This window comes from Cydia strobilella, chromosome Z (genome assembly GCF_947568885.1).
Source record: "Cydia strobilella chromosome Z, ilCydStro3.1, whole genome shotgun sequence".
NCBI classification, from domain to species: Eukaryota; Metazoa; Arthropoda; class Insecta; order Lepidoptera; family Tortricidae; genus Cydia; species Cydia strobilella.
Window position 1 is genome coordinate 49,516,424 of NC_086068.1, and position 528,226 is coordinate 50,044,649.

Genomic DNA, 528,226 nt, shown 5'->3' on the forward strand with positions numbered 1-528,226 from the left:
AGTCAACAAAGTAACTTACGCTATCTAATACTCAATAGGTAATTTCATGGAAACTAAATTTGAAAACTAACTCATCCATTGACATAAGCATCTTATGAGTAACAACATAAACAATTTTGTAGCGAGTCTGGGTAAATGTAATTCATTGAAAGAACTTAAAAAACAAACTCCATGCAATAATTATTAATCAATAATTATTTCATAGTTTACTTTATGTCTACTAAACCAACTAAATAAAGCAAAATATCAAACATAAATTTGTCATTTTATTGTAATAGTTGTGGTAACGAGTAAAAATGGTAAATATTATTTGTTTTGACATGGCAACATCCAAGTGCAGAGCGGGGTGCGTGCGCACTTGAAGCTGTCGTATCGAGAGAGGTACCACGGCCGCAACGTGCTGAGGCGCTAGCGAGGGGAGCGAGGGCGCGGGCAGGGCGGCCGGCGGAGCGCCGAGATCAATAAGTGTGCTGACGTCAGCCGGCGGGCGCGCGCCATTGGCCCGTCCGGCATTATTAAATAAACCTCCGAACGGAGTGGCGCTCGAACGTCGCGCCGCGGGCACAGCACCGCATCGCGGCGGGCCCGCGCACCCGCGCAGCGCTCGCGGCCTGCCGCCGCCTGCACGCCATGGCCGACATGCCGGACCTGTCGCACCTCACGCCCGAGGAGCGCGCCATCATCGAGGGCGTCATGCTGCGCCAGCGGCAGGAGGAACAACGAGAGCACGAGATCATGAGGTGCGCCGCCGCGTCCCGACCCCACCACCTTCCTGCCTCCGCCCTCTTTTCATTTTCTTCTACCCACGTAAATTATTTGTGATGAATTTTGGTTTTCAGTTCTAAGCTTGCGCTTCGAAATAATTTATTATGATACAATAATCGATTAGTTCGTTTACCGTTGCGCTAGACGCGTACATGGCTTGGACTGCTGCATTAAATAGACACATTTGTCTACTCGTATAAAATGGGTTGGTACCGGGTACCTAATACTTAGGTGTAAGAAATGTCTCATAATAAGGTCAACTAAATAGACGTTCTGTAACGCATCTTTATGCAATACATACATATTGCTGACGTATGTAGCAACACGTTAAGAAAATAATAAGATAATTGAATTATGGAACCCTTCTATTCAATTCGTTCTGGCTGGGCGAGTTAAAGTACCTACTATTTTTTCACGGGGTTTCCAGTTGAGTCATATTATGAGTACGATTTTGTTCATATTGAAGAACGTATGGAACCTTATAGAATTATTTGTTAATTATAGTGTAGGTACCTGCGCAGGGAGTCTTGGATGATATTCATCATCGAAACTAACCCCATCTGAAGTTCAACCTGCTAAGGTAACGTTGAAAGAATATCGTATCGAAGGGGGCACTTTACATATTCATACCGTGCTATTGTTTTGTTAGATATGTACTTAACTTTAGAGTAGTATCCGAGTACTGTCCGGAATGTCTTCTAACATAAACAGATTCTCGTCAGAAAAAACGAACTCGTCACTCGTACTATGTTAGATCTTTGCACTCTCTTTTTCTTGGTCGCTTCGGAAATAACATGTAATTTGCGTTTTTTTATAAGCATGGCATCCAAGATCCATCCTCAAAATATTGTACACCGATATTAAAATAAGAATTTGATGGCCTATTTACAATCCGCATGTCTTTAGAGCCAAGGTACAAAGATGTGTATTCGGAGTATTCGGACTTATTGGACACGGTGTACCTCGGAAAGGCTCCGTTTATTCTTCAAAACAAGATAGCAAAGATGGATTTGATCATGACAAAGTAATTGATTCCAAAATTTTGAGTTTTTCCTCACGTTAACTGGTACTACAGCCGCCATCAGATGTATAGGAGCGGCCAAGGTGTTTACAAATATCTGAACAAAGGCTCGTTTAACAAAACAACAAAAACGTTGTAGTGCATGTCCATAATATATATTTTAAGGATATGTAGGATGGACTGTTAAGTGATGATTTTGAATTATAAATATTTAAAATAGTATTTTATACAATCGTGATATATTAGAGAGCTTTTCGGTCGAGTACCGTGTTTAAGCAACGAAGCTTGCTGAGTTGCTAAAGTTAAGGTACGAGATTGAAAAGCTTGATTATATAACTATTGTATACAATACTTTTCTACGAGACAAAAAAGTAATACTTTCAACTAGTAGAATCATATAGGTAAACAAACCAAAAGTATACAGCTAAGATACGCGAGCTGCCGCAGCCCGCACCGATACCCAAGGGTAATATCAGTCAGAATATCGAAAATTATAGACCTACTTCTAAGTTGTGTCAATTTGGCAAAATCTTAGAAAAAATTGTATCCGATCAGCTTTCTTGTGCCGTTCGTCGGCATATTAATCCAAACCAGCATGGGTTCTACAAAGGTCGAAGCGTCGAAAGTAATCTTTTGTCTTTTAGTGAGGTTATACGTCATGCCATGGACAATAAATATCAGGTCGATGCAGTGTATACAGATTTCGCAAAGGCGTTTGATAAAATTTCTTATAATACGTCTTCTTAAAACTATGGAACCTTGGTATGCATGGTGACCTTTTCCGGTGGGTTAAATCATAAGTGGAGAACAGATCACAAGCTGTAGTACTGGGAGGTTTTTCATCTGTCTTCAAACAGACCACGTCTGGCGTCCCACAGGGATCGCATTTGGGACCGTTGTTATTCATCCTGTACATAAATGATATTACGGATTGTTTGTCCAACTCTAAAACCCTTCTTTATGCAGATAATACCAAAATATACCGAGTTATTAAAACACACACTGACTGTTTTGATTTGCAAGACGATCTGAAAAGGAGGATTACTGCGCTCAAAATAACCTCTTTTTAATTAATGACAAATGTTCCGTAATCACATTTATACGAAAAAAACAGCCCATATTACACAATTATACGTTATGTGGAGGTACTTTAACTCGGAGGGATAGTATACGCGATCTGGGTGTAATAATGGATACAAAATTAACCTTTAATCTTCATATCGATAATATCCTAAATAAATCATATAAACATTTAGGCTTTATTCTTCGCGTTGCAAAACCCTTTCGAAGACCCCTGACGTATAAATTACTTATAATAGCTATGTCAGAAGTCGCTTAGAATTTGCTTCTGTAGTATGGAACCCCTGTCATGATGTACACAGAAACAAAATAGAAAGATTACAAAAAATATTCATAAAGGCTCTTGAATTCCGAACAGGTAGAAATTACAAAAGTTACGCCACCTCCTTAGCCAGATACGATCTTGAATCTCTTTCCTTAAGACGCTCCTGTACCGATTTAATTTTCTTATTCAAAATTTTCAATAATTTAGTAGATGCCCCTGACCTTTTGCAAAATATAGATTTACGCGTACCCCGCAGAACAGAACGTAGTTGTCGAAATAAAATGTTATTTAAAACTAAACATGCGCAGCACTCGTACATTAAACGCACATGTAGGTTGTACAATGAAAAGTGCCAAAACGTGGACATATTTAGCAGCTCAATGAGATTGTTTAAGAAATTAGCTTATTCTTCTTTGAGATAAAATTACCCGATTCTAAATTTAAGACTTCATCATATATCTCGTCACACATGTGGTGCGGCATGAAATAGTAGAAATTAAATAAAATTGAACTAAAAAAAATAAAATAAAAATATCCGTACCTACTAAATTGTTGCCATCTTCTTCTTCTTAATAATTTTCTACAATTTCTTGTCGGACTATATGTACAATATGAATGTCATTTGTACTAAGTAATAAGTTTTTATTAATATTCGTTTACATATAGGAAACTATAGGGTTATTACTAGAAAAATGTTACTTTGTAAACTCATCTGTTTTATAAGACTGTTTGTTTCTTAATAAATAAAATTTAAAAAAAAAAACAAAAAAGACCATTTATCTCCGAAACTACTGGGTCTAAAATTTTGAAGAAAAAAAACAGAATAGATCTTTACTTAAAGATTACAGGAAAACCTATTAGAAATGTGCAGTCAAGCCTGAGACGGGCTTAATTACTTAGTTTTTGATCCGACCCCTACGGGTTTTTAAAGACATCTCACTTACGTTTCACATAAAAATACATTGTTTAAATTGTGTAATGTACGGAACCCTTGGAACGCGAGCCCGACTCGCACTTGGCCGGTTTTTTTTATATTTAAATAGCCCACAGTTGAAAAAGTAGAGGGCTGAAAGCGTATTTTGAATTTAAGGTACCTAAATATTACAATTAAATACTGATATATGTCGACAAATGATGTTTTCACATCACCAATTCGAAAAAGTTTTTTTTCTTTTTTTTCCCTGCTAGGAGGGATCAAAGTAACACTTTTCTGTTCTAGGACACTATTTGAAGAAAAAATTGCACATAAATTTTTTAGCTTAAATAATATTTTTAAACATCATAATTACCTCATAGGTGATGTGAAAAGCAGTATATGTCACATGGTAGCAAAATTATATCCATCTTGGGCGTAACACACTTGAATCCTTCGCTTCGTTTAGGATTCAATGTACGCCCTCGCCGTAAATATGTCATTTTGCTCCCTTGTGACACAATCTACTATTTATTACTCGCTTGAGCTTGTAGGGTCGGCATCGCGCGTGTAGCTCCACTAGAGGTGTAAGAGGTGCAAGCGGCCATAGGCTGCGGTGGCTGGCAGACCGCACGCTTGTTTGCCACCTCGTAGTATAAAATAAGAACATACAAGAAGTTTAACACAAATGGAACTTGGTTCTTAAGCTGTATATTCAGGATCTGTTACTTGTTTGCAAACTTTCTGATTTTGCATACACTTCGAAGAGTTAGTATATACTTATAGCGACGTCTGCTACGCCTACGCCGTAGCCCGTAGCAGCTTAAATCGCGCATATAATACGAGTAACAGGCCAATTCCAACAATATACAAGGTTGGGCAGATTAAGTGTCCTAATTTAAAATAGCCATAAAATTAAAACAAAACTTCAAATTTCAATACTAAACTTGTTTTTATTTTAAGAATACTCTATATTTACAAAATTAATTCTTCTTCTTTCTTTATTGTCGTAACCTCATGGCTGAGGTACACTCTAGTGCTCTCCAGGCCGCTCTGTCTTGGGCCCAGTGCATGCTAGCCTGCAGTGTGGCGTTTGTCTGTGACGTTATTCTGTCCGCCCAACGCGCAAAATTAATTCATTCGGTCAAATCGCTCTCCTTTAATCTGTATAACTTGAATGAGTTGCACGCGGCACGCACTACCTCATCTGTTATACCGTTCCATATCTTGACCAATCGATGCTTCAATGAATTTATCTTCTCTATGTCAATTTAAATTTGTAATTTAGTTATTTATAAGTAGTTATTTAGTTATTTATAATTATGTTGTGATTATGTGGCGCTATGCCGTCTTTAATGTAACATACGAGCACAAATGTTGTATCTCACTGAATTAATTTCCTTTATATATATTAATACAGCCCGGCAGCTTGAACATGTCATGCTCGCTTAAAAGTCTTTGCTTACGGTGGCGTCGTTGATCGGGTCGCCACTTTCCCGAATGAAGGTTGAGGGAGACGATGGCTGAGATACGCGTCATACTCGTGAACGGGTGCTGTTTGTGGAGACACGGGCTTCATTTTACCTATGTAACTTTACTTTTGAGTGGCATTAACGTGAGGCACTTCATTCGGTTCTTGTCTGTTTGTCTGATTTAATAACTTCTTTTTATTAATTATATAACAATTCAAGTCTTGGAGACGCTTTACATCTCTGGATAATTTGATGATCTTTTTTATTATTATATACATTTTATCTCTGACACAGAGACTTTTACATCTCTAAACAATTTTAGTACTTCTGTTGTTTGTATATTTTTTATTAGTTTTTTTTGTGTAATTTGACATTTATATTTATGTATTTTTTTGTAATTTTGGGTTAATTTTATTTTTTGTAAAAATTGACATGTAAAAGTGCCCCTGTGGCCTATTTGCTGAATAAATGTTTGATGTTTAAATTCATTCCCTGTGTGCTCCCAATTCTGCTGAGCATGTATCCCCATATAGAAAAGTCCAACGGATTCAAGTCTGGTGAAGATGCAGGCCATTCTTGCCACGGTATAAAATCTGTCAAATTTGTTTGACACTAGTCTTGTGTACGTTTAGCTTTGTGAGACGGGGCACTGTCTTGTTGAAAGCAATAATAGTCATCCCAATACAACTTTCGGATATTTTCTAGCATATGATCCTGCAGCACGTTCGGAGTCTTGGTTAATTTTTACTCCCCGATCCATGAACAGCAGTGGTGGTTTGCCCCTAGGTGATATGGCACCCCATACCATGACGGCCGACGCACTGTGAAACTGCTGTACGGCTAATTTGTCTACTGGAATATCCCCCAATGAAGACCGTAAACACGGTCATTTTGTTGATTGTGGCTATCTTGCAATTGAAACATCTTTTGATGCTAGTGCGGAAAGTTTGTCATTACTTAAGAATGACATATCCGCACGTGTATCGAAAACGTTTTTTGATACAGTTGCGAAAAAATAAGAAAAGCAACAAGTATTAAGGAATGGAATTCGAAACTTTTTATATTATTAATTCTGTGACATCATTGACATTGACATTATGAAGAGGTGTTTTTCTAGCTTTTATTCGACTAGAGTAGATTTTGTTATTATTATTGAACCCACTTCAATGAAAGTTTTTTTTTCAAATGCATGTTCTATAAGACAGAAACAATTGTAAATATTAAAACATTGTACTATTATTACCTAAATATCGTTATTTACGATTATTTGTGTATTGTATATTTATAAAAACAATATCGAATGTTGCCTTTGGAAACTTAAAACATTCTTGCAGTAAGAAAATACGCCTCTTCTTCGACAGGCGTTCCGTTCCATTCAGACAACTTATTAAGAACGGTTTTTCAACATTATAAAATAAACGAGTTATAATACTTATAATGATGAAGAGGTAAGTAATAAAATATGCATATTTTTCGTATTCTTACATTAACAGTACGACGTAACGACGTGTAAAGGAAACTAATATTAACACTCATCAATAAGTAGTCATGAATTGAAACAAGTATAAATTTTAAAAAATTGGAAGTGTAAAAAGCACTAGTTCGCGAAAACCAACTTTCCGCACGCTAAACAGCCACGAAAAGTAGCACTTTTTGAGCAACCGTATTAAAAAAATAATTTCATCGGCCTAATGCGAAGCTAGCAAGTTATTCCTGCATTTTATCAGTCTAGATTTTTTCTGGGCATCTGTTCATCCATGTTTTTTTTTGTTTTTTGTAGGCCTTCAATCCAAGATCATGTCGTATGACTCGTAATATACGACTTATTGATCGTCGGGATATTTTCATCAAAAAGATGAAATAATGTTTAAGAAATAATAAATAACGATAAATTAATATAGAGGTTAAACATTTAGTGCCAATGTGGAAATACTGACCTGGTTTAAAAATAAAATATATTCTTCGAAAAAACACCTTTTTAGAATTTAAGAAGCAGTATACAAAGCGATTTTGTAGAACATTTAGATGTTGACAGTAACATCGATATATTTAATTGTCGATAAAATATTTTCCCCTCACTAGCTTGGAAAGCCGTCTTTTATCCTTTAAAACGAGCGGGTAAAAACGCATTTTATCCACTAGGGGGGAAAGTAATTTGACCTTGTAGCGTGTTTAAGTAGCTTTTGACAGATAACAAAACGTGTAACTTGTACAATTTGTTGTACAATTTTTACGTTTTGTAAGAGTACGGAGCACTATGTTATATCACATCGTCTATAAAATCAGAGGGCCTAAGGCGAAAATAGTAGATTATGTCACAAGGGAGCAAAATGGCATATTTACGGTGAGGGCGCACATTGGATCCTGAACGAAGCGAAGGATTCTATAATTGAATCCTGAGCGTGTAGCGAGGGATTCTAAAATATAATCCTGAGCTTAGTGAGGGATTCAAGTGGTAACGCCCAAGGTGGAAATAATTTTGCTACCATGTGACACATACTGCTTTTCACATCACCTATGAGGAAATTATTATGTACCAAAATATTATTTAACCTAAAAACTAGTATGTAAAAAGAAATAAAATCGTGTCCTTGAACAGAAAAGTGCCACTTTGATCCCTCCTAGCAGTGAAGAAAAGTGCTACTTTGATCCCTCCTAGCGGGGAAGAAAAAGCCCTTTTTCGAATAGGTGATGTGAAAACTAAATTTCGTTATCTGCCTCTCCATCGCTCTTGTTGGGCAGATAAAGAAATTTAGATTTTTCGTTTTTCGCGGTAGGGCCTCAGCACGCCTGTATCTGGATCTAATTGAAAAAAAAAACATGAACAATTGAACATTCCGTAAGTTATGAGTGTAGCCATCCGTATTATATTATTGGAGACCATCATATAATACGACAGATATGTCAATTGTGAACCGTAAAATAGTTAGTGCATAAAATCACGTCACAAGAGAAAATATTATAAATCCAGCTCTGGTAAGTAGGTCCATCCAGAATTACATATTATTAAACAGACCAAAGTCAAAATGCATCAGCCAAATAAAGAAGTTTGGCGCATCCGTGCTATCTCTTTGTCTCTATATAATAGCACAATCGGATTAAGTTTCACCTCGAAATCCTCCCAAAGAGATGAAATTTGGTATGTATATTAATTAAAGGTCTCTTTTTCATGTCCACACTATTTGACATTTGGGGACCTCGAGGAATCGCAGCCATCTTGGAAAATCTGTACCATCCTGGAGAAATTTGCGTTTTACTCTACATATACGTTTTTTATGAACGTATGGTGTAAAGCAACATTAAAGCTTATTAAATTCTACACAAAAAAGTCCTAGATAACTTTGCGGAAAAATACATTTTGTTATAGAAAATAATAGCTGAATCCAGATTTAGCGCTTATACCCTTTCAGGGGATATTCTCTTAATATGAAACTTGGAGGAATATGAATTCCACTTTTGTCTATACATTTTTACACGTTCTACTCCAATATCAACATTTTACTCGACTGCGACTTAAACAGAAAGTAGGGTTATGGGTTTAAATACTGAAAATCAGTACATCCTGTAGCTCAGGATACTGAACGGATTTTTTAAAATGACATATCGATGGATTCCTCTTGCCCTTCACAACCTGTTTACACCTGTTTTATTAAAGAAAAATTAGCACAGCCGCCTTGAGAGGACGCCGAATAGTAAATCATATTTTTACTTCTAGCGCCTAAACTACTGAGTGGATGAACAAGTTTGGGAACAAATCAAATTATTTTTATTAAATATTTTGATTTGTGTTTTTTAAGTAGTCACACTACTATATATAAATTAAAAACTGTAATAGATGTCATATATTAAAGAAAAAGTGACGAAGCCCTCCAGTGGTGAAGGCCGGATTCGAACCGGCGTCTTTAGCTATCGCGGCTAACGCCATGAACCCCTAGGCCACCCCGCCACGGCGGTGCCCGTCCGAATTTCTCGACTATATGCCATATTAGTAAGACTAGGCGTCTTTGACCAGCTCTAAGGGCAAGCAGTGCGCGCGGTGTTTTATACCTTTTTTTGTGTAGAACCTAATAAGCTTTTGTTTCGCTATACACAGTATTCACATTAAACCCAGATATTCCGAGAAAAACAGAAAAACCGAAAAAAACTTACTTTCAAGATGGTGTTTGATCCCCGTGGTCCCCGAAGCTCCAATTTTATGACACGCAAACTGGGATCCCTGAAATTGTTGGTGTCAAATTTCATTACTGTCACTATTGTTTAAACCCCATTTAAGACCTAAAATCTGTTTTTGCAGTCACATTTTTAAGTCCTAAACATTTTTCCTCCATTTATTTTAGTAAATTTGTATTGCATAGCACTCGTGTACCAATTATGGATCTAGTGATGTCTATTTTATTGACATCCACTCAATATGATTTACTATTCGGCGTCCTCTCAAGGCGGCTGTGTTAATTTTTCTTTAATAAAACAGGTTGTGAAGGGCAAGAGGAATCCACCGATATGTCATTTTAAAAAACCCGTCCAGTATCCTGAGCTACAGGGTGTACTGATTTTCAGTATTTAAACCCATAACCCTACTTTCTGTTTAAGTCGCAGTCGAGTAAAATGTTGATATTGGAGTAGAACGTGTACAAATGTATAGACAAAAGTGGAATTCATATTCCTCCAAGTTTCGTCCCCTGAAAGGGTATAAGCGCTAAATCTGGATTCAGCTATTATTTTCTATAACAAGATGTAATTTTTCCGCAAAGTTATCTAGGACTTTTTTTGTGTAGAATTTAATAAGCTTTTATGTTACCTTACATCATATTTTCATAGAGAACGTATATTTAGAGTAAAACGCAAATTTCTCCAGGATGGTGCATATTTTCCAAGATGGCTGCGATTCCTTGAGGTCCCCAAATGTCAAATAGTGTGGACATGAAAAAGAGACCTTTAATTAACACATACCAAATTTCATATCTTTGGAAGGATTTCGAGGTTAGACTTAATCCGATTGTGCTATAAGGAAATTGAGTTTTTCAGTTGCCTGCTTAACAATTTATAGTAATGTTATACAAATATTAATTAAATTAACGACTCTGTAAGTAACGGTCATTTGCTTATTTATAAACTTGTATAATATATCATGCATTCATAGTGTAACAAAACAAAATATTCACTTCTCCCGGCTAATGAAGACGAAAGTGGACGACCGGAAGCGTTATTTTAAAACATTTCGACACGATTTGATATTTATCAATCACAGCTATGCCCGCTCTTTAATTTTTTATTTTTTACTAATTGCAAGTGGAGCTTTTAAAAGTTTGTATCTTAGAATTTGTTTTCCCCTCTTAACTTTTATAATATATAAAAAAATCGAAAAAAAAACAAACGAACGGGCATAGGGTATGTTTAAAATACATCCAGTTGTGTAAAATATTTTATATATGGTCAATATCCTGGATATGGAGGAAAAATGATGACTACGTTTGTATGGAGAAGTGATTGTCCTCTTTCCTCTTAAGGCACAGGACACGTCGTAGCGCTTGTCCATATATCGAACTCCGTTTAAACTGGATATAGACTGCTGTAAGGAAGCTAAGCTGACCAAAACCGGAAAAAAAAGATATATTATAAATACATATATTTAGTTTCTAGCTAAAATACATAAACGGAAATCGATTTTTAACCCTGTATTTCTTCGTGTAGTCGATTCCGGCGCTATTGGTGTCGATACCAGAATGTGAATATAAACTTATGAATTCACTTGGATGACAGGCGTAAACAAGACGAAGTGGCCGTGCTGGAGCAGACCATACGCACGAGGAACGAAATGCAACGCGCGGCGGGTGTAGAGCTAGCCGCTACGTGCCACATCTGCCTCAAGACCAAGTTCGCGGACGGAGTGGGCCACTCGTGTCATTACTGCCGCGTCAGGTGTTGCGCCCGTTGTGGCGGAAAAGTTACCTTACGCTCTAACAAGGTACGTAATATACATACATAAGTAGCTAATGTGCTTTTTTACGGTACCTACCGAACATAATTGATTTATGACGTACCTAAATGAATCCTGCCACTTAAAATATACATTTGCTGCTAATCCAATATTGGATGGCAAATGTTGACCTTACTCGTAAATATAGAAACAGCAACAAATACCGAACCGAACGTCATTTAAAAATATCTTTCTCTTAGTCCACTTCTTGCTTTGACAGGTAATTTGGGTATGTATATTATGTCGCAAAAAACAAGAACTGCTATCTAAAACTGGACAATGGATTCACAAAAGCGCCGGACAAGATGCCATGTTGTGGCGCATGGAATCGGACCTACACGGGCTAGTGTCGCCCGCTGATTCCACCATTGACAAGAGACCAAAACTGGAAAGAGCACACAGCGCTGCGGAGAAAGAGAACCTGCCGCTTGAGCGTTCGGGAAGTGCATTGAGGCGCCAGTACAGTCAGCAGGAGCCGCGCTGCTACGGTGAGCTGGAGGGGCTGGCGCGCACGCACCCGCACCTGGTGCACGCGCGCCAGAAGGCGGCGTACGGCGTAGAGGAGCCGCCCTCGGGCTCGCAGCTCGCGCCGCACTCCCTCGCGCACCCGCTGCCGCCGCGCTCGTTCTCCTCAGACGACGACGCACCGGAGTGCATCTCTGACGAGAACGACGAGTATCGCGATCGTGGTGAGTCATCGCGCTCGCTAACCCATTGTTTCACCACCGTGCCCGATCCCGCCCGTCTCACCACTCATCCCGACAACCTGAGCTAATTTTATTTATATATCACCCCACATACCTACAACACGACACTACATGCTATCGATACGATACTAGTTCTGACCACCATTCGGTACACTGACCGCGGCCCACAATACTGTCTGACATAAATGCGTGTGCACATAAACTGATCCGTCATTTTTCATTTCGCAATGATAAAGTTAAGGTGTTCCGTGCGAGGTATTCAAATAATTATTTTTAAGTATTAGCAGTGGTAGCTTCAGGTAATTATTTTTAAGGCTAATTATAATTTGATATGTTTTTACAGAAACGGCTAGTGTAGAGCACCTAAACTTATCTACGTACACGTGTATCCATTGTTATCATCATGACTGTCCTTTTAGTCCTTATTGTAAATTCATTGTCTCATGTCGGTATCATGACGGCATCACCCCGAGTTCGATGTTCTCCAACTTTACCCAGTAGGTACACTAGGTTTCTTTTCAGAATTTGTCAGGTGCAGAACGAAGTGTAAATTTGGCACACACGCATGCATGATGTGTGTGTGTGTACCGGGCTTAAGTCATAATAATAGTAAATGCGTGCCGTGGCGTGGCTGAGAGCGCGCGCTCCCGTACGCGCCCGGAGCAGCATCAGCACCGCGGTCGCGGCCGCTCTGTCCCAACTCCCAATCGCGCCTCACCTTGCATCCCACTGTTCGCAGGTAATAGAGATAGGAGCGGCTCCGAGAGCTCCACCACTCAACGACGGGTGATGTTAAACGACAAAATGAATACGTTCTTTTCGGTGAGGACGTTTTTGGGAAGATATGCGTTGTACTATATTGCTGGTTCTTAGATGTCTCCGTATTCGTATTGTTCTTAAGCGCAACATCTTAATTACTTCCTCCTATGACCAATCAACTGTGATGGCTGTTAAACTTTGTAAACCCTATCCTATAATTCAAGAAAGACTGTCACTTCGTTTGATTATACTATACCTAAACGTGCTTGTGATAAGTTGTAACAGACAGTCGTTTGTAAAAATACCCGCTTTCTTATTTACCTACCTACTGAGTTTAATTCAGTGCTCATATTAAATGATACCTTCATAAGCACGGTTGGGCCCGTTTCATTCTCCTGTTTCTATTTATTTGAACCAAAAATAAAAATGTTCACGAGTTACAACACAATTACATACGTACCTACAAAATCCAAAGAAAAAAAAGTGCCTTGTACAAAAGTTTCTAATCTACAACAAACTTGAGCCTCTACTGCAGAAAACTTGTTACATATTTTGATAGACTGCAGCTGACTACAGTAGTCGCATGCTCTAAAATTTTAACCGGCAATTATTTTATAATGATTTGTATAATTTGCAATTATAAAAGCACATTCAAATACTAAGTATTTCTAGTTCTTTTTATAAAAGCATTTGAAATATGTCTTTATACGGCACGCACGTCGTACGAGTACAATCGTTGGAGTAGTTTGCCTGTGTTCAGTCAGATACCGCATTGTCATCTAATTTATGGTTCAAATAAAATCGCATGCTTGAGCGAAAAGAAGTGTATACATTTGACTACAGACTTGCGTTAGATTGTGTGAACGTGTGTTTTATTTTTGATTGTTGTTTTATTGTATGATCTGGTAAACACACATTCTTTCCGCTTGTGCGTGATCACCGCTTTCAATTGATTTCTTTTTCGGCAGAGGACTGCACTCTTTACAAGTTTGAATCCCAAACGATGGGTTGATCATGCGCTTAGTCAGTTCATGAATTACTATTGAAAAGTCACATCGCAGTTATAACAACGGTTCCGGGCGCGTACGGGCGCGCACGCGCAGTTCTACTCGTTATTCGGACGCAAGTTAGTAACTTAATTGTACCTTTGCTATTTATACGATGTTATCCTTAGGACAACTAGAGGCGTGCGCGACGCTACGGCACCCACACCTGCGCAGCGCCAGCGTAGTAGCCAACAATTATTACAATTTGACTAATCATGCTGCAAGCACATACGAAGCGGAGGCGCGCGGTATGTTCGATTTGCGACCTGCTCCCGCCGGTGGACGCAGCTTCGACTCCGCCACGGACTGCCGCTGGCGCGCACGTGACGACGGCGAGGGCGCCTATCTGCGTCCGCTCGCGCTCGGCGAGGGCCTGCGACCGGACCGAGCCGTTTATAAGAGTGCCTATCTGTGGGAAGACTCCTCTGACAACCGACGCTTTACCGAGAGGAGAAAAAAAACAGTCCGCTTCGACGGACACGAGGGCGCTGCGACATTCCCGAGGGGCGGTCGCGACGCGTCTGGCGCACCCCACGACTGGGCCTCGCTGCGCTGGGAGTCTGAGCGCCAAACCAGCCAGGACTCCGCTACTAAAGACTCGGGCATCGATACCTCTAGCACCTTCACCTCCAGCGAAGACTCGAACAGGGGCGACTGCCCTAAGGTACTTTGTGAATCCATATTGATTCATTTCCCATAGCCGCTTCACATTTTGTTTAACTACAGTGCCGTTCGTGCCTGATTCAGTCCACCCAGAGTTTGCAACATTACGTTGCTTTTTTATGATTTACCCGTAAGGTACAATTTAGTTAAATAGCGTCTAGCGTCGTTGTAAAATAGTAACCTTGATTTTGCCTTCGTCGCTCAAGTCATTTAAGTCATGCTATGGAGAGAAATGTTGTTAATTGTTATATGTATTATTCATCTGTGATATAGTTAATTGTTTTTGGATACGATAATTAAATGGCAGTAGGGTATATTCTTGTGAGCGCAACATTTGTGAGTGATTGATCTCGTTTATGTTTGGCTGTAGCACGGTTGCATTGCCACGCATGCACGTTGCAAATTAAATGTGCACCTAGATGTTAACGCTGCACGTGCACACCCATTGTGTTGCAATTTTATTCATTTTATTATTATTAGCTTCTGCTTTAAGCCCGCCCGCTCGCGACGCAAATTCCGAGCTTATTTCAAGTTAAAACTTAAGTAAACAATCTATATAATTTCTATTTCTGAATAAAATGTATGTTCTTTGCGTGTAACTTTTGTGAGCATGGCTCTAGTAGTTCAATGTCTGTTGAGAATAAATCAACTAAAAAAATTATATTAACTCGTGATTAGAGGATTTTATTATAATGCCTTTGTGCATTACCTACGGCAGTTCCCGCTGAGCTGGCAAGTGTCGACCGACGGCTCGCGCATGGTCGGACACATGGTGTTACGCAAGAGTGTCGTGGAAGGCAGCGGACACTCCTCCGCCGCCATCTTGGGCCTTAAGGTCGTAGGGGGCAAGCTGCTGTCCGATGGCACACGCGGCGCCATCGTCGAGAAAGTCAAGAAGGGCTCCATCGCGGACTTGGAGGGCCAACTGAGGACAGGTAGATAAAAATTGCATCATGCTTGTGAATTTTTTTGATGGGCAATATTGCATCCCTGCATAAAAAGGTCACATGAAATAATACGTACCTATTATAGGTTTAGTATAATACTAAACTGGATTCGATCACCAGGCGACGAGGTGCTGCAATGGAACGGAGTGCCGCTGCAGAACCGCAGCGCGGAGGAAGTGGCGGCGGTGGTGGCCGATAGCAAGCACGACTCACACGTGGAGCTACTCGTGGCGCGCCCGTTGCCCTCCGCGCGCCCCCTCGCTCCGCAGTGGAGGACACACAAAGGTACTGCAACTTTTACATACATTCTTAAATTTAATCTCGGGTATATACAGTCACCATCAATAACTAGTAGCGGATTTTACAAATAGAAATATAAGTATCTGCTCAGTTTACGTTCTAAATGATCTTCCACATGCACTCTAGTTTTGTAAAACTATTACAGAATGGTAGATACTTTTGACGCCTACGTAGGTTCATCCGTTACTGATGGTGACTGTACAATGACTTCACTACTATAGCCTATTTAATTGCTATATTTCGCCTTGCATTAAATAAGGGTCGGCTGGCTTTTTTATATATATTAATAATGAAAAAATGCTCTAGTTTAATTCAAGTTTCTGAGCTCGATGGTCCACCGGGTCTTTTTAGGGTTCCGTACCCAAAGGGTAAAAACGGGACCCTATTACTAAGACTCCGCTGTCCGTCTGTCCGTCCGTCTGTCCGTCTGTCCGCGTGTCCGTTTGTCTGTCTGTCACCAGGCTGTATCTCATGAACCGTGATAGCTAGACAATTGAAATTTTCACAGATGGTGTATTTCTGTTGCCGCTATAACAACAAATACTAAAAAGTACGGAACCCTCGGTGCGCGAGTCCGACTCGCACTTGGCCGGTTTTATTTAGAAGTTTTCCTACTAATGACTTACATTACGGCAAAAGTTACTTAAAGACTTTTGAGCAGACTAAATTTGCAACAGAATGAGTCCAATTTGGTCTACATATATATATATATATATAAACATAGTCCAGAGCAGACCTGGTAACCAGATACCTGCCGCCTTATTACAAACAATGCAAATTGCACCCGAATAGTCAATTTCAAAACAACGTTGTAATCTCATATAAATTTCAATAGTACTATGCCTTATGGGAAACGGTCGAAGAGATAGTTCAGATCCGGAAAACGCTATCAAATTTTAGTATGTTGTTGGGCATGGTACTGAGTCTCCAACACTGCCGGGAGATAGCGGCGCTGGCCATCTACTTCAGCGGAATGACGTCATCAAAATAACTCCCGCCTCGTTGCGAATATTTCATTTTTATATATTTCACTAATACACTATGTACCAAAATATACAATAGTTTATGAGAAATTTAAAAATAAATACAAATGACTTACACTTTCATACATCACTACTATGACATATGTCATATGGCATAAGCCACTTTTTATTTTAATTTGAGTGAAAAACGCCTAAATAACTGTATACCAACATGACAAACTTATTTGAACTTATTGAACTTACGTCAAATAATTTGGTCTGTAGTAGCACCACCGAAACGGAACCAGCCAAGAGTTGCCGAAAATGGCCGATCGTCGTAAAATGAAGATTAAATTTTTTTTTGCTTATTGTAAATTAAATACGCAGCGAAAGCGATAGTTTTTATGCTCTAGTTCTAGTCTCACATTTAGATAATAGATTTGAACAGTTTTTTCTTATCATACGTGCGTCGTATTCGAGAAACGTGTAAAAAAACTTTTTTAGAAATTTGTAAGGCGCCATCTTGCTTCTTCCCTCGTTTTTTATCCCGTTCTGGTTTTTCAATTTTATATATACATATAGATAGATAATATATAATTGCAAGAGGGGCTTTAGTAAAGATTTTTACCTGTACAGCGTTTTTTCGTGGCCTAGGCCGGTAGGGGTCGGGCACAGACTGCTTAATTAAGTTGGTTGTAGCAAGACTTTGTTCTAGCGAGATTGTTGTACCGTGCAGAAGTGTACACGGAGGTGATGGGCGGCTGCGAGAACCCCAGCGTGCTGGTGACGTCGCCCGGCTCGCCCGACGTGCACGCGCGCCGCCGCCCGCGCCACCACCACAGCGCGCACGTCGCCGGACGGATTCAGGTACGCTTTTTAATACTTAACCATTAGCACGTTATTGACACAAAAGCATGGTATACACTTGCAAAAGGACGAATACGCCGTTTACTCATTTCACCAAAATATTTGTCTCAAGTAATGGTAATAGGAATACATTTAACGGAATAAGCATTTTGTTATCATATTGTGGGTATACATCCATTTTTTCATTGATTAGGTACCTATACTAAAACGTAAAACAGAACTGTAATCAAATACTGTTTTCTCGATTTATTATATTATTTACTGAACAACATAATCTTGTAGATTTTGCCACCTTTTTATAATCTAAATAGTAAATATGAAAAACCTAAGTATCAAACGCAACGTAATAAATATGTTGGTTATCGAGCGGTTTGCTTGGTTAGATACCTAGTAGAAGTAGTTTTGTTGTTATTTCATTTAATAGCAATTGCCAAAATAACAGCTACTTACTATGTACTTTTACTTCAGGATTTTGTAATTGTATTATTTTTAAACTGAAATAGATATAATACACCAAAGAAAAAGTGACCAAGTACACCGTACCGGACGGCTATACCGTAATCCAGTAAAGTAAAGGATTCGTATAGGAGGTGCAAGCACGTAGTGCTCGCCCTTAGAGTTGGTCAAAGGCGCCTAGCCTTTCAAAGATAGCATTCACCACAGAATTTGGATGGGTACCGCCGCGGCCGGGTGGTCTAGTGGTCAGGATGTTAGCCGCGTAAGCTGAAGACGCGGGTTCGATTCCCGCCTCGGCCACCGGTGGACTTGGTCACTTTTTCTTTGGTGTATGATATCTATTTCAGTTTATAATTTATATATAGTAGTGTGACTACTTAAAAACACAAATCAAGATATTTCATAAAATAATTTTATTTGTTCCCTAATTGTATTATTTTTATTTGTAAATCTAACTACTTTCGAATTAAAAAGCAACTTAAAGGGGTATGTTATGAGGAAAACATGTTTGAGAAAATCTCGTGCACATATCCCACGTTCAATTGAGTGTCTGTTTCCGTCCAGTTGAAAGTATACTTCGACATCAGCGCCCTGCAGCTGGTGTTAACAGTAGTGTCGGCGAGCGGGCTCTGCCCCCGGCCGGACGGCACCACGCGCTGCCCGTACGCGAAGATCTTCCTGCTGCCTGACAAGAGCGAGAAGAGCAAACGACGGACTAAGACTCTCGCCAACACTCTGGAACCGAGGTGGAACCAGACCTTCGTGTACTGCGGCATACGTATCACTGATATAAAGAAACGGATATTGGAGGTAAAACATTACCTACTTACACGATTTCCTTGATTTTGATTAACAAAAATATTCATACTCCGTGTCAGTGGGTGCTTATTTTCAACTGATAACTTAACTACACATAACAAATATAAGACTTGTCGCAGTAGCTTTATGTACGCAAACGCCACCAAACAGAAAATTATAAGAATACTTTTCTGTAGGTAACAGTCTGGGATCTGAACCGTTATGGCCCAAACGATTTCCTGGGTGAAGCGCTCCTGGACCTGGACACGGTCGTGATGAACAACGAGCCCTGCTGGTACCCTTTGAAGCCACATGAAGAAAACTCCAGTTTTATCGTAAGTTTAGTAGGATCATTAATGCTAATAATATTGATTTATTAGGTATGCACAGCAGTCAGCATCAAATCTAACGTATCCGACTGCGTCAAAGGTACCTATCTAAGTATCTTACAAAAAAGATTGTCTCTACAATCTAGAAAGATTCCACCGTGGACCTGGATAATGTTCTATTTGGAATATTCGAGGGCGGCAGATAATTTTAGTACGTTGTTTCATCTGCTACCAATTATGCCGACTGTAGTCGAAACACGATTAAAATTAAAACACCATGACGGAAAGAATAACAGTCCCTTTTCCGCAAAATGTATATGTTAAAAACTGACAAATACCTACTGTGGTTCAAAATCATATGATGAATATTATTAGTTTGACTTTATGATTTTCCACAATAACCAAACCTAATTAAATTAAATTAAATAATCATTTATTTCAGGCATAACCCATATATGTATGTGTCGCTTAACTTCAAACTCAGGTAAATCCATTCGACCCTCTCAGCAAATATCTACCATATTTTTTCCCCTTTCTTTTATCCAAAATCTCATCATCTGAGAGATGGAATTACCGGAGTTTGAAGTTAAGCGACTGATATGAGTTAGTAACATACATAATAAAACCGGCCACGTGCGAGTCGGCCTCGCGTTCTAAGGGTTCCGTACATTACACATTTTTTTATGTGAAAAAGTAATTAAGTCCGACTAACATTTCTAATAGTTTTTTCTGTCATCTATAGGTACAGAACTATTTTATTATTTATTAATTTTAAACTTTATTGCACAATAAAAAATAAGTAGGTACAAATGGCGGACTTAATGCCTTAAGGTATTCTCTACTCAGCATAATAATTATATTCTAGGTTTATAGGTTTCGCTTTAATTGAACAAATATATATATATACAGGTTGTCCATAGCCATTGGACAAAGCCGAAATGTACATATGCATTAGGGTATTTAGAATCAGTATACAAAGTATCATAACAACGGGACGATTTTTTGCTTTGGAGGTAATAAATAGTATGAAACCTTCTTCGACCTTATTTATTATCTTTTTTATTTGTGACATTAATAAGCTAGGCACACTTTTACATAATGATTCTTTAAGAATCGCGGTTGCCTTGCGTTTGGGGTGTAAGGTGTGCGAAGCACATCGATGCATTTGGGGGGTCATGGTTGAAGAAGACGGTCACCATCGCCTTAGCTGCATGAAGTGCGCGGGCCGTTTTTCCAGGCATCATGCCATCAATGATGTCATCCGCAGGGCTTTGGTGTCGGCCAATATTCCTTGCGTTTTGGAGCCTCCATTGCAGGGTTGTGCCGCACGGATGGCAAGAGGCCTGATGGTCTGACATTTTTGCTGAACCTTTTTTAAAAATTCATTCCTTAAAAGGGTTAAAAAGGGGTTGAAAGTTTGTATAGGGTCCAAATTATATTTTAAGCTAAGAGTTTGAAACTTCGTAAAAAGGTATTTAATTGAAAGAGAAGAAAGCTAATTTTAGCGTTTTTGAAAATTCATCCCTTAAGGTGGTTAAAAAGGGGTAGAAAGTTTGTATGGAGGTCAAACATTTTTTTAAGTGCGCGACTTGAATCTTTGCATAAAGGCATGTTATTAGAATACAAGAAAAGTGATTTCAGCGTTTTTAAAAATTCATCCCCTAAAGTGGTTAAAAAGGGGTTGAAAGTTTGTCGTGGTCCTAATTTTATTTTAAGCTAGGTACTTGAAACTTCATAGAAAGATATACAATTAAAAGAAAAAAAAACTTGTTTCAGCATTATTGAAAATTCATCCCCCAAGGTGGTATAAATGGAGTTGAAAGTTTGTATGTAGATCAAATTTTTTTTTGAGTGCGGGACTTGAATCTTTGTACAAAGGCATATTATTAGAATACAAGAAAAGTAATTTAAGCGTTTTTAAATATTCATTCCCTAAAATGGTTAAAAAGGGGTTGAAAGTGAATTTATTACAAATGCTTTGAAACTTCTTAGAAAGGCATTGTATAAGATTCCAAGAGTTATTTCAACGTTCTTAAAAATTCAACCCCTAAAGGGGTTAAAAAGGGGATGTAAGTTTATATGTTGTACAAATTTTCTTTTACACTAGGAACTTGAAACTTGGTAAAAAGGGCATTATATTAAAATAGACGAAAACTGATTACTTACACCGTTTCTGAAAAGTTTGTATTAATAGTTTCGGAAGGAAATATTTTTTTTAAATAGTGGACTTGTAAATCTTCTAATAGGGTCGAGAGGGATTATATCGGGAACAATTTTTTTCAGTTAGGGTCTTGAAACTTCGTAGTTTGTGAAAGACAAATTTTATGCGTTGTATAACAAATGATTAACCGTCCCTACTGATATCTTTTGCTGCATAATGTTCTATATTATGCTCATGTAGAATATATAACCACCAACATACAAATCCACGCGTACGAAGTCGCGGGCAACAGCTGGTCTATATATATAAACGTAAAAATCTTGACTGACTGACTCACTTAAATCAACGCCCAGCCCAAACCGTTGGACCTAGAAGGGGTTTTTTAAAATTCATCCCCTTAAGGGTAATTCCCTTAAGGGGATGAATTTTAAATAAGGGTACAAAATTTGTATGGGGAAACCACGTCCGTTTCGACTATTTTATTCTAAACTTCACACGAGTATTCCTAACGATAAATGAATAAACACGTGTTTCAGGTTGTGGTGACAAAGTCTGAAAATCAACATGGGTATTGTTTCTATGGTTTATCGGGCCACTGATTACGAAAACAACAACGATTTTAAAATCCAACGTGGCGGACGTGAAAAATCATCTCCCCTGTTGGGGTGCAATGGGGTTGAAATGTCTAAATATCAATATGGGTGTCGTTCGTATCGGTATTGATTTTGAAATTTAATAATGTGTTCATGAAAATTCTTGAAAGTACTCGTATTTAGGCCAGATTGCAATTCAAACGGTCCAGTAGTTTCGAAGCAAATCGGTTGTAGCAGACGGACTGGCAGACAGCGACACGTGATCCTATCAAGGGTTCTATTTTTGCTTTTGAGGTATGGAACGAGACCCGCGTTATCCTTATAGATTTTTAAATTTATATTTGGTGCCATCTCGATCGTCGTCAATCGGTACCTAGGCGAGTGCGGGCGGCGCGGCGGGACGCACGGGGCGCGGGAGGAGTAAGTCATCGGGAAACTTCCTGCATCCGTAATGAGTACATTACATTCAAGGTGCTGCAAGAAGGTGGTTGTCTGTTTGCTTCTTATATATAGCTCCATGCCGTAATCGGCAACGGCGACCCTAGCTAATTACGAGCGTGGGCTCTGACATGGCTGGCAAAGCCGAACTTATTTTTAAAGACTCTATCGCAGGTGGGGCAGTAAAGCTGACCAGAATCATTGTAAGTGTAATTATAGGAGGGTTTCGGCCGGGACTTACGTATCTGACGTTTCGTATCAAGTTCAATGAGACGAGCGTCTTCAAAGTTCTTTACGCTCATCTTAACACGAGAACGCCATTCTGGCCGCTGAGAAGCATACTCCTCCCATTTGTCAGGTGGTATACCGCAGGCAGTTAGGTGACGCTTAAGCATGTCCTTGTAACGTAGGTGCTGCCCACCTTGCTTCCGTTTACCAGCTGATAGCTGGGAGTAGAAAACGGCTTTAGGTAGTCTACAATCACTCATACGCCAAACATGCCCACACCACCTCAGCTGACCCTTCATCAAGAGCGCCTCCATGCCAGGCATTTTACAACGACGAAGTACCTCTGTGTTGGGGACACGATCTTGCCATTTTATTCGCAGAATGGAACGTAGACAGCGTAAGTGGAACGTGTCCAGCAAGCGAATGTCGCCTTTGTACAAACACCATGTTTCCGAAGCATACAAAAGAATCGGAAGAACCATGGCTTTGTACACCGACAACTTCGTCTGCAGCTTTAGATCATGCGATCCCCAAACACGATGCGTTAACCGACCGAAAGTGGACGCAGCCTTAGCAATCCTACATGGGATCTCGGAGGATAGTCTGTTATCCTTTCTGATCTGGCTCCCAAGATACTTGAAAGAGGACACTTCTGTCAGGGGTTTCCCTTCTATAGTTAGGTTGGAAGTGTCCGCTTCGCATTTACGGGCTGGTTGTTTTAGCACTTGAGTCTTGGATATGCTTATTACTAAGCCAAATCTAAGGCACGACCTTTGCAGAGCATCCATGTAGGACTGAAGCGTCTCCATGCTATTGGCCATTAAGCAAACGTCGTCGGCATAGAGAATCTCGAGTACGGAGAGCCTTGTGGCCTTCATCTTAGACTTGAATCGAGACAGGTCAAAAACACTTCTGTCAGAACGAACGCTCAGTTGTATTTGCCCAGAGCACCCAAGGAGCGAGTCCTCAAGTACTGTGGAGAAATACAACGCAAAAAGAGTAGGAGCCATCACACAACCCTGTTTGACTCCACTGGTGACTGGAAATCGTTCCGAAAACTCGTTTTCATGTCGAACTGTAGCCATCATATTTTCATGAAACTGTCTGACTAAGTTAACGAACTTTTCGGGACACCCAGTTTTTTGCAAAACAAGCCAGAGAGCTTCACGCGGCACGCGGTCGAAAGCCTTCTCAAGGTCTACAAAGCACATATATAGGGGACAGTTTTGTTCTAAGCTTTTTTCTTGGATTTGTTTTAGAACAAATATAGCATCAACAGTGCCCCTATAAGGTCGAAATCCGCACTGGCTCTCCGGCAAGAGCTGTTCTGCTAGGCAACCTAGGCGGGTGTTAAGTATATGCGCTAAGATTTTACTGGCAGCGGATAGAAGGGAGATGCCTCTATAAGAACCGCAGTCAGAAATCTGCCCCTTACCCTTGTACAGTTTACAAATAGAGGCATCTCTCCAGTCTTGAGGAACAGTTTCTGATTCCCAAATCCTCAGTATCAGTTCAAACAACCTGTTGTTAACGTTCGGTCCACTGTACTTATAGATCTCTGCGGGAAGGCTGTCTGATCCTGGTGTCTTATTATTTTTAAGTTCTTATAAATAGGTTTCCATTCTAAGTACCAACCATACTAAGTATAACCATAAACCATAAAAACCTTCTTTTGTAAGTCGTTAGAAAACCATATTTTCGAAGATCACCTTCCCCTGCCTCCCCGCACCCTATACATCAGACAAAACGACATAGATTCTTAAATCACGCGGGCGAAGCCGCGGGCAAAAACTAGTACAGTATATTTCTTTTTGTTGTCGATCATTGGATTTTTTTTTTTTAATTTTGTTCTAATAAAAAAAAAATACGTAAGAGCATTTCTGAGAAGTAACCCTTCGTGGGATTTCAGGGTTTGTCTAATGGCTAAGTCACCTTCTATATATACATATATTGTATTGCAAATTTAGAAAAAAGTTAAACCTATAAACTTATAAAGATATATTTATTTGCAAAAATTTAGTGGTAAACATAGTTGGCATGTGTAGTTTTTCATGGTGTCAATAACATACTAAAAACCGGCCAAGTGCGAGTCGGACTCGCGCACGAAGGGTTCCGTACCATTACGGAAAAAAACAGCAAAAAAATCACGTTTGTTGTATGGGAGCCCCATTTAAATATTTATATTATTCTGTTCTTAGTATTTGTACAGAAATACATCATCTGTGAAAATTTCAACTGTCTAGCTATCACGGTTCATGAGATACAGCCTGGTGACAGACGGATAGACGGACAGACGGACAGCGGAGTCTTAGTAATAGGGTCCCGTTTTTACCCTTTGGGTACGGAACCCTAAAAATCATGGAGAATGGAAAATATTTAGACGTGGAAAAACATTTTCTCTATTTATACTTCCCTCGTTATTGTTGTGACACAATTGTACATACATTTTACATGAAAACGCAGAACACTAAAAAATACGTTCAAATCATAAAAAACTATTGTGTACGAGTAAAAATGTTTTTGTCACAAAGTGAGTTGAATCGTATACGATCGCAGTGTAAGCTTTTCGTTACGAAGCAATTTAATACTAACTTTTATAAAGGATTATATATGATGTAATGAAATGTGGTGATGCAGCGCTACCGCGAAGAGGACGCGGAGGGCGAGCACTTGTCGCCGCCGTCGACGTCCACGTCGCGGCTGTCGGACTCCGACACGCCCAGCGAGTGCGACCTGCGCCGCCACCACTCGCTCTCCAGCCTCGCGTCCAGCTCCAGCCCTCCGCCGCCCCACGAGGTTAGTCATCCAGAGTTAACGCACGCGCAGCGCAGCTGAAAACAAGTAGGTGCCTACTCCGACACGCCCAGCGAGTGCGACCTGCGCCGCCACCACTCGCTCTCCAGCTTCGCGTCCAGCTCCAGCCCTCCGCTGCCCCACGAGGTTAGTCATCTGGACTTAACGCACGCGCAGCGCAGCTGAGAACAAGTACCTACTTAGCTATGACGTCGGCACAGGACTTTCCGGCCAGTATCCGCCTTTTTATCACATTTAATGCGCAAGTACGCATGCGATTCCAAAGTACCTCGTGCTCCCAGCAGGCAAAGGATTCCAAAATTGAATCGAATGTTGGTTCGAAAAGTGAAATCTTGAGCGTTGTGAGGGTTCCAAGGCTAGAGTGTTTTTAAACGAACTTTGCTCCCGAGTGAAACATAACATTTTTCACCATACCAACGCGAGGAAAATACTAACTAAAATATTACAAATCAAATTCAAATGAACGTTATTAACTATTTATCATTCAAAATTAACAGTAGGAAACAACTCAAAATTTGCATCTGATTACTTTGCCACTCTTGTGGATAAAATGCAACTTTCTCATCAGTTTTTGAAGTATAAAGAGGATCTTTACGAGCTGGCGTGGTGAAAAATATATTCTTCATATTGCTTCTGCGGACCAAACGCTTTCGTCTAACTGCGGTAAAACATCAGACAAACACTGGAGGCACACCTAGTCGTTCTTTGAAAACCTTATGTTTATTTACATGACACTAATCGCAACAAATCTAGTACATGCGTTAGTAGCGCGGGAGATGCACTTCCTGAAAATCAATATAAAATCTTATGTTTATTTATATGACACTAATCGCAACAAATCTAGTACAAGCGTTAGGAGCGCGGGAGATGCACTTCCTGCAAATCAATATAAAATCTTATGTTTATTTATATGACACTAATCGCAACAAATCTAGTACAAGCGTTAGGAGCGCGGGAGATGCACTTCCTGCAAATCAATATAAAATCTTATGTTTATTTATATGACACTAATCGCAACAAATCTAGTACAAGCGTTAGGAGCGCGGGAGATGCACTTCCTGCAAATCAATATAAAATCTTATGTTTATTTATATGACACTAATCGCAACAAATCTAGTACAAGCGTTAGGAGCGCGGGAGATGCACTTCCTGCAAATCAATATAAAATCTTATGTTTATTTATATGACACTAATCGCAACAAATCTAGTACAAGCGTTAGGAGCGCGGGAGATGCACTTCCTGCAAATCAATATAAAATCTTATGTTTATTTATATGACACTAATCGCAACAAATCTAGTACATGCGTTAGTAGCGCGGGAGATGCACTGCTTGCTAATCAGTATAAAATCAAGTCGAATATGCCCTCCTACGTCGCCTGTAGCACTTTTCCGTTACAAAAGGAAAAAGGTCCGTAGACCCCACGCATGTCTACATTTTCATAGGTAGTAACGTTTTTCGTGCAGCAGCTAACTTGTAATAACTACTTGTTCAACGATTCGACAAACTATAAATTACTCACGTACCTGTATATATAACTAATACGTAGACGTAATACTTCCTTTCACTTTTTTGGTATCGTCATAATATTCAATCTGTTATCAACTTATCACTTATCAGTATTTAGCATGTTTAAATTATATGTACTTTGCGACTGCTTAGCGTGACATAACAAACAAAATAGGATCATATAAATACGCATATAAAAAGTATATGTAGGCATAGTGTTTGTACGTTAGTTGCGCTAAGATTTCGCTATTTTTGTCATAGCTTGTAGCAACATCTCTACATTCTTTACAGCTAGCGACCCCAAAACAATAGGACCACCACGACTTTTATAAAATCACAGATCAATCAGTACTAGCACATCATGTGAATATAGTGGGGCAGAGTGCTCGAACAAATTGTCGTAAATGTGGACACGCTGGACAAAAGCACCAATTTTTTTCAGGCACTTGTTAGGTCCATAGCTTTAAGTTTTTGATAGGAACCAACTCCTCCGTCGGCCATATTTAATTTTATGGCGGCCATTTTGAATTATATTTAATCTTCTATACATATAATAAAGCGGAAGAGGGTCGAAAGTCTGTACATGGAAGATATTCGAAAAAAATTGGCTGGGGATACTTAGAATCGATAACAGAACACATTCCAACAGTTTTTAAAATTTTTGTCTGTTTATCTGTTTATCTGTTTATCTGTTTGTCTGTTTATTTGACCGCGCATCAAATGAAAACGGCTGAACGGATTTTGATGCAAACTTTACTAATCTGTCGAAAAAATCCACGGCCAGGTTATAGGCTATAAAAATTTGAGAAATTTCACCCCTAAGGGGGTTAAAAAGGGGATGAAAGTTTGTATGGGGTTCAAGATTTATTTTAAGGTAGTTATTTGAAACTTCGTAAAAAGATATATTATTGAAATACAAGAAAACTAATTTCAGCGTTTTTGAAAATTCATCGCCTAAGGAGGTGAAAAAGAGGTTGAAAGTTTGTATGGAGATCAATTTTTTTTCGAGTGCGTTACTTGAAACTTTGTATATGGGCATAATATTATAATACAGGAAAAGTGATTTCAGCGTTTTCAGGAATTCGTCCCCTAACGGGGTTAAAAGGGGGTAGAAAGTTTGAATCCATTTCAAATGCTTTGAAACTTCTTAGAAAGGCATAATAGACGATTACAAAAAAGTAACTTCGACGTTTTTGGAAATTTAACCCCTCAGGGGATTGAAAAGGGGATGAAAGTTTGTCTTGGGGTGCAAATTTTATTTTAAGCTAGGAACTTGAAACTTTGCAAAAAGGTATTATATTAAAAATCAAGAAAATTACTTTCAGCGTTTTTATTTTAAAAATTCATCCCCCAAGGTGGTGAAAAAGGGGTTAAAACTTTATCTTGATAACTACTTATATCATTTAAGCTACTAGGCCAAGTTAGGTATCGTTTTTGTATAAATCGGGTATGCAGAATTCATTTATGATATCAAAATGACACCATTCCGGAGTGAAAACACAAAAAATATGAAAAAATAATACTTTTTTAATTCCTCTTCACGCTTAAACCGCTAAACCAATTTAGTTTAAATTTGGTATAGAGATAGTTTGAGTCCTAGGGATCATGCTTAGACTGATTTGACTGGAGGACCGTTTTGGATGGGAAACACCCAAATATTCTGAAATACGTTTTTACGATTTTTATTACCATGATTTTCATAATCCCGATTTTTTATAAGTCCGAAATATCAAAATTACGACTTTTAAAAACACTATGGAATAAAATCACGAATTTGCTATTTCCGAAAACTTAAAATCCGATTGTCACTTGGCCGAAAGCTTAAAGTTCCGATTTTACATTTTTCCGAAAATATTTTTTTCCGAATTCCTAAATTCCGAAATATCATTGTCCGAGATTGGAAATAAAATAATTCGGTATTCAGAAATTCGGTCTTTTGTAAGGTCGGAAAAATGAAATTCGTGATATTCAAATAAAAACTCACGTTTTACTTAGTGATTCGGTATTCAGAAATTAGGTTTTTTGTAAGGTCGGAAAAATGAAATTACGGGTGCCTGTCGTGCCGCATCATGTTAAATTCGGCATAAGTAATTTAGGCAGAACTGCGACCCTGCAAACCCGAACTGTTGCCAGAAGTGGGTCAGGTTAGGTTAAAACTGCGACCCCCAAGAAAACGAACTGTAGCCAGAAGTGGGTTAGGTTAGGTTAGAATTGCGACCCCCAAGAAAATGAACTGTTGCCAGAAAAGTGGATTAGGTTTGTTTAGAACCGCGACCGTCAAGAAAACGAAATTTAACAATACATTCGGAATATCTTAATTAGGATATTAAAAAAATTGGGATATTTAAAATAGGAATCACATCAATTCGGAATAAGGGCAATTCAGAATTCGTGATTTTGAAAATCGTTAATTGTAAATACGGCGTTTGTCACTGTCGGAATTGTTATAGTCGGAATTATGTAGTTCGGAATTTACGAAATTCGGCTTTTTGGGTTTTTGAAAACATATATCTTTGTGATTTTTATCATTCGTAATTATGACAGTCGGAATTTTGATGGGTCGAGCATTTAAAAATCGAAATGATAAAATTCGACATTCTAAAATTCGGAATAAAAATTTTCGGAATTATGTAGTGTACCCGATTTGGATAGGTACAGTCAAGGACGTAAAAATACAAAAATGGTACTGTATCGTTCGATATACACCTACTATGTCGTTTAAATCACGTCAAAAATTTGAATAAGGGCAACAAAAATATTGATTTTGGAGTGTAGGATTATTTAGTGGGAGGTACCTAATTGTAAAATATTTTATCTGGACTACAGTCCTCTGGCGTATCCATCTGTCAACTTTACTTTAAGTTCCGCCTCCAGGGGACAGGAGATAAATTAGGAGTGAATTAGCCGCTTACTGACACAGACCGAATTCCACGCAGGCGAAGCCGCGGGCACAGCTAGTTCTCGAGATATTAATATCTCGAGTTCTAAGTCACTTAGAATCACAAACTTGGTGTCTAACTATACATATATGAGGAATTCAACTAAATAAGTATTTTACCGATATCTCAGTTACTAAATCACTTGAAAATAAAAAATTGGTGTTTATTTATATATTTGGTTTCAGTTATGTTAAAAAACCAATTATTAACGTTATTATATTCATATTACTTGTTATTATATAGGCTATAGTTATACATAATCTGCGGAAATTTCAAGTGTCTACATATTACAATACGATAAAATGTATTTAAATATGGATAAATGATTTTTTTTATTTGCATTAATTATTTCTATGATTTTGACCCATGTTCTTTCACTGATATGCGTTAAAATTGTTAAATAACAAACGAAACCGTCAACGCCATCTATATGACAGTAAGCCAAAGCTAGTAGCGCCCTCTGAACGAGAATCAAATTTTCTTGATTTTCGAGGCACGTTTTTTCCTTAGACTGTATCCATCTATTACGGAGTTATATCTATCTTTGATATTACGGTTCTAGATATATGCCGATTATTATGAGCGCGTAAAAAAACGCCATAAAATTACGTTTCTGTTTAATTTTTAATTTATTTTTATTTTTATGAATGTATGTTAAAGCAGCAATAGAAAAACAACTTCTGTAGAAATCTGAACAGTCTAGCTATTGTTAACACGCAGACAGCCGGATGGACAGCGGAAGCTTAGGAACAGAGTTTTGTTTGTTTGATATCCTTTGGGAACTCGACTCTAAAAATATCTAGTAGAATTTCTGTACACCAAGTATGTATACATAGACACTAAGTGTGTGATTCTACGTTATTTAGAACTCGAGATATTAATGATACTGACTTGACCTGATTAATGACCTGAGAGGTCCGGACACCTGCCATAACAATAGCTGTACACGTTATCGAGGCAGGCGGTGACTTGCCGCTGACTAGATGGGCCCCTGAAACTGCCGTCGTAAAGACGATCAGGAGCAACACCGGTGTGAGCGGTTCAGGGGTGTCGAGAGGTGTGCGCCGCTTTCTACCAAGTGGCTGTTACCAGCCACTGTGCCAGCTCGCGTCTTATGCATCTTGCTAACGACTATCCAACACGTAGAGGCCGTTTGGAGAGATTTGATGGCATATAGAACGCCTGCTGGAACCCATTCACGGGTACATCAATAGATACCCGTGAACCGGTTTCAGCAGGCATTGGAATTTGGAAGCTATTGTAGAGAATATGGACAGAGTACTGGTCTATGGTTTAAGTTTGGGTGGAAAATAAGACTGGGCTATGGCAAAGAAGTCCGGACACCTGCCATACCACCACCACCTGCCTGCCATTGCACAAGTTATCGAGGCAGGTGGTGACTCGTCATTCGTTAGATGGGCACCTGATGCGCCAGGCGCAACACCGGCGGGACCGCGGCTCAGGGGTGTCGACAGCTAGGTGTTTCTCCAAAGTTACTCGCGGCGTTATGCCCTTTAACACTACCACTCCTGGAGCATATGAGGTATATGCAAGTACTTAAGTGAAACAACCGGCTCTGATAGATGCTCGTTTATACCTGGTATTGGTACATTACAAGTAGCAACGCCTGTGTGCGTGCGGACACACACATGCAAATACACCACATTGGCTGTCTCTCGGCTGTCTTATTTTATCAGCTGTCACGGGAGTCACACTTTTATCTAAAAAGTTTAAATAAGACACGTCATCGTTATCCTCGTGCTCATCATGTTAGGCAACGGCGCGCGAGAAAAATAATCTGCTACGAGATTATTCGCACTACTTACGAATGTCTAACTTGACGAATTAAGACGATTCTCGCTGATTTGGCCTTGAGCGTCTGGGCAAAATGTACCCGCTTCACCCCGCACTCCGCTCACTGCGATCGTACGTGAATTTTGACTCGCGGCACGGCAACGAGGTTCAAAGAATATAATAAGACAGTCCAGAGGCGCGCCGATGGCGCTATACTCGTATTTGTGTAACTTTTGACTGCAAAGACTGCTTTGCAGCTATTTTGTCCTTTGAGTATGAGTAGATTATGCATTTAGTGGAGGTCGAAAATTATAAGAAAAATATATTAATTAATAGTGCGTTTATAGGTTTTTTTTATCTCTTTAATAAATTAATAAATATAAATAATGCCATTAATAGTTAACTTGTAAACTAAGTACTACATTTTTAGAATCGTTACCTTACTATTAAACTATTGTTTTTTTCGAGTAGTTGGTTGATAAATAAAATAGCTAATCAATTTCAAACTATTAGTTATAGTCGGAACTATTTTTTTCCTGTGACTTATAGTTTTTTCGTAAAAAACACTACTACATGCCGTTTTGCTACTAGGTATTTTTGCCTATTTCTACTAAACGGCAATTCGATTAAAATTATCTTTAAACTAAAAAATGTTTTAACAGTTCTGTAAATACAATGTTTTAACACCCCCTGGCACTGACTAAAATACCGACTTGGTTTCACATTACATCTCAAAACTTTTTTGTAGTTGAAGAATTGCGTTGTGTTGTGAGACTTGCATCTTTTACACGTAATGTTTTTGATGGGATCTCATCTCTTTTTGTAGGCAGTCCTTGTTTTCGGGTACTACTTCTTGTACGCCAGCTACCACTTTTCTCAAAGCTCATACCCATCCCACACTATAGGTACTCGTACTCATACCTATACAATACTCATGGCCATACCAAACTATAACTCGTACAATACTCATACCCTTACCTATCCCACACCATACCCGCACTCATACCTATACCATATTCATATCCTTACCATACTCATAGCCATACGATACACATACTATACACATTTTATAACTATACACATCTTCATACTCACATCGTACATCGTAGACCTTCACCTACTATTTGTAGGAACTGCAAAAGTAACTTTGTAGTAGCATATATTTATATGGGATTACAAAGTAACTTATGCATTTCTCAAATCTTTAAAACGTGACTGATCTTGCAATATTTTTAGGTTTTTTATGGCTTGAGAAGCTAAAAACTACTTACTATGATTAAAATTTACAGCTTGTGGCTCTGCTAGAAGTACCTTAGAATTATGATGATTGGTGAGTGAGTGTGTCAATGACCAAAGTAAGCAACTTTGACGTGCAATAATTCTTATACTTACTACAAGTTTAAATGGAATGTTCTTGGGGATATATCTAAGCTATATTATGCCATATGTGTCACTAAATTCAGGGTTTTAGCTTTAGCCAACACAAAATTACAGGACGTTGGAAATGGCCTGAGTGGCTTTGAGAAAAGGATGCCTCTTTGTTTTAGCTCGACTTGGCGCTTTACACGCGCGACAGATTATCGCTCCGTCTGTGACGAGCTTAATAGTAAGTTTTTCCGTAAATAAAAATACGATAGGCCGTTTTGCTAGTTCTTAATCGATTAAAATTATTTTTAAACTACAAAAACAATTTTTTTAACAGGTACTATACATACATACGACGTAATAGGTAATAGGTAGCTTATGTTAAATCAATTATTTATTGTTTCGAGATGGAACGGAACATTATTCAAAACGTAAATTGAATGAATTATAATATGTCGATTAGAAAACATTTATTTATTTATTTCAAATGAAGTTTTCTCAAACATACGTATATTATAGTACAATATATACGGATATTATCATTATATTCATTGTAATGCGCTAATGCGCGTCGCAACCAAATCAGCGCTCTGCAGTTATTTATTCTTTGGCCACAATAACTCCGATATTATAGCACTTTGCTTGTGCATAAGCGAACATAGTGCAAGGAAGGCACGGAGCGACGAGCGACACAGCCTCCTCGTCTCAAAGCTGGCACACGTCTGCGGCCACGCCATTTTCAGGCTGCATACGCATGAAATGTGGAAAAACATTTGATTTCTTAAGAAAATATTTTTTGATTAACAAAAGCTATGTTGCATTTGTAGAACCTGTTAAAAAAAAATTGTTAGTTTGAAAATAATTTTAATCGATTAAGCCGTTTAGTAGTTATAAGCAAAGTAAGCCGCAAAACGGCCTGTCGTGTTATTTTTTTTTGGTGAAACTACAAATTTCAGGAAAAAAGTCAAATGTTACAAGTGCATAGATTGAAGATGCATATATATTTTTTTCATAATTTTTTGGTGACTCATTGACAAAATTGATAAAATATCTTCCGAGTTTTCTTCATTTTTCGGTGAAAACAGGGTCGCATTATATTTTTTTATCGCAAATTGTACTTATATTTTGCCCTCAAAATAATATTATAGCAAACTCTAACTTTATGTGAACCCATAAAAAAAAATCATAACTATAGGACCTATTTTCCCGTAAATTTAAATATTTTTAAAAGACGTATAAATCACGCTGCACCGACGCTGCGCGAGTGCGCGCTCAGTCTCCGCCAGGTCTCCGCCGAAAGCGCTTAGGGAACGGACCTGTGCTCGATCGTCAGGCGTTTGTTTCGTTCGTAACCAGCAAGCTAGTTCCGAGAAGTGGTGTATACTGCGATTAGAAAATCTTGATCCTTAGGTGATCATAGGTACATTTTATAGCACAATTATTAAATTTTTTCGCCTAGGTGATCGGGTCTGTTCAGGGTGCCTAGCCAAGATGCCAACCGTCTAGGAACATATATAGGTAGTTTACATTAAAACTAAATTTGTAGCTGGCCTCTGAATGGGTAGTAGAAACGCGTTCCGTATGTGTTTCGTTTTGCAGATGACCAGGGTGCCTAGCCAAGATGCCAACCGTTTAGGTACCTAGAATATAATTTACATTAAAACCAAATCTGTAGCTGGCCTCTAAAATGGGTCATAGAAACGCGTTCCTTGTGTATTTCGCTTTCTAGGTGACCAGGTTGCCTAGCCAAGATGCCAACCGTTTAGGTACCTATAGTTTACATTAAAACCAAATCTGTAGCTGGCCTCTGAATGGGTAGTAGAAACGGGTTCCGTATGTCTTTCCCTTTCCAGATGACCAAGGTGCCTAGCCAAGATGCCAACCGTTTACGCTCCGTAGCGAACGAAACGCAACTGTCTCTGTCGCATTAATATGTAAGAGTGATAGAGAGAGATTACCCTATCATTCGCTACGGAACGAACGACTGGCATCTTGGCTAGGCACCCAGGTTTAGGTACCTATAGTTTACATTAAAACCAAATCTATAGCTGGCCACTGTAATGGGTAATAGAAACGCGTTCCGTATGTGTTTCGCTTTGCAGATGACCAGGGTGCCTAGCCAAGATGCCAACTGTTTACGCTCCGTAGCGAACGAAACGCAACCGTCTCTGTCGCACTAATATGGAAGAGTGATAGAGAGATTACCCTATCGTTCGCTTCGGACCGAACGACTGGCATCTTGGGTAGGCACCCAGGTTTAGGTACCTATAGTTTACATTAAAACCAAATCTATAGTTGGCCACTGTAATGCGTAATAGAAACGCGTTCCGTATGCGTTTCGCTTTGCAGATGACCAGGGTGCCTAGCCAAGATGCCAACCGTTTACGCTCCGTAGCGAACGAAACGCAACCGTCTCTGTCGCACTAATATGGAAGAGCGATAGAGAGAGATTACCCTATCGTTCGCTGCGGAACGAACGACTGGCATCTTGGCTAGGCACCCAGGTTTAGGTACCTATTGGTTAAAATTAAAATAAAATAAAAGAGTGGCTATAACAATAAAAATAATGTTACTTGCTATTGAAATCGACAACGATCAAGATTATTCTTCACTGCGTTCAAAACGCGTTATATTTGCCGGCGCTCGCGTACCGCGCGTCAACGCCATCTATTGAGTGTTATTTCGTGAAATCGATGAACGCTCCAGGGAATAAGGGCTCCTGCGCGGGTTATTTAAATAGCTTAGATGTCGTAATTTATAATTTTATTCTATACAATATAACATAGACGTGGGAGATTTTTTGTAGAATATAATAAATATACAGAACTTAATATTTAAAAATTAACATGCAATTGCATAACTTAATTAACATGTAATTGTTATGTACAACATTAGTTGTTAATATTATGTTAAAAATGATTGGGGCAGGGTTCGGTGTCAAGGTGGGAGAAAATATAAATACATAATGAGTATATGTTTGAGAACAGCTATCATAAAATCTAGAGTGTGGGAATTAATGTTTTGATAAATTTTACTATTTTAATTTGAGATTTTAATTACCTAACATTTTAGGAACTTGGATAACTTAGAAAATGCCCTATTCATAATGAAACCTATTTAGAATCCGAATTAAATAGAAACTGGCAACCTTAGAGTCGTACTTACTCAGATTAAGGCCTAAACCTCAACTGATTTAATACGAATCTGTCCTGGCCCGCCTAAAGGGGTGTTGTGTATTCAGAAAAATTAACCGGTACGAGTATACCTAAATCTACCAGCCGATCGATTTCTTCCCCTACCCGTTCTTTTAGAGCAAACGGGACTGACTTTGGTTTGAAATACTTAGGATTAACGTTTTCTTTCAATTGCAAATGGACTTTGAACTTATTAAATTTGAATAAACTCCTAAAGTCATTTAACAACCTTGTTGTGATTTTTTTTACCTCACTCGAGCTCTGATTAATGTTTACATTACATCTGTAACAAATTTGTTATCTATAGTGAATGACAAATTAAACTTTGCCATAAAATCACGGCCCAATATTGGCGGACCGCCGTTTTTTATAACGTAAATTTTCAAAAATCGTTCTTTCAGCATAAATTTTACATTCGCAACGAAAAAGCCTATTGGCGTTATTTTATGATAATTGTATAGACACATTTTTTAATCACTTATATAATGAAACATTAGATAACATTTCCTTGTATAATTTGTCTTTAATAATAGTAGCACCGGAGCCCGAGTCCAGTTCCATGTTCAATTCAAGGTCATTAATAGATACATTAAAGTAATATTGGCTTATAATTAACAATTAACGTACCTTAAACTTAGAAGTTTATACTCCTTGCAATTATCGCAGTCTACATCTTCTGCCGCGAACTCTGTCACTTCAACATTGTTCATACGACACTTGGACTGCTTTTTGGAAGTACACACTTTCTTGAGGTGTCCTTTTTCACCACACAGCTGGCAGTACTTAGGTGAAACAACCGGCTCTGATAGATGCTCGTTTATTACTGGTATTTGTACATTACAAGTAGCCGTGCCTGTGTGCGTGCGGACGCACACATGCAAATACACCACAATATAAGCTCTTGACAACTCCCCTCAGGACGGCCAATGAAGGCAAGCCAGAGCTGAGAGTCCTTTGGGGTTCCACTCAGACCGACGAAGACACGCCGGAGACGGCGACCCTGATCGACTCTCTAGAGCACTCGGGTCCGTGAGGTTGTTACTCCCCAACAGCTCGCCACAAGCTGCCCTGCGGCACAGGGCGGACACTCTATACATCAAAAATCACTTGCGTTTCTATGTGTGAACGGCACGTCTGTACACGCGTCTTGCGTCATAGTGGGAGTAAGTTGCTTAAAATTAAAAATAGTATTCAGCGGCCGGCAAACGGCCGTCAATCTGCTGTCGCGGGGCGAGGTAATGCGGGGCGGGGTTATTATTATTATGAGCCTATACTGTCCCACTATAATCAAATAATCTAAAAAAAGTCAAACGAAGAGGCATAACTATTATGGTTAATTACAATATTTAGGTATAGATTTTTTTTCCATACTCAACAATATCCAGGAAGGAAAATGGGGACTACGTTTGTATAGAGAAGCGGTCGTCCGCTATCCTCTCAACACCCGATGTATCTGAATACAGCTAATTTGGGACATTTCATTCGGTCTTATATGTATTGACGGTATCAGTAATTCCCAAATGTGGGCGCTAAGTACAATTAAACGCTTAGATATAATCTGATGCTGTACAAGCAACTCGGTAGAATTGGAGTCGTACCTATGACTCGTATGGGCGCCTCGCCAGTAGTAGGTAGCAGAGTTTTAGTTGTTTTGTTGGTGACAGCGCATGGAGACAGACGGCGCGCGCTGCAGCCGTCGCGACATGTCGCCCGCCGGGCGCGTGCGCGCCGCCGGCATGACCAGGGACAGAGTGAGTCGCACGCTTGCTCTTGTGCCGGATGTACACACTCGTCGAGAGCCTCTCGCCGAGAGTCTCGGAGAAGCGCGAGACGAAACGAGGAAGAGCGAGACGAGAAGGGAGCACTATGTACACACTCGTACTCGGCCTGTCTCGGGGTGTCTCGACGAGTGTGTACAGACGGCATTAAGTCTACTCAGTGGAGGCCTCCAGCGGCACGTTGGCTTACTGAAACCGTTCGCATATGTTTGCATTTTTTTAACATGGACGCCGCATTACACCCTCCATTGGTTGCCCCGCTTGAGCGTCCATTCAACTTGCACACTTAAGATGGACTATATAGTTGGTCAGGCAAATCTTGTCAGTAAATAAGAACAAAAAAACTATATTCATCCTTTTCTTTTGGGTGCTAGTACTAGTGTAAGACAAAGATAGTATGATTCTCTCTGTCTATGTTTGAAATGAGACAGTCCTTGGACAATAGTTATTTGTGCAACAAGAGAGGAAAGTTGGTTTTTCTTGCGAGTGTTTATTTTGAGTCCCGAGAAAGCTAAAGATTCTACAATTGAATCACGAGCGAAGCGAGTGATTCTAAGGTAGAATCTTGAGCGTAGCGAGGGACTCAAAAACACGAGATGTAAAATAACTTTGCTCTCGTGTTGCACACATAATTTTTCACCTCAGTAGTGAGAACATATTAAAGGTTAAAATGTATTTCGAATTACACAGAATAAACAGAAAAAAAAGTATTATAATATGTACGATACGATAAGATACGATACGATACTACTACTAATACTACTTCACTAAATTAAAAAGCTACATTGTTTCACTCCCTGGAGTGAGGAAAGTGCGACTTTCCTCACTCCAGGGAGTGACGAAAGTAGGCTTGTTCGAGCTGCTGAGGTGAAAACTATAGTTAACTGATTTTTCGGTACCTACTAAGATTAGGATTTCATATGTCTAGTTTGAACAAAGTTATAATAAATATAGACCAGACAAACAGCCCGGTTCAAAAGTAGTAAGATAACGGAGAGGGATGCTAAACATATCACAGAATTTGATCTTAGCTTTACGAGTTTTTGTTCCATATGATACAAGTTTTGGTAAAACCCGGCAAGTAGTTGATGTGTTGGTTGTACACAGAGCGGCGGCTACAGCACGGGGCGGTCGCAGTCGGCGGCGGCGGGCGCGCGGCCGGCGCGCGCGCGCAGCAAGTCGCCGCGGCGCTCGCTGTCCCCGCCGGCCGACCGCGACGGCTCGTGGCGCTACACAGGTGGCCCAGGTGTCCCAGGTGCCCACGCCTCACTCATACGCGGGCCCACCCCGCATGGAACACTACCGCCGGGACAACCGCGTCGCCGCCTCCGCTCATCATCACTTTACTACCACTTACTATCGACTTCCTCGCTCTGTTCCTCTTTATTTTTGTTTTCACGCATCTTCCACTGCCCTCGTCCCGTTCTTGACTACGAGCACGCTGACTGTGTCTACTTTTTTAGATTGCGTTGTGCACGCGGAATTACGATAATAATCGTGCGCACAGCGCACCGATGTAACGAACCTTCATCATGATCTCTTGCATGATCTTTTACTGCTATAACTACTTAAGTGATTAGTGAAAGAGTGTTCTCGGCTGAGCCGGGGCGGCCGAGTGCTAACGGAGCTTGTGTTGCAGTGTGCGAGGAGCGCGAGGCGACGCGCCTCCCGACGCACGCGTATGCGCCTCGGTTCCAGTCGCGCTCCGCAACCGCCACGCCCACCACCAGCCCCAAGAAACGACAGCTGCCTCAAATACCCCACCAGGTATAAATAATTGAACAGCTTTTTTTTTTCAACCATGCTCTGATATTTTATTTTGTTTGAAAAAAAAAACGTTTTTTAATATCCGTGGAAATAAAATAAAACCGTTTTTTAATTGAAACTAAAGGAAATTGGTTTTCTGCCAAGCAACCCGCTCGTGTTCCGACTCAGTATGCGATTTTTTATTTAGAATATTAAATTTAAGATAAGAAAATATAAAAAGGTGGCAAAGCGAATTCATGAACACGATTCTTTTTTGTAATACCTACCGACTTAAATTAAGTAAAGTTTGCATAAAAATAAATACCGTACACTTCTAAGGCAACTCGCTTATAATGTTACTCTCGATTTTTGTAAAAACATGGGGAAAATGTACAGATGTAGTGCATAATCATTTTCCATCGTATTTTCACAGAAACGTACGAACGTGTTTTGCTCTTTCAGTCAGTCTCGATACACAAAGTACTGTTGACTGAAGGATGACAAATACGAACGTTTCCGAGAAAGGACGATGGAAAACAATTATTCACTTACATCTGTAACCAAGCTTAATGCTAAATTTATGTCTTTGTAATACACATACATGGTATTTCAGAAAAGTTCTAGGAGTATAATATATAATACAAAAGTGTATCATAAAAGCCTACAAGTATATGATAAAATTCTTGGGAGAATACGGAATTGCCTAATTTGTCTCAAAGCTACCTAGCGTAACAATAACTTTGAGTAGATATTATTAGTTTAGTATTCATGTTCACGACCTGATTCAGAGTGTGAAAGTTAACCAAGCCTCGTCCTACCAAACACCACGCCATCCAATGCAGTACTTTTCTGTTCTTCGTAATATGTAGGTACCTTTATACATGAATGTATTATTTGTGCAGAGTGCACAACGAGCGGTCCGCGCGCAGGTGTCGGCGGACCTCGAGGAACGTAAGTGGATCGCCCCGCACCACATTGGCGCCACACTCACCTACCGAAGCACGCCACAAGGTCAATAACACGAAAATGCCCTGCTCATGGACACCACTAAAATGTGGTTGTTCATATCTATGGAATAACAAATTTTAATCTCTACGAATTCTAAATGTACATTCTCAGCGAAATTCAATACTTTATTTTTGCCTTAAAATATCGACGCAAATTGTTTAAGAGCATAATAAAATAAGACCTTATCATTTGACCTACAGTAATTATCACGTAGCTGATGTAGCCCTTAGAATTCATCATTTATTTAAAACTTCTAGCTAGATAATAAATAATGAAACCTAAATTTAAAAGTTATACTTAGCCGTAGTATTTGCCTTCATCACCTTTAGTTGCATTCTTGTAAAATGATCTGTAGCAACCTACATGTAGCAAGTCATTTAGTTTTGCACAGATATTGCTTACTTTTTTCTATGTCTGTTACGAGTAACTGTGCTTTTAGGGTCATCAAACCGAGTATTTTTCAGCTAAATATTATGCTCCTTCGACGGTTTTTCCATAATTTAGGGTTCTTTCCATGGGGTTATTTTCTAATGTTGATATTTAATGTGATTTAGGTATATGATCATTGCCCCTGCGAACGTGTTATTCGTACCGTGTTAGCTTATTGTGAATGCTATCACACATTAAAGCTATTCCTTTCGAACTCTGTTCGGATTTTGTCAAATTTGGTCCTTCTCAATATCTTCATCTCTATCGAGTGAAGAGGCCGGTGTCGATTTTAGTCGCAAAAATGTAAAATTGATAGATTTCTTCGATGAAATTGTACACCTTTTGTTACCAAATTGAAATAACAAGTACTGGTTTCTATTAGCACGTCTTCTTATCTTGCCTTTTATCAGATCAATTTTTTGAAAACAGACTCACTAAATTAGTAATGATTTTTTTTCTGAAGGACGTTTAGGTAAACGCGCGTAAAGCATTGATTTTGTCGGTCTTATTTGTAAATTTCGTAAAGTTTGGACTGCTAAAAATGGTAAATTTGTATTACACATATTCTGTACTTGGCCTTTATCAGATTACATTTTTGTTATATGACTTAGAGTTCGAGGAAATGAAAGTTAAACGAATTCAATTTTCTCCAGAAATTACTTCAAAACAAGTTACAATTTCTCTGAAAAATCGACTTAATTTCAACGTAATTTGGATACTTGAACAATCTACAACATTTGCTGAAACTATTCTTATACATCAATTTGTATAATTTACCACCATAATTTTTTAATGAATTTTTAAAAACTGCCCCTTCTCTTCACATATTACCGGTGACGCACGCTCGCGACCTCATTATTAAAAGGCAAGATGAGAAAACGTGCTAATAGAAACTAATACTTGTTATTTAGATATTACGTAACAAAACAAGTATAATTTCAAAGACTAAATGTATCAATTTAAAATTTTTGCTCCAAAATCGACTACGGCCTCTTAAGTTTCGTTTCATTTCTGGATGCCCAGCACCATTTTCCGATGAGTATCGTCTGACGAAAGACTTATCATCTTATAAACTATAACCTTTGCGTTTGATATCGAGCACTTGATACTGATACCGATCATCATTTTAGCAAAACAATTGCCCTTTTTTTTTCATTTTAGTTATGCGCTGCTAATATACAGTTATTCTCGTGTAGAACAGGGCTTAAATGTTTGAAATTGCTAAACATAAGTAGATAATGCCGGCTGTCTTTTATGAAGAAACTCGCGCGTCCGTCCAAATATATTTTTTATTTTATATATCTTAAATCATTCACTTCAGTGCCATCGAGTATTTGAAAAGTGCAAACCTCAATCTTTAGATTAGTATTCAATTTAAATCCAGTAACTGTAATGCCATACGATCAATAAATAAATTCACTTCTAATACGCGCCTGTGCCGGTTTGACGTCCTCAGATGATTCGTTCTCATGCTACAGGGTGCCTTAATTATATTGCCATTTCTTAATAATGATTTGTAATTTCAGTGTTTATTGAGTTTATTATAGTCGTTTGTAAGTAATTTTTGTCCCAAAACCTTGAAAAGATGCTTATCGGCATTTTGTCATACCAGCAGGTTTTTTCGTTTTTGGTGTTCTTTTACTTTGTTATCATCCATCAACCCGTCACTTAGGTTATCTTTGTATGTAGCCACCTTTACCACTTCTAAAAAAGTGTGTTGTTCCCAGGTGCTTTCAAGATAGCAGGTTTTCTCGTTCTTGGTGTTCTTTTACTTTGTAATCATCCATCAACCCGTCACTTAGGTTATCTTTGTATTAAGCCACCTTTTCCACTTCTAAAAAAGTGTGTTGTTCCCAGGTGCTTTCAAGATATCCCAATGATTTATCATTAGTCTTCCGATTTCTCAAGCCTTCCCTCAAATAATTAAGATACGACTGCACCACTTAATTCTAGGACTTCTATCCTTTTCTATGTAGCGTGGTCTCCAGATGTGTAAGTATCTCAGCTCAGCTATGTGTATGTAAACTAGCGCATTGTTAGGATGGTTCTCCAAACTACAGCCGGAGGTCAGGTTCGGGCAGCGAAGCCGTCCGATCCGGCCCGTGAAAAGGAAGCGAAACAAGTGAAGGCCACACCCGTACTATAAAACCCGTTTTTGTCCGCGTGTATTTTATCTAAAATGTAGAGTCAAAAAGATTGGAGAGCCCTAGGATAGATAAACGGCTTCTGGTAGCCGAACTAAGGCCATATCCAACGTGCTGTTCTAGGTAATCTGTGTTGGTTCGCCTCACATGTCCGTTTACGACTGGTTTATGGATTGATTGTTCTTGAGAGAGAATTTCTTTCATCTGGGCTACGAGATTGCCCCAGATCGATCTGCCGCCCAGATGGACATAATGCACAGCTTGGTTCTGGGGGTCGGCTGACAGTGCTGACGGAGTTAACCATTTCTCGCTTGCTTGTTTATGGATCTATTTTATTTCCCTCCTTCCCTATATATAGGTACGAGACGCGTTCTCTTCTCGTTCTCGTTCTCTCGCGGGTCGATTGAGGCTTTTCCGAAATGCTCGGATGTCTCATATACGTGTTAAGATAATCTAAGATTATAATGTATAATTTACCTGAATTTTATTTATTTATTGAAATCCATTGAGCGTGTGACGTTAATTGGTACGAGAGTTGATGTATTGATAGGTTGGGAGCGGCACTACGCGGGGTTGTCGGACTCCGAGCTGGCGGCGCGTGGTGGCGGCTGGCCGCGGCGCCGGCTGTCGCCCGACGCGGCCGCTGCCGATTCCGACCTCGAGTCCGTTGCCTCCGTCACCTCCAGCGCCTTCAGCACCCAGTCTGAGCGGCCACGCCCTACGCGCATGCTCAGGTACTAATTAATAATTTATATACCGTAATCTTTTTGATGAAAACGAGCTCTGCATTTACTGATTCAAACAACTTTACTGCAGGAAACGCATCCTTCCTGTACATAGTACATCATCCTCTTGTGATAGTGCTATCCCCATCCCTAGCCTCTATCGCCAATGCGAACTTCCTGATCGATTGTTGCCTTACGTGTTCATGTCGAACGGGTTGCGCCGCCGAGCTCGCTTGCGCCCCGAGCCCGGTCATAGCGGGCCGCCCACGGGCCACCGTGCGCACCCGACCCGACGGCTCAAACGGCTTCTGGCTCGCAGCGGCTCGACTGGTTCATCCTCTAAAGAATACTCACACCGTCATTCATACGAAAGGAGTCAAAGTTGCCCTGAATATTACAATCACGTCCACGCTTACAACATGAGCGAAAGATATTACGGATATACTTATCAAATGGACTTCCGAACTCCTCGACAGATACATAATATAAAACACTTGCGATTTTATAAAGAACAACAAAGTTTGTCTACAAATCAAAATCATCCTGAACTTCCTAACCACCCATTTCTCCAAACTGTAACCTCTAGGAGAAAACCACAACCAAAATTAGAAAACTCATCTTGGGATTATCGACGTTCAGAGACTATTGATAGTTATCCGCTCAGAACTAAAGAACCCGTTAAAAGAAAACTACCTAGTGTCGTAAGTTTCATAAGATCAAAAAGTACTGTAGCAACACAGGTGCCTGAAAATGATCTTATCACCTTAAACAAATGTAATACACTTAATTCAAGCATAAATAATAACTGTAGCATAGATTCACTCCACCATGAACGAAGGGCATCCAATTCCATATTTCATAAACGATCAACTTCCGAGCTAACACAAAGCTGTGAGAATTGTTCCCGTTACCATGGGTATGACAGTGACGGCAGCACAGCAGAAACAACTATTCACGTAAGCATAGATAAACAAAATAGTTTGGAAAACGCCGATACTGCCCAAATAAAATCCGCGCGTGACTCCCCGGGTGAACCGTATGAGTCAGATATCGCACCTAACGGTAAACAAGAGGTATCTCATTTAAACAATGTAAACAAAAGCAAATCTGTTGATCGGAGACGTTCTTTCGATTTGGCAAATAGTGAACAAAAAGATGAGGATAGTTACGAATCAAATAATTATAAAAGATCCCAAAGGCGTCATTCCGATTCGCTGGTCGCAACTAAATGTCATTTAGACTCCATCAAAAATCATGATGTCACAACCCCGGAAAATGTAAAAAATATATTTAAGAAGATGAGCATAACTTCTAAAGACACCGACGTACTTAAAGCGGTTGCCGCAAAATATTCCAGTAAACATAAGGAGAATGAATCAAATGGCATGAACACAAAGAGGCAAGGCTCTGTTAGAATTAAACACAACCCCACGTTCCAAGAATTTCGCTCCCCAAACTCCCTCTCTCCTCCACCAGACTTAGAGTTATCGTTCAGAGAACCGTTAACGTCTATAATGAAAAAGGCTCGCATCCGATCGTATTCTTTTGCATCGAGAAATCATCTAGACCAAGAATTTAGTATGATGGCTAATTCTATGTGTATTGCTCTCTCTCCTACAAACCTCGGCTCGCCCCGCCGCGCGCTCACTCCCGTCGCCCCACATCTGCCATCCGACGACACCCATCAAACCACTGCCGACTCGCCGCTACGCCCGGATGTCGAACCCGTGCTCAACGCACCATCCGCGCATCCCGAATTTCAAACTATACAATCATTTGCACAACCTGCATCTCGATGCGCCGCAAATCAACGCAAAAAATCATCTATAAAATCTGGAAAAAATCAACGCGGTAAATCTTCATTGCGGCGGGGGTCCAAACGCAGTAATGACTACGGAGGGCGCGAGAACGGGCGTAGCGGCACCCAGACGCAGCCGCTGGAGAGAAGAGAGTCACGCAGAGGCCAATTCACGCGAAGCCTCAGCAACGCAGACGTACCGCCGGATGAAAAAGCAGGTACGTATATCAGTGTCGAGTTCCGGGACTTCGCCTGGGTTTTGGGAGGTTTCTCAATTATTCTCTCAGATTTACACATATTTAGGATCGCAATGATTAATAGAGTCGTTTTCAAAAAATATGCTTGCGATCTAATTGCCGCGACTCATACAAAATGCTGAATAGAGTCTTGGCAATTAGACGCAACCGCAGACATATTCTCAAAGAATGACCCAAAAAAATATTTTACTTATCTGACTATCGAGATAGGCAATTTAACCTCTAAATTCTGCATATGGCACAAATTGGACCCAAGTGTAGTAGGTGAAGACTGGGTATAACTCTCTGTCTTCGCCTATAGCGGAAGCCGCTCGACCCCAATTACAAAGAAATACCGCAAATCGAAATACAGGTTAGCCGCTTGGCACACGCATACTAGAGGTCAAAACAGAATTGTTGACCCGCAGTTCCTAGAAAAAAAATCCCGGGGGAGTGGTAAAACATTATTTTCTTTGTATGGAAAAAAAAAATCTTTTTGTTTTAATTTAAAAAAATGGCCGAAATGTAATGATGTGATATATTTTTATTCCATTTCCATTTCCATACAAAAAAATGTTTTACCACCCCCCCCCCCCGGGAATTTTAGGAACTGCGGGTCAAAAATTGTGTTTTGACCTCTAGTATGCGTGTGCCAAACGGCTAACCTGTACATCGATTTGCGGTTTTTCAATTCGAACGGGTTACACTACTACATATCGCCGTGACGTCAATAATACAAGTACATAAAAGTTTAGCTAACCTATAATAAATAAATATTATAGGACATTCTTACATAGATTGTCTAAGTCCCACGGTAAGCCCAAGGAGGCTTGTGTACTCAGACAACGATATATATCTTATATCTATATATATAAACGTAAAAGTCCTTACTGACTGACTCACTTAAATCAACGCCCAGCCCAAACCGTTGGACCTAGAGAGCTGAATTTTTCACAAAAGGTAGTTTTTATAACGTTAGTTCCACTAAGAAGGGGTTTTTTTAAAATTCATCCCCTAAGGTGATGAAATAAGGGTACAAAGTTTGTATGGGGAAACCAGATCAGTTTCGACTATTTTATTCTAAACATCCCACGATAAATGAATAAACACGTGTTTCAGGTTTTTTCGAAAATTCAACCCCTAAAAGGGGGAAATGTGGTGACAGTATGAAAATCAACATGGGTATTGTTTCTATGGTTTATCGGGCCGCTGATTACGAAAACAACTATTTTAAAATCCAACGTGGCTGACGTGAAACACCATCTCTCCTGTTGGGGTACAATGGGGTTGAAATGTCTAAATATCAATATGGGTGTCGTTTTTATGGTTTTTTGGGACAATAATTACGAAAATGGTATCGATTTTGAAATTTAATAATGTGGTCATGAAAATTCTTGAAAGTACTTACTCGTATTTGGGCCAAATTGCAATTCAAACGGTCCAGTAGTATCGGAGCAAATCGGTTGTAACAGACGGACTGACAGACAGCCACACGTGATCCTTTCAAGGGTTCTATTTTTGCTTTTGAGGTATGGAACGAGACCCGCGTTATCCATATAGATTTTTAAATTTATATTTGGTGCCATCTCGATCGTCGTCAATCGGTACCTAGGCGAGTGCGGGCGGCGCGGCGGGACGCACGGGGCGCGGGAGGAGTAAGTCATCGGGAAACTTCCTGCATCCGTAATGAGTACATTCAAGGTGCTGCAAGAAGGTGGTTGTCTGTTTGCTTCTTATAAGTAGGTTTCCATTCTAATACAGGTTGACCTTAGCCATTGGACAAACCCTAAATCCTATGTAAGGTAACTTCTCAGGAATGCGCTAACGTTAATATTTTTTAAATTAGAACAAAAAATAAAAAAATAACTTTTTTTACAAAAATTAACTCCAATGATCGACAACCAAAACAAACATACTGTATTAATCATTGGCAGTGTTTTTGACAATTTGTTCGAAAATGTGTGGCAATTATGACATTTGTCAAAAGTCAGAATCTTATTAATGTCATAAATAAAAAAGATAATCAATAAGGTCGAAGAAGGTTTCATACTATTTATTACCTCAGGAGCTATGAATACATACAGGCTGCTCCAAAGTAAATATCGTAATTTGTTAATTTCTTCGTAACCGCTACACCGGTTGTTATGATACTTTGTATACTGATTCTAAATACCCTAATGCATATGTGCATTTCGGCTTTGTCCAATGGCTAAGGACACCCTGTATATATATTCTACCTACAAACCATAAACCATAAAACCATCTTTTGTAAATCGTTAGAAAACCATATTTTCGAAGATCTCCTTTCCCTGCCTCCCCCGCACCCTATACATGAGACAAAACGACCTAGATTCTTAAATCACGCGGGCGAAGCCGCGGGCAAAAGCTAAAGCTAAAGTAATATATAAATACTTAAATACATAAAAAACACCCATGACTCAGGAACAAATATCTGTGCTCATCACACAAATAAAAGCCCTTACCGGGATTCGAACCCAGGACCATCGGCTTCACAGGCAGGGTCACTACCCTTTGTACCTACATCTATCTTAGTAAGTTTTTAACGAGTTTTGGGAATCCGAACCTTTCATTCATTCCATATAAGCATTAACCGGAGGACCCTGTATGTTATACTGAGGAATTTTAATATCCCAAACAAGTTGGTGAACTTGATCGAAATGGCCACTAGAGAAAGCAGGATGAGGGTCAGGGTCAACAATGAGCACACGGAGGAGTTTGCTGTGATAACCGGACTAAAGCAAGGCGATGCCCTATGCTTTTCAATTTAGTCATAGAATATGCTGTTCGAAAAGTGCTTTCACTGGATATCGGGCTGGAACTGAATGGGAAACATACGGTTATAGGGTATGCAGACGATCTAGCCTTGCTTGGAGAAACGAAGCAGGAAATTGCCGAGTCCGCAGCAGTACTAGAAACCGAAGCGGAAAAGGTGGGCCTAAGTATCAGCCATGAAAAATCTGAGTATCTTCACATGAAACGCTATAAAAACACGCGCGTCAAAAGGGAAGATCTTCATGTTGGAGATACCATATATAAGGGGTGGCCAAATTTAGGTACTTAGGCTGCACCATAACCCACATCAACACTCGGGAGGAGGAAATTGACATCCGCACCCAAAATGCGCCGCCCTTCATAAAGTGTTAGTGTCCAAGCTCCTGAGTAAAAACACAAGACTACGTATATATGTATAAAAGACGGTCATACGGCCGATACTCATGTACGGTTATAAGACTTGGACACTAACACTTAAAGAAGAAAATAAGCTCTTGCTGGTGGCAGAAAGGAGAATCCTCCGAAAGATCCTGGGCCCTGTAAGAAGAGCAGATGGCTGTTTCAGAGTCCGTAAAAACGCCGAGATTGAAGATCTTGTGGCTGCGCCCAATATTATCGGAGAGACAATATTATGCCACGTATTAAGAATGGATCACGGCGCTAAAAGGGTATATCTGGGACGCTCGGTAGGGCGAAGGCCGATCGGGCGTCCTAGGTATCGATGGGGCGATGGGGTTGAAGCGGACTTGCGCGATCTTCAAGCCGATAACTGGCGGGAGATTGCGCAGCATCGGGACAACTGGCGTTTACTCATGTCGGAGGCCAAGACTCATTTTGGGTCGCTGCGCCATTAAGTAGTAGTAGTATCTATTTTTACTTATTAATACATTATTCTATACATCTAATGATATTGTAGTGGACGGACACGTCGGCTACAAGTCCATCGGAAACGAGTTACTGATCTGCAACAGTGTGAAGTTTAGCCACAATTAATCTGGGAATATTGCCATACATAAAAATATTTCGTTTATAGTTTTCTGTCCTCAAAATCATTGTATCTAGCATCCTGTCATGCTGGTTGGTTCTTCCAGTTCATAAAATTAGGCGAAGATAGGTAGCGCAGGCGAAAATCCGGAACTTGACGGGTATATATTTTTTGCATAACGATTACAATACTCAGAGTGTTATACTTTTTAAGATTTCCACTATAACGTAAAACTTTGCGAAGACGGCAGCCTGAGCGACACGGCACTGGGCGGCGTCAGCGAAATGGAGCCCAGTAGTGAGGACGTGCTGTTGAAAGCGGAACCCCGAGACTACTTCGGTCCCGGCATGGGCAAGAAGAGCAACTCCACTTCGCAGCTATCCGCCACAGGTGAACCCTACTACTCGCTTACACCCACCCTCCACCACATACGTGCATCTCCACCGCGTCACACATGCTGGCCTTTCTGCATTCGTGCAGCAAACATTAACAGCTAATTACATTAATAATGCGCAAAGGCTAACGTGTTAATTTAATTATAATGACTCAAGTGTGTAATGCAATGATCGGCAGGACGAAAACGGAGGTTAGGGTTCGGTAAACGTGGAAAAAATTCATTCACGGTACAACGCAGTGAAGAAGTGGTGCCAGGAGAAATGCGAGGAGGCGCTGTGGGTGTGTCGCGGGCATCCTCCGCGTCGAGCGAGAACGACGAGGACAGGTTGGCGGCCGCCGAGTGGCGACATTGACACAATAGTGCGGTCCCGGGCGGCTTGTCGATGCGACTGACTGATCCACCACTTACCTCTCAAATCTAGGTCTTCAGAAAACACAGCATGCCAAACCAGTTTACAGAGACCGTAGTTCAATGTGCGGTGTTGCTTTTGTACATATATTAACCAGCCCACTATGTTTAGAGCTTTCATTGGTCAACTATTTATTAGTTTAAAGCAAGCTAATAAAAATCACTTACTGGGTAATGTCATATTACTAGGTACTCCTAAAAAAAGTTTAAATATAAAAATATAGTTCACACCGTTGTGTAGTACGTTATGGGTATGGCTTGGCTAAAGTAATTAATCATACAAATCAATTTATCCATATATTTTTTAACCTTAACGTATCCCCCATAAAATATTCAAACCAGTACATACTTATAATTTTGATACATTATTAAATTTATTCTACATAAATAGAAATAGATGTCATATAATAATGAAAAAGTGACCAAGTCCACCATTAAATTTGTTATATAAAATTTAAACGTTGGAAATTGTAGATAATTTCTAACTTGTTTTTAACGTGATTAAAAATAGTACCTTATGTGCTAAATTAAAAAACCACACAATAGGTATTTAATAATATTTTTCACTCCTCATGCCCGTAAAGTTCGACTTTAAGTCGTGCGTAGACGACATAAAGTTGCTTATTATGTTCTAGAGTATACAGTAAAATCATTTGTCACGACCCTTATTGACTTAGCAGTTAGTCCAAAATCTGCCATACAAACTGCCAGCCCTGTCGGCGCGCTCCCGACCGGCGTGCCCCGCGCCCCCAACCGGCCCGAGTACAATTTTCTTTAGTCTTGAATAAATACGGTAAAATAACCTACAATATTGGATATTTCTGTATACTCACAATCGAAGTGAAAAGTAGAGTGTATAAATGTCAGGCATAAATGTCAATTTTTATCCTTGACTATATCCTCGCTGCGTTCGGACCAATAAATTGCCTCGGGTGAAGGTGCATCGCTTTATGCCCTTGTTGTACAATTTATACTATTTATTTGCCTCGTACATACATGATGGAAACGTGCTAAATGTATTAAATATACCCTCCTGGGAGTAAAAAAGGCTGACCTAGAGTAGGTTACTTGCGTCATGGTTCCGTTCTTGTGTGGCCACATAAAACAATTACACAAATTTTCACCACACCAGCTGGTAAAGGCTCTTGATTCAGGCTCAGACTTCAAAAACTGATAAGAAAGTTGCTTTTTATCCACAAGCGTGGCAAAGTAATTAGATGCAAATTTTGAGTTGTTTCCTCAATTTGGCTGGTGGATGATTTTGAATGATAAATTTATTAATTAGTGTTCATTTGAATTTGATTTGTAATCTTTGCAGTAAGTATTTTCCTGGAGTTGGCGTGGAGAACATATTTGTGTTTCACTCGTTGGCAAAGTTTGTTTAATCCTCGTCTTGAAACCCTCGCAACGTTCAAGATTCAATTTACGAATTTCAATTTTGGAATATTTCGCTTGCTCGGGTATCAATATTAGCACGAGAACAACAACTTTGCCCCCTTGTAAAACAAATAACTATCACTACACCTTATAAAACAAAGTCCCCCGCCGCGTCTGTCTGTGTGTGTGTATATATACTTATGTTCGCGATAACCTCGAAAAGTTCTGAACGGATTTTCATGCGGTTAATTATCTGTGTCTTAGACTTACATACAGATTACTATAAGATAAGTATTAACGTAACGTATTGGTATATTAGTCATATAGTGTACAGTCAAATAAGTACGGTTTTTTCCTCATATGTTAGAAAAAGACGGCTATACGAACGACTATATTTATCTTAGAGAAAGTATAAATATGAATATATATGAAATATGAAAGTATACATTTGTATAAATATGAATGTGGTCTGGGCTATTGCCCGCTCTCAGTAACACCTATAGTGATTATTAGGATTAATTGCACTCTAACTTAGCAGAGTCAGACCAAGACAACCAAAGCATGCCTCTCAAACTATTCAAATATGCCGTTTATAATGATGAACTCCCTCACTTTGTTCTATTAAAATTGTAGTGTAGATGTGTAGTGTAAATTTAGATGAACTCTAATAAAATAATAATTTTATATATATAATAAAAATAGACTTGGTTGGTACGGAAACCGTGATGCAGGGAACCTTGTTATTAACACGTTTCAGTCTATATTCAAAACAATCAAATATAAAGTTTACGAAATTCGAACAAAACCACGTCTTATACATATATATCTAGGTAGCACAACACACACATAAGTAATACATATGAATTCATTGTATGATATATATTTCATACAGCCACCATCAAATAACCAGATTTTATCACAGATCATCTGCAATGGTCATAAGTAAAATATTCACTGCCATTGTGTGTGCTACGTATTTTCTTAGAATGTTTAGGAAATGGGGCCGTTAAACTAATGTATAGGTATGTACAATGTTGTGGGTGTGGGTACTGAATGTGTTGTGACGTTGTGTTGTGCCGGTGGCGGCGGCGTGGGCGGCGGAGCGGCGCGTGGCGACGGCGGCGACGCGGTGCCGCGGCCGCACGCCCGCGCCCGCGCCGCCTGCGACCCCCCGCCCGCTAACGTCGCGCTTGTCCGCGTAGAAGGCGGCGGCGTGCGGCGCAAGCGTACCCAGCCAACCACCACCACCTTCCAGCGCTCGCACGAGGTGTACGCCGCCAGCCTCGCCTCCATATCTAGCTCGGAGGGATCCTCGTAAGTCGCTCGCTGTCCACTCCGACCCAAGCCGCCATCCGCTGATTACCCGCCGAACTCGACTCTTCTATGTGCACATTGATGTTGCTCGCGTCTTCTTCTCTAACCCTCTCTGTTATGCCTCTCGTCTTGTAAGCGCATGAACTGGGACTGTGTTGGTGTTTCTCACTTCATTCTTTTTGTTCACGTTCAGCACGCATCAGTCTTCTCTCGCTTAGGCAACGCACACTTTCGATAATGTGATACTTACGTTTGAACTTTTATTAATCCCTACTGTCACAAGCCTCGTGGCACAGTTTCCGAGTCGATAGCGAGACAGAACTCTGTTTACTGGGGTCAGGAAATCCTTCCTACCTTTAAGTTGCACGAGTGTCGTTGGAATTTAAATGTTGCCTGATCTGAACGCCTATGATGTTTGCACTAATTTATTATTTCAGATTATTTAAGATATTTTATATTTATGTCTGATCAATGTACATTCACCGCCACTCACACCACACACCTATTACTTGATTTCTATGCATGTTTCAATATGATTGATATATACATTTCATAAATCATTGATAATAAGAAGGAATAAGTTTGGGGCGCTGTTGTAGTGTCAATCCACTGAACTTCTTACAATTATGGCAAATGGCTGGTTTCATAGTCTCCACTTTAATTTTCGGATGTTCTATACTAGTTAGTAATAATTTAATACCACTCTTAAAGTATCTACCTAAGTAACATCCAGTACCAGTATTTAAAGTAGGTCGGCCCCTTATAAATAACATAGATACAAATATTTAGTAATTTAAAGAGTTTTACCTTTGTATTTAGTAATATAATCTTAGAGCCTTTATTTGGAGTAACGCACAATGAAGGCGTTTTGTATTGTTTACGAAGCTTTAGTTACTGTCTAGCACTTGCTCAGTTTTTCCTCCTAGATTCCTTCAATTTTCTACCGTACTTTCCACATAGGAAGAACCTTGACTTTTACCACTCGATGCATCTGAAAGACTACCGCCCTCTTCTTCACTATTGTATCAATGTTGTCATTGTATGTTGTAATTGTTTTATGATTATTCTGATCCTGTGGTAGTTTTGAAAATCGAGGACTGGTGGACAAAACAAGGCTTTGGTATTACAATTTACCCAGTTGTAACTCATTATCAAATAATTAAATTGCGTCGTATTTTTAATTAGCTGTAAACTGTTTTATATATTTTTTGTTAAATCATTTAATTTAAACGCATTACCGACTAATAAAAGTAATCAATATGAAAATGACAAGTAGAGATATTAGTAACAGTATTGCACTTAATCAGTACAGTACTCACAGCAGTGATCACATCAATTAAGTATGTGCTCGTTTCAATAAGTCAGTTTACGCAAGCTAATTCGAATGTGACTGAGTAAACCTGAAATCTTAATCATTGAGCCTCGGTTTTCGATTTGTTATGCATTGGTAAAATGAGAACTCCTTCATACAGTACAAGTAATGCGACAGATGAGGTTAAAAGAATGAAGTTCATAAAACAGAAAGACACTACTTGTTCCTAACCAGAGGGCGAAACTTTATTTATTGTGACGTCATTATATTATGACGTATTTTCTAATAGTTATTGTGATATGTGAGTATTGAAGAAAAACACAATTCAGATTTTTCTTATTATAAATCGAATGTAATAGTATCACAAAAAATACACAAGTGACTCCTAACGTAGATGGGGGTTTTCAGAAAAAATGGTACCATTTACTTTTTTGACGTGATAACGTCTTATAAATCGATGAACACCGGTAGCATGCACGAAAAAGTGTCATGTTGTGGACAGATCTCCATGGTAACGTTACGGCCAAAAGCAAATAAATGTTAATTTATCAAAAAAAATTGTATGTTTCAATTAACTCCTTCTTTGTATTATACAAAATAATGATAATTTAGTGATAATAATTCAATTCAATTCATAAATAAAAGTATGTAATTTTTCATCAATGTTTTCTTATGACGTTATCACGCAAAATTATCGTCCGTAAACCGACTTTACAGACGACCATATTTTTTCGAAAAACCATCAACTTTTGGGTTATTTTGACTCAGAATCACGAGTACTATTGAATGAGACAAAGAAAAAAGTGTCCCCAGTTTTTCATACAAATTTTGGGTGTCAGTTTTGTAACGGTCCATACAAAATGTATGTGAAAATGCGTTACAAAACTGAAATTCTATTTGGGACACATTTCTTTTTCTTTTTAAATCGATAGTCCTCGTGATTCTGAGTAGAAATAACCCAAAAATTTATGGATTTTCGAAAAAAAGTAAATGGTACACTTTTAAGTGAAATGCCCAGATAAAACTATACCAGATCCGTAGGATATGCAGAACTTAAGGGCCCACTGATTATCAGTCCCCTGGACGATATCAGCCTATCAGTTAGAACAAAAATTGGACAGTTCTGAACAATTGACCGGGCGATATCGTCCGGCGGACGGTAATCAGTCCCAGTGGGCCCCTTAACCCTTAAATGCATGATTTTTTGTATAACTTTTTAATAAATTGAAATAGATGTGTCATGCTGTATAAAAGTAATAAATGTGATTTTGGATAGCTGCATATTGAGCCACGGACCATCAAATATACGATGCATATATACATCATTATGCATTTAAGGGTTAAGATCTTACTGCCTAAGTGTGCTTACATGTTATCCGTGTATTAAAAAAATTCTGACATACATGTCAACTGTGTGTTTTACGTAATTCTCTATTTTACTATTACTCGTACGACAGTAATGTGCCGAAAAAAAAACACTAGCTTAAATGACTAAAATCGTGAAAAACCTTAATAATTGACAATTATTAGGGTCTTACAAGACCTTGCGTCTTGAAACTGACTAAGCAGATCATTATACATATAATATAAAACCAATGCATAGCAAATTTTATATATGTAATGAATAACTTACACATCTAATGTCTATATAATTTCTTGAATAATTTCTTTTAACGTTCAATGACATCAGAATGTTATTTGAATCAAGTTATTTAGTTATCGTGCGTTCGCCTGCGCCAATACATGTACGTACTTGTCCGTGTACGAGCGATATGCACGATAACTAAACGACTTCAGTTAGATGTCATTCTGATATCAGTGAACGTTCGAATTGACCTGATAATTATAAAAGGCGAACCGATAGCTACCTACAGTACCTACTGTTTCAAAACACATGCCTATCGAATCGATGGTTGAGCAACCAAGTAGTTAACAAAACTCTAAAACAATCTAACCATTCCTTTCACCGAAGAACCAATGTCGAAGCAAAGCTCTACAGCTACAGAGCTTTCGCTACATGGCGAAAAGACATCTTTTGTCTGTACCATGGTACAGGCTACAGGCTACGACGTAGCCCTCGTAGCACACATGTGCAGCGGGAGATAATGGGGCGTGCGTGCGTATAAGCCATGTGTTCACCCCACACCGGAAACTTAAGCTGTATTCTGATTTTACAATTTGTTAATAAAGTTTTGATATTGATATGATATGCCAGTGATCGTATTATAACATGATCAAAACCATAAAAAATTATAAAATCTCAATACCATACCTTGCGATCTTGCCGATTTTTGTGGGCAGTCTTGTTCAAAAGTTTATTCAATCGACATAATTTACAAAGTAAAGTAAGGTGCATGCCAGGGGCCCATTTCTCGAACGGTATTAGTCTAATATTATTAGTGTTGCCATGGTAACTCATACGATTTGACAGTTCGTGGACTAATATTATTAGTCTAATACCGTTCGAGAAATGGGCCCCAGACAGTAAGTGGTACCATTATTTACATGAAACCAGGTACACTTCCTGCGACATTGGGACGATAGGTTTGTTACTTAAGTTTAAATTGGTCTTTTTATAGCTTTGTTACCGCTTCGCCTTTCATTTTAATATTAAATTGTCTATTATTCTAAAATCCTATGCATGCGAGATACATGTTAGTGGATAGGTGTACCTAAATCAAAATAACTTATTTATAGTATTTTTGCGTATTTCCCTGCCACTAGTGTATTTACTACGTTTGAGTAAAAAAAACGTAAGTAAACCGAAAATAGATATTATCGAATATACGATTTGGCAGATGGTCACCCGGCATGCGTGGTTCGGGCTCGTCGGACGGCGGTGGCGGTGGCGGTGGCCTGTCGGACTTCATCGACGGCCTAGGTCCCGGACAACTAGTCGGACGCCAGTTGCTCGGGGCGCCTACGTTGGGCGATGTCCAACTTTCCATGTGCTACCAAAAAGGCTTCCTTGAGGTACGGTTCCCGTCCGTTATGACATGTTTACATCATGTTTATGTGGAATGGAAATTACTACATAAGGCTGTTTCACTTTTTAGTGATTAGAGATTTTTCACTGAATATTCTGATAAAGCGTCCGTTTCAACCCTTTGACTGCTAAAGACCCCACAGACGCGCGCGGTTAGTGTAATATTATCCTTCGTGCATTCCAATAAGATTAACGATAGCGCGCTAAATACATAATAAGCGTAGCGTTCAAAGGGCTTATTACTGGGATCTCATAAGACATGTTCGTCCAACCATAATGATTTTAGTGGATAATGTAGCTAGACAGGTTATCTATGGGGTACCTTTGTTTGACATAATTATTGAAAGTCATAATCAAAGAGTAAAATGATAATATGACAATCATTACATTATGACTTTCAATAATTATGTCAAACAATAGAGACCCGTTATCTATACTAGTAACGAACTTTGACTAAGAGTATATAATAATCCTATGCACTCAGGTGGAGGTAATTCGCGCGCGTGGTCTTCAGGCCCGGCAGGGCTGCCGCACTCTTCCAGCGCCTTACGTGAAGGTATACCTCGTCAGCGGCAAGCGCTGTGTTGCCAAGGCGAAGACCAGCACCGCCCGGAGGACCCTCGATCCTCTCTACCAGCAGACGCTCACGTTTCGGGAAAATTTTAAAGGATGTGTATTGCAAGTGAGTGTAAACTGCTAGATATATTATGCTAGATTGATGAACGTTTAGAGTGTCAATGGCGACAAATCACATTGAATATCAAAAGCCGTCTACCGGTTAATATGTACAAGTTGCGATACAAACCGTGTTCGTTGTAGGTGACCGTTTGGGGCGACTACGGCCGCATCGAAGGAAAGAAGGTGTTCATGGGCGTGGCGCAGATTATGTTAGACGACCTCAACCTTTCCAATATTGTTATAGGATGGTACAAGCTCTTCGGGACTGTATCTTTGGTGAGTACCGCACGTCTTAACAGCGCGTTCAGTGTTGGCATGTTTGCTCAGTGTGTACCAACTTTTGCTCAGTGCCGTAAACGTATACATGGTTGAAATATAAGCACTAACAGTGACTATAAATAAAAGGCATTGTGTAAAAGTCCGTAAAACATGTCCAAGATGCTGAATGCGATATACCTAGTAATCTAGGTATAGTTTATTGTACACCTAGCTACGATCTAATGTTTTTTTTATTATTTGTTTCAGTAACGGAGGTTTACCACCACCTTTAAGACGTTTGAACAACCTATATCATCAGAATAAAAATTGAATTGTCCAAATAATAAATTTAGTGATACTGCTTTAATATCATGATAAAACGCAAAATATCTTGAATATAGGAAATTTTCTATAAAACGAAAGTTAAAATTATTTATATTATAATTTTTCTTGTGAAATGCCTACCGGAGTTTTGAATAGATAGCATTTTATAGCAATGAAACAAATGTATAGTGTACTCAATAATATGTAATTAAGTATTAAAATAAAAGCCAAATTGCAAGTCTGTTTTTTCCAATGTCTTTCCCTTTCTATAATGAGTTAAATACCAAGTTGAGCACTATGGTTCACTTGAGTTGAACGTCACATCGGACACAAAGAAATGAAAAACCGTAAGTATTGTTGTTAGGAAGTGACAGTTGATTTATTTGTGTTTGTGAACGCCCTCATCGAAGGAATTGTACTAATTGACTTTATGGCTATATTCTCTAGCAATTGCGGAAACTAATACCTCGTAACGTAAGGCATCTCACTTGCAGAAAGCTGCGTCACTCATAACAACAACTTTTAAAAACCGGACAAGTGCGAGTCGGACTCGCCCACCGAGGGTTCCGTACTTTTTAGTATTTATTGTTATAGCGGCAACAGAAATACATCATCTGTGAAAATTTTAACTGTCTAGCTATCACGGTTCATGAGATACAGCCTGGTGACAGACAGACGGACAGAGGAGTCTTAGTAATAGGGTCCCGTTTTTACCCTTTGGGTACGGAACACTAAAAAGATAAACCGGCTTCTAAAAGCAAAGGCTTTGCACCGACTTCAAACATATAGGTTGCTAACTAAGAGATAGCTGTACAGGGTTGGGCAGATAAGTGTCCTAGTTTTGTAATGTCATTTTACTTAAATATAGCAGAACTTTTTTTAACTACAGGGTTGGGCAGATTAAGTGTCCTAGTTTAAAATAGCCATAAAATGAAAACAAAACTCTTAATTTCAATATTAAACTTGTTTTTATTTTAAGCATACTCTATATTTACAAAATTAATTTATTAGCTCACATCGCTCTCCTTTAACCTGTATAACTTTACGCATTCTACCATAGAATATATCGTCCCATGTCTTAACCAACCGATGCTTGAATGAATTTAAATTCATTCCCTGTGTGCTCCCAATCCTGCTGAGCATGTATCCCCATATAGAAAAGTCCAACGATTCAAGTCTGGTGAAGATGCAGGCCATTCTAGCCACGGTATAAAATCTGTCAAAATTGTTCGACATCAGTCTTGTGTACATTTATCTTTGTGAGACGGGGCACTGTCTTGTTGAAAGCAAAAATAGTCATCCCCATACAACTTTCGGATATTTTATAGCATATGACCCTGCAACACGTTCTGAATAATTTGGTTAATTTTTACTCCCATGGACATGGACTTTTACAGATAAAATAAAGAGAAAGATAAGAACCACCCAAAGAGCCATGGAGAGGAGTATGCTCAACATAAAAAAGATACAAAAAATAAAGAGTACATCTATAAGAGAAAAAACAAAGTTACAAGACGCGCTAACTCAAGCCCTCAAATTAAAATGGCGGTGGGCAGGACACATCGCACGGTACAAAGACCATAGATGGACAATATTGGCAACGAAATGGAAAGGCCCTATTGGCAAAAGGAAAGTAGGAAAGCCATATAAACGATGGCTGGACGACATCAAAGAAACTGCAGGGAAAGACTGGCTAAACAAAGCGGAAGACAGGCAGAAATGGAGAAATTTGGAGGAGGCCTACACCCAAAGAGGGGTCCAAATTAAATAAATAAATAGTAAATAGAATACATAAACCTAACACTAACTAATAACTATAAGAATCTTACTAACCAATACGCTAAAACTTCTAATGTAAAATAATTGTAATTTGGAAATAAAAGGCTTTTTTATTTTTTTTATTTTATTTTATTTATTACTCCCCGATCCATGAACAGCAGCAGTGGTAGTTTGCCATTAGGTGATATGGCACCCCATACCATGACGGCTGACGCACTTATCCCCCAATGAAGCACGGCGCACCGTAAACACGGTTATTTCGTTGATTGTGGCTATCTTGCAATTGAAACATCTTTTCATCAGAAATAGTTATTTGTTATACAATGGTGCAAAGTTGTATTTTACCCGCGAGTGTGGAATTGCAACGACGAGCAAGCGAAAGGATTCTATAGTTGAACCACGAGCGAAGCGAGTGGTTCTAAAATAGAATCCTGAGCGTAGCGAGTGTTTTAACACACGAGAAGTAAAATACATTTGCACCCGTGTGTAACACAAAACTTTTCCCCTCACTATAGCGAGGAAAGTGCAACATCCACAGGCGTTAGATCATCTTCATCAACTGGAATCACTAATTTTTTTACGATATTATAACAAAAAACTGGAAATTCTGTACTTTTACGTGAGAAGTTTTCAAGTAAAAATTTTGTTGACAATGTTGACATTTCTGACGTATGAAATGTCAATGATGCGTTTTGAAATTGCATCGACTTAACTTGTGCGTTCAGAATTATATTTAACATAATTATTAAAAACAAACGTTTATTATGGAATTTTAAGGTTTATGACTTAAAATCATTAAATAAAGCTAAATCTGGTATTTTTTATTAGATTCTCAAACCATTTATTTAATGATAATTAATATCGAACGAACCATTATTATGAGCGTTTTACGTTTTGTTATCTGTCAATCTACTTAAACACGCTCCATCCAAGGTCAAATTACTTTCCCCACTAGTGGATAAAATGCGTTTTTCCCCGCTTGTTTTAAAGGATAAAAGACGGCTTTCCGAGCTAGTGAGGGGAAAAAATAATTAAAGGAGATCGAGGTTAAAGGAGAGCGATTTGAGCTAATGAAAATAAAAATAAAAAGTTTAATATTGAAATTTGAAGTTTTGTTTTAATTTTATGGGTATTTTAAGCTAGGACACTTGTAGGCATGTTTACAAAAACAACATAACTACACTAGACATGAATTTAGAGGAAACGAAAAAAACTAAATAAATGTCTTCTTTGATATTAATTCGGTAAAAGATGAGCTTAGCAAGGTTGATTGGAGCAGTGTTACTTCCTCAAATACAGTATCAACAGCTGCTAGGGTCTTCAACCGATTGTTCTTGGACACTATCAGCAAGCACAGAACCCATGGTCCGGTTAGTCGGTCTAGGTTTGTGATAAAGCCTTGGATGACCCCTGGACTCTTACGATGCTCAAGACATAGAAATTATTTGCACCTAAAATGTCGCAAATATCCAAACGACCAAACCTTAAAGCAGATATACATCCGTTACAAAAAAATTCATAACAACCTACTGCGTAAACTTAAAAACAATTACGAGTCATCTGAACTAGAGGAAAATAAAAACAATCTTAAAAGGCTTTGGAATGCTATTAAAAACATAACGTACACTAAGAAAAACGCACAAATACCGATTGACCTAACACAAATAAAGAGTTCTGTGGCTGAATCACTGGATTGCTGTAATAGTTTCTTTACAGGTGTTGATGGAAAACTAGCCAATGATATATTAAAAACTATAGATGTCTCAGGAAGATCTGGCATAGGCAATGACTTCAAAATTGTCTCCCTCACCTTCACTTTTCTTTAATGCAACTAGCGAGTCCGAGGTTGAATCTTTGATAAACTGCTTAAAACTGGACAGTTCCCCTGGGCTTGATGGAGTTACAAATCGCCTATTAAAGGCAGTCAAAAACCTTATTATTTCGCCTCTAACCCACATATACAACCTTAGTCTGTCCGAGGGAGTTTTTCCAGATGAATGGAAGGAGGCAGCAGTCATTCAAATACATAAGGCAGGTGACAAGCTAAATCCTAGCAATTATAGACCGATTTCTTTGCTTGTACTTTCAAAAATACTGGAAAAACTGGTTTGTAAACGTCTAGTCAGGTTCCTGGAAAAAAACTCTATAATCTCCGATCGACAGTATGGTTTTCGCGAAAAGAGATCAACAGAGGACGCAGTGGTGTTGCTGACAAAACTAATTTCAGGATTTTTAGACAATAACGAGGCCTTCAAGTTTTTGTACGCCATCAGGCAGGGTATAGTGCTACGTGGTGCTACAAATATTTATTTACCGCCACTGTAATCAGTTTGACATATACTCACAAATAAAAACACTTTGAACTTTGAACTTTGAACTGCATTGGCGTTTTTCTAGACCTAACCAAAGCATTTGACACCGTCTCCATACCCATTCATCTACTGACAAAGCTTGAGCTCATAGGAATTAGAGGCATAGCTTTAGACTGGTTTAATAGCTATCTATCAGGCCGAACACAACGCGTAGGTCGATCAAGATGTAAGCAACCTCAGAGATGTCACTTTTGGTGTCCCACAAGGCAGTATTGTTCAATGTCTACATCAACGACATTGCCTCTAACAAATTACCCAATGCTGATGTTATTTGTTATGCCGACGACACGGTCATCTTTTTTCATGGAGAAAACTGGGCCAAAGTCGCTAGCTCCGCAGAAGCAGGTGAGGCGGTGATAGCAGACTGGTTAACGAGTAATCTACTCACCTTTAATGTTTTAAAAACCAATTTCCTCTGTTTTCATAAAACAAAGGCTTCCGCTCCACCTGCATTGTCTCGGTTAAAAATTCATACCTGTTGTCAAAATGGATTCACACCTGTTGTCAAATTGTTTCTTGTTCATGCCGTTTTATTGATAGGGTCCGTACTACTAAATATCTTGGTGTAGTAGTTGATGAAGAGCTAGACTTCAGGGAACACTTACTTACTACAGCTAATCGCGTGCGTAAATTAATATATGTGTTTAAAAATCTCCGAAACTCAGCCTCTAAGACATTGCTAAAAATAGTGTACATCAGTATTTGCCAATCAGTATTAGCATATTGCATAACTGCATGGGGCGGAGCATGTAAAACTCACATGGTGCTGTTGGAGAGGGCACAAAGTGCTGTTCTAAAGGTTATTCTTCGGAAACCCATTCGATACCCAACCCAGCTTGTATACAGTGACATGAATGTCCTCACTGTTCGTGGATTATTTGTTCTGCGCGTGATGTCTAATGTACACGGAGCGGTTTTAAAGTCTCCCAATTACAACTCCATGTTGCAAAAGCGCACCTTCAAAGTACCCATACCTTCGACCGTCAGTTTTTGCTCACCGTCTACCTAACTTTCGGCATCCATTTGTTTATAACAAAGTTAATTCTAAAATTTCCATTAAAACATTGTCCGTTAAAAAAAGCCCAGAAAATAGTATCAGCCTGGCTCAGCTCCCTTGTAGAGATGCAGAGGATCCTCTACATCCCCAGATGTAGAGGATCTCATGAAAGTAGTCACAACACAAACACACACACACACACACACACACACACACACTTGTTTTATTTTTGTAAGAAATTCTGAACACTGTGAACAATTTCTACGCTGGCAACACTTGTCAAGACGCCATGTTTATCTCCCCCCCCCCCCCGCTTCAGTTCATTTCGCGTCGCTAGCAAAGGTCGCTAGTCGTGAGCGCACGCTTGCTGCGGTCTATTAAATAAAAAAAGTGCGATGTAGTGCCTTATGAGGACTTTCGAAATTACCCCATAGCACATAACTTAGAAACCTGATAAGTTAAATCATTGTTCGTTTGTTTTAACGTTAGATTATCATTTTTGTCGTATTAATGAGTACAGCATAGCGGTCTATCTGTAGTTTAAAAAAGCATTCAAATTTACCCCACGGGAGAACTTCGAATGAATGTACTAATAACCCCAAACTAGGTTTTCATAGTCCATTATCAGAGGTTGTCAACCCAGGAATTAACATAACGTTACGGTTATCGTGGTCCGAAGTACTCCGAACGCGGTTAAAAAATGTTGAAAATCACTGATCTTTACTGATCACAGCGCAGGGGAAATTCGAAAATAAATTGTAATAAAAAAAAACATGTTCTTTACCGTGAATCAGCAGGATTTTTAAGGGGGTAAATTAGAACGAAAAAGGAATATGATCCTTAACGCATATTGCATAAAAACCATTCTACAGACCTTCGAAATTACCCCACTTGCTTTCGAAATTACCCGCTCCTTAAAAAATGGTATTCAAAATATTTTATTTTTTAATTTACATTTATTACCAAAATCAAGCAACGTATTAAAACGCTATTTTTACAAACCGTTGACAAATATATCCAATTTTGCAAAGATCTCATTACTTGGAAGGAATACTTCTTAGGTTCTGACTTACGAAGTCACTACACTCGCCTAAAAATATGTCGAATATACCCCAAAGCACCCTATATGGAAATAGCGCCTTACTGACAAGCGACAATACCCTTTTGGTTGAAAATGGCACAAATTATAAACTTATCATATCAACCAAGAGAGTAATCTTTGCAGCACTTTCGTCATATTCCAATTCACAAAGCCGGAGCAAAAGACATTCCCGGAAACTACAGGCCCATATCCCTCCTTAGTGCTTTTTCCAAAATTCTAGAAAAGCTCGTAAATTCCAGACTCGTTAAATACTTGGAAAACTTCGGTCTCCTCTCTGATAGACAATTCGGTTTTAGACGGAATCGATCCACGGAAGACGCCACTTCCCTTTTAGTCAACCTTATTTCTTCTTACTTAGACAACAATTTAAAATGCATCGGCGTCTTCCTAGATCTTGCTAAGGCATTCGATTCGGTATCAATTCCGATTCTACTCCGGAAACTGCAAAACGTTGGTATACGTGGCGTCCCGCTGTCATGGTTTGAAAGCTATCTGTCTGGAAGAAGTCAGCAAGTTAAAATAGACTCACACAAAAGTCCAGAGGAGCCTATTAAGTTCGGCGTTCCACAAGGCAGCATTCTCGGTCCCACCCTTTTAACAATTTATATCAACGATATTTTAAAACTCCATATTCCAAATTCTGAAGTAATATGTTATGCTGATGACACCGTAATAGGTACTTTTCAATGACAAGAACTGGGAAAGAGTCATCGCTACAGCAGAGCACGGCATGAAAATTGCAGCGCATTGGTTTCGTACCAATCTCCTAACTCTAAACAGTGATAAAACCAAATTCATATGCTTCCATAAAACTGCCTTATCGAAACCATCTTTTGACCCAAAAATAAAAATTCACCTATGTAATGATTCTTCCACTAACCTTTGTAATTGTGATCATATCCAGCGCACAGACGTTATTAAGTACCTGGGCTTATTAGTTGATGAAAAACTAGATTTTAAACATCATATTCATAATCTCGCTGATAAAGTTAGGAAATCCATCTTCATTTTCAAAAAGCTCCGCAATTCAGCCTGCAAGCCTTTGCTAAAAATGGTCTATACTGCGCTATGCCAACCAGTGATCAGTTACTGCATTACAGTGTGGGGTGGAGCACCTAAGACCACGATGCTTGAACTCGAAAGAGCCCAACGCTCCGTGTTAAAAGTAATGTTTAAGAAGCCCTTTCGATTTCCAACATCAGATCTCTATGCTGAAGCGAGGGTTCTAACTGTTCGTCAACTGTTCCTGCATAAAATAGTTGTGCTTACGCATATTTCATCCAAGTACTTGACTTGTTACAATTCGCTCCTTAAAAAACGCATATTTAATTTACCGGTACCTAAAGTATCATCTGCTTTTGCTAAACGTTTTGGGGACTACATAAAGGCAGCATCCTATAACGCCATTCTCAAGCTTTGTGACTTAAGGAACAGCACTGTAAACGAGGCCAAAAATACTACTTTTAAATTACTTCAATCACTGAATTACACAGAGACAGAAGCTATTATACAGAGTGTCACCTAACCCTAGTTTATTTAAGTTTTTAGTTTTAAGTATTACATTTAAATTTTAAATTTATGTTATATGATAAAGTATGACTTGCATACGGAACAAAATTCTGTTGTACAAATGTAACTGGTTCCCCGCGATACAGGTGCAACCTAGTGCGGGGGCCCCTGGTAACTGTTTTGTAAATCTGATTGTAAAAAAATAAAATAAAAAATAAATAAAAATAAAATGGTTCAAGAGAAAGAAAAACGTCCCTTCCTTATGCCCCCTTCCGACTATGTGCGTGAATCGCGGCGCGACTTCGCGGAGAGAATATATCGCGACGTTGACGTATGACTCCACACTCGCAAACTTCACGGCGATTTCGCAGTTTGGTTCGCGCCAAGGTAGCGGAAAAGTACATCTACCTTCCATACGGAAAAGCATCAGCTGATCGAGTTTAATGGCCGTAACACACCATCGCACCGCACCAAGGTCATTGTGCGACGTACACATAAGTAAGAGCGAGAAAGCAATATCTCTTTCATTTATCTACGGCATCATACGTGCTGTAGCTTTTTTAGGGTTCCGTACCCAAAGGGTAAAAACGGGACCCTATTACTAAGACTCCGCTGTCCGTCTGTGACTCATGATTCTTATGAACCGTGATAGCTAGACAGTTGAAATTTTCACAGATGATGTATTTCCGTTGCCGCTATAACAACAAATACTAAAAACAGAATAGTATAAATATTTAAGTGGGGCTCCCATACAACAAACGTGATTTTTTTGCTGTTTTTTTCCGTAATGGTACGGAACCCTTCGTGCGCGAGTCCGACTCGCACTTGGCCGGTTTTCCATTTTGTTTTGTTGTTAAACCGTAAAATATAGCCGCTGCACTACATAGTATAAAACAAAGTCGCTTTCCGCTCTGTATGTATGTCTGTCCCTATGTATGCTTAGATCTTTAAAACCAGGCAACATATTTTGATGCGGTTTTTTTTAATAGATAAGTGATTCAAGAGGAAGGTTTATAATTATGTATATTTTGTAAAGGTTTTGTGTAAATTAGTTGAACTACCAGTGCGAAGCCGGGGCAGGTCGCTAGTTATATAATATAATTGGGTAGTTAACATTTTTTTTTAATGGTACCTATCAGTCTATCAGGTTTGTTGTTATTGTCTTAAGCAATACAAAAGTCACAAATGATGGTCAGTCTGGCACTGGCACTCGCACTTTACTGACGAAACGCTCTAACAAAATGGAAAAACATCGTGACGTCACTGTGTCACTTTGCTTAGAAGCCGTTTCGGTGTATGGAAAACAAGGAAATGAGGGCTACCGCTTTTAATTTCGCCGCTACGGGCGCTAGTGTAGATGGAGGTCTTTCAAAATGTCAAATGCAAAGAAGTTTCGGGGGATTTTTTTTTATGAAATAGGAGGCAAACGAGTTTCAAGTTTTTTATCGGAAATTTTCACTCCTTATTCATAATCTTTGATTAATCATGGTAAATAATAGATATAGCTCAATAAATGTTAGTGGTTTCAAAAAGTGCCAACTAAAATATATGCAAAATTAAACAGGTTGAAAAAATGGCACATTTAGACGTTAAAATACCTTTTCACCTCACACGCTCTGAAAACCTCAGTTTATAGCGCGAAATCTGCGTGCAAGTCTATTTTATCCGCTAGCGTGCAAAAGTCATTTGAATTTAGAACACGATTAATATGTGTGCTTTTCTCTTGTTTATTTTGATTGGATTTGAGTGTGTTATGTCTTAAATTTGATATGTTAAATAGAGGGCAAAATATATATTTTTTCTTTCATCACATTTTCCTCGCTGTAGTGAGGTGAAAAGTTGTGTGTTCCGCACGTCTGCAATAGTACATTATGATACAAGCGTGCTAAGTTGGTCATTACACACGAGGCGATATTGTGCGCGCGAGCTATGCCGCTATGCAGCTAAGCCGATGTGTGTAATGACCAATGCACACGCGTTTCATACGACGTTTTTCAACACGCGAGAAAAAAAAAGACATATTAATCAAATTTTAATAGTTAAAAGAGTTAGTATTGTGTGTTGCATCTGTCATACTGCCGGCCGCCCCTCGCCCCGGCCGCGGGCGGCGCGGCGGGCGGGCCGGCCGGGCCGCGCGCCGCGCACCGCGCAGGCGGTCGGGCGCGCCGGTGCCCGCCAGTCCGACCAATTAAAGAAGGCTCCCTTTCCATGCATATAATAATTAGCAATCAGTTACCTTCTTAACTCAGTCGGATAATATAATGAAAAAGTCGGTGGAATAAAAACGTCGTTTTGAGCAAGTGTGTTGAAAAATTATTTGGCGTCTCGTGTCTTGAAAGCCTCGCTACGCGCAGGAATATAACTTTGAACCATGAGCGAAGCGAATAGATTCCTTCGCTCGCTCAGATTTCAATTTCAACACTCACGCCAAATAACCACTGCAGCCTTGCATAACAAATAACTATTGTGTATATTAAAACGTATTGATTTTATAAAAATCAGCATAGAAGAATTTTAAGATCTGTTTTTCTGGACCTACATCTACAGTGGCGCCAACTGGTGACGAGCACAAAAACGGTAGCCCTCATTGCAATTTTGTCGGTGAAATGTTGCGTTAATGTATATTGTTGCTATACAATATTTTTAAGCCATTAACGAGTCCTATAGAACTGCATAATTTAAACGTCATATCTGGCTGGGTACTTACAATAGGACATTAACGCCACTGAAAGTTTCTGGGCAGTTGACAGCGTTACTTATGTAAACAGATGTTACAATTAGTCGATTATGTGGGATCTAAAGAACTCATTATAACGAAAACTTTAATAAGAGCACTCGATGGACAGATTTATAACGGTGGGTTCAACACAAACAAAAAGCTAGGTAAAATAACTTTATTATCTGCAGATAAAAACATGTCTGAACTACATTGCTATTAAATTTCCGGTATATTTTATTTCAAATACATCCAATTGAATATAGGCTACTTATTTAAATAAAGGATCAAACATTTAAAGCTGTAGGTAAGGTCAATATGGGTAAGTGTGACATACTTTTGTAAAAGTTTACTTTGAACACATAAACCAATGTCATAAAGTTGGATTTTGAACTGTGTCCTAATGTACAATATGGTAAGGTTCAACTTTAGCTGAAATCAATGTGTTTTATGTGCGTTTGATGATTTAAAGATGATATTTAAGGGCTTTAATGAAAGTAGAGTCAGGGTCACACTTCTCAGTCAGGGTGACTACTTTGTTAGTGCACGCTAGACTACAATTTTTAATATTAAAACGCAATAACCATTATACTAAACGATGATAATTTATAAATCTATACTATATACTTAGTTAGTTCTCATCATCTATGATAAAATATAATCCGGCGTAACTGTGACATATATGTCCCAACCTTGGGTGAAAACCTTTTTTATTAAAAAATACACTTTTAACATTTTATTTACGACTAAAAAAAAGAAATGTGAACAAAACAAAAATGACCTTCTATTTATAGGAATAAACACACTTCATAGCGCTGTGGCGCTTGTTGTCCCAGCCAGCGAATTACGGTTATTAGACTTATTAGATGAAGATGAAACATAATACATACCGGTGAGATAAAAAATAAGGTAGCTACCTTAATTAATATTTCCACGCAGACGAAGTCGCTGGCAAAAGCTATTCGTCATTGATGATACAAAAAAAGTATTGTTTACGATCTCTGATACGGGACAAGTGTAACATACAGTCACACTTGCCTTAAGTGAGATAGACACACTTTCCCAGTCACTCATTGTATGCCACGTGTAGGCTCCAACTCGTATTAAAATAGTTGTGAGATTTCAAAATGACGATAATCTCATAATTGCTTGACAACGTCACCTTTAGTAATAAATTACAATTAATAGTTTATTTACTCATGACAACAGATTATAGCAATATCAAAATCTTAATAATTTTACGTTATATGAAGGTCAGTTACACCTGCCTCGTAGCTACACTTACCCGTACTGACCTTAGTACATTTTATTACATGATTTCCACAGAATTCTTGGTCTAGAATTTGAAAGAGTAAACTGACGTTTGAGAGCGTATATTTCATAAGATTACCACTTTATGCTATACTAAACTACTTTTATAACCGTAGTCCCATGCCTTCTCACTCACATGTACATATTTATATAAATTAGTCTTAATCAAACAAATATTACTGTGAACAGGTGTCATTTTAATTCCACTCTTTTTGTATAGTGAAACATGTATTGAGATAAAGATTGATTTATTGTACTTAAACTTTTCATCTACAATACAATGGGTCTCTTTGATTCGGTTTGTAACCCTACTGTGACTAGTTATGATTATCAGTTCCGAATAAGTCAATTATCAGTATTATTACGGTAACGGAAGCGACAACTTTGTACACTATGTATTGTACTTGCAAATAATTAAATTTATATCAGAAACGCATGTAGATCATGTTGCACGAATTACAACCGACGGACTGTAACAGCTCAGCAGATAACTATGACACTTCGGATACTATCATTCATTGGAATTTTAGACAAACGTGTGATTACGTGTGCACCCGGGCAGGCTGTCCTTCGCTTTCAAGAATGTTTAGGTAATGCAAATCAAAGAAAACCACCTGACTGTCATTCAACCAGCGATATAATAACGTAAATTACTACATATTGGTGTAATGAACGAGCCATAAGGTTTAGTTGGTTTACATAACCTCTAGAACCTAAAAGAACAGACTATAAGTGTTTAGCCTCGGTAATCGTAATCACCCTAGTTGAGCATGAATGTGAAAGATAAGAGGTGATGGTCTATGAAGTGCAAAGATGACGGACATTTTAGCCGCACAGATGAACAACATAACATCATATTCAAAGAATACACTTAAAGCATGTATTCGTAGTCATGTAATTTGCACTGCAGATATAAACAGTCAAACTAATCTAAAGTAAAAAGTCGTAGTCGTAATACATTAACTTATTTTATTACGCCTTCCTTTGAAGACTCAGCATAATAAAAAGCAATGAGGATATAATAAGATAGAGCGGTACTGTTATAGTTAATTTTGTAACCGCTGTAAATTCACTGCCATCTATCGACACACGTTAAAACTAAAAATGAAGATTTATTAAAATACGTTAAAATGTATTTAAATATGGATAAATGATTTTTTTATTGTATTAATTATTTTTATATGATTTTGACCCATGTTCTTTCACTGATGTGCGTTAAAATTATAAATAACAAACGAAACCGTCAGCGCCATCTATACGAGAGTAGGCCAAAACTAGTGGCGCCATCTGATCGAGAATCAAATTTTAGTGATTTCGTGATCCATCTATTATCTATCTTTGATAGAAAGGAATGGTGTACCTAATTATAAACTGAATCAAAACCTCAAGAGCTATTAATTACATTGATAAAACAAGTGGATAAAACACAAAATTCATTCAGTCTGTACATATAACTACTTAAATTTAGGGATACTTTGATTCTGTCACTTAAGTTCAGTTTAGTGCATTATTTGTTTAGGCTGTTTGGAGGGCGACGCGCCGGGTAAGCGGCCCTCGCCTGACCTTTTTACACCCGTTGATTTCATATCTGAAACAAACAGTACATTTAGAGACTCGCGTGTAGCTTATGTTCCAAGTGACTAGTAGAAAGTACGGTTCCGCACGTCCATCGAAGGAATATTTTAAATCATTACTAAATCCATAATAATAAAACAAAAATATGTAAAGATGACCTTACAACTATAACGTTTTCATTATTAGGATGTAACATTTCACAGTCTTCTAATCTAAGCCGTGTACAATCAAATCATTTTACTAAACCGATAATTAAATAAGTTAGAATTATACCAAGCTAATTTGGCAGCGATTTTGATAGCAATTGCAAGTGTTATGTAAACGACTTAATTTCATAGACGTTTGATGTTTAGAATACACTTGCACAGGGCTATCAAAATCGCTGCCAACTTAGCTTGGTCTAACTCTAGCTTTGATTACATTTCGATGTAAATATGACTATAAGTACATATGATTTTGCTTAATTTAGCACCTGTAGTTATTAAGATTGTCTCCATGCCATGTTTAATAATTTATATTTCCACATCCACATTTGGAGGCAATATGGCTAAAAAATAAGACACAGAATGCTGTATAGTATAGGATGAACCAACCTTGCAGCCACCTGACTTGCGTGGCGGGTCCGTAGCCCTTCTCGTTGCGCGCGGCGATACGGAAGATGATGGCGGGCTTGGTGGAGGAGTCCACGTGCGCCGCGCTCAGCGACGACTGCGGCACCACGCACGTGTTCGCCTTGCCGCAGTACACGCGCACGAACGCCAGTTGCGACTTCGCCGCCTCCTGCAAACAAACGTTCACTAATAATTTAACACCAAGCGGCAGTACTAATTACTATCTAAATTTTTTTTCTAGTAAAAACAAGGGATTGACAAAATGAAACATCTACAAACATTTTATCAATAAGCAAAGCAAGTCAAAAATGTATAGGTATATATTTACAAAAGTCTACTTGTCTATTGGATCATGACAACTGCTTAGCAGTCATCTTATTAATATTGTACAATGTACAACCGATGTACCTATTTTGTTAAAAGGCTAATTCCTAGGAAATATGTCCGAAAAAAATAAGTTTTTTTGTTTTCAAAATTATCACCTTTTATAATTAAAAGTATATTTGGATATTATGGGTACATTTATTCGTAGTACATTTATTAGATATTTTGTCCGTTGGACTAACCTTAGGTTGAGTATTGGAGCGCACTGCCAGATAGACGGAATATTCGAATATGCCCTCGGCGGCCACTTGCGGAGGCTCCCACGACAGGTGAGCGCCCTCCACGGACTTGGAGATCTTTATAGCAGACGGCGCCCCGGGGAAACCCGGTAAACAGGTCTTGAATGCGCTTTCCTAAAAAATATAAATAATACAATTCTACCACCCTACAATAATAATAATCTTATAAGATGATAAGATGTTGTTTTTACACTTAAAGTGTAAAAGTTTGTATTGTTTGTTTTGATCAAAGACCTACATAACTCCGTATAAGATGAATAAAGTCTGAAAAAACGTCGGAAATCAAGATAATTTGATTCTCGCACAGATGGCGCGACCACCAATACCAACCTTTGGCCTGTTCTCGTTTAGATGGCGTTGACGGTTTCGTTTGTTATTTAACAATTTTAACACATATCAGTAAAAGAACATGGGGCCAAATGATATAAAAATAATAGATACAAATAAAAAAAACATTTATTCATAACCCACTGAAAACCTTAAAACAGTTTGTTCAGAATCGATAGGAGAATCGATCGCGCTATGTTTTAATGGGGGTAATTTTTTTTATTTTTTTACATGCCCATTCTACAGGTTTGTAATGCAACAATATAAATAACTAGCATTTGTTAAATGTATGGAATTTATCCGTAAATAAACATAAATAAAACTCTAGATTCTAGTCAGGACAAAGAATATATTTTCTGACACATGACATTCTTAGTATCATCATAGAGTAACTTATACTAGAGCGGTACTGTCATAGTAAATTTTGTAACCCCAGTAAATTCACTGCCATCTGTCGACACACTTTAAAACTAAAAATGAAGATTTATAAAAATACGATAAAATGTATTTAAATATGGATAAATGTTTTATTTTTTTGCATTAATTATTTTTATGATTTTGACCCATGTTCTTTCACTGATATGCGTTAAAATTGTTAAATAACAAACGAAACCGTCAACGCCATCTATACGACAGTAAGCCAAAGCTAGTAGCGCCCTCTGAACGAGAATCAAATTTTCTTGATTTTCGAGGCACGTTTTTTCCTTAGACTGTATCCATCTATTACGGAGTTATATCTATCTTTGGTATCATCGAATCAACATAGACAATCATGCGGGAGGATACATACCAATTTGACACGTTATTTGTCATTGAGCAACACCCTTAACTGGCCATTGGTAAACCTTATCTCGTTGCAGTAAGGTATGCAAATGGTCTTTTAACAGTGTTTACGATGGTAACTATTAATTGTTTGATGTCACTAAAACGACGAAGCATCTTGTGTAGAATTACCAGTCGAATAGAATTGTTAAGAAAACTGAACAACAAATATTTTTTTAAATATTTATCGGATTAAAGAATAAATAATCAAGATGAGTTCAAAATAAAAAAATACTGTTGGGGTGTCTCAGGTTTTCTATGGCTCAAGTAACACCGCGTATATGTCGACGGCGGATCGTAAAATCGGGCATATCGGTATATTCCTAGGCATATCATGAAACGCCGCCATTTCATGATCTGACTAGCGACTACCAGCCATATCGTTCAAACCTCAACGTTTGACGATTTGCCTGGCGACGTTTAGGCATATGTATGGACATATATGACTTGGTGTGTGCTAACGTCACAAAGGACCTGTATGACACGCTGACGTCAGAACGGAGGAAAACTTGGATTTGCCCGGGTTGTGTCTGTCGTCAGGCGAAGAGAGGGGACAACACAAATACACCAATACGAACATCGGACTTCAGTATCAATCATACCGTACATACAGTGCATGCCGAAGAATCTATGGATTGCAGTTTTCTGAATCACTCGACAAGATCACAGCACGTCACGTTCCGTCGTCCACAGCCACATAATAATACCCAGGATTACTCGGTGTATCTAGATAATATCCGAGTTCTAGTTAGGCAGGAGCTACAAGACTACTTAGATGAACGCCTGTGGCCGCAGTGGCGCAATTAAAAACTAGCGTGACTACTGTTGAAGAAAGAGTGACAGCCCTTGAAGAGGGGTTGAATTCGTTAGTGACTTATAGAGACAGCACCCCCGCCGAAACCTACGCGTCCGTTACTGAAAAACCAAAAACGCAGTCTTCGCCGAGCTGCGACGCAACTCGTAAGTCGGTACCACCTTCAACGGAACAGAAAGCCTCTGATAGGGCGTTACTGCCGCCAATAGCTAGTCAGATTGGTCAGATTCCTAATAACCTGGATAGTGGTAAACATCCGGAGACATCAGCTAAACCGGCTGGATCAGACGCAGAGGGCGAGGACCGAGGTAAATCGCAGATACGCCCGCGAAAACAACTTGAGGTTAAGAGAGGCACAGCTCTCCCTGGAACTACGTGCCCGCTGAAAGCTTCGGAGAGGTGCCGTTCCATTCACTTGTTTTATGTAAAGGTGGGCAGTGGGCACAACTAACAATCAAGTACAGACCTATCTTTCAGAGATCTGTGGGGAAGACGTTTGCACAGTCGAGAAATTAAAGGCGAAAGGAAATTATGCATCATTCAAACTCACTGTTCCACTGAAGTATGTTGAGCGGGTGTTGGATCCCGCTTACGGAAGATATATGCATAAAACCCTGGAAGCAGAATTTTCGTAACTTTCGCAACAAAAGCACGAACGAATCATAAAACCAATTTCATACTACACGCCTACTATCAGAACTTAAGAGGATTGCGGAGTAAGTTAAGGGAATGGAGAGCTAATTTGACGCTCGCAATGGACAAACTGTGCCTGCTAGCCATAACTGAAACAAATCTGAATGAATCGGTCGAAGACGCAGAACTATGTCCAGGAGACTGGAAGGTGTTGCGCCGTGACCGAGGTGATGGATGCGCTGGCGGCGGAGTACTTCTGGCAGCTCGACCGCCGATCATTCTCGAGCGCGTGCCACAATTCGAAACTCCCTCCTAGTACTAGCGGTTACGGCGATATTTGCATCGAAAGCTGCACTTGATGCAGAAAGCAAGCCGCTTTGCCCAGTGATACTAGGGACCAATCTGAATGATTTCATCCGAGGAAACACAAATTTCATCCACAAGAATTCAAGATGGCGTACCTTTTCCAAAATGGCGGCTGCTAAATTTAAAAAAATTGTAGACACAAAACGGGTGCACCGATTTTAGTGATTGATATATCAATCAATTCGTATTGACACCTATAATCGGAAAAAAATATACTATTTAAAAAATTTAAGATGGCGGCCGAATATTAAGAAAATTAGGTTTTATTTTTTTCCTTCTACCGAAAATAACAACTAAATATTCTATAGTATGGTCACATATTCTTTCATTTAAATGAAACCTGATAATATTAGCTACAAAATAAAATAAAAAACTTGACAATCCGTTGAGTAGTTTTTTAACTATACGCATTACAAAAAGCGCGTAACACCCGTCCGAAACGGCCCCCTCGCATCAAAACTGACAACTTTGATGATATTTCTTTATATTTAAAGGTAAAAAAAGAAAATAATACATATTTACTTTATTTATTGAGCTATAAATAAATGTATTGCTGCTTATTATTTGTGACGTTCCACGGCAAAAGGAACCTTATAGAGGCTGGCGCTTACGTCGCATAGCACCGCGATATAGTATTGGAGCGGCGTTAATAATAGCTTAAGCGCCAACCGCCATAAGGTACCTTTACCCGCGGGACGTCACATTTATTCCTTTTTATCATCTTAGTCCGATGTGGTTGAACTGTAAAAAAAATCATATGAAATCAGAACAAAATATACCTACCTAATATAATAAAATTAAATATATAGAAATGAACTACGCCAAACTGTCCCGCCCCTCCATTACTATTTCAATGTGTGTAGTATTGAAATAGTAATGGAGGGGCGGGACAGTTTCCCTCCATTACTATTTCAATGTGTGTAGTATTGAAATAGTAATGGAGGGGCGGGACAGTTTAGCGTAGTTTATCTATAAGTACCTTTCGTTTTTGCAGTTGCCTTTGCATGTGCTGCATTCTGCATTGCACTGTGCAGGGTAGACCCACCCTCCGACACGTGCAGCGCATTGTTTCGTAACCTTTTTTACAACCGCAATGGTCCAGGTATGATAATTCACGCCATATCTCCCTGGCTTCAGACCATTGCGGTTCCCAACTTTCATTAGATGACTTCCAACCCCAAGAGGATGGCAATGGCACAGAGGCATCATCAAGAATAAGGGCATTGCCCTTAGGAAGAAGAAGACTATAGAACATTTAGTTGTTATTTTCAGTAGAAGGAAAAAAATAAAAACATTTTTTTTAATATTCGGCCGCCATCTTTAATTTCTTAGGTGGTATATTTTTTTCCGATTACAGGTGTCAATACGAATTGATTGATATATCAATTACTAAAATCGGTGCACCCGTTTTGTGTCTACAATTTTTTTAAATTTTGCAGCCGCCATTTTGGAAAAGGTCCGCCATCTTGAATTCTAGTGGATGAAATTTGTGTTTCCTCGGATGAAATCATTCAGATTGGTCCCTAGTATCACTGGGCAAAGCGGCTTGCTTTCTGCATAAAGTGCAGTTTCATTTTGCTAACCGCTATAGCTATCCGGAGAAGACCTATGGGCACGGTTTCAAATTGACGGGGAATACGTTTACGTGTGTGTCGTATATATACCCCCGAATGTTACCGATAGCGTTTATACGGAATGGTTTGAGAATGTTGAGTGTCAGTGAAAGAGTTAGAAGCACGAAAATACTGTTGTTAGGCGATTTAAATTACCATAGTGCTAGCACAAATACTTTGTTGTTGTACGATTGTTTTTTAAATAAGTGTGACCTTAGTCAATATAATACTGTAAATGATAAAAACGAAAGAATACTTGACGCGGTGCTTACGAGTCCGGAGTTGAGTGAAAGAGTTGAGGTCCGGAGTGCAGAGCCGGGGAAAGAATTATCGGTAATTGATGGACATCACCCGCCACTATCCATTCGCGTCGAATACAAACTCCGTAGGCCTTTAATCACGTAACCACCTCCAAATATCCCTATTGATAAGGATTGGGTCTTCCCGAAGGGAGACTATGCAACATTATATGAATTAATTAAAAATACGACGGGATAATTTATTTGCCACAAAAGATCCAAATTTAGCCGTCGACATTTTTAATGACGCATTTTACGATATATTTAACACATGTATTCCAAAGAAAATTCGAAAGCCTTCGTCTACCAGAGCATATCCCGTTTTCTATACTAAAGGAATAATTCATGACATTAAGCTAAAATATGAGTATCACCGTATGTGGAAAATGAGTGGAAATAGTAAATACCTTGACCAGTTTAAATCCATGCGAACAAATTTGAAAAAAGACATTAAGATGGCCTATGAAACTTACGTCAAAAATGTATCGAGTCAGTTAAGTAGTCAACCCGCAAAATTTTGGCAGTATGTCAATAGTTTACGTTGTCGCGGAGGAATCGAGCCCAAAATCTATCACGGCGATAAAGAATGTCAAGGAGCGGATATAGCAACCGCTTTCGCGAAACATTTCCAGTCTGTGTTTCTCCCTGATCCACCAATTCTCGAAGCAACCGCAGCAGACGCATTGAGTGGGGCACACTCGAAGCGTGTGGCAGTAGAAGCCTTCAGTCCAGAGAAAATAAGGCGAGCTGTTAAACGGTTAAGACCTAAAACGAGCGCAGGACCAGATGCTATACCACCCTTCGTAATTAAGGCATGTATAGATTGCATAGTTAAGCCTATAACATACATATTTAATATAATACTTACAGCTGGCGTATATCCTAAACTGTGGAAAGAATCTCGGGTAACCCCAATTCCTAAGTCGGGTTCAAAACTACAAGTAGAGAATTACAGACCGGTAGCGATATTATCCTCATTAGCTAAGGTGTTTGAAATGGCATTACATGCTCGCATATTACCGCAGTGTATATCACATATTACACCCGCGCAACACGCCTTTTTACCCAAACGCTCTGTTACTACAAATTTAGTTACACTAGTGAACCTAATGTCAAAGGAACTAGATAATAGAAAGCAAGTTGACGTAGTTTATTTGGACTTCCAAAAAGCATTTGATAGAGTAGACAACGACGTTCTCTTGATCAAACTGGGTAGTATAGGGTTTGTACCTCAGCTGCTCAAAGTATTTGCCAGTTACTTATCCGAGAGGAGACAGTTCGTAAAATACGGACCGTATCAATCAGAGCCGTACAACACACTCTCCGGCATAAGCCAAGGATCGAACCTAGGGCCGTTGCTTTTTAATATTTTAATTAATGACCTGCCTAATTATGTAGAATGCTCTGAAATAATGATGTTTGCAGATGATGTCAAATTAGTAAAAGTTATAAACTCCGAAAAAGATTGCATGGACCTTCAAAATGACATTAACTCGGTATATAGGTGGAGTAAACTGAACAAACTCAATTTTAATATTTCAAAATGCGAAATGATGAGCTTTACTCGGTCGTCTTTACCGCTTCATCACAGATACACGGCGAAGAGGTAATAACGAGAGTCGCCACGGTTCGCGATCTGGGAGTTCTGTTCGACTCGCAACTTAACTTCCGAGAGCATACCCTAAGCGTGGCCAAAAGAGCAGCACAAAAGTTAGGCTTTGTGTTACGCAATTCCCAACATCTAACGTCGACAGCTGTTAGAGCCCTATACGCGGCCTTGGTTCGGAGTGTTTTAGAATCAAATGCCACAGTCTGGAACCCACACGAAGCTAAATATAGCCTAGTATTGGAGAAAGTACAAAAAAAGTACCTACGGAGTTTGTACAAGAAGCAATTTACGAACTACCCTTATCTATACCCTACGTTATTTCTTCTGGGCGTACTCGGGTACGAATCTCTGGAAGTAAGGCGATGTCTAGCGGTGGTTAAGTTTGCACTAGGTATCATACACAACAAAATAGAGTGCACGGGTCTGGTCGAAGAGGTGGTCAGGCTATACGCTCCCAACGCGCGGTCCCGCCTGCACTCAGCGCCTCTCCTGGCCCGCCCGCCCGCGCGCATCGCGCTGCTGCGGCACGCGCCGCTCTTGCCGCACTCTCTGTGCTCAACTCCGTACTCAAAGTAGACCCGCAATGTGATCTGTTTCACTCTACATGGTATTGCTTAATTGAAAAATGTAAGAGATTAACAGAAAAATCCTAATGTGACTACTGCTATTTTTAAATTACAATGTACTGTTTGTTAGAGATAATTATTGTATAATGTTCGACATATATTAATATTTGTGACGCTTTGGCTTGTTAGCTGTAAGTTACAGATGTATACTTAAATAAATAAACAAATATCCACAGAAAACCGCCTATAGAAGCCTAATATTGGCCATTTTGTTCGCGACGGAAATCACCAAATAGTGAAGCGGGGGGCGGGTGCTCACGGCGTTGTGATTGGTCGTTCCAAACGACACGTGTAAGCGTAGGGATGGGACATGTTCATTACAGGCAGTGGTTAAACAATATAATAATTCATTAAGTAGGTACTTTATAAACGTATCTAAAAAAATTACGTAGCATATTAATGATATAAGATTCTAAACGTAATGTACCTAATAAGGGTCCCAGAAAATATGTATGAAATTTAATACTCGGTGTTGCATACATTTTGTGGTGAAATTTACATTCATGAGATTTACAAAGTATGTATTTCGTAAAAGCGTTAAAAAAATAAGGTGCTTCTGAGTAACTCCAACTTCCGTACTTTTTAGTATTTGTTGTTATAGCGGCAACAGAAATACATTAGTTATTTGTGCAACAAGAGAGGAAAGTTGGTTTTTCTTGCGAGTGTTTATTTTGAGTCCCGAGAAAGCGAAAGACTCTATAATTGAATCACGAGCGAAGCGAGTGATTCTAAGGTAGAATCTTGAGCGTAGCGAGGGACTCAAAAACACGAGATGTAAGATAACTTTGCTCTCGTGTTGCACACATAATTATTCACCTCAGTAGTGAGAACATATTAAAGGTTAAAATGTATTTCGAATTACACAGAATAAACAGAAAAAAAAAGTATACCATACCATACGATACGATACGATACCATAGTCCATACCATACCATACCATACCAAACCATGCCATACCATACCATACCATACGATACCATACCATACCATACGATACGATACCATACCATACCACACGATACCATACCATACCATACGATACCATACCATACCATACGATACCATACCATACCATACGATACCATACCATACCATACGATACCATACCATACCATACGATACCATACCATACCATACCATACCATACAATACCATAAACTACCAAATATAACAATACAGATCCTGGTACTCTCACGGGACGTCATCGAGTACCAGAGGGGGAGAATGTAACAATACAAATTCTCACGGCGCGCGGGCTCGAATACTTTCTCGCTCGCACAGTACTGCGTCACACCGGCCAGCCACCGAGGAGCACCGAGCGCGCACGACGATTGCCGACCGGACCGAATAAAAGCCGCGTCCGCGCCGCATCAGATTGACTTAGCTTGCGGCAGCCTTAGCGATAGGTACACCTCTGTCCTTTGGCGAGTCACAATGACTCGGGAGTTCGATAGCCCACTTGCAGTCTTCTCCCAGACTTACCTAGGTCCCTTGGCGATAGGTTCATAGATTGTCCCTTGGTTATTTTTACATTGTGAGTTGAGACTCTCAGCAATGACAACTACCCGCATTTAAAGAAGAAGTTACACCTACCCTACATTATCTTCTACATACAAAATGGTTGTAAACGAGATAAATAAGGAGGTTAACGACGAATCGTCTAAAGAAGGTAGTAACAAAATAAATTGAAGACAAAGTAGCAACAGAAGTAAACCACAGTAACACCAATGCAGTTGATGTATGCTATCAGACCAGCTTCACTCCAGGGAGAGGGTTCTGATGAACACCCTCTCAGGCGGTGCCTTTTTTTTTTTTTGATGACCCAGGGGGAATCCTTTATGGATCCCACTGGCCCGGGAGAAGCCTAGTGGGTATGTCCGACTCCCACGGACTAAACCCCCTGGGGTGTCCCGCCGCGTGCTTTGTAGACGGGGTTTCGGGAACTCGGTTGTAGACCTCCGATACCCCGTCGGCGTTGTTCTTGCGAACCCATTCTTTACGGCCGCTCTAGCAGCTTACTTCGTTGAAGGCTCCTCGGAACACTCGAGGGCCTTCCAGCTCGAACCTGTTCATGCGGGTGATGGAACTCCCGACCCATCACCCGCTGGGTCCCGTTAAGGCGGCATTATCCTTGATGCGAAGGCTCTTCGCCGCCTACCTGGTCTCCTTCGGCGCTGAGGGAGCGAGTTCGCGTCGTCCTCGCGCGATCGCTCTGCCGCTTCCTTTTGCGTTAGAACAGTGACGCTAAAGGAAGCCACTGCCGCCCATGCCTCCTCACTGCTGATCATACGGCGTATTAGCGCCGGCAGTGAGAGGTCTCCTCCCACAGCCGCGGACAGCGCAGCGCAAGGCTCTGCCGGCTCTGCTGCTGCTCTCAGGCGGTGCCTACGGTAGGATAGTGCCAACTAGTCGACTTGGCGAAACTGAAGGAGACAGCGTTCTACACAAGTCCTGGTACTCTCTCTTCAGACATACGTGTGCCAGAGGGAGAGACTATAACAATACAGATCCTGGTACTCTCACGGGACGCCATCGAGCACCAGAGGGGGAGAATATAACAAGACAGATCCTGGTACTTGTAGTATATTAGTTAAGGGTATTTGTAAAATACTGTACCTAACTACATTGATATAATAAAACAGTGTTGAACTAGCTCGCGTGTTGTACTACAGTACTCTCACGGGACGTCATCGAGTACCAGAGGGGGAGAATGTAACAATACAAATTCTCACGGCGCGCGGGCTCGAATACTTTCTCGCTCGCACAGTACTGCGTCACACCGGCCAGCCACCGAGGAGCACCGAGCGCGCACGACGATCGCCGACCGAACCGAATAAAAGCCGCGTCCGCGCCGCATCAGATTGATTCAGCTAGCGACTGCCTTTGCGATAGGTACACCCTCTGTCCTTTGGCTAGTCTCAGTGGGACGGGAGTTCGATAGCCACTTGCAGTCTTCTCCCTGACCTCCCTAGGGTTTAGCTAGAGCCTTGGCGATAGGTTCCCGACTGTCCCTCGGCTATTTGCATCGGTAGTTGACGCGCTCAACCTTGCCGTCCGCTATCCGAGATTAATTTAGTTAGGAAGTAAACCTGTTTTGTATGAACCCGTAATTGTATGTACTTATAAGTCAATAAAAAGTATTGTTGACATTGGCGTTTGAGTGATCAACCCTAAACCCTACACAACTAAATAAAACTACAGATTCTACATATTAATTATTATCAATAAAAAATAATCCCAGTTGTCTTTTATATTTTTTAAAATGGTACAATACGGTACGAACGAAAGCACGAAGTTTCAGCAACTGACGAAAGCACCACCTTCACATCACTAGTCGTTAACGTGAAAGGGATAGCACATTGCATTTTCATGTTGACGAAAAGGGACGGGCATACTTCGTTGCTGCTCAGTACAACCGTTTGACCAGTATAAAATGATCTCCGCGGACAAGAAAAAATTTTCAACAAAATAATGAATTTCTCAATTAACTGGAATGTTATTCCATCTGTTTTGTATTTGGAAGTCTTAGATGACTTGCCACAGAATTTAACGCTGCAATATAAATGATTAGCGAACGAATTCAATTATTTACGATTTATTTTCGTACAGACGTGCACACTGCTAACAGGTCGTATTCTTGGGCGCAACTGATCGGAGCGGCGCGCGAGCAATCCATACTAATATTATAAATGCGAAAGTCTGTCTGTCTGTCTGTCTGTGTATTCCCTCTTCACGCTTAAACCGCTGAACCGATTTAGATGAAATTTGGCATAGAGATAGGTTGAGTCCCTGAGAAGGACATAGGATAGTTTTTATCCCGAAAATCATCCCTTAAGAAAGTAAAAAGCGGGGTGGAATTGAGATAATTAACGAAGTGCCTGCTAATTTGTGTGCATAATATGCACAAATTTAGATTGCTATGAGAATTTTTCCAGGCGCTATTCTTATTCTAGCTGCGGTTACTAAGTCCACGCAGACGAAGTCGCGGGCAAAAGCTAGTCTTATATAAGACCTATACACCATACGGGCGGTGACCGCGAGTCGTCCTATAAGCTCGGTCTATAGGGGGTGGTCTGTGGGCATATTAAATAAGTTAGGCGTGATATTCCTAGACAGATCATGAAACGCCGGCATTTCATGATCTGCCTAGCGACCACCAGCCATATCGTGCACACCTCAAGGGATGATATTCCTAGGCAGATCATGAAACGCCAACATTTCATGATCTGCCTAGCGACCACTAGCCATATCGTGCATACTTCAAGGTGTGATATTCCTAGGCAGATAATGAAATGCCGGCGTTTCATGATCTGACTAGCGACCACTAGCAATATCGTGCAAAGTTCAAGGGTTTCAAGTGGAAAGATAAATATCAATTATAAATTAGAATAATATTGTATTAAGCGGCTATATTTTACGGTTTTACAACAAAACAGAATGGGATAACAGCAAAATCACGTATGATTCCCTGGATAACAAACAGTTAAACTCGATCAGCTGATGCTTTTCCGCCATTTTGCCACAAAGCAAACTTACGACGAATATTAAATAATTTCACGGTTTAGACTCACTTGTTTTAGTCACTCGCAAGTGAGTCTAAACCGTGAAATTATTTAATGTTAGTATGTCTTTATTATTTAATGTTTAAATTCGATTACGACGAATACATTGCTCCTATCGATCTGCCGCCTCTTTTATAAGGCATATCGTGATATGCCTGGGTTAATCTTAACCAGATCATGAAATGGCGGCGTTTCATGATATGCCCAGGAATATCTCGATCAAGTTATTTTACGATGCGCCCGGTATGAAGCTAGGAATATCAACGAATGCATTGGTCTGATCGATTTGCCGCCTGTTTTATTAGGCAGATCGTGATATGCCTGGGTAAATCTTAGTCAGAATATGAAATGGCGACGTTTCATGATATGCCTAGGAATATCTCGATATGCCCGATTTTACGATCTGCCGCCGACATATATACTATGTCTATGCATGAAACCGTCTACTAAGAGGCAGTTTTGATTGTTATGTCTTTTCAAGTGACAGTGTTACGGCATGGTTACAGCCAATCAGAGCGACTAATTTTAAAATTTAAAACGAGTAGACCAATAGTATTTCGGGTCGGTGAAATTGACTAATTATAATCTTGGTCGAAGAAAACCCATACCTAAACTTTGATTATGCAATTGGTCCGCTGGTGAGCATGCGTATTCTAATTCTGTAGCCTTTTATATGCTGATATTTTCTTTGAAGTTAGTCAGTCATCCATGTTTATTATCAATCGCTGACTGTGCCTACAAAATTTACTATGACAGTACCCCTCTATCCTATATATTCTCTTTGATTTTGATGTTGTTCGATCACGCAGAAATGACTGAATGATTTTATTGACAGTTGGCACTCATATGTACTAACTACCCCACTCTGTTTTCATCACTTTTTGTTAATGGCATGGTCGGTTTGGATACCCTCGATCTGCGCCGGAAAATTGCAATACTGTCCCACTACTGCTCGCTCTTGCGCTTGCGCCATAGGGTGGACAATCCGCTTGTTCTGAGTAGGCTTAACTTGTTTGTGCCGGATAATTTCACGAACGCGGTAGGAGGCCGCAAAGGGACACGCGCGTGAAATCTTTTTGCCGTTACAGCCGGTACAACTCGAACCCGTCAAGCCTGCACCTGCAACGCACCTATTTACTGCCAGTGCCATTGCTCTGATAAATGAGTTTCTTGCACAGATCCAGGACGCTGATGTATTTGCCGATAGCATGGCACTATTAAAAACAAAAATAGTTCTATTTGCAAACCTTTTAGTCCGTTCATTGTAAATAAATAATTATGAACCTACTTGTTAACTTGACATTTATTTTGATTTAATTGTAATTCAGTATTTATTTGCCTATAATTTGACGTACCTAATTTAATATTTATTCCCGTTACTCGACGATTTTTTTTATTTAATTGTAATTTCACATTTCACATTTATAATTTGGCGTAATTGAATTTAATTTTATATAATTGTGTTATTTAATTTATTTATTAGGTAGGATGACATTATTTGTAGAGTCGTTTTATCTTATACATATGTGAGCGTTTTGGGGTCACCTGTAAGCCCGCAAGAGATTTTCACAAATAAAACAAAACAAATGTGGCGTTTTCGTAAAAAACATTCACTTTAACATTTTAGCTTGTTAGAAAGAGACAAATTTAACAGAGGTTTGCAACGTGTTATGACTTAGTAAGATAGGGTATTCTTCCTTTAATATTAATTAAAATAAATATTACTATTGTCTATAATTTTCTGTAAAACTTACTTCACTAAATTCTCCCCTGCCGCATGAGTTGATGGCCGCGAGTCGGAACTTGTAGGCAGTGCCGTGCTCGAGAGGCGTCGTCGGCAGACCCGACAGGTCAGGCAAGTTGTCCAGCGACAAGTTGGACAGGTCCACGTTTGGATCCGACAAATAGTTTTGAACCTAAAACAATATGGAATGTGATCTACTAGGCCACCAAAGGAAGACCAAACATTGCCAATCGGGAGAAATAATTCGTGTATAAGCCAATTTTGGCATAGTTGTAGGGAATGGTGTACTAAACAAGCACCGGAGGGTGGGGGCGGAGCCAACGGGTAGGGAGGGTTTTAGGGTCACTTTTTATAGTTTCACGTAAATAACTCTTTAAACGGTGGCCCGTAGCAAAAAAAGTTGTATAACATAAGTAATCTACATAATTTTTTCTACATAAAAGATTCAATACATTTTCGCTAAGATCAATATTTCAAAATATATTAACGTGTACGAGTTATTTACGAACAACTAAAAAAAAAAACGACAACAAATTATGTAACTTTCCCACTTTTTTTGAAATATTGATCCTAGGGAAAAAGTGTACTGAATCTTTTTTGTGGAAAATTTTATGTAGATTACCTATGTAATAGAATATTTTATGTAGATTACCTATGTAATAGAATATTTTATGTAGATTACCTATGTAATAGAATATTTTATGTAGATTACCTATGTAATAGAATATTTTATGTAGATTACCTATGTAATAGAATATTTTATGTAGATTACCTATGTAATAGAATATTTTATGTAGATTACCTATGTAATAGAATATTTTATGTAGATTACCTATGTAATAGAATATTTTATGTAGATTACCTATGTAATAGAATATTTTATGTAGATTACCTATGTAACAGAATATTTTATGTAGATTACCTATGTAATAGAATATTTTTTGCTACGGGCCACCGTTTAAGAATGATTTACGCATTTTATGACATAAACACTGTGCCGGATTTGAAACTAGGGCGTGATCGAGCTCTTAGGTATTAGGTATCAATAGGGAACACCTATACTTACCGTAAAAGTGGTTCCTTTGACGATTCCCACGGTGAACCAAGCATCTTCATCGTTTATTTGTTTCGGCTCATCGGCTTCGTTCTGAAAAAAAAAATACAGCTCAATAAAAGAAACATACCCTTTCTTTGAGAAAGTCAGATAAGTCCTCGGGTACTTGGGGCCCGGGTCATTTTTAGGGTTCTGTACCCAAAGGGTAAAAACTGGACCATATTACTAACACTTCGCTGTCCGTCCGTCCGTCTGTCACCAGGCTGTATCTCATGAACCGTGATAGCTAAGACAGTTGAAATTTATCAGATGATGTTTTTCTGTTGCCGCTATAACAACAAACACTAAAAACAGAATAAAATAAATATTTAAGTGGGGCTCCAATACAACAAACGTGATTTTTTGCCGTTTTTTGCGCAATGGTACTCCGGAACCCTTCGTGCGCGAGTCCGACTCGCACTTTGCCGGTTTTTCCTTTCATATGTGACATTTTAGTTTACAATAATTTTGAATTATAGTGGTGTTCCTCAATGAAATGACGAAATTATTCGTTACAACGTGGTTTGCACGTATAAGTATATACTAGCCCCGATGCATATGTTTTCGTCTAGTCAGACCATTTTTTGAGGTTCTCGCGTTTGTACAAAAATAATGTTTAAGTTTAAAAATCACTAACATTTAATGCTAATGCTAATACAAGAAATACCGTTTGTACTGAAAGAAAAAAAATAACGATTTTTTATTTGACGGGTAGGAATATAACAGATGTCAAAAGGGCTATTACTAGGGAAAGCAACACGGCTCTACCAATGTACTGACAATTTTGTTTCGAGTCCATGCATGCATCAGTGCTATAGGAGAGGACAATATGATTTGGACAACGTTTTTGAAAAGTACATTTTTTTAACAATAAGTCTCATGCAATTTTTTTATACGATCAAAATAAACTAGATTAAACATTACTATTACGGTTCCCATTACTGGGTCATTTTATCTTCATGTGTAAAATTTATTAGGATAAACAAAATTGTTGCGTGGAACTAGGCGAACTAATTTGCATAAGGGCTAGTATAGGTCCACACAGATCGAACTGCCTCGCAAACAGATTGCCGCCTCATAACGTATGAAATCATATCGACAAATTGGGTTTTTTTAATTTATATTTTTAAACTTTATTGCACAGTAAAAAATATATAGTGACAAAAGGTGGACTTAATGCTACCCGGCATTCTCTACCAGTCAACCTTTAGGCCAAACAGAGAAGCATAGTTGGTGCGGGGTATGTAAAGAACACTAAAACTAGATGCTTAAAATTAATAGTCAAAAATATCAACGTAATATGAAGATATAATAAATATATACACCAATAATGTATACATATATGTACATTATATAATAGGCATATACCAATAAATATATAAATACCTGCTACTAAATTTAATATTTTTTAGTTATTTGCCATTTCGAAAAAATAATGTGGTTAGACTTAAAACACCGAATTATCAAATAAACCTGGTACCTGTTCGTGGTGGTGGAGCGCGGCACTGGCCAGCGTGGCGAGCGCGTGCGCAGCGTCGGCGGGCCGCAGCGGCGGCGTGCCGTTGTTGCCGGCCACGGAGCTGCTCACGGCGCCCTCACCTTCGCTCGCGCCGGCTGTCGCCGCGCTCTCGGCCGCCTGAGACGACGACACGCCTGCTCCGCCCTCTTCCCCTACACAAAGTTCACATCCATTTATGGATGCTATCCAACCGGCGGCAAGCTAAAACAGCTCAAAGGGCTTTTAACAATAATTTTCTCAAACATGCTACGTAATATTGGTATTACGTTCTTTATATTAGGCTGGGAAGTATCACGTCCCAGGCGCGGCTAGACGAGAGGTCTGTCATGAAATTTCATACAAAGTTGCAGGCCTAGGCCGGGAAGTGGCTTTTATCAAACATGCTATGTAATATTGACATTACGTTCTTTATATTAGGCTGGAAAGTATCTCGTCTCAGGCGCGGCTAGACGAGATGTCTGTAATGAAATTTCATACAAAGTTGCAGGCCTAGGCCGGGGAGTGGCTTTTTTTAAATTTCCATTTCACATATATTTGTGACACAGCATCATGGCATTCAGCCATAAAAAAAAACTATAACCAATATTTGCTTTTTGGTTCGGAATGACATTCTGCCAATACGACTATTAAAAAAAAAACAATAAACTATATTTGATATATTTTGCAGTTTTATTTGTATAGAATTTCCAAAAAAATCATTAATAAAACATTATTAACAAATTCCAATAATATTTAATTGCAAATTTATAGTTGGTCAAACCAAATTGGCAGTAAACAAGAACAAAAAAACTATACTCATCCTTTTCTTTCGGGTGCTAGTACTTAGTGTAAGATAAAGATAGTATGATTCTCTTTGTCTATGTTTGAAATGAGACAGGCCTTTGACAAACTATAATTACAAATACAGATTTAAAATATTTCATTTAAATATTAGCGGTAAAAATGTCTACTCAAACACGCGTAGGTATTTTTATATCGTTTTGGAGGTAAAGTTGAACATTTTTCATTTTGTAATTCTATTTTATTGGATTTGTTGTGCGTTGTTGATTGTGTTATTTAATATGAGTTTCGACGAAAATATTAAATGAATACCTGTTAATTATATTTTATGTTTAAGGCAACGATGTATGTGAAGCATAATATCAACATAAAAAACTATGTAATCTTAGTTATGTGGCTAAAACTACAATCAGACGGATGCAAGGCGAAAAAATCTAAGATGCATAAATATATCTTGAAAATTTGTGTAATAAATTGATAAACTACATGTGTAAAATATACGACACGTGTGATAAAGGTACGTACCTATAGGTGGTAGTTATATTTTGTGCCTCGTTTTCTTTTAGTTTCTTTAGAAATAAAACTTTAATTTCGTGGAGATTTCTTTATTTATTTCATTGCATGTTTGAGAAAAGCACTATACATACATCGGCGTAGAAAGGGGTTGTCCGCCTCATAACTAACATTCGGCCGGCAACCCCTTACTTCCCAGCCTCTGTAGTATGGTACTATTACTCTAAGGAATTTCTTTTTTGTATATACAATTACGAACCAGGTCATTCGCGTCCGAGCCGGGCGTTACTAAAACTTTATTACACAACAAAGGAAACCAATAAAGTCGCTTGCAGTTGCATCAGTCGACTCATTTGTTATGTATGAGAAATCCCATGCTGTTACTGCACTTGCGAAGGTAATGGGCGACATGCAATAAAGGGGTCAAAGAGAGATGGCGTATTTCGAATCAATATAATAAAAGCTATATGAAATTCAACCTACGATATGCACCCGTTTATGCTTTTTACAATCCGGGAGAGAGCAACGCGGCGCCATTCGAGGCCATAGTCAGCAATAGCATAGACTCGCTGACCGACGGCCAAGGCTTGCAACTGTTTTTTTTTTTTTTCAAAATCACGAAATATGCTCTTTACGTAGATCTGAATCATATATTAAGGAACAAATTCTTATTATTAGATTGTTCCATTAAAAAAGAAATAATAAACCAAGCAACGAAAAATAACGTAATAATACCGGTATTTTTTGTATGAAGAAAAAACCGGTTCCGAGCCTTATCGACGGCATCGTGTCCACTGCGCCCTCCATCTCCGACGTGTCCGCTTCGCCCAATCTGGATAACGATACTTGCCTTGCATCAAGCCGGGGGAGAGCAGCGCGGCGCCATTCGAGGCCATTGTCAGTAATGGCATAGAGCATAGACTCACATTACTGACCGACGGCAACATGTCCGCAGCGCCCTCAATCTCCGACGTGTCCGCTTCGCCCAATCTGAATACTGATAGTTGCCTTGCGTCAAGCCGGGAGAGAGCAGCGCGGCGCCATTCGAGGCCATCGTCAGTAATGGCATAGGGCATAACCTCACTTTACTGACCGACGGAAACATGTCCGCAGCGCCCTCAATCTCCGACGTGTCTGCTTCGCCAAATCTGAATAATGATAGTTGCCTGGCGTCAAGCCGGGAGAGAGCAGCGCGGCGCCATTCGAGGCAATCGTCAGCAATGGCATAGGGCATAGACTCACTGACCGACGGCAACATGTTCTCAGCGCCCTCCATCTCCGACGTGTCCGCTTCGCCCAATATGAATAATGATACTTGCCTTGCATCAAGCCGGGAGAGAGCAGCGCGGCGCCTTCTGAGGCCATCGTCAGCAATGGCATAGGGCATAGACTCACTGACCGACGGCAACATGTCCGCAGCGCCATCCATCTCCGACGTGTCCGCTTCGCCCAATCTGAATAATGATACTTGCCTTGCATCAAGCCGGGAGAGGGCAGCGCGGCGCCGTTCGAGGCCATCGTCAGCAATGGCATAGACTCGCTGACCGACGGCATCGTGTCCGCTGCGCCCCCCATCTCCGACGTGTCCGCATCGCCAAACCTGAATGATACTCTGTGTTAAAACCATGTTTACGTGTCTCACATCTAGGGCATCACACATAAAGACAACGTAAATCATAATTGATATCTGAACTCATATTCAGCCTGAGTGACATACAATAATAGACTTACAATAACAAAAAGGGTTTTTTTTCCAAATTCTTACGTTTACTTGTGTTGCAATTTGCGTACCTAATTCAATTTTCGATTCATTACATAGAAGTCTAGGAGCAGCAAATCGTGGTTCGTGAAGTGTAGAATTGGAGCGATCGTCACCAGTGACAACAAACTTTTATACAGAGTGTTCATTTACAATCTGCTTTGGAAATATAGGGATTAAGAGATTGCCAATATTCATTACAATTCAATAAATAAGAAATTACAAGGAATCGCATAGCAAGGCAAAATTATATACGCAAAGGCAGTTTTATTTTTCGCTTCAAAGGCTATATAAGAAGAGTTGTCAATAAACAAATAATTGCATCAGGAAACAAGTATTGAGGTTCTTAAGGCCAGCTGCACCTGCTGCTTAACAGTGGTTGTTAACAGACTGATCAACGTTACGCAACAGAGATCTATGAAACTTCCCATACAATAAAATTTGGCGAATGCTTTAACGGTGACAGACGGTTTGGTGCAACCGAGTCTTCATGTTCCACTTAACGAACGTTTAACGATAGTTGCGATGCCCACTATAATATCGTAGACTCCTTCAGCACCTACGCTACACGCGTTAGCTCATTTGCGAATGGAATAGTTTTGAATTTGCATTTGTATATGAAACGTGTTCAATATCTAGACTTTCTAGACTTAGGTATAGATACATTTTTTATAGAAAAAAAAACTATTTCAGAAACAGTTTGAAATGCCATTAAAGTTATTTACGGGCATTTATTTAGCACTATCTCTTATAACAATTACAATTAGCCCAAGACGTAAAATATTTGTCGCAAAGGAGATCCATTCTGGCCTTCATGAGCTGTTCCATTTCACCAAGTAGCACTGTTCAAATGCAAATTATTGGTTTTTAGATGAAAATAAAAAAATCGCTATTCCCACAACTCCTCATGGAATCTATCATTAGAACTCGACATTGACAAAACTGTTACTTCTACAAAACTGTTACTTACTTAATAGAAATATGTTTTTGACAAAAATTTCTTTTTTTGGAGGAGGTTCTCAATTCGGTTTTTTTTTTTTAATGTTTGTTACTCCATAACTCCGTTTGCCGTGTGGTTGCCGGCTTAAGAATAGCCCACTCCGTGCTTATCCATGGATGTCGTAAAAGGCGACTAAAGGAGTAAAACGACAGTCACCTAAGTCTACTAGGGATTCCCAAGGAGGGTTAACGTCAGGCAGGCGGCCGGTTGTAAAAACTCAATGCCAAATCCTTTTAGCAGCATGAGTATCGGACTAAATGAGATGAGCGACAGGGCTAGGGCGTACCCCGCAGGCGACGCGCAGGGGCAGCACCCGGCTCCGGTGGGAAATGGACAAGGGTTGTCGCACCAGCCCGGGCGGGGGCGACGTAAGAAGCGAGCCCGGGAACCTAAGTATGTGAGATTGAGGTATGCCAGCTGGAATATAGGGACAATGACTGGGAAGGGGAGAGAGCTAGCAGATGTAATGAAAGGAAGAAGGATAAATGTAGCTTTTTTGCAGGAAACAAAGTGGAAGGGTGCGAGGGCTAGAGAGATTGGGGAAGGATATAAATTTTATTACTGTGGGAGTGACGGCAGGCGAAATGGTGTCGGTATAGTACTCGATCGTCATCTAAAACAGAATGTCACAAATGTTGACAGGAAGAGTGATAGAATCATAGCGATGAAAGTGATGCTGGAAAACGTCACACTCAATTTAATAAGTGTGTATGCACCCCAGAGTGGATGTGACGATGTAGCGAAAGAGAAGTTTTGGGAGGATTTTGACGCAGTGACCATGACTATACCGGCAAATGAGGAGATATATGTGGGTGGGGATTTTAATGGACATGTTGGAAGAATGAATGTGGGGTATGAAAGAGTGCATGGGGGTTTCGGTTTCGGAACACGTAACACACAGGGTGAAGCATTGCTGCAAGCAGCTACTGCCTTGGACATGGCAATCGCCAATACCTGGTTCCAAAAAAGGGATGAACACCTGATAACCTACAAAAGTGGCAATCACGCCACGCAGATTGATTATTTCCTTGTGAAGCGAAATAAGATCAACTGTATCAAAGACAGTAAAATAATACCAGGAGAACACCTTACTTCACAGCATAGGCTGCTTGTAATCGATGTAAACATTAAAATCCAGTTTTGTATCAGAACCGAACGGCCCCCTGCAAAGATAAGATGGCATATGCTAGAGAAGAATGAATGTGCTATAAAGTTTAAAGAACGTGTGATAGATAAAATGATAGAAATGAATGGAATGGAAGGATTGAATGCAAACGAATGTTGGAACGAGATGGCAAATTATATACGAAGAGTAGCAAAAGATGTCTTGGGAGAGTCGAAAGGGAAAGGTGTGATAGATAAGGAAACGTGGTGGTGGAATGAGGAGGTACAGGGAGTATTAAAGAAAAAGAAGCAGGCATTTAAAGAATGGCAAAGTGTTGAAACTGGGCAGGAAGTTGAGAAGGAAATAAAGAGGACAGAGTATATAGAATGTAAGAAGAAAGCAAAGCGTGCAGTTGCTATAGCCAGAACCGCAGCACAGGACAATTTGTACGAGTCTTTAAATAGCCCTAAAGGCGAAAAGCAGCTGTACCGCCTAGCGAAAGCGAGAGAAAGAAGTTCTCGGGATATGGCTCATATAAAATGTGTGAAAGATGATGCAGGTAAGGTGATTACGAAAGATGAAGCGATAAAAGAACGTTGGAAAGTCTACTTCGAAAGGTTGATGAATGAAGAAAATGAATGGGGCAGGGTGCTAGAGCACAGGCTGATAAATATGGGTGCAGTGAAAGAAATATGTATGGATGAAGTAAGAACGGCTGTGAGAAGTATGAAAAATGGAAAATCTGTAGGACCAGATGATATACCAGGAGAGGTATGGAAGTTATTGCGTGAGGATGGATGTATGTGGCTGACTTTATTCTTCAATAAGTTGTTGCATGAAGAAACAATCCCCGACGAATGGTGTGACAGTTTGCTGGTGCCCATTTTTAAAAACAAAGGGGATGTACAGGAATGCAACAACTATAGAGGAATAAAGCTCATGTCACATAGCATGAAAATATGGGAAAAAGTGATAGAGAGACGCCTGAGAGATGAGAGTGATATAACACAAAACCAGTTCGGGTTTATGCCGGGGAGAGGTACAACAGACGCCATTTTTGCACTTCGCCAAATGTGCGAAAAATACAGACATGCCAAAAAGAACCTGCATATGGTGTTTGTTGACCTCGAAAAAGCATACGATCGAGTACCCCGAGAGGTTTTGTGGTGGGCTCTGAAAGAGAAATGCGTGCCTGGGAAGTATGTGGAGCTAATCCGGTCAATGTACAACCGATGTTGTACACGCGTCCGGTCAGCCGCTGGAACCACCGACAGGTTCAGTGTCACAGTAGGCTTGCACCAGGGATCGGCTTTAAGCCCTTACCTCTTCCTGCTAGTTATGGACGCTCTGTCGTCGGACATACAGGAGGAGGCACCTTGGTGTATGCTGTTTGCTGATGACATTGTGCTTGTAGGTGAAAACGAACTAGAGGTGCAGAGCAGACTTGAGAAATGGCGGCAAAAATTGGAGAATGTTGGCCTAAAGATCAGCAGATCTAAAACAGAACACATGTTCTGCGATTTTGGCGGTCTCTCCAGTTTTGCTGCCATAGAACTCGATAGCGTTACATTGCCGGTCTGCTCCGACTTCAAGTACCTCGGTTCGCTCCTACAGTGCGATGGCGATATTGACCGTGACGTGAAAAACCGGATTAGCACAGGATGGATGAAATGGCGACAGGTTACGGGAACCATTTGTGACGCCCGTATGCCCCTTCGGTTGAAGGGTAAAATTTATAAAACGATCATAAGACCTGTCGTCATGTATGGATCAGAGTGTTGGGCCCTAAAGGTGAGGGATGAAAAGAGATTGCATGTAGCGGAGATGAGAATGTTAAGGTGGATGTGTGGCGTGACGAGAATGGATAGGATAAGGAATGAGTATATAAGAGGAAGCCTGAAAGTTGCACCCATAACAGAAAAAGTAAGGGCAAATCGCCTAGCATGGTACGGGCATGTGATGCGGAGGGATGAAAGTCATGTGACAAGAAAGGTATTAAGAATGAATGTGGAGGGAAGTACGAGGAGAGGAAAACCGAGGAAAAGGTGGATGGACTGTGTGAAAGATGATATGAAACTAACGCAAGTGAATGATGAGATGACGGGTGACAGAGATGTATGGAAGAAAAAGACATGCTGCGCCGACCCCAAGTGAATGGGACAAGGGCAAGCGAATGATGACTCCATAACTCCGTCATTTCTGGACCGATTTTGAAAATTCTTTTTTTTTGTTGTAAGTATATACATACAGATTGGTCCCGTTTTTGTCAAAAAGCAGTTCTGATGATGGGATCCATGAAGAATCGAGGGAACCCCTCAAATGTTAAAGGCATACATATAGTGATTTTAGTATTTTCATCAACAAATCAACTTACATTTAAAAAAGTGACATTTGATGAAGTGGAACTGCTGATGATGATCAGAACGGAACTCTTCAATGACGCATAGTTCACGTTTGGCGATTTGTCCTCTTCGTTATGTTTGATAAGCAACTTAAGTTTTTAAGACATATTTTTGTCAAGCTCGAGTTCTGATGATGAGACCCACGAGGAACCGAGGGATCTCGTCAAATTGTAAGGCATACATATAGTGATTTTTGTATTTTTATCAACAAATCCAGCATTTACATTTAAAAAAGTGACATTTGATGAAGTGGAACTGCTGATGATGATCAGAATGGAACTCTTCAATGACACATAGTTCACGTTTGGCGATTTGTTCTCTTCCTTATGGATCCAGACCCAAACTTAGACCCGGACTCGGACCCGGACCCGGGTCTGGACATGGACCCCAACTCGGACCCGGACCCGGACCGAACTCTGACCCAAACTTGGACACGGACAGCCGGACACGGACCCGGACTCAGATCCGGACCCAGACCCGGACCCGGAAATGCTACTAGAAAAGTGGGTTAGGTGGGTGGGTGGATTTTGAACTGCAATTCTCACAGAACAGAACTGCTATCAGAAAAGTAGATTAGGTTAGAGCTGTGACCCTTACAGAAACGAAATGCTATCAGAAAAGTAGGTTAGGTGAGGTTAGAACTGCGACCCTTACAAAAACGAAATGCTACTAGAAAAGTGGGTGGTTTTACCTCCTTTTCTACATAATTAGGCAAAAGATGCTGTCTTTTTCATGTCATTGTCTGGAATCTAAGAGTGCACCATCAACAATAAGTGAACTTTCAGCGGCATCCCCCATTGAAGTCGGTTTTTTTTTTCTTAAAAATTATTGGTACAAGCTTTTATCGCTGACTGTACTTTTCTTTCCACAGGCAACTAATACTCATCGAGACAATTCTAAAAACCCCAAACACAATTAGGTTGCGTTGTTTTATCACAGAGTTCTTATGGCCATCTCCTGTCTCCATCATCAGATTAGCTCGATGGTACCATAATATTGCATTGTCACCCGACTTACATATGTATGCAAATTTTTAGCTTAATCGGAAACCAGGAAGTGGGTCAAATTTAACCTGCAATATTTGACCCACTTCCATAATTGCAAACATAGTTACATAGTTACATTGTACATACATACTTACATAGCTACATTGCAAGTTAAATAAAAGCTTGTAAAAAACCGACTTCTCAAAACAGTTTGAAATGCAATAATTATAAATGATTGGCAGGTATATAATTGATCACCAGATATAGAGAGTAACTCATACATACTGTATAGATCGAATTATTTCAACTGAGCTAATGCACTTACCTGTACTAACAATGGCATTGTATTATTACAATACTATTATCTGCTTTTGTTTTCGTAGCCGCCAACCAGTTACTTACAAAATAAGTTAGAAGTGCATTGCATGTATATTGAATTTCTAACCTTTAGTCCTTGTTGAATGGTCTAAAAAGATAATATCATATTCAATCTTTTGTAAAATCATATCCACCTTAGCTACGACTGGGACGTATTCTGGTGTTAAATAAAAGATGTAGAAAGATAAAAAAGTATAATTACTATACATATCCGGTAAAACTTAGCCATGTTGCGTAAAAGATCAGCAGGAATTGAAAAAGAACACATGTACTGAACGAGCGATAGCCAGTTAGACACTAAGACTTGACTACAATCATACCATAATACTCCCCCTTGATATTAAAAAAGCCCCAAATAAGTTCGCTTTTAAGAAATCAGTACGTGCTTTCTTTGCTGATAGAATGAAGGATTCTTAGTTTTAGTTTTATAATTTATATATTAGGTATATGTATATGTATTATATATATTGTATATGTATTTTGATGGTCTTGCATATGTATATTAAATTTTAATTTAGCTTTGCGTATTATATTTTGTTAGTAGTAGTAGCACCGCCCACAATCTCTCTGCTTTGCCCTAAGGTTGACTGGTAGAGAATGCTTTTGGCATTAAGTCCACCTTTTGTACGATAAGTATTTCTTTTGTGCAATTAAGATTAAATAAATAAATAATGTGTCCTACAATTTGATAACAGGCCAGGTAATTATTTTTTATTCGTGTCTCGCTCGTTTTTTTACAATTGCAGTAAAGTTAGGTATAGGCAAAGATAGATATAACTTATAATATCCTCTTTGGTATAACATTCCGACATAAACAGATAAACCAATAGGCCGAGCACTTGGTTGACGCGACAGTATCTCTCCGCGAGATAGACTACCCGTTTTTTACTAATTGTATGAATTAAAGGGGGACGGGTAGTCTATGTCGCGGCGAAATACTCTCGCGCCAATCATGTGCTAGCCCGGCAAGTGCTTATCAATTAATGTGCTTAATAAGAATAATGCAAAAAATGTTATGTTAGCTATTATTAAGTTATTGTATTTTGTAGTCTATTGTTAAAAAATAGACTCGTTAATCTATACTAACATTTCAAGGCGGTTATAATCTGCATTTACTATGAGGTAGTTACTTGTATCCTAAGTTGTGGTTTACCACTCAATGGTATTGTATTCTTGAGACTCTTTGAGTAAACGAGCTCAATTGGTTCAATTTCGACTATACCTTTAACAGATTTTTGACAAGTTTTCAGAGATAATAAAATATGATATTGATGCATCAAGGCGGCTTGCTTACAGAGGACCAGGGGATATTACTGCAATGTTCTGCCACCAGAGTGCAGGACTAGCCTTTTTAGTAAACCATAGACTGCCATAGAGTAACTTATACATACTGTACCTTTAACGAGTTTTTGACAAGTTTCAGAGATAATAAAATATGACACTGATGCATCAAGGCGGTTTGCTTACAGAGGACGTTATGTTTATATGTTACCGGGAAACGCGAATCCGAAAATTCGCTATCTGCCTCCTTATCGCCCGAATATGAAAGAGTGACAGAGATGTTAGATAGAGAAATTTTTTGTTTCACGATAGACCCTCAGATTGTGGTAGTACGCAGAGTTTCGCGTAATATATTCCCTATTGATTGATAACCTCTTCCTTTTGAGATTTGAAAGTCTGTTAAAACCTAACTTCCTTCGTGAACAAACTTAACGAAGAAGACATATCGGCAAACGTGAAATACGTGTCATTGAGGTATTCCGTTCTGGTTTTCATCAACAGGCCTACTACATCAAATGTCACATTCTGATGATGGATCAGAAATACGGAAGTATGTAAAATTTCAGCTCAAGCAGACACCGGGAAGTGGTTCAAATTTAAGTTACAAGATTTGCAGCACATAAACATACAAATATACGCGGTGAAGCTAAATAAATGCGTGTAAAAACAAATAGATTTTGTTGGCAGCAGGAGAAATTCGCACACGCAGCAGCACCAGCAGCCAAGCTAAAATGGTATGCAGAACAAGAGCAAATGGACAGGAGTTAAAAAATGTTTTTCTTCTCCAGGCATATTTTTATATTAAAAAAAAAGTTTAGTAGGCAATTCAAGTAAACCTTCGTTTATATGTTTATATGTCTTCAACGAAAGTGAAACTTTAAGACCGCGGACTGGACGCAGGTGGCGAAGGCAAGCCGTCGCCGCTGTCATATTCATTCCTTTTTAACTTGAGCATAATATTAATTCCTAAGTATTATTTTGCTAAACATACAACAGAGGTTCTAAATGTTCTAATCTAAATTAAGCCAAATCAATGTGCACGACAACTTTTCTGTCAGCATCCCGAACACGGGAAATTCAATTGAAGCTAGACAGCATGACCTAGTTCTGATTATTGCTTTTGTTTTGTCTATCAATAAATATCTTATAGCAGATAGTTAAGTTAGTCTTAGTATGGTGCGTAATACGGACAATAAGTGAACATTAAAGTTATAAATTCGTACTTATGTTCAATAGGCATGATGACAAATTTTGAAATCCCTTTTAATATTGTCGGTACACTTGTATTAGTTCCGAAAAACACAATATTTCAGCTATACTCATAAGTTTTAATATAAATAATTGCATTTTTCTATAGCTACTTTAAACCTCGCGCGAAAACGCCTCGCGTCCATTTGTGTCGTCACGGTTTAGTTGGTGGTAGGGTGGTTGATATTGTTTACATGAGTACTTTACACGCGAATATATTACTTTAAATACTTACAGTTACGAATTAATTCAGCACTATATATTACGATTAGCGATGATAAATACATTACAAAAATTAATCACAATAAGTCATTTTACACAAAAACTCTCACACAGTTGCAATTTAAGATAAAGCCTGACCAGGAATATATGATCATTGTCAAGAGGGCGCTATTATTCTCATTTATATGGCAAAAGTTCAGTATAGTCTGAACAATGTGGATTGGCAACTCGTTTGACTTACATCTACTTTTATTCACCGTAATCAAAATCAATGTAAAGGACCCCGCGGCAAACATAGGGAAAGAGTGGTTTCAGCCAAATCTCACGAAATTTTAGTATGATGTAAATTTAAGTCTCCTGATTATTTTTTTATAAGAGCACAAATCGCTCAGAAGTATACTTTCAGAAATAATCAAGTTTATATTTTTACTCATTATTATTCAACAACGACGGGACTTAATCGCGTAAAATAAGTTTTAAATTTACCTCCGACGCCTCGAGGACGGCGTTGTCCCCGTGGTCTCGGAGAAGACTGGCTAAAGTTGACATCAACATCTTCTAGGCGCGCGAGTTTTTCGAACTACCCGCACTTGGTCTTCCACCAAGGTTGTTGGTTGGTTTGGTTGGTTGACCGTCAGGTGAACAAGTCTGCCGTTGCTGAGCATTTACTAGAGTCAGGGCCAAACCACTGGATTGAGCTTCACAACCCTAGAATACTTTCTACAGATCGTGGGTTTTATAGTAGAAAAATCCGTGAAGCCATTGAAATCAAAAAACATAGAAATTTCAATCGAGACGAAGGTTTTAAGATCTCATCCACATGGAACCCAGTCATTAGTAAGTGTAAGCGAAAACAAATATCGAAGGTTGAAAAATCGAATATTGTGAGTGTTGTGTGTCGACCCGGTGACATCCCTAGTGCGCAAAACGTTCAAGTTAATAAACAAGACCAAGTGAGGGTAATTTCAAAAAACTCGCGCGCCTAGAAGATGTTGATGTCAACTTTAGCCAGTCTTCTCCGAGACCACGGGGACAACGCCGTCCTCGAAACGTCGGAGGTAAATTTAAAACTTATTTTACGCGATTAAGTCCCGTCGTTGTTGAATAATAATGAGTAAAAATCGTGAAAGTTTAAATCAGTGTTATATCTTTCTATTTTTATGAGGTGTTTCTTAAAATTTTTACATTGTTTAACACATACTGACAATACTGACGTAATGAAGTCATATTATAATACAGTTACCAATTAAATGTAAAGATTTTAGGAAACACCTCATACAAATAGCAAAATATAAACTTGATTATTTCTGAATGTATACTTCTGAGAGATTTGTGCTCTTATAAAAAAATAACCAGGAGACTTAAATCTACAACATACTAGTATTTCGTGAGTGAAACCACTTTTTGCTGCGGGGTCCTTTTGAGTGAGTCCTTTAGATAGAGTTCCATTCAGCCAAATAATTAAAAAAGTTTTTTAGTGAAATATCGTATTATGTAGCATAAAATTTTCAATACCAAATAAATATATACTTTATATCGTGTAATAATATTTTTTGTACGTAATAAATGTTTAATAACGAAATAAAACAAAATTTTGAAACTCTTTGGTGAGGTCGTATGGATTACGGTCAATGACGTTATCTATGCTGCCCAAAGAAATATGTCATGGAGTGATAGCGTCACGGTTTGGCTCGCTTCTGATTGGTGTTTCACTCAAAAAGGCCGATTGGAGAATTTTGCACTTATTTTATTGAAAATATTAATAATCCTAACGTATATACTGAAATTGGGCCATTTTTCATAATCATATTAACATGTATGTTTCTTTGAAACCATTATTTCCATGATCATTTGTTGCTGTCATCATGCCTATTTGAGAATATCAATTAAAAGTAATAACAGTAATAGGTCTCACTTACTGTTAAGAGTTACCAATTGAAGTTCAAATTAAATATTGAAATTTTTTAAAATCATCACCAACACTATTATTAGGTACTGTGCATGAGAAGCTGCAATTACACAGAAGATATATTAGAATTAGAATAGTGATTATGACTTATAACTAAACGCTTCATTTAATGAAATACTGTCCTATAAATATTTGCTATTATCATAACAATAGTACTTAACAAAAATAGAAAACATACTCATTGGCATGCGCCTGTTGGGCTGCAATGGAGAAAGAGTGAAGTAGCCCAGCTGGTCCATTTGCTGTAGAGGATATGAGTGCTGCCTCTGTCTGACCACTGCTTGTTATGTCCGATCCACCTTCAGCAGTGCTTGAGCTGAGAGAAACAAAGTTTGTCAGAATTATAAATATTTTTTATTACATGTCTATACAAATTACATACATTCAAACAAAGCTTTACAAAGCCTTCATTAACCTACAAAAATATTAAGAAACCTACTTGAGAAGGAGAGTAAACATAAATAACAGTTTCATTCAATGATTTTAGCAAAATAAATCAATACTCCTAGTTCTTCTCACAAACGGATCTTTTTGCTGCGTTTATGCGTTGCTTAAAAGTAGTGAAACGTAAAATATGTCTTATCCCATTTACCTTATTCCTGTACTCAATGCATCCTGAGCAGCACTGGTGATGTCATTGACATCATCACTGCTGGCAACACCTTCACAAGCTCCCATGTCTTCATCCATAGTGCTGGACTCATCTAAGGCAATAGAGGCCCCTATTTGAGCTAAAGCTTATATTACATCCATCCATCATCCCAAGGAAAGGATGAGTATACACTTCCTTGTTGACATGCCACTATGAGGACAAGGTCTGGTCACAAAGTTGTTATCAGGGCTCAAAGTTTTAGTGCCGATGATGTGAAAGCCCACAGGGGTATTTTAATTGGTCTATTCATAACAAGGCATAGTTCCCCCACTGGGTTGGAAAGTCAGATGGCAGTCGCTTTCGTAAAAACTAGTGCCTACGTCAATTCTTAGGATTAGTTGTCAAGCCGTGAGCCGTGGCAAAATGCCGGGATAACGCGTGGAAGATGATGATTCATAAACAAGAGGGAATATTACCCAAAACTCTGCTTAGGGGGCGCCACAAACAGTAAACAAATCGTCTTGATGCATCAATGTTTTATTTATTGGTAGCAAAATAATTTATGAAAACTTGTCAAAAAACTGTTTACAACACAGTATAAGTTAGGTTTGGTTTACGGTTTGTGCTAGTGCTTCACAGTGGCGGTAGAGCATTGCAGTAATACATCACGACTTGAAATGAATGGTAAATAACGCCTTTGACATTAGTGGCCTGGTCTGTTCTCGAAAAGTCTTATAGAAATCGATTTTCGCTCATGTCGTCTCGGATATGGGTATTATTTGGTATCAGTGCATTCAGTATGATGTCCTGAATACAAACATATGAGATGACAAGCGCGAAAGTGGTGGGGGTAGTTGCTGTGACGTCATAAAGTCGGCAGTACAATGATTTTTACTTTTTTTCTTTTAAACATACCATGTGGGGTACTAAATGAAAGGGCTTTGTGAGTAGATCACAAATATATAACATATTGTAACATTTTTACTACTTGGTCTAACAAATTATTAAAAAGCGTTTAAAATTTTCACATAAAGTTGACTTTGAACTGCTTTAAATTGAAAATGAATGGATTATTCCAAATTTTATACCAAAAGCTTGTGAATATCCTCTTTAAGTCTTTATAATGTCTAAATTAACGAGATATATAAAAAATAAATAAAAAAAGTACAAGCTGAAAAACAGTATCATTTTCTGGGACATTAAACTGCAACTATTGTTAAAACAAACCCGATGGTTTCCATATATTTTTGAAATGGTCCATGAAAGCTAATAATATTATGAGCGTAAGGAAAAAAAACCGGACAAGTGCGAGTCGGACTCGCCCACCGAGGGTTCCGTATTTTTAGTATTTGATGCTCTAGCGGCAACAGACAGACAGACGGACAGCGGAGTCTTAGTAATAGGGTACCGTTTTTACCCTTTGGGTACGGAACCCTAAAAAACAATCCCCTCCCACCCTTTCAAGGGTTCCGTACCCAAAGGGTAAAAACGAGACTCTATTACTAAGACTCCACTGTCCGTCTATCTGTCACCAGGCTGTATTTCATTTATTGAAACATGATACGTGATTACATGAAACGTGATAGCTAGACAGTTAAAATTTTCACAGACGATGTATTTCTGTTGCCGCTATAATAACAAATACTAAAAAGTACGGAACCTCGGTGGGCGAGTCCGACTCGCACTTGTTCGGTTTTTTAACAATAGTTGCAGTTTAATGTCACAGAAAATCATACTGTTTTTCAACTTGTTGTACTTTTCTCTACAATTTAAATTATGTACTTTCTATGAAAATATTTCGCTCTGGACACTGGAGGCTTTGGTCATTTTTTCCTTCGTATATAATATTTATTTCGGTTTATTGTTGTACTTTCCTTATTTTTTGATATATCTGGTTAAAATATTTTTAGACATTATATAGAGGATATTTACAGTCATTTGGTATAAAAATTTTAATAATCCATTCAGTAATTTTCAATTTAGAGCAGTTCAAAGTAGTGTTGTTAAAAGACTAGTCTTTAACACTTTTAAACCTTAACGACTCGCGAACCTTTAAGGCTCAAGCTTTGAAAGCTAGTGCGTTAAAGGTTTGCTCACAAAGCGGTTTAGAACCTTAACGACTCAAACTTTTTATGACTTGTCAAAATGAAGTCTTTAAGACTCGGGCCTCATAGGGAACTCTAGCTTTTTAACTTAAGCTCAAGCCCCCGAAAGCTTAGAGCTCATACGTTGAGCTCTCTTTGCAGAAATTATTTTTGTGTAGAGAATTTACGAATATTATAATATACCTATCTATATCGGAAGAGTAACTTAACATCAGTTAACGCATTTACTGCCTGCAACGTATACAGGGTGGACCATTTAGAACCGTGATTCCGTTGCATATGTACATCCAGATACATTTTCTATGAAACTATATTTTCAAATTTTCCCGTTCCGTTCCGTCCTATATGTGTGAGTCATAAGGAATAAAAATAAAAGTATTTAAAAAAATATTTATTACTTAATTAACACTGGGTGATTAGATGGATCAAATAAATGATTCGAATTAAATAATTGAATTGAATTGAATTGAATTGATTACTTGAACCGCTTGAACGTTTTAACTTTTAACCGCCTCCGCTATTGACTAATTTATGAACGCAAACTAAACAACTAAGAGACAAAAAACAAAACGGTTTCTGCAGAACTGTAAAAATGCCGCGGCATACATTTATAACCAAAAATACCACCACACTTATTTGTTAAAAGCTTTTACTTTTTGCTTCAAACCTTTACTGCTAAAAACCTTACAGACTTAAACCTTCAAAGCTTAGGAGGCTTTAAAGCTTGAGGCCAAAAGACTCGAGGTTTCTTTGCTCGTAAGCAGCAACACGAACTCTTAGTTCGAGTCGTTAAGGTTCCGAGGCTTTAAGGTTCGAGGCTTCAAGGCTCAGCAGTCGCGACTCAAGTCTTGTAGTTTACGCCTCAAAGCTTAAATCCACAACACTAGTTCAAAGTCAACTGGGTTGTGAAATGTTTGAAAGTTTTCTTATAATTTGTTATTTAGATCAAGTAGTGAAAATGTTACAGTATGTTATATATTTGTGATCTACTCACAAAGCACTTTCATTAGGTATCCCACTATCTATCTATCTATCTATATAAGCCCTTTATCCTGAACTCAGATTTTTCTTCCTTTCTTTGGTAGTTTTCTATTTTTGTTATAATATGTCTCTAAGTTCAGTGTGCCTCCTGGCAAAGGCCTCCTCTAACTCCTTCCATTGCTTTCTATCATTCGCTACTCTTCTCCAGTTTGGACCAGCCGTCAGTTTGAGTTCGTCTTCCCACCAATGTGGTACCAATGTGTTACTATCTTACTCCATTTTTCATGTATCCCACATGGTATGCTAAAAAAAAGTTTATACTGCCAACTTTCTGACGTCACAGGCTTCACAGCAACTACCCCCACCACTTTCGCGGTTGTTATCTCATATATTTGTGTTCAGGAATTATATTGAATGCATTAATACCATATTCACCCATATCCGAGACAACATGAACAAAAAGTAACCTAAAGCCTGTTCGGCCACCGTACTAATTGTCATTCGGAAAAAAAAAAAATTGACATTGTGATGGCTAGTTGTTGTATTTTTACAATTATTTTTTATAAAATATCTACTTTTACAATTGATATATGATTTAGATGTAGTAGTTTTTAAGGTATTTAATTATTTTAGAACATGTAAAACCCTATTATGTATCAAACTGAAATGAAATAAATGGCTTTTATAATGGTTACAATGTCAGTGTATTTACCTATAAACGAAAACACAAATAAATTAATTAATTGTGCCCTACGGTAACAAGTTTTGTAAAACTTAATTTATTAGCACATCACCTGTGTGCAAAACGAAGTAATTTTTGCGTCATCCGCACTAAAAGTTTGAGGCCTGCGGCGGTAGCATGGTCGCGTTTTTATCGCCTGTCGTGTCATGCGTCACTCTTGCACTTAACCTTTCGTATGCGCATGTCAAAAAATTGCCATATAAATAGCAACTGTGACAACTTCATGCATGAGTTGAATATATATGGAGCAGATCTGCTACTAAGCATACGAAAGGTTAAGGGGCCCACTGATTATCAGTCCGCCAGACGATATCAGCCTGTCAGTAAAAATTTAACAGTTCTGAACAACAAACAGGCCGATGGGCCCCTTCCCCTTTACAGACTTGTTAGAACGTGACACGTGACAAGCGATAAAAAACACGACTATACTACCGCCGCTGGACTTATTATAAATTATCAATATACAGCAGTTCATTACATCTTTAGTGACATTGGAAATTCATTCTGTACCAGAAATATGCATGTACAGTCAGCTGCAGAGAAAAGGTATCCCCCCGGCATAGAAGATTGTATGCAAAGGAGCTGAATACATAGCATTAAGCTACTGGCAATGTGCTTGTGGTGCCTGCCTGGTGACTGGTGAATTAGTTATTTAACATTTTTAATGCCAGCGACCCACTAGGCAAGCTTACTGTTTGCAGGCTTGCTTTTTGCTACAAAGATGAACTTTGCAAAAGCCCCCAGCTAAAAGTTCAAAGTGGGATCAGACTATTTTTTTAAGACTTACCATCTTGCACCATTTGTGCACCGTCACCATCACCCTCCCCATCCCCAACTCCACCTTCAATTGGAGTGGCTGAGCTTATTGACTGATCAGGAGATTCCTCTTGAGCCTCGGTTCCCTCAAGCTCATCCGCACCTTGGTCTTTTAGGGTGTCCAACTGATGGTCATCATCTTGGGGAGAGCCGTCATCTGTTGCTGCCTGTAAAAATCATTGCAGATGTTATAACAGTGGCAGTGGCTTGTGATGGTGTTTTTGGTCAACTAAAAAATTATTACACTTTGACAATGTCTACAAAAGTGAGGTGGTTGGATCTCTTCTGACAATCAAATGAAATCAAAGTTTTGTATGCAATACACATAGTACATAATTTAGACTGAGCCTTATCACACATACAATCTAAATTATTTTTATTAGGAGCCTATATAATGTCCCACTGTTGAGCAAATTCTCCCCCCCCCCCCCCCCCCTCCCACTTTTTTCAGTCTTCCCGATCCTGTCCAGTCTCTGACCAATCCTTTAAAATGGAGTCTTAACTCGTCTCGCCATTGCCGATGTGGTCTGCCAAATCCTCGTTTTGACCTGGGCTGCCAGTGCTCTGTGGCGATTTTGGCCCACAGCTCGCTCGACAGTCAATAACAGTCTATACAAAGTAAAAAATGCCTAATCTGTACTCACTGGTGTAGACAAGCAGTTATCCCCAATGTAAACCGGTCCATCCGTCACAGTTCCAGTAGCTGTATCATCAATATCCATTTCCTCGGGCTCCGCCTCAGCACTTGCTAAAAAAAAATCAATCTAGTTAATGTTTTTAAGTGACTTATTACAACCAACACTTACACTTACTTATGTGAAAGAAAGAAAGAAAATACATTTATTTAACATCATAAACTTTGGACAAAACTTTGAAGAACACATAAAACACATTTTAGATGCTAAAACAGGATCCCCACTCAGCATAATTCCATGGCAAGCCAAGACGCTGATTTTCAATGGGTACCTGACCCACCCTATGGGTATTCTATGTGCTGGATAGAATAGTGTTAACTCCATTATCTCAAATTACCTTCATCATTATCTTGGATGTCATCTTCTGCTTCACCAGCGGCAGATTCAGGCTCTTCCAAGGCATCACTACTGCTAGTTGGAGCAGCACCATTTGTAGCTACAAATCATCGAAAAAAATCAAGTTATTGGGGATAAAAACAAATTCATCATAACGCCAAAACAATTATTCTAATAGAGACAATTTAAGGTCATCTTTAAGTAAATGTTATGACATTACCATAAAAGTTTTATATAGGTTAAAATAATAACATGAGATCCTCTACTCTATCTAATGCATTCATGTACATTTACGATCAAAGTAACAAGCCGATCATGGGGTGCCTCCTGGTATTTCAAGATACGCGTTAACATCCATTTCTAACATTAAGCATAGGTAAACCTTCATACCCGATTCCTCGGTAGTGGCTGCTTCCGAATCTTGGCTAGTAACATTGTCTTCAGAGTAGTCGGCATTTGCGTCGGTCGCTTGAGCTTCCTCCAAGGGAGAGTCTTCCGCGCCATCGTGAACTTCGTCGCGCAGTGCTGAATCAGACTCCATTTTCAATTAAACTCTGATTTTATTTAACTCCAAAACAATAAATATAGAAAATGAATCGAGATTAAGCCACGATAAAAAACATTTTATAGCAGTAATATTAAAATCTAAATCTTTTTTGACAAGCTTTCATGACCATAGTGTTACTTTCGCTTGTCTGCCATCTTGGCGTCATTTTCAAACGACCATAGACTTCGGTAAGGAACTATACAAGACACTATTCGGTTGATCAAGCATGGGTCAAGCAAATCATGTCAGTAGAAAAAGGCGCGAAATTCAAATTTTCTATGGGACGATATCCCTTCGAGCCAATTTTTTTAAAATTTGCCGCCTTTTTCTACTGACAAGATTTGCTTGACCAACTATAAATAAATGATGATGATCAAGAATCTTATATACAAGATTATAAGAATAAATAATCTTGTATATAAGATTCTCGATGATGATGTCCTCCCAGATTTATCCGTCGACGGCGACATCCCGACAAGCGTTTTATTTTTATATTATTAATATTATTATTTTTAAAAGGGTTTTTATTAACTATTACGCGCATGGGCGCAAGCGTGACTAGAAAATCCAAATTTGTTTTTGAAAGTCCGGCAGCACGAAACACAGTAGAGCTGTCCAGATTATACTACTCTTTGTGTCCAGATGAGTTGTAGGCAAAGAGTAGTATAATATATTTGTAGGTGTAGTTGTAGGAGGCTAGCTGCCTTCCATCCAAGTAGAAGTAGTATAATAAAGGACACTTCCATGTGAGTATTAAAGTCGTAACACACCACCGCACCGCACCCCGACCTTGGTATCTCTTTCTCTTGGTAGTGGTCATGGTTATAAAGGTATAACTCGTGTAACATACCCTTAAAAATAAGTAAAAAATAAACATTATTAAAATCTGGTAGCACCTGCATTTTAATGTCAATAATGTCATAAATTTCATAATTTTGTGATGTTTTTTGAATAAAGTGATATGTGATATAATGATTTAAAAAAATACTTTATTTCTTAGTAAATATCGTGATTTATGAAAGAAAAGTTCACCACTACAGATATTCTAAAAACTTATATAATGTCGAGTAATGAAAAACCAAATGCTGCGAAACCCGGTGATGGTATCCGCTCTATGAGGTCAAGTACAGCATTCAGAGTTGTTAATTTTGAGCTGTATGCTAAGCCAGTAAGCATTGTCATTATCACTAGTCGTGTAAAACAATATTTGGTTTTTAATTTATATTGCTTGATTGCCACCGACGTGGTATAATAAATATATATATACAAATGACTTTAGAATTATAAAATTAACTGTTAAGTAACTAGTACAAGTTGATCTAAAAAAAGTGAATGCAATTTTTTGGGGTATATAGAAAGATAAATTAATTCAAACATTTCATTTTGCAGAATATTGTTATCATGAGTATAGGCCTTACATGTTTTGGCCTTACTTTAGGTTACATTGCTTACATGAGGCATAAATATGAATCTTTGGGATACTATGCAGCGGTTGACAAGGATGGGAAAGAAATATTTGAAAAGAAGAAATCTAAATGGGACTAATTTTAATTAGTGTCAAAATATGTTGAAATGTAAGTGTAATGTTGAGAATTTTGTTAATAAACAATTTATTTACTAAATTCTAAATTTTTCTTATTTACAAATAATTTGTTAAAATCTTTACATGGTTTGCCACTCAACTAGACAATCCAAACCTATCTTTTTGATCTACTTAATTTTTTTACATGAAAATAATTAGATTAAAAAAGCTCTAACACAACTTAGCTTCTTAGAATTGAATATCATGTAGATGAATGCCTTCATTTCCACCAAACATTAGCTAACACCCATTTTAATCAACAGCACTTGATTATAGTAAACCTCAAAATTGGTTCACCTGTTTCCTGTTTGGGACACAAAATAAACTGATAAGTGATAAAACCCCTCTTTTTGCATTCAGGTCTAAAACGTAACAAAAGTGTGTATACAGACCCGCTCACATAATATCCCTTCGTGAAATTATATCCCTTCAGTAATTCACTCATCTTGCTTCTAGTCCTATTTACAAAATATGTCATTTTTGCAAGATGGAATGTCTTGTTCATATATATATTCCCTATTTAGGGTTTCGTACCCAAAGGGTACAAACAGGACCCTATTACTCCGAGACTCCGCTGTCCGTCTGTCTGTCACCAGGCTGTATCTTATGATCCGTGATAGCTAGACAGTTGAAATTTTCACAGATGGTGTATTTCTGTTGCCGCTATAACAACAAATACTAAAAACAGAATAAAATGAATATTTAAGGGGGGCTCCCATACAACAAACGTGATTTTTTTGCCGTTTTTTGCGTAATTGCGTAAGACTTCCCTATTTGTGCCTTTCACATACATGATATAGTAACTAAAAATTCATTAAGGGGTTATTACCGTACATCGGGGTTTTTGGGTGCGGGAATGATTTATAACTTTGTTAAAGTGTGTGGACTGTGTGGTGTTCTAAAATCATTACCAAATTACCAAAGTAAGCTCCAAATGTGCTTAGAAATGTAAAAATAGTTTGTTTTTACAGTTTAAAACATTCCCGGACTTAAAACCCAGATGTATGGTTATTATAGTTGGTCAAGCAAATCTTGTCAGTAGAAAAATGCGCGAAATTCAAATTTTCTATGGAATGATATCCCTTCGCGCCTACATTTTTTTAATTTGTCGCCTTTTTCTACTGACAAGATTTGCTTGACCAACTATACTTATGTATATCCTTTCCCTGGGCACTGCCATCTTGCTGCTAAGAGACAGGGAAGTAACATATACCTTTCTCTGTCCATCTTAGCAGAAAGTGTCCTATAGTTTGTCAAAGGACTGTCTCATTTCAAACATAGACAGAGAGAATCATACTATCTTTGTCTTACACTAGTACTAGCACTCAGAAGAAAAGGATGAGTAAAGTTTTTTTGTTCTTATTTATTGATTATCCAAAAAAAAATTCCACGTAAAAATTCCTTTAATTTTGGGAATAGCCTGTAGCCGCTGGGGGCCAAGTCAGGCGAATACGGTGGGTGCTCCACCAATTCGAAGCCTGCTTGGTGTATGGCAGCCTTAGCGACACAGGACGTATGGACGGTAGCATTGTCTTGGTGGAAGAGTACGCCACTTGTCAACTTGCCCCGGCGTTTCTCTTTAATAGCCTCTCGCAATTTTAGAATTTAGTTTGCATAATAGGCCCCTGTAATAGTCTCTCCCTTTTTCAAATAGTCAGCCAGGATTATTCCTTGAGCATCCCAGAATACAGACAGCATAACCTTTCCTGCAGACGATGCCACTTTAAATTTACGTGGTGGCGGAGAACCACTGTGTTTCCACTGCTTACTTTGAATTTTAGTTTCGGGATCATAGTGATGTACCCAAGACTCGTCCATGATTACGTATCTATGGAGAAAATTATCTTTTCCCCTCACTAGCTCGGAAAGCCGTCTTTTATCCTTTAAAACAAGCGGGGAAAAACGCATTTTATCCACTAGTGGGGAAAGTAATTTGACCTTGGATGGAGCGTGTTTAAGTAGCTTTTGACAGACAACAAAACGTAAAACGCTCATAATAATGGTTCGTTCGATATTATTATTATTTTCCTGTCAGTAAATCCATTCTCCGCCCCGCCACTGACCCAATCCCAAAACATCATCATCATCAGCTCCACTTCATCAAATTGGTGGTTTTCGAGAAAAAAATGATCAAGTTCCTTAAGAAAACGACCAAATCACCATACATGTGCCTTTAAAAATTGAGGAGTTCCCTCAATTCCTCATGGATCCCATCATCAGAACAGCACCAGATTAATGTGGAACCACCTTGGAGGTAGTTCCTTTCAAACAAAAAAAGAATTGTTCAAGTCGGACAACGGGTCTCGGAGTAATCGCTGAACATCCTACATTAAAAAAATCATCATCACTACCTTCAAAGAATCATCATCATCAGGTCCACTTCATCAAATTGGTCGTTTTCGAGAGAAAATGCTCAAGTTGCTTATGAAAACACCCAAATCACCATACATGTGCCTTTAAAAATTGAGGAGTTCCCTCAATTCCTCAGGGATCCCATCATCAGATCAGAACCAGATTAATATGGGACCAACGTGGAAGTAGCTCCTTTCGAACAAAAAAATAATGACTCAAATCGGACCACGGGTCTCGGAATAATCGGTGAACATACATTAAAAAAAAAAAAATAGCCACAACCGAATACAGAACCTCCTCCTTCTATGAAATTGAAGTCGGTTAATAAAATAGTTATTTGTGCAACAAGAGAGGAAAGTTGGTTTTTCTCGCGAGTGTTTATTTTGAGTCCCGAGAAAGCGAAAGATTGTATAACGTAGCGAGGGACTCAAAAACACGAGATGTAAAATAACTTTTCTCTCGTGTTGCACACATAATTTTTCACCTCAGTAGTGAGAACATATTAAAGGTTAAAATGTATTTCGAATTACACAGAATAAACAGAAAAAAAAAGTATTATAATATGTACGATAAGATACGATACGAGACGAGACCGGACCGGACCGGACCGGACCGGGCCGTACCGTACCATACCATAAAAAAATGTAATAAAAGTATGAAGTTCATAATGGCCTTCACTAAATTAAAAAGCTACATTGTTTCACTCCCTGGAGTGAGGAAGTCGCACTTTCCTCACTCCAGGGAGTGACGAAAGTAGGCTTGTTCGAGCTTCTGAGGTGAAAATATTATTATTAAGTCTTGGGTCTTGGCCCCGAGTATACTTTCATGCCCTTTGGGGTTGAGACCCTTGGCCCGTGGGGTCCTAATGCTCTATCATTGTTTAAAGAACTATCAAAAAGATTAGTCGACTTCACTGGCGACCGAAGAGCTGGCAGCTTTCTCGCGCAACGTATTGGCATCGCAATACAGCGGGGAAATGCTGCCAGCATCCTCGGCACCATGCCAAAGGGGCCACATTTTCTAGATGTATTTTAGTTTTTAGTTTTATTTTATAGATGTTCGTTTTTAAGAAATGTATTGTTATTTTTTTTAATAAATAATTATTAAGTATATTTCTGTAATCCTGAAAAATTATAGACACATTACATTTAAAGTGGTTTGAATGAGACATTTCTGTGTAGATGATGCTGCAAGTGATTTAAGTGAATAGTGCATTCATCCTTCTCATTCGCGGACTGAGACAAATGCAAATGTTTTATTTCGGAAATAACATTATAACACTACTAGCTTTTTCCCGCGACTTTGTCTGCGCGGACTTAGTAACAGCAGCTAAAAAGTATAGCGCCTGGAAAAATTCTCATGGCAATCATTCAATTTGGGCATATTATGCACACAAATTAGCAGGCACTTCATTAATTATCTCAATTCCACCCCGTTTATCACTTTCTTAAGGGATGATATTCGGGATAAAAACAATCCTATGTCCTTCTCCGGGACTCAAACTATCTCTATTGCCAAATTTCATCTAAATCGGTTCGTGAAGAGGTAACACACAGACAGAAAGACAGACAGACTTTCGCATTTATAATATTAGTATGGAGTATGGATTACATTTATGCTGCATGCATAGCCTGTCCTGTGGTGGACATAATACGGCTTACAATTAAAAACAATACTACAATGAGGCTTGAAAGAAAAAAAAGAAACAATTATTTAGGTAGTTAAAAAGAAACGGTGAAGAATTTACAAACATAGGTACAGTTTACAGAGACGAAATGATGCAGGCGTTGCAGCCATTGTGCAACCCTGACTGGCTGGCTTGCTTTGAGATTTAGTCAAGCCAAGGACCTTTTATGCAAGCTGGATCATAATATGGCACTGTTAAGGCGCGAGAAAAAGATCTTGAATGACGATTGACCTCACATTAAAACCTAGAAGGCCTACAGCGAACTTTAATTTCGTTGTCTATTTGTCTATCGCTCGAATACGCAAGAGCGGTAAAGACGCAGATAACGAAATTTCGATTTCCGCGATATGCCCTCAGACAGATCCCATTTTAAAACCGGCCAAGTGCGAGTCGGACTCGCGCACGAAGGCTTCCGTACCATTACGCAAAAAAACATCAAGTTTTTTGTATGGGAGCCCCACTTACATATACTATTTTATTCTGTTTTTAGTATTTGTTATAGCAGCAACAGAAATACATCATCTATGAAAATTTCAACTGTCTATTTAGCTATCACGGTTCATGAGATACAGCCTGGTGACAGACAGACGGGCAGTGGAATCTTAGTAATAGGGTCCCGTTCAAAGAATATAATACTCATTAGGAGGTCCCGTTTGTACCCTTTGGGTACGGAACCCTAAAAAAAGAACACGTTACATCTCCGTTACATTACATGCATGCTACATAAAAAATTGTCAAGTACCATAACCAAATTGTCAGTAAATAGGAACAAAAAAAACTATACTCATCCTTTTCTTTTGGGTGCTAGTTAGTACTAGTGTAAGACAAAGATAGTATGATTCTCTCTGGCTATGTTTGAAATGAGACAGTCCTTTGTCAAACTATAGTCATATTATATTACTATTTGCCATCAGTGAAGTTTAAACCTTATTGGTAAACACATACATTTTTAATTCGCTTGCCTTGAATTGACAATACAATACACTTGTTTTTATTGATAGATTGGAGAGCTTATTTATTGCATTAGTGGTTTTTAATTAAGTTTTAACCCATTTTTAACCTTTTTTAGAAGTATTGAGTGTTGAGCATGTTGAGTGACTGTACCTGTAGTAATTGACTACTAACTAATAATAAAATTCACGTAGAATTACTGATAAATACACGATAAATACTTATCTCGCCGCAGAATAGATCATTCACTGATATTTGATAATCAATTCTCTACCTCGCTCCAACTGATGTCAACGTTTTTACTGAGTAATTATCTTTATTTATAATTATACACATTGATTTTAGTATCACGGTGTTCCTAAAATTCACACTAATCTACGTGACGTGTTACGAGCACATCAATAATTACCCACAAAAGTGTGTAGATAAAAAACATAACCTTGGATTCGTGCAAGTCCGCGATCAAAGAGTATAACCACTATGACATGAGTCATTCGCTGCCGGCCGGCCACAACCCACAGTGTATTTATTGAACGACCCAACAGTAAAGGCAGCCATTTGATAAAATTGTTGTGTGGGCTGTTGCGTCGATAATTTCGTTTAATCAACGCATTTGTTTCAGCCTTTCTCTTTTTAATATTTCCAACAAACCAAATCAGTTCCACAAGTATGGATCCCGCTGCTGTATCTTCGGCTATCGCCAAGTTCTCCATGCAGTTCTGCAATGTAAGTACTTATATTTGTTTTTTTTTTCCATTATATTTCTATATTGCCTGTAATCAGTCATTCAGGTGACTCATTGATGGCAAGTAAAATAATAGGATGTGTAGTGTAGCCTATTGTAGGTTTAGCTTCATATTGTAAAATAAAATTTTAAGTAATATCTTAGTATCTTACCATTAATTTATTTGACATGGTTCCTTGGTGCCTGAGTCAGATGGTGATGGTTCGTAAGATCTGTTTGGTTTGTGTACACTTACACCATGTCCAATAAGTCCAAATACAGTACAAGTATTGAATAAACAAAATGTACCAACAGTTACTACAATTAACATTATGTTTTATTAATGGCACACTTATATAATATATTTACAACAAATGTTTCGGAATAACTCCACCTTTAACTTTATTTTACCAGCCTCAATCGCTTCTCGAATGAATCACACGCAGCATGCACCATTTCCATTGGCATTTTGTCCCAAATACGCTCGATAACCTTTTTGAAATGATCCAGGTTTATGATTATATAATCATCTAGTTTCGAAAGCATGTACAAATATACAAAATAATCTAAAACATTAAAATCTGGAGTGGGAAGCCATTCATGTTTCGGCAAAAAATCTGTCAAATTAGCCTGACACCAAGCTTGAACAGCATTTGCCGTGTGTGAAGGAGCTCCATCTTGTTGGAATACATAATATTCATTCCCAAACATACATTTTAAATTTGGTTTGGGGCAACAATCTCCTCCTAAACCTTGGTTTTATAGTGAAGTGCTTTCATTTTAACGCCTTTATCTATAAATACTAAAGGTAGTTTACCCCTCTTACATGATCCCACACCATGACCAATGGTGAGCTCTGGAACCTAGGAACATATTTCTGGTTGTCCGGAATGTCTTCTATCCGTGGTGCCCACAATTGATCATTTTGGGCATTATGACGCAGTTCTAACAACCAATTTCTTCTCTCGTCAGAAAAAACATACTCGTCACCTGCATGCCAAGAAAGTATTATGTTAGATCTTTGCACTCTCTTTTTCTTGGTCGCTTCGGAAATTCCATGTACTTTGCGTTTTTTATAACCATGGCATCCAAGATCCACCCTCAAAATATTGTGCACCGATCCTCTTGATATTTTCAGGTCAGCAGCAAATTTTCTTATAGAGTGGTGTTTTTTCCGTCAAAGCTGCTCTCTTATAATCTTGACTACTGTGTCGGTTCTAGCTGAACTTGGCCGACTGGATCCTTTTCTGTCTTCTATTGAGGAGGTCTCTTTATAACTTTTGATTGTAGTGTAAACTAGATTGTGTTTAATTCCAAGGGGTTTCAACGCCTTCAAATTTGCCCCTGGGCTGTCACCATTGCAAAATTTTCTAATATCCTTTCACGAAACAGTTTTATCATGGATACAAAGCAAACTACAAATCCTTGATGTTTGAAGTGATTGTATGTTGTTAAAGTCAAGAAACTTTTTTACTTAAAATAAGTATTTGATGGCCTGTAATCCTTATGTCTATAGAGCCAAGGTAAAAACATGTGTATTCGGACTTATTGGACACGGTGTATTATGCAATCTGGTTTGTTTCTCAGGAGCTGGATAAAAGTAGGAGTGTGGTATCTTCCCCCCTGTCGGCTGAAATCCTGCTGGCACTCCTTTCACTTGGATCCTCTGAACCAGCCCTTCCAGAGCTTCTGGGAGCCATTGGATTTCAAGATACTGTTGCAGTAAGTTTTAAAACTCTCATATATTTTGTTTGCAGTTTTATTAATTTAACTTTTAACTTATTCACTGCCAGCGCGAGCTATTCGCTATGAGCGTAGCCGATAATACAGCTAGTAGCGAAAAGCGCCTACGAACAGAGGACCCACTTAGGGGGTCATTAGCAGTGAATGTGTTAATAGTTACAAAACAAAACAATATTGAATAAAAATGAAAATGTTATTAGGCTCTTGAGTTCGAAAGTCAATACATGGCAATTTAGTGATTATACATAATCAGATAATGCTAATTATTCATCCATGTTATCTAAAGAATTTGATAAGATTAATATGACTACTAATATAAGAAAATAAGTAATTATCATAGGTAAAATATATTAATAGTCTAAAATACGTTATATATGGTCGACCTTTACCCATACGTCTGACGGATGAAACTTATATTTTATGAAAGAAAATATGTTCCTGAACATAAATAAATAGGGTTGCCTAAAGAAATATGGCCAAGGCTATTTTTAATAAATTTTTGAAAATATTTTTTTTTCTTTAAATTTCACCGATTTGTCTGACGAACGGAATAAGTTCCAATGGAAAGTATACAATTTTTACAAAATGAATAAATTAGGTTGGTTAAAAAGGTATGGGTGAAGGTCGACCATATATAACGTATCTCCTACTATAAGCTCATTGTCTTTTTCAGATCCGCTCATCATTTTCACTTGTGTCATCAAGACTAAAATCCGTGAAGGGAGTAACTTTGTATGTAGCCAACGGGGTTTACTTACAACAGGGCCATGAGCTGGATCCCAAGCTTAAAGATGATGCAGTTAAAGTGTTTGATGCGGTGTTGGAGCCTACGGACTTTGCTAATGGTGCCGCCGCAGCGAAAGTTATTAACAACTGGGTAAGGGTTTTGATTCATTGCCTTCACCAGGATTTTTGAGCCTATTGACTTGTCTCTACAAATTCTTATCATCAACTCATAGCGATGAGTAATTGTATTGTATACTGTTGTAATTGTATTGTAGAGACTAGCACTTGAGAGATACTCTAATGAGAAAGCATGTGTGTGTGAGGATATATCGTCTCTTTTATAGTTCTACCAATTGACAGGTGGAGAGCAAGACTAACAACAAAATCAAGGATCTCATATCAGAAGACTCTCTCAATGCCTTGACTCGACTTGTACTTGTCAATGCTCTCTACTTCAAGGTATGTATCCTATTGGTCAAATTGACGAGGTTCTTTGTCCCCACTTAAAGGGTTTTTTTTATGGATTTCATAGAGAAATAAGCCCTTTTGAAAAGACACTCCTCAATTATTCATAAGTTTGTTTCATTTCATTACCATTTTACACCTATTTCCGAACTTGTAAGCAACTTTACAATTAACAAATAATGTAGGAAGCCGCTTAGATTTTACTAGAAAATGCCCAAAAACAAAGTCTTAATTCAATATATTCTTTATTCAAATAGGCCTAGCAACAAGCACTTTTAAATTGTCAAGTTTTAAATATTACCTTAATTTAAATATCAGAGCAATTTATTGATGCAGTTATTATTATTCTTAAAAACATTGAATTATTATAGATATGTCAAACTTAATAATAAGAATTCACAAAAGGATCGTCAAACACCAAAATTGTATAAAAAAATACTAGTCTAGAAACTTTCTAGAATAAAAATCTAAATGTCAAAAAATACGGATTACCAGGTATTCAATGAATTATCAATTTCATCATTATTAACACAATAATAAATAAATAATTATTTTCAGTTACAATCCCACGGTGTTTCATCATTCATGTAGTCTTGTGTGCTATAATAGGCTTTAGAGATAAGTTTACGTTTTACATATTTTTTAAATTTATTAACAGATAATTCAGTGATGATATTTGGAAGTTTATTATAAAATCTTACACAGTTACCCATGAATGACTTTTTAATTTTATGGAGCCGAGTGAAGGGTACTGCAAGCTTATGCTTATTTCTAGTATTAATGTTATGTATGTCACAGTTTTTCTTAAAACTGGCAATGTTTTTATGTACATACAGAATATTCTCATAAATATATTGACAGTGCACTGTCATTATGTCAATTTCCTTAAATTTATCTCTAAGTGAGTCTCTATGGTTCATTTTATATATTGCTCGAATAGCCCTCTTCTGCAGAACAAATATGGTAATTATCTCTGAAGCACCACCCCACAGTAAAATACCATATGACATAACGCTATGGAAGTAACTAAAATATACTAATCGAGCTGTTTTCACATCAGTTAACTGACGGATTTTGCTCACTGCAAAACTCAGTCTATTCGAAAGAGTATCAATATGGGGATCCCATTGGAGTTTAGAATCTAAAGTTATACCAAGAAAAACTGTACTACTCGTATCAACCAATTCCAATTCCTCGTCCTTCACAATGACACTTGTTTGCACGAGCCTTACGTTACTACTAGTGACAAACAAGTTAACAAAACTTTCCATGTGTATAATATTTGTACATACAAATAAATAACATTTATTTTTTTATTTTTTAGGGTAAATGGAAGCATCAGTTTAGGCCCCATAACACCATGGACAAACCATTCTATGTGAAGAAGGACACTACTGTAGATGTTCCTATGATGTATATTGAAGAGCAATTCAGATATGGCGAGAGCGAAAAATTAAATGCACAGGTTTGTCCAACAAATCTTTTTTTTTATTGTGTATCAGAGGCGGCTTATAGGGTATTTGACTGTAGTTAAAATATATTATTTTACACCATGCATGAAATAAAGCACCAGAACCGCACTTTACTGACGAAACGCTTCTAACAAAATGGCAATACATTGACAAGGAAATTGCGATCTTGTCAGTGAAATATTGCGTTTATGTATATTGTTGCAATACAATACCTTTTTAAATACAATGTAAGGAATCGAATGGTACCATTATTTTTTCCTATTTGGAAGTTTTAAAAAAAATCAATTTTGAAACTGAGGTCTTCTATTTTTTTATTATTCCCATATATTTTGTAAGTTTCCAATTTATTGTGATAAATTGCTCACTTTTTTTCTATACAACTAGATTTAGTTATAAAATTCAACATATGTTAACAACCCTATTGTAGAGATTAACCTGTGAAACTGACCAGTACCTATTTCTGCTCATTTTGTTCACGAGAAAGCATCACTTTTCCCATACTACATGTGTCGTTTGTACGGACACCTATTTATAGTTAAGAGCGATTTAAGAATGGGGACTTGTTTAAGGATTGGGGACATTCCCCACGCCATTCTCGTATCGTATTCTGTGGCCTTAGTGCGAATGGTAAAGACGAATGGTCTATATGTGTGCGAGATACTGTACAAAGTCAAACACCTATAAACATGCAGTCAATAAGTTCTAGATATAGGTTAATAATATGGTTCTCACGAGTATAATAATTATAGGGTGAGAATTTATGGTTATCACTCATTATGCTGACGCCCAAACCTTTTGTCACAGCAAATGTTTAGTTATTAAGTTACAGATATTAGGTTAAGATTATAGATATAATGTTTATAGGTTAAGTAACTTTTTCATATTGTGTTTTCTGTATTCGCTGTTGTGGCAATGAATACATTTTCATTCTTTCATTATTGTTTATACTTAGTACTTACTGTTGAGTGTCTTGTCTGGTCTCATGCTCTTGATAGCTGCTATAAATACAGAAAGCTTATTGCAATTTAGTGAATTTAGTAGTCATTATTATAAGTACTTCTATTGATCACTTAAACTGAATCTAATAATAATTGCAACTCTGTAATTCATTTCTAAGTGTTTAGTCACTCTGTCATGATCGTGAGCTATTTTGATGCTAATTGATAGTAAATAAAATTATCTTAATAACTTTAAATACCTATATTTAGTAATTTACCGACCAGGTTGGAGATAACCTTCTAGAGAAGATAGATTTTCGAAAATAATTGTCAAAACGGAATCTACTCACGGTGTTGGCTTTGACTCCGCACACGCCCCGCTATCATCCGGGATACTATTGCCCCGTGCTCGGGAAGACTTGTTAGAACGAACAACAGATTTTAGCATATTTTGAATTGCTAATTTTAATTATGTATATGCCTTTTTTAATGATTTAGCTACTGGAGATGCCGTATGAAGGCGACGAGGCGAGCATGTTGATCGTGCTGCCCAGGGACATCGAGGGTCTCGACGCAGTCCTCAAGCAACTGGCTTCGGGCGTCGACCTCGTCCAGGAGCTGAACAACATGATCTCCACCAAGGTGCAGGTCACCATTCCCAAGTTCAAGATAGAGACCGAGATCGACCTTAAGGAACTGCTGCCTAAGGTAGGGCTATTATTTAATTGTTTAAACTTTTGGTAGTCAGAACGCATATATTTACTCATCAAGTAGGCCTAAGGCCGGACGCAAGCGGAGTGCGGCGCGTCGAGCGACAAATCAGGTGTAATTGTATGAAACATTGCGCTCGACCAATAGGGATGTTGACAATTTTTTTGAACTGTTTTATTTCATATATAGACACGTAATTATTACAAAAAATATATTTAAAACTTTTATTCATTAATTTTAAATAAAAAATCAAGTTTAATTAGTCTCAGTGTTTAAATTTCGCGCCTAAACGCTTCAAGCTGTCAACAACAACAAGGGACGAGTAAATAATAACACTTTCGCACGTACCATGAACCGTTCATGATGAACAACGTATTTTTAGTTCGTACATTACTGGCTGGGAAGTAAGGGGTTGCCGGCCGAATGCATATATATAGCTGGTCAAGCAAATCTTGTCAGTAGAAAAAGGCGGCAAATTTAAAAAATGTAGGCGCGAAGGGATATCGTGCCATAGAAAATTTGAATTTCGCGCCTTTTTCTACTGACAAGATTTGCTTGACCAACTATAGTTATGAGGCCGACAACCCCTTTCCACGCCGATGTATGTATAGTGCTTTTCTCAAACATGCAATGAAATAAATATTGAAATCTCCACGAAATTAAAGTTTTATTTCTAAAGAAACTAAAAGTAAACGAGGCACAAAATATAACTACCACCTATACGAATCTTTATCACACGTGTCGTATATTTTACACATGTAGTTTATCAATTTATTACACAAATTTTCAAGACATATTTATGTATCTTTGATTTTTTCGCCTTGCATCCGTCTGACTGTAGTTTTAGCCACATAACTAAGATTACATAGTTTTTTATGTTGATATTATGCTTCACATACATCGTTGCCTTAAACATGAAATATAATTAACAGGTATAGGCCAGGAAATTAATGCCCAAAAAAAGCTATAGAGGGAAATGCTTGGAACACAATTTTTGACTTCGTAGCTTTGTTTGGACTAGTTACGAGGTGAACAAATCAAAAGTCCCCGGCCGTAACCCTGGCGCTGGGGGCGAGAGTGGGGTTTGAAGTTTCCATTTTTCGGTTTTTCGTTTATATCTCAGAAACTATGCGTCTGAGCGACATGGCCACTTAAATAAGATGAAAAGTGATTTAATTTGTTACAAGTTTTATTAAGTCAAGTTTTTCGATATCTTGTATAGTTTTTGAGATATCCGCTCTTGAAGGTTTATTTAGGGCTCACATTTTTATCTTAATTGTCTACAATTTTTATCTTAATTGTTCCCTCTATACCTTCTTATTGCTTGGCCTAGTATTCATTTAATGTTTTCGTCGAAACTGATATTAAATAACACAATCAACAACGCACAATAAATCCAATAAAATAGAATTACAGAATGAAAAATGTTTAACTTTACCTCCAAAACGATAAAAAAAATACCTACGCGTGTTTGAGTAGACATTTTTACCGCTAATATTTACATGAAATATTTTAAATCTGTATTTGTAATTATAGTTTATCAAAGGACTGTCTTATTTCAAACATAGACTGAGAGAATCATACTATCTTTATCTTACACTAGTACAGTCGAGGTCAAAGATATGTTTACATTTTTCGCCTTATTACAAAGGAGTAAGGTGCAAATATGTAAACATATTTTTGACTTCGACTGTACTAGCACCCGAAAGAAAAGGATGAGTATAGTTTTTTTTGGCCAATTTGGTTTGACCAACTATAAATTTGCAATTCAATATTATTGGAATTTGTTAATAATGTTTTATTTAAAAACTGTAATAGATGTCATATATTAAAGAAAAAGTGACGAAGCCCTCCATTGGGACAGGTACCGCCGTGGCGAGGTGGCCTAGGGGTTCATGGCGTTAGCCGCGATATCTAAAGACGCCGGTTCGAATCTGGCCTTCACCAAGTTCACCACTGGAGGGCTTCGTCACTATTACAGTTTTCAATTTATATATAGTAGTGTGACTACTTAAAAAACACAAATCAAAATATTTAATAAAATAATTTGATTTGTTCCCAAACTTATTCAATGTTTTTTTTTTGGAAATTATATATACAAATAAAACTGCAATATATATCAAATATCGTTTATTGTTTTTTTTAATAGGCGTTGTAGGCGTTAATTGGCAAAATGTCATTCCGAACCAAAAGCAAATATTGGTTATAGTTTTTTTTTATGGCTGAATGCCATGATGCTGTGTCACAAATATATGTGAAATGGAAATTAAAAAAAAGCCACTTCCCGGCCTAGGCCTGCAACTTTGTATGAAATTTCATTACAGACCTCTCGTCTAGTCTAGCCGCGCCTGAGACGTGATACTTCCCAGCCTAATATAAAAAACCTAATATCAATATTACATAGCATGGAACAAACACAATTAAACAAATATTTGTTACATCAACATTACACTTACAATTTTAAAACTAACACGGGACTTAATCGCGTACAAACTTACGTTAAGTCCCGTGTTAGTTTTAAAATTATGAGTGAAAATCGTGTTAGTTTAAATCAGTATATTACACTTACAGTTACGAATATTACGAATTTTGCCTTGAACTTGACTGATATTGTTAATTCGGCACTATACAGGGTGGCTAAAAAATAAGTGCATTCCAGTTGCCAGGGAGCTTTTGGGATTATACTAAACATAGCAATTGTTACTATGAGACCAACCACGAAATCACTCATTCGCCGTGACCGCTACTCACTCAGGCACTGTTAGTGTTTGAAAATAGAGAATCTCCGAAACATGTCGCGCGAGTGACAAAAAATACGTGAGTGAAACCGCTAAGTTAGCTAAGTAAACAAATGTCTAATATCGAAATAAAAAATACATACAGTTTTTGAACATCCAATTTTTGGTGGGGACGCTGACGTATGGATTGCGGACATTACGGTCAGGTTTGACAACTTGTCTGTGGGACTTTCTCACACCGTGACGTAACGCGCTTCGATTGGCGTTAGCAGTCACGTGATACTGAAGCATTATTTTAATTATTTTTAATTAATTTGTTACGCATATTTACACTTACAAAATATGATTTTCAGCAATAAAAATTCCCTGCTATGGTAAAAACGTAACATGTTATATATTCGCGATTCATGTCAACATCCCTATTGTATGAATGGCCTTGATTTCCCGCTCGCCGCGCCGCGCGCCGCCTGTTTCCAGTCCGCGGCCGGGCGGCGCTTGTGGCGTAGATCTCTAACATACTTCTTTAGTATGATTGAAGAATACTTATCATGTTTTTTTTTTAATTTGAGACTTTTTCTTTGAAGAAAACGAGAGGAAAAAAATCTTTATTTTCTATTAAAACAATAAAGTGAGCTAAAAACATAATGACCTAAACTAAAAAACTTACAAATAAAAAATCTGACCTAGGTCTCGGTCGTGTGGTAGGGTGCCCAGAAGGCTGGCCGCATTTCCGCGCTGTAAAGCTATGCTGATATGTGCGCTGCGCGAAATAGTGACCAGCCCTCTGGTCACCGGAAGCCTCAATAAGACGCGCCGATATCTCCTTGTGGAGTCGGCGCGCACTTGGCCCCCACGGCCCCAGGGTTTCAACCCCAAACGCCGCAAACAAGTAACTACTGCCAAGGGCAGCATACTTGCGACGTTTGAGGTTTTCGGCTGAAGATGCAGCCGCACCAGCATCAACTTTGGTGCCCGGAATGTGGGACGGCGCCAGGGTGTCTACACAAGTAGCATCCCAGACAAGGGGCCGACCCATACTCCAAGGCTCCAAAGTCATTCCGTCGGGCCTCTTGCCGTCGTCCCTGGTCAGACCATTGGGCTCGAGGACTGCCGGCACCTTGGCACTAACAAGGGCCCTTCGGATGACATCGTTGATGCTGGCATGCCGAGGGATTCTCCCAGCACTTCGACTGCATGAGAGGCCGTGGTGACCGAGACCATCCACCGTGACTCCACATTGGCAACGGTGAGGTACATTGGTTGGTGCCCCTATTCTTAAAGATATGGCTAGACGGAAGGTGGTAGTGTCCAGCAATGTGCCTATGGTTGTGGAGTGCCTGCAACCACAGACCCGACTCCCATTCCGCGGTGGCAATGAGACGAGCCCGATCTGTTGCGTTTAATGCCGTGTTTAAGAGCGCCGTTTTTGTTAGACGACACAGCGGCTCATCCCACTGTCTCTGTGAACACGGGTTGGCAGGCGGGTCCGTGTTGGGGCATGTTACAGACCATACTTTCTTGGCTTCAGTAGAGTGCGCAGCCTCCAGGACCCCAATGGATGGGGCTAAAATTTTCCCAATGAGGCTTTGAGCGCTGTGTACCGAAGCCAAGAATGCAGGTAGCGCCACGCTAGAAATTTTGCGGATGCCCAGGCCGCCGAACCTAATGGGTAGGCTAGCCTGGGACCATGTTCTTTCACCAAAAGATATGTTAAAAATGGATGTGAGCGTTTCCAAAACTAAATCGTCCAAATTTGAAATCAAAGTAGGGTGTTTCCAATAGTGTGATCCGCGAAGAATGTATGTAAATTTTGGCACAAAAAGACAATGCTTAATGATGCAATAAGCCGAATGTATGTTAATTTTTAGCAAACGATGTGAAGATGCTTTGAAATTTAGAATTTTGGTATTTATGAAATTTTTAAAAGATTGGTCCAAAATGGGACACCCGAGGAGGTGAAGCGACTCTTTTGTAATAATTTTAATTCCCGGAGCTTACTGCTTAAACTGCTCTATTGCGCGTTCTTCATTTGCGCAAGACTCTGTAATAAACAGTTCACATTTGGAAAAGTTAAGGGAAAGGCCGATTGATTTAAGGTCTGTTATTAACTTTTCTAGGTCACTGAGAACTGAAGTCGCTTCACCACCTAGGGTACCGTCATCTAGGTACCATACATTTAATTTTGAATTTACTTATTTGATTATGGGATGAATGGCAAGGCTAAAAATTGCTGGACCGAGAGGGTCGCCTTGTTGACAACCAACAGAAGAAGCCACAACGTTGGATTGGAATAATAGTTTAGACGTAGTACTGTAACATTGCCAAAGAAATTGGTAGGTAATAGGAATTTTATCTTTGATTTGTGTCAACAAGGCGAGCCTATTCACTGAGTTGAAAGCGTTAGAGACATCCACCTTCAGCAGAACCTCCCCTGCCTGGTGCTCGATGTAAGTCCGGAGGGCGTGGACAGCGGCTTCGCAGCCGCTCTTAGACCCGAAACCTAGTTGCACAGGTTGTAGTAGTGAACTAAGTTCCTTATGGACGGAGCGGCAAGCAATTTTGGCTGTAAGACGGCGTAAGGTAGTGCCAACTGCGATCGGGCGAATTCCACCGTCTTTTTTGGTTAGCGCACACAAATTTGCTCCATAGAGTATTCCTGTAATTTCACTAGCGGTAGCGGTCATCATCGTTCCCGGAGCCGGGACATTTTTATAACGATTAATGAGATAATAGATATAATTACGATACATATGATACATTATACAATATGATAAATTAAAACACGACCGAAGGGAGATTTTTAATCGATACGAGTTGCGAATTACTTGTTTTTGGCATAGTTGCGTAATGTGCTACTTATCGCACTAGTACTGTAAATGTACTAAATAAAATAGCTTAGTTCAGCTTGATTCACAAATTATCTTCTACTCATGGCCCCTCATAACACTCAGTATTGCGTGCTCGCTTTGCAACACTGAGTAACACTAAAAAAATGTACGACTGCTTGGATAGTAACATCAGCTATAAGTGCTATAACTACGAGTACCTGGCTTTGTAGGTACATTTTACCCTTTATGAACTTTTTTGTGTGTACCCGTTATGAGTAGGTGTGACGAGAAATATTTCACGTGCCGTGTTTCATGTACAACGTGATTGCAGCTAGGCATCAAGGCCATCTTCGACGAAAAGAACTCCGGCCTAACCAAGATTTTGAACAGCACCGAGCCCCTGTACGTGTCCAAGGCTATACAGAAAGCGTTCATCGAAGTGAACGAGGAGGGCGCGGAGGCGGCTGCGGCTACCGGTCAGTATTCGCTGGAGTTGCATGCGTACATTGGCTACGGAGACTGTTTAACATCAGGCGGGCCGTATGCTTGTTTGCCACCGAAGTAGTATAAAAAAACATGTTTTGTGTTACTGTTACATACACCACTAGGCTCAGACGTTTGGTGAGCGGTAGTTTTGTAGTATAAGGTAGCTTATTTTGGAACTAAGGTTACTGTCCGCGCGCCAATTCCGTGCATTCGGAGGTCGAGGAAGTGGGGGGGTGTGCGCCGCGCCCGTACGTACAAGATGACACCAGTCACCATCACTCTGTCATGACGCCCAACATTCCTTACATTCCTCAGCCGTGCACGGAATTCGCGCGCGGACAGTAGGTACCTAAGGTTGCGCCAAATAAGGCTCGGTTCTTAGGCTTGTCTAATGCCTACTTTCAAAATTTTATACTTTTATAAGTGTGAATCTGTGAATGGGTTCAAATTTTGAGCCCATGTTTGCTGCCATAGACAAAACTGCAAGTTCATATTAAACATAAGAACAATAAAAATAACGACGGACCTTCTTTGGTGTAGGTACCTTAGTTTAGTTTTTCAATTGAAGTGCGTTCAATAATAATAACAAAATCTATTCTAGTCGAATAAAAGCTAGAAAAACACCTCTTCATAATGTCAATGTCAATGTCAATGACGTCAGTGTCACAGAATTAATAATATAAAAGTTTCGAATTCCATTCCTTACTTGTTGCTTTTCTTATTTTTTCGCAACTGTATTAAAAAACGTCGTTCGATACACGTGCGGATATGTCATTCTTCACTCGTCCCGAGTCTTGCCACTCGCCTACGGCAGTAATGACATACTTTCCGCACTAGCATCGAAATGTACTATTTTAATACAGTTGCTCAAAAAGTGTTACTTTACGTAGCTGTTTAGCGTGCGGAAAGTTGGTTTTCGCGAACTAGTGCTTTTTACTTTTCCAATTTTTTTAAATTTATTCTTGTTCCAATTCAAGACTACGTATTGATGAGTGTTAATATTAAAATAATAAATAAAATAAAAAAGCCCATTTATTCCATAACCAAAGATTAAAACTAAACTAAGTTAACATATTTATTAAAAGTATTTAGTCTATTTTTTTTAGAGTTTAGTTTTGTACTCTTAAACTACTATTTGTATCACGGGTAAAGGCCTCCTCCAGCTCTTACCATCTTTTCCTGTCTTGCGCAGTATTGGGCCAATCATTATCCATGTCACGGAGTTCATCTTGCGTTTGGTCTGCCGTGTCTTCTTTTGCCGTCTGGCTCTTTCCACAGCGTGGCCACTTTTGTCCATCTTTTGCCCATTTCCATTTGGACTTTAAACTGTATTCTAATGCATCTATTATTCTAGTCTTTGCTCTAATATCACTATGTCTTATCTTATCCTTTAGTTTTATTTTCATAATATTGCGTTCGATAGCTCTTTGGCAACTTCTAATTTTTGATTTTGCTTCTTCGGTATATTTCCAAGTTTGGCTGCCGTATGTCATGGTTAGGAGTAGAAGTGTTAAAATATTAGTTTCCTTTAAACGTCGTAATCAACATAAAAACCTACTATTAATGTAAGAATACGAAAAATATACATATTTTATTACTTACCTCTTCATCATTATAACACGTCTATTTTTTATATATTGAATATTGAAAAACCGTTCTTAATAAGTTGTCTGACTGGAACGGAACGCCTGTCAAAGAAGAGGCGTTTTTTCTTTCTGCTTTAAGTTTCCAAAGGCAACATTCGATATTTTTTTATATAAATGTACGATACACAAATAATCGTAATTAACGATATTTCGGTAATAATTCTTCACCTTCTAACTGAATCAACTCGGGTGATTACGGGCTAGCGAAGAGAGATGGCGCTGCCATTAATACCTAGAACAAATTAAATTATTTTCTATGAAAATATTTAAGTTTGTATTTTAATTTGTGATGGCAGCGCCATCTCTCTTCGCTAGCCCGTAATCACCCGAGTTGATTCAGTTAGAAGGTCGAACCATACTGTTCTACCTTAGAGATAGCCAGGGGGCGCCACAAGCCTTCGGGAAATTGTCATATAGGTATATTTGGAAATTTCGACCCATGCCACCGTGACCGGATAGCCGAGCGGTTCAGGCACCTGTCCGGTAAACGGGGTACGCTGGTTCGATTCCAGCTCTGGACACTGGAGAATTTGGTCATTTTTTCCTTCGTATATGACATTTATTTCAGTTTATAGTTTAAATAGTTGTGTGTCTACTTGAAAAAAAGAAACACAAATTAAAATATTTTCATAGAAAATAATTTAATTTGTTCTAAGAGTATTATCAGTTTTGTTTATTCTGTTTAGTAACGAAATCCAAAAGGTACATATTTTCTGCAATTCACCCTAATGCTATGTTACAAATGTGTCATGTTGGTAGTATTATTTTTCATGATTCTGAATTTATGTTTCATCGAGAACTTTTAAAATTATCGGTATTAAGATATTTTGGTTTTAAATTCGTGCCACTTAAAACTGACGTATAATAAAACATAAATATTGCGAGATTGCGACAATAACGAAAGAAAATGTTCTAGTCTTATTCACTCCATGCTTCTCTTCTTGACACTGGTGGACTGCGTATTCTTGTCGTGATAAATAGTCTCTCAAGCCATTTCCGTCAGTAGAAAAAAGCGGCAAATTTAAAAAATGTAGGCGCGAAGGGTAATCTTCCCATAGTAAATATTATTTTCGCGCCTTTTTCTACTGGCAAAGTTGTTTGACCGGCTATGCATCTGTGATCTGAGCTATGTATCTATTTTAGACGTTTGTGTGGTTGACGAAACTTGTGTGGTTCTGGTTGACGATGATATTTCACCCAGCGCCAATTTGTCTTTGCTCTGACCAGAAAGACCGGTGAAGACCAACTTAGTAAACGATCTTTAGGAGGGTACTTACACTTACCTACATTATGTGTTACATGACACTACGACATAATACGAAGTCTATAAAGATACAGTAAAAGTAACTCACAAGCATGCCTACTAACAAACGTATAATTGGCGGTTATGCTACCTCCATGTCGCCACCCACTGAGATTATCGGCGGGACATACCCGGCGTACTCATATACATACAAGTCATACAACCCTGCTCGGAGCTAAGGGGATTTATTTTTCTGATCGATATACGTTCACGGTTTTCCCGCCGATTTCCGAGGATCGCTTGAGGGTTGGTAGTTAAGCATAGATTGCGTTGTCCGTGCGGTACTGAGCGGTGATTGTGTGGGGCACAGTTGGAGCCATCCGCACGCGACGCGCGGCGCCGCTGGATCCGCGCGTTTTCACCGCCGACCGGCCGGCGCTCTGGTGCCTGAAGTTCGGCAACCACGTGGCTTTCGCGTCCTGGTACCGGCCGACCGCTAGGGTCCCGCGCTCTGACCTATGAGCGCCTAAAACTAACATAAAGGTGAGACGGTATAAGGGCCCGAAGCCTGAAGTCAACCTTATTGAAAGTTGTAGTAGGTGATAAGTTAGCAAATACAAACTCTAATTTACATCGGCTTTTTTGCATCTTCTATTTTCCTTAAGCGTTTTTAACTGAGCGGTTTGCTGATCAGTATCAGGATCGCGTGGTGAAGTGCCGTTTTTTGTTTAGACATACCCAAGTGACTCGGTATGGACGTCCGACGGCTGTATATTATGAGGGTACTAAAGGCTGGCGTGTGTTGGTGCAGGCATGGTCCTTATGGCGCGGTGCGGCTTCGTGATGAACTTCTCCTTCGTGGCCGACCGGCCGTTCCTGTACGTGCTGGCGGGCAGCGACAAGGCTCCGCTCTTCGTCGGACTCTACCAAGGAAACAACTGAGCCTTATAACCTGATGTGTGCCTTGCGGTGTTAATACGGCCACTCTGTTTATTAATCACCTTATCTATTAACATCACGGATTGACAATGATTAAGGCGCATACAGTAGCACATCTCAATAGTATTGGTAATTTGTGGCTTGTGTTGTGATAAATAATGGGTATTACAGTAATATGTTATGGTATATTCGTATGGAGATTAGGCTTTTTAATTGTAGGTTAAAATACTACCGAATACTATGTAAGGAATATCTTAACAAGTACCTACGCACGCGCAAATTTAACGGCTCTAGGACCACTTAACGTAACGCATTTAAAATAAATAGAGAGTATTTTATTAAAATTAATATTAAGTAGGTATGTTTATGTATGCAATGTTGTTGTACATATTAAATAGTTTATAAAAGTTTCAATCACTCGACGTTGTTTTATTGCGTGCTCGCTCCTGTTCTCTGTGATGTAACGCGTTGTGTACTCTCGTATCTACCTAGTCTACCTACAGTACCTACTAGTTCAAATTATTATTAATAGCTTGCACGTAAATGTAATATTTACCTTGCACGTCATTTTATTAGTTCACAACCACAAAATAGTAAGTAAGTAATCATACACTAAAACTATACTTCGTTTTTTAGGGTTCCGTACCCAAAGGGTAAAAACGGGACCCTAATATTACTAAGACTCCGCTATCTGTCTACCTGTCTGTCCGTCTGTCTGTCACAAGGCTGTATCTCATGAACCGTGATAGTAAGACAGTTGAAATTTTTACAGGTGATGTATTTCTGTTGCCGCTATAACAACAAATACCAAAAAAATATATTTATAAGTGGGGCTCCCATACAACAAACGTGATTTTTTTGCCGTTTTTTGCGTAATGACAGAACCCTTCGTGCGCAAGTCCGACTCGCACTTGGCCGGTTTTTTTAAGCATTAGGAAAAGGGTAAACAATCTTGACGTGTTTTTATGGACTAACACTTTTGAAAAATAAGTACATACATAATACCGACTTTTTCCAAATTGCTTTCGGCAATTTGCAAATGCCTTCGCGTTTATAAAATGACGGCGCCGTTTGTACCCTTATTCTAATGCTAAAAAACCCGAAGTATAAGTTTAGTAAAGTTATAGTATAGTTGTAGTTGGTAATTGGTATGGATACTTCTAGATATTCATAAAAACAAAATCAATGTTCCACCTGCATATTTTTATGAGAAATGTTAATGTGTGTTCACATGCTCGATAATCTCAGCTCAGGGGATTCCAAACTTCGTTCTGCGGGCCGCCAGGTCCAGCCCGCAAGTCTTCTTATCGAGCCCATGTCAGAGCCTAAGCCAAATCTTGGTCCGTACGAATTTATCTAAAGTGCAGTTTGGCCCTCTTTGTCTGGTAAAAAGTTTAAGGAGTCTCCTGCAGTCTACACCCTTCTACTTATTGCACGATTGATGTCATAAGTGTGTTCGTCCGTTAGCTTTCCAGTTTTGCTGCGGCTTACCTAGCATGTGAACGTACCATTATACAGAAATGATATATAGTCATGCAAGTCAAGCAAATCTTGTCAGTAAATAAGAACAAAAAACTACACTCATCCCCTTATTCTGGGCGCCAGCACCAGTGCAAGACAAAGACAGTATGAGTATGACTCTCTTCGTCTACGCCCGAAATGAGACAGTCCCTTGACAAACTATAAGTAGGTACCTACTGCAGGTGGTTAAAACCCACAGATTATATTAGTTCAATTAAAACTGGCTTTTGTTCGGGAACCAAACAAAAGTCTGTAGTGAATGGTATATCTTCCGCTTCACTCAATTTCAGACCTATTCAATACAACTTCAATAGGGATGATGACACATGTTGAATTTTATAACAAAATCTAGTAAAATAGATAGCAAATGAGCAATTTATCACAATAATGTGGATATTAAAATAATATATGGAAATAATGCAAAAATACCTACAGGACCTGAAAGTTTAAAATTTAAGTTTTTTTAACTTCCAAAAAGAAAAAAAGTAAGGGTACCATTCGATTCCTTACATTTTATCAGAAAAAAAATTGTAGAGCAACTATATAATATATATACAAAAACGCAATATTTCACCGACAAAATCGCAAGTTTTCTATACATTCAAGATGGGCTCTCAGTGACCTTGACGTCACGTTCACTTATCGTTTTGTTAGAAGCGTTTCGCGAGTGAAGTACGAATGTCAGTCAACTGTCATTTCTGAATTTCGTATTGCTTTAATGCAATGGGCAAAGAGTAAAGTAAGTATACACGGTGTAACATGAGGATACCGAATAATTTTACCAGCGTATTCCTGATCATTTAAAGACTAAAATGTGCTATAAACTTTTCTGTAATTTGCCTAGTTTCAGAGTTAATACCAATTTAAAAAAAAACAAAAGTAAAAGTCCATTTTAAGTGACAAGTTTACCAATAATATTTACTTTTATGTACAAATACATCTGAAAAATCGAAAAAAAAATAAAAAAAATTTTTTGCGAATTTGAACTAAACTTATTAAATTTTTTTATTCTTTTGGCCTCAGAAAAGCGTGGTTAAAATCTTTCGGTTTCCTCGTGAACACCTTGTATAGGTAGCAATGGGTCCCATATAGACATTTGGTCCTAAAAACAAACCTGATCGATTGATACCATTAATGAAAATTTGTCATCTAGCCTATTGTTCATACTCCATAAACTAGGTAACGATTGGCCTTCCTTTTCGAAAGGCATTGCAGCGTTATCTGCGTTAAGCTTTGGGTGTTTATGTACAGAGTCAATTCTTAGATCGACTCTAAACTGTTCTTGATATCTTTCTTACTTCTTTGTCTTATCTTTACAGCGATGAATATTATGATGTGTTGTGCAATGGTGGACGTCGCCCCCGTGCCAGTATTCACTGCAGATCGACCTTTCCTCACAGCCATCCAAGCTGACGGTACACTTTACTTTCTGGCCGTACACCGCGGGAAGGAATAACATATCATATACATACGTACATTCAAGAGCCATTTTATAGTATTAGCTTTATTTTTTTAACCCAGATGAAGTATTAAATAAATATATATATATATATATATATATATATATATATATAATCAGGTGCTATAACTTTTTGACAATTTATAAGTTTTATAAAATTATAAATAAATGATGCTGCAAATATTGTTTATATTTTTTGTGTAAGTACAAGTATATACTGTATCTACGCAAGTACATACATAATGCCAATCATAATAATTACGAGTAAGTCAAGGCCCATAACCTACCTACAACGCTTAGGGCCATTTTATTTAAAGTTATTGTTTGCACTACAGTTTTCTTTCACATTTGATTTGGGATTTTTTATTTTATATGCTCTAAACTCGAGGTCTTCGGATCATAATAGCAGAAAAAAGTGTCACATTTTTCATAAATGTTTGTATGACGAGAACGTGCATATGCATGGAATTTTTGGGGCACGTTTTTTCGTGTATTGCGGTAAGAGGTCGTGAATCTGAGCAGAAGTAACATAAAAATTGGGATTTTTTATGTAATCAAAAAAAATGTAGCGATCAATGGGGTTGGCAACTGTCAAAGGCTTGCATAAATGGCGCCATCATAGCTGGCCCCTTATTCTATGAGATTTGGCTTAATAGAATTTTAGCCAGCCGGCATCCAGATCCAGGCCAAAAAATTCTATTAAAAAAACAAAAAATTGACACAATTCTAGGGATTGACACTATTGACAGGGCAAGCTATGCTGGCGCCATCTGCTAAATATAAAATAAAATATATAGTCTGACAAACACAACTTATCAGTCAGTAATAAGAACCAGGAAGATTATACTCATCCCTTTCTATTGGGTGCTAGTATATACTAGTATGGCAAAGACAGTGCGATTCTGTCTATGTTTGAAATGAGTCCCTGGGTGGTCCCTGGCCAACATTGAGGTAATATGTAACCACTAGAGGCGGCCTCTCGAAGAAAATGTTTCTGCATCTCATTGACGTGCACGCACTTCATTGCTACTGGCTAGCTGCGCTCTCAGAATAATAACTGCTGCGCTTATTCAGCTTAGTGACAGACGTGAAACGCAAAAAATGGCGGACACCTCGCGGACACAATTAGTAGGTACGTTGCTTCTGGAACGAAATACTGTATATGGAAAACTTGGCATCATTAATGAGACTTTTTTCAATTGGGATACTCGTATGTACGTTATGGACCGAACTTATTTTTCATTAACCCTCCCTACCCCTCCCCACTCTGCGTCATCCCCCCACACCCGCGCAAAGGGCCCGAAACGCGGTTTTTCTCAATTTTTAAGAAAACCGTTCAAGATACAGAAAAAGTGTGTAGGAACGAAGTGATCCTTAATAAATTTGGTATTATTTTTTATACACACTATGGTGCTATCTCTTATAGTTTTTGTGCAATCTGTCACCAAAGATGCAATTTTTTTAGCATTTAACGTTTTTTTATTTTTAAAGATAACTGTTCTCAAAAAGTACTTACGATATCGCTCAATTTAGTTTTATTTAAGTAAAAAGTTAATGTTCTTTAAAACGAAGTATTATTAATTATTAAACTCCTTCATTTGACGACGCTATGCCATTTTGAAGATACATCCTCTTCAAACATTTTTAAGCTCACCGAACAACGTTACTATTAACCACTTGACTGTGTATTAAACGGATCCTGACCGAATTTTATACAGCACAACCCGAGGGTGATCCCACGATGTTAGACTACCACACCCATGAAAAGTTATAAGAGCGAAAGAGATAGAAATAGTAGATTTTTGCTATTAGCGACAGTAACTCTCTACGAATGGGAAACGTGAACATTTCAAAAGTGGGTACTTAGGTACGTGTGTGTCTATGGACTGTCGTTACTCTTTTATGCATGGTGTCTATGTGTCTATAGTTACTTTAGATATTTTTTCGGAAGTAATCGCACCAAAAGAAAAAAAATGTGTGCCTCTAACATTTGAACCCCCTTTTTCCTCACGTTATCCCGGCATTTTGCCACGGCTCCTGGGAGCCTGGGGTCCGCTTGACAACTAATCCTAAGAATTGACGTAGGCACTAGTTTTTACGAAAGCGACTACCATCTGACCTTCCAACCCAGAGGGGGAACTAGGCATTGTTAGGATCAGTCCGGTTTCCTCACGATGTTTTCCTTCACCGAAAAGCGACTGGTAAATATCAAATTATATTTCGTACATAAGTCTATCATTTGAACCATGGGTTCAAAACAAAAAAAAGTATCGTGAATGTAGAGCTGTAGAAAGACATTCAATGAAAAGTCGTTTTTGAATTATCGCTAAAACTTCCCTTCTTAGTAAAAAGACCTATGTACAAAGCGTTGCGAAGGTGCACCTACTCCCTTTTGCCTGTTATGTTGTTACTTACTAATAGGCTCCATTCAAGGCAGCCTATTGTGACGGACGGGTAACTACGGAGCCCTACAATGAGCATGACCCGACATGCTCTATGCCTTTTTTTCAGATATTCAGCACTTGAACCTCTTATGGTCACGGAATTAATTTAGATATTGTCTATGTCACCTATTTTGTGTGTTTTTTTACTAGCCTAAATATATAGGTATATAAGAGTGTTCCACTGCTCGGCAAAGGCCTTTCCTCTCACCGCTATTTAGTCCTATCCAAATTGTCCAATGCACACTCCCACTTCTTTTCTAAATATGTGTCCTGCCATCTCTATTTTGGTCTTCCTCTGCTCCGAGGTCCATCCTGTGGGATCCAGTATTTGGCTAATTCGTTAATTCGGCCAACGTGCCCTGCACAGCCCCATTTAGCCCACATAGCTTTGCGACCTTCATGCCCACATCCACAATACCGGTTTTGGATTGCAGTGCGGTGTTTATATGTAATATGCTCGGTTGGTCGGCTCTACGAACGTCTGGACTTTTCAGTTTCAGTTTAAGACAAAGTTTATGAATAGGTAGGATAGACATTCCGACCAGTTGATTTGACAAAGAATATCTGAATTTATACCAAATTGACCTGAATAATCTATTCAGGTGCTGAATTTCTTAAAAAACAAGCGCACGTGTTGTCATCACAGTTTATGAGATACAGCCTGGTGACAGACAGACGGACAGTAGAGTCTTAGTAATAGAGCCGTTTTTACACTTTGGGTACGGAAACCTAAAAAGTAACCACGGAACCATATACATTAGACACACGTAGGGAACTTTTGAAATGTTTACGTTTCCCATTCGTAAAGAGTGTCCTAACAGCAAAATCCAACTATCTATATCTCTTTCGCTCATTACTTTTCATATGTATGTGGTGGTCGAAAATCGTGGGTTCACCCTCGGGTTGTGCTTTAGGTATGAATTTCGGTTAGGGTCCGTTTCATACAGACAAGTGGTTAAAAAGGATATTCGCTGACTTTGAATATGTTTGACGAGGATGTATTTTCAAAATGGCATAAAATCGTCAAATGAAGAAGTTTAATAATAAATAATACTTCGTTTTAGAAAAACATATTAACTTTTTACTTAAATAAAACGAAATTGAGCGATATCGTAAGTATTTTTTGACAACAGTTATCTTTAAAAATAAAAAAACCTTAAATGCTAAAAAAATTGCATCTTTGGTGACAGATTGCACAAAAACTATAAGTTATAGCACTGTGGTGTGTATAAGAAATTAATAGCAAATTTATTAAGGATCACTTCGTTCCTACACACTTTTTCTGTATCTTGAACGGTTTCCTTACAAATTGAGAAAAACCGCGTTTCGGGCCCTTTGCGGGGGGGGGGGGGTGACGCAGAGGGGGGAGGGATGGGGAGGGTTGATGAAAAATAACTTCGGTCCATAACGTACATATCCCAATTAAAAAAAGTCTTCCATTAATTATGCCGTAATTTTAGCTAATTTCCCTTACCTAAATGGGGCTATCGTTTTTTTGCTCACCAGTTGGCGCCTCTGTTGATGGTGGTCCAAAAGACATGTTTGCGAAGACCACCATCTACACTAGCGCCCCTAGCGGCGAATTCATACGCGTTAGCCCTCATTTGTTCTCGACAGCTTGTCTATAACCAGGGGGGGGGGGGGGGACACACTAGAAATAATGTGGTAAAAAAGCAGGCGATTTCTATATCTTGCTCCCAGACAACCTACTTTTGCGTACGTTACTTCCCCGTCCCTCTTTAATTCATACAGTTAGTAAAAGACGGGTAGTCTAACTCGCGGCGAGATACTGTCGCGCCAATCATGTGCTAGGCCTACTGGAGGCTTAAAATTTTAATAGTGCTCAAGTGCCGGGAAGTTTTGATATTCTCGAAGTTAAAAAGGAAATACCATAATTGGCGCTCACGATGCGCAGGCAGCTAGCGATGAAAAAGACCGATGACATTCTGCAAAAAATCATGCGAATTTATTCCGCTAAAGACACGTGGAAGGAACTAGAGCGCATCTATGGAGGTACCTGCTTAAACAAGAGATAATACCTATGCCTGAAATTCTTCAGTTACAAGATGGATCCGAATTATGACATCGTTACTCATGTGATAATTTTAAACAATATCTGAAGCAAACTGTGTACGGAGCTACAGAGCGTGGCGTGGCGTAGGTATTACCCCAAATTCTCCTAATGTGACAATTATTGTAAAGAAAATGGATATGTGTAGAGTCAGAAGTTGCAAGTGATGGATTCAACCTACTTGGTACTTACACCTGTTTTTATTACGTACTATCTTTGTATGCCATATTTAAAGCAATAAAAATACTTACTTTACTTTATGTTTTTGTTAAATTAATTCCACTCTTTAAAACCATTTCTGCATAATGCACTTACTTGGGTGGTTTACAAGTACATTTTTTGTTTGATACCTTGTAATAAAAAATATTTTATATTGTAATCGTTTATTGCAGACAAATAGTCCATATTATGTACCTACACAACAATTTACAAGTAGAATTAAAAATAATCAATCACAAAATTCATAAACCAAGTCAAATAAATATAAATAAACGAACAATTAAATCTTAAAAAAAAATTAAATTAAAATTACAAGAATTTACAAGTTACAAGAAATCAAACAAAAAATTGACTTGTGAACCGCCCAAGTAGACCTAATACATTATGTGAGATGATCAAAGTACACGTACGTATGTATATGTAGTTGTGCACGCACACATACTAGTTAGTTTCGGGAGCAAGTCAGAGATGGTGCTTTCAAATGAGTTTCCATAAAATGATTCAAGTGGGCTCTCTTTACCTATTATACTTACTTTACTCTTTGTCTATAACATTTAAAGTCTGACCAGAAATATATGATCATGCGCCATGTTGCGGAATTTCATTGGAACTAATTTCTTACACTGGCAATAATTTTAATGATAGCTTGTCACTTTTGTCAGTGCTATATAATAATGCTTAAGTCATGGAGACTATATAAAGGAGCTAAATCTCTATGTATGAAAAGTGTCCACCAAAAAACAGTAATTAGGCGGCGCCACCATACACCGAAATACTACCAAAAACAACCTACGTATTTTGGTCGGGTTATTTGTTGCCTTATATGGTTCATGTTATACTCATGTCCCAGAGCCTAACTAGCGCCACCGGAGAGATTAGGAACTATTATTTAAAGCTTAACGCGGTCACTTTTACAACAATTCTGCCATAAGAGATTGCGATCCTTTCTATACCATCCATAGCTTAAGTGTTGAATATTAAACAATAAATGACAAAAATGCCCAAAACCATACATCAGGACACACCACAACACGGGCAGACAGGTCATACGTCAGGAGCGGAAATTTGTTAATAATGTAAATAATAAACTGCTGGAAAAGAACAGTTCGGGAAATTAAACTATTTCGCTACGAAACATATCCAAATTAAAATCACAGCTGACAGGTAAACAAATCAAAATGTCATTATAGTCTGGTTATTACGACTTAGTTATTGTAGTGTTATGTTATACAAGCGAAGAAACACAGTAACTAAAATGAGTAAGTTTGAAAAATATTTACTATGGGCTTTGGAGACGAATAAATCTTGTTAATTGACAATGTAGCAGAACCTATGTAAGGTTACAGAATATATAGGTACCTACCTAGTAACATCATCATCATCATGGTGGCCTTTTGGTGATCCAATCTTGGATGTAAGCCTCTTCCCTTTAATGGAGTAACATGATAGAAGAAATATTTTTTCAGCTACAGAGCTGAGCTGAGCTGATGGTGTGGCTAATAGTAGTCACAGTCACAATAGCAGTAAATAAATGGGTTCTGATTTTGATTACGGTGAATAAAAGTAATCAAAAAGTCCCATTTCGAAAGTCAAGCGAGTTGCCAATTCACATTGTTCAGACTATACTGAATTGTTGCCATATAAATGAGAATAATAGCGCCCTCTTGACAATGATCATATATTCCTGGTCAGGCTTTAGCTGAAACAGCCGCCAAGCTGAAGTGAGACTGGGCGGGACACGTTTGCCGTATACCGGATGATTTGTGGGCTAAAATAACAACCAATTGGGTCCCACATCAAACCCGGGGTCGCGGCAAACCTCGACGGCGTTGGCGAGATGACCTTGACGCCTTTGACAGGAACTGGTGGGAGACTGGTCAAGACCGGGATACGTGGAAGGGGGAGGGAGGCCTTTGCCCAGCAGTGGGACACACTATATAGGCTCATATAAATAAATAAATTATATTACACTTAAAAAACCGGCCAAGTGCGACGGACTCGCGCACGAAGGGTTCCATACCATTACCAGAAAACGGCAAATTAGTATTTGATGTAATAGCGGCAACTGAAATACATCATTTGTGAAAATTTCAACTGTCTAGCTATAGTTTATCAAAGGACTGTCTCATTTCAAATAAAGACAGAGAAAATCATACTATCTTTGTCATACACTAGTACTAGAACCCAAAACAAAAGGATGAGTATTATGAGTATAGTTTTTTTTGTTCTTATTTACTGACAATTTGGTTTGACCAACTATACCTATCACGGATAGTTCACAGCCGACGGCGGACGGACAGCGGAGTCTTAGTAATAGGGTCCCGTTTTTACCCTTTGGGTACGGAACCCTAAAAAGTGCCTTTTTTAACGAAAATTGAGATAAGCTATGATGAGAATACAGGCAAGAATGCGGGATTTCTGTTGCTGGCAACTCTGAACAGTTGCTGTCAGCCTGTCATTTATATGTCAAAATTAGGAGTCCGGTTAATGTACGACTGCTGATCGTGACGTTCGTTCTGCCTCTTTTATTAATTCACAATAATAAACGTTTCTAAAATGAGCCATATAATTTATTTTAATTGATGAACTAGTTTATAGTGTATACAACTAGTTTGGATTTACAAAAGATTAGTCTTGTTAATAGCGTTTATTAATTTGGTAGCGTTTATTTATTTAATATTAGGCATACATTCTCAGTGTAAGTTAGAAAGTTTTAACATGTTCTCTGCCCTTAAGAAATTAGCAAAAGGCAACGATGAACGCTGCACTGCTCCAGTACCCATGTCCTATTCTTTACAAAAGAAGTTTTCGCGTGGTGTTCACTTTAACAGTAAGTACGGATTCATTTTAATCGAAAATGCCATCGAAAGTGACACAGATAGTTCGTCGAAAACGTCTAGAATTTTTAATTTAATTTATCTCAGATTATTGCGTACATTTTGGGATACAACAATAAAAATCTTTGCATATGTTAATAAGTCATTATTATCCTTCCTGCTTCCAGTGAAAATATTGATTAAAGGAGATCGAAATGTGGGCAAGTCTTGTCTGCTGCAAAGATTGCAAGGTGGACCTTTTATAGAAGAATATGTTCCTACTGACCAAATTCAGGTGGCTCCCATACACTGGACCTATAAAAATACTGATCACATTGTAAAAGTAAGTATGCTAATTCTGTAAATATTGATTTTTACTACTTACATCTCTGCCTGTGACAGTGACACTATAGATTTATCTTATCAGGGCTTCCTAAAAGTGGGCATAAATGTTATATTGGGCAATTATAAGTGCAATTGTATAAAACAAAGTCCTAAAAGGGCTCAAGACTTTCAAAACAAAGAGAAATTAAAATTGCAAAGAGAATAATGATAGGCCAAATTTAGGCCAAAATTATTAATCTAAGAAGTATGCATCCTTAAATTTTCTATTATAAATGGTAAGTGTAAAATGTTACAGCATCTACTTTACCATACCATACTTTGCAGATGTTTGTAAGCACTCCAAAATACCTGGTGAAAACTTAATTGTGTTATTTCTTAGCATGGTACTTTGTGCAATAATAGACATATTAATTCAGCCTATATGTATATGTCCCGGTGCTGGGGACAGGCCTCTTCTCATGCGCGAGAGGTTATGGCCTATGGTCCATATGCTGGCCCAATGCAGGTTGGGGACTACACATACACCTTTGAATTACTTTGTGGATGTATGCAGGTTTCCTCACAATGTTTTCCTTTACCGAAAAGCTAGTGGTAAATATCAAACCACCTACCAGTGGAATACTTATTTTTTATTTCAATATTCTAATAACATAAACTCTACTATAAGTACCATATCATAATAAAATTTAGTGCTAAGTCAGTTGATATTGCTTGATAAAGAATTAGCACTTTATTGAAAATATTTGATACTCCTATTCCAACAAATATTTAATAATCTTAATTGTAAGTAAGTTTTTCATCTGTTAATATTTTAGGTTGAAGTGTGGGAAGTAGTAGATAAAGGTAGAACTAAGAAGAAATCTCCTCTAGGCCTGAAATTAGAGAACCAAGCTTCGGTAGCCCAGGATGAAGGTTATGATACACCAGTACTGGATGCAACATTTCTTGATGTGTACAAGAATGCAACTGGTGTTATACTGATGCTTGATATCACCAAACCTTGGTAAATCTTTTTTGATATGTGATATTTATGTATGCTAATATAAAAAAAGAAATATTTTCTTAATTATTATATTAGTCTTATACAGTACCGGCCAATAATATATAACCTCCATGATTTTACGGTATAGTTTTTTTTATATTTGTGAGTGACTTCCACCTCACTTCTTTAGGTAATCTAGTAGTATTCCTTTGTACGGGCGATGAGAAAAATTAGTGTCATGTAATGGTTTTTTTATAGAGGTTTTTTTTAAATGTATTGTTCACTTCATTTTTTTACTAGAGGTTTTTTTAGTAATATGCTGAGTATCGTATATTCACAGTATTTTATTGCAATATTCATCATATATTTGTATAAAATGACTAGTAAAATATGCAATCCACAAACTAACCTATATTGTTTGCTCGAAACGAAACGGAACGAAACGGTCAAAGAGATAGCTCAGAACCAGAAACCACTACCGACTTTTAGTACCACTGCTGTTGGGCATGGTGTTTGGTCTCCAAAACAGCTGGGAGACAGCAGCGTTCGCCTTCTAGCTCGTCGTAATGACGTCATGAAAATGACTCCCACCTCGTTGTAAATACTGCATATTGCACCGAAACTACATATGTATTTGACATACACAGGTGGGGTACCAAATGAAAGCAGATTAAATATACTACATTTAGTTCATACACAGCGTTCCAAAATGTGCTACAGTTTAAGAGCATATTACAACAAAAACAAAATGATGTCCAAAAAAATTGGGAATTTGGGTTTTACAACCAAACCAAAAGTGACGTGTGAAACTGTATTATATTTTGGAATGCTGTGTATGAACTTAATGTATATTTAATCTGCTTTTATTTGATACCCTGCACGTGTATGTGAAATACATAGTTTATTTAGGGGTCCCGTTGGTCACCTTTAAGAGCGTCTGCCAAGCACTTCCGGCAAGAAAAATACTGGCAGATTTCGCTTTTCTGTATCTACCAGTAAATTTCTAACTGATGCCATAATTATTATTTCAGTATCAGATGGGTTAAAATAAAATGACCTCCACTTTTTCGCACCGGAAGTGGCTATCTTTTTTGTACTTTCGGCAAGTTCCGCTGTGGCAGACTATCAAATTCGGACTTAGCATCAATTTTATAGGAAACAATTGTGCATCTCATCGCGGTATCAAGTTGGTTCGAAATTTTACTGCCGGCTCTCCAACCATTACTAGACTACACAGGCGCCTATTATCAGGAAGGCGGAAAATCGTGCAGAATGGAGAGCCTTGGTGCACAAAATAACGACCTCATGTGGTCGCGACCCTCTGCCATGAGAAACCGAGGAAGAAGAATGCTATGCCCAACAACAAGCTAAAATTTCGTAGCGGTTTCCGACTTTGAACCGGCGGTTTTCCACTAGGGAAAGTAAAGTACTATGTATATGAGTAATGTGTAAAGAATCAGAAGAAATCAAACATTTCATTATTAGTTTGCATCTTTATTGTTATGGGTTATGGGCCATACACACCCAGAACAAAAGTAATATTTCCAGTTGTGGCTAAAACCATAGTTTTGGGCTTAGCTAAAACTGTATATATTAGAAAACACAAATTAGAACCTATATTCGAGTATATTCTGTACATGATTTGTCCACAAAACTTTACTGCACCTTCATTTTCCTCGAAACGTGCAAAGGGACAAAAACATTTTGGGAACTCATTGTTTGCTCCCTAACCTGCTAATACATATACTTATTCTTAACTTTGTATCACAAAAAAGACTAGGTGCAACTCAAACTTTTCCACTAAATTTGTCTGTGTGTTCCATGTGTTCTGTAATTTGTCAGGACATTCGAATATGTGGTGAAGGAGTTGTCGCGGGTGCCCGCCGACCTGCCCGTGGTGGTGCTCGGAAACCACTGCGACATGCAGCACCACCGCCAGGTGCACCCACACCATATCGAGCAGGCGCTCGAGCACGCTAAGCTGAACAGGTGACAGGTTTTTAATAACAAAACTTCCGTGAGACACAGACATATTAAACATATTAATAACGGGTCACTCACGTATTTCAAGTCGAAAACGCACGACATGTTTCACTCCGTACCGAGGAGCGTCATCAGGAGCTTGTGTCGACTCCTGATGACGCTCCTCGGTACGGAGTGAAACATGTCGTGCGTTTTCGACTTAAAATACGTGTGTGACCCGTTATTAATATGTTTAATAAGGTGACAGGTTGTTGACCTGTGAGTGTGTTGTTGCGGATGAGCGAGCGCATGAGCTAAACGGCCCAGGTTATGACCCGACTATAGTGATTTATTGGACGTCAATCTGAAGCAGGGACCGGCCCGCTATCCCTTATCGGGGTTTTATAAGGGTATTGCATAAGGCTTAACTCACCATACCCTTTGCCAGACGAAACCCTATGTTTTGCTTTTAAAAACCCTGATATAAAGCTACCACATTTGAGTAATCAGTAGCCCAAATACCCTTACAAAACCCTTATCATCCGCTCACCAACACCTTGCATATTGCTTATAAGGGTTAGCCTTATAAAGGGCTTCCCTTTTAGCATATAAGCGTGCTAATTTAAGTCGTCTACCTTGTTCATAAAGCACACATTACTTCGAATCCGAGCGATCGTCGGCGGCAACGGCGGCGTTCTTTGACTAGGCACGTATTTTCTTTCCTTTTCATACACTACCGTAGATATATACTAATCCTGTCTCTTTCACGCAAAGGGAAACCTTTATAAAAAGCGCTTAAAGATAAGGGTAACCCTTATTAAGAGCTAGCCTTATTTTTGGTTAGCTTTTCGGTAAGGGTTAGTCAAAGGTAAGGGTATGAATGGGCTTGCAGTTCAAAAAGGAAAGTGTTTCAATGTGTTAGCCGTGTTTAAGTGTCGCCCATTGAAAGGGTTTTATCGCGGAAAGAGTTGTCCGGTCCCTGATCTGAAGTAACACACACACACACAGACATCAACATCATTTTCATAAGCGAGCTAATCAAAATAGTATTTCACGGGAAAGATCTTAGAGTTTGTTTGTTTGTTAGAAGCTTTGTTATTCTACAGATAAATTATATTTGTAATACATTTTTTGAAGTGAAAACTTCTTTAGCGGCGATGTGCACTTTTTGTGATGGGGAAAAAATGTTAAACTCGCGACAGGTCACGTGACCGACAGATTGAAAATTCGTAAGACGGACACGTGACACGTGACCTGATTGAAATTATGGATAGAAGTTGATTTTTCTAAGAGATAAACTTTTTAATGTTAAATAATTGTAATAGTTCGGAAGTGTTAACTTTTTAATGTAATATGAATTGTTGTTTGTGTACGATAGCGCAATAAATGAATATTGTTGAAGTGATTAATATTTTGGAATGGTTAGGGAATAATTTTGCACGAATTGCTTTAATTATCAGTATAAAAGTACTATCATCTAAGGTGAGATCGACCAAGACATACGTCAACAGGTTTAATTTAGCTATTATGATTCCGTTTTTTCCATTCTATTTTTCGATAAGGTAAAATGTAGCTGCCACGTTGTACCACAAATTCGGTCAGACACAGGAACCTGCCAACATAGGATTTGGCCTACCATTTTTTTACTGTCCTCAAAGGCAGCTATCCTACCATACAAGTTTCATTCTATTTTTAGATGAATTTTGTACCACTTTTTTGCCTTTTGCACAAAATTTGTCAAGTTAAGCCGCGGCCGACAAGACTTTTAGTAGCAGTTGAAGCTACTAAAAGTCAGCTACCCCCTCAGAGTAGGTATTTTTTATTTTTATGTCAGGTAGGGTTTCATGCAGCCGGCCACCGGACTATCAGAGGAGAGGCATACCACTTCTAAGCTTCAAGCAGATTGAAGCTGTAATTATTATTTCTCATATAATATACAATATAACAACGACAAAGATTATTGTACGCGTATGACCCATAAACTAAATACGTAAAGTTCGTATTTACATAATAATATATATAAGCTCCCCTTTATAAGGCACGGATAATATAGGTACATATTATTTCCTACAATTATTTTTAACTTTATTTCAAAGCGATAGGATTAATATCTGATTCTGAAGTCCTAAGGTGTATATCCTCAAGTAAGTGAATTATGTAAATTCTATTTGATAATAAAGTTCTTAAATTATGAAACATAACTTCCACGTGCCGCTTACGACAAATTGTTGAATTGTCATTCAACGTCCAAACGGCTTGGACCATATATGTACCACCATATGAAGGGTTAAAGACGCTTAAACATACCAGGACGGCGGCAGTGCGGTACGCGGAGTCCTCCATGAGGAACGGCTTCGGGCTGCGCTTGCTGCACAAGTTCCTGAGCGTGCCGTTCCTGCGCTTGCAGCGGACCAGCCTGCTCGAGCAGCTGCAGAGGAACCAGAAGGAAGTGGAGGAGACGGAGAAGGAGCTGGATGACTTCCAAGTAAGCTGTATATTCCACATTGGCACAGCTGTATATTGTTTTTCCGCGGCCGGCTTCCTGACACTGCGGGGTTGCGAAATGCATCGCAACGCAACCAAAGTTTGTGTTTTTTTAGTTTCAATGTATTTTTATAGCATGTTAGTTCTACGGTTAAGTAGGTATTTTGATTTTGTTTATTAATATAATAACTTTGTTTATCAAATCAAACCAAAAAATCACAATAAAATAATATAATCTTAAAAACTAAAAATCATTTTGGCGGCACAGTAAACCCAATTAGTGTTTAATTTATAAAGAAAATATAATAAACGTCCAATCTCATCTTCTTCTTTCTCCTGGCTATTGGTCCAATTTATTTGGAGTCACCCCTCCTAGTATTTTTGCGCCACATCGTGCGATTGTAGGTTGTCTCTTTATCCCTTCAAGTGACAGGAACCGGCTCCCGGTCAATTACGTCATTTCAGTTTGAAATTTGATTAATTAAGTTATAATAAAAATCCAACAACCCTAAAATGACCAATGCCACTTGAAGGGATATTAGTGTCACTGTGTCAGTATCTCTTAGGTTTGTAGCCAGTTCATTGGTTAGCGTCCGCGACCTCTACCTACCTACCTACTTCTCTTCTATATTAAGTACTCTACGCTTGGTCAATATGGATGGTCATCCTCTCGTGTACGTAACGTATTGTTCGTGAAACTGTAGCTTGCCTGTGTTTTCAGAATTCGGAGGAGTCCCACTACAATCTATTTCTGGACCGGCTCGCCAACAAGCGTCGTCAGAGCCAGGGCGCGCCCGAGCCGCGACCGAGCAACGAACGCTCGCCGAGTATCGTGCTGGGCGCCGGCAAGCCCATCGTGCCGCCCGCCGTCAACCCGCTGGTCAGTACACTACACTCTGTTTCAACAAGCCCGTCAGAGCCACGGCGCGGCCCAGCAACGAGCGCTCGCCCAGCATCGTGCTGAGCGCCGGCAAGCCCATTGTGCCGCCCGCCGTCAACCCGCTGGTCAGTACACTACACCCTGTTCCAACAAGCCCGTCAGAGCCACGGCGCGGCCCAGCAACGAGCGCTCGCCCAGCATCGTGCTGAGCGCCGGCAAGCCCATTGTGCCGCCCGCCGTCAACCCGCTGGTCAGTACACTACACCCTGTTCCAACAAGCCCGTCAGAGCCACGGCGCGGCCCAGCAACGAGCGCTCGCCCAGCATCGTGCTGAGCGCCGGCAAGCCCATTGTGCCGCCCGCCGTCAACCCGCTGGTCAGTACACTACACTCTGTTCCAACAAGCCCGTCAGAGCCACGGCGCGGCCCAGCAACGAGCGCTCGCCCAGCATCGTGCTGAGCGCCGGCAAGCCCATTGTGAAGCCCGCCGTCAACCCGCTGGTCATTATACTACACTCTGTTCCAACAAGCCCGTCAGAGCCACGGCGCGGCCCAGCAACGAGCGCTCGCCCAGCATCGTGCTGAGCGCCGGCAAGCCCATTGTGCCGCCCGCCGTCAACCCGCTGGTCAGTACACTACACCCTGTTCCAACAACACCGTCAGAGCCACGGCGCGGCCCAGCAACGAGCGCTCGCCCAGCATCGTGCTGAGCGCCGGCAAGCCCATTGTGAAGCCCGCCGTCAACCCGCTGGTCATTATACTACACTCTGTTCCAACAAGCCCGTCAGAGCCACGGCGCGGCCCAGCAACGAGCGCTCGCCCAGCATCGTGCTGAGCGCCGGCAAGCCCATTGTGCCGCCCGCCGTCAACCCGCTGGTCAGTACACTACACCCTGTTCCAACAACACCGTCAGAGCCACGGCGCGGCCCAGCAACCGGCGCTCGCCCAGCATCGTGCTGAGCGCCGGCAAGCCCATTGTGCCACCCGCCGTCAACCCGCTGGTCAATAGTGAGAGTCAAAATAGATTTTACAAATTCAGAATAACTATAAGGACAGGTGATCTTGAAAGTTCTTTTTTATATGGATCCACACAGAGCACGCGTATAAAAAAGTAGCTATAGAAAGGATGACAATCTCTTATGGCAGAACTATTGCAAGTGACCAGCTTTCAGCTGTAAATAATATTTCCTAATCTCTCCGGTGGCGCTAGTTAGGCTCTGGGACATGAGTATAACATGAACCATATAAGGCAACAAATAACCCGACCAAATTACGTAGGTTGTTTTTGGTAGTATTTCGGTGTATGGTGGCGCCGCCTAATTACTGTTTTTTGATGGAAACTTTTCATACATAGAGATTTGGCTCCTTTATATAATCTCCATGGTCCAACCTATATAGAATCGATGACATATATATATAAATAGTTTGATTAACGTTTCAGTAATTAAATATTATGTAAAAATGTGTCTGTAATATTTAAGGGTTGGATTTAAATATTTGCAATCATAATAGCTCTCATTACGTCAACCAAATACTTAAACATGCCGAAATAAAGATATACCTATTTAGGTAAACTTATTTTTACATTAAGTACGTAATAAGAATTCTGTAAGACCGATTCACATCGTGCCGATAGTGGAAGAAAAGTTGTAATATTGTAATATTGAAAAATTATGAAAAAAAATCTTCATGAAATTATTTTTAAAATTGCTATCTTGGGGTTAGATATCAAGATATTACGTATCATTTGTGGTATATTGTACAAAAAAGAATCAGTAAGGTACATATATCGTATCTGAAGTATACAAACTTGATATTTTGTGTCAAAAACTAAACAAAGTATACCAACTGAAAAAAAATGTTAATGATATTATTTTCAAAATTGCTTTCTTGGGGTTGGATATGAGAATATCACGTATCATTTGTGGTATATTGTACATCTTGTAAACAAACAAAAAGAATAATTTACAAGAAATCAAACAATAAATTGACTTGTAAAACGCCCAAGTAGACCTAATTATTATATAGGACGAAAGTACACATACGGATGCAAATGTAATGTGCACGCACACATACAAATGTAGTTAGATTCGGATCCAAATCAGAGATATTGATAAGTTTCAATAAAATGCTTCAAGGGGGCTCTCTTACTCTTTAGAGATGGAGGGAGGCCTTGGAGGATAGCCACTATGGAACTCGAACTATAGGGGCTATTCTCCCGGTAATGGACGAGTGGGTGGAGAGGAGCAAGGGGGCCCTGACATGCAGGATGACACAGGTGGTGTCCGGACACGGCTGTTTCGGACACTCGTGAAGCATACTCAATCCCATGGCGCTCTCGCATACGGCAAAGAGGGTGGAACGCCAGTGATTTAGGACCTAGTTTAAATATTTAATCTTAGTTACTTTTCATGTTAAAGTTGGCGCAGTCACTGAACCCATTGGGCATCAAAGCACAGCACGGGCCGCCGTCGCAAAGCCAGTACGTGAATCCGGAGCTGATGAAAACGCGGCCAACTGTCAGCATGGACTATAGGCCGTCGAGACTTAACCTCCCAGACAGGTGAGTAAATGTAACACATATTGTTAGCTGTTTAAGAGGATTTTGGAATAATTGGACTACCGCTTCTCGATACAAGCGTAGTCCCCATTTTCCTCTCTGGACCTTGACATAATAAAAAACATTTTTACGCAATTTGATTTATATTAATCATAGCTATGCCCCTTCGTTTACCTTTTTTCGATTTTGATTACCTATTATCCTATAATAAAAGTAAGGAGTGAAAAGCAAATTCCATACAGTTTTTTTGCGTGCTCCTAGATTTTATGATAGTATAAAAACGTGGTTAAAATACATCTGTGTCAAAATATTTTCTATAATTTTGATACCGGGCGATGTAAATGGGGACTTGAGGACTACGCGTGTCCCCTTTTTAGGGTTTCGTACCAAAAAGGTACAAAGGTTGGTCAAGTTTAAAAACCTTGTAAAAAACACTTACTTGAATTACAAAGGCAAACATAAAAAAAACCAGCGATATATACACACACACACACACACACACACACACACACACACACACACACACACACACACACACACACACACACACACACACACACACACACACACACACACATATATATATACACACATTTAATGTAGATAAAATTGTATTAGCTTAAGTTTTCCCGTCCAAACAAATCCCGTCCACCACCAGCTACCTGGCACAGGCACTTGACTGTAATATTGTAACATTGTTCTTTATACTATTGTTTTTCGTAACTGCTCATCATTTTACATATAACGGCTAAGAAAAGATCATCATGTACTTCGTCAGACCTCCAAAAAAGGGGCCAAACTGAAAACCAGCGCTGGACTTCAGTCTAGCACATGCTGAGCTTGGTACCCATGGCCAACATGTATTGCAAAATTTGATTATCTATTAAATTAGACAATAAGTTAGTATTTAACCTAGAATAAGTTAACACTATACTTAAACTAGAACTTTTGTATTATATTATTGTATTGTTTGTATTGCTATTTTTTGTACTATCATGTTTTGGCAACAAAGTGATTTGAATTTGAATTTGAATTTGAAAAGGGTCCCTTATGACTTATGAGGCGACTGTCTGTTCTTCCGTCCGTCTGTCACATTGCTAAATATCTCGAGAACTACTTAAGCTATCGATTTGAAATTTGGAATAGTCATGAAGAACGCTAACCCAAACACATTGACAGTGGTATTTTTTTGATTTAAATTTATTAACTACGGAAAACGTCCAATATGAAGCGGGGGCAAATTTACAAAGTTACTTTTTACTAGGTCAAGTGGGTTATCATTTAAAAGAGCTTAAATTGTGAATTCCAAAACAATTATTTATAATTTTTACATTAAAAAAAAAAAAGATTTACGAATGAAAATGTAGACCCCCCCCCCCCCCTTATCTCCGAAGTTTACCAACTAAAAATTATGAAATTTCTACATCTCATTAAAACTATCATAACTTTACAGGAAAAATATAATCACACCTATCTTGATAACTTTTTTTTAATTATCAAAAAACATTAAAAAAAATATTTCCAATTTAACCCTCTTTGCAAGTGTTTCTTATACTTGAAATTTCAACGAGATAACACTAAAACACTTTCTTTCTAATAAAACGAAAATTGTTGAATTCGGTTCACATGATAAAGAATTATCCTTTAAAACCCAATATACATACAGGTCACGCAAATTAGTTAGCCAATTTGCCGATAGATGGCGCTGTACATAATAATGCTTAGTTTACATCTGATCAAGTCTTTCGTGTTTGTAGTAACATGAGATAAATGAATGTTTGTACGGAACCCTCGGTGCGCGAGTTTAACGAAATCTCACATGACCGGTGTTTCATCGTAGAAGCGGTCACGTGAGGGCGTCCACTTTTGCCTAAAATGTCCATCCATCAGTTGGAACGTAAAAGATGAGGCGCCGTCTACGTTAAACAAACTTTATGCGTGTGGGCCATTGTTCAAAAATTTCTGCCACTTTATATTATTTCTACTCAGAATCACAAGCTCTTTTGGATGCGCTGGTGGCCTAGCGGTAAGAGCGTGCGACTTTCAATCCGGAGGTCGCGGGTTCAAACCCCGGCTCGTACCAATGAGTTTTTCGGAACTTATGTAAGAAATATCATTTGATATTTACTTACCAGTCGCTTTTCGGTGAAGGAAAACATCGTGAGGAAACCGGACTAATCCTAACAAGGCCTAGTTCCCCCTCTGGGTTGAAAGGTCAGATGCCAGTCGCTTTCGTAAAAACTAGTGCCTACGTCAGTTCTAAGGATTAGTTGTCAAGCGGACCCCAGGCTCCCAGGAGCCGTGGCAAAATGCCGGGATAACGCGAGGAAGAAGAATAATCACAAGCTCTTTTGATACAAATAATCCAAAAATTTCCACACATCTTTCGTTCCTTTCCTTTTGTTACCTACCGTCACATAAAGTTTATGAAAAATGGTAACAGAATAGAAATAAAATGACCCATAAACTCACTTACTCACAGATTTATAAAGCGTTTAGTTATCATTCAGTAATGTTATGTTTATTATCGCAGCGAGCAGAGCACACCCTCAGGTGCCAAGTCCCCGTCGGGTACCCTGGACGAGTTCTACGCGGGCGCGCTGGATAGCAGCTTCCTGGATGATCTCGCGCCTGCGTCCAATCAGGAACTCACCTATGAAAGCAACAGGTGAGCGCTTACTATCCTTAGCAAGCTTCACATGAGAGGGTACATATTTCCGACATTTCGGTGTTTTTGAGATTTCAAGTGCTTGGAAACTGAGGGTTTAAAGCGACGGAGCGAAACAATTGAAGTGCATTTTACTGGGCCGCTTCACAGATGTATGGAATGTTACCTACTTTTTACCGGTCATCAGATATATCGGAGCGGCCGCGCTGCCCACAAATATCTGAACACGCACTCTAGCGCCTTGAGGTGTGTTCAGATATTTGGGAGCACCTCGGCCGCGCATCGGCGCGGCGGAGTAACTACGTACAGTCTCCATCAGATATATCGATATCTGATGGCGACTGTACGTAGTTACTCCAGACTATCAGTATGTCTAGTATAGAGGTACTGACATGGATCTATTCTTTGAAATTGTTCTAGTATAGGAATATGCTATGTAAAGTACTGTAACACCGGCGCATGTTTTTAGTGATGATGAAACGACGAACCCAAAGGTGACCATCGAACAAGACGACGTGGACATTGACTACGCCGCGATGATCCAAGACCTAGCCTCAGACTCAGAGCAGGTGAAGCCCTTGCCCGAGCCCCTGGAAGACCGGTTCACCCAACTGAACGTGAAGGAGTATTCGCCGCCCGAAGGTGACGTGCAGTCCATCGAGAATGAGTTCCCGCTTTGGGCCGGTGATGCCAGCGCGAGGCGGTCCCCGGAAGGTTAGTGTACTTTTGTGTGAGGGTTCTAGTATGGTACTGTAGATATGGTAGATTTGTTATTTTACAAATTAGAATACTCGTATTGTGAAGTTAGGTAATAACCAATTTTTAAATGCGTACAGATTTTTTAATGACGGACGTACCCGTTATTCAAAATAATTAAGAGTTGGCAAACATATCTACCGTAAGGAACCCTAACTTCACCTTCGGTGCCCAATTGGGCGAACCCACGTAAAATATTCTGTTTAATTTTACTAAAGATGATGTATCTATTAAAATCACAATAAATGAAATTTGCCAAATTAGTTTTTAAGTAAAAAATTCAACACTAAAATACCCAACTGTATTAAAATACGTAATACACGTTTAATTAACTTATGAAATACCAGATACACAAATAATAGTGGTTTTCTGTCTAAATACTATTTATATATATAAAGGCGTAATTAATTTAGGATACGTAATAGCTGCGCCAAATTATTGATATTGGTATGGATTTATCATAATATATTGCTTTTTATTTCAGGAGGGGAAGATCCCGACGTCGGTAAAGAAACTGAGGTCAAGGTGAGTGAGTTATTTGCTAGAAGCTATATTGATAGAAGGACAATTGCCATTTTACTTACTCCTGTGATTTGTGTCATTTCAGACTGAGAAAAAACACAAAAAGAAGAAGTCTAAGGACAAAGACAAAGGCGACTACTCTGAGAAATCGGAGAAGAAAGAGAGAAAGAAGCACAAAAAATCTAAGAGCGAAAAGAAGACAGTAAATCCACAGGCGGCTCTACTGGATCCTACACCGGTCGACGGCTTCTACGACGATGTTGAGTACGACTCTCTATGAGTTAAACATTCACTGTGATTTTTGCTTTACACTTGTTAGGAGAGTTTGTTACAACGAACAACGGTGGCATATTGAGATAAAATGTGCGCATAAATTGAAGAAACATCTATTGCATCTGTAGAAGCTTTCTACATAATTATAGTATGAATTTTCTCAAATGATTTTAAACCCTAGTTTCTGTTAAACAAAAGCCTTTGTTTCTTTTGTTCAGCGGTTACCAATTCTACCGCTACTGACTGAACGGGAACAAACTTGTTTAAAAAGAAAATTTACCGTCCTATTTATATGGTTCAAATTTATGTAACAGCTCATTCTGAGGCCACACACAGGCAACCGATCGTCCTTCATTACCTAAACTGGTTATCTCAGAATGAGCTGTTACAAACCTTTATCTACGCACATATCGTTAGTGCTCTAAAATGCGTTCAGAACCCGTAGGAAATTTTATAGATTTTTGTGTGGGTCTAAGTGGGTCCCTATTCTAGTATCCATAGATATTAAAACAGTATCGAAACGAAACGTCAATTCAGTATGCTTTTTTAATTAAAACCGCACGACATTTGATCCCGAGTGACATGAGAATTGGGACTTCATTCGTTTGACTATAATTAAAATAAAATAAACTTTTTATTGCATTATTTTAATATCTATAGTCCTTAGATAATTTACAGGTAGCACTAGTAGCAATGCAGGTCATTTCTCTACGGCTTCTGAACCCATCTTAGAGTACTTATGATATGTGTGTAGATAAAGTAGTGTATGCAACTGTACATAATTAGGCCTTAAAACACTCGTGTGATTCTATTATGAAACTCGCTGACGCTTGTTTCATAAAACCACACTTGTGTTTTAAGGCCTCTCATTATGTATCAGTTGCATAAACTACTATAATACTATCATGATAGTTGTTTTTTAACGTCATGGTTGCTTTGGCACGCGACTAAGGCGCGTTTCCATAAAAGAAACAAAGGCTTTTGTTTAACGGATTTGGGTCTGAGGCCTAAAAATCATTTGAGAAAATTCATACTATATGGATTATGGAGTCTTTCCGAAGTGCACAACTTTGTCTAAGGTTGTCAAAAGTTGATGTTTGACAGTCAATCTACCACCGAAAATATGGCGCCGTACAGCGCCACCCACTATAACTATCGAGCTCGGATAGTGGATATTTTCTTAGACTATCTCTTTTATAAGGTTTAACTCTTTGCTGATGAGTAATATTCACCAAGAGCAATGCAGGAAATCATTGGAAATGATGGACAACACGTGCATACGAGTCATCGACATTGTTGGAATTGCGACAATTCCTATTAATATAATATGAATTATAAAATCTTTATTTATGATTCGTAATTATATTACTATTTATAGCGTGAGCTCAGCTTACAACCTAAAATATTGTTTTGATATCTTCATTTGAACTCAAATAAGTAACTTATGTAGTTGGTTACTGTACTTAATGCAACATTCATCGACAGTTCTAGGTTATTATCAATGACTGTTGTCGCAGAAAGCAAACCGGGACTGGAACCTCAGGTGGCGTGAGTTTTCTCTGTCAAAAATGTAGGAGGTCGTGCCGCTCACGCATCGGCCTCCACAGTCACCAAACCCGCTGTCTAAACAGCAATGCATAAATCGTCTGCAATAGACGCAAAGACCCGTGATGATGAAGTACAGTACCAGTGAATATTGCATCATAATTATTTATATGATTTATACGAGTAATACACGTTTTTGAACTCTGATCGAATCTTAGTATAGAACCACATAAATGATGACGCTGTCTATAATGTCTACAAGTACTATACATGGTGTTTTTTTAATTACCGGCAATATTTTGTGCGATGTGAATGGTCATACTGAGCAACTTTTACTATGGGACCAACCCCGAAATCGCGTAGTAGAAGTTGCTCAATATGACCTGTATATTCATCTCGCAAAATATTGCCAGTAATAAAAAAAACCGGTTAAATGCGAGTCGGACTCGCGTTTCAAGGGTTCCGTACATTACACAAGTTTCAACGATGTTTTATTTTTGTACCTACGTAAAACTTCTTGAAAAACCCGAATGGGTCGGATCAAAAACCAGATGTAACGGAAAGTATTATGGTGCGGTGGCTTATATCTCTGCAACTATATTAGCTATATGCAGTTTTGATATTGATGTTTAGGAAAGAAGCCATTACTTGGAATTGAATGAACCGCTGACAGAGATGGCGCTCATTTTGCGCTAGAAACGACGCATTCGGAGCTAAAATAACCCTTATGCGCGGTATTTACTTAGTGATCTCTTTAGTCCATGGATGTATTTAGAAAAAAGTGATATCATTTCATAGATCTTACTTAATTACGAGTAATACAATAATTTAATAGGTGGGATTATAATGTTGTAAAAAAAAATTTTAGGAGTTTCATAGATATTTTACGACTGATCTTGTTTATATACAAAACTAAGTAAACTGTTAATATGCAAAGTAAAGTAACTCGGATAGCAAGATCAAATACCTACCCCAAAGCCCAAATGCGAAGGCCGAGCTCCACGTAAGGTCGAAAGCTCGGAGCGTCCGAAGGGTGCAGGCTTCCCGTTACTTCCTCAAGTATTTTAATAGCGAAGGCCCAACAGAGAGAGTTTTGCAGGAATGTAGTACTCAAACACGGAACAATAGTACAAGTAGCATTGCGGATGTGTGCCAGATACAGCCTAGTTGCATATATTTCCTTCAGTCCGGCTCACGTTCGAACCCAAAGGCGCGCCTCTCTCGGGCGCTTCTGGCCTTCGCAATTAAGATACTTTGACCATTATTCTGTGTTTAAGCAATAATCTCCCGCAGCTCACGTGTGCCTCTACTGGCCTTCGGCCTTCACATTTAAGATACTCGTTATCGTGGAGTTTTAGGAAGCATGCACAGGTCGGACGCTCCGGGCCTTCAGCTCTACGCGGGGCTCGGCCTTCAGTCATCTAATTCAGACACTTGTAGGTAGAGAATTGTTCTTTGTCTGAGCACTAACTTCCCAACGCTCGACCTTCGGCCGCAGCTGTGGGTAGGCACGCCTCTTCAGGACGTTTCGGGGCTTCGGCCCTACGGTCTACACCACGTTTCACGTAAACCAAATTGCGGCTGTGTCCTTAAAACAGCCTAACTGCATTTTTGTTTTTAAATCCGACTCACGCTTGACTGTAGATTTCTAATAGGTTTGCCTGTCATCTTTAGGTTAAGAACTACTTTGTATTTTTTCAAAATTTTAGGCCTAGTAGTTTCGGAGATAAATTTTGAACGGTCTACACCACGTTTCACGTAAACCAAATTGCGGCTGTGTCCTTAAAACAGCCTAACTGCATTTTTGTTTTTAAATCCGACTCACGCTTGACTGTAGATTTCTAATAGGTTTGCCTGTCATCTTTAGGTTAAGAACTACTTTGTATTTTTTCAAAATTTTAGGCCTAGTAGTTTCGGAGATAAATTTCTTGAATAAATTTTGAACTGTTTATCCAAAAATTATAAAGAAAATATATCTGAGATTCTCACATTGAGCCCTTTCATCTGATATATAACATGACACAGTTTGCAATACTTTGTTTTTAAATTTTCCCATTTACCCCCCAAAAGTGGCCCCTATGTTTAAAATTCATTTGTTGACGTTACATGCTCGTGTTTGGGTCACAGACTTACAAATGTGTACCAAATTTCAAATTAATTAGTCTAGTGGAGCAAATGGGCTGTGACAGACGGACAGCCAGACGCACGAGTGATACTATAAGGGTTCCGTTTTTTTCCTTTTGAGGTACGGAACCCTAAAAACACCCGGTATGAATATGTCAACGATACAAATGTCAGTCTATGTGCTACCCCGAGGCCTCTTTCCCACTTGAGGTCCAGTTTTTACTGAATCCCGGAAAAATTAAAGATGTGTGAGCACACCGCAATGAAGAACTTCGCAAATGAAGTGTTAATAATTACTCGTACTTGCTTAGCATTTAGTATTTAATACTATAATTATGATTAACGTAATGTCTAGTCTACTTAAAAATGGTGTTGACGTATGTATGAGCGCAAAAGCAAAATACTACTATTAAAATATTTTTATGTATATTTTTTGTTATTGAGAATGTATTATGCAATAATAAAAACCAAATAAAAGATTGACTTATTAATTGTCCAACAAACATTTTGGCTATATCTACTGCAGGTCACCTTGATATTATGCCTACAAATTAGTGGTGAAGTTCCTAAATGTTTATATTTTATTACACCTTCTTTAATAATTAATAACAAAACTTCCGTGAGACACAGACATATTAAACATATTAAAAACGGGTCACTCACGTAATTAACCGTGAATTTTAAACGTGATTGTGGTTGGTCAGTGCCTCCGAGCTGGAAAACTATTTTGGGTACTACGTCGGTGGACAGTGTGGACGAACCATTAGCGAATGACGTAGTGAGTGTTGTGTGCAACTCGTCATTTGACAATAATGCGGTAAACGAGGGTAGTTTCTCGCCCCCCCTGCCGCCACCGGTGCCCGCGCCGAGTCATCGGGCGCGGAGGGCTGCGGCCCGCAGTCTGCGCCGGTCCGTCACCGTCGACGCAAGCTCCTGATGACGCTACTCGGTACGGAGTGAAACATGTCTCGTTTTCGACTTAAAATACGTGAGTGACCCGTATTAATATTTTATTTAATTTATTAGGAGATCCAACAGCTGTGACATTAACATAAAACTTATAGTAAATACAGGAAGCCAATTATAGGAACTCACAGGTAGTGACATGATACTAAACTAATAGGTGCTATACTAAGGTTGCGCACTATCACCACTGTTATCTGTTAATATTAATATGTTGTGTTAATATGTTTAATATACCTTCTTTAATCTAAGTGATACAACATTTTAATTTTTAGATCTTTTTAGTTTTATGATACTAATTCAGATAGTGCACTTTGTGATACCCGCAACAAGAGGAGTGAGAAATACGTGTATTAGGGGATTTTAAGAAGAAAATTGTGCCATTTTCAACCAAAAGGGTACTTATTGTCGGTTGTCAATAAGGCGCTATTTCCATATAGCTTCAATTCGAAATCAACCTTATCGACGAGCGACAATATGGTACCTTTTGGTTGAAAACGACACCATTATTTACTGTACCATTTACTTTTTAGGGTTCAGTACCCAAAGGGTAAAAACGGGACCCTATTACTAAGACTCCGCTGTCCGTCTGTCTGTCACCAGGCTGTATATCATGAACCGAGTACGTTTGTATGGGAATGTGGTTTTTGGGCGGACGTCCACTTTCGCCTTAATGTACCTATGGGCAATAAGGTCGTGTATGTGACACCGTAAGATTATGAAACTGTTAGTTTTTAACGTAGGTAATGATGAGCGTCAGATAGCACACTGCGTCCGATTCGCACGTCGCTCCGGCGTGCGAGCGGGACGTCGCTATACTTAATACGCGCATAGCGTTGTCTCGCTCAAACTTCGGAGCGACGTGCGAATCGGACGCAGTGTTCCATGCCCCATACATATTTTTGTCATTTTTACCGTGTCGATATTTCTTTTTCTTGATGGACTTGAGGGTGGTGTTGCCCGTAGCCAATGTCACGTAAAAGGGTAGGAACAAAATAAATGCTCTTAGAGCACGACGCTGTTCGGTGGTTGTTGTAGTTGTCTCGTAAAACCGATAGCTGGATTTTCCGAGAAGCACGTGGACTACCGGCCGTTGACTCCAAAATGGTGGTTAAACACGCTTTGAGATTAATTCTCCATTCACTGCACACTACCACATTAGATTATTGTATAATAAAGCTATCGATATTACACTTTAAACAATATTAATGAGCAAAAAACAAAGGAATTAATCACGAGGCTGCTATCAAGATGGCGTTCGAACCGGAAGTCGTGTCGATATTTAATAACTTGAATGTACAAGATAGTGTTGCCAGGTATTGAAGTAGAAAATTCTGAGTAGGAAAAAAAAACAACTGCAAATTGCCTTATTCTAGGGGGCGAAATGCTGTATACTTACGATAAATCTTTATAAATGGCTACACTGGTGAGACAACTTCGTGAAGCTCGAGGCATGCTACAAGCACCGCTGGGTTTTTGTTTACCCGCTCGCCGCTGGAGGTGCAGATATGTACCTACATTCATTTTAACACGTTCACTGCGGGATGCAAAGTTCATAAAACAAAGTAAACATGCGAACTATGATTAATTACGAGTTAAGCTACTCGTAGTTGCCACAGCGAACATGTTAAGATACTAGTTGTAACTTGTAGCTGCCATATTGTTGTCGATAGCTCCAGACTCGAGACAGGATCATGTGGGTGGGGTCTGGTCAAATCAACATAAAACATTGTAAAAGGATGGGATAGGGATTGCAACAAAACAAGTACAGTAAATAGAGCACATTCTATTCAAAATGTAAATGTACAACCACATCGATATTTTATTGGTTAGGTTATAAAAAATTGGACCACCTGGGAAGAAGTCCACGCAGTAGTTTAACAATATTACAAACAAAAATCTCTACATAACAGAACTTACAAGTAAACAATATTAGTCAACTTTATACATAGGTACTATTTGTACCTACACGATTATTTAACATTAAAATTTACCTAATATTATATTTTATACATTCTATGTATAATAGGTAATATTCTTTATTTTGTAATAAGTTAATAAAACTATTTATTATAAAATATTTTTTCAGTTACTCATTAGGCATTTATAAGGCTAATGTGGGTAGTGGAAATAATATTTGGTGGTTGTCAGGATTTTAATTACAATGATACAATATGCGGAATTACATTATCTACATACTAACAGTAGCGCAACTGCCACGCCTGAATACCAGTGGGCTCTGGCGCCTCGCCTTACCTTACAATGAACCGTAATTTAACTTATAAAAGCACTTTGTACTTGGCTTGCATCATTATTACATTGTAAACTTTATGAATTGATCTTTCATTCGACGATAACGATACATCTTAATAATTTGCCCATACAATATAAAATTATCATATTGCTTCGTGAATAAAAATAAATATATAAAAATAGGTATAAAACATACGCAACCAAGATCCTGGCGCGCAGCGAGCAAGTTTGTAAATGCAGCCTTTATTATTCTTTGAACGGGGTTTTCAGTAGTTTACTTCATCGACCTCGACTGATTAATTATTTTCAGCTTGTCTTTTACACTTGTAATATTATCGCGTTTATGAACAACTTGGCGGAATAAAAGCCGAGACAATAATCAGGCGACATGATACGTAGATCCACCACAAATACGGCCGTAAAAGCTTTCTGAAAACTATTTTCACGGAAACAATGTAATATTATCATTTTTTGGTTTATTGTGAGACACCTCACGCGTAACGGATAATGTGAAATAAAACGACGTAGAAGCAGAATGCCCGCTTCATTATGCCAAGATCCTAAGTCTAGGTAAACTAATTTTACTAGGTCGTGTTTATTTAACGAACAAGACCGCGGTACAAAAAACGTGGTGTCTTATTGCTACAACGTTAAGATTCACTAATTCACTGCTTTCCTCTATGCACCTACTTATTATTCAGTAGAATAGACCAGTTGGTAAAATAAAACGTTACACTTTCCATAAACCGACATATTCGTGTATTTTAATAATAAAGCTGTATGAAATCGCTCGATATTTGACGCCTATTTAGTATATAGCATAGCCAAGAAGCAGATAGGAAATAATAAGTTCCCTGTGAGGACTAGCAGCGTGTGGAAATGTAAAAAAGGCGTAGACTAAACATTGCCATATGGACGTAACTGTCGTTATATTGAGTAGGTAGGGTAGGTACCTATTAGTAGACCAAAAAAGCTACGACTTTTACTAGGTACGATATAGCCTACTTACAATAAAAAGGAAATACCGCGCTGGCTGTCTCCAGTCCTTATAGAACAAGGCTTATTTATTTTATTATAAAACAAGTTCATTGATTTTAAGTTTAATTAATCTCGTATTAAGTAACACGACAATAATTGTCTTGATGCTTCTTTTATTTCGATAAAAATAATATTAATAGATAGATGATATTTTACAATTGATAACTAATAGAAATTAAGAAAGTAAAGTAAATAATACAAAGCATTACAATTTCATTAATTAATTGATTGTATGTGCATAAAAGAGTAAAATGTAAAAAATACATCACAATTTTGATCACAGGGTCCAAAACCGGCGTAGCTGTGATTGCTCATACATTGCAGTGGCAATACAATCAAAGTGCAGAAAATGATTATTATACTTATTTGTGCACTGGCGGAAAGTACATATCTTACAAAATTGCATGTTGAAAGGAAAACATTTTCGGCGTCATGTAACTCCTGTAAGGGTATTTCTAAATAGAATATAAGGCAACCTTTATTGTTCGGCAAAAAATTAAATTCTACATTAACGTGATACATTACTGGTGTAATGGCAGTACTTAGAATTAACTAAGGTCTGTTTTTTATTCCGTAGACTAAAATGACGTTTCATGTGTAAGACATGACATTTCTTAGTACCACATGAAATGTCATTTTAGTCTACGGAATAAAAAAAACAGAATATACATCTATATCTTGTAACGCGAAGAAATGTAAATAAGTTCTATGCTTCTATATAGTGCTATCGCCGCGCGTATATATGGCGGTGCCAAACAAGTCTTTCGCGCAACAATACTTGCTTAGCAATCTGAATGAACAAAATTTTATTGCTTTCATATTTGTATGCCGACTAAAGGGCGAATGGCAGTTACTTTGTGTAAATTGCTTTAGCCTAAGGGACGAGCCCTAGCCTCGTACCGCCCACCATACAAAAATTTTGCAATGGAAATTTGAATCTAGTTGTGTTTTTAATTGGGTTGAATTTCATTTGTTCGAATTTTTTATGAGAACTATTGAAACATGATTGAAACCGAGTCGAAACTCTATTGAAACAGAATGTACTCCGTAATGTACATTGGGCGGCACGAGGCTAGCGTATTTAAGTAACAATTTTTACCATATTACGTACTAGCTTTTGCCCGCGACTTCGTCTGCGTGGACTTAGTAACCCCAGCTAGAGTAAGAATAGCGCCTGGAGAAAATCTTATAGCAATTATTCAATTTGAGCATATTATGCACACAAATTAGCAGACACTTCATTAATTATCTCAATTCCACCCCGCTTTTTACTTTCTTAAGGGATGATTTTCGGGATAAAAACTATCCTATGTCCTTCTCAGGGACTCAAGCTATCTCTATGCCAAATTTCATCTAAATCAATTCAGCGGTTTAAGCGTGAAGAGGGAACACACAGACAGACAGACGACTTTCGCATTTATAATATTAGTATGGATTAACCTAACTTCCACGTGCGGTCATTAAGGATATACACAACAAATACAGCAACTGTTAACAAATCAAGCCTTAGTAATAAGGCTTAGTCAATACCGTCTTCTATATGGGTCGCCAGGCAATTGGGCGTAGGTAACGCATACTCGACCATAGTCGGAACTATTCGGAACACAGATATTAAATTTCATCACGCGAAATGCATAACAAATATAACAATATTCAGTTTAGGTCACCTTCCGAGCTGGACATATTCAGTGAACGTACAATCGTAAACAAGCGGTCAAGTCATACGAGTTTGCTGTGGCATAGCGTTTGAAGAACTCGATATGCAATATCATGCGGTCATGCCTAACTAGTGACAGTTAAGTAGGTTTAATCCCCGCAATAAAAATAGCAATCCATTGAACCAAACATCAGTACCTAAGTTGAATTTCCTATTCAGTCAGTGAAAATGCTACTTTATGTAGTTTACTGACAGGTTGAAACATTATATTGTGTTGAGGTCTCATAGCATAAAAAAATATGGCGAATTAGTGATGACCAATTGAAATCGCTCGCCTAATACCTTAGGCGAGCGATGGCATGTGTTGGCATGTGTCAAGGAGAATACAGCGGAAGAGTACACACTACATAGTATAACACGCACATAATTATCTACCTGTTATTTAACAGTTGACTCATCTTAATTCGCGATGCCGCGCCTGACGAAGTTTGCTCCAATTTGTCCAGAATAGTGCAAAATTGGTTCAAAAGCAGAATTTTATTAAATTGGCCAGGCGAACTGTCATTTTAGTATCTAGGATATAAAAACACAGCTTAGTTGACTCAAGGCTAGCGAGGTCTGTTCTGTATACTTATAGCACTCGTGCGGCGCGACCTTATCTCGCGCGCCGGATAAACTAATCGCCTTTTTCTAAAAGTATTATTCCTCGTGCTAAACCTATCAATGCGATGAAGGCATCGAACGAATCGAACGATTGACAGTTCTTTGTCACAAGGCCATCACTCACCCGATCCCACTTAATAACCTTATTTACTGCAGATATGTCCTAGCGTTTCTCTTATAAATCCGTGACAAACACCTTACGATAACTAATAGCTGCTCTAACGATGCCGTGAATGCTACACTAAAGCGTTGTAACATGAGATGGGCGGTCATTTTATGAAACCATTACAAAAACCAAACTTTGACAGTTACTTTGTTAAATTGGGAGTTCTTTGGGCAAGAGGTTAAAGTCAGCTTAGATAGTTTTAAGAACGCTGCGTGACCAATTTGACCAATTTTATCTGTATGTCGGTATGTCGAATAAAATACTTTCTTATTTTCCACTTCCGACCTTCTGTTCGACAAACAATACAGCTTCATTAAGAATGAGAATGTGAGCTTTGTGATATTGTACTATTTCCTATAACCAGAGTAATGTTCTACCATAAATAAGTATGATATACATATTTAAAAAATAGAAAATTTCTGATATGGTGTTTTGAAGAAGTAACACAAAACAACTTAAACAATTATCTAAAACATAATAATAATACAAATATTTTTTGTATACAGATAATATTTTGCAATCTGAAGACTGTTTAATATTTTATACAAAAGGAATGTTCATTATTATTGCATGTTATCGAGTATAGGTACATACTGTTACAGATTAAAAAATATATAAAATTGTAAGACCAAGTTGATGAAAATAGGAAGCCTCAAGTGAGTTATAATAAGCAGCAGCCATTTGTCCCGTGAAATTTTAAAGATTTCTACATGCATACGTGTCTGCGTAAGTTGGACCGGTAAGTACCACACAGTTTTGATCAACAATCATAGAATATTAAGAAAATAGGAGAGAAACAACACTTAGCCTATGTATAATGTTTAGATTCACGGGACAAATGGATGCTTTTCGAGGCGACATAAGTACTCAGACGCTGCAATATTAGGAGCGGAACGAGAGGCATGTTTACAAAAGTGTATAGAGTTCAACACAACTCAAAAAGATGTTTAGCTTCAGGGAACTGAGCCTTGATAGTATAAGGTTAACTATTAACGCGCGTTACTTACATCAGACGGTTCAGTACAACCCTCTCTTGCAGCCAGTAGTAGTTTGAACTGAGGATTCAAACCTCTGCATCAAATAATCGGTTGTATTATACTCACTATAAAGATCACTATTTCATAATCTACTGAGGTATATTTGTAAAACATGTGGCTCCCCGAATAACAAGGCCTTGACAATATATACGCCAATGTAACATTTATGTATACATATACATATATATATATAACTCCTCTACGATGTGCTATCCGATGTAATTAATCAAAGGCAAAATATCTGTACCTGCAGATTGTAAAAACTTATTGCCTCCACGAAAACATGATGTTGCATCAGGAAAGCAGAATATCATCTTGGTCTCTTAAATGGTATGAAAATTGTTTGGTATCGTAAGAAAGAATCACTCTAAAATCTAGCTCAGTGTATAATCCAACTTCTAAGATGGATGAATTAACTATATAATATTCAGCTCTCATCTTTCTATCATAGGCTGCAAAATAATAATAATAATAATTTTAATGCAAACCTACGCTTGTTAATGCTACATCTAAAAAAGATAATCTTATATACAATCTCTACAAGATAATTGTTCAAGGTGTATACATACGGTGCAGTGAATGCGGTGAGGTGCGCGGCCGGGCGTCATTCGAGACGCGAGCCCGAGAAGCCATCGCCCAGGTAGCTCTGCGGCAGGTGCGGTAGCGCGTGCGGCGCACTCAGCGAGTCGAACGACACGTTCTGTTCTACAAACGTATTGTGCACTTGGTGAGGAGGCTCCACACGAAACTGACCTAATGTCCACGGGTCACTCATATCGTTATTGGGTCTCCGCGCACTAGAGGTGAACGAGGGCAGGCCGGGCCACGCCTGCGGGGGCGGCGTGTTCAGCATGGGGGGAATGTTGTCGAGGCGCGGCGCGGCGTGCGTCGACTCCGCGGAGTACGAGCCGCCGGCGCCCCACACCAACGACTCCATGCTCGGGTTGCCCAGCTGGCTGAACCTGTCCAGGCCCCACGCGCCGGCCAGCTCCGTGCCACCACCGGCCATCATGTCCGGCAGCTTTGCCGCTTGCCGTCCATACATGTCCTGCGTCCGGCCAATTGTCGGCCTCGAGCTTTGCCCGCCATCAGGGCTCGGTAGGTGGCAGTCTGCCCGCATCATGGGACTGTAGCCGCCAACACCGGGGCTCTTTTTGTTGTTGTAAGCGACATTTTCCGCGCTGGGTCGCGGGGAGTACGGACTCTGGTGCAATCGATCTTGCCGCGACATAGGGCTATATTGACCGGGTGTTTTATTGGGATTACTTCTTATGGAGTCACTTTTAACTCCTAAGCCGGGATCCGGGCTCGTGTGGGTCGACGGATGAGGCGAAAACGGGGCGTGGTGCTTCGGCATCGGGCTGTAATTGCCAGCGTTCCAAGCTCCGGATTTAGGTATGTCTGATTTCACCATTTGGCTGGTGTCAGGACTAGGCTGGGCGGAATAAGGACTAGGTTGGGAGGAGTATGGACTTTGTTGAGTGGAGTACGGACTAGGCTGAGCAGAGTACGGGCTGGGTTGCGCCGGACTCGGTTGCGCGGAATATGGGCTCTTCTGAGATGGGAACTGACTATCCTGCCTGGTCATTGGACTGTAATTGCCATAATTCCAACTATTAGGATTCTTTATGTCCTGCTTGGCTCCCACGACTTCCGGACTAAGTTTATTTTCTAATGACGTTGTTGGGCTACATTGTTCTATAACTTTACTAGCTTTCACTCTGCTGTGGCTATCTAAGCGATTGAGAGGACTAGCTTCAGATCTGTGTGTTGGGGTCGTTTTAAACTGTCCCAGGTTCCAGGAGTTGCTTTTGAAGGATTCTGATAATACTTCGGGACTATTTTGCACTTGACTATCGGGTTTTGGCACGGGACTGAAGTGGGGGCTGCCGAGATCAGTTTTGGCCGAATCAGATCTCGGAGTGGAAGAGGAATCGGGTTTGGACTGTACGATGGGACTGAGAAGTTTCGGAGTTGGCTCTCTCGTAGAATGTTTGCCTTCTGGAGTGTGGACGGGAGTGTCCACGGCATCTTTGTTAGTGGAAGACTCCGCCTTAGAATCTGGGGAATATTTCGTCGATACTTCGGTAAGTTTCTTATCAGATATGACGGTGGTATCGGATATGCTTTTAGGTTCCTGGAAAACACTCGAGGAAGACTTGTCAGGTGACTTGGCTTCTACTTTGGCAGCGGACTTTTCGTCATCGTCGCGATTGGGCGACTTGGCGGACTCCGATTTAGAGACGTATTGACACTTTTTGTCTTTTTTGCTCGGGGCGTCGTCATCCTCTTTGTCGGAGTCTTCCTTGGTTTTGGCCTTGGCGGGGTCGAAGCTGTCCTTGAGGTCCTGCAGCTCCTTGCCAGTGTAGAGACGCTTCATGCCGCGCGGCAGGGCGCGGCACGCCGCCAGGTTCAGCGACTCCAGGTCCGGACACCGCATTAGAATCTTTTTCACAGGTTCTAACGATACAGATGACCCGCACAAGTTTAAAATTCTGTGGGAATAAAATTATCATGTTAAGATTTGTAATGGTACATACGGTATAATACATAGAGTTTATTTTAACGTAAACGTTATAGGTAATGCACGATGGAGATGCCTCACATACACAACAATAGTCACATATAGACTATGAAACTGTCAGCGTTATTTTAAATTAAGAATTAAACACCGTGTCAAGGATGTAATCAAACCAAGAAAAGTCTGCAAAGATTTTGATAACACGCGCAGTGCAGGTGTTATTTTAATCGTCATACTTCTATGAATTTATAACGTATAAATAACACCGGCACTGCGTGTGCTGTCAAAATCTCTGCAGACTTTTCTTGGTCTAACCTAACGAAGTAGAATAACTATAGAAGACTGACTTGAGCTCAGAAATGACCCCACGGCTACTGTGCTGCGCGGAATTTGACAGCTTTAGTACTACAGAGGCCTTCTGTGGCATTACATGTCAGCCCATATAAAATTATTAATTCTTCAGAAAGCCACATTAAATGCCTTCTTGTGCGGTAAAATGGTGCCGCAACAATTCAATAAAACACAAGAAAAAGGATGGGATTAATCGGTTTGTGTAAGTTTAATTCCTAAACACGATAAATAATTATTTAAATTAGCAGACTGTTGAAGACTCTAGTACGCTAAACCAAATGTCGTAACTCTATACTTACTAGTTTCATAATGACGTATGCCTTTTTGATACGGGGTGGCAGAATGGAGATAGCGTTATGCAACATATCTATGTCAAAGTTGGCTATTTATTTTATTTTAAAGCAACAAGCAACTTCGATTATTTGTTTTTATGTAAATGTATGTATGTATGAAGAACGGTGCAAATTTCTTACCGGTAAACTTCCTGTTTTATTTATTCTAGTTTCCCGAAGGACCCGGAACAGAAAATTCTTTGGACAGATGCTGTTACTTTAGAGAGGCAGGAACCAAATTTATTCCCTAGCCCAACCACGCGAATTTGTAGCGTACATTTCAAAGAAAGTGATTACAATGAGACTAATATTACAAGCGAAACTCCTTTTCTAATTCCACTTATTAGAAAAGGAGTTCCGCTTGTAATATTAGTTGTAGTTTATTATGCAACACGGCCCTGGGGCCGATTGCATAACAACTTGTAACTAATAAATACTAATAATATTAGCTAAGGTCTCTTTCTAATCAATGGAATTGAAAAGAGACTTCCGCTAATATTATTAATTACAAGTTTTTGTGCAATCGGCCTTTTCTAAAAGTCTGTATGTACTGACACTGTTCTAAAATACGCATTAATATTATATTTCAACTTTTGAATGTACCGTTATACTCATAATATAAAGTTAAGACCTGCGTAATCTTAACAATAAATACGCGTCAAAATAATAATTATAGGAATTGGTTCCCTCTTGGTTAGTATCATCCTTGTAAGGTTTGACAGCGCCAAAATATTATAACACCGCGCAAGAGGTTTGGCACATAGAATTTTATTATAGCCAATCAAAACTTCCAACATTGCTCGCGGAACTGATGGCCGGTGGGGCCGGAAGGTTCTGGAGTGGCGTCCGCGTACCGGAAGACGAACTGCCGGTAGGCCTCCAACGAGATGGAGCGACGACCTGGTGAAGGTCGCGGGAATTCGGTGGATGCGAGCGGCACAGGATCGGTCGGAGTGGCGAGCCTTGGGGGAGGCCTATGTCCAGCAGTGGACGTCTATCGGCTAACATGATGATGATGATGATGATGATGATGAATCAAAACTTATATTGACCAATCACAACTTTTTTTTAAAGCGGGAAATTATTTATTGGATATAATTAAAAGCTAGATATATTAACCTTTTGTGAGCTAAACATATTAATAGAGAAGGGATAGCTGTCAGTGTCAGTGGCTGGGGTCATTTCTGGAAGGCGTTTTTTCTATGGAGAGTGATGTCTATTTATATTCCGTCGCCGGTCTAACTCTATTCGTGAGCTTAAATTAAGTAAGTTTCTCAAAGACACCGGTATTGTAATTATCAATAATTTATTTTTCCCTACGAGTAAAGTTAACGGAATTCAATACAAACACCGTGTATACGTGTATATGTGTGCATTCGCCTCTCAGCTATAAGTACCTGAGCTTGCTGTGCGGCGCGTCGGCCAGCGCGCAGACGGCCGTGTCGAGCACGCGCTCGGCGGACGCCCACGACAGGTCGAGCTCGAGCAGGCTGTGCGACCACTTCTCGCAGATTAGCTCCAGGCACGAGTTGCTCTTGCGGGTTACGTTGCAACCTGGATTGAGGAGTTTATATTAATATCCAAATAAGTTCTTTGTCAAACATCATTATTGATACAAGTTTTTATCGCTCATTGTACTTTTGTTTTAACAGGCAACTAATAATCATTGAGACAATTCCAATTAACAGAGTTCCTATGGCCACCTCCTGTGTCCATCATCAGATCACCTCGATAGTACCATAATATTACATTGTCACCCGACTTACATATGTACTTTAAAAGTTTCAGCTCAATCGAATGATGGGAAGTGGGTCTAATTTAGATTGCAAGATTTGATCTAAACATACATACATTGCAAGTTAAATAAAAGCTTGTAAAAATGACTCCAGCTGTCGAAGATGAGCGGAAACCATAGTATATGATATATGATAGTTTTGCTACTAGACTAAAAAGTCCGTCTACGCTAAGTTTAGACTGACTCGGCAGTGAAAAGTGCGTCATACATGCCTAAGCATGCAACATTAGCGTAAACTCACTTTCAACCAACTATGATGTCAAGATGCTCTTTAACATTCAATCATTAGTTTTACAATTATTTCAATGACACTGTATTAACCACCGCAGAAAATATGCTAATGGTTTAAGATTCAATATTCAAAATATTCTTTATTCAAGTAGGCCTCGCAACAAGCACTTTTGAATATGTTCAACAGGCGATGGCGCGTAAACAGCCAGTTCGGAACACAAAACACTCCATCCGTATTAGTGTACAGTCCGAATTCATCAGCAGCACAGTTATCGGTGCTCATGCTCACTCAGACCGGCCGCATACGTTTGCTTTTGTTTATATACGAACGTTTAAAGTCCCCGACCGCTACGCTACACGCTTCACTCACAGACACTTACACCAAAAAAATTGGGATGAACTGGACACATGGCAGATCAAAGAAATTCTACTGGGACTGAAGTACAAGCTGACCAAAATACTACTGAAGACACCTAAACACCAACTACAGAAAATAGTAGAAATAATTACAGGACATAACACACTAAACAGACATCTCGACAAATATACGTAAAATAGATAGCCCCTTGTGCAGAGCGTACAAGGAAAAAAACTAAACATATTCTCTTAGACTGCAACCAGGTAGAAGTATATAGGAGTAGATACCTAGGGTCCCCGTGCCCACTAAAGAAGGCAATTAGCAACCTGAAGACATTGCTAGGTTCGTGGAAGAGTTGGGGTGGTTAGAGTAGCGCTACTTCGTTATTCACTCAAAATAGGCACAATGCCCAGCATAAGTAACTAGTGGAGAGTGGTTTACTCAGTTGGTACTGACCGCCCAGGAACAGGTGCTGCAGGTCCCAGGCCGGCACGCGCACCAGCCCCGAGTCGGACAGGCGGTGCAGGCCGCGCAGGTCGAGCAGCCGCAGGCGCGTGGCGGCGCGCACTAGCCGCGCCAGCGCCTCGTCGCCGAGCCGGTACTCGCCCACGCCCACGCGCTCTGTCGCCGCCTCCGCCGCGATCGACAGCTCCTCCAGCAACGTCCACCCGACACACTCCATCTTGTTCAACAAAACATATCACATAACCACTTATCGAATATTATTGATGTGTCCTGAAACTATGAATTGCGTAAATACGTATTAGATCTATAATTGTCTGAAAATATGAGTTCTGATTCTAACTAACCTCGATATGTTAATTCATTATACCCATCATGGAAAGCCTAAGTTGCTCTAAACTAATGTTTTATTAAAATCATTTGCTACTTTGTTGTTCTGAGAATAAGAATTTATTTTGAAAACCTATAGCTACTTTGGCTGTTAACTATACAAATACCATGGCAATAAAACATTCAGGTTCGACTCACTTGTTTGTGCGTGTTCAAAAACCTGAGTTCTGTGTTCAAAAGAAAAGTAGGACCAAAATACTTGGAGCAACCCTTGTGCAACGCGTGAGGATACATTTTTAGTGGCAATTATGCGAGGTGCGACGCGGGACGCGCCCGAGATATCTACGAGTAACACTTGTATGTTATATCATTCCCGTCATCCTAATTGACTACACACCTGTTGCGACGTAGTAGTAGAGGCCAGTACTAGCTGCGAGTTCGCGGCCCTGAACACCCTCATCTTGGGGCAGCCCTTCTGCAACGCCTCCAGAGGCACTGCCGCCGGGTGCGAGGTAGCTCGCGCGCCCGAGATATCCAACACTTCTAGATTCGGACAGTGCGCCTGTAAACCAATGCGTGCGTTACACGATGATGTATTATTTATATTATTATATAAGATACGGTCGAGCCGAAAGCCGTTGACCGCTTTTGAAGCTGTCAAAGTATCAGCAGCAAATGAGCACTGTGACACGATCTGACATAATCGATCGAACAGGATTATGCATTGATGGCAAAAGGTTTGCCATTGCATGAATTGTATCCCCGGTTATTTGATAGAGTTACAAGTACCGCGATAGAGGAGAGTATCTGAGGCAGCGCCGTGAACTTGTTGTTGGCCAGCGTGAGGTGTGTGAAGCGCTCGCCGAAGTTGGCGGCCAGGCGCGCCATCGACCCCGCCGAGAGACATGTGCTCGAACCGCCCGTCTCCGACTACAAACAAACATTACAACCTTAATATACTATTTTGGAAAATAAATCTCAGTGGCATTCATATGTTTCACTCCTATCCTCTCTTTTACTTGAACAATACCCACACATAAATATTTACAATAGAAGTTGCCATCCAGTGGAGATACCATAAAAATCTTAAATGTTTTTCTTGTTTTACCACCGCAAGTTAACGAAGAAAGGTCAGGAATACTACAATTTTGCAGGTTATTAAGACGCTAGTCGGCCATTTGGCCTTGAACGTCTCGGCAAATGTACCCGCTTCACCCGCTTATCCCGCTCACTGCGATCGTACGTGAATTTTGTATCGCTACACCGCCACGAGGTTCAAAGAATAAGATACAGCCCCGAGGCGCGCAGTTGGCGCTATACTCGTATTTGTGTATATTTTGCAGATATTTTGTCGTACATATGTATGTATGTACCGTAACTTTTATAATATCGTCCACAGAAGTGACCTTTTTTCTAAAATGTGTTTGACCTATTTGCCGGCCGAGCGTGATATAAACAGACGAGCGATGTGATGCCATTTTATAAACACAAGGTTAGAAAATGCTATGCCGACCGAAATATGACATATATAGGTATAGTAGTTTTATCAAAAAATTGCGAGGAAAGACCTAAAAGTTTAATGAACGGCGCTTTATTGAGCGTTACAATGTTTCGCAGCTTATTATTACGGTCGCAATGGCAATATTCCACAAAACATCTGTAAAATACGAATTTACCCGCGCGTCTCAGGCTGCACCATATTCTTTGAAGATCGTTGCGGTGGTGGTAAAGTTTGATTTTTTCCTATAACTTATTATATTTCCGTAAATAAAAATAAGAGGCCAATTTTCTATTTTTTAATCGATTACATTTATTTTTAAACTAAAAAGCTTGATATTTATTATTCAAACACAAATGTTACAATTAAGGACTTCATGTCAATTTTATAACTAAAACAAACTATTCATACAACGTAATAGGTAGCTAATGTTAAACCAATTATTTATTGTTTAGAAATTGAACATTATTAAAAAGGTATAACTTGAATGACAATATCTGGGTGTAAAACAAAACTGTGTTCGCGCCTTTCCTGTAGACATACCCAAAAGTTTAAAGCTATAAAGGTTAATTTTTTATTTAACCCTTATCCACATGAAAAGATACTCATTTTATTTGGATAAGTATGATAAAATCATTACCTACATGCCCACAAGTTGTTAACTATTTAATGCCCACCCCACAGGAGAGACAACTATACAGTTTGGAAGAACACACTAGTTTGGATATGTGTTTGACCACTTTGACCCATATGTCTGTTAGAAAACATTTTTGTTATTTTTTATTTCAAGTGAAGTTTTCTCAAACATAAGTGGGGATTTTATCATTACATTCGTAATAATAGACCGCGAAACACTCGTGTTGCGCGCGCTATCGTGCGTTACAACCAAATCAGCGCTATACTACTTGGGCTATACAAAGCTGGCACACGACTGCCGGCCGGCCGTGCCTTTTTCAAGCTGCATAAGCACGAAATGTGGAAAAATGATCGATTTCATAAAAAATATTAATTGATTAGAAAAAGCTACGTTGTATTTGTAGAACATGTTAAAACATTTTTGTTAGTTTAAAAATAACTTTAATCGATTAAGCCGTTTAGTAGAAATAAGCAAAATTAGCCGCAAAATGACCTGTCGTATTATTTTTTTACGGTGAAACTATAAATTTTTAGGAATAAAGTCAAATGTTACAATTGTTGTACATAGACTGAAGATTCATATTATTATTTTTTCATAATTTTTTGTTGACCCATTTGGAAGAAATAGGCTCTAGAAAGGAACAGTTTTTGTTGTGTTATGTCCTAGTTACTGCTGTGCCGTCGGAAGTTTCCAAAATTGCGAAATATCCACATGGAAAAATTTCGAAATTTCTCAGTAATATGTATTTTTTTTTACTAGCTTAATTTAGTGTCCTACTGCTGGGCAAAGGCCTCCCCTCGTTTCCTCCACTCGACCCTGTCGTTTGTAGTGTCCCGCCAATCCGGATAAAATGCGTCCAAGTCGTCCTGCCATCTCCTTTTCGGCCTGCCTGCACCCCGGCCAGCACCATCTATGGTGTTCCGTGGGTCCCACTCGGTAACCATTTTGGCCCACCTTTCAGGGTGCATGCGGCAGACATGCCCAGCCCAGTCCCACTTAAGCTTAGCGGTCTGGTCACCTACATCTACAACTCGAGTTCTGGAGCGCAGTTCCGTGTTTCTGATTCTATCAGTTCTGCGAACACCTAGTATACTGCGCTCCATCGCTCGCTGGCAAACCTTGAGTTTGGACTTTAAATGTTTGAGCACCATAGGTTAGGATAGGCAGGATACACATGTCGATGAGTTTCTAGTTTCTCGCGGCCGCGTCCCTCATCTACGCTAGTGGGAGGGACGATAGCAGCAACAGTGCCACGAACTAAGAGCTGAAAGCGATTTTATTGTATAGAGAATACGGCTGCTTTTTCAACAGAGCTGCGCTGCGATTACTTACAATTGACACGGTTTATAGTAGTCGCAGTACCAAGTGGCGACTGAAGTTATAATGCAATCCCTTTCAATAGCGTGAACAAGCATGAAAGTGATAGCAATACGACTTCAGTCGCCAATTGGTATTGCGACTAGTATAGTGTGACCAATTTGTATTTGTAACTTAACTTAAGACGTAACGACGACGTGCCGTGGCACGTTGCGGCGTCATGTAACGTTGCGACGTCGTGACGTGCAAAAATCTACGGCGTGTAACGTAAAAAATCACGTCACGGCGTTGTGCCGTGGCACGTTGCCACAACGTGCGACGTCACGATGTCGTGACGTTAAAACTAACGTTATAATCCTGAGCCGGCGCCATTTGATGTTCAACAGGTAAAGGAAAATGACACATGAAATTGATGTCGATCAATTAATATCCCTAGTGGAGGAATGTCCCGTGTTATGGGACAAAACAATAGACAATAGATGAATAGACGATATTCATGATAGAAAGAAATAGATGGACCCAGTATTTTCTGTGTTTATGCCTCTTCTTTAGGCGACTTCTTAATAGCAGCAGGATGAAGACAAGTCTGGTGCGGTCCAGGCGCGGCTTCCTCTAAGGAGCGCTTGTGCAGTGCACTCCCATAAAATTATAGTGCCTAATTAATATATTACTCTTTAAGATCTATCGTACAAAAGTCAATACCAATTAAATAATTACCTTTATTCATTATAAGTTTATAGACGGCCTATACTACTCGGCCTACTCCTATAATTTCATAGGAATCATAGGTAACGCGCGAAGCGGAGCGCTTTGGATTGCGCACCTATGAAAAAGATTTAGTACATAAAATCAATAGGAAATTCAATGAGAGCGAAAGAGAAGTTTCGCTACAGTTCCGCACGTGAAACAGAAGATTTTCTATGAAGAAAGAGGTAAAATTGGAGCGGCGCTCCGTAGCCCGTTTGACCTTGCGCCCTCTCGTCGAATGCGCGCGCATTGTGTGCGCCATATTGTCACTTGTTTGTAAACAGACCTTAGTTAGTAGTCAATTTTAAAGTACGCGCGTGAATGGAATTTTGGCATTTTTTTATTATAAATAATTAACCAAGAGTTTAAGCAGTAAGTGCACATAATTTGTTTGTTGTGAGGTGTTTAAAATGAATGAATTTAACGGGAGAATGTGAAAAAAGTTTACAAAATCGACTCGAGTTCAATATAAAAGGAAAACCTTGAACTTTCGTAACAATGTTCGTCAAAAACAAAAACTTATATGTCATTAAATAAGATCAATATGAAAAAACACCGTGGTTGTGTTATGTCGCTGTGATAAAAGTAACTAGGTGTTTTAGTTTATCGTGTTACCTACCTAAGTACATGTATGTACCTAAGTATATGTCTTGTTTGGAGCGGGCGCGGGCGGGCCGGGCGACGGCTGTGCGGTGAGTTTGCTTGGACCGAAACCGATGTGTTAACAATTTAGCACATATTTCCATAAAATTTGAAAACAACATTCACAACCTAGAATCCATTTGTAAAATGAACTGCAGTTAGCGTCTATCGGTCGTCAAGATATTCGTAATAGCGAAATTCTATAAGAGAGTTCAATGACCGTATTTTGTGTCGGTTAATTCAATGTGTAGTTTTTTACTGTGATAGTGAACACCCATAATATAGAATCACCAGCCGCCGCTGGTGCGGTCCATGGCTCTTGATCAACTGCAGCATATTTTTCAAATTTCGACGGCAACGTATGGACGGCCTGCGACACGACGTCGTGACGTCGCACGTTGCGGCAACGTGCCACGGCACGACACCGTGACGTGATTTTTTACGTTACACGCCGTAGATTTGCACGTCAAGACGTCGCAACGTTACACGACGCCGCAACGTGCCACGGCACGTCGTCGTAACGTCTAATTGTGTGTAGGCCCTTAATAACGCGATAAAATCAGCTCTATCATCTGATCAGCTCAATCAGTGGCGTAGCTCGTGGGCGAAGTGGGCCGTCGCCCACGGCCTAGCGCCCCAAGGGTGGCCTCGCGTGAGGCCCCTTCTGGAACAGTGAAAGAAAAGAAAAGGGCCTCGCAGACGCGATTTCGCCCACGGCTAGATTAATTCACGCTATGACACTGAGCTCAATAGCATCATGACATTAGATTGCCGTCAATATTTGCGAAATATGTAAAAAGAAAACTGATTCAAATATACTTTCAAGGTTTAAATACGAGACCTTACTTTGTGAATTAAGGTAAAAGACTAATGCTATAATGGAAGCTTTCCTAACACTGGCGCATCTTCTGAGTGACATTTGATTATGATGTTTCCGTTTTAGATCGATTAAATAAAGCAGCCAATCCAGACAAAAATCAACCAATACAAATGACACTATAGCGAGAATGACGTACAATAGCGTAACTCCAGATTTGTAGAATCCTCGTACATACCGTAAGTGAGAGATCCAACCGCTGAAGCTTGGGCAGCCCTTGCGCGAGGTCGTACAGCTGGTCGGGCGTGAGGCGGCTCCAGCCCGCCACGCTGAGCTCGGCCAGGTTCGGGCAGTACTCTACCAGGCACGCCAGCACCCACGACATGTTGCAAACCTTCCACTGGGCTGCAAGTTACGTTCATATGTAGTGCAGTTAAGGGCCGAGACGGTGGAGAACTCGCATGCGAGCTTTGTTATGATGCGGTATTTGATCGATCAGTGGAATTTGTTATATGTACAGTCGCCATCAGATATATCGGAGCGACCGAGGTGCTCAAAAATACCTGAACACGCACTTAACGCCTTGACAATAGAAGCGTGTTCAGATATTCATAAGCACCTCGGCCGCTCTGATATATCTGATGGCGACTGTACCTCAGTCGGCAATGGAACTAAACTAATAAGCTCGCGTGCGAGTTCTTGCAACATCTATCTTAACTTTAAAGAGTTATTTTCTTGCATTGAAAATTATCCTAATTTGAGAAAAAAATAGGGTGTCTACTTCAGGTCAGATCAATTTTCAGGTCATGCGCATCGTGCTTCTTCAAGCTGTAGTAAAGGCAGCAGTAACGGTCTATTATGCATACAATCGACGAACTGTTCATCTTCGTCTTTTTTATAATGTAATGCTTAGAGAACTGTGATGCAAATGCATAAATCGTTTAATATGAACTGACCTGTAAATAAATACAAAAACAATCGAAACAAATATAAATCGCAAGATGTATTCAAATATCCACGTCGGGGAAACTCATGCAAAATTGATTAAAACATGAAAAAAATATTTTTTGATACGACATTCAGAATAAAGTACCACGTAAAACTGTACTGACACACGTTAATTTACTTTAAATAAAGTGTTTCTGTCTGCCCGAGCTAAAAATATATTTACCGATATTGAGACTCTGGCAATGCGATAATCGATTTTCGAGGAGGGAAACTAATCTGTAATCGGTTTTGTGTTTCTCGCTGGTGTACTGCGCCAGGTCCACCTGCTTCCAGAGCTCCGGCCGGAGGCTGACGGCGTGCCACACCTTGCACACTTTACCCAGTCTGAAAACAGTTTACACTCACATCAACGACGAGCAATATTCAAGCTTTATTACATTACATATATGCCCACGTTATAATGTGATAAATAACGTTTCAACGGTACCTATTCGATAATAAAATGCACATAATAAATATAAATTACCCGGTATTTATAAAATTACGAAGATGAAAGAGGCTTTTCCCGTAAGGGGCCTTATTAATTTTAGGACTAACAACTTTCCTTAAAACATTTTAAATAGCAATAGACAAAACTGATATGAGGTCTTAGGAAAACTGTCTTAACACATAATATTAACAAGTTAATACCATAATTCTCAAAATCGCACTTACATCCGCTTTAAAAACATGTTTAGTAAAAGTAAACCATTAGTAGGTTGGCTGAACAGACTTTAGGTTACTTTTCGCTCATGTCGTGTCGTCTCGGACATGGGTATATTTGGTATCAGTACATTCAATATGATGTCCTGAATACAAATATATGAGATGACAAGCGCAAAAGTGGTGGGGGTAGTTGCTGTGACGTCATAAAGTCGGCAGTACAAAGTTTTTCTTTTAAACGTACCATGTTGTGTACCAAATGAAAGGGCTTTGAGAGTAGATCACAAATATATAACATACTGTAACATTTTCACTACTTGGTCTAACAAATTATTAATTAATTTAAAACTGTATAATCAATAATTTGCATGCCACTAAAATGGTGAATTGTGCTGAGCCATGTTATTCTTAAGTCCATCACATATACCTGACCATGATTCTCGCAAATAAATAACTTTGAACTTTGAAATATTTCACAATCCACACTTGACTTTGAACTGCCCTAAATTGAAAATTACTGAATGGATTATTCCAATATGGAATATCCTCTATATATTGTTAAAAAATAATTAATTATATGTGGAGCCATGGTTCAGGAGGACGTTCACCATGGCCTTAGTTGTCAGAGGTGCGCTGGGCGTTTTTCGCGTCACCATACGATAAATAAGGTAGTTCGCAGGGCTTTGGTCTCAGCCAATGTTCCCTGTGTCCTGGAGCCTCCGGGATTGTGCCGGGCTGATGGCAAAAGGCCAGATGGTCTTACATTGGTTCCTTGGCAGAAGGGTCGGTGCCTCTTATGGGACGCGACGTCTGGGCTGTAGGGCGTGCCAAATAAATACATACCCACGCTCGAAAAACATTACCCTCGTTCTGATGCAGTCGGGTAAAAATACGTTTCCAGTAAACAATAGTATAAAATGGTATTTTTACCCAACTGCATCAGAAGGAGGGTAATGTATTTCGAGCGTGGGTATGTATATATATGTCCATTTATTTGGCACGCCCTATAGTCTAAACCTAAACGGTTGGACGGTTTTTAACATATGAGGTGTGGTTGAATTCGAGAGAATTATGGTAGTGACAAAGGCTATATAAATTATGAAAAGGGCGCCCGCTAATGAAAAATGGGAGGGTGGATTGTTTTTTTTTTTTTAACTATAGCAATATGGGCACCAAATGAAAGCTAGTGAAAATACCATTTCAAAAATATATGTAAACAGTTTTTTATTGTTTTAATAATAGTTGAAGTTTAATGTAACAGAAAATTATACTGTTATTCAACTTGATGTACTTTTTCTCTCTGGTTAATTATTTTATAACATTATACAGAGGATATTTACAGTCACTGGGTATGTATTTTGGAATAATCCATTAAGTAATTTTCAATTTAGAGCAGTTCAAAGTCAACTGTGGATTGTGATTTTTTTTAACGTTATCTAATAATTTGTTAGACCATGTAGTGAAAATGTTACAGTATGTTATATATTTGTGATCTAGTCACAAAGCCCTTTCATTTGGTACCCCACATGGTATGTTTAAAAGAATAAAAGTAAGAAACTTTATGACGTCACAGCAAATACCCCCACCACTTTCGCGCTTGTCATCTCATATATTTGTGTTCCGGACATCATACTGAATGCACTGATACTAAATATACCCATGTCCGAGATGACATGAGCGAAAATAAATTTCTAAAAAAAAAGACTTCTAGACAAAAAACCGACTCTCTACAAATGTGTAACATCTAGAAGTATAACAATTTCTAGATTTTACACATTTCACCCTACAAAAAAAAATGTTTTATATCTACATCTGTATATGTATACTTATTTTTATGTATACTGTACCATCGGCCACACACACTGTTAACTGACAGTTCGTAAACCTTATATCAAAAGGCATAAGGTCCACCCGGTGGACAGTTACTGTTTGTTGCTGTTTGTACTAGCAATATTCCAGTATGACGCCGTTATATAAAAAACATAATCCCACAAACTATAGTATGTACTTCATATTATTTACCAAATCCATCAAAATGTCCATACAAAATAACATGATAAATCAGGCAGAACCGAATTCCGAATGTCATTTGTTAAAACAAAAACTCCAGATATAAAATTACTTACTTGATAACAGAAGGCAAAGTCCCCTGTGAAGCCACTATGTATTCGAAGATCTTAACGAGAATTTCTTCCGGCATGGAGCTCGCCCACCCGCTCTGGGGACCGCTTTCTTTACTGCTCGAACCGCTAACCCTACTTTTGTCAGTCTTTTCGGTTTTACCTATAACATAAAATAAGTAAGTAGCAAATGACCATTGGAAAATCATGAATGCATTAAGGTTTACGTTGTCAATTCACTCTATCACTGATGATGTATTACTTAAATGGCATCTGAGTACTGGACTGTGTATTTATGAAGTATTAGAAACTGCATAGTTATAAATAAAATAAAAAAAACAATCGAACTTAAACTATCGTGAGACATATTTCAAAATATTTAGATCAGTATGGTTTCACTCACTATTAAAGCGACTAAAAATAATAGTGAGTGAAACCGTACTGATCTAAATATTTTAAAATAAAAAACATATACTAAACCATTTTTTATGTTTGAGCCTTACTATGCCACAGATAGACACACATTTATACACCTAGGTTTTCTTTAGAGTTACTATTACTACTACGGGTAATAGTAACTATGTACTAGATTAAACTATAGGTAAATCGAGTATAAACAAACTCAATCAATTGACATACCTAAATATAACACATTGAGTGCACTTAGCATTAGATTAGCATTGATTATAGTGTTTACTCGCATATTATACTAGCCCCGATGCAAATTAGTTCGTCTAGTTCCACACAACAATTTTGTTTATCCTAATAAATTTTACACAATCCGTGCGTTGCTCTTAACCAATTGAGCTACGGAAGCATACCAGAACCTTGCAAATTTTTCCATTCCTTCCCTTATGTATACACGCCTTTGGGGTGGCGTAAAGCGACATCTACCGTAAGACGATTACATCTTTTTAACGGCACCGGAGTCTCAAGTTGCTTTCGCAAGTGTAACTTTTTCCATTTTTTCCTTTAATATAAAATTTGGAGTATCGCACGCAGACGTATCTGCATGTAAAAAAATTGATTTTAGTATGGGTTAGCACATTATTACTGGTGAATTCTCAATGCAACTTGAGACTCCGGTGCCGTTAAAAAGATCGTCTTACGGTAGATGTCGCTTTACGCCACCCCAAAGGCGTGTATATATAAGGGAAGGAATGGAAAGATTTGCAAGGTTCTGGTAGGCTTCCGTAGCTCAATTGGTTAAGAGCAACGCACGGATTGCGGAGGTTGCGGGTTCAAATCCTGCCGGAAGTGTAACTTTTTCCATTTTTTCCTTTAATATAAAATTTGGAGTATCGCTCGCAGACGTATCTGCATGTTAAAAATTTTATTTTACACATGAAGATAAAATGACCCAGTAATGGGAACCGTAATAGTAATGTTTAATTTAGTTTATTTTGATCGTATAATAAAATTGCATGAGACTCTTATTGTTAAAAAAATGTACTTTTCAAAAACGATCTCCAAATCATATTGTCCTCTCCTATAGCACTGCTGCTTGCATGGCCTCGAAACAAAATTGTCAGTACATTGGTAGAGCCGTGTTGCTTTCCCTAGTAATAGCCCTTTTCACATCTGTTATATTCCTACCCGTCAAATAAAAAATCGTTTTTTTTTTTTCTTTAAGTACAAATGGTATTTCTTGTATTTGGATTTAGTTATTGGAGAATATTACCATATAAAATTAAACTACATTAGCATTAGCATTAAATGTTAGTGATTTTTAAATTAAATTAAATTAAATTAAATAATTATTTATTTTCAGGCGTGGCCCATAGAGGTGTTAGTAACAAAAGAAAAACTTAAATACTAATGTTAAAAAGTACAATTAATTAAAACCTACCATGCACATCAATATACTTAGAGCTAGGTAGCTTTTAAACTTAAACATTATTTTTGTACAAACGTGAAAACCTCAAAAAATGGTCTGACTAGACGAAAACATATGCATCGGGGCTAGTATGCTTTAAACTTAAATATTAAGTATAATACATGAATTGAATCGTGTGTGTGTGATTTCGCGCTGCAAAATTCATTGCTAAGATAATTAGTACATGGAATGTCAATTTCTAAAAAAAACAGTAGATATAGAAAAATGCAATGCCATGTAGAATAATAAAATAAAATAAACTAATAAGAATAATGGAACACTTCCCTACATCATCAAAAATGCAAATAAGTTTGCATTTTAATAGTTATTTGTTATACAAGGATGCAAAGTTGTATTTTACCCGCGAGTGTTTCAACACACGTGAAGTAAAATACATTTGCACCCGTGTGTAACACAAAACTTTTCCCCTCACTATAGCGAGGAAAGTGCAACATCCACAGGCGTTAGATCATCTTTATCACTGGAATCACTCATTTTTTTACGATAATACGATATTATAACAGAAAACTCTGGAAGTTGTGTATTTTTACGTGTCGGAGTCGGTGAGGAAATTTTTGTTGACAATGTTGACATTTCTGACGATGCGTTTTGAAATTGCATCGACTCAACTTGTGCGTTCAGAATTACATTCTACATCATTAAAAAAAACAAATGTTTCTTATGGAATTTAAGGTTTATGACTTAAAATCATTAAATAAAGCTAAATTTGGCATTTTTTATTAAATTCTCAAACCATTTATTTGATGATAATTAATATCGAACGAACCATTATTATGAGCGTTTTACGTTTTGTTATCTGTCAAAAGCTACTTAAACACGCTCCATCCAAGGTTAAATTACTTTCCCCACTAGTGGATAAAATGCGTTTTTCCCCGCTTGTTTTAAAGGATAAGACGGCTTTCCGAGCTGGTGAGGGGAAAAAAATCTTTACGTGGTTTCTTTGCTAGCAGAATGAAAGGTTCATAATGTATGTACAAGCTCTATATGTTTTGTCTTTATTTATGTATATATTATAAGTAGGCTTGGGACTTTTTGACGCTCGCCGTGGTTCTAGAATCCACGGAGTCGCCATTATGTTAAAATATTTTATTCGAAGTCAAAGTCAAAGTGGATAAGTACATATTAACTTGTATGTATTTAAAAATACTAAAAACACAACTATTAGTAAACAAAATAAATTAAAATAAATACTTTAAGCAACAATAACAAAAATGTCAATTTAATATTATTCGGCACTTCTAAATTCTCTGATGGAATCAGTGTATCATAATCATCATTTATTACAATTTCATGTTCATCCTTAAAATGGTAGTAAGAATGGATCTTTTTTTTTTCTATATTTTGCGGGGTTAAACGAATTCTGGACTTATCAAAAACTCGTTTGTGTGTTGAGAACGACCTCTCCACGTCCACTGAAGTTAAAGTTTGTATTCTCGAGAACTTTTGCCGATTCGTCATCTGTGTGGTGCGTTGTGGTAAGATTCCGTATAAGTTCCCTTCTTAAATTGATGTTTGAAAAAACCTTTTTAGCTTTTTTAATAATTTTAATAGATATTGCATCAAGTCAATCACTTTAAGTTTGCAACAATATTTTTTATGTCCTCAATAGAAAGCTGCAGTTAGCCAAGTGCCCCATCTTGTTATTATAGATCTATGATAAAATTAATTGCAGTCATAACAACGTGTTTATTACCGATATAATAGCATAAATCATGACATCCAATATACCTACCTATAATGTTTTATTTTTACATTTTGACTTTGACTTCGAAAAAAATATTTTAAGATAATATGGCGACTCCGTGGATTCTAGAACCACGACGAGCATCCAAAAGTCCAAAGCCTAATTATAAGTAATATAAGTATGTATGTATGTGTGCTATTTTATTATATTTTATTTTGTTGTTGTTGTTAAAGTAGCACCGCCCACAATCTCTCTGCTTTGCCTAAAGGTTGACTGGCTGAAAATGCCTCATGACATTAGGTTGCCTTTGGAAATGTAAGGTTTTCATTTGTGCAATAAAGGTTAAATAAAAATAAATAAAAATACTATAATTAGCTCAACATTAAATAAAAATGGCTTTATTCTATGTATTTCTCTTGCTTCTATCATAGTGTAGTGAAATAATTCCTTTTATTGCTTTTAGAATTCCCTTTATTATTTTACTAGCTTTTGCCCGCGACTTCGTCTGCGTGGAATCAGTAACAGCAGCTAGAGTAAGTTTAGCGCCTGGATAAAGTGTAATTGCAATCATTCAATTTGAGCATAAGCTTAATTGCTTGACATCAATTATCAGGCAATTCATTTAAATCTCTCAATTTCATTATCCTTTTCACTCTCTTTAGGAATGATTACGGACATAAAAACTCAAACTATCTCTATGCCAAATTTCAACTAAATCGGTTCAGCGGTTTAAGCAGACAGACTTTCGCATTTATAATATTAGTATGGATTACGCTCGCTCAGCAATAAGCACAAATACCTGTTGCATAAGACTAAATACATTCGCAGATGCAGACGCAAAAATTACTTATATAGGGTTATTGCGCTAGTTTTAGTCGAGCTCTAGTTTTCGTCCACTTGACGAAATTTGAATATAAACCTACAATGCTGCACAAATTTGGACTTAAAGCAATCCTTAATGTCTAAACAATATATCTATCTACATAAAAATGATATTTCGCAAGTAGCAAATTAAAAATGAAATATATTATTTGCTAATCCGTCAAGTGGACGAAAACTAGTGCATAGACGGAAACTAGCGCAATGACCGTATTGTATTGTTAACTTTCACTGTGTATTCTAGTATTTATCGGATGCCATAAAAACTGGCTTAGGAGACTTTCGACTCGTGCAATCTATGAAGAATCAGTTAATTATAAAATTATCAGTAATGTTCTTTGTTGATTTGATACCAATTAGGCATTAGCTTATGCTGAAGGAATGATATGTAAGAGAAAAGTTCCTATGTTAATACATGTTCTCAGTTTTCAGGAAATGCAACATAAGCGGCAAGTCAAATAACGCTTAATGGCAATGAATTCGCACTGCAGCATTACAATAAGGATAAACAAGCTATGCGAAACCATTCGAAAGCTACGTTCTAACTTAATAAATAATAATAACTCAGCATTCATAAATCAAAGTAATCACTGCACATTCACAAATACCATAAGAATGTAGTGCATTTCTCATCTGCTTTTGGATGTCCAAAAAAAAATACCGAAAATACTTTTTCGAATACATACTCGTATGTTATTTCTACTCAGAATTAAGAGCTCTTTCGGCCTTGGACAAGAAAAGATTGTCTGATTTTTTATACCTTTCCATAGGTACATCTCAAATCACAATTACGGAAACGAAAAAATCTAAATAAATGGGTATTTTAGGACATTAAAAAAAAAGTGAAGGGCTCGGTTTTTTTTTAGATAAGTCGATATATCACTTTAATTTTGCCGACTCACAAAAGCCACATCGCCAGCCTAACATGAGACTGTTTTTTTTTAAACAATGAAGTGGGTAGTACTGGTAAGAAATAGTATGGACCGCGCATTTCTTTCTTCATTACTTTATATAGTATCGGCCAATAATATATCACCTTTAAGTGTTTTTGTATGAGCTTGTATAGAGTAAACAATATAGGTTAGTTTGTAGATTGCATATTTTACTACTCATTTTATACAAATATATGATGAATATTGCAATGAAATACTGTAGGATACTCAGCATATTACTAAAAAATCTCTAACAAAAAAATGAAGTTAACAATACATTTAAAAAAAACCGCTATAAAGAACCATTACATGAGACCCATTTTTCTCATCGCCCGTATAAAGGAATACTACTATACTACCTAAAGCAGTGAGGGGGAAGTGACTCAGAAATATAAAAAAAAAGTTATACCGTAAAAACCTGGAGGTGATATATTATTGGCCGGTACTGTAGTTAAAAAAAACAGACATGTTAGTTATAATATAAATAATTGGCAACAGCATAAGGCACAGATCCAGTTTCAATTCATAATTAATATAATTATGCGTTTACGAGTAGGTATGTTCCCTAAATCATACGAGTATAAAGCGATTTCATTTTGAGGTAGAAAACAACTGTTGGTAGACACAAAAAAAAAAAAAAAACTATGTACATATGATCAACAACTTTACTATAATATATTAAGAGTAAATAATGAGTATTGAAATATCCCTGAAGATACACGAATTATTAAAGCTTATGTACACACTATTCTGTGAAATATACATGTGTCAATGAGGGCTATCGTTTTTTTGCTCACCAGTTGGCGCCTCTGTTCTTCTTCTTCTTCTTTTAAAATTATGGCTTCAGCCCAGTGGGACTATTTCGCCAGTATCAAGGTATTGAGAGGTTTACAAACGACAAAAATTGTACGGTTGTACAAGACAGTGTACGGTGATTTGTTAGCTCTTGTAAATCGATAGCTAGACTTTACAAGAAGCACGTGGACTACCGGCCGTTGACTCCAAGATGGTGGTTAAACGCGCTTCAAAATTAATTCTCCATTCACTGCACACTACCACATTAGTTTACTGTATAATAAGCTATCGATATTACACTTTAAACAATATTAATAAGCAAAAAACAAAGTAATTAATCACGATGCTAACTATCAAGATGGCGCTCGAACCGGAAGTCCATCGGCGCCTCTGTTGATGGTGGTCCAAAAGACTAAAGAACAGCTGTCAGTCATTAAAGTGACATTTGACATTTCGAGCTATGGAAAAGACCACCATCTACACTAGCGCCCCTAGCGGCGAATTCAAACGCGTTAGCCCTCATTAGATTGTTCTGTCTGTAACATAATAACCCTTATACATGAAAGCCTGCAGAACACAGCTACACATCATTTTGCGACACGAAAGAAATCTCGTAGCTTATTCGCTTACTAACCAATTTAATATATGCCCATCTCATTCAGCCGCATAACTGCATCCTATGTTATTGCTTGATAAGGAGTATAAAATCTCTAACTAGGGGCACGGTAGTGCCCCCGCCAAGTCGAGCAAAACAAAGAGGCACGGCCGTACCATCCTTTTCTCGAAGCCACTTAGGCCATTTTCAACGTTCTGTAATTTTGTGATAGCTAAAGCTAGAACCCTGAATTTTCAGTGACGTAGAGAGCATAACATGATTTAGATATATTCTTAATAACATGTAATTAGAACATGTAGTTTAAGAATTATTGCATGTCAAAGTTCCTTAGTTTTGTCACTGACACACTCACTCACGATCATCATAATTCTAAGGTACTTCTAGCAGACCCACAAGCTCCAAATTTGAAACGTAATTAGTTTTTAGCGTGTTAAGCCAAAAAAAACTAAAAAATACTGCAATATCAGTCACGTTTTAAAGATTTAACTGCACAAGTAAGTTTGTAATCCTATATAAACATATGCGATAACAGTTACGTTTGCAGTTCCTGCAATTAGTAGGTTAAGTATAGGTACGATGTGAGTATGAATGAAGATGTGTATAATTATGATATGTGCATACATAGTATGAGTATGGTATGGGTATGAGTACACGAAAAGAAGGACTGCCTACATAAAGAGATGAGATCCCATCAAATTTGATTGCCAAGTCATTATTAGTATTAAAAAAATAAAGGTATCTAACAACCATCCCTCTGTACCTTACCACCCCCTGGCACTGACTAAAATAACCGACTTGGTATCACATTACATCTCAAAACTTTTTTATAGTAGAAGAACTGCGTTGCGAGACTTGCATCTTTTTACATGTAATGTTTTGGTGGGATAGGTAATTTAGCCCTTCTGTAGTTAGGTTGTTGCCAATATCTTAATCATGGTAAAACTGGTAAATGATAATAATGTCCCATATACAGCTGTAGAGGCTTTTGTTGACAATGAAAATAGCATGATGGTCTAAATCGGTTCACGAGACTTGGTCACGCGACAAATACAGGGTGGCCAGTGTAGAGGTATACAAGTAGAGATAAATGTCATAATTTAGGTTTAAATAAACATGTGTTGTGTACAATAAAGTGATTACTACTACTACTACTACTAAATAAAAACATTTGCAACAACAGTGCCAGAAATAATACACATTGAATACAGACTTTAGTGCCCAGACATATAGCCCACATTAGGACATTACCCTTTCTGGTGGAAAAGGAGTAGCACAACAAGTTTTGCGATACTCTGAACAAGACAAGAGTGCTAGTGACTTTACTATTTTTAGTTGACCACTATATAAATTTACTTGTAAGGATTTCTAGGTGATAGTGCTGAAGTTTCTGGAATGTTCTGAGAAAGTTTTATCAATCATACTGGCTAGTCCAAGTATAAAATAAAAAGGGCTTACTTTTAGAGTTAGATTTTCTCGTCTTGGTTGGCGGGTGGCGCGGCTTGGGCGCGGCGACGCTGATGGCGGCGGCGGTGTCGGGGCGCGCCGGGTCGTACTCCTCGCCCGAGCTCACACTGCCCACCGGCGACGCCGCGCGCTTCTTCTTAGACTTCCTCTGGCCGATGTCTGCAATCGATGTCGGGGTCGGCGGCACCTTTAATCATACGATTATAATGGCTTTACCTTTAGGTTGCAGTTGGCAATGTTTAGGGTTGCCATCCGTCCGGGCTTCCCCGGATTTGTCTTAGTTTAGAGGGCATCCGGGGAGCGTCCGGGCCGGGCTTCATTTATTGTCCGGGTTTAAAAGTTTAAAGTCTTTGGCCGCCCGCGACACACGCGGCACCGAGACATGACAAACCTGTTCGGGTTCTGAGCGCTAAAATCCGGGGTTTTCACGCGTCTTGTCCTGGTTACCAAATTTTAGAGATGGCAACCCTAGCAATGTTACAAGTATCATATAATTGGGTGGTGTGTTTAAAAATATTGAATTTCTTTTATTTTGTACTTGAGATGAATTAAGACCATATGTCAATCACTAAACTGATTTGTAATTAGATTCCAAAAAACTAACCTCACTCGGATCCTTTTTCTTTCGTATTAATGGAAAATATGAACTCAAATTTCCCTTTTGCATATTCTAGCATTTAAAATAAATATAGATGTATCCTTTTAGCATTGTTTAGTTTCTTAAAACAAACGAAAAAGAGAAAAAATGAGGTTAGTTTTTTGGAATCTAATTACAAATCAGAGTATAACTAGGTATAAAATACTTGAACTTAATCATATCACCAGCTTTCATATACCTATACCACTGCTTAACCAAGGTTGGAACCAAGGAAAAATGAAGGTTGTGAATAGGAACTTCATATACACCTATGAATATACTTGCAGTATGTGCAATGTCCTCATGACATTTATTAAATTACGATAATCATATAAAATAGGTAGATTGCTAGAAAAAAAAATGTTGATTATAATAATTATGAATAATAATTTTAGAACAGGTACCTATGACAAAATTCAAATGGTAGTGGGCATACTGGGAAAAAACAAAGAAAAATGGTCCTAAAAGACATTAAAAATGGTATTTATGATATTAGAGTTATTACCCAAACATTGTTGAGGAGAGTAGCTCAAGATAAGTTACATTGGGCTGATTTTGTACAGATATGAAAACATGTAAACTGTTCTATTGATTAGGATTATGTTTACTTTCATATAATTAATTAAACTATGTACATAAGAATGGTAAAAGTTGGAACCAGTGCAATAGGCAATAAGCTAGTGACAACCATTTAGGTACTGATTTAATGCCTTTTTCCAATTTGCAGTCTTAGGAAAAGCTCAAGCATAAGACATTGTTATTCTAATATTGAAATCATTATATTTCACAGACATTAAATTGAGTGTACATTAAATGCTCTGCATTGTATAACAGCTCCCATACAATCCCACTAAAACAATAGTAAATAATGAAAGGGTGTATCAAAACACCATGTGATGCATGTTTATCACAACATTCCTACAATTTTGCAACAATTTTAAAATTAAAATGGTTAGATAAGGAGTTTGTTTGGATGGTACAGTAGAGTTCTGTGTATACAGAAATCAATTGTACTATGTTATTAAATTTCCTTAAATCTTCTATAGGTACATTAAGTTTAAAAATACAGAGATCAGCTAAGTTTACAGATAGAATACTCTAAATAAAACTTACCGTTTCATGAACACTTGTTCTTCTAATTTTTATTTTAATAGTATTAGTGTCCACAATCTGACTGTGATATGTGGTTGTGGGGCCACTATCCGATTTCTTAGATTTTTTCTTGCTTTTGGAACTACAAATATCTAACATAGATCTGGGCTTTCCACTGCATGGTGTCACAGCATGAGTCCTTCTTTCCTTCACAGAATCCTTGGATTTGCTCTTTCTTGTTGATAATTGACTAAGTTCGTGACTGTATGGCTTGCCACTCTGCCGCACTACATTAATTAAAGGTAACTTCACACTAAATTTGAGCACTTCATCCTCCGAACTGTCCTCCTCTGCATCCTGCTCTACCTGACACTCGCTACTACTCACTAAGTTCAAGTTCTTTCCACCTTTCACATGTAATGTCACCGCATTGGTGGGTGAGTGGTTGTGGCGAGACTTCTTCTTTTTCTTCTTTTGCGGGAGGCAGCCATTAGGAGGTGACTGCTCTCCATGGGAGTGGGAGCTGTGCCTGGAGTGCTGTTTGTGTTTGCGATGCCGCGGGCGCGGGTGCCGACGCTCTGGGGGCGACAGGGCGCCATTGCCCTGCAGCTTTTGATTGGCGATTTCATCAATGCTCTTCTCGAAGTCTGTCTCGAGGTTGACGCACGAGATGCTCTCCTCAAGCAGGTCCTGCTGCGAGTCGTCCGCGTCAGCGTCCACGTCGGCGGCGACGTCGCCCGGCTTGGGCAGGCGCACTTCCGGGAACAGGTCCTTGCGTACGCGGAGCGCGGGCTCCGCCGCCTCGTACCCGCCGTTGGCGGGGCTCTCCCGACCCGCCATGCCCGCGCACCTGGCCCCTGGCCGCGGCAGCCTCGCCGCCCTGCGTGCCACTACTACAAACCGCACACGCTCACCTGTGCGCCGCGACGTAAACAATCAGTTTGACACATCACATTTTCACTTTTGTACATCGAAAATTCAACGATCGTTATGCGAAGATATGTTTTCGATTGATGATAGTCGATACACAGGACATTATAATTGCCGTTGATAACGTTACTTGCGACAGTCCAAAGCATCTTTTCTTCTTCATGTATTCGCATTTTAGGTCATCCATGTTCATGTAACGATGTGATTGCGAAAAACAAAGTACAGATCATTTTCGCGGACACTCGCGCATGTATCTTAGATAATAACGGACAAAAAGCACTTTCTTTAAAGATAAAGGCATAATATACACTGATTCTTAATTATTTTCGTTGTAGAGTTGATGAAAACTGTTGACCTTGTTTAGATAGAAGCATATAATAATGTTTCAAATTTTAATCAACAGAGGGGGGCATTCCTGCTACCCAAACGACGGTACCATTGCGCACGTAGTCCGAGACTGTCAAATGTCAAAATCGTTCTTGCTACTTTCGTCCTTATCAGAATGACACAAAAACCATTTTCACATGAATTACTAATAGCTGTATTCACTCTATAGCAGCACAAACGCGTTGTTGAGAGAGTGAAACCTGTGTCACACAAAAAAGTTATTCATGAGTTAACTGCAACAACATTGTATGAGCGTCTACTTATTAGTAATTTTAAAAAGATCAAAGCAATGTAATGCAATATCAAATTTAATGTACACATAAAACATCACATCAAAATACAATCATTTCATTCATATATAATATTTATAGGGAGTACAGTATTTTGAAATGATAAATTTGCAACTAGACTTCATTACAAAGTCAGTATAGCTGTATGTCAAACAATATAATTTCGCCTACTGGCTGGCGTCGTGTAATTGATCAAATCTCAAAGAGGGCACCACTAGTACGAAATTCAATATCTTTCTGTTTTGTTTCATTCTGTAATAAGAAATCTCGACCGTAATGTCAGTGAAAATTTGTAGAAATCGCAAATTAACCAAGTATATAAATAAAGATTGATGCAGTTTATATAATAATACCATGGTTAGTCTTTGTAAAAATAGTAATACGCATGTGCTGTGTGCGACGTTTATCACTATACTTGATACATAATGATGATAACCTACACGGTCTGTGTAGCCAAGTATATAAACGGGTGAGTCACATTTATATTTATTACATTTTGCTGTATCGATGATCTCATGAAATTGTAGGTATGTCAGCGTTGTAAGCATTCACTCATTCACTGCATTGCTAGGTATCCTACGATTGGTCGAGTATGTCTTAATGTTAAATAGGGTTTGTTTCTTCCTAATTCCACTATCTACGATTACAAATAAATTGTAGCTGTATCATACTTTATAAACCATCATAACAGGCATTAGTTGTTCCTTGAAATCGATTTAGAAAAATACGTAGTTCTTACCAGTAAATTACAATGTAGGTAAGATACTATGGTGACATAAGTACTTACCTATGTATGTGAACTTTGTTTTGTTTAAATATATTTAATTCTGTATCACACGCTCATTATTTTCGTATTCTCTAAAGTTGTATGCCAATCATAATAATATAAGACTTAAAACTACTGTGTGTATGTTTGTTAAATATGGATCATTAGTCATTACCATTTTCTGAGATTCTCATCTCATTTACTATGTTTTAATTTATTGAGAAAAAGTGGTTTATTTTACACAAAAATTCGCACATTCTGATGTCCTGATGGTCCTTTTAAAATACACACATTTGCTCAATTTTACTCCTTTCTATCAATTCATAGAAGACACAAGAAATTAAATGTTATTTTAAGTTTTAAAGATTTGTAGCATCAAACTGTAACCAAGCCAATAGTTTAATTGCTTTAACTTTTAATTCAAAAATTCACTAGCTTCTTTCATCCCATGACTTAGTCTGATGATGATGATTTTTGTGATGAAAGCTATCCTATGTCCTTCCTCAGAACTCAAATTATCTCCATACCAAATTTTATTTAAATCAGTTTAGCGGTTTAAGTGTGAAGGGCCTGATGATGTACAGACAGATAGACAATAGATATGTCCCTAACAATGTACAATTGTACAACGCCCCAACCCTTGCATATTCTAATAGTATATTTTTTAGGTTTCTATGTCCATCTGTCCATTTTAGTAACATTCAGAAACCGAAGATGAATTTTTCCCCTAACCTTTTTTACAATTTAAACCCTTAGGATGTCTGTAGGTGTAGTGTGGTGTAGATGGTAAATTAGAAAGTTTTTTTACTGACAAATTGTATGGTAAATACCATGCTACGTGAGATGCTAATTGTTCCTGTATTTAATTATCATAGACATTAAAAACAGGAGGGGGCTCTCTAATGCTTCATTTGGTGGGCTTTAAAAATAGGGGACTCTCTCGCGCATCATTTGGTGGGCTTTAAAAGTAGGAGGGGGCTGTCTCGCGCATCATTTGGTGGGCTTTAAGAGTAGGAGGGGGCTGTCTCGCGCATCATTTGGTGGGCTTTAAAAACAGTAAAGAAGAGGATACTTAGTAGACAAATGCTTCTCCATACAAACATAGTCCTCATTGTCCTCCTTTACATTGTAAAGATAATATTTTTACACTATATTAACCATAGCTATGCTTCTTCAATTGATTTTTTTTTATTTTTTTAATGCTACGTCGGTGGCAAACAAGCATACGGGCCCAACATGCGCAACCTTGCTCGCCGGCATGAACACAACACTATGAGTAGGGTCTAGTGTTATTTGACTGCGGTTTTCTGTAATGTGGAGGTACTTCCCCAGTTGGGCTCTGCTCTAGATCTGGAATGACATCCGCTGTCCTGTGCCCTACCACATAAAGCGAGATGTCATTCACAGTACCCATACCTCTCTTTTGGACGTAGTTTAAGGACATACCCGGGTCCATATAGAGTTGGTAGAGAAACAAATTCCATACAAATTAAAGTTCCTATCCCTTATAATAATTAATAAATCGAAAATTATAAAACGAAGGGGCATAGCTGTTGTTAATACTTATACATCTAATTGCGTAAAGATATTTTCTTTAATGTTAATATCCAGAGAGGAAAATGGGGACTATATTTGTATGGAGAAGCAGTCACGTGACTTAGTCCCTCTTTTTGTCTTCTCTCTCTCTCTCTCTCTCTCTTTAGCCTTTTTCTACCCATTGGGTGTAGGCCTTCTGCTTTTTGTGCCATTCTGTGCGACTTGGAGCCACTGCTTCCCCGCAGTCTTCTTGATGTCGTCGTCCCAACGCATCTAGGGTCTACTTTGAGGACGCTCTTCCCCCCATGGTCGCCACTCGAGTAGTCGTTTACTCCACGAATCTGTCTTTCGTGCTATATGACCAGCCCATTCCCACTTCAAATTGGCTACGCGTTTTATAACATCATTGACCTTGCTCTGTTTTCTCACACCCCTAATGGGGAGTGTAAGACGACGAGTAGATCTGTTTTCTCAGCCATTCATTTGTTTTACGGTCTCTCAATGTGATCCCCACCAGTTTTCTCTCTAACGCCCGCTGGGCAACGCTCAATTTACGTAGTATGTCTTTGGTGAAAACCCAGGTTTCAGCTCCATAAGTGAGAACAGGCACGATACATTGGTCAAATATGCGTGCTATTTGTTCGGCCTTAAGGTTCATTTTGAAGGCAAACTCGAGACTGGAATAGGCTGCCCAGGCTTTTCGTATGCGTCTGTTGATCTCATTGGTTTGGTTCTTTTTTCCAGTCACTATCTCTTGTCCGAAATACACGTATTTATCGACAGTTTCGATGGCGGTATGGTTAACTGTGATATTCGCCTTGACATCTGTGTTGGTCATAACTTTTGTCTTGTCTAGATTCATTTCCAGGCCACACCGTATGGAAGCATCGCTGAGTTCTTGGATCATGCTTTGAAGTTCAGCGGGGTCGCTTGCCAACAAGATAATATCATCAGCGAACCGCAAATTATTCAAGCGACTACCTCATATATTCAATCCACGCTTTTCCCAGTTCAGGTTTTTTAAGATGTCCTCTAGCACCAGAGTAAACAGTTTTGGTGAAAGCGTATCACCTTGTCGTACGCCCTTCTCAATCCGAACTGGCTCGGTCAGTGGGGGTAGGTTCACTTTTAGGGTGGCTTTCGATTAGAGCAGTATATCGGTGATCTATGCGTGCATTTTGCAGTGATTCTATGACCGACCATGTTTCAACACTGTCAAATGCTTTTTTGTAGTCTATAAATGCTAACCACAAAGGCATTTGATATTCAGTCGTCTTTTCTATAATGATTCTCATTGACAATATATGATCCAACGTCCTGTTACCACGTTTAAATCCGGCTTGCTCCATTGGCTGATATAAGTCAAGTTTTTTGGTAAGGCGTAGAGTGATGATCTTGGTAAAGAGTTTATACAGGAGTAAGAGCAGTCTGATGGGGCGATAGTTGTTTAAATCTGCTTTATTTCCTTTCTTATGAAGTATGATGACTGTGCCACAGTTCCAAATTTCTGGTATAGTTTGCTACTCCAAGCATTTGTTGAAAGCCGTTTTATGTAGTTCAGTCACACTATCTCCTCCATCCTTTACCATCTCAATAATAATGCTATCACTGCCGGGTGGTTTGCCATTTTTCATTTTACTGAGAGCATGTTCGATTTCGCTTGTTGTTATTCCCGGAACATCTTCAGAGCCAACGTTCATAATTTTGCGTTTCGCCACTCCTCTTGGTTTAGGGTTTTGGGATGTATATAACGTTTCGTCTTAATTAGTAATCTTAATTATTCCAAACTTGAAACGTCTAAAATGTGGACCCCGAGCTTTTTCGTGCTTGAATGTTTGCCGAAAATTGTTTTAAGGGTGAGGTGAGGGTGAGGTCTTAAAATCGTCTCGCCTAAACGCTCTCTGTTCAAGTCTGAACACGGTACGGACGGACAGCTATTAAAGTAGGTCAATTCAATCTGTGACTTGTGTTCTGTGTTCTGTGACATGATGACGAATCTATAAGGGTTCCGTTTTTTGCCATTTGGCTACGGAACCCTAAAAATCGTAATTTGTTAAGTTCTTCGTAACCGCTACACCGGTTGTTATAGTCGAAGTTGAACCAATTGAGCTTGTTTACTCAAAGAGTCTCAAGAATACAATACCATTGATTGGTAAACCACAAATTAGGATAACTACCTCGTAGTAAAAGCAGATTATAACCGCCTTGAAATGTTAGTATAGATTAACGACTATTTTTTTACAATAGTCTACAAAATACACTAACTAAATAATGGCTAACATAACATTTTTTTTGCATTTTACAACCGTCGACACTCAAAATGAATGCACTCTGTAGAAAAACGGCTACGGGATACCATACAATTTCATTATATTATCGGCTCCATAGTCTTATCTTAAGAATAAAAATGCTTTGAAGGAAAAATAACACTTGAAACGTTTTGCATTTGGAGATAACAGATGTGCCGCCAGGGTCGCACTCGCATTGTTACAATTGATAAGCACTTGGTTTAGCTGTTTATGTCGGTAGTTATTTAGTGGTATTTTTAAGTAAATTGTAGGACACATTATGGTATCATTGTAGTCAAGTCTTAGTGTCTAACTGGCTTTCGCTCGTTCAGTACATGTGTTCTTTTTCAATTCCTGCTAATCTTTTACTCAACTTGGCTAAGTTTTACCGGATATGTATAGTAATTATACTTTTTTATCTTTCTACATCTTTTATTTAACACCATAATACGTCCCTGTCGTGGCTAAGGTGGATATGATTTCACAAAAGATTGAATATGATATTATCTTTTTAGACCATTTTAACTCCATTCAACAAGGAATAAGGTTAAAAATTCAATATACATGCAATGCACTTCTTACTTATTTTTGTAAGTAACTGGTTGGCGGCTACGAGAACAAAAGCAGATAATAGTATTGTAATAATACTATGCCATTGTTAGTACAGGTAAGTGCATCGGGTCAGTTCAAAAATATATATCTATATGATACTTCGTAATTTCGTATACTGGTTCTATACCCTAATGCATATGTACATTTCGACTTTGTCCAATGGCTAGGGACACCCATATAAACTATTTATTATATCTTTGTATCAAAAGTGTATGTTGTGTTCCGTGTAGTTACTTTAGATGTGAGCGTAGGTGCTTAGGAAATGGTTTGTCTCTAGTATGGATGGACTACCTATCCAATGGGCTTCCAGTAGAGATTAGCTAATCTTAAAGGATGACTAGCTGTTGCCCGCGACTTCGTACGCGTGGATTTGTATGTTGGTGGTTATATGTTTTACATGAGCATAGAACATTATGCAGCAAAAGATATCAGTAGGGACCAGGGACCGGCCCGCTATCCCTTATCGGGGTTTTATAAGGGTATTGCATAAGGCTTAACTCACCATACCCTTTGCCAGACGAAACCGTTTGTTTTGGTTTTAAAAACCCACCATAAAGCTACCACATTTGAGTAATCGGTAGCCCAAATACCCTTACAAAACCCTTATCATCCGCTCACCAACACCTTGCATATTGCTTATAAGGGTTAGCCTTATAAAGGGCTTCCCTTTTAGCATATAAGCGTGTTAATTTAAGTCGTCTACCTTGTTCATAAAGCACGCATTACTTCGAATCCGAGCGATCGTCGGCGGCGACGGCGGCGTTCTTTGACTAGGCACGTATTTTCTTTCCTATTCATACACTACCGTAGATATATACTAATCCTGTCTCTTCCACGCAAAGGGAAACCTTTATAATAAGCGCTTAAAGATAAGGGTAACCCTTATTAAGAGCTAGCCTTATTTTTGGTTAGCTTTTCGGTAAGGGTTAGTCAAAGGTAAGGGTATGAATGGGCTTGCAGTTTAAAAGGGAAAGTCTTTCAATGTGTTAGCCGTGTTTAAGTGTCGCCCATTGAAAGGGTTTTATCGCGGAAAGGGTTGTCCGGTCCCTGGTAGGGACGGTTAATCATTTGTTAATAATTATACAACGCATGAAATTTGTCTTTCACAAACTACGAAGTTTCAAGCCCCTAACTGAAAATAATTGTTCTCGATATAATCCCTCTCAACACTTAGATTTTCAAGTCCACTATTAAAAAAAAATGTTCGCTCCCGATGCAAACTTTATCAATCAGTTTTCGTCTATTTTAATATAATGCCCTTTTACCAAGTTTTATGTTCCTAGCTTAAACGAAAACTTGAATCACATATAAACTTACATCCCCTTCTTAAACCTCTTTGAATTTGGGTTGAATTATTAAGAACGTTGAAATAACTTTTTTTGTAATATTATACAATGCCTTTCTAAGAAGTTTCAAAGCATTTGTAATGGATTTAAACTTTCAACCCCTTTTTAACCACTTTAGGGGATGAATATTTAAAAACGCTTAAATTACTTTTCTTGTATTCTAATAATATGCCTTTATACAAAGAGTGAAATCCTGTACTCAAAACAAGGTTTGATCTCCATACAAAGTTTCAACCTCTTTTTTACCACCTTGGGGGATGAATTTAGAAAAATGCTGAAATGAGTTTTCTTCCCTTTTAATTAAATATTTTTCTACGAAGTTTCAAAATTTCAAATTTAGGACCCCTACAAATTTTCAACCCCTTTTTAACCACTTTACGGGATGAATTTTTAAAAACGCTGATATTACTTTTCCTGTATTCTAATAATATGCCTTTATACAAAGATTCAAGTCCCGCACGCAAAGAAATGTTTGATCTCCATATAAATTTTCAACCCCGTTTTCACCACCTTGAGGGATGAATTTTCAAAAACGCTGAAGTCGGTTTTCTACTCTTTTAATGAAATACCTTTTTACAAGGTTTCTAATTCCTAGCTTAAAATAAAAATGGAACCCTATACAAAGTTTCAACCCCTTTTTAACCCCTTTAAGAGGTAAATTTTTAAAATCGCTGAAATTTGTTTTCTTCCATTCTAATAAAATGCCTTTATACAAAAATTCAAGTCCCACACTTAATAAAATGTTTGATCTCCATACAAACTTTCAAACCCCCTTTTCACCACCCTAGGGGAAGAATTTTAAAAAACGTTGAAATTAGTTTTTTTGTTTTTTAATATAATACCTTTTTGTAAAGTAAAATAATTTTAATAATTTTACCTTTCGCCCTGCTGACCCAAATCAAAGAAAAAATCCCGGAAACTTACAATTATCTATGGCAATGTTACAGCTCACCTACGAAACTTTTATATAAATCAAACCTTTTGGCCTCCTCCGTTGGTTGTCAGCAGGGTGATCCTTTAGGCCCAGCCATTTTTAGTCTCGCCATTCATCCTATCATAAAAAATCTAAATTCTAAATTAAATATCTGGTACCTGGACGACGGAACGCTTGGAGGTGAAGCCGATACTGTTTTAGACGATTTAAAAAAACTAACATCCGAGTTGAAATCTATCGGCCTAACTCTGAACTTTTCGAAGTGCGAACTCTTCATTTTGAACCCTTCTTCGATCGCAAAATTATAGAGGACAGCTTTGGTATGATAGCCCCTGGAATAAAAGTTATTAGTGAAAATCAGCTTCACCTTCTTGGCTGCCCTATTTTAGATCAATCTTTCGACGAATATGTCAATACCAAAATCCAAAATTTCAGTTCTGTTTCGGAACGCCTACTGAAAATTAACATGCATACCGCCTTTACCATCATTCGATACTGCCTTTTCGTAGCCAAATTTACTTATGTTCTCCGCTGTAGTCACCTCTGGAAGCATCCCACCCTACTTTTAAAACTTGACTCCTTAATTCAGGATACTCTGTCATCTGTACTCAACGTACGTTTTGAAGAAAGGTCCTGGATCCAGGCCACTCTACCTATTCGGCACGGTGGCCTGGGTATCCGAAAGATTTCCAGTGTGTCGCTGCCTGCCTTCTTGTCCTCGGTGCATAGTGCTCAAAACCTGATTGGAGGTATTTTATCTCGCTCTCTCGGGGCTATAGAGGCAGCACATTGCACCGAGGCCAAGAATGTTTGGTTACTAACCTGTGGCAACACAGACCCGCCTGCCAATCCTTGCTCGCAGAGGCAATGAGACGAGCCGCTCTGCCGTCTAGTACGGAATAACCTTGTTGATACGTCAACTAGTACGGCGGATCGAGCTCGTCTTCTTGCCACTGCGGAGTGGGAGTCGGGTCTGTGACTGCAAGCTCTACCCTCCCCGTCCATAGGTACCCTATTGGACAACACCACCTTTAGACTGGCGACTTGTTTGCGCATAGGGACTGTAACCAACGTCCCCCATCGCTGCCGTTGTGGTGCCATGGTGGACAGACATGGACATCATGGGCTTTCCTGCGGCAGAAGCGCCGGACGAATACCTAGACACGCCAGCATCAATGATGTCATCCGAAGGGCCTTTGTCAGCGTCAAAGTTCCGGCCATACTCGAGCCCGTAGGTCTGGCTAGGGACGACGGCAAGAGGCCTGACGGTATGACGTTGGTGCCTTGGAGGATGGGACGGCCTCTAGTCTGGGATGCCACATGCGTTGACACCCTCGCGCCGTCCCACCTTCCGGGCACTAGCAGTATTGCTGGTCGTGCCGCGTCCATGGCAGAAGACCTCAAACGCCGCAAATATGCCACCCTTGGCAGCAGTTATATTTTTGAGGCGTTTGGGGTCAAAACGCTGGGGCCGTGGGGGCCAAGCGCGCGCCGGGTATACAAAGAGATAGCGGCGCGCCTTATAGACGCCACAAGGGACCAGAAGGCTGGCCAGTATTTTGCTCAACGCATTAGCATTGCCATTCAACGTGGCAATGCAGCCAGCCTTCTGGGCACACTGCCCATCGGCAGTGACTTGGAGGACGTGTTTTATTTATAGGGCCTTTATTTTAAGTTTATTTATACCTAGTTTGTATTATTATTTTTACTGTCTTAATAAACACAATTTAACTTTACAAATAATAATAATAATAATAATATGCCTTTATACAAAGATTCAAGTCCCGCACTCAAAAAAATGTTTGATCTCTATACAAACTTTCAACCCCCTTTTCACCACCTTGGGGTATGAATTTTAAAAAACGCTAAAATTAGTTTTCTTGTTTTTTAATATAATACCTTTTTACAAAGTTATAGTTATAGTTAGTTTCTAGCTTATAATAAAATTTGAACCCCAAGACAAACTTTCATCCCCTTTTTAACCTACTTAGGGGTTGAATTTCCAAAAACGTCTAAATTTTTTTTTTGTTAGTGGCTATTATCAATCAATCAATCAATCAATATATTTTATTTCAGACTAATGCCCATAGTGTTAGTGTACATTCCCTTAAGCCTATGTTAGGTAAACCTATACTAACTTATAATAACTTACAAACTAAGCCTCTGGATCCCATATGTACATTGTCCCAATGTTTCCAGAAGGCGCAAGCAGGCGACTCTAACACTAGGCGCACGAGGCTGTTGCCATTATGCCTTTCTAAGAAGTTTAAAACCATTTGTAATGGATTCAAACTTTCAACCCCTTTTTAACCCTTTTAGGGGACGAATTTTGAAAAACGCTGAAATTACTTTTCTTGTATTCTAATAATATGCCCATGTACAATGTTTCAAGTCCCGCACTTGATAAAATGTTTGATCTCCATACAAACTTTCAACTCCTTTTTCACCACCTTAGGGGATGAATTTTCAAAAACGCTGAAATTAGTTTTCTTGTTTTTTAATAATATATCTTTTACCCAAGGTTCAAATAAAACTTGAACCCCATACAAACTTTCATCCCCTTTTTAACCCCCTTAGGGGTTGAATTTCTTAAAATCGCTTCTTATCTCTTGTACACATTATAAATGTAACCTGGTGTGCAAATTTTAACTTTCTAGCTTTTGTAGTTTCGCCTCTGCGTTGATGAGTCAGTCAGTCAGTCAGTCAGGACACGTGCATTTATATATATAGAATTATAGATAGATAGATAGAAGATAGATAAACTGAAATAGATATCATACACTACAGAAAAAGTGACCAAGTCCACCGGTGGCCGAGGCGGGAATCGAACCCGCGTCTTCAGCTTACGCGGCTAACGTCCTGACCATTGGACCACCCGGACACGGCGGTACCCGTCCTAAATTCTTTGGTGTATGCTATCTTTGAAAGGCTAGGTGCTTATAACTCAAAACTTCGCGGAAATCGCTTAGGTGGAAAACCTATTGATGATCATGAATATGAGAGATTGCACAACTCTAGTGGAGAAGCAGCCCAGCAATTTATAAACCTTACCTAAGTGGTATTTTGAAACCGTAACCTTTGGCCTACACAGAACTACCTTGGTGGTAGTTGATAATAAAATAATGTTTCAATTGTTTCAGACACTAACATCGCATAACAAATATGAGATCAATGAATGCAACAAGAAACCGGAGTCAGTAACTAGATATGTCGGTGTCGCATGGCGTGTGATCAGGTGTCGGAGGGTTGTGTGTGTGTGATGTTGTAGTGGGCGTGGGGGGGGGGTGCAAGTAATGCCAGTCGCGGTGATGCGGAGGAATGGTGGACGTGGCTGCGGAGCGCCGGGCCGCCGCCGCACGCTACGACGCTGCCCACAGTCTCACCAAGTAAGTACCTCTTTCAGTAGGTACTAGTACTACGATTAAAATTGTGCGCCACGATCATATCTCTTTCTTCGACGGCAGATAATATTTTCTATGGGTAAGAAAATAACGGCACGCTGAAATGCGGGAGTGAGCAGTCTTAATCGTAGGTACCTACTTTATAAACTTTTTGAGCACCAAAAAACTCATAGGCATTAAGTTAACGAAAGCGGCGCCGAGGCGCCTAGATTTGAAGTCTAGCAGAATTATCGATCTATTAAATCTCTTTACAAGTAGGTAGGGTATTTAGTAGTATTAATCTGCCCCTAGGCTCTAAGCTCACTTGATTTAAATCGTAAGTAATATTAATATTAGTAGTTTAAAAAAGTATTTATTACTTCATTATACTCGTTTCACTTACACTAGCGGAAAAAAACTGCGAATCGTAAAAATAGCGCATTGGTAAAAGATACATAATTTGAATATCTAACTTGTTTATATATATGTCGCAGGCATTTTGAAAGAATCCGCCGTTTACAAACGGCGCCGTCACTTTATAAGCGCGAAGCGGTTTGCAAATTGCCGAAGGCAATCTGTTAGTGCGCTTAATAGCGTCAACGTCAAATGTTGTGGGTGTCGTTAGGGTGACCATTTCTTTAAAAAAACTTAAACTTCACAACTTAACTAGACGGTTCGCGGGGCTCCTATTTCTGGGCGGTTTGCCCTTCGGGCATCTGAAGCTACCTAACAAACCTAACCTACCTACCTATTGATTTGCCCGAAGGGCAAAATCGCCCAGATTCGCGGGGCTCCGTCTAGTTAAGTTGCGAAGGAAATGTGTTTTGAAAAGAAACAGTCCGACGAACTCCAGACATGACACCCCAGCGTTTGTCATAGTTTTGATGTGCAGCGCCACGCGTGGTAAATTAAATAACTAATTAGACCAAAATGCCGCGGCAAAATACAAACGGCGCCGTTAATGCCATAAGGTATTTAACATAATGCCGACTTTTTACAATTGCAAACCGCTTCGCGTTTATAAAATGACGGCGCCGTTTGTGAACGGCGGATTATTACAAAATGCATGCGACATATGTGACGGTTTCAACCAAAAGGTACCACATTGTCGCTTGTTGATAAGGTTGATTTTTAATTGAAGCTTGATGGAAATAGCGCCTTACTGACAAGCGATAATAAGTACCCTTTTAGTAGAAAATGGCACTTATAATGTCGCAAGCAAATTGTAAGAATCCGCCGTTTACAAACAGCGTTGTCATTTTACAAACATTTTCACGTTTGTAAAATGACGATGCCCTTCCGCCCTCGCGTGACGAAGCACGGTCACTACACTCGGCTCCGCATTTTCGCCGAATGCGATCAGCCTCAGCCGCTCGCCTCGCTCGTTCTCTCGCTCCGTCACAGCCGGTGAAGGCTGCTCTTCCTTCGCGCCTCCGATTCGTAATTGCTCTCTACGGGTAGGACAGACAAGACCACGTGGATAGTATAGTGGGTTGCTCTCTAGATTTTGGTGGCCGTGAAGATGGTGGTGTGGTATAAAAGTTAATATAAATTGATAAAACTCTCGTTCGATAAAAGGTCTTCGTTTTCATCTTGGCTGCGATGGATCTCTCGGTTGCTCGTTTTTGTTTATGCTAATAAAAAAATTCTAGGGTAGTTTCTAGAAGTTTATTGTCAAGGGCTTCTTTTTCAAACTTGTTTGTTATTGGAAACAATGACAAAAAAGTAAACTTAAAATATTAAACAACTAAAAACTACCTATAAATAAAGGATGCCTTCTTTAGAGGAACGTGGCTGGGCGAGTAAAAGGTATCGTTGACCGGTAGACTTAGACTGATTTATTACATATTAACTAAGTGCTTATATACAGTTGAGTGATCATGATTCTTCACCCTTAATCTACGCTACACAAACATTATTTGAACTGGATCAGCGCGTGAGCTAACGAATATCAAACTATCGTCACGCGCTGATAATATTTTGCTGACCGCCATAGTACTCCCCCCTTAGTCAACCGGTACGGTTGACGACCAGGTCCTTCGCCGCAGAGGTCCTCAATAGGGTACGCTTGAACTCAACGATTATAACTTCACTGACTTCACTCATGGCTCCGCGTCCATGAACTTGAAAAATAATGCTGATGGAATGCATTCCGTTCCATGCTGCGTTGATAATTTCCGCGCGCGCCGAGTGTCGCGCATTCATTCTGCTTACGTGCATTTCTGAGTGTGGCTTGAAAACAATTAATTACATCATAATATTAGCTGGTGACATGAAAGACTTCTTTTAAATTATTTGCAATATGGCGTGAATTTCCTTGAATATGCTCCCGATGCAGTGTGACAGTCTTTCCCGTTACATTATTATTTCCTTAAACTTATCGTTCTTGGATGAAACGGAGACGTGCCGAATGTCTTCTTCGTCTGGGCGGACGTATGAAGAGTGCAGCTAGGGTGCTCAGGTCAGCGTGGCGAGCGTAGACGGCGACGGCGACGACTAGTAGAGGGGCGCTGAGTAGAGCAGGCCGCATCAGAATTAACCAGGATCTTCTTGCCATAGAGTGTTGGTTGATGTTTGGTGTCAAGGTGAGGTCATGTCACGCCCGTTGTAATTATCTCTTCTTCCTTCTAACGATATTCTGCGGTCCAAGTATCCGGAAGCCGGTATATAATGGAGTTGCCGCTGTTTTCCCGCGATGTTACTTGACATTGTCGGTGATGTCATTTGATGCAAGGGTGGCGAAATCAAATTTCGACTAGAAATTGAGTGTCGCAGTCACTTACTTCCGAGGCTTCTTCACTGGAGCTCTTCGTGTAGACATCTCAGTAGGTGCATGTTCCTTCGGCGGGTTACCACTATAAGGAAAGGAAAGTGGCAACCGTGTACGTCGGTCCCCGTGGGGACCCCACTCGGGGTCACCAATTTAGGGGAACGTGGCTGGGCGAGTAAAAGGTACCGTTGACGGGTAGACTTAGACTGATTTATTACATATTAACTAAGTGCTTATATACAGTTGAGTTTCAACGGGTGCTGTTTGTGGAGACCGGTCTGTTTAAGTTTACACGGGCTTCATTTTATCTATGTAACTCTACTTTTGAGTGGCATTAACGTGAGGCACTTCATTCGGTTCTTGTCTGTTTCTCTGATTTAATATCTTGTCTTTTATTAATTATATAACAATTCAAGTCTTGGAGACCCTTTACATCTCTGGATAATTTGATGATCTTTTTTATTATTATATACATTTTATCTCTGACACCTAGAGACTTTTACATCTCTAAACAATTTTAGTACCTCTATTATTTGTAGAGTTTTTATTAGTTTTTTTTCTTATGTAATTTATATTTATGTAATTGTTCTTTGTAATTTTGGGTTAATTTTATTTTTTTGTAAAAATTGACATGTAAAAGTGCCCCTGTGGCCTATTTGCTGAATAAATATTTGATGTGAGTGATCGTGATTCTTCACCCTTAATCTACGCTACACAACAAATATTATTTGAACTGGATCAGCGCGTGAGCTAACGAATATCAAACTATCGTCACGCGCTTATAATATTTTGCTGACCGCCATACCTTCTAAATCGCTGCTAATGGGCTGTGTGCCTGTAGGGTAGTGATCAATTTAACAATATCATTCCTTAAAATTAGGTTAACTTTTTTAAAAACACTTTTGAAGCTTCCTTTTTCAGATATGTCCACTCTCTACTGTAGGCAGTTTTACTATTAATGGTACGTTAGAGGCACAGTTTCTAAACATATACCTAACCTATAACAATTGCTGGTTTATTCTCAACAGTTACAGATAGCCCAGGGTCAAAAAGGCAAATAATTATTAGAATCAGAATCAGAATCAGAAAAACATTTATTGCCACAAAAAAAAAATACCTTAAGAACTAAGTACAAATATAAATCTTAAATACTAAAAATAGGTACAATTTAATTATAAATTTAAAACATTTAATATTAAAGATTGGGCAATGGGCTCCAATCTCAGCATATGCGAAGCACTCCAAGCCTGGCGCTGGTTTTCAGATTGGACCCTTGAGATCGGTCGGTCGCAGGTTAACAAATTACCGTGCTTGGCTTGGCTTAACAATTCGTAATAATAAATAAAAAAGAAGTAAGTAAGAAATAAACAAATTAGAAGTAAAACAAAATAAATAAACCAACATAAATCGGACCAATATAAAAAATTAAAAAATAAAAACTAGTGTGCTCATGGATGTGCGTGTGTGTATGTGTGCGTGCGTGTGTGTGTGTGTGTGTATTACTTATAGAAACTACCTAATGTGGTCATGTCCGACGTACGTCCATACTAGTATGACTATAACTAATATATGGAATATAGAGGTTTCTTTTAAGAGCTATCTACTGTTATAGTTAAATTACCTATGTTATGTATGTATGTATGTATGTGTCTGTAACTGTATAGTGTTGTAACAGCTAACCCTCTAAATTGAAATTTAGTTTTTATGATCACGATCCATCGGCGTGATGATGTCAGTGTCAGTACAGTAGGGCCTATTCGAAGCAACCAATAAACAGACAATAATTTATATTCATTGCTATAGTTCACATGTCAAGTCTTCACTATTGACCGTTGGCATTTTGCCGTTAACCCCTAATATGATCAGCGATCATTCTATTGAGTCTCATTGGCAGGAAGCACCCATCCGCGCTCGGGCCTCGTAATCAATGTAATCAACTACAAATCATCGGCTAAACACATGACTGGTACCTACCTCCTTATTATACATTTTAAGTACTTTCTAACACAAAATCTATTAAAATGTACTCAATTCAAAGATCGTCAACCACCCTTACAGTCCCAACATTTGCGCGGGTTACGCGGTTATCACACCGGAGCGACGTGCTAAAGAATTCGCATCCAATGTGAAGTCCGCCTTAGTTCCTGACTTCCTGCCAATAGGGTAGTTGACACATGTTGCAATGAGCAATTTATTACAATAAATTGGGAACTTGAAGAAATATATGGGAATAATAAAAAAATACAAGACCTGTTTCGAAAAAAAAAAACTTTTTGAAACTATAAAATAGGAAAAAATAACGGTACCATTCGATTCCTTATGCCAAGAACCAATGGCCAAGAGTTTTAAGTGCAAGAACGAAAGACGAGCTCTGCATACCGACTGCTAAAGTCCCGAATCGTCCAATGCGGCGCACTTCCGTGCAAAGCTATTTGCTGGGAAAGATCACATCTTGGGATTGGAACAGTGACCGCCGTAAAAAAAAGTGAGACTGTGGCAAGGACAAAAATTTAGTTTTGACCTCATAGTATGCGTGTGCCAAACGGCTAAACTTTACATCGATTTGCGTTTTTTTTTGCGTACACCTTCCAGCGAAAGAGATATGTCAGGATCGTAGCAAGTGGAAATCCGTGGTCTCTGCCTACCCCTCCGGGAAATAGGCGTGATTATATGTATGTATGTATGTATGTACCTTCCAGGCTTCCACTGCGCCCTACGTAGGGTTAGCAATTACGATTTTTTTGGCCACATACAAAATATATGTATAGACAAATGTGTGTCACGCACTTTGAGCATACTTTTCGTTTGTATTAAAACTTCCCCGCCTTTATTGTACCAGTGTACCTACTATATTTTTTTTATATGTATTTTTGCAAAACACTATACTTATCTCCCAAAAAAAGTTGCCGCCCCCAGCCATGGCCCCCTTTGCCCTGGGGTAAATACGCCCCTGCATCCGTCTATTACAATATTTTGGAGCCTGTAGGGCTAAGATGGTCGGCTCTTTATCATTTGTCACCATGCCTGTCACGTTCTAACAAATATGTAAGTGCGAAAGTGACACATGGCATGACAGGTGATAAAAATACGACCATGATACCGCTGCTGATGTACAACAATGTATTGCAATTATTTAATGCATTTCTCAAATATTTAGCAGCATAGCAGTGTTGTTCTAATACATAGTAGTGGGATAGCAGGTTGTGTTGTTGACTGTTGACATGTCGTAAGTCTTGCAACAATTGTTTGATTAGGTGTAAGGCGAGCTGGGCACGCAATTTGCCTCGCGTAATGAGAGCACCGATGCTCGTCACGGCCTTGTCACAGTATAATAATTTATTCGACACAGTGACTGTCTGTGAGCGCTTTCTTGCCTTCTTTCTACGAGTTCTCAAGCCTGGGAGACCGAGCTTTGCTCGGAAAACATATACGAGTAAAAACTCAAAAATGCTCGTTTTCCCAGAGATAAGACCTAGCTAGATCGATTATTCGCCCCCTAAAACCCCCATATAGCATATATATATATAGATATATACAAGAATTACTCGTTTAAAGGTATAAGATTTCAATATTAAAGCCGTATGTGCGTGTGCCCGTTTCAGTCGCTTGTAGGTGTAAAGCCAAGGTGCTGATAACAATAGTTGTGCTGTGGCCCTGTTATCGGCGTGAAGATGTGTGAGGTAGTATCACACACGTTACACGTTACGCTTGTGAGCGCGTATAGTAGCGCTTCCAGGAAACGCGAGTAGGTTTCTCGGAACCGATCCACGGTAGCAGCGCATTTTCTTTCACAAATTAAGAGATATCTGACGCAGAGGCTTACGATTACGACATTACATACACGGGGTTGTTCCATTCCAACAGTTTTATCGCATGTACTGAATACTATACGAAATTATACAAACCACTGTTCTATTAAACGCGTCATTCAAAAATAGTCCACGCGGGCACGCTTGTACTTGCCAGCGTCAACAATATAGTACATTATTGCAGATGCAGAGGCCAGGAAATGGCAATTCGTGGATCAGTATCGATTTTGACAAAGAAGACGAATCCGCGAACTGCTATTCCTGCCCAGGCATATATAGTGCTTTTCTCCAAACATGCGAGGAAATAAAATTAAATAATCATTATTTATGCATGAAACATCACTCAAATCAAACCTTCATAGAGTCTGTGGTCTGTGCGGAAAGAGAAGAGTCGTGGAATGTATGGGCAAAGAAAATATAACCACTACGTTTTAAGAGAGGCCCTTCTTAGTGGCTAATGGAATCAATTATGCACACGTCTAGTGACACACGCACAATAGGACACACGTCAAAGTCAAAATTGAGTCAAGCACCGTGAGTGCCAACATAGGGAAACGAATACTGCTGTACGCACGCATTCCTAGCATTTATCGATAAATTATCCGTGGTACCTCTCGGATAATACAATCGTGCTTTCACGTTACACGGGACTAAATATTATCCAATTTCTTGCCTACAAATAGTACAAGTTCTACATTGTTTCTTTGGTCGTATGTTTGTAAATATGCGCAATCCGTTTTAGTAAATAGTTTTTATATAATGATAACACGAATTAAAACCAAAAATACGGCGAAAAGCTCGAAAACTAACAGAAATTTTTTAAGCTCCCTCAAACACAATATGGCGACAGAACAGATAAAAATGGCGACTATCAGATGAAGTAAGATGGATAAACTGAGAGAATGAGAGGGCAATATCCGCCATTAGGATTGTGCACATTTCCATACATATTGTATTTTTGTTCCTACTTGCGCCAGGCTGTGTAAGGGACACAAGCGGTTACTTATTTTCTACAGGACAGACAACTTTTAAAAGCTGTATATGATCAATAAAAGATGATTAAATAAATAACTTTATAGAAGGTATTATTAGGTATTATTCGCCGATTGATCTTGCCTCATAGTCTCGTATGTCTGATCACTACGCATTCTCTGCCCTATATCTTGAAAACGTCTCATCTCATGAAAAAATATTTGGTACCTAACTTGTCGTAAATTGTATGCTCTACAAATCTTTCCTACATGTAAATGACATAGGAGCTATAGAAATGTTGATATCGAAAAACCGATTTGTATGACATTTGACCTTGAATAACTTCTGACGCGCACACGATCTATGCGTCGATATTTAAGAGAACCTTTAATACGTCATAACGAAGGTGTATATGAGTTTCCAGCTTATTATCTCTCATTCCGAGGTTGACCCCCTTTTTAGGCTTAAGATGACTTGGCCCATTTAGACAATGCGCCTCTATACTAAATTCTCTTTGCCTCTGATCTGGTGTAGGCGGTGGGCTAACAATCACTTGTATTAAATTGACAAAATGTGTAATCATTACCTGCAATTCCATTGTGCTAACACTTTATACTGGCAATAAAATGTCCTAGGATAGATAAGTCCCACTTTGATCCCTCCTAGCCTAGCAGGAAAGGAAAAGCCCTTTTCCAAATAGGTGATGTAAACATTTTTTTCTATAATGATAATATCCAGATAAGAAAATGGGGAAGACTATGTATGGAGACGCGGCCACTTGACTTCGTCCCCTTTCCTCTTAATGTACATCAAATAGTAGTAGATTCTGTCACAAGGGAGCAAAATGACATATTTACGGTGAGGGCGTACAGTTGAATCCTAAACGAAGCGAAGGATTCTATAATAGAATCCTGAGCGTAGTGAGGGATTCTAACGTAGAATCCTGAGCGTAGTGAGGGATTCAAGTGTTAACGCCCAAGGTGAAAATAATTTTGCTACCATGTGACACATACTGCTTTTCACATCACCTATGAGGAAATTACATACATATATTAGGTTTCAAAACATTATTATTTTAAGCAAAGATCGATACGGACAAAGTGCCAAAAATATGTATACACGTCCTTAGTATAGGTACATGCTTCTGGCACTTTGTCCGTATCGATTTTTTCAGACGTGACTGTACTGACAAATTAAAAGTACCTACAGCTCATAATTATGTACCTAATATCTTTTCAAAGACAGCAGCAAACACCTAAAATGATACAATGAAAATCAAGTAGGTACATTATTTTTGTAGATTTTTCTGGTAACAAATTAGCTCTTACCCATTTGAACCAAATCTTCGGAAGAACACTATGAAGACTGATATCACTTATATTTATTATTATAAAGTTATTGATTTAAACTAAGTATTTACAAATTTATACACAATACAGAACCGCATAATTATGCTTTGTGAAATATTTGTACAAAACTTTAAATATTAACTTTTTAAATTGCATAGACAAGTATGGCTGCGTTTAAGGAGACCAAATAAAAATTATTTTATTAAACTAATGTTTTTTTTACGTTTCTTTGTAAATATTACGCTAATTAAATAATTTACTTAATTTAAATATGCTACTAATTAATTTAAAATACGCTAATTAAATTTCTTGTTTACAATTACAACAAAATATTATTTAATTTAGAAAAATTGTATGCACGTAATCGATTATAAAGAAATTGTAATACGCATACTAATTTCATATGTCTTTTTGTCAATATTTCATACTGGCAACAAAATGTCCTTGAACAGAAAAGTGCCACTTTGATACCTCCTAGCAGGGAAGAAAAATCCAGTTTCCGAATAGGTGATGTGAAAAAATATTTCCCATAATCTCAATATCCAGGGAGTAAAACGAGGTCTAGGTTTGTATGGAGAAGCGGTTGTCCACTATCCTCTTAAGGTTTTTAGACGGGCAGGTGTCCGCAATTGGACGACTAGCGCCTATTTTGCGCGAGGAAGGAGCGACCGACTTGTTGCCGGGGACTCTTAACCAACTCTTAACGGACCGCTCCTGAGCTTGAGCGAGTAGGCATGGGCAGTAAAGGGGCACACATGTAGTTGCTGGCAGGCGAGGCGCTCGGCTCGAACGAAGCCGGCTGCGCGGGCTGTGTTCGGCTCGGCCCTCTAAATCCGGCGGTGACGGTGCGAGGGGCCGGCGGCGAGGCGGGCGGGGGACTATTTTCGTCTGGCGGCCACGTTTGGAAAAAGGCCCGGTGACGTCACGGTCCTCCGCGGCGATGATGCCATCGAGCGCTCGCGACACGCATCAGTTGCCGCTTTTGCCAAAATATCACTGCAGGCCACTTGCCATCAACTTTATTTTGGTAATTGTTAAATGACACATTACTTGAGATCGTCTTAGATATTCAAATTTTCAGAATGTTTCACGATTTCATTGACCTACACTAAGTTTTTTTAGCATTAGCACATAATACCTATTTCATATAGAATGGCCACGCTCTACTCCACCCAGAATTGAATTATCTCAAACCGCGGCGACAAATTGACTGAAGATCGACGCCTCTCAGTTTGATTAGCGACGCAATTACGGAGTAATTTTCAGTAAATAATTTGGTAATTGGTACCTACTTACAATTTTTTGGATAAGTTAGTTAATTTCCCGTGTACCTAAAATATCGTTGGTGTCTAAGAATTTTTTCTTGTGCTTCGTAGCCATAGTATGGTTACACAAGTTTTATTAGTATGTAAAATTAATAAATGTAAATTTTGTAAATTTCATCAGCTAGTTAATTCGTTAGAATTTTTATAACCTCAAAAGTAGTGGTAACTTTATTCCTCTAAAATTAAATCTAACTAACTATGCACTGAATTATAGTCGTTTACATAATTATTTTACCGCAAAATTAGATATCATAGGAACCCTAGCATTTCGGAAGAAAAAGTTAATTACCACTACTTTTGAGGTTATAAAAATTCTAATCTAAAAAAACGGATTATATCGTAGGGTAGTAATTTTTAAATATCCGAAATTATACTTGAAAACCAAATAAACTCAAACGTAGGTATTTTATTTGTTTTTGTAAATCAACATGTCTGTAAGGTCCATAAAAGGCCATGTATGTACGAGTATATGTATAGGTATATCGCGTTCGTTCGACATCGACATGAGAATGTGGTTGGCCAGTCGAAGTATTTAACACAAGGCGCCAGGCCGCCAGCATAGCTTGCCCTGTCAATCCCTAGAATTGTGTCAAATTTTTTTATGGAATTTTATGCCCTGCTAAATCTCATACAAAAAGGGGTAAGCTATGATGGCGCCATCTATGCAAACCTTTAGCAGTTGCCAACCCCATTAGAACCGTGTTAAACCTGTAACTTTAAAGTTGTAATAGTTGTTTGTTTTACATTAATAAATAACCGAGCGAGCGATAGATTCCGAACTAGAACCACGAGCGTTGCGAAGGTTTCAATTCTAGCACGAGGGTTACACAAACTATACTACCGAAAAACACATTTTTTTCGACACACCAAGGAAAATACTTATTGTAAATTGTTACAGTCAAATCCAAATGGTCGCTATTAAATATTTATCATGCAGACACATCATTTGAAAGTCAATTCTACCAAACAACATGGAGAGTCCACTCAAAATTTGCATTTCCTAACTTTGCCACTCTCGTGGATAAAATGTAACCTTCTCATCGGTTTTTGAAGGATAAAGAGAGCCTTTACGAGCTGGTATGTGGTCGGCCAGAAATCATGTGATCGTTTAGAGGGGGGGTAAGAAAAATATCACGAATGCTCACGATGGGGAAGGCGTGTCAGAGAAAATATCACGTGTAAATTTTTTTTTTTTCAAAACGGGAAAGTCAAAAATAACAATATTACTCAATAATTAAAGACACTCCAAAGAAGTTCTCTGCATACTTAGAAAAATCGATGGTGCTGAATGGCAGAACGAAGAAGATGTTGAAGATTCTGATAAACGCAACTGATCTTCAACACCGTCAGAAGTCTGTCCCATTATCACCATCGAAGAGGCTTATAAAAACCCGTGGACCGAGGACAGTGGTTTCAATTAAACTTTATTTACTTAGTTATATAACTGTTTTTCAATTACCTACCGATGAGGGGGGGGGGGTTGCCTTAAAATCACCAAGGGGGAGGTCAAAAACAGGCCAAATATGATCACATTATTTCTGGACGACCCCTATGGTGAAAAGGAATTTAGGCCACCAAACGAACCAAAATGGGGGAAATCATTCGTATAGATATTCATAGTTGTAGGGAATGGTGTATTTAACAACATACTAAAAGTACCGGAGGGTGGGGGTGAAGCTAAAGGGTTTGAAGGTCCCTTTTATAGTTTTTCGTAAATAACTAGTAAACGGTAGCCCACAAGTAGCCCATATAAAATAGTCTTATACGTAGATATTCTATTTTGTAGGAAACATTATACAAATTATTTACGTAACAGACTATTTTTTGCTATGGGCTACCGTTTACGAGTTATTTACGAAAAACTAAAAATAACGATCAGGATTAAGTAACTTTCCCGCTTTAAAATCTTTTTAAATATGGGTCCTAGCAGAAAGTAGACTAAGCTTTTTTTGAAGACAATTTTATGTAGATTATGTGTGTAAAAGAACAGTTTTTGCTACGGGCCACCGTTTACGAGTTATTTATGAAAGACTATAAAAAGGGATCTTTAAGTCTCTGTCTATAATAACAAGGGTATGTTAATCTGCTGGTTTACATAAGCACGGTGGTCGTACGGAAGGGCAGAAAATTTGGAAAACATAATTTACTCGAGCGCGTCAGATATTCAAAGGAGTTGTTAAATTGACCCTACAAAAGTGTCTATTTCAATAATCTGACGATTTCAGCTATCTGTAAGCAAATGGCAGTCACAAAGTTGCAAAAAAAAAACGCCATCTTGAAATACTTGAGCGTGTCATATATTATACAGACAGGTTCAGATTGTCCCAGTTATGTAAAACCTTAATCTGACGATAATGTGGAGCAATATCCTTATTCTGACTCTATCCTAAAAAATGTGTAATGTACGGAACCCTTGGAACGCGAGTCCGACTCGCACTTGGCCGGTTTTTAATTTTTTTATTCTTGCATTATTCCCTTCAAAATAAAATAAAAATCGAAGGCGCTCGAGTAAGTCAAGGTCGCGACTTTTTTTTGCAACTTTATGACCCTGCCACTCGCTTACGGATCGCTAAAATCGTCAGATTATTGAAATGGGCACTATTTTACAGGTAATTAATCCACCATATCTTAATCAGACGCGCTCGAGGATTTCAAGGTGGCGAATTTTTTATAATATTCTGACGGGCTATCCTTGACTCCCTGTTCGGTGTTAAGGACGCATACTTGGTGGAGGTACTCAACAGTATGCATGGCATCCCCCATACCTTAATCTGACGCGCTCGAGTGACTCCAAATATTCCCTCTTGGGCTCCCCGACCATAGCTTTTATGTGTAGGTACTTAAGTCAGGGTTTTTAATATTTTCAAACAATAACTAGGTATGTAAAATAAATTAAGCACAATTTCAAATGCATGAATAAGGGCGCCAGGCTCAATTTGTGTTCAAGACACTTGAGATATGTTTTATCGTAAAAAATAATTGTGTTTTTTTAACTTACGAGTAAGTATATATGTAATTATATTTTTGTTTGTTAACTGCTTATATTGATGTACCTATAGGTACTTACTGTGCGGATGAAGTTGTATTGGTACGAGTATTCTAGCTGTTATCAGCTCGAGGTAACAATGCTCTACACCTCATACCGCGTAATCGAAGCGACAATTCGAGTCGTATCGGAGTCGTGTTTATTGGTAGAGCGCTGGTGTAGTGGCGACGGAGGCGCTGTACCGTTAGCAGAGGAGAGGTATCGTGGTAGGAGGTGGTGATGACGGGTCGGGCGCTCGCTATCGTTCGCCGGCCACCGGCTACCAGTGCGTGCTGGCAGTGTTGCTCGAACGGTTCCGCGGCTTGGTATAGCGCGGTCCTACTATATATCCACTAGTTTAAGTCGCGCCAATTCAACAATCGCGCTAGTTTGTTTACAGTGACGTGTGTGTAACTAATTTCTAAACGTACCTACTCTTATAGGTAGGAGGGGCATATCGATCTACATAGTAAAACCTAGGTGTACAAGTAGTCAGTTTGGTGGCGGGAAATACGCTATCGTGACTGTAGACGAAACGAAACTTGTATTATTAGCATACACCTAAATTGTGTTCAGTTATGTATGCGTTAACTGTAAGCTATGGGTATGTTACTTCTTTTTAACGTTCTAAGCTAAGAACTCACTTTATATTTTGTTTATTTATGCGACCTTGTTATATGGTAGTAGAGTATGTAAAATATGTGTAGATTTTATGCCTTATATCAGTGGTATAAGGCATAAAACTGTGCTAAACATAGATATCATTGACGTCGATTGTACATAAGTAAATGTCTAATGACCCTTCAAGTATATCAATTAGAGCTTTTAAATCAGGCCGCGATTAATTGATCCTGTTGTAAGTAAATAAATAACTTGACGATTACGTAAGCCGAATAGTATCAATGAGAAAAAGCTAGAATAACAATGAAACATTTTAGGACCACGCGGGAAATTAACTCTACCATTAGTACCTACAAGCTTATTCATACATACCTATAATTCAATTGTGATTTATTTCTCTACGGAATTTTAAGTTTTGTTTAAAATTCCCATTCATAAATTTATGCCAGGCGTCGAATCTATTATGCTCTATTGCGCAGGTGGGTGTATTAGAAATAATAATTATGCTTAACCTATTTGGCTGAATACATAAATATGCCAAATTTAGACATGACGTGATTGTAGCAATTTACTAATTTCATGGTGTACGTGTACATTACGGCGGTAATAGAGCGTGAAGTCGGGATTTAATTTGGTCTGTAATCGCATTGGCAATACCTCAGAAGAACGTATTTACTATATCAGCGTTACATAACTGACGGCCTCAAACAGATTAATGGTATATAGAAGACCATACACAGATCGACCTACCTATAGGTCTACCTGTAGTCTAGTTTTACCGTCGCCGTCGAGAAAACTTAACGTAGTTTTCTAGTGCAGCTTTGTTTTGGGACCAAGTATAGGGAAATTCTTACACAAATTGACTAAGTCCCACAGTAAGCCCAAGGAGACTTGTGTTATGGGTACTATACCTATATATATACTATATAAATAATTAAATACATAGAAAACACCCATGACTCAGGAACAAATATCTGTGCTTATCACACAAATAAATGCCCTTACCGGGAATCGAACCCAGGACCATCGGCTTCACAGGCAGGGTCACTACCCACTAGGCCAGACCGGTCGTCAGTATACACCGTGTTTTTTGATTTTCGTTAATTTCAAGGGTGCATTCCTGAACTTAAATTTAATAACTTTCTCAAAGACACCTGACCGAACCGAACCGAAGACAATATTACCGGTATTCTAATTAACTCCATTTCGGAGATAATCAATAATTTAGTTTTATCTGATAAGGCCCCTACGAGCGTATACAGGCCTTAGGGCCTGTTTACATATTGATTAGTGTTTAGGACGAGTTTATACATTTTCTACTAAACGTAAGTACTATCTCGCACGATCGTTGTTCGAAATGTCATTGATATGTCACAGTTTAAATTTTTTTGTTTGAGTTTAATGTTATGACCATGTTCAACAATATTTAATTTCTTTTTTTAAGCTTAGAATAAATTTAAAAGTGGAAAAATTACTGCATTGGGTGAGACTTGAACTCACGGCCTCTTTTTTTATAATAATAAAAAACTTTTTTTAAATTAACTATGCCATTTAGCTTTCTTAAACGTACCCCGCCAACCATACCCCGAAGTTAAAGGAATTCAGTAAAAACAAGGTGTATAGTTTAAGTATTTAAGGCGCTTCGCGCAGTTTTTGGCCAAAAACTGTTACTTTTTAGAGCTTATAACTTCTAAATGAGTCAACCAAAAATTATGAAAAAAAAATATATGCATCTTCACTCTATGGACAATAATCGGAACATTTGACTTTTTTCCTGAAATTTGTAGTTTCACCGAAAAAAAAATAACACGACAGGCCGTTTTGCGGCTAACTTTGATTATAACTTCTAAACGGCTTAATCGATTAAAATTATTTTTAAACTAACAAAAATGTTTTAACAGGTTCTACAAATGCAACATAGCTTTTCTTAATCAAAAAATATTTTCTTAAGAAATCGAACGTTTTTCCAAATTTCATGCGTATGCAGCCTGAAAATGGCGTGGCCGGCAGTCGTGTGCCAGCTTTGAGACGAGGAGGCTGTGTCGCTCGTCGCTCCGTGCCTTCCTTGCACTATGTTCGCTTATGCACAAGCAAAGTGCTATAATATCGGAGTTATTGTGGCCAAAGAATAAATAACTGCAGAGCGCTGATTTGGTTGCGACGCGCATTATCGAGCGCAACACGGTATTTTGCGGTCTATTACCATGAATGTAATGATAATATCCGTATATATTATACTATAATATACGTATGTTTGAGAAAACTTCATACGAAATAAATAAATAAATGTTTTCTAACCGACATATTATAATGTCATTCAAGTTTTACGTTTTGAATAATGTTCCATTCCATCTCGAAACAATAAATAATTGATTAAACATAAGCTACCTACGACCTGGTGAAAGTCGCGGGAATTCGGTGGTTGCGAGCGGCACAGGATCGGTCGGAGTGGCGAGCCTTGGGGGAGGCCTATGTCCAGCAGTGGACGTCTATCGGCTGACATGATGATGATGATGATGAAGCTACCTATTACCTATTACGTTGTATGTATAAATAGTACCTGTTAAAAAACATTGTTTTTGTAGTTTAAAAATAATTTTAATCGATTAAGAACTAGCAAAACGGCCTATCGTATTTTTATTTACGGAAAAACTTACTATTAAGTTTATTGTAGGTTTAGTTAAGTAGTAATTAGTGTTAAATAGTGTAATTGTAGTTATGTCTGTAAATTTTTCATGGGTGATCCTTGCCTGTTAAGAAACGTTTTATTATTTTATTATTATTTGTATCTCCTTCTGGATTTCAGTAATTATTTCATTGGGTCAACTTGGTGTATTATGTCTTCTAAATGGGTAAACAAAAAATAATGAAAAAAAATATATGAATCTTCATTTATTGTTCAACAATTATAAAATTAAACTTATTTCCTGATATTTATAGTTTTACCGTAATAAAAATAATAAAACAGGCCATTTTGCGGCTAACTTTGGTTATTTTTACTAAACGGCTAAATCAATTAAAATTATTTTTAAACTAACAATAATGTTTTAATAGCCGACGGTCTTTCCACCGCGATACAACCGGCCGACGATTTGTTTTATTAACAATATTATCTAAACTACCATCTGACAAAGCATGAAATGGGATGCGATGACTGAAAAGATTTTTTTACATGTTCATGTGACCAGCTGACGGTCCACCGAGATACATAATAAGTTTTCCTGTGATCTATGGTAAAGATCTATTTTGTGTATTTTTTTCAAAATTTTATACCCAGTAGTTTCGGAGATAAAGGGGGGAATGCTCATTTTTTGCCTATTTTCGTGAATAACTTCTAAACAATTTAAAAGTGCTTGTTGCTAGGCCTATTTGAATAAAGAATATATTGAATTGAATTGACTGTTTATCCTAAAATTATACAAAATATACATTTGAGATTCTCAAAATGAGCTCTTTCATTTGATATGTAACACGATATAGTTTGAAAAACTTTTTGTTTTAATTTTCTCTTTTACCCTCCAAAAGTGGCCCCCGTGTTTAAAATTAATTTGTTTACGTTACATGTCCGTCTTTGGGTCACAAACTTACATATATACACCAAATTTCAACTTAATTGGTTCAGTCGTTTCCGTGAAAATAGGCTGTGACAGACGGACAGACAGACAGACAGACGCACGAGTGATCCTATAAGGGTTCCGTTTTTTCCTTTTCAGGTACGGAATCCTAATAATGATGATATTCCCACGTAATGATTGAGAAAACTTCGAACTTCGAAAAATAACACATTTGTAGTAGTATATGAAGCTAGTAGGTACTTTAATTTTATAAGTTAACTATTAATGGCATTATTTATATTTATTTATTACGGATAAAAAAAACTGTATAAAATAAACGCACTGTACGCCTCAATTTAGTACATACCAAGCTTTAGCTATAAATCTTAATCCGTCGATTTGACTTAGGTATTTATTTGTAAGAAACAGATAAAACACAAATTAACTAATTGAGGCTTGTAAAGTATAATGCATAAGGGAATATATTTTTATTATAATCTACGACCTCCACTACACGCATGATCTACTCATACTCAAACAACAAAATATCTGCAAAAGATACACAAATACGAGGTATAGCGCCAAATGCCGCGCGCCTCTGGGCTGTAGGTTATTCTTTGAACCTCATTCCGCCGCAGTCGCCGCACCGAGACGAAATTCACGTACGATCGCAGTGAGCGGGGTGCGGGTACAGAGACGCTGAGACGCTCAAGGCCAAATCAGCGAGAATCGTCTTAATTTATACTGAGTTCACATAATACGAACCAGTCGCATTCGCATACCTATACATATACATCCAATCCTTCAACCAGTCCTTATTCAACTATACCTATAACTACTATCATTCTGACCGCGGTAGACCTATAGTCCAGTAGTGTAGTAAAAACGTGTAAATACTATAAGCAGTAAGTATGTGCAAAACACCAAACTCCCAAAAAAATATTTTTACAGGTTTACCTACTATGCACAGGAATTGAAAGAAAGAAGAAAGAAAATACATTTATTTAACGCCACAACAGATTACATTGCACAGTTGCAATACCTACTTTACTCATTGCAGAATTAATTCAAAACGTCATTTCCATGGGGAGATAATGTATTCTGACCTTACATAGTTTTCTGATTTTTCCCTGTACTTGTACACGATATTACTTGCCAAATTTCATAATTTTAGGTCAACGGGAAGTAAATAACCCTATAAATTTTCATTCCCTTGAGTGTCCGTTTTTTGCGGTATAAACGGCCGTATCTTTTTTTACGTTAACGTAGAAGTTTTTTTTTCACAGCTTCAAGAAACTGCAGACCTCAGTATATGGTTTTAAATTCAACTCGATACCTCCACGCGTTCCCGAGATAAAAGGTCTTGACAGTCTGTCTGTGTGACGGACTACAAAGTGATCCTATAAGGGTTCCGTTTTTTCCTTTTGAGGTACGGAACCCTAAAAAGGCTAATACTTGGGCGGGTACTTTAAGTATTTCCCGCGGTACATTTACTAGAAAGCATCATCATTGTCAATCTCATCTAATAGCACCCTGTTAAACACCTTTTAATAAAGGAGCTTCTCGTAGTCATCCATCCATGTAGCAAAAAACTGAAAACTACAGTGGAACGGGAACCTCGATGGCACGAATCTGAAGGGAAACGCCAAAAATTTCGTGTTGCGCTGCGTCTTACGTAAGCGAACAACTCGCGAACGCGTAGCGAAGCGGCGCGGCGCGGCGGGCCCACGGCGTTCGCTTTCGCAACGAGATCGCCTACGTAGGACACTTCTATAGGTATCAAAGGATTGATTTACCCCGCACCGCATCGTTTCGCTTCGCGTTCGCGAGTTGTTCGCCTACGTAGTACGCTGCGTTAACGAGTTTTCGTCTCATAGAGGGTATGGACTTACACAAGATCTTATAGGTTTTTATTATTAGTCTTAAAGAGGTTTCGAGTTACAGAGGTAACATGAATGAAAAATTCGTATTAGAGAGGTAATTATACATATGCATAAAGTATGGTCTTATTATTTTCTTCGAGGTACAGAGGTTTTTATGATAAATTATTTCGAGATATAGAGGTAATATAAGAATACGTCTATTTTTCGAGATAGAGTTTCAGTTCAAATTTTTGTTTTTTTTTATTTGTACTGGATAGCCTTGAATCGATGGTTAATTCGTTTTAATGAGGTTAAATATTTTGGGTTATGGAGGTTTTGGGCTTTGAGGGAAGGGAATAGCATTTTATTTCGTGTTAACAAGGATTTCGTCTTATCGAGGTTCGAGTTAGCGTGGTTCGACTGTATAATCCTTTTCTTTGGGGTGATAGTTTTGACGTATGAATGAAAGGAAGAGTATGGACTCTCAGCTATTTCCTATTGGTCTAGTATTACTTCTTAACTAAGACGGTTGGTTGGATGTTATTATGGTAATTCTTATTATGGTACAGTCACCATCAGATATATCGGAGCGCCCGAGGGGTTCACAATATCTGAACACGCACTCTAACGCCTTGACAATAGAGGCGTGTTCAGATATTTGTGAGAGCCTTGACCGCTCAGATATATCTGATGGCGACTGTACCTACCAGACGTCTGGCAGCTGTTCGTCGGTAAAGACCAGAGAACGCAGGCCACTTGAAGGATGCAAGTTTTAGAGTTCTCTCTCTAAGTCTAGCTACCGTCTACTAGAACTAGAAAACCACCATTACGACTAAACGTACTTTACCAACCGCCAAGTGGGTCGAGTGAGTCAAGTGGTAGAGCTAAATAGTGTTCGCTTTGTTTCCCCAACACATTTTTTATATCGACACTACGAGTACAAAACAATAAGCGACCAATTATGTACCTACATCTAATCCAATTCATTATGATTTGATTACACTGATAAGATATTGGGCGTATAAATTTATGCAAATTTTGACACAGTATGACATAATTACATATACAGTACTCCCATCTTAAAGGCCGGCAACGCACTTACAACCCCTCTGGTGTTGCGGGTGTCCATGGGCGGCGGTAATCGCTTACCATCAGGTGATCCGTCTGCTCGTTTGCCTCCTATTTCATAAAAAAAAAACAGTAGCAGCAAAAAATCGAGGTTCGAGTTAGCGTGGTTCGACAATATTTAATATATATATATAGGTAATATCAATATTTCTGATATTGATATTTATTCGAAAATCCGTGAAATTAGACTTTATATCATCTAAACAATAATTGTATTGGGATACACTTCTAGTTTTGTTTCCGTATATTCAGGCGTACCTCAGGGTTCCCATTTGGGTCCATTATTATTCAATATTTACATTAATGAATGTTTCAAATTTTCTGATTTATTATTATATGCCGACGATACTAAAGATGATTGCATAAAACTTCAAGCTGATCTTGATAGACTGAGTTTATATTGTTCTATGAATGAACTGTACTTGAATGTCGAAAAGTGCTGTGCCATTACATTTACAAGAAAACGCAATAAGATAGAGTATAATTATTCTTTAAACAACAAAATTTTAAGGGCTGTATCTGAAGTGAAGGATCTGGGTTTAAATCTTGATAGTGAACTACAATTTATTTCACATATTGACAAAATTTCAGCGAAAGCATACAAAATGATGGGATTCATTTTTCGACAAAGCAAGGATTTTACAAACCCTAAGACTCTGCAACTTCTATTTAACGCATTTGTTAGGTCAAACTTAGAATACTCCACTACAGCCTGGAATCCTCATTTCAATGTTCACATTCACACAATTGAAAAAATTCAAAACAAATTTATTAGAACAATGAAATATAAATTTAAATCTTTTAGCACTGACAATTTAGAGTCTCTTCAAACACGTAGAGAAATTCGAGATCAGATTTTTTTGTTCAAAATCTTACATGGCCTTATTGATTCACCAGATCTTTTATCTAAAATTTCGATTCGATGTCCCGATCGGCGAACTCGCTCCACAAACCTCTTTGCAATTCACTTTGGTCGTACTACATATGCAAGAAATATGTTCTTAGCTAGAGCGTGTAGAACTTATAATGAAAAAAATTCTGATATAGATATATTCCATTTATCACTACAACAGTTTGTTTCTGCAATAAAAAATACAGCTAATAATAAAAATAATATCCATTAGTTCCACTATCTATTCATCATCTACTTGCCAACGTTTAAATGCTGTCTTCAACAATTCGAGTTAGGTATTTTAGTTTTGCATGTTGTAAATTGTATTAATATTAAATTAAGTTTAAATTGTATTATTAATGTTAGTTTCTGAACAACAGTGGAGGAACATAACTGTTATCATTCATTAGTGGAAACTGTGTGGCTTGTGAATGTGTTATCTGATTTACTATGTGTGTTGTTTTTGGCTGTTTGTTTCCCAAAGGTTTAAATAAATAAATTGTATATCCCATCAAAAACATTACATGTAAAAAGATGCAAGTCTCGCAACGCAATTCTTCTACTACAAAAAAGTTTTGAGATGTAATGTGAAACAAAGTCGGTATTTTAGTTAGTGCCAGGGGGTGTTAAAATCGTATCAATATTAAATATCTTTATTTTTAAATACATATAATGACTTGGCCATCGCACGGCTGCATAATGACATAAGGATCATCGTCAACTATTAAAAATAATTCTAATTGAACATACTTAGCGCTAATTACATGCAGTTTGAGCATTACCAGGCCTATGGAACTCTCCGCGCGAGCTCGGATTTATACCTACAAATCGCCTCCCGTTCACGGTAGAAAAGCAAGCCAGTTGGTTGCCACACGCGCTCACGCACGCACGTCACCGCGCGCCGCACTTGCAATTTTTACAATAGTTACAAGCTACGTAGGTACTTACTATTGAATTTCTTTCATTAAACATGTAGTGTTTATTACGACAAATTTATAGTTACAAAGTAAAACAGTTGTAAATGAATGAATGAATGACTAAAATACATAATTTAAGATTTAGATTTCATTTTATTTCACTGCTGTTAGAAATGATAAATACCTATGGCATTTATCATTTCTAATGTTTCTCATGATAAATACCTATTGGTGTTTATCATTTCTAAGCGTCGGCAACCCTAGCGTTGTGCCGGTGCACGCGGTCACAGAATAACTAATAGTACTACCGTACAGAAAATTCACTCCTTCACAAAAGCCAGATTTAGGTATAAAATTAGACCTACACTCGCCGCTTGCAAGCAAAATTGAAACTTATAACCGCGCACGAACCGTGAATCTTCTTTGCGTGCCGCAGTTTTATGACCGAGCTGCGAGTGTCGGCACGGGGTTGTCACTTGACAAGTTTTTGTACCTATACCTACAGATTTATTATTTTTAAGATAAATATGTAGGAATTACAAACGTTGATTCTGTAAACATACAATTTTTAGCCGGAGATAGTATGTCTGATTCTCACGGAAGTAGGTATGCCACAGAAGTACTTATTCCTTTGAAAATATGTCGGTCAATATAGTCCGGAATTTAAAAAATATGTTTTTTCTGCTTCCTTGTTCTTCCGTTTATTCAGACATCCGTAAACAGAACATTATCTTTTATACAGATTAGATCGCGATTTAGGTTTCGAAGCCATTGCGTATTTTCAATTTTGCGCGAGCGCCACGTGACACGACTATCGTGCGAGCCGAGCGGCAGCCCACTGACATACACCTTCCGGGCGGTGCGCCGGCCAAATATACCTAAACTGCGCAGTGACACCCCCCTGACGCGGTGCGGGGAGCGGCCCGCCGAAGGTCACTCCATTGTATTTTTGTGTAGGTATCAAAACGGTAGGTATTTGCGTTTTCTTTGAGAGATAAGTATCTGTTCTTAAGAACTATTATATAATCTGTGGCATTACACATATTTACGAGTACGGTAACTACGGTACACGTAAAGCAGTGTGTGCTTTAACATGTAATATAATTTTAACATGTAGTTTAAGAATTATTGCATGTCAAAATTCCTTATTAGTTTTGTCACTGACACACTCACTCACTTGAAGCCATTTTCAACGTTCTGACGTTGAAAATGGCCTGAGTGGCTTCGAGAAAAGAATGGTACGGCTGTGCCTCTTTGTTTTGCTCGACTTGGCGGGGGCACTGTCATGCAACATAGGCAGCCACGTTAGTACAGGATTGGGGACTTCACACACACCAATTAATGTATGTTATAAATATTGAATTTCTTATTTGAAAACACTCGAAAGCGAATCTTACCAACAATTCCTAGGATCGCTTTGTCACCCTCGTTAGCCTCTGGTTTGGAAATTAAATCGAATCATTACTTTACAAGTTTTACAACCCTTTATCCACCGGGCTACCGCGGAAACTCGGGCAAACTAATTATTTTTAAAATGTCCCCGTTTGATCGAATTGCCCTTTTATTATATTGCCCCGGTATTGTAAATTTCATCGAAATCGCTAGAGCCATTTTTGAGAAATTACCTAAATAAATAATGCAAATGCATCTGAAAAAATATGATAGATTATTTTCCGCTATTGTATTCATAAATTAAGCCGACTTGGTATGCTTTTTTATTCCAATCTGACTGACGATTACCTCTAGTCAAGACAAGAGATTTATACTGAATTGTTAAAATGCTTCTATAATTCCGCTATCGTGAATCTACACGACAGACAGGACCAGCGTGCAGCGGCGACAGTCGTACCTCTGTACGTGCGAGAGTTCTACGTGGACAGACGAAAGATTGGAGCGTCCGTCCTCGCTCTACAATAACCCGAATAATCTTAACCATATATTTCATTGCCTAATATGTAATATACTTGGTAAAAAAGTTATGTAACATATAGGCGAAAAATGCCTGGTTTCCGATTTCCGAGATATTCCTTTCGAAGGAATTTTTAGTTTAGTTTTAAATTAATAAGTTATCATCATTAATGTGGCGTTTAGTTCACATCTGCATATTGTACGTCGTCACGGAACCTGTCATTTCTCTGCCTAATCAACTACATTCAATGTAACAAGATCAGTTTTTTACACTACTTAATTCGGTCAAATATAAACATAATATAGGTTTTAATTACATGCTAAAATCCCTAAAATGCCCTATTCATTCTTTTCTACCAATACGCAACGGCGCGGCGGTTAAGTTTGATGCTGTTATCCACGAAAGCAGCCGTCGGCAACAGGTCTCTCACTTACGGCCCGCGAGCCTCCCTGGCTATTTTGTATGTAATTTTGAGTCAACATTACATACAAAATAGCCAGGGATTTTTGACAAACGACAATACCTGATGACGTCATAAATATTAACAAAGTCAATTTCGTTAACTACTATTTGGCCCTTGGCAGCTAAAAGATTGCCGACCGGTGCACTAAAGGGTTAACAGGAGCTCAATATTACTCAGGTCGATGATCAGCATGGCCAATACCTACGTGAATTCGAGCTCCGCTACCGTGCCGGGCATTTTTCATCCGATGACGGCATCACGCTGAGGATGCTCGGCTATTATAACATATCATCAGTAAAAGAGAACCTACGTGTGAATTCGAGCTCCGCTACCGTGCCGGGCATTTTTCTCCGATAACGGCATCACACTGAGGATACTCTGCTATTATAACATCTCATCAGTTAAAGGGAACCAACCTACGCGTGAATTCGAGCTCCGCTACCGTGCCGGGGATTTTTCTCCGATAACGGCATCACACTGAGTTTGCTCGGCTATTATAACATCTCATCAGTTAAAGCCGTTAAAGGGAACCAACCTACGTGTGAATTCGAGCTCCGCTACCGTGCCGGGCATTTTCCTCCGATAACGGCATCACGCTGAGGATGCTCGGCTATTATAAGATCTTATCAGTAAAATAGAACCTACGTGTGAATTCGAGCTCCGCTATCGTGCCGGGCATTTTCCTCCGATAACGGCATCACGCTGAGGATACTCGGCTATTATAACATCTCATCAGTAAACTCTAACCTACGTGTGAATTCGAGCTCCGCTACCGTGCCGGGCATTTTCTTCCGATAACGGCATCACGCTGAGGATGCTCGGCTATTATAACATCTCATCAGTAAAAGATGACCGAATGGTTCCGAACGTTACGTTATAAACGTTAGTTTGTCATAGGTTTTTAGTTGGCTCTATATTTTCGTAATTTATAGACACCTTGTTGTTGTTGTTTAAAAATGTCTTTGTAGTTTTACATGTATGTAAAATGTATAATTTTTGGTGCAATAATAGTTATTTGTTATACAAGGGTGCAAAGTTGTATTTTACCCGCGAGTGTAGAATTGAAACACGAGCAAGCGAGTGGTTCTAAAATAGAATCCTGAGCGTAGCGAGTGTTTCAACACACGAGAAGTAAAATACATTTGCGCCCGTGTGTAACACAAAACTTCACCTCACTATAGCGAGGAAAGTGCAACATCCACAGGCGTTAGATCATCTTCATCACTGGAATCACACATTTCTTTACGCTATTATAACAGAAAACTCTGGAAGTTGTGTATTTTTACGCGAGTCGGTGAGAAAAGGTTTTAAGTAAAAAAATTGTTGACAATGTTGACATTTCTGATGTATGAAATGTCAACGATGCGTTTTGAAAATGCATCGACTCAACTTGTGCGTTCAGAATTATATTTAACATCATTATAAAAAAACAAACGTTTCTTATGGAATTTTAAGGTTTATGACTTAAAATCATTAAATAAAGCTAAATTTGGTATTTTTTATTAGATTCTCAAACCATTTATTTAATGATAATTAATATCGAACGAACCATTATCATGAGCGTTTTACGTTTTATTATCTGTCAAGCTACTTAAACATGCTCCATCCAAGGTCAAATTACTTTCCCCACTAGTCGATAAAACGCGCTTTTCCCCGCTTGTATTGAAGGATAAACGACAACTTTCCGAGCTAGTGAGGGGAAAAGAATATTTACTTACTTACTTACTTGTGCATATGTATTGTATACTTAAAGTTTATATTCGTTCACTCTGCTGATTTTAAACGGTTCAGTACCTATAATGGCAGCCGCTAATAGAGCGAATTTTCGGAATAATTTCAACGAGATAAAAAATACTGATGGAAATGATGGAATTAATATCTGCCACGGATCAGAAGCTCTTTGATACCAACCAAGATTATGGTCCGCGATAACTAGAAAATCAAAGATTACATTTTCATACAATACAATCAGTATTTATAAATTTAATAATTATGTGGTCGCGTTTATTGTTTATAAAGACAAGTTAAATGTTATCAGTCTTGTATGTATTATTTTTATATCATGCATGTTTATATTGTATCTCATCACTCATCAGGTCTAGTGCAAATCAACAAACTCGACAACACAACGGTACACACCGACAGCGACAGTATAAAACACAGTTACCATTGGCACTTGTTACTGTTACTATTTTTACTGTGAACCCTTACCATGAGTTTGCGCAATCGCTATAAGTCTATAATATATTATAGCGACTACCATGGTACGGGCACGGGACTAAGACTACTATGTGCCCGCGGTCTGGAGAGTCTAGCTAGAGTGATTCTCGAGGCCTAATAAAACTGTCAATGTAGTGAACTAAGAGGCTATTCAAATATCACAATTAAATTTGATTTAAATTTATGGGCTGTCATTGTCAGATGGAGGTGCTTGTCGGATAGCTTTATTGCCAGGATGTCTTGAACCCGTTTTGTAGAGCACAATAGCTCGCTATTCGCCACAATTCGTGACCTCGTCCATTGTGGACGGTGTATGCGTATACGACTTCTATTACACTGGCCAACTTATGAAGTACATATCTTCTTCTTCAATCATTGAGCACTTCCGGGTCTTTGACTTGTTAATTCACCAGTTTTGCTATTAGTTTATCTTATACATTGTGGGCTAAAGTAACCCGATAGATTTTAACCACGCATTCCTGAGGTCATAAGGAGCATAAAAACGTATATGAGTCTTGGTATGATATTTTTTTTGCTTTTTCTGCACACGGCATGCTATTTCTTTTTACATCTTGGCGAGAAAAAAAAAACGTTACAACGAATAAGTAAAGTTTTTTTATTTACAGATAAAATTGCGAGGTCCTTCAAAACTTTGATGTCTGTCAGTAGGTATGTCTAATCTAAACCAAGTCATAATATAGTGACAGCGTCGCAGCTAAAAAGACGTTTTTAACTTTTTTTTTATTATTATAAACTGATCGGCGATTGGCCCTAGTCACAGTAGTCACACCTGATGGAAAGTGAAGACAGGGCCTAAGATGGAGCTCACCGGTTCAGTAACAGCCTATTCACTCTTGTTTTAAAGAGACCGAGGTCATATTGATCAGGGAATACAGATGGCGGGAGTGCATTCCATTCCTTAGCCGTCCGTACCAAAAAGTAGGAGGCAAAACGTTTCGTCCGAACAAATGGAATGTGGACCACGAACGGGTGCATCGATCCCCGCGCCTGGGTGTCCAATGATGGAAAGGGGAAGGTGGGATCAGGTCGTGCAGTTCCTGTGCGCACTCCCCGGAATATATCCGATAGAACACCGATAGGCAAGCGACTCGACGGCGATGCTCAAGGCTCTGTATCCTTGACTTGACAGATGGGTCATCGCCAAAGAGTCTATGAGCCCGGCGCTTAATTGAGTCCAGGGCCGCCAGCTGATATTTGCCGGAACCGTCCCATAGGTGGGAGCAGTATTCCTTGCACGAGCGCATACTACTAAGTTAATACAGAAACAAATTTTCACAAGAATCGTCAATATCCCTAAAACAAGACCGACTTCAGAAAGTTTTGTATGACATTTTAGTCTCTAAATGCGTTCAAGAATACACCTTAAAAAACTGTCGGGCTAAAATTTTTCTGAACTGGTTCACCAGGAATGTCCCCGGTTGTACATCATGCTAAAAACTAATAGAATATTGCTTTGTTTTCTCATTTTGGGAAAAGCTATTCTGCTAATTTGTTTAGGTTTCCTGAGTATCCTTGTGTCGCTAGTGAAATTGATAGCAGTACTGGTTCAAAGCTGACGTCTTGTTTTTATTTGAAGGTGAGTAATTAGGATTCACTTCCTTTTTAGCAAATGCCGACCGTGTAACTCAACCGAACTTACTCAAGTTCCTTTGAATTTCAATGATAAATGGAATTAACTGTGGTCACCGGCACCATTAAAAGTGTATCGACACCATTTAAGCATTTACCTCTATAGGTATATGTAGTTTACTTCAAAAACGAGTAGGCTTTCATACGGAGCGGTATTATGATATTATCATTTAAACTGGCGCTTTATGTCTTATGTGTTTTCGTCTTTGTCTGCTTCTCTTTTCTTTAGTTTACCATATAGAGTTTAGGACACTCTACTTCAAGTCATAAAGTTAAAAAATCAACTTTCGAGCAATGCTGAAAATTTACTTGTTTAGGAAAAATAAGAACAAGGGTATGTATGTAGGCAACGCACGTACTTTTGACTTATAGCAGAATATAAACTTATTATAATGACGAATTAGAAACTCTTGACGTTTACAACACTTAAATTCAGTTTGTATGATCTAAAATGTAAAACATAAAACGCGCTTTCTAAACAACAGGATCTATAAAGGCAATTGACGTAAGCAAATAGATGTTTACAAAGTACATTGCCATGATGCGCGACTAGGAACAGTAGGAACGTGTAGCGGAGAGGATTAGGTACATTGAATTGTTCTGCACATCCCGCCGCTCGATTAGACGCAGAAGTGAATGGTTGGTACGCTACGCCCACAGCACAAGCCAAGCTGCGGCTCTGCATCCGTCTCGTCGTGATTGATAAACCAAGTTACATCATTGCCGTGGGAATTATTGCACGCAAACGATCGCTTTTTGCTATTTATTATAAATTATAATACTCATTTAATTCAATTAATGCTCATTTACCTAATCAAGGCAGCGCGCTTCTGAAGATGGAAGCGCTTTTAATCGCTTTACACGAACACTATTTAGTTTAGGGGCTGGTTTGATTATTAGGCATCAAACCAAGGTCATGATTACAAGATTGCTCATTTGGTTGCTCAATGATTGATTGGCTTACTACACAAATTCATGAAATATTACAAGGTTATAAGACTTATTTCTCTGTTCGATTTGATCCTTACAAAGACAACCTTCTTGCGTTCTTACGCCTGATAAAATTAATAATTGTGGACAGCAGCAATATTGTGTATGTATTTGCAACCATATGTTAGCTTAAGTTTTTTTTCTGTTTTTGTTAACCTACAACTTGTTGCTACGGAGGAGCGAGGCTTCCTGATACAGGTATAATATACTTAATAGGAAGTCCCAACCTGCTACCTTGTAATGTAGCATTTTATTAATGTAATAAAATATTTTCATTTTCATTTTTTCATTTTCATATGTAAAACTAAATTGATCTATCAAAATATTGGTTGCAATTCATATTTTAATAGGAATGTTAATTAAACTACTGAATAGTTAATAAAAAATCGGCCAAGAGCATGTCGGGCCATGCTCAGTGTAGGGTTCCATAGTTAAGCTTTTGTATTACGAAATTTTTCTTATTTTTTGATCCATGGTTCAAAAGTTCATGGCTCAGTTCAAAGGGGGGACACATTTTTTTTCGGAGCGATTATTTCCCAAAATATTCACTTTACCAAAAATTGGTTTTTAGGGACCCTTATTCGTTTTGGAAGACCTATCCAACGATACCCCACACAATTGAAAAAAAAAAAAGCGCAATTTTTTTTAAATAAAGACATTTTATTTATTTTATTTTATTTTTATTTCATACATGGAAAACCAACAGCTATAAACATTTTTAAAGCTACAATAGAATTACAGAGCCAATTACAGGTTCTCACTTATAAAAATTAAATATACAAAAATCAAATATAACTAAACTAAAATAAAGACATTTTGTATGAGAGGTACCGTAAATATTTCTTTTCTATTTGTAATTTTACTGTTCTGTCGCCATGTACGATTTATGTATCCATGCCAAATTGCAGCTTTCTAGCACTAACGATCACGGAGCAAAGCCGAGAACGGACGGACAGACGGGCATGGCGAAACTACAAGGGTTCCTAGTTGACTACGGAACCCTAAAAAACGCCTAACAAAGTATTACGCAAAAAGTGTAGGATATTTTGACAACCTATATGCACACGGTATTACGTTTTTAATGCGATATCATGCGTTTCAATTAAAAGTTTGCTACAATGTTTTTTTTTTTACATGAGTAGGTACATTATTGTCGAGGCTCGGAAGTAGCTACTTGCTGGCTGAGGATTCGTTTTAAACGGACGACCTTGGGAGTCCGTTTAATTGAATCCGAAGCCAGCAAGTAGCCTTCCAACCGAGTCATATATAGTGCTTTTCTCAAAAATGGCGCAATAAATACAAATATAATAGAAATATTTTACAGAAGCAACGTTCTGATATATATATTTTCACAGAAAAAAGTGAAAAGATTTGCTCTGCCGCGTTTTTTTATTTATTTTTATTAAAAAATAAAAGTGTATTTTTCTGCTGAAAATACGCCAACCTATTTGAGACACCTAAATAGTCGCGGTACCAACATTATAATAATAAGTACTGATCATCTGTTTGGCTGTTTCATATGCTATGCCTTCATTTGATATGCCACTTCAACTTTTAAAAAGTTTGGAACTCGACAAATAATGGAATTTGTATGCAACATTGCAGTCCCGAAATCGAGACTGCAATGTTTTTAACTTTTTAATTTTTTGACTGACCATAAACTACGCACTTCGCGACCTACTTTTTAACCGGCAACGTCGACTTTACCGTCCATTTTTGAGAAAAGGTAATTATGTAGCTACAAATTGTCGATCGGTGGGCCGATAATCGGTCAATGTGGAGGGGCAGCGGCGCGCAGCCGCGGCTGCGGCCGGTGGGAGACCGCGGGTGATGTAAGATCGGCTCTGCTGGTGATGTCAGCACGCCCACGCCTCGCCCCCGCGCCCCTTCCACTGACCCCGCGGCCCGCGAAGCCTTCCGCAAGCCTATTCGAAACACGCTCACGCAAACAAAACGATAATATTGTAAGTTATAACTTAAACTAAGCGTGTATATATACATAGGTTTTTGAAATAAAACTGCTCAGACGGCGGTTGGGTAATGGATAAATTGATGGCAATGCAATTGAAACTGAAATTTTAGAACGTGTAACAAACAAAAGCTATAAAATACAAATAATTTATTGAAAAAAGTATTGTACAGAGGTGTAAAAGTAGTGAGATAAACATATATATCATAAAAGTATATAGACCAGATTCAGGCTTTCTTCCATTTAAATCGCGTGTACGGCGTGTACCCCTGTACAGTGCTTGCATATGTATTTGTTCTCTATCAAGTTTGTTGATAAGCTTTAAGCCTATAGTTCCTTTATGGCTTAATATACCCCCTTGGTAGATGTCAACCATTTAAATATATACATATACAGATTTATTAACCTTGCAGTCTATAATATCTGAATGAATATCTAACGTTGTTGCATTATTGGTTATTTGCCCAAGTGCATTTTTCCCGTAATCTAGATTTAATTTTCATTCATATCTATTTCGAGTGGTCCGCATTGCACGACAGTCAATTGACATATTGATGTGATTATTTACCGACTATTGCAAATAAGTCTGTTAACAATACTTCGGCCAGATCCAAGGTTAGTGTAAAAAGTATTAAATACGAGTATCGCCGCCTGGTGTGTTTAAGTATTGTACTCGTATTAGCACCAGTGAACGAGCGTAAGTGACTTGGTGCAGCGATGCAGTCGAATGGTCGCTCGCCATATGGACCGCGACTAATAGTATAATATGACTATGATATGGGTATTGACATAAATCAGGACAACTAATAGGTACAGGTACACTATCAAAAGAGCTACACCAAGAAGATGATAACTATGTAATATGATAATTATGAATACATGTATGTTAACTTATGGTAATAGTAAATATGTAACTGAACACAATTTAATACTTGTTATGCATTTATTTACGGTATATTACGGTTACCAATGAAGACGATGTAGACACGATTAATAGCTTGAACATTATTGTTACAACATACATATACAGTTCAATAGTTGCGACAGCCTTGCGGATAAAATTAAACGAAATTAGTTAATTAATTATATTATGTGTTGTTTTGGTTCATTAAGACTGTAATTATACTACGAGTATAATTAGGTTGCTAACATTTTCCACAGTGCGATAGCGAACTTATACATTCAAAGAACACCTATCCTTATGCATGTTCTGTACATTAACGTGGGTTAGGGGAGGACATTGGTAGTAAATGTAGTAGTAATGTATTTATTACAACTGTTAAAGTGTTTTTGTTATAGGTACTACTAATACATAAACCTGCCCGCCAAGCGAATATGTTATCATTAGGCAAAGGCTGGACGATTAATACCTATAAATTACATTACTTGTGTGTTATTTAGTTCTTGAGGCGTATTCACATTGTAATAACAGGTTATGAATTTGATCTGGATTTGTCATGGATATAATCTTCAACCAGAAATGACACAAATACAGATCAAATTGATAAGCTATTATGACAATCGGAATACGCCTGTGATATAATCTTATATATTGATGGGTTGACGGCCCCTCGGAACCTGATAAATAGTGTCCTGAAGTAAATATGGAAATATGTTGATGCTCTCTAGCTGGCCTATATTACGGTTTACGATTGTCTCTGTATTTATCGCGTCAGTACGTAACGCATAGCGACTACAAAAGAAATTAGCTAAGTGTTAGCATACTTATCTAGTAATTTCATTTCTGAACTGTATGTAATGCGTTGCATACTGCTGTGATGAGCAGTTAATTATTTATGTCTGTCAATAATCATGATTTTTATTGAATGTATATTAGGGTCTTAATTATAATACGCATAATTCTAACCTACGCTTAAAGTAGAGTACTGCACGTCCTTTTTTTGTCTGTACTTCATTCCAAAAGCATATTTCATCGGAATAAAATCAGGGAAGAGTGAACTTAAGGAATATTTAAATGTACTGTAAATGTTTGATGATATAATGTTTCATTAATTGGTATTGGTATTAACTGTTACGAGTTAAGGATAGGATTTCCGGATTTATTTAAGATATTAAAGCTATTCGAAATAAATGTTTAAAATCTTTTAACAAAAACCGGCCAAGTGCGAGTCGAACTAGCGCGCGAAAGGTTCCGTACCATTACGCAAAAAACGGCAAAAAAATCATATTAAATCATTTTACGGTTTAGACTCACTTGTTTTAGTCACTCGCGCGAGTGACTAAAACAAGTGAGTCTAAACCGTAAAATGATTTAATATTAGTATGTCTCACAACAGTTTAAATTCGATTAAATTCGGCAAAAAAATCATGATTGTTGTATGGGAGCCCCACTTAAATATTTTCTGTTTTTAGTATTTGTTGTTATAGCGGCAACAGAAATACGTCGTTTGTGAAAATTTCAACTGTCTATTAGCTATCACAGTTCATGAGATACAGCCTGATGACAGACGGACGGACGAACGGACGGACGGACAGCGGAGTCTTAGTAATAGGGTCCCGTTTTTACCATTTGGGTACGGATCCTTAAAAAAGTATGGAAATCCTTTTGAGTAATTCACCCACCTACTCGTAGTGTGCTCTTTCGTTGACTGTAGGTACACTACATCACTATGACAAACTGCATAGTTTATGACATGTGTGGAGTCCTTTGTTATGTCCATTTGAATGTGAATGAAATGTGTTCGACTACTTTGGGTGTCACCGTTCCGTAGAGTTATCTTCTGGACTTTTGAATAAATATGTACGGTTCTTTATTTAATCTTATTATAAACGCATTCCCGAACACATTTTATCCGTAAGGCTGTATTTATAAATTTTATCGATTACCAGTGACCGTCCCATCACGAATGGATGAAACACGGTGTCAAACATTAAACTATTAAGTGCTGTGTAACACGATAAATATGGATTCAAACATACACTAAGTGCAGTTAAACTGTGTCCGAAGATGGATGGTGGTATTCTGAGCTCCCCGCGAAACAGATTCCAAACACAACTGAAGAATGCTGCGAGTGCTTTATGCTCTAGGAAGCAAAGGAGAAGCGAAGACATATCGGCCGCGGTGTTTAGTTCCGCTCGCCCTCACACATATCCTCGGGCGACATCGACCAAACGGTCCGCCTTATCGTGCAGAATAGAGCCTCTTGTTTGCGAACAGCAGGCCATCGCGTTAGAGACTAGTGAACCGTTCATAGCTGACGTCATTCATGTCTATGCTACAAAATCTAATGGAGTCTTTAAAGGAACTTTGGCCAGGTAAGCTTTAGTTTTTTAACTTAACCCACAGGAGCAATTATAAGTACTTTTTGTCTGTAATGTAATTTGACCAGCACGTCGGCCCTCCGCCTTGCACTGAGATCAAAACAGGTATTTTAATGCCGGAATCGTTCCCTTATGCTACCCTTGCTTGGTGGAACATACTGCATAATTTGCATAGCATAACGCACACGTCAAATTTATGCAAAAAAAAACATCTCGGTCACAAATTTTAAAGACGTTAAACGTCAAAAGGAGTGTTCTTGAACCAATAAGAGCACCGCCCAATCCCCGTGTTATAGGCGAAATGGAAAAGCTTAGGTGTTGTTGTCTATTTGTCATCATTATCTTACGAGTATTCATCGGCGGCGAAGGGCACGGCAGCACGGCACATTACTAATAAGTTGCGATTAGTTATGACAGTACAAAATTACAACAATAATTTATAGTTAATCAAAAAGTTTGTTAAATCTAAAGTGCCATTTATAATAGTTTGTCTGTAGATACTGTAGATAGGGACTTTTGTTATTATGATTACTTAAATACTAGAAAAAGACAAAATGTTATAGAGGTTTGTTAAGTTTTAAGGGTCTCCGGCAAGCTCGGTTCTCCATACAAACGTAGTTCCGCTCTCATTTTTAAACGACTAGCTAGATTGCTCTAAAACTTTGTACTTACAATAGGTTCAGGAATATCTATGTCTGTAATTAGTTTATGTAGCTTCAGATACCATAATTTAAAAAAAATACAGCGAATTTAAGTTTTTCATACAAAACTTGTTTTTGCTCTATTTCGTTTGTTTTATAAACTGGAGCTATATAAACTAATTTCAGACCTAGATTAGATATACCTCATGTCATTGTATGTGCAAAGGTTCATTACAATCCAACATGTAGTTTTAAAATGAGAGCGGAACTACGTTTGTATGGGAAGGTGCAATTCGGCCGAGCTTGCCGGGGACTTAATAATGGGGAAAAGCAAAAATTTATACTTAATCATACATTTTTTACTTGATCGATGACAGGCATCCCGGACCCGTCGGCGGAATGGAATGCTATCACTGACTGAATATTAGAAATAGACACACAAAGCAGACCAAAAACGTCAACAAAATGTGGGACAGAATGACATTTGCGAACCATTTGCATTAATGATAATAACGCGTACGTAAATTTTGAGTCAAGATAAAAAAAACGTACAGAAAAGAACTTACTGTCTGTCGCAGTCGTAAGCATCAAGTGTCAAATTTGCAAACATAAGTACCAACACTGTTAAAACTAAGCCCGATGGCACTAAACGTAACATCACCATTGTATTTACGTTATCCAACGTCAAACCAGAATAATGAACGAAGGGAGTCGTTTTGGTATACTTTAATCCCATCAAAAACATAAATATGAAATGAGAGCCAAGTTCAATCTTAAGAATATGCGTCGTTGTTAACTTTGCCGGGAAAAGAATTGAGATCTATATGGGTGCCAAGACTGCTTGGCTAGTTTTTACGTACCCGCTTTATTATATTTGTCTATATTACTTTTCTAAAATTTAATTTTAGTTTGTTGGTCTAAAATTGCTGCAGTGCACCTTTGTAAAAAATATCAACAACGAAAATGAAGTAAGCGTAGATTTAATTATTGATATGTCATTCAATAAGTATTTGACGAGAACAACGGCGAAGGAAATACTAAATGGCATGCTCCTGCGCTGTTTCGGTCAACAACACAGCACGCATGACATCACGCTCGCGTCGATTTGTTTACCGCCCGGGGTAGAGGTGATCCAGTAATTAATTACGCCGCTATGCCAATTATTGTTGATTCAATTTTGCTATTTGCATGTCATTGTCGGTTTCACAAAACTACCTACCCTGTTAATCTTTCTATCTAGGACAGATTGAATCATACTCATGGTATACAAAACAAAAACAATTCTCAAGTACATGCCTCACCTGGAAATTGTGAATGACTAGATGGGTAAATATTTTTACAAGATAAGTGTCGCTGTCTGCTAATGTCAAGACCAGGGATGTTGCGGGACTTAGTATTAGAACTAAAATATAGGTGCCCCACAATTGCATTAGTACACTAAAGTCCAAATAAAACTTCTGGATGAGATTAGCTCAGGACCGGGACAAGTGGCGTACTGGAAGAGAGGCCTATGCCCAGCAGTGGGCGATAAAGGGCTGATATGATGATAATGAAAACAAATTATTCACTTCTTGTCGCTGTCCGTCATAGGCTAAAGTGCTCGATTGACGAATCACAAAAACGAAACGAGATTCCTATTGGCTAATGACGAAATTACCTAGCACTTACGCCGCCGCTAACCCAACTGTTCCACATCCGCATCCGCATTAAGCTCCGCATCGATTTTATGCGAATGCGGATGTTGAAAATAATGCGGAAGTTCCGCGGTTGCGGATGCGGATGCGAGTATTCGCAACATCCCTGGTCAAGACAACGCAGTTTTCCTAATTATTCAGCTAAGGCAAATAGATACAATCGTAAGCCGCATTTACATCGTTTTGAAATAATGAAAACTAAAAGAATTTAGATGTCACACATCTCCATTTTATCCGAAAGTGTACTTACCTCATTAAATAATATTTTTCATCTCTCCTACTCGGAAAGTTCGCCTTTCATAGGCTGATAGCCGGGTGGAAAATTGCATCTCCCACCCTAGGGTGGAAAGATTTTTTTTTTTCTAATTTGTACTTCGAGCAACGGCTAATATTGATTATATATTTTTAAATGTAAAATTTAAGTATATGTAAACAGTATTACATACTTATAAGTAATTAGAATATTTTAAAAGGATCCGGACGAACTTTATCAATAAATAAATAGTACATAATAACATGTTTATATTGACAACATCGTTTTAAATTAAAGTAACAAGCACAAGCAGTACCTACAATGAATGAATGTTATTATTTGACATCTCATCTGTCCAATAGCTGTTAACGCTAAGCTTTTATTAAATAAGAGGTTGTGGTAAAAATATTGGAGCACAATCGTGATACAAGGTGCACGGACCAGGTATAAGTATAAGCACCGGGTCAATAACATGAAATGACGTCAGAGTCAAAAGCTTACATATCGTCACGCGCTGATGACTCGTTTGAATGCCCAACATTGTCCAGCATAAAGGTGGAGTAGTTAATGAAACGGAAAACAAGATTTCTAAATAAAAATAATTAAAAGTGTAGTACTTATCTACAATATTTTTTACATAGAAACGCTCTTATTTGCCTGTACTTATGCGGTACTAAGAATCAAGGGGATTCTTCAGAGCTATTAATTTTATGATTCTATCTCAGGGGGTCGAATTTACTATAAGCCACCGAAGAGTTCCACTGCCTATCTTCGGGGTTCATCATCACTATCAGCTCGATGGTATCAAATTATTTTTCTCCTCACTAGCTCGGAAAGCCGTGTTTTATTCTTTAAAACAAGCGGTTAAAAACGCATTTTATCCACTAGTCGGGAAAGTAATTTGATCTTGGAGCGTGTTTAAGTAGCTTTTGACGGATAACAAAACGTAAAACGTTCATAATAATGGTTCTCATAAATTTAATAAAAAATACCAAATTTAGCTTTGTTTAATGATTTTAAGTCATAAACCTAAATTACTTATGAAACATTTGTTTTTTTTATAATGATGTTGAATATAATTCTGAACGCACAAGTTGAGTCGATGCAATTTCAAAACGCATCGTCAGAAATGTCAACATTGTCAACAAAAATTATACATAATGTTATACTATATTGATGAGGGTTATAACCTGATGATGATTATAATGGGTACAAATTAAGACTTATTTTTTATGAGCTGTTTTTTGCATGTTGCACTTTTTTGTGTTGGTTGGTGGGTGCAAATGTATTTTATTTCTCGTGTGTTAAAACACTCGCTAAGCTCAGGATTCTTTCGCTTGCTAGTGTTTCAATTCCACACTCGCGGGTAAAATACAACTTTGCACCCTTGTATAACAAACAACTATTATTGTCATCTGTATATATTCTGTACGAAACAAGTTTCAAATCGATACGGCTATTAGAAGTACATAGGTTAAAAGTTAAATCCGACTCAAGACTTATTGTTAGTAGTATAGGATGATAATACGATTACTTATTCTGTGGTATAGGTACAAGTGATACACGGGATGATAAACAGTTTATCTTTAGGGGCCGATACAGACGGACTTGCACTGGTTGCTCGGATTGCAGTCTGTCTCTATCGGCCCTAAATGTTATATTATAATGTAGATTTAATTGTTTTTAGCCATTCCCCTGAACTTCGTAGTTTGATGGCGTTTCCATTTTTATGACTCTTTATAACTTAAATTAATTAAATTAAGTAGTTATACAGATGAATGATTCAAATCTTGGTTCAGTCTCTCTCGGTCGTTCATCATCGAGTCGACAGTCCAGAGGTGTTGGAGAGGTTGGGATTGGTAGTTCCTAAGAGGATAGCCCAGGATGTGGACGGGGCGGTAGCGCCGCGCCGCTGGCCATGTCTGTTGCAGCGGCCTTCCGCTCGCATATGCTACGCGAGCGCGAGGCACGCTCCTACCTCGCGCGCCCTGTTGAGTGCATTCAATGCTCGCTCAGTACACAGATGCCGACATGTTCGCTAATAGTTTACCATACTTATGCAATACTGCTAGACATTTTCTGAATTCTAAATATTATAATTAAATTGATTGTAATGAATTGTACATTTTATCTTTCTTGACATTTTATAAACTTTAATATTGTAATTATTTGAATGAATTTGTAAATATCTTTCTTGACATTTTATCTGCTTTCATGTTTTTATTTTGTAATTTTTCTGACATTTATATATCAATTGTTCTAGGGTGTAAGTGAATTGGTGTAGTACTGTAAGCTTGCACTGTATTAAATAAACAATGAAAAATAAAATCATACTTGTTCATCACAACATGTGGTGGCTCGTGATGTTAGCGGGGCATAGCGAGGTAAACAATCACGACTTGACGTTTAACATTATTATTGTTGCTACTCACGTGTATTTCTACTAACAGATTCATAATGTGTGTAATAGTAAAATATAATAACAAAATAGGCAATGATGATGTAGACAACTAGTATTACATACATATACACTAGCGGTAAAAAATCTATCATATTGCTATTTTTTGCAGGCATTCATTCGTGAAATTAGACTTTATATCATCATAACGACCATATATATGTACATGTATACTTACGGCACAGAATAAGTAATAGTATTATCATATCCCGGGATTGGGTCAGGATCAGTTCCAAGAAATCCCGGGAAATCGGGAAAGTTCGGGAAAATAAAAAGTTATTATTGAAATTATTATAGGTAATTAAAAAATTAATTAATTTTTCTATTAGTTGCTAAACTTAATCAAACGGTTGATATTTCAACTAAAATATACCTATAATAAATATGAAGATTCAAAATCAGCAAATAAGAACTGATTATAATATATTTACTTCTAAGCTCGCCTTTGTACCTAAATTTATATGAATTTCATGTTAACAATTTTTGTTTTGTACAATAACGTGATTTATTACTACTACTACTACTACTTCTTTTCCAAGAGGGCACACCAACGCGAGGATGTATTCACTGTAACCATCAAACAAAATCTTAACCAAGTTAAATCCAAACGTTCGTTATTAAATATTTCTCAACTACAACACTACAATTTTACTATAGCGCATATAATAAACGACTCAAAAATTGCATCAAATTACTTTGCCACACATGTGGATAAAATGCAACTTTCTCATCAGTTTTCGAACATTCAACAGAGTGTTCACTAGCTGGTATGTTAATAAAAATAACTACTTATTTGAAGCTCTCATTTGCTGGTAATGTGAGCGCAAATAACTGATCGCATGTAAACTTCTGTCACTTAAAGAATGACTCACGTAGCTCACGCTAGACCGGGCCGTGCCCGGGCCGAGGCGTGGATTGTGATATTTTTGAACGTTTTCTAATAATTTGTTAGTCCAAGTAGTGAAAATGTTACAATTTGTTATATATTTGTGATCTACTCACAAAGCTCTTTTATTTTGTACCCCACATGGTATTTAAAAAAAAAGAAAAAAAGTAAAAAACTTTGTACTGCCGAATTTATGACGTCACAGCGACTACCCCCACTACTTTCGGACCTGTCATCTCATAAACTTGTGTTATACTGAATGCACTGATACCAAATATACCCATGTCCGAGACGACATGAACGAAAATCGATTTCTAGAAGACTTCTAAACAAAAAACCGACTATCAAATCAAGCTCAGCTCGAAATAAACCATGCAACCAATTCCTTTAACCTTCTACAAGTCACAGCAACTTAAAAGAGTCCCCGGACTCCCCGGCAAGCTCGGCCGAATTTCACCTTCCCATACAAACGGAGTTTCGTTCTCATTTTAAAACTTCCAGTTGTATTGTAATGAAACATTGCACAAATAACTATAAAACAAACGAATAAGAGCAAAAACAAGTTTTGTATAAAAAACTTAAATTGTCAAAAAAAAATTTTTTTTAACTATGGTATCTGAAGCTATATGTATAAACTAATTACAGGCATAGATATACCTTATCCTATTGTTAATACAAAGTTTCAGAGCAATCTAGCAAGTCGTTTTAAAATGAGAGCGGAACTACGTTTGTATGGAGAACCGAGCTTGCCGGAGCTTAGGATTAGTCTGTTTTTTTTTAATATACTACTATGAAAGAAAATGTATGTACTACGCCACACATTTTCTATGCAAGGATTGTACGCTTACATTCCATACTTTTCCTATGGGCAGTTCTTCATAGTTGAAAAAGAAACAGACTATAGTAGTACCTGGTCTACTAAGCTTATCAATCGCACACGTCCGCAGGGACACGGGTACAAACACGAATCGAATACATGCTGTCGCGTATTTATAATAAACACTAGAGAGAAACAAACGACTATCCCTCTCGATCGCACACCATGATGTCATGGTGTATTTTTATAAATGCTCGCCTGGGTTGCACGTTTTGAGTCCTACTATCGGTATCAGCTTTACAGTTGATGCTGTTTTTGTTTTTCAATTCCTCGCGCATAATTAAGGTCAACGATTCCCATTTTAATGCTCCCTGAAAATGATATGGCGTCTCACTTTGCGTGGCATTGATACTCTTCGTCGGCGAAGTAAATAAGCATATAATTTAGTAGAAGAATGATTATCGAATTATAATTAGTTATGCCACGAATATTCCTAACTATTCGGTATTCGGCCCAAGTTATTTACAATTAAAATTTACCACAAATAATTTTTGACGAGAGAGTGGCCGAATACTTAATATTCTTCAAAACCTGACATCTCTATTACCATTACCTATCTAAAATTTAGGGTAACTTTACAGCAACAAATTTAATAATAAAGACCGGTCGAGGGTGTAAACCTTTATTTGTTTTATTTTTATCTTCAGGCAACAAATGCCTCTATACATACTTTACAAACAAACAATAATAAAACCAAAACTTACGCTTTGTACAGCCTGTCCGATTTTCTAAGATTAAGTTCGCCAGTCTTACTATGGCGTACTTGATCTTAGAAAATCGGACAGGCTATACAAAAAAATTACAAGCCATGATTAGTTAATAGTTATTTGTTTAACAAGGGATCTAAGTTGTTGTTTACGCTACGCCTCGGGCTTATACTTAAACCTAGAGACCTAGAGGTACAAACAAGTAAAAGCGTGACGAAAAACGAATACTTAAGGCTTATTAAGAGAGGGACAAGTTACAGACTGACCAAAAAATGGTAATGACAAAGAACGGAAAAGATGAAAAAGAACGAGTGACGAATACAGATTATGCGAAATAAGAAATAAACAAAAAATGAGACGAGCGATAATGCTGATACCGAAGCCTTCAAGTCAAGTGAAGTAGTGTCTCCCACGTCCCTAATACTTTAGAATAACATAAATATAATCGATTAATTCGAAGAATTCGTTAGAAAGGGCCCATAAATGACACTTGTAGTTTTAACACTTCAAGCAAAATGAGTAATTTTTTTCAAGTAGACTAAGTACCTACTACTTTTACTGTTGTATGTCAGTTTAGTTCGATATGGCGGTTGAAAATAAAGCCCTAATAGAAGTTTACTCATAGGGTCGTAGGCAGCATTGCACTTGCGTTTTCTGAGCTGCTACATGTGATATAAATATATTATTTACATTTAATGGAACAATAGTACATTATTGCCAACAGTTCGAAGCCGGAGAGTAAAGGCCGATTTTCGTTTAAAATAGTTTAAATGTTTCTTACACATTTAAAAACAAAGTGTCTTAAATTTTATGTGCAATATAATTGAAACAACAAGTAAATTGCGGAATTTAAACATAATGTCATTACTTATTATGATATACAATAAGCAGCTTGAATTCAGCATTGGTATAGTAGTCAGTCATTATTTTCTCTAAAAGTCTTCTAGAAATCGATTTTCGCTCAAGTCATCTCGGATATGTATATCCCATCAAAAACATAAATGTGAAATGAGAGCCAAGTTCAATATTAAGAATATGCGTCGTCGTTGCCTTCGCAGGAAAAAGATTTGAGATTTATATGGGTGCCAAGTTCTAGTTTGCTGGGGATGTAATTAAAGTTCAGGATTTGTCTTGGCTAGTTTTCATATCAACAAACTAAATTTTAGAAAAGTAACATAGACAAATATAATACAGCGTGTACGTAAAAACTAGCAGGAATTATTAGTATTCATCATACTTGATTTCGAAACTAAAATTTATTTTTGCTATTCAAATCCGTTAGAATTTAGTGTGTAAATAATAACAGTTTTTGGATAATAATACAAATAACACTACATACAATTTCCCATCTAGATGCCAAATTTCAACTTGCTAGGTCATCTGAAAGTGGGTTAGGTTTTTGATGTTAGGTGAGTCAGTACGTACGTACGTCAGTACATGGGTCAATAGGTCAGTGAGAAAAACCCCGATTTTTAGATGTATGCATCTTAATAACCGGCTGACCTATATTCATTAAATTTGGGGTTCTAGTTAGCCTTAAGGGTCTATTTCATATGTGTATATTAAATCGATTTTGAGTTACGTAGGGATCAAAAGTGGCTCCAAATGGTTTGTGTGACACACTGCCGCAGCGTCGCCAGTTCTCTTCTTTTGAACTTTTGACACGCTGCCGCGCCTCTGGATATATTGTATATATATATTTTTTTATTTTTTTTTCTTAACAATATACATTGTGTCGAATATTAATTCATGGATATAAAATGATTAAATACATTAAACACTTGAAATAATCACATTAAAAATAGTTTATTCACAGTACAATACAACAAAAAAATATTCTAATACTAAATTAATGACTTCTACGAATAAAATAATAATAATAATGTCAACAATTGATATTATAGGTATGTCATTCACAATGCATAAAATAGTCAATAAAAAACATAATTATTTATTTTAATAAAAAAGGTTACTATTGCGATACAAATTAAAATGTCATTTACAAATTAATTGATAGAGTAGTAACATTTTTCTACAAGAAAAGCCTTTAATTTGCGCTTGAATACCTTACAGTCAGAGATCTGTTTATACTCTATCGGTAGTTTATTAAAAAGATGAACTGCCTGGTAGCTTGCTGAATGTTGTACAATTTTGAATTTAGGCACTAAACTATTTTTAAGGTCTTTTCTTCTCGTTGCAAGTCTCAAAGCTCTGTCGTAATCGCTTTCAGTTTCCTCCAAATTTTTGACTAGACCTGATAGGATAACTAAAATATACAGACAAGGCACAGTCAAAATTTTAAGTTTTTTAAAATGCTCCCTGCACGATTCCCACTGTGGTATTCTAACTATAATTCGGATAGCCCTTTTCTGCATCAAGAAAGCACTTCTAGTATTATATAGGTAGCTGTTACCCCACAATTTAATACTATATCGTTATTTAGATTCTATGAGGGCGTAGTAGAGGGATATTAGGTATCAATGCATTCAGTATGATGTCCTTAACAACATATGAGATGACAAGCGCGAAAATGGTGGAAATAGTAACTGTGACGTCATAAAGTCGGCGGCACAAACAAAATTGTTTTTTCTTACAAGAAAAGATACCATGCCAACGTGGTACTACATGCCCCAGCATCAAATGAAAGGGTTAAATATATAACATACTAAAGGGGCTCACTGATTATCAGTCCGCCGGCCTGTCAGTTGTTCGGAACTGTCAAATTTTTGTTCTAACTGACACGACCCTTTTATGTTCAATAATAATTAACCAGGAATATTAAAACATAAGAGAAGTACATTAATTTGAACAACAGTATAATTTTCTGTTACAAGAAACTAACATTTTTTTTAATAAAAACCTACCATGTGAGGTATTAAATGAAAGCGCATTGTGAGTAGGTAGAATACAAATATATAACATAGCTTTTTTAGGGTTCCGTACCTCAAAAGGAAAAAACGGAACCCTTATAGGATCACTCGTGTGTCTGTCTGTCTCTCTGTCCGTCTGTCACAGCCTATTTTCTCCGAAACTACTGGACCAATTACTTTAGTTGAAATTTGGTACACACATGTAAGTTTGTGACCCAAAGACGGCCATGTAACGTAAACAAATGAGTTTTAAACATGGTGGCCCCTTGGGGGGGTAAATGAGAAAATTAAAAAATTAAGTTTTTCAAACTATACCTATCGTGTTACATATCAAATGAAAGAGTTCATTCTGGTTCATTGTGAGAATCTCAATTTTTTTTAGGGTTCCGTACCTCAAAAGGAAAAAACGGAACCCTTATCGGATCCAACCCCTACGGGTTTTTTAAAGACATATCACTCGTTTTTATCACAAGACGTTTCACATAAAAAATACCTTGTTAAAAATTGTGTAATATAAGTTTAGAATGGATGTTTGTTCGGATGTTAGAATGGAAGTTTGGAAATGGATTGTGAAAAAAGTCCGTTTTTTTTCACAATCCATAACTTCCGCGGGATCAATATAGGCCTTCGTCCTTTAGTACACCTGCATTAAAAATGATTTTTTTGAGCAAGTGTGATAAAAATAAAATTAACTTTAATGTTTTGGTTTGTAATATTCTGTTTTAGTTGAAAAATACTTTAACTGAAAAAATAAATGTACCAGAACAGTTGGGCGATAAGTACTTTTCTAAATTTGGTAATAATTTGATGCTAACTGGTAAAATATAAAATAGACATAAGATGTAAATATGTATTATAAAACTGACATGTAACTTTGTCGATAGAATCCTCGATATCTTGGATACCTATTATAAATCCCAAGTGTTTTTATACACCATTACACCCTTCAAAGAATACATGTGAAACCACACAGAAAACGCCCTGAATTAACAAAATTTTTTGCTCGACCGAAATCTTTTCCTAGAGAGACAGAGATTGCGTCTCAGGATGTATGCTGACCCTAATTAACCGTCTTTGTTCGATTTGAATTACTGCCAGGCCGTGATCTCATCTGTCGGTCCACGTCGTTTGAACTTGCTTGGTCTTGGTACAAGTCATCCTTCACTAAAGTATTTGCCACACTGGATGCGTTCTGCCGGCAGCGGTCAGGTCAAACTTTAACTTCAAAGGTTGCTGTCAATGTTGTTCATGCATAATGCGGGTTTGACCTGACCGCTGCCCGCAGAACGCATCCAGTGTGGCAAATCCTTAAATCATCTTCTAGAAATGCATTGAACGAATGTGTATTTACTAACATCCTTCCCCGATTGTCAGATCGGAAACGAGAATGAGTACTAACAGTTTTTCATAGAGCCTTAATTACTGATTCTCAATCATTTTGTTCAGGTTGTTATCAAATCTTGCGAAAAGTGTTATCCGTCTTTCCCAGTAATCGACGTCAGCTGTGCTATTGTCATACCCTCCTAAGTCCCAGCTTTTTTTAAACATCATAGTCCTAGAGGCCTCTTGTTCATTTTTTTGCACACAATAAATATTTGCTGTCAGTCCTGAACAGACTATTTACAACCCTATGGACTGTCAGAACACTCCGCGCGAGCATTCAAATTTGAAAGCGGGGGCATCTAAAAATTTTGTATCGAAATATGTACTATCGGTGTTTATTACTATAGTAACTTACTTAATGCTGGGACTGAAGGGTGAATTTTATTATGTACAAAATTTGGTACCGCAGGACTTAGGAGGATACATAGCCATACCTTGTCATAAAAAGTTGGTTTATACATAATGGGTTGTAAAAGAGAAAAATATGCATGTCGTCTTTCAATTAATTCTTTTTTTTTTCTATAATAATAGGAGATACGTTATATATGGTCGACCTTCACCCATACGTCTGACGGATGAAACTTATATTTTATGAAAGAAAATATGTTCCTCAACATAAATAAATAGGGTTCATTCATATGAATAGTAACATAATATAAAAAAAGCTATAACTTTGTGAGGAGTGAGTTATAACTTTTATTTTCATCTCACGCGGCAACAAAATACTAAATAGGCCTTTGTCCTTCAATACACCTGCATGAAATAAGATCTTTTTCGAGCAAGTGTGATGAAAAATATACTAAAGATTTCCAATCCTGGATGTAGCTCTTTTATAAATCACCATATTATTAATATTAAGATATAATTATTGCGCCATTTGCTAGGGTCAGACAATGGGTTTGTTTGTCCGTTGCCGTTCATACGCTGGACAATAATTGCTTTGTAGTATCCCCGCCCTCAGAAGGCCACATCGTCACCGCACGGAGCGTACAACGTAGTACGGAGTATTTTGAGTGATGACTCATTATTTTTATACACTAATGATAGTAATGATTCAAAGGGAAGCGACAAGGGCTTATTTAACGTACAAATATGTAGGTATAGGTATCATAGTAATACAAGTGTTGTAAATATTTTTCAAATTATAATCGATCAATTTATTCTGATTCTCTAATTTGAGGAGAACCATGAGCGTTCACATCGGGATATTAATACCACGAGTATAATACAAGTAGTTTGTTTGTTACTGATGTATTCTAGCATATATAATATATATACCGTAGCTTATACTGGCTCAATTGTTAGAGCTTATAAAAAAAGTTTGTTAAATACGTCATTTTTAGAGATCCGTGACCAAAGGGTGACACATGGAGCCGATCTGGCGGTAAAATATATGGAGACCCTCCTCACTAATTCCTGTCACGGTGAGCTCTTCCCAGAAATCGAGGGCTTTATGGTGGCTATCCAGGATCAAATGATTGAGATCCGTAACTACCAAAAGTTCATTATGAAAAATAGTATAGCAGATAGCCAATATAGTACACCTGAAACTTGCAATTAAATACAACCTAGTTCCTCAGCCATGCAGCTGTCACTTACTAAAAGTATATTCCGGAAAATGTTTTATTTTAGAATACCACACTTACAAAATGTATTTTTAATAGAGCTATTCTAACTGACCGAACCACACACTTTAATAGACCTGACATGACAAACAGCCCTTTTAATAGATATCGCAATCCCGAAAACACATAATTTGTAAAATACAATAGCTGAAACACTTACTAAATATACGGATTTAAAAGATGAATTAGCCAGGATATGGAAATTATATAACGTTACCATAGTGCTCATTGTTTTGTTAACTACAGTACTATCAGTACCCTTACGACGAGTCACTGACAGTGTCAACACAAATATAAGCATAACAACAGACAATTTATAAAATCTACACCATAAACTAGTTTAAATTTGTTGTTAAATACTGGTATTTCGTATTTTTCTCTTATATACCTAGGTCACAAGTTATGTTGTTACAAATCCACATCAATAAATATATCAAGTTCCACTAAAATCATATTGTTTCTCTCTTTCGTTCGTTTTTAGCTGTATACTATATATAATTAATTTATTAATTGTAATATCACTGAAACATTGTTTAGTGATCAACGTGTAAATAAACTACATTAAGTTATTTAATGAAAAATCTACACGATCGACGACTCTCTCCTATACTTAAGTAAACACAAGACCAATGAAAACGGGTCACGGGAATAGGAAACTCGAGTTCGAGTTTACTACTAAACGCAAGTAGCAGATGTATGAATTTGCACTACCCAAACACTCACCAAACCAAATGTATCACACTACTGTGTGTGCCACACTAACACTAACCAAATGTGTAAACAGGCTCTTAGATTAAAATAAATGCCATCTGCCATAAAATTGCAATAGCCCTCTAAATTTTCAACGTACCTAAATAATCAGATTAGCTAAGAATGCGAAAATGTAACTAGCGAGATACCGAATAGAACCGGTTAATTTCTAAACAGGTGTCGCGTTCTGTAAGAATCAAGCAAAGGTCAAGGATGAACCTTAAAAATTACCTGACTTCCAATATTGTTTACCAAAAATTGAATTCTGCAGTCTGATAACCATAATTTTGTAAGGGCATAATTGAATTACCGTCATACCTTTTGAAATAATCATAGACATAGTATAGTAGTTATAGACATGAAACCGAGCGACCAGGGGTAAGAGAAAGACATATTCATGTATTGACAGGTTAATGTATGGCAGCATAATCCTTTTTCTCTTTCACTCTTATAAATTTTGGTATTTCGCCATCGCCTCCTACCTATGCTGCCATAACCCGACCATGAAAAAAAACCCGGTCGGTGATAAGAACAAAGCATGGCACTATATTCTCTTTCCTCTTATAGGAATCTCAATAAGACTATCTTTCTCTATCAATGAGTTACATGAGTTAGGTTAGGTTAGAAAACCAAAAAAACAAAATTATTCGATCAAATATAGATATTAAGATTAGAAAAATCGCTATTCATACATTGTTAAGTACGATTTTTGGAAAATCCATCTAGCTACCGGTAGGCTGGTTAATCCGGAGTTGATGCCTTTAGCAAAAGGAGTTGCATGATGGTTTTGGTTATGACCCGACGGATCGGAGATGGATTTAGGATGAGAAGCCGATTTGATGATTGCTGAAGAAATTATTTCTCCAAAACAGATCGACCGATTTAGTTGCGGTTTTTTGTAAAGGATTTGTAGTAAGTACACCATCAGCGATTGTTTTTTGACAGGTTTCAACCGAACAGATCACTTACTTTTATAATTTTGTAAGGGATTTTTATTAATAGATTTTTAAAAATAAATTTCTATGGAAGGGTGAAATATTAATAAAATAACATCAGTTTTAGCATGCTAAAGGGCACTTAACGGGCATTTGCGTAGACATGTCGGAAATATCCACAACTGATAACAAGTTCAGTAAGTCGACAGTAGTTCACGGCATGACTTCATTACTACAAGTATTATGCTAAAAACGACATCTTATATGTATAAATGTTAATTATATAATGATGTTTAATAAAACTTTAACTTTATTGTGTAGTTGGATCCTGGTTTCCTGTGCTTTATCATATAATTGTGATTGTAATTCAACTTGTGATCAATATTTACAACAGTAAGTTTTTTATTCCGGTGTATTTGCTGTCCTTGTTTTCTGTCATAAGTAGGCTTGGGACTTTTGGGTGCTTACCGTGGTTCTTTACAAGTTGTTGACCAATCACGTATTGTTTTACAATAGTGTGCTACAGAGTACAGATAGTGTTCTAGAATCTAGATAAACTAGAAAAAGTGTTACATCGGAATTACGATTTCGATGACGATACGGGTCTTGACCACAATCGGCAAAACTGGTCAAAAATTTAACTATATAATCAGTTTTGTAATCAGTAAACGTGGAGGGATCGTCCTCAACCCTCAACACAAAAGATTTTTTGAGTTCTAGACTAGAACTCATTTAACCCCGCAAAATACAGACAAATATAAATAGCAAAGGTCCATTCTTACTACCATTTTAATGATGAACAAGAAATAGAAAATTAATCGATCTTTTTACCATTTCGTTACCCCATCCCTGCGCTGGCTTTCATTGCTTTCTCTTACCGGTAGGGCCGGTCCATGTGGTTATCTTTTTGGTCCACCTGGCGTTTTTCATACGTGCAATATGGCCGGCCCATTTCCACTTAGTTTTTTGCAGTGTAGTAAGGCGTCTATGACTCTTATATATGCACTTTTTTTATCTTTTGTTCTCAGTTTTAGGTTTAGGAAGCGTAAGCATGGCTCTGAGTTGTTGCTATCTTATTTTTAACCGACTTCAATTTCATAGAAGGAGGAGGTTCTGTATTCGGTTGCGGCTATATGTTCATTTCGTGTGTTTATTGAATATCTGTCGCGAATATCGCGAATCGGCTAATAGCTGCCAACGTCATGGAGTAGATGGCGCTCGTAGTCACGTTTAAGTGAAATAACCGCTTCTAGGTTGTTGTGATTTTTAAGGGTAAAACAAGAGGGTATACGCGCGAACGACAGTAAGAAAAGGAGGTTGTGTGCGAGCAAAGCCACGGGAAGAGTGATATTTGCTTTAGGATCTATTCAAGGACTTTCTTATGGTGTTATTAGAATAATGAGATGTCTATTGTAGATTCTGACTAACATTCATTGTGATATCAGTATTCAGTGTCAGTAAAGGCATCAGCTCATTCGATAGGTTAATAAGTATAGTGAGCTTGACGACAATATCCATGTTTGCGATGCATAAGATAAAGTCGGTAAGACACACGAATCCAAGACAATTTTTTTCAGTTTTATCGGAATATTTGACTTGAGAACTTCCTTGAGGCTCCAAAACTTGTTCCAGGCCATTATTTACACATCTAGTTAGTTCATCTAGGTTAAAAATATTTTTTTACCCAGGTATATATATTCCTCAACATATTATAGGGACGTTGTTAACATTTATGGTGATTTTTTTATTGTTTGTCATTACGTTCGTTTTTGTCGTTTTTATTAAATTCAGACTAGTTTCGTTGCTGACAGTATGGATTTTATTCATCATAGACTAGCTGTGATGCACTTTCTGAGAAGAGTACTGCCATATATTGATTTAAACTAACACGATTTTTCACTCATAATTTTAAAGTAACACAGGACTAAATCGCGTAAAAACACGTTTATTTATGGCCTGACGTTTCGAACTGACGTTACGTTCGTGGTCACAGGCAGACTGGCGAGGAATTGTATCAATATGTTCTTGCTGCGAGTTTTGCGAACTACCCGCACTTGATCTGGATTATTAACTTGTACGCTAGGGTTGTCACTTTGCCTACACACAACACACAACATCCGATGGTATGTGATGAGATGTTTTTTCCCCCTTACATTTGCTAATCACTGGATTCCACGAAGACGAAATCCCCTGTCCCTTATTTTAATTGAAATTTCAATGTTCTCTGATTTCAATTGCTTCACGTACTTTCCTGCCGTAGTAAAGACGTTCCGTTGAGAGGACTAAAACTTTGACTTTGTGTTAGTTTAAAATTAAGAGTACTATGTTGTCCGCGAGTCTAAGATTACTCAGATATTTACCGTTTATGAACATACCTTTCTTTTTGCGATTGAAGATTTTTCATTATATTTTGAAGTACGGTAAAAAATATTCTCGGTGATGATAATTGTGACACACTTACATATAGTTTAAATTATTTCAACTGAGCTCATTCACTTACCTGTACTAACAATGGCATTGTATTATTACAATACTATTATCTGCTTTTGTTCTCGTAGCCGCCTACCAGTTACTTACAAAATAAGTTAGAAGTGCATTGCATGTATATTGAATTTTTAGCCTTATTCTTTGTTGAATGGGGTTAAAATGGTCTAAAAAGATAATATCATATTCAATCTTTTGTGAAATCATATCCATCTTAGACACTTTGAGTGTCGACGGTTGTAAAATGCAATAAAAGTTATGTTAGCCATTATATTTTGTAATCTATTGTTAAATAAATAGAGTCGTTAATCTATACTAACATTTCAAGGCAGTTATAATCTGCTTTTACTACGAGGTAGTTATCCTAATTTGTGGTTTACCACTCAATGGTATTGTATTCTTGAGACTCTTTGAGTAAACAAGCTCAATTCATAAAATTAACACTATACCTTCTCAGACATTTAGAATTTACGAAGACATTTTTGAATATTTGTTTTAGTTTATTATGTTTTATAAAATAAAGGGATTTTTTTATGAAACCAATTTCACTGTTAAATTGCTGTTTGAAATAGTTATTTACGATACAAGTGCGGAAAAGAGGAAATTCGAAATGAGTGGCGATAAATTAAAACACGACCTAGAATAGATTTTGTTATTATTATTGAACCCACTTCAATATTTTTTTTTCTAATGCATGTTCTATAAGAGAAACAATTGTAAATAAACATTGTACTATTATTACCTAAATATCGTTATTTACGATTATTTGTGTATCGTACATTTATAAAAACAATATCGAATGTTGCCTTTGGAAACTTAAAACATTCTTGCAGTAAGAAAATACGCCTTCTTTGACAGGCGTTCCGTTCCATTCAGACAACTTATTAAGAACGGTTTTTCGACATTTTAAAAATAAACGTGTTATAATACTTATAATGATGAAGAGGTAAGTAATAAAATATGAAATATGCATATTTTTCATATTCTTACATTAACAGTAGGTTTTTATGTTGATTACGACGTTTAAAGAAAACTAATATTAACACTCATCAATAAGTAGTCATGAATTGGAACAAGTAAAAATTTTAAAAAATTGGAAAAGTAAAAAGCACTAGTTCGCGAAAACCAACTTTCCGCACGTTAAACAGCCACGAAAAGTAGCACTTTTTAAGCAACTGTATTAAAAAAGCCTTTTCAGCTTTTGTAATAGATACATATTACATATTATATAGTACATATACATATATATAGCATGGCATATTCGACTTAGGTTTGTAACATTTTTTTATGTCCTCAACTCTTTTATAATGTGTTTACTTATAGGTATAGTAGGGCCTATAGCTGTTTGAATTACATGGAATTACCGGGTGACAGGGGGTCAAAGTTTTAAGGTAGCTTTCGTGAGGTTCTTTACTAACTACCTGCTTTATTTATAAATAGAATAGGGAATATGTTGGATACCTATTAAATTTGTTTTTAGTTTACAAAAAAATACTATCCATTGATTCTGAGAAATCAAATGATGCCGAATGACTCGTAACAAGTATATTGTTCTTAGCGATGGGGTAAGTCTTTGGGAATTCTATATTAAAGGTACATGACTAGATATTGATTTTTCTTGTTCGTTGTACTCACCCTTCGAGAAGTTTAATCTACAGAAATCTAGTTTTACTTGTAAACACTGATAAATATAAATACAACGTGCGCGCAGTTCACTATTTTTCATTGTTACAGTAGTTACAGTATCTACGCTACGGCAGGCGTCTTATCTTATACTAGTATTGACATTGGAGCTCTCTCGTTTTGATATGAAACTTGAATTTAGTTAATTCATTTTTATGAGTGTCTATAAAACTGTCTATAATGCGGATTTACTGCACATTAAAAATGTGTGTATCGGAAGAACCATTATTCAATTTTTTTAAGGCATTTATTATGTGAATATACTAAGGTATAGTCTAATAATGATTTAATTGTTTTGTTTCAGAGAGGTAGCGAATGCTTGGGAGAGAAAGGTGGGCAAGCCAGACCAGCCGGCGCCCGCCAATCGCGTCAAAAGCCTTTTCTACGACATCCAGCTATATCCGACCGATCCCCAAGGTAAGCTTCACTTATGATAATTTCGAAGTTTTTGCTGTCATAAACTCCATAAACATTGTAGGTACTATGGGCACCATACACGTACTGTATTATGTTGTATGTTTACAATAGTAATTGGGATTCGGTGAAACCAGAACTGCTGCCTTGTAGCTAAAATTGATTGTATTGATGTGTAGTCTAATTCCAATTTCTGCTTCGCATTTCACAATCAATGTAGATGGAACTAAAATTTGACGTTTGATATTTTAGTTATCACAAAACATGTTTCTCATATGTTAAACAATCAATGAATATTTGCTTGTTACCTACGTTGCAATTGTTACAATAGATTACTTTACGTCGATGTCCCAAAATGAATTGATCGCCTATAAAAACCGATTTCTTATCCGATGCCCTCTATAAAACACTAGCTTTTGCCCGCGGTTTCACCCGCGTGATTTAAGAATCTATGTCGTTTTGTCTAATGTATAGGGTGCGGGGGAGGCAGGGGAAGGAGATCTACGAAAATATGGTTGTATAACGACTTACAAAAGTTGGTTTTTATGGTTTATGGTTCGCAGGTAGAATATATATATAATCGATTCCATTGCTATCCAGTATAAATAGTTTCCTAGGGGTCAACTTAAGGTAATGTACTAAAAAGCCAGAATATTTAAAAAAAACTTTTTCTATACATTTACTATGGAGAAAACGTGAAATTTTATTCACAGTTGTCTATCTCGCCAATCAGCCCTGTTACGTTTAAGGACCATAATACTGTATGAAAACATTACTGTAGGACTGATGGACGAGATAGAAAACTGTGAATAAAATTTCACATTTTCTCCATAGTAAATGTATGGAAAAAGTTTTTTAATTTGTGGCTTTTTAGTAGGTACATTACCGTAAGTTGACCCTTAGGAAACTATTGATACTGGATAGGAATGGAATCGATTGGCATAAAAATCAAATATTTTGATGAACAAAAATATACATTTGGTCAGCCAAAATGTATAATTGGTCAGCAACTTAAGGTTAGCAAGTATTTCTAAACCAGTTCGCAATTAATGTCATACTGAGCTGCTCTAAATGGATTTGGTTGGCAAATTCATTATTTGATCGGCAGTAAGCTAGAAAGCGAGCTACCATTAATCAAATTTAGTTAATATAAGCAATCAGTGGCTAAGCGGATTATTTCTTTTTGGATTACAACTTAACTGATTCGCAAAAATTGATTAGCTGGAAAATCAGTTGATCAGCACATATCTAACCAACCTAACCTTTGAACCCTTTGCTCATCAGCTGGTTTTAAAACAAGAAATATATTCCCCATCATTTGTTTACATACATTACACTGTGAAGGTCGCAGTTCTAACCTAACCTAAGCTTCTTTTCTAGTAGCAGTTGGATTCAGTGAAGGTCACAGTTCTAACCTAACCTAACCCACTTTTCTAGTAGCAGTAGGTTTCTGTAAAGTTCGCAGTTCTAACCTAGCCCACTTTTCTAGTAGCAGTTCGTTTTTGTGAAGGTCGCAGTTCTAACCTTTTTTTTTTTTTTTTTTTTCGTTGGAAAAATGCTTTATGCATACCCACACCCTCGGGGGAGAAAGTGCGGGTTATGTGGGACTCGGCAAAAGGCGCCACTACCCACTAAAAAACCAACGGTATGCCTGCGCGCCGCCAATGGGGCGTGGCCACGGGTTCTCTTAAGTACGCAACCGTGACCACGCCGGCGCCGCCCGCCACTACCACATGCAGCGGGCCCTTCTCTGGGGGGGGGGGCTAGGGAGTAACTTCTAGCCCTGCCTCCTCAGAAGGCGCGTGGGCACACCACGCGCGCCTTCTCTGCGAGGCCTATGTAATGGGCAGCGACGCCCCCGCGCCGCTGCCCAGACCTCGCTAGGTAGGGGGGAGGAGATGGGCATACGCCCTCCTCCGAGCCCCTGCGCGCTTGCGGCGGATCGGGTGCGAGGCTGGGTCGGCCTCCCGTTCCCTCTCCGCTGCCTCCTTCTGCGACATTACATCCTCGCAGAAGGAGAGGACCGCTTTCCACGACCTCTCGTCGGCGACCATAGCCTTAACTACGGCCGGCAAGGAGAGGTCGTCCCCCACCACTGCCATGAGGTCACGGCGCTGCCCCGCCCAGGCTGGGCATTCCTCCAGGGTATGCTGCGCCGTGTCCTCGCCGCAGCTGCACTGGTGACACTCGGCCGTCACCTCCCGTCTTGCGAACCGGTGCAGGTAGCTCCCGAAGCAGCCATGACCCGTGAGCACCTGCACCAACCGGAAGGTTAGCGAGCCCCGCTCTCTTTCCAGCCAGTCTTGTAGGACCGGCCGGACCGCCTCGACAGTCCTGTGTCCTCCCTCGCGCCCAGCTAGTTCTTCCTCCCATTGGAGGACGATGGACTGCCGGACGAGGAGCCTCTGCGCCTCTACTTCCCTGGGCGCAGGATGGTACTCCTGGAGCCGGAGGTCCCTGCGCCACTCGTACAGGGCCGCTTGGGCCTCCGCCTCCAGATCCCAAGGAGGCGTTCCCGCTAATAGGCACGCCGCATCATATGAGGTGGTGCGGTACCCGCGTACGACGCTGATGGCCATCGCCCTCTGAGCCTTCCTCAGCAGGGCGACATTTCGGGCCACCAGAGTCACCGCCCAGATCGGCGCCCCGTACAGGGCCATCGATCGCACCACCCCCATATACAGACGGCGGCTCGCAACCTCCGGCCCCCCGATGTTGGGCATCAGCCTCTTCAGTGCGGCCGATGCTGCCATTAGTCGGGGGGTCAGGCGGGCAAAGTGCTCGCGGAAGCTCCAGCGGGAGTCGAGGACAAGTCCAAGATATTTCATGTTGGACTCTACCTCGATTCGAGTGCCACCAACGACGATGCTGGATCCTGCAGGTGGGGCCTTCCGGGCAGCGTGGAAGCAGAGCGCCTCGGACTTGTGCAGCGCCACCTCCAGACCCAGCATCGTTATGCGTCTCACCACCTGTGCTACCATCACGGTGGCGAGGCGTGCTGCTTCCCGGTACGAGGTCCCCCGGGAGGTGACTAGCGTGTCGTCTGCGTAGCAAGTCACACTTGACCCCGGGAGGAGCTCCCCCCGCAGCACCCAGTCGTATCCAATGTTCCACAGGAGCGGCCCTAAGACCGAGCCCTGTGGAACACCGCACGATGTCTCCCACCTTGTCAGCCCGCCGCCCCGGACCGGATACTCCACACACCGCTCCGAAAGGTAGGCCCCGACTATTTGACACAAATAGGGAGGCACTTTATGGTGTTTCAGCGCCTCCCTAATGCACGACCATGGCAGGGTGTTAAAGGCATTGGCGATATCCAAGGACACCGCCAGGAGAACCCCACCATGGTCAACCGCCTCATCCGAGAGGGCTTTAATGCGCGCGACCGCATCTACGGTCGACCTGCCCTCTCGGAATCCAAACTGGTGTTCGGACAGGTCAGGTCCTACTCCCCGGAGGTGCTTGATGATGCGACAGCAGATGATACGCTCGAAGAGCTTGTCGGCCTCGTCGAGCAACACGATCGGACGGTAGGCTGATGGAGAGTCCGCGGGACGCCCATCTTTTTTAAGGAGGACGAGCCGGCCGGTTTTCCAGATGGTCGGAAATCGGCCGGACTGTAGACAGGCATCCAGTAGCCCGCGGAATCTCTCCCCCAGGGCCCGCAGCGCCAGAGCGAGAACGCGTCCCGGGATCCCGTCTGGACCCGGTGCCGTGTTTTTAGCTTTTAGCCTCAGCACGGCTGCATCTAGCTCTGCCTCCGTTACCGGAGGCACCACGACTTCCGCAACCTCATACCCTACGAGCTGATGGGGAGGTGCCATTGCTGGGGGCTGGTGTTCCGGTCTGTTCGGGAACAGGTTGGAAACAACCAGCTCCAGCAGTCGAGGCTCGAGACTCTCCGTCAAGGGGGGGGCCCAGGGGCGTAATTTGCCCCTGACCGCCTTGTACGGCCTCCCCCATGGATCTCGGTTTAGCGTCTCGAGAAGCTCCGCTCTGGCGCTCGCCTTCGCCTCGCAGATGGATAGCTGCAGCGCCTTAACCGCCTCTCTATAGGCTCTGTACAGCCGCGTCTCCTCCACGACGTCTCGGGTCTGCCTTCGTCGGCGGCACCGTGTGTACTGGCGTCTCGCCCTGTTGGACCGGGATCGGAGTTCTTCGATTTCTCGAGACCACCAGTACACTTGGCGCTTCGGAGGCCGTGGCTTGGCTCGTGCCATACCTGCGTCACAAACTTGTGACATGGCTTCTCGAAACCAGGCTGCCTCTTCCTCGACCTCCACAGGCTCGGAAGATGTTGTCCAGGCCTGGACGAGGGACGCTATCTCCACCGCTTCACGATCTAGGCTGTTCAGGGCCCATCGAGGGGAAGGGTTCGCAGCACGGCCATTCGGACGACGATCCGTGTCTGTCGTGCCTCCGGAAGACGTGGAGACATCGAACCGGATGTACAAATGGTCTGATAATGTCTCCACCGTCTCTAGTACTCTCCAGTCACGGACACGGGTCGCGAGTGCCGGGGTCGCGAACGTAACGTCCACAATGGACTCTCCCTGCCAGCGCACGCAGGTGCTGGCCGACCCTTGGTTCAGAACCGACATGCCGGTCATCGTCGCCCACTCCTCAAGAAGGTCTCCACGAATATCTGTTGCGGGACAGCCCCAAGCCGTGGATTTGGCATTTAAGTCCCCCGCGACAACTACCTGGCGCGGTTGGGTCTGCCCAGCGAGAGCCGCTAGCTGGCCGAGGAAAGCTTCGAACTCAGAGACTCTTCTATTGGGGGAGAAGTATACCCCGATCAGGGTGATTTCGCCCCAGAGGACAGCCACATACCCTTGACCCCTCGCCAAGGTGGACGGGGGCGGTATGCCCTCTGCCTTTGTTATAATGGCCACTACGCCGTCTAGGTCCGCGGCCCAGTTATGGCTGGGAGGGACATAGTACGGCTCTGCGACCACGGCGATATCTATCGACCACTGCACCATGGACTGCAGGAGGAGATCTTGAGCCCCGGCGCAGTGGTTTATATTCGCCTGGAGGACCCGATTAAGTGACTTCGTCATTTTGTCGCATTAATCAGGCCCTCTTGTGCAGCCGGCGGCGCTGACGCTCCAGGGGCGCTTGGTTTGCTGGCCTCCTTCTAGCAGTTCTAACCTAACCTAACCCACTTTTCTAGTAGCACTAGGTTTCCTTAAAGGTCGCATTTTTAACCTAACCCAACCTACTTTTGGGACAAGTGCCTATTTGCCTAATCATCGAATGAAATGCACGCACACGATTAGCTGCTCGTGTCACGTGGACTGATTTCGTTCCGCCTGCAACTCTGCCGATTTTTCATATCAAACGTAACCCATCTTATTATATCAGATTACCGTTCCTTTAATATACATACGTCTCAATTAAACTGCTTAGATGTTTTTTCTACCAACCAATTTTTAGATCTTGCTGACCGAATAATATTTTTTTAATACAGTTGCTCAAAAAGTGCTACTTTACGTAGCTGTTTAGCGTGCGGAAAGTTGTTATTCGCGAACTAGTGCTTTTTACTTTTCCATTTTTTTTAAATTTATACTTGTTCCAATTCATGACTACTTATTGATGAGTTTTAATATTAGTTTCCTTTTAACGTCTTCATCAACATAGCAACCTACTGTTAATGTAAGAATACGAAAAATATACATATTTTATGTTATAATATCGTAAAAAAATGAGTGATTCCAGTTGATGAAGATGATCTAACGCCTGTGGATGTTGCACTTTCCTCGCTATAGTGAGGGGAAAAGTTTTGTGTTACACACGGGTGCAAATGTATTTTACTTCTCATGTGTTTAGCCTTAGGAACAATCGTGCCAAGCGCCATCGCCTGAGACAAAAATGCATACTCACGGCACTCACATAGCCTACGAATTCAAGTTCAAAAAAATTATAAATTTTGAGAGGCTTTATTTCGGAAACTATTAGATCTACAGAGACAATTGTTGTCTCGTATTGTAGCAAATTTACTCTACTTTAAAAACGTCTTGAGAAGGTACTATCAAAAACTAGTCCTTTAGGGAGTTTAGGGTTATAATCACCCGCGGGAAGTTTCGCGGTTTTTTTAATTTTTGTCAAAGTAGCGTTCGGCGCTCGAGGTCACAAACTTGGATTATTCATTAGGCCAACATTATCAACAAGTCTGCAAAAAATCAGAACTACCGGATTTGACGCAAACGCTAAATGTATTAAAGGCTTAAAGTAAAAATGTGTACAAATCCTCCACACTTTCTCCGAGTTAAGTGCATATGCAGTGCAGCAACTTAATATAAAAAAATAGTACATTTCGATGCTAGTGCGGAAAGTATGTCATTACTTGAGTATCATTAAGTAGCTTGACAGATAACAAAACGTAAAACGCTCATGATAATGGTTCGTTCGATATTAATTATCATTAAATAAATGGTTTGAGAATCTAATAAAAAATACCAAATTTAGCTTTATTTAATGATTTTATGTCATAAACCTTAAAATTCCATAAGAAACGTTTGTTTTTTTATAATGATGTTAAATATAATTCTGAACGCACAAGTTGAGTCGATGCAATTTCAAAACGCATCGTTGACATTTCATACATCAGAAATGTCAACATTGTCAACAATTTTTTTACAATTTTCCGAGCTAGTGAGGGGAAAAAATATTTTCCCCTCACTAGCTCGGAAAGTTGTCGTTTATCCTTCAATACAAGCGGGGAAACACGCGTTTTATCCACTAGTGGGGAAAGTAATTTGACCTTGGATGGAGCGTGTTTAAGTAGCTTGACAGATAACAAAACGTAAAACGCTCATGATAATGGTTCGTTCGATATTAATTATCATTAAATAAATGGTTTGAGAATCTAATAAAAAATACCAAATTTAGCTTTATTTAATGATTTTAAGTCATAAACCTTAAAATTCCATAAGAAACGTTTGTTTTTTTATAATGATGTTAAATATAATTCTGAACGCACAAGTTGAGTCGATGCAATTTCAAAACGCATCGTTGACATTTCATACATCAGAAATGTCAACATTGTCAACATTTTTTTTACTTAAAACCTTTTCTCACCGACTCGCGTAAAAATACACAACTTCCAGAGTTTTCTGTTATAATATCGTAAAGAAATGAGTGATTCCAGTGATGAAGATGATCTAACGCCTGTGGATGTTGCACTTTCCTCGCTATAGTGAGGTGAAAAGTTTTGTGTTACACACGGGCGCAAATGTATTTTACTTCTCGTGTGTTGAAACACTCGCTACGCTCAGGATTCTATTTTAGAACCACTCGCTTCGCTCGTGGTTCGCCTATAAAATCCTTTCGCTAGCTCGTGTTTCAATTCTACACTCGCGGGTAAAATACAACTTTGCACCCTTGTATAACAAATAACTATTTCACCGCACCAGCTGGTAAAGGCTCTCTTGATTGTTCAAAAACTGATAAGAAAGTTGCATTTTCTTAACATGTGAAGTAAAGTTATCAAATCCAAATTTTGAGTTGTTTTCTTATGTTTGCTAGTAGAATTGACTTTTAAATGATGATTTTGAATGATAAATATATAACGTTCATTTTAAATCGATTTGTTTTGATCTTGTTTGATATTTTACTGTTATTATTTTGTGTTGGTGTGGTGAAAAATTTTGTGTTTCATTCCGCGGCAAAATTTGGTTAACCCTCGTGCCTTGAAACCCTCGCAACGCTCAAGATTAAATTTTTCAAATCACTCGCTACGCTCGTGGTTTAATTTTGGAACCTTTCGCTTCCTCGGGTATCAATATTAGCACGAGAGGTTAAACAACAACTTTGCCCCCTTGTAAAACAAGTAACTATTACATCATCATCAGCACTCTTGATAATTGTCTACTTACAAATTATCTTCATAACAATTTATTAAAATTACGCAAAGACAATTATAGGCGATTATGACAACGGGCATTTCTAATCCAAGCCTAGTAATGCCAGTCGTAGATGGATGATAATTTGACGTCATCTCCATGATATTGATACTAGTGATCTGAATCAACACGACAGTTTATACCTACCTTTGCCATTATAAATGACGCATGCCTGTTCCGCATGCCGCACGTCGCCGTACACCATTTGACGAATAGACGGCGATGCATTGGAACATAACTAATTTATTGAAACCGTTGCCCAGATAAAAACTTATTGCACATGTTTTACTTAATGGAATAATAGGTGTGCCTCGGTTGACTTTATAAATTATTGTATTAGATATTTATGTTTATTGGAACATACATAATAATATGAGTAATCCGGAGAATCCCTAAAACACAAACAGTTAAAGTAATGAGTAATTTTTTTCCAGGTACAGTTTAAGTGATTTGAAGATAATAATAATGATTCATGAATTGTATTTCCCGGTACTTATTGAAGGGTGGGTTTGTTAAATACCTAATGCGCTACCGCAATTTCACACCAATTTCTGATCTTCGGTATAGTATGTTGTTCCTTAAGTCAAACAAAACTGATTTAGGTAGCTACGAGATCGTACCGTGCCTACCCCCCCCCCCCCAAAAGAGGGGGGAGAGGTCGACTCCCCAGGTCTAATTCATCATCATTTTCGGATAATTTAGGGACGAGGAATTCATTTTTGAAATATTTGAATTTGAAATAATAACCTTTTCATACAAAAAAAAATTAAAATGTTATGTAATTTTTTGTGACATTTTTGGGTGTTACAATCATAGTGTGGCGATTTACGCTAAATAAAAAATTTGACAATATTGCCCATTTATTTTCCATCCTGGAAACATCATTTTCAAGAAGGCATTCATACATTTTTTTGTAGGAAAAAAATAATTTATAGCCCGTGGCGGTGACGATTTTCATATAAATGGAACTATGGCCAAAGTCAAAGATTAAAAATGTTTACAAAAACACTGAATTTGGCGTTTTTAAAGGATGATTATAATGTTTTAATGGTTGTTTCATGCATTTTTGCCCTTTGTTGGTACATATTTGTTGTTTTCATTTTTCAGGGGACCTCCCCCCCCCCTCGTGGCTACCAGGCTAAAAGGAATAATCGTGCCAACCGGCATCCCCTGAGACAAAAGTGCATACTCAAGGCGCTTACTTACCCTACTATAATTGGCGTAAAATAATTTACACAAATTAATAAAAAAATACACGTGATATTTCCTTAGACCCCCCTCTCCCATGGGGGTCTATATCGGGTCGCATAATAATTGATTGTCCTAATGTAATGTTACATTACATACAAATTCATTTCGCATAATTGTTATTGTGCTGAAACTATTAAAATGTCTGAAAAATTATAAAACAAACCTAACCTAATTTCACTCACGTTTCACATAAAAAATACATTGTTAAAAATTGTGTAATGTACGGAACCCTTGGAACGCGAGTCCGACTCGCACTTGGCCGGTTTTATTTGCGTATGGTATGGAACCCTTCGTGCGCGAGTCCGACTCGCACTTGGCCGGTTTTTTATTTATTTGAATTCGCTGTAAAATGGGCCTCGAAATAAAACTTACAATTGTGCATTTTTCCATCTATTAGTTAAATAAAAGTGAGAGTGAAACACAGTTTGCTTTGTTGGTGTTTTAAGGAAGCTATTACTTATACTAAGTAATAACTATTTAGTTATTACATTCACTGCCATTCGTACGAGCAGAGTTCAAGAGTGCCGGCGGCGGTGATTCTATCGCAAAGTGCAAATTGTTGAACGCGGCTGTCATATAAAGCAAGTTACGGTTCTGTGTGGTTGTTAAGACACGCCCCTATTGTATATTTATGGCCTATGAATCTCACTAGCGAGCCATCTATTCACAGTCCACTGTTAATTTCTCTTGACAGACATCATCTCAGTTTATGTTATTTTACGAGTCAGATGATTATCAAGCACATCTTTGAATGACCTATGCTCTGTAGTTGCTAATTTTATGGTTCAACTAAACAGTTTATTCGTATACATATAGGTACATATTTCATATGATTTATTACTTTGCAGTTGAGTTTCTATATATATTTATTAAAGGTTAGAATTTATTTGTAGGCACATGATGGTTGGTCTATCTCGCGGCGAGATACTGTCGCGCCAATCATGTGCTCGGCCTACTAATACCCTTTGACTGAATACGTCGCAATTGATTATAGTCATCATAACATTATACTAGTTAATCAAACTTATCTACCATTCCTAATTACATTAGTATAACGCGACAGGTGTTATTACAATGATCTCACCAATTGCTCACTATAGTTGATGACCAATAACCGACTTAGGTCACGACCGCTCGTGATCCGGCATTGTAACTATACCGAGGCGGCGACGGACTCAACCGGAAGACCGCTTCGAAACGTAAGCTCGTTATTATTGTGTTTCATATGGTTTCGATAAACGTCATTTACTTACTGCGGTAACTTAAATTCAAATTCTAAAATGTCTTTACCTGATTTTACGTACCCCTGCGATATCAGTTACTAAATTTATTTCTTAATTTCTGAATCCTTTTATGCTTAAGTTGACTACGTTCTTTGAGAATTATTTATATGATTTCTATATAATTTCGATATAAGAAGGGAATTAAGGGAAGACAGTTCTCTATGAGATGACGCTGCTGCTACGCCAGCGCCATTAACGTTAATCAGGCCGTCTACTGTGCGTGGTGCAACCTGCTTTAAGAATATTACCACAATATAACAAGTACAGGGCTGACTATTAATTCTGTAATACTTATTTTCAAATATCACCATAATATAGCATACAGGATATAACGCTTTAATATCAATCATCTTGTTTGGATATACATCGCTGCAGTGTTAAATAAACCGTGCGAACACTAGAATTTAATGACATCCTTTTAACCTGAGAAATAGGTTTATCTGATCCGCAAGAGGGTAGAGATGTTTCAGATACTTTCACTGTGTCCTACTTTCCACAGTCCTAAATAGAAAGTGTCTCCAGTGTAGTAGTGCCTTACCCTTACTCTCAACGTTGTATTTCAAGGATAGATCCACTTACCAACTGTCCTTACCTACCAGCACTCCTTATCTCGAGCAGGCATAGTTCTCAATAGTCCATGTTCTAACTGCTCGCTATGTTTCAGTGTTCGAAATGCTGGTCTGCGCCAGACAGTGTGCGCGACGCAAGTCGCTCACACTTACATTCGGCGAGTTCTGCGTGTTCGCGGCCGAGCTGCGAAGGCATTCGAGGCAGGTCAGACAGTGAGTAATAATTTATTTACAAAAAGTAAAATTATAAACGACTGATATTAATATTACTCAACACATGTCACTTCAAAGATAGGTTGATGACAGTTAGTGTTCCCTAGTGTTAGTTCTCATTTTCTAACCAATAACTTAATAAAAATTTTATAATGTTCCAAAAACTATGAACGAAAATATCCGGTCTCTATAACATTTCTTCCATACTAAGAGTAAGAGTTGAAACAACAATTTGGGGAATTTACGACAAAGTAGTCGTCATGACCCTGTTTCAGTGTGCATTTTTTGTCAGTTTGATAAAGGACAACACTACCCGATGTGTTGTTTTAAAATCGGCACGCAAGTTCATTATACATTGCAATTCTTATACAAACCAATTGAATGAAACAATAAACGCAATAGACTCATGGTTAAACAGAAACAACTTACAAACTAATACATCAAAAACATGTTATATTCAGTTTCGGAACTACAAAACACAACTACATTGTCGGAATCAGATAATTGAGGGAGTTAACGAAATGAAGTTTTTAGGCATTATCGTAGATCAACACTGTACATGGAAAAATCATGTAAAACTAATATGCGACAAACTCGATAGGTTTGTCTACGCTTTAAAACAGCTTAGGACCGTAGCTGGAGAAAAAGCAGCATTGCTTGCCTACCACGGCTATGTTGCATCAGTGTTAAGATATGGCATATCAATATGGGGCAATTGCACAGATGTTAATAAAGCGTTCTTGATTCAAAAAAAGTGTGTTAGAGCGGTATGCGGAGCTAAGCCGAGAGACTCTTGCCGACCTTTGTTTAGGAAACTTGGACTGCTAACCTTATTTGACATGTACATACTAGAATTAGGGTGCATTGTACGAAAACTTCCACTTTATTTTAAACCGTCATCTACTAACAATAGATTAAGAGCCAGGGATGAATTTAAGCTACAAATGCCCCTATGTAACTCCTCTTTATTTAAGAAAAACTGCTATGTAATGAGTATTCTTGTGTACAATAAGTTGCCATATGAAATCAGACAATTACCTGACAAATTATTTACCACCAGATTACACAAATGGCTAAAAGACAAATGCTTTTACTCATTAAACGATTTTCTGAATGATTCTGTTTACTAGACACTAGACTAGATATAATTATAATACTTAATGGATTATTAAATAATATACTTGAATGTATGTACTATTAAACTTTATGTGACTTGTTATAAAAAAAAATATATGTGACTTGCATGTTATATTAATCATTTTAATAAATTTGTTTTTCAATATTAATTTTGAAATTATAATAAAAATTCTTATTTAGTTTTAAATTTGCATGCCATTATTTGGCTTAACATGTGATACTAAATCAATTAATTTATAACATCTGCATGTAATTACCATGTTTAAGCAAATAAATATTTCATTTCATTTCAGCTCGATTTAGCGTTATTTATAACGTGGCACCGTGCGCACGTTAAATAAGGTTAACTTATTGTATACAAATTGAATGCAATAAAGTCGTAAATGTTGCCCCATTTGTCCTCTGCGGGCATGAATCAGTATTAATTCGTCGATGACGTTAAAACCCGCCCGCTTGTCCGTTCTTGAACCACAGCTGACTTTGACTATAGGGTCGCCGCTCGCCGCACCGACTCATTCATACTCGTACTTTGCGGTTAATAAAAGTGTCGTCTCGAATCAGTTCGACCTGCAGTCAATTTATATTTGCTAAAATCTTTACTTTTACTTCCGGTAGACCTGCCTGACGATGATGATTCATAAGTTTCTTTAACAATATTGCGGTTATAAACCAGTTATAAACGCCGTTACCTTAATGGTTAGTTTAATGTAGTATTTACTCGCACATGAACACACATTTATTTATACTCGCCTCCAGGTACAGAATATAGTTCTTTGACCATAGATTACATTACAGGAAAACCTATAAAAAGGTAAAGCGTGAAACCATCTTACGAAATTAATTAAAAACTTTGTAAATAATTGTGTGATGTAAAGTCAAGTGTAAAAATATGGGTGCACAGATTATACTCAAAAATATGTCCAATAGCTCTTATGTCAGCGAATTAAGAACGGGGGCATATTTTTGAGTAAGCTGTCTACACCCTTATTTTTACACTTGACTGTAAGTACGTAACCCTTGTGGCGCCAGTCTGACTCGCATGCACTTGCCCGGTTTTTTTTTCATTTGTCTTGCAGGAATAGTCCATCGGTATTTCATCTTTCATGACTACTGATTTGTGTAATGAACGAACAAAATAAATATGATATCAAGACAACATATGTGTTTTATGAAAATGTGGTACTTAGATTTATACTGGACTTAGAAAAAACTTGTTTTAGTTGTTTGCGTTTAGAATGATTGTTCCATTATGACATTATTAAGGAAAAAATTTCAATTATGCTCAGACAGTAGCAGAAGTAGCTAAAGTATTTTCCACATTCGCCCTTACTTTTCGCTAAAACTGTGTTTAGATTAAATCAGGTTGGTATTAGTATTATACTTACTAGGACAACGTTTCTGCCACCCTTAAATACTAAGGCCTGTCCCGTTAAGTCTTTTTACAAAAACTAATGCTGACTTTGGTAGGTATTTCTGGTTTATTTACTTTCATATTGGAATCTTGGACCTTGTTATGACTTTGTGATAGTTATATTTTTAGAGTTCCGTACCCAAAGGGTAAAAACGGGACCCTATTACTAAGACTCCGCTGTCCGTCCTGTCTGTCACCAGGCTGTATCTCATGAACCGTGATAGCTAGACAGTTGAAATTTTCACAGATGATGTTTTTAGTTGCCGTTATAACAACAAATACTAAAAAGTACGAGTCCGACTCGCACTTGGCCGGTTTTTACTAATTATCCTGCGAATACACACTATTAGTGGCAAATCGATCGAAAGATTCGCAAATAACGATTTCTTCACTTTTGCATTAGGGTGCAGTATGTGTATATGTGTGTATCAAAATTATTTATTTTTCACCTCAGCAGCTCGAACAAGCCTACTTTCGTCACTCCCTGGAGTGAGAAAAGTGCGACTTTCCTCACTCCAGGGAGTGAAACAATGTAGTTTTTTAATTTAGTGAAGACCATGAACTTCATACTTTTATTACATTTTTTTTTATGGCACGGTACGGTACGGTACCGTACCGTACCGTATCGTATCGTATCTTATCGTATCGTACATATTATAATACTTTTTTTTCTGTTTATTCTGTGTAATTCGAAATACATTTTAACCTGTAATATGTTCTCACTACTGAGGTGAAAAATTATGTGTGCAACACGAGAGCAAAGTTATTTTAAATCTCGTGTTTTTGAGTCCCTCGCTACGCTCAAGATTCTACCTTAGAATCTTTCGCTTTCTCGGGACTCAAAATAAACACTCGCAAGAAAAACCAACTTTCCTCTCTTGTTGCACAAATAACTATTGAAATTAATCACTAGTCAAGCGCTATATAAATAACATACTTACAGATAAAATATTTTAGTTCATCAGAAAGTTTTTTATCTTAATGTGTTCCTGTAAAAAAACTACGGGACAGACCTTAGTAGTTTTTATCCGAACTCTTTCCCCCAAAAACGTACAGTAAGAAACACACTCGCTCTTCAAACTACATGTTGAGTGACACTCCATTCATCTCCCCCGTGTGACGTTCGTTTCCAAGAAAGCCAACAATCGAATCCGAGGTTAACAATTAGAGTAAATGCAATATGCCATCATTATGCATTAACAAAATCCACTGTTTTGTTTCTAATTTCAGTTTTCATTCGCAGGAGTCCAAACAAACCGGAGTCACCGCAGTGGAACGTAGAGAAAGAGTTTAGGGAGAGGGAGACTATATGCAAACCCAATATCGGTAAGCTATCTGAAACAAATAATACAGGATGTGTTTTTGATGTAAGACTAGATACTACAACTAAATTCTTTTCCAACTTCAACAAGTCAACATCCCCCCGTAATATTGGCTCCATCATACATTTTTTTGCTGCCGCTGATTGGACCTAAGAAAAGTTGTCTATGGGACAGCGAATTCATTACCACCTGTGCGCCTCGAGAGTGGCCAGATCATAAAATCGGGCTTTAATAAATACTTATTAACTGTCTACAGACTGCAGGCTTTTGTTGTTCCGGTGAATGTTGGTATTGTTGGTCGTCTCTTTGTTTAATGCTTTAAAAGCGATTGCGTCTTTTACTTCTGTCAATTTTATATCCAATATTCCAATTTTAATTCAGATTTATTGAAGGTAGGTTGTTTTTTACACACCTGTGGCAGTTAGCTACATATATTGTATTTCAATCATGTTTAATGTGGCTGCACTTCATTTAACTTCCTTCCTTCGAACTTCACAAGTAGGTAATTCGAATTCGCAAATTGGTCGTAAACGCTTTATCGAACACGGAATGACATCATGCTCTGTCGTAAATAGGTACACTTCCTCAATAAATATTTGGATTTTCATTGTCGCGCGAGTACGTGAAGTAAAGTTTGCACACAAATGTCTCCTGGAAGGTCGATCGGAGACGGCGTCTCGCAATCAGACATGCAATGAGTAAACTTTCCGCACGGTACCAATCCAGAAATACCCGGCAGTCCCAGTGTGGTACGGCCTCGGCATGTGCTCGGCGCAGCAGTGCGGTGTCGGCGGTGTCGCCGGCCCACGCCTCGTCTGTCGTCCACGACTGTCGGTTTCGCCGTAGTTCATAGTACGCATTCACCCCCCCCCCCCCCCCCCGTCCCCCCCCCCTCATTCTGCTCTTTGGCCAAGTCCTACACTATTAGGGATATTCATTGGTAACAAACGTTTCTGCACCGTTCATTATAGTGATGTTGATTGAGCCATTTTGTCGCGACTTCATTTTACCAAAGAAATTATCTTGAGTAGGAGACATGTTCGATAGTGAAACAGCCTAAACCAATTTTGAAGTTAAAAAAGTTATAAATTGCTGATATCTTTAAATTTTTACGTGAATGACAATCAAAACAAACTGATGAGAATCAATCCCGTTCAATACGACAGATTGTTAAACCTTAATATGTAAAATAAAACATGTTCAACTGTTCAATCATTATTGGCTGCCGTCTTGAGCCTCACCGTGTCACGGGCATCGCGGCGTCGACGGCGCTTCTGAGCAAGTGAGTTCGAGTACTATCGATCGGAGATGTCGAAATACTCCGCAATAGCTCACGGCAATCATAACAACGATACATTCTAAGGGCATACGATCATCGCTCGTTACGTATCTGTTTTATTGTTTTTACTACCTACTTATACAACTGCTCTACCGTTTCGTTCGTATTTTGCACTCGCGACTACGGTGATGCGTCCAATTTGCGTCAATCTCCCATAGCATCTGAGTAATAAGTAATTATAGGTCCAGGTGGATGTTATCGTATTAGGAATAATAGTTGATTTGGATGTTACCTCCGTTCACCTTCCGTTTACAATTCTGTTCTTGCTAATGTTATAAATGTGAAAGTAATTCTGTCGGTGTGTAGATAGTTTAAGGCGCAGGAAAGGACATAGTGTAGTTTTTATCAATCATTATCATCATGCCACACGGGCGAAATCGCGGGCAGAAGCTAGTTCAGTATAATAGTGCACGTATAAGTAACCTGCAATAATAACTTTGCCACCCAACTGCCCTTTATAGTGGAGTGTGCTCAGGCCATGAAAAGGTCAAATACGGCGTTCTCTGAACAAAAGATTGCCTTTGGCAGAATAATTAATCTTTGTGTTCCTAAGATGTATTTAAGAAGTGGAGCCACCCAGATTTTTGATGCAGGTGGGGGGGTTTTAAGCGTAGGCAAGATTAATAATTGCTTAAGTTTACGTTCTAAGTCAAGTTTAGTATCATTTTCAACTAAATCAAAAATGTAGACGTAGATTTCATCTGAATCTGTTCAGCGGTTATTCATTCCCCATACAAATTCTACACCTTCCTTTTCACTTTTAAGGGCAATTTTTTTGGGATAAAAACTATCCTATGGTCTTCCCCGGGACTCAAACTATCTCTATACCCAATTTTATTTAAATCGGTCAGCAGTTATTGAATCCCCATACAAATTTCCACCTCCCTTATTTTTGAGATTTAAACTATCCTAAATTCTTCCCTGGAACTCAAACTATCTTATAGGGGTCCAGGCAGGAGGAGTGAGGCAAACAGCGGTCAGTCTTATAATGAATATTTATTGTAATAAATCCCCATAATCTCGATACCAAATTTCAATTAAATTGGTTCAGCGGTTTAAGCGTGAAGAGGAATTAAAAATAAAGTATTTTTATGATTAAAGTATATTATATTTTAAGTATAATATACTTAAGTAGTATATTTTTATTATAAAGTATAAGTATATTAAAGTATTTTGTGTTTTTACTTCCTGTCCACCAACCTGTTACCAATCCTGCCAAAGGAAATCATTGTTCACGCAACGCCGTATTTTAGGACCAGCACACTCAATTATTACGTGACAATGGAACTATTGTGGTTTGAATCAACTATTTAACAATTACTACACACATATTGTTAACTAATAAACGAAACTTGTGTAGAGTTAGACCAAGAAAAGTCTACAGAGATTTTGACAGCACACGCAGTGCCAGTGTTATTTATACGTCATAATTTCATAGAAGTTTGACATTTAAAATAACACCTGCAGCGCGTGTTCTGTCAAAATCTCCAGACTTTTCTTGGTTTGACTAAACACACACAAATAACACGAATATGGCCTTACGAGTTCGTCTTTCCTTCTCCCGGGATTTCTGTTTTGTTAGTTATAGGTACTTATATATAAGTATGATACATAATATATGTTCAGCGTAATATGTAAAACCCCTTAAAATTAAAATTTTGATAAAAAAACATGCAAAATAGTAAACCATCAACATAGAGAATAGATAATGGATAGTTGTCTTGGCTGTGACGTGCAGGTGATCTGTGTGACACATAGTAATACTGCAGATGTATATGCAGTAATGTGTCGCTAAAGGTTTGAGAACCGGCGTGGCCTCTAGTCTCTTCCGCACGGACTATAATCGGAGTACGGAAGTGTCGTGGCGTGGCGATGCGCCGCAGCAAGCGCCCAGCGACGCGCGCCCACCGTTTTGGACGTCGGACGTCGCAAAAAAGACCGTTCATTGCCATTTACGTTTACGCTACACGTAGAAATATTGCGAATACAACGCGCGCGAGCTTCCTTATCACCCGGAACAATGTGTCTTAAACCGTACTGTACCTATATCTTGACCTCATTCCAATTCTACAATACTATCCGTATTTTTTTAATTTTTATAGACAATAGATAATAGGAGGATAATAGAATATTTTAATAAATAAGAATTCATAAAAAAATTGAAGGCTTTTTTAAATCCTTTTTATTGCCCAATTACCTTTTATGTCCAATCAAGACCCTGCGACTACCCTACGTACACTAAGCGCTCTCATTGGTCATGACATAACGAGCCTTTGCCAATGTAGCCACTCTTTCCAACCTTTTATCGTAGAAGATTATCTGCTATTGTTTCTTTTCAGTAAAATAAAATAAAATATTATAATAGGTACCGTGCAATTCAATTGGTATTAAAACGTTGGTATCAGACCGCAATAGTCCGCATTCAACAACAATAACGTCGCAAAATGTATCCAAGCCTCATAAGTGTAGTCATCGTCGTATACACGCATGTAACGCAAGTATCGCTAAGACAAGGTAAACTATAACTGGTTTTGTAGATGAGCTTGTATTTAATCAATACAATGGTTGTCTTTATGGAGCTTTAGATATAACGGAATATTTTAAAATGCGGAATTGGCTAGCAGCTGTGTAGAAACGGCGAGAAGTGGCGTTCAGTTGGCCGCCGACCGTCCGACGGTGGAGAGCGCGCACGGTGCGGATGCCGCTGCCCGACGATCAGCCGCAGCCATGCCGCCAACTACCATGATCGTGCCTTGTGCGTCTTGCTTCCTATTTTTCAATAAGATACCAATAAGTGTACTACGTCAGCTGCTATTCTCTACCGCACCGCGCGTAAATAACCGCTCCCTCATTTCAGAAATAAACAAAACATTTCTCCGCCTACGTATTTTACTCCATCACTTCTTATGCTGTGTTACAAAGTGATGTATCTGAGCAGATCTCGTATTAAATCGCGTTAATTCTTTGTGAAGTTTCGTCAGTTCATGGGCATCCTATTCGGAGCAGCGCAAAAAAAAAAGATCAGTTCAGTCGCTTGTTTGTTTTTATTTTGAAAGTGGCGCCATCCGTGAATGATTTGACTTCCGGGTTAATGTTATGTTCCTTAGTTGAAATTTATCAATGAATATTAAAATTTTACAAGTCATTATTATTAAGTTTTAAAGGATGTACAATACGTAATTCGTAAGTAGCAGATACCATTAAAATAAAATATATTTGTTGTTGTTTATGTACGCACACGTGCAAATGTGAATTTTAGGACAACAATACGACAGAACCATAGATTATTAAGTCAGTCAATAACCCGATATCCTATTGCCAATAAAAATATAATAAGTAACCAAAGCGAATTTTTAATAGACTGGTGCCAAATAGATCTTCCAATGGTAATAGATTGATTTGTATCTTTCAGTTGCTGAAACATTTTGGTCTATAAGTTGGGAGTAGGTTTGCTTCATTCAACATGTGGTCTGTCCCATAGGTGTCTATTTTAATCTCTTCACATGTGTACTGGCAATATCACCGGTTCATTATTATCTTAATTCTGTTCGTGGCCTAATTTGGAACATAAGAAAGCTGGCTTCATAGTTTGACTTTATACGTTCTTATCGAGTCATCTATTCGAAAGTAGGCGCGAGATCGTACGAACCGCTGACAAGTTGCAGCCCACGCAGTGGATGCTCATCAATCATGAACGATGAGTGGGCAGGTTGAACGAACCGGCACACCGCTCACCGTCACCTGACCTGACCGCGATGCCTTACAATCAAGGTGTACTGTCCTTCACTCTCTTCCTGCAGCTCCGCGTAAACTTACCCCACTATCTAGGCTGATTTATTTCCATTTAAAAGTACAGCATTGATTAACGATGGTGATTGGTTTCGCGTTAAACGGTAATGGGTCTTGTTTAAGGTTGTCCGTGTCGTGCGAAGCGCTGATCATTGGTTGCATACTGCTGCGGTTCAAGCTCACGCGCGATTGCGTGCTGGACCGCACGACAATTGTTAACAATTAACTGTATTCCTTTGCGTTCCTCGTACCCATCTATACAAATAGGGTCAACTCAGCTGTTCATCTTTACTTTCTTGTACTCAAGTCATGTTTAGGTATAATGAAGGCGCTAGGACGGTATAAAAACTGACTGTTCAACATGAGACAATCGCTACGTTATTTATTCAAACACGCCCTATACCTACTATTTCACTACTTAGTATTACGCGATTTGTTTGGTTTTGGCTTGGAATAAGTGACTAATGTGGTATGTTGCGCAGGCAGCGAGGCATCGTCACTGGACTGCGAAGTGTTCCTCGGAGGGTCTTGCAACCCCACCACCTGGCGGAAAGAGATCGCTATACCTAAACTGAAAAAGATGGGCATCACGTACTTCAACCCTGTAAGTTCACTTCATCTCCCAACTACCAGAGTTGCATGCACATTTCATAGGAGCTCATTCTATTTCTAATAATATGGTGAAGCTTTTATCATCTGTCATCGGAACCGTCCATTCCTAACCAGTGTTTAAGTGCAAGAGAGAGCCTTATATGATAGATAAGAGAGTGATTCGTACAGATTTTTAAATTGAGAAAGTGTCAACTTGAGGTTACTTAATCGCGTACTAAGATCAATTGACCAAAACTCTTAGTATTTAAGAGATTTGATATAGGTAATACATCAGATAATTTTCAATAATCTTGAATATTATATTCCGCTTGCCCATTATGGTAATAAAATGAGGAAATAGTTGTCCTCTGCGAACGGATTTTAAAAATCATTAGAGCATCCGTGCATTATTATTTATTTATTAAAAGTCGATACGTGATAAACAAAACTAGTCTAGTAAAGTGTAAATAAGGCAAGGTTTATAATAAAACTGTCGTGATCGATTTCATTAACCTTTACGCCTATGGTTGTATGAGTTGTTTTTAACAAATACAGAACTGCGCATTACGACACTCGCCCAATTCAGCTGGACGCCCTATAAGGTCAGGAACCGATACCATTTTTACATAGTCGATCGCCTTCGCAGGTTTTTCATCATCCACTTTGATGTTGTCAATATCCGCACAGTTATTTAACACAAGAAATGTAGGCATTTAAAATCTAGACACTTGCTTCTTATATTGTCATTGTGAAAAGTTATAAAATATCCTACATTTTTATTTCATTTCCTCTAGATATAAATTAACCTTGAGGAAATAATGTTCGTTTTGCCGTGAAAATCCTTTACTATCGACGGCATCAGTGCCTTATTAAATTATTAAAACGGGACTTAATCGCATATAATTAAGTTTTAAGATTTACCTCCGACGTTTCGAGGAGTTGTCCAGTCTTCTCCGAGACCACGGGCACGGGGACAACGCCAACCTCGAAACATACGAGATCAATCTTAAAAGTTTATTATACGCGATTAAGTCCCGTTTTATACCTAATTAATTAATGTGTAAAAATCGTGAAAGTTTAAATCAGTGGCATGAATGCCTTATTTGAATCAGCTAGCTTCTCTTAAGTGAATTTAAGTTTAATTGTTTTCCATATATCCTGAATACAAAAAAAAACAATGAGTGAGCAATCTACTGTCATTGAAGTACAAAACTAGCTAGATTGAGAAAATTAGGCAGTGAGTAGATTGAATAATCAAACTGTTCTATAAAAACAGGGTTTAGTATCCTTAGATGCAGGAATTGCTCGTCGTCTGTGAGTTCCTAGATATTCACTTAGTTTCTAGCACGTTACGGCAATATAACATTTAAAACTTTCTCGTTTTGAACACATATTAAATCACATTTACAATCGGGTCTATCGTAACGTTACGGCAAACCCTGTAGGCAACAAATTTTTGCTTACCAGCAAGTGGAGAACTGGTCGACGGAGCTGATGGAGCGCGAGCACCGTGCTAAGTCGGATGCGCGCGCGCTATTGTTCGTGCTGGACAGCGAGACGCGCGCCATCGCGGCCAGCGTCGAGGCGGCGCTCATCGCCGCCACGCCCAAGCTGCTGCTGCTCGTCATGCGCCCCTACTCGCGTCACCAGAAGATCGCCCAGGAGGCTATCACTGATGAGTCAGTTCACCATTCTTATCTGCACGATTCAAGGAGGGCCCATGCCATGCCCGGCCCGCATGCGTAAATCAGCACGGTTTCGGACCGCCCGAACTGTTTAACGAATGCGTAGGGTATATGCGACGTAAGCACTGTACAATGCAGTGACCCGCAACCGTGTTGCATTGCGCATGTGGTATCATTTTTTCTTCAGTTCCACCATCCCCGTTCTATCACCGAGCGTTCAGGCGTGCGGGGGGAGGGGCATTGCATGAAGCGGTTTGCCCCGTCTTCTTTAATGCGAACTGCTAAGAAGTGGGATTTGCTCCCATCGTCTGTATTTCCTGAAAATTACAGTCATTGGTTATTACTGTACTACTGAGATTAAGGTTCGTAATAAGAAAAAACCTATTACGGGACAGGACGGACCTGGGACGCTTGTGTCGAACAAATTTAACGAATTTGTCAACGTTGAATATGGTGCCGATGGTGATTGTACTTAATTTTATTAAGTGCAGTTCAACTTTTCATACAATGATATTTTAGCAACTTTAACTTTTTGTTTAAACAAACCAAATCTCAATAATACCTACACATTATTGACATTTTAGATTTGTATTGTAAGAAACACTTAACTGCCATCTGTAGAGCAAATCAAAGCGAAAATGGTACTTATGGTTATTTAAGTATGTCACTAGTACGATGAGATGATGAAACTTTATTTACCAAGACTTAAGTTTTGGCGTACATTTGTTTTTAATTTGTGTACCGCCAACCGTGGTAACATTAGGTAGGTACCTTTTTTAAGCAACCTTTACCAGTCTTCCCTTAGTAAAAAATTGTGGCATTTACTAAATAGTAAATATAAATCATTTATAAAACGTTAGCTTTGATGTTTTTAGCAAGCAATGTTCCTTGTTACTAAAGGTATACGTGAACTTGCTTACAGAATGTTGCCACGTTTGATGGTAGGTACTGGGGGCCTACCGCGAACCACATCCGACGTGTTGCCTCCCTGTCACACTTACGTACGAATTTACAAGTGAGACAGAGACAACACGTCGAACGTGGTTCGCGGTAGGCCCTCTGAGTTTGAGTTGGTTAGATTGATTGACAAAATAAGCAAGCGAGCAAATATTTCAGAGCTGTGCGATTTGACTTTGATATCGGCGCATGTTTGTTTGCGATAGAGCGGAATCACAATGCGAATTTTTAATATTGATCGTGTTTATATATTTTTTTATGTGAAATATTGAGATATCAATCCGCAGGGAGGGGAACTGTACGAACGAAGCCCGACGATCTTAATTATTTACCATTCTTTTCAGAGAGTACATTGAGTTATCGCGAGCGCGTGCGACGTTAAAAGAAGCCGTAGAGAGGAGAGGTTTACCCACGTTCCATGACATTTCGTCGGCGCTCGACAGCGCCGGCGACGTGCTCCGAGGGCGGAACCTAACACACCCGCGCCACAACATCGGCAACTACATCCACCGCCTGCGGCGGCTGTACGACGCGGCGGGCGGCCGGAGCTCCAAGCTGCCGCGCCAGCGCGCCGTGGACGCGCTGCAGGAGGCCACGCGGGTGCCGCGGGACATCGCCGAGAGGAGCCTGCCCGCTGCCGTCGACCCTGTAGACTTTGACACGTTCTGCGCGGCCGTTGCTGAAATCGCAGCTGACTCAGGTTAGTGCTACGATCAATTGTTATTATGGAAAAGTTTCATTGTCACTACCACACTCTTATCTAGTCAGGTAAATAAATGATTGAATCAGTTAATTCTTAAACAACTACATGTAAGTCCATGTGATAGTCATTTAAACTTACGGTTTACAAAACGAACGATTTGGTTTCACATACTGACAGTGTGTGCTACTTTTTTTGATAATTCCAACCTATCAGCAATTTCACGCAATAAGCTTGAAGATAAGTTTTCTTTGACTGCGCAATATTCTAGATACATTACATTATGCATTTGATAGGTAGTTTTATCTTAAATACGATAAGATTTGATAGTAATCGTAATACAGCGTAAACGGCGCTTTGAACGTGCCACCTTGTAGTTCCGTATTGCGTGTGTGAAATTGGAATACTACCCGAATTGATAAAAGCTGAGAAAAACCTTTTCTACTGAACAATGTAATTTCTTTACAGTAAATGGTTTGATTGATCGTTGAATGAAAAAAAAAAACAAATTTGTTCATTATGACATACGTTACGACTACAGGTTTTTAACTAACAAAATTTTAACCGTAACAAACCAAAAAAACAGCCAAGAGCATGCAGGGCCACGCTCAGTGTAGGATTCCGTAGTTACCCGTCCGTCACAATAATATAGACAGCCTTGAATGGGGACTATTAGTTGATTTTTAAACAAACCTACCTCTGCTTACTAAAAAGGGAAGACTTTCTGGGAAAACTCAAAAACGGTTTTACCGATTATGTTCGCTTCATTAAAAGTCTTGATTAATATGCTTTGTTTAATATTTTTTAGACCCATGGTTTGAAAGTTAGAGAGAGGAGGGGGAGGGAGAAACTTTTTCTTTTCTGAAAATACTCACTTAATCAAAAAATGGGTTTTGAAGACCCCTATTCGTTTTTTAAGACCTATTCAAGGATATTCCTCACCATAGGGTTAAAGAGGGGAGGTAAAATAACATACCTATTAAATGTATCTAAACGAATGTACGAATAGTAAACGGCAAGGATTCAGCGATCCCACGCGACAAAACTTGGTCGTATTTAGTTAATTATCCATGTAAAGGTTCCCGATAAGGCATGTACTTATCTTATAGGTACAACATACTTCTTTTGACAATGTTTTTATTTAATAACAAAATTGAATAATCAAAACGTCCATAAGCAGGACTTGATAACTTGACCGCCGTTTATACGTCAAAAATAAAGTTGAAGACGAAATTTTCAAATTTGTCATAATCCACCGAGGTGTTATATTCGGCTTATTTTCAGTCATCAAACACCGCGACCTTTTAGAATGACAACCCGAAGAATTAAGTCCTTTAAAAAACTACTTCAGCGTTATGTTATAGCCTTTGACAAATCCCTCTATCCTAATTTTACGTTTTTCAAGTTTCGGATTAATGTCACTTTCAATACTCGTAATATGTACTAAAAGCTATTTAAAGAGTTTATAACAAAAATACAAGGTAATCTTCTCAACATTTAGCTGAGCTTTTGTTTGGTGCAGGCTATCATGTTCCGTCTTGCGACGTGGGTGTGGCCTGTGGGTTTTACCGTGAAACAGTCGGGATATCCTACCGGCTTCGTGTGACAGTTCTTGTTATTATTATTAATATTATTATCGCTCTGCTAATATGCCTCTTGACATCATTAATCTTAACACGTAAAGTAAATCCTTAGTAGTGACACTCGTGACATGCTCTCGGTCAATGAATTTTATTTTATTAAAAACCTACCAACGATAATACGAGTATCAACAATTAAGCAGGTAGCGGAGACAACGCAAAATTGTACGGGTATTACCCATTTCTGTATCCCACCAAAATCTTGCTGGGAGTGTTGGGATTTACTCGCTAGAGGTAAGACGATGTTCTGCACTTCTCTCTACAATTTGTATAACATCTTACGCGGTGACTGTGTGTGTCGAATTGACAACACAAGTAGTGCGTCTGTTTGTCCCAACACATTATAGTTCGTAGATTTCAAACAGTCCCCTTTCGGCTTATCCTTTGTCTATTGTTAAATGAAACCGCACGTGCTACTTACTAGCATAAAAAAATGGTATGGCCGTTTTAACCGGTTATTCAATTACCACTCTATGGAGATTGCAATAAGGTTTAAAATGAACTAATGGGAAAACATATTCCTTAGCTGTGTGGTCTTTGCGGTTACTGAGTGCCGGCAAGTCGAACGCTACAGAACCAGTCTAAAATGTGTCATCGATATGCGTAACAAAGGCGCGTTATCGGAGAGCGCACTTACACTGGTTTTTTTAGCGTTGGACTAGCCCGCGCTCGCCACGATGCACGAACCAGGTAAAGGACAGGGACGGATTGCGATTAAAACATTTTGATGGATTCATGACAAGTATGTATTTACATATTTAAAACAAACAATAATAACATTTTTTTACTATTCAGTTAAATAATAACATTAGGTAATAATCCGTTTTACAAATAATCAACTATTAAAATATTCCTCTCTAATGTTACAGACTAAAAACTAAAACTATATTTAACAAAATTAATACATACATGCCCTTTTTAAACAATATCGGCTTTTTTACAATATATAGGTATTACAGACAAATTTTTAATAAACTAAAATAACGTTTTTTTATACAATGTAAATAATAAACAAAAATTTACCACTAGAATTGAGTTTCGTCCTCGTGATCGCTGCCTTCTGGCGGTGCCCGCTTCTCGAACTCCTCCCTCCTTTGGTTCGAGCTTTACACAGCTTGAATGCACTTCTCGCATCACCGCCTGAGTGTGATGTGACTGATGTGTTTGCAAGTAGATGGATGGTAGATGGTAGTGCGTGATGAATGCCTGAGGTTCAGTGAGAAGATGGATCTTCGTCCCTCCTTTGTTTGACATGGTGTCACCAGTGTTAGTATTATTATCAATGTTTACTTTATAACTTTTCTGATTGTATGTTTAGATTGCCTAGGTGTAATCTGTAATTTCACAGTGCTTTAGTTTTAACTGTTATGCTGTGTTTATTAATATAAATAAATAAAATAAAGAGTAAATAATTAGTCCAGTAGTTTCGGAGAAAATAGGCTGTGACAGACGGACAGACAGACGCACGAGTGATCCTATAAGGGTTCCGTTTTTTTCCTTTTGAGGTACGGAACCCAAAAAAAAACGAGTGATTTGAGGTGATGGTAGAATAAATAAATAAATACATTACGGAAGTGATCGTTTGATCAACAATATTCATTGACGTGAGTTTTAAAAATATGAAGTGAAGAAGTTAATAGAGAGAGTTAAACTTTATCATAACTCAAGACTACGAGGCAAATGGTACACTATTATTAACCATTTATAGTAGTGCAAAAAACATATAAAACCTGCACAAACACTATGGATGCCCATATGTGTCGTTTGCAAGCAAAAAGTCCCACTTTGTCGCTTGCCATAAGGACGCTTTGACAGATTATTCGTATAAAGATACAATTACGAAAATCTCGTCCTTATGGTAAGCGGCAAAGTTGGACCTTTGACTACGACACATATACTTTTCAGTAGTATTGTCAATATAACATAGTACCATTACACACATATCGTCAGGAGACAACCAAATCTCACCAATTACTACCACAAGTTATTGTTATGGCTATTAAGTCATAGTGAACCATATTATTATATATAAGGTTGATTTTTGTTTAATTATTCTTTAGTACATAATTCGTTAGTTTTGACTGTCACCTAACGATATGTAACTACTGTCACGATGTTCCAGGAACTCAGTTGTGATGCATTGCTTAGCTCATTCCCAAGCGGTATTCTCACGGGCGCTACGTCATACTAACGCACCGGTAGGTGCAGGTACCTATGATGTTAGATCATTACTGCTGACCTATCTTGATTGTCTCATTTTTCTCTAATAACTATTTTATCGTGCATGACACTGTACAATGTACACGAAACGTACAGTATAATTAGAACGTCGTTGGGATATAACGGGTCGTTCAAAATGACGAATTTAATTCGCGTTAACATTTATCTCGTGTATGTATAGATCTATTTCGTACGTATTATTAGGAAAATCTCGAAAAACCTGCTGAAAGGAAACCCAGTGGCCTCGATTAGGGAGCTTGGCAGTGACTCGCAATGTGTTTTTTAAAGGGCCCAGTCAGTCGCCGCGGGCAGAGGGGGTGGCCGCTCGCCTGCGGCGCGCCTTCCGTTCCTTCTGCGTCAGGTTCTCTCCGCTCGCTGCCGGTGCGTGTACGCGTACGCTGCTTGCTGTACACAAGGCTTTTGCTTGGTCACTCAGACATTTTCAACGCATTTTATCTAACATTAGCATCATACAAAAGGGGGTCATTCAGAAGCACCATTCTAATGTTTAGCAATTTAGTTAGTTGAACTTTTTTTTATTTGCTCCGTAAGCCTAAAATTGTTTGGTAATCACGCGCTTGACCGTTTTAATCTGTAACCGTGCTTTGATCGGAAGTGCCTGTTTGAACGCACGAACTTTTTTTTTTTCAAAAGTTATAAATTGGGACCAACATTTAGTACATATGTTATATATTGCTCTTATTGGGCAGGTAGGTAGGTGCTGAAATTCTTAAACTGCCGCGAGAGAGTCCTCTGAGTAATTAGCTTGATATAACTGCGTTCCAGTTAAGTTCGGTAAACAAGTTTGGTTCATCAAACAAAACTAACATCATTTAATAAGACGTGCAAGCGTAAGTACATATTTTGACGTAAGTATGTACACGTGGAGTACATACTTACGTCAAAATGTGTAAATGTACATGTTGATAAATGATAATGGTATTGATATGATAGGACGGCACACTATGATTGATACTATGGGTACTATGATTTATTTATTTATAGTATTTTTAACATAGCTTGGGTACGGTGACAGCTGACGTACAATTTTGTTTTTTACTTTTAAAATTGTATGGAGATGATATCTGTCGCCGTACCCGCGATACGAAAAGAAATTAAGTTATACCGAGGTCATTAACCCCCGACGCAAAAAGAGGGGTGTTATATGTTTGACGCCAATGTCTGTCTGTCTGTGACTTCGTAACTCTCAAACGGATGGACCGATCAAAGCGCTGGTTCTTAGCTATGTTTGACAAAAATCGATCCAGCAGTTTAAAGTTATCAAAACTGATGACTGAGACTATATCTCTGATGAATCTATCTATAGTTAGTTATCTATCTGTCTTTGAAATGTTTGATTATTATAAAAAGTATACACTTCTTTTTTGTTTGTGTTCTGCTTTTCTTAGATTCGTAAGACTGAGTTGACATATTGTCCTAAAAATACGAATGGAATGTGTTTAGATACACGTGCCTATTGAGTCTGCTACAGTCACAACAAATGTAGCTCCTTGATCGGAGTCGAGCGCCACGTTCTCATTCAACATTAATAGTTAGGTATAGTAGCTTATCTTATCGTTTAGTTCACACGTTTCATTGAAAAGTACACGCGGGAGTTTCTTTATACGGCTACGATTACGGCATAGCGCTTGTAACGTTATTTAATACTCATGCTTTCATAAATCACGTTTTATGGACAACTTTTTTATCATTACATTTACACATATACATTACATTTTGAGCTAATATTGTGGTTATAAAATAATCCATAATAAAGAATTCTCCTTCTTATAATATTTTTTACCTTTAAACTACGTATTTCAATGTTAAATATTTTTACTTTAGGGAAATTCATGTCTGTAGTTACGATCTAAATCTATGGAGCGATCCGCGAGCTCGGACATAAATGTTTGCATCTCGATATACTTGACTGTCAGTTACGAAACATCTTGGCAGACCACGGGATTGTTTATCACAACAGTATTTTTTTCTTCTAACATAGTGCGTCAAAGGATTTTAAAAGCCATTTAAGATAAAAGGGATTATTATTCAAATGTAATAATGTTAGTTTTAGGCTCCATACATTTTTAATTACTTATGCGCTTCTTTTAAAGGCCCCTATTATGTTGTCAATTTTTTTTGTGTTTTATGGCTAGAGCTCTTATTTATCTTTACACTTTTTCCATTCCTTCTTTTTAATGTGATTTTCTCAATTTACATAATGTGCATGCGAAACAGCCTTGAGTGACCTTTGACTATTGAATGAAATTATTTAATCCAGAAAATATTTCCATATGAGGTTATTGTGTGATGTGTTTTTACTACACCTATTTCATACTTTGATTATGAAGAAACATATCTACTCGTATGTAACATCGGTCCTTTTACTCACTATTTCAAAAGCTCATACCATGTCACGTACACTACAAGTTAATTCATGATAGCTAGCACGAGATTTTTAGAAAAGCCTACAAATTACTTTAATAAAAAAGCTGTGCTTTGAACACCTAAAGCCAAAAAAACATTACTTCTAGAAGTAATATACAAGGTGAATATGTTGTTTACAGAGAGTCAAAGCCGGAATGGCCGAGAGGAAGCGGGAGCGACGGCCGGCGCGGAGGCGGAGCGCGGCGTGGCGAGCTCGCCGCCCGCCGGCCTGCGCGTGCACAACGCACGGCTGCGCTCTTGCGGGCGCAAACTTCCTCTCCTTATACCCAAGGTATGGACGGCGGATCTTACCTTCTAGGTTCGTAGATATTCTGATCTCGCGATTGGCACCTTCACTATTAAAAACATAATACTTACACGGTAAAAGCCCAGGCAGGGGTCTAGCGGCCAGTTAGTAGCACAGAAAATAATTTTAACGACCGTTCAATGTTACCGGAGTTCAAATGAGTACATTAGAGTAAGTACATTTCGGTGTTTTAGACGTATTTGAAAGTATGTCATATTTTGACAGAACGGCGGGAACAGAAGTGAACCCGAGAGCGGTGGTGACTCGGTGCTGACGCCCGGCACGGAGCGTCGGCTTGAGGCGCTCCCGGCCATGCTGGGGGCGGCCACCTACGACGTCTACCTCGGCGGAACCTTCCCGGTATGTGTGCACATTTCGTATACATGAACGAGAACGAGCGAGTCGGACAGCGGTGGCGATGTAGGAGTTTAGGAGGATATAGGAATGTTTAATTACGACTATTTCATTTAACCCTTAAATGCATAATGATGTATATATGCATCGTATATTTGATGGTCCGTGGCTCAATATGCAGCTATCCAAAATCACATTTATTACTTTTATACAGCATGACACATCTATTTCAATTTATTAAAAAGTTATACAAAAAATCATGCATTTAAGGGTTAAAATTATATTTACTTCCTGGAATATAGCAGGAAATTTTGTATTCCGAGGGGTGACTCCCAGTTCGATGCGGGTAAAGTCGCAGACAGACGTTTAAAAGTACCTAGTTTTTAGGGTTCCATACTTCAAAGGCAAAAACGGAATCCTTATAGGATTACTTTGTTGTCCGTCCGTCCGTCTGTCTGTGAAGACCCTTTATCTCGGAAACGATTCGAGGTTTTGAGTTGAAATTAAAATCATATACTCGAGTCTACAGCCCCTTGAAGCTGTGAAAAAATCAAACTTCTAAGTTAACGTAAAAAAAAGATACGGTCGTTTATGCCGCAAAAAACGTATATTTCGACACTCAAGAGAATCAATATTTATAGGGTACTTCCCGTTGACCTAGAACTATGAAATTTGGCAAGTAATATCGTGTTACAATACAAGTACCATCGGCCACACACACTGTTAACTGACAGTTTGTAAACGTTATTACAAAAGGCATAAGGTCCACCCGGTGGACAGTTACTGTTTGTACAGGGAAAAATCTGAAAACTATAAATTTGTAAAAAAAATAAAAAATATAGTTAAATTTTGTACGGGCGAGCCGGACTCGTACTTTGCCGGTTTTTATGGGTCTTATGCCGAAAACATTTAGGGTCGGTTGCACCGTTTGGTGCAACCGCGCATTGTCATCGCTCATCGCTAAAAGAGTTCGCAAAATTTTATAGTATGGAAAGTTTCAGTGAACCGCCGCGCCGGGTGACGTTGATCAGTCTGTCAATTGCGGATGGTGCAACTGGCAGTCCTGGCACTTATTCTAACATTTAACTTACATGTTAACATGTCATTGGAAAGTTTAACTACCTTATTCATAAAACTACGGGCCTGATTTAGTCAAATTATGTTTTATCCCTTTCTTACAAATACAGAAGTCAAAAGGACAGACAAATACAAACGATTCTTAGCTAATTCAGGCCAGTAACGCGTTTATGAATAACGCCATTAGCCTTCTAGAAAACCATTTGCTTCCAAAAACTTTGCTGTCTTAGCGCCACTTGCACCATTCCACTAACCCGGGGTTAACCGGTTAAACCGTTAATCCAGTGTCAAATTGTACTGGTAACCCAGGGTTAGTGGTATGGTGCAAGTTGCCCTTAGGGGTGTAAAAGTTACGTCGGTTTTCATTCATAATAACACTTCTTGTGAATTATGAAGTGTATTCATTGAATATGTGGCTACAACAATATCAAATGGTCAAAATACTTAAAACATGATAATATTAATATTTTTTATTAAATGCCTTAATGTAAGTAGGCATAAGTATATAATTAAAATCAAGAATTCATGGCCCCGTTATGCTTATAAATAATCATAGTTGTCTGGCAACAACTTAATTACAGTCGTTTGTACTATTACACTATTGCTCATATTTTATTTTAGATTATTGAACAATGTAGGTGTGATACAACTTCCGTTCGTTCACTTTACACTTCACCGCCTCAGGCTATGCAAATGACTCACAAATTTATGGCCAATAGGGCAACATTTTCAACTTTATAACATAGTTAAATCGGTAGAAAATTAGTAATGTATGTCATAAAAAGTGAAAATTAAAACAAAATATTAAAATGGATAAAAATACAACTCTCCGCCTAACATTTAATTGATGGTTTATAGTATTTTAAAGAAAACTCTTCTGGTCCTGTTAAGCTGGCTGAAAAGACACTTTTAACCCTTTTCGAGGCCGCACTAAGCTAAAATGCTTTCCCAAAAAAATCACATATTCCTAATTATAGTAAAGTTTTGGTGATTTATTCGAAGAAGTATCATTTCCCGTAAATAAATTGCACTATGCCCAGAAAATGTCAATATCTCGTTGTTGACTTGTGGATGTCACTATGTCGTACTTAGGCTTAGCCTCGTAGAATCGTCTTCCACAGGGAAGGAATACTTAATTATTTAGAGATAATTAATAATTTGTAATTGTTGTGACAGTCCGGCGGCACCCGTCCCGACGAGACGCTGCGCCGCGAGGGCTACACGTACATAATGCCGCGGCCCAACGACTACGCACGCATGTATTCGGCGCCCGCGCGACGCTCGGCTCCCGCACACCCCGAGTCGCCGCGGCGCGACAAGAAGCCGCGGCCCATGTCGCCCGAGTCATCCGAGGACGTGACGCTGCGCTCGCGCGACACGGACTCCGCAACCGCGCCCGCCGGCGACCGCCTCAGTGCCAGCGATTTCTACAACGTCACCGATGACGTCACGCCGCAGCCCTTCAAAGGTACACATCTACAATATCAGCGAAAATTGACTCGTGGTCAGTTATTTAGGTACACGAATTCTTCTTCCACTTTCCGTCTATTATTAATAAAAAAAATAAAGGTATCATTTATATACGTCAATTAATCATAATTAAAAAATTTGATCGATCGTAAATTATACTAATATTACATCAGCCTAATTAAATTAATTAAATTTATCGAACTTATTAAAAGTATCCCATTTCCTGTCTATTGAGTCATGTAAAACGTTTGTATCGGCTAATTTGCTCATAAAGTAGGAATAAACAAGTAATAGTCATCGTCACTGCTTACTAATGTAATATCGGCGGAAAACGCGAAATGTAAATAATGACATGCCATAGTTTATGACTGACATAAAAAAAAGGTTGTAAATATATTGTGACATTTACAAATAAATATATTAAATAAATTATTGCCGACTGTATTTCGATGAATACTAGACGTGCTTTCGTATAAACTGCAACCCACAGAAATCTCATGGAAAGAAACGACCGTTATTGTTGACAGAAGATATAGGTATAATTATAATGACAGATGCTTGTGGGTTGGAATGGTTATGCGTAATTACATTCTGTTCAAATCTAAATTTAGAAATGACCATTGACTGTTAAATTGACCTGTCAGGTGGTGTCATTTAACTCGTTAAGCCACGAAATGACAGTCGTCCTACGCACAACATGTAAATGTGATGCCACCTTCTAACAACCAAATTTTAAAAATAAAGAAAACCCGACAGCGAAAATGAAAATGACCAAAAAACCTACAGATGATTCTCAAATCCCTATAAAATGATACCCCACTCGACATAGTACTTCGATTTTTTTCTTTTTTCCATAATGGCGTCTGATTGTCCCCATATTGTTTTATTCATTAATTTATTGTCATGTCTTCAGTGACACTCGGACAATGTAGAATTGTAGACAAATCGATTGACGACGTCGTGGTAAAAAAGAGCCTTCTACGACTAACTATGATGTGCGATTAAGGAAAAAATAATCTTTTTTTTTTTTCCTTTCTTCTTCCGCAGCCTAGTAGGTAGTGTTTCTGCCTGCGAAGCTGGAGATTCAGGGGTTAGAATCCCTACTGAGCACTTATTTGCGTGATGAGCACGGATATTTGATCTCGAGCTATGAATGTTTATTTAAATTTACAGAATTGTTTATTTGAATGTTTATTTGTTTATGTACAGTTAAGTATTTAACCGGCTGTCTGTTATGTAACGTAATTTCATCTAGTACCCATAACACCAGCCTTATTGAGTTTACCTGAGTCCTATAATATTGATAAATTAACTGACCTGGGTTTGGTATAGGAACGTTCGACGAGGACCAGTTGCTGGGGTCGCGCGTGCTCGTGTTCTCGATCAGCGCGGAGGCGCCGTGTTTCGCGACCATGGTGCTGGCGGCGCACTACATGGGCTTGCAGACCTCCAAGACGGTGCTCATCGTGCAGCCCATGGACCCTGCTGCCTCGCATCCGGTAAATACTTTCATTCTCACCGTCATATACCATGACCATTACTCATTAGTTCAGTACCGTAATGGTCGTCCTTGGCCAAATGTGAATTTCTCAAATAGTCCCTTATCTCACAAAGGTTAAAAATCACTACTTACTCGTACCCTATTTGTAGAGAACTTAAAGAGAATACACACTCTATGTTAGCGATTTTTTTCGATCTCAAGCTGATTCAAAAACTAATGTCAGCTTTATATAAGTGAATTTGTAATTGTAAGTAATGTTGTTGGTATTTGACATTACAGTACAGCAAAGTAGCCGTGCAGGATTACAACCGAGGGCGGACGTACTTGTCGGACCTGGCGAAGCGTGAGGGCATCCCCGTGTTCGACGACGTGGAGGCGGCCATGGAGTGCGTGCTCTCGCGCCTGCGGCCCAACGCGTAGCGCGCGTCAGGGGCGACGACGCGGAGGATGCTTGCGCGTGCGTGCGTGCGCGCGCGCGACTACAGGTCGCACTGGCTCTCCTTCATGTTTAGGATCAGCTGAAGCGGAATCATGTCTGACAATCCTGGACTCGTGGAATGAGTGCAAACTATACGGGTGAATCGTTAAGCGTCGATACTTACTTCAACAGGAGATTGTATACGTGAATATATGAAAATACGTAGACCGTGCTTGTCTATACAATATTATGCAGAGACTTGAGTATACATCACATTTTAGTTTTTATAATAACAACTTAGGTTTTAATTTTAGGGAAAAATAGGCTGACTAAACGGATTTAACGTGATTACAATCGCCTGTTGCAATGATACTGTATTTGGACTCGGAAACGACTTCTTTGATGAAGGTGACACTCTGTTTAACAAATCAGGCTGTGTATATGACTAAGCCGCATGCACTCAGTCAGACACATCGATTGATAAAACGCAGGGGTCGTCGGCAAGCTTACAATCGTTAAATGTCAACTCCAGTCCGAAAGTAGATTATTTTATGGTTATTGGTTTATTGCCTGATTTAAAATTTGGAAATGATCACGCGACTTTTTGGACACATCTGCGTCATGCCGATACATTTTTTACTTTCCGATTCGCGTTAACAATTTACGTTTTCATCACACTTGCTCGAAAAAGATCTTATTTCATGTAGGTGTACTGGCTAAGGCCTATATTGTTTCCGCAGGAGTTATGAATTCTGAAAAAAAAAGCTATAACTCACGAGGGAGTTATAGCTTTTTTTAAATTATGTCACTAATTCAATACGAACCAAGTAGGTATGAATGAGTTGATATGGCTAAGTCATCTACCACTCTCACAACCTTTAGGCCAATATAGAGCTGAGTCTAATGAATGCAACATCACAATGTCGTGAATCAAGAATACAGTTATCCGGCCGCTTCATGTCTGCCTACACTTAATAAATGTTACAGGTAATCTAATATAATGAATATCTATTATTTTAACTATATGACTATTTTACAATTTTAAACAATTGGAATCTCATGTATTGTGTTGTCCTTATTTATGTGCAAGTGTCAATTTGTGTTATTCGTTATATAGGTATGTATAGTCCGATTCTCACGCTACATGAAGCAGCTAGTATCACAAATTATGTAATCCCACTCATCACAAATAGTATCCATCACGGAACGTTGTTGGCGACGAAGTCTCACACTGCGTGTACTTATTAATTACAAGTTTAGTTTAGTACAAAGATTGTCTCTCTTTAATTTAGGCACTCTCTATTGTATTATACCTATTACATTATTTTGTAATGCATAGGAATAGGCACTAAATTTTTAATGCAATTGTACTAAGAACATGTGAGCGAGTATGAAAGGCGACGGTTTTAAGAGGTAGTGAGGATACAAGGATACAACAAATCTCTGTGATTAATTTGTTAGAAAAATATAATATTATTTTGAATTTTCAATGCATAAGCTTAGTTTAGTAGTACGAGTAATGTAAGATTGTTCGTCGGGGAAAGGTCCGACAGCGCATTAATGTAATCTGTGCGATGTCTCCACCGACTCGGTGCATGGCCGTCCGGCTGCCATCCATCAACACCGAAGGCTAGGTTCACACGGCAACGTCCTGCATGTTTTTTCACGTATTCGATTTTAAACGTACCACCAGTCGGGTGTTCACACGAGAGATTTTCATTCGTTTAAAAAACGTTTTCACGCCGAATAGCGACAGTTTTCACGCAGTTGTCGCAGTGGGCAGACGTCTGTGATGAATCCACGCTTCATTGTACTTTTATATTGGTATCGATGGCGACAACGGTTTCGCCGCCAACAAAACATAAGGTTTTGGGTACATCCCATAAATAAAGAATCAGCGCGAAATAAAACATTTGAAAATTATTATTTATACGCTAAACTTAGGAACGATGACACTAAGTTTTTCAATTACTTTCGGATGTCTATTGAAAGTTTTCACTAAATTAATTAATAATTCGTTATCTATATAAGATTCGTCAACCATTTTGAAATAACTACGAAAACACAAACTAAATACGTGCGATCCCTCCGAAAGACGCTCGAGTACTAGACTTAGTAGACTTAGGTAGGGTTGCACCAAACCGTCTGTCACCATTTTAGCGTTCGCTAAATTTTATTGTATGGGAAGTTTTATAGTTCTCTGCTGGCTGACGTTGATCAGTCTGTTAATTATGGTTGGTGCAACTGGCCCTTAGAGGCTTGTTCGATTGCTATTTGATAAAAAACGTATAAAATCGTGCCGTGTGAATGAAAATACCATACTACTCGCCACTGCGAACCGAATACGTTAAAGATCATTCGATATGCACAAAGTATGTGCTACTATTTATCCGTTAAGACGTATAATGCAAAAAATCATGCAGGACAATGCCGTGTGAACGAAGCCTTCCAGTTGAGGATAGCGACAGCGCGGCGCGGGCTAAAGCGAGTAGCGACGCACTCGCCGTGGCCCATGTGTCGAAAAATGGTAGGTACTGACGTCGTGCGTAAGGCATATGGTCTCGTCGCATCATGGGAATCTATTTGGAAAAGCGGTAATAAAAGTACAAATCATCTTGCTCACGTAGCAAAGTAAATGTTGTAAATTTTCAAGTGGGAAATTAAGAAATATCGATTTACTGTAATCGGTATAACACCTTATACTCATTTTTATTACACCTTAGATTATTGTATTTTTAGAATTGACTATGAATAATATTTAATACAAAATGGTTAAATTAATGCTTGTAATTTGATTATCACAACTCTGGGCTTTTAAAGCCTTGTTTCCAAGCCTAATCTAGTAAGTAGTATATATAATTATTAAGAATTTAAGTCTTAAAATTTTGACCCACTGTCACTAAAACTATTACAATTTGATATATTTCAGCAAAAAACATTTTGCTAGTCACACTACCCATAACATGTATCAGTACTTTATAACATTATCTGATAGTACAAATATCTAATTTATAGAAAATGATAAAAATTATATATTAATTGAATATAATTTTATGCCATGTACGCTTATTTTAAACTAATTATTATGTAAATAGAGGAATTTGTAATCACTGCCGTGTTTTATTGTTCACCTGTTTGCAAGAGCGATTAGACGATTAGATTACGAGACGTGCCAGCGATAAAAGGCAGTCATATTCGCGCAGCACAGTTCTAATCCGGTAAGGTCGTAGTCATACCAATGTTGACATACTTAGGTATCTATAATTGCCGCGTACACAGTGCTATAATAGCTATTTATGCAACAAGTGCGGAAAGTCTATGATTTCCGACGAGTGGAATTTTATTCACGAGCTAGCAAAGCGAGCGGCGGGTGTATAAAGGAATACGAGTCGGAAATCATCTTTACGCACGTGTATCATACAATGTTTTACTATGCATTGTGCGAGTAAATAAAAAAAAACATAATGGCAAATAAGTTTAATTATTAAAAAATTTAAAACAAAAAGCACTAGTGCGGAAAAGTGCTCTTTTCCGCACTAGTGCGAGAAAGTAGCACCATAAGTACTGTAAAAAAAAAATTGAAAACAAAAAGCACTAGTGCGGAAAAGTAGTACTTTCCGCATGATACGGCTCCGTAGGAATAGTAGATTGTACAATAAGGGCACAAAGCGATCTATCTTTATAGGAGGCAATTTATTGGTCCGAGCGGCAGCGAGGACCAATATAGCCGAGGATAAAAATAGGCGTTTGTGCCTGAGTTATACACCGCTACTGCTTTTCACTTCGATTGTGAGTAAAATAAAACAATGGCAAACAAATAAAATACATTTTGAATTTCGATAGGCAAAGTATGAGATGTTGAATAAACGGAAATTAATATTACGTACTTTTGTAGCCAAATATTGAGCATCGGGAGCGGTGTTTAAGAATGTTTCCACATGGTTTGCCGTGAGAACCTTTGATTTTTTGGTTTTGTGCCCATTAGAAAGTCTTTTCAAAAAACATGTAAGTTTCACATAGGGTTTTATATTCACGTCGTTTTTCACCTACAACGTACTCTTAAGCATAGAGTACACACTCCATAATGTAGGCGGCTTCAATTTCTTGGACAATTCGTCGAAATATGTTAAGAAAACACCTTCCGAGAAAGTATCGACTAGTTTTTCGGCTCTCCAATTATCGTATACAGTAAGATAATTTTGTTTGGATTTCTGCGGCAATAACTGCTCAATAACATTTTTCGCTTTCCTTTCCATTAAAGTATTAGGCGAGACTGTAATTTTCTCCTCACTCGACGACATTATTAAAAATAACAATCGTAAAACAGCAACAAATTGCAAAGCCGCAACAAGAGCTTCCCGCCAATATTCTTTTTTTTTAATTTTTAACACGTGATATTTACCTTAAGCCCACTGCACACTCGTGCGCGAATCGCGGCGCAAAGCCGCGAACGCGAGTGTGGTGTCGATTTCGCTGATTAGTGAACTGTCCACACTCGCGTTCGTGGCTTCGCGCCGCAATTCGTAGTCTTTATTCATACTGCCAAATTATAACTACATTTTGTAGTTTATTTCTATAATAACTATGCTGTATTGTAAGATTTTAATGATTTAGTAATATATAAAACACGGATTATTAAAAAAATGGGCCAAATTAAGTGGAATGACAATATTATCCGATTATGTTTTATTGTGTACTATGGCAGTGATTTGATTGTCTTAGTCTTTAAAAAAATATTACTTTGTGCACTAGAGCATAAAAGTAGCATTTTGTGCAGCCTACATCTAGCACAAAGGAGAACTTTACGAGCATGAGAAGTGAAAACGCTCTTTTCGAGCACATGCATTGTAAAAATAGTTATAAAAGCTTATTAAGTCATCACGATTGCTAACGTTACTACACTAAACTTCCTGTAAATAATTTAGGTTATGGCCGGAGCGTCGAACTTGTGCCTAAGCCTGCTTATTAGGGCAACCCATGGTTATTTTGGCATTCTTTAGGAAATGAAAAATTGACCGAATTCAGGGCGCGTAGCCAACGTACCAATCGTTAACATAACGCTCCGTAGCGTAGCGTAGTCATCACTCTTCCACACTAGTGCGACAGTGACAGTTTCGTGTCGTTCGCAACGGAGCGTTAACGATTGCACGATGCAAATTGGCTACGCACTGTATACAACCCTTCATGGATTATGTAAATAATGTTGTTTTAAATCTGTATGACTCGAACTAGGAGGATATAACCAAACGGAGTAGCCATTAACAGGCGTTCCCCTCTGTCGAAAATAGTCGGCCAATGGTCATACACAATGTATGGACAGACGTTTATCTGACATGGCTATTTTGACGTTACGTATACATTTGACGTTCCCCTCCCCCGCAAAAATTGGCACTTTTTTGTACAGCAAATTACAGACATGGCGTCTCCGAGGACTGAATGTACTCGGAACAGTAGGTAATGCGTCAAACTACGTAGTAACGCAATTTCTTAGAAAAGTAATAATACGTTTCTAGAATTCACTTATCTTGGAAGTTTCTTAATCTGGGACCGGGCTGATTACAGTTACGATGTACTACGGGCAATTCTTCGAAAGAGTGTGATAAAAGACGAGAATAAATGTCAAATAATTTTATTCTAGAGTACACTCAGCGTTGAATACTTTGTAGCAACCAAAGTAGTCAAATAGTTCGGTACACCATATGTTTGGTACTAGCGACCCGCCCCGGCTTCGCATAGGTGAAATGCTGATTTATTATACATATAAACCTTCCTCTTGAATCACTATCTATTTAAAAAAAACATCAAAATCCGTTGCATAGTTTTTAAGATCTAAGCATACATAGGGACAGACAGACAGACAGCAGGAAGCAAGTTATATGTAGTAAATTAAATTAAAAAAATAAAATTAATTTATTTCGAGTACCTGTGACTCATAAGTACATAATACAAACATTAAACAAAACACAAACATTAACACGATAACATTAAACAAAAATTACAAAAAATTACGTTAAGGTAGGTAACCGTGGTAAACACATTGACACCCTTCATCTATTTCTCAATGTGTTTACCACAGTGCTGCCGGGCGTATGAAGTCCGCAGCAAATTGTGATATAAGGACAAAACTTGTCCGCAATCATTTCTAGGAGGCTGTTGGAGCTGGTGCGGACGCGTCGCACCAGGGACGAGGCTCGCAGGCGCATAGTAGCTTTAAAACACGCCACATGCGCCAGTGATGGTGTACCGAACTATTTGGCCACTTTCTGCTACAGAGTATTTGACGCTGAGTGTACCAATTGTACTATTTCATAACACGATTTAAATTCCAGTGACCACATTATTCAAATCACAATATTAAAAACATTGTCACAATGTTAAAAAACTGTCATTTTCCGTTTATCTTTTCTATGGTTTTGTTCCTTAGCTATTTGTTGATCTTTTTTCTTCAAAATGTTCAGTTCTGCATTCTTTTCAATAATCTGTGAGTTAACTCGCTTGTAGCCTTCGGAGCCCGCTGAATGTCTGCACAGGAAGCTGTGTAACTTGCTTATTTCCTTTTCAATCTTCTTTGTGTCTTCAGTTATTTTAAATTGTTCTATACTCAAGTCTTTGCTCGAAGATTGCTTAATGTCGATTGCAGGCGGCGCTGTTTCGGCTTGTATAGATTGGTCACCAAGAGTTTTGTTGATGAAATTAAATACGTTTCTTCTTTCTTTATCCTGTTCTCGTTCGTAGGCTCTTTTATTGCGTTCCTCTTCTTTTTTTTGCAATTTTTTTAGTCTTTGCTCTACCTGCGGGATTAAAAATGACTATTAGTAGACAAACTAAAAGCCCTAGTTGAGTCTAGTATTATAAGGGCCGGTAGTGGTACAGAGGTTGCAAGCCCTAAGATGAATGAAAACACGTCGGTTGAAACAACAAGGGGTTCTATTCTAATACCAAAGAGTACGGAATCGGTGCTTAGACTAGAGATTGCCTAGAACATTTGATATGTCAGTGCATGTTACTGACAGTCGGTGTTTTTGTAGTGAATATTAAAAGTTTTTGATAAAAATTAAGTCTATTAAAAATGACTCGATAAGTATACCTTAAGAGGATCCTGAGTAGCGAGTTTCTCGGAGAGCGCCATGCAGTGATCGAGGCTGCGGCCGCGCGGCACGGCTCGTGCCTCCACGGGCCGCACGCGGCCCTCGCCCGCCGCGCCCAGCCCCGCGCCCGGCACGTAGCCCATCGCCAGCATCAGCTTCGACCCTATACCCTGTTAAACATCGTACCGTACAGTTGTGTGCAATACAATGTAATAGCACTCAATAACTTTAGATCAATTATGGACTAGTACATGTGCAACATGGGGCGTAAGTAAAATATTGCAAACGAGAGTAGTCAAATCGCGACGGCTTGCCGGAGCAATTTAGACTCAAGTTTGCAATATTATTACGCCCCGAGTTACACAAGATTGCTCGAAGCAGTGTTTAACACTGAGTCATCGGTCCAGTGACGCCCTCATTAGGGGAATTGTGTTTTCTTATAAACCAATAAATTTTTGTATAAATCAGTATATTAATATTGTTGTCCTACTTATTCCCCAATTTTTGATCTATGTGATGTTATACATAGTTTTATTACTTACTTTTGACTTGATCACCTAAACGGAAAAATGTGTTCACCATTTGGCATTTAGTTGATAAAGCAAAAAATAAGCAAAATAAAACTATGCGAAAGATCAAAAGTTAAGGAATCAGTAGGACTACAACATTAATATACTGCATTATACAGAAATGAATTTGTTTATTAGAAAACATATTTTCCCTAATGAGGGCGCCACTGGACAGTCGACTCAGTCTTATCAAAGATAGATATAACTCCGTAATAGATGGATACAGTCTAAGGAAAAAACGTGCCTCGAAAATCACGAAAATTTGACTCTCGATCAGATGGCGCCACTAGTTTTGGCCTACACTCGTATAGAGGGCGTTGACTGTTTCGTTTGTTATTTATAATTTTAACGCATACCAGTGAAAGAACATGGGTCAAAATCATATAAAAATAATTAATGCAAATAAAAAAATAATTTATCCATATTTAAATACATTTTAACGTATTTTTTTAAATCTTCATTTTTAGTTTTAAAGTATGTCGATAGATGGCAGTGAATTTACAGTGGTTACAAAATTTACTATGACAGTACCGCTCTATCTTATTATATCCTCATTGGTCTTATCTAGCGACCGGGAAAGATAAAGTGGCATACAGACCTTCCACTGTCAGTTTCGGGTTGCCATGTGATGTGAGCATTAATGCTGTACAAAGTACAGTCGCCATCAGATATATCGGAGCAGATAATTTGCTCAAAACTATCTGAACATGTACTTCAACGTCTTCATAATAGAGGCTGTGTTCAGATATTTGTGAATAACTTGGCCACTCCGATTTATCTGATTGTGATTGTACATGCTATTCCCAATTTATTTAAGAGTATATCTTACTTGGAAATAAGTACAAATGTCTAATATACTTACTCTAGTATGTCGCTCCCATTCGCCCATGGCAGGAGCGTTGTTTTCTAGGCTCTTTCCCACCAAGAGCGCTCTAGTGCCGTCGTCCGGCCGCGGCGCCTTGCTCTCGGGGTACTCCGTGTCGCTCAGGCTTTCGTCAGAGTCCGAGTCTGAATCATACACTGAAAATATTAAAGACTCCATGGTTAAGGGTTCACCACTCCAACATCCAGTTTTTCATATTGTCATACTGACATATGTAAATTTATAGATAGCTGGCATGTAGCACCACAGAAAATACAGTAATGATCATAGCCAGTGGCGGACCATTGGAGGCCTTATTGTAGCCTAAATTAAATTAAATGTGCGACCATTGGAGGCCTTATTGTAGCCTAAATTAAATTGAATGTGCAACCATTGGAGGCCTTATTGTAGCCTAAATTAAATCAAATGTGCTAAGTACATACCTACGTGTCCTACGTGTTAGCGCTTCCTTGTTGGAATTGGAAAGGCCGGTAAAAAGTAAACATGGATAGCGCTCTCGACTATGCTCTTACCAGTCAAAGGGAACATCTCCTCGAAATTGACCAAACACTCGTCGCCACACTTCCTCTTTTCTCCAGTTTTGACACCACTCTCGAGTTTCACCATACATGTCCTCTTTTCTTCGTCAACGCTTTTCACAACAGCTCTGTGCCATAAGTGGTATTTCTCACTTGACTTCTTTGTTAAACTCGTGTCCTGGACATGTATACACGTTATAAGTATGAAGGATTTAGGATCACGATGGTTTGACTGTTTGTTTTATCACCAAATTATATAATATGAGGATGGAAGTATACAAACCTCACCATCCGGTGGCTTTAACTTTAAAAGGACCCTGCTGCCAACTTTTATGCCATCAAAATCTGGTTCAATTGAATCTTTCAAATTGGATAAGTGTACAATGGATCCATGAGAATATCTAGAAATTGAATTATGATTAGCATTTAAGGGTATCAACTAGAAAGTAGCTATACTGGTTTTTCTTCTATCACTGACTCACCTACATTGTTCGTCATCGAATCGGCATTCGCCGTCTAGATAGAACGGGCACGGCAGCATCTCAGCGTGAGTGGGATGCGTAAACAACACGCGCACCTGGCGAATAACATAACCCCCTTATTCATAAACGTCTACTGAAGTTGACAAGCCGCTAATAATCGTTTGTCCCTTTCCATCATAACAATACGTCGGAGAGGGACATCCGATTATTAGCGGCTTGTCAACTTTAGTAGACGTTTATGAATAAGGGGGTAAGTGTTTAGGCAGTTTTATAAGGGAAGCAGTTTTTCAAGTTTTACATAACGACGATTTATTAATCAACAGCGAGCCAGCGATAAGTGCTTAGCGATTCAGTTCCCTGTTTATCTCGAAGAAAGCATTATACTAGTGCGAAAAAACAAACCTGAAGATCATTGAAGCGGTCCTCGTCTTGCCTTGGCACCACTGAGCTGACCATTGCATTGTGAAGGGTGGGTTGTCCGCCCCATTTGTGTGTATGGTACACTGCACACTTCATCCCAAGTAAAGTTGCTAATTCATCCTGTATACAATTGGGAAATGGGCTAATTGCAGCATGTTGTAATTTGATAACTGTAGTTATATTTTTCTTCAATTGCATGCAAGGCAATGCAATGCAAAGTGAGAAGAGTATACTGTCTGTCGTGCTTTCAGTTTCAGTGAGCAGTGAGCGATAGTGGCATGTAGCCTAGCCTAGGGTGTGTCAGAAAGTGCACTAGGCATAATCAAAGGTGCTCTGTTTCTATGTTTTGTTAATGTACACACAAAAACGGACTAATAGAATTATAGCATGTATCTTATAAACTTAAAGCAACATGTATTGCAATATGACACAACACAAGACACAGTCAAGCAATCTGTATTCTGTGCCATTTTGTACCATATCATAGTGAAAATTACTATATATTCCTCACCACTTTATTATTATTTGAAGAGCGTCTTTGCCAAAGGGCTTTTTTCCGCAATTATCATTGCAATTTAATAAAAAGTGGCCCAGAAACTAAATTGGTTTGCTATATGTTGGTACATAAAATAAATACAAAAAAATACCTTCTAAGTACTATAAGAATATCCTGCAGTCTTGCATTTTTAAATTGACTGACAACAATAATAAATAATACTAATTTATCAAGGTAATGTCATAAGCCCTTGCATACTGAAGCTTACTTACCTCAATATCACTTTCATCATCATTGTCTTTTGATGTCACAGCATCCTTAGAGCTCCCAGGTTTTCCTTGTGAAGTATCTTCTTCATAAGCACCACTGGCTGCCATTTCTTTCTGTAAACAATTTTAAAACACATAAGCACCTAAATCCTAATGCCATTGTTGGTTTATATTATAAGCAAGCAGCAGGAACGTCTAAGAAGGACTAATATTTCTAACAGCCTAGGGCGCCTAAAAAGTACTTGAAATAACTTGAGTTTCGACTTAATTATGAGTCTGAAAAACACAGTTGAGTGTGGTTGAGTCTTAAAGCAGAGGAGTCAAAGGACTTGAGTCGTAACCAACACTAATTGTGTGTTGATGAATATAAAATTATGATCACCAATTTGGGCCAGAAAGACTCAACTTGTTTGGTAAAGTAAATTTGCAAGTGCATAAATATGTCAGCCACAAAAAATGGTATAATGCACCGTATTGTAGGCTTACCCACCATACAAATTTTTTGCTAAGGAAGTTTAAATTGTTATATTATATATTGCGTTGAATTTCATTTGTACGAAAATTTAATCATAATCATAAATCTTTCTATGCAATAGATATGACGTCGAGTTGCGGAAACCAAGCTCGCGAAAACCTATAACCTATATATATAGTACTTACAGATCTAAGGCTAATATATACAGGTCCATATATCTAGACTTAAATAAGTCATGCCAATTTTTCATTTTTAGCTTACTCGCTAAAATAACCTATGTTACATGCTCACATTATTAAAATATTCAGTGATAATGAGTGAGTGAGTGGTAATGAGATAAAAGAAATGGTACTTTGTATGTTTTAACTAGCGACCCGCCCCAGCTTCGCACGGGTGCAATGCTGATGTATAATACATATAAACCTTCCTATTGAATCACTCTACCTATTTAATAAATCCGCATCAAAATCCGTTGCATAGTTTTAAAGATCTAAGTATACATAGGGACAGACAGCAGGAAGCGACTTTGTTTTATACTATGTAGAGTATGTGATGATCAAGGATAAAAAATCCAGTGAAACAGAGTGTACATTGTAGTGCACATTGGGCGGCACAAGGCTAAGTGACATCCTCATGCCACATTTCTACCTTTTCTTCCTAGAGGTAATCTTACCATGAATAGGGAATATTCATCATCCAGATCACCTATTTCATTCTGCTGTTGAGGCTGTGTTGAGATGCTTGTTTCCTTGGCAATGATGGCATCTATGCTTTCCTGGGTGAGCTGTATTAATTGATGCAAGTCAGACTGCAGAGCCAGAAGTGATTCTTTCTTACTATCTGTTGCTTCTAATAAAGCTGTATTGACCATACTTAACTGCAACAAACATTACATTTTCATTGTATTTAAAATAAGATTAAATATTAAGAAATAAGCCACAGCAAATGCAGTGAGCATTTGCTTAAACTACAATTAGGAACTACAAACTGGAACACATTCTTCAGTTTACCAAAGGCAGCCCAGCTCATCTGTATCCTCCAGCGAATCTCTGCCCATAATCGAGTCCGCCCCCAGCCTTATTTGCTTGTTCTAAAGGCTGGATATCCAATGATATGGGGCTTTGGGATAAGTCTCCTGTTGCCATAATCTTTGTTTTATCCATATTCAGTTTCAACCCAACACTTAGCGATGCAGCATACAGTTCCTCCAGCTTATGTTGTAGGTCGTGTGCATTTTCGGACATGATGACGATGTCATCTGCATAGCGGAGATAATTGGGGCTTACACCATCGACATTTATACCTCTATACTCTTTTCATTTTAAAAATGTCTTCCGAGGCATTTGTAAACAGCTTTGGCGAGATTATGTCTCCTTGACGCACTCCTCTCCTAATTGGGATAGGATCTGTTTTCCTCTTGAGCTGAACTGTCATAGTACATGGCTGTTTTGTAGAGGTTTCTCAGGATCGCTATTAATCTCATCAATGTGGCCTGGGGGATTGTGTGATAGCCCAATGTCTACTGAGTCAAACGCTTTTTCATAATCTACGTAAGCCAGGGACAGGGGTCTATTATATTTTATTGTTTTTTGTATGACTTGACATAATGTAAATATATTGTCAGTCGTCCCGACAGCAGATATATTTAGGAATAAGTAAAGGATTTCTGAAACATTTAATAAGAGTTTTATAATACTTACTTGCTCATTGTATTGAGTAAGAGAACTTTTTAATTCCTCCATAGTTTTATGTGGAATGTTCAGTTTCCAACAATATTTTAATTATTCAAATTGTTTTACGACACAAACCACATAGTTAGTGTCTAAAATATGAAAATCAGGAGAAAGAAAATAGAGGAAACAAAAGTAAAAGAAGTAATAGTAGGATAATTTAAGTTGTGAACTTTCTTTGATCTGGCGGCTAGGGCCTGTACCACCAATGACGTCTAAATGGCAACAAAACACTCCTGATTTTTGAGACTCGTACTCGTACTATTTGCAATATAATAAGATAACACTACAAAATAATATCAACTTATATTTGTACTCAATGTATGCAATGGTCGGTAATAATATATCATTGTCAAATTTGGCAGTTGGCACTTTGACATGTCCACACAATAGTTAAAACCATACCTCCTATTAAGGGTCCTCCACACTCATGCGCGAATCGCGATCGCGGCATCGCGCCATGATTCGCGCATGAGTGTGGAGGGCTTTAAAGGTGCGTTCAAGTAAGAACCAGGGACCGGCCCGCTATCCCTTATCCGGGTTTTATAAGGGTATAGCATAAGGCTTAACTCACCATATCCTTTGCCAGACGAAACCCTTCATTTTGCTTTTAAAAACCCTTATATTTGTGTACACACATTTGTGTAATCGGTAGCCCAAATACCCTTACAAAACCCTTATCATCCGCTCACCAACACCTTGCATATTGCTTATAAGGGTTAGCCTTATAAAGGGCTTCCCTTTTAGCATATAAGCGTGCTAATTTAAGTCGTCTACCTCGTTCATAAAGCACACATTACTTCGAATCCGAGCGATCGTCGGCGGCGACGGCGGCGTTCTTTGACTAGGCACGTATTTTCTTTCCTTTTCATACACTAGCGTAGATATATACTAATCCTGTCTCTTTCACGCAAAGGGAAACCTTATTAAGGGCTAGCCTTATTTTTGGTTAGCTTTTCGATAAGGGTTAGTCAAAGGTAGGGGTATGAATGGGCTTGCAGATCAAAAGGGAAAGTCTTTCAATGTGTTAGCCGTGTTTAAGGGACGCCCATTGAAAGGGTTGTCCGGTCGCGTATTTACAAAGGCTATACTGATATGGTTCAGATGTTAGATTAGCTTTTGTTTGGACAAAACTTAACAAAACCCTAATCTATTATAGTATAGAAATTTACTGAAATCGTATAGACTTTATTAACTAAATTCATACGGATATTGTTACTACAAATGCTAGTCTGTTGCGATCTAAAATTTGAATCATATTTTAGTAACGACTCCGATTGTATTAAATAAATTACCGTTCATGCAAATTACTTAACAATGCCTAAGATTTTTTTTTGTTTTAGAATTATTTCAGTTCATAGGTACGAGTACTCCCTTTATTTAGTACCGTTTGGTAACCAAAATTTCGTAACCAGCTACAGAATGGGAATCAAGATTCCCAGTTAATTTGAAGCCGGTTACGTATTGGGCCAGCGTGTTACCGCTTGGTAACTAAATTTGGTAACTAGCTACAAAACAGGAATTTAAAATTCCTTGTATGTAGCCAGTTACGAATTGGGCCAGAGTGGAATTGTTTGGTAAATAAGTTTTGTAACTGGCTACAAAATGGGAATCCAAAATTACATTAAATCAATAGGTAGGTAGGTTAGGTTCGTTAGGTAGCTTCAAATGCCCGTCTAGTGTGTGAGCTATATCCTGCTCCGCAGTCCTGCGAGGCGGACTGCAAGGTAGGAGTGTAATTTATACTACGACAATCAATAATATCAAGGACCATGATATCGCGCATGTCACCCCACATCTCAACATGCGCAAGCTACATGCAGTCATGCACCAGTTCAACCAGTTGCTCATTTAAGTGGAGTCCAGGCGGGATGATCAAATCGACCGATTTGGTCAGAAATGATTATGGCGTTAATCTCTAATTTTATATTTATGGTGATATTTGAGCCCTCAAAGTAAAAAAAATGCCTCCAAACGAAAAAAAGTAGCGTCACAAATTGGTATTCTTGCGTCGGCACCTCCAATTTATCGGTAATAACGGTCATAATCGGAGGTCGAAACCGGCGAGCCAAATTAGCGTTTGCGTCAGAACGGCCTGATTTGATCGGACCATTTAATCAGATTATCCTTTCGCCAGACACACTGTCCTATATTGCTGCCAAAAGGGACGGGGAAATACATTATATCTTTCTCTGTTCCTCTTAGCAGAAATTATCCTGAAAAAGACTACCGTAAAATGTACCTATAGCTGGTCAAACCAAATTGTCAGAAAATAAAAACCAAAAAAAGACATCTGTATTCAACCCAATATTTATGTCTTGGATTTGTACGATTTTAATGTGCAGTATCTTTTATTTATATAATAACAATAAATCTTATTATAAGTATTATAACAAATTAAATTATTTTCAGAAAATATTTTAATTTGTTTTTATTTCAAGCAGAAACACTACTATATAATTATAAACTGAAATAAATGTCATATACTAAGAAAAACCGGCCAAGTGCGAGTCGGCCTCGCGCACCGAGGGTTCCGTACTTTTTAGTATTTGTTGTTATGGTGGCAACAGAAATACATCATCTGTGAAAATTTCAACTGTCTAGCTATCACGCTTCGTGAGATACAGCCTGGTGACAGACAGACGGACAGAGCAGTCTTAGTAATAGGGCCCCGTTTTTACCCTTTGGGTACGGAACCCTAGAAAGTGAACAAGGCCTCCAGTCCACGTCCAGTCCAGGCACCTGCCGCGATAGCGATAGCAGAGGACGCTGGTTCGTTTCCAGCCTGGGGCACTGGAGGCCTTGGTCACTTTTTCTTAGTATATGGCATTTATTTCAGTTAACAATAAATCTGTATAAATTTTATTGGTAGGTTCATATCTAAACACAAAACAAATAAGATTTCCAGTTTATTATCTTAAATAGTTAAATAGGGTACATAATTACGAAAAAATCTTGAATAGGTAATTAGGTACATGTTATTTCTTAGCCTAGAGTAAACTTAGAATACTTATTGCTTATAGTTTCAGTGTTGCACTTCCCTATCTTTGAATTATTTTGAACTGCATAGGGCCCTCCACACTCATGCGCGAATCACGGCGCGAAGCCGCGAACGTGAGTGTGGAGTCTAGTTCGCTATTCAGCGAAACCGACTCCACACTCGCGTTCGCGGCTTCTCGCCGCGAATCGCGCACGAGTGTGGAGGGCCCTTATTATTTATTATCTCATTAGGTCACGTTATTGCAAGTCATGTGTCATGTGGCACACCATGACCATGAGTGTTTCTATGTGTGAATATTTCTCCCAAAAGAACCCTACCCTAATGACGCGTAAGACAACTAATTTTAAATATTATTGTAAATTTTAAGATTGACCAAAAACAAAATTTTGGGAAAATATATAATTTTATATTTCAAATGTTTCTATCAAATCTATTGCATTGCTTCAATTTCAAATCAAGCTAAATTCTTCGATAACTCATTCCATTTGCCCGTTTATCCTTTCAATATGCCAGAGTGATAGAGATAAATAGATGAATGGATGAAAGATGTTCATGTTGTGGTAAAGGTAGTTCAGACTTAATTCTCAGTAAGTAATGTAAGTATACACCTACATATAAAGCCAAATGTCTAAATTAGCTTAATCAACTCCTTTGTTGGAATTACTTGCATCATTGGGAAACAAATTTACTAATGAGTCAATTGTATTTTTTTTTATATCAGCTGCTAATATTCCTTTTACATAGTTCCCAGTATAATTAACTTCATTGTCAAAATTGCTGGCAAGTGAATGGAATGTATTGTTCATAAGAGTTTTAATCTTTCTGTTTATGAGCATATGCTCCTCATTGTCAAGAATCTTTGTATTCCTTTCTAAATCCTGGTTTGTTTTTTGTACTTGTTCTTTCAAGCTATTTACACGGTCAGTTAGTTCCTGTTTCACATTTTCAAGGTGCTTAATGGTTTCATCCTTTTCTCTGATCAACTGTTCCAAATCAGATATCTTCTTAAAAACTTGGTCACTTTGAGAATTTCCCATGTTTTGTGATTGTTTTGTTTCCATTGTCCTTACAACACTCTTTAGATGAGTAAGCTTGTGTACGATGAGTTCTATTTCTGCACAAGTGTCAGCACCATTAATATTATCTATGACAGGCACCTGCATATGCAATGGTACCATATATCCATTTACATAAGTAAATATTTGATTATTGACTAAAGGTAGAGAGGTTGTTACTGTTGTTTGAACACATTCATTCCTGTTGTTTGCTTCACCATTATTTTGACCTGCCTGTACTGCAATACTTTTATTGATGTCTGGCATTGATATATTATCATGTTCTTTTCTAATGCTGACATCTGGTAAAACTTTCGATTGATCTGCTGAACCATGCCGGTTGGGAGTGTTTGTTACTTCTATTGAAGTTGGTTTTTTTACAGGACTTCCTGGTAATGATGGTAATATTGCATGGCCTACATTAGCAATCCTGTTCAGAATGGAGGCTTTATCAATCTGTAATGTGGCAGACATGGCAGTGCTATCCTCTGTTGTACTACTATTTCCAGTTTCCTTAGTGGCTTCACCACTCTCAAGTATTTCTACATCAGGTTTAAATTCAGGACTTACATAAGGCTTTATAGCAACATTTTCTTTTTTTAATAGTTCTTTGACTTTTTCAATATTTTTGTCATTAAAACACAACCCCCAATATTTATTATGATCATCATAGTATGATATCATGGCTCCTGATGATATAGTTACTTCTAGCTGTGGTGTGATTGTAGTGCAGGATAGTGTAGATTTATCTGGGCTGTAAAGTATCATTTTAGACAAACCACTTTTTACTATTTTCATAATAGCAAAACCAACCTTCCCTTTACATTTGTGGGTTTCTTGTACCCTGAAATAAACCATTTAAAAGATTGAAATGCTTTTTGGGTAATAGAGAATGTAAAACACATATGCCTGCTAATTTATTAATTACAAGTCCTACATACCAATCAATCAATCAATGTGTAACTAAAATCAATGAGTTGCTAATGCTAATTAATCATTAGGCGGGCCATCTCACTCACACTTGCTGTCTTAAGTCATACCTACGCGTGGCAGCCATCTTCAACTGTTCATTATGTTGTAATAAAACCCAAAAATTCAACTCACCATTCATAAGCAATGATGGAGCATGAAACTACACATCGTGAAGTACTAGCATCATCAGGCTTACTACTCTCTTCAGTCTTCTTTAGTTGAGGAGGTTTGTATTTGAGGGAAGGATTAACTGCTGCCTCATTACTGGAATCTTCTTTAAAAATGCTTGCCAAGGTAGTACTGAAACAGGCATTTAAAATATTTAAATTAAGGCTTGAGACACACAAACTAAAAGCATTCGACATTATAATATCAATAGTTATTAATACACTCGGGGAGTGGATAGTGTTGATTAAAAACGATTTATTATAATTTATAGTTGTGTTTACCTTGCGACAGGGGTAAAGTATCCATCGTCTACCTTTTCAGGTTCCAACATAATAGACATTTTCCTTTACGCTTGTAAAGTACCAAAAAGAAAACAAATAATCTACGTTATTTTACAGTATTTATCAACTCCACGGTATAATCATCAACAGGATACTTAATTCAGGATATTGTTCATGCATCAAACAAAATGTAATCAATTAAATGTCATTTTGATCAAAGGATTTTGACCATATTTTGACGTTTCTGACTTCTGACTGACTTAACTGAGAGTTGCTGAGAGCAATAAAATTCGGAACTTGTAATGTCAGCCATCTGTATCTGTTGGTGACAGTTGGTGAGTAGCTGTCAAGTATAGTTGGTCAAGCAAATCTTGTCAGTAAATAGGAACAAAGAAAACTATACTCATCCTTTTCTTTTAGGTGCTAGTACTAGTGTAAGACAAAGATAGTATGATTCTCTCTGTCTATGATTGAAATGAGACAGTCCCTTGACAATCTATAGCTAACAAACTTGCGCACTATGGTGCCATCTATAGTTTGGCAAGAGCACAGATTACATAATAGGGTATTTGACAACATTTAAAATATATAACGAATTGCTGTCATCCTGAAAGATAATAAACTATTAAAGTATATTTCACTGTACTAGAATGTAAATTATGTTTAGTTTTTGGAATATAAACGAAAGAAAATTTAATATTTTTTGAAATTTCATCAGGGACGTGAACGCTCTGTGATTGGTCAACGCTCGGATGACGTCACACGCGGGTAAACATTCTTGATTGCCTTGAGTGTTTTAACTGTTTTATTTGTATTTAGTTAATTTTAGTTATTGTTCCACAGTTTTCTGATATATTCCGATTTATCCGTATATCTGGTAGCACAATATTCATAAGAATCTCAAAATGGAGCCGAAATATGTGAAAGCTGATAGCGGCAATCTATCAGACATAGACGCATTAATGGTTGCACTTTTCTTTAAAGCTAATCCGGATTACTATGCTGCGGAACTTAGAAATGTAAAAACAGCTGTGTGAGTAAACGTAGAAATTGTTTATTTACGAACATTTCGATTTCGATGATACGAATACGACGACGATATATATATATATATATATATATCGAATACGATGACGAGAATAGTATCTCCATACTGCACTTTAGTTTGAAAGAAAAAGTATGCTACTAACTACCTACTAATGCTGAAAGAGCTATGTTATGAGCTTATGTAACATTAAATACCTAGATCTTGTTTCGTTAAATACAACAAAATGCGCTGCTTTAACTACCATATTTATTTACAGTTAAATATTACTTACATCAAAGTGGTCTTCACACATAAAAACATTTGTATGCGCTAAAATGCTCTTTAGGTCTCTTCCCCGCTAGTTTTAACCACATTTTTCTTTTTTTGGGATTCGTTGGAACGGAAATAAACAATTTATCTGGATTTTTTATAGTCGTACTTGAACATTGCGGCACTATACACCATTTATATACCATTTTACAGTGAAATAATCAATTCAATGCACATAGACCATAAGATTTACTAAGGTCATTGACTGAGTTTACTCGCGTGTGACGTCACACGTGTCACGTGATTAGCCCCTTTGCAAAAACAGCGTTTAAGGCGCGTTCAAAATAAATAAACTTTAACATTGTTTTTTTTATATTTAGTACAGGAAATTTCACGGAAATATCAATGTAGTGTAATTATTAAGTCATAAACAATCAATTAAAACCATTTTCAAAAATTAGTCAAATAGCCTATAGACTTGGTTTACACAGTTAAGGCTGGCGTCCATTAGACTCGCCGAAGCGAATCGAATCGCAATTATTCGCCTTCTATACATTAAAGGCTGGCGTCCACTAGACTCGCCGAGGCGAATCGAATCGAATCGCAATAATTCGCATAGCATACTTTTTCTTTCAAACTAAAGTGCAGTATGGAGATACTATTCTCGTCATCGTATTCTATATATATATCGTCGTCGTATTCGTTTCATCGAAATCGAAGTGTTCGTAAATAAACAATTTCTACGTATACTCACACAGCTGTTTTTAAATTTTATGTTCCGCAGCATAGTAATCCGGATTATCTTTAAAGAAAAGTGCAACCATTAATGCGTCTATGTCTGGTAGGTTGCCGCTATCAGCTTTCACATATTTCGGCTCCATTTTGATATTCTTATGAATATTGTGCTACCAGATATACGGATAAATCGGAATATATCAGAAAACTGTGGAACAATAACTAAAATTAACTAAATACAAATAAAACAGTTAAAACACTTAAGGCAATCAAGAATGTTTACCCGCGTGTGACGTCATCCGAGCGTTGACCAATCACAGCGCGTTCACGTCCCTGATGAAATTTCAAAAAATAATTTAATTTAAAATTTAAAACTAAACATAATTTACATTCAAATATAGTGAAATATACTTTATTAGTTTATTATCTTTCAGGATGACAGCAATTCGTTATATATTTTTAATGTTGTCAAATACCCTATAGTACGTTAGGCCTTATAAGCAAGAGCGCTTTTTCGACGCGCGTTAATAAAGCGTTTGAATGACACTATAATGACACAAATGGATACATGTGGATAGTTGGTCAAACCAAATTGTCAGTAAATAAGAACAAAAAACTTATACTCATCCTTTTCTTTTGGGTGCTAGTACTAATGTAAGACAAAGATAGTATGATTCCCTCTGTCTATGTTTGAAATGAGACAATCCTTTGACGAACTATATTTATTCACATGATGGCGGTGGCGCTTTTTATCAAGCGTTGTTTGATTTTCGACTAAGCGTTGGCCGTTAAATCAAATTTAGCGTGCGGGAGGGGATACAGGCGCTTTTTTAACGCGCGTTGAAAAAGCGCTCGTGATTATGAGGCCTTAGGCCCCATACGCACGAGAGCTTAAAAAGCGTTGCGTGTTCGTCACACCCCTAAGTAAGAGCGAGAAAGCGATATCTCTCGTGCGTATGGGGCCTTAGAATTCATGCTTAGACCAAAGATTGTACCAACGTCACCAACGTGGTACCAACCACACCACGTTGACCTTATCAAAAATATCAATCATTCCGTACGATAAGCGTGTGTAGCGTGTTCCTGTTCTATACGTTCTTTATTTGGAAATACAAAGAAATAATTTTCCCTTCTACCCAAAAGTGTTCATAGAGCTGTGATCTTTCTTACCGTGATAACCATGCCTGATTCATTTTCGTGCATCACCTGCCAAGCGTTGTTCAAAAGCCCAGAATTGCAGCGGGAACATTACAAGTCTGACTGGCACCGATATAATTTGAAGAGGAAGGTTGCCGCGATTCCCTCTGTAACCTTGGAAGAGTTCGAAACGCGAGTGAAGGAACACAGGGAGCAGGCGCAGGACGAGAACCGTGATGATTCACATTATTGCAAGTGTTGCTCAAAGTTATTCAATACGACCAACGCTTACAACAACCACCTGAACAGCAAGAAGCACAAGTTAGCGCAAGAGAAAGCTCAGGACGTGTCTGAGCACAGTAACCACTCTGATACAGATAGTTTCGTAAAGGTAGACCCGCCGCAAGCTGCAGGATCAGCTAAAAGCTCTGATGATAGGGTTAAGTTTACACTCGTCAATACTCATGGGTCCGGAGACGAAGATGCCGAAACAGCGTCAGAAATAGAGGAGGTATATTCAACTTGTACTCAACAGCACAATATACACTAAACAATAGCACCTTCTGATCATCAGGCATGGCAGGAATGCAATCACAAAGCATAGTCAGGGCAGAGTAATGAGATCCTAATCCTAATATTGGATATCCTATAGCTGCTTAGTTCGGCCACAAATCAGCTTTTTACAACATAAAATAAAATTATTTATAAGTTGTACTTATTTGAATATTTTTCATTTTCAGCTTGATTCTGATGAGTGGGATGAATGCCGCATTAAAGGTAGTGATTCACTCATCAAGCCACAAGATTGTCTGTTTTGCTCTCACCACAGCAAGAGCATGGTGAAGAATTTAAAACACATGTCTGAGGCACATTCATTCTTCATTCCCGATGTGGAGTACTGTGTTGATGTCCGATGTCTACTGCTGTACTTAGGAGAGAAGGTAACTCATTCAACATAAATTAATTTACATATTCTATACCTAGTTGTCATTTTAGTAAATAAAATTAGACTTGTGTTTTGCTAAGTTTGGTGATTTTGTTTTTCAAGAAATTCTAAAATAAAGCTTAAGCGTTGATGGCTTGATGATTACTGGATACATAGAATTTGCTTGCCTGCTTATTACCATACTGATCATTACAAAGACTTCAATATAACTAGTTGCTTATTCATACAAGTTACAGTGGTAGTTCTCCCGAATGTCTGATTTTGGGTAGGTTGCATGTTTTACCATGCACAATTAACAATCTGATCAACATTAGTTAAACGCAGTGGCAGTTGTCATCCCATAATTATTTATGGATGGTTGTGTGCAACCGACCCTTACTGTTCCAGTGTTCCATCAACATGTTTACATATACAAGTATATGTACTATATTATTTCAGATCTCTCAAGGATATATGTGCCTTTGGTGTAATGAGACTGGTCGTACATTCTACTCGATGGAAGCTGCCCGTGGACATATGGTGGACAAAGGCCACTGCAAGATGCTACATGAAGGTGTGGCTTTGGCAGAATATGCAGACTATTATGACTATAGGTAAACATAGGCCTGTTCTTTTTTTTCAAGCTTAGAAAAATAAGTGTCATATCAACCACATTTCTTTATTAGGCTTGTGCCTGCTCGTTCACTACAGAGAGTGCTCCGCGTTCGGTCGGTGGGTCGGTCAAACAAACTAGTTCGGTCTTTTAGTTCCTTTAGTTCAGTTCGGTTGTTGAGAGCAGGGAATGCATAGGAATCGGTTAAACACTCAATTTTTATTCCAATCTTTGGTATCTGAATATAATTCAAGGTGTATGATGTGATATGTTGATATTAAACATTAATGAGTAGCCTCCTAGATGTGTCGCATGCTAGGCAGCATCAAAAGTTTCTTAGCGGCAATAGGAGAGAGACTAGATAACCCTTTCAAACGACATTGGGTGTTGTTGCATGCTCCAAAGTATTCCTTCAAGCTCCAAGATTGTAAATAAGTTATTATTGGGATAGGATTAGGATAAACTAACATAGATATAAGTAGGTTTTACTGGGCTTATCTAACAAATATAGACTGTAATTTGGTCTGAAATAAATATATATTGATATAAAACACCTTAACACAATAAAAAAAACAAATATATAGAAAAATATTTGATTTTCTTTCATACTTTTCGGGCTTTGGCGTGTCACGTCGTTCTTTCATCTCGTACGCACTTGTGCCAGCGACATTGTGAACCGTTTCGTTCCGTCCGTTTTCTGTTTCACTCAGTCAAGCTCTCTCCAATCCCACTGAACTAAAGGACCTAAAGATCAGTTAAGAGTGTGCAAAAACATATAGTTCCTTTCGGTCCATCACGGGATTTCATTCTTAACAGTTCTTAGTTCATGACCGACTCTAGCCTATTCTCCAAGTGTTTCTTCTTGGTGATTTAGTTTGATAGGGTTACTTAGAAAACATCTTAGGGAACTAATAAAAATGGACTCCTCCTATATAGCACTTTCCTGAAGTACAAGAAACCTGTAGTTTCAACAAATTTACTAATACTAGATATGGTCATGTAAAGCATCTTTTTTAACAGTGCCTCATACCCTGATCAGAAGGAAGGGGATGAAGACATGGATGTGGATGAGGAGGTGGAAGGCCCGGCGACACTGGAAGGTGATGATTTCCAGTTGGTGCTACCATCGGGTGTTACTGTTGGCCATCGGTCCCTTATGAGGTATGATACAAAAAATGTATAATGCACATGCTTTAAAAGTGCTTTATTATGTATGACACACAAAGGCACGAAAAGTGCGGCATTCCCACACACATACGGAAAAAAAGATGTTTTCTTTCGACGCGGCGTGCAAGGAGGATACTTTAGAAGCAAACTGGCTGCATTTTGAATTTCATTTAAATAGCTTATATGGGTTATTCCCACTAGTTACCACCAAGTTGTTACCAGTGGTACCTACTGGGATTTTTTTGCCCATGTTTTACCACTGGTAACTAATGGGAAATTGGGAAAAGATGGAAAAATTTATCCCCAGTAGTTACCACCAAATTTTAGCGTACATAATGCACGTTGTGTATACCAAAATCAGAATGGAAAAAGTGCTATGTAAAGTGGTTTCTTCAACGTATAAAAAAGTACATCGTTCACCTTGGCGAACAAATATAAAAACAATAACATCATATATAACTATATACATAAGGTCGATGTCTTTCTAGCATCAAACCTGTGCACGTGTATTAGGGTGCTATAGATTTTTGTTATTTTTTTGCTTTTTCGGACACATAAGTAGCAACGTTCGTAATTATTTTCTTGTTGTGTTATGCTTTAGGTGGTTTAGGTATTGGTTGATATAATGTGTGCTTTGCTGCTAAAGGTGGTATTCCATCTGTCCAATGTCATTGCGTCTCACTCTCTCATTAAGCAAAATGTGAGACAAAATACACATTGGACAAATAAATTGGACAGGTGTAAATACCGCCCTTAGGTGGGTATAGAAATGATTATTGTTGATCAATTGGCACGATCATTTTCTAAACTGCTGCATATACATTCAGCATCAATAGTAGAGTATCGGTGCGATTCGGGAAATGAATTAGAGAAGATATGTGACGTTCCACGGCAAAAGGTACCTTATGGCAGCTGGCGCTTACGTCGCATAGCGCCGCAAGTTATTGCAGCGCTATGCGACGTAAGCGCCATCCAATATTAATTAGAGCGGCGTTAATAATAGCGTAAGCGCCAACCGCCATAAGGTACCTTTACCCGTAGGACGTCACATATCTTTACTATTTCAAATCTAGTGAATCTCTAATTAATTTCCCGAATCGCGCCGTATGATACCCGCGCCTAAAGTATGCCACCCTAACACCCCTGGAATTAGTTTTCAAATAAAGATAAATCTCTACAGTTCGCGTTCTAAAGTATCTGTTACAGCCTGATTGCTCTACATATAGAGATATATATTTATTTGTTCAACTTTTAGAGAATGGCAGATACTTTTGACGCGTAATCTGATGCTTTAAAATCCACAATTTATAAATGATGTTAACTATCAGGAAAAAAAGTCTGCTTATTACTTATTTAGATTCGGTGTAGGTTTGTAATGACACGTTTTTATTAATGGCAGCACCATGTCCGTTAAGCTTCGCGCGTTAATCCTCATTATTTACCTTAGTCTCAAACTAGCACTTGGTAAAGTGATGTAGAGTTAAAGCAACATTGCCCTTATATTTTTGCATGCCCCGAATTTCCTTGTAAACTCTACAGCATTTGCTATTGATCATTGGGATTAAGAGATGGATGAAATACGATAATAATTCGTTGCTACGCTCTTGTGTGTTCTACATATAATATTAAAAAATGTACAGTCACTCTCTACTCTCTTCGCACCTCTGTATAAAACAGGGGCTCCCCCAAACCTTTTGGCGACGAACGGTAAAAAAAACTTAAGTACCCAAATCTCCGCTTGCATATGTGTGTATCGTTTACAATAACTCGTATAAAAATTGCTTTTCGTTGACACTAAGAAATGCTTAATCATCATGATTATAACAATTAATTTACAAGTGGACTGGATTAATCGAATTTCTTAAGTAAGAAAAATAATGTGTCTGAAAAACTTGTGTGGTATCTATTAGTAACGTATTACCAATCATTAACAATTCAAGTAAATGTTATTGTATGTATGAGTAATTTTGTTACACAATGTTACGTAACTATTGCGTAACACGTAAGTTTTTATCAATTTAGTCACAACAAAGAACGGGGCACTTTACGCAATCGTTATATTTTAACCAATTGATAGGATGATAAAAGTACATTAATTAGGTACATAAGGTAAATTATTTCTGTAATACCCTTATTCAACACTTTCTGTATGATGTTAGTATTTAATAGGTTAGGAAGATGATGGATGTATGCGCGGTTGTGCTTTGATAAAATCCGTGAAAACAGTGCGAATTTTAGGCTATAATATATGTAGCTATTGAAGCGAGTGTGTTTAACTTGTTTACATAAAACTAAGTCTTAAAGAGTAATAATGATTAAAGCAAGCCCTGAGCCTAATTGTTGACCACAGTCCACAGAGTACACAGACACCGCATTATGAAAGGTTTACGAAGGGTGCGAGGTCAGCACACATGGGTGCATTTTTAATTGGTAGGGTCATTGCGCTAGTTTCCGTCCAAGAGTTTTCGTCCACTTGACGGATTAGCATATAATATATTTCATTTTTAATTTGCTACTTGCGGAATATCATTTTTATGTAGATATATATTGTTTAGACATTAAGGATTTGGCACGCCCTACAGCCCAGACGACTGGACGGTTTTTACATATGATGTGTGATTGAATTCGTTAGAATTGTGGCAGTGACATAGGTTAAATAAATTTTAAAAAGTGCGCCCGCTAATGAAAAAAGGGAGGGGGGGGGGATTGTTTTTTTTTCTTACTACAGCAATATGGGTACCGAATGAAAGCTAGTGAAAAGACCATTTCAAAGAAATATGTAAACAGTCAGGTTTTTTATTTGTTTTAATAATAATAAAATAAATAAATAAAAATAGCCTTTATTTCTGAAGTTTTGTAACAATCTACTTAAAAATATACCTTATTTTTCTCTACAATTATATATATATTACTATTTACTATTTTCTAGTTCCCATCGACAACTTCAGCTTGTCCTCCGACATAGGCCTCGTCCAAGTCCTTCCAGGTATCGCGGTCTCTTGCTTTCCTGGTCCAGTCCACTCCGCCTATCCTTTTAAAGTCATCCGACCATCTACGAGTAGGCTTTCCTCTCTTCCTTTTGTGCCCCCTTGTGTACCACTCTATAAGGTCTCTTGTCCACTTTTCTAGCCCTTCTTTGATGATGTGACCGGTCCACCGCCACTTCTGTTGCTTGACCTTTTTGACTACTCTCCCACACTTTGATCTGGCTCTAATTATGGACAAATTTACTCTATCCTTGAGTTTAATGTTTAACACGCTTCTTTCCATGTTGTTTTGACATGTAGCGAGCCTTTTTTCTTGTTTTTTCGTAAGTGCCCAAGTTTGGCATCCATAGGTGAGTACAGGTACAATGCACATATTAAAAACTTTAAATTTCTGGCTTGTTTTAATAATAGCTGCAGTTTAATGTTACAGAAAATTATACTGTTATTAAACTCGATGTACTCTTTTATTTTTGGATATATCTAGTTAATTATTTTTTAACATTATATAGAGGATATTCACAGTCACTTGGTATGTATTTTAGAATAATCCATTCAGTCATTTTCAATTTAGAGCAGTTCAACTTCCAAGTCACCGGTGGATTGTGAAATTTTTGAACGTTTTCTAATAATTTGTTAGACCAAGTAGTGAAAATGTTACAGTATGTTATATATTTGTGATCTACTCACAAAGCCCTTTCATTTGGTACCCCACATGGTATGTTTAAAAGAAAAAAGTAAAAAAAAAATGTACTCCCGACTTTATGACGTCACAGCAACTACCTCCACCACTTTCGCGCTTGTCATCTCATATATTTGTTCAGGACATCATACTGAATGTACTGATACCAAATATATCCATGTCTGCAACGACATGAGGGAAAAGTAACCTAAAGCCTGCTCCGCCAAGCTACTACTGTATTGTATTGTACTGATCGTAAATATGGACGCAGCTAACATATTATTCGGGCGCGCTCCCACACTAAATTAATACGGGAGTTAATGGGAACGCCTACGTGTGGTGCCTGCGTGTTATATTGTGTATGTTGTAGTAGAGGTGATCCATGAAATTACTCCAATAAATAAAGATTAATTATATCGATTACAGCTACTACGTCGAAAATTGTTCGTCTGTGTCAAAGTAAGAGTGGTAAGCAGTAAGCTTGTTTTCAGATACTACAAGCAAAACGTGACGCACAACAGCGGGGCGCTGGTGAAGAAGTCGGACCGCAAGCTGCATCGGCTGCTGGGCGTGTACCGCGCGCTCGGCTGGGCGCCGCGCGACCAGGCGCTCGCGGCCAAGTAAGCTATACCTAGCTTCCTACGTTAACCCTTACGCCAAATCAAACACCTCTACAGACGCGCATCGCGCACCGTTACAGTTCATAAGGTTCTTGATGGCGCGTTTAATTTAAGAGGCGTGACGTTTAATAGGTTAAGAGGAAATTGGACGGCCGTTTCTCTATTCGTAACGTAGTCCTCACTTGCCTCTTTGGATATTAATATTATAGAAAATATGTTTATACAATTTGATCTTAACAGACACAATCCGGCGAAGAGGGGTATTAGTTAAAATATGAAATCGTATGCTCCTTCACTCCTTAAAATATTTAACTTACTCAATTATGGGGGAAAGTTTATACATATTAATAAGTGGACCCGCTATTAGGATTCGAAATTATCAAGATCCTGGATAATTATCGTATGTTATCATTTATGTTTTCAGTATTTGAATCAAAATATTACTCTAACAGGAAATTCTATACAGAAATTAAGGTATTATAATAAATTCCATAATTATTGAACTTAACTTTACTATCACGATAAACATCGCTTTCACAATATTATTTGGTATATATTTTTTATTAGTAAGTTTGCTATTGGTACATGGTTATGGTGTGGTTGCAGGAACGCGCGCGACATCCACTTCATGAAGCGCGTGCAGGCCAAGTGGCAGATGAAGCTCTCCCTTAAAAGCAACAAGTTCCAGAAACATTACCGCGCGCAAGTCAACTTCTAGCCTGCCCCACTATTACCGACACTCTACCGCTTATCGCTGTGGATAACACACAATGTAGTAAAGTTGTCGGAAGTCAGAACGTGACGAATGCCTTATCAACGGGGAAAAGCGTTAAAAGCACGACGTCTCCTTCACGTTACTGTTACACAACTACCCTACCACTTATCTGGGACCGTTTGTATGGTAGTAGCGAGGTGGTTTATAGTAGTCGGTACCTTTGTTGGGGACTAGTTCGTTCAACAAATAATTCAAATTCCAACAAACACATGTAAAAATTACTGCAACGGACAATAGTTATTTGTACAACAAGAGAACAAAGTTTGATATTTCTTCGAGTGCTTATTTTGAGTCCCGTGCAAGCGAAAGATTCTATAATAGATTCTTGAGCGTAGTAAGGGACTCAAAAGCGCATGAGATGTAAATATCAAACTTTGCTCTCTTGTTGTACTTGGCTTTGACACTTCAATCAACAACTTTTTTTTGTAAAAAAAAGGACTGTAAGGTCCTAATTGCGGATACTACTATTTGTCAACTTGTTAAAAGTATGTATAATTACTTATTTTGCATGATAATCAATTTTTTTGTCTCTTCCTTTTTGCTAACTACGTGAAAGGGACAGAAAGGATAGAATCCAAGTATTTCGAACTTTTATTAGGCCCCGCATGTTGGAACGACATTTGAATATAAAGGTCACTTGAATGTAATTTTGTCTCACTCACAACAGTGAACAAAAAACGGAATCAAGCATAATCGCATTTTGCTTACAGTTTTTAAGTAGCAAAGTACCCTTGTTCGAGCTGCTGTGGTGAAAAATATTTTTACTTGAGTAGGTTTATCAGACTTTTACGCCATAAATATTTTTATTAAGTATATTATTTTAATTCGTTGTTTCAATCACACCAAAGTCAACCATAACAAACCCGATCCAGTTATACTAGATTCATGGTCTCAGTTAAGCGGTAGGTACATCAGCTCATTGCAACGGTTACGCACTGCGCATGTGTGTGACGCGACGAACCGCTTGTAAAGGTTCAGTCTATATTTCATATACACTTACATTTAGAACAATCATAGGAATTTTTCGGATATAGAGAAACATTAAGAGGCCGGTGTCGATTTTAGTCGCAAAAATGTAAAATTGATAGATTTAGTCGGTGAAATTGTGCACCTTTTGTTACCTAATTGAAATAACAAGTACTGGTTTCTATTAGCTCGTCTTCTTATCTTACCTTTTATCAGATCATATTTTTGAAAACAGACTCACTAAATTAGTAATGTTGGCTTTTCTGATGGACGTTTAGGTAAACGCGCGTAAAGCACTGATTTTGACGCTCTTATTTGTAAATTTCGTAAAGTTTGGACTGCTAAACATGGTAATTTTGTATTACACTTATCCTGTACTTGTCGTTTATCAGACTACATTTTTATTATTATGACTTTGAAGTAGTGTAAATGAAAGTTAGACGAAATCAATTTTCTCTAGAAAATACTTCAAAACAAGTGACTTGTTTTGAAGACAAGTGAATTTTGATACTTAAACAATCTACAACATTTGCTGAAACTATTCTTATACATCAATTTGTATAATTTACCACCATACATTTTTGATGAATTTTTAAAAACTACCCCTACCCCGGTGACGCACGCTCGCGACCTGATTATTTAAAGACAAGATGAGAAGACGTGCTAATAGAAACCAATACTTGTTATTTAGATATTACGTAACAAAACGTGTATAATTTCAACGACTAATTCTATCAATTTTAAATTTTTGCTCCATAATCGACTACGGCCCCTTAACCTTTTCGACGCCGTGTCAAACACAAAAGGTGTCAAAACTAAAATTGAACATTATGCATACGATATGCATGTAGGTCTATGTTGCTCTGTGGTCTATGACCGATTAATCGGTCACTGGCGTTGAAACTGCAATGCGTATATATCGGTCATTGGCGTCCAAAAGGTACCAAATATTTATTGACTTGCAATAGCTATAAGTCGATCCGTATTAAATGACATGTGCTTGTTTATTTAATAATTTTAATTAATTTTAACATTATTTTAACATTTTTTTTTTAAATTTTAACATTGTTTATTAGGAATCAATTTAATCCCGATATGCAATTTTAGTTTAAATTTTTTAAGTTGGGGCAGTACTTGCCATGGTCCAATTTTAAAAATATTTCATATTCTGAAGTTTTATGCATGTGTGCAACTTTTGATTATATGCCCATTTCAATACACAAAAATTTTTTTTTCATACTAGATCGATCCACCCTAAATGACACATGTTGAATTTTATAACAAAATCTGGTAAAATAGATAGCAAATGAGCAATTTATCGCAAAAATGTGGGTATTAAAATAATATATGGAAATGACAAAAAAATACGGGGCCTAAAAATTTCAAAATCTTATGTTTTTTAAAAAGAAAAAAGTAAGGGTACCATTCGATTCCCTACATTTTATTCAAAAAATATTGTAGAGCAACTAGTATATGCATAATAGATATGAGCCCCGCGCCGGCGCGCCGCCGCCGCCGACGAAATTCGGCGTGACCTTGTTAGATACTACTACTTTCAGAATCGCAAATTAGATATTTTGTGGAGGCGAGGACGTTAACAGTGCCACTCCAATTAACTTATGGAAATTAAAAAAAAAACTCTAGGACCAAATGGAGTTCCAATTGAGGCGTGGAAGTGCTTAGGAGATAAAGGCGTCGTATTACTGGCAAATCTGTTCAACTTTATCATGCTGGAGTCCCTACATATGCCGGATACGTGGAGGCTTAGTACCATTGTACCTCTTTATACAGGCAAAGGCAATCGTTATGAATGCAACAACTACAGAGGCATAAAGTTGATGTGTCATACCATGAAGTTGTACGAGCGAGTGATCGATAGCCGATTATGGAGGGAAAGCACGCTCTCTTTCAACCAGTACGGCTTTGTGCCAGGGATTGTCGACCATTGACCCAATGTTTGCTCTCCATACCATCGCTGCAGAATACCGGGCTAAGAAGAAACCGCTGTATATGGCCTTTCCGGAAATGGAAAAGGCATTCGACCGCGTGCCTCGTGAGACAATATGGTGGTGTCCTCGGACTAAGAACATCCCCGAGGCATACGTCAGTTTAATAGCCGACATGTACCGGGAAGCCAGGTCAGTGATCAGGACCACCGCGGGAGTAACCAGCTCAATGCCAGTCACCGAAGGAGTTCATCAGGGGTCGGTGTTAAGCCCGTACCTGTTTAGCTTGGTTCTAGATACTCTCACGGAGGGTGCTCAGAACGCAGCACGGTGGACATTTATATATACGGATGACGTGGCAGTATGTACCGAGAGCAGAGAAGACCTACAAAGTTTAGTACTCTCGTCGAAACATCAGCTGCAGAGGGGCGGTCTTGTGTTGAGTGTTCAAAAAACGCAGTTCATGGAATCCAATGTCTCCGATTCAGACTCCGAGCCAATATTGGTTGACGGACAGGAAGTACAGAAATGCAACCAATACAAAATATCTCGGGTGCATTGTGCACGATTCCGGTTCACTGGAGACTAACATTCAACACAGGATTGCGGCCGCCTGGTTAAAGTGGAGAGAGGTAACTGGTGTGACCTCCGACAGTAAAATGCAGTAAAAATGAAAGGCCTCGTGTACAAGACCGTCATAAGGCCGGTACTCACTTATGGCAGCGAAATATGGCCAGTGACCCAGCGACATGTCCAAGCCATCCATGTAGCAGAAATAAAGATGCTGAGGTGGATGTCAGGCGCCCAGGATTGATATGGTTCGAAACAAACACATCCGTGGTAGCCTCGGAGTGAGAGACGTCGCCGATAAGCTCCAAGAAAGTCGGCTGAGGTGGTTTGGGCATGTCAAAAGAAGGCCGCCTGAATACGTAGGCAACAGAGCCCTTAGCTTTGCCTTACCAGGCCCAAACAGGAGAGGCAAACCAAGGCAGCGGTGACGTAATGTCATCGCCAAAGATTTAAACGCCTGTGGGTTAGCGGAAACCGATGTCGAGGATAGAGCGAAGTGGAAGGAAAAAAGCAGGCAAGCGGACCCCGTCACAGTACGGGACAAACGCTAGGGAAATGATGATGGTGTAGCCAACGAAATCAATATTAATACCGTTAGGTGTCAGACTCGTACAGAGGCGTATTTTAATATTTGGCGCCCCTGGCCACTGGGTCTCTGCCGCTCCCCCTAACCTGTGAAGTAAACAAAAGCATAATTTTTTCATAGTGCCTTAGAGGCCGACGGAAGAGCTCTGCAAAAGGCCGGAGGCCCGTAGTATCTAATTACGGTGTGCTGCCCTGTGAGACAGTGCCGGATTGAGCCAGCGCGGGGCCTGTAGCAAATTCTATCATGGAGCCCATGGATTATTTTAATTTTGTCGGACGAAGTGAACGAAGTGAAACTTGGCTTTTTTACGGCGACAATGCGTAGGTGCGCGGGGCCCCTAAACGCGCGGGGCACGTAGCATTTGCTACTTTTGCCACGTGTGACATGGCTAATCCGCCACTGCTGTGAGCCCGAAGGCCGAATTGCAGAAGAGCAGAGCTTAAAGCACTGGTCATATCTAAGCGAGGCTGAAGGCTACGAATATGATTAAAGTTTTCTGCGGGCCCAAGGGAATGGAATGGAATGGAATTAAATTAAAGGCCGAGCTTCAGTGGAGCTGATCTGGGACAAAAACCTGTGGCTAAGATGAGCTCTGCATGAGTCCCGGATTGTCCAATTGCGGCGCTCTTCCGTGCAAAGCCAAAGGTCGAGGTGGAAAAAATCTATGTTTAGAATTGGAACAATGACCAAGTTAAAGTGACACCAAAGGCCGAGCTCCGCATACAGCACTTCCATGCAAGGCCGAAGACCGAGCTGGAGGAGGGGAAAGCTTGGAACAAATGTGATCTCGGCTCTCCTGCTACTCGAGTACTCGACAAGTTCGCTTAAAAGTGAAGGCGCGACTTGCTGGAAATGCTGGAATGCTTCGGGTCTTCTGGAAAGCGCGACTTTTAAGCTTTTCAGGGCTTGCAACCTGACCTATTTATGACATGCAGGGTGGCTTCCCGTCGGCGGGGGGAGGGCTTCAGCGCGCAGTCTAGTATTTTACTTGTTATAACAAAAATCGTCTAATTCCTTAAGAGTTTAAGACAAAAAACACGTTTTTTCGGCAAAATTGGGGTTTGATTTTTGTTCCCTTGAAAAACCGTTTTTCAAGGCCACGCCGCCGATACGCCGCCGCCGCCGACCGATTTTGACCGGCGCGCCGCCGCCGCCTAAATGTCTATCGGCGCTCATATCTAATGCATAAGCGTAATATTTCACCGATAGGACAGGAAATAAATGCCCAAAAAAAGGTATAGAGGGAAAAGCTTGGAACACAATTTTTGACTTCGTAGCTTTGTTTGGACTAGTTAGGAGATGAACATATCAAAAGTCCCCGGCCATTACCCTGGTGCTGGGTTATCGAAAAACTTGACTGAATAAAACTTGTAACAAATTAAATCTCTTTTCATTTTGTATAAGTGGCCAAGTCGCTCAGACGCAGTTTCCGAGATATAATAGAAAAACCGAAAAATGGAACCTTCAAACCCCCCTCTCCCCCCAGCACAAGGGTTACGGCCGGGGACTTTTGATATGTTCATCTAACTAGTCCAAACAAAGCTACGAAGTTAAAAATTGTGTTCCTAGCATTTCCCTCTATACCTTCTTATTATTGCTTGGCCTACGACAAAATCGCAATTTGACTTATTTTCCATACTTCAAGATGGGCTCTCAGTGACCTTGACCCTTGACGTCACGCTCACTTATAGTTGTTTTGTTAGGAACGTTTCGCGAGTGAAGTACGACTTCAAGTCATTATCTTATCTGTGGTCGTGCACGCAAAGGGACGTCAAGTTGTGTCAACCCTAATAATTGCTCGGAGCAATGCTGAGTCGAACAGAGCCGAGAATACCCGAAAGGAGGAGTTTCGCACCCCTGGTGAGGGGTAAAATAGGCATATTTTACGGTGAGTAAGTACTAGTCCAATTTTCACAACCTATTGTATTGTATTGTATTGTAGTTCGGGCGATTTTCCGCAACTCGACGACTGGCGCCTATTTTGCGTGACATGGGGGTGGGCTAGTCCTGCCAGCCCAGCTCCTCGAGGAAACCTATCAAACCTTTGATGTTGAGTAGGACCTCGGGGAGGTCTCTCGGGGATCCGAGATGTTTTGCCCTGTATGGGGCCACTCCGCTGCACTCCAGCACCACGTGAGAGGCTGTTTCTTCTGTCTCCATGCATCCTCTGCATAGGGGACTGTCTGTGACACCTGTTATAAAAAGATGTTTGTTAAATAGTCCATGACCTGTTATGACACTGGTTACCATGCTCAGTCGGGTCTTTCCTAATTGAAGGAGCACCCTTGTGAGCTTTCCGTTGATGCCAGGCATGGCTTGTTTGGCCTGTCTGCATCCAGTCTGGTTTAGCCAATGTTCTGTGTGTAGTTTCCCTGTACGTGCCAGCAGCATTGAACGTACCTTGCTAAACGGTATCGGGAGGATCGGTTCTGGGCCAATCGCTCCCGCACTCGATCCTTGCCTGGCAAGCTCGTCCGCAGCATCGTTACCCCGGGATCCGCTGTGTCCTTTGATCCATTGTAGGGTGATCTTATTGTTATGACATACCTCCATTAGTCGTTCGTGGCATTCGTGTATAAGTTTGGATGTGACTATATGGCTTTTTAGAGCCATCAAGACTGCTCTACTGTCGGAGAGTATGCGGATGGAGGATCCTACTACCTTCCTTGCAGTAATGGCAGCCGCCGCGTTTATGATGCCCATGCACTCAGCCTGGAATACCGAGTTATGGGCTCCTAGCGGAGTGGTGATTGACATGTTCAGGTCTTCTGAGAAGGTTCCAGAGCCCGATCCGCTGTCTGTTTTGGACCCATCAGTGAAGATTCTGAGCTCCCGAGGATTGAGTCCTTCGTAATTGTCGTCCTCGTATAACTGTATTTTGTACCTTTTGTCGAAGATAGCTTGTTTATGAATCCGATCCGTGCCCGAATTGAGCACTGGAAATTCGTCATATACCTTATCCAGGCAAGTTGTGTGAAGAGCTCCTATGATGTTGGACCATATGTTGAGGGCTCGCAGCCTTACCGCTGAGAGACTGGCCTCTTGTTGTATGTGTAGGTGCAGCGGTGGAAGGCTTAACATGACCTCCATGGCTGCAGTCGGTGTGGACCTCGTACAGCCAGTGGTGGCCGCGCATGCGAGCCTTTGGAGTCTTTGTAGCTTGTCTCGTACGTTGCCTAGGTTTGTTCTTGGCCACCAAACCAGAGCACCGTAACAGAGTAAGGGGCGGATTATGGTCTTATAGAGCCAGAGAGTAATTTTTGGGTTGAGTCCCCACCTCTTACCAATCATCCTTCTGCATTGCCAAAAGACAACTCCCGCCTTGTCTATACGTTTGTTGATGTGATTGTTCCAGTTGAGTTTACTGTCGAGAGTTAGCCCTAAGTACTTAACTTCATCGGTCAGCTGTAGCTCGGTTTGGAAAAGTGTTGGTCTGGTAAAGTTGCCAAGCGCTCTTTTATTGGTGAACATTACCATTTCTGTTTTGGTGGGGTTGACTGATAGGTCGAATTCTCTACACCAGCGTTCTACAATCCGAAGAGCAGCCTGGGTGAGATCGCAGACTGTACTGGCAAATTTACCTGATATTAATATTGCCAGATCATCAGCGTAGCCTATTGTGTAGAAGTGTTTCCCGTTCAGTTTGGTTATAAGGTTGTTGACTACTAGGTTCCACAGCAGAGGTGACAGGACTCCCCCTTGAGGGCATCCTCGCACCGCCGCCACGGCCTGCGGTTCACCTGCATACCTTATAGTTCTTTTGTTTAGCATGTTCATAATCCACTTTGTTAGTCCGGGTTCCGCGCCGTGGCTATCCAAGGCATTCCCTATGCTGGTAAAGTGGGTCTTGTCGAAAGCGCCCTCGATGTCAATGAAGGTGCCAAGGCACAGTTCTTTGGCATGGATGGCTCTCTCAATGCGGCTGACGACCATGTGTAGTGCCGATTCTGTGGATTTACCTGAGCTGTACGCGTGCTGGTTGTTGTGCATCGGTGTGTTCTTTAGCGTTCGATCCCTCAAATCCCTGTCGCACAGTTTTTCCAGTGTTTTCAGCAGGAATGATGTGAGACTGATGGGCCTGAAGGATTTAGCCGCCGTGTAGTCATTCTTACCTGGTTTTGGTATGAATATCACGTTCACATCCCTCCATCTCCTGGGCACGTACCCCCAGGCTAGGCATGCTGCCATGATGTTGGTCAGGGTTTGCTGGATGGGCTCTAGACCCCACTGTAGGAGAGCAGGGAAGATCCCATCCGGACCAGCCGCCTTGAAGGGATGGAAACTGTTTATAGCCCACCTGAGTTTCTCAGCGGTGACGACTCTGTGCGCCATTTGCCAGTTGTTGTCTGCTGTACTGTATACCTCATCCTGCTGATCTTCATCGGCGAGACTTACGCATCCTGGAAAGTGAGTTTCCAGGAGAAGGCGTTGGGTCTCTACAGGGGAAGATGTGTACGTGCCATCGGGTTTCCGGAGTGAGCCCAATTGCGATGTGGTCTTGTACGCTAATGTTTTCCTTACACGGTTGGCGTGGTCTAGTGTTTCGATGCTGCTGCAGAAGTTCCTCCATGATAAGGATCTCCAGTACCGCAGTCTTTTTTTGTAATTGGCCTTGGCTTCATAGTAGTTGTCCCAGTCTACCTCGGCCATTGTGTTCATGGCCCTGTTGAAGAGTCTCCTGGTTTTCCGTCGGAGTCTCTCCAGTTCTGGACCCCACCACTTGTGTCCCGTTATGGCAGTCCTTGCCGGTGGTTTTAAGGGACACGCCTTGTGGTAGCTGTCTACGAGGGCATCGGTTAAGATGTTTACCTGCTGTTCTATTTCAGTCGGTTCCCGGAAGTCGTCCCTCGGAGGAAGCAGGTCGAGGCTTTCACCTAGGACCTTCCTGAAAGTGGCTCGGTCCGTTTTCCTGGGATTCCTTCGGGCGGTTGGTGTGTCACTAGATGCTAGTAGATTGAAGCGAATCCATCTATGGTCTGAGCAAGAGGCCTCCTGGGAGACGTGCCATCCCATGACTAGTTCACTGACCTCCTCCGAAGCCAGAGTCAGGTCAATAATCGTCCTGCATCGTTTGTTTACGAATGTTGGTTCGGCACCTACATTTAAAATGTTTAGATTAGTAGTCACAAGATATTCAACAAGTGTCTTACCTCTGTTGTTACTGGTCTCCATTCCCCACAGCGGGTGGTGTGCGTTGGAGTCGGCCCCGATGATTAATGCGAGGCCCGCTCTCTCGCAGTGGCTGACCAGTCGTTGTAGTTCGGCGGGCGGCGGCTCGTCCTCTCCGGGCATGTACGCCGAGGCAAGGACTAGGTCGCGACAGCCTGTTGGCAGTGGAACTTGTAGTTTAATCGCACACAGGTCTCTGGAACAGAACTCAGTGAGCGGTTGTGCAATGATATTGTTAGTGGTTAGGATACAAGCCCTAGGGACGGCGTGTACCGTGGAGTAATAGAGCTTACCTTTCGTGTCGGAGAGCCCGCGTATGTGACCGTTGCCCACCCATGGTTCTTGTAGGAGGGCAACGGCTGTTGGCAAACCTACCAGGCAGCGTCTCAGTTGGGCCGTAGCGGCCACGCTGTGCTGGAGGTTTGCTTGTAGGACACTAGCCGGTGTCCATGTTGTCGGTGGTGGGGTCTCCGTCTTGCATCTCCCCTCCCTCCTTCAACATGTCGGCCAGCCCCGTCTCTATCCAAGCCGACAGGTACTCACCGTCGGATGATGTCCCGGCTGGTTCGTCACCAGTGCCAAGGAGTTCATCCTCCGAGGGTTCGGCTGTCGTTGGCTTGGGCATCGATGGGGGGGCAACTTCCTCTCCGGAGGCAGATTTACTCTGACCGGGGGTGCCCGGGGCCTGTCGACTAGGGACCTGTGCTCCCGTTACCCTTAGGGTGGAGTCCTGCAGGGTGGGAGGCTGGTCCAGGTATTTGCCTCCGGGACCCCTGAACCTGAGGTAGACATTACCCACTCCACAGTTCAGGGATCTCCCCCTCTCCATAAAGGCGGGGACGAGGTCTTCGGGGATTGTGAAGGCGACAAACCACCCCTGGTCTTGCCGCAGTATCTCAATGATGGACCAAGTGCCGACCTTGGCCCATTCATTCTGGTACTTCAGTCCGTCAGCTGCCTGACGGACGTCTTCCCAGGACGAGTTGTTGATGTTGGGTATAAGGAGCCCGCACTTAACTCTCCTTGCCATCTCCGACTGGCGAACTGCCGTTAGGGAGATGTCTGGCAAGGTTAGGGACTGGATGCATCGCTGAGACCAGGCGGCCGAGTATTCGTCCTCTGCGAAGACCCTCAGCTGCCCCTCAGCGAAAACCGGTTTACCCTTGAATTTAGGTGGCCGGGCTCCCACGATGTTCTTCCTCGCCTCCACCACGATTGCTTGGTGCAACCCGCGGAGAATGGCGTGGGATGTTTCAGCGGAGATCTTACCCGACTTTGCGTCCGTGATGACGATCGTCAGGTCAGATGCCGCTGCTTGTGCGTACGACGCTTTCGGTTGGCTGGGGCTCACTAGTCGCTGCTTTTTGTTATCTCCTTGCGGGGAGAAGGACTCTTCTCGCGTCCTTTTAGCAGTGGCTCGTGCGAACTTGCCTGGCCGTCGTTTGGGTGGAACTGCAGTCGGAACAGCAGGGCTACTGGCCGACCTTCCTGCCTTAGGGGGTAGGATGGAACCTTTCCCCTTCGGCGGAGGCTTGCCAGCAGCATCCTGCTTGTTCGGCGCCGGTTCGGGTGCCGGCTTCTGAGAAGCCCGTGCTCCCTCCTCGGTTGCAGGGTTGTGTGTCTGTGTGTGTGTGTGTGTCTGTGTGGTGCCCAGTTGCTGCTCTCGTGCTAGCCGAGCCGCGCGCCTCTGGTTCTTATTTTTCTTCTTCTTCTTAGCCACCCCACCTTGACGTTGAACAGGGGGGGGTGGGTTGGAAGAGGAAGAAGTCCCGGCTCTGGCTGGGTGAGGCTTCCCACTAGTGGGTCGCTTCTTGGGCCTGCGGTCCACTACCTGCCAGTCCTGGAATGTGTTTGGGCCAGTCTGCTCCCCAGATGAACTAGGTTGCTGACCAGCCGGGTGGTTTGCTTGACGCACTGTCTCTGGGACAGCTTGTCTCGCATGTGTGGCTTCACCATTAGCGATGAACGCTGCTGGATCAGCTTGGGGGTTTTCGTTCGACCTGTTATCCATAGTTCGTACGTTTTATCTTCATCCTCATCGGCTCCCACCCTACAAGGGCCCACAACATTGGGAACGCTTACCGGCACATATAAAAGGTGCTTTCAGTCGTTAGGACACCGACTCGGGTATAGAAGTGAGAAGTTGGCTAGTTGCGCGACATCGGAAATTCGTGAAGGTGGGACGTAGGGTCGCCCAGGTCAGACGCCCTCCGCCAGAATCACCTAAACGAATCTCCTCAGCATGGCCTTTCACCACCACATCAGCAGCCGAAACTACCTCTGCGGCCCTCCCACTTCTTGCCGTGAGTCCACCTACGGTACCTCACTAGACCATTTCCCGGACTGTGGCTAGTAGCCCGGGCCACCGTTTCGCCCGAAATTCGGGCCGAAGCAGACGTGTTGCCACGCGGGTTGGCAATGGCTCAATCGCCAGGATCCCGTCATCCTTGCTTACGGCGCTCAACTGTGCAGGTCCTAGCACAGGTGGGTTGTGTGTAGGTTGTCAGCAGTAACCCACTCCTGCTGACAACACTAAGTGGATGTTAGCCGTGACTAGAAAGAGGCACGAATGCCAGTCGCTAGTGACGTTGCCCAGCCTATCCCTGTAGCCTTACGACGACTGCCTTAGCAGTGTCAAACTGATATATGTATTCGCTAACGTATGCTTAACTTTCTTTCTAGAGTTAAACCAAGAAAGGTCTGCAGAGATTTTGACAGCACACGCAGTGCAAGTGTTATTTTAAACGTCAAACTTCTATGAAATTATGACGTATTAATAACACTGGCACTGCGTGTGCTGTCAAAATCTCTGCAGACTTTTCTTGGTCTAACTCTATACATCACGCTCGCACTAATATGCGAGTACGAGCGAGATGCATAGAAAGTAAGTTACGCACACGATAGCGAATATGTCAGTGTCAAACTGGTGGTAGCCGTACCATATTCATCGTTTATTCGAAACGAAACATTGAAATTGGGTTGTGCCAAAAAACTTAATATCAAACGTCGGCCGCCCGACGTTTGAACAAAGCGCACTCATATCGTTGTGCCGGTTGAGCTGCGTCCGTATTGTTTTGTTTAAAAAAATGCTTTATTGCTATTTGGTCATAACCACGAATGTCATAACATAACCGTTGCTTTCACGTACGTCCGAATCCTAATTCAATTATTAACTAGCATCTGCCCGCGACTTTGTTTGCGTGGAATGATAACGATGATTGATAGAAACTACTGTATGTCGTTCCCCGAGCCTCAAACTATCTCCATACCAAATTTCATCTAAATCGCTTCAGCAGTTTAAGTGTGAAGAGGTAACAGACAGACGTACAAAATTACTTTCACATTAATAATAGTAGAGATAGGTAAACGTCTCAACAATGGCCTATTTAAAGCTGTTCCTGTACCGTCTAAACTAATCGCAGATAAAGTTTTGGTACAACAAACTAGAATAACTCGGACCCCGAAAGGTCGACCTTCATTGCAGATCTTCGATGCAGCTGTCATCCTCGAGAATAAAATTTGTAACTAAATGTATGCCAAATATGTCCCTCCCCCTCCCCTTGGCCATCGGTAACGCGTTACGAGGAAAAAAATTCTGTCATGATATTTTGACACCATTTTATTGGGTACTTATTTCGCTTAAGATTACGTTCCGGAGGCGGTTGATCCACGTACGTACTTGTACTCGATTTTAGTTTTATTGAGAGATTTCACAACTTTGTTCACTGCTCCTTGCCCCACAGTCCATGGTATCTTTACAGGCGTGCGATCTATCTTCACTGACATTTTGAATAAAGGTAACACGCTTATTTTGTCTTTGAAATATTTTGATATAGATTTAGACAATCCTTCGTTCAGGACGTATCTGGATTCAATGTCAGGTATTTTATCGAGGTGCCTTTGAAGTATTCTTAGAATTTCTGATTCCGTATTATTTCGTGTTTCCAAGGCATTCGTATAGATTATGAAAGAAAATACCTGAGGAAATGATTAGGCAGTGGTTATTATGTTGGCATTGGCAATGATTAGCGTGGCTTTTTAGTTGGTATTATTACATATTCTGATTTACCTACTCACCAGAATGATGAACATTGTTGACTTGATTACCACATTAATACACACAGGGTATAACGGAGCGTGCACATACCACCTGTTTACGTAATATAATTGGAAACCGATAAGTCTTTACAGTAGTAGGTAACTTCTATTCAATCAAGGAAATTCTATTACCCACTGCTATTCGGGCCGTTACGCCAATTTACAGATTTGTTGGAGGTTAGTTGTATTTTTATGGAATTAGATAGTATAATAATGTAGGTACATATATTACATAATACATAGGGTTATCACAAGAGCCAAGGCGATTTGCAGTTACTTCATTCAGTAAGATGTATGTTACTAGTAGGGTGCTTTCGGGTAAGACTGAAGGGATTTTTATGAGGGCTAATATGAAAAGTCGTCCGTAATGATTTGGCATATGGTTTTTTTTTGTCTTACCCCTCATAAGAAACCCTTCAATCTTACCCCAACGCATCCTACTTTACAGTCGGCATCAAGTATACGTATAGTGACGGCGAACGTGGACCATCTATACATATAATAAAGCGGAAGAGGGTCGAAAGTCTGTACATGGAAGATATTCGAAAAAAAATTGGCGGGGTATACTTAGAGTCGATAACAGAACACGTTCTAACAGTTTGTAGAATTTTTGTCTGTTTATCTGTTTGTCTGTATATTTGATTTGATCAAATGAAAACGGCTGAATGGATTTTAATGCACACATTACTAATCTGTCGAAAAAATCCACGGCCAGGTTATAGGCTATAAAAATTTGAGAAAATTCACCCCTAAGGGGGTTAAAAAGGGGATGAAAGTTTGTATGGGGTTGAAGATTTATTTTAAGCTAGCAATTTAAAACTTTGTAAAAGGATATATTATTGAAATACAAGAAAACTTATGTCAGCGTTTTTGAAAATTCATCCCCTAAGGAGGTCAAAAAGAGGTTGAAAGTTTGTATGGAGATCAAATTTTTTTTCGAGTGCGTTACTTGAAACTTTGTTTATGGGCATATTATTATAATACAGGAAAAGTGATTTCAGCGTTTTCAAGAATTCGTCCCCTAACGGGGTTAAAAGGGGGTTGAAAGTTTGAATCCATTACAAATGCTTTGAAACTTCTTAGAAAGGTATAATAGACGATTACAAAAAAAGTAATTTCGACGTTTTTGGAAATTTAATGCCTCAGGGGGTTGAAAAGGGGATGAAAGTTTGTCATGGGGTGCAAATTTTATTTTAAGCTAGGAACTTGAAACTTTGCAAAAAAGGTATATTAAAAAGCAAGAAAATTACTTTCAGCGTTTCTAAAAATTCATCCCCCAAGATGGTGAAAAGGGGGTTAAAAACTTTATCTTGATAACTATGTCATTTAAGCTACTAGGCCAAGTTAGGTATCGTTTTTGTATAAATCGGGTATGCCGAATTCATTTATGATATCAAAATGAAGCGAAATTATTCCGGAGTGAAAACACAAAAAATATGAAAAAAAAGAGCATAGGATAGTCTTAATCTCAAACGTCATCCCTTAAGGGTGTGAAAAGGGAGGTGGAAATTTGTATGGGATTCAATAACCGCAGAACCGATTTAGATCCAATTTGGTATAGAGATAGTTTGAGTCCCGTAGAAGAGCATAGGGTAGTTTTTATCCCAAAAAAATTACCTTAAAATTGAAAAGGAAGGTGTAATATTGTAGGGGGAATCAATAACCGCCTGAACTGATTTACATGAAATCTACGTATACGTCTTTTGATTTAGTTGAAAATGATACTAAACGACTTAAGTAGAACCTAATCTTAAACGCACGTTTAACACGCGTTTAATTGCATAGGAATTATTTAAAATTATTAATTTTCTCCATCATGAATTGAATTATACCTAATCGTAAGTATATCGCATCCATAATCACATATCGCCTCCTTTAAGCACTTAAGACGAAAGTGGAGGACCCGCGCGAAATCACCTTTTCGTACAACTGTAGTCCTCATTTTTTTTCTCTTGATAGTAACATTATTCAATAACGGGGTCTTGATATTTAATAACGGGGGTGTTTACTGGCCATTACGGGGTCAAGGGAATCCTGGCCAAGGTGGGGCACGCTGACAACACCGATTGTCGTATGTGTGGCGAAGAGGAAGAGACAATAGAACACCTTATGTGTGAATGTCACGCCCTCGCCAGACAAAGAATGAAGGACTTTGGAACAGGCTATCTGGAACTAAAGGGATTCAAAACGCTATCCATAAGGTTCATCATCCGGCATATGGAGATGGTGGGAAAAGCTCTTGAGTAGCGGACGGATATTTCCTAGGGGGTAGCTGCACAAAAGATCCCTATGGGTCGAAGTGTATCCGCAAGGGCCCCCGAAACTATAAGATAAGATAACATTATTCAAAATATTTTGACACAATTAGTTGTGTATAAACCACAGCTATGTCCCGTGTACGTTTGTGTTTTTGGAGTTTTTAATTACTTATTAAAAAGGTAAAAGCGTTAATTTTTTTTGCATGAAATCTGTTTTTCGCTCCTAATTTTTACAATAATCAAAAAATCGAAAAAAGTCAAAAGTAGAAAACGTAGCGTTTAGCTATGGTAAATATACATCAAATTATGTACCTAAAAATATTTTCATAATGATAGAGGAAAATGGAGACTGCGTTAGTATGGAGAAGCGGCCGTGCCCTTCCCTCTTAATAATGGTCACGAAGGTGGGTACTTTAAATTAAAAAAAAACATATTTCTATGTCGTTTGCGGAGTAAATGTCAAACGATTTGGGACTTATACGCGTTACGATGCCTTCCCGTAAAAAATCGAATCTTTCGCGAAAGTCTCGCAACGCATTGAGGCTACAAGGGGCACTGTCTCAGGAGTCTGAGAAAGACCACGGTGAGACTCAGTGGCGCTCTAGCCGGGCAGGTCGCTTCGCTTTCGGCTGAAACGGCAAGCCAGCGCGAGTCTCGATTGTGATCCCAAAGACATCGTACGCAATACATATGTAGGCGCAGATCCTGACGGAGTGTGGCGCCGGAGAAGCCGTGTTCATCCCGCGCATCCCCCTCATCCCGAGCAACTTCCCGTTCCGCTTCAAGCGCCTACACGTCCCCGTGAGCGTCTGCTTCGCCATGACCATCAACAAGTCGTAGGGGCAGACGCTGCGCGCTGCCGACGTCATGCTTAGACTGATTTGACCGGAGGACCGATTTGGATGATATTTGCCATGGTCATGATTTGTATAGGTACAGTCAAGGACGTAAAAATACAAAAATGGTACTGTATCGTTCGATATACACCTACTACTACTCTATGTCGTTTAAATAACGCAAAAAAATGAATAAGGCAAAAAATATTGATTTTGGTGTGTAGTTTTATTTAGTGGTACCTAATTGTAAAATATTTTATCTGGACAACAGTCCTCTAGTCTAGTGTATATATCTGTCAACTTTACTTCAAGTTCCGCCTCCAGGGGACAGGGAGATAAATTAGGGGTGAAATAGCCGCTTACTAACAGACCGAATTCCACGCAGGCGAAGCCGCGGGCACAGCTAGTTTAATATATCGTAAGGCCGTAACACACCTTTGTTACCATAGAATTTCGTCACTATCTATTTGATACTGACTACCTGGTATAGGTATTTTAATTGGTATAATAATGTATACAATTATTTTATAAATTCCATAAATAAATACCTTAATGCATCAAAAAATACGAAAATAAAAAATATTTTTTTTCTTCTTCACAGAACGGGTACCCTGATATTAAACAGGGTGCCTACTGCCTAGCCAAGATGCGGGAATCTCTCTGTCTATCACTCTTTCATATTAGTGCGACAGAGACAGTGGCGTTTGGTTCGCTACGGAGCGTAAACGATTGGCATCTTAGCTAGGCCCCTAGTACACTATACGTCAGTGACTAAACTAGGTAGGGCTTGTATCTTGGCCATCTGCGAGTGGGTACGGTTTACGATTGACAATGAAAATTGAACAGAAAAGTTAAACATCACTTGCGACGGATATCATAAAAATAAGAAGTAATTAAATGGGCAACCGTTTTTAAAACTGATCTACAAAAAAAATTGCTATTAAATCATTTGGACAGCATACATAAAATAAAATAAAAATAAATAAAAATCGAGCTACAACTCATATCAATCAACATTATAACCAATATCGATCTGCTTTTGTTATAATTTATCTGCTTAATAAAGTTATAATAAATTGAGCTGCAAAATTATTATTTGGTCAACAAGATTTAAAAATTGGTTGATAGAAAAAACATGTCTCTAAGCAGTTTAATTGAGACGTATGCATAGTAAAGAAATGGTAATCTGATTATAATAATCGGCAAAGTTGCAGGCGGAGCGAAATCGTTCCACGAGACACGAGTAGCCAATCGTGTGCGTGCATTTGATTCGATGAATACTTGTTTGACACCACCTGCTGCTATAAAAGTGGGTTAGGTTGGTTAAAACACTTAGAACTGCAATCTTCACAGAAACCAACTGCTACTACAAAAGTAGGTTAGGTTAAAACTGCGATTCACATAAACGAACTGCCACTAGAAAAGTGGGTTAGGTTAGTTTAGAACTGCGACCTTCACAGAAATCAACTGCCACTAAAAAATTGGGTGAGGTTAAGTTAGAACTCCGACCTTCACTGAAACCAAGTGCTAATAGAAAAGAGGTGTTATTTAATCGATCTGCAAAATATTCCTATTTTGATGAACAATAATATTTAAGAAAAAAAAACCGACTTCAATGGGGGATGCCGCTGAAAGTTTAGTTATTGTTAATGGTGCACTCTTAGATCCCAGACAATGAAATGAAAAAGACAGCATCTTTTGCCTAATTATCCTAATCCATCTTTTGCCTAATTGCCTAATTATTATAATATTGCCTAATTATTATAATAATGTAGAAAAGGAGGTTTAACCACCCACTTTTCTAGTAGCATTTCGTTTTTGTAAGGGTCGCAGTTCTAACCTAACCTAACCTACTTTTCTGATAGCATTTCGTTTCGTCCGGATCAGAGTCCGGGTCCGTGTCCGGCTGTCCGGGTCCAAGTTTGGGTCAGAGTTCGGTCCGGGTCTGGATCCGAGTTGGGGTCCATGTCCAGACCCGGGTCCGGGTCCGAGTCCGGGTCCAAGTTTGGGTCTGGGTCCATAAGGAAGAGAACAAATCGCCAAACGTGAACTATGTGTGATTGAAGAGTTCCATTCTGATCATCATCAGCAGTTCCACTTCATCAAATGTCACTTTTTTAAATGTAAATGCTGGATTTGTTGATGAAAATACAAGAATCACAATATGTATGCCTTTCACAGTTGAGGAGTTCCCTCGGTTCCTCATGGGTCTCATCATCAGAATTCGAGCTTGAAAAAAATATGTCTTAAAAACTTAAGTTGCTGAACAAACATAAAGAAGAGAACAAATCGCCAAACGTAAACTATGCGTCATTAAAGAGTTCCATTCTGATCATCATCAGCAGTTCCACTTCATCAAATGTCACTTTTTAAAATGGAAATGCTGGATTTGTTGATAAAAATACAAAAATCACTACATGTATGCCTTTCACATTTGAGGAGTTCCCTCGATTCCTCATGGATCCCATCATCAGAACTCGAGCTTGACAAAAATGTTTCTTGAAAACCTAACTTGCTTAACAAACATAACGAAGAGGACAAATCGCCAAAAGTGAACTATGCGTCATTAAAGAGTTCCGTTCTGATCATCATCAGCAGTTCCACTTTATCAAATGTCACCTTTTTAAATGTAAGTGCTTGATTTGTTGATGAAATTACTAAAATCACTATATGTATGCCTTTAACATTTGAGGAGTTCCCTCGATTCCTCATGGATCCCATCATCAGAACTGCGTTTTGACAAAAACGGGACTAATCTGTATGTATATACTTACAATCAAAAAAAGAATTTTCAAAATCGGTCCAGAAATGACGGAGTTATGGAGTAACAAACATTAAAAAAAAAAAAAAAAACAACCGAATTGATATCCTCGTTTTGAAATCTTGAAGTCGGTTAAAAATATATATTTGGTCAGGCAAAATGTGTATTGGATCAGCAACTTAGGGTTAGCAAGTATTTCAAAATCAGTTCGCAATATGAGTACCACACGTGCACGTGCATTTTATTGTTTGATGGCTGAAATGATCACCTAGTATTGTCCATATCTGTTTTGTGGCTAGCTTTAAGTTTTTAGGTTACAGTTTTAATTTAATTTTATTTTTTTTGTAAATTTTTGTAAGCTTTCATTCTTTGTTTTTTATATATACTTAATTCATTGTGTATTTTATATTTCATTATTGTTTTTTATTTTTTCTCTTTTGTTGTTTAGTATGTATAGATTTTTTTGTGGTAGTTACTTACTTTTTTGTCTGTGTTTTTTGTTTGTGTCGTTGGCGTATGTGTCGCCACCAAATCATAGTTTTAAGTCAGGTCCCTACTGAAAACCAGCGCCGCGGATTACCGCGGCATTATGCTGAGTGGGGTCCTATTTTAGCGTCCAATGTTTTTTGTCTGTATGTTTCCTTTTTTTTATATATGTAATCTGTTGTGGCGTTAAATAAATGTATTTTCTTTCTTTCTTTCTTTCAATTAATGTCATAATGAGCTGCTCTAAATTGATTTGGTTGGCAAATTAATTATTTGATCGGCAGTAAGCGATCCACTGGGTAAGCGGATTATTTCATTTTGGATTACAATTTAACTGATCCGCAAAAATTAGTTCTAACCTAACCTAACCCACTTTTCTAGTAGCAGTTGGTTATATATAGAGAAAATTAAATATGATAATTTATATATATATATATATATATATATATATATATATTTTATATTTTTTCTTGCATCTCGCATTTTCCTTGCTGTAGTGAGGTGAAAAGTTGTGTGTTCCGCACGGCTGCATAATTATTTGGCGTCTCGTGTCTTGAAAGCCTCGCTACGCTCAGCTTTTAATTTCAACACTCACGCCAAATAACCACTTTGCAGCCTTGCATAACAAATAACTATTGCCGGTCTGCCACTGTCCCTTTTACGAGTTGTAGTCTGAGATGCCAAGAGTCTATTCACAGTAGATGCTGGTACATTCTCTTGAGTAAAATGATTCACTGTAAACTTATTCCCTTACATCAAATTAGAAAGATAAAAATTTACAATGCGTTTTTTTAGGATTTCTTGTTTAGATGCCATTTTTGACAACAATTAAACAATTGCAGTTCTATACCATCCATAAATTGCAGGAAAAAAAAATAAGTGACTATATACCAATTTACATTATGGGAGTTCACTCACAGTATAAAGACTACAACTACACATACTATTAACCGTCGCAAAATACGTACCTATAGATGTCAGTTTTCGTCCACCCGGTCATTGAAGTCTAGGTTAACCCGGTTATAGATTTTCGGATTTACGAATATCTTGACGACCGATAGACGCCAACTGCAGTTAATTTTTCAAATGGATTCGAGGTTGTGAATGTTTTTTTTTTTTTTAATTTTATGGAAAAATGTGCTAAATTGTTAACACACCGGTTTCGGTCCAAACAAACTCACCGAAAAGCCGTACCGCAAACACAAGACAAAATACTACACACCCTCACACGAGACATGAAAAACAAAATACCTAGTTACTTTATCACATCCACACAACACAGCCACGGTGTTTTTGCATATTGGTTTTATATGACATATGACATATAAGTTTTTGTTTTCCTTCGTTCGTGTATTTAACTTGAGTCGATTTTGTAAACTTTTATCACATTCTCACGTTAAATTTATTCATTCATTTTTAAACACCTCACAACAAACAAATTGTGTGCACTCACTGTTTAAACTCTTGTTTAATAATTTAAAATGAAAAAAAAAGCCAAAATTGCATTCACGCGCGTACTTTAAAATTAACTTAGGTCTGTTTACAAACAAGTGACAATATGGCGCGCGTACCTAATGCGCGCGCATTCGATGAAAGGGCGCAAGGTCAAACGGGCTAGGAGCGCCGCTCGAATTTTACCTCTTTCTTCATAGAAAATCTTCTGTTTCACGTGCGGAACTGTGGCGAAACTTCTCTTTCGCTCTTATTGAATTTCCTATTGATTTTATGAACTAAATCTTTTTCATAGGAGCGCAATTCAAAGCGCTCCGCTTCGCGCGTTACCTATGATTCCCATATGAAATTATAGGACTACGCCGAGTAGTATAGGCTGTTTATAAACTTATAATGAATAAAGGTAAATATTTAATTGGTATTTACTTTTTTACGATAGATCTTAAATAGTAATATATTAATTAGGTACTATAATTTCATTATGATTATTTATGGGAGTGCACTGCACAAGCACTCCTTATGGCGGGCCGCTCCTGATACCACTACGAAAGATGTAGCAACAAGTTATTGGCCGCATAAATAAAAAAGTGGTATGTAATGTTGTTGGCAACAACATTACATTCATGAGATACAGCCTGGTGACAGACGGACAGACAGACAGCGGAGTCTTAGTAAAAGGGTCCCGTTTTTACCCTTTGGGTACGGAACCCTAAAAATACCTACGCGTGTTTGAGTAGACATTTTTACCGCTAATATTTAAATGAAATATTTTAAATGTGTATTTGTGTAGTTTAATTTGCAAATATCTGGGAGACCGAGCTTTGCTCGGAAAACATATAAAAACTCAAAAATGCGCGTTTTCCCAGAGATAAGACCTAGCTAGCATATAGCAAATTTCATCGAAAACGTTAGCGCCGTTTCCGAGATCATCGAAATATATATAGATAGATATATACAAGAATTGCTCGTTTAAAGGTATTTTTGCAATTCACATTTAGGTATTGGAATTTGTTAATAATGTGTTATTTATTATGTTCATGTCAATTTTATATAAATAAAACTGCAAAATATAGCAATAATCGTTTATTGTTTTTTTTATAGGCGAGAAAATAGGCTGTGACGACGGACAGACAGACAGACGCACGAGTAATATCATATAGGGTTCCGTCTTTTCCTTTTGAGTTCACTGGGATGGCAAATATTTAATATTTTAGGGCAAGACTTTTACTTGTGGGGTGGGGTTTGTATGGGCAGGTCGAGCTTGTCCCGCGGCGCGGTGCCGCGCCTGGAGAAGCCGAGCGCGGCGCGCAGCACCGCGACGCCGGCATCGAGCGTGCGATCGCGGTCGGCGACGTTGCCCAGCGCCGGGTTGATTTCCACAAGGTCCACGGCGCGCAGCCGCCCCGTCGCGTGTATGACCTCCATCAATGTGATGCCCTCACGAAGTGTGAGTCCACCGCGCACTGAAAACAATAAGACATTGTGTTGCTAACGTTAGGTTGTAATAGTACATTTTAAGGCGCTTCGCGCAGTTTTTGGCCAAAAACTGTTACTTTTTAGAGCTTATAACTTCTAAATGTGTCAACAAAAACTTATGAAAAAAAAATATATGCATCTTCACTCTATGCACAACAATTGTAACATTTAACTTTTTTCCTGAAATTTGTAGTTTCACCGAAAAAAAAAAACACGACAGGCTGTTTTGCGGCTAACTTTGCTTATAACTACTAAACGGCTTAATCGGTTAAAATTATTTTTAAACTAACAAAAATGTTTTAACAGTTTCTACAAATACAACATAGCTTTTGTTCATCAAAAAATATTTTCTTAAGAAATCGAACGTTTATCCACATTTCATGCATATGCAGCCTGAAAATGGCGTGGCCGGCATCGGCACATCGGCAGTCGTGTGCCAGCTTTGAGACGAGGAGGCTGTGTCGCTCGTCGCTCCGTGCCTTCCTTGCACTATGTTCGCTTATGCACAAGCAAAGTGCTATAATATCAGAGTTATTGTGGCCAAAGAATAAATAACTGCAGAGCGCTGATTTGGTTGCGACGCGCATTAGCGAGCGCAACACGGTATTTTGCGGTCTATTACAATGAATGTAATGATAATATCCGTATATATTATACTATAATATACGTATGTTTGAAATAAATAAATGTTTTTTAACCGACATATTATAATGTCATTCAAGTTTTATGTTTTAAATAATGTTCCATTCCATCTCGAAACAATAAATAATTGAACACATATTAAATCACATTTACAAACGGTAACGAAATAAATTCGCGATAGACCCGTTTGTAAATGTGATTTAATAAATAATTGATTTAACATGAGCTACCTATTACCTATTACGTTGTATGTATGTATAGTACCTGTTTAAAAAAAATGTTTTTGTAGTTTAATTATTCCATTGTCTACAAACTTGGGTATGCTCTGTGAACATGGAAGCCACATTTGAAAACATTACCGTTCAAATTCTCGCTCGGGACAATTAGCACACATACACATTTGGGTGAATTGCAGAAAATATGTACCTTTTGGCGTATTTAGTGTCCCGTGAAAACACGGAGGATTTAAAAAAATATTTTGAGATTAAGACGCATCGGAGTTATGTTAATTCAATTAATCCTTTTGATTCAGATAAAAACCACCTTATAGCAATTATAGCTTTTCTTTATTTTTTAGATTTTTTCTTCTGTGATGCATGTAGTAACTTCAGAACAATATAATCATGTCCCAATGTCGAGCGTATTTCTATCGAGGAACTTTGTTACGATTCATATTAGTTTCTTAAAAGTTTAATTGAAAATTATTCAGTCCTTATAAGTTCTTCTTTATGTTCAGTACGAATATATTTCCTTTTATTAGGAATAATATGTCATTTTGGTATTAATACATATTGTCCCAACTTATAGAACTTTCGTTACTCAGGGTTAGTTACGTAGGATTAATCCCAAAGATTGTTTAAAATATTAGTAGAATTACTTCTCATTATTCGGGCAATACGTGGCACAACTGTCAAAACGTTAAACACAGCGACAGCCATTTTGTTTTTTCAACAAAGTGGTTCATGGATGGATGCGTGGTGTAAGTGGTTTAAAAATCTCAGGGTGATTAACGGCGAGTTTCCCTGGTAATACTTTGATTATCGTACACAGTTTTATTCATAAACGATTGTTTTTACTCTGCTTCCTACAAATTTACAAGGTTTTAAAACAATACATGACACGTTTGACGATAAATATTTTTTGAGGGTATGATTTCTCATATATCCTTCACAGTTTCGTTATTTTTCGTTACGTAACGAAACTGATAAAATATAAGGCTTAGTCCATACAGTAAAACTTTGTGTCCTATCTACCTACTTAATTTCAAACAAAATACGATTAAAGTTGTAAATTTATAATAAATTTACAATAAATATTGTTGACTGGAATTATAATGTTTCGTTAATAATTATTTTCTGTTTTTATGAAACCGAGCAACATATTTTTTTCCATGTGTCCCATGCCTTACGTTACCAGTTTCGTTACATCAAATATCAGTTTCGTATATTCTCAGTTTAGTAACGAAATCCAAAAGGTACATATTTTCTGCAATTTACCCATTTACGCCTACATTTAAATAAGACGATACGTTTACAGAGCCTGTAATCAAAACTGGTAAACGAAATAATAGTCATCTCTTTTACACTAATGTACACAGCTAAGTGTAGATGAAATGCAGATATACATATAATGTCAATAACTGCCAATCAGCGACATTAATCCGCTAATATAGGTTTATGCCATATATTGAAGAACCAAACAGTTTTGAATGATTCACGGTTAGTTTCACTAGACAAAAGATAATCCCGGTCAATATAAGTCTATTGAAGAACCAGTCAAATAATCCAAGTATAATAATTGTGTGCAGATTAAAAGATAACTAGTTAAAATGTTGTTATGAAATGACAGACTAACCCAACATGAGTAAATATTCATTGTTGTGTAAACATTCGAGAATTTCTGTTTTGCCCTATGGTTGACTGGTAGAGAATGCCTTAAGGCATTAAGTCCGCCATTTGTACTTATTTTTTTAGTGTGCAACAAAGTTTAAAATAAATAAATAAACATATTCCGCTATAATAAGTATTTTTTATGGTTTAGGTTTAGTCACGTTCAGGTACAGCCAGCAAAATTTACATGGGTACACTAACCGGGTCAAAAGTTCTGAAATATGGGAATAATTTAAACTTATTTAAACATGCGGAGTGACAATAAAGGCTCATCTCCACTTTCAGTTCCAACGGGTTTTTGTTGTTGGAAATGGTGACCTCTGCGTGCGTTGTGTAAATGCAAGACGGAGGAAAGATTTCTGGCAGTCGCCCAGAAATCTTTCCTCCAATTGAAAATGCACAACGGAAGAAAGATTCGATAAATAGTCTTAGCCATACAGGGATATAAATATATGTGACAGTAGAGGGTGGATTCAAATGATCAACATTTTCAGATAATGTGTGTATCTGTTAAACTAATTCATTGAAAGAGTGACAGAAAAACATATCTAGGTACATAAAGGAGACGGGGTATGGTTATCTCATAATTAGAACATATTTTAGATCTCTTGCCAGGCATCCAATAAATAATGTCCCTTTAATTGGACAGCTTCTTCCCCTAATAGTTATCTGCGAAAAGCGTCTTGTGGGAATCTGAATGGAAAGTGTAACAAATACTACAATGTAAAATGACAATACCAAATTTGATTATTAATTGGAAATAACGGTAGTTTTTTATTTATAGCTCCATCCCATGAAAAAGGAAAATACAAATCTGTAAGAAGGCATTTATTACAATATAGAAAATATCTAAATCAAACAAGTTAATAAAATAGTCTACTTCATTTGGTATATCATCATCGACATCATCCCTATTATCCTCGTAATCTAAAAAGCCGTATGTTGTTATGAAAATCGTATTATTAGGGTTCCGTACCCAAAGGGTAAAAACGGGACCCTATTACTAAGACTCCGCTGTCTGTCTGTCTGTCCGCCTGTCACCAGGCTATATCTCATGAACCGTGATAGCTAGACAGTTGAAACTTTCACAGATGATGTATTTCTGTTGCCGCTATAACCACAGATACTAAAAACAGAATAAAATAAATATTTAAGTGGGGCTCCCATACAACAAACGTGATTTTTTGCCGTTTTTTGCGTAATGGTACGGAACCCTTCGTGCGCGAGTCCGACTCGCACTTGGCCGATTTTGAAGTTACGTTTTAGCTTAGCACGGTAATATTGAATAAATTTCGTCATATTTATTTATTCAAAATTTTACTAAAGTTATCTGTTTACATGTACACGTGAAAAGTGATTCCGCTGTCCTGGGTATGAGCAAAATAACTTCTGCACCACTTCACGACACATGAAGACATTTTTAATTATAAAAAAAACGTTGTTTTTTGTAACCAATTTAGCCATCCGTCACTGACTGTCATCTCGGTTGGACTGAGGTTGCCAATTGGGTAGTTTGTAAGTACCACCCACCTTAGGGTGGTTTACGTTGGGCTATAATTGTTTGTGAAACTTATAGCACAATCGGATTAAGTCTCACCTCGAAATCCTTCCAAAGATATGAAATTTGGTATGTATTTTAATTAAAGGTCTCTTTTTGATGTCTACACTATTTGACATTTGGGGACCTCGAGGAATCGCAGCCATCTTGGAAAATGTGTACCATCCTGGAGAAATTTGAGTTTTAATCTAAATATACGTTCTCTATGAAAATATGGTGTAGGGCAACATTTAAGCTTATTAAATTCTACACAAAAAAGTTCTAGATAACTTTGCGGAAAAAATACATCTTGTTATAGAAAATAATAGCTGTATCCAGATTTAGCGCTTATACCCTTGCAGGGTTCTCTTAATATGAAACTTGGAGGAATATGAATTCTACTTTTGTCTATACATTTGTACACGTTCTACTCCAATATCAACATTTTACTCGACTGCGACTTAAACAGAAAGTAGGGTTATGGGTTTAAATACTGAAAATCAGTACATCCTGTAGCTCAGGATACTGAACGGATTTTTTTAAATGACATATCGGTAGATTCCTCTTGCCCTTCACAACCTGTTTACACCTGTTTTATTAAAGAAAAATTAATACGGCCACCTTGAGAGGACGCCGAATAGTAAATCATATTTTTACTTCTAGTGCCTAAACTATTGAGTGGATTTCAATAAAATAGACATCAGTAGATCCATAATTAGTACACGAGTGCTATGAAATACAAATTTACTAAAATAAATGGAGGAAAAATGCTTAGGACTTAAAAATGTGACTGCAAAAACAAATTTTAGGTCTTAAATGGGGTTTAAACAATAGTGACAGTAATGAAATTTGACACCTACAATTTCAGGGATCCCTGTTTGCGTGTCATAAAATTGGAGCTTCGGGGACCACGTGTACAAATGTATAGACAAAAGTGGAATTCATATTCCTCCAAGTTTCATATTAAGAGAATATCCCCTGAAAGGCTATAAGCGCTAAATCTGGATTCAGCTATTATTTTCGATAACAAGATGTATTTTTTCCGCAAAGTTATCTAGGACTTTTTTGTGTAGAATTTAATAAGCTTTAATGTTGCCTTACACCATATTTGCATAGAGAACGTATATTTAGAGTAAAACGCAAATTTCTCCAGGATGGTACACATTTTCCAAGATGGCTGCGATTCCTCGAGGTCCCCAAATGTCAAATAGTGTGGACATGAAAAAAAGACCTTTAATTAACATACATACCAAATTTCATATCTTTGGAAGGATTTCGAGGTGAGACTTAATCCGATTGTGCTATTAGTTTCGTAATAGAAGTCAAATTGTGGATCATTCTGTGAAAGTTTCGTAAGTTTCGTTTTCTTCACATACAGAGTGATTTTGTTATGTCGGCCCATGCCCTGAGGGTTGAATATGTAGGTCATACTGAGCAACTTTTACTTTGAGGCCAATCCCAAAAACGCAAAAAAAATCTGCCGTTTCATTCATTTCGGCGGATCACATGTGAATGTTTTCTATGGAACATTAGATTTTGTTTCGCGATTTCGGGGTTGGCTCTGACTGGACTGAAGTACTATACAGTCGCCATCAGATATGTATATCGGAGCGGCCAAGGTGCTCAAAAATATCTGAACATGCAGTTCAACGTCTATAATAGAGATTTCAATCAGATATTTGTGACCACATTGACCGCTCCGATATATTTGATAGCGACTGTAAAAATTGTTCAGTATAACCTACATATAGGTATTACGCAAAATAAATAATTCTACTTTTAACGAATTCTGCTTTAGTGGTCAAATAGTAGTATTTACTAGTATGTACGACGGCGTCAAAATTATCTACCATTCTCTAATAACTTAACTAAAACCGACATGTCTCTATATGTACAACAATTAGACTGTGAGAGATACTTTTGGGCGCAAACTGTAGATATATCCCTTTTTGCTGACTGTACAAATAACTATTGGCAATAGGTACGTACCTGCCGGCCTAGCCAAGGTGACAATCGCTATCGCTACGACAACGAAACGCTTTGTGTCTCACCAAAGAGGATATAATAGGATAGAGCGGTACTGTCATAGTAAATTTTGTAACCACAGTAAATTCACTGCCATCTATCGACACACTTTTAAACTACAAATGAAGATTTATAAAAATACGATAAAATGTATTTAAATATGGATAAATGATTTTTTTTATTTGCATTAATTATTTTTATGATTTAAACCCATGTTCTTTCACTGATATGCGTTAAAATTGTTAAATAACAAACGAAACCGTCAACGCCATCTATACGACAGTAGGCCAAAGCTAGTAGCGCCCTCTGATCGAGAATCAATTTTTCTTGATTTTCGAGGCACGTTTTTTCCTTAGACTGTATCCATCTATAACGGAGTTATATCTATCTTTGGTCTCACTATCACTCTTCCGTATTAGTGCGACAGTGACAGTTGCGTTTCGATCGCTTCGAAGCGTATGCGATTGGCATGTTGGCTACGCGGCCTGGTTATTTGTGCAAAAAGACAGCAGTTCGTTTTTGTATCGAAAGCTATTGTTGAATCACAAGCAATAGAAAAATTCTTTAAGATTCTCATATTTTAGAATTATGAGCGTAGCGAGGGACTCAAAAACAGATGTAAATATTTTTCTCATGTTGCACATACAACTCCTCGGTAGAGGCAAAATTCCGGCCTAGGAATGAAAGCTGTCGATGTAGAGTCCCAGAATTCCCGACTTCATAGTATCTCAGAGTACCTACGTACTAAATTTTTATGTTGAATCCCGGACCCTCGCAAACCCGGATTATTTGAGTTCCATAGTCCCGGGTGTCATGGAATTTCGGCATCACAGTTTGTAAAAACATTTTACGACGCCGCAGGGCGCCATACTTAAATTAATCTACTTTGATTATATGAGTCTATACGGAAATGAGCTGGAACAAAAATAATCTGTAAATATAAATTGGCTGCCATTTTAATGGAAATGAAAATAACAGAGCTTTGTTTTTACGAAAAGTTTATGAAAAGATTTAAAATTGACGAGGGAATAAATTGAGCCGGAAAAAAGGTGATTAAAATGTCAATGTTCTGTACACGCGTGTTTGTACTTGCTCGCAAATTGAACGATAGCTTTCAAGACTTCATAATTATTATCAATCAATATTCTGTACACAATATTATTGAATTTAAGAGTTACTCGACACGAACCTAGCCGCCGCCGTACAATAAGTTAAGTACGCTCTCATTTTGAAACGTTTTAAAAGAACATGAAATTTGATATGGTCATTCATTACTCGTATATCTAGGTACTGTCATTATATCTAACATGTACTATATTATATCTATTTCTGGTACTAGATTTTGTTGCTAGAAAGTCTGATTTATTTTTGTACTTTTCTGGGGTCCAATAGCTGGCAGGTTTGATTGATTTGATTTGATTCTCAAGGGGAATTGAACTGATTGATACCGTACAAAAAATATGCATTGTCTTAATTACATTTTTTCCTCCTTGTATACCCTCAGTAAATACAGTAGGTATGTAATCTTTAAAACAATAGTTTTCTTAAGTAAGCTTGCTTGCTTGATATTTTTCATTGAACTCTGTTGTTGTTGCCTAGCTAGGAAGGCTAGGAAGTAAGGTAACACTAACAACAGTTACCAAAAGCACCTGAGAGGAGTTACCTGGAGTCCCGGTGCTGGGAGCCTCGAGCGCGTCCAGCGCGTCGATGTCGAAGCTGACGTGGATAGGCCGCTTCTGCTCCGGGTCCAGTACTTGCAGCACGTGCTGTATGGAGTTCACTATTCCGTGCCTGGAATAATAAGGACCGATTAGGCGATACCGCATTTGACTGACGACGCAGCGATGTAGCTCGTCACGTCGGTTAAACAAGAATGGCTTTAATGGCTTGAGAAAGGTGGAGGGAAAGGAGTGTACAGGTTTTTAAAGGGTCGGCAACGCGCATGTAATATCTCTGGTGTTGCAGGCGTTCATAGGCTACGGTGACTGCTTACCATCAAGCGGGCCGTATGCTTGTTTGCCACCGACGTGGTATTAAAAAAAAGGGCTATAGAACCACTGTTCTTTAACAATACAATGAAGTGGTTAATTTCTATAATTACCTAGATCAAAGATAGATATAACTCCGTAATAGATGGATACAGTCTAAGGAAAAAACGTGCCTCGAAAATCACGAAAATTTGATTCTCGATCAGAGGGCGCCACTAGTTTTGGCCTACACTCGTATATCAAAAAAATAAGTAATGCAAATAAAAAAAATCATTTATCCATATTTAAATACATTTTATCGTATTTTTATAAATATTTATTTTTAGTTTTAAAGTGTGTCGACAGATGGCAGTCAATTTACTGGGGTTACAAAATTTACTATGACAGTACCGCTCTAGTATAAGTTACTCTATGCCTAGATCCATAGCCTGCAGCTGACTATACTTCGAGATCGTTTCATTTTCGTACTTTAAAGTACTTTAATAATTAACAGACTATCGTGGACTACTGTGTCCGCTTATCATCAGATAAGCCGTACGCGTATTTGTCACCGTAGAGGTAAATAAATACTAAGTATTGTAATTGTAAACTTTACTCTGACTTACTTGTCAATATCTTCCATTCCAAAGGTGGGGACGTTGTATTTTTCTATCACCAACCTCTCGTAGCTGTCTACGGAGCGCAAGCCGATGTAACCGAGGGTTTTGATTGATAATCTGGAAATGTATGTGATATGTATGTTACGATACAGCCTCTTAAGGGCTGAATAGACGGATGGTGTAGTTTAAAGGTCCCTTTTTATAGTTTTTCGTAAATAACTCGTAAACGGTGGCCTATAGCAAAAAATGTGTCGTCTTCAAGCAAAAGGTACCACTTTGTCGCTTGCCATAAAAGGACGATCTAACAGGTTATTCGTATAAAGACAAAAGCAAATTTCGTCCTTATAGTAAGCGACAATGTGGTACCTTTTTACTTGAAAACGTTACAAATCATCTTATACGTAAATAATCTGTATAAAATTTCCTACAAAATAGAAATAAAGGGTGTCCCAAAAATAGCACGTCAACCAGACAATGGAGGTAGGACACCCTAAAATGATCATCCAAACCAGCTTAACATGACCCCAGTAAAAGTTGCACGGTTTTCGAATTATTATAACCGATTTAGGTTTTTATTAGTTTTGCTCTTTTTTATCACTGACCGTTGAGTGGCGGTGCCTGTATTTACTTGAAAAGCCCTCAAAGTAAATTTGAGAGTTAACATTCACGTGGTATGCAGGCTGTTTATTAGAGTTCCGTACCCAAAGGGTAAAAACGGGACCCTAATATTGCTAAGACTCCGCTGTCCGTCTGTCTGTCACCAGGCTGTAGTTATCTCATGAACCGTGATAGCTAGACAGTTAAAATTTTCACAGATGATGTATTTCTGTTGCCGCTATAACAACAAATACTAAAAAGTACGGAACCCTCGGTGCGCGAGTCCGACTCGCACTTGGTCGGTTTTTTTTTTCATTTAATTTCTACTACTAGGGTGTCCTACCTCCAGTGTCAGTTTGATGTGATATTTTTGGGACACTGCATATCTATTTTGTAGGAAATTGTGTACATATTATTTACGTAAAATACTATTTTTGGCTTTGGGCTACAAAAAAACGACAGAAAAAATTATAAGTAACTTTCCTACTAATATATTTAGAAATATTGATCCTAGCGAAAAAGTGTACTGAATATTTTTATAGAAAATTTTATGAAGATTACTAGTGTAAGTAATAGAACATTTTTTGCTATTTACTGGCCACCATTGAATTATTTACGAAAAACTTTAAAAAGGGACCCAAACCCCCCCACCCGTTAGTCTCACCATCACCCTCCGGTACTTTTAGTATCTTGGTGAATACACAATTCCCTACAACTATGCCTAAATTTGGTTATACATGAATTATTTCCCTTGTATTTGCTTCGTTTGGTGGCCTAATACGTGGATCTCATACTATTGTCAATGTGACAAGGTACGTAATGGTACATAACTCTATTTCTACTGTTTTGTTTATCTTCTATATATGTGTTGTATTGATGTGTTGTCTGAATAAATGATTTCTATTCTATTCTATTCTAATGGTATGGCACTGAAATTAAATTCCTTGACCCGTACATGGAGACTGATTTCTTTAGCTTTACGTGTGTAAGTAAACTAAAAAACATGTAATGGAATATTTTAGAGGAAGGCTTAGCAGAACTCATTCTCTGTTGGTTCGGCAAACTCGTCGGTGCTCGACACGGTGCAGCAATAACAAGTCCTATTTCAGTTTCTACATTTACAAGCACCATCATCCACCAGTATAATCATGGAGACTGTATAAAGGAGCCAAATCTCTATGTATGAAAAGTGTCCATCAAAAAACAGTAATTAGGCGGCGCCACCATACACCGAAATACTACCAAAAACAACCTACGTAATTTGGTCGGGTTATTTGTTGCCTTATATGGTTCATGTTATACTCATGTCCCAGAGCCTAACTAGCGCCACCGGAGAGATTAGGAACTATTATTTAAAGCTTAACGCGGTCACTTTTACAACAATTCTGCCATAAGAGATTGCGATCCTTATAAACACCAGTCTCTCAAACTAGTCAAATTAGCTTCTTTTTTAGAACTGTCAAAACGATTTGCTATTATAGAATGAAAACGAGTATAGTGACGTTACGGTCAACTCACCTTGTATATTTCTATCATTTTTATTAAATAGTAATTGTGTTAAAAGTAACTGCTATATTTCGCAGCTGCTGTATTATTTCGTGCACGGTGTGAAATAATTTATTTTAAGTAGAGAAAACTTCCCTATTGCAGTTATTTATTTTAATATATGTTATATTAATTTAACTTAATAATTATTAATGATGTGATATGGGTGTGATCATAGTACAGATATACAAACTTCAACCCGCTTTTCCCCCCTTAGGCCCTTTACCACCCTTACAGGGTGATTTTGGGGTTGAAAACTATTCTATATCATTCCCTATAACAAAAACTATCTACATACAACGGTTATTTATTCCACATACAAAATTCCACTTTCAGATTTCAGATTCCCTTAGGGGCTAAAAATTTCAAGTATTTGAATTTTTTCTTGTTTGTGTACTATCTTACATACCAAATTTCAGCTTCCTAGGACTTCAGGAAGTAGAATCGGATAGAAAATGTGCAATTTATCACAATAAATTGGAAACTTAAGAAAACCGGCCATGTGCGAGTCGGAGTCGCCCACCGAGGGTTCCGTACTTTTTAGTATTTGTTTTTATAGCGGCAACAGAAATACATCATCTGTGAAAATTTCAACTGTCTAGCTATCACGGTTCATGAGATACAGCCTGGTGACAGACAGACGGACAGACGGACAGTGGAGTCTTAGTAATAGGGTCCCGTTTTTACCCTTTGGGTACGGAACCCTAAAAATGGGACTAATAAAAATACACTGATACTATAAATGAATTCAGCACCCCCGATTTATACGAAAACGTTACCAAACCCGGCCTAGCAGCTTTACTGATGTAGATAATCAAGATAAAAATGAGAGCCCTAAATAAACCTTTAAGAGCGGATATCTCCAAAACTATACAAGATATCGAAAAACTTGACTGAATGAAACTTGTAACAAATTAAATCTCTTTTCATTTTGTATAAGTGGCCAAGTCGCTCAGACGCATAGTTTCCGAGATATAATCGAAAAACCGAAAAATGGAACCTTCAAACCCCCCTCTCCCCACCAGCACCAGGGTTACGGCCGGGGACTTTTGATATGTTCATCTCCTAACTAGTCCAAATAAAGCTACGAAGTTAAAAATTGTGTTCCTTGCATTTCCCTCTATACCTTCTTATTGCTTGGCCTATGTGTACTTATAACTTTTTTCAAACCGGCTTCTGCTTTTTGTAATTGATATAAAAGTTAAGAGTCAGACGAACCAATCCCCCGCTACACAATCGAAGTTAGTCGAAGAAATATTATGTATTTGCACCGATGAATGTTATCGCTAATGGATCTTTTACAATAGGGTAATAAAACAATTACCAGCCGGTTTTGGTTATACTTGAGCCAAACTTGAGCTAAACAATCTTAATCCCAGTTATAATACGTTTCTACATTTTAATTTCTAAGTTTTCCTAGTACTCCAACTTTTCAGTTCATAGTCTATTATTTAAAAAAATAAAAGATTCATGTAAAAGAAACATTAATTTCAAAGTAGATACGATTTGTGTAGGATAAAAGTTTCATTTACCTAGTAACGTAAATGAAACTTTTGAAAGTAACATAACGTGTCGATATTATCCCAGAAATACAAAGTAAGTAAGTAGATATTATAACTAGTTACTAGTTAGCACTATATGGATGGGACGTGTGGCAAAGCAAGTCACCACTCTTTTAGTCCTTTTGTATCCGTAAAGATAGTTTTATGACCAATCGGTGCAAATTACATATCTTCAACTATAACATAACTAAAGAGTAGAAGTTTACATACAAAACTTCTACTCGCTCTATTTTTTTGAATAACAGTTTTTAGGTATAATAATTATGTATGTTACGTCAATGTTCATAAGATTTATGTAATTAAAGCATGTCGTTTTAAAATGAGAGCGTTACTACTGCGATTATATGAGAAGACTTTTTGACGGCGGGTTCGTGTGAACCTTAAGGAATTATATCACTACACCTTATAAAACAAGTCCCCCGCCGCATCAGTCTGTCTATCTATATGTTCAGGATAAACTCAAAAACTACTAAACGGATTTTCACGCGGTTTTCACCTATCAAGTTGTAATGGCGCGCCTAGCCGCGCATTACAACATCATGCAACGGCCACGTGACAGACAGCGGAGCTACCTATCGAGCCGCGGCCACCGATCGAGTGCCAGCCCACTCGCCCCACCCGCCGCGCGCCGTGCCGAGAGTATAAAAGCGGCGCGCGCCCATACAACAGCGTCAGTTGGGCTCACCGCCTTCCGCAGTGAGGACAGCTGATCTCCCGGTCGAGCCGGCGTGTTTTCAGACGCGTAGGCACCCGGTTCCCCTCCGACCCTTCCTGCTTCCCGTAGCCCAGTCAGAGCCGGCGTGTTTTCAGACGCGTAGGCACCTGGATTACGTAACCCGTCCTACCCTGTATCTTGGTCCGAGCCGGCGTGTTTTAGACGCGTAGGCACCCTCGATACTCCCTGTCGCCCTGGTCAGAGCCGGCGTGTTTTAGACGCGTAGGCACCCTAGGCGCTCCCCCCCGATTCGCATATCCTTCCCGTCTCGCCATCCCCTTCACTCTTAGGGGATACCGTTCCCGAATCCGCGAGTAGCTTAGGGTCCGCGCCACACCGTTGCGATAATTAGAATCACCCCCGCGTCGTACCTAGCATAGGATACCTAGACCTAAGCAATCTTGATTTATAATAAACCGGCATAAAAGCCCGCCGATCTATACTACAGCATTAAACCTGTGTTTCCTTATCTCACTCTGCACCCTCTCTCTCCTCTGAGCTAACTAGGAAACCCTTGCTCCCGTCTGGAACAAGGGAGGTGTATGAGGCCGCGCCCGCCCCGGCGAACGTGACCCCATCACATCTGGCGCCCAACGAAAAAAACTCACGTAGGAGTCCATACGGTATCCTGGAAGGAACCATTGCTCGAGAGAGGACAGAATAAATAAATAAATAAATATTTTACATATACCGCACCGTGTACTTATATATTCCGTACAGCCGCTACACCTAGCATCACCGCACCGAGACAACTCGGACTGTCGCATCCCGCCCACCCGTAGACCATATCTAGCTCCCACGAAGGTACAACAGGAGCCCCGACGCTCCATCCAAGTAATAAAGTAAAAAAAAAAACCGCACGGACAACCGTGCACCGTACAACCGCTGCTTACCGGTAGGTATTAGAAATGCCTACAAGTTGGATATACCGACTGAAAAAACCCGAATTAATACAAGAAGCCACGGCACGAGGCGTACCGACTGAAGGCTTAACCATAGAGGAGATACGTAAGGGCTTGGTGGAGATCCTGAAGGAGGAAGAAGCCGAAAAGATGGCAGAGAACAATGCAAAGGTAATAACAAAGCTAATAAAAGAGTGGAACCTGTCATTTGAGACCACAGACGACGCCGTCGAGTTCATAGAAAGGTTGGAAGAACTCATCAAGGCGAGCAAGATTAAGAAGGAAGACATATTAGCAGCATTACCACGCATCTTAAAAGGTAGGGCACTGCTCTGGTACAGAAATTACGTAGACTCATGGACCGATTGGAATCAATTCCTGCAAACATTTAAGCTGTACTACTACCCGGCCAATTATGAAGAGGATCTCATAGCCAAAATTGTCACTAGAAAGCAAGGAGCCCAGGAGAGGTTTACCGACTACGTCACAGACATTCTGACGCTGATGCGCAGGTACGGAAGTCTCGACGAAGCAGCGAAATTACACCGCATCCACGAGAATATGTTACATGGCTACAAGTTATACATCAAAAGGCAAGACTATAAGACCTTACCAGAACTATTGAAATTAGGAACCGAGTATGAAAATATAAGGACACCCACGTACGGTGCAACGACGTCGTCAGGAGCGTGGCGAGACGCCAGCGACAACAACAAATGGAGGGAGGACGAACAAGCAAGCAGCGAACAAACGACCCAAGGTAGGGACGACCGACGCCACAACAACCAGAGACCGAAACCCGAACCGAGAGAGAGTACGAGACACACAGTGCATCCGAAGTATGACCCCAAGACCAGCTGCTGGTCCTGTGGGAAACCGGGACATAACGCAGACGCCTGCAGAGGCAGGCGCCAAGTATTTTGTAGCCAGTGTGGAAAACTGGGAGTGCTGAGCAGGACCTGCTGCAAGAAAGCAACCTGGATAGGGCAGGAAAAGCTAGGAGCAGCCGACAGCCCACAGGCGAGCGACAACCGCATATACACCGATTTGCACATAATGGGAAGAAAATACCGAGGCGTAATAGACACAGGATCCACCAACTCGTACATCAACCAGCAAGTATATAATGAATGTAAGAACATCGCGTACCAGAATAAGCTAAAAACAAGAGAAGTAATACTAGCGAATGGGACCAGGACACAAACCCACAACAACCTGTTGGTCGACATAATAATCAAAGAGGTAACGATCAGACACTGGTTGAGGGTGCTGCCGTCAGCGACGGACATTATCATAGGAATGGACGTGCTGAAACGACTTGGAATGTCTATAAAATGGCCAGGAGACAGCCAAGACTCAGTCGACCGTGATGACAAGAATACCCAGAGAAAAAATCCGAAAAACGGAGAGGACAAGCAAAAAGTAGACACTCCAGAAGAAAACCAGAATAGCACAACCGCCGAATCCAGTCAACAACAGCCAACCACACTGCTCACAAAGGTACAACACAGAATAAAACTAAAACAAGCAGAACCGGTAAAACAAAGACATTATCCACGAAATCCGAAACAGCAAGAAATAACCGACAAACACGTGAGTGACATGCTTCAACAGGGCGTGATCGAGAGGTCACACAGCCCACATAGTTTCCCCGTGGTACCAGTGGAAAAACCGTCAGGTCAGTACCGAATCCGTGTAGATTACCGTGAAAATAACCAGATATCCGAAGAAGATGCGTACCCGCTATCACAGGCACATTTCGGTAAGATTGCCCAGATATCCGAAAAAGGTAAATACACAACAAACCGAGTCCCGCACCGCCGAGCAAAAGCGAACCTTACACAACACACACAGAGTCCAGCGATAAAATACAACCGGAAGAAGAAAATTAGAAAAACAGAAACCACGCAGCGCGGACACGAACCGACTTCAGAAATGGAACATGGGACCCTTAAACGTCAATTTAATAGAAGAAAAATAGATATAGGATGGATACCAAAAAGTAAGTTACAGATCGCCAGCCCCCTGGCACCGGCACCGTCCTCGAGACCAGACACGGAGGGCGGAAACAAGAAAAGGACGCGCAGGGCGGGCAGAAAGAGGAACGGCGGCCAACAACACGGCCATACGAGAAGGCCGCGAACGCGGCAGGCGCACCCGCCCTACGAACGTCACAGCAAAAGAAAAAAGGGGGGAAAAGAAGACTAAATAAAAAAAATGTGTGAAGTGAAATAATATAAAAATATAACAGTGATTATATTAAAGTACCGTAATAAGAAAACCAAATAGTGTAGTAAAAAAAAAACGTAATAAAGCGTAGTAAAAAAAAAACCGTCAGCAGATTTAAGTACCGTAGAAGCATAAAAAAAAAAATGTGTAAAAAAGAAAACCTATTGTTTAAATAAAGTAAAGTAATAGAATGAAGAATAATTACCGTGCAATCAAGTGTGACCAGTAAACCGCAATAGATACTTAATATAAACATAAATAAACCCGCGACATAGTGAATAAATAGAATAGAATGATACAAGCACATAGAAAGAATAGGTTACAGACCAAGTAAGTACATAACAGTGAAGTGCATGGGTAACATTAAGTCAAGTGAACAACAATATAGTGGGAATAGTATAATAGAATAGCAATATATTTACAATAAATAACTTTAAAAAAAAACAAGACGCGGGTCAAACAGAGAACGTAGGCTCAAAATAAATAAACGTGTTGCAAATAGGAAGACGAATACTTAGAATAAATACAAAAATCAGATAAACATAATAGCATCCAGTAAATAAAAAAGAATAATAATAAGAATTAAAAAAAAAAAAAAAAAAAAAATGGTATCGTCTTTCAGCCAGCATATTCTAACGGTGATTTTTCCCCATAGGTAAAAATCTCCAGACGGGTGACGGGACTGTAATGGCGCGCCTAGCCGCGCATTACAACATCATGCAACGGCCACGTGACAGACAGCGGAGCTACCTATCGAGCCGCGGCCACCGATCGAGTGCCAGCCCACTCGCCCCACCCGCCGCGCGCCGTGCCGAGAGTATAAAAGCGGCGCGCGCCCATACAACAGCGTCAGTTGGGCTCACCGCCTTCCGCAGTGAGGACAGCTGATCTCCCGGTCGAGCCGGCGTGTTTTCAGACGCGTAGGCACCCGGTTCCCCTCCGACCCTTCCTGCTTCCCGTAGCCCAGTCAGAGCCGGCGTGTTTTCAGACGCGTAGGCACCTGGATTACGTAACCCGTCCTACCCTGTATCTTGGTCCGAGCCGGCGTGTTTTAGACGCGTAGGCACCCTCGATACTCCCTGTCGCCCTGGTCAGAGCCGGCGTGTTTTAGACGCGTAGGCACCCTAGGCGCTCCCCCCCGATTCGCATATCCTTCCCGTCTCGCCATCCCCTTCACTCTTAGGGGATACCGTTCCCGAATCCGCGAGTAGCTTAGGGTCCGCGCCACACCGTTGCGATAATTAGAATCACCCCCGCGTCGTACCTAGCATAGGATACCTAGACCTAAGCAATCTTGATTTATAATAAACCGGCATAAAAGCCCGCCGATCTATACTACAGCATTAAACCTGTGTTTCCTTATCTCACTCTGCACCCTCTCTCTCCTCTGAGCTAACTAGGAAACCCTTGCTCCCGTCTGGAACAAGGGAGGTGTATGAGGCCGCGCCCGCCCCGGCGAACGTGACCCCATCACAAAGTGATTCTTGGGGAAGGTTTCGATGTATAATTTGTTTACCCGTGCGAAGCCGGGGCGGGTCGCTAGTAAATTATGAAAGATAGTTCAGAGACTTCAGAGTAATTAAAATCTTACTTTGGCACTTGCCAGTCCATCGTTGGAAGATACGGCCAGTAGTCCGAGAGTTCCTTGACTAGGATAGCTACTGACATGCCGTGGACAGACCCTGAGCCTGAAGTCTTGTTGGTATTCAAGTCGGCATGCGCATCCACCCATATTAGAATCATATCCTCATTTACATTGTAGTGGCCATCCACCGTACCTGCAAAAATAGATTAGTAGGTAGAAGACGTTGTTCTTACCGGGAGTACGGTATTCTGTATTTTCAATGCGAATTTGTAATAAAACCAACGACAAAATGGGCATTTCTCTGTAAAGTAAATTGAATGTTATTTCTACACAGAATCATGAGCTGATCCAACCTCCTAGGGGAAAAAAATGTCCCAAAATTGTCATACATTTTACGTACTCTACATTCCGTTACCGCCGTACAAAGTGTTTAAAAAATGGTAACGGAATGGAAAAATAAAACCTGGGACGCTTTTTTTTCTCCTAGTAGGATCGAAGGAGCTCGTGATTCTCAGTAGGAAAAACATTAAATACCTTAGAAAAAAAGTCGAGTGTATCTCTTTACAAAAAAATGCCCAAATAGGGTATTCTCGTATTTTAAATCTAGAAATATTCTTTTTTGCAAGTCTGTTAAAAAAGCAACTTATAGGTACATCACTTGATCACTCGGGTGATGAAGACGAATAGATTGGCACCTCCTTTGTCAATATCAGCTCAGCATGAGTTACTATGCTCTGTACCTACGCGAGCGCCATATGTCTAAAATAAGTAGAAATACACCTGTTTGCCACCCTCCGGGCACGTAGCCCTAGAAGCTTACCGACTCCAATAGAATGATCACCGCCAATGGTCATCGCTATTCTTCCATCTCGAAGCACTTGCGAGACTTTCTCAGAGAGCCGCTTGTTGCATGCTGACACCAGCGCTAGGTCTGACATGTTTTCTACATTGGTCGTTGCTGTTTGGCTAGCTTCGAGGCCCGCGTGGGTGTCGACGTCCCCGTAGTCCTTGACATCCAGCCCATCTGGATATACATTAAATAAATATTTATTCTAAGGCTTCTTCTTTTTAATCTATGTTTTGTTTTATTTCATGAGATTTGCGTGCAATTTTTATATTTGAATACCTACCTACTATTACTTTATTTATTTAATTTCACTCAAGTCAATTTCAGTACCTAAGGCGTCAATATTTGACACACTAAGTTCCTTTACTTATATTATATGTACATATATTGCTAGAACTTAAAATAGAATGTGCCAACTATTGGTACATATGATTAAGTTAACTTAATTCTGCTAGTCTAATTATATCCTAGATAAATATATAAACGAAACCAAAAGCTGAGTTCGACTGGCAAATGTTGCCGCTGCAATACGAGTAGAGTATATACTCGTATTGGTCTATTTGGTCTAACTTCTCTAACATTTGTAACTTGTTTGGTAAACGCTAAAAGCTTGGCAGCGCTTTGAGATCGAGCTTTCGACCCTAAGTGCTCAAAAGTTGAAACAATTTATTTTGCAAATGGGAATAAAATTTAACCCATTTTTTACACAAAATACCGACTAATAAATACTAGGCATACTTACCGATTTCTTTGAGTTTGTCAAGCAACCCAGCGCACCTCATTGCCGCAGGGGCAACGCTCACGCCATACTTCTTCTGGCCCTTCTCGAAAGGAACCCCGATGATTCCCACCTTCTTAATCGGCTTCATCTGGCCTATTTTTCGGACGAAATTTCTAATAAAATTCATTTTTTATTTGTTAATTATACGCTAGTTTGTTAAATAATAGAATGCGACCTGATCCTCTGCTGGATCATAACAACTGACGCGGGAATAGCGAGAACTCGTTATCTTTTAAGAGGGCAAAGTTGAACGTATTTTTTGTTTAAATAATTTAATGATGTAATGTTAATGTAACGACATGTTTTATTTGGCTACAGATGGATAGTGACAATTCAATGGTGTTTGTAACACAATACAATTTAAAATTCGCTTTCAATAAATCAATATCAAATAAAATAAAATAAAATTCAATTACACATTGAATCGTTTTAATTTTCAATTATAATACCTGATACATTGAAGCTTCTTATTTTGCAAATAAAATATGCTCAGATACTAACTGGTATACATTTATCTACTAAACATTCCGCAAGCTGATCACGTACTTTGTTCAACCCGTAGGGGATAGTCGCTGCTAAATGTGCGGCTTATAAAGTGTTTTAATACAAAATAATAATAGGTATTACCATTAATCGAATTTAAACATTTTAAACTATCGTGAGACATATTAACTTAGCTAACTTAGCGGTTTCACTCACGTGTTTTTACCGCCGTGTGTGTGGCGTGTGTCCACGTGTGACTGCTACTCACTCAGGCACTGTTAGTGCTTGAAAATGGAGACCTAGGCTCGCCGAAACATGTCGCGCGAGTGACTAAAAACACGTGAGTGAAACCGCTAAGTTAGTTAAGGCATTACCATTGGTTAGCGGAACTATTAATACATAATCAATTGTGAGTTCTGTTTTGTATCGTTCTAATATCATTAGTTCATTACAGTCATTACCTACCTACACATTAAGTTACGCTGACTGGAAATGATTACGTTTTAACCGACTTCAAAAAAAAGGGAGGACGTATTCAATTCGACCGTATTTATTTGTATATTTGTTAACTCAGAACTGTCATTTGTGATTAATCTTAAAAATTATAATAATAGCCGACTTTGTAAAGGATAAAATAAATAATTATCCCTTTAATATGCGCTAACAACTGCTAAAAGTAATAAACGTACTTACAAGTGCGTATTGGATCATTTGGAACTGTTGGACTTCCTGCATACCGTAGAATTTCGATGTTTTTTGTACTTTATGACAAAATCGTACTCTACAAACGTTTAATACCTTATAGTCTAACCCGTTCGTATAAAAATACCGCAAATCGATGTACAGGTTAGCCGTTTGGCACACACATACTAGAGGCCAAAACAAAAGTGGTAAAACATTATTTTTTTTGTACGGAATTTTTTTTTTCCTAAACCTATCGTATGTAGTATCATACGAAAGGGCTTTTTGAGGTGATTCTAAAAATATATCACATCATTACATTTCGGGCATTTTTTTTAAATTAAAACAAAAAGAATTTTTGAAACATACCAAGTTTGGGCTCCTCCAGACACGATATGGCTGATTTATTTTGTACAATATACCACAAATGATACGTGATATCCTCATGTCTAACTCCAAGAAAGCAATTTTGAAAATAGAATCATTAACAATTTTTTTTAAATTTTTAAATTTTACAGTGACACGGTTATACTTCAATACCTATTTCACGAGACTTATGGAACTATACTGCAGATACGGTACATATTAATCATAAAATGATACGTAATATCCATATATCGAACGGGAAATACCTCTTTAACCCTTTAACTGCGCCTTTCATCAGTTGGTATAGTTTGTTTAGTTTTTGACACAAAATATCAAGATTGTATCCTTCAGATACCATATACCATATCGATTTTTCTTTGTACAATATACCACAAATGATACGTAATATCTTATTATCTAACCCCAAGAAAGCAATTTTGAAAATAATTTCATTTAGATTTTTTTAAATTTCTCAATATTGTAATATTGAAAAATTATACACATGAAAAATATTTAAAAAAAAATCTTAAAGAAATTATTTTCAAAATTGCTTTCTTGGGGTTAGACATGAGGATATCACGTATCATTTGTGGAATATTGTACAAAAAAATAAATCAGCTATATCGTGTCTGGAACTTGGTATGTTTCGAAAATTCTTTTTGTTTTAATTAAAAAATAGTGCCCGAAATGTAATGATGTGATACATTTTTAGAATTGCCTCAAAAAGCCCTTTCGTATGATACCACACTCGATAGGTTTTGGATTTTTTTTTCCATACAAAAAAAAAAGTTTTACCACTCCACTCCACCACTCTAGTATGCGTGTGCCAAACGGATAACTTGTACATCGATTTGCGGTATTCCGTTAAAATTGTGGTCGAGCGGCTTCCGCTATTATGCCTAGTCGAGAGAAAACTCAAGTAGAGGCCTGCTCCCATAAGCAAAAGTATTTACCTACCTCTTATCTTACAGATTGTATTCTATTGCAGATTTTCCGGTACCTTCATTTTACAATGAGACAAGCGAATAAAGGAGTATTTACATACATATAAAGACTTAATAATTAAGGTTCTTGTTAGAATTCTTTGATTACAGAACCCTGAAATTCAATACGCTACTCATAATAAACTTACATTGTTGTCAGTTCTGCTATTTACTTTTATAAATAGTAACTTATAGTATTAAGTAGGTACATAAAATAAGGTTCACTTTTATAAAAAGAAAACACTAGTCGTTGCCTACTGCTTCGTCCATAGATATTGCTATTTGCACTATATTTTTATTTTTAAGATTTAATATAGATTTCTTAAAGCTAGAAATGCGTTATTATTATTAACACGTTTACTGTCCCCATACAAAATGATATAACAAAGTCACACGTCCAAGTGTGCTTCAACTTTGAAGTTGTGAACAAATAGTGGAAGCACAGTCTCCTAAAAAACAGCTTCATGACTTCTCATTGGGGGCACCCGGACAGGGAACGTGTTAAAGTGAAGGATTAGGTCAGCGTTATGGGGGAATTGCAGAAAATATCTACCTTTTAGATTTTGTAACTAAACAGAATAAACGTAATTGATAATTGCTGTAACTAAACATAACGTAAGGCGTGGGACAGATGGAAAAAATCTGTTGCCCGGTTTCATAAAACAGAATTATTAATGGAACATTATAATTCTAATCAATAATATTTATTATGAATTTTTGATTTACATAATCACAGTGAGAATAGACCGTACAAATTAACAACAAATGTGATTTAAATTTTTAATCACTTAATTTCTTACAATAACTAGTCTTTTAATTTTTTTTGGGTATAAAAGTAAACTCTTATAAACCCTGAGAAACGAAAGCTCTATAATTTGTGATAATATCTAGGAGGATATAACCAAACGGAGACGCCACGTCTGTAATTTTCTGTACAAAAAGTCTGCCGATTTTTGCGGGGGAGGGGAACGTCAAATGTATACGTAACATCATAATTTTTAAGAAAAAAAAACCGACTTCAATGGGGGATGCCGCTGAAAGTTCACTTATTGTTGATGGTGCACTCTTAGGTTCCAGACAATGAAATGAAAAAGACAGCATCTTTTGCCTAATTATGTAGAAAAGGAGGTAAAACGACCCACATTTCTAGTAGCATTCCGTTTTTGTAAGGGTCGCAGTTCTAACCTAACCTACTTTTCTGATAGCAGTTCTGTTTTGTGAGAATCGCAGTTCAAAACCCACCCACCCACCTAACCCACTTTTCTAGTAGCATTTCCGGGTCCGGGTCTGGGTCCGGATCCGAGTCCGGGTCCGTGTCCGGCTGTCCGGGTCCAAGTTTGGGTCAGAGTTTGGTCCGGGTCCGGGTCCGAGTTGGGGTCCATGTTCAGACGCGGGTCCGGGTCCGAGTCCAGGTCCAAGTTTGGGTCTGGGTCCATAAGGAAGAGAACAAATCGCCAAACGTGAACTATGTGTCATTGATGAGTTCCATTCTGATCATCATCAGCAGTTCCACTTCATCAAATGTCACTTTTAAAAATGTAAATGCTGGATTTGTTGATGAAAATACAAAAATCACTATATGTATGCCTTTCACATTTGAGGAGTTCTCTCGGTTTCTCGTGGGTCTCATCATCAGAACTCGAGATTCACAAAAATATGTCTTAAAAACTTAAGTTGCTTAACAAACATAAAGAAGAGGACAAATCGCCAAACGTAAACTATGCGTCATTAAAGAGTTCCATTCTGATCATCATCAGCAGTTCCACTTCATCAAATGTCACTTTTTAAAATGGAAATGCTGGATTTGTTGATAAAAATACAAAAATCACTATATGTATGCCTTTCACATTTAGGGAGTTCCCTCGATTCCTCATGGATCCCATCATCAGAACTCGAGCTTGACAAAAATGTTTCTTGAAAACCTAACTTGCTTAACAAACATAACGAAGAGGACAAATCGCCAAATGTGAACTATGCGTTATTGAAGAGTTCCGTTCTGATCATCAGAAGTTCCACTTCATCAAATGTTTTTTAAATGTAAGTGCTTGATTTGTTGATGAAAATACTAAAATCACTATATGTATGCCTTTAACATTTGAGGAGTTCCCTCGGTTCCTCATGGATCCCATCATCAGAACTGCTTTTTGACAAAAACGGGACCAATCTGTATGTATATACTTACAATCAAAAAAAGAATTTTCAAAATCGATCCAGAAATGACGGAGTTATGGAGTAACAAAGATTAAAAAAAAACCAAAAAAAAACATACATCCGAATTGAGAACGTCCTCCTTTAAAATCTTGAAGTCGGTTAAAAATAGCCGTGTCAGATAAACGTCAGTCCATACTACATTGTGTATGACCATTGGCCGACTATTTTCGACAGAGGGGAACGCCTGTTAATGGCTACTCCGTTTGATTATATCCTCCCAGGATAATATGTATTATACCAAAATGACATATTATTAATATATTTGTACCGAACATAAAGAAGAACTTACAAGGACTGATTCATTCAAGTTTAATTGTAGATTATTCAGTCCGACTGAATAATCTATAATTAAACTTTTAAGAAACTAATATGAATCGTAACAAACTTCCTTGATAGAAATACGCTCGAAATTGGGACATGATTGTAACTGTTGTGAAGTTACTGCATCAATCACACAAAAAAAAATCTAAAAAAAAGGAAAGCTATAGGTGGGAGAATTTCAACAGGTTCAAAATTTACCTAATTTTGGTGGGATTTTTTATTTTTGTAGTTTACGTATAAATTATGTATCGATGACACGTAACTAGTCACATTCGATATTGTGTAGCAATGGCCTTTCATTATACATAGTAGTTTTAGAGATATGATGATTTTAATAATTTGGTTGCCACCAAAATTAGATTTACTGGCCACCAAAATTGTATATCCACACCAAAATTAGATATTTCTGCAAATTAAAAGTAAATTTAACTAGTTATCAACTGCAAATGAACCGAAGACAAATGTTTAGTAGTTTTAGATACATTATGATTTTAATCATTTGGTTGCCATTAAAACTGGATCTACCCACCAAAATTAGATTTACTTGCCACAAAAATTGTATATCCACATCAAAATTAGATATCTCAATTTTGGTGGCATTAAATGTAGGTAAGTTACCACCAAAATAGATGCACCAAAATTAGAACCATTGCATAAAAGTATGTTTAAAAGTAAACCGTATCATTCACTTCAGTTTCAAGTTTATATTTTAAAAAAGAAACTATAAACATGCTTTAAATACAGTTCCCACAAAAACAACTACTTTTCGGTCATTAGTTAGCTACACCACCAAAATTGCATTAAAAAGTATTTTTAACACACCACAATTAGATACTTCCGCGTTTGCTGGACATATCCAGCGACGTAAGACACGTGCGTCATCGCTCAGTGCCGGATCGGAACTGAATTAACAGGTTACTACATCTTTGTTAGCCTTGTTGCGTTTCGTTCGATTATAAAATCATTTTCAATATTTACCACCAAAATTTCCTATTTTACCCGGACAACCATTAATGCTTAGTTTAGAGTATCGATTCATGTACTAATCTTTACTTTCATTTTCTTATAATATACGTAGACTAATAACGAGTAAAAGTTTGTGAAGTTTTAGTTAAGTCAATGGATGATATGGTTCTACCATGGAAATTATTCAAGAAAAATGGATTCCGGACACTACACCAAAATTATAATTTCGCCGAAAAATTTTTTTTAAAGGCAGCACATTGCACCGAGGCCAAGAATGTTTGGTCACTAACCTGTGGCAACACAGACCCACCTGTCAATCCCTGCTCGCAGAGGCAATGGGACGAGCCGATCTGCCGTCTAGTACGGAATAATCTTGTTGATACGTCAACTGGTACGTCAGATCGAGCTCGTCTTCTTGCCACTGCAGAGTGGGAGTCGGGTCTGTGGTTGCAAGCTCTACCCTCACCATCCATAGGCACCCTAATAGACAATTCCACATTTCGACTGGCGACCTGTTTGCGTTTAGGGACTATAACTAACGTCCCCCATCGCTGCCGCTGTGGTGCCATGATGGACAGCCATGGGCATCATGGACTTTCTTGTGGCAGAAGCGCCGGCCGCATACCCCGACACGCCAGCATCAACGATGTCATCCGAAGGGCCTTTGTCAGTGTCAAAGTTCCAGCCATTCTCGAGCCCGTTGGTTTGGCAAGGGACGATGGCAAGAGGCCCGACGGTATGACTCTGGTGCCTTGGAGGTTGGGACGGCCTCTAGTTTGGGATGCCACGTGCGTTGACACCCTCGCGCCGTCCCACCTTCCGGGCACCAGCAGTGATGCTGGTCGTGCCGCGTCCACGGCAGAAGACCTCAAACGCCGCAAATACGCCACCCTAGGCAGTAGTTACATTTTTGAGGCGTTTGGGGTCGAAACGCTGGGGCCGTGGGGACCAAGCGCGCGTCGGCTCTACAAGGATCTAGCGTCGCGCCTTATAGACGCCACAGGTGACCAGAGGGCTGGCCAGTATTTTGCCCAAAGGATAAGCATTGCCATTCAACGTGGCAATGCGGCCAGTCTTCTGGGCACACTGCCCATTGGCAGTGACTTGGAGGACGTTTTTTATTTATAAAGCCTTACTTTTAAGTTTATTTGTAGTTTTAAATATTATTATTTTTTAAAATAAATATCAAACTTTTTTAACATTTTGCGATTTGGCTTAAGATAATAATTTGTGTGAGGTTTTTTAAAAAAAAAATACCATTCTGAAACAATTAGTCCACACTGTCATTATCAGCTCCGCCGCAAAAAAAATTCGTTGAGATAATCACCCAGGTACTTTTATCAAGCCGCGTCTCGATATCTCGATATCCGCGGCAACTCGGCAAGCTATCGAACATGGGCTCGCGCGGCAGCCGTGCGCAATGGATGGATACCGGGCTGCCGCGCGAGCCAACTCGATCATTGGCGCACTCGAATGTGCGGCGCGACGAACCATTTATTAATGTGATAAATAATTATAAAAGCGGCAGCTGCACGTTAACTACGATGTGATACGACCATGGTTGCCGACTCTGGTCTCATCATGCATCTAGTATAACTGGATCGGTCATGAGGGCTGGGGGGAAATAACCGATCGGGATAGTCTTATATATCTTTCAGTAGGAGTAGCCGAGAAAGCGCTGTTATTATGGGTCTCACAAAATGGCTCGCGAGCCAAAATACAGGTTTGCCGCGGTCGAACGATGCTCGCGCGGCCGCCACGCGATATCGAGACACGCCTTTAAATTAACATAACTCCGATGTGTCTTATTTTATTTCTCAAAATATATTTTTAAATCTTCCGTGTTTTCACGGGACACTAAGTAATGTGCTAAAAGGTATATATTTTCTGCAATTCACCCTAATTGTAAGGTAAATATTTAGATAGTTTTTCTCGCTCAATAGTAGGTAGTGTGATAGATTAAAGCCTGGAATGGATAGAATTATAAGCAAACATAAATATGTAGTTACAAAACAATGCGTCGAATGTCTAGTGTTTAACGTTTTCAATTTCACGCAAATTCATGTACCTAATGTTCATTTATTTGGGATTTAATTTAACACTTGGATACATCGATAATGCGACAGTGTTCATTTATTACCGGCGGGCACCGTCCGCGCTCAATAATTAGCTACAGTAACCACGAATGTTAATTTCCGTCCAATTATCGGTTACCGGTCCTGAGCAATAAAACAATTTTCACTCGCATCAAGCTGCACATCTATGTAGTTATATTATACCTGATAATTATCAATCAAAGCAGAATTCGCGATAATTAGTTTATTAAATTATCAACAATCAAAAGTATAATAATGTATAAGACAACGGCGGCACTACTATTGCAATTATTACGTGTAGATTTCAGATTGTATTCAGGTTTAGTGGCGTTATCCTGATTATTCCTTATCCAAGACTGATATTCCATTACGACGGTGAAAATGTTGTATTTTACGCTCGTGTTTGGGATAAACAGTGCGCCGCATGGTGCTCCCGCTATAGCTACTACTTTGCCACTCAGTACAACAGGACCGCCTTCTCCAAATTGATTTTCGTATGTCGTTTCTTTTGATTCTACTCCGCATACACAGTAAAACCACTGAGGATTCACGCACGTCTTTTGTATATAGACTTGTCGCTGCAGCACCACCGTGCCAGCATCGTTCTCACCGAAACCGATGACAGCCAGCGTCTGCTTTCGCAATTGTAAAGGACCAAAATCTCCGATTACGGCTGCATTGGTGAAATAGTCCAATTTATTGTTAAGGACGTAAATGAGGGCAATGTTACTGTTCATTATGGTCTCGCTTGGTTGTGTTTGACTTACGTAGCAGGAGAAAGCCCTGTGCAGCCTTGTGTGTGAAACTCGTAGTATGTTTTTACCGATGACGTCATCGCCCAACACTGCGGATATCGCGACGGCGGTAGGCGGTACAGCCAGGCAACTACCGGCAGTAACCACTGTTCGATCTGTTATAGAAAATCCCGTACAAATGTATTCATTTTTGGCATCTAATACTGCCACTAGATACGGGTGGGTTTCTGCCAATTTTTCTACTTCATTCCAGTCTGTAAAAGATGAAGTATACGAATATGTTACAGTCCAAAAAGACACTATCATTACAATTTGGATTAAAAGTATGTGCCATGTGAAAATCATAGAAACTTGCAGGCACACCCAACATGCTATGTGACATGTGTCATAGTCTCATAATTACTCATTTTGACAATGGCAAGTCAATCAAGCTCAGCGAAAGTCACCAGTGTTTGGTTTGTGTATTTGTATTTGTCAGTTTTTAGTGTAATTCATAGTTTGTCAAGCCTTGGTCAAGCCTTTTCCGTCAGTATATAGAAAAAAAAAGCAAATTTAAAAATACAAAAAGCAGCAAATTTAGAAATACATTATCTGTGAAAATCTTAACTGTCTATGTATAACGGTTCATGCAGCCTGGTGACAGACAGACAGACGGACCGACGGACCGACGGACCGACGGACCGACGGACCGACGGACCGACGGACCGACGGACCGACGGACAGACGGACAGACGGACAGACGGACAGACGGACAGACGGACAGACGGACAGCGGAGTCTTAGTGGTGGTGGTGGATACATCTCTAACAAAGTATCTAATATTTTATTAATTCCATATTTGTAATTGTTTTTTGTAATTTTTGGTTAATTTTATTGCTTGTACAAATTGACATGTAAAAGTGCCCCTGTGGCCTACTTGCTGAATAAATGTTTGATGTTTGAGTAATAGGGTCCCGTTTTTACCCTATGGGTACGGATCCCTAAAAAAGAGTAAAATACCACTCAGTAATAGATACTTCTTTAAGAACCTATCACCGAAGGCCACCGAACCAAACAAATATTGAATGGGTCAGTAATAGATTCCAATACATTCCATTACCGAGGGTTATGTGATTATACCATCGGTAATAGGCTTATCTTGGAGTACTGTAAAACATATTTCCGACCCATAAAAACAATTAGATACAGTTGTATGTTCATAACAAATCAAAAATATATATTACAACTTTGGTATAAAACAGTCAATTATTTCAATATTAAGCCAACATAAGGGTTTCTATTACAAGTTCAGTACTGAGGTTCTTGTAAAAAAACGAATACTTTTCATACCACGGAAATAGTTGTTTAAAAGCGTGAAAAGATCAAGATTGGAACGACTATAATAGTACATTACAGTACATATGGTGCTAAGAGCACTTTTCGTGGATATGTCGAAAGTTTAAAGGGCCATATGTACTGTAAAACGTTGTACGATACACGTGCGAAAAGGTAATTCGCAACTCGTGTCGATTTAAACACTCCCTGCGGTCGTGTTTTAATTTATCGCCGTTCGTTTCGAATTTCCTCTTTTCCGCACTTGTATGGTAGATAACTATTGTGATATAAGTGTGCTACGTTGGACATTACACACGAGGCCATATTGTGCGCGAGAGCTGTAAGCGAGCGCGCAATAAGAAAGCCGATGTGTATTGACCAATGCACACGCGTTTCATACGATTTACACTTGCGAGGAAAAAAATGAAACTTTCATATTAAACAAATTTTAATTGTTAAAACAGTTAGTAACAGTCTAAAATCTGTCATACTGCCTGCCGTGCCTCGACCCTGCCGCTGACAGGCCGGCCGGGCCCCGGCAGCGGGTTGGAGTAGCGCCGGCGCCGGCCAGCCCGTGTTGTAAAATCTACTCGACAAATTTAAGAAGGCTCCGTTTCCATACATATTATTATCTATTAGTTACCTTCTTAAGTCAGTCGGATTATTTTTCATTACCTAACAAGTTCTATTATATAATGAAAAAGCACGCGTGTTTAATATAATGAGCCTAAAAGCGGTTCAATAACATGCATGTTACGAGCAAGTGTGTTGAAAAATAGTTTATAAGCAATGTCACACAATAAAAATAAAGCATAACTATGCAAAATTACGACTAACTATTACCGTGGTATATCACGGGATTAGGATCCACATCAAAATGGCGCCTATCACCGCTGTAATTTATTTGTGATATTTTCTATAAAAAGGGACTTTATAGCGCTTACGCCATTATAAACGATGCTCCGATATAAATAAAATTCCCGCGCGACCCTGTGCGGCGTAAGCCCCATCGACCCCAAATATTAAAAGTAAAAATGTAAGTAAGTACTTACTCCTTTGAATTCGGCCGAGATCAAAGCACCTACTCACTGGGTTTTGGTTCAATCTTGCAAAACGCGATACCAAGAGTGAATATATTAGAAGATTGTGGATATTTCATGGTCAATTTCTTTGATAAACTAATCTTGTATAGCTACTTTTGATTAGAAAATAACGATTTATGATTTAATTATTCTTGATTAAATACAATCACGGACCTTTTAAAGATAAACAAATGTTTGGATCCAACCAATAAATAAGTAAATCAATTATGAATATTATGATCAAGTGTTCATTTAAGAATTGACTTCAGGATCGGTGCGTTCAGTACGTTTATTAAAAGGTGTCAAGGGGATGCAATAGTTATTTGTGCAACAAGAGAGGAAAGTTGGTTTTTCTTGCGAGGGACTCAAAAACACGAGATGTAAAATAACTTTGCTCTCGTATTGCACATATAATTTTTCACCTCAGTAGTGAGAACATATTAAAGGTTAAAATGTATTTCGAATTACACAGAATAATACAGAAACAAAAAATACGAATTTGTAATAGAAGTATGAAGTGGCAGTTCATGGCCTTCACTAAATTAAAAAGCTACTTTGTTTCACTCCCTGGAGTGAGCAAAGGCGCACTTTACACACTCGCACTCGCAGTCGCACTTTTTCGAGCTGCTGAGGTGAAAAAGTTATAAATGAATGGCAACTGGCAGGATTGAAGTGTTATCTGCAGGACGAGAGTCAAGGAACGTCTACTCAACACCGACTCGGTGTGCTTTATCGCTTCGATCTCGTGTACTGAGCTTTAACGTTTCGGCATCGCTTTCATTCATTTAATATTAAACCGAATTCAAAAAAGGAGGTTATCAATTCGACTTATTATGGTTCCGTACCCAAAGGGTAAAAACGGGACCCTATTACTAAGACCGCTGTCTGTCTGTCTGTCTGTTCGTCTGTCACCAGGCTTTATCTCACGAACCGTGATAGTTAGGCAGTTGAAATTTTGACAGATGATGAATTTCTGTTGCCGCTATAACAATAAATAATAAAAACAGAATAAAATAAATATTTAAGTGCCCCACTTAAATACAACCAACGTGATTTTTTTGCCGTTTTTTTTGCGTAATGGTACAGAACCCTGGCTCGGTTTTATAGTAAGTATGTTACCTCAGAACTCCGTCATTTCTGATTTCTGAACCACGGTTGGCATTTGGTTCGACAGTGTATTGCTAATTTTAAGATTATTAAGGGACATTATATAATTTAATATGTGGTCACCTTAAATATTTTCGTAGCCGTTTGTCGTAGTTATGTTGTTGTAAATTGACGCCTAGAAAAACACAAGACCTGTCTTTTTTTAAATTGCTTTCCTCCTTACTCGCCGTAACCATACCACATATATTATATGCACATCTTATGCTATACATATACGCTGTACAAGATAACAAATGAAACCAATATACTTACTTACCTATAGTAACTTACGTACTTAGGTATGTTTAAGTAAGTTCATTATAATTAGGGGGCGTTCAAATATTACGTACCGCAATTTTCGAAAAATTTAACCCCCGTGTAACGTTTTCGTGTACCCCCCCACCCCCTACTTAAAAGTTACCCAAGTGACCATTTTTACCTAAAAGTCTCGATAATGTTCAATGAGCTAGCGTCTATGAGGAATGTTATGCGAAAGATAGCCTATGGAAATCCGGCTGAAAATGAAAAATAGGCGTGATTATGTATGTATGTATTTTATTTTATTAAAAAATCGCACAAGTGCGAGTCGGACTCGCCCACCGAGGGCGAGTGCATAACATCATCTGTGGAAAATTTCAACTGTCTAGCTATCACGGTTCATGAGATACAGCCTGGTGACAGACAGACGGACAGTGGAGTCTTAGTAATAGGGCCCCGTTTTTACCATTTGGGCCTTGTTCCAACCCCCCTTCCCGCCCTTGTAACGCATCGTAACATTTGTAACGTTTTACGAGATCCCCGTCCCCCCAAATTGCGTTACGTAATATTTGAACGCCCCCTTACCTATAAGTTGTTTGAAATTTTGTTTCATGATAGATTTATTCTACCTTAACCTCTTCTTTTGGAGACCTTTGTTGTAAGTTTTTGAAAATTATACAAAAAAGAGCAAGTAGGTAGGTTACTGTAGGTACTTTACAATACAGGGAAAAATATGGACATTAAAAGTACCTTTTACCTACTTAGGTACTTAAAATGGTGGTTTTTATAAAATATTTTAAGGAAATTTTAAGTATTAAAAAGGGTCTCTTTGAATTAAGAAAACACTTAGCGGGCTTTAAAGAGGAGGAAAGAAAATGTTTGCTAATTATTTCTGTGTGGCTGCTTCCGTTCATTAAATTATTTTTCACCTCAGCAGCTCGGACAAGCCTACTTACCTCACTCCCTGGAGTGACGTAGTAAAAATCTGTAGACCATTCTAATGGTGAGGACTATTGTAATGGTCTACAGATTTTTAAAATTCGGTGGGGGTTGGTGGGCAGATTTTGGTCTCTGAAATCTGATATCTGGTACTCGTATTTCTTATCTAAAATTACTTCCCGCTTGTCTTGTTTTTCTTGATTTTTTAATAATTTCGACGAATTAATTATAATCAAGGCCGGCGTAATGGGGTCCATGCCGCAGGCCGACCTGTTGGATGGGGCATTATTTTTATGATTGGGTTTTATGTTTTAGGTTAGTTTAATTTTTATACTCTATGTTTAGGTAGTTATTTATTTAATTTTAAAATGTGTACTTACTTTCTTAATCCATTATAATAATTATTATAATCATAAAAACCGAATTACATTTTTTTTATGATTTAGATACAGACACATAATTGACATTGTATTATAGTTGGCATTTAAATAATTTTGAATAAATATCATTATCCGCTTTCATTAGCTCTAATCTATTTTCTTTATTTTCAAGGACCGTTCTAGTTACAAAGCGGTTGTCTAAATTGAAATAGGAAGTATGTACACCTGCTATCAAAACTAATGGTTTTGGGTCAGCTGATAAATAAAAATAATAATAAACAAATAAATATTATAGGACATTCTTACACAGATTGACTAAGTCCCACGGTAAGCCCAAGGAGGCTTGTGTTATGGATACTCAGACAACGATATATATAATATATAAATACTTGAATACATAGAAAACACCCATGACTCAGGAACAAATATCTGTGCTCATCACACAAATAAATGCCCTTACCGGGAATCGAATCCAGGACCATCGGCTTCGCAGGCAGGGTCACTACCCACTAGGCCAGACCGGTCGTCTAATGGACGTAGGGAAGTATTTTACAATAATATCCGCATTGTGCCCTAAATCAGACGCGCGCATAAGGTAGGACAGACACTCAATCCGTCCCCCGTGGCCCTAGCGAAACGCAGGCCACCGCGTTTCGCTAGGGCCACATTCTACATATAATATGCATTTCAAGTGTGAAAATGACATTGAAAACGTATTGCTTGCGTTTGATCTCTCGCAACGACGCACTGATATCAATAAGAAATCGGAATTGTATTAGTATTGAATTTGAGCCAGCCTTTATTCGCCCTCCGATCCCGGGAGGCAAGCTTTCATTTCGATGGCTCTTCAGATTATAATACTTTCGTGTGCGCTTTGTAGGTACTATTATGTTCTGAAGTATAACAAAGACCTATATGAAAATGTGAGGAACGCAAATGGGTATTAACAGTCCAAGGACAAGCAGTAGATTTAATAGTCCTTATTGAAAGTAACAAATATATCAGCTTTTACCTGGATATAAAAATATGTTTTAATTTTAAAAGTAAAACAGTTTGTTTTGCATTAAAAAGTATATTATTATTTTGAGTAAAAATAATTATATATTTTTAAAACAATCTAATCTGTTTTACTATAAAACTGGGCGCATAGGTCCTTATGCGACTTTCCACTGTTATAGCCAGTAATTTTTAATTTATCACGAACAGACAAAGTGTTGTGTTTACGTTTCGGCATGTTTTACGTAAAGTACGTAGCTCGAATACCCCGGGCCCGGCCAGAGCCACACACCCGGACCCGACGAGTGGCCAGTGGCCACACTACGTCTCTGCCTACTTCTCATGCCACTCGTCGAGTATGCGGCCGAGGTAGTACGACTAACAAAACCGGCCAAGTGCGAGTCGGACTCGCGCACGAAAGGTTCCGTACCATTACGCAAAAAACGACAAAAAAATCACGTTTGTTGTATGGGAGCCCCACTTAAATATTTATATTATTCTGTTTTTAGTATTTGTTGTTATAGCGGCAACAGAAATACTACATAATCTGTGAAAATTTCAACTGTCTAGCTATCACGGTTCATGAGATACAGCCTGGTGACATTCGGACAGACAGATAGACAGACAGCGGAGTCTTAGTAATAGGGTCCCGATTTTACCCTTTGGGTACGGAACCCTAAAAAGTAACTAAGCTATTGTATTGTATTGTAGTTCGGGCGATTTTCCGCATCTCGACGACTGGCGCCTATTTTGTGTAACTAACTAAACTATCAATTAAAGTGCGCAATATCTAAATTATTATCATATCACTTATTTAATATATAACTACCGCATGTTCTATTCCGGGTTTCACACTATCTCCACACCAAATGTCATATAAATCTGTTCAGCGGTTTAAGCGTAGTTAAAGTGGTAACAGAAAGAGACAGACAGAGAGGCAGCCACAGTTATTTTCGTGTTTATAATTAAACGGATTATATTATATGTAAGGATAGTAAGGATATATACCTATGAGGGATGTATATGAAATTTAACGTTGAATATCAAAAAGGCCAATTTGCTGATCAGACTCTGTTACCTACTTGGGGCAACTGAAATATTTGACTTACCTTATTACGAACGACGTACCTAATACGAAGTCTTTTCAAGCTCTATATTGGAGAGGTCATATGTAGGCCAGTGGGATTTGTGTACATTTGAATACGAGGGCCTTTTCATTCGGCAAGTGAACGGGATCATGGTATCGACTGCTAATTTAAACGGCGTCTATATATTGATTAAATGGTAAAATTATATAGAAAATAAATGATGAAACCAAAAAGTGGGTTTTTGGATTTTATAAAACAAATTAAATAACAGTACATAATAAAATTAATAACTTACGCTATAGCCACAAAGCGCTTAGCAAACGCCTGAGGGAGGCCACAGGTGACCCTCGCGCGGGCGGCTTTCTCGCGCAAAGATTAGCCATAGCAATCCAGCGCGGGAATGCCGCCTGCGTGATGGGCACCTTGCCTAGGGGGCAAAATTTAGAAGGTCATTTTATGTAAGTATTTTTAAGTTTATTTTTACTTCAGTATTATTAAGTATTATTAAGTATTATGATTTGTATATTGATTTTTGATTATTGACATTTTTTTATGATTGTGATATATACTAGTCAAATTTTAAATTTTAATGTAAATGTTTTATGTAATGTAAAAGTGTACAGCTCACCCGGTATTGTATTGTCCTAGTCCTAGCTCTAAGTATATTGATTTGCATGGTAGGTTTTAATTAATTGTACTGTCTAACATTATTATTTAAGTTTTTGTTACTAACACTGCTATGGGCAATGCCTGAAAATAAATGATTATTTAATTTAATTTAATTTAATTATTATTTAGTTTGTAATTTGTTTTTTTTTTTTGTATTTAACAGTATTTATATTTATTTGCTCCTTAATGTTGCGGTACATAGTCAATATATTATTTAATACATTTATTTACATACAAGATATATACAGTGGTACTACGTAAACGAAATTAATAACTAGCTTAAATCTAAAATAGGCCCTTGAGGCATTGTACCAAGGATGCTGGCGGCATTTCCCCGCTGTATCGCAATGCTGATACGTTGTGCGAGAAAGCCGCCAGCTCTTCGGTCACCAGTTACGTCAACCAGACGCTTCGCGATTTCTGCAAACAACTTATGCGCGCTGGGACCCCATGGACCTAGAGTTTCAACTCCAAATGGAACGAAATGATACTCTCTACCGAGGCTCTTATATTTATTACGTTTTAAAATTTCGGCGCTTTCCGCCGCTCCGCCCGCTTTTACATTAGTCCGTTGGAGGTGGGACGGTGCCAGTGTGTCTACGCAGGTAGCATCCCACACCAACATCCGTCCCAAGCTCCAAGGAACCAAGGACATCCCATCGGGCCTCTTGCCATCATCTCTGATAATGCCAGTCGGCTCAAGAAGAGCGGGTACATTGATGGTGGCAAGAGACCGACGGATTATGTCATTAAGCGACGCATGTCTTGAAAAACGGCCGGCACTTTTTTGACAAGATAATCCATGGTGTCCCAGTCGGTCCACGTCCGTGCCACAAGAGCATATGTGTGGCGTACACACCGAAACCCCGAGTCGCAAACCAGTCGCCAGTCTAAGGGAGGCCGGATCCAAGAAAGTACCAGTATTAGGCGAAGGATGGGCATGTAGCCAGTAACCCGCTTCCCGGACCTGTCTGGGTCTGGACCTGTACAGTTGTTTAGGAGAATATTGTAAGTTAAATCACAGTAAACATTATCCCAACTCCTTTGTGAATTTGGGTTGTCTGGAAATTGTTTTCCCGGGCAAGCAATTTTAAAAGCATTTTTGGCGTCCTCAAAGCCCGCAATCTCACAGTTTGTGGGCAAAGCCCTTAAAATATTTCCTATGAGACCAGACGTGCTATGAGTGGACGCCAAAAAGGCTGGGGAAGCCACACTGGAAATTTTGCGAATTCCTAAACCTCCAAACCGAATAGGGAGGGACGCTTGAGACCAGGAAGGCTCACTTAGCTGAATGTTTAGAATAGTCTCTAAACTAATTTTGATCAAATCATCTAAAGGCGACAATAAATTTTGATGTTTCCAAAAAGGACAGCAGCGGAGCACATATGTAAATTTAGGGACAAAAAGACAAAATTTAAGAATCACAAGAGCATAATGAGGGCTAATTTCGAGTAAGCGATTCGTGTGACTTTTGAATTTAGTTATAGAGTTAGAAATATAACCGGGAAAAGATTCTTCGAATATAGGAGATCCCAGGAGGCAAAGAGAATACTTGTCTACTGATTTGATATCAGGAGCCAGATCGTCAAATTTGGGTTGTAAGTCTGCCAAAGAACAAGAAGGTTTTTGAATAAAGAGTTCACATTTGCTGAAATTCAGTTCTAAACCAATATTTTCGAAACTACTCTTAATAAAAGACAAATCAGAGAGCACAGTATTCACGTCGCCTCCTAGAGTTCCGTCATCTAAATACCAGACATTGAATTTTGATTTTAAATTTTTAATAATTGGATTTATAGCCAAACTAAAAATTGCTGGCCCGAGAGGGTCACCCTGCTGACAGCCAACCTCAGAAGATAATTCATGTGACTTGTACATTAATTTAGATGAGTTTGAATAGCAAAAGAAAAGGTAATTGTATAGCTCTGGAATTTTGTCCTTTACTTCTGTCAGCAAAGTGTCCCTACTAACCGAATTAAAAGCATTTTTAACGTCAATTTTGACTACAATTTCGCAATCATTGAGTGAAAGGTAGGTCCTTAGGGCATGGACGGCTGCCTCGCACCCACCTTTCGTGCCGAAACCTAGCTGTATTGGTTCAAAAAGGGACTGCAATTTTGATCTAACGTGTCTAACCGCAATTTTTGATGCCAGACGTCGTAAAGTAGACCCCACAGCAATGGGTCTCACCCCTCCGTCCTTTTTGGTTAGGGCGATCAGGTTTGCACCGTATAGAATAGGGAGGATTTCAGTGTTAATTTTGCCTGAAAACATAAAATGTATCTTTTAGATTTTTTTTATTCTTACTGTAATTTAATTTAGTTATATAAATGTTTTTAATAGCTGGAGCTATATAAACTAATTTTCGACCTAGATATACCTCATATCATTGTATATGCAAAATTTCATTATAATCGAGTCGAGTCAAGTGAAGGACCTCGGTTTAATCATTGACAGGCATCTCTCATGGGACGGGCAACTTTCTGAGATCAGTCGGAAGGTCACCTGTACCTTACACACACTCTACCGGTTCAAAAACTTCCTTCCGGTATGCACAAAGAAATTGTTCGTTCAAGCACTCATCCTCCCGCTCATTGCTTATGCTGATGTGTGCACAACCAACATGGATCAAAATTCTCTCAACAAACTCGATCGACTGGTAAACAACGGAATACGGTTCATTTTTGGAATTCGAAAGTTTGATCATATATCCAGCTACCGCCGCCAGCTCAAGTGGCTCCCCATACGTCAGCGCCGATCCTTTCGAATACTCTCCTCACTCTTCTCTATCCTATTTGAGCCCATCACTCCAGAATATCTCAAATGTAACTTCAGCTTTATTACCCCACGCCCAGGCTGCGAGCTGCGGGCTGCCCGTTCTCTTAAACTCTCTGTTCTCCCTCACCATACCGGTTTTCTCACGTCTTCTTTCGCTGTTCAAGCAATCCGTCTTTGGAATTCGCGCCCTCTAACGATTAGACAAGCCCCAAACAAGCTTACTTTCAAACGAATGCTCTACAAGCACCTGCTAGATACTGTCTAGTGGGACCCCCCCCCCCCCTTCCCGCACATGCAAATATATATTTATGTATATTATATGATAAATTTGTATATGTATTTATATTGTTTATTTATGTAGTTTATAAAGGTATTATAGTATATAAATATTACTAGTTTGTATATTGGCGTTAGTATTAGAATTTATATTTAGAAATTTTTTTTTCGCATCGCACTGCACCCACCTTAACAATTTCTGTTTGGCCCAGTGGTTGACTGGTAGAGAATGCCTCAAGGCATTAAGTCCGCCTTTTGTACTTGTTCTTGTGCAATAAAGTTTAAAATAAATAAATAAATAATAGAAGAAAGTCAATAAAATTGAATTTAAATGGAAAAGCTAAATATAAAACACCAAAGAACAAATTGGTGTTCACAATAGGGTTTTTGACTGTATTTAAAATAAATTATTTTACACCTTGCATGAAAGATTGCACATTGCAACAGAAGAATAATAGAAAAACGCAGACAGCAGTTATTTTTAGACACATTTTCTATTTTAAAACCCGTATAAGGTATAAGGTAATTTGATTGTGACGTCACATGCATGATGATCGAAAAAAGAAACTGATTTGACTAGTAGTCAAATACCCTATTCTTGGTATAAAAAGTAGTGTACTTTACTAATCTTCCTGAACGTTGTTAGATGTTACTGCCTACATAATGGGAAGAGCTCAGCTCAAAGAAAAAAAAAGGTCTGTTACAAGTTACAGTATTCATCCATGAATAAATTAATCTAAGATATATACGACATACGACTCGGCGAGGAATAATAGAAGGTCGATATTCACACGGGTGAAATGGCATTTGTAACAATTAGGTAAAGGAAAATGGATATATCGAGCCACGAGGTTTAAAATATTATATTGGCTTACTTTGAATTATACTCGTCAACTCAGCTAGTTGATAAGAAACACTTGGGTTAATGCCCCGCTATTCGACACCGTCTCTAATAGCCTTCGTTAGTGGAGAGTACTCCAGGCGTACTTATTCACTTCCACCGACCGTCTCGAGCGACCCTAAACGCTCGTCACCAACACGACATTATGAAGAGACTCCGCATTGAAAGCGTTTACCAACACTTGCTGTCACCACACAAAGGTTCTGTAGAAGCAACTGAAATGACTGGAGCTCTCGTATTAGGTGCTCAATTATTGCAGGAGCTCAAAGGTGTGGTGATAGTGGTGATACTGCAAGTCGACTTATCCTTATATCCTTAGACTATTTAATAGGTAAGTGATCTATGCTCGTGACTAATGAAAGCTAATTTGATACTTTCCAAAAGGCCACCCCCAAGTTACATATGTCCAACTAATTTCAGCTTAGCAAAATCGACTTTTAAACATGTTTGCAATCTGAATATCATTAAAATAATGGTTGGTATATCTACTTATTTACTTAACCCCTGGAGCGTCCCAGTTTCATAGTAGTATGGAATCCTATACTAGTTACAGACACACGTGCTTCTAGCAGATAACTGGAAACATTAAGATTTACTGCCACATCCAAAAAAACGTATCCACGAAAGTGTTGCGGATCGAATGATCGAATAATTACTTGTACGAAACTTTGTACCTAGCTTGACACTAGGCACCTAATTGTTTTAGAGTAAATTTTATTGCAAGTGGCATTATGTAGTCCTGAGATGCCTTTTATAACCCGTAGGCGAATAAAATACAAAGGACAAGTTTTTAGTACATTTGCTTCATCATCTACTTCTACTACGAATACCATGGACAGCACGTCGTACGAACGCATCCATCATAGAAGAGCTCAACCTTAGTGTAACAGACGCTCGAGTTGGGCGTCCAGCGGGGCGGGGCGTGCGGCGCTCATGTTAAACAAATGCAAACGCTACTCAAATCACTTGTGAGTCCGACGCCACGCTGCACGCCCCGCCGAACGCTCCGCTTCGAGCGTCCACTCAGGCCTTACGGGAACACCCAATAATTCCGAAATGTTTTTCCGTTTTATAAGTCCGAAATATCAAAATTACGATTTTTAAAAACACGACGGAAGAAAATCACGAATGTGCTATTTCCGAAAATTTAAAATCCGATTGTCATTTTACCGAAAGCTTAAAGTTCCGATTTAACACTTTTCCGAAAAAATGATTTTCCGGATTCTTAAATTCCGAAAAACCATTGTCCGATCGGAAATAAGATAATTCGGTATTCAGAAATTCGGTCTTTTGTAAGGTCGGAAAAATGAAATTCGTGATATTCAAATGAAGACTCACGTTTTAGTAATTATTACGGGTGCCTGTCGTGCCGCATCACGTTAAATTTGGCATAAATAAATTCGGATTCGGAGATTCAACCTCCAAGAAAACTAAATGAGAAAATTTAAAAATAAAGTTTTTCAAACTATATTGTGTTACATATCAAATGAAAGAGCTCATTGTGAGAATCTTAAATATATTTTTTTTTTGTAATTTTAAAATAAATAGTTTACAACTTATTTAAGAAAATAGCCAAAAAATGACCGTTCCCCCCTTTATCTCCAAAACTACTAGGTCTAAAATTTTGAAAAAAATACACAAAATAGATCTTTACCTATAGATCACAGGAAAGCCTATTAGAAATGTGCAGTGAAGCGTGAGTCGGACTTAATTACTTAGTTTTTGATCCGACCCGGAAGACCCTTTTAAAGACATTTCACTCACGTTTCACATAAAAATACATTGTTTAAATTGTGTACAATGTACGGAACCCTTGGAACGCGAGTCCGACTTGCACTTGACCGGTTTTTTATTTAACTTAGCAAGGAGCTAAGTGCCAGGGCCTCAATAATTACGAGGTGTCGTTGATCGGCCGGCTGCAGCATGTAATGAAGGTGGCGCGGCTACTTGCGTATCTTGGCTGTATACTTACTTTTGGTTTGTTTACCTATATGATTATACTAATTTAAAGTATTACGTATACGAATCATAAAAAAGGATTGTATATAATAGTGATATAATCAAGCTTTTCAATCTCGTACCTACTAAGGCCACACAGCAAGCTTTGTGACCTTAACACGGTACTCGACTGAAAAGCTCTTTACAGTACATATGGTGCTACTTCCTCGCACTAGTGCGTAAAAGAGCACTTTTCGTGCATATGTCGAAAGTTTAAAGGGCCATATGTACTGTAAAACGTTGTACGATACACGTGCGAAAAGGTAATTCGCAACTCGTGTCGATTTAAAACACTCCCTACGGTCGTGTTTTAATTTATCGCCACTCGTTTCGAATTTCCTCTTTTCCGCACTTGTATCGTAAATAACTATATCACGATTGTATAAACTACTATTGTGAACGCTGAACAGGCACTTCTTGAGCAGCTGTATTAAAATAATAGATTGTGTCACAAGGGAGCAAAATGACATATTTACGTCGAGGGCGTACATTGAATCCTAAACGAAGCGAAGGATTCTATAATAGAATCCCGAGAGTACCGAGGGATTCTAAAGTAGAATCCTGAGCATAGTGAGGGATTCAAGTGTGTTACGCCCAAGATGGAAATAATTTTGCTACCAGTGACACATACTAATTTTCACATCACCTATAAGGTAATTATGATGTTTAAAAATATTATTTAAGCTAAAAAAATTATGTGCAAAAAAATGTTAAAATAGTGTCCTAGAACAGAAAAGTGTTACTTTGATCCCTCTTACCAGGGAAGAAAAGTGCCACTTTGATCCCTCCTAGCAGGGAAGAAAAAGCCCGTTTTCGAATTGGTGATGTGAAAAGGTTATTTTAAGGCCCCGTGCCGTGGGTAAAGGTTTATCTCTTACTCTCACTGGGCGTAAGCGAGATGGCTGTGCGTGCCTAATGGGATCGCGGATAAATGTTATTTAATTTTATTTTTTTGGAAGGTTATAAAAAAAGTTATCGATGAGTTGGATCAAAAATAAAATTGCGCATAATAGAAGCAATTTTCATGTTTTTAGCTTGGTGCAAATATTGTTACCTACAAATCAGCTCAATCGGATTAGGACTAACCTCGAAATCTCTAGAACAGTCCTGAAATTTGGTATGTACGTTAATTAAAGGTCTCTTTTTCATGTCCACACTATTTAACATTTGGGGACCTCGAGGAACCGCTACCATTTTGGAAAAAGTATACAAGCTTGGAGAAATTTGCAAAGTTATCGATGAGTTGGATCAAAAATAAAATTGCGCATAAAAGAAGCAATTTTCATATTTTTAGCTTTTGTGCAAATATTGTTACCTACAAATTAGCTCTCCTAGCAGGGAAGAAAAAGCCCGTTTTCGAATTGGTGATGTGTAAAGGTTATTTTAAGGCCCCGTGCCGTGGGTAAAGGTTTATCTCTTACTCTCACTGGGCGCAAGCAAGATGGCTGTGCGTGCCTAATGGGATCGCGGATAAATGTTATTTAATTTTATTTTTTTGGAAGGGTATAAAAAAAGTTATTGATGAGTTGGATCAAAAATAAAATTGCGCATAAAAGAAGCAATTTTCATATTTTTAGCTTTTGTGCAAATATTGTTACCTACAAATTAGCTCAATCGGATTAGGACTAACCTCGAAATCTCTAGAACAGTCCTGAAATTTGGTATGTACGTTAATTAAAGGTCTCTTTTTCGTGTCCACACTATTTAACATTTGAGGACCTCGAGGAACCGCCGCCATTTTGGAAAAAGTTTGGAAAAAGCTTGGAGAAATTTGCATTTTACTCAGAATCTAACTAATATGATGTAAGGCAACAGGCAAATCCGATTAAATTCTACACAAAAAAGTCTTGGCCACTTTTGTGGATAAAATACATGTTCTTGGAAAAAATAATAGCTGAATCCAAATTTAGCGCTTATACACTTTCAGGGGACATTCTCTTAATGGGAAAGGTGGAGGAATATGAATTCCACTTTTGTCTATACATTTGTACATGATCGTGATACGTAGATATTGCACCATAACGCAAATACCAATTGAAGTTTCAAATCGTGTTAACAGCTCAGTAACGGGAGTTTTTCTTTTCTCTCCCTGTAAATGCTACCAGTGACTCGGATATATTAGCGTAGCTCCGCCGGAAGAAAATCGAAAATAACAATCAGGCCAATACAACATCAGAATATTCAGAATGATATCTGAATAATTGTTAGTTAGTGTCAGTTGTCCGTACATGAATTGGAGCGAGCGAGACGTGCGATAACGATAACTAACTGACTCGACTCGACTCGACATATATCAGTGTACGTTCGAATTGGCCTGAGTGTGTTTTAAAAGTAAACAGGTAGTGTGGGTTCGTTAGTAGCACGCCCGCTGCAGGCGTCGCTTTTAAGAGCCAATCGACGTGCTCACTAGCGCCACTGGTAAATAATTGTGATTATTTAAATTGAATGATAGATAAGGGGGCCGCTACGTACTGTATTTTGTAGTTAGGTACCTTTTGAATACATTATGAAAGTTTTTACGTTGCTGGATTCGTCAATCTGCGTCCAAAGTTAAAACTTCCGATTTTTTGAATCCAGCAACATTAAAACTAGTTTGATGTATTCAAAATATCGTTAATTTTAAATAATCACAATTATTTGTTGATGGCATCAACGAGCAGCTTGTGCAGTGCATCAACTTGATGGGCTCTTAATGAAATCGTAGCTCTGCCGCTCTCACGCTGCTGCGCCTGATGGCCCTGATAATTACCTACTAGCGCACTTAAGCTGCTTTACGCCGACTAACTGAATTTATATTTCAACTTTATGGATACAAGAGTACACGTTATAACTTTGTTGTTTGTTTTAATGAACATGGCAAGATTTTTAAAATGTCAGGCATGCTGGAAGTTTAATCGCACTCACTCTTCAACATCTTTAATTATGTCATTATAAAAATATATATCTCATATATATTGAATTAGTTTTGCAGTAAAATAAAATGAAGTTATAATTGAATCATAGTTAATAATAATAAATACCTACATATATGTATAAAAAACTCAGGATCTCATATACGAGCTCATCACACAAATACCTATCGGATATTATCCGGATTCGAATTGAGGTCCTATAGCTTCATGCCTACAGGGCTCAACCCCTAATAATTCGTAATAAATAATTCTAAAAATTAAGCTCAATTTTGTTATGTTTGAATAAATTATGTTATAAATAATTATGTTTATGTTTGTGACATAGCCATGTCACCAGCGCGCCATGTCACCGCAGCGACGCGCCCTGAGCGGAATCGGCCACACCGAGACGCGCACCAATCGCGTCCTCTTTCCGTCCCCGCCGCTTCACGGCAACACTCCTCTCCATATGTAGGCCCCGTAGCAGTCACCGCCGGCCAACATATATCCCTGTCCGTCACCGGCTCGGAGCGGTCACCGCCCGCCAGTGACTCCCTAACCTTTCTGTATGCAGGCCCGGAGCGGACACCGCCGGCCAGCACCTATCCCTATCAGTCGCCAGCTTGGAGCGGTCACCGCCCGCCAGTGACTTCCTAACCTTTCCGGATGCAGGCCCGGAGCGGACACCGCCGGCCAGCATCTATCCCTTTCCGTCACCAGCTTGGAGCGGCCACCGCCCGCCAGTGACTTCCTGACCCTTTCGTATGCAGGCCCGGAGCGATCACCTTACCAATCCCGTCGACCGCGCTCAGCCCGTCGACCTAGCCCGGAGCTAGGCCCGCGTCCGCGTGACCTAGGTAACCCGCGTCTCGAGCCGCTATCGTAGTCCCGACCAGCGGGTGTATTTAGTTATAAGCACTTAGTTAAGCGTGTGTGTACAATAAACGGCATAAAGCCCCGTCAATACCTAGTGCTCGCAGTGTTTGTATTTACTACCCGTGAGTCCCCTTTCTCCCAAATCTGAGACTAGCTCGGTGAACCTCCCCAGCCCTTCAGGCCAGGAGGATATGTGACTCCTGCTCAGGCAGCACATCACATGTTTATAAGTTAACATTATAATACAATAAAAAGTCCGGAGCCCGGTTTTGCGAAAATTGAAGTGGAGATGCACAGTAAATACTATTGATTATACTATTGATAGAATAAATATGACATCTTTTATTTATTTTTTATTTAAAATGTGGCTTTCCCACAGACTTGTCATTTTTATGATTTGTCATCCAGTTCTGTGAGCTTTCCCCTCTTGTAGGTTCAGGAAGGATTTTGCCAATGACGTATTTTGATTTGGTAATAGGAATTGTGCAAATGCTCATAGAGCGCAACGTTGTTCGGTAGTTATATTATGAGCTCTTGTGAAGCGATAGCAGGACTATACAAGACAAGGGCCACGTGGAGCTACTTGGCGTTGACGCCAGAACGGCGGATAAACTCGCATTGAACTGTCTATCGTCGTCCGCTGTCTGTCGTGTCGTGAAGGCCGTTCCATCGGTTTGCCGCTGTCTCTGTCACATTTCGCAAGAAAGAACGGGAAAGATCATGCGCGCCAAATGTCAAACTTGATCGAATTTTGTCGATTTTTATTCATTCATTTATTCATTTTAAAAACGTTACCCTACAATATCGAAATACATTATTTTATTTATTCATTTTAAAAACGTTACCCTACAATATCGAAGTTCGAAAGCTATGAAATTATTATTTAAGTTAAGATTGTTTTTTCTTCTTTTTTTTATAGTATCACATAATAAATAACCGAGTAAAGTTGGATTAAAAGTCCGAGTTAGAGGTTACTTTGGGAATTAATTGTATCGAGCGAAGTGTCATAATTCGTGTATCGGAAGCTATGATATTTAAAAAAATATAGTCAAGAACTACATATATTTTGTCCACGTCTACGAATATCAACGCCTCTTAGAAAAACAGGATCATATAAGGAGATTTTTCGCCTTCTGGCTCAGGGAACCGCCTGAACTAGTCGTCAACTGGTCTTGTGATTGTCATGTCTAATTTTGAATTTAAATGTCGGTCGTTCCAATAATCCAAATATGTATGTCAGTCAGCCAGTCAGCCAGTCGGTCTATGTCAGGTCGCCACGGAGGTTGGAACCCCCGACACGTATCTAGATTAATTCTTCATTATCCGCACATTTCCTCATTATTTTACTGCATAATATGCTATCAGAATTACACTTTAAACAACGTTAGTGAGCAAAAACAAAAAAACAATCACGACTCGATATCACCAAGATGGCGGTCGACAAGCAACATCCATATCCATACTATCCATACTTCCATACTAATATTATAAATGCGAAAGTCTGTCTGTCTGTCTGTCTGTCTGTCTGTGTGTTCCCTCTTCACGCTTAAACTGCTGAATCGATTTAGATGAAATTTGGCATAGAGATAGGTTGTGTCCCTGAGAAGGACATAGGATAGTTTTTATCCCGAAAATCATCCCTTAAGAAAGTAAAAAGCGGGGTGGAATTGAGATAATTAATGAAGTGTCTGCTAATTTGTGTGCATAATATGCTCAAATTGAATAATTGCTATAAGACTTTCTCCAGGCGCTATTCTTACTCTTGCTGGGGTTACTAAGTCCACGCAGACGAAGTCGCGGGCAAAAGCTAGTCTTTTATAGTTTGATATAAACCAGATTGGCAGTAAATAAGAACAAAAAAGACTATACCTACTCATCCTTTTCATTTGGGTTATAGTACTAGTGTAAGACAAAAAGATAGTATGAATCTCTCTGTCTATGTTTGAAATGAAACAGTCCTTTGACAAACTATAAATTAAAAATCAAAGCTTGTCATTTCCAGCATGTTTCCAGCTGCCATGTTCACTGACTTAAATGTATAGACAAGCTGTCGAGAAAGCTGCTTACAATATTTTAGGGAATATAAACTTCTTACGCTGACCCCTTTATACATCTTGGAAATGGGTAAATTTGTTAGGGAACCTATAACCAAGATCAGTCGCGACGATATGAATCTCGATTTAAAATTAACCTGGCAACAGCCTAGTAGCTGACGGTCTTTCTACAGCGATACAATCGGCTGACGGTTTTGTTTATTCACAATAGCATCTAAACTCTGACAAAGTATCAAGCGAGTGGCGATGTAAAAAAAAATTTTATAGACTTTATTTGCTGCCATTCCTCAACCCACCAACGGAGCGGCAGCTGAAGTTCACGAGGGTTCATCATACATACTATGTATTACATAGCCGTTAACCACTATACGAGTTTTCACCCGGGAGGCGATTGGTCATGGTAATCTGTTCCTGGCCCACGGTCTATAATCAAAGCTAGAATTTTATGTATATAACATAAGTTTGTTACGCTACAAAGCATTGTTTTAACCATTTTCCCGCTCTATACCTAACAACATAACGAATGACGAAAACTAATAACAAACGCAATAAAGGCATGCGACGCAACGTGCGTGTCATGCCACGTCATGCTCACTGAAAGCCTAAATGTATATTAAAGTGTTTAGTGTAAATAGTTTCTGATCCATAATATAGGTATAATCATAAAAATGCAAAAAAATATTCGTTTAAGAAATGCCGAAATACGAGTACGTTAAGTACGTACCTATACGACTATACAGGCAATGTGAAAAATATGTTTATAGCTTCCTATCTGTACGTTTGTAAAGTTAAGGATGACCCTAATAAACTTGCTAATAAGTACTGCCTGGAGCAACCAGTCCCAGTAGCAAATTTATTGCTGGCATTAAGTATTTGTTTCTCTTGCATGTTTATTGCTAGAGAGGGACGGGTATTTGTCGCTTTCAGCGATTAAAATTTTGAAACGTAAACGTAAACCTACTTTTGCACTACATATAGAATTATAAGACAAACGGCTATTGGTTCTTCAATCTTTTATCTCCATTTTTGTCTACCGGATTTTGAAAGAAATTAATACTTATTTATTTATGATTTTGATACATTGTCTAAAAAAACACTTTTTCGTATCTCGATTGTTGTGAAAGATCTTACATATATCTACATATTTGGGTTCGTCTTTGACGTTTCTAAAAATTTGTCTAAGGTTTTAATTTTAAACTAATTAACACAAAAGTTATGGCCAGAAAACCAGTTTTAGGCCTAAAATTGTTCAACTTTGAAGCCAAATATCTCGAAAACAATGAACTTTGAAGTAAATATGGGATACTTATTGCGTAAAGCGGTTGCTGTTAATATGATAAGCTACAAATAACGTTAGAAAACGAAGGGATTCAGATTAAAGGTCATTGGGGCATGGGATCCCCTTAACTGATTTTCCTGTTTTGCAGTAGATAAGTAGGTATAGATTCTAAATATTCACCAGTAGTTGAATGTAGGATTGTATGTTGTATGCCTTTACCACGAGTACCACTACTAGAGGCCAAAACCTGCGTGTGCTATCAAAATCGCTGCAGACAGTGCAAGTGTTATTTATACGTCATAATTTCATAGACGTTTGACGGTTAAAATATTTGTATGGGTAATCGATAAAAAGCAGATTGGATAAAAAAAAACCGGCCAAGTGCGAGTCGGACTCGCGTATTCCAAGGGTTCCGTATGAACATTACACAATTTTTAACAATGTATTTTTTATGTGAAACGTGAGTGAAATGTTTTAAAAAAAAAAGTAGGGGTCGGATCAAAATCTAAATAATTAAGTCTGACTCACGCTTGACTGCACATTTCTAATAGGTTTTCCTTTTCCTGTGATCTATAGGTAAAGAACTATTTAGTTTTTTTTTCAAAATTTTAGACCCAGTAGTTTTGGAGATTAAATAAAATGTAAAAGTATTTTAAAATTACAAAAAATATATATTTGAGATTCTCACAACGAGCTCTTTCATTTGATATGTAACACGATATAGTTCATAAATATGTTTATTTTTAATTTTCTCATTTACCCCCCAAAAGTGGCCCCCATGTTTAAAATTTATTTGTTTACGTTACATGTCCGTGTTTGGGTCACAAACTTACAAATGTGTAGTATCAAATTTCAACTTAATTGGTCCAGTAGTTTCGGACAAAATAGGCTGTTACAGACAGCCAGAGACACGGAACCCTAATAAGCTTCCCAAATTACTAACTCCACGCAGACTAAGTCGCGGGCAAAAGCTAGTATTCTATATTTGACTCCTCTGTTTAGCATCGCCAATACATTTTAGGTACGTCAAATGTCACAAGCGGCCGCCCCGACCGCCGTCAAGTGTAATGTAGCATAAAATTAATTGACCTATTTTAAAGACGCATAACCGTAGGCGCTGGCAGTTTGCACGGGCACGATGCTGGCATATATCAAAAGCAAGCACGCCTTAAATTACAAAGAGCTAGGATATTGATAAGGCGGTTATTTTTAAAATTATACACATTTGGCGTACGTGTGCACTTTTACGTGTTCTTACTGTCTTAATACCTATATCTAGTGGTTCAGTGAACTGTAGAATGCCGACGTCGAACTCCCATAGCTCCGCTATTTTGGCAAATTAAAAAAGGTTTAGACAAAAAAACCCATATAGGTAGGTTATTATCGAACCGGCTCACAAAATATCACAAGAATCGTAGAGTCCGTCTAAACTACTTGTACCGACTTAAAATAACACAGTAGGCAATGTACCTACGACGTGTTTTCATAGACGTCTCTGATCCAAGTGTTACCTACTGCTGCGGCCACCTCACCTTTGCAGATGGATTGCTACTGCAAACGGGCGAAGTCACCGTTAATCAATCTCCTTAACAAAAATCGCGATAGTATTGCGGCATGACAATGACAATTTGACCGCGGCTGCTACGCCGCAGTAACGCTCCAATATTATCGCTGTTCGAATATCACCTTAACCTCCACCGGATTGTTGGTACTTGGTACCTATATGGCTTTCTATCTACAGCCCCTGCCGTGCCGGCGGGTCTGACGCGATCCGAGAGCTTATTGTACCCAATTTATTGTCATTGTCAATCTTTTTGACACTTATTTGACCCAAGTATAAAAGATATCAATGTGGAGTAAAAACAGTGTAAGGGAAGGACCGTTGAGTCCCACTATACGTGTTTATATGTACGATGTGCGATTCCGGACGCTATGTATAAAACGCCCAACGTTAGAAAACCACGCATTCGATAGTCTCATATCGAAGTCAGTCCCCGATGACAGTTCGCACGCAGAAGCAATTAACATTCAACAACAACATGCACATACACAGCTAGCTACGAATGTTCAGCTAGCTTTTGCTCCTTTGGCTCATCAGTAGACAAGCGATACTAACGAGACGTTTAGTACGGTTCATTACGCAGGCAAGCCAGGTAACGCATACTGACGAGACCAATCGTTGTGACTGCTTACGGTAAATATAGGTAGCTTTATTTATAAAGGCAGTTTGGGTCAGGGGAACAAACGAAGTCATCAATTACTATGTAATTGCAATCACTATTTGTGTAGGCACAGGACTGCGGGTAATTAAATTGAATCTCGGTCGTTTTACTTCATTTGCATTGAAATAAACAAGTGACTGTCAAAAATATTTTTGCGACACACTGTTTACATCATCTTTGACAACATGATCTCACTTGCATGTCTATCAAGTACAGTCGCCGTTAGATATATCGAAGCGGCCAAGGTGTTCACAAATTTGAACAATGATTTCATTATCAAGACGTTAAGGTAAATGTCCAGATATTTTTGAGCACATTGGTTGTTTCTATATTTTTGGTGGCGACTTTACTTCTCGGGACCTTTCTAATGAGCCTAAACTCGATGCGTTTGTGTTTTACCATCGAAGAGTTCCGGTTGGCTACCTTCCGATTGCATGATGACAGATCAACTCCATGTTAGCATATTATTGCATTGTCATCGGAAGTACTCCAAATTTCAACTGAATCAAATACCTGGAATTGGTTTACTTAAGTTACAAGATTGAAGTACACACACAAATAATACATATATACACAAATATTCGCAGTGAAGCTGAATAAAAAAGTGCAAAAAGGCATCGTTTTAGCGAAATAGGGTTGTTCCCATCTGTTTAATAAAATAGCCTCAGGTAGAGATTGAGCAAACAAGTTATTGGAATTTTGGCATCCTAATAACATAAGATAAGGTACCTATTCAATTCTATAAACATCAAAGCGTTGAAAATACGAGTACCTAATAGTCCGATGTACATGAATTAAACGCAAAAAACATTTATTAATAATCATCAGAATTGTGATTGGATACAACCAATGTTAAAATTTGATATTCTTTAAACGTAAACAAAGATAAGATATTCTTTACGCATTATATTATCTGCCTCTGCCTACTCATAGATTGGGAAGAAGTTACCGTCAACACAAAGGTAGCAATTCCCTTTACGATCAAACAAACTAACCCACAAACAGATGCTATAAGGTTTTATTCAAGGTGGCCCGACCTCATAAATAAGAATGAGGAACAGCGTAGGAACAAAGGCTCGGAAAGTGTTCAAAGACGATTTTAAAATCTTATCTAAGGCGTGATTGACAAAAGTCGGGCGGAACTCGATACCATCATGGATGTTTGTCGGGGTTTTTATTAGGGCGAGGCAGGAGCCGCCTTCCTCTAGAGAAGACTACAAAGGGATGTGGCTTTTACCCGATCGTAAAATCCGTCGTTATTCGTGCGTAATGGCGGCGGCGGCTGTTCCTTCGCGCTGCGCGGGCCAAGGCCGGCCGCTTACGAGATCGGGAGAGAGCTTCAAAATGGCGGGACCAAGCCACAACCTAATTGTGAAACCATCCCAACGTTCAACCTTTTCGTTGGATCAAATGTCATTGGCAGAGATGTAGTACGTAGAATCGTTCTATTGAGCCACAACACGCATACAATCCTAACACGCAGTCTGTCCGTATATCATACATTTTATTAGAAAACTATAAGCTTTATTTCCGTGACCCGAAACGCATCTGGCATAACCTATTTGGCAGAACTGTTTTTCGACGAATGTTAAAATTACAGAAAGATTTAGTTTGTATAAGTACATTAGCCCGAATATTTGCGAGCCCGAATCTTAAATATACTATTATTATATTGGCCGACTTTTGATACGAATCATTTTATTTTGCGTTTGTTTAATTGTCCGAAACGTGATTAACATAATCCGTTTAACATAATAGGTTTTAGGCAAATGTTTACATTGCATAAAACGTATTTCTATTCCCTCTATTTGGCATAACTTCTATGACCTAAAATGCATCTGTCGTAACGAATGTTAAAATTAAAGAAAGGGTCGGATTGTATAGTCGAATCATATAATTATGAAAACACCAAATGGGGTGCGCTGCATGATATTAGACTGATGAAAAAAATCCTGTAGAGTCACATACGCAGTGCAAGTGTTATTTATACGTCATAATTTTATAGAAGTTTGTCGTTTAAAATAACACTTGCACTGCGTGTGCTATCAAAATCGTTGCAGACTTTTCTTGGTCCTACTCTATGATTATATAGGTATAGGTATAAGTATGATATTTTGCATATATTCAACTGTCCGAAAAGCATCATTGAATTTAGTTGTGGGTGCTTGGTTATGTAACTATGACAGTTACGGGTAATATTAATAAAACAACAAAAAATCAATAAACTACGAGTACCTAGTTTTTGTTTGATTTTTTTCTAAACTGCTAGTAGTAGGTACTTAAAATAAATTAGTAACAAAGTGGGTGGGTATGAGTCAAAATCGTGTTGTTTAAATCAATATAAAGTGGGTTAGGTTAGGCTAGAAATGCCACCCCCCCCCCCCCCCGAAAACGAACTGTTGTCAGAAGAGTGGGTTAGGTTCGAACTGTGACTCCATGAAAACAAACTGTTGCCAGAAAGTGGGTTAAGTTAGACTAAAACTGCGACCCCAAGAAAAAAAAACTGTTGCCAGAAAAGTGGGTTACATTAGGTTAGAACTGCGACCCAACTAAAACGAAATGTTGCCAGATTCAAAGACGGGCAGGTATAACTGGTGGGTAAATCAGAAAATGAAAATAATAAAAAGTTTTGATTGCAAACTATATCGTGTAACATAATTATGTATCAAATGAAAGAGCTTGTTGTGAGGTGAGATTTTGAAGATATTTAGGAAGAAAGGCATAAATTTGTCATTCCCCCTTTATCTCCAATTACAGGTAAATCTTTAACGTCCACTTGCACCATCCACGGACTCGGAACTCGGGATGAGCCGCGTTAAACCGGAGTTACAAGAACAATTTAACCCTGTGTTAACGGTTAACTCCGAGTTAGTGGCTAACCCTGGATTAGTGCAAGTGCAATGGCCCTAAGAGGTCTAGGTTCAAGCGTGAGTCAGTGAATAAAAAAAAACATTGTAACAGACTGCAAAACCCTTGGGTCATAAGTCCGACTCATGCTTAGCCGGTTTTTAATTTTTTTAGTTGTCCAAAACTATCGTGCATAAGTGCCTACTTACAGCGCTCGGCATTGGGAACGCAATAAAACAAACAAAAACGGACCCCAGGCGTCCACCACTTCCGCTCTAGCTTTGATGGATGGACTCAGTTTTCTCGATGACATATTCGGTGTGATGAGATTGTGGTAATAATTTATTTGCATGGATTTATTGGGGCTGTAGTAGACGCCTGATTGACGTTTCCGTCCGTCCGACTGTAGCCGATTTAATCAAAATTTATAGGTAGGTAGGTATCTAAGTATATCTTTCTTAGGGTTCCGTACCCAAAGGGTAAAAACGGGACCCTATTACTAAGACTCCGTGGTCCGTCCGTCTGTCTGTCTGTCTGTCCGTCTGTCACCAGGCTGTATCTTATCCACCTGGATAGGCTACCTGTTGAGGCTATAACAAACAAATACTAAAAACAGAATAAAATAAATATTTAAGTGGGGCTCCCTTACAACAAACGTGATTTTTTAGTCGTTTTTTGCGTAATGGTACGGAACCCTACGGTGTGCGCGAGTCCGACTCGCACTTGGCCGGTTTTTTTATAACTGAAAGATTGAGCAGTTTTGAGGGAATTTTCGGTCGCTACTTCGGACCGAAAATTACCTGTTTATAGCGTTTGTTTTAATTTACCCCATAACAAAAAATAACTACTTAACTTTTCTTATTATTAAAGTCATGACATGAGTTCAGACTACCCTTGTTTTAAATATATTAATTAATATACCAATAATATGATGAACTTTAAAAAGTTTTAAACACCTTAACCTCAGAAACACACAAATACGATTAGATGTCTTGTCTCTTTATAGTAGTTTTACCCATTGTGCTCGATGCTCGACGACGGTAAAATATGTAGATCAAAGTTTTCCTTTGAATTTAGGAACTTCTGTAGAAAGCCGAGTAGATGTGCTTATTAAGTTTTCCAGCGAACTTGATTGTGAAACTTATATCATAACTCAGTTAGTGAATTTTAATAATTAATGTAGTACTTTATTTACTAGGTGGGGTACGAAATGTTCCTTGTGATAATGATACACCAGGGAAAAATGTATGTCTTAGCCATTTTTAATGAGTAGGTACTGAGGAAAAACGATATTATTTAATAATACTGTACAATATGTATACAATAATAATATGATTAAAGGAGGGTAAACATTTGTAGGTAAACTAATTAATAAAGTCTACTAGCCGTAGATTATTAAGTAGGTGCCTAAACATTAGGTTTATAATATTACCTCACGTTGTTTAATTCTTGTAATTCAATCTCTTGACCTCCAGAAAAAACAGTCAATTAATCACCAAGAGTGATCAGCAACGTTCATACAATTTTATTTGTCATACAATTTATACGGTGTCTTGTTTCTTTTCTTGCGCGAGACAATAAATAATATCTAGCTTCAATCCAAATGGTTATTGGGAAAAGATAAATGTGAACTTGTGACGTGGAATAATAAAATATTGCCGATAAAAGTCTGTTGCTAAGTACTTCTTGAGGATCGGGGGGGTATGATATAAATTGAATTATTATTACAGATACCTACCTACAAACGCCGTTCTGACGCGACCAGCAAAAGCTAACTTTTGCGGCTTTCGCCGGAAACTTACTTGGGTAGTGTTTTTTATTGAATACACAGATTCTTTAGGCATGTTTAAGTAATTGTAATGTTAGGTCATATCATATAAAATTGAATATCTGGGAGACCGAGCTTTGCTCGGAAAACATATAAAAACTCAAAAATGCGCGATTTTCCAGAAATTTTTCGCCCCCGAAAACCCCCATATAGCATATTTCATCGAAATCGTTCGAGCCGTTTCCGAGATCCCCGAAATATACAGGAAATGCTCGTTTAAAGGTATAGGAATGTGTTTTTTTCATTTCTCATGCTTTGAAAGTTACTCAATGCTCATTGTTAATCTACAATCAAATTAACGATAGTTAACAGACGGTTTCATAAATTAATATTTATTCATGTCGTGCTCGTGGAAACCATACTCCCCGTTTTGTTCTTGTTTTGAGAACATGATGATATACCTACATCACAAGTAAGCTAAATTGTGTACTGTCGTCACTTTTTAAAACATACCTAAAAATGGTCACCATAACATAAAAATTCGGCCGACGGCGACGCACTCAAATTGAGACTGAGAAAGAGCGTAGGTATATATTTTCTATCAAATCGAAACGGCGACTTGGAAACTTCTGTAAGTGGCTGCTCGTCCGTAAATGCAGTGGGGAAATCATTCCGGGCGGTAGACAAATTACGAATTCTAACCGAGGAAAGCATTTCCTTAGAGAGCACTCGAATGTACTGCGGTCATGGTTACCCCTGTTACCTACAAGTTCACCTTCGCCGCCCATGGACCCCTGCAACACCAGAGGGATAGTGAGTGCGTTGCCGGCCTTTAATATAAGAGTACGCTCTTTTCTTGAAGGTTTGCAGGTCGTATCGGTCCGGAAATACCGTAGGCGACAGTTAGTTCATTCCACAGCTTAGCTGTGCGAGGCAGGAAGTCTTGCTCTGTCCGGTCCGGCCACCACACAACGTTATTCAGCGTAAACAAACAAAACCGCTAATGCAAATTATGCCAGTCGCAGGTAAGTACCTGCTACTTAAAACTTAATTAAATAACTTAATTAAATAATACCTTTGTCGAATATTTTATGGCTGTCAGTTTTTGGGACTAATGCAGGTGTTCACTATTTCCTTTTAAAATAGTAGTTTATGCATCTGATATACATAATGAGAGGCTTTAAAACACAAGTGGGGTTTTATGAAACGAGCGTCATAGCGTTCGTGTTGGGAACACTGCCCAAGGGTCCCGGTTTAGTGGTAAGTTTTTAGTGTTTATTTTTAAGTTAGGTTTTTTAGTTTTAGTTAGTTTATTTTAATGGTAGTTTTAGTTTGATATATATTATTAGTTTATAATTATTATATTATTTAAGTTTTCGTTAATAAATACTTATCTTTTTTTACGCCAAACCAAAGTATTAAAACTTTCATTTTTAGGGTTCCGTACCCAAGGGTAAAAACGGGACACTATAACTAAGACACCGCTGTCCGTCTGTCCGTATTGGCAGATCAGTGCGCTGTGGTTCGCGTACGCCGAGGATATGAAAGGAAGGTTACTTACATGTGTCTTCAATAAAATGCCGAAATCCAGCCAATGTTGTTTTATTATTGAATAAATAATAAACTTGCAACATTGTGAGTCCATGTTTGATAAAAGACTTAAAAGATTCCTTAAGATTAGTATTAAAAGTATATAACATAACTACGGAGCCATGTTCGAGTTGCAGAGATGTTTGACAGGAAGTTCCATAGATAGAGTAACGCACATAGATGCAGCAAACTTCAATTAGCTGTCATAGATTAAGTATGTTAATAGAAGATCCAATGTGGGGTGTATACATGATATTCAATAGTCCGTCTGTCTGTCACCAGGCTGTATCTCCGTGACCGCTATAAAGCCGTGAACCGTGATAGCTAGACAGTTGAAATTTTCACAGATGATGTATTTCTGTTGCCGCTATAACAACAAATACTAAAGAGTATGGAACCCTCGGTGGGCGAGTCCGACTCGCAGTAGGCCGGTTTTTTTATACACCCGGTAACAGAAGGATAAAGGATAAAACATACTCTAATAGAGTACTTAGTACAGTACCTTCTTCAATTAATTCAGCAAGAAATGTATTTATTACCTACTTTGTTTTTATTAAATTTGTCGCTCTTATACTGACGCTGTCAAAAGTGGTGACCATGTACCTAAGCTATAAAATGGTGCTTAAATTCATATTAATAAATAATTAAGTTCTGGTAGTTGAGACTTAAATTGTTCTCTTGCAGAAACGTTTCATAGCTAAAAATCTACGTCTTGTTTTATTTTGTGGTATTACAATCACGGACAAATTTAGAGAAACGCAAAAAAAAGTTTAATTACTAATTTAGAAATGACTTTAGGTGCTGTAATCCAGTAATTAAACCTTTTTTTGCGTTCCTCTAAATTAGTCCATGAGTTAGCAAGAGTAATCTGTCAGCGGAAAATAGGCTGTGAGGATCATAGTGTTTCTTTTTTCTGCTGGTATTATAACCCCAAGAATAGGGATGTGAATAGGTTTTTAATTCTCCTGTTTCTGCAAAACTTGGTTACCGGATTACTTTTCAAAAATATGAACAAGCTGTATGCTCAATAAAATTATTGTCATTCTTTGTCGGGGCCCTTAAATGAGTCAAGTTTTAATTTAATTACTTAGGTACACACAGCGTGGGTCGAAATCATTCAATAAACAGTGACACGGCAATCCAATAAACACTGGCAAGTCCCTAACACAATTGTTGTCGATGGAAGTTAGCTAATCTCAATAGGCTATTTCCCGAAAACTCCGCTTCCAATGTTTTTGCTCTTAATGGAGAGGGTGGGTAAAGATTATTGGAAAACTTTCTCCTTACTAATTTATGTGAACATTGGTTGGTTGGTTCATTGGTTGAAGACTGATTACTAATTCTATTAACACATATTACCGTAATACACCGACAGATATCTTAAAGTGTAGAATAAGAACCACACACGACAACGATACCGAAATATATATCGCACCAAAATATATACATATTATAGCTTCGTGTTGTGGACTCTGTCAAATAGTACGTAAAATATGTCGTTAAGATGCCTTGCTATAAGATATCTTTTGGTATATTATCGCTCCGTCTGTGACGGGCTTTAGTATCCCGTTATAGTTCACTATAATGAGTTTTTTTTTTTAATTTTACCTCAATTGTAAAATCAAATAATCAAAATTAAAATATGTATTATAAAAGGTACAAATGGTGGCAATGAGTCGTTCTATTCCATTGTAAATTCGTATTTCAGCAAATTTGTTATTAAGTGGAATGGGTGGGAAAATGATAACCTATCGAAAATAAAACGAATTCGACAATTTATTGCCGCGCTCTCGAACCGAGTCGCGAGTTGTTGACATCATATTAAATTGACATTTCCAAATACGTGCTATAGTACAATCGGATTAAGTCTAACCTCGAAATCCTTCCAAAGATATGAAATTTGGTATGTATGTTAATTAAAGGTTTCTTTTGTGTAGAATTTAATAAGCTTTAATGTTGCCTTACACCATATTTTCATGGAGAACGTAGATTTAGAGTAAAACCCAAATTTCTCCAGGATAGCTGTAGTACCACATTTTCCACGATAGCTGCGATTCCTCGAGGTCCCCAAATGTGAAATAGTGTGGACATGAAAAATTAACATACATACCAAATTTCATATCTTTGGAAGGATTTCGAGGTTAGACTTAATCCGATTGTACTATAGTCTAGACATAAAAAATCAAAATCGCTCTCCTTCTTGATCCGACTGGCAAATCATGTTACTTTTTGGCAACCGGATTTTTCAACCTAGTTTGACCCCGCTGAATCCGAATTTGCCGGTTGCACGATCGAAATCCTGACCGGAAGTGAGATATTCAAGATGGCGGCCATTATTGCCCTACATAGCGACCCTAATGAGTTCCTTGTATGAAGACCTATATTTATTTTAATTTTTTTTTTGATAATTTTTATTGCAAGGAATATCAGTTTAAATAACACGTATACTCTGAAAATTTTGAGTATCCATTTGGTATGGTTCAAAATATACAGTCCTTTAAATGTGGAAAATATCATCGTCAGCGGCGCACCGCAATACGAATTCCCAATTGTAAGGCCTCTTTATGTTACAAAACTCACTTGAAGGGCTTTAATTATCCTTTATTTTTTTAATATATTTGTTTTTTTTTAATAATTATTCAATGATTAAATTTTTTAGCACGCATTTGAAACCTTTAATCCACGTGCGCGGAGTAAGACCCTTTTGGTGAAAAAAAGCGTCTAGTATGAGAAATATGAGAATAGGTACGAATATTAAATAAATTTATCGTTTATTAAGCAATTAATCGGGATTGTAATGTGTACACTGACATTTCAAAACCTAAAACCTTAAATACTGTCAAAAAAAGCCTCAAATTTTCATGTTTCACGCACGATTTAGCCCCCTAAACAAAAAAATTGTTATAGGTACAAATTTATTTTATGTATTTTTAAACAAAGTCATTACTTTCATCATCATCAATCAAATGCGTATTTCAAAGTATCTAAAAATAGTTTGATTGTAATTAACTGAACGCTTTAAACTTTCGCGTTTTGTACACATAATTAATGTCATTAACGGGTCTAACGCTATTAAATTTCTTTATTTTAACTTTTTTTCGATGTTTCAGTTAGGTTGCACTAGCTGTGGTCACAAAAGACTAACGTCCCAGCAAAATGTCAATTGGGAAAAAGGTAATATAAAGGTAACCCGTTAATTACATAATTAATGTCATTACCGGGTCTAACGCGATTAAATTTCATTATATAACCTTTTCTCTTTTTTTTCTTTTTTGACGTTTTTTTACATGAAACAGGGTAGATAGATTTATTTGTCTACCCCAAACATTTATATAAACTAATGTCGGGTAGTTTAGTGTTGATTACCAATATCTCAATTGACATTTTGCTAGGACCTTTGTCTTTTGTGACCACAGCTAGTGCAACCCAACTGAAACGTCGGAAAAAAGGTAAAATAATGAAATTTAATCGCGTTAGACCCGTTAATGACATTACTTATGTAATTAACTTTCTTCCTTTTAATAACTTCCTTTTAATTACTTTTAAATATTGATCCTAGAGAAAAATGTTTCGAATGTTTTTTGTAAAAAAATTGTATGTATAGATTATTTATTTTTAAGAACTTATTTAGCTTTTGGCCACCTTTTATGAGTGTGTTACGAAAAAATACAAAGAAACTTTAAAATTGATTATAATTACCTTTCCCGCTTTAATATCTTTTTTAAATATTGATCCTAGCGAAAAGTGTTTCACATGTTTCTTGTAGGAAATTTTATGTTAATTATTTATGTAACATATTTCTTTGCTATGTGTCATACTTTACAAAGTATTTACGAAAAACTAAAAGAAGGAACCTTAGAATTGGATATAATTAACTTTCCCTCTTTAATATTTATTTAAATATTGATCCCAGCAAAAAGTGTAATATACCTTTTTTGTAGAAAATTTTGTGTAGATTATTTAAGTTACACAACATTTCTTGCTATTGGCCGCCGTTTACGAGCTATTTACGAAAACTTAAAAAAACCGGCCAAGTGCGAGTCGGACTCGCGCACCGAGGGTTCCGTACTGTTTAGTACTTTTTGTTATAGCGGCAACAGAAATACATCATCTGTGAAAATTTCAACTGTTTAGCTATCACGGTTCATGAGATACAGCCTGGTGACAGACGGACAGACGGACAGACGAACAGCGGAGTCTTAGTAATAGGGTTCCGTTTTTACCCTTTGGGTACGGAACCCTAAAAAGGAACCTTAGAATTGTTTATAATTAACTTTCCCGCGTTAATATCTCAAAGAATATTGATTCAATCGAAAAATTGTAAGGAATCTTTCTTGTAGGCAATTTTATGCAGATTACTTGTGTAGAAGAAGATTTTTTGCTATGCGCCACCGTTTTAGTTATTTACGAAAACCTAGAAAAAGCTTTTGTTAAATCCTTAAAGGGCTGTATATTTGGAACCATAGCAGATGGGTATTCCAAACTTTCAGAAAATACGTGTTATTATTACTGATACTTTTTGCAATAATTATTATAAAAAAAATATATCAAAAAAATATGGGTCTCCATACAAGGAACTCATTAGGGTCGGTAATAATGGCCGCCATTTTGAATATCTCACTTCCGGTCAAGATTTCGATCGGGCAACTGGCAAATTCGCATGCAGCGGGGTCAAATTAGGTTAAAAAACCCGGTTGCCAAAAAGTAACATGAATTGCCAGTCGAAATCGATTTTTATTAAAAATATAACCTGACTAATTGGTATGTAAAAAACGGTTGATACATAAAAAAAAAATTGTTAAGCCTAATATTTTATCAACAATAATAAAATTTAAATGGGGATCCATAAGTTTAGTACGACTCGCCACAGCGTGACATCACCTTGGCCAATAGGCCAAGCCATTTAATAAATGAATTGAATGCCCTGACTCATTTCTGACAGACGGACGGATGGACGCACGGACGGACGGGAGCGAATATGGTTACCTTTACTGTTACCGCTCGGGCCACCGGGTAAAATGGACAATCAATAAATGAGAATGCGGTATGAATCTATAAAAAGTAAGGTTTATATATCTTCTGTAGTCGATTATATGTTGAGTATTCAACACCTATTCTAGCTTCAAGCTATTCACTTTGTTCTATTCAAGTCGGTGCCAGACTTGAATAGAACAAAGTGAAGCAGTGCCATTGTAACCGACATGTTTTTATAGGACATTAATGATGACATTGGCACACCTTAAATGTTAATATGTATTTTTCTTTTTAGGGTTCCGTACCTCAAAAGGAAAAAACGGAACCCGTATAGGATCACTCGTGCCGCTCGTGCGTCTGTCTGTCTCGTCTGTCCGTCTGTCACAGCCTATTTCCTCCGAAACTACTGGACCAATTAAGTTGAAATTTGGTACACATACGTAAGTTTATGACCCAAAGACGAATATGTAACGTAAACAAATGAATTTTAAACATGGGGGCCACTTTTGGGGGTAAATGAGTAAATTAAATAAAGTCTTTTAAACTATATCGTGGTACATATCAAATGAAAGACCTTATTTTAAGAATCTCAAATATATATTTTTTGTAATTTTAAAATAAATAGTTTAGAAATTATAGAAGAAAATAGACAAAAAATGACCATTCCCCCTTTATCTCCGAAACTACTGGGTCTAAAGTTTAAAAAAAAATACACAAAATAGTTCTTTACCTATAGATGACAGAAAAACTTATTAAAAATGTGCAGTCAAGCGTTGAGTCGGACTTAATTACTTTGTTTTTGATTACGGGGTTTTTAAAGACATTTGTATATTACAAATACATTGTTAAAAATTATTTATTTTATTTTATTAAAATTGGTAACGCGTTGGACCAGCAATCAAAAGATGTGGGTTCGGATCCCACATTTTAGTGAGATTGACATCTGTATCATAGGACATTTAAGAGAAAATTTGGAGTATTTTTGATATTTCAGCGACACCTGTAAAATTTCGACCGCTTTATGTGTTAAAAGTTGAATGTCCTATTCGTCCTATGTTTTATATGTATTAATGAAAGCTGCTGCAATTGGTTTCAATATTATTAACAAATTAAAACTATGTTTTTTTTGCTCCCGTCATGGGATGTATGCGCCATTAATCAAAGTATTTTTTCAATAAAAAATTAAACTCTATTGCCCTTTTTTATTGTAAAATGTTGCCAGCGTTTAAAAACTAATGGTAAATACTTATTTTACAGGATTTGTCTATACCCCACCCACAGTCTATAAAACAATACAGTCATTCGACGAAGCCGTCTAGACAGATCGTGCGGGGTGCGCGGGGCCAGAGGTGGGTCGCGCGCACCCGAGCTGCATACATTCGCCATTGTTAGTAGCTCGGTACTACTTACTTAAGTCTGTGACGTCAACTCTACTGTGTTCTTGTGCGGTGTCGGCTTTTACACAAACATCAAAGGCGTCGGTCCACTGTTACTTTTTACACTGTGTCTATACCACCCCATTACTGGTGCGTCCCATCATAGGGGTGTTTATATACTTACAATTTATAGATTGGCACACTTTGTCATTGCAAATGCCATGCAGTTCACTTGGTCCGATTCTACATACACTAGCTGTTAGTGTACCTAGTGCTAATTGTTACGGTTTAAGCAATAATATTAAAATGCCATTCTCATGTGCTTTTAATGCGTGTTTAAGGAAAAATATGTATAATTAACTGTGAATTAAAAATAACAACAACAATGTATTAACGTAACGTTATTATCGTCAGCTTAATTAGGCTATAATGAGCCCTTTGAAATATATACATACCTAACTGTCACTGTCCCTGTCCTGGAAGTACCTAACCTTAATCCCCTAGGCCACCTCTTTACATTATTCACTTGAAGGGTAAATAATTTTCTTATTTTGCTTTTATTTTTGCCTCTAATAAAACTTTACCTTAGTAGGTATGTTTTAGGGATCCTTCCGCAATAAATAACAAATTGAGAAATCGTTGCGGGTAAACGAAAATGTATGTGGTGAATGAAATTTACAGTTCTACGGAAAATAAATCACATAATACCACACGACATACCACATTACATTCTTAAATAACTCTTTTATGTTTTTCTTTGTTTAGGAAAGTACTGAAATAAACTTAATGCTACATATTTTTCTGCAAAAATTATAGGAACGTTATTTCATGGAACCCAGATGTATCAAATATTCAAAAGGGTTACGCAGGTATTTAGACGACTTATCAAGGTAATGTACGAGTAGGTAGGTACTTATTATAAACTTATTAACTGATAACCTATTATTTTCAAAAGGCATATTTAGTTTCACAAAACTTATTTAATACAGATATAATTTGTAGTTAATCCCAACCCTCCAATAGTCTATCAAACGATTTACATGGACTATTTTATTAACCAATTATTTTTGCAAAATAGGTAACTACACCATATCCAGAATGTGAGTTGCAGATAAGATTGGGTTATTAATATTTACCAAGTGAACCCCTGAATTTGCGATTTCTATTTCTTAAATATGAATTTTTTTTGTTAAATTTATTTTAAGTTGAACACTGACTTAAACGCTATTTTGTTTAGCTTAGCCCCAATAAAAGTACATAAATAATAAAACACTAACTTGGTAAGCAAATTTTAAGTGATAATTGCGATAATACAATGCCTACAATGGGTACGAGTACTTTTTTTTGGCCCAATAACGAGAAAACGCGAAGGTTAGATTTTCAAGCTGATTATTAAGTAATTGACCTCGTTTTGTACCGACCTATTTCCTGATTAAATACTTTCATAACATTCAAAGCGCGACAGGGGGCCGCCGGGCAATTTAGGGTTAACCCAGGGGTGGGAGAATATGTAAATGTGTGATCTCTCGGTATTTTCATTATAATTCCATTTCGATACCTCCATAACGATGGACGTGAAAACACGTGCTCTTGCTGAGATTTATAAAAGTTTAGAACTGTGCAATTATTGCACCCGGATGATGGGGCTGTCGTTCACTGACGCGGTTCCGAGTAACGCATGGGCGCGCGTGCGGAGCGCCGCGCTGTACACGGTCTCGGCGCTGGCCGTGCTGGTGCTGGTGGCGTGTGAGATCACCTACGTCGCCGGCCTCGTAATCAATTCCACGTCCGTCGCGGAGTTCGTGTCGAGCTTGCATATTGTTGGATACGGTACAATGGGTACGTCGCCTCTACGCAAAGTATTTACGTTTTTCTAAGGAGGATTTGTTAGATAATTTTCACAAACGCATTTTTTCTGAGTAGCGAATTTTCACATTGCGGTTTTTCACGATCGCAAATTTCTTTATTCGTCTTTTTTCATGTAGCAATTTTTCACGAAGCGTTTTAAAATGTTCGCGTTTATTTTTTTCGCTTATTTTAACAGTAGATTATTTTGTCAGTCGCATATATTTTCAGCAGCATTAGGCAACCCACGCCTTATTTCGACGAAGCTCCGTTTCGGGGGGCTCCTATTTCTAGGCGGTCTGCCTTTCGGGCATCTGAAGATACCTAATGAACCTAACCTACCTACCTATTAATGTGTAATGTAACGTGGACAGTGAACACTAAGGGGTAACGATTTGTTAGAATAATTATTTCGAGTAAAATATCTAACAAACCGCACTATATTATACTGATAATAGTTGCGAATAATAAAATAATCTACTGGTAAAATAAGCGAAAAAAATAAACGTGAACATTATAAAACGCTTTATGAAAAATCGCTAAATGAAAAAAAAAACTAATAAATAAATTTGCAATCGTAAATACCGCGAATTGAAAATTCGCTACTCAGAAAAAATGCTTTTGTGAAAATTATCTAACAAGTCATCATCATTAGTATTTTATGGTTCACCATTATAGCTCGGTATTCTATACTGCTTCAATTTGAATTAAATTTAGAACTTATTATTTTGATTTGATTTTGTTTCTAGTTCCATGCCATATATATATATATAGACTTTAATATTATTTAGAACTGCTAAAAATGTAGAGTTCGTCTAAGCTAACAAAGTGAGAGAGTGTAAGTAAGTAGTGTTAGAGTGAGATAAACGTCATATTTTCATAGAAATTAGACATTAATGATGACATAGTGACACTCGGACTCGGGATCTGGAATATACATACTGTATACAATTATACACAAATGTCATCGTACTTAATGCATAGGGATATTGTGTATATTGTTTCGACGAATTAGATACTCTCTGATAAATATTAAATGACTTTGTTATCTCTATACGTCTTACTAACTCTATGTGCTTTATTGTGTAAAAAAACAAAACGACAGTAAAGAACGGAATTCTTAATTTAAAAATTTAAAGTTCACTCCAACAATAAATATGATTCTTACATATCTGCAACAATCATTTCATGGAAATATCGCTTTTCTTTCATTCGGAATACGGGTGTTTTTGTCATAAAATGAGTGTTGCAGATACGAGGTTGAGTAAGTATAGCGGCGACTGAAATAGTGCATTGGTTGGAAAGCCCGTTCAAAATTTAAGCTTATATGCATTATAACAAGGTTGTATTTTGTAGATCTTTTTTTCCCTCATGCGTTTAGTAGACTATTACAAAAAATGAAATAACCCACAAAAATAAGTAAGTTGAATTAAACTTTGTGTCACACACATAAGTCATTAATTTCAATGCCAAAGTTTTAAGTAAAGATCTTTCTCGCTAAAACGACTTCCTAATATGAAATTACCAGTCTGAGAAGCTGATCCAAGCTAGTAACAACCTAAGTAACCAAAGATCAGGCTGCAGTTAAAAAACTAATATAGATAAGGTTAACCTGATAATTTTCCCGCCGTCTCCATACTCGATTTAGTTGGTTACTGGCTGGTTAGCTGCCTGTTAGCTATAGTTTTTGCGAAAATCCCCAGGACAGAGGAGAATCTTTTTGTATGAAAACTTGCAACTTTAAATACATTTTTTATCGAAACTACTGCAGTCTAGAATGAAGTCAAAATCAGTCCATCGACTCAATTTTTTGCAAGCTTTCTAATGGTACCCCACTCGATTCTTACAAATAAAATAAAAAAACAGGTTACCCCTTTCAATCCCCTAAATTACCCCCTAAAAGAAGAAATAAGCGGTTTTGACTTATTTACAATATTAGTGGTGGTAATTGCTATAACTAGTTCAAATTTTAGGTATCTATGTCAAACGGTCTCTGAGAAAAACGCATTTAACTGATTTGCAAGAGCGAAATGATCCCATGTGTTGCGTTTGTCAAAACAAAGTTTTGCACGGAACACTAAAAAGTAGGTACATCTCGCTGATGAGACGCTATTACTATTATTTTAGGTCACAGTTACATTGTTCATAACCTATTATGTATTTGTTTATAGGTACAGTCAAGTGTAAGTCATATGGGTGCACCCATCATACTCTAAAATGTGTACCAGCGAATTATGAGTAAGAACTATGGGACATATTTTTGAGTAAATAAGTTGTATGCACCCATATTCTTACACTTGACTATACCTAGAGTTATAAATGTAACATAGCTACACATTAAATATAAATTTATTTGATAACAGGTTTATGTAAACTTCTTACTCTGTGGTTCAAACGACATACGTTTAGAAAATTGCTGATTGACTTGGCTGAGATATGGCCGGTAACCTGCGAAGATGAAGAGGAAGATAAAATTAAGGAAGAAAGCTTAAGAGCACTTCGGTTGGGACAATCTTGTAAGAGCTTGAACTGTTTAACTTAAAAGTCTCCAGGGTTTAATTAATGCTGACATAATTTGGTTAGGGAACCGAATATTACGAATTACGGTGTCCTTGTGATTATTTAATAAAAGCGATAGCTAAAGAAGAAAAGTTTTTTCGTGTTGGACGTTTTTCACATTGCAAAATACTTATAATTAAAATATTTCTTAATTGTTCATAAATACATGCAAGCCATGTAATTGAACTTGTAGAAATCCAGTTTACACTTGAAGTCCGAGGACTGCGAGGAAGCGAAATGAAGCAACGTTCAACCCCCCCACTTCCTCGTCTAATACCCATAGCAGCGTATAGGGTATTTAACTACTAGTCAAATCAGTTTCTTTTTTCGAACTGTCAAAACGATTTTGCTACTATGGAATTTATATGAAACACTAGCATGTGACGTCACAATCAAATTACCTACTCTTTATAGTTTTATACGAGTTTTAAAATAGAAATTGTGTCTAAAAATAACTGCTGTCTACGTTTATCTATTAATCTTCTGGTGCTTTATTTCATGCATGGTGTAAAATAATTTATTTTAAATACAGTCAAATACCCTATTCCATTCAGTAGGCCTAGCACAGGAGGGGCGCGACCCGCCCGCTCGATAGACTACCCGTCTTTTTAGAATAGAATAGAATAGAATAATATTTTATTCGTAAGTAAGTAATAATTTTTATTATTTTTATCCCGCAAGCCAGCCACTCTTGTGCTAGCCCGAGTAGCCCGGCAGGCCCCGAAACCGTGGTTTTCGTGTTCTAACTGTAATGTGCAGAAGATTTGAAATATATGAACTATCATATTCCTAACTTTTAACAAAGTGTCACATACAAATTGAAGTACATCTCTTATAAGACATCGTATACTTACTTACTATTTGGTCAAATACGTTTGGTGATTCACTAAAAAGTAGGTAAGGGAAGTAAGTAGTTAGGTAGGTAAGTAAGTAGTTATCTTGGAAGCGCTTGTCAATTGTAAAGATGTTAAGAATGATGGCTACGTTTAATTAGCTGAACTTAAAGAAACAAATTGCTGCGGAAGATGGAAGCTAATATTATTGCGAAAGCTATTTGTTTTTTTTAGTAGGTAATATTATCATAAAGTTACGTAGGTATATTATAGATAAAAAAAAATCTCCATTCCAGATATAATTAGATAGAAGGACAAAATGGTTCTTTATAAAGCAATTTTTATTGTTAAGTACCTACATGTACTACCTACCTACTTAAGTAAAATTTCTGAATTATACGCTCCAATCAAACCTACTAAATAAAATACCTATCGAAGATGAAAATATGAAATTTCACCTAATTTATCGACCAAATATTTCAGTGCCATATATTTTATATAATAATTTGTAAATAATACACAATAGTTATTTGTAGGTAGAATCTTGAGCGTAGCGAGGGACTCAAAAACACGAGATGTAGAATAACTTTGCTCTCGTGTTGCACACATAATTTTTCACCTCAGTAGTGAGAACATATTAAAGGTTAAAATGTATTTCGAATTACACAGAATAAACAGAAAAAAAAGTATTATAATATGTACGATACGATAAGACGAGAGAGACGAGACCGGACCGGCCGGACCGGACCGGACCGGACCGTACCGTACCGTACCGTACCATACCATAAAAAAAATGTAAAAAAGTATGAAGTTCATGGCCTTCACTAAATTAAAAAGCTACATTGTTTCACTCCCTGGAGTGAGGAAAGTCGCACTTTCCTCACTCCAGGGAGTGACGAAAGTAGGCTTGTTCGAGCTGCTGAGGTGAAAATAAATATTACAACTTCACGCAACAGGTTTAGAATATCTGATCTTGTCATCTTCGAGAGTCTAAAGTTATCTGGAATGGTTTTAGTACACAGTCTAGATACTGATAAATTCGGAACATACGTACATAGTTACTATATGTAGATTATCCATACAATATTTCTTGATAGTTTGTTTAGATCTAATTTAGGCTGCAGACCTTTGATTTACTTTTTTCTTTATTAGGGTATACATTTTTCAACGTTTTTGGCGTCGTCATGTTTAACATAACGCCTCTAGGAGTTCATCTTTACCGGAGAATCCAAAATCAACCTTCGGATTTGGGCTATGTGTGGCACGCGACATATCCCTTTGATAAAACCAAGGATATTTATCACGAGATTGTCTACGCGTTTGAAGTTTTTTCAGGTAAGTCGGTTTCTTTTATATAAGTGAAATATTATTCTATCTTTTTATCACAGTGACCGTAAAAAGAGGTTAACAGTTTTCTAATGTTTTAGGGAATTTTGTGGAACTTACGAACGGATTTACACGTTCTAAAATATTTTATTTATTCATAAATTACGAAACACAGCTATCGTAGTTATAACTGTGAACACAATTTGTCATTCTAAGTACTCGTAGGTATAATAGGACTAATAGGTATTAGGTAAGCAATATTTGGTCAAAGTGGAGAAGCTAAGCACGCCGAATACCGAATACGAGTAGATGCGAATATTCGTGGCAGACTTGAATGGCCAATTCAAAAATATCTTTGAATGGGTAGATATTACTACATATAATAATAAAAAGAACAAAGAGGCACAACGATAAATAAGTTTTTGGCAAAAATTTCATTTTTGGTACAAGCTTTTATCGCTGACTATACTTTTTTTCCACAGGCAACTAATACTCATCGAGACAATTCTAAAAACCCCAAACACAATTAGGTTGCGTTGTTTTATCACAGAGTTCCTATGACTTCCTCCTGTCTTCGTCAGATCAGCTCGATGGTACCATAATATTGCATTGTCACCCGACTTACATAGGTATGCAAATTTTTAGCTTCATCGGAAACCAGGAAGATGGTTAAATTAGTTACCTTAGATTCCATTACATTGTTAGTTACAGAGTTCCTATGACCACCTCCTGTCTTCATCGTCAGATCAGCTCGATGGTACCATAATATTGTATTGTCATCAGAACTACATACAGCTGCCAATTTACATGACGCTACGATCCTTGGAAGATGGTTAAATGTGGTATTTTCTATAAAAAGGGACCTTATTGTCGATGGCGCTTACGCCATTATTAACGATGCTCCGATATAAATACAATGCCGCGCGACGCTGTGCAGCGTAAGTGCCATCGACAATAAGGTCCCTTTTCATAGAAAATGCCCCATATGCCGACCTATATGTATACAGGTCGACCTAATAAAATCGTAATATTGTCTTCGGTTACCGCGATAGTTACTCATGAAATAAAACTATGAAAAACGAACGCTGTAAAGAGTTCGAAACGTCGGGATGTATTATAAATTCAATATACGCGATATAATCCGTTTTCATAGTTTTATTTCACTAATAAAATCGTGTTAAAAATTGTACTTATGGTTCAGCTAAGGTGCAGTAGCGCTTTTTTGGACACAATACGGCTGCCATAAATTTAATTATCAATCTTGAGCCCTTCTCGAGGGTCTTAATCGATTCGAAGCCTAAGTTTTTGACTTTCGACGAAAAAAATCACGAACATAGGTAATTTAAACATTTGTAACAAATTATGCACAAAGGATAAAAATATCAAAATAGCTTCTAAAAATCGGCAATTTCATGTTTGAGGGAACATCGATTACTTATTTAAACGTACAGACAATTAAAATTCAAAAGAATGATATCCGCGATCCCGGGCACGCACATCCATCTCGCTCACGCTTACGCTCAGTGAGAGTGAGAGAAGAACACGAACTTATCCCTTATGATACTTGCTGGCAGGTACATCAAGTGTGTGGGGTATGTTGGGCTCCGACATGATGTTCACGACGATGGCGAGTCACATCAGTATGCTGCTCCGCTTGCTGCAGGTCAAAGTGCGCCGGCTGGCCGCCGATCCGGATCCGGATCCGGAGCGTGCGCGACACTCGCTTCACTATGTCGATTGCTACGGCGACATAGTAAAGCTTGTCAAAATCCATCAAAGGCTCATTAGGTAAAACAAGACAAGGGTAGCTCATAAAAGATAACGTAAATGTCCCAGTGATTGACATAGACCCAATAGTTGCCGCCTTCAACCTTATTTTCTGAAACATCATAATAATTATATAGATTCCCAGCGTGAAAAGATAAGGTGTAGATTTTTTCGGGTGTAACAGTTATTTGTTTAACAAAGGGGCAAATTTATTGTTTAACACGAGGGGTTGAACAATACAAGAGGCTAATATTGTAACCCGAGCAAGCGAAAGATTCCAAAATAGACAACGAGCGTAGTGAAACAAACAAAAAACACTCAATCAACGCAAGGGAAATTCTAACTGTTTTAAACATTAGGTACAGATCAAATTCAAATGAACGCTATTAGATATTTATCATTCAAAATTATTAAAATTAAATTCTACCAGCCAAACTACTCAGAGTAGCCTTTACGAGCTAGTGTGGTGAAAATAGTTTATATGTAAGTTTTTAAATAAGATACTCCACCAAACTATACTCATGGACAAAATTAGAGGAACGCAAAAAAAAGGTTTAGTTAACTGAAAGTTAAACGTTGTTTAACTGAAATTATAGCCAACGGTCCGTAAACAAAATACGATTAAAATAGGTAGGCTTATTTGTTTACCAAAACTATATTATTTAGGTACTACATTATTGAAGAGGCCGGGAAATGACAATTCGTGGATAAGTAAGTAAGTTAATTCACAAATTTATTTACATACAAGATATATACAGTGGTACTACGTAAACGAAATTAATAACTAGCTTAAATCTAAAATAGGCCCTTGAGGCATTGATTGTACCAAGGATGCTGGCGGCATTTCCCCGCTGTATCGCAATGCTATATTAAAAAAAAAAAGGTTTAGTTACTGGATTACAGCACCTAAAGTAATTTTAAAATTCGTAATAAACTAAGTAATAAATAGATTAAGTAAGTAAGTAAATATTCTTTATTGCACCAAATTTATACATATAAACATTAAATATTAATATTATAAATAAGATTTGATTTAAGACAAAAAAGTCGAATCCAAATTGATATTCCTGCCGAGGTATGTATAGTTATTTCCTCCAAATATGCGAGGCAATTGTCGGCAATGCTTAAGTGGCTCCTGTGATGTTGCTTACGTCCATGGGCGACGATGACTGCTTCCCATCAGGCGGCTCGTTTGCTCGTTTGCTGACTATCACATAAAAAAAAATTAGCATCAAATCAAACCTTTGCATCAAAAACTTCAAAAATAATTTCCCTCCTTAATATTTTTTAAAACGTTTATGGCATCACTCATATCAAAGATAGATATAACTCCGTAATAGATGGATACAGTCTAAGGAATAAACGTGCCTCGAAGAGCAAGAAAATTTGACTCTCGACCAGAGGTTGACGGTTTCGTTTGTTATTTAACAATTTTTACGCATATCAGTGAAAGAACATGGGTCAAAATCATAAAAATAATTAATGCAAATAAAAAAAATCATTTATCCATATTTAAATACATTTTATCGTATTTCGTTCGTATCGTTTTAAAGTGTGTCGATAGATGGCAGTGAACTTACTGTGGTTACAAAATTTTCTATGACAGTACCGCTCTAGTAGTTACTCTATGCTAATATATACTTCCATGTTCACTCAAAATAATTATACATTCTGACAAATGTGGCAAACCAAATTTGGTAGTAAATAAGAACAAAAAACTATACTCATCCCTTTATTTTGGGTGCTATTACTAGCGTTACTGTCTATGTTTGAAATGACACAGTCACTGGCCATACTATAATTGTGCAATATAAAATGTATGTACGCGCTGTTTTTACACTCCTGGGTGCGTAGACAAGATGTCAATCGTTAAAGCTCCGTAGCGAATAAAACGCATCTGTCGCACTAATATGGAAGAGTGATAGAGAGAGATAACTACGCTATGCTACGGAGCGTGAACCATTGGCATCTAGTCTACGCACCCTGAGTTCCTTATAAAATATAGAAGTTTTGTAGTGTTTGATTTAGCAGTAGTCGCACGATCATACACGACGGTCTTGTAAGGTAGAAGGAGGAGGAGGAGGAGGTAAGGATAGTAATAAAATAAGGTGAAAATATCCGAGCATATTGGCGAAAAATGGTTTTGTATTTATACCATGAATTTTATGAAATGTTTTTTTCGACCCGAATCTTAATCTGGTAAACAAAGGGTATTGCATCCTTTATGCAGTGAGTACTTCAGCTACTGCTAAAAACACCGTCATAAGTAATAGGGAACAAGCGTTTAAAAACTAATTTTACCATCCTATTTATATGGTTCAAATTCATGAAACAGCCCATTCGGAGATAACAATTTTTTTATATCCAAAAATAATGCCCTGTTGTTTTTGCCACCCGCGTGGCATAAGCTGTTACATAAATTTAAACCTTAATACTATCACGATAGATGCTTTTTAAAGAAATTGGTGCCCTGCCGTGAATACAGGCGCTGATCGCTTTGCATAAAACAAACAAAGGCTTTTGTTTAACAGATTAGGGTCAGAGACGAAAAAACCATCTCACAAAATTCACACTAAACTAATAAGTTCTGAATGATATATAATGTATTTGTTACAGTTACAGATACGAATTGGAGGACACATTCTCATTTCTCAATCTAATCAACGTTCTGTTCAGTTCCGGTAACATATGCTGCGTCGTATTTGTCATCGTTGTAAGTTTTGAGTACTCACGTAGGTATTTATAACAGGAAACCAGATAAATATGTATGCAGACATTGACATTTTGTTATTTTAGCTTCTGGAGCCTTGGATGAACATGAGTAACAAATTATTTTTGGGAGCGGTGATGACTCAAGTTGGGACTCTTTGTTCTTACGCTGATGAAGTATATCGAGCAGTAAGATATCATGTTGTGCACATTTACTTAGTCAATGGATCAAATATGTCGTAATATGACCGCTCTTGGCTCGCTCCATACATCGCACTCGAGGGGGCATTTTGCGGGCATGTCAGTTAGTAAAGTTTGCAAATAAATCAATAAATTTTCGAGTACGTACTTAGTATGTAATTGTAATCTGGTATTTAATCATAGTGACGCATGATGTTAATTATGATTAAATACCTACCAGGTTACAAATACTAAGTACAAATACCGTATTCTGACAACTCAAAAATGTATTGATTTGCAAATGCAAACGTTACTAACAATACTAATTAAATGCGCCCTCGAGTGCGATGTATGCATATGAGCCTAATGTGTACTGACCGTTGGTGTTGTTTGGAGCTCGTATTTATACCTATTACGTAAATAATTAGTACTGCAATTTAAAATGCCTAAGATCACTTCTTTTTCTCTCTCTCTCTCTCTCTCTCTGTCTATCCATCCGACTGTCAATCAATAGCCTTATTTTCAAGAACGTAAGAACTTATCGAGACAGGTCCCTTGAAGTTATAAAAACTTGAACTTCCAATTTAAAGCAATGCAAACATTTAAGTATATCGTAACAAATTTAGTTATTTCTTATAGATTTCAATGTTTCTCTCCTTGTCTCTTTTTGATTTAACGTGAGAAAGAAAAACAAAAGGTATAAAAAATGCCTGCCTGGTGCGCAACAAATATGTCTGTATAATGTTATACATGCAAACTATTTGCAACAGCGTTCCGTTATTAAATTTCATTGTGCTACGAGCTGAAAAAATACAGAATTCGTCCAAAGTATTCACTTACAAAGGTAGGCCTCCCCTAACACCATTTTCGCGTAGCAACACGGTGTTTGGTAGCTGCCCTAAATTGCTGCCTAGTATCTATTAATTAATATCTATGCACTCGTATTCAAATAGATTATTTTCCTTTCATACAAAGCAACACAATTAGGAAATATTATAGTTTTCGTGTATGTTAGCGAGATTATTTTTGCTGGCAACTACATTTATCTCAAAGCCCTTCTTCCGGCGCGACATCGACATGCGCGCCACCTAGTGAAGATGAAAAAAAAACCCTACTGCCGTTAAAACCAATGGCTGCGATCGCTCCGAGCTCCCATTAAAATAATTCATATCACGAGTTCTGTCGTTGCAATGTTAAGTGAAAATCAACCAGAGACTACTCAGTAACCCAGTGCCCCTATGGTGACATGTGACTGCCGATAAAAGCAGAGGATCCTCATACGTAGACCATCACGCGGTTCGCAAAGGCGCTTCTGGATTTACCTCTCATATTATCTCAGCTACAGCCCTCAATGACACATTGAAAAAATCCATTCCGTATGTATTTGTGGCGTCCATTTCGGTCCTGCCTAAGAATACAGCTTCCACAGGGTGCGCGGAGAGCACGTGTTTATAAATTGTATTATTCACAGAGCGTGGGGGTAGCGGACGCGGTGTACGAGAGCGGTTGGTGGGCCGCCAACGGGCGCGCGCGCTTGGCACTTCTCGTCCTGATGCAAAGGTAAAGGTCCTCCCCTACTAAACATCTTCTATTCAACAATCTTCAGAACCCGTAAAATGGCCCAACCATTGTGTGTTTGAATTATTTTTTATCAAAAGAAGAAAAGAAATCGCTGGTTCGATAACAGTTACTTTTTAGGGTTCCGTACCAAAAAAGTACAAAAGGAACCCCCTATGGTGCGAATCTGTCCGTCCGTCCGTCTGTCTGTCACATTGCTAAATATCTCGAGAACTGCTTAAGCTATCGATTTGAAATTTCATGGAGAACGCTAACCCAAACACATTGAAAGTGTAATTTTTCTTATTAATTATAGAAAATGCCCAATATAAAGAGGGGGCAAAATTCCAGTCTAGTTGCTAGGTCGAGTGGGATATTATTTGAAAGAGCTCAAACTGAATATTACAATACAATTTTTAGTTTTCATAATGAAAAAAAATTGACTTATGAAGGAAAATGTTTAAAAAATACCCCCCCCCCCCCCTTATCTCCGAAGTTTACCAACCCAAAATTATGAAATTTTTACACAATAATAACATTATCATAAATATTACAGGAAAAATATAATCACACCTCTATCTTGAATACTTTTTTTAATTATAAATGTCGGAGCCCCCCATCAGGTGTCGGACCGATAATATTGGTTTATGTGCGTATGTGTAGGCATAATGCTTGTTGTAGTGTGCGTTACCGCTTGACGGCGCCCGGGCGCGATCCCGCGGCCTGACTACGCGGATGTAGGACTAGGATCCTACATCCGATATCGGATCGGACAATGTGAAAACGCTCTAACATGCGGTTTCTGAACTGAATACATCATAGAGCTTATAATATGTGTGTAGATAAAGCATTGTATGTAACTGATTATAATTGTACACCCACACGTGGTTTAATGCCGTTCATTATGTAGCAGACACATATACTACTATTATAGTGGCATACGAGTATTGGCACGTTATTGGCCTTGTAAATAATAAACGGTTTAACAACGTCTGTAAATAGGTGCGCGGCACGAGTACGCCCATTTATACTCCCTTAAGTCCCTAGCAAGCTCTGCCGAATTTCACCTTCCCATACAAACGAACTTTCGTTCTCATTTTAAAATTACGTGTTGGATTGAAATGAAACTGCACATACAATGACATGAGGTATATCTAGTCCTGTAATTAGTTTATATACTCCAGCTTATAAAACAAACGAAATAGAGCAAAAACAAGTTTGGTATGAAAAACTTAAATTTTCTGTATTTTTTACTATGGTATCTGAAGCTACATAAACTAATTACAGGACTAGATATACCTTATCCTATTGTATGTACAAAGTTTCGGAGCAATCTAGCTAGACGTTTTAAAATGAGAGCGTAACTACGTTTGTATGGAGAACCGAGCTTGCCGGGGACTTAATAAGATCAAAAGTACTTACGTTCCAAAAATAACAGCCGGTGTAAAATAACAACCTTATTTGCTTGTCAGAGTTAATAAGACCGCCTGTTGTTATGCAGTTATATTTTCCTTTTTAATTTCTTTGTAATTTTACATGTAAAATTAAAATGTAATGTTATTGGTGTAACAGTCGTAGATTGTTAATCAAGGGTGGAAAGTGAATAATATCACCCGAGAGGTGAACTTTCCGAATAGGAAAGATGAAAAGAATATTTACTTAAGTAGTAAAGAAGATACTTATTCAAAATATTTAGATCAGTAGTTTAAGTGCGAGTACTTATTTAAATTGGTCGTTCGTTACGAAGTTATGGTTCGATTAATTAATAATAAATAAATGTGCCATTTTCAACCAAACGGGTACTTATTGTCGGTTGTCAATAAGGCGCTATTTCCATACAGCTTCAATTTGAAATCAACCTTATTGACAAGCAACAATGTGGTACCTTTTGGTTGAAAATATCACAAATATTATAGGACAATGTTACACAAATCGAGATAAGTAAGCTCAATAAGGCTTGTGTTGTGGGACTTGTGGGTACTAGACGACGATATACATATAGGTATAATATACATATAGAAAACATCCATAAATCAGTAACAGTATATCTGTAATGAACACACAAATACTCGTAAATGCCGTTACCATGCAGGATTTGAAGGCAGGTTCACTTCACTACCAACTAGGCTAGAAGATCGATTGCGATGACACATGATTGTCAACGTGTAAAGGAGCCCGCTGATTACTAGTCCGCCGGACGATATCGTCCTGTCAGTTAGAACAAAAATTTGATAATTCCGAATAACTGACAGGCCGATATCGTCCGGCGGACTGGTAATCAGTGGGCTCCTTAACAGAGTAAGATGTCGAGAAGTACAACTCAAGAGCGAAACTTTGGTGCCGATGACAGACGTATGACGTCAAGCTAAATACAGTGTGTTGTTATCTAGATACTTAATCAAATAACAACTTATTAGCCTCTTTAGTTTACTGATATTGAACCTTGAGTTGAGAGTTTTTATACGTACTGGCCACGTATAAAAACATAACTAACTGTCTTTGTCATGTTAAAAACAAGATATGAACAAGATTGTTGGAAATGACAACCAATTTCTGTTTACTTATTTTTGTGTAAATTACCAAGCATTTTTATAAATAAACACCTATATGCGACTTAACGTCATACGTCTGTCATCGGCACCAAAGTTTCGCTCTCTTAACAAGTAATATAAATACTTTCTGTTTACTTGTTGTTTCTTTAATCCCATACTTATAGCCATCTAGTTTACTAAATCTAGTTTACTAGATAAATCTAGTAAACTAGATTTTGTTTAAAGTTCAACATGTTCCATCATAATATAGGTATTGTCTTGTGTGTGTGTTTGTGTTGTATTATAGTAAGTTTTAGGCAATCATTGCATATCCTTTAAGTAGGTTATTCTAAAAAAATTATATATGTACCTAAGTATATGTCCGTATAGCTACGACAGTTAGCCTACTGGTATTTTATTTCCTGAAAATAATATCGCTATAAGTATGGGATTAAATGAGCAATATATCACAATAAATTGGCCACTAAAGTATACTTATGGAACTGATATATTACAAGACCTTACTCGTAAAAGTTTTAAAAAATTGTTTTTTTTTTTATTAAATTTCAAAATGAAATAAAAGGTACCATTTGATTCACTAAATTATAAAACAATAGATTACATGACAAACCATATAGGTATATAAACGCAATATTTCAAAATACCTTTTTCTGGTTTTCCATACTTCAAGACGGCTTAAACTCAAGCGTGACGTCACGATCAAGTATCGTTTAGTAAGAGGCATTTACTGCGTAGAGTACGTCAGACTGAATGTAATTTCTGAATTGGTATTGCTTCAATGCAATGGGTCCCAAATATACGCTTAATCATCATCATCATCATCATGTCAGCCGATAGACGTCCACTGCTGGACATAGCCCTCCCAGGCTCGCCACTCCGACCGATCCTGTGCCGCTCGCAACCACCGAATTCCCGCGAGCTTCACCAGGTCGTCGCTCCATCTTGTTGGAGGCCTACCGGCAGTTCGTCTTCCGGTACGCGGACGCCACTCCAGAACCTTCCGGCCCCACCGGCCATCAGTTCTGCGAGCAATGTACGCTTAAATATATATAAATATATATTTAAGCCTCAATTAGTTAATTTGTGTTTTATCCGTTTCTTACAAATAAATACCTAAGTCAAAACGACAGATAAAGATTAATATCTAGAGCTGGGTACTAAATTGAGACGTAAAGTGCGTTTATTAAATGTTTTAGCAGAGCAAAATTAAAGCAATGACTGTGAAAGAGAATAAAAAAAAAAATATGGAAAACAAAAAAGTGACCTGTGAATTGATTGTAATTAACTTTTTTCTGTTACGAGTAATATCGTTTTAAATATTGATCCCAGAGAAAAGTGTTCGAAATGTTTTTGTAAAAAATTGTATGTAGATTATTAAGAACCTATTTGGCCACCGTTTACCAGTTATTTACAAAAACCAAAAAGGAAATAAAATTGATTATAAATTATCCCGCTTTAATATCTTTTTAAATATTGACCCTGGCGAAAAGTGTTCCACATGTTTCTTGTAGGAAATTTTGTTAATTATTTATGTACAGTAGAGCCCGGTTATAACGACGCCCAAGGGACCGCTGATATTACGTCGTAATAACCGGACGTCGTACTAAACGAACTGCCAATTTAAAAAAAAACAAAATAATGACATCATTTTGTATTTATGAATACTTATGCGACTATCAAAGGAAAAAAGAACATTATAATTAAAATATTTATATTTACGTAAGTATTACGACTTTTTGTCTTAAATGGAGAGACTTGTGTTTGGAAGAAGCCACTTTTGTACGCGTACTCACTCATCATCCTTAAATTACTCGAATCCCGTAAAATAAAAACCGGCCAAGTGCGAGTCGGACTCGCGTTCCAAGGGTTCCGTACATTACACAATTTAAACAATGTATTTTTTATGTGAAATGTCTTTAAAAAAACCCGTAGGGGTCGGATCTAAAACTAAGTAATTAAGTCCGACTCACGCTTGACTGCACATTTCTAATAGGTTTTCCGGTGATCTATAGGTAAAGATCTATTTTGAGTATTTAAAAAAAAAAATTGACCCAGTAGTTTCGGAGATAAAGGGGGGGGGGGGATGGTAATTTTTTGCCTATTTTCTTGAATAACTAAACTATTTATTTTAAAATTATTAAAAAAATATATTTGAGATTCTCACAATGAGCTCTTTCATTTAATATGTAACACGATATGGTTTGACAAACTTTATTTTTCTAAGTTTCTCATTTACCCCCCAAAAGTGGCCCCCGTGTTTAAAATTAATAATATATGTTTACGTTACATGTCCATGTTTGGGTCACAAACTTACATATGTGTACCAAATTTCAACTTAATTGGTCTAGTAGTTTCGGAGAAAATAGGCTGTGACATACGGACAGATAGACAGACAGACAGACAGACGCACGAGTGATCCTATAAGGGTACCGTTTTTTCCTTTTGAGGTACGGAACCCAAAAAAAGTTATAATTCTTGGGGATCTAATAAAGATGACAATCGTAAATCGGCAATCAAAGAATAAATAAGTTTTTTGCCAAAATTTTCAATTTTAATACAAGCCTTTATCGTTGGCTATGTACTTTTGTTTCAACATGCAACTTATACTCATTTAGACAATTATAACAAACCCAAATGCAATTAGGTTGCATTGTTTTATCACACAGTTCATATGGCCACCTCCTGTGTCCATCATTAGAAGTGGATGACAGTCCAAAATATTGCATTGTCACCCAGCTTACACAATTATGTATGTGAAGATTAAGCTCAATTAAATAATGGGAAGTGGGTTTTATTTAGCTTGCAAGATTACGAAAAGTCACATGATTATTTCATCTTGCTGCGTATAGGCAAAGGGGAGAGGAGTTTGGTGCGCGGGACGGAGTAAGCTTCTTACCAACAATTTATTTTTAAAAACTACGTGACTCGTCGTTGTAACCGGACTTGACGAACGGATTTTGTGTAAATTTCCGTCGCTAAAAGCGGTCGTTCGTTATAGGCGGAGTCGTATTAAACGGTTGTACTTTCATAGTAGCTCATACTAGAACTAAATATGTGGCTATACTTACGTCGCTATAACCGGTTGGTTGTTAATATGCGAAATCGGACTAACTTACTGTATAAGTTTTTTTTGCTATGGGTCATACTTTACAAATTATTTACGTAAAACAAAAAAAAGGAACCTTACATTTGATTATAATTAACGTTCTTTCATCAATATCTTTTTAAATATTGACCCCTGTGAAAAGTGTATTTAATCTTTTTTTGTAGAAAATTTTATGTAGATTATTTACGTTGAATAACATTTTTTGCTATGCGCCACCGTTTAAGACTTATCTATGAAAAACTGAAAAAGGGACTTTTAACCTTTCCGTAATGTCAATATCCAGAGGAAAATGGGGACTATGTTTTTATGAAGAAGCGGCCGTCCATTATCCTCTAGGTGTTCTAAAACAGATGTAAAGGTCAACGTTAACGAAAATAAACACAATTAACAAAGTAAAGCTTCTTATGATTTCTTCTATTAATTTTTGTTTTCAGATCACAAAGGCCGTTATATTTTACAGCTCTGAAGTTTGGCCCGATTACAATGGCAACCTATCGTTCTGTAAGTATTTTACATATCTTTCTTTTTCCCCTGCGACTGGATCTGCAGTTTGTGAGCATTCCGCTTTCATGAAGCCATTGCATTAACGTAATATGAGCGAGGAAAAAACGAGTAAAATTGTTGATGCCTAAGAGCATTACAACATTATCAAAATAACCTCGTCAGCTTCAGTCAAGTGTGTGGAAAAATGTATGAACAGCTACGTGTGCGTATTCTTATCTTAATGGGTGGGCATAATTCTTTATGCAGGGCGACGAGAGACCATTTCTATGCCGACTTGCCTTTGAGAAATCCACTAAGTGGTAACAAAATAAGGCATACATATTAGTTTCTACTCGCATGGCTAGATCAGCAATAGCTGCGACGACACCATCGTTATTGTCAGATACCGTTTACGTCGTGTCCCTGTTAGGGAAGTGGAATATAAGTATTTAAATAACCAAAGATATTTCCCTTGTACCTCATAGTTGACTTAAGACAACTTTAAGAACGCCAAAATGAAGGTGTATACCGTGATTCCAGCTTATTACTTATCTCTCATTCTGAGAGTGGAAAAATATTAACTTGAAAAATTGCTCTGATAATTATAATAGTTATATTATATATTATGTTTATTTATAGTTAAGTGCTTGCACACGCACGTGCACACGTACACGCACACACACACACACACACACACACACACACACACACACACACACACACACACACACACACATGCGCGCGCACTGAAACACACCATTTTGTAATACCTACCTGCCTAGTACCTAAGCAAATCCGTATTAGTTTCATTTGTATCTGTTAGGGAGACCTATTATTGGCTTCATGATTGTATCCTAGTTATAAACTGTTTGTAAAAAGCTGTTGGTCTTCTAATAAAAAAATATATAAAAAAAGGGTCTAGTGAGAATGTTATCATTAATGTCAGATTTAAATGAGAATATGAGATTATAATGAATGACACCGCTTTATTTTGTCCAATTCAAATCGGTGTAAAGTTAGATTAAACGGAACGAACACTAAAGTATGATCAATTTCAAGTCCTGTTAAAATTAAATAAATAATTACAATGTTTATTGTTTCAGATAATAACGAACTCTTATTCTTATTTTACTCTTTTATATACGGTTTATAGAAGTGACTAATATAAGATGTGGTAGGCTACCGTGACACTTTTATTTATTAATATCTACGAGCACTTGTTAGTGAATGTAGATCATCTCTAACTTAATTGAATAAAATAAATAGTTTAAAAAGAGCTTTGTTTCACTTATGTTTACGTTTAAATGATGTACCTGTACCTAAGTGTGACAGTGTAAAAAAAAATTGATAATTACTTCATAAAATTGTAGATGTTATACTTTTTTAATACAGTTGCTCAAAAAGTGCTACTTTTCGTGGCTGTTTAGCGTGCGGAAAGTTGGTTTTCGCGAACTAGTGCTTTTTACTTTTCCAATTTTTTAAAATTTTTACTTGTTCCAATTCATGACTACTTATTGATGAGTGTTAATATTAGTTTCCTTTAAACGTCGTAATCAACATAAAAACCTACTGTTAATGTAAGAATACGAAAAATATGCATATTTCATATTTTATTACTTACCTTTTCATCATTATAAATTATAAGTATTATAACACGTTTATTCTTTAATGTTGAAAAACCGTTCTTAATAAGTTGTCTGAATGGAACGGAACGCCTGTCAAAGAAGAGGCGTATTTTCTTACTGCAAGAATGTTTTAAATTTCCAAAGGCAACATTCGATAATGTTTTTATATTTCCAAAATGTACATATGTAAATCTTGACATGTAATTTATATTACCAATAAAGTATGAGTATAAATATACGATACACAAATAATCATAAATAACGATATATAGTACAACGTTTTAATATTTACAATTGTTTCTGTCTTATAGAACATGCATTTAAAAAAAACTCACTGAAGTGGGTTCAATAATAGTAACAAAATCTATTCTAGTCGAATAAAAGCTAGAAAAACACTTCTTCATAATGTCAATGTCAATGATGTCACAGAATTAATAATATAAAAGTTTCGAATTTCATTCCTTACTTGTTGCTTTTCTTATTTTTTCGCAACTGTATTAAAAAACGTCGTTCGATACACGTGCGGAGATGTCATTCTTCACTCGTCCCGAGTCTTGCCACTCGCCTACGGCTCGTGGCAAGATATCTCGCTACTCGTGGAGTAATGACATACTTTCCGCACTAGCATCGAAATGTACTATTTTGTGAATAGCTCAGAGGTAAAATACATCACTACGCAAAAGAAAACCCGTACAGTTTTAATATTTTTTACTGCGCTCTTCTACTATCTAAATGCTAAACAATTAACCTATAGTTTAGCCTTACTGTTATTATACTTATATACGAGTAGAAAAATAAATTCTCTGCAAAAATCTCTGAAATAATCAAGAGAATCGTATATGTGATTTTTATGGATGCGAAGTCGGTACTAAACCTGATCCTGTTATAACTTTTTAATGCTCGCAGCAAATAAGAAATTTATGACATCATTTTTAATTAAATTCTTATACTCTGCAATAAATGGATGCTGGTCTTGGCAAGGGGAATTTATTTATTTGGGAGGAGAGCGAAATTATGCCATCGTATAGGGTGGGTCGCACTGGGCAACGACTCTCCTGATTTACGATGGGACGTTAACATTGCAGGCCTAGAATAACGTTAGTGTCGGGTGATTACCACAACTGTGTGTACATTCGCCATTAAATATATCGGAACGGCCAAAGTGTTCGCAAATATCTGAACAAAGCCTCTATTATCAAGACGTTACAGTGCATGTGTGCTGATGGTGACTGTAACATTACGTGTAATACTACTCGCTTATGCTTCGCTTTATGAGTTCACAGGAATCTACCGGCTAAATGGGACTTTGTTATTATTTTGTTATTGGCTTTAGCCAATAACCCATTTTAGACTATTGGCATCCTAATTAACAACAAAAGTACCTATTTGGGGGTAATATGAGTTAACATTCCAATTTTAATAATTATTCTTTTTGTGGGTTGGTTTTAGGGTTCCGTACCGCAAAAAAAAACGAAACGCTAATAGAATCACTTTGTTGTCCGTCCGTCTGTCTGTCAAGACCCTTTATCTCGGGAACGCATGCTTCTTGAAGCTGTGAAAAAGTCAAACTTCTAAGTTAACGTAAACAAAAGATACGGCTGTTTATTGCGCAAAAACTTATACATACTCGTATTTCGACACTCAAGGGAATCAAAATGTATAGGGTACTTCCCGTTGACCTAGAACTATGACATTTCGCAAGTAATATCGTCTGACACTACAAGTATAGTGAAAAATCTCAAAACTTGTAATTTGTAAAAACTAAAATAAATATACCCTCGCTGGGCGAGTCCGACTCGCACTTGTCCGGTTTAATTTTAAATTGTTACTATATCTGGAGGCTTGTTCTGATTGTAAGTACCTACGATTACTTACTGGTTATGCATTTGTTCTGTATTTGTTATGGATTATATATAGCAACAATTTGAAGGAGTAAATAACTATGGAGAAGACTAGGGACAATGGATGGCAGGAATTCTACATGACATTAAAGCTCTCCAAGGGGCCTCTACGTGTTGGATCTATATCCCCACTCAAGCCTATCAAAAGACCGGGATTTATAGGTCCGTGAAATCCAAGGAGATACAAATAAATAATAATAAATATTAGGGAACATCTTACACAGATCAACCTAGCCCCAAACTAAGCAAAACTTTTACTATGGGTGCTAGGCGACGATATACATACTTATATAGATAAATACATACTTAAATACATAGAAAATACCCATGATGCAGGAACAAATATTTGTGTTCATCACACAAATATATGCCCTTACCGGGATTCGAACCCAGGACCATCAGCTTCACAGGCAGGGTCACTACCCACTAGGCCAGACCGGAATTTGGAAGTATTAAACTAAATTATACTAACAATTTTTTTAGGTAAATGGTTCATCAACAACACAACGTTAGGTTTGTACTGTTTGCTATACATATAATTAATATATACTGTGTACCTGAGTAGGTACATGCTACCTATCAATTGTAAAACCTGCAAAATTGTTCGAATTTAAACTGTTGTGAGACATACTAACATTAAATAATTTCACGGTTTAGACTCACTCATTTTAGTCACTCGCGCGACATGGTTCGGAGAGCCTAGGTCTCCTTTCTCAAGCACTAATAGTGCGAGCAGCGTTCACGACGACCGTGTATTGCGTGTTTGCGTGGTTGTGTGCGCGAGTGACTAAAACAAGTGAGTCTAAACCGTGAAATTATTTAATGCAAAATTGTTGTTTAAAGAAAGCTTAATCGCGTTAAAAATGTCTTTTTAATTACTCTTGGTCTTTGATACATGGCAAGCCTTGTAAATTGTCCTAAGGCTTTTATTGGCCTGCACATTTAAACGAGTACGCAACCTAAATTAAATGATAATAGACTTTTGGGCAACGGGCGAACTTTGACATGACGAATAAGTTAGGTTGTCTGTAAATCTAGGCGGCGTGATAAATGCGTCGGCTTGATTCGATTTACAGCCGCGGTTACTGGGTAGAGTTAGCCGTCAATTGCTTTGTCCATAAATTTTATAAAGGTAACATATGAATGTATAACGCTTACGGCTTACCCGAATAAATAATTCTAGTAACATATCTAAATAAATACCTATATGGATCAGACCGGACCAAACTTATGGTCCACTAGAGTTGACTAGAGGTGCACTTTATCATCTCTTGTAGGTGGATGGTGATAGTTAAGCAGTTTCATCTTATCAAGATATTCTACACGCTACTACAAGCTTTTTCTGAATATATTATGATATTTTTCATTAAAAGATGTTTAATTTTGTTACATTATTATTTATTTTTCCATATTATCCATTGAAATCTAAAATATTAAAAAGATATTTTATGAATTAAAACCATTAAATTAGGGATGTTGTTCGTTGTAAGCGGGTTAATAAAAAAGGACCGTTTGCGTCTGACAGGCCCTCGGGTGGCTAGCCTCCGGCTCATTTGAGGCGGCCGCAATTAATGCTAAACTCAATCTGAACCAGGATCATGGTAAAGTTATGGGCGTACAGCTGACTGATGTAAATAGGTATGTACCTTGTAATTTTAAGTGAAAATAGCCAAAATAGTGTTGCGAAAAATATTAATTCACTAGCTTCCGCCCGCGACTTCGTCTACGTGGAGTTAGTAATTTGGGTACTTTAATTTTAAAACAAATTCCCAAATTGGTCCACTCTATAAATTTCCACCTCAATTTTTACACCGATTTGGGTAACAAAAGGTGTACAATTTCAACTAAATCTATCAATTTTACATTTTTGCTCTAAAATCGTCACTGAGCTCTTAATGAATTAATTATTTATTAAATTATATAAAAAACTAGTCTGCAACCAGCATGTAGAACTGTTTGAAAACCAAAAAAGTGGAATTATGAGCGTTGCGAGGGTTAAACAAACATTGCTACCGAGTGAAACGCAAAACTGTAAAACATTACAAAACAGATCCCAACATGAGGAAATAACTCAGTTAGCACCTATTAACTTTGCCACTCTTGTGGATAAAATACAAGTATCTCATCAGTGATTGAAGGAGTTAGGACAACGAACCTTCCCGTAATATTTTTCGAATTTGGCGTCTTGAATGGAAACAATTTATACGTGTTGTTTGTGATAAATGTAGGTTAATTAGACGGTTAACGCAATTTTTTAGTTAAGTACCTAACGCTTTTAAGTCTTTTATTTTATAAAAGTAAATTTTTGGTCATATTAGAACTTTCGTCATACAATGTTCTAATAACAGGTTGGCTATTTATACTAAGTAAATAAGCTCGATTCGTCTGAATCAATATTCTTTTGACTATATTAATATTAATTAAATAAACTACAGAACGCTTTGTACTCTGTAATTTTATTATGATATTGCTTTAAGTCAGATGAGAAATTTTTCTTTTCTTTTCGATGGAGAATTTTCCTGTGAACGTACTTAGCTATTCTGTTTAATGCAGAACATGGAAGCTCGAGGTTGTTATTTTCTTTGTGTAATAAGATATATTAAACAGCCAATTTTACCATCTAATAATCTCGCTAATAATCTTTATTTAAAAAGGGAAACGTAATAGTTCGTCACATTTGTCGGCCTCTATAAGTGCCTAGAGTTAGACCATGATAAGTCTGCAACGATTTTGATAGCGCAAGCAGTACAAGTGTTATTTATACGCCAAAATTTCATAGATGTTTGACGTTTAAAATAACACTTGCACTGCCTGTGCTATCAAAATCGTTGCAGAATTATCTTGGTCTAACTCTACCAAGACCAAGATAAGTCTGCAACGACTTGTAAAAAATATTGTGGTTCCCGATATAAACTTTTAACCCCACTTCAACCCCCTTAGGGGACGAATTTAAAAAAAGCTTAAATTACTTTTCTTATATTATGTCTTTAACAAGTTTCAAAGTATTTGTAGCCGATACAAACTTTCTAACCCTTTTTAACGCTAATATTATTTTACTGTTATTATAATAACATACTTTTTTTCTCAAAAAATGTTTAAGGTGGTTCGACTAGGTTACCCAAAGCTTAAACCCCGCTAGATGGCGTCACTTTCGCAAATTTTCAGGTTTTATTTTTTTGTGGAATAGTGTTGGTATCTGTATACTTAAAAGTATGTTTAGCGCACTCTTTACATAAATATTGAACTATTATAATAAACATTGAATACTTCATTAGTGTAAAAAACACTTTTAAAGTCGACAGAGTGTTTCTGTCATGCTATTTCCTACTATTACTCACACATGCAAACAGTGTTTCCGTGATTGCTTGTAGTAGACAATTTCATGCAGTGTAAGTATGCTGCAATGGCGTTGCGGTATGTTCGTGGAAATACGTGCAAGAGGATTCGGGTTCGAGACTGGTACGTCAGGGGTACTTTTTTTTGTCCTTTTTGTGTTATCTTATGTTTCTTATACCTTTTATTCTTCGAATTCTTGTCCGATTCCGATATAACCGAAATATATTTCAGTGATATCGGAAACGGCTCTAACGATTTCGATGAAATTTGCTGTAAGGGGTTCGATGTAGCTAGGTCTTATCTCTGGGAAAACGAGCATTTTTGAGTTTTTACTTATGTTTTCTTTTTCTCCCAGATATTCAGTATTATTAATAAATTAGTTTATAACGTTTTATAAAAATATGTGACGTTTTGAACAGGTTAAAGGTACCACATTGTCGGTTGTCGATTAGGTTGATTTCATTTTGAAGCTTTATGGAAATATGACAACAATAAGTAGGTACCCGTTTGGTTGAAAACGCCACATATATTGAAAACCTGACTTTCACAAATCTCACCTTTTTGGGTTCTTCCAACTTAGAAAGGATGGAGAATACTGACGATTCTTAGTAGCACTAGCCAGTCAAGTCCAGGTTTGTAAGTGTCAGGTATCAGTTTTTTTTTAAGCGCTAAATATAGTTCTACAAGTAAAGCAATCCCTTACTGCCCAGCCTCTATAGTATTTTTCAAACTGGAAGGGTACGATGATAGATTTCATCTCCATACAATTTATAACCTAATAATGCCAAATGTTGCAAAATTATATTGAATTGAGATCTATCATCGTACCCTTGCAGTTTGAAATAGTTATTTACGATACAAGTGCGGAAAAGAGAAAATTCGAAACGAGTGGCGACAGATTAAAACACGACCGCAGAGAGATCATGTTTATTTATATTATTTATTTCTTGATATTTTGGCCGGTCTTGCAAGACCAGTCGTTGTGGAGATCCCTGGGGAGGCCTATGTCCAGCAGTGGATGTCTTGTTGGTGTAGATGGATTCACACAACAAATGAAATAACATTTTTTCATATTTGTTATCCGTAGTTGTCCCTGTACCTGAAAGAAAAATAATATCATGATAGCACAAAATCTCTAATGTTATCGGAAGAAAGATGAAGCAACAATATGGATTCTAATAAAGTTATCATTTACTTACCTAGTAATAATTGTGTTTTTCATTCATAGACAAAATTCCATAATTTTCATCCCCAGGAAATGTTTTATTTTACTTTATTGCAGTGAGGATGTCCTGATTTTTTCTGGCTAATGAAGGAAAACATTTTATTTCCAAGAATGCCTCTTCATTTTGCACAATACCTAAAAGTAAAGTTAGTGACACATTGACTATTCGGCAACCAAAACAGTAATAATTACATTATATAGGTATTGTTCACTGCTTATATCTACCATTACGGAAGAAGTGAGAATTATTTTCTAAAAAGATCGGCACGAGAAAATTACAATGTACAATGAAGGAATGAAACTGTACTTACCTACCTTACGAAACTTCACCATCATGAATTCCGCTTCAATTGAGTCTGAATTTTTCTGGATTTTCGCGGACCAGAACACCGATGATTTTTGTAACTTGATTTAGACGTTGCTACATATATTATTATACTCTTTGCGTTGCTATCATTTTCAATTTATACAAACAAATTGATGTCACAATAAACATGAACCTATGTGTCAGTGTCAACACTGTCAAATAAAAATGCACTAAACATGACGGCACTGCAAATCCTGCCAGGTCGGCCAGGCAACGTCGCCAACGTCATAGAGTGGCAACGCCGCACGCAACGTATTTGTACACGACATTTGTGACACACACATACGTAAAATTGATGAAAAAATTACGTTGATTTATGTATGATTTCTGTATGAAACAAAGTTTTTCTATTAATTTAGCGCAAACGAATATTCGAAAGTAGATAAATGAGCAAATATTTGTGTAGTAATAGTGTGTAGTGCCTTAATTAAAGCAGATTGAATTTTGTATGAGAATCGAACCACCTTAATCCTCATACAATCTTTCAACCCAGCTTTGGAACTTTATTTGATCATTTTAAAAAACGAGAAGTCATTTTTCTTGTACATATTTTATTATAATACCGTTTTACGAAGTTTCCAACTCCTAGCTTAAAATAAATCTTGCACCAAATACTAACTTTCATCCTCTTTTCAACCACCTGAAGCGTCGATTTTTAGGGTTACGAATCCAAAGGGTAAAAACGGGACCCTATTACTAAGACTTCGCTGTCTGTCTGTCTGTCCGTCTGTCACCAGGCTGTATCTCATGAACCGTGATAGCTAGACAGTGAAATTTTCACAGATAATGTATTTCTGTTGCCGCTATAACAACAAATACTAAAAACAGAAAAAATAATATTTAAGGGGGGCTCCCATACAACAAACGTGGTTTTTATAGATAATGGTACGGAACCCTTCGTGCGCGAGTCCGACTCGCATGGCCGGTTTTTTTCAAAATCACTCTTTATTTCTTGTACACATTATAAATGTAATCTGCAAATTTTAACTGCCTGGATTTTTTTGTTTCGGCTCTGCGCTGATGAGAGTGATGAGTCAGTCAGTTAGACTAGACAGGACATATCAGGCATTTACATATATACGAGTATGTAGATCACGAGCAGGCATTTGCACCTAAAAAAATATTCCTATTAACATACTAAACAGATAAATATCACAATAATTCGCAACATCTTCAACGAAATTAAATGGTCCTAATTCTGCCGGTTTAATATAATTGTCACCACAGAGAGGGTTGAACGATAATTTTGTAATCTGAGCGGAGGCGAGCCAGTTGATGGTGCCTTCCATTATCTAAACGGCCAATCTGGAGTTTTAATTAAATTTTCTGCCTGGTGCAGGGCGATGTTAAAAAAATGAGCACCTTTTATAATCCCATTTGCCTCTTTAAAGGTTGAATACACGTAGCGCTGTAGGTATCTGTAGTGTAAGGTTGTGCCTAACGAAGCCGAACAAAGACACAAAGACAAGACCTGCACTTACGAGCAGTTTCTACAATAAATGCCATATTGAAGTCACTTTATGCTCTGCAATATCCACAAACCTATGTAAATATATTTTACAGTACATATGGTGCTACATTCTCGCACTAGTGCGTAAAGTGCACTTTTTGTGCATATGTCGAAAGTTTAAAGGGCAATATGTACTGTAAAACGTTGTTCGATACACGTGCGAATAGGTAATTCGCAACTCGTGTCGATTTAAAACACTCCCTGCGGTCGTGTTCTAATTTATCGCCAGAATTTCCTCTTTTCCGCACTTGTATCGAAAATAACTATTTGCTCAAAACGTGCTACTTTACGTAGCTGTTTAGCGTGCGGAAAGTTGGTTTTCGCGAACTAGTGCTTTTTACTTTTCCAATTTTTTTTAATTTACACTTGTTCCAATTCGTTGACTACTTATTGATGAGTGTTAATATTAGTTTCCTTTAAACGTCGTAACTAACATAAAAACCTACTGTTAATGTAAGAATACGAAAAATATGCATATTTCATATTTTATTACTTACCTCTTCATCATTATAACACGTTTATCTTTTTAATATTGAAGATTGAAAAACCGTTCTTAATAAGTTGTCTGAATGGAACGGAATAGCTATGGGAGGTAGAGGTAGGAATAGCTGCCGAAACGCCTGTCAGAAAAGAGGCGTTTTATCTTACTGCAAGCTAAGTTTCTAAAGGCAACATTCGATATTATTTTTATTTCTTACTTGTTGTTTTTCTTATTTTTTTGCAACTGTATTAAAAAAACGTCGTTCGAAACACGTGCGGAAATGTCATTCTTCACTCGTCCCGAGATATCTCGGTACTCGTGAAAGTCGTGAAGTAATGACATACTTTCCGCACTAGCATCGAAATGTACTATTATAGGTATATTTTTTTAAACAAAACTTATTTTTGTGACAATAAATAGATGATACCTACCTAGTTCTCGATTTAAGAGGAACGAAGTCACGTGACGGCTTCAAGGTACAAACGTTAATTGTCCTCTGAATATTATCATTATAGTGATAACCTGTGACCCGACCAAATGGTCTGGCTTATTTTTTATGACTATTTAGATATTCCATTTTTACTTGTAGAAATTACAGATTGCCTCAAGAACATTTTTTGGGCCCAAAAAAAAAGTTTAATCATTTAAGGGTTGATTTAGCCAGCCAGACCTGCAGTTAGGGTATGATAGGAGAAGTATCAGGCAAATTTTTAGCTTGCCTCAAGGACCTACTCCAAAATGTCTACCAGCTCTCGGACCAAACGTTTCAAGGTTCTACGGCTGAAAAGCTTGTACGGCTGACCCTTGTCAAACGCGCGTAATCTATCACATTATGTATGTATGTATATATTATCTAGAGGCGTCATGCCGTGGGTGTTACGATTATTGTTTGAAACACAAACCTTGGAGGCGCCGGGGTTCCAGAGCTTTTAGCAAATTTAATTTAACATGACACGAATGAATATTGTGATGCTACAAATATTATACACTACATTCAACGAGCTGATAGTGAACCGATCTACTCTAAATAACATTCCTTAAAATTATGTGTCGGTGTATTTAAATTGACACCTAGCAATAAATTGAAATGTAGAGGTACGTGTTTATCTAATAAATAATTCATTGTTATTTATGATTAATAATATTATATTTTTGTATTGTGACATAAAACTTTTATGGTTGGCAATTTGCTGAAAATGTAAGTTGGTTAATTATATAAGTAAATAAAATTATATCCATTCCTATTCAGAGTAATCACAAAATAAGTCTATTAATTCATCGCTTAAGTATAGTGTGATAGGTAGGTACACTAGGTACATACTGATTTAAATTTAGTTAAATGTTTTATAGTCGGGTGCGCCTCCTGCAGATATTAGTTAGGAAACTCGATATTAGCTACATACTCATATAAGTATTGCAAAAGTTTGTAAAATCAGTCAGTCGTTATAAAGACCAGATCTATGTATGCTCTGGCAACATGTGTTGTCATGATGCGCTAGTAAGTCACGTCGTTAACACCATATCACCAGATTTAAATTCACAATATCGTAACTTTATAGGAAATGTGTGTTGGTACATCGGTTAAAATATATTATTTGTAAGCCAAGACCCGTGTTCTTACATAATGCGCATGAAAATTGGTAAAATGTAAACAGCCATAGTACCATTTATAAACAAAATACGTAGAGTGCTAAGTATACGCAGGACGTAAAGTGCTGTAAAAAGTTGTAGATGTGTTTGTCGAGGGAATACGAGTAAGTTTATGGCTAGTCAGAAGTTGCGATAACCCGCATGGGAGAAGAGCGCAAGTTTGGTCTAAACTATTTGTAAAGCTAGCCTACTAGGGTCAAGCTGAGAACTTACATGTTCAACTAAATAAAAAGTTTAAACGTGGTGTATCGTACATTCTGGTATTTCGGGATCTTGTAAGTGTGGAAACCTATCACTGAAAATGTTAAGGAGAATACTAGAACACGTATTTGAAAACTAACGTTGAGTTGGGAAAAATATCGTCTGTTCTTTCTAGACTTAAAATTTTTGTCTGTACTTAGTGGGATTTAACTAGATTTTATCCTCGGATTCAAATTGTTGAGTATATTTTGAATATAGAGCTCATATTTGTCGCACTTTACCTTCGTAATTGCTCTTACGCGAATAAATGTTTTTATAGCGCATGTCTTACTATAGGTAAAATTAAGTTAGGCTTGACAAGCTTTATAAAGACGAGTTCTATTTGTTACCAGTTAAATAAAGTGTCTCTACCCACTAGGGAACAAATCAATAGTATTTTATACAATCGTGATATAATAGAGAGCTTTTCAGTCGAGTACCGTGTTTAAGCAACGAAGCTTGCTGAGTTGCCTAAGTAAGGTACGAGATTGAAAAGCTTGATTATATCCCTATTGTATATAGTGGGTCAACCAAATCTTGTCAGTAGAAAAAGGCGGCAAATTTGAAAAATCGCGGGTTAGCAACACTGTGTTCGAATAATTCCGAAATCGCGTGTCATCTGTGTCTTATCTGTGGAATGTGGATCGCCATCTTGCTTGTTTACATTCTGAATCGTCTCTATTTTATAAGAGAATTTCTGTTGTCATCATTAAATACCAATATATAAGATTGTGCAAATGTGCATGAACTTAAGGTGCCTACAATGTATAATCATGCTCATTGATGGTAAACATTTCTAAAATTTGAGGTTATGATAATTACTGGAAGAAGTTCAGTTCTTCCAGTGATTTTAAGATTATGTGCTGTTTTTTTGTTTTAGGGTTGAAAGGCATAAATAAAATTAAAAAGTATGCCTAAATCTATACAATAAGACCACAAATGGAGTTCTGGAAACCGCCCATAGGCCCAAATGTCGAATATTTTCAGCGACTGATTCGACTTTTTACAAAGGATTAAAACTCGCCCAATATAAGGCGTTCGTGGTATTTTCTCTTCAGACAACTTACCTACGGCGGTTTAATGTACGTGTACAACGCAACTAAGGCGAAAAATAAACTTTTTATTTGAAATATAACAAAAATATTGAGAGCAATGGATTAGATTATTCTTGTAATATTGGTAACTGTTCTTCATTATATTCTTTCAATGAATGACCTGAATATAGTGTATGCTAAAGTGACCCATATGAAAATGAATATGAAAATTGTTTTATTTCCCTGCAAGCTTAGTCTACAAATTGCCATCAGTGGTTGGGACTTCCTTTTAGGTGAATGTACCTGTATCAGGATGCCCCGCTCTTCTATAAATATAACAGTCTTTTTTATTTAGGAAATATTGTTGGTATACATGATGATGATGTTATTTATAAACTACTTATATTTATTTTTAAAATAAATAAACACCAAAATATCAGTTGTTTGTTTTACTATACAACCGTATAAAAAATTAACACAAGTATGTGACATTCTTCAGGAAAAGTACAATTATTTACATTAACAAGTGGCATATTTATTCTCTTCGAGCTCCTTCATTTTCTGAACTGGCGTCAAAAACAGCTTCCTATCGTAGTGCTGATATTCTGTTTGCTCCCTATCTATGTCTTCTAAATTTACTTATCAGATTAATCATATTAATTAACAATATTAACATCGTTTTTACTCCATAATAATAACAATTTCAAAATATTTCAATAAAGTATAAACCGCGAGCGCGCTCAGCGAAAAAAAAAACATTTTGTGGTTCGATGACTTCGATGTACATTGCTGTTTTTCTTAGCGCAATACTGCATTGCTCTTTGAGTGTTGCCCTACTTTAGTTTGCTTTACATTGCTACTGACAAGATTTGCTTGACCAACTATACAATACTTTTTCTACGAGACAAAAATATGATGCATGACTGCATACAGCGCTTACTAACTGTTTTAATAATTCAAATTTGATTAATATAATAATTTCTTTTTTTTCCTGGCAAGTGTGTTGAAAATGTCTTATGAAACGCGTGTGCATTGGTCATTACACACATCGGCTTTCTTATTGCGCGCTCGCTTACAGCTCGCGCGCACAATATCGCCTCGTGTGTAATAACCAACTTAGCACACTTGTATCACAATGTACTATTATAAAATACTTTTTAATTTTTTAAAAATAGTACATAGCAAAGTCGCTTTCCGCTGTCTGTCTGTCCCTATGTATGCCAAGGGATTCTGATGCGGTTTTTTTAATAGATAGAGTGATTCAAGAGGAAGTTTTATATGTATAATTTGTAAAGGTTTTGTGTAAAGTAGTTGAACGATCCGTGCGAAGCCGGGGCGGGTCGCTAGTAAACTATAATCTGAAATATCATACACTAAAGAAAAAGTGACTAAGGCGGGCCTCGGCCACCGGTAATTCCCGAATTACACCCGCGTCTTCAGCTTACACGGGTAACGTCCTAACCACTAGACTACCCGGCCACGGCGGTACCCGTACTGTACCCGTCCCAGATTCTCTGGTGTATGCTATCTTTGAAAGGTTATTAGGCGCCTTTGACCAACTCTAAGGGCGAGCAGTGTGTGTTTGCACCTCCTATCCTATACGAATCCTTTACTGGATTATGGTATAGCGAGAGGGATGGTGCTGTGATGCTGTGATCTATCCAATATATAACATTTATTTTGCTCTCGGTATCACATACATTTTACAACTCAAACGTATATTAAATGTAAACTCTCACTCGAGACAGACTCGAGCGAACTTTGCGAGTAATCATAAACACCAGGCGCTTCCTTTTTGTCTGAGTAATTTAATTCGGAGCGTGCCACCTGGCTGCCGTCACACGCGCAACTTGTCCTTATTTATAATCGGGATCTCCGTTAAATTGAAAACGAGGATTTGGAACTTTAAAGCGATTCTTCTCTGGAATAATTATAATAACAACGTTCATAATTCAAACACATTATGATCGTCTTCAAATATTTTCAGTCAGCGAATATCGTTATTAACCACTTGTATATAGAAACGAATCCTGACCGAATTTTTACAGCATAACCGAGGGTGAACCCACGATTATTACCTGGTGGTAATATAAACACATACAGGGTGGGATTCGTTTCATATACAGACAAGTGGTTAATAACGGTATTCGCTGACTGAAAATATTTGAAGACGATGTATTTTCAAAATGGCATAACTTCGTCAAATGAAGGAGGTTAAGAATAAGTTATACTTCATTTTAAAGAGCATATTAACTTTTTACTAAATTTGGCGATATTCTAAGTTAAAAAAAAAGTTCTTAGAAATGAAAAAAACGTTAAATTCTAAAAAAATTGCATTATTGGTGACAAATTGCACAAAAACTATATATAGCACATAGCACTACAGTGTGTATAAGAGATTGATAGCAAATTTATTAGGGATCATTTCGTTCCTACACACTTTTTCTGTATCTTGAACGGTTTCCTTAAAAATTGAGAAAAACCGCGTTTCGGGCCCTTTGCGGTGTGGGGGGGTGACACAGAGGGGGGAGGGGTGGGGAGGCTTGATGAAAAATAACTTTGGTCTGTAACGTACACATCTTAATATTTCCAATTGAAAAAAGTCTTCCATTAATAATGCCGTAATTTTAGCTAATTTCCCTGAATTATGTCTTTGGTATTTGTGTGTCTACCTGTGACCTCGTAGCGCCGAAACAGATGAACCGATTTTAATGTGTTTTTTTTTGTTTGGTAGCTGGCTTCACTGCGGTGAATTATAGGTATATTTCATTAAAATCCGTCTAGTCGTTTTGAAAATATAATGCACGTCGTCAAACGAGTATGGTTATTTTGTAATTTTAAAGTTATACAAGTACTTATAGCTTGAATACCGTCCAACTTGTACAAAAACACATAAAACCTTTTTTGTTCCAAATTTAATGAGGATTATAAACTGAAATAAATGTCATATACTAAGAAAAAATGACCAAGGCCTCCAGTTACAGTCGCTAGCTCGAAATCACATGGTTGATTCAGTTAGAAGGTCGAACCATACTGTTCTACCTTAGGGATGGCCAGGGGGCGCCTTAACCTTCAGTAACAAGTGCATATACTTGGAAAATTTCGACCTATGCTGCTGTGGCCCAGTGGCCGAATGGCACAGGCACCTGCCGCGATAGCAGAGGACGCTGGTTCGATTCCAGCCTGGGGCACTGGAGGCCTTGGTTATTTTTTATTAGTATATGACATTTATTTCTGTTTATAATTTAAATAGTAGTGTTTCTACTTAAAATAAAAACAAATTAAAGTATTTTCTGTAAATAATTTAATTTGTTCTAATACTTCTAACAGTATTAATGAGGATTAATTCTGTCCTTGACACTTCTTTGATATCTATTATAGTTTTCGTGAGAATGTCAAAGAGTACACCTAGATGTATCATGCCACACAGGTTTGAAAACTTTATTAATTTGTTTGTCTGAAAACATAATTATAATAACTCAATTATTAAGCAACTTCTGCTGCTGACTGTTCATACGAATTCGTTATATTATATGGCATGTACAAGCAACCTGCCTGGACGAGGCACCATTTGTATAGCATTATGTGCACTAGTGCTTCGTTTGTTGAATACCTATTCCGTAAACAAATATTAGTTAACAATAAGTCGTTGAAATTACGCTGCTGCTGTGTCGAACGGAACGCAGACTGCAGTGCGCCACGATTTGCATTCTCATTAGAATACTTGTCTTAACACCCTTTAACATTATATTAATGTAGGTAATATCTAGGCAAATACTCCGACAATATTATGACACAAATTTATTATCAATTTAGTTTTCAGTTAAATCACAAATAACAAAACCACGCATAATTTTCGCAAATAGACTGATGAAAACAGATAAGTACCAATTTACAACAACAAACCAGGGAGCAAATATTTCTTTGTTTGCTTTTCAATCAAAATTATTCTTTAATAATAGGCTTCTGTTGACGATACTTAGTTATACATATTGACGACTAGCTGACTAACAAACAACTCAGGTTGGAAATAAATGGTTCGGAGAATGCCAAATAAAGCCATGTTTCAATGAAATATTGCGCCCATCAATTTTCACAGGAGGCGAGATATAAATTTATCTGCCGAACAATTTAAAACAATAAACAGCTTGTTTTTTGTTGATTGGTATAGTTACTATTATATTGGTAAAGTCAGCGAATATATTTATACACATACGTTATCGTTATATTATCGTTATATACATATTCTTCGATTCGTTTCATATACAGACAAGTGGTTAATAACGATATTCGCTGACTTTGAAAATATTTGAAGACGATGTATTTTCAAAATAGCATAAAGGATGACTCACGTTAGACCGGGCCGGGACCGGGCCGGAGCTTCCGGCGCTTACTTTTCTATGACATGACAGGTGATCACGTGATGCTTTCCATAGAAAACGAAGCGCCGGAAACTCCGGCCTAACGTGAGTCATCCTTAACTTCGTCAAATAATGAAGGAGTTTAAGAATGATGAAAAATAACTTTGGTCTATAATGTACACATCTCAATATATCCAATTGAAGAAAGAGTTCCATTGATAATGCCGTAATTTCAGCAAATTTCCCTGAATTATGTCTTTGGTATTTGTGTGTCTACCTGTGACCTCGTAGCGCCGAAACAGATGAACCGATTTAAGGATGACTCACGTTAGACCGGGCCGTGACCGGTCCGGAGCTTCCGGCGCTTCGTTTTCTATGGAAAGCATCACGTGATCACCTGTCATGTCATAGAAAAGTAAGCGCCGGAAGCTCCGGCCCGGTCACGGCCCGGTCTAACGTGAGTCATCCTTTAATGTGTTTTTTTTTGTTTGATAGCGGGCTTCACTGCGGTGAATTTTAGAGGTATATTTCATAAAAATCCGTCTAGCCGATAATGCACGTCGTCATACGAGTATGGTTATTTTGTTATTTTAAGGTTATACAAGTACTTATAGCTTGAATACCGTCCAATTTGTACAAAAACACATGGCATTTTTTGTCCCAAATTTAATATATCTATTATAGTTTTCGTGAGAATGTCAAAAAACCACCAACGGGGACACATTTCAAGGTGGGGGGGGGGGGGGGTCGAGCGTCAGATGGAGGGGAGGGGAGAGTGGTGAATTTTAAAGAGTACACCTAGATGTATCATGCCACACAGGTTTGAAAACTTTATTAATTTGTTTCATTTTCCCATACATTGCTTACATAGAATAACTCAATTAACAGACGGACAGACGGACAGACAGACGGTCAGACGGACAGACGGACAGACGGACAGTGGAGTCTTAGTATGATAATATATTACTTATTCTGTGGTCTCAGTAATAGGGTCCCGATTGTACCCTTTGTGTACGGAACCCTAAAAATGTGTCTATTGACGTTTCAGCTTGGGCCAAAAATGTGGTTAAGTTCGATAATTATATAAAATGGAATGTTTTGGCTATTCAGTTACTACTTATTGTATTTTTTCCAAAATGGTGAAGGCATACATTTACCTATTACAGGTCACACTTGCTCACCATTTACTTGCGCAACAAGAGCGATATTGTTTTTGCTGCTGCGCGTAGTAAAAAAATATTTTTCACCACACCAGCTTGTAAACAACGCTCTTTTGATTGTTTAAAAACTGATGAGAAAGTTGCATTTTATCCACATCTGGGGCAAAGTAATCAAATGACAATTTTTGAGTTGTTTCCTTATGTTGGCTGGTAGAATTGATTTTTAAATTATGACTTTGAATCATACATATTTAATGTCATTAATTTTGAATGGATTCGCTTTAATTTTATTTGATATTTTACAGTTAGTATTTTCCTTGTGTTAGTGTAAGTAAAAAAAATTTAGTTTCACTCGGTGGTAAAATTTGTTTAACCCTCGTGCCTTGAAACAGTTGAAACCCTCGCAACGCTCAAGATTCCATTTTTCGAACCACTCGCTACGCTCGTGGTTCAATTTTGGACTCTTTCGCTTGCTCGGGTATCAATATTCACGACGGGGCACGAGAGGTTAAACAACAACTTTGCCCCCTTGCAAAACAAATAACTATTTAAAGAGATTCATAAGCGTAGCGATTGAATCTAATTTAGATTTTTGAGTAAGTTGTAATAATTCATCTACAAAAAACCGGCCAAGTGCGAGTCGGACTCGCGCACCGAGGGTTCCGTACATTACACAATTTAAACAATGTATTTTTATGTGAAACGTGAGTGAAAGGTAAATTGCGGTTTACGATTTATGACGTATTAAAAAAACTACTTACTAGATCTCGTTCAAACCAATTTTCGGTGGAAGTTTGCATGGTAATGTACATCATAATATTTTTTCAGTTTAATCATTCTCTTATTTTAGAAGTTACAGGGCCGGGGGGGACACATTTTACCACTTTGGAAGTGTCTCTCGCGCCAACTATTCAGTTTAGAAAAAAATGATAATAGTAACCTCAATATCATTTTTGAAGACCTATCCATAGATACCCCATACGTATGGGTTTGATGAAAAAAAATTTTTTGAGTTTCAGTTGCCAAAATTTATTGTTTTTTTTCTTCTATTTTTGTGTGAAAATCTTAATGCGGTTCACAGAATACATCTACTTATCAAGTTTCAACGGTATAGTTCTTATAGTGAAAAAAAAGAACAGTGGCTGTGACATACGGACGGACAGACAGACATGACGAATCTATAAGGGTTCCGTTTTTTGCCATTTGGGTACGGAACCCTAAAAACAAGAATATTACAATGAATCTCATATAGAATAGGATAAAGTTGAACTGGAGAAGAACACAGCCATAATAACACTACAATCTACTTAATTACCTAACCTGTAGGTACGAGTACCTTAACACTACAATCTACTTAAATACCTAACCTGTAGGTACGAGTACCTTAACACTACAATCTACTTAAATACCTAACCTGTAGGTACGAGTACCTTAACACTACAATCTACTTAAATACCTAACCTGTAGGTACGAGGACCTTAACACTACAATCTACTTAAATACCTAACCTGTAGGTACGAGTACCTTAACACTACAATCTACTTAAATACCTAACCTGTAGGTACGAGTACCTTAACACTACAATCTACTTAAATACCTAACCTGTAGGTACGAGTACCTTAACACTACAATCTACTTAAATACCTAACCTGTAGGTACGAGTACCTTAACACTACAATCTACTTAAATACCTAACCTGTAGGTACGAGTACCTTAACACTACAATCTACTTAAATACCTAACCTGTAGGTACGAGTACCTCTACCTACGTACTGTTGTGTTCCTAATGGTGAATGGCGAACTTATTACTTGGTCAGAGTTCGAGAGTGGGCAGTATAGACGGCAGCAGAATTTCATTAGTCCCATTAGCATGTGAGGTACCAAATGAAAGGGTTATGTTAGCAGATCACAAATATATAACATACTGTGACATTTTCACTACTTGGTCTAACAAATTATTAGAAAACGTTCAAAAATTTTACAACCCAGAGTTGATTTTGAACTGCTCTACCCCCCCACTTTAGCGGTTGTCATCTCATATATTTGTGTTCAGGACATTATACGGAATACATTAATACCTACCATATTCACCCATATCCGAGACGACATGAACGAAAAGTAACCTGTTCGGCCGCCCTGCTATTAGTAGGTATGTTGATACTTGATATAATAGGTATGCCGATTTAAAGTAGACCATCTACTACTAAATATCATGTTGTAACGCTTAAATGAGGTTCTGATAAGTATAGATCTCATATACAAAAACTGTTGGAGCATAATTACCCTATGGGGAGCAAAGTAGGCACATTTTACGGTAATCCGTTAGTAACCCCCATTTCATTAATGACAGTTATTTTACATTTGATGGCCATGTCGTTGCATGGAGACAACTGCAAAATTAAGTTTGTAACTACTTCACCTTCTGCTATTCGTATTCATATTCGTAAAAATTCGGAAACTAATAAGCACCTATTCTTATTTTTTCAACACGACGTTTTTATTCCACCGATTTTTGGCTCATAATCCTAGATATTAAACATGCGTGCTTTTTCAGTATATTATAACACTCGTGCTTTTTCATTATATTATCCGACTGAGTTAAGAAGTTAACTTATTGCTAATAATATGCATGGCAACGGAGCCTTCTTTAATTGGTCGGACTGGCGGGCACCGGCGCGCCCGACCGCCTGCCGCGCCCGGCCGGCATGCCTGCGGCCGGGGCGAGGGGCGGCCGGCAGTATGACTGATGCAAGACTGCATACTAACTGTTTTAACAATTAATATTTAATTAATACGAAAGTTTCTTTTTTTTCCTCGCGTGTTGAAAAACGTCGTATGAAACGCGTGTGCATTGGTCATTACAGACATCGGCTTTCTTATTGCGCGCTCGCTTACAGCTCGCGCGCACAATATCGCCTCATGTGTAATGACCAACTTAGCACACTTGTATCACAATATACTATTAAAGTACTATTAGTTACATCACTACAGGAAATAAAATAAAGTAAGAGTGTTTTACAAATGTTGCTTCTCCGCGGTTCAACACTGCAGCGTCAAAGCTTAGCAACAGGAAAATGTTTTAGCGAAAAAAATCTAGTACAAATTGCCACGTTCTAGAGTAGTTATTACCCCATTAGAGTGAGGGACTGGGTCGCTCCGCTAAAGTAGTGAAGATTGAAGGAATAAATCTCGTAAACTAGATTATACAGTGCATTGCGCGTCGGGAAACCACCGTCATTTGCTTCACGCTCTGACTCTGAAAGTTAGTAATATACGCGTAAATTTCTAGGGTTTCGTAGTCAACTAAAAACCCTGCGTAGCCAACTAGAAACTGATAATCTGCGTCGTTGCACTGTGCTCCGACACATGCTGAGTGGTATCCTATTTCAGACAAAATGTTACAAAACTATCACATATGTAATATATGTTAATTTTAAAATGGTGCGTTGTTTCAGATAAATTATTATCACTAGACTTATGGCTCATTCAAAACTCTTCAATTATTATCATTTAATTTATTTTCATTTATTATTTTACCATGTCCGTCTGTCTGTCGTTAGAGTACTAGAAAGCTGCAATTTGGCATGGATATAAAAACCAATCATGCTAACAGTGGTAAAATAAAAAGTGAAAATAAAAAATATTTATATTTGACCTTCCTTACAGGTAAAGTGGGTGAATTTATTTTTCCCTTCAACCCTATGATGTGGGGTGTCGATAGGTAGGTCGTTCAAAACGAATAGGGGTCTTCAACAACCCATTTTCTTATAAGGTGAATAATTTCTGACATAATCGCTCAGAAAGAAACAAAAATGCGTCCCGCCCCGCCCCTCTCTAACTTTTGAACCATGGGTCCAAAAAATATGAAAAAATAATAGTAATCGTCAAAGTAGAGCACAATGAAGAAATGTAATGAAAACTATAGCGAACATGATTAAATACCTAGTTAAGCCGTTTTTCAGTTATCGCAAAAAAGTCTTTTACTCCTAGTAAAAAGAAGTATAAAGCGCTACGAAGGTACCTACTCCCTTTTGCTTGTTATGTATATGATACTTACTAATATCCCCCGTTCAAGGCAGCCTATTGTGACAGACGGGTAACCATGGAAACCTACATTGAGCATGGCCCAAGATAATTGAATTTATAATGTTTACCTACAAGAAATAAGAAGGGTTTAAAAATTTCATCCCCTAAGGGGGTTAAAGGGGAATGAAAGTTTGTATGTGGTACAAGTTTTATTTTAAGTTAGGAACTTGAAACTTCGTTGAAAGGTATTTTATTAAAATAAATGAAAAGCACTTTCAGCGTGTTTGTAAATAAATGTAAAAGGTGGTAAAAAGTTACAGATTTCGCGCTTCTGGGTCAATTTTACCAAACGAGCATTTTTATCTAATTTCCATGGAATTTTGAAATATTGATTTAATATAATAAAATGTAATGTGATAATTCGTAGATAAATTAAATAAAGCTAATATTACTTCCAGGCTACACATATATTCATGAAATTTTGAAAGATATTTCAGTTTGAAAATTCGATCCGGGCACGGGGTTTTTTTTGTCCATGGGAATTGGATTTTGCTGGCTCGGGAATTGATTATCTAAGAATTATTCCTATTTAAACTATGTTTAATTATTAATCAAACGTAAAATAATACAGTTATAGCATTATTAAGGACCTATTTAACATTTAAGATTTATTGCATGTTTTTAAAGCATCATACAAATAAAATTGATGATTCAAAAACATTACTAATGAAGTTAAGGATCTTTCTGAATTAAATAAGAATATATTGTTAACCAAGGGATGAAAGGTACTCATTCCTGCCGTGGTATTTTGGCGCTCGGACGCAGTGAGAGCGCCAATAGTCCGAGGCTGAAATGATGCCTATCACCCGAGTTAAACACTCTATTTTTCATTTCGAATACGAGGAAAGTAAAATGCATGTGTTTTTTTTAAACATGACCAAGTATAAATTTTCATAGTACTTTTTAAGGGTATTTTCAGTTGAAATTTAGGCAAAAGTGTCGTAATTTATGGAATGGAGAGTCAAATATCAAAATGGAAATTGTATAACAAATCCATTTAAACTCAAATTTCAGTTGCTTATCGTGAAAAAATTAAAAAAATCGAACTTCGAACGTAAAATGCTCTAGTGCAGATACATATCATTTTCTGCGCACCTTTTAGAACAACAATGATCCTTTTTCAGAGCATGAGAAATGAAAATTGTATTTTTTTTAGTTTGATCATTATTAACGATTAATAGCCATCATCTGACTTTAAAAAACATCGTCGTAGTAGTAGTAGTAGTAGTAGAACCATTTATTTCAATAAATATTACACTAGTTTACAAAACATGCAGTGGTTTTTGTAAATAGATTTAGTATTAATAATATATTCATAATTTATGCAGTTTAAATTTATACAATTATAAAGATAAGTACTAAATTTCGTTTTAAAATTATTGTTCCATGCATTTTTATAATTTAATTCTATAAGTATAGGTAATTTAATAATTATTGTATTTATTTATTTTATAAATATTTATTGAGATGTCCATTTGTGGACATAGGCCTCCTCCATCGTGTGCCATGTATTTCTGTCTGCGGCAATTCTCGTCCAGGCTACGCCAGCCACGGCCTCGATGTCGTCCCGCCAGCGGCGCCACGGGCGACCCCGTGATCTCTTACCGTCGCGCGGGTACCAATGTAGCATTTGTTCGCTCCAGCGGCCGTCTTTTGTTCGTGCTATGTGCCCGGCCCATCTCCATTTTAGTCGGCAAATTAGTTCGGCGGCATCAGTAATTTTGGTCTTCTTACGAATGTCGACGCTCTTTATTTTATCCAATAATTTGATGCCAAGCATGCTGCGTTCTGCGGTTCTTTGGAATACCCGTACTTTACTTATTAGTTCATTAGTTATGGCCCAGGTCTGACATCCGTAAATAAGAGTTGGAGTGACGACTGAATCCATCGCTTTCTTTTTTAGTTTAATGTCAAAATTTGACTTGAATATGTGTTTTAATGACCAGTAAGCGCTCCATGCTTTCTTTATGCGTTTCTCAATTTCGTCCAATTTACGTTTTCTTAACGATATATTTTGGCCAAGGTATAAATAGTCTTCGGCGTAGGCAATATTTTTCGACTGTATAGATACCGATATTAGTTCACTGTTTGTCATTACGCGGGTTTTATCGGGATTCATTTCTAATCCACATTCTCTACTTTGTTGATCTAAAGTTTGAAGCATGAATTGAAGCTCTAGATGACTCTCTGTCATGAGAACAATGTCATCGGCAAAGCGTAAATGACTTAACCGCTTACCGTTTATTCTAATACCGCACTGGTCCCAGTTAAGCCTTCTAAAGATATATTCCATCAGAGCCATGAACAGGTTTGGTGAGATAGGGTCTCCTTGTTTTACTCCTCGTTTGATATCGAATTTATGTCCATTCCTTTCTAACTTCACTGCGGCCTTACTTTTCCTATATATTTCTTGTAATATGTTTATGTATTTGGCATGAACACCCTGCTCTTTTAGCGCTTTCCATAGAGTTTGATGTGAAATACAATCAAAGGCCTTAGAGTAGTCTACAAATGCTAAGTAGATTTTTTTCTTATATTCTGTACATTTTTCAATTATTTGCTGTAATGTGAAGATGTGGTCTACTGTGGAGAAGTTACGTCTGAAGCCTGCTTGTTCGATTGGCTGTTCGAAGTCTAAGGTTTGTTTTATTCTGTTCAAAATAACGTTTGTAAATAGCTTATATGTTGATTGCAAGAGGCTTATCGGGCGGTAATTGTTAATATTCAGCGGGTCGCCTTTTTTATATAGAAGTGTAATTATTGACGTTTCCCAGTCTTGTGGAATAGTTTCTTCATGGATAATTTTATTAAATAGATCTGTCAATATCGGCGTTAAAGGTTCTTGTATAGCTTTGATGAGATCATTAGTTATGCCGTCTTGGCCTGGGCTTTTCATCGTTTTTAGAGAGTTGATAGCGCAGCGTGTCTCGTTTTGTAGTAGAGATGGTATTTCGCCTGTAGACTGCACTGTACGTGTTCTAATATCGGTAGAATGAGACTGATAGAGCTTTTGATAAAAGTTTGTTGCTATTTTTAAAATATCCTTACGATTTGTATGTATTTGTCTAGTTTCATTCATTATAGATGGTATCCAAAGTTTAAATGGTTTAAGCTTTTTGTTAGCTCGTTTTGCTGAGCTTCTTTTCTCGAGTTCATCCTTTATAATGTTCATTCTGCGATGTAATTTATTTCTTTTAATTTTATTTTTTATTTTTTGATAGAGTGACTTCAGTCTGTTTCTTTCTTCTTTAGTTCTAGGTGCCTTCTTGTCTTTTAAAGTAGTTCGTTCCCGAATTAAGTCTTTGATGTCTTCGGTTATTATAGGGTCCATTTCACATCTTTTTTGTGAGCTCGGTAGATTATTCACGCATTTTTTAATTGTTTCTGTTAAGTTAGAGTACGACTCTTGTATTGAAGCATGTTCACAAGGTGCAAACTTTTCTGTAAAAATGTGTTTGAGGGACTCCTGTTCTATGGGTGTAAAGCCCTGATTTATTTTATTACTAAACATTTTTCTAGATTTCTTGTTTTGGGTTTGAAGTGTGTAAGTCGCTCGTACCATTCGGTGGTCTGTGGGGTGGGTAGTACTTATGACTTCTATATTATCAAAGTGAGTTATTTTATTTCTTTTGGTTATTATGAAGTCTATTTCATTGACTGTTTTTCCGTTTGGCGACTTCCACGTCCATTTTTGCTTGGGCTTCTTCTTAAAATGGGTGTTGAGTATGTAGAGTTCATGTTCTAAGCAGAAGTTTATTAAAGTTTTACCTCTTCCGTTCCTCTTACCATACCCCCAAGGGCCAATAACTGATGTATCGTCTGGTGTAGATTGACCAATTTTGGCATTAAAGTCGCCCAATATGATTACATCGGATTTCGTATTTTCTAGAGAGGAACGCATGTCGTTATAAAAGGAATCAACTTCTTCTGTAGGAGCTTTTTTAGTTGGTGCATAGGTCTGAATTATGTTAAGAGTTTTATTTTCTAAATGGAGGTCTAGTCTGGCAACTCTGTCAGATATTGGTATAAAATCAGTTATGTTCGGTTTCAACTCTCTTTTTACCATGAACCCCACTCCGTTTCTTCCATTTTTTTTTTCCCGTGTATAACATTATGTATTTTTCATGTTCAGAAATGGTGGTGCCTTCTTTTTTAGTTTCCGACATTCCTAATATGTGCCATTTTATATTTTCTAGGGAGTGCTCTAGTTCCTCTTGGCGGCCTGTACCAACCAGTGACCTTACGTTGAGTGTTATATTTTGTAATTATAATTATATGTAATTATAATTCTAAAACATCGTCGTAGTTGATTTTAATTCTATATACCTAATAGAATATCGTATTCTATTAGGTATATAGAATTGGACAGCCTTAATTTGGTTTGGTTTCTTTAAAAGTGCTTTATTACTAATATTTATGAATAACATATATTGTTTTGGTTTTTAATGAGTCTGAGTATTAGAATCATAAGCTTTAACGACATAATTCGGTCGCACCATGGGTCGTGGGATAAACGATGGTGTAAAGTTTAACAGGTCTCACGAAATATTTAGGAACCCGTTTATAGATACTTATAGGCTTAAAATGGCTAAAAAACTAAATTTTTCATTAATTATACTCCAGCAGCAGCAATTATTATTTAAACCTGTTGGCGGAAAAGGTAAATAAAATCTTTAACTATTTGATCAGTAACGCGCTGGTTAGCACATCTTTTATTTGACACGTGGGGTGTCATGCATTTCCATTGGTTATCGAACAACATAGACGAGCCGAAAGCCTAGGGTAACTGGACTGGATATCCTTCCAAACCTCCCCGAAGGGAGGTATGAGAGGCCATGACCGCCTCTCGACTGCGACGGCTGCTGCGTGTCGCTCCCTACCGATGTGGGGAGGTCAATCTTCGTCATTTGGGGGACGAAGTGGCTGCTATTGTGGGCCAGCTCTTCGCTACCGATCGTTACCCAATCCCACGACCCCTAGCCCGGTTATACCGTTTGAGCGGGGCCAGGTATCGGGGCCGCGGTAAAGGCGACCGGCAGCTTAGCTGGCGTGAGTGGCGCGTTGGCCTAGGGTAATAATAACCAGTAAATGAGATGTCGGCTATACCTACACACTCGTCTCGAGAGACTCTCGCCGAGATACTCGGCCAAAACCCGACCCAATCGGAGAAGGGCTAGGCGACCGATAACTGCAATAAAGCCTCACTGCAAAGAGGTACATTATAATCAGTAGCATTTTTTTAGGTAGTGCGACTGTGCCTTGAGGGAGGTGTGTCCTACAGCGAGAACTTCCACTGGTGGAATATCTATCACATTAGGCGTCTTGGCGCCCCTCTCGCCATTACGCGCCTAAAACGACCGCTCCGCTCGCCATACCGTAAGGCCAGCGCCAGTTACGATGGTTCAATCGAGAACGACTCGTTTGCTCCGGCCGGCGCTACCATTGAGAATGCGTGGCTTGACTGCGGGCGCGGCGCAGCCTCATAGAAGTCGTAGATAATTGTTTCCGGACGACTGTTGCCCTGCGATAGCGCCGGCGGCGGCCGGAGTGTCTATGTCCTTTACAGACACAGGGCAACTTCAATTTAACACAGTAAATATTCAAGAGGTTTCTTTGTAATAGTTTACCTAACCGTAGGCTGGAAAGGTAAAGTGATAAAAATTTGACTTAGATAAAACTGATAAATAAAACATATGTTACATAAGTTTATATAGGAAAGATATATTGGATGCGATAATGTTTAGTAAGTTTCTTCCTCAAACCTACACCAGTCCAGACCAGAACAGGTGGCGTAGCAAAATACTGTTGTGTCGCCAAAATGATTTTTCATTTTTAAGATTACCAGGCCACGCGCTGTGCCAACTCGCGTGTTATGCATTTTTCACTTCCACTCCTGGAGCATATAGCTCTAACGACTCCTCTCTGGACGGCCAATTAAGGCAAGCCAGGGCCTTGAGTCCTGCGGGACCCCATGGGCCGACCGACGAAGACACGCCGGAGACAGAGATCCTGATCAACTCACATACATGTAACGTAGACAAATTAATTTTAAACATGGGGGCCACTTTGAATGAGAAAATTAAAAAATACAGTTTTTAAAACGATATTGTGTTACATATCAAATGAAAGAGCTCATTGTAGGAAACTCAAATATATATTTTTTTATAATTTTAGGATAAACAATTTAGAAGTTATTCAAGAAAATGGGCAAAAAATTACCAATCCCCCTCTTTATCTCCGAAATTACTGGGTCTAAAATTTTTAAAGAATACACAAAATAGATCTTTACCTATAAATCACAGGAAAACCTATTAGAAATGTGCAGTAAAGCGTGAGTCGGACTTAATTACTTAGTTTTTGATCAGACCCCTACGGGTTTTTACATACATTAAAATACATTGTTTAAATTGTGTAATGTACGGAACCCTTGGAACGCGAGTCCGACTCGCACTTAGCCGGTTTTTAATTATACTTATTTACGTGTCATTTGAACATTAATATAACTGCATGCATACTATCAGATTCAATTGGAATAATGCGATATACCGAGTGTGTAAAACATAGATTATACTCCTCAAACGGTGACACTTTTGTTCAATAATTTTTAAATAATAATTTCTAAATAATTGCAAAATTGCTGCACCAATTTCTAAGAAACATAGCTTTAAGAACCACCACCACCACCACACCACCACAAATAAGAGTAAAAATATGCTGTGACAGACGGACAGACGCACGAGTGATCTTATAAGGGTTCCGTTTTCTCCTTTTGAGGTACGGAACCCTAAAAATATTCTTTCGGTTAGTGTACATGTATTTTCTGAATTATTGCTTAACGTTATGGACTTGCTTACTGTTAATACTCCTATTGTCACACGCTGTTGTGTCAGCTGCGCAAACCCGCCACATAATGTTGACACCTCATTCGTCAAACTCAGCCATAGTTCACTAAGTAGGTAGTATCTCTGAGGATAAAACTAAATGAAACATAAATATTTGAAACCCAATTCAAATATAAATATTAACTGAGTCCCTGAGGCCTTTTATAGGATTTAATGTTGACATGTGTAAAGGGGTCAGTTTTATAATATATACCTACCAATTTTTAATATAAAATTCTCAAGATATACTACGTACACTTTGTATAACTTTCATTAAGTAATATATGTTGTGCAATGTATAAAATCTGAATTGTATAATGATAAAATGTCTAATTTGTTTTTAAATAACATGCAATGTTCATAATTTCATGAGGTTCAATGTTCATAATCGAACGCTTAAAAACCATATTAGTTAGTAGATCTAAGAACATTAATTATAATATTCGTAACGCCTAGCAAAATTTTATTATTTGATGTTTAGCTAGAGGTACTATACGTAGTAATATAGTACTTACTATGCAATAATTTTTGTAATTGAGATGTAATAATAAACTATTTTTTTTTCCGATTTTATTTATTTATTTCAACCACTCTAAAATTCCCTTAAGTTAGTTAACCGTTATGGTTAACAGGAATGGAAATAAATACCAAAATAACAAATATTTACCTAACTTTATTACAAAATAGCGATCCATTGTTAGAATGTCACTTCAAGTTCGGTTAAGAGTGTTTTTGTTTGCGCCGGACTCGAAGATGTAAACAAACTCAAGGCTGCGGCGGTGGCTGGTTGCCTGATACCAATTTATCAATGTTTATTCACTCACTCGTGCTGTCTATTGGCAGCAGTCAACAACACACATCATATTTAAAAATATTTATAAAATGTACTTAATCTAGATGTTTAAAAAAGCATCTTAAAATATACTCGTAGTAAAACAATAACATTTACGGGGAAAATTTATCCACTCACGAGTAGGTAAGTATTTAATTTAAAGTAAAAACAATATTTTAATAGTTATTTATTACAGTTCAAGATGGATATTATATATATATATATATATATAGTCTACCTGGGTACACTACACAATTCCGAAAAACGTTATGCCGAATTTCAGAATACCGAATTTTGTTATTCCGATTTTTAAATGCTCGACCTATCAAAATTCCGACTGTCATAATTACGAATGATGAAAATCACAAAGATTTATATTTCCGAAAAGCCGAAAAGCCGAATTTTGTAAATTCCGAACCACATAATTCCGATTATAACAATTCCGATGGTGACAAACACCGAATTTGACAATTACGATTTTTGAAATCACGAATTCCGAATTGCCATTATTCCGAAATTTTAAATTCCGAACCACATAATTCCGATTATAACAATTCCGACAGTGAAAAACGCCGAATTTTATATTTACGATTTTTGAAATCACGAATTCCGAATTGCCATTATCCGAATTTAATAATTCCGAATTGACGTTATTCCTATTTTAAATATCCCAATTTTTAAATTTCCGAATAACAATATTCCGAATATATTGTTAGAGTTCCTTTTCTTGAGGGTCGCAGTTCTAATCTAACCTAATCCACTTTTCTGGCAACAGTTAGTTTTCTTGGGAGTCGCAGTTCTAACCTAACCTAACCCACTTCTGACAACAGTTCGTTTTCTTGGGGGTCGCAGTTCAAACCTAACCTAACCCACATCTGGCAACAGTTCGTTTACTTGGGGGTCACAGTTCCAACCTAAACTAACCCACTTCTGGCAAGAGTTCGTTTATTTCGGGGTCGCAGTTATAACCTAACCTAACCCACTTGTCTGGCAACAGTTCGTTTTCTTGGAGGTCGAATCTCCGAATCCGAATTTATTTATGCCGAATTTTTATGCCAAAAATATTTTATGCCGAATTTAAGAATGCCGAATTTAATGTAATGGGCACGACAGGCACCCGTAATAATTACTAAAACGTGAGTCTTTATTTGAATATCATGAATTTCATTTTTCCGACCATACAAAAGACCGAATTTCTGAATACCGAATTACTCAAACGAAACGTGTCTTCATTTGAATATCACGGTTTCGGTAAAATGACAATCAGATTTTACATTTTCGGAAATAGCACATCCGTGATTTTCTTCCATCGTGTTTTTAAAAATCGTAATTTTGATATTTCGGACTTATAATAAATCAGGATTATGAAAATCGTGCTTATGAAATTCGGAAAAACATATTTCGAAATTATTGGGTGTTCCCAGTCTACCTCTAGCCTTTAGCAACATATACCTATAAGAATTTTGAAAGATTAAGTACATAATCTTATTGAAAAGTAAAGTTACGGTCGTTACGGAATCATTTTCAAAACATCGAATCGCGTAAAAAATGCCGACGCGAATCGGCGCACAATGATTTACAAGAGTTTGATTGGCCACACCAAAAAAAGACGAAAGTACTTACGTACCGAAATATATGTCGTGTCGGTCGAATTTCCATTTAACGTTTTCCCCGCGAGTTCCTATCGTGAAATGTTCCCCAATTCATCGAAGCATTAAGTGGAAACGGGCATTACTGTTCGCTTCACCCGCTCTCTTGACAGGGTTGGGGTGCTTTTGATATGATCGTCAAATATTGAAAAGGGATACACGGCCTAAAGACGGCTAACTAGACGACAATTGTGCTTATTAGCGAGATAACTCAAATAACACAAATATTACAAATAGCCCATAAAATTAAATATGACGGAAAGTTATTTTCTCAAACATGCAATGAAATATTGATATGTGAAAACATTTATTTACATACAAGATATATACAGTGGTACTACGTAAACGAAATTAATAACTAGCTTAAATCTAAAATAGGCCCTTGAGGCATTGTACCAAGGATGCTGGCGGCATTTCCCCGCTGTATCGCAATTCGCAATGCTGATACGTTGTGCGAGAAAGCCGCCAGCTCTTCGGTCACCAGTTACGTCAACCAGACGCTTCGCGATTTCTGCAAACAACTTATGCGCGCTGGGACCCCATGGACCTAGAGTTTCAACTCCAAATGGAACGAAATGATACTCTCTACCGAGGCTCTTATATTTATTACGTTTTAAAATTTCGGCGCTTTCCGCCGCTCCGCCCGCTTTTACATTATTCCGTTGGAGGTGGGACGGTGCCAGTGTGTCTACGCAGGTAGCATCCCACACCAACATCCGTCCCAAACTCCAAGGAACCAAGGACATCCCATCGGGCCTCTTGCCATCATCTCTGATAATGCCAGATATTGATATTATGTTCTTCATATTTGGCTGGGAAGTATCACGTTTTGGGCGCAGCTAGACGAGAGGTATTTACAATAGAATAGAATAGAATAGTTTTTATTCGTATACACATAGACAATAGACATACATTAAAAGAACATAGTGAAAATAAAGCGTCACGAAATGGCCCCATCTCAGCATGCTGCTGGCGACTTTCAGCGGTGATCATCAAGTGAGAATCACGGAAGGTAACAGACATAAAGAAAGCAACATAAAGGAAAGAAACATAGAATATGGCGAAAAATAAATTACACAGTTTACACAAACTAATACAAAAGAGAGATCCAATATGACGACATAAGAACATAACATTAATTAGGATAAAATTACTCGGATCAACCGATCGAACATGTACCGGTCCTAGCCTAGGCCGGAAAGTAGCTCTTTTTTAATTTCCATTTCACATATACTTATGACACAACATCATGGCATTCAGCCATTAAAAAAAAACTGTAAGCAATATTTGCTTTTTGGTTCGTTATGACATACTGCCACTACGCCTATAAAAAAAAACAATAAACGATGTTGGCACCGTGCGAAGTGCATGGTGGGGGTAAGTAAATTTTACTATTTTAGCGATCGCACGCAAAATGTAGTAAAATATATAGCAAATGAGCAATTTATCGCTATAATGTGGATATTAAAATAATATATGAAAATGATACAAAAATACAGGACCTGAAAGTTTCAAAACTTAAGTTTTTTTTTACTTTCAAAAAGGAAAAGGTAAGGGTACCATTCGATTCCTTACATTTTATCCAAAAAACGATTGTAGAGCAACTATATACTTATGTATATAGTTGGTCTACAATTGCGTTTACACGCAATATTTTACCGACAAAAAAGCAATTTACTTGTTTTGTCCATACTTCAAAATGGGCTCTCATATTTACGTTCACTGGCTCTCAGTGGCTTTTGTTAGGAGCGTTTCGCGAACTTGAAGTACGACTGTAACTGTGTGTCGGACTTTGACTATCATTTCTGACTTTTGTATTGCTTCAATCCAATGGGTCCCATATAGACATTTGTGACGTTTTCAACCAAAAGGTACCACATTGTCGCTTGTCGATAAGGTTGATTTCTAATTGAAGCTATATGGAAAAAGCTCCTTACTGGAAATGGAACATTTGATCCTAAAATAATTCTGATCGATTGATACCATTAATGAAAATTTGTCATATCAAGCCTGTTCCACCATACATTGTGTTGTTATATCTCAAACGGATTGGGCAGCGTTATTAACCGCCTTAAAAAAAAACTGAAACTGAAGAAGGTTTTAGTATACATAAAGCTGAGCTGATGCTGAACCCTGGCTGTACATACTGGAACTCAGGTTTGGTGCAACATAGGTACACGCTGTTTTGGTCATCAAACACGTGTTGATGAGCACTTGGGAGAGCAGTATCCAAGATAGAACTGATGCTAAACACTGGCTGTACCTAGTAGAACTCAGGTTTGGTGCAATATAGGCACACGCTGTTTTGGTTTTCCGACACCTCTCGATGAGCACTTAGGAGAGCAGTACCCAAGATAGAGCTGATGCTGAACCCTGACTGTACCTAGTGGAACTCAGGTTTGGGACAGCCTTTGTTTTGTACTGTCTGCGTCCCTAAAACATGTCATTGTTTTTCAACAATCGCGTGCGTTGAACGCCGCGGCAAGCGCATTTGACTATTAGCCTTTGGGTCGTTTCCGAACTTTGTCTTCAAGCAGCTCAGCATTCGGCCTGGCAGTCCTGGCACCGAGGTCAATGTGGTTTGTCGAGGGCCAGAATGTCCCCTTCCTGGTGCCCCACACACAGCACATAGTTTATGCATGTTGGTAGCTACATGGTGGCGTTATGGTAAAAGTTTCCAGTTCGCCTTCGACACAACTAACCATTATCGTGTCCGAACCGAACTCTTACCTCGTGCAGGACTACGGTCTTCGCCTACGTTTCATAAAAGACATCTCGGGACTCGTAAATAATAACAATTTCAATTTCATTTATTTAAGGACCAACTGAGATCATTTTTTGTTAGTACACATATGACTTATAAAATATGGTTATAACACAATTTCCACACTTGCATTGAAATGTACTATTATGTTCGTGTAATGTAAATTAGGTAACATGATATAAACTTATGAATAATTAGACGTCTGGGGCTAAGTTGCCATTAACAGACAGGCAAACACTCGACTCGTGGAGCGATATACTTAAACATAGCTCTTTTCTTTCCAATCATAAGGAGGAACGAAAAGTGTAATGGCGCGAGCGCAGACAAAACTCTGCAACTACTTATATGCTCACCTGCGTTACTTATCGGACATGAATATTTAGTAATTAGACTTAACCAACACTTCATTGATATGTGTGATATAAAAAAAAATACTTCAAAAAGATGTGGTTATTCCAGAATTTTGACACGCCACCGTGAGCCATATGAGACGTACAAAACCCGATCCAGAAATTCCGGTCATGCCAAGTGTGACAGAACGTATTAAATACCTATCTCTTTCCTATGAAAAAGTGTGACAAGGCCAGGTGAAGGCAAATGGGGCAAGGTTTTTGTGTGATGTAATGTAATTAATGGATGACCCCAAGTAAGATATAACTGAGGGCCTATTTGAATAAAGAAAGTGTTCAGAAGGTGACTCAATTGTCCAATATTTAATGTATTAATCCACTAATTAACATGTATTAAGATTTCGCCACATGATCGGTTTGTCTTTGATTGTACAAGTAAAATCGGTTTTATTTACTACTCCATGACATGTTTATTGGGGAAATCTTATTATCTTACGAAAATTATATTTTCACCACACCAGCTGATACAATCAAGAGAGCCTCTCGTGAATGTTCAAAAACTGATAAGAAAGTTTCATTTTATTCACATGTGAGGCAATGTAATCAAATGCAACTTTTGAGTTATTTCGTATGTTTGCTGGTTAAACAATAACTTCAGTTCAGTTTATTTAAATACATGTACATAATACCAGAAAAAATAATAGTAAAAACATGACATAAAATAGAATAGAAGATCCGGTCAACGTGTTCCCAATACGTTAATGCTCTTCCGTAGTTAAACTAATACCTCTACTCAATTGAACATTTGTCAGGTACTTTAGCCGGAATTCATATAACGTATTATGTGTGTAAACAGGAATGAAATAATTACTCTGTAACTCAGCAATAACAAAAGTACCTATACAGAAACATTTCTGCTAATTTAAGGATTTTGCGTTAGAAGGAACATTCTAACGAACTTCAAAGAAGTCTTACTAATTAACAGAGCCCGGAATGCTCCCAGCATTTTTGAGCTGTCATAGGGACTTCTCGTTTATCGACTTCCGATTATACATATGTATATCGATAAATACAGAATACAATATGTAAAATATGATTACGAGTAGAAGTAAACAACATGCAGTCTTATATACTTATAATTTATAAGAAACAATAAAATACTATTATTTTAATTTCTATTTATAATTTCCTAAATGTTGGTATCCAAAGGTTATCTAGATGAGATCGCTCATTCGCGATAAGACTGCGTGTTAGACAGGGCTCTCAGTAAAGTTCCCTTTGCAAAAATAGCGGACCGCAGTTTGACTTCTGATCCTTATAGTGCGGTACCTAGGCTCTTAGAAACCCGATGTTGCTGGGCTGAAAAGTGGTGCCGTTACCCCCACCAGCCCTTTGAATTTCCTCCTTACAATTCTCATACATTCGCTATCGAAACAATCCCACCTTTTGCACAAATTGGACTAATTTGAGTCTAGCCAATTGAACTACCTACCTAATTAATATTAGTATCAATTTAAAGAACGTTTATTTACCTTTACATTAACGTATTTTGTGGTTACAAAAAATTGTATTCTAATGAGTTTGATGTTTGAAAAAAATATGAAAATAATTGTTTGACGGGTGCGCGTTTTCTTTACCTATCGTAAGAATGGTGAGGATCATAAGTCAAACTGCGGTCCGCAATTTTTGCAAACGAACATCTCATTGGAGCCTGCTCTATGTTGTTTACTTCTATTCGTAATCATATTTTACATATTGTATTCTGTACTCGTATTTATCGATATACATATTATGTATAATCTGAAGTCGATAACGAGGTCCCTATGACAGCTCAAAAATGCTATTCCGGGCTCTGCTAATTAACATAGTTCGCTTGTTTTCCTATCAGTTTATTTTAGCTAATTAGTTAACAGTCCTAAGTAGGCCAGTAGGAATCCTTTAAAATGAAATTTATATAGAATGAAGTCATCATCTATTCGAGAACACATTGTTAATTATTTTGTCAATTTTCGAACCGCTCACAAACGAAATTTTTAACTAATGGCCCAGTTAAATTAAGGGTTTCACCTCGGAATGAGAGATAATAAGCTGAAAACTCGTATACACCTTCGTTATGATGTATTAAAATTTCTCTTAAAAATCAACGCATAGATCGTGTGCGCGTCAGAAGTTATTCAAGGTCAAATGTCAAACAAATCGGTTTTTCGCAGATATCAAAATTTCTATAGCTCCGATGTTATTTTCATGTAGGGAAGAGTTGTAGAGCATAAAATTTGCGACAATTAGGTACCATAAATGTTTCCATTTGATTAGTCGCTTTCAAAATATACGGCATAGAAGGCGCAGCGGCCAGCCAAACGCACTATGACGCAAGGTTAGCTGGTAATCTCTGTGAATACTACATACTATAAAGTTTTTAAATCGTTAAAATGACACTTGTGGGTCATATATAGATTTTAAACCAAAAGTTGCTCCTCCTGTGGACATTAGTTAACAGCTTGTGTGCAAATATGTAATGATTTTATGACATAGTTTAATATAAGAAGGGTACTCCTTTACACAGGTTGATCAGGAAATTAAGCTTTATAGTCATTAAGAGTTTAGAGCCATTAAGTTTTCACAAGCTTTTATTTAACGCCCGATGTTCGTATCTAACTATGAAACTTGGCTACAAAATTTGCCCACCATTTCTCGGCTACTTAATGGTTTCAGATTGAGCTAAAATTTGGCATACATTATTAAAGACCGATGACAATGTAATAACATCGAGCTGATCTGTTGATGGGAACCTTAGATGGCCATAGGAACTCAGTGCACGTATACTTACCTGGACACAAGCGGTTACTTATTTTGTACAGGACAGACAACTTTTAAAAGCCGTATATGATCAATAAAAGATTATTCAATTACTTTCTAGAAGGTATTATTCGCCCATATTCACGATTGACCTTGCCAGTACGTATGTCTGATCACTACGCTTTCTGTGCACTATATCTTGAAAACGTCTCATCTCATGAAAAAATATTTGATACCTAACTTGTCGTAAATTTTATACTCTACAACTGTTTCCTACATGTAAATAATATCGGAGCTATAGAAATTTTATTATCCGCGAAAAACCGATTTGTATGACATTTGACCTTGAATAACTTCTGACGCGCACACAATCTATGCGTAGATTTTTAAGAGAACCTTTAATACGTCATAACGAAGGTGTATAAGAGTTTCCAGCTTATTATCTCTCATTCCGAGGTTGACCCCCTTTTTAGGCTTAAAATGACTGGCCCATAAGAATACGTAGGATGTTAAAATAATTTTAAATATAAGGGCGTTTATTTATATGATAAATTAAATATATTCCAATGTTATCTACGGATGTTACCTGCATATTTAAGTAGTATGTTATTTGTTGATTGCCACGTGTTGTTAAAATTATACTGCCTAATTTAGTATATTGATGTTAGTTTTTGCGTCAGAGTTGCGAACAGAGTTTGTTCTCCGTAGGTCAGCAGTGCAAAAATGCAATAAAATTAAAATTCATGTTCGACCGTGCATTTAATTTCTTTTTCTTGCGGTCACTATACAATTGATGTCGAATTGTGTTATAATATGTCAGTGTCAATTATTAAGTAGGTAGGTAAGTGCTTAAACTGCTTAAAATTCCCCGGCAAGCTCGGCCGAATTGCACCTTCCCATACAAACGTAGTTCCGCTCTCATTTTAAAACTATGTGTTGGATTGTAATTAAACTTTGCACATACAATGACGGAAGGTATATCTAGGTCTGTAATTAGTTTTTATACCTCTAGTTTATAAAACAAACGAAATAGAGCAAAAACAAGTTTTGTATGAAAAACTTAAATTCGCTGTATTTTTTTAACTATGGTATCTGAAGCTACATAAACTAATTACAGACATAGATATACCTTATCCTATTGTAAGTACAAAGTTTCAGAACAATCTAGTTAGTCGTATTAAAATGAGAGCGGAACTACGTTTGTATGGAGAACCGAGCTTGACTTTGAGGCTTTTAAACATTCGTACACATACCTACTTTATTTATATACTTTATTATGTAGCCGCCGTGCAGGTCAGGATCTCGACGACTTAATTAAAACCTCAATTTTTAGTGAAGAAAATTACTAATTAATAGTATACGAATATTAATAATAGAATTAATTAATAGTATACGAATATTTTTCTTAGATAGTATTTATATATATTATATATACGAGTATAAGTACTGGTTTACAAGGGTGGTGTATACATAAATTCGAGCGTACACACAAAAATTTATTTATTGTGCATTTCGCTCGTACCTACTTGTCCCTAGATACATGTATTGGCGCAGGCAATATCATTCTGATGTCAGTGTACCTTCGAATTGGCCTGATTATGATTTCATGTTTTTTAAATTATGCTTTTTTTTTTATTTTTTATTTGATATTATCTGATTGTATGAAAGATATTTATATTTTTTCTGTATAAGTACTTATACATGTAATCTTAGAACACAACAATATTTACGGAGTTACAAACTGGTTTTCAATAGTGTTAGGGGATTTACTAAGTTGGTCCTTTATCTTTAATTAAGAATAGATCCTTAGCTTAGCAAGCGTAGGAAACGCAATTTCGCGACTAAAGGTCGGTTGTTTGAAGTTACGTTCGTTGAAATTTAATTGTATGGGAAAGTTTGACAGGTTGTTGTATGGATAAAGGAAGTTGCTTTGGCAGCTTTGGGTATATAAGTTAGTATTTAACGGTAGCGAGTGGATCACCATTCAAAATACCTATGTATATTATATATACCATGTAGCAATAAACTCAGTAAAATCACAAAATAAGTATGTACGCTTTTTGGAAGAATCGTATACGGTAGTCTCTAGAGAAACCCTCGGAAGGGAGTTATTTTTAAAGCCCGAGGAAGTTTACCGAAATAACACACACACACACACACACACACACACACACTGTCAATACTGGTACCTACCTACGCTATAGTGTTAAATAGATGTCACGATACGCGTACAAGGAGGCAAAAACATATACGCATGCGGCGAGGTGTTCAAGCGTGACTAGAGATTGCAATGGACGCTTTTCAGTGTTTCCAGTGAAGCGCGAAAATACCACCGATACCTCCGCCGCGTCCCGGCCGCCTCAGTATCGCGTGTGACACATGTGACATGTGGTAGGTACTAACATGAAGCGGTATTCTAATCATACGATTTGTTCATGTTTTGATATTGTTATGATGCCACCATGACAGGTCTAGTACAATATTGCGTAGGTAAGTGCGAGCAAGATGATTAGCTGTCGTCCGCGACTTCGTACGCGTGGATTTGTATGTTAGTAATTATATATTCTATATGAACATACTCGTAGAACATAGTGCAGCAAAAGATAGCAGGAGGCAGGTTCAGAAAGTACGAAGTTTCAAGCCCCTTACTGAAAAAAAAAAACAGAATAATTTTCAAAATACCTGTTTTTTTTCTTGTTACTTTTTACGAAGTTCAAAGTATCAAAATATAAGAAAAAAAAAATGTTTAAAGAAACGTCACTTTTGACACTGTCGTATCTTTAGCAAATTTTTGACGTATCTTAAAGTTCGAATCAGGCCGGCATTGGTTTAAACAAGTGTGCGTTTCGTGGCCAAGGCGTTAGCGCGACGCACTCGTATCGTATCAATATCAAAACATTAACTGATGTTAAAATCAGTATACCAATCATGGTTATCAGCCTTTATCGAAATAAAAATCTTGATTGAATTTCATGATATATATAAAAACAATACCTATTTCTTAGCATGTGTATTAATCATTATGAGTTTATGTACCTATCAATAACAAGACTATTTAAACTACTTAGTTATACCTGTAATAGTACACACACGCACGTGCACGTGTGTGTGTATTATGTCGACGAGAAATATTTAAGTGGCTTTGTTAAGATTTTATATGGTTTGATGTGTAGGTAATCAGACATGTTTTTAATGCCGACTATTCCTTTCTTTTATTGCCCATCTATCATTACTCCTTGAGGCGTTTGAGCCAAAACTGGAAGTGATTTGATCATCTATATTGCCTAGTTCCTATTAAGTATAATAAACAATTAAATATCAAAATACTTGGTCCTGTTTTAGATTCTGTTTTAATACTTAGTATTCGTCGACATCGGTTTTTCATCGTTTTCTGCTTTATATAAGTCTATTTCACGGCTGTAACGTAACATTTGACGACTAAGGTCGTTATTTTTTACAATTTTCACGTGAATTGAACATTGTGTGGATTATTCATACGAAAAGTTAGTTATATTTTACCAAGTATTACTTAGTCAAATGTATCGCTTGGCATTACATACTCTTCCCAAGGTAGAATTTAAGTTTACGATCCAATTTAAAAAAAAAAAAAATATTACTGCATGTTTTCACTTATCAATATAGTGATTCTTGAGGAAGCCGGGGCGGTACACTATTTGTGGTGAACCCTAATCGTAAGCAGCGCAGACGGCAATTGAGTTATTATATTTACAATGCATGTGCTCGAAAAGTGCGTTTCCTACGGAGCCATATCATGCGGAAAGTACTACTTTTCCGCACTAGTGCTTTTTGTTTTAAATTTTTTAATAATTAAACTTATTTGCAATTATATGTTTTTTTATTTACTCGCACAATGCATAGTAAAACATTGTATGATACACGTGCGTAAAGATGATTTCCGACTCGTATTCCTATTTATACACTCGTCGGAAATCATACACTTTCCGCACTTGTTGCATAAATAGCTATTATGTAACCTAATAGTGTATAGGCTAGATGACCGATTTTTGTTAATGGTATCAATCGATCAGGTTTATTTTTAGGATCAAATGTCTATATGGGACCCATTGCATTAAAGCACTACAAAAGTCAGAAATGATAGTCAAACCCCGACAGTCGTACTTCACTCGCGAAACGCTTCTAACAAAACGATAAGTGTACGTGACGTCAAGTTCACTGAGAGCCCATTTTGAATGTATGGACAAAATAAGAAAATTGCGTTTTTGTCGGTGAAATATTGCGTTTATGTATGTAGTTGCCGTACAATATTTTTTTGGATAAAATGTAAGGAATCGAATGGTGGTGTGGTGGTGGATAAAATGTGTGGAAAAGCGCTGGTGGCCTAGCGGTAAGAGCGTGCGACTTTCAATCCGGAGGTCGCGGGTTCAAATCCCGGCTCGTACCAATGAGTTTTTCGGAACTTATGTACGAAATATCATTTGATATTTACCAGTCGCTTTTCGGTGAAGGAAAACATCGTGAGGAAACCGGACTGATCCTAACAAGGCTTAGTTCCCCCTCTGGGTTGAAAGGTCAGATGGCAGTCGCTTTCGTAAAAACTAGTGCCTACGTCGATTCTTAGGATTAGTTGTCAAGCGGACCCCAGGCTCCCAGGAGCCGTGGTAAAATGCCGGGATAACGCGAGGAAGAAGAAATAAGGAATCGAATTGTACTCTTACTTTTTTTCTTTTTGAAAGTTGAATAATTACTTAAATTTTGAAACTTTCAGGTCCTGTATTTTTGTATTATTTCCATATATTATTTTAATATCTACATTATTGTGATAAATTGCTCATTTGCTATCTATGTTACTAGATTTTGTTATAAAATTCAACATGTGTCATCATCCCTATTGGGGCAGATAAAAATAATACATTTGTTACAGCCCCAAAGTGGGTCGAAACGTATCTCTTTCCACTCGTTTCTTACATAGATAAACACAAAGCTTACTTCACAGTAAGGGTATGGGAGATGAAAAACTTATTTATTATCCCCCTCGCTAAAACATAGATCGTATGGCCGTACGCCTACGGTTGATCTCGTGCATAGTACCGAGTTGAGTTGACTGATACTCGTACGTGTCAACTTTGAGTACCCTTCAAGAGATATAGGACGCTGAAATGAAACCACTTAAGGGGCTCAATTGTCTATAGGGAATCCTTTATTCTTAACTTGACACGGTATTTTCTAATTTTCACAATCGCTGGCTGGCTTTATGGAACCTACCTATTAAGTATGTTGACGAATGTTTGGAACTGAGTCTTATCACATTCACTGCCAGCGACGGTTCGCTGTTCGTAGGCGCTTTTCACTACATACGGGTTTTCCCGTGTTAAATATTAAACTTGAAATAAAAAAACATTCAGTAACTCAATACGATTAATTTGCGTGACAAAGCAATTCAAACTCGGCAACCCAAACACTCAAATAGAGTAACGCTATATTCGCAGTGTACAAATATTGTGGTTCTATGTAAGTACCTATCTTAATTGTGTTTTCTGTAGACAAAATACTTATTTACTTTGTACCAATTGTTCCTAGTCGTGTGGAATTATAACAAAAATAACGAATACTTAAGTGCCTAATAAAATAAAAAAATATCCAAATCACATTAACCTGATAGGAAAGCCAAACACTGCTGGCTGTGCAATTTTACTAAAATAGGCAACTACCCATTTTTGATTAGTATCAAAAAAAATCGAGTATTCTTGTCGAAATGTGCTTACCACCTCTGAATACTCGTAATTACCTATGTTTTTCTTTCCTACTTTAATTCACGTGTCAATCAATCCAAGGTAATCAATGTGAGTGTTTCTGACGTTTTCACGGCAAATTTATTCAGCTGATTTTGAGCCAGGTAATTGAGCGTATTCAATCAGTCTGTGTAAGGGTGGAGGAACTTATGTATATGTATTTTAGTATCCCTTACTAAGGGCAACACGACAACATTATATTATATGGCATAACGTAATTTTAATTATACATTGTTTTTGTTATATTATAAATTAATCTAAAGCGCAATGGAAATAATGCCTTTTTTAATATAAGTTTTATCTAGTTTAAAGACATAATATTGTATTTTTATGTAACGTATGCACGTAATCCTTTATATTCTGCGAGGGTCGCAGTTCTAACCTAAACAAATCTACTTTTTGTTAGATATTTGATTCTGTGGTGGTCGCAGTTTTAACCGAACCTACTTTTTGTAAGATTCGAATCTGTGGGGTCGCAGTTCTAACCTAACATACTTTTTGTTAGAATTCGATTCTGCGGGGTTCGCACCTCTAACCTCACCAAACTTACTTTTTAGGGTTCCGTACCTTCGCTGTCTGTCTGTCTGTCCGTCCGTCTGTCACCACTGTCACCAGGCTGTATCTCATGAACCATGATAGCTAGACAGTTGAAATTGTCTCAGATGATGTGTTTCTGTTGCCGCTATAACAACAAATACTAAAAACAGAATAAAATAAATATTTAAGTGGGGCTCCCATACAACAAACGTGATTTTTTTGCCGTTTTTTTCGTAAGGTACGCGAAACCCTGCGTGCCGACTTGCACTTGGCCGGTTTTTATTAGATATTTGATTCTGCGTGGGTCGCAGTTTCGAACCTAACCTAACCTACTTTTAACTACATATAATATATTATATCACTGATTTAACTAATATGTTTTGTAGAATGTGATAATTATAGCATAATTAGACAACGAATTAGAGGAAATGTAAATATACCCTATAACCACTATATTATCAAGAATAACATTAAGCATGTCCTAGGTAATATAAAAATATACTATTTATTACATTATTAAAAATAATGGTATATCAAACTATAATATGTGAAATGTAATTACATATCATTCGTTACTACTTTGACAATATCTTGTATCTCACACTGCTACTCAAAGTTGAAATGTCATAACTCTGTATGCATCCCATACATACATAGTTACTACATTGTTCTTTTAATTGACAGAACAAGATATGTACGAGCTTTTTTTCAAAGTAGTGACGATATATAAATTTAATGCACCCGGCAACAGGTAATCAGAATAATTATGATTGTATGATGCAACTACACTCAACAGCAATGAAAAGAGAATACTATTTATAAACATTTACATAAAAAGGTAACATGTTGTCTGTCTATAAATATGTACATAAATAGATTAAATGATTCCATACCTATCATACCTATCAATCGGTAGGGTCATTCACTAGCTTTCCTGGGTGTCATTCTTCAAAACTTGTATCACCGAATTAGGCGTGTCACCAAATAATGCAAGTTTACCCTATATCAACTACTTATATCGTAAACAGGACGAGCGAAGCGAGCCCTATCACTATACCACAACCCAATGCACTTTTGTGGTACATTTTACTGAAAAACTATCGCTCTGTTATATTTGGGCTTTATAACATAGTCATTTAAATTGATGTCTAGACGTGCTATCTATCATAAAAATATCATTTTATAAACAATAAAATAAATAAAAGGTACAACAATGTGCATTACTACTAACGCCATCGGTTAGAAAACAATGTAAACTGGATTGGACCATGTGAATTGGATGTTTCGTTAAAAGTACGCCGCTAGAATTTTTTTGGTTTATTATATAAATAGTATTAACTAATTATGAGTGCAGTTAAATGCATGACAATAGTTGTTAAGGGTTCTGTACACAAAGGGTAAAAACGGGACCCTATTACTAAGACTCCGCTGTCCGTCTGTCAGCAGGCTGGCTGTATTTCATGAACAGTGATAGCTAGACAGTTGAAATTTTCACAGATGATGTATTTCTGTTGTCGCTATAATAACAAATACTAAAAAGTACGGAACCCTCGGTGGGTGAGTCCGACTCGCACTTGGCCGGTTTTTTTTTGGATCGAATCGATAATCGTAGGTACTATGGCGGTTATGACACTGCCGTCGCATTTCATTGCGGCGTGCGGAGCGACGAGTTCGCGTGCGTCGACGACGCACCACCGCATCGGTTTTCTCTGTATCACCGCCCAGCTGCGGTGCACGACGAACCGTGTTCATTTCCGCCCTGTGTTCATTTCACATTCGAACGTCGACGTGAAAACAAGACATATTTGTGGATAAAATGGAAACGGAACTTATTCAGAACGCTGCAGTGGACAGTGATTGATACTTTCTGTACAATCAAGTCATAAAACGCAGAAGACACTGGGTATATTGTCTTGCTTTTTGCACACGATCACTGTAAGTATGCCTCTCATTTCATGTTCCAAATTGCTGGACGGGTTTCTATTTCAAAAATAAATTTATCTACCTACGTCGAGATCTATTTCGCCTACGTCCTTTTTGCAGAAATATCCGTACGGCATTACGGAGCTCGGTGTGGCATACTTTGCGGGCTGCAACGCATGGAAAGGCCTATGGACAAAGTATTAAAAGCTATAACAGATGGGCCGGGTCCGGTCAGTATATCTCTTTCTCGTTCACACTTATAATAAAAAAATTGCTAAAGATACGACATGGATCGGATATGTCAGTGTCAAAAGTGACATTTCAGCTTAAAGCTTACTTTTTTCTCAAAATTTTGCCCCGTTGTTCCTAAGAACAATTTAATCCTTATCTTATAGGTTCTGATCGTTCTTCACTACCCCATTTGAATGAGACACCCAGCATAATATTTCATGTCTCAGGCAGATGCGATGAAGCTTAATGCGTTAAGAACACACGTATTCCGTAATAAGCTACTCATAATGCAAATCAATTAGAGCGTTACATTAATATTTAGAATGATACGTAAGCAATGATAATTACATTCTCCTACTCGTACGTGCGAGATTCCAAATAATAATAAACAGTAATTAATTGCTTACACACGCACGGCAACACACTATAATTACCAAAATTTTCTTCAGTATCAATATAATACTCGTAATGTTTGTATTACAAATTATATATTTATTCTCACAAACGCAGTGGTCGACCGTCTCGATGGCTTGTAATTAGACTAATATGTAATGTAGTGATCAAAAAGCAGCTTGCAATTTAAAGATAAAGATAGATAAAGATAAAGATTTTTTATTTGCTTGAATACTTAATTCTAAAATACAGGTGTTGTTTTGTTAAAATATGGTGAACAGTATTCAGTCGCATAACGACATGCAAATTTAAAAAAAAAAATGTTATCTAATAGTATAAGTAATAGATTAAAATTCCAATATTAAAATTCATAATAAGTAATTGATTGATTAATTAATAATAAGAACACTTAACTTAAAATAAATACATTTTTTAACCATTAATTCTTAGGTACTACTGCAAATTACATTCCAAATATTCCTTAACGCTATAGAAACAGTGCTCTAACAGAAAACTAGTTAGTTTTCTCTTGTATTCCATAGCGTTTAGTTGTTTTATACTGTTGGGCAAATTGTTGTATAGAACTATGCACATATTGTACGCATTTCTCTTATATATATCCAAGTTGCACCGGGTTTGATAAAGTAGATTTTGGTATTGAGTTCTCTGGCTTGAGAAGAATTCAGATCTCATTTTAAACAAATCTGGACGGTTTTTTACAAGTAAACATGCTTTTTTAATATACATGCATGGCAGCGGTAATATGTTTAATTTCTGAAATAGTGGTCGGCAGCTATCAGTTACCCAGGCTCTCATTATTGCACGGACACATTTTTTCTGCAATAGAAATGCTCTTTCGATATCTACCGAATTTCCCCACAGTAATAGCCCATAATTTAGCACTGACGATACCACGCCGTGATAGGCTGTGACAGCTGCCTCAAAGTTGACAGTATATCTTAATTTTCTTAATGCAAAGACGAACCTATCTAATCTACTACACACCGCATTTACATGTTCTTTCCAGTTTAGATGCTGGTCAATGAATAATCCTAAAAATTTAATATTTTCACATTTTGATATAGATAAATTATTGTAATTGATATTTAATTGAATTGGAATACTATTATATGAGTAGAATTGAAAAATTGCTGTAAAGGGTTCGAAACGTTGGGATGTATTATAAATTCAATATACGCGATATAATCCGTTTTCATAGTTTTATTTCACTAAATTATTTTTACATATCCAATTTTTAATATCAACCAATGCATTATTTACGATAGTCTCGTATGTATCAACTTTCTCATCCCTTATTAATAAAGTTGTGTCATCTGCAAATAGTATACACTTATGCGAGATTGCCCGTGGTAGATCATTGATGTATACTAAAAACAATAGGGGACCTAAGTTGCTCCCTTGAGGAACACCTAGTACGAAACGTGTACCTCACGAAAATCTGAACGATATTTTAGTATAATAAACTACTCAATCATCAGCAGCCCACCAATGCTTGGCATCTTTAACCTTATATTAGGGTAGCAGTGGCGACTCTCATCTAAATATAGGTGTTCGTAATTTCAAAGCCCATCACTGGGTAGTTCTAGTTACCCTACATTATAGTTACTCTACAGATTGCTTATATGTACCTATATATTGAAATAGTGTTTTAGTAATCTAAATCCATTTAGCGACGATAATGACATTTACAATATCAGGGCTGAGAGGACAATGAAATATTTGATTTAGTTTAATTACATTCTCGAGAAAATTCTTTTTTCACAGTTGTTTCGGTCACTTCGACCTTTATTTATTCAGACGATAAACTTTTTTAGTAGGGTTCCGAAGTCAATTAGCTAGTTATAGTTTTGCAATTTACATCGGCTATTAAATACGAAATACGTCAGAAGTGGTAATAAAATAGCCACAAAAAATAATCGTATTACTAAACAACTTTCATATTTTAAATCAAAAATGGTTGAGTTTTTAATGTAGTACTGATGTTGGGTATATAGTATATAGTAATCTAATAAATAACTGACCCCACTATCTCCGATGTCGATTTTATAATTATTTTAAGTACCTTTTCTTAATATGACCCCTCTAGTATCAACTCGAACCTCGAACCGACCACCAGGTAGACCCCTCTAGTATCAACTCGAATCGACCACTAGGTAGACCCCTCTAGTATCAACTCGAACCTACCACTAGGTAGGCCCCTCTAGTATCAACTCGGTTCGACCACTAATTAGACCCCTCTAGTATCAACTCGAATCGACCACTAGGTAGACCCCTCTAGTATCAACTTGAATCGACCAGTAGGTAGACACCTCTAGTATCAACTCGAACCTACCACTAGGTAGGCCCCTCTAGTATCAACTAGAATCGACCACTAGGTAGAACCCTCTAGAATCAACTCGAATCGACCAGTAGGTAGACCCCTCTAGTATCAACTCGAATCGACCACTAGGTAGACCCCTCTAGTATCAACTCGAATCGACCAGTAGGTAGACCCCTCTAGTATCACCTCGAAACTACCACTAGGTAGGCCCCTCTAGTATCAACTCGAATCGACCACTAGGTAGACCCCTCTAGAATCAACTCGAATCGACCACTAGGTAGACCCCTCTAGATATCAACACGAATCGACCACTAGGTAGACCCCTCTAGTATCAACTCGAATCGACCACTAGGTAGACCCCTCTAGATATCAACTCGAATCGACCACTAGGTAGACCCCTCTAGTATCAACTCGAATCGACCACTAGGTAGACCCCTTTAGATATCAACTCGAATCGACCACTAGGTAGACCCCTCTAGATATCAACTCGAATCGATGATACATGCAGGTTTTAGTTGATAGATGTTACTTTAGCAAACACGTCCCACAGTTGTTGGTTCTTTTTTCTCCAGTATGACACGAATATGAACAATAAGTATCACATGACATGACATATATCATTTTAATCAAGGGAAAATGTCATGACTAGCTCGACCGGGTCCAAACTAACTTCAAATGGTACCGAACTGAACTAATACTTAAAATGCCTAGCTTCGCTTCATTATTTTTGCTGTACTTCAGCAGTATTCGCCTGTTACCTGCAGCAAGCAGCGCCATCATTTTAAAGAAAATACAACGTTCGACGGTAAAAAAGCAGAGGAATATGCCAAAATTCTCGGTTGTATAGGGAATGTTGCTCTGTACCCGGCCTAAGTCAATACACAACGAACATTTTGTAATTATAACTTCCAGTTACGAGTACACGCATAGGTAGGTAGGTAGGTAGGTAGGTACACATGTTTTTTTAATTGTAAAATTTTTGTTACTGTACGTGTGGTTCGTTAGAAAAAGTTCTCAGTAGCAATGTTATTTTGCCGAATATTTGTAGGTTACGTATGATGTGAATGCTAAATATTGAAAACATAAGTATGTTTATTTCTTAATTTTATCGCCGTTTTGTTTATTATTGTTTCTTTGCCGCCTGGCTAATACGGGAGTTAACAGCTCACACAAAAGAAACAATGGCTTTTGTTTAACAGATTAGGGTTAGGGTTCATGTGAGAAATGTCATACTACATATAACAATATTCATAATATGTAAGAATAGGCAATACCCAGTTTTTTAAAAGTAGTCCTGTATAATATAGCATGTTATTTTCATATAAATAATTAGTTAATACGCATTTTGAATGATTATTATATTTATTTAACATATTAACTTGCTTGTCATTATTAGGCTTATTGGTTTCAGTAAATACATGGCTGCCAATCGCTGGGAGTATTTGACAAAATCCACGATAATTAAGTTTTATAGCTACTCCTGATATGCACTAATCGAGTAATTACGACAGTTCAAACAGACGGTGCTATGAAAATCGGCCTCAATGAGTTTCAGGTAGATGATTATAAATGGGAGACCTGGCTGTAATCGAATGGCTGTCAATTTGGTTGCGTTTCCGTGACGCGGATTTATGGATCAGGAACACGATATCAGCAGTAAAATATTTAACGCTCGCCGATATCCCCGCCCAAGTGATTAATGCCACCCTAGACATGTACAAGAACCCCGAAGATGACGCATCCTATATAAAATTTGAGATAATGAATTTTATACCCGCATCATGTTACATCAAACGATTGAGATTATATTACAGATTAAAGCGTTTTCAGCGCAGGTTATAAAGTTTAAAATGCGTAAATTAGAGCAAACTTGCTAGCAATGAACCGAAAGATCCTATATTAGAGGGTTGGCGAAACAGGCTTTAGGTTACTTTTCGCTCATGTCGTCGCAAATATGGACATATTTGGTGTCAGTGCATTCAGTGTGATGTCCTGAACACAAATATATGAGATGACAAGCGCGAAAGTGGTGGGGGTAGTTGCTGTGATGTCAGAAAGTCGGCAGTACAAAGTGTTTTACTTTTTTTAAAATCATACCATGTTGGTTATCAAATGAAAGGGCTTTGTGAGTAGATCACAAATATATACCAAACTAACATTTTCACTACTTCGTCTAACAAATTATTAGAAAACGTTCAAAAATTTCACAATCCACAGTTGACTTTGAACTGCTCTAAATTGAAAATGACTGAATGGATCATTCCAAAATACATACCAAGTGGCTGTGAATATCCTCTATATAACGTTAAAAAATAATTAACCATATATAACCAAAAATAAGAAAAGTAGATCAAGTTGAAAAACGTATAATTTTCTGTTACATTAAACTGCAACTATTATTAAAACAAACAAAAAACCAGACTATTAACATATACTTTTGAAATGGTATTTTCACTAGCTTTCATTTGGTACCCATATTGCTATAGTAAGAAAAAAACACAACCCCCCCCCCCCCCTCCTTTTTTCATTAGCGGGCGCCATTTTCAAAATTTATGTAGCCTCTATCACTAACACAATTCTGATGAATTCAACCACATCTCATATGGGCTATATAAATTTTGAAAATGGCGCCCACTAATGAAAAAAGGGAGGGGGGGATTGTTTTTTTTTCTTACTATATCAATATGGGTATCAAATGAAATCTAGTGAAAAGACCATTTCAAAAATATAGAAAGTAAAGTCGCCATCAGATATATCGGAGCGACCGAGATGCTAAAAATATCTGAACATGCACTCTAGCGCCTTGACAATAAAGGCGTGTTCAGATTTTTGTGAGCTCCTTGGCCGCCCCGATATATCTGCGATATATGGCGACTGTACAATTGCTGTACAATCAGGGTTGTATATTCGTGGGTGTAATAAGCTCCTTATTAGAACGTAGTGGTTATATCCTCTTTGCTTAGAACTAGGTACTAATATCTGTGACCAAAGACATTTCAGTGCAGGATGAGTGCAGGTGACAGATTTGACGTGCGGTCCAGCCGCAGTTGAAATAATACACCAAATACGAAAAAATGGCCATGCTACGTGCAGTCGGTCTTGTCATTCATTTTACTATGGAAATTGACAATAACACCGACGTGTTGCAGCAGTAGTGCAGCTGCAGTCGGGAAAACGTTAAAATCACCATATCACGTGCAGTCGATATTGTCATTCATTTTACTATGGAAATTGACAATAACACCGACGTGTCGGAGCAGTAGTGCAGCTGCGGTAGGGAATACGTTAAAATCACCATATTACAATCGTGTAAGCCCATGTTTAAAAAACTTTAAATTCTTCCTTTGGCATGTATATACATATATAGCAGAAATATGCATTTTTTTGTAAAACACATTACGAACACTTTACTTTTATAGCTCAAGTAAATCCAAATGCTGGAGCTTATCGGTTGAACCAACTTCTTGGTACAAAAAACAATTTGGCTCTTTATCGAAATAATGTAGATGGGATGACATACACAATATATAATAAACTGCCACAATCGTTAAGAGACATGCCACTTATTAAAATTAGACGTGCAATTATGATATTTTTAGGCGAGCATAATTTTTATAGCGTTAAGGAATATTTAAATGTACATTTTTATTAATATTGTGACATTTTATTATTTATTAATCTTGGCTCTATAGGTAATTTCAATTTGTAACTGTAAATGTTTAATAAATTATTGTAATTGATTGTGTAAATATGTAATATAATGTTAATAGGTTTTAAGTTTTAAATTATTCTATACATAATGTTAAGCAAATAAACGCATTTCATTTCATTTCATTTACGTGCAGTCGATATCGTCATTCATTTTACTATAGAAATTGACAATAACACCGACGCGTTTGGGCCGCTGCAGTAGTATTGGAGCAGCAGTGCAGCTGCGGTTGGAAATGGACAGTCACCTTAACGTTGTGTCAGCATCGAGATAATTCGCTTTTAGCGATTGTTTCGCGACGAAGGCATTCCACATTTAAATATCAAATCGGATTAATTCTATAACGTGTACGAGGTATTGGTTAATGATGGACATCGTAATCCCTCTGACTAAAGCTGGATATATCAATTAGCTATATGCGGCATTTGTTAAATGTGGATACGTCAGTCCTACGTACCAGCTTGCCGATGTGGGTAGAGCGATAAACAACCTGTATATAGGTATATAGGGTCTCGCTGTACATACACCTAGTTATTTCATCGACTTCATCGTAATATTAACATAAGTACATAATCTACAATTGAGCACATTTAGTGAAGAACCTTGATATTCATTGGTAAATTTGTAATGCCACACCAAGATTTGTAATAAATGCCATACGATTAAATTAATAAAAGTCGACATTAATTCAAGTAAATGAGCATTCTTATGCCCGCGTTAAGGATGACTCACGTTAGACCGGGCCGTGTCTGGGCCGGAGCTTCCGGCGCTTACTTTTCTATGACATGACAGGTGATCACGTGATGCTCTCCATAGAAAACGAAGCGCCGGAAGCTTCGGCCCGGACACGGCCCGGTCTAACGTGAGTCATCCTTTAGGATTACATATTTGTTAGTTTTTACGGGATTTTAGTAACAGTGCAATTAACTTATGTATAAATCAGTATATTACTATTGTTGTCCTACTGATTACGCAACTTTTGGTCTTTATTACATAGTTCAATTTTTCTTATTTTTTGCTTTATCAACTAAACGGCAAATGGTGGCCACATTATTTCGCCATGAAAGCGCCACTGGACAGTTGACGCCGTCTTAAGCGAAAGTCAAAAACTCCGCTCTCTGAACCTACGGCACCTTAACAATTATTACATCAAATTAGATGTATAAGAAAAAATTAAGAGCCCATCGACGTGCTCACTAGCGCCACTGGAAAATAATTGTGATTATTTAAATTGAACGATAGATATTCAAAAAAGGGGGCTGATACGTACTGTATTTTGTATTTAGGTACCTTTTGAATACATTATAATAGTTTTTACGTTGCTGGATTCGTCAATCTATGCGTCCAAAGTTAAAACTTCCGGTTTTGTTTTGACTTCATAGATCGATGAATCAAGCAACATAAAAACTAGTCTGAGGTATTCAAAAGGTATTTAAATACTAAATACAGTACATAGCGGCCCTCTTTTTTAAAATATCTATCGTTAATTTTAAATAATCACAATTATTTAGCAGTGGCGCTAGTGAGCACGTTCATGGGCTCTTAACTTCTTTAGTTTTTAGTAGTTAGCATATAATGCTACAAAAACAAAAAACAAAACATATATGCCCTTGGCGCGACAGATTAATTTTTAGGGTTCCGTACCCAAAGGGTCAAAACGGGACCCTATTACTAAGACTCCTCAGTCCATCTGTCCGTCTGTCCGTCTGTCTGTCACCAGGCTGTATCTCATCAACCGTGATAGCTAGACAGTTAAAATTTTCACAGATGATATATTTCAGTTGCCGCTATAACAACAAATACTAAAAAGTACGGAACCCTCGGTGGGCGAGTCCGACTCGCACTTGGCCGGGTTTTTGTTAGTTTTGACCTCTCAGAAATTGACATTGTAAAAAACGCATGAACGTGAAAACCGGGTTATGCATAGTAAAAAGCAATACCAATCTGAATTAGGGAATTCTGGGAAAAAATAATTAACCGGGTTATATGAAGACAATAATAATAACGGATGTATTTTAATTCATTATACACGATATAATCCGCTTAAATATTCTTATTTCATGAATAACTACAGCGGTAACCGAAGACAAAAAAATACGTTCTTTACTTTTTATACAAGAATACTTACGGCATCAGCAGTAAAGTACCAATAAGAAAACACGTCTTAATGGCCCTTTGTTATCTGTACGCTGTTAAAATAATCGTGAAAAATTGCCAGTCTCGTTAACCAGTGACGAATTTTGTGTTATAATTTAATTACATTCTCTGGCAGAGACCGGTGCCTCCGTAATGTGCTGAATTTCATTACACAATAGTCCAGTGGGGCTGTAGTTGTTAGGGTTCCGTACCCAAAGGGTAAAAACGGGACCCTATTACTAAGACTCCAATGTCCGTCTGTCTGTCTGTCACCAGGCTGCATCTCATGACACTTGAAATTTTCACAGATTATGTATTTCTGTTGCCGCTATAACAACAAATACTAAAAAGTACGGAACCCTCGGTGAGCGAGTCCGCCTCGCACTTGTCCGGTTTTTTTAATACATTTGACCACAATAAATGAGCATATTAATTACATGAGAAATACTGTATAATATTTTAATTGAATAATAAAGTAGATAGTTTGCATAACATCTACATATATTTCCACAGCGCTTCGTGAAAGCTCATTCGTGTCATCCTTTATTGCTTCCACGCTGTAAAAACAAATGCTCCTGCAACAATGGCGGCCGTACTTGCAGAAGCGCATTAAAAAAAACATCGTCAAACGGTTCTCTCGAGGCTATACAGTATTGCGTTGCGCCACAGTAGTGGTTCAGTAGCGGACAAGCCACAGATACATGCATGTACAATTTTGATAGCTAACGATTTAATAGCGATCAACATCCAGTGTAGCCAAAATGTCAAAAACGGAACCATAGTTTTCCATTTGTCTCAAAAACTATACCTAACGTATATTTGAATAAAAAATGGAACATACCCAGGTGTATTTTGTAAGCCGTTAATAAGTTTAGAAGTTAAAATAACTAAAAGTGAAAAAAAAAAAATTCACCACACCCAGTTATTCACCCAGTTCACCGATTATTTCGAGCCTCTTGGTAATTTGAGTAATTCTCTTTTTGATTAAAAGGAGTTACAGCCAAGGTGGTACAATATTAATTTGGTTTTGATCTGATGATGGGATCCATGAGGAATTAAGGGAACTCCTTAATTTTTAAAGGCATATGCAATACCATCCATTTGATGGAGTGGACCTGATGATAAAGATGATATGTGGAATTTGGAAATTCCCTTATAGTTTTGGATGTAGTTGGTAGTGGTAATGACTAACGAGAGTGAGAGGTGAGGGGTAGGCGTGGGAGATGAAGGCAGAAGGTGGTGTTTGAGGTGTCTGACCTTTGGGTTGAGGGGTTGGGGCTTGACGGGTCAGAGTTCGAGGGGCTAGGGAGTTGAGGGGATGATGAGTTGATGGGTCAGGGACTGAGGGGTCGAAAGGTTGGGAATTGAGAAATCGAGGATTGGGAGTTGAGGGGTCGGGGGTCAAAAGGTTCAGTGATCAGGGGCTCAGAGGTTAAAAGGTTAAGGGGAAGTAGGTCAGCGGTAGGGTGGAGGATGGATTTAGGAACAGGAATAAGTTACCCAGACGGATTCACGGAAAGTCTTGTATACCTTATTAACTGAAATAGATAATATACACTAAAGAAAAAGTGACCAAGTCTACCGGTGACCGAGGCGGGAATCGAATCAGCGTCTTCAGTTTACGCGGCTATCGTCCTGACCACTATTGGTATAAGCCAGTCCTGTATACCTATTTAGGAAATTATACGAATTCAGTTTTAAATATATGTTTTTCATTCATGCGTCACGCGTCACTCATAAGCTCTTAAAATTCAAAATGTAAAAGTAAAACCTTTTTACAAAAAAATTGGAAACCGACTTCAAAAAAGATAAAATAAAATATTATCCTATTGAAGTATGTACGAGTATATGCGTTGTTGAAATAATTATTAAACAAGTTCTACGGACGCTTCGCCGCTGCTTCCTAGAGGTCTTACGATGTTATAAGTTGACTTGAACTGAACAGAAGCAAATTCTCTAAGAAGTTTCACAATGCATCGTAGTGATTAATACCATACGTCAAAGTATTTCGATTATGTTCTGATAGCCCGAGTTTCCTTTGAAGTTAGTATGTGCTTAGATTTAATTGTGTGCGGGATGTTTGATGATAAAATCGCAAGCAGTACCTTATCTTTGAACAAGTACCTATACTATTTTACTACCTGATGAGGTTATTTATTGATGCGATATCCTGTTGTGGTGGCTAAGTGCTAAAGCGTAGCGTACGGTCTCACGGATGGCAATGGCAACCACTGCTGCATTACGATAAATTGAAAGATACATCGATGACAACCACACCGCAGCAGCAATGAAGCGACAGCAGTAATTAAATGACACCTTTAGTTTTTTTGTTTTATTTGGAACCTTGTTTTATTTAAAAACAGTTAAAATTAAATTTTGGAATAAGGCCTTTCATAAGGGCCTGTAGGACTCAGGAAGGATCATTAATAACAGAAAAGAGGGCGCAAAGCATGCGAATATTTCGACGAACACGTATAGGAAACCAGCCGAGTTTAGAGCGGAAAGAGGAGACATGGTCGTATTTACGAAGACAGAAAATGAAACGAATGCAGTTATTTAGTAAACGATCTAACTTGTTCAAAAGCTCTTCATTTAAGTCTGGATAACACACATCACCGTAGTCAATTATGGGCAGGATTAATGTCTGTGCTAATATTTTTTTTGTTTTAACGGGTAAAAAGTGTTTAAGTCTGTTAAGGGCATGTAGAGATCCAGTGACTTTTCGGCAAATTTCAGCTACCTGTATCTTCCAACTCAGGGTGCTGTCTAGATAGACGCCTAGGTCTTTTACACTCTGGCTGTAAGGAATCGGAGTGCCATTAAAATATACGGGGGGGTGTAGAATCGATTTTCGCGAGCTACCTATGACAATGGCCTGACACTTAGACGGATTAACAAACAGACCGAGCTTCTCAGACCATCGCTGGATATGTAAGAGGTCTAGATTTAATTTGTCAATAGTAGCAGCTAGGTCAGTAACGCTACAATGGTCATAGAGTTGCAGGTCGTCGGCGTAAAGATGGTACGAGCAGCGAAGGTCAGGAGTAATAAGATTAATAAATATGGAGGACAGTAGTGGTGAAAGGATACCTCCTTGAGGCACGCCAGTGGCTAGGTCACACCATTCCGACAAAGCGCGATCAACTCGTACCGCTGGCTGACGTCCGCAAAGATAAGCCGAGAACCAATTTCGTGCACCAGGCGACACATTGAGGTGCTCAAGAAGGGCAAGGAGAATCTGATGGTCAACAGTGTTGAATGCGTTTGAAAAATCTACAAGGATAAGTACAGTGACCATTTGATCCTCCATGCCACGTCTGATGTCCTCAGTCACCTTAAGTAGCGCAGTACAGGTGCTATGTCCCGGCCGAAAACCTGACTGAAAGGGGCTCAGAAGTTTGTTTGAGAAAATAAACCTAGACAGCTGCTTGTGAGCCATCGCTTCAGCGATCTTCGACAGAGACGGGAGTATGGAAATGGGCCAGAAATGACTTACTAAAGAGGGGTTATTGATTTTTGATAGAGGTATGACGAACGCCCTGCGCCAAAGAGATGGAAATTCGCCGTTAGAAAGCGAGAAGTTGATGATATCAGTCAATATAGGAAGCACGCAGTCAAGGACAGATACTATCCTTGGTTATGATTAGTTTTAAGCTTGTATCTCTACACATTTTTGAGAAAAGCTCTATTATATATATAACTATACCTTGGCGGCGTAGAAATAACCGCCATTGTGTTCCTAAAATTATATCACACACAACTGGGAATTCCGTATTTCTCGGCCTCTGCAGTATTGTACTATTGTATAAATCCTATAATTATTATTTATATATTACCTATACATATTTTCCACTTATGACAAAGCATTTATAAGCCTAAAGATACCAGTTTGAACGACTAATCCGAGCCTCGCGTCCCCGACAATCGCAGAGCAAACAACCAAGCGACGATGTACCTAAGTGCTTTAAGCCGTCTTTGCCGCACATTAACTGCACTAAACTTCGCTTCAAATCACAGCTAACATTCCTGTGATTACGAGCAGTATATTCTACTGTTGTAATGTAACTTTCCGTAAAGGCATACTTCTCTATACAAAGGAATTGAAGCAAATTCCCTTTCTCTCTTTTTTGTGTATTATATATTATATAATCATATACACAATCAAATTGATATTTACTCCTCAACATATAAAGAATGCAAATTCAAAATAATAAATTGGCTAAACAGAAAAAGCTATATAGATATTGAAAATATTTTATTAGGAAATGACTTGTAGGCATAAACACAGTAAACACGATTGTACACACACACACACACACACACACACACCGACACGCGCGCGCGCACGCACGCACGCACGCACGCACATACACACACGCGCTCACACACACACTTTGTGGTATAAATCATAATTATATCTAATTAGCTCACTTAAATCATTACATAAAATTTTTAGACTTTTACATTTAGGTTAATTCTTTAATATAAATTATCTGTAAGGATGTATTGTACATTAAAATTGTTCCATTCTTAAAACTATTCTAGCTTTCAGGTTATAGAATAACTTTTGAAGCCTTTTCACTGTAAGATTTTACTACATCATTTTTACTTATGTATAAATTCCCCTTGTACCAATAAAGCTACATTTTAATGGAAGAGCGGTGTCTCTTGACACAAGTATCTCGATACTTAATTATTTTTTTTAAATTGCATTTTTTATAGCTGCGTTAAACCTCGCTCGAAAACGCCTGGCGTCCGTTTGTTTAGTGGTTTTTTTGAACCTCCAAACTCTTTGGTGAGGACGTATGGATTACGGTCAGTGGGGTTCTCTATGTTGCTCAAAGAAATATGTCATGGAGTGATGCCGTCACGGTTTGGCTCGCTTCTGATTGGTGTTTCACTCAAAATGGCCGATTGGAAAATTTTGCACTTTTATTTTATTATAAATATTAATAATCTCAATGTTTATACTGAAATTGGGCCATTTTTTAAAATCATATTAACATATGTTTCTTTAAAACCATTATTTTCATGATTCTTTGTTGCTGTTATGATGCCATTTAAATGATTCCTCTTTTCGCATTTGCTCTAGTGAAATTTTATTTTAGTTATCGTAAAATTTCTAAACATAAATCATTTTACTACATAGACCCTAGAGTAATGTAAGTACCTACCACCTAACATTCGTATGTCATGCACCAATGCGTCTCCCACAATAGGTAATTCATAACGTCTGTACGTTAAAATTGGAATATTTATACTCATATTTACTGGGCTGTTCGTGAACAATCCGGCAACTTTACGTGGATGACTAACGAAGTTAATTAAAGCCTTAACAAGTGTGTTAAAACTACGCTGTCGAGTGCGAACCTACAAAAAACAAAAATCAAGAGCATGTACTGTGTAGAGTCAACTACTAAGAGCACTGGGATCATTCTGTGAGATTGCTAATACATAATTAATCACGATCCAACGATATTAAGTATATAACTATAGATAGGTTATACCCGTACATAAGGAGCACAAAAATACTTCTATATCTATTTCTAAGTATACCTACGAAGAAATCTATTATTTTTGATTAATTTTCGCATTCCATTCATCTTTGTCATAATATAAAATATGTACTCGTTGTTAAACATGCGCTTATTGTCTCTTCTCTTTCGGTGAGCGGGAGCTCGTTAGCACGTGTACATTTTTCGCTTGCCCAAGTGCGACTAAAGGCAACTTGTACAATTTGTCACAAGGCTTAAATTTTGGAATGCCTATAACATTTCTTGAGTTATAATAAATCATTGTCACGATCATGATATTGAATCCATACTTATCCCTTTTAATATTAAGTATAAATGCGAAAGCATCTGTCTGTCTGTATAATTTAAGCTAAGTAGATAAATCATAAGACACTCATGGGCAATGTTAACGAGTCATGGTATAAAATGCCTATACAAAATTTCTACTGATTTAATAGTATTTTTCTCGACTTCGTCTCGTTTTGTAACTTCGGCAATTGAATTTTAAGAACCCTTATATGTACCTACCGTTGCACACAATATTTTTTCTGAGACAGCAGCAAACACCTAAAATGATAAATAAAAATCAAAGTAATAACTAACTAATAACTAACTAACCAACCAACCTAGTAACTACTACTACTGAATAGTGCACTAGTAAGCAACCTATACAAGAGTAAATCAATATGACATGTAAAACCTTCGCGCTTTGAACACATATTAAATCACATTTATAATCAGGTCTATCGCGAATTTATTTTGTTACCTTTATCAAGAAACACCCCAAAAATTTTAATAGGAAAGACGGATTTAACTTATCGGCAACTTGGGGACCAGTGATCCAGAAGTTAAAGCCAAGGTATCTTCGGATGTGTGCGTGGATGTTGTGAGTGTTGCGTATCGGACTATTGACAATAATTATCATTTACGTGTAGTGGGTGGTTTGAAAATGTGTTGTCAACCCCAAACTTTTTCGTACACTTTTCGCCGGGTAATCACACAAATCTTTGTTTTGACATTTTGCTGGGACTCCAGTTAGTCACGACCACGACCAGTGAAACCTGTGTCGGCTTCCGGTTTCGAGTGTCATCTTGATAGTTAGCCTCGTGATTAATTCCTTTGTTTTTTGCTCATTAATATTGTTTAAAATGTAATATTGATAGCTTATTATACAGTTGCAGTTGTGATAGTGTGCAGTGTATGGAGAATTAATCTTAAGGCCGGTAGCCCACGTGTCCAGTCCAGCTATCGCTTTACAAGAGCTAATAAAGTCACTGTACACTGTCTTGTACTAACCGTAAAATTTTTGTAGTATTTAAAGTTCCTGAGACCTTGTACTGGCAAAATAGTCCCACTGGACTGAAGCCATAATTTTAAAAGAATGAATGAAACCTGTGTCGAAACGTCGGTAAATAAAGGTAACAAAATAAATTCGCAATATACCCGACTATAAATGTGATTTAATAAATCAATATGGTCTGTAGATCTTTGCCTAGAAGTTGGCATTTAAAAAAAACAGGCCAAGTGCGAGTCGGACTCGCGCACGAAGGGTTCCGTACCATTACGCAAAAATAGTATTTGTTGTTATAGCGGCAAAAGAAATACATCATCTGAGGAGTGTATTTTCAAAAGGGTTTATTTCTCTACGAATAACCCTTTTGAAAAGACACTCCTCATCTGTGAAAATTTTAACTGTCTAGCTATCAGGGTTCATGAGAAACAGCCTGGTGACAGACGGACAGACAAACAGACACACAGACAGACAGCGGAATCTTAGTAATTGGGTCCCGTTTTTACCCTTTGGATACCCTAAAAAATACAATAGTTGTATACATTTTCATAATAACACTGCTAATGATCTTACTAAAGATAAGCACCGGCTCGCCCCAATTACAGACGGAGACCTAGCTACGGAAATAAGTTTACAATTTATAGAGCAACGAAATCCCTTTAGTTAGTGTGCCACACTATCATTATTAATTAATTCGGGCGCCTGGCAGATGTTCAGCGGTGGGTGTGAGAGTGGATGGGCAACAAAGGGGTTGTAAAATCAATTGAACTTGTGCAATTTATAGAGCTCTGAGTTTGGTGTGATATAATAGCTAATTATGTATTTAATTCGAATATAACATTGTCAGGCGTTTTAATTGGGGGAAAAGTAGTGCCAGGTGACGTCCAAGGTGCGGTAAAAAGTGCCAAATTCGTCTCATTTATAGAGGTCTGCTGCTCCTATACTTTTTCATTAGAGTGAACCTTCAAAATCGTGTGTGCAAAAATACAGGGGCAATTATTCAGTCGATCACGCCGCCAGGCGACAACAAAGAGCAGCCTGGCTCCAACTCGCGCCGCCCGGGCCGGGCCGCCCGCGTCGACCGCGCGAGAGCTAGCTACGGAAATAGGTTTGCAATTTATAAAGCAACGAAATCCCTCTAGTTAGTGTGCCATACTATCATTATTTATTAATTCGGGCTCCTGGCACCTGTTCAGCGGTGGGTGTGAGAGTGGATGGGATGGATACAAAGGGGTTGTAAAATCAAATTGAGGTGTGCAATTTATAGAGCTCTGAGTGTGTTATAATAGCTAATTCGAATATAACATTGCCAGGCGTTTTTATTTGGGGAAAAGTAGTGCCAGGTGACGTCCAAAGTAGAGTGTAAATCCCTCTACTTTGACCGTCACCTGGCACTACTAGAGGGATTTCGTTGCTCTATAAATTGCAACCCTATTTCCGTAGACTAGGTATTCTCTTAGACTATTATGTATCTGGCAGTCATTTAATTGACAAATAGAAGTGTTGGAGTAGAAAAACATATTATATTTATAATGATAAAATCTGTGATGTAACAAACTTTAAGAATTATATGACAGGGTGTATAATAGGCTCTCTATGAATTATCTCCTTATATTACCCAAAGATTCAGTTTGTCCCTATTTTTCGACTGCCGGCCGTTAATTGTCCAGTACCGGCACAACTGGCGTCTTTTGAAATCGGTAACACTATAGGTATACTTTTATTTCAAACATCTCATTATTATAATCGTCACATATATATATATATATATATATATATATATATATTTGCGACTACATGATATATATATATATATCCCAACTAACATTAGCATTATAAGGGTTAAAAGAGATCTACATCAGCGTTTGATTACTCAAGAGGTTCTATTGATATTCTAAAAATAGGAGTTATAGCCGGCTATAACTCCGTAATACCCCCTATAATAATATTCCTCCGTAATATTGGGCACATATTTTTATCACTTTAGGTTGCAAAACGGCGCTACAACAGAGTTATTAGATGAAATAAGAGGTAGAAGAGCGCTAAAGTAGTGCTGTAGTAGTCGCTTATTTGGCAGCCTTTTAACTCCTAATTACTTATTAGGAGTTAACAGGCTGCCAAATGTGCGACTACTAACTATTTGAGTAGTAGTGTAGGGTCATATAGATGATACTTTTAGCTTAACGTGGTATATTAGCATTTAAAGTTAACATTTGTAACACTCAAGAAGGTAATTGCACATTTTTTCCTTAACCTCTGCTCTGGTTGCAGATGTTTCAATTTTTGTATTACATATTCGTAAGCTTGGACTGTGACAAGTGTGACAGCTTGATGTGAAATCACAGAATAATTAACAGTGAGAAATCTAATGGCGTATAAATAAAATAAAAGCAAATAATTATTTTAGTTCACTGATGCCGGCGTTATCGGCGGATTTATGATGGCGAAATTAATTACACTGTCAATAACTACATATATGTATTACTAATAAAAATTTAAAGGGCCTCTGATCCTTTGTATATTTATATAAATGTTTTTATTTTTATTTGTGGTCCAACGCATTAAATTTTCGAAAAATTACACAATATCCGTGAAGTCCGGTTTTAAATATAGCAATACTAACATTAGTATTTACCTTTTATTAAGTATTTACCTTCTAATTTATAATTCTTGTTTTGCTTATTGATTCATCGGTGATCTTAACATGGCGTTATAGGCTTATATACTCTAATAGCAGTACAAGATGTACTAAGGTATAGGTAATAACGCTCATTTGCGACTACATGATCTATAATAGTGACTCATAACTTCTCTTTTCGACTATAAGTGATACAAGAGAGTTAAGTAGCGATACACAGAGCTACCTACAAAATACTTTTTATCGCCTGTTTAGAACCTTAAGTGAAAATTGTAGCTGATTATCTATATATATATATAAACGTAAAAGTCCTGACTGACTGATTCTCTTAAATCAACGCCCAGCCCAAACCGTTGGACCTAGAGAGCTGAATTTTTCACAGTGGGTAGATTTTATAACGTTAGTATTCACTAAGAAGGGGTTTTTCAAAATTCACCCCCTTTCGCACTCATGGGATGTTCATATACGTGATGGCTTCCCTTTCCTACACTTCAGCTCTTTATGCGTAAGCATAAAAATGACAGTCTGTGGGCTAATGTATTATAAATAAATAGTAACGCGTATATGCAATGCTGTCGGAATTAAAGTAGTCAACGGATCATCTTTCAGCAAAATGTTGATGAAACAATCTACTATTTAGTAGTTGCGTGAAAATAGCATCTCGTAATATATTTTCAAGTCAAAAAGCGCTGGTAGTAACCTTGAGCCAAACGAACGCCGGCCCGAGGCGTGACTTGAAAAGTAAAACAAAGTAAAGATCTGTCAGTGGATAAACGAGCATCTGCCTACTTTCGCGGAATTCTGCCGTGACATAATCCGTAAAGCCTCCTAACGCGGGTTAGAATAATGGGACAGGTGAAGACCCGGCTTCGACTTACATCGCGGATTTGTGGACGATAGTTTACGGAGTTAACTAGCACATCATATCGCAATATACGACAAGTGATTTACAGAAGCGAAGTCAGGAAATTAGAAAGAGCGGAGCGTATATAGGTAATGGGCGAGCGCTTTGTCTCGGTAATGTTTTTCACGACAATTTTTCTTGCCGCAACTTCGTCGAAAATCGAACTTAAAAAAACCGGCCAAGTGCGAGTCGGACTCGCGCACCGAGGGTTCCGTACATTACACAATTTAAACAATGTACTTTTTATGTGAAACGTGAGTGAAAGGTAAATTGCGGTTTACGATTTATGACGTATAAAAAAAAAAAACTACTTACTAGATCTCGTTCAAACCAATTTTCTGTGGAAGTTTGCATGGTAATGTACATCATATATTTTTTTTAGTTTTATCATTCTCTTATTTTAGAAGTTACAAGGAGGAGGGGATACACATTTTACCACTTTGGAAGTGTCTCTAGGCAAACTATTCAGTTAAAAAAAATTATATTAGAAACCTCAATATTATTTTTGAAGACCTATCCATAGATACCCCACACGTATGGGCTTGATGAAAAAAATTTTTTTGAGTTTCAGTTCTAAGTATGGGGAACCCCCAAAATTTATTGTTTTTTTTTCTATTATGGTGTGAAAATCTTAATGCGGTTCACAGAATACATCTACTTACCAAGTTTCAACAGTATAGTTCTTATAGTTTCGGAAAAAAGTGGCTGTGACATACGGACGGACAGACAGACAGACAGACAGACATGACGAATCTATTATAAGGGTTCCGTTTTTTGCCATTTGGAACGGAATTTACTAATGTGTTGCAGAAAGTTTTATGACAGGTATTTTTCTATTGCATAATGTTACTTGGCAGAAATGTCGTTTGGCAGAATTATTATTATAGTTTCGCATGGTATCATTTGGCGTAAAATTACTTCGCAGTTTTATAATCCAGAACCATACTTTGGCATACTGTTGATCATCATAATAGTATTTTAAACGAATATTGATTTCGCAGATAAATGTATTGGATAATATTTAGGTGGCATAAAGATATCAAGTAAAATTTAAGTTTATCAGATAAATGGCTTTAATCGATTTACTAATAAGTTGCAGAAAGTTTTTATTTATTTAATTATATTACATAGTAGGTATCTTAATGTTATGCTGTAACAAGTGTAATATAATCTGTTTTAATGGCAGTTGGTTGGCATGGTCTGGTTTACTTTTCTGGCAGCTGTTCGTTTACGTAGTAGCTCGCAAATCTAACTTAACCTACATTTCGGGTTGCCGTTTGTTTTTGTAGGAGGACGAAGTTCTAACCTAACCTAACCTACTTTTTTGTCAGCCGTTCGTTTCTGTAGGAAGGAGATCGCAGTTCTAACCTCACCTTACCTACTTTTCTGGCAGCCGTTCGTTTTTTATAGGAGGCCGCAGTTCCAACCTAACCTAACCTTCTTTTTTCTGGCACAGGTTTAATTTTGTTGGGGTTACAGTTCTTACTGTTTCGTCTCATTTACTAACCCTCATAGCTTCGTCCCAGATAACCCCAGAGAGTTCAAATTCACAAGATAAGATGTAGGAACATATTAAATACATTAAAAGTTTCATCAATCTAGCTTCATAGAAGTATGAAGCTAATATTTGGTATGAAGCCTAGGATTTATATAAAAAGACCAGAAAAATTAAGAAATCCGTAATTTTCACCCTCTAACCCCTATTACTCGTAATGGGGGAGCAGGCATCACAAAATTGGCTATGCGGGCTGTGATTTGTAATCAAAGAACAGAAGTTAGGTATAAATAAATAAATCAATACGGAGGTGTAGGCTTAGTGAAGTCAGGTCTGAGGGGCTTGGTTTTTGCTGATATCTGAAAACTTTTTTGACAGTGGGGATGCGAAAAAACTTACCACAATATATTTTCACTGGTTCTGGGTTTCTCCTTGTGGAGCGTCCACTGAACGGCGCGCGGTGGTACTTAGGGATCCCTTTTGGTTTTCTTTAATATTCTTATTATTTTGCATGCACGCGATCGTATTATAGAATATTTTTCTCTATTGATATGTGTCACAGTTCTTTTTCCGCCATGCCGTATTTTATTTGGAAACTCGACAAGGAGGTCAGAATAGATACTTAATTTAAAGGTTTTTATATGTGGCGCGAACAGACACTAAACCTAATGAGTCTTGGCCGCCAATTTTACAAAAAATGTTTTTGGTGGGATTATGTCTTCCGTCAATGCACGATATAGTTTGCATTTTTTTTTATATAGGAACCCGTGAAAGAGGCTCCTATGCTTAATATAATTTTTTTACTTTACCCTTCCGTCTTAGGGTCAACTTAATCGGTCCAGTTGTTTCAGAGCCAATTGGCTGTGACAGACGGACGGGCAGACACACGAGTGATTAACGGTTACGTTTATTTCTTTTGAGTTAGGGAACTTTGCAGTGATTTATACTGGCGAACAATTCGACGTAAAAAGTGAAATTGCAAATTTGAAATTGAATGTGTCAATGCCATTTGACTAATTGGAAACCTCGTAAACAAGTACATTAAGAATAAAGTTATGTATGTCAAGCTCTATTAGAAAAGCAATTCCATTGAAAGCCGCACGGGTGTTTGCGTTGCTCTGATAATGTGTGGCTTGAAGTGCAGTTCGGACCCTCTTCATCGCGCAACTTGCTTACCATTCCATCTAATACGTATTAGGCAGCTGACGCTACAGGTTAGGTGATTATATTAATACTTTTATATATACTTATACCTTATATATACTACTTTACATACTTATAGGTACGTTAAGTATGTATACTGGTTATGTTACTTTTCGTATAATAAATAAGTATGTTTAATTTGAATGAGGGCTATCGTTTTCTTGTTCATCAGTTGGCGCCTCTGTTGATGGTGGTCCAATAGACTAAAGAACAGCTGTCAGTCATTGAAGTGACAAGTGACATTTGACATTTCGAACTTTGCGAAGTCCACCATCTACACTAGCACCCCTAGCGGCGAATTCATACGCGTTAGCCCTCATTCGTTATGCATTAATTGGATTGACACATTAACATTCAAGTCAACCTAACTACGAATGTAGGTTAAATACTATTATGCACATACCTGCCCCGGGTTAACGGTGACATTTTTTTATGGAAGTCACATGAAGATTTTATTTTTTTAAGTTATTATATGTCCATGTAATAATACACCAAACATAAAATTATAGAATATGAAAAGGAAAATTAGCCCAGTAAAGATATGGTTGTTGTATGTTATTAATAGCAAGATTTCAAGAAATATCACTGATACGAGTATACTTATTGTATTTTCCGAGTAAGTATTTTGTGTGAAACACCTAGAGACAGTAGAGACAGGAAATATAATAATATCCTAAATATATTGAAATAAAATTAGTCCCGGAACCGGGAATTCCAAGTTCTAATCTAAACATTCAGTCCAGGGAGCATTCCCTAGACAGAAAGATGTATTTTTACCCTGCCGATACAAATATTATCTGGTTATCGTTTTAGGATGTAGATTTTAGGTACGTTAAGTACATACGTACCTACACGTACCTGCTTGTATGCCGGCCAACGCTATTCCGTAGCGGCGAACGTACTTTAACACCTCATGCATCTCTTTTTTATGATGGTAAGCATTCACCGTAGCCTATGGACGCCTGCAATTCCAGGGGTGTTACATGCGCGTTGCATCTCACCCGCACTTATAAGTACATTGTTACGAGTTAGATGCGCCGCTAGTAATCTCAAATGAATATAAATCAAGATAAGGTTATTAAAGTTCGAATGTGGCTCCCAGTATTGTACGGATTGTCTAGCGGTTCGGAACTTCCGCAATCATGCGAGTTGCTCACCTGCCTCTCGAAGCTATTTAAGTGTTTGCTAAGTAACAACTATTATTGAGTAGACAGCGACTCTATGGGCACACGTTTATGGAATATACCAAAGTCAATTTACCTACGAGTACCATCAACAATCTATGAAAGATACCTATCTATAAGAGAGCGATGAGTTAAGGGAGGCTGATATTTAACTATTTATAAATATACATGTCTATAACAAAACTAAAAGATTGGACTGGCCAAAAAGGCATTTTAGTCTCGCTCGACTCACTTAACCTTAATCGACCTTAGTAGAACATTGTACCTACCTTCATTCTTTAATATCTTAGCACACATACATTCTCCAGGTTCATATTATAATGTTAACACATAATTTTTCAACTTGCATTCACGTAATAACTTTCTTTCACTACCATACAGTCTGGTTGAACTGAGCTTAAAAAGCGTGTAATGCCCGCCTGCCCCCCTACGCTACGTCCAATATAATAAACCCGTTAGAATGCTGGTGGCACTGCCTCCCTACTGCATCGCCTCTGGGATGTTAGCCGAGAAACGCATGATGACTTATGGCATTAGACGAAAGCGGAGCGTCTCCATAATAGAATCTTGACTGAAAGGGCACTTGTCTGCTAGTAGAGTGCAAAGTTTGAAAAGAAGAAGTTTGAATAAAATAAAGTTTGCAAACCTGAAGTTTCTAAATAAAGTTAATACTTTGTTTTCTCAACAAGGCCAACTACTTACCCTATATTATATTAGTGATCATAGGCTTGTTGAAAAATTTAATAATAAAAATATTTATTACATTAATAAATGTTACATAACAAGGTAACAGGTTGGGACTTGCTATTAAGTATATTATATATATTTACATATACTTAATAGCAAGTCCCAACCTGTTACCTTTTGTTATGTAACATTTATTAGTGTAATAAATATTTTTAATTATTATATATACATATATACATGTATATATATATATATATATATCAGGAAGCCCCGCTCCTCCGTAGCAACAAGAAAAATAACATACAGAAAGAAAACTTAATTAAACTAATACAATTTTAAATTTATTAAAATATTCTATAACAGTTATTATATTATCTCTCAATGGGTCATGAACATGTGTAAAAATATAGCATGGAAATAATAATGACGCTAATTTTTGCTTACATTGAGCAAAACCTGGGCCTTTTCATCAGCGTCGCGGAGTGTGCCATGTATTTAGCTCAGTAAGTCATAACAATATTGTCAGATTATCATTAGTCATAATTCTGAAACCGTTAACTTTTCAGGATTTTCGTAAGGGTATCCTTTAGATTTCGTAAGGTTATCGGGATTGCCATAAAACAAACCTACCCTATAAACCTAACCTTGGTTAGGTTAGGTTTGTTTGACTAACGAAAATGTAACCGCATTTTCGTTAGTCAAAATTTATACTACACATATTTATACGTCACATAAACAATACATTATGACTTAAAACTTTATGGGAAACAATAGAGACCCGGATCATACCGTGACACCAAGCTGAGTGAGGACCATTTAGCGCAACTCTTAATTTGGTGTAATAATTTTTAGTAATTTTATTGTCCATATAGGATTGGTTTATAGAAAATATGGATTCGGTTATTGCTAAGCTACAAAGCCTTTATAATAAGATAGGTATTAAATAGTACATTATTGTCGAGGTTCCTTGCTGGCTGAATAATCATTTAAGATGGCTGTGACATGCAGGCAGATAGGCAGACATGCGGACATACGAATGCGCATACTTAGTAGCGCAACGAAACTTAAATATGCAAGGCAAGTGTAAAACGGGTAATCCACAATAGTAAAAGGAACCTTAATGAAACTGGCTATATTATGATATAGGTAAGTAAATTGGTAACGAAAGACCAAGCTTTGTTTTTTTTTAAGAGATGAGTGAAGTGGCTAATAATATTGTCGCCGTGCAAGCACGAGACAGTCGCCTGACCTGGACGTATAAATCAGACTATATTTTAAATTTCCTTTTAAAGTGTTAAAACAACGCGTCCGAGCGGCTGGGCCGCGAGATCTGTCAACGTGGCGGAATTTATTGCACATCGTTCGGTGGGATTCGCTTTTAGTTCACATAATGGATTGCTTTAGAATTTCGACGCTCCGCTCACACATTTTTTGCTCGTTCAATTTCATAAGTATATCTATATCTCGGGGCGAACAATCGGACCATTGTTTGATGATGATGTTGCTGTTGAAAGCATTTCGCGCTCTTCGAAGTGTATTAGGGAATGCGTCTAAAGCGTACCTATGTACCTATGTCGTATAATTATAGGTATTGTATGAAAAAACTGCATCTATAGGGTAGGCCAGTGATAAATTCTCTTTTCGTCTCGACGTCTTTCGTTAAAATGCATTTATCATTGGCCCACCCTATATACCTATAGGTTTTGCAGCCATAATCTTTAAAACGGATAAAACTTTAATGAAATTTTTGATATAGGACCTACGCGTTTAACGGAGAGTAAACTGTTTCTTTTGGCTCTACTTACACATAAATATAATTTTTAATCAAAAATAAAACCGGTCAAGTGCGAGTTCGTTTAACTCGCGCACCGAGGGTTCCGTGCAAACTTTCAATTTTCACATGTAAATATAATCACGAAAGACTTGACCAGAAGTATACTAAGCGTAATTGTGTACAGCGCCATCTTTCGGTAAATTGGCTAACTAATTTTCGCGACCTGTAGTATGTATGTTGGTTTTTCAAAGGATACTTAATTCTTTATCATGTGAACCGATTTCAACAATTTTTGTTTTATTTGAAAGAAGGTATTTTTAGTGTAATCTCATAGACATTTCAAGTATAACAAAACACCCGCAAATGGGCTTAAATTGCATATTAAATTATAATCAGCCCGCGAATGATGATTCCTATGACAGCTCATTTTTGTATGGAGTAACTGTCAATTTTAAATGTTTTTGGACTTTATTTGGTATTTTAACACATTTTTATTTAGAAATGTAACAATAGATAAAGTCTAGCCAAAAGCTAATTGTTATATAGTCTCCATGCTAATTGGCAGAACTGTCATAGGAATCATCATTCGCCGGGCCGATTATAGAAAATGTTTTTTGATAATAAAAAAAAAGTTCTAAATTCTAAATTTCAAATCGATAGCTTTAGTAGTTCTCGAGATATTTAGCAATGTGACTTATGTGACAGACAGACAGACGGAAAGAGAGTCGCACGATAAGGGTTCCTTTTGTACCTTTTTTGTACGGAACAGCAAATATACTATTCCGAAGTTGTCTAGCTAATAATTTATAATACAAGGTCTTAAAAAACTATGAATGCGTGGTACAGATAAATAGGTGTTTATTTTGTGTTATTATAATAATCGAATAAATTCGTTTCAAAAGACAGCACGGGCATTATTTAAATTGGCCCAGTTTTTCCGCCTATCTTTAGTATGGAGACTAGGGAATGCTCCCGGGAATTACCGGTACTGGAAGTATCGGGAAATCCCGGGAAATTTCAACTTTTCGGGTACCGGTTCTGGTAATGAAAATCCCGGTTCTTCGGTACTGAAAATTTAGTAAAGTAAATCGCATTAATCACTTTAGAATTTGGCGCGTAATCTCGGTAGCACCCGTGTAGTACTCACGGCAGTCTCGGCTGCCCAAGGTTTGTCCCGCTCGGTATTTCCCGGCTACGGTTTGGGCTTTGGCGCGATAACTACATTAACTACCCAAAGTCCCCAACCTTGACAGTCCGGCTCGAGTAGTCAGATAAATACTTATAAGTATTGTAGCTGTTGGAGTTTGATGGTCTATACATGTAAATTAAAACAAAGAAGTAAAGATTAGGGGGCCAGTCTGAACGTACTTTTTGATATTTAAATTATTTTATTTTTGAAATAAAACTATGAAAACGGATTATATCGCGTATATTGAATTTATAATACATCCCGACGTTTCGAACTCTTTACAGCGTCGTCGTCGGGATGTATTATAAATTCAATATACGCGATATAATCCGTTTTCATAGTTTTATTTCATGAGTAACTATCGCGGTAACCGAAGACAATATTTTATTTTTCTTATTATTCGCGCGTACATTATGTGAAATAGAAAAAGACAAACTACACACATCAGTGCGGGAAAGTTTTAAAAACGTTAGGTGGATCAACGAGTGCTAGTGGATTACGCAAGCATTTAAAAAAAGGTTCATTTAATTGTCCTTGACGTGCAGACAGACCCACAACCAGGACCCAGTACAAAAGATGATTCTTTGCACACAGACGTTTTCCGAACGCCAACTACTCAAGAACGTAAAGCTTATAGTCTACTTAATGAATTTGATTGTAAACCCAAAAATAACAAAAACGACAGAATTTGTCGCATGGTTGCACTCGACAGAGTTCCTTTTAAACAGTTTACCATATCTCTCGATTTGACACCGCTGTTTGAAGGAGCTGGTCAAGCGCTGCCTAATAAATCTCCCAGCATAATCAGGGAAATTTCACTCAAGGAATATGACAAAAAGAGAACGCCTTCGTGAAGGTCTACGAAAGGTAATGAGTGAAGAAGGAAAATATACTATTTCTCTTGATTAGTGAAAGGTTATGAAACTGTTGTTTGTTGTTATTAGTCATTAATTTGCTTTTCCATTTATTGATTATTAAAGTAATAGTTTATGACATATTTTTTTATAGATCTTGTGCGTAAAATGTCGCATTTTACGAAAATTATTGAATAAAGTAAGAAAGCTTAGGTACATAATTGTGATTTTTTGCTAGTGTCGATTTTCATCATTTTATTCTTTTCTAGGTTGTGTTTGTACTGAATTACACAAAATTGAATCTTAATTTTCAGTTTCATATAAGTAATTCATCATTTAGCAAAAATACAACAGTAAATACTCAGTACGGGAAATCCCGGTTCTTTCCCAGTACCGGAAACGTCAGTCCCGGTTCTGGGAACAGTACCGGTTCCGCATTTCCTAATGGAGACGTGACTCGTTTCAGTAACAATTGGTAAACAACATGGCATTCGTAAATTTGATGACATATCTCATCTTTACGCCGAAAATGTTCAAAGGATAAAGAGAAAAATAAATTTGTTTTCTTCCCGAGAGCAAATTTTATTTGAGATTCGTGATGTGTGTTGTGTTATGTGCCCCTCACCTTATTTTCCCATGCTTGCGTAATTGAACATTTGTTTAGCTCAAGAGATTCGCTCAGGACATGACAAAGGATATTTTGTTAGACATCGATCTCCGCTACAATCAAAATTACTTGCGGGAGGCTGAAATATTCAAATATACGTTGGCGTCGACGATATAACGTAGATATCCACTTAAGGGAGTTTTGACTGAGCAGCGTCTTTATGTCAAAAGTTCAATTACTTACTCCAATTTAAATAATAATAACGCTTATAAGTATACATTTTATATATTTTCTTTAAAAAAATTACACTGGAAAATAATTTGTTGAATACATAGGCCGGTTGTGCGTTGTGTGTATGCAGAAGCGCCCCTATGCGTTGAAATAAGTTTCCTCAGCAAGTTGTTTTATGTTGTGACCTTTTGGCGTGTTTTTAGGCAGTGGCTTTTAAAAGACAGAGTTCTATCGAGGTACAATCCCAGGTACCTTGGGTTCGGGCAATGCTCAATGTCAACGTCGTCCTAGATTATGTCGAGCGGTTTATTTGCGTCCCGATTTCGCAGGTGGAAAACGCACAACTGTATTTTTGTAGGGTTCTGTTTGAGGCAGTTGGCTGTGTAGTACCTCAATTGGCCGTCCAAGGCCGTTGACAGAGTTATCTCAATATCCTTTGTTGTTGCTTTGAACCGCTATTGCCAGATCATCCGCGCACGCGAACCGCCGAGTTCTGGGCGTGACTGGCTGATCGTTAGTGTATTTATTGAACAGGATCAGGGCCAGCACACTTGCCTGGGGAGACCGTTTTTTAGGGTTCCGTACCCAAGGGGTAAAAACGGGACCCTATTACTAAACGGGCCCACTGACTATCAGTCCGCCGGACGATATCTGCCTGTCAGTTAGAACAAAAATTTGACAGTTCCGAACAAAACTGACAGGCCGATATCGTACGGCGGACTGATAGTCAGTGGGCCCCTTAAGACTCCGCTGTCCGTCTGTTTGTCACCACGCTGTATCTCACGAACCGCGATAGCTAAGCATTTGAAATTTTCACAGATGATGTAATTCTGTTGTACTTCCGTACTTTTTAGTATTTGTTGTTATAGAACAACAAATACTAAAAAGTACGGAAGTGCAATTGTATCGAAACTCGAAATTATAATTATGCCAGCAGCGGAAATATAATATTGTTATTTCTACGTTATAAATCAGCTTACTACGTAGCCCGGACCCAGGTACAAAATGCCTGGACTGACCCTTGCAAACCTCTTTACAAACCCTTGTTTGTTTGTAAATACCTATGCTCTGATTAGACTTTGAAGTACAATTGTGTACTAATTAGCGTTTTAGTTAAGTAGGCAAAAATGATTTGAATAATTGTTACCAAATGATACCTAGGTATACTGACTTATGATTGATTAGAATAAATATTAAAAATAGTATCCTTTTAAATATCTGTTCCTTGCGAAATGTTAATTTAATAAAAATCGTTGTCTAATGAGATCTATGATACGTCATTAAACAAATGCTAATTGCCATCATCAGTCCTCGATCAAAACTTTTACTACTTAATATTGTCTTCGGTTATCGCGAACTTACTCATGAAATAAAACTATGAAACCGGATTGTATCGCGTATATTGAATTTATAATACATCCCGATGTTTCGAACCTTTTACAGAGTTCGTGATCAACGGGTGACTGAGGAAAAACTACAATGTGCAAAATTACCCACATACACAAACTAATGAACCTTATGAAGTCCGTAACATTTGAGGGGGGGGGGGGGGGGTACATTATATGGCCAAGTCATTATATGTAAGTATTAAAAAATAAAGATATTGACCCGCTATCTCCAAAACTTTTTACGAGCACGCTCGAAGAAGTTTTCAGAAGCCTTGCGGTTACTTGGGAGGAAAATGGAATAGCCGTCGGTAACAGGAGGTTGTCAAACATTCGTTTTGCCGACGACATAGTTCTTCTTGCCTCCTCTGCCACAGAACTCCAGCAAATGCTCCAAGATCTGAGCAACGCAAGCCTTCAAGTTGGACTTCAAATGAATCGTGCAAAGACTCAGGTGATGACTAATAGCACGAAACGTACGGTCGAAGTTGACGGGCAGATTATACAATATGTCAAAGAGTATATATACTTGGGCCAGTTAGTCTCTTTCAGCGACAGGCAAGACAAGAAAGTTGAGCGCCGTGTTCAAAACGCCTGGAAGAGCTACTGGTCCATGAAGGAGCTAATGAAGGGCGACCTTCCAATGTCACTTAAGCATAAACTCGTTGACATGTGTATTCTGCCTGTCCTAACCTACGGTGCCCAAACATGGTCACTCACCGAGAGTCAGAAGTCCAAATTGAAGGTTTGCCAGCGAGCAATGGAGCGCAGTATTCTAGGTATCACAAGGACGGATCGCATCCGAAACACTACATTGCGCTCCAAAACAGGCATAGCTGACGTGGGGGAGAAGACCGCTAGGCTGAAGTGGGACTGGGCGGGTCACGTCTGCCGCATGCATCCGGATAGGTGGGCTAGTATTGCCACCAAGTGGATGCCGCAAAAGAAGCGCGGACGTGGCAGGCCCAGACGGAGATGGCGGGACGACTTAGACACCTTCATCGGTAACACAACAGCGGGAGTTGTGGAGATCAAGGGGAGAGGCCTTTGCCCAGCAGTGGGACACTTAAACGGGCTATTAAAAAAAAATTGATACGGTTTTAACATCCCCTGGCACTTACTAAAATACCGACTTGGGATTTTTTTTGTAGTAGAATAGCGTTGCGAGACTTGCATCTTTTTATTTTACAATGTTTTTGATGGGATAGCACATTTTCCAAAAATCATAAAGAATCATAAGAAGAAAGACACTAGATCCATCCACATTAATAGACAAAAGAAAATATGACATCGGGAAAAGATTTGTTGGAAGGAACATTTGTCTTACGAAAACCTGTCTGTACCCGTATTACATTTTGTAATGTAAGAAAAGTATGTTTATGTTGACAAGTGGAGTAGACTGTAGAGTCCTACATTCGAGAGCTTGTACTATAATTCAATTCATTCATCTATTTTAAAAGTTATCTACTTCTAACTTTTTGAGTAGGGAGCAGAATTAGGGAATGCAAAATCGAGTTTTAATTGTATGGAAAAATCGGTTAATAACCGAATATTTACCGAATTCTCATACAAATAAAAACCGGTTTTGCATTCCCTAAGCGGAATGTACGCAGAATGTTATAATAATAAATTGAGCAATTTATCTTTAAAGACCAATTTTTGAAAAATCTAAATCTAAAAAGCGTCCGAATGGTGCCTATCTTCCCCTATCTTAAAGTTAGATAATGTCCCTCGGTGAAGTCATTTCTGATACGGTTACAATGTAACAGGTCTAAGGCGTTTAAATCTAGTGTTAATTTTCTACTTTAAGACCTATGGATGCCAGTCATTGTCATGATTCATGTTTTAATATATTTATTTATTTATTAAGGTTACTATATATTTATTTAAATTTTTACTTGTGGTCGATTTTTCATTTGAGTAGGTATGATTTATCGCAAATAAATGACTGTTAGATTGAGACAAACAAAGGACTATTTGAGGGGATTTTCTTAATGACACGCTGCCCCAGATGTTCTCCGAAATCAATCAATTGATTGATCGGCGACAAGAAGAAAAATCCATTAAATACTGTGATTGGGGCTTTGGCGAACAGAAGTGCCGGGTGTGTATTTTTAATTCTAGGGGCTTTTAGATGTTTCTATATCTATCAGTTATGTTTACTTACCTTTACTATAAAAAGAATCACGTCTAAAATTAGAAAAACCACCGTAAAAATACACCATCGATTTGTTAAAAAAACTGTCACACATCTTAGTCTTAGTAATGGACTAGCTGTTGCAATTTCCTACAGCGTGGATTTACCTATGAAGTTTTAAGCCCCGCACTGAAAAGAAAAATGTTCTCGGATCAGCCTCTTTCCTTGTTTTCTAACATTATGATTTTCTAAGAAGTCTTCCACTAAAAAAGTATTCGTACCCGATACAAACTTTAACCCCCCTTTTCAACCCATTGGGGAATGAATTGCTTTTCTCGTTTTTTAATATTGTGTTTATCTACGAGGTTTCAAATTCCTCACTTCAAAAGAATAGTCATTCCCGATACAAACTTTCAACTCTTTTTTACTCCCTTAGGGGATTTCATTTCAAAAACGCTGAAATTACTTTTTCCCCTCACTAGCTCGGAAAGTTGTCGTTTATCCTTCAATACAAGCGGGGAAAAACGCGTTTTATCCACTAGTGGGGAAAGTAATTTGACCTTGGATGGAGCGTGTTTAAGTAGCTTGACAGATAACAAAACGTAAAACGCTCATGATAATGGTTCGTTCGATATTAATTATCATTAAATAAATGGTTTGAGAATCTAATAAAAAAATACCAAATTTAGCTTTATTTAATGATTTTAAGTCATAAACCTTAAAATTCCATAAGAAACGTTTGTTTTTTTTTATAATGATGTTAAATATAATTGTGAACGCACAAGTTGAGTCGATGCAATTTCAAAACGCATCGTTGACATTTCATATATCAGAAATGTCAACATTGTCAACAATTTTTTTACTTAAAACCTTTTCTCACCGACTCGCGTAAAAATACACAACTTCCGCAGTTTTCTGTTATAATATCGTAAAGAAATGAGTGATTCCAGTGATGAAGATGATCTAACGCCAGTGGATGTTGCACTTTCCTCGCTATAGTGAGGTGAAAAGTTTTGTGTTACACACGGGCGCAAATGTATTTTACTTCTCGTGTCTTGAATCACTCGCTACGCTCAGGATTCTATTTTAGAACCACTCGCTTCGCTCGTGGTTCACCTATAAAATCCTTTCGCTTGCTCGTGTTTCAATTCTACACTCGCGGGTAAAATACAACTTTGCACCCTTGTATAACAAATAACTATTCTTGCTAGCTAGTATTATGTCTTTCTAAGAAGTTTCAGAACTATTTGTACGCGATACAAACATTCAACCCATTTACAACCCCATTTGGGGATGACGCCCTAAACCGTTAAACTATTTTTTTTTTTATTCCAATATTACGTATTTATAAGAAGTTTCAAAGTACCCGATACAAACTTTCAACCCCTGTTTAGTCCCTTTAGGAGAGGAATTTTCAAAAACGCTGCTATCACTTTTCTTGTATTCTAGGTAATAACATGCCTTTTTACAAGGTTCAAGTCCCACGCTAAAAAAAATACAACCCCTTTTTTACTACTCAGAGGGGGAATGTTTACAAACGCTGTTTTCAGAAACAATCCCATTACACGAAGCTTTAAGTTCCTGGCTTAAAATAAAACATGATGCACATACAAACTTTCGTCCCTTATTTCACCTCTTTAGGGGTAGAATTTTTATTTCTTGTACACTTGGCGCTTACGCTATTATTAACGACGCTCCAATACTAATGCGGTGCCAAGTGACGTAAGCGCCGACCGCCATAAGGTACCTTTAACCGTCGAATGTCACATTTGCTCTACTAAAGCACTTTGTTAATTTTGTTGTGGCACGGATTGCATCACGATTACATTTTGGCGATACGTCTATTACGATTGTGGTTGTAGTTCGTCAGGGTCATTTTAGAACCTAATCTAATTAATATTTCGTTCTAGCTCTGACCACAACTTCTATATCCAAAATATAACGATTATTCACAAAGTACACTTAACGCTTTAATAACATTTCTCATGTCGAGTCATACACAGTATTACACAGTCATATACTCGTACCTAGCCTTTCTACACCCGCCACTCAGCACAATATCTCTGAAATCCTTTCTGTGATTAATGACGCGTAGCCACATTTAATCTTGGCAAAACACATTTTTATTTGTAAATACCAACGACCAACATGTTAGCTCAGTTTTAATGTGGTTGTAAATTACTATGTAGGTAATCTAACTAAGTGTAAATTCTGTGTAATCATTGTTATAGTAAATTTAAAGCAAATTTTGATTTAACTTTGATTTAACGTTGAACACAAAAAATAAGCCAGGTTTAGGTTAGATTTTTTTTTTAAATTTCGATAGCGACCACGAATTGTGACCCTTAGTGGATGTACGAAACGATTGATTTACATCAAAAGATAAATCGTCAGGTGACAAGCAAAACTCACGAATTATTGAAAAATACAAAAACCAACCTTTTTCGGATAATAACACGGTTCACTATCGCTATGAACTTGTGGTGGTACTTAGTGACTTTTGCTTGTCACCCGATGAAAATAAATATCACAGAAAAATGAACGACGACTTGATTTGGAAAAATTCCATTAAATGTTTAGATTACCCTGGTGTTCATATAGTATTGAAACATACCTATAAAAAGCATTCATTAGTTGCTTGCAGAGAAAAAAACGCTAACGATCAACACATACCTACAAGCAAATATTAATTTTTTCTCAAACATACTCCAAAATGTATGCGTTAATGTCACGAAATGAAGACATGAAGTTGCTCATTTATGGCTCCTTACATTACTTCTTGGCCTAGGTCAAGGGAGTTAGTATGAAACGTACATTATTGTCCGCTGCTCTAACTTTTTAAATTTGCTCACTAAGATTAGACTGACAAAAGAAATATTACATACAGCCAACGACCACTCTCTCTGTAAGCATTCTTGCGACATAAAAAAAAACAATATCTATGGTACTATATTTATAAGCGGTTAAACATGCTAAGAAAACCCAAAAAAAACCAAAAAAAATATTTATGGGGCTGTATCTCCTAAACCATGCGTCGTAGCGCAAACATAATCAAATTTTCATTCCCCTCTAGGTGACCCTTAATTTATATTTGAAAAAAACAACAAAAAAACAAAAAATATCTTTATAGGGCTGTATCTCGTCGTAGCGCAAAAATAATGAAATTTTCGTTTCCCTCTAGGTGCCCTCAATTTATATTTGGAAAAAAAAAACCCAAAAAAAAATAAAAAAACATAAAAAATCTTTACAGGGCTATATCTCCTAAACCATGCATCGTAGCGCAAAAATAATAAAATTTTCGTTTTCCTCTAGGTGACTCTTCATTTATATTTGAAAAAAAAAAAAAAAAATCTTTATATGGCTGTATCTCCTAAACCATGCGTCGTAGCGCAAAAATATAAAAAATTTCGTTCTCCTTTAAGGGACTCCAAAATAATACACAAAAAACCCAATGAAAATCAAAAAAGAAAAAAATATTTATAGGGCTGTATCTCATACACCAGCGTTGTGGCGCTGGGTTGGCGGCCTCATAACTATCCGGCCTCACTACGTTCGGCCGTCTATTCTATTCGGCCGGCAACCCCTTCTTACTTCACGGCCTCTGTAGTAATGTACTATAATGATATCACGATATTCCTTACGTGAAGCAAAAATCTCAGATCACTATAACATCCCTTTTCACAAAAGTAAATACTTACGGCTCAAGTGATGCAGTATTCAACAGCACTTAAATTTTGCACAGGAGACTTACAGGTGTGTACCAACGATTCGCGATCGATATTCCGTATATGTTTGTATGAGTAGATATAGGCATAATAATACAATAAAACAGCTTTTGCAGAAACAGGGGTAAATTAGCATGATGTATCTAGAGACGATTTAGGTATACACAATAGATAACGTTAACGTTATCCGCAAATAACAAACGAAATATTAAAATATAACAAGATTTAACTAAAAGCCCTTATTAAGTTTACGCTATATTTGTATATTTACATAAAAAATATTACACGATGAAAACGCTTTCCACAAATTAAGCACTTGAACAGACGGTATTATTTAAAAGATACTTGAGCGGACTGTTTCAGCTCGACTAAACTAATTAAACTGGTATCATGTAAGCAAAGTAAATATGAGGAATTCAGTAGGATCACGTGCGTGCCGGTAATTACCGCTAAGCCATCCACACCATCGCGGGGACCCCATAATGGAATGATAATACTCGTCCTCGCGCGTGATCGGGATTCTAATTTCTGCAGGTTTGCTCAACTAATTACTAGGAATACGATTTAATTTCATCAGGCTTAAAGTTGGTAGACACACATGTTTCCTTATCTCACGACGAAAATAATGTTTAAATTAGGGAAACGGTTGAATAAAGATAAAAGGGCCAAAACTTTCAGGAAATCTGACAATATTAAAGATTTTACGGTACATTTTAAGCCTTAAATGCATAATGATGTATATATGCATCGTATATTTGATGGTCCGTGGCTCAATATGCAGCTATCCAAAATATTATTCCCTCAATCTACAACATGACACATCTATTTCAATTTATTAAAAAGTTATACAAAAAATCATGCATTTAAGGGTTAATATGGCTTTCATTATCATACATCGTTTAAGAATATAAAGTTAGAACGTGATTTAAGAGTTTAGCGAGAAAGTTAGGTTATAGAAATTCGGTCCACTTTACAACAGCGGTTACGGAAGGGGAGCACCCGAAGGCACACACCACAGGCACTACTTACCTATATTGCCTACGGTTTCCCTCATTCTAAAACTACATATACCCAGGGAACCGAAAATAAAAACGTCAAGTGTTGTGGCCTTAAAAGGCATAGGTATTAAATTTAGTACCTATTAATTAAGCAGCAGCCTTAATTAGCCTGCTACATGAGGTTACAGTTTATTTTAATTAAGTGACTAAATCATTTCGGCATTGAAACTTGTAGGTAATACGATATTTTATGTCAGTGCATTTTGGATATTAGTCTGGTGGCCGGCTGCATGAAACCCTACGTGATAAAAAAATGCTGTAACTGCTCTTGGTTGGCCTCGGCTGAACTTGGCAAATTTAGTGCAAATGGCAAAAAAGTGGTACAAAGATTCACCAAAAAAACCTCATCGAAAAATAGAATGAAACTTGTATGGTAGGATAGCTGCCTTTGAGGACAGAGGAATTTCTTTTGCTACCGTAAATTTTATAAAAAATAAAATGTTATCGAGGTTTGAATGTTAATTTTGCTCCTACTCACCCCGTAGGAGCAAAATTAACATTCAAACCTCGATAACATTTTATTTTTTATATGCAAACTAAATGGTATATAAAATAAGTGTTCCGGACGTTTGTATTTTAGTTTTTATTTTATTTTGGGTAGTTCCATTTCATAGCTTTGACGACAAACAGGAAAACGCACCTCACCCCGTAGTCCCTCGTAATTGGGGTGAGATGGGTTTTCATACAAAGGTGATTTTGAAAGATTGTTGGATCGTTTTTTTAATTATGAGTATTTTAAATTGGAATACATTATTTTTGTAGCAGTAGCCCATCCCACCCATCTCGCCCGCGAACCCTACTCACCCCATTTTACGGTACTAATTTAATTGTTTTATTATAATAATTTTACACGTAAACGTTTATATTCAAATTAATCTTGAACCAAAGCTGAGAGTACAGTTAGGAGTATTTGCATCCTAATTCCTAAGCAGCCTAAATAAAAGTAATTTTAAGAGTTATTAGTGTCGCGGAGCTCAATACGCCTCCATTGTTATCCGTTTTTGTGCGCAGCCGAGCCGGTGGTGCGGTCGATGAATTATTCAGCGGTGCGAAATTTAGCACAAATTAATTGTACAGTAACTGGGGGCCGGCCGCAACATACATTTTCCATCAAAGGGATACGAGAAACGCTCTCCCGGGACTAAAGCAATGCCTCGCCTAAACCGAACGTGGTCGTGATTCATATTCAAATCATTATTAGGCTCATAAATAAATGTTATAGCTGAACAAAAGGCCCCACATAATCTATAGCTTTATAAAGGTGTAAATCTCTGTACATTCATGTGTTTATTTAACTAAGTAAGTGTTTCGATAAGCCTTCAATCGCACCTAGCTACTACTGAACACATGCGTTTGCAATTCAGATGCCAATGAAATGAAAAGAATGAAAATGAAAATATTTTATTACATTAATAAAATGTTACATTACAAGGTAGTAGGTTGGGACTTCCTATTAAGTATATTATACCTGTATCAGGAAGCCCCGCTCCTCCGTAGCAACAAGTGTGTGTGTGTGTGTGAGTGTGTGTATGGGTGTGTGTAGGTGTATGTGATCGTGTGAGTGCAGGTGGTGAGGTGATGTACTTATCGGCACTTCTTATATATAGGTACTAGCATATAACTATGTATCGTACTTTTCTTATACAACAGGTATTTTTCTTATACAATAGGTACTGTAAAGTATAATGTCATATTTTGTTAAACTTATTATATTAAAACTGATAAGTAGGTACTTTTAAGTTTAAGTTAATATCAACTTAATTATATCAGAGCCTCTATCTCCTCGTAGTTGAGTATTTTAAGCCACTCGGTTAATATCTTTTTACATTTATATAGTTGTAAATTGTATATATTTAGTATATTGTTTATTTTATTGTACACATATGCAGATTGCGCTCCAAATTGTCTCTTAGCAAATACAGATTTTGTAGTTGATACGGGGGCAACATTATGTTTTCTTCTACGATTTAGCAGCTGTGGGTTAAATGGTAATGTTTTATGTAGTCTCGTTGTTAGACTCAGTACATACAGCTTCCTCATTGTTAGTAAGTCACTTAGGTGGTAGAGGTCTTTCGTTGGGAATCTGTAGGGCATATCAATATTTTTTATAAAGCAATAACTGGTTAAACAAACTGCATGGTTCTGTTCGTCAAAGTTAATTACATTAACATAGTTAGTTCTTATATTTAAACGACAGTGATATATATTCACAAAAATATTGGAAACAATTAAATCGTTTTGCAATCATATTATTACCAACACATTATTTCAAACTTCTATTTACCTTGCTATGCGCGTATGTTGCTATGTAGCAAATATCCATAGATTTGTACTTATAGGATGTGTAGTCATGGCTCTGTACAGCTCAGTCACAAATACAGGTAACTTATTTTTTCTACTCGTCGACTGTAATGGTTGAATTAAGATTTAGTATTCCAAACTTTAATTGGGTACTTTTCATGTATGGGCTCCCAACTCAACTATAATATTTATTTAGAAACGGTTTAGTCAACTATAATGAAATTGACCAATCACCTGGGTCCGCGGTTCCGTGGAAAAGACACCAACGCGCGACGATCTCATGAGTAATACTAATACTTATTAATATATTATGCACGCGTTGATGTCTTTTGTACTACTAAGATATTTTACCTAAGTTTGTTTAATTATTTAGGTTTTATAGTAGCAAAAGTATTATTTTAGATGACTCGTAGAAAAAGTATTGTGTACAATAGTGATATAATCAATATCTATTATACCACGATTGTATAAAATACTATAGGCTATCAAAAGTTGATGTATAAAAATCCAATGACCACAAAACATGGTGCAATAAAACGCCATCTATTTAGTTCGTCAAACTATAGGTGACAGTCCATTTCCAACCGCAGCTGCGTTACTGCTCCGACACTACTGCAGCGGCCTGAACGCGTCGGTGTTATTGTCAATTTCCATAGTAAAATGAATGACGATATCGACTGCACGTAATATGGTGATTTTAACGTTTTCCCGACCGCAGCTGCACTACTGTTCCGACACGTCGGTGTTATTGTCAATTTCCATACTAAAATTAATGACAAGACCGACTGCACGTAGCATGGCCATTTTTGCGTATTTAGTGTATTATTGCAACTGCGGCTGCAGACCGCACGTCAAATCTGTCACCTGCACTGAAATGTCTTTGGGTCACAGATATTATTAGTAGTTCTAAGCAAAGAGGATATAACCACTACGTTCTAATAAGGAGCTTATTACACCCAAGGATATACAACCCCGATGGTATAGTCGCCATACTCGTATATCGCAGATATATCGGGTCGGCCAAGGTGCTCACAAATATCTGAACACGCCTTTATTGTCAAGGCGCTAGAGTGCATGTTCAGATATTTTTAGCACCTCGGTCGCTCCGATATATCTGATGGCGACTGTCCCTACTGTAAACTTTTTTGCTAATCTATATTGAGCCATATCATAGAGCCAGTTAGGAAACGTGTGTGTTGTACACAATAATTGTGTACAACACGCACCGCGCTAGTTGTATGCATGCACAATTGATCTTGTACCTCGGCAGAGGGGAAATAGTGTCCCAATTTGTCAGTAAATAAGAACAAACAAAAATCTAATCATCCATTTCCTTTAGGTACTAGTATACTAGCCTAAGACAAAAGGGGATATTACTGCAATGTTCTGCCACCAGAGTGCAGGACTAGCCTTTTTAGTAAACCATAGAGTAACGTATACATACTGTACCTTTAATAGGTTTTTGACAAGTTTTCAGAGATAACAAAATATGACATTGATGCATCAAGGCGGTTTGTTTACAGAGGACCTACCGGAAAACGCGAATCCGAAATTTCGCTATTTGCCTCTTTATCGCTCGAATATGCAAGAGTGACAGAGATGTTAGATAACGAAATTTCGATTTTCATCTTGGTTTACGATAGACCCTCAGATTGTGGTAGTGGCGCCCTGGCGCCCCCTACGCAGTTTCGCGTAATATTCCCTAATCCTGGCCAAGCTATATTTTCCTACGTGATTTTTTTTATCATTTCATGATAAATTCATTAAATAAACTGTTATTTTATTTTTTCGTAGTTTTGCGAGGATAGCTATAAGCTCGACAGGGCACGAGCGATAAAGAGGCAAATAGAATACCGAATATTCGGCAAAGTGGCCGAATAGGCCGAATAGTTGCCGAATATTCCTGGCAACTCTAGTCGTAATATCATATTATATAATGTCGTTTATGGCGACACTTTCTAATTTTGTCATTGCAAAATTTGCAAAGCCATTCCTGAGCTAAATAAACGAAGCAATCATTAATTTTTATTACAAGGAGCAAAGATGTTGTTTAATACCTCCTGGTAATATATTGATATCCAAACATACGAAATGATACGAAATTGAACCACGAGAGAAGCGAATGGTTTAAAATTTAGAATATTGACAGTTGCGGGGGTCTTAAGGCATGAGGGTTAAACAAACTTTGTTACAGTGCAACACGCAATTTTTCATCACATCAACACGAGGAAACCATTTATTATTCAAATTAATTTATTAGAAGTTCTTTCTATCGGCCAAGGTGAGGGATATAGCTTTCTTCATAAAGGATTTCTTGTCTCGCCCGTCAAGTTTGATTGTATTTCTTCAATTATTAAGTCTCATTCAATGTTGAATTGCTTTTCATTTAATCGGCAATATTCCCTGAATAAACGATAACCATTAAATATCAGATTTTCTATTAATACTGCGTAGCTGCCTTCGTCGGACTCTGACTATTGTAGAAAGGCAAACTGGTCTTCTTTTTCATGTAGCATGTAGCATTATCGTCACTCGCTTCTTCACGTAAAAAATACAAAAGTAAATTAGTATTTTATTTGTACGTCTGACATTATATGACTTGACATTGACAAGCCATCAACGAACGCTGTCGCGACTGCACGCCGCAACAGCCGCAGTCGTGCTGCTACAGTAGTGCGGCACCGCGTAACGTCGCAACTGCAGTGCAGCGGCAGTCAGAAATGGACAGTCACCTTTAGGGGGACGATTTTTTCTTCGAATTTAGATCTTATCTACTATTAATAAGTCTTTGCTATGTAGCAAAAACACCCATACACCCAATCCCTTACCTATCAATACACTGCAATTTGAAATATTTTGTCTCACGCGCGCAGCAAAATCGAAATTCAGCGTTTTTAAATTATTAATTAAAATATGGAATGCCAATAAATAATATGATTGTTTGCTCATTACCTACAATTATCAATTTCGTATACTTTATAATTATAGTATCGTGTGTAACAAACGATGTTTTATTACAAAAAATAAACCAATATTCATTAAATTTAGCTGCTTCCGTAATTTAAATACTACCTGAAACGATGTGCTCATTATGATTACTTAGGTGTAAACAACTATATGACAACAAATATTAATAATCATACGCTTTGCAATAATAGATGCCAATTTATTATTTAGTCGCCAAATTATCATTTTAAGATCCCAATTATCATTTTTTGTGGCTTGAATTTGATGCCAGTTTTTTAATAATATGATGCTCATATTAGAAGCCAATTTAAATTTTTACGCTCTCAAATATTAATGCACGGCCAAATTATATCATTATGATGAAAGTTCCTGTTTAATATTTTAGTTGCCCGGTTAATAATAAGCCTTTTTCTTATATTGAGCATACTTCTTTCTAACGCACGTTGGCAAGTGATGATTTCCTTTTGAGCGTTCGCTGTGAATTTCCATGTTTGGCTTCCATATGTCATACATGGCAAGACACTTGAGTTCAGGACTTTAGTTTTAATGGCTATTGGCATGTTGCTTTTAAATATGTCTTTTAGGCTCCAGTATTTGTTCCATGTTTGTTTTATTCGTCTTTCTATTTCCAATTCATTATTATATTTATTAAAACTATATTTTTCTACATATTCTATTGTGTTGCCATCTATGCCTAGTGGTCTTTTCCAGCTATTGGTCATTGCCTTTGTCTTGCTTAGGTTAATTTCTAATCCTACTTTGATACTCTCTAGGTGTAGGGATTCAGTCATGTGCTGTAGTTGCGTACATGTCTCTGCTAACAGCACTAGGTCATCCGCAAATCTCAAGTGGTTTAGAGAAGTACCTTGTATACATATTCCTAGTTTACTCCATTTTAACTTGCTGAAGATGGTTTCTAGGATGGCGATGAATATCTTAGGAGACAGTGGGTCACCTTGCCTTACTCCTCTTTCTTTACAGCTTTGGCCGAGACCTAAAATATTATTGAAATTGAAAACCTCCCGTGAAATTACTTATTACATACCGATTAATGACATAACAAAAAACTATGTTTTATTGGAAATAAAGGAAGGCGAATAGACACGCAAGCTCTGCAAAGTAAAACGCGCGAGCAATTTTAGCATTCATTTAGTATGTGATGGATGAAGTCTACACCCAGCGTTAATGAAAGTCTCGTTAGAGTCGCATTCAGTGAACAAACAAGCCTGAAATTAGATCCGAATAAAAGCTCCGAGCCAAGAGGTTACGTAAAAACCGTGATTAATCTTTGCCGCCACATGTGTGAAGTGATGAGAAAATGATAGCCTTGGACGATAATCGACTCTCATCAGATATTTTTTAGGGCGTATGATATAGGCAGGAAAGCAATTAACGAAAGCCGTTTAGTTAAATAAGTTTTTCACCGTATAAGCGCCATATAAAAAGTGATTTACCGATCCATAAATCGCCGGCCGACTACCGTCGTTAATAATATTCAAGAAAAAGAGGGACCTGACTACCTAATGAGATTGAGAAATCTGGAACAGGTCAAACAGTGATGGATTGTGTTTTCCTATGGTAACGTAACCTGGTACGTTATTTTCAAACCACACTTTAATTTTACGAACGTACAATAGCGAGACTAAAGACTGTATTACGATAAAATCCGGTCATGCATGATCTGGTATATCTTTTATTTAAATGCACATATTCAAGCAGTTCTTTTATTTTAATAATATATAATTACAGTACTATGTAATAAAAATACAATCATATTACAATTGCATGGGCTTGTGTGAGGTTTTGCCGAATATATTCCATCATACCATACATTTTTGTCCAGTGTTTTTTGATAATCTTCACTCGCTTTCTGCTACAATGCCACAATTGTGTATTTATACTTTCACAAGCTGTTTTATGCTCATTAGAATGTCATATTACCGAAAAAAAATATTTTTGAAACTCTTTTCTACTTGAGGTAGTCGGGAAGACTTTCTACTCCTAGCATTGAAAGTAGTTTTTATATGGGAGGCATTTCTTTGTCAAATACTCAAATTCAACAAAGTTAGAATGCCTCAGAACTACATATTTCAATCTGAATACAATTAGAAAAATGTTGGCTATTGTAAAAAGAGAATATAATGAGATATAATTTGGTTTATCTAATGATAAAAATATATTTAATTAGGTAGTTTGATAACCAAAAATTATTTAAAAAAAAGTGTTGCTTATGATGCTAATACAATTAAAAGATTTACCATATTAGTGGACGGCGTACGAGCCCAATTCCATAGAAAAACCGCAAATCGATGTAAGTACAATTTAGCCATTTGGCACACGCAAACAAAATCATACCACACGCACGATCATAACAAAATGTTTGACCTGCAGTTCTTTAAAAAAATCCTTAGTAGTGGAGTATGGGGTTTTTTTTAGAAAAGCCCTTTCATATGATACCACACGCGATAGGTTTCTAAAAACACCATACAAAAAAATGACTCAGCACTACCCTCCTAAGGGATTGTTTTTTAACCTACGGGACAAAAATTTTGTTATGATCTCTAGTATGCGTGTGCCAAACGGCTAAACTGTACATCGAACCTCCTTCCACTATATCATGCGATGGTTTTATCGCGTACCTACAGTCTTTATTGCAGGATTAATTGTAATGCGGAATGTGTGGCAGAATAAAGATTAATTTCGCATTGCGCCGCCATCGCGGTGTTGTACAAAGCGAATATATTGCAACAAATCCCACCCCATTATTACCTCCTCATCAACGTAAGGAGTGTAGCGAGTTTACTCGACTTATTTTGAGTGCTATGTTGTTGTAATATATATGACCAAGTAAAAATATTTTATAGGATCGTGATATATGATCGTGACTTTTTAAATATTGGTTAGTTGATGATTACACACTATCACCGTTAATAGAAAACTAATTTCTTGTTTTATTTTTAACATTTATTTAAAAAAATCCTGTGGTCGATATATGTCCACTGCCCGTTACCGGCGGTTCTATGTGGTACGTATGTGGCCACTGGTCACTACCCTGCTAGACATACGTAGAAGTTAGAAGGGTTAGTTAGGTCTTTACAACAAAATCACAGTATAAGTTATGAAAAAGAGCCTATTATGAATTTTTGGAGTTTATTGGAGTTTACTCTTAAGTATCTATTGTTATATATAAGCCGATATTAAATATATATATTTTAAATACATAAAGTTATTAAATATAGTTAAATATACGAAATTTATGGGGAGTTAAATCAAACGTTACGTTACGTTATGTTTGAGAGTAAAATATGTTGTACAAGTTGTTGTACAATATAGACCAGCGGCCGTAGCACGGTCGCATTTTTATCACCTGTCACCATGCCTGTCACGTTCTAACAACCATGAACCATACTGCCACCGCAGCCGGGCTAGCACATGATTGGCGCGACAGTATCTCGCGGCGATATAGACTACCCGTCCGTCTATTATTAACATAGTTAGAAAAAGACTGGTAGTCTATCTCGCCACGAGATACTGTCGCACCAATCATGTGCTAGGCCTACAGGTACATTTAGAGTACTTAGTGAACTCATTTTTTTTATATAAACAAGCAGCAACCCATCCGGTAGGAGATTCTGTTCACTATCTCTTTCCTGCAATAAATTAATGACAATAAATATTCAAGTGAAATTTTATTAGTATTTAGGTAAGCAAATAACTGAAAACTTAAACACTTGATAAACTTAAAGACACGTATATCAAGAAAATGGTGGTTTTAACTCATAAGGCAAGAACCGGAGCCTAAGTGTTAGTAGCCCAAATTTTCAAATAATATCCGCCGAAATGTCTTTAATAATAATAAATCATGTCTTTAATTTAGTGTAATAATAGCCCTTACTACGACTAATGAGCGCTTTACTTACTTTTACAGCACTTTACAAAGTAATAATGGCTCTTTATGAAGTTTTCTCGGTAAAAACAGTTCGACTACTTACATCTGACGTGAAGCACGGAATAATTCATTTGGAATAGGCAATTGCGCAGTTGTTTGTTACAATTTGTCACATAGTGGCATTGGCATTAGGGCTGACATAAGTCAGGGGAGCTTAGGTCATGACTTATCAATACTCGCAGTGGGGCGCGGGGCATTTGCAATGCTAATGTGTCGCTCGTCATCAACATTTGACCGACCTTTGGCCTCGGATCCCGGTGCGGGGCTTCCGACGTGCCGATATTTATTGCCCTCGATGCCTATCGTTTGTTCTTATCTACCTACTTATACGCTGAAAGCGTAGAGACGAATCATTTGTCAGGGACAACGATAATAACCAAGTTGTGGGAACTTGTATGTGTAAGTAATTGTATTCAGCAAAGATTGCACTTCATTGGATAGTTTTCTGCTACCGGTACACATATCAAACACATATCAAAATATCTTATTATATATTATAAGCATTCTAAACACCAAACTTTGACTAATTTAAAACACTTTTTCATTATAATTATCAGTACCTACAGATGTAGTGCATAATCTTTTACTATCGTATTTTTCGGAAACGCACGAACGTGTTATGCTATTTCAATCTTCAGTCTCAGTACAAAGAGTACTGAGGTTGACTGAAGTAGCATGACAAAATAAGAATGTTTCCGAGAAAATACGGTGTCAAAACATTATGCACTACATCTGTACCTAGGTTGAAGGTTGCACGTTAATCTAGGTTCGTAATTAACCAACACTCTAATTTAAGATTCCAATAAAAATATTAAACCGATCGAATATACAGTTTATATAGAAAATATACGTATGTGAATACCAGCCTGCGTAAATACTCGCATATTTGTGTGAGTATGTAGGATAGGAACTCACGAAAATATTTTTCCATTGCCGCCCCAGAAACGGTTCTCTCAATATTTTATATTAACATCCGCATTTATCCCGCGCTCCGGTAGGGCAACAATCCTTTCCTTATCTCTATACTTTATCGTAATGACATCGACTGAGGAAAGGGGTAGTGGCCCAGGAAATAAAATAATCTGAAGAGCGGCTAGTCTGTAATACGTATATTTACTCCAATTACTTAGGGATGTAACTGTAAACATGGTAAGTTTTTGCGCAACCTTCCAGTTGATTTGCAACGTTTACTCTGGGATCCTGCCCGCGTTCGGCTCGCAGATAGTGGAAAAATAGGGAAAAGGTAAGAGTCCTTGGGGAATTAAGCGCTAGTGAAAATAACTGCGGCTTACTTCGATGTTGCAAAATGTACCTCGTCGTAAAAATAGTTTTTACCGTGTGAAAACTAACAACTCTATACTTCATTCCAGATACATTAGACATCACTAGAAGAAGATCACAGAATTTTCTATGAAGTTGTACAGCAATACGGTGACAGTAATGACACCTGACATCGAGCGTGACTTCTGCCACATTATGGTGTATTGGTTATATCCTCCTAGGGTGTGAGTGTGGGTGTGAGGGTCGCTAAAATCATTGGTGGATTGGGTGGCAACATTTTTGTACGTATGATTGAAAAATGTTCCATATTGAATGACTTACTACAAAATGAACTAAAGAACCATTTCTCCTTCTGTCTAATCCTATCTGGAATGAACATGGAATAGGGAATGGAGTATAGATTTTTACGCGGGCATTCTTAACAAAACGCACTATATTAGAGGATATAACCAAATGGAGTAGCCATTAACAAGCGTTCCCCTAAAATGCTTAAACAAGGCAACAATTTAGTATGCAATTTTTTTAGATCCATTTTATTTAATTTCTACTATTTTATGTCGCACTATATTTCCCCTCTTATTCATAAAACTTTACTAGCCTCAATTAGCTAATTTAATGTTTTATCCCTTTCTTACAAATACATAAACATAAGTAAAATGACAAATTAAGACAAATGATTAATACCCAATTGAGTCATGTAGTGCTTTTCAAATCAAAACATCAACCTCAATTAGCTAAAATCTAATATATAAGTATAGGTACTGCGAATTGATGGTGCTTCCTATTGGTATTCAATACGTATACGTTTATATATTTTTGCCGTATGCATATGTATAATATCAGTTGGGAGGGATGCTACAAAAATCGAACAGAGAAAATTTAAATTAATGCGAGTAGGGTACGGAAAAAGCCTTCATAAGTGGCAAAAGTGCTAAGTTCAAACAGCGTTCAAAATAAACATGACGAGATTGGGTTGCCCGTCAGTCGATTGTTGAATAGGGTTCTTAAATAATAGGTACTTCAATTGAATACGGAATCCGTCCGCGATTTCGTCTGCGTGGAATGAGGATGATTGATAAAAACTACCCTATGTCCTTCCCATGGTAACTTCAGGTTTAACCGGTTAACCCGGGTTAGTGGGATGGTGCAAGTGGCCCTTAAAGTGTTCGACTATCTACTTCTCGTCCAACTCTTTTTTTAGGGTTCCGTAGTCACCAAGCAACATTTATAATTATAGTTTCACCATGTCAGTCTGTCCGTCCGCGGCTTTGCTCCGTGATCGTTAGTGCTAGAAAGCTGCAATTTGGGATGGATACATAAATCATGCATGGCGACAGAAAGGCAAAAAAACTGCGATTTATTTTTAGCTTTCTTGATGCCAATCATTAGACGCATTATCGGTGTCAGATTTTTGCTAGGGGTTTTTGTCATTATAATTGCTGGATGCCAAATTTTTACGCCAATGTTAAAAGTAAAAAGATTTTTAAACAAGAACTATGGATAGTATAGAAAGGATGCCAATCTCTTATGGCAGAATTGTTGCAAAAGTGACCGCTTTCAGCTTTAAATCCGCGTTCCTAATCTCTCCGGTGGCGCTACTTAGGCTCTGGGACATGAGTATAACATGAACCCAACAAAACCCGTTGAAGGCAACAAATAACCCGACCAAATTAAGTAGGTTGTTTTTGGTAGTATTTCGGTGTAAGGTGGCGCCGCCTAATTACTGTTTTTTGATGGACACTTTTCATACATAGAGATTTGGCTCCTTTATACATATAGTCTCCATGACAAGAATGCTTAATAAAATAACTCTGTCACTCCGACAACGGAAACAAAACAAACCTGTCAGTATATCTAACTGTAGATTCTAGGTTACACTCACCGTTATACTCCCTTTTGCGGAAGTTTGAAAATAGGCGTTTGTGACACGACTTGTACCTCTACGTATTTTTCCTAGGATACATTTTACGAAGACTCAAAAATGTTCGCTAGTTTTCGTTGTAAATCTTTACTAAATTAACCCCCCACTTCACGTGCAGGGGAGGTATTTTTTTGTATAGATTTCTAGCACTAACGGTCAGTGAGGGGTCGTAGTTCTAACCTAACCTAACCCACTTTTCTAGCAGCATTTCGGTCTGTAAGGGTCGCCGTTCTAATTGGCATCATTACTTATACTTTATTTGGTCATATATATGCGTACATTTTATGGCAATTATAGTATTTTATTTAGCTAGAAACAGCGCATTACATTGCTCGCTAATATTTGGTGATCAGTTACTACATTTGGTCTTTGAATATAATTAAAACTATTGTAATGTTAACTTTATTTTTTTAGTGTTTAGTATATTTGTTTGGTAAGGGACCTTAGGGTAGTTTATGAAAGTATTTTTGGCGGTCATTGTACCATGCCATTTTAACTTTTCGTATGTGTGTGGTGGTCGTCGTGCCATATAGGTAGAACAGAAAAAAATATTCTCGAGAAATACGCAAGAACTTGACTAATCATTTAGGCAGAGGATCCTTATCATACACAGACGAAAGGTTAATGCCATTTAAAAGTGTTAGTCTGGTCGGAAAGAAAATATTGGGCCCCATACATTCCACGACTCGCTCTTTCCGTACACTATGATATCTGTTGTTGCTGTGCCCAACAAAACAACTTATGAAATATGGGGTTGGCTTTTAAACGTTCTTTATTTATTCGTCGTTTATG

General features: G+C 38.1%; 14 protein-coding genes, 2 long non-coding RNA genes and 1 other non-coding gene across 43 annotated transcripts; 8 read left to right on the plus strand and 9 right to left on the minus strand.

The window, feature by feature from the left end:
• The first annotated feature begins 430 nt into the window (after positions 1-430).
• Positions 431-59,295, plus strand: LOC134754617 (regulating synaptic membrane exocytosis protein 2). 13 transcript variants are annotated; one of them, XM_063690947.1, is made up of 22 exons: positions 431-740; positions 11,277-11,481; positions 11,714-12,182; positions 14,134-14,669; positions 15,387-15,603; positions 15,736-15,900; positions 17,593-17,744; positions 18,765-19,010; positions 19,196-19,333; positions 25,385-25,543; positions 38,026-38,112; positions 39,247-39,376; positions 39,779-39,906; positions 40,788-40,896; positions 44,017-44,200; positions 46,077-46,207; positions 50,247-50,393; positions 50,577-50,724; positions 57,610-57,784; positions 58,282-58,479; positions 58,617-58,751; positions 59,001-59,295. In XM_063690947.1, exons 1-22 carry the CDS (start codon positions 631-633, stop codon positions 59,001-59,003), a joined length of 3,972 nt encoding a protein of 1,323 aa, XP_063547017.1. In that variant the 5' UTR covers positions 431-630; the 3' UTR covers positions 59,004-59,295. The 13 variants fall into 13 exon arrangements, with proteins under 13 accessions (XP_063547017.1, XP_063547016.1, XP_063547018.1 ...); XM_063690946.1 differs by having other exon boundaries at positions 432-740; positions 50,217-50,393; XM_063690948.1 differs by having other exon boundaries at positions 432-740; positions 17,614-17,744.
• Positions 18,429-18,500, plus strand: Trnat-cgu (transfer RNA threonine (anticodon CGU)). The gene has a single exon. It is a non-coding gene; the product is annotated as a tRNA-Thr (tRNA).
• A 10,401-nt stretch (positions 59,296-69,696) lies between the features above and the next one.
• LOC134754625 (host cell factor-like) lies at positions 69,697-110,300 on the minus strand. Its single transcript, XM_063690958.1, has 13 exons — positions 109,980-110,300; positions 109,591-109,689; positions 109,203-109,306; positions 108,530-108,725; positions 103,915-104,026; positions 103,501-103,638; positions 92,445-92,572; positions 89,641-89,831; positions 88,134-88,214; positions 87,078-87,239; positions 73,596-73,766; positions 73,012-73,198; positions 69,697-72,431 (listed from the first exon to the last, which is right to left on the minus strand). The coding sequence occupies exons 1-13, from the start codon at positions 110,128-110,130 to the stop codon at positions 72,343-72,345; spliced, it is 1,809 nt and encodes a 602-aa protein (XP_063547028.1). The 5' UTR covers positions 110,131-110,300; the 3' UTR covers positions 69,697-72,342.
• A 785-nt stretch (positions 110,301-111,085) lies between these two features.
• LOC134753917 (small integral membrane protein 8) lies at positions 111,086-111,758 on the plus strand. Its single transcript, XM_063689882.1, has 2 exons — positions 111,086-111,304; positions 111,526-111,758. Exons 1-2 carry the CDS (start codon positions 111,152-111,154, stop codon positions 111,679-111,681), a joined length of 309 nt encoding a protein of 102 aa, XP_063545952.1. The 5' UTR covers positions 111,086-111,151; the 3' UTR covers positions 111,682-111,758.
• A 5,090-nt stretch (positions 111,759-116,848) lies between these two features.
• On the plus strand, positions 116,849-136,375 carry LOC134754636 (antichymotrypsin-2-like). 5 transcript variants are annotated; one of them, XM_063690972.1, is made up of 10 exons: positions 116,849-117,014; positions 117,331-117,434; positions 119,020-119,154; positions 119,849-120,052; positions 120,262-120,360; positions 121,691-121,831; positions 123,275-123,484; positions 129,385-129,529; positions 132,799-132,971; positions 136,208-136,345. In XM_063690972.1, the coding sequence occupies exons 1-9, from the start codon at positions 116,996-116,998 to the stop codon at positions 132,948-132,950; spliced, it is 1,209 nt and encodes a 402-aa protein (XP_063547042.1). In that variant the 5' UTR covers positions 116,849-116,995; the 3' UTR covers positions 132,951-132,971; positions 136,208-136,345. The 5 variants fall into 5 exon arrangements, with proteins under 5 accessions (XP_063547042.1, XP_063547041.1, XP_063547043.1 ...); XM_063690971.1 differs by lacking the exon at positions 136,208-136,345 and adding an exon at positions 133,240-133,379; XM_063690973.1 differs by lacking the exon at positions 132,799-132,971 and having other exon boundaries at positions 136,208-136,375.
• Positions 136,376-143,597: 7,222 nt separating this feature from the next.
• On the plus strand, positions 143,598-160,593 carry LOC134753842 (rab-like protein 6). Its single transcript, XM_063689785.1, has 11 exons — positions 143,598-143,911; positions 144,086-144,240; positions 145,058-145,245; positions 147,067-147,213; positions 149,497-149,671; positions 150,392-150,550; positions 152,970-153,112; positions 155,643-155,777; positions 156,247-156,491; positions 157,018-157,058; positions 157,141-160,593. The coding sequence occupies exons 1-11, from the start codon at positions 143,800-143,802 to the stop codon at positions 157,333-157,335; spliced, it is 1,695 nt and encodes a 564-aa protein (XP_063545855.1). The 5' UTR covers positions 143,598-143,799; the 3' UTR covers positions 157,336-160,593.
• Positions 160,594-163,731: 3,138 nt separating this feature from the next.
• On the minus strand, positions 163,732-196,082 carry LOC134754619 (uncharacterized). Its single transcript, XM_063690949.1, has 10 exons — positions 194,600-196,082; positions 192,841-193,036; positions 184,589-184,745; positions 181,984-182,144; positions 181,051-181,217; positions 175,944-176,084; positions 175,552-175,716; positions 174,819-175,044; positions 173,376-173,532; positions 163,732-171,269 (listed from the first exon to the last, which is right to left on the minus strand). Exons 1-10 carry the CDS (start codon positions 195,416-195,418, stop codon positions 169,379-169,381), a joined length of 4,080 nt encoding a protein of 1,359 aa, XP_063547019.1. The 5' UTR covers positions 195,419-196,082; the 3' UTR covers positions 163,732-169,378.
• Positions 196,083-196,437: 355 nt separating this feature from the next.
• Positions 196,438-298,472, plus strand: LOC134753945 (uncharacterized). 10 transcript variants are annotated; one of them, XM_063689968.1, is made up of 14 exons: positions 196,438-196,654; positions 206,808-207,053; positions 261,305-261,417; positions 272,520-272,637; positions 276,416-276,511; positions 282,118-282,239; positions 283,694-283,905; positions 285,213-285,568; positions 289,717-289,809; positions 291,996-292,147; positions 292,388-292,522; positions 294,770-295,061; positions 296,396-296,562; positions 296,844-298,472. In XM_063689968.1, the coding sequence occupies exons 3-14, from the start codon at positions 261,316-261,318 to the stop codon at positions 296,982-296,984; spliced, it is 1,986 nt and encodes a 661-aa protein (XP_063546038.1). In that variant the 5' UTR covers positions 196,438-196,654; positions 206,808-207,053; positions 261,305-261,315; the 3' UTR covers positions 296,985-298,472. The 10 variants fall into 10 exon arrangements, with proteins under 10 accessions (XP_063546038.1, XP_063546036.1, XP_063546034.1 ...); XM_063689966.1 differs by having other exon boundaries at positions 196,439-196,654; positions 276,429-276,511; XM_063689962.1 differs by lacking the exons at positions 196,438-196,654; positions 206,808-207,053 and adding exons at positions 220,612-220,740; positions 241,323-241,748 and having other exon boundaries at positions 276,429-276,511.
• On the minus strand, positions 206,079-440,910 carry LOC134753987 (uncharacterized). Its single transcript, XR_010128857.1, has 2 exons — positions 440,869-440,910; positions 206,079-206,176 (listed from the first exon to the last, which is right to left on the minus strand). It is a non-coding gene; the product is annotated as an uncharacterized LOC134753987 (long non-coding RNA).
• LOC134753988 (uncharacterized) lies at positions 237,361-383,878 on the minus strand. Its single transcript, XR_010128858.1, has 2 exons — positions 383,796-383,878; positions 237,361-237,515 (listed from the first exon to the last, which is right to left on the minus strand). It is a non-coding gene; the product is annotated as an uncharacterized LOC134753988 (long non-coding RNA).
• LOC134753952 (zinc finger CCCH-type with G patch domain-containing protein) lies at positions 303,217-310,153 on the minus strand. The gene is made up of 10 exons (XM_063689985.1): positions 309,883-310,153; positions 308,856-309,059; positions 307,711-307,821; positions 306,925-307,062; positions 306,523-306,617; positions 306,324-306,441; positions 306,035-306,218; positions 305,502-305,659; positions 304,070-304,240; positions 303,217-303,773 (listed from the first exon to the last, which is right to left on the minus strand). The coding sequence occupies exons 1-10, from the start codon at positions 309,922-309,924 to the stop codon at positions 303,357-303,359; spliced, it is 1,638 nt and encodes a 545-aa protein (XP_063546055.1). The 5' UTR covers positions 309,925-310,153; the 3' UTR covers positions 303,217-303,356.
• On the minus strand, positions 313,054-315,622 carry LOC134753959 (uncharacterized). Its single transcript, XM_063689992.1, has 3 exons — positions 315,390-315,622; positions 315,073-315,240; positions 313,054-314,812 (listed from the first exon to the last, which is right to left on the minus strand). The coding sequence occupies exons 1-3, from the start codon at positions 315,446-315,448 to the stop codon at positions 313,552-313,554; spliced, it is 1,488 nt and encodes a 495-aa protein (XP_063546062.1). The 5' UTR covers positions 315,449-315,622; the 3' UTR covers positions 313,054-313,551.
• Positions 318,488-327,079, plus strand: LOC134753962 (cytoplasmic 60S subunit biogenesis factor ZNF622). The gene is made up of 6 exons (XM_063689997.1): positions 318,488-319,069; positions 319,299-319,499; positions 319,943-320,097; positions 321,117-321,257; positions 325,421-325,549; positions 326,156-327,079. Exons 1-6 carry the CDS (start codon positions 318,602-318,604, stop codon positions 326,265-326,267), a joined length of 1,206 nt encoding a protein of 401 aa, XP_063546067.1. The 5' UTR covers positions 318,488-318,601; the 3' UTR covers positions 326,268-327,079.
• On the minus strand, positions 334,784-335,973 carry LOC134755003 (uncharacterized). Its single transcript, XM_063691482.1, has 3 exons — positions 335,855-335,973; positions 334,833-335,716; positions 334,784-334,792 (listed from the first exon to the last, which is right to left on the minus strand). Exons 2-3 carry the CDS (start codon positions 335,682-335,684, stop codon positions 334,784-334,786), a joined length of 861 nt encoding a protein of 286 aa, XP_063547552.1. The 5' UTR covers positions 335,685-335,716; positions 335,855-335,973.
• Positions 348,637-369,002, minus strand: LOC134753967 (arginase-1). 2 transcript variants are annotated; one of them, XM_063690003.1, is made up of 7 exons: positions 368,918-369,002; positions 368,333-368,484; positions 367,564-367,767; positions 366,750-366,936; positions 357,615-357,725; positions 356,685-356,812; positions 348,637-348,915 (listed from the first exon to the last, which is right to left on the minus strand). In XM_063690003.1, the coding sequence occupies exons 2-7, from the start codon at positions 368,457-368,459 to the stop codon at positions 348,677-348,679; spliced, it is 996 nt and encodes a 331-aa protein (XP_063546073.1). In that variant the 5' UTR covers positions 368,460-368,484; positions 368,918-369,002; the 3' UTR covers positions 348,637-348,676. The 2 variants fall into 2 exon arrangements, with proteins under 2 accessions (XP_063546073.1, XP_063546072.1); XM_063690002.1 differs by lacking the exon at positions 368,918-369,002 and having other exon boundaries at positions 368,333-368,498.
• LOC134754107 (uncharacterized) lies at positions 376,697-377,682 on the minus strand. The gene has a single exon (XM_063690182.1). The coding sequence runs from the start codon at positions 377,576-377,578 to the stop codon at positions 376,697-376,699; it is 882 nt and encodes a 293-aa protein (XP_063546252.1). The 5' UTR covers positions 377,579-377,682.
• LOC134753963 (odorant receptor 4-like) lies at positions 414,415-433,106 on the plus strand. The gene is made up of 9 exons (XM_063689998.1): positions 414,415-414,773; positions 417,143-417,295; positions 419,324-419,506; positions 421,072-421,285; positions 423,881-423,977; positions 424,061-424,162; positions 425,625-425,713; positions 431,803-431,869; positions 432,955-433,106. The coding sequence occupies exons 1-9, from the start codon at positions 414,503-414,505 to the stop codon at positions 433,012-433,014; spliced, it is 1,236 nt and encodes a 411-aa protein (XP_063546068.1). The 5' UTR covers positions 414,415-414,502; the 3' UTR covers positions 433,015-433,106.
• Positions 440,911-528,226: the final 87,316 nt, after the last annotated feature.

Excerpts from the sequence above, each read along its gene's own strand:
- LOC134754617 (XM_063690935.1), top strand. The coding sequence starts at position 631 with ATGGCCGACATGCCGGACCTGTCGCACCTCACGCCCGAGGAGCGCGCC. Across the intron at positions 19,334-25,384 it reads AAGAAAACTCCAGTTTTATC|CGCTACCGCGAAGAGGACGC; the intron begins GTAAGTTTAGTA and ends GTGGTGATGCAG. Across the intron at positions 50,725-57,609 it reads AGCGAGAACGACGAGGACAG|ATGGTCACCCGGCATGCGTG; the intron begins GTTGGCGGCCGC and ends ACGATTTGGCAG.
- LOC134754625 (XM_063690958.1), bottom strand. The coding sequence starts at position 110,130 with ATGGAGTCTGATTCAGCACTGCGCGACGAAGTTCACGATGGCGCGGAA. Across the intron at positions 92,573-103,500 it reads CAACAGGCGCATGCCAATGA|GTTTGGCGATGCGGACACGT; the intron begins GTATGTTTTCTA and ends AGTATCATTCAG. Across the intron at positions 89,832-92,444 it reads CTCTCCCGGCTTGATGCAAG|GGGAAGAGGGCGGAGCAGGC; the intron begins GCAAGTATCATT and ends AACTTTGTGTAG.
- LOC134753917 (XM_063689882.1), top strand. The coding sequence starts at position 111,152 with ATGAAAGAAAAGTTCACCACTACAGATATTCTAAAAACTTATATAATG. Across the intron at positions 111,305-111,525 it reads TTGAGCTGTATGCTAAGCCA|AATATTGTTATCATGAGTAT; the intron begins GTAAGCATTGTC and ends TTCATTTTGCAG.
- LOC134754636 (XM_063690972.1), top strand. Across the intron at positions 119,155-119,848 it reads GATTTCAAGATACTGTTGCA|ATCCGCTCATCATTTTCACT; the intron begins GTAAGTTTTAAA and ends TGTCTTTTTCAG. Across the intron at positions 129,530-132,798 it reads GGAGGCGGCTGCGGCTACCG|TTGGAGCCATCCGCACGCGA; the intron begins GTCAGTATTCGC and ends TGTGGGGCACAG.
- LOC134753842 (XM_063689785.1), top strand. The coding sequence starts at position 143,800 with ATGTTCTCTGCCCTTAAGAAATTAGCAAAAGGCAACGATGAACGCTGC. Across the intron at positions 144,241-145,057 it reads ATACTGATCACATTGTAAAA|GTTGAAGTGTGGGAAGTAGT; the intron begins GTAAGTATGCTA and ends TTAATATTTTAG. Across the intron at positions 155,778-156,246 it reads CTCACCTATGAAAGCAACAG|TGATGATGAAACGACGAACC; the intron begins GTGAGCGCTTAC and ends GCATGTTTTTAG.
- LOC134754619 (XM_063690949.1), bottom strand. The coding sequence starts at position 195,418 with ATGGCGGGTCGGGAGAGCCCCGCCAACGGCGGGTACGAGGCGGCGGAG. Across the intron at positions 184,746-192,840 it reads GAGAAAATCTAACTCTAAAA|GTAAAACCGAAAAGACTGAC; the intron begins GTAAGCCCTTTT and ends TTTATGTTATAG. Across the intron at positions 171,270-173,375 it reads GCGCCGCACAGCAAGCTCAG|AATTTTAAACTTGTGCGGGT; the intron begins GTACTTATAGCT and ends TTATTCCCACAG.
- LOC134753945 (XM_063689962.1), top strand. The coding sequence starts at position 241,441 with ATGGATGGTGGTATTCTGAGCTCCCCGCGAAACAGATTCCAAACACAA. Across the intron at positions 292,523-294,769 it reads ACCTCGGCGGAACCTTCCCG|TCCGGCGGCACCCGTCCCGA; the intron begins GTATGTGTGCAC and ends TTGTTGTGACAG. Across the intron at positions 295,062-296,395 it reads CACGCCGCAGCCCTTCAAAG|GAACGTTCGACGAGGACCAG; the intron begins GTACACATCTAC and ends GGTTTGGTATAG.
- LOC134753952 (XM_063689985.1), bottom strand. The coding sequence starts at position 309,924 with ATGGAGGAATTAAAAAGTTCTCTTACTCAATACAATGAGCAA. Across the intron at positions 306,442-306,522 it reads TTCGATGACGAACAATGTAG|ATATTCTCATGGATCCATTG; the intron begins GTGAGTCAGTGA and ends TTCAATTTCTAG. Across the intron at positions 303,774-304,069 it reads CTACTCAGGATCCTCTTAAG|GTAGAGCAAAGACTAAAAAA; the intron begins GTATACTTATCG and ends TTAATCCCGCAG.
- LOC134753959 (XM_063689992.1), bottom strand. The coding sequence starts at position 315,448 with ATGTCTATTATGTTGGAACCTGAAAAGGTAGACGATGGATACTTTACC. Across the intron at positions 315,241-315,389 it reads TACTTTACCCCTGTCGCAAG|TACTACCTTGGCAAGCATTT; the intron begins GTAAACACAACT and ends TGCCTGTTTCAG. Across the intron at positions 314,813-315,072 it reads TCCATCATTGCTTATGAATG|GGTACAAGAAACCCACAAAT; the intron begins GTGAGTTGAATT and ends GGTTTATTTCAG.
- LOC134753962 (XM_063689997.1), top strand. The coding sequence starts at position 318,602 with ATGCCTGATTCATTTTCGTGCATCACCTGCCAAGCGTTGTTCAAAAGC. Across the intron at positions 319,500-319,942 it reads TGCTGTACTTAGGAGAGAAG|ATCTCTCAAGGATATATGTG; the intron begins GTAACTCATTCA and ends ATATTATTTCAG. Across the intron at positions 321,258-325,420 it reads GGCCATCGGTCCCTTATGAG|ATACTACAAGCAAAACGTGA; the intron begins GTATGATACAAA and ends GCTTGTTTTCAG.
- LOC134755003 (XM_063691482.1), bottom strand. The coding sequence starts at position 335,684 with ATGCCCGGAGAGGACGAGCCGCCGCCCGCCGAACTACAACGACTGGTC.
- LOC134753967 (XM_063690002.1), bottom strand. The coding sequence starts at position 368,498 with ATGAATTTTATTAGAAATTTCGTCCGAAAAATAGGCCAGATGAAGCCG. Across the intron at positions 367,768-368,332 it reads TGACAAACTCAAAGAAATCG|ATGGGCTGGATGTCAAGGAC; the intron begins GTAAGTATGCCT and ends ATGTATATCCAG. Across the intron at positions 357,726-366,749 it reads ATGGACTGGCAAGTGCCAAA|ATTATCAATCAAAACCCTCG; the intron begins GTAAGATTTTAA and ends ATACATTTCCAG.
- LOC134754107 (XM_063690182.1), bottom strand. The coding sequence starts at position 377,578 with ATGATTTTCACATGGCACATACTTTTAATCCAAATTGTAATGATAGTG.
- LOC134753963 (XM_063689998.1), top strand. The coding sequence starts at position 414,503 with ATGGACGTGAAAACACGTGCTCTTGCTGAGATTTATAAAAGTTTAGAA. Across the intron at positions 425,714-431,802 it reads CTTCTCGTCCTGATGCAAAG|ATCACAAAGGCCGTTATATT; the intron begins GTAAAGGTCCTC and ends TTTTGTTTTCAG. Across the intron at positions 431,870-432,954 it reads CAATGGCAACCTATCGTTCT|ATAATAACGAACTCTTATTC; the intron begins GTAAGTATTTTA and ends TTATTGTTTCAG.